The 559,581-nt window shown below is 42.8% G+C and overlaps 4 protein-coding genes across 17 annotated transcripts; 1 reads left to right on the top strand and 3 right to left on the bottom strand.

The window, feature by feature from the left end:
- The first annotated feature begins 19,439 nt into the window (after positions 1-19,439).
- GC (GC vitamin D binding protein) lies at positions 19,440-62,688 on the top strand. The gene is made up of 13 exons (XM_037896421.2): positions 19,440-19,565; positions 32,140-32,209; positions 33,028-33,160; positions 36,356-36,567; positions 39,503-39,635; positions 45,927-46,021; positions 48,503-48,632; positions 51,062-51,264; positions 52,107-52,239; positions 52,438-52,535; positions 53,913-54,045; positions 60,290-60,378; positions 62,525-62,688. Exons 1-12 carry the CDS (start codon positions 19,505-19,507, stop codon positions 60,341-60,343), a joined length of 1,455 nt encoding a protein of 484 aa, XP_037752349.1. The 5' UTR covers positions 19,440-19,504; the 3' UTR covers positions 60,344-60,378; positions 62,525-62,688.
- A 74,605-nt stretch (positions 62,689-137,293) lies between these two features.
- Positions 137,294-394,636, bottom strand: SLC4A4 (solute carrier family 4 member 4). Of its 13 annotated transcripts, none has more exons than XM_043545163.1 (26): positions 394,618-394,636; positions 362,440-362,513; positions 343,766-343,945; positions 283,922-284,057; positions 274,813-274,973; positions 267,972-268,151; positions 260,113-260,208; positions 251,157-251,233; positions 225,629-225,786; positions 217,558-217,645; positions 215,629-215,783; positions 214,748-214,861; positions 212,912-213,086; positions 204,261-204,394; positions 197,526-197,797; positions 185,373-185,443; positions 178,949-179,137; positions 169,563-169,676; positions 168,707-168,868; positions 159,440-159,618; positions 157,965-158,037; positions 152,933-153,001; positions 151,223-151,396; positions 148,956-149,117; positions 142,633-142,712; positions 137,294-141,199 (listed from the first exon to the last, which is right to left on the bottom strand). In XM_043545163.1, the coding sequence occupies exons 2-26, from the start codon at positions 362,510-362,512 to the stop codon at positions 141,094-141,096; spliced, it is 3,378 nt and encodes a 1,125-aa protein (XP_043401098.1). In that variant the 5' UTR covers position 362,513; positions 394,618-394,636; the 3' UTR covers positions 137,294-141,093. The 13 variants fall into 13 exon arrangements, with proteins under 13 accessions (XP_043401098.1, XP_037752616.1, XP_037752612.2 ...); XM_037896688.2 differs by lacking the exon at positions 394,618-394,636 and adding an exon at positions 391,977-392,163; XM_037896684.2 differs by lacking the exon at positions 394,618-394,636 and adding an exon at positions 391,977-392,159 and having other exon boundaries at positions 267,999-268,151.
- A 56,929-nt stretch (positions 394,637-451,565) lies between these two features.
- On the bottom strand, positions 451,566-470,335 carry DCK (deoxycytidine kinase). The gene is made up of 7 exons (XM_007065906.4): positions 469,854-470,335; positions 466,874-466,989; positions 461,931-462,124; positions 460,859-461,006; positions 456,664-456,779; positions 455,966-456,065; positions 451,566-452,944 (listed from the first exon to the last, which is right to left on the bottom strand). Exons 1-7 carry the CDS (start codon positions 469,921-469,923, stop codon positions 452,918-452,920), a joined length of 771 nt encoding a protein of 256 aa, XP_007065968.2. The 5' UTR covers positions 469,924-470,335; the 3' UTR covers positions 451,566-452,917.
- Positions 470,336-477,038: 6,703 nt separating this feature from the next.
- MOB1B (MOB kinase activator 1B) lies at positions 477,039-549,551 on the bottom strand. 2 transcript variants are annotated; one of them, XM_043544724.1, is made up of 6 exons: positions 549,434-549,551; positions 506,158-506,324; positions 499,494-499,587; positions 489,998-490,131; positions 488,835-488,998; positions 477,039-488,088 (listed from the first exon to the last, which is right to left on the bottom strand). In XM_043544724.1, exons 1-6 carry the CDS (start codon positions 549,445-549,447, stop codon positions 488,011-488,013), a joined length of 651 nt encoding a protein of 216 aa, XP_043400659.1. In that variant the 5' UTR covers positions 549,448-549,551; the 3' UTR covers positions 477,039-488,010. The 2 variants fall into 2 exon arrangements, with proteins under 2 accessions (XP_043400659.1, XP_043400658.1); XM_043544723.1 differs by lacking the exon at positions 549,434-549,551 and adding an exon at positions 548,798-548,889.
- Positions 549,552-559,581: the final 10,030 nt, after the last annotated feature.

Consider the following 559,581-nt stretch of genomic DNA (forward strand, 5'->3'; position numbering starts at 1 on the left):
CTACTAAATATTATGTTCACAGCTTGCTCCTTGGCTTCCCCTCATATCCTATGAGGGATTTCACAAAGATGTCCATCTCAAGAGACATGAAAAGAATGGTCAAGTTAATTTATTCCATAACCCTCTCCTCCACTTCAGTGACTTATGGATGTGATTTTTACCCCCCTCCTGTGCTTAAGAGGCTTATCTAACCATTAAAACTCTGACAAAGATTATATTAAATAGCAGTCTCCTTATTTTAAAAAAGATGGTGTATTTTTTTTTTCCATGAAAGTAGTTCCTCTCAGCAATCTCAGACCTGGACAATGCTACAGCAATAATTACCTTAAAAGCAGACTGAATTCACTGGGGAAATATGTGGGCTTACAGATACAATGTGGGGGTGGGGGGCGCATTACAGCTCCTCAGTACAAACACAGGAAAATCAATTGTGCCTTCCAGTTGCTTCGGGGAATACTACTCTGGCTTTCATAGCAGCCTGAGCAGCGCTGGCAGGCATTCCGTGGAGGTTCATAATTAGGGTGACTAGACGTCCCGTTTTTGAAGGGACAGTCCTGTATTAAGGCCCTCCTGTAAGTGTCCCAACTTTTTCTTAAAAACGGGCAAATTGTCCCATATTTTCTGTCTCCCCCCATCAGTACTGGCAGGTCCTGCTGCTGGTCGGATCCCCACTCGCCAGCTGCCTGCCCATCAGCAGTGAGTGGGGTGGGGGGTGCAGTGACTGACGATGGGGGTGGGGGTGCAAGGCTGGGGGTGGGGGTGCAAGGCTGCAGCGTACAGGGTCGGCCACTCCCCCTGCTGGTCTGTCAACACAGTCTCCGCTGTGTGCCAGCTCTCGACCAGCAGCCCCTCCTCCCCTCCCCGGTCCCTTTTCTGGCCAGCACTCTGAGCTGCCCACCCATCAGCCCGTTACATGCTCCTCCTCTTGATGTCCTCTCCCTGCTTTGCCCCTTTACCCTCCACAACCCCGCTGCTCCTCCATATTCCACCCCCCCCCCCCAGGGCGTGTCCCGCTCCCAGCACTGTGCGGGGAACCAGCCCTTGGTCGGAGCACTCAGCTCACCAACAGCCTAGCCGGCAGGCTCCTTCCTTCCCCCACTGGCTCTGGCTGGTACAGCACCCCTGGAAACCCCCAGGCCCTCTGGCCCGGGGTGCTGGCCAGGAGGAGCCAAGCCCTGCGTGTGCCAATGCCCTGCACACAGCGCTGGCATGGGGAAGCCTCTCTGTCCCTCAGCTAAGCTCTGGAGTGGCGGGGCGGGGGGGGCAGGGGAAGCGTTTTCCAGCCTATTTGTACCCCAACCCTGCAGGCTCCACAGCACCCTCTTCACCCACCCAACCCTGGGTCCTACCACATTCTGGTGTGAACCCTGGCAGAAATCTGGAGGGGAGGCCTGTGACCCTGTGTGCCCCCGACCCACATGTTGCCTCAGAAAGATGTGGTACCAGGAGAGGCGGGTCCGTCCCAGGGGCCTGGCCAGGCATGGAGGACAGAGAGCCCCAGGCAGGGAGGGTCGGGTCAGTTGGTCACCTACCCTCTGTGAGAGAAGTGTATGGGAGTGTGTGTCACCTCTCCCCGTAGGTGGGGTGCCACCCTTCCATATCAACCCTAAAGCCTTAAAGATAAGATGGTAAATAAAAAGAATCCAACTATGCAGTATTTCTTCTTAACAGGGGCTCAGTCAACTTGATGTTAATTTGAATGTTTGTACTGCATAGTTCTTTTTGATTGCCGTTGAACTCGCTTGAATGAGTAATTTTACTGATGTCCCATATGGAGCATAGGGAAATATGGTCCCCCTATTCATAATGCCAGTCAAGAATTGACTTCTGATTGTAACAAATGAGAAGTGCTGATTAATGAGTGGAGCTGGACGGCGCCTGAGGAAGTCGAACAGAAGCATGATACATGGCTGATATTAGGGAAGATTACATTAGCTAGCCATTTCCCCTTGGGAAAGTTACTAAATTTCACATTTGACCGATGTGAGCTAATACAATTTTCTGCTGACATGGGTAACACAGTCTCATGGCATGAGAAAGGGAAATGTACAAGACAAGTGTAACTGATGTGAGAGCCTTGTGAAGTTTCCATGCTTCCAAGGTATTAACTGAGATGTGCCAGATGCTGTGGGCCCAGAGATTATTCACAAATTTGGGTATCTTTAAATGTCACATGTATCTTGGTGAGCTAGCGATTGTATTCTAGCTCCATGAGGAAGGATTACCAAACTTCTTCTCAAGACTAAAATCAGTGGTGGGTGATTACTGCAAATCCCAGGACAGGTAAACGACTCTGGAAAAGTACTATGCCCTGGAGGGAATTGGTTCAGACCAAGTACAAGAGGCCCAGGAGACAAAAGGGCATTTGGTGTAAACAGTCAGTGTGAACTGACTCAGAGTCCATCTTTTGGATCCAAGAACTGACATGAAACTGTAATTAAGAGGGCAGAACCCTGCTGGAGGGTTTGGAAAGACTGAAATCTGCCATGGTCTCCATGTGGAAGATGGGTGGCTGCTGGTAAGCTTAGCATGCATGTGGACCATCTTCTTTGTAATGCTTTTGTCCTAGAATACATATACTGTGCTCTGTGAAACCTGGCTGGTCACTAATAACTCTGTCATTCGCCCTTGAGAGAGAGCAAACTGCATGTGCTGGACTAAGGTCAGACCTGCTAGGATAGTCACAGTGAATTGCAGGGGGACTTCAAGCCTCAATCCCTGGCCCTTAGGGAGAGGGATGCAGAGAGGTGATGCCTGGAGGTCTTAGACTCAAGGGGTGCCCTTGAGCAGACCACAGAGAGGGCAGATTTGCAGTTAATCTTGTAACTGTGACACTAATTAACCTATATTACCTCTGCCATGCTACATTTTATCAGTACTGCATCAAAAATGGCCTCTTGCACCCCACCCCCCAATGTGTAGTTTCCTTAAGGAGTACATTTTGTGTACCCCAGGAGCTGTGCAACATTGCGCTTGCAAGATGTGCCATGTTCTGAGGCAAGAGTTTGCAGCAGAGGCCTGCTCATTCACTGCTCATTTTTTCACTAGGCATCTAAATTACACTCACTCACATGATGCCACCTTACTAAAGCTCCACACCCAAAGTGTCCTGTGCATGTTCAGTGTGATTTTTTTTTCCAGTGGGTCTTTATGCTACCAAGTGTTGCCTGATCTATGGATTGTGTATTGATTATTTAAGAATCCCCAATAGACAAACTAATACTCTGAGGTTTGACAGGTTCCTGTTTCAAGACCAGGCCAAGAGTTATTAGAATTGCAGTTAACTTGGAAACCCCGATGTGCATGGCAGCAGTCATACTTGGTGAGGGGGAAAGGTTTTGAGCTTTTACTAGTTGTGTTAACAAAGTGAGAAAACACGTGAGTGTTCCAATGCAAACAAGAATGTAACAGTAATGCAGTATTAATGTTCTGTCCAGTGTCATGTCATACGTTGTGGAGCCCTAGGAGGTGCTGGTGGTCCACGAGGGTCCTGGCCTATCTGTGGCATGTCAGTGATCCCAGTGGTCAAGGTCTCGAAGGGCTAACCATGGCCTAGACCAATTATAGGGTCTGATGGCTGCCATAAATATTCATAGGTGTTCAGCCCCCATTACCCATAACTCACTTCCTCCCACACTAAAAATGTTGGTGTGTCCTTATTCTATAGGTTAGTATGTTAATTATCTCAAATTTATTAGCATATATGTCAATTGGTAACTAGCAATCCTGCCGTTAAGCATCTGATGATGTTCCTATCCTAAAATACCCAAACTGGCATCAAATGACTTTTGTGTTTCCATGTCAGCATTTTATGCAGAACATCAGCAGAATTTTTTTTATTGCAAAATCATATCTTATGCCAACTTGTGACTTCGGATCATTGTTGGTCAGCTTACTTATACTAAGGCTCAATAGGCCTAATATAAGAACATAACACAAAAACAGCCATACTGGGTCAGACGAGTGGTCCATCTACCCCAGTATCCTATCTTCCAACAGTGGCCAATGCCAGATGCTTCAGAGGGAATGAATAGAACAGGCAATCATTGAGTGATCTTCCCCCTTTCTGGCAGTCAGAAGCTAGGGACACTCAGAGCCTGGGGTTGCATCCATGACCATCTTGGCTAATAGCCATTGATGGACCTATCCTCCATGAACTTATCTAGTTCTTTTTAAAACCCTGTTAGTTTGGGCCTTCACAATATCCACTAGCAATGAGTTCCACAGTTTGACTGTGCATTATGTGAAGAAGTACCTCCTTTTGTTTATTTTAAACCTGCTGCCTATTAATTTCATTGGGTGACCCCTCCCCATTGGTTCTTGTGTTATGAGGACTAAATAACACTTTCTTATTCACTTTCTCCACACTGGTCACTATTTCATAGACCTCTATCATATCCCCTCTTAGTCATCTCTTCTCCAAGTTGAAAAGTTCCAGTGTTTTTAATATCTCCTCATATAGAAGCTGTTCCATACCCCTAATCACTTTTGTTTCCCTTCTCTGTACCTGTTCCAGTTCCAATATATCTTTTTTGAGATGACGTGACCAGAACTGCACACAGTATTCAAGGTGTGGGCATACCATGGATTTATATAGTGGCATTATGATCTGTCTTATCTAATTTTCCTGTTTCCCTGCCTCCCACTACTCTGAACCTTCTCTGCCTAGGACCCATCAGCTGCTTTTCCAGGAGCAGCAGGAGCTGGTGAGGGTGGAGGAGGTCAGGGAGTACTGCTGAGTTCTGGGTGGAGAAGTCCTAGAGCAGTTGGGGGGGGAATAGGGCAGAAGGGTAGTTCTCATACATTTTGGGATTGTCTAGAGCTCCAGGGCACTGTGGTCAACACAGCAACCATTTTATATCTCCCAGGCTGCTACCTAATAGGGATGGAGAAATGTTCGCAGACTCCCCTCTACCATCTCAGTGACCAGAAACCTCATAATGACCAACTTTCAGATGGCCCACATTGGCAACCATTGGGCAGGAAGAATTTCCCCAGGTTCCCCTACGATATCTCAGTTCCCATGAACCTCTGTATACGTCATTTCAGGCAGTTCAGCATGGCACTTCAGCCAGCAGCTGTGAACAAAATAGCCAGCACAAGCACTTAAGTATAATCACATCTATAGAACCAGTGAAGGGCCAGACCTAGGAGAACATTGACATTTTCAGCCTTTTCTTGACCCTTTGTGGCTAAAATAGAGGTATTCCAAGAAGATTGGAAGAGGCCCTGGAGATTTTGCGCCTTCCTCTGTAGCATGGGGCATGGGTCACCTAGCTCATCTAGATGAGCTGGTCTTGAAACCACGATCTGAGGACTTCAATAGCTCAGACATAGGTGAGAGGTTTTTTGCAGGAGTGGGTGGGTGAAATTCTGTGGCCTGCGTTGTGCAGGAGGTCGGACTAGATGGCCATAATGGTCCCTTCTGACCTTAGTATCTCTGAAGATCTGGCATGATCAATGAATAATGGCTGCCAGTATTCTAGGCTGTTAGAGTTTATTTTACACTTGTTCTGATGAAGATGCCCTTAAGTTTCCATTTTTCTAGCAGAAATGAGGTCAAACCCACCAGAGAATGAAACTTATGTGACTTATTGCTGTTCTTTGTAAATGTATATCTTCTGGGAATATACTAAAGTGACAACAAAAGTCATTCCCCAGATCTGTTGCTGATTTACTGCAGTAAAGGATATCTGTTCTAAGTGATTAGAAGTGGTGGGATGTGGACTTTGGATGACTTAGGTTATTGATAATGAGACAGAGCCTCTGGGTAGCAATTCAGTTCCGGCCCAGGTAGAAAGTAATCAAATGTCACTGCTGTCTGCTAGCCACTGGAAAAACCTATGTGAAATGAGTTGTGGGTCACAGTCCAGCCATTACTGTTGCCAGGGCACATGGCCTCTTTGTCAGCAGTTGAGATGTGGAAGGAGGGAAAGTAGGATGGGAGAGACCCAAAAGAGTATTAGGAAATGAATGGAGGTTCCCATGTTTTAGGGCATGAGGAGAAGGTAAGTGAAGTCTCCACCTCAGCAGCCAGGAAGAGAAAAAGAGAGTGGGTGTATTAAGGTGGATTTTTCAACCTGAAATTATCCCACACATTAGCAGAGAAGTAGAGGAAAGTTTAAAAAATCATGAGATTGCCCCCCAAAATCATTAGATTTAAAATATACCATCAAATCACATGTTTTAATCTGGGTTATCACTTTTGAATCAGACGCATTATTTTTCTTTGAGATTGGCAAGACTAAACTGGTCACTACTGTGATGCCATTAAAGTACCATTTCTTTGAGGCAGCAAGCCAGTGTTGTCTGAATATGAATTTCAGTGCACACACCAGTATCCTTGCCATATGTCTGTCAAAACTCTTGCTGGTATCTAGTCACCTACCTCCATTGATGGTAGATATTTAAACACCTTTGAGGAGCTCAGCCTAAGGGCATTCAGCACTTTACAGGAGGTGCTCCACTTCACAGAATCAGGCTCTGAGGACCAGATCCCCACAGATAGATAGGTCCCTAAATTCCATCAAATTAGTGGGAGTTAGGCACCTAAATCTCTTTGGGGAGCTGGGCCTGAGTTCTTAACACCTATGTGCACACAAAGAGGGGATGTGGAGCTTCTTGAATCTCAATAAATGCACAAAAATATCTTTCCAGAAGCTTGAATAATTCTAAGTAGCAGTCCCAAGGGATTACAGGAGAAATGCAAAACTAATATTAAAAGCAATTTGCTTTGGACTAAAATTCAGTCCAAAGCAAATTGCGTTAAATATTAGTTAAGTGCAACCGAAGGGTGCTCTGCCCAGTGTTTGGTCATGAATGAAGTATGAAAGGGAAAAAAATCAAAATACAATGCCCACAAAATACAAACAGTGTTGTATAATCAGTGCTCTAGGTTACTGCTGCCCTAGTCTGGCTTCCTGCAGTTTCTACACAGGGCCAGACTGTGAATCCCTTACTCACAGTGGAGAGCAATTTCCTGAGTGGTCCCATTTACTTATCTGGAACTACTTGCTAGTGCAAGTGAAGGATTCACAAACAGGGCTTCAGCATTTAGCTGGGTTGCATTAAGAGAAGCCCACTCAGCCCCATATTCTGAAGCTCTTGAGAACACCCAGATATATATTGTTTAGAGGACTGTTTTCCTGTTAGTGCACTAAAAATTCACATCTGTTTATCTTGTATGGCTCCTGCCATAGTGGTATGTAAAGACCTATTTGTGAGGATGAGACTCCCCATTTGCGTTAGTTTGAATTAATACCCATTACTCCTCCATCTTAAAAGCACTTTACTAATATTATGTAACTCATCCCATGTAAACACCTGGTATTGACAGAAAATAGATCCCTTACGGTGGTTTCTTTTCTTTGTTTTCAGTGCTTTTCAGTATGCAGATGTGGAATCGGAGCCTTTGGAAGGGAGAATGCCTTAATACCCTTTTCCCTCTGCCCCACACCTCCATTCCCACCCCCCACAAGCTCTCTCATAGTCCCTCATGCACCATCCAGACAAACCAGACTTCTGTGATAAATGATTATTAAAACCAGAAATCACATATATTAGGCTCTTCCAGCTCCTGAGAGCCAACCACGTACCCCAGGTCAAAATATACTTCAGGATATCACCCAAAAACCATGCTGGTAGTCAATCTTTTAGTAAACTAAAACTAAAGGTTTATTGCTATAAAAAAGAGAGTTATTAAAAGGTTACAGTGAATCATATACATTACAGTTGATTTCAGAGCTTGTAGATCAGGATAATAGCAGTGATGTTGAATCTGCTACCTTGTAATGAGTCTCTGATTCACCCAAAAGATTGGGGTCCTCAGTCCATTGTTCAACGCTCCCTTTGTCAGAAATCACAGTCCAGAGATATGGAGCAGGAAAGAGGCAAGGAGGTGATATCACCATCTCCAATTAATACCCCTAGTCCATCTGCATGGAAAAGTACTGGCTCAAACATGGAGTCATGGATCACATGTTCTACCTGTCCTGCTGAGTCATGGACATCCACTGTCCATGCACTTTCAGAGGTATCCTCTAGAGGGGCCCAACGGAAGAGTTGATTCTCCTTTAATGGCCCATCAACTAGCTCTGGCTAGTCTTGATGTAAATCTGTCTTGTGGATGTTACCCAGGAACACATGTTTAGTAATACGCATACAGTAAAATTTCATAATTTCCTACACAATGGTGATACCCACATTTCAACAGGATAATAATACTTAGCAATTTATAACCTTTTGAATAATCCCTTACAAGGCATGCTTTGTACAAGATTTATTACAATTGTGTAACATTGGTGACATTCGTGCAGTCACCTCCCTTTTTCAACTGAAAACAACCAAGAGTCCTTGTGGCACCTTAGAGACTAACAAATTTATTTGGGCATAAGCTTTCGTGGGCTAGAACCCACTTCATCAGATGCATGGAGTGAATAGCTTCTCCTGTATTTTCACCCCATGCATCCGATGAAGTGGGTTCTAGCCCACTAAAGCTTATGCCCAAATAAATTTGTTAGTCTTTAAGGCGCCACAAGGACTCCTCGTTATTTTTGCTGATACAGACTAACATGGCTACCACTCTGAAACTTTTTTCTGCTGTGTCACTCGCATTCTTGAGTCCCAATCCAGTTCCCATTGAAATCAGTGCATGTCATTACATCAGGGCTTGTCAGCTACATGGGGCCATTCCACAACCAACCACATACGCACTTTGCATTCGGGTCTCACCAACTCTCTACTACCTCCTCACATCCTGCCTGTTCATGTTTGCCCAACAATTTCTTTCCACCTTTTAAATATATTTGTAAAGACTGGTTCTGTCTGTGCAATTGGCTCTGGAGTGTGACTGTAATACATAGCTGATTAATGCCAGAAGAGTTCAACGGGTTGAATCAGCCCAAGCACTTAAACTCCACTTTTAAATATGTTATCTCATTATTAGATATGAGGAGCATGCTGCTAACTAAACAGTCCAAAAGGACAAGAGAGCAAACAATGGAAGCACGTTGACCTGCGTGGTGTTTGCAGAGAGCTCAGCTTACTGAAGTCAAACTAGACATCTGGAAAGAGGAAAAATATTTAACCAGCTCAGCAAAACCTAAGTGAAAGTAAATGGTAACTGAGAAATGGGATTCCCGAAAGCTACCAATATCCTGTTGAAGTGGAACGAGAATAAAAACTGGAGCTGGTTGAATACTGTGGAAAAACTTGCCAATAGTGTGTGGATATTAAGCCTTTGGCTTGACTCGGTTTTATTCAAGCCCCGTATGTCTAGATTCACAAAGGGATTCAGGTGCCTAACAGTTATGCACCTAACTCCAAAATTTAGATTTGCAAAAATTCTTCATAGCTGCTGCCTAACCCTATAGGTGCCTAAATTCCCACTGGTAAAATTCCCAAAGGATCTAAATTTCTGCTGTTGGGCATGTGAAAGGCTTCCTATATCCTGATGCCCAGAGACTAGCTAATGCCTAAGCCCCAGCATGATCCTCAAACTAGACATCCCTCTGCCTATCTCACCTGGGGGGCCTATTGGGAAAGTGTGTTCTGAAGCTGCCTTACAGCACACCTACCAGATCAGGCTCTGAGGAAGAAGTGATGCCCTCTCCTTCCTCCTCAATACCTAATTGCCCAGTGGCTAGAGCACTCACACAGATATTGGAAGATCCAGGTTCAAATCCTCTCTCTGCCTAATAAGGAGCAGGGACTTAAACCCAGGTTTCCCACCTCCCCAAGGAGTGCCCTAGCTACTAGATCATAGGGCATGCTGGAGTGGGTCTCTCAATCTCTCCTGTTGAAGCTGTTCCACTTTTTGTATTGAATACTTAAATATTCATTGAGCCAGGGAGAGAATGAGAGACTCTGCAGTAACCACTAGGTTATACTTCTCGCAACCAACTTGATTTGCAAATACCGGGACTGGTTCAGAAATGGCTCAGGAAGGAGAAAAAGTTACAATTACTCCCCTGGCAAGGGACTGGCTCTAGTTTCAATTTCTTTATGGGCCAAGCCATGGCTCCAACTTCTCCCTGCTACGCTACAATTTAGCCAGGTCCACAGAAGGCAGTGTATTTTCCTGGTGCCCTCATCTGCTCCCAATGTGTATCTATGTAAGGGAGAATCTGATCTATGGTAAAAATCATCAGTATTTTAAGAGAGGAGAAAAGAATCATGCCTACTTAAACAATACATTTCTGCTCCTTTGTAGAATGTGCCTTCCCGTTCTCATAGGCAGACAGGACCTTAAGCACATGCAGAAGTCTATAGAGCTCATTTGATGAATCCTTACCCCCATTGGTCAACGCTTACCCATGTCAATAGCCCTATTGATTCTGCAGTTACAGCCATTTAATGTAAAGCAGAGACACAGCTCTGGGCACTGTTCTCCTCTCATGCTCTCATTTACAACGGTGCCTACAGTAGAATCTCGGAACGGAGCTTTTTCCTAACTCTGAACAAAACGTTATGGTTGTTCTGTGAAAAGTTTACAACTGAACACTGACTTAATACAGCTTTGAAACTTTATTATTGCAGAAGAAAAAATGCTGTTTTTAACATTCTGAATTTAATTGAAACCCGCACAGAAACAGTTTCCTTACCTTGTTACATCTTTTTTTTAAAACTTTCCCTTTATTTTTTATTAGTTTACTTTTAACACTGTACTGTACTATATTTGGGTTTGTTTTTTGTCTCTGCTGCTGTCTTATTGCATACTTCTGGTTCTAAATTAGGTGTGTGGTTGACCGGTCAGTTCATAACTCTGAGGTTCTACTGGAACTCCATTGTGATGAAACTGATGTAAGAAAGAGGAGAGTCAGGCCAGTTATGCAACACCTACGATGGTGAAGATTTACTCCAGCAAATAAGTCAATAAGGCTACTAGTGTGAGGAAGTGCTCCCTAACTTCTATAAGGGTTTTATAACTTGTACCTTACTATCTGTAAAATTCTGGGCTCCACAGTATGTAAGCAATGGCAGAAGAGGAATATACTGTTCAGTAAATGTGGAAATGTGATGATTTAAAGAAAAACACCAGCAAATTAAAGGGTCTGTAAAAATGTCAGTTATGTTTTTAAAAACAGGATCCCTATTGCCTCTAGCACACTGAATCCATTTAAGGAATGCCTTATAATGTGCCAGAAATTAGATTAAGGCCATCCAAATTTGTAATACATAATTATTCAATTAGCAGGAATACATAAGAGCAAAAATGAGTTGGACTTGGCCTGCAGGGCAGAGGGGCTTAAAATGAGGCAGATTTGGTTAACACAATAAATCCTAAAAGGGTTAGTTTCTGAAAAGAACAGCCTTGTCAAAAAGAAAGCAACAGTTGCAAGTGGTTAGGAACGGTTTATTAACTTCATTTTCTGCATAAGAAATTACTTACACTATTATAAACAGCCGCCAACATAGTTAATCAAATTACACTGCAAAAACAAATTAGAAATATATTTATCAGATTACTTATGGATAAGAAAGGACATATTCTCTCAGTGCCACACCGCACGTTAATTTCCCGGTTGTGATTTATGATCATTTAAATAAATCATAAATAAAATATTTATTTAGGTCTTTGAGTGCCTTGTCATCCGAAAAGAGTAACCACAGACACTAGAGCAGGCTGAAATGCTGACAGCGACATGACTGCAACTCCTGTACCCTAACCACATGGGTCTGCTTTTCAAAATCAAACTCCATTTAATTATGTATTTGCATACACTCATGGCATGTTGATGCACAAGTAGGCGTCTTCCAAGTTCCAATGCACCCATCTTTGAAAATCATGCTGTACATGTTTAATATGCCATGCTTTGTGAATGAGGGATGATTCCTTGTGAAGGTAGCACCGCTAAATGAAACCCCTCATTAGGTTGAACCAAAGTGAATGTGATAGGACTGTGAGCTGTCTGGAAGTAGGTGAAGATTGGGAGCCAAGATAAGGAAGAACAGGAGTACTTGTAGCACCTTAGAGACTAACAAATTTATTAGAGCATAAGATTTCGTGGGCTACAGCCCACTTCATCAGATGCATAGAATGGAACATATAGTAAGAAGATATATAGATATATACAGAGAAGTTGGAAGTTACCATGCAAACTGTGAGAGGCTAATTAGTTAAGATGAGCTATTATCAGCAGGAGAAAAAAAACTTTTGTAGTGATAATCAAGATGGCCCATTTAGACAGTTGACAAGAAGGTGTGAGGATACTTAACATGGGGAAATAGATTCAATATGTGTAATGACCCAGCCACTCCCAGTCTCTATTCAAACCCAAGTTAATGGTATCTAGTTTGCATATTAATTCAAGCTCAGCAGTTTCTCGTTGGAGTCTGTTTTTGAAGCTTTTCTGTTGGCAACTTTTTTTTCTCCTGCTGATAATAGCTCATCTTAACTAATTAGCCTCTCACAGTTTGCATGGTAACTTCCACCTTCTCTGTATGTGTGTGGATATATATATATCTTCTTACTATATGTTCCATTCTGTGCATCTGATGAAGTGGGCTATAGCCCATGAAAGCTTATGCTCAAATAAATTTGTTAGTCTCTAAGGTGCCACAAGTCCTCCTGTTCTTTTTGCGGATACAGACTAACACGGCTGCTACTCTGAAAGATGAGGAAGGTTAATCAATGCCATGCCAGAGGGGCGCTAGATTCATCCTGGGCATTATAGGGGATAGCACCCAGCAGCTGAAGGAAATCACAGACTACTGCCTTTCAGCCTCTCAACACCTATGAGAAAGAGACCTCAGAACAAAACTTGGAGGTTGGGGGAAGCTCTGGATCCAGGTGCGAATTAAGGATAAGATTTTTGGCGAGCAGTTACATACGTGGACAGTGAAATCAGTAGGACTATTCGTGTCCGTTAGCACTCAGCGATATGATATGAGTGCTGCAAAGATTGCACATCACTGGATAATCCCTTCCTTGCAGCCATGGGGTGCATAAAATTTAGGCCAGGTTCATCCAGAATGTTCACAAATAGCAGCAGCCCTCGGCAGAATTTCAGGTTTGTAATGAAATCTGAAACTTTTCTGTCTAGCTGGATCTGTCCACCTACCTACGGCAGTAATACCAACTCCCAGGGTGGAGTGCCTGAAAAACCATAAGATTTTAAAAACACTAAACATGGCGGGGGGCTTGTTTTTGTGTTTTTTACCTCCTGTACACAGTAGGTCGCAGTATTTCTTCTGCATTAGAGCCTTTGGGGTGAAAGCTGAAATTCCTATCTAATTATAGCATCCAGGAGCTGGGGCTTTAAGAAAAGCACCAGCTACTGTGAAAGGCCTGATAAAATCAGGAGAGCTGGCAACAGGCTATGGTATTGACAAGTTATCTATTGCCTTAGCATGTAGGCGCTTTGTGTGCAGAACCGGGCTCTTTGATACCAGATCTGCACCTGAGAACTCTTACTGCTGCTTGGAATCCTGTTGATTTCAGAGACTCCTCTGAGGACTGAAGGATCATGTATACGGATCAGGCACTCCTACCCTGGAGGTGTTCTGCTATTCTAGCCGTGAGCACAGTATAAAAATGCAGGACAAAATTTTCAAAGATGGGTGCCACAAGGGGGGCTTCTAAAGCTATAGTTATGCACCAAAATAGAAACTTCAAAATGGATTCTAGCTGCACTTGAACCAGAAGCCTGAACATGAATTTGGGAGTCCAACTCTAGTTACCAAAGTCAGAATATTTTGGACACCGGTAGAATCTGGTTTCAGAATTGGGCCCTGGAGATATCAGTGTGATTACATTTTAAATTTGCTTTGAATTGCTCCCCTTTGCTTTGCAGCCTTTTGATTTTGCTCAAAATGCTCGGTTCGCAACATTCTTATAGCAGTGAGTGAGTTTATGGTGCTACATTAACAGCTTGTAATGACGATATATGAGATGTTTTTGGTTGCACATAACTACTGGCTAAAGCTCAAACAATTAGTGGTCTTCTGAGTCCAGTAAAGAGCAGCAGTGGCAGCTTTTAAAGTATTATCAGTGCTCGCTGGAAGGATGACCAGCTACCGAAGGCTTTATTCCCTTATTGCTACTTTAAGTACCTTTTTATGTTGTTTGGTTTTCGTTTTACCTTTGAGACTGTGCGTGTGATAGCTGCGCGACGTCCCCACTTCATGGTACAAATCTTCTGGAACCACAGGAAGAAAATTAGGGACAGAGAGCTCCTGAGGGTGCGGGACTTGGTTTATGTATTTTATTGCAACAAAAACAACAATGTCCAGGAAACCGTAGATCTACTAGAGGGCTGGGGTTATAAACCCCTTGGTTCCACCGGCCACAAGAAGTAACCAACAGCATCTTGTTGTCACTTGTTCTTTTAGAAACCTGGCAAATATACTTGTCACATAGAAAGATAGAATCTAGGAGGGGAAGGTCCTCCACTGGTGTTCATCAACATAGCTCCATTGAGGTCAACACAAGCTGAGGATCTAGCTGCTAACTGGCAAGGCTTTATTTAGGAAAAATAGGCCCTTTATGGGTCTGGAGCAAATGATTCAAATCTGAACCTCTTCTACACCTTTTACTGTCCTAAAATGAAGGTGGGGGGGAGGTATAGTTCCGCTTCTGCCTCTCTCTATTGCTAGATATTGGAAGCACCAGACTCTTCTTGCTCCTGTTAAATATTAGATGTGTGTCTACTTTTATGTTGGTTGAAATCAAAACCATGATCTTCCTTTAATATCCCTCTTACAATTCTCCTCACCCTTTTATACATATAATAATATTATTAAAGTTATGGAGAGCTGTGAGGCAGACTCATTAAGGTTTCCTCCTGAGAAATCTCTACATCACTATGTAAAAATGGGGTTTGGTTTGGGTTTGGTGCATGACCTGTTTGTTTTTTTGTGGAGAGCTTTTTGTGTTATGGGAATGGGAGGGAGGTTGTTGGTGGGTGTCTGGGTGTTTTTAACTGAACAGAATTGGCTGCTGTTGGCTCTCGGTGGACAAGTATTTTTTTTTCCCTAGTTGCCATTATTAAACTCCTCAGATCCTCTTTAGTCCTTCAGAAACTGATTGTTTGCAACAGTCCTATCTGGGAAGGGGGAAAGCGTGTTTACCATGTCTGGTAACTGGTGTGAATGTAATGCAGTGTTACCTTGCTAGCAATAGCAATGTGATTGCACGTGGCTGAGCATAGAGAAGAAATCTTCTTGGCATGGTTTCCTGTAACGCTTTAGCAATCCGCACTGCGAATGCAGCAATTATTCCTCATGGAATCCATCCCGAAGCTGAACTCTGCTCTGACAGCGGTCATGTCAAAATGTGGCTTCCTTGCTCTCCCCTCTCCGCATGTTTACAGGGAGAAGTCTGGATCCCTGCTGTGGGGGTGTCGAAGAAGGAACTGCCATTTCCCTGGCATGCTTCCCTCTTCTCCCCAACCCTGAAGAACTTTACAATTAGGGAAGGGCTGGGGAGGAGGCAGAGTGGGAGTGGGCCGTAAGGTCTGACAGATTCTCTCTGCACCTATGCTGTGGAGTCCCCATGCTGAGCTAGTAGTGGTTCAGGGCTGGCTGGGCAGCAACGTGGAGACAATGAGTTTGTCTATACTGGAATAAAAGACCTGCGGCTGGCCCAGCTCAGCTGACTCGGGTTCATGGAGCTGCGGAGCTGTAAAATTGCTGTGTGGATGTTCTAGCTTGGACTGGAGCCCACGTTCTGGGGCCACCTTCTCCCCTTGCAGGGTCCCAGAACTCCAGCTCCCGCCTGCAACCAAATGTCCACACAGCAATTGTACAGCCCTGTAACCTGAGCCCCGCGTCAGCTGACCCAGACCAGACGTACTCAAAGGGGCCTTCAATGTGGAGCTCCCTGTATATCCTTCAGCAGCCCAAAAGTTGGGAATTAGTGCATGTGACACATGGAATAGGATACCAGAGTGTTTCACTGCATTGCCTGAGAGCAGCACTGCACTGGAAAAGTGCCGTCCATTCTTGTCAATAATAGCATGTGGAAGAGAGAGGGTCTACTTATTTTCAGAATTTTGGGCCATAATCTTGACTATAACTCAAATCTCATTTCACAGCCTCATGAGTTGCTAAGCATTCCCCTCGGCTCACAGTAATTTTGTGAACCATCATTTTAATTTTCTTTAACACACCTTCAATACTAACTTTTCTCTGCTGAATTACAGTTAAATATGTAGGGATCTGCTGCAAGGAGACACAACTTCCACATTTTATACCAAAATAATAACCCATTACCTACCAGAAATGCACGGTAAACAAGTCCATAGCAGTAGCTCTCTGCAGCAGCGGCTGGCTCCAATGAGCATCAGAGCTTGTCTAGTATTTTGTGATACAACTATTCTTTAAGGGTCAGAGACTGCCGTGATTACTCATATTGAGTAGCACTTTACATTGTGAGCAATTTCACTTATTTCAATGGGATTACTTGCAGAATGTGGTACCCTTCTGTGGCAGAATTTGGCCACGTGTGTATCTGCATATATGGTGTCCTGTTTATCACTATTGGAATTAGAACCCACCCTTTTAATCTGACCCTCTTTCCAACCCAATTTCTAGACCAAAGACCTACTGAGGTCTGCCCAGAAATAATGTGTTGTAATGGCAGCTCCCTGAAAAGCGCTAAAAATCTCTGTTCACGGTGCAAAGGAAATGAATGTGCAAGGATTTCCTGCTAGGACATACGGCTCCAATCTCATCGGATCTCTTATAAATAGCCAAGCTGGGGTTACAGAAGGGATGAAGGCAACCTTGAGCATTGAGTAGCCAAACTTCTGTAACCTGTGGCAGCTGCTATCCAGTGCTGGATGCCTTTGCACCTCCCTCAACCCCCACTTTTCTCTCACTACTCCCCAGGCGGGAGAGGAGGAGCCTACAGAAGTCTGCCTTCTTTCCCCCAGGGAAAAATCCAGGTGCTACAGCGAGTAATGCTCATGGTGCAGCAGGTAGCCGTGTTTCCTCTGGATTAGGACTAAACACATGTCCCAGTATGTTGTTCAGGAGATATGTGCTGCTGGATATGCCAGTCCATGCCTGTGCACAAGGACAGACAGGCAGCAACTGACCTTTGCATTAGAGATACGAAAAGGAAAAGGGGGTTTTGGCTCAGATCCTCAAAGGTCTTGAGGCCCCTATCTTCCATTGAATCCATGGGAGCTAGGTGCCTAAATACCTTTAAGAATCTAGGCCTTTGTGCCCTCCATAGGTACAATCTGGCTCTTGAAAAACGTATAGTTTAAGGGCCCACTCTGGACCCATTTGTGATGGTCTAGTGGAAGGTGGCTGCTCTTGTAGCCTAAGAGGTGTCAGGTTCAAATCCGACATGATTTAGGGGAAGAAATTTAGGGTTAGGGTGCTGGCCTAGGCCTTGTGAGACCTGGGGTCAGTTCCCTCCTTGTGTGACTCTGGACAAATCAGTTAATCTCTTCGTGCCACAGTTCTGCATCTGTAAAATAGGGATAGTAGGATTTCCCTACCTAATGGAGGGCATGGGGATCAATATTCTGATAACTGTGAGATGCTATGTTAAGGAGGACCATATAAATACCAAAAATGTACAGATGGATGGAAGTTGTTCCACAGACTCAAAAGAGTTTTGGTTGAGGTCTTAAATTCCTCCTATAACTTAAACTGAATATACTCCTGACGTCCAGTCCTAAGCTCTTTGTATTGTTGCTGTGTGAACTTAAATGGCTGACACACAAGCCAAAAGTGACTGTGTTTCTGTGGTGAGGAACACACTTTGTAAAGCACTTGAATGAAAGGCATTGTGCAAGTGTCATTGATTTGTCATGGTTTTGTACCTGCTAATGCTGCAAAATAAACTTCTGTTCGAGAAATTGAAACTAACATGAGGAGTGATTAAAATCTCCTGTGGCAGGAATAGTTTAATAAAATTTCCGTAGCTATGTGGTATAGGTGGCATTGTCTCTGTTGCTTCCCATTTATGTGGTGAAGGCCACCATATCTGAAACAGTCACTAGTAATTTAAGCAGTTAGTCTTAGGGTTTTTATTTGGGGGGGGGCGGGAAATTATATGAACAGGGAAGTCGTCTAAGAAAAAATATAGGCTTTTTTTATTCAGTTCAAGCCCTGGGTGGGGCATCAAGCAGGAGCCAGTGACCGATAGCCTGGAAGGCTCTTAAAGAACAAATGTTAAGAAAATGATATGCTAAATGTGCACCTCTTATTAGGAATGTGCAAGGGGACTCAAGGTTTGGCATTTATCCATATTCGACATATGAGACACAAGCATAGAGGGGACCTAACTTATCCTGGGAGCAATTCAGTTGGAATGGGGTTACTGGAGGGATGAATGCAACCTGGGGCATTGGGCAGCCAAACTTCTGTTACCTGCAGCAGCTGCTATCCAACACTGGATGCCATTGCACCTCCCCCACCCTCCCTTCTCTCTCACTACTCCCCATGGGCGAGAGGAGGAGCCTACAGAAGTCTGCCTTCTTTCCCCATCCTGGAGGCCAAGGGAGGAGCCTTGTGTCTTTTCCCTTCCCCATCCCATAGGCCCTGGAAATGACAACAGCCATGTTCTTTTACTCTCCTCCCCACAGAGACCAGAGAGAGAGAATGCCGGGAGGGAAGGCTCTTTCTTCTCTTCTTGAAAGAGATGGTGACTAGGATCCTCAGCTCAACAGGGTGAACAGGGTCTTCATGGGCAGCTTGAGGAGTGTACCGATGAGCACATCCCTAGTTCTCCATTAGCTGAGTGCAAATCAGCAGCCTCAACGTGGACTCTGCTTCTTGTAGCACACTCCAAAAATAGTCTGAGAATACCCAAATATTGCTGATCTTTAGGTAATTTGGCAAAATCACTTAATTTGATTCCCATCGCTTGCTATTTTGGTAAAATTGATGTATTATTCCTTATTTACTATATTTGCAAGTCACCTTTAATTCTCCAGCTGATAAAAATGGTGAGTAAAGACCTTGTTGTGTAATGGTCTGCGCAGGACTGCTAGATATCAGGAAGTGCTGACCGAATCCCGGTTTGGAGGGCAATGGGCAACCATCTTAATTTCTTCCTCACGAGGTGCTGTCAGGATCAATGTCCATAAAGCACTTTGAAGGTTAAAACTGCTATGCAATAAGATGACACATAGAATGTATGTTTTCCACCTCTCTCTCTCTCTCTCACACACACACACACACTCTCTCTTTTAAAATTGCTGTTACATTGTTTGTGCATTAAAACATTGATAGGATAAAAAGTTTGACTGGAATTGTATAGCTTGCACCCCAGTTTTGCAGAGTTAATAATAAAACCACAGAGATTTTTGGACACACTGGCATCAGTAAATGTCTATTTGTCTTTACTAGTCATTCCATTTTATCTCCACTAGACCAAGGATGCATGCCCTCTGCTCCTCGACCTAGATTAATCATTTATTGGGTAATTTACCGTCATCTGATTGATATAAATGGCAGAATGACCTCTAGAGTTCTACCTTTGGGGAAACAATCTGCAGAAGACAAAGTGATTAAACCATCCCTTTAAATCCAGTGTAATTACAAAATGAAGGTAGTAATAGTCCTGGTGCTTGCTGCAGTATCGTTGGGTCATGCTGAACATAGAGGTAAGATGGCTTGCACTCTGCATTTCTCCTGTGAAACTTTCCATTTGAAAGGCTCCATCCAACTTCCATTGAAATCAAAGGAAAGATTTCTGTCAGTTTCAATGAAAGCTAGATCAAGTCCTCAAGCAGAAGAACCGTTTAGATAAAGACAATGGACTCGTTCAGCCTGGGAGAAAAGTTCTCGGGGTGGCAAAGTTGTGTTAGCATATGGAACACGGTGTGCTTATATGAGATCTTGCAAAGACTGGGTGGGAGGCAAAAGGTATGGTCCATTATGTCTTTTATAGACTTTGAGGCAGGGGGCAAACCAAGGTTGGGGGGGCAACTGCCCCTTTTACCCCAGAGCAAACGATGCCCCTGCTGTTAAGGTGTTTGATTTTTCAGTAACAGGCACTAACAGGAACCTCTTCAGACACTGTAGTGATTAGTGCAGTCACACAATTGATGGGCATAACTAACAGAATCATGATCACTTATTAAAAAGTGTTAATGAACTGAATTTTTAATTGGACTTCCACTATGATGAGAGTTTCTCACTGCAACACAAACTCAGAACGCACGAAATAGAAAACGTCTTGGTATGGCTCTGTGTCGGCAACGGAACTTTGCACCTTTTGCATATGAGGCCAAGGCTGGTAGTGAAGTAAACTGACTGGGCCAGCTCCTCACTGGTGTAAATTGCCACAGCCCCATTGAAGTCAGTGGGACTACAACCCTTCTACCAGCTGAGGATCTGGCTCATTATGACCTGACAGCTGTTATATGGCCTGTCCGAAATGGATTGCTGCGCTCTCTCCAATTCTGGGGGTTTGTCTGCACACCCCATGGCAGTGAGCCTCCAAGCCCAGGGCAACTGACTCAGGGTTGCAGGGCTTGCCCTAGCGCTCTCAAAACAGCTTTGTAAACAATGCTTTGAAGTTGTGGCTTGGGCTGGGGCTTGGGGTTTGAAGACTGGGGGTAGGGGGAGTGGGCTTCAGAGTGTCATCAAAAAAATGACACAACACAATTGCCACCTTTGCAGGGAGTCTCAAACTGGGAAGCAAAGTTCCGAGCGGGCACGAAGATTGAAGTATCCTCTTTGTCAGAAGTGGAGCACAGTGCTCAACAATGTGAAGGGAGAGATTGATTGCGTGGCTTTTGTTGGCCAAGCTCAGCCTGTTCAGGGGGGTGGAGGGGGAAGGAACTTTAGTTCAAGGCCTTGACTCTGCCAGGATTCATGTGGAGAACATGACTCTCTCTAGGGCTTTCAGTCTGGTACCTTTCGCAAACACTTTTATTTGCTTTACAAAATGAAAGACACTGAGTAGAAAGAGCAGGGCAAAATCACAAATTCTCACTTTGGTTACTTGATCAGTATTTGCAGACTCACAAATGAAGCTCTGCCAAAAAGAATGTAAATTATAAATAAATAAATAAACAAACCTATAGGTATGTATTTTATAATTACACACCAATTCATGAAAGTGAAAATGAATTCCAGCAACCTTGCCCTTCAAAGCTACCGAGTGGTGATATTAAAACTAATCCTTGATCGTGTTCGGAATATCTCCCAAGGGCTAATCGCCATACAAAACAACAAAAGAAAACTGGACATTAATAGATTCTACTTACTGCCATTTGCTTGTATTGATTCACAGGGACTTCTTGCTTAAATTTTTAACACTGCAAGGTAAAAAGGAATATGTGGTTATTTCACATTGCTGAACCAGAGTTCTTTTGCTTCTATGATTGAAAACCTTTCCTTTGATGCCAATGTACAACTTGAGGGCTGATTTAATTAAACAATGCCCCAGAAGCTGAAGTGTTACAAAACCTCTATTGGAATGAAAAATGCAGGAAACTAGAGATTTTTCCCTCTCTTTGACAGGACAATCAGTCCTATAATAACAACTCTGTACAGCCTTGGCCATTGTAATCACATGAGGCCTGATCCTCAGCTGATTGTAAATTGGTGTAACTCTACTGATTTCAATAGAACTGCAATTAATTTACATTATCTGAGGTTCTGGCCCATGATGGATTTTTTTTCCCTTTCAAAAATCTAAAGTATTATCTTGAGATCTGAATGCTACAGGTTACCCAGCAATTAATATTGTAATTACTTTGGTTAACTGGGAAATAGCAGAGGCCATATTCTCTGGTATAAGGCACTCACTGGATTCTTGATGTGAGAAATAACAAAGCTGGATGCAACAAATTCTGAGGATAATCTGACCCTGGAAATATCAAGAGCCTCCAAGATTTTAAAGTGCTAGCATGCTACATAAGGGGCTTGAAGAAAGAAGCACCAGAGAAGGAGTAAAAAGGGAAAACAGGAATTGTCCAGAGAGTTTATAGTTTTGTGAAAGATGGAGACAGGAAAATAGGATCGCGGATTGGGTCCAGGGGAGAGGGAAAAGGAAGATTGGCTTGGGAAAAGGATGGGAAGGGAAAATACCTCAGTAGGTTCAAATAAGAAAATTTTCAGATGCTATGAACTCTTAGAGTCAGATCTTCAGCTAGTATACATCAACATCACTTCACTGAAGCGATGATTTACATCAGCTGACAATCTGACCTTGAAGTGTTTGCCTAAAACCTGACCCGTATCTTTCTCTTCATACAACTTAAACTTGTAGGTAGGGACTGGATGGATCAGAGTCTGAAAGGCTCATTAGTTCTCTGTCCTCTCTCAGATACCAGCTTTACTATGTCTCCAGGTCAGTAATGAAAAGAGCTGTATGAAATGCTCACAATGAAACTTCCGGAGGTGTCTTATACACTCAAACATTAGTCAATGGTTTGCCTGAACTTTGGCAGAGTTTTGCCTTTGTGTCGAAAATCATCCTTTCCTAGTGTTTTGACATGATCCTGAGGGCTTCGACAGAGTTTCATTTGTGCTCCAGGGTTTGTTTGACCTTAACATTCAAAAGGTAAAAACTGCAAAGATCAAAAATGAAGAAAAAATTTTTATGACCCTAGCAAAGTAAAACTGGTGAGTTTCACACAGCTTGAGTCATGACTAAAAGTTATCATCTCATCCTTGTTTGGGGACCTGCATAAAATGAGTTGTTGGTCTCAGCCCAGTCACAGTGGACAAGTGCCTGTTTGACAAAATTACCACTACCGCTAGCATTCATTGCGGCTTTGAGTGGCAGTCTCAGCAGAAAATCCAAGATCTGAATGGGCACAAAAGACTGAATTATCTCACTCTCCATTTTTCCTTATCTCCCTCTTTCAAACAGCCACAGCTGGACAGCTTGCATCAGTCATGTAAGCTATCAGGCACACAACTGACACATTCACTTGAAAGCATTTCACATCATACTTACAAAGAAATAAAAAGGTAATCTCCAGGCCTACCCTGTGACTTGTGCCATAAGAGACTTGAGCCCAGTCCCCATAGTTGGGGAGGGTGGTGGTGAAAGCAGGCCTAGTCCCAGTTAAGCAAATGCCTAACAATGCTCTGTGGTGATCCCACAAGGTAATCCAAAGCAGCAATAATAGGGTTTGAAGGAAGGGCGTTCAATGCTGCTTCAGTAATGCAAGAGTTGGAAGGCAGTGTCAGGCCGTTCTCCTGTACATAAACGCTTTCTACAAGCAAGGCTTAATTCCCCCTCCCCGCCCAACCCACCCATCCACTTTTTCCCACATCCATCTCATACCCTTGTTAATCCGGTCAGATTTTTAAAATTGACGAAAAGATGCCATAAACAAAGCTGAGCGCTTCACCCTCTTGTGGGCATTAAAGATACCGTGGCATTTTTCACAAGAACTAAGGCTGTAACCATGTGTCCTGATGTCAGATCATTCCCATTCCCCTATCTGGAGGTCCTCACAATCATTAAGCTAGAAAAGAGATTTGTCACTTCTGTCATCATCTTCTTGGTGGTGTTTCTGTGCCCTCTTAAACAGCTGATGTGTTTCAGGTTGCAGGGAGCCAGCTACCTTTCAATGAGAGCTGAAGTGATGTGTTAGCATGTCTGTTTAAATAAGTAACACGCTCTGAGATCTTCTGGGATGAAAACTATTTCCCCCTAAAACACAGCCTGCTCTGTAGTCCTGCGACAATTGAGCCCTGATCACTGGCATCACGCCACCGTTACCCTCTCAAAGCACCATCTACACCAGCAAAAAGGTGTGTATTTAAAACATGAGAGCTAACATGTTTAAAAACCCCAGTGGAGACAGGACAAGTTATAGTGTGGACCCGTTAGCTAGTCAAGGTGCACTCTAGGGGAGAGTCTAAGCTGCAGACACTCCCTGAATGGAGTACGTACCATCAGTGCTGCTCTGGGAAGCGTTAATTTCCATAGTGTTTCCTGACAGCAACTCTATGGATTTCTGAGGGGGTCATACTGCCTATAGCAGCTGTTCCCCTGCTCTGTCCTAACTAGTGGGCCATACCCCTGAAACCACACATGCCCCCAGTCAGGCATAGCTCCCTCCAAGAGGCTGGCACTGGCTCAGGGCTGGAGGAAGTCATCTAGACTCATAGACTTTAAGGTCAGAGGGGACCATTATGATCGTCTAGTCCGACCTCCTGCACAACGCAGGCCACAGCATCTCACCCACCCACTCCTGTAACAAACCCCTCACCTATGTTGTTGCCAGTCTCTTCCACCCATGCTTCCCGACCACATTTGACAGGTAAACGTGCTCATTCCCTCCTATTATGTCACAGAAGAGAGGAGGAGGCCCAGGGTGCTGCTCAGAGGTAGCTCTCTGTCTGCAAGGAGGAGCTGAATGGAGCTGACTCTTGAAGGCAGGAAAAGAGGCTGTGGTGTTGACGTCTTCCTAGTCTTCTAGGGCCTAATCTAAAGACCTGATCGCAAGTCAATAACAAAATTTCCCCCCCTGATTTCAATGGGCTTTGGATCAGGTTCTTAATGAGCAGGGGTTATTTGACTGAGCTGAGCAGCCATTTCATATATAGAAATAACCTAACATGGCTGTATGTTTTGTTCGAGTCCAAGCCTCCACTTGAAGTATAACTTTCTGTGTCCTTTTCACAGCTGGTGGACTATCATTAACACCTTATTTATAAGCACATACCAAATTGTTTTGAATGTGTTGAGCAGGTGAATCCCGTATTTATTTTGTGTCTGTTTAGCTGATTTAAGTGACAATATCACAGGGTATCAGTGAGCAGCTATTCCAGGTCAAAAAGACATGTATTTTGTTTACTTTGGTTGTGAGGAGACAGTGTTCTAACAAAGAGCTGTTCACCTTCAGAGGCTACTTGTTCTAACGGGGGAATGGGGTCAAACTTCTTTGACTCTAATAGATTAACAGGATACTGCCTGAATAATATCTTCTAGCTGGACACCTCACCACACCGGCAGAATCATCACTTGTCTGTTGGGGAAGATTCACATGAGCATAATCAGATAGCAGCAGACTTTAATACCATCAAAAATGTCAAACACAAAGCAAACGATAGCACTTTGAAGCATTTCAGGAAACCGAGGAGTTTTCCCATCCATCTCTCTAATTTTGAGTCCTGCAAAGTCTATGCAGCTGGTGCATTAAAATGCACTTTTGCTCTAAAAATGCCACCTTCTTACTAAGCAGCTATGCTACTTATGTGCATTCAGATGAAAATAAGCTTTTACTGATTTTTATTCTGCTTTCAGGAGCAGCGAGTTACATGGGCTTGTGGTGCCCGTGCTCCAGAAATCTTCAGGGCCTGGAGGCCCGGCTCCACCAATGTCTCTCCCCCAGCCCCACCTGCCACCCCTACGCGTCTCCCCTGGAGCATCCCCCGGCCCCGCCTAATGCCCCTGGAGCGTCTCCCGGCCGGTGGTTCTGTGCACCACCAAAAATTATACAAACCTGCCGCCCCATCTGCTTTGTTCTGCAGAGTCCACATAGTTAAGAGAGAGTGAGCTAAATTCGATTAATCACCATCAGAATTGTTTAAGTTTCAAAACAGTTACATCTGTGCAACTGCACTGAAGGAAAAGGTGTTGTACATTTCCCCCTGAGGGCATCATTTGAAGACAGTGGGTTAGCAGAAACTTGATCATGGTAATGGTCCCTTCTGGCCTTCAAATGTATGAATTTTAGCCTACCACTCAACTCTAGTTCATGTAAAGGGATATCACTCATTTTAATCCCAAAGATCCGTACACTCCATGCACATTTGATGTCCTCTCATTTTTACTGTTGAAACTGTTTGCATCAGAAATAAAGTAACATGACAGGGAGGTTTGAGAGAGCATTAATTTCGCTACATGAATGGTTCTTACAACATGGTAAATCTCCAGCATTACTAATATTAGTATGTTCCCATTTGGGGTCTGTGTATATCTTGGACTTTTATATCTTCAACCAGACCCTGACTTCCTTAGGTCTAGCTGGTTTCTAGATGTTGTGGGCCAGATCCCCAGATAGTGTAAATCAGATTAGTTCTGTTGATGTTCCAATGGAACTGCAGTGGTTTCCACCAAGTGGTGATCTGGGTTATACACTTCTCACTGCCCACTGGTGCCCCGTGTTTTTGCATGATTCAGATTTTCTAAAGGGTCTCCTGGAGCAAGTATTTCCAGAAATGGCAGCTTAAGGGTAAAAGAGAACATGGGAATTTTTTTTTCAAAAGTGCCTAAATCCTATTTTCAAGAGTGACTTAAAAGTCCAAGTCTCATTGAAAGTCAATCAGACTTAGGCTCATAAATGCCAAGTCCATTTTTATAAATGGGATGTAGGGCCAGACATTAAAGATAGTCCGGTTCCTAGAGATGCAAATAGATGCCTAGTGGGATTTTCTAAAGAGCCTAGGTTGGGAGTTAGGCACTTGGACCCAGATCCTCAAAAGTATTTAGGTGCCTAAGTAAATTCAATGGGAGTTAGTCAAAGGTATTTAGGCACCTATCTGGGCCTTTGGCATATGCAACGACATTCCATTTTCCTCAGGGGTGCATGACCCCCCAACTCTGCCCCAGGCCCTGCCCCCACTCCACCCCTTCCCGCCCCGCCTCTTCCAGCCCCCATTCTGCCCCCTCCCTCGAGTGCGCCCCACCCTCACTTCTCCCGCTCCCCCCAGCGCCTCCTGCACACAGCTAAACAGCTGCTCCGCAGCGGAAGGAGCTGAGCAATGGGGCTGCTGGTGGATGCTGAGTGACCACTCTTTTTTTTTTCCCTGTGGGTACTCCAGCCCCACAGCACCCATGGACTCGGTGCTTATGGCCCTAGGTGCTTTTGAAATTTTCCTAGACACCTATTTACATCTGTAGGTACCTAAAAACCTTTGCAAATCTGGCCCTAACTACCTAAATCACTTTTGAAAATGGGACTTGGGGCTCCTAAGTCACTTTGGTGCTTTTTGAAATGTTACCCTTTCAGCTTTTCGCAGTAACTGGATTCATCCTGTCTTCACTACAAACACCTTTCCGGGTGTGAAAGTCACTGTGAAAATAATGTAAATGTTACAGCAGAGTGTCTAAAATTATACTAGAGACTAGAAATTTATTTGAGCATAAGCTTTCGCCAGCTACAGCTCACTTCATCGGATGCATCCGGTGAAGTGAGCTGTAGCTCACGAAAGCTTATGCTCAAATAAATGTGTTAGTCTCTAAGGTGCCACAAGTCCTCCTTTTCTTTCTGCGGATACAGACTAACACGGCTGCTACTCTGAAACCTAAAATTATACTGATATTTAACCTGCTGGTACCACATCCCAACCCAGACAGTTTGTAGCAAAACCAATGGCACTTTACAGGGATTAGTGGCTTATTAACCATTCCTTTGGCACTTGCTGTAATTACATGAATTATAGTGCTCTCTGCTGAGGGTTGGTAATATGGGCACGCTGTATCATTTTATAGCAATTCCAAGGCAATTTAGCATTAATGTTCACCTTTTGCAAAGACTTACGGTAATTCCTTTTCATTCTGTCTGTCCTGATACCTGATATTTCTTTTGATAAATCCATTCAATCCTGTGCATTTTCCAGACTGAACATAAGATTGAGTTCTCTCTATTTCAAACAGATATGGTTCATAGCACCCTCTATTGGTTCTTATTACATCAGGAATTGATTTCCATGTATCTGGTGCAATCTACAACTTTGTGAAGCCAGTGTTGCAGCTGAAAAAATGAAAGAAGACAATACAGAAAAAGACTAACATCAATAAAACAAGGATAAATTTCTTCTAAAAGTGCCTAAATGACTTAGAAGACTGAGTCCTATTTTCAGAGGTGACTTAGGCACTTAGCAGACTCGGTCTCATTAAAAGACAATGGGACCCAGGCCCTAAGTTAGTTAGGCACTTTTGAAAACTGTGTCTCTAGACAATTAGAGGGAGATATTCAGAAGCATCTTTTAATTTTTTTTTCAATGAGAGTTGGAGCCTTAATTCCTTTTAAAAATCCTAGTCTTCAGTGATGACCACTATACAAAACACAAAGACAGATGGATAGATAGAGTTGATGAAGTAAGAAGTGAACGTCTACCTAATTTCTTTAACTAAAACTCTAATTGGGCCTGCTTCTTCTTTCACACTGGCTTTACACTGGTGTAACTTCATTGATTTCAACAGAACTACTAATGGGGTATCAGCTGTCAGAGAACCGCTGAAGAAGAGTTCTGTGGAGCTCAAAAGCTTGTCTCTCTCACCAACAGAAGTTGGTCCAATAAAAAATATTACCTTGCCCACCTTTTCTCTCAAATAATCCTTTACTATTTGTATTAGATTGTCCTGAATACCCTGTTGCTTATAAAAGCCAGAAAGAAAACGGTCATCACCTACCACCCAACCTGATAATTTAAGAACTTTTTTAATACTAATGAAAGGAGAAACCCTTCAACAATAGTCACTATTAAACTCAAAATTAAAATAGATAAGAGGAAAAAGGAGAAGAGCTTGATATCACAGAGTTTTGATAGGACCATGAATGAACAGGTTACCTACCTTAATGTAAGAAAAACACAAGTTTGGACCTAAACATGAAACAATGAAAGACCTTAATTGACACTATCACATGACAGGATAGAAGAAGACTAAGAGTAGAAAAGCATCAACCACAATATGTGATTAATATTATAAAGCTGCAGAAACTGACTGGTAGCAGGTCTCATTGATACAGTTGTAGGGACTTCCATAGGCCAGTTTATAATTGTGTATTTTGTGTATATATTTTGTGTTTTCACGTGTGCTAGCTGCATCTCATCTGTAACATCAAGTGATTAGACAGGATACAAAACATCAAAGTCCTGGACAAAGAGAAGTGCAAGCCAAGAAAGCAGGCTGTGGCAAAAACAAGTGAGCATGTCTGCCCGATGTGCAGATACATCTGCAGATCCTTCATTAACTTACATTTTCACTGAAAGACACACTGAAAAAAACCTGACTCTTGTACATTGACTACAGTGGGAGTCTCCCATATATACTAATTTTTCTCTAAGTTGTAAAGCAAGTTTTATAAGGTTTTTGTGATAAAAGAATGGATCCGTTAGGCTTTGTTTTTCTTTCAAATTACTACTCTTTATTTATACCACAGTAAGTAAGAGAAGAAGGCTATTCTATCCCTTTTCTTATCAGACATACCACAGCATTTTTCAGGATTAGCCAGACTAGGATAAAAGAAAGTCACACATTAAATCGTAACGTGCCCACATTTTGTATGCAGTTTTCTTTAGGGGTGAATGGGAGCTGCTGGTTCTCAGCTCTTTGAAACTAGGGTTGTAATTTTATTGAGATGTGTAAACACGGACTTTAGAGCTACAACTGCATACCATATGAAAAACATGAATGGGTCTTCCAGAAACCTGATCAAATATAGCCAGTGAGTTCTGTAACAAACTGAAAATGCAGCAGTGCTTTCTTCTCTCTTTATTTCTTTTTGCTCTTCTTCCCTAAAGAAATATTCTAACACTTTAGTGTATGTTCTGTTTTGATTTTTAATGGGCAAAAAAACCCAACCACCTTCCACTCTTTCTCAGCCTGGCCACCTCCTACTACTTCCCCGGCCCCAACGAGAACAGTGATTCCCTGACAGTGAAGAATCCCTGAGCTCCTGTCCTTTGTGTGGGCCCAAGGAGGAGGAAGGAATTGGAGAGAAGGGAGAGGTCATGTGATCCTCTTTTCCTTTCCCCCCCCCCCCCCCCCACTCCTATAAGCCTTGGGTCTCAGTGATTTGATCACTTGGTGACTCACCGTATCTTGAAATGGTTTTCTGACTCGAACATTCATGAAGCGTTCTATACACTCAGATCACTGATACGTGCCTGCAGCTTTAACCGCACACTGACAAAGCCTTTTTGTGGGTGGTCAGGCTAATGGGACTGTCCCTCAGATTGCTAATAACCTGTGTCCTGCACTGGGCATTGTATATTGATGGCTAAAGGAAAAGAAAGAGAGGGAGACATCATTTATTTGTAGGAAATATTGAGCATGTATTTTAAAATTCAGCCAGGGACGAAGAAAAATTCATTAAAAAAAATTAAATCTATCATATTGGAAACTGAGTTCTAAATTATACTCTTGAATGGGTCTCCCACTGATTTTAAAAGAAGTCTTTCACCAAAATGACAATACATTTATTTCCAGACTGGTTTCCCCACCCACACTAGGATCCTTGCCCTTCCCTAGTACACCAAGTGCCCAAGTCTGCCACCATTACTTGCACTGTGTAGTACATAACTCCACGAGTAGCCATTGGAAACACGAAATGGGTAGGTGGGTATGGGAGGGAAATGGGCGAAGCCAATGCACAAGCCAGAACCGCTGAATCGGTGCAGGGGGAGGTTATAATTTGCTACTGATAGAGGCCAGCAACAAATGACTCTCTGCCAGAAGCAAGTGGGGGCGGTCGAAAGGAACTATGCCTTTCTTACTTCCCTGGGCTGCTTTTACACCCCATCCCGCAGGCTTGTGGCAAAGCCAAAAATCTAGCTCTCAGTAAAACAGGTTCCAATTAGCATTATGCAAAGCTCTCCACTTTTCATTTTATGGCCAAGTTAATATTTTCACAAACACTAACTTTGTGTTCACCACAAGTAAACACTGCTTTGCATGACAAAGATGCCCTTATTCTATATTTACCTCAGTTGGAAATTGGCCATTTCTGTCTGCCTGTTTTTATTTAAAGAAATGTTCCCTGCCTCATGACATCTGTGCATGAAGAATGGCCTCTAGCATGAAGAGCTTCAAGCATCCTTCTCTGCTGCTGTCTAAAGCAGATAAATGTGAGTGTAACGCAGCAAAGAGGCAGATGAGACGACTGGATCATTCCAGCCCTACTAGTAGCTTGAATTATTCAAATGAAGACGGCTCAGGCACTGAGCAAACTGGAATCTCATCAGACAAACAAGATGAGGGTTAAAAATGTTGTCATTTTCCCTCTGATTTTTTTCAAGCTTCGTTTAAATTCTGAAAATGCCCAGTAGTACCTGCTAAGTGACTTACAAAGAAGAATTTAGTCACGCCATGTGCATTCACCCTGAGGTGAAGTGTTTACTAAGAGAGTGTCACAGAACATCAGTGACGCATTCCATTGGGGTGGAACCAATAGGGTTTTATGAAAATTAATTGGAATGCTGTGAAAATTACTCTGAGCCTACAGTGTCAAATTTAACAGAGAAATATGTTCTTTGTAGAGTTGTGGGGCTTTTCAGGGAGTGGTTTGAGGAGTTGGTTTGTTTTACACAATTCTGTGGAATTCTGCAGCGGGGATATGATTCTGTTTTGAACTCTATAGGCTGTTTTGAACCATCCTATGTTATTTTGTATTAAATGCTAGAGGGATGAAATTCATCCCCATGCAGCGGGCCTGCACAAGCTTTCTGCACCACTAGAATCATATTTTGAGGGCTTAAAAGGGAATTAATTGATACTTAGAAAATTGATGCTGGCCCTCAGCACAGGGGTGAATTTCACCCCACTGCTTTTCTACAAAGATACCCAAACAACATGTGCACATAGACAATTATTTTCTAATTATAATAGTGGCAAAAGGTGTTTTTGTTTTTCCAGACACATGGAAATGGCTGGAATATGGGAATAGACATGTCCATCCCCTTTCCACTTAAAAAATAAACCAACATTAATTCTCTCAAAAAGAAAAGGAGTACTTGTGGCACCTTAGAGACTAACCTTAGTCTCTAAGATGCCACAAGTACTCCTTTTCTTTTTGCGAATACAGACTAACACGGCTGCTACTCTGAAACCTGTCATTAATTCTCTCATCTTCTCATTTTGGAAAGAAGAGCCTGATCAAAAGCCCGCTGAAGTAACAAAGACTCCTATGCACTTCAGTGGCCTTTGGACCAGACCCTCAAGAACATACAGATTCTATTTTAAATAGGTTTTTATACTATGCTCATCACCATGGATCTGAGCACCTTCCAGAACCTCAGTAAGGGACGTGACTAAGATTTGTCACGTTGTTTGGTCTCTCATCCTTTCCCAAAAGGAGAGATGTGTGCAGTAGAACATGTTTGGGTAGGGTTTTTATGGTGTGTTTTTTGTTTTGGTGTCACTCAAGCCCGTCTTTGTCTTCAAGAGGACAGAGTGAGATATGCTTTGTTTTCTTCTGTGTCTGTTTTATCAAAACAAGTAACTGATGATAAATCCTCCTGTGACTGATTTTGCAGGTCGAGACTATGTACGGGACAAAATCTGTCAAGAATTCAACAGCATGGGAAAAGACAACTTCCGAACTCTGTATGTACCCCCAGAACACTGAAGCATTGACTTTGAACCCATACTGCTAAGACACAGCACACAAACCAAGTTAAAGAAAAATATTATAAAAAGAAAAAATAATGTTATAAGTTTTAACTATAATTAAATTCTATAAATGGTGAGTCCTATTGATTTCAGTGGGACCAGTCACATGAATAAAGTTAAACACCTGCATGTTTGCAGGATCAGGGCCTTAAACTGTAAGTTGTTTGTCTGCCTTGAATTTTCAAAAGAGTTAATTACCTAAATCCTATTGCATTTTAATGGAATTCAGTGCCTAGCTCCCTTAGGATTTGAAAATCCCAGCCTTCTACTTGAATGGCAGCATCTGTCTCTCTGACCCCATTTCTAGCAAGCTAGCAGGTGTCTATCTGAGCTGGGAAGCACGCTCCCAGCTGCAGTTTGGATGTACCCTTAGACATTTAACTGCCTGATCTGCAGCTGCTATCAGTACTTAGGCATGTATGTGACACCAGATGTATCCATAGATAACTGTAGAAGGAAATCTGTGTCCACAATTACTTCTGGCTGCAAAGCTGTGGGAACAAACTGGAAGCCTGGATACAGGCATGCTGAAAATAAGGCTCTATGGCTATAGCACAGATTCCGGTGACATTTAAAGAAGTCAAAATGTTGCTTTAAAAGAAAACGCTTGTTCGTATTTCAGACCCAGAGCTGCTATTCTTCATGTAAAACTTGTAACTGCAATCGGACAGATTTCTTTCAATAGGGTTTCAGTGAATAATAAATACTTTCCCAAACCGGCCATAAGAGCTTTGCCTCCTGTTTGTTCTCAGAGCAATCATCCTGAACAGCAAGAAATTCTCCAATGCCACCTTTGAAGAGATCAGTCACCTTGTGAAAGAGGTGGTCTTCCTGGCAGAAACGTGTTGTCTCAAAGGGGTTCACCCCAGCTGCTATGAAACTGGGGTAAGTCATGCTCTGTAGAATCACAGTATCTTAAACACGATGCATTTATTAAAGAAAACAGCTTCTAACTATAGACAAACAAACAGGCTTCCATGCAGCTTTGGCCTCAGCTTTTTCTCCCTTTTTTACCAGGCTCCATCCTGTATGACGACAAAGGAGACCCATTCCAATTTAGGCTTAAATAGTTTCTTGTAGCATTTATTTTGCACATTTTAAGACTACGCTATTACCAGCTATAAATTACCTCTTCTGGGGGGAGGGAGACTTTTTCCAAGTCTCTGGTCTCTGCTGTGTTCTTCCCCTTTTTTTCTCCACTCTCTTGTTGTCAGTCACTATCTTTTATACCTTATTCTGTAGCTTTGCACAGACTAAGTTACCTCATCTGTGAACCTATCCGTTCTAAACCCCTGACTAAACATTTTTATGCACAAATCACAATAACTAACACAAACTAATACATTTTTGCTTAAACTTCTTTTTACTTGTCTTACTTGTATCGTCTGTTCTCTGCTATTAATCCCACTGGCTCCTTCCAGTTTTTTTAATCTTACTGGTCTGTTTTTGTGGCCTTGGGTTTTTGCTTGTTTTGGGAGCACCTAAAATTAACAATTCCCTCATGAGGCTCTGTTTCACTTTGCTATTTACACAGACCAAGGTTTTACAAAGCAAGACACACAAACCAGATTTCAGAGTTTATACAACCCTGAAGCTTTTCCAGCTACATTCAGGAATGCTGCATGAGCAGAGCGACACACAAATGCCTTTCTATTGTCTTATAGTACTATATATAATATTCATGTCTCTAACATTATTTAGTATATATATATTTGACTGACACAATTCATTATGCAGTTTCCCAACAGCACTATCTGGAATTCTGAATGGCATACAGAGGCATCTACTGGCTGAATAATATATTGCACATAACCATATCATTACATGCTTAACAGAGAGAAACAATGTGATGGTTCCAATTTATGTTCAGTTATGTACATGCAATGTTGTTTACATTCCAATGAAAGTTTCAAGTGAAAATGGTGGAGAAGTCTGGGGGGAGGTGACTACGTATGGAAGCATCTTGAAATTAGTTTAAAAGGTAACGCTGACTATGGCTGAAAGGCGGTGGGGTTTATTGTCTGTTCAGCGCACACATGTAACTCTCATTAATATTAATGGAATTTAATAGAGCTGGGATCCAGCTGCAAAAATCAGGTCTGGATCCAGATTTCAAGCAGCTTGTCATGTGATTAAGAGTTACAGAAAGGGTTAAATTTTCCTGGAATAAAGGAAATGGTATTATCCCTAAAGTCACTGTGACCCCTCTTTCCTCCAACCCTATGCTTTGGTTCAGAGCTTCTGCCTAAAACCTGCTGCTGGTGTCTTGCTACATGTTTAAAGGAACAATACACATACCCTCATGTTGCCAAAAGATTGGGGTATGCTGATCCAAGCTTTTGGGTTGAGGCCATCTCTATTTTTTATTTTGGGCAAGTCACTGTCCCACCTTGTGCCTCAGTTTCCCCATTGGTACTATGAGGATAATCATTGTGACCTCCTCTGTAAAGTGCTTTGAGATCTAAAACTGAAAAGTGCTATATAAGAACTAAATGTTGTTGTTATATAGTGCCAGTGGCTAAGTGGTTTTGCAAATCATATTCAGAGTATGGATGAGGAGCCCCAAAAAGTATTGGGCCACATTTCCTGTGCACAGATCACTGCTCTGGTTTAATCGCGTCTGGAGAAATACAAATGTTGGGATGACTAATATCTAAGAGACCGACTCCTCGTCGAAACGGGGTGGCCCACTTCTGCCAACTTAAATACCCATTTCTGGAGTTACACCTGCCTCTTTCCTCTTCAGACCAACTCCATCATGCCAGCACCAAGCCTGAGTGTGTGGACTGGGCACGGGCCAGTGCATTGATGTGGGTGAGGAATCTTCAGACTCTCACCCCAGCCACAGAAGACCCATTAGGTGGAGGCTACTTCCGCTATGCAGCTAAGTAGCTCTCCATGCCAGTTACATGCTCCTAACATGGGACAGAGAATTGGAGGACCATGAATGGCCAATCATCTGCTTCTATAGGCCTGCTCTCACCTGTCTGTGCCCTGCAGCCTCCTTGGCTCCATGCACTACAGCCCCCCAAATCCTACCTTTCCCTTCTACAGCAGAAATGCATCAGATTGACTGCCAGAAGACCCTGTGCAACAATAGAGGCAGAATTTTGACACTAAGCAACACAACCACATCCACTTTGAGCTACATCCTGCAGTCTTCTCACTTAAAACAAGTCAATGGGAGTTTTACCTTCATTAGGGCTCCAGAATCCATCCCTTTCTACAGTGATTACAATTAAAAATGGAATGTTTTCCCACAATTACCACACCGTAGTGTCTGAAATACTGCTGGTATCTCCTATGCTAAGATAGCCTTCACTGACCACATTGCTAACGCTGACTTTGTAATGCAGCCACTGTAGTTCTCCTTCTCCTCTTTTCTTGCTTTGCATTGGAGCCCCCACTATTTCTGGTGCTTGCTTTATGCATTAAGCAATTGGGTTTTTTACTGCTGATAGTGTAAGACGTTTGGGTCAGATACCTTTTAACGCATGTTTTGTGTTATCTCCTTCTTAAAAGCACCCTGAACATAAGTTGGCTTAACAAAAGTCAGAAGTTGGCCAGAGCTACAAGTGGTTAAGCAAGATGGTTAACAAAATTCTCACACAACTCATTCATCCCTCCTCCCCCCCCCCAAAAAAAGTTATCTTGTCCCTCTTCTCACCAGAGAATGAATAGTAGAATGGGAAATCTCATGTTACTAAGACTGTATTACATTGACAAAGTATTCTGTGGTACATTCATGGGTATGCAATGAATTACTAACTAACGTGGCCCCAATAAACTCCATAAGTGACTGGGATTGGTTGCAGCCAGCACAGAGGAATAAGGTAGTGACACTGTGGTTCTGTACAACATACCTGTGCTTATGTCCCCAAGATAGGTATCACCAGCCCAACCCCCCACAGGGCTCCTCCACAGAGCCCGCTTCTTTGAGCTGTGTGCAGAAGTGGATTTCACCTATAGAAGGAGGCAATGTTTTACTTAAAGAATGTGAAAACTGTAATTACTGCTAGACTGAGAACTTGGACATTAATGTTCTCTCATTTCTTTTTCTTCCATTCCACCCTACCCCAGTCTTCAGCTCTGTCTGCCAAGTCCTGTGATGAAAACTCTCCTTATCCTGATCACCCAGGGATTGCGGCTTGTTGTACCCAGCAAGGGTTAGAGCGAAAGCTCTGTCTGGCCGCCCTGCACCATCCGCCCAAAGAGTTCCCTACATACGTGGAGCCATCGAATGAAGAACTCTGTGAGGCCTTCAAGAAGGACCCCAAGGATTTTGCAGATAGGTAAGTGTAACCCACACACCTCCTGGATGTGGTGTTCTGGCCCATCTAGTGTCACCAAGACACTTAAAGAGAGAGAGAGAGATTAATGAGTTTACTCTACAGCCAACTGGCTTTTTTTCATAGATTCATAAATTCATAGATATTAAGGTCAGAAGGGACCATTATGATCATCTAGTCTGACCTCCTGCACAACGCAGGCCACAGAATCTCACCCACCCACTCCTGCGAAAAACCTCTCACCTATTTCTGAGGTATTGAAGTCCTCAAATCGTAGTTTAAAGACTTCAAGGAGCAGAGAATCCTCCAGGAAGTGACCCGTGCCCCATGCTACAGAGGAAGGCGAAAAACCTCCAGGGCCTCTTCCAATCTGCCCTGGAGGAAAATTCCTTCCCGATCCCAAATATGGCGATCAGCTAAACCCTGAGCATATGGGCAAGATTCACCAGCCAGATACCCAGGAAAGAATTCTCTGTAGTAACTCAGATCCCACCCCTTCTAACATCCCATCACAGGCCATTGGGCCTATTTACCATGAATATTTAAAGATTAATTAATTGCCAAAATCATGTTATCCCATCATACCATCTCCTCCATAAACTTATCGAGTTTAATCTTAAAGCCAGATAGGTCTTTTGCCCCCACTTTTAGGTCAGGCTTTTAAAGACTCATGCTTTAAGCTGCAGAGGCCCCAGGTTCGATCCCGCCCGCGGATGACCGGGGTCTGTCAGCATTACATAAGCACTAAGAGTTTAGCTTATGAACTTTACACATCTTGAATGTATCCTGAGAACAACATTAAATCCCTTAGTTAATTTCAAACAAACTCATTCACTAGTCAACAGGTTGTCTCCATCAGATTCTGTTTTTTCTCTCTGACGAACGGTTGGGATGCAGACAAGTGTAAGTGCTATTAAATGGGGGTTAAGCACTTGATAGAAGTTTATCTTGTGTGCTTTATTGTCTCTGGCTCCTGCATGGATGCACAAAGCTGCCAGGGTACAAAGAACCTTTCTCCCCCTACCCACTATGTGTGCCAAGCACAAGGGTTAGAACCACAGTCCCTGGAGACGTACTCCACTCATAATGGGGCAAAGAGGACCATGGCTTAGCTTAATAAAATCTTATATGGTGTAGCAGTAACGTTCTTAAAGACAATGGGGTCGGAGTGTCTTTCTGGGTGCTGTGTGATCTGAAGAAGGGTCTCTGTGGTGCCTCTCAGCAATGCAGTTTTTAGAGTATCTTCTGCTTGGATTGCAGTAGTTGGGGGTCAGAAGGCACCAGGAAAGGCTGCGTTTCTCTTGGTTCAGGAAGTTAGGACTATTGTTTGTTCTGACTCATATGGTGGAGACATGGTGGAAAAGGTAAGGAGGGGAAAAGCAGAGAGCCCTCTGTAGATCCTGAATCTCTGACTTATTGTCTCATTCCTGGGTTCTCCTGGGGGACTAACATAGGGACTGAGGTTCAGATTTTCAAAGGCGTTTAGGTACTTAAACCTGCAGATAGGCACCTAATACAAATGAATTATAATGCCTAGCTTACTCCAGTACCTATCTCTCATTGAAATGAATGTGAGATAGGCCCCTAAACCATGTACGACATTTTTGTAAATTCTGCTAGACACCTGTCTGCATCTTTAAACCCTAAAATCTGGCCCTGAATCTCTCTGTAAGAGATTGATAGTAAAATTTCTTTTTAGATACTTTAGAGAGAGATTTTCAAAGGTACAACAGTGATTTAGTCACACAACTCCCACTGACTATCAAAAGTATTTGATTGTCTTTGCAAATCTCTCTGCAAATCTCTCCCTAGACACATCAATGTGCGAAAGAGTTGTCTGATGTTAAGTACCCAAGTTTGCCAACTTTGGACTTACGCCGCTGTTTATTGTTAGATTTACGAACACATTTACTTTTATTATTTCTTTCCTTCTCCTGGCGCTAGCTGTTTAATAGTCTTAGAAAATGTAACCAAACTACAAGATAAAGCGTCCAATGTGATTGCCTGTAAAGGAAGCAACTGTCTCATGCGCCAGGGATAAAAGAGAGATTCATTAACTCTGACATTTCACCCAAGCAAAACCAGGGAGAATTTGGAGCTCATGTACTATATTTAGGGCCACCTCTGTGTGGGTGCAAGCTAGGCTGGGGAGAGGGTACATCCCTGTAACACAATAATATGGCAGTCAGTTGTGTGGGAGAGGCAGTTAGAACTACTGCCCGCACTCACAGGCCTCTGGTGGATGGGAAGGGGGGTGATCATAGCTTCCTGTCGGCATTATGCTTTATACAAGCATAATGTCTCCCTCCATATGACTTAGGCACTACAGAGTCTCTCCTCTTTCCCCCACTTTGCACTCCATGGATGCACAAAGCATACCCTAGCTCTACGTATTTATCTTTTATTGCTAACCCACCTAATTTGCTCATCAGGATTGGCAGATGCCAGTCATGACAAAAATGCAATTTATTAAACCATTTATTAATTTATCTGAAACTCATCAGGATGCTACTAAATAGCCAACTTAATATTTTTTATACCATGAGAGTTATGAAGACTCCGTAAGGTCAGGCTAACCTTATGAACTGTAATGATTGTCAAAAAATGCATACGAATAAACAAACTTGCTGGAGTATTTCTGTTCTGATTTCAGTTGGTGGAGCAGTGACTCATTCACATGGGTTTAAGCCCATTTTTGTGAACTGGTTTATGCAGGCAGCCTGCTATATGTTCCTGGCATTTTAAAAAATAATTGAAAATAGCATACGTTACATTTGCAAAAACACTGGGATGGGATTTTCAGAAGCCCATAAGGGAGTCAGGTGCCCAACTCTCTTCGAAAGTCATTGACTTTCTTCAGGTGCCAAATTCCTTTCGATGTCTTTGAAAATCCCTCTGAGTTAACAAATCCTCCAGCCAAGTACTGTCTCTTTTCTAGGTTTGCTCATGAGTATTCCAGTAACTATGGACAAGCCCCACTCCCAGTATTAGTGGGTTCTATAAAGAGTTACTTATCCATGGTTGGGACTTGCTGCATTTCACCAAGCCCTACTGTGTGCTTCTTGAAAGAGGTAAGTGTGTCCCTCCTTCACTTGCTTCCTACCAACTTCTATAGCACTACAACTCTAAAACCTTTTAAAAAATGTTGTCTCTTCTATTGGTTCTTTAATCTTGACACAGTCCCTATCACAGTGGCATGGCGGTGTGTGCGCAAAATGCAGTGCCACACATCATAAATTATATGTACTGTATAGAACAATGATGGAGTATTACCTTGTTACCTTAGAACATTCAGGGTGCCATTTGGAAGGCTACCAAAGGATGTAGCAATTCAGTCCTGGCATCCACTGACTTTTAATCATGATTAAGCTGTGTGACTCTCACCAGTTTTGCTCCATGAGGAAGCAAGGGAACATTTGCTCTGCATTTGATCCCCCTGGGTTTGCACTCCTTTAATATGTAATTGTTGAAGTCAAACCCAACATTCCAAATGAAACTCAGCTAAAGCTATTAAGTTTCATATCAGGACCTTGCTAAATCATGAATTTTAATAGAAAATCTAAATTTGTCCAAAGTCTACTCCATGTTTCACACAACTCTCGTCATCTTACCAACTGTCTATAAGATGCTGCCACACATGATGAAAATGAGCGCAATAAGGGGTTTGGTTGCACCACAATCAAACAATATCCCTCTTATGTAAACGTCAGTCTTATTACACTCAAAGTTGTCTAAGAGGAGATAGTTACTGCCATTCATTCATTCATAGAATCATAGAATATCAGGGTTGGAAGGGACCCCAGAAGGTCATCTAGTCCAACCCCCTGCTCGAAGCAGGACCAATTCCCAGTTAAATCATCCCAGCCAGGGCTTTGTCAAGCCTGACCTTAAAAACCTCTAAGGAAGGAGATTCTACCACCTCCCTAGGTAACGCATTCCAGTGTTTCACCACCCTCTTAGTGAAAAAGTTTTTCCTAATATCCAATCTAAACCTCCCCCATTGCAACTTGAGACCATTACTCCTCGTTCTGTCATCTGCTACCATTGAGAACAGTCTAGAGCCATCCTCTTTGGAACCCCCTTTCAGGTAGTTGAAAGCAGCTATCAAATCCCCCCTCATTCTTCTCTTCTGCAGACTAAACAATCCCAGCTCCCTCAGCCTCTCCTCATAAGTCATGTGCTCTAGACCCCTAATCATTTTTGTTGCCCTTCGCTGGACTCTCTCCAATTTATCCACATCCTTCTTGTAGTGTGGGGCCCAAAACTGGACACAGTACTCCAGATGAGGCCTCACCAGTGTCGAAAAGAGGGGAACGATCACGTCCCTCGATCTGCTCGCTATGCCCCTACTTATACATCCCAAAATGCCATTGGCCTTCTTGGCAACAAGACACACTGCTGACTCATATCCAGCTTCTCGTCCACTGTCACCCCTAGGTCCTTTTCCGCAGAACTGCTGCCTAGCCATTCGGTCCCTAGTCTGTAGCGGTGCATTGGATTCTTCCATCCTAAGTGCAGGACCCTGCACTTATCCTTATTGAACCTCATCAGATTTCTTTTGGCCCAATCCTCCAATTTGTCTAGGTCCTTCTGTATCCTATCCCTCCCCTCCAGCGTATCTACCACTCCTCCCAGTTTAGTATCATCCGCAAATTTGCTGAGAGTGCAATCCACACCATCCTCCAGATCATTTATGAAGATATTGAACAAAACCGGCCCCAGGACCGACCCCTGGGGCACTCCACTTGACACCGGCTGCCAACTAGACATGGAGCCATTGATCACTACCCGTTGAGCCCGACAATCTAGCCAGCTTTCTACCCACCTTATAGTGCATTCATCCAGCCCATACTTCCTTAACTTGCTGACAAGAATACTGTGGGAGACCGTGTCAAAAGCTTTGCTAAAGTCAAGAAACAATACATCCACTGCTTTCCTTTCATCCACAGAACCAGTAATCTCATCATAAAAGGCGATTAGATTAGTCAGGCATGACCTTCCCTTGGTGAATCCATGCTGACTGTTCCTGATCACTTTCCTCTCATGTAAGTGCTTCAGGATTGATTCTTTGAGGACCTGCTCCATGATTTTTCCAGGGACTGAGGTGAGGCTGACTGGCCTGTAGTTCCCAGGATCCTCCTTCTTCCCTTTTTTAAAGATTGGCACTACATTAGCCTTTTTCCAGTCATCCGGGACTTCCCCCGTTCGCCACGAGTTTTCAAAGATAATGGCCAAGGGCTCTGCAATCACAGCCGCCAATTCCTTCAGCACTCTCGGATGCAACTCGTCCGGCCCCATGGACTTGTGCACGTCCAGCTTTTCTAAATAGTCCCTAACCACCTCTATCTCCACAGAGGGCTGGCCATCTCTTCCCCATTTTGTGATGCCCAGCGCAGCAGTCTGGGAGCTGACCTTGTTAGTGAAAACAGAGGCAAAAAAAGCATTGAGTACATTAGCTTTTTCCACATCCTCTGTCACTAGGTTGCCTCCCTCATTCAGTAAGGGGCCCACACTTTCCTTGGCTTTCTTCTTGTTGCCAACATACCTGAAGAAACCCTTCTTGTTACTCTTGACATCTCTTGCTAGCTGCAGCTCCAGGTGTGATTTGGCCCTCCTGATATCTTTCCTACATGCCCGAGCAATATTTTTATACTCTTCCCTGGTCATATGTCCAACCTTCCACTTCTTGTAAGCTTCTTTTTTATGTTTAAGATCCGCTAGGATTTCACCATTAAGCCAAGCTGGTCGCCTGCCATATTTACTATTCTTTCGACTCATCGGGATGGTTTGTCCCTGTAACCTCAACAGGGATTCCTTGAAATACAGCCAGCTCTCCTGGACTCCCTTCCCCTTCATGTTAGTCCCCCAGGGGATCCTGGCCATCTGTTCCCTGAGGGAGTCGAAGTCTGCTTTCCTGAAGTCCAGGGTCCGTATCCTGCTGCTTACCTTTCTTCCCTGCGTCAGGATCCTGAACTCAACCAACTCATGGTCACTGCCTCCCAGATTCCCATCCACTTTTGCTTCCCCCACTAATTCTACCCGGTTTGTGAGCAGCAGGTCAAGAAAAGCGCCCCCCCTAGTTGGCTCCCCTAGCACTTGCGCCAGGAAATTGTCCCCTACGCTTTCCAAAAACTTCCTGGATTGTCTATGCACCGCTGTATTGCTCTCCCAGCAGATATCAGGAAAATTAAAGTCACCCATGAGAATCAGGGCATGCGATCTAGTAGCTTCCGTGAGTTGCCGGAAGAAAGCCTCATCCACCTCATCCCCCTGGTCCGGTGGTCTATAGCAGACTCCCACCACTACATCACTCTTGTTGCACACACTTCTAAACTTAATCCAGAGACACTCAGGTTTTTCCACAGTTTCGTTTTGTTTCGTTTCGTTTTCATTTGTTTAAAAAAAGGCTACCCATCAAACAAGATATGGCCGAACAGTGTAGAGTCTTTCTGTGAGAGATCTATTGCTATGGAGATTCACTGTAATAGGCAGCACAGTTCCTTAAGGGAAACTATGAGAGAATGCAAAATAATTTCCTTGGTGGAGAGAGGGAGCTAGGAAATTAGTGAGGAGGGAGAGAAGTTTAGTATGCCACTGGTACCAAAAAGGGGGTTTGCTCTGAATCAGCCTCCATCCACTGTCTTACTGTGCACTTCAGGAAGATGGCATTTAGGGTCTATAGTTTTTATTTGGTTTCCTAGCATCACCATGCACCCAGACTGGAATAGGATTTGCTGCTAATGCAGTGGAGGCAGGTGCACCAATTCCCTTTGCTTTCAGCCTGTAGGGAAATTAAGCAAACATCACAAACATGATGTTCATTTCCTACTAAGTGGCAGCTGCTAAACATCACTCCAGTCATTTCCAGCAACCTGGAAAACTATTTTATATGTTTCAGAGTAGCAGCCATGTTACTCTGTATTTGCAAAAAGAAAAGGAGTACTAGTGGCACCTTAGAGACTAACCAATTTATTTGAGCATAAGCTTTCATGAGCTACAGCTCACTTCATCGGATGCATTCAGTGGAAAATACAGTGAGGAGATTTATATACACACAGAACATGAAAAAATGGGTGTTTATCATACACACTGTAAGGAGAGTGATCACTTAAGATGAGCTATTACCAGCAGGAGAGCAGGGGGGAGAAAACCTTTTGTAGTGATAATCAAGGTGGGCCATTTCCAGCAGTTAACAGGAACGTCCGAGGAGAAGTGGGGGGTGGGGGAAATAAACATGGGGAAATAGTTTTACTTTGTGTAATGACCCATCCACTCCCAGTCTCTATTCAAGCCTAAGTTAATTCTATCCAGTTTGCAAATTAATTCCAATTCAGCAGTCTCTCGTTGGAATCTGTTTTTGAAGTCTTTTTGTTCTAATATTGTGACCTTTAGGTCTGAAATCGAGTGACCAGAGAGATTGAAGTGTTCTCTGACTGGTTTATGAATGTTATAATTCTTGACATCTGATTTGTGTCCATTTATTCTTTTACATAGAGACTGTCCAGTTTGACCAATGTACATGGCAGAGGGGCATTGCTGGCACATGATGGCATATATCACATTGGTAGATGTGCAGGTGAACGAGCCTCTGATAGTGTGGCTGATGTTATTAGGCCCTATGATGGTGTCCCCTGAATAGATATGTGGACACAGTTGGCAATGGGCTTTGTTGCAAGGATAGGTTCCTGGGTTAGTGGTTCTGTTGTGTGGTGTGTGGTTGCTGGTGAGTATTTGCTTCAGGTTGGGGAGCTGTCTGTAGGCAAGGACTGGCCTGTCTCCCAAGATTTGTGAGAGTGATGGGTTGTCCTTCAGGATAGATTGTAGATCCTTGATGATACGTTGGAGAGGTTTTAGTTGGGGGCTGAAGATGATGGCTAGTGGCGTTCTGTTATTATCTTTGTTGGGCCTGTCCTGTAGTAGGTGACTTCTGGGTACTCTTCTGGCTCTGTCAATTTGTTTCTTCACTTCAGCAGGTGGGTACTGTAGTTGTAAGAATGCTTGATAGAGATCTTGTAGGTGTTTGTCTCTGTCAGAGGGGTTGGAGCAAATGCGGTTGTATCGCAGATCTTGGCTGTAGACGATGGATCGTGTGGTGTGGTCTGGGTGAAAGCTGGAGGCATGTAGGTAGGAATAGCGGTGAGTAGGTTTCCGGTATAGGGTGGTGTTTATGTGACCATCACTTATTAGCACCGTAGTGTCCAGGAAGTGGATCTCTTGTGTGGACTGGTCCAGGCTGAGGCTGATGTTGGGATGGAAATTGTTGAAATCATGGTGGAATTCCTCAAGGGCTTCTTTTCCATGGGTCCAGATGATGAAGATCTCATCAATGTAGCACAAGTAGAGTAGGGGCATTAGGGGACAAGAGCTGAGGAAGCGTTGTTCTAAGTCAGCCATAAAAATGTTGGCATAATGTGGGGCCATGCGGCACTTCAAATCAGCGGCACTGCTATGGGTACCCACATGGCCCCACATGGCAGCACTCCTAAAATTAGCACGCTGCAAGCTCCAGTCCAGAGCCACAGATGGAGGATCTCTGCTGTGAGCTTCTCAACATGGAGATCAGGATCTCCCAGGGGTGGGGAATCACACATTGGTGAGAGGGGATCATATATCGCTAAATAGTAAAGCAGGCCTGGCTAGATGAGAGAACGTCCTGGTAGGGAAGCGGAGGTCCCAGACTGTAAAAGATAGAGAATCACCCCCTCTGGATGATAGTGATCTTAAGAGAAAGGAAGTAAGTTTGCAACTCTAAATAAAAATAAAGAGATTCGGAAGTTAAAAGCCACTTCTGAAAAGGAGTGAATTACTAGGAAGGGAAATGCAAATTACTGAGAACTGCCAAGTTAACATATTCAGACCTGAATTTCTGACACTCCTCAGGACAGAGAAGAGGGCAGCAGTTCGTCAGCATTGCAACCAGTAAAAAGGGTATTCATGACAGGAAGAAGGGGCTCCAGTTGGAGTACCCTAGGTGACAAGACATCTTACATGAGCCTAAAGACTATATAAATATCTCCTTGAACCATCGCAAAACTGAAGGACCACAAGTGATAGTGGACATCTAGGAAAGCTGTGTGTAATTTCAGCATTGCATTGAGGGTTAATGGGGATATTTAGATTCATTTAGGATAATAAACTGAATGACACACTGAATGCATTCGAAGAAGTGAGCTGTAGCTCACGAAAGCTTATGCTCAAATAAATTGGTTAGTCTCTAAGGTGCCACAAGTCCTCCTTTTCTTTTTGCGAATACAGACTAACACGGCTGCTACTCTGAAAACTGACTGATAGGAATGCTCCCGTAGACTACAAGTAAAGGAGTCAATCTGTGCCTAATGCAGTTTTTCTCCTTTCTGTTCCAGAGGTTAGAAAGAAGGACTCTGTCCATACTCACCACCATGTCAAACAGAATTTGTTCCCGCTATGCAGTATATGGGAAGGAAAAATCAAAGTTCAGGTACGAAGGCAATACTATATGTTCAGAAGTGAAGGTGTTTCATATTTGAATTTCCTGTTTCCTGTAAATCTGTAATAAGATTCAGCAGGATTTGAAAAATAAGTGCACTATTGTATTCTGTGGAAAAGTACTGTATTTGGTAGAGGTGCAAAGCAACCAGTCTAACCTATTACCATTCTTTTGTAGCATGTCAGAGCTGTGAAATCCTTGTTTAGATGGGCTCCCATTCAACCCAAGATTATTTCAACTGACATGGCTACAGATCTCTCTTGTATATGGTTGGTGGAGTCTCACATCCAATTAGAAGGGTGCTCAAGAGGCATATACTTACTGTTTCTAGTCTGCAGAGATGAGAGAGTAGATTGGGCTTTCGGCTTTGTAGTGGCATTGTGAACAGCGGGAGTGTTGTTTGTGTACTGAACACAGAGAGCAAGATATTAATGTTCCGGGCTCTTGACTACTGCCTGAAGGTGGGATAACATAAGAGTGTATCAAGGATAAAGGTGGCAAGTGCTCATGGATACTCTTGGTTTCAGAGTTAAATTTGGGTATGGAGCCATGCCTCTGGATTTCCCAACTCCAGCTATTTAGGCCAACATCTTCAAATGAGATGTCTCAGGTTTGGCACTTTAATTAACGTACTGCTTTTCAGAGCTGCTCAGCACCCATATGGAATCACAAGTGCTCAGCGCCTCTGAAAATCAAGACCACTTATTTAAGTACTTACACAGGGAAGGATGTACCTAAATTTAGCCACCCATGCTTGAAAAAGCTGGTCTTTTTCTTTCCCAACTACACTGTTTTAATGAGATTCTTTCAAACATTAGTCCATCGTTAGAGAGGGCTAAAGTATGACATCTCCACTCACCTGTAACTCAGTCATTGCTCAGGCATCATTCCCAGTGACTTCACAGGGAGCTTGCCAGAGTAGAACAATATACCACGTGAGGAGGAATTAGCCCAATGATCCTGGTTTATGCAAGCATGTTAAAGCATTTCAGTCTTCCAGTTCATTATGGTGCACTCACCATTAGAACACCCACTTGCAAGAGGGCATAATGTTGCAGGTACGCCCAGTTCCAACCCCTTCTGCTGGCCATCTCCATCTGCGTGGGTCTTCCATGGTCTGGCCCTCCAGGCAAGTCACCTAAGAGTTCAAAGTTCAATCCCCTTTCAGGGCACTCAAAGTCCCAACACACACACAAGCTCCTGAACTCAACTCACCGTTCTTACTGGACTTCTCTTCAGTTCCCTGCCCCTTATAGCCTCCCCGATACAGAAGCCTGCTCTGCGGGTCTCTTCTATTCTTTAGTCCCCTTCCAGAAGGTCTCCCTGGACACCTGGCCCCTTGTTCCAAGGGTCCGCCACAGTAGTTAGCTCTATTGCTGTGGCTCAGTTCTTCAGCCATAGACAACACCAAATTCATAGGCCTTCCCACACAGACAAATACTTCTGCCACTACAATCTCTTCCACACCTAGCTCTCTCAGCCTGTGTAAAGCCCAGCAGGTCTATACACAGGCCTTCAGGGTTGCCAGGCAGTGAACACCAGCTCCACACTGACACCTGTTACCAGCTTGTGCACCCCAACCCATGACCCACTGCAGATACCAACCCCAGGAAGTCTCACCTCTAGGGGTTTGACAGACAACAGCCTCATGGCACCTGATTGTCTTCCCACACTGTATAAATCCAAGGGCCATTCCAGGAAGTGTCTAGGCAATAATGCAGAGTACTAGCTAGCTGCCATGACCACCCTACATTCTCTGTTCCTGAATTCCCAGTATTGATCTTGAATCTTGACCCCCATTCGAACCCTGGAATACCCACATGGCCCCCGATACCTGGTATTGGCCCTCGGCCTGATCTCCAACTTGTCTCTAGCTCTGTTCTTTGGCCTGACTCGCTGCCTGACTATTGACCCTGGTACTTATTCTGAAGCCCAGCGGTTGTTTCTGCCTACTGAGTTCCTGCCACTAGTCCAGCCTATCTTCACCCAGGATCCTGACAGCCTGCTTTTAAGGCCCGAGTGCCTGATGGATCACCACCTAACTCAGGCCAGGAGGCAATCAGTCATTCACCCCACTGGTGTTGGTTGTGTCTCTAATTGAGGTTCTTCCCTTTCTCTGGCAGGTGAAGGGGAAACACCATCACACTGCTTTTCTATTTTTAGTCCATATTTTAAAAAGCCATAAGGTTTATGCGAGTCATCTTAGTAGGTTGAGAGCTAAAGTATTGGCAATAAAAGACTTTGTTGCCCTTCCCTGCTCCTGGTTCAACATTCAATAAAAAATGTACCGTATTTGTTTTTTCAGACCTTCTTCAGCCATAGTGTGAAACAAGCAAATCTCTTTTTAGTTACTCATGTTCTAAATTCGTGGCACTTATCCTACAAATGTCAGTAGACAGGACTTAAGAACAGTAGGCAGACTTTGGAATGGCTAAAATACCTAATTCCATTTTGCATTTTGTGACTGTCTAGCACCTTAACAATGTTTGCTCAGAAGATACCCTCTGCCTCGTTTGAGGACATTTCCCCACTAGCTGAAGACTCTGCTGAGGTGTTTTCCAAGTGCTGTAATTCCATGGCTGAAGACTGCATGCAGAAGGAGGTAGGAATCCCAGAATTCTAGACAGAGCAGACCTCTTAGGTCATCTAGCACAGTGGCTCTTCACTTTGTTGAGCCCACAAGCCAAAAAATGGCCCCAAAAGTCATGCCACGAAAGCTTGTGGGATTTGGATCAAAGGGAGAAACAATGGGAGGCATTGGAATGCTTTGAGCAATAGGTTGGGCAAACTGTCAGGTCTTGAGGACTTGGGTGTAGGGGTGGTGTAGAGAAAAGGGAGAGAGCAAGATGTGCTCCCTGGATCCTACAAACTGCAGGATTTGGCTTTTTTCCCCTCAGTCCATAAAATAAGGGTCACACACTGTAGACTGAGAAACACTGACTTAGTCCAGACTCCTTGCTGGTGCAGTAGTAAACCACATTGTATGCTTGGTTGTGCTTTGGTGCAGTTTTGTTTAACATGTCTCAAGTAGTTGAACTTCCACAATCACTTCCCTTAGAAAATTCTTAGGAGAAGGCCAGAGTTTGAAAGTATTTTGGCTGCCCAATGGGAGTTAGGAACCTAAACACCTTTAACAATCTCGCCTGAAGTGCATAAGCTTCGTAAGTGCTATCATTTCATTCTTCAAAGGGGCTTGTTTTGTTTCTGCTGCTTATTCCCTCTGGGTTTCTTTTCCTTTAGGGTATGTCTATACTTACTGGTAGGTTGGCACTGCTACAATCGATGCAGCGAGTATCGATTTAGCGGGTCTGGTGAAGACACGCTAAATCGATGGGAGAGCACTCTCCCGTCGATTTGTGTATTCCACCTCCCCGAGAAGCATAAGGGAAGTCAACAGGAGATGCTCTCCTGTCTACCCAGCACAGCGTAGCCACTGCTGTAAGTGGATCTAACTACATCGACTTCAGTTACGTTATTCACGTAACTGAAGTTGCGTAAATTAGATGGATTTACTGTGGTAGTGTAATCCAGCCCTAGTTTCAGATGACTGTACTAATTAAAAAAACTTCTTTGAAATGGGATCTCTAGAGAGTAGCATGAGTGATTCCATTCAATTTCCCATTTCATGTATTTATTTCTGTATTTGTAATTGAGTTTTCAAATCACCAGCTAACTTATTAGTATAATAATCACTTGTGCTGTTAATTGTTTCCCCTATTTCTTTATTTACTCTTCCTCATGGAAGAAGTTGTTAACAGATGGATTTCTCTATTTGATAGGTGCCCATCACACTGCTGTGGGGTTTGAGTAAATACATCCATTGAAAATTCTTTTATTCAGTTTCTATATTGACTCACCCATTGGTTTCCCTCCGAGACAATAATGTATTTGTGGGGGAAATGTCTTCCTAACCTCAGTCTTTAGGCTTTATGTCCTAAAGTTTGGGATTAATATCAGTTCTACAGTTTTATCCTAGATAGTCAAATAGTGGATGATATTCTTATTCAGATTGGGCCAAGATTTTCAACAGTGACTAGTGATCTGGGGTATCTCAATTTTGGGGTGTCCAGCATCAGATACTTACAGATTTCAGAGAGTGAGTGCTCAAAGCTTTCCAAAAAAATCACCTTGATGGTATCCCACATTGGGCACCTAAACATGGAAGTACCAGAACTCACTAGTTACTTTTGAGTGTCTTAACTTCAATGTCTAATCCTCTTCTAAAATCGACTCAGCTTTTACAATGATGCCTTGTGACAGTAAGATCCATGTGTGCAAACAAAGTTGGCTTTGACTGATTACTGTTAAGATGATATGGACTCTAAGCATTTGAAAACTGACATGTAACCCTGAGCATTGCACCCAACCCTGCATTCAAAGTCCAATACCAAAGTTCACTAGTTGGACTTCGTGATGTTTGTGGCAGGTAGGAAAAGTTAAGCCAGTTTTCAGAGGCTGCAAAAGCCAGAGTCATGCCTTTTGGGTATCTCAACCATCAGGAATTGGTTCTGATATTGTAATCCTTCTACAACGTGTGTTTATTGTTTGACACATTGTCAGTTTGAGACCATTTGGGATCTAGAGTTGTTTGACAGCACAGAGCTAAATTTCCCTCCAGCTTGTGCAATTCACTTAAGGTCTTATGAACTCACTTGTTTTTCTCACTCTGAACTCCAGGAACCAGATCCAAAGCCCAGGCAGTAACTGGAAATGCTGCTGGTCCAAACACAACAGACTTCTTATTAATAATAGATAAGGCACTGGAGGAATGACCGCAGGGCTGGGAGTCAGGGGGTCCTGAGTAGTAATCTGTCACTGACTCACCATTTGGCCTTGAGCAAATCATTTCACCTTCCTGCTTGTTTCCCCATCTGTAAATGGGGTTGATAATATTTATCCACATGCCTCCTAAGGGCATAGCGGGAATTTAGTAGTCAGTGTCTGCACACTGCTTAAGACAGGTAAACCATTGTAAAAATGTCAGGTATCACTATACTTCAGCCCTTAAACTCATTGCTGTCTTCTTTATAGTTATCAGAACTCACCACAAAAATCTGCACTAAACTATCATCCAAGGACGAAAAATTTTCTGATTGTTGCAAAGGAAAAAATCTCCTGGAAAACTACTTCTGCATGTATTCACTGCAACCTGCTAAATCCCCTCAACTGCCGGAACTCCAAAGGCCCACAGACGAACAGCTGTGCACTGGTGATGGGAGCCATCAGATGGATCGGTACATAGTCTCATTGCCCTCCTTCCCCAGCCCAGACAGAACAATGGTTACCGCTGTCCAAGCGGAGCCTTGGTTTCATTCTAACCCTTCTGAAAGGCACTGGGTTAATTGCCTTTGGTTTATGATTATTCATATCACTTGTACGTCAGCAGCATCAAGAGGTCCTCGTTGAGACAGGGGCCCATCATGCTTCGGTGCTGCATAACCCTAATAAGAGACAGTTCCTGCCCCCAAAGCGCTAACCATCTGAATAGACAAGACAGACAGTGTGTGTGTGTGGGTGGGGGGGAGGAAATACTATGATGTGAAAAGAAGCACAGAGAAATTAAGTGACTAACCCAAGGACACGCAGAGAGTCAGTGTCAGAGCCAGGAATATAACCCAGATCTCCTGAGTCCCAGTCCTGTGCGTTAACCATAAGACCATCCTTCCTCTCTTCAGGGATATCACCCAGCAGCTCCCAACAGGATCAGGGTCCCACTGTGCATGTTGCTGTACTGACACACAAAGACATAGGCCCAGAGCTTCAAAGGTATTCAGGCACTTAACTCAATGAGAGCTAGGCACCTGGGTATCTTTGAGGATTTGGACCACAGTCCCTTCCCCCAAACAGCTTACAACCATAAGCAGAAATGTAATGATGATGGGAAGTGTCAGGAAATGTTAAGAATAGGTGGCACTACGAGCCCTGCCTGTAATCCACACTGGAGAAATTGGTGGTTTTGTCGTTGTAAGAGGGCATCATCTAAAGCTTGTCAGCAATGCTGAAAGGAGGGATCTGGTTTCATCCCATGATGAACACGCAAACTAGAGGGTACCACGTTTTTCTTGTCCTATTGCAGATTCATATTTGAGAAAGCGCGAAGGCAAACCAGCATCCCAGAGGTGTTCCTAAGTAAGGTGTATGATGCTACCCATAATCTTGTCAATGGATGCTGCCCCGCTGCGGATTCCATTGCTTGTGTCTCTAGCAAGGTAACAAGTGTAATCGTTTTCTCTCACACGTTCAGATGCCCTCTGCCTTGCTCTTAAATTTCTCCTTCCCCTAAAATCTTTCCCAAACTCACACAGAGCTTGTATGCGCCAGCCACAGCTAGCGGATCAGGACAATTCATTGTGACAGACAAGGGGATTTCTTGATTATAGAAATATTCCTTTCTTTCTGCACTGCAGAGGCCACAGCTGAAAGGGGAGATATTCAAATTCCTAGCAAAGGCCAATGAGCTATGTGGAGAATATAATGACCTGACGTTCCTTGAATTCAAACAGAGGTAAGAATACCCATTCCTGATCCTGTAAGCTCTTCTACTTCCGACCATTTGCTCCTAAAGCTTCTCCTCCATTCTTGACTAATAGGGCACTGCCTGCAATATGTTCTGAATATTCCTACGCCTTTTTAAACAACTTCATTTCAGCTGTGTCTTTGCCCCTTTTAAGTTTACTTTCTACACATGTTCTAGTGACCAAGTTCACAGGCGTGAGTGTTTTGGGAAACATAGAAATTTGAAGTGAATCGTGGAGGATATTCACAGAAAGCAGATCTATTTGGACCAGAAACCTCACAGAGAATTATGCTCCTCAACTCACAGCATAGAAATAGCCCATGTGACCTGTGTCCAGTCAAAAGTGCTCAGAATTAAGGGATGTGTAAATTATCTGTGGCCCAGAGGTGATTTCTCTTGAAAGGGGACAAGGCAGTGACTTCTTCTGCCCGCTTTAGTTTTGAGGCAGGGCCAGGGGTGGCAGGTCTGTATAATTTTTGGTGGTGTCCAGAATGGGTCCAAGTCCTGCCTGCCCGCCCCCTGCCACACACACACACCTACACCTGCCTAAGTCTCTGGGAGGGAGTTTGGGTGCGGGAGGGGTGCAGGCTCTGGGAGGGAGTTTGGATGATGGGTGCGGGCTCTGGGCTGGGGCAGGGGGTTGGGGTGCAGCAGGGGGTGAGGGGTGTGGCACTTATCTTGGGTGGCTCCCAAAAGTAACCTGCACACCCCTCTGGCAGTGGTTCCTAGGTGAGGGGACCGGGGCGGGGGGGGTCTCTGCGTGCTGCTGCCTGCAGGATCCGCCTCTGCAGCTCCCATTGGTCACAGTTCCCGGCCAATGGGAGCTGCAGAGTCAGTGCTCAGGGCAGGGGCAGTGCGAGAAGACCACCCCCACGGGGCCACGGGGACGTGCCGGCCGCTTCCGGGAGTGGCGTGGAGCGAGAGTGAGCAGGAAGCCGGCTTAGCCTCGCTGCGCTGCCGGTGGCAACGGTCGGGGGCCCCTGGGCCCTTTTAAATCACTCAGGAGTGGCAGGCGGGGCCGGGAGACACTCCAGGGGAGGCATGCGGGGGCTATACGAGGGGCCAGGAGAGAGACCGGGCCCCGAACATTGGTGGAGCCAGGCCCCGGGGCCCGGAATATTCCTGGAGCACGGGCACCACAGGCCCATATAACTCACCACGCCTGGGCAGGGCTGCTAGTATCTGAGCTTGCTGGTGGGTGCAGTGAATCAGGCCCACTGAGTGCTGTCCTGTGCTCCTTAGAATCGGTGAGCGTTTTACCACTGATGTATTTGTACACGAATTGAACAGATCAGTGTAATTTTTAGTGCTTATTCTGTCACTAACGCGTCCTTTAAAATCTGACCTGTTGCCACTACATTGCAGACTAAAAGAAAGCTTCAGCAAGACAATGCCTGATGCAACCCCAGCCTCCCTTGCCGAGCTGGTGGAGCAGAGAGTCAATTTCGCCTCCACATGCTGTATTATGAATGCACCTCCAGTGTATTGTGGCGTGAAGGTAAAGTGCCCTCTCTTTCTCTGCTCTCTTCAGTGAGGTTCAGGGGATATTTATTTGGTTTTCATCTGTCATGTGACTCCTCCTGTAGCTGCTGTGACTCTGCATTTAGGGCCAAATCCTGCAAATGGCCACACAGCCCAAAAGCCAGCTTTTGTATTTGCTAGGGATCCCTGACGAGGCCACGGAGGAGGAAATCTTCCCTGCCCCTAAGGTCATGGAGTCCCTACGCTTCCCATGGCTTCCTTACTGATTCCATATCTGCTCTGGAAGGGCAATGACCATTGGATGCAGGTACCAGGGAGTTCTCTAGCCCTGCATCCTCTCCTTCCCAGACCTACCCCAGATCTTCTTCCCCATGAGGTCCTTCCCAAACCTCCTACCCCATCTCTTCCTGAGAGTGCAACAAGAGCTCCTGCAGAACTAGCACCCCTGAATGGCACCTCCAAAGTCCTTCCCAGGGTACTACCTCCACCCTTAGGGCAAAAGTCACACTCCTCCTGGAGCACCAAGCAGGGTGTATCCGGGAGGAGAAGCTCCCTAACCCTTTGACTGGGTGCACCACGTACTCCCCCTGTGCTGCCCACACTCCCCGTCACCCCATGGCCCACTGGAGAGCAGTACTACAGCATTAGCATGGCCCAGTGGACATGATGGGGGCTGTGCTTAGCGTCTGTACAGGGGCCCAAGCAAAAGAACACTCCTAGTGTCCTCTCCCCGCACTGTGGACTTGCTTAGCCTGGGCACAATCTAGCCTGCTTTTCAGGATACCCACTGAATGTCTTATTTCAGGACAAAAGCAAGGTTTGGGCGGGTTTGGGTGGAGGAACTGCTCCAGCAATATCTGAGAATAACAAGGGGTGATGTTATCCTCTAAGTGGCACCTATGGCTGGTGTCCAGACAGCACCCAGCAGTGATCGCCTGGTGATTAAGACCTCTTGACTCAACGGCTACACTTAATGCTTCTTACTTTCCTGGCAAATAGCCGGTAGCTCTACAAGTAAGCCATCTTTATCAATGACCTGGAAGAAAACATAAAATCATCACTGATAAAGTTTGCACATGACCAAAAAGTTTGGGGGAGTGGTAAATAATGAAGAGGACAGATCTCTGATTCCGGGCTATCTGGATCACTTGATAAACTGGTCACAAGCAAACAATATGCATTTTAATATGGCTAAATGTAAATGTATATATCTGGGAACAAAGAATGTAGGTCATGCTTACAGGATGGATGACTCTATCCTGGGAAGCAGTGACTCTGAAAAAGATGTGAGGGTCACAGTGGACAATCAGCTGAACATGAGCTCCCAGTGTGATGCTGTGGCCAAAAGAGCTAATGTGATACCGGGATGTGTAAACAGGGGAATCTCGAGGTAGGAGTGGAGAGGTTATTTTACCTCTGTATTTGGCACTGGTGTGGCCACTGCTGGAATACTGAGTTATTCAAAATGATGTTAATACATTGAAGAGGGTTCAAAGAAAAGTCACAAGAATGATTAAATGATTAGAAAACATCCCTTATAGTGATAGACTCAATGAACTCAATCTATTTAACTTAACAAATCAAAGGTTAAGGTTTCAGAGTAACAGCCGTGTTAGCCTGTATCCGCAAAAAGAACAGGAGTACTTGTGGCACCTTAGAGACTAACAAATTTATTTGAGCATAAGCTTTCGTGGGCTACAGCTCACTTCATCAGATGCATAGAATGGAACATATAGTAAGAAGATAGATAGATAGACACATACAGAGAACATGAAAAAGCAGAGTAAGAGGCTAATTAATTAAGATGAGCTATTATCAGCAGGAGAAAAAAAACTTTTGTAGTGATAATCAAGATGGCCCATTTAGACAGTTGACAAGAAGGTGTGAGGATACTTAACATGGGGAAATAGATTCAATATGTGTAATGACCCAGGCACTCCCAGTCTCTATTCAAACCCAAGTTAATGGTATCTAGTTTGCATATTAATTCAAGCTCAGCAGTTTCTCGCTGGAGTCTGTTTTTGAAGCTTTTCGACTGCAAAATTGCCACCTTTAAATCTGTTACTGAGTGGCCAGAGAGGTTGAAGTGTTCTCCTACTGGTTTTTGAATGTTATGATTCCTGATGTCAGATTTGTGTCAAGATTGTCCAGTTTGGCCAATGTACATGGTAGAGGGGCATTGCTGGCACATGACGGCATATATCACATTGGTAGATGCGCAGGTGAACGAGCACCTGACGGCGTGGCTAATGTGATTAGGTCCTATGATGGTGTCACTTGAATAAATATGTGGACAGAGTTGGCATTGGGCTTTGTTGCAAGGATAGGTTCCTGGGTTAGTGTTTTTGTTGTGTGATGTGTGGTTGCTGGAGAGTATTTGCTTCAGGTTGGGCGGCTGTCTGTAAGCGAGGACTGGTCTGTCTCCCAAGATCTGTGAAAGTGAGGGATCATTTGTCAGGATAGGTTGTAGATCTTTGATGATGCACTGGAGAGGTTTTAGTTGGGGGCTGAAGGTGACGGCTAGTGGTGTTCTGTTATTTTCTTTGTTGGGCCTGTCCTGTAGTAGGTAACTTCTGGGTACTCTTCTGGCTCTGTCAATGTGTTTTTTCACTTTAGCAGGTGGGTGTTGTAGTTTTAAGAATGCTTGATAGAGATCTTGTAGGTGTTTGTCTCTGTCAGAGGGATTGGAGCAAATGCAGTTGTATCTTAGAGCTTGGCTATAGACAATGGATCGTGTGGTTTTGTCCTGGATGGAAGCTGGAGGTATGTAGGTAAGTATATACCTTCAAGTCAGTGGCACTACTATGGGTATCCGCATGGCTCCACAGTATGCCAACATTTTTATGGCTGACTTAAAACAATGCTTCCTTAGCTCTCGTCCCCTAAAGCCCCTACTCTACTTGTGCTACATTGATGACATCTTCATCGTCTGGACCCTGGAAAAGAAGCCCTTGAGGAATTCCACCATGATTTCAACAATTTCCATCCCACCATCAACCTCAGCCTAGACCAATCCACACAAGCAGACCATTTCCTGAACACTACTTTGCTAATAAGCGATGGTCACATAACACCACCCTATACCGGAAACCTACTGACCACAATACTTACCTACATGCCTCACAAATATGGGGGGAAATCTCAAGCCCAACATTCTGGTTTTATTGCCTTTTAATGAGAGATTGCCTGAGTAAAAACACCTGGATTTGGCCCATATCAATTCAAATATAAGCAGAGAGAAATTATTTAAGATTTTGTTCATCACGCATACTCTGTAAGGCCCTGATTCTGAAACTGGCTCCATGCAGGGAGATTCCTGAGCCCAAATGACACCTCACTGAAGTCACTGGGGCTCCACACAGATGAAGGGGGTATGTTCACCCATAACAAGTTGCAGGATCAGGGCCAGAGGTTGCGAGCAGTGAGTGGTCAGAGTCTTGCCTTTGCATGGTTGGGAGACAGGTCCTCAGAGAATGTCTTTCATCTGCCCAAATACACTCCAGCAAAACTTGGTTAATTTCTTGACCTCTTGCATCCAGAAGCACCAGAGCAGCCAGCTAATTTGGGAATCCTATCGATCTGTCCATCTTCCATCACAGCTTTAAGTGACAGCATAATAGCCAAATATTATATATTCCTTATATAATTCCTTATAAGTTCAGTCCGTTCTTCCTGTTGAGCTCATTGTGAGTGCTTGGAGGATAAACCATGAGAGCCCAGTCAGTTGAGCTGATTATAAAGTCCTTTTGGTTGGTCATTTTCCCGTGTGTGTATCCTCATGTCCCTTTCCCGAAGTTATCCTTCCTGGGATCACTTTCTCATGGTTTTGATTAGTAGGAAGTTGCCAACCAATTTGCCTTCTATTCCCTAATTCATACTGCTAAAAATTTACTTTTTCCACCTCTTTTTGTTTTATGTCTTTTTTTGTCTTCTTGGCAACCATTTAAAATTGGCTGGGTATTGATGCGTATCCAGTCCGACAGGGGGACTTCCACAGTCCTTTCCCATAGCTTCTGAAATCTAGGACCGGATTGCCACCTCTTCCCCACACACATGAAACACAGGCCTAAGTTACTCTCCATTGGTTGAGGGGAGTGTTTTTTTAATAGGATGCCTTTCCCTGGTATGTCTAACTTTTAAAATCATATAGACCCAAAGGCTATAGCTAGCTAAGAGGGCAATTTTTAGGAGCTTTAAAATATACAATTGTTTTATGAGCATGAGAATGGGCTTTATTTTAGGGTCTAGTGTGTGGTTGGGTCTGTTTCTGTTATATAGTAGTGTTCCTAAATCTCCCTGCATTCTTAGAGAGTACTTTGCTTTTCCTGCCAGCTTTTTCCCTTACTACTTTTCTGGCCAAACTATGGCCTCGTAAGTAACGACTACGTATCTGCCCTGAGCACAGGGCACCCAATAGGTGTGCCGTCCTGTGAGCACACCAAGCAGTGAATTGTGATGGAGAATCACGATTCATTTTCTGGTTCCCTCCCCTGGCTTGGGTGGAAAGGGGCAGCGGGGGACAGGGAAGTAATCTGTGAGTGATCAATACCAATAGTAAATTATTTCCCTTCTGCATCTGCTGAGCTGCTCAGGATGGGCAGATTCAAGGCTCTGCCTACTCCTGCTCACCTGCTTTGGAGGGGAGGTAGCAAAGCTGTTCTCCCCACAGTACTGTGACCCAGACAGCCTGTGCAGTGATGTAAGGGGCTGCCTTACCACCCAGCGCTGGCAGGTGAGACAAGCAACGGTGCTACTCTAAATTCCTCATGGGGCCAAAGCCAGCGACAAAACTCCCACTGATTGTGCCCTTCCTCTGTATTTTTCCATTACCCTTATCTGCCATCTCTCATTGAGTCTGCAGAGAGATTTCCAATCAGACTTCATTTCTGGTGGCACCTCTGGCTGATGGTTCCCCTCCTGAGATAATCCCATCACTGGTGAGGTCTCCAGGCCCCCTTGTGTTTGAACACAGTGTTCTCCGGAGCATAGTTAGCTGAGTTAGATTGTAAACACTTGGGTGCTTGGATCTCCTTTCTTCTGTGTTTTGTGTAGCTCTGTTGCACTTTTCTGATGCTCTATAACAACAATAGAAGCATGCTCAGAATAAACCATTCTCCTCATTGTCAGTCCGTCTGTTTTGTGTAGGATTTCCTATTAAGAATACGCAGTATTAAAATCACTTTTAATAAATATAAGCATGTTCTTCTAATAGCTGTAAGCATCCGTCCTCTTTATTTCATGCTCTGTAGGTGGATAATTGCCTCAGATGCATTTATGCTTACGCAGTGAGCATGGGGTGCAGACTAACACTATGGTTCATTTTCTGCCTCACAGTGAGGGACAGAGACGGATTATATGTTTCTCTTTTCAAAAAAGTCTGTCAAAAACCACAAATGGAGCTGATCAGTATTTGCTCCTTTTGCACATCTATTGCTGTCACACCAGGATGCTGAGGCTCTGGGTTATTAAAGGCTTGCAAATTTTAGTTTCTATGTAACATCTTATTTATTATTTGTATTACTGTAATAATGCCTAGAGACTCCAAGATCTTGTCGTACTGGGAGCACACACATAGTAAGAGACAATGCCTGTTCCACACAGTTTACAAACTAAATAGAGAGACAAGGTGGGGGAGGTAATATCTTTTATTGGACCAACTTCTGTTGGGGAAAGAGACAAGCTTTTGAGCGTACATAGAGCTCTTCTTCAGGAGACCTGATATTACCTCACTCACCTTGTCTCTCTAATATCCTGGGACCAACACAGCTCCAACTACACTGCATACTATAATCTAACTAGACAAGACCCGGCGGGGGTCGGGGGGAGAAGAAAAGTATTATTATTTCCACTTTACAAACTGCAATACAGAAAGATTAAACTAACTTACCCAAGGGCACCCAAGAAGTTGACCCTGGATTTCCTGAGCACCAAGCCAGTTCCTTAACCACAAGGTCAACCTTCTTCCAGTACTAGAACAGAAGGTCAGAAGTCAGGCAGATCATCCATTCTCTTCATGGAGCATGAAATTGCCCAATCAAGAGGGCCAGTACCTCACATAGGTAACGCTTACTTCCCTCAAAATAGAGCTTAAATGGGAGTTAAGTGACACATAAGCCTGGCACTGGGCTCTACACAGGAGTGAATTTCATCCAGAGTCTAATATGAAATTCCATCACAGCCAGGACTCTCCTTACAACATTCCTTTATTGCTTTTTAAAGAGGCTACAGAATAATAATGGAATCTTTTGCCCTATTTGCAGATTAACACTGAAGTTGGACACACATGTGACCACGATTCCTGCATGTTGATCTAGCTGTGGAAATGCAAACAAAAACAAAACCTCCCTAGGTAGGTGTCAAATCCGACATGGACTTTGTATGCAGGCAGTTTATAGTGCGTGATTTAATTGGTAAATGATCTGTGGGACAAGGACAGGACTACTAAAGACAGATACTGCGTGCTGCTATTTGTCAGGTCTTTACACAGACTGGGAGAGTTAGAGAGCTCAGTAAATGAATTGCTTGCCTTAGAATGGTGTTTAGTGCAATTAGTGTGATTTTAAAATCAGTTTTTAGGCTTAGTCTTTACACTTTAAGAGATTTAAAAACTGTATGAACTCTGAATACACGTTATGTGATTTAGTATGTATCCCTAAGGAATCAGCCCTGTCCCATCCCCCACCAACACCGAAGGCTCCTGGCAGCTAAACTCAAGCACTTGGGTTGAGCAAGGGGAGTGTGATTTGGAGTGGGCACTTGATCCTGCCTCTCCTTCAGTGCTGGTGAACTTCGGCACTGGTGAACAGCAATACATTTGCCCAGTGCACCTGGGAGTCGGGGAAGGACAGTCACAACAGAGCACTGCGAAAGTTAACTAGAGTTATAACTTGTGTGTTGCACATAACTCAAGTCCTGTCCATACACAAAGTTCTTCCACAATTCATTGGGAGAGAATTCAGCTAACTGCAGTGCTAAGAACCATGGGATGTGCCCCCAGAAGCCGTCATACCGCATGTCAGTGAATACAGTGCCACCCTGGATGCAGAACTGAAGTATTATTTCACAGTGTGGCCATTCTCACTCCAGGTAGGCTAACTCCAGACCAGTAACTCACGTGTACGTAACTTAAGTGAAGTCTGCCATGAAGACATTCCGAGGGTAATGCTAAAGAGGAAGCTGACATATGGGACCAGATCCTCAGCTGATGTAAATCACTGTAGCTCCATACAATTCAATAGGGCTCTACCAATTTACATCAGCTTAGGAATAACCATTGTTGGTGTTTTGTCACAATCCTGACTTGAATCAAGATCTTTCCTGTCTTCACCAAATGTATTTCTTCACAGGTCTGTATTATTTTTAAGACTTAACATTTATGTTCTGAAAGGGACATAACATAAACAATGTGCTTGGGTCATATTGTTCCTTGTGCAAACGCAAAAAACCAATTCTGATTTTTTTTTCTTTTGATCATTTTGCTGACAGAATGCAGAGTTTGCAAGGAAGCATTTTGAATCAAGAGTCATCTGATGAATTGACTGGTTGAGTTACTTTGTTAGAACGTAATAGTCATTCTTTCCACCTCAGTCTATGTGACTGCATGTTGGAGAAAAACAACCATTATTCTTTGTTCCCGCCACTATTTTACTTGAGATGGGCCCAAACTTAACCCCTGATCCTAACACACCCAAACTTTGGGGAAGTTTGTATCCTAATCCAAACATCATGGCTCAGCTCAATGTTCGCCTTATAATTATTTTGACCATTTGTTTAGTTTGATTGATAAGATAACACTGAAAAAAACCAACAGCAGAAAGAATTTCTAGCCTGCTTTGATCCTGGTTTAGAAGCGAGACTTAAACCAGCTTTAAAAGCAATGGTTCCATTTTTAGCACCTTTACTGATCTTTACTAGTGTTTGTTCAATCTTTCATCCAAAGGTTTCAAAGCCTTTGTAACCAAAGAGGAGGAGAAGGAGGTGTATAATTATTACCAATGGGGATAGAGAGGGTAAGTGACCGGCCCAAGGTTGCAGGGCAGAACATCCGGGAATAGAACCTAACTGTCTCTATGAGGGTGACCGTTTTTGAAATGAGAGGTAAACGTGCCACACTCTCCATTGTTAATCAATCAGCTCTCAAAATTGGCAGCTGACATTTCAGGCTGGGATTCTCAAAGCAGCCAATGGGAGTTAGGCACCCAAATCCCAGTAAATTTCAGGAGGAGTTGGGTTTCTAACTTCCACTGATCCCTTTGACTATTTCCCCCTTTCATGTAATGTTTCCTGGGCCTTTTACAGAACTAAGCAACGTATATTTGATACATGGAAATCCTTTTTACACTTTACCCAGCAAACTGTACCAGCAAGTTCCTTTTAGCCCTACAACTCTGTAGTCCTGGTTACACACTAGAGAGAAACAGAACACTGAATCAATTCCTTTGGATTACTCATTTCTGGAAGAAGCATAACCTTTGGTAATTGTTTCACCTTTGTAGGCACAAAGTGAAAACAGCAATTAAAAGGAAGCATGATCCTCCATTTATGGTGATGCGTGAGGACCTCTGCTTTTCCTGAGTCACAAGAACGAAGACCGTGAATCAGTCTCATGGCTTCTTATCTATTATTACAGCAATGTGACTAGTGTTTATTGCAACCTCAATAAAGGCTTCAATAGCACCTCCTTGCAGGTGATCATGTTAACACAATGGCATGTTTAAATGGACAATACATACTTGCAAACACTGAGGTGAAGTGTCTTTTCAGTTAGATTGGACCAGATCCCCACTGCTATAAATCAGATCCCTGACTTCAGTGGAGCTACCCCCATTTACATCAGCTGATGATCTGTCCCAATTGAGGACAGAAGTTCTCTTTCCAGTTTCCATTCCAGCTTCTACCAGAACTTTTGTCATGGAAAACCCATTCTCTATTTTAGCAACTCAAGGGAAAACAGAGCATGTGATGGGGCAGCTGCCACTCGCTGGCAAAGAGTTAATAGCAGCCCTTGGAGCAGTGGCACAGAACCCAAACAATCAGAGGAAGGCTTAGAAGCTGCCAATCAGGGCCAGGCTGGGCCCTGTAGGAAGGGCTGCAGGGCAGAGAGGAGCCCAGTCTCTCTCTGGAGCTTGAGGGAGAAGGACTGGCTGCCTGTAGAGAGAAGGACCTGGGACAGAGCAGTGCTGGGCAGGGTCAGGGGAGCAAGCAGAACTCAAGCCTGGGTGGCTCCCAGATGGAGGCCTTGATACAGGGGCCGAGTAGGTGCTGGGGCTACGGGGAAGTGGCCCAGGGAAAGCAGGTAGTGGCAGAGGGGAAAAAGAGGCAGTGAGCGGCTGCCAGCTATAAGGTCCCTGGGTCGGGGCCCAGAGTCGTGGGTGGACCTGGGCCCTGCCCCCTTTGCCCCATTGGCTGCCGAAGGAAATGGCCAGCCAAAGGACTGCCCCTGAGCGAGGGGCTGGAGTAGGGGCTGCAGTTCACCACTGCGGCAAAAGGCTGGGTGAAGGACTGCCGGTTCCCCCAGAAGTGGGGAGACAACGGAGTTGGGGCACAGCTGTAGGGCCATGCCCTGAAGAGGACGCCGTGATCCAGGAGCAATGTGGGTCCCCACAGACAGTGGAGACGGTGGAGAAGCAGTGATGGAGGGTGAGACACCACAAGTGGAGGGTGCCCTGCTGATGGACAGAGTTAATTCCCGGAGCAACCAGCAGGGGGCGCCACAGTGGTGAGCACAACCTGTAACAGAGCACAGCTACAGTCCATTTCTCCACATCAGGGTGTTTGACTGGAAGATTATCAGCAGGGCGGCAGGTTGACAGTAAAGCTTGAAAGACATTTTTTCATTTGCCTCCAACAAGGGCAATCAGCTCAGTGCAAAGGCGCTTAAATACGTGTTGACTTGTACCATACAAATCAGTGTCAGGAAAGAAGCTCAGCCTGTCTTATGAAACATGTACTTATTAATTGCTACAGCAAACAGTGCCAGTCAAGGAGCCATACAGTACTGAGTTCCCATTAGACTTTCTGAAACTGATCCCTAGCTGGATGTGACCTGTCTTGTGCTGTCCCACCATTGCAAAGCAGTCATAAAGCAATGGATGGACCATGGCAGATGGGAATGTAACAGGGCAGCCTGCCCTTTTCAAGGCCCCGGAGGCCTGTGGCTGGCCAGCCCCACCCCACCACAGCTGAACAGGGTGTCGGACTGCAGAGGAAGAAAGCCCAGCAGTAAGGGGGTGAGTGAAGGAGTGTGGGTTGACAACTCCTTCCTGAGGGCCAGAGCCCTTTGTACTGGGCTGCCTGAGGAAATGACCCAGGGGATAGCAGAGACTCTTCTGCTGGAAGAACTTAGGGAAAGCATATGCAGCTGTCAGGTCTCTTTTGGCGAGGGTGTGGGGAAGGACTCTAGCCCAGGTCCAGTGGCCAATTGAGAGGGCCAGGTTTTGCGTGGGACTATTGTGGACTTCTGTAGCTAAGGTGGGAACAAAGAGAACTAAGCACAGACCCTAATGAGAGGCTATAGAGGACGCCTCGAGTCAAAGGGAAGAAGGAATGTTGTGTGTCCTGATTGGAGTGGGGGAGAAGTATTGATAGGGAGGAAGAAATACTGATAGGCCTGTGGACACTGGTACCCTGGAAGGCATGGGACTAAGTCACTGAAGCAGTCTGGAAGGCATTTGTTGCTGAACTTCTTTTGCACAAACTATTTGTCAGATAATGGCAAATAAACAAACAAAACACCTTTTAAAACAAATCACAAACTGTTCATGGACAAAGGACTAATTAATTGGATATTTTACTCACCGCACATCATTCAACCACATTTAGCCACAAGACTGTCACCAGATGTGCTGAATTACCTCTTAGCCCATTTTCCCTGCCAGCTTGGGACTTCCAGAACCCTGTCTTGTTGAGTCAGACACATTAGCCTGCTGCAACACAGACCCAGAGTCTGGTCCACACCCCCAAAGCTACAGACTTAAATGAAAACAGCTCAGCAGGTTACCTATCTCCAGCACCCAGACACTCAGTTCTCAATGGGATCCAAACCCGAAATAAATCAGTTTTACTCTGTATAAAGCTTATACAGAGTAAATTCATAAATTGTCCACCCTCTATAACACTGATAGAGAGATATGCACAGCTGTTTGCTCCCCCAGGTATTAATCACTTACTCTGGGTATATTAATAAACAAAAGTGATTTTATTAAGTATAAAAAGTAGGATTTAAGTGGCTTCAAGTTATAACAGACAGAACAAAGTCAGTCACCAAGCAAAATAAAGCAAAAACATGCAAGTCTAAGCCTGATACATTAAGAAACTGATTACAGATAATATCTCCCCCCTCAGAGATGTTCCAATAAGTGTCTTTCACAGACTAGACTCCTTCCTAGTCTGGGCCCAATCCTTTCCCCTGGTATAGTCCTTGTTAGTTCCAGCAAACAGCTCTGGTGGTAACTCGAGGTTTTCTAATAAGCCATTTTATAGCTTTGGCACAAGGCAGGAATCTTTTGTCTCCCTGGCTCCCCACCCCTCCTTCTAAATGCAAAAGTACCAGATTAAGATGGATTCCAGTGTCATGTGACATGGTCAAATGTCACTGTAAGACCCCTAGTCTCCATTCTTCCTGGGTTGGCCTACACGTACACAAGAAGGCTTGCAGGTAAACAAACTGTTTACAACCAATTGTCCTAGTCAATGAGAGCCATCAAGATTCTAAACCACCATTAAAGGCCCACATGTTGCATAATTACAATAGAACCTCAGAGTTATAAGTCATATTTCTACCTTCAGATACAAGAATGATACATGCATACAAATAGGAGGTATATATTCAGTAGGTTATAACCTTTCTTATGATAACTTACAAGAGATCTTTTGCATAAAGCATATTCCAGTTACATCATATTCACACTCATAAGCATATTTCCATAAAAAATATGGAGTGCAATATCACACCTATCTGCAGAGAATGGACATAAATGTAGGTGTGGGGTTGCCAAATTTTGTGGACAACAGCAGAGCTCCAGCCCAGACTTCTCGAGTTTATCTACCTGTGTCCACGGGTAATCACTTAAGCATTTCCTCACCCATTAAAGCAACCTTAGGGCCAAAAGCCCAATCAAAATGTTCAAAGTGAAGGAGTGTGTGTTTACAATTTCCAGGAAAAAAATTACAAATGAAATCTGGCCCTTAAAACTATCCAGAGTAATTATCCAGATATCCAACAGGTGGCGCTTACACTTTAAGAAAGAGGAAAATCCACACTGGAAAAGTAAGGAGCTATTAATGCGAACTTATGCTTCTCATACAGTTATCAAACTGGGTGGGTTGCAATTATTTTATCTACTTCGCAGTTAAGTCAGTTAGTAGATATGGTTTGCTCAGAGCATATACATTACATGGACATCCCAGAAGTGCTATGTTATCCTTAGCAGTCCTCTCTTGGGATCTTCTATATGAAAGCAGGTACACAGACACTTTATATTGAATATGAGCCATGTAATGGTACCCACCCAATTTAAGAAGATGCCACAGACTCAAGAACTGACCATGGCATTCTCCAAACCAAGGTTCAAGTCCCCAAGAAATGTTGAGTGTCACCAGATGACAAACAGAAGACACTGGTAGTGTTTTGAAACATAAAACGTTATCAACAGTCAGTAGTTTAAAATTGAGCTTCTTCTAAAATCTGCCGAAACACTATTCACATATTAAGAGGTGGGGCCTATTTAAAGTCCCCACACAGAATTGGTTGACTATCAAATGACCCCTTGAAAGGAAAGGTCAGCCCTCAAGTTAGCCCAGGACAGAATTAGTGGTGAGTGTAGCAAGGAGGCGTGGCCTCCCTCAGAAATTAACAGGGAGAGATGGCCACGCACACCCTGGTGGGAGGAACCAGCAAGTCCCCGCCCACCCCACCAGAAGCAGAGGGGCGGGACAGGAACAGGAAGTATAAAAGGCGGCTTAGTTGGGCTGGAGCTGCTAAGAGAGACGGACACTTCTCCCCTGCTACCGGAGTGGGATGCCAAGGAAGACCTCAGCTGCTCCAAGGATTTGCCTGAGCCTCCAGAACATCCCGCCACTCCAGATGCCGAGGAGCAGCTGGGACAGCCATTGGTGGTTTATCCTGGGGAGACGGAGGAGGACTCCTGGATCCAGGTACACCCCGAGGGGAGGGTCGGTAATAGCCCAGAAACAGGTGACTGTAGCCTGGCTGCGTTGCTGCCTGAATTCAGGTCAGGGTACCGTGGCTGGATCCCCACTGACCCCATAGCATAGCACTCTGCTGCTGTTACGGCCCTGGGCTCAGACCTGGTGGAGTAGGGGTGGGCCTGGGTTCCCCTGCCACCCCACCCCCTGGGGTGGCGGCCTCGCCACCTTAAGCCAGGAGGCTTGTGTTGGTCTACCATCCACTAAAGATAGGACACTAGACCCTGTACTGCTCTGCCCTGCCTGCAGGCTGGAGTCTTAGACTGTGTGGTGCCCTGCCCTGCCTAAAGGTCTGGGCCCCCATAAACTGTTTAGTGCTCTGCCTTGCCTGAGGCCTGAGCCCCCGCAGACTGTTAGGTGCCCCGCCCTGACTGAGAGCTTGGCTCCCAGACTATTGACTGCTCTGTCCTGCCTGAGGGCCAGAGCCCTAGAGCCTGACTGGGGCTCCCCCTGGCCTGCGGGCTTGAGCCCCAGAGCCTGATTGGGGCGCAGCCCTGCTCAGAGGGCCTGGGCACTAGAGACAGCTAATTTCCCATTTTTCCAGACTGCTTTCTTAGGAACGAGACAGCAAGGAGTTGTGGCCTCCCTCCAAGACTGACAGGGAGAGCCGGCCACGCACTCCTACAGTGAGCCATAAGGGTCTGTGGTGTGTTTTAACCTTTGACTTGTTCCTCTCCAACTGCTTGGCTGATGCTGTGCATTTCTCTCTGCCGGCATGAACAGTCACAGCTCTTCAGTGGTTTTGAGCAGGACTCCCTGGGAGAGGCTTTTGCTAGCACTAAAATGGCTAACACTGGGAGGTGCGGCTGACTACATAGTCATCAGATTGCTCCCATCATATAGCCCTGAGAAGGGCTTTTATTGATGGAAAGGGAGATGATGTGCTCATGGTGCCCCTTCCCAGGGCATTATCACAAGATAACAAGATAAGGTGGCATAAATAAAAAGGCTGGATCATCAGCGGGGGTAAAACCAGGGAAGCTCCACTGACTACTCTGGCCATTGCGGGTGGGCAGCACCCCGGAAAATCAAGCCACGTATTTAGGTGCCCACCAAAGCTTAGAACAGTTGGCCATAATATGTTATCACTTTATCCAAGAGCACTGAAGTTACAGAGGTGCCCCACAGTCTCTGCCTGGCCCTGCGCAGTGTCTCTCTCACTAGGAATAGCATAGCAAAAGCCAAGAAATTGTCAGGTAAAGATAATGAAAAGTCCCATGATGCAGCCGTGTCCTGCTTACATCTAAAATTTAAAAAATTTATTTTTTTTAAGTTTGAGACTGCAGGGCTATCGTGGGAGCCACAGCACGTTAGCCCAGCAGAAGAAAGCAGTGGTCCAGGAGACTGCGAAGGCAGCAATCTGGTAAATGATCTGATCAGCAGCTTCTCCCATTATATAATCAGTTTTTAGGGCTAACAGAAGCCTTTCCAATGGGTTCCTGTTCAGCTTCTACCCACCCCGTGAAGGCTTTGTAAAATGAGCTGTCCCTTTCCAAACCTGCCAGTTAATTTGAAAAGCACCAGCATTACCAATCAGTGTCTGTTCCGCTAGCTCACTTCCATTTGGCAGGGGAATGAAAAGGACTTTGCATTCCGCAGTGGATTCCATGCCCACAATTGACCTTCGCACAAAGGACAGGCAGGTTACTAGCGGCTAAGGGAGAGATCTAGCTATCTTTCTAAAAACGATTTATTTCCCATGCAAGGGATCTAGTTGGCCTTTATGACAACCCGAAGAGCTCAGGTTTGCCTTTCCCATGCTCTCCCCTACTAGACAACTACTCCACTCTCAGTTTGATTACTAGATAAGGAAACTCCATCCAAGATAACTAGGGCTGTCAAGCAATTAAAAAAATTAATCGCGTGATTAAAAAAATTAATCTTAATTAATCACGTGATTAATCACACTGCTGAACAATAATAGAATACCATTTATTTAAATATTTTAGGATGTTTTCTACATTTTCAAATATATTGATTTAAATTACAATACAGAATACAAAATGTACAGTGCTCACTTTATATTTATTTTTTATTACAAATATTTGCACTGTAAAAAACAAAAGAAATAGTGTTTTTCAATTCACCTCATACAAGTACTATAGTGCAATCTCTTTATCATGAAAGTTGAACTTACAAATGTAGAATTTTGTACAAAAAATAACTGCATTCAAAAATAAAACAATGTAAAACTTTAGAGCCTGCACGTCCACTCAGTCCACTTCTTGTTCAGCCAATCGCTCAGACAAACAAGTTTGTTTACATTTGCAGGAGCTAATGCTACCCGTTTCTTGTTTACAATGTCACCTGAAAGTGACAATAGGCGTTTGCATGGCACTGTTGTAGCCAGTGATGCAAGATATTTATGTATTAGATGCGCTAAAGATTCATATGTCCCTTGATGCTTCAACCACCATTCCAGAGGACGTGTCCATGTTGATGACGGGTTCTGCTCAATAACAATCCAAAGCAGAGCGGACCGACGCATGTTCATGTTCATCATCTGAGTCAGATGACACCAGCAGAAGGTTGATTTTTCTTTTTTTGGTGGTTCAGGTTTTGTAGTTTCTGCATCAGAGTGTTGCTCTTTTAAGGCTTCTGAAAGTATGCTCCACACCTCATCCCTCTCAGATTTTGGACAGCACTTCAGATTCTTAAACCTTCGGTCGAGTGCTGTGGCTATTTTTAGAAATCTCACATTGGTACCTTCTTTGCATTTTGTCAAATCTGCTGTGAAAGTGTTCTTAAAATGAGGATGTGCTGGGTCATCATCCGAGATTGCTATAACATGAAATATATGGCAGAATGTGGGTGAAACTGAACAGGAGACCTGCAATTCTCCCCCAAGCAGTTCAGTTACAAATTTAATTAACGCACGTCATCAGCATGGAAGCATGTCCTCTGGAATGGTGGCCGAAGCATGTATAGCATATCTGGCACGTAAATACCTTGCAACACTGGCTACAAAAGTGCCATGTGAACCCCTGTTCTCACTTTCAGGTGACATTGTAAATTAGAGGCAGGCAGCAGTATCTCCCGTAAATGAAAACAAACTTGAAAACAAACAAGAAGCAGGACTGAGTGGACATTAGGCTCTAAAGTATTACATTGTTTCTTTTTAAGTGCTGTTATGTAACACAAAAATCTACATTTGTAAGTTACACTTTCACGATAAAGAGATTGCACTACAGTACTTGTATGAGGTGAATTGAATACATAAGAATGGCCATATTGGGTCAGACCAAAGGTCCATCAAGCCCAGTATCCTGTCCTCTGACAGTGGCCAATGGCAGGTGCCCCAAAGGGAATGAACAGACAGGTTATCATCAAGTGATCCATGCCCTGTCACCCAGTCCCAGCTTCTGGCAAACAGAGGCTAGGGCCACCATTTCTGCCCATCCTGGCTAATAGCCATTGATGGACCTATCCTCCATGAATCTATCTAGCTCCCTTTTAAACCCCGTTATAGTATTGGCCTTTATAACACCCTCTGGCAAGGGGTTCCAGAGGTTGACAGTGCGTTGCGTGGAAAAAATACTTTCTTGTGTTTGTTTTAAACCTGCTACCTATTAATTTCATTTGGTGGCCCCTTGTTCTTGTATTATGAGAAGGAGTAAATAACACTTCCTTATTTACTTTCTCTATACCACTCTTGATTTTATAGACCTCTATCATATCCCCCTTTAGTCGCCTCTTTTCCAAGCTGAAAAGTCCCAGTCTTATTAATCTCTCCTCATACGGAAGCCGTTCTATACTCCTAATCATTTTAGTTGCCCTTTTCTGAACCTTTTCCAATTCCAATATATCTTTTTGAGATGGGACGACCACATCTGCACACAGTATTCAAGGTGTGGGCGTACCATAGATTTATATAAAGGCAACATGATATTTTCTGTCTTATTATCTATCCCTTTCTTGATGATTCCCAACATTCTGTTCGCTTTTTTGACTGCCGCTGCACATTGAATGGATGATTTCAGATAACTATCCACAATGACTCCAAGATCTCTTTCTTGAGCGGTAACAGCTAATTTAGACCCCATCATTGTATGTGTATAGTTGGGATTATGCTTTCCAATGTGCACTGCTTTGCATTTATCAACATTAAATTTCATCCGCCATTTTGTTGCCCAGTCACCTAGTTTTGTGAGACCCTTTTGTAGCTCTTCGCAGTCTGCCTGGGACTTAACTATCTTGAGTAGTTTTGTATCATCTGCAAATTTTGCCACCTCACTGTTTACCCCTTTTTCCAGATTGTTATGAATATGTTAAATAGGACTGGCCCAGTACAGATCCCTAGGGAACACCACTATTTACCTCTCTCCACTCTGAAAACTGACCATTTATTCCTACCCTTTGTTTCCTATCTTTTAACCAGCAGAATACTACTACTTTTGTTTATCATTTTTACAGTGCAAATATTTGTAATAAAAATAATATAAAGTGAGCACTGTACACTTTGTATTCTGTGTTGTAATAGAAATCAATATATTTGAAAATGTAGAAAAACATCTAAAAATATTTAATAAATTTCAGTTGGTATTCTACTGTTTAACAGTGCAATTGAGAGAAAATTTTTTAATTGCAGTTACTTTTTTTGAGTTAATCGGCTGAGTTAACTGCCATTAATCAACAGCCCTAGATAAGAGCAGTCACTTAAGGAAACTCATTAGTTCCAACAACAATGCCCCTACTATCCCAGAGGCATCCTGTTAGCGTTGTAATATCATTGATTTGTCCACTAGATGGCAGTAGATTTCCTCTGTTAGAGCTCTCTCTTTACTGCTGATCCATGTGAATTTTCTTTTCACTTGGCAATGGGATAAGCACTTTACTTTGAGAAAGTTAAATACTAATCCAACCTCATTTGTCACTCAACAGCATTTGGACAAATGTATTACGTAAGGGCATATTTTCCCAAGCAGGGCCCAAAACACGAGCAGATTCTGAACACCCCAGATTTTGGGGCAATTCAAAGTCGAGACCCAGGATTTTGTGGCTTGAGTCTCTCTCTAACATTTTGTCAAAGAAAAAGTCTTTGTGTATAAGACAAACACAGTCAAATGTCCCTTAGCTTCATCCGCCAGTGTGGTGCATGGGTTGAAATGTGTGATGGGAGATTAGCTATGATGGACTTACCACATTAAACGCTAGACACAATCCAAAATACTTTCCTTTATCAAAACCTGTAACACAGCAATATGTCTGCACCTTGCATTTGTAAAATGCAGTAGAGAAACAAACAGGCCACATGTAGCCCCCTGCTCTCAGGCACACCCTTATACGTCACAATAGACATGTAGCCCATAGCCGTAGCCCAAACACTAGGAAACATTAGTCCTTGAGCCCTTGCTGTAGAGCAGCTTTTAGAAGGGGTGTTGGCTCCTTGTCTGTTGTGACTGCAGTAGGATGGGTGGCACCAGAGCTCCTCAAGGGTTTGTGGTGTCTTGCTTGCTACAGTCTGACTTGCCGGAGGGTGTACACTAGAGATAGATGAACCCAGAGAAGGTTGGTGTCAGGTATGTTAACAATCAAGTTCAGGTAAGCCAGACCTCAGAATCTTTCCCCTCTTCATGCTCTGGAGGTAAGCTCCCAACATGGAGGCCAGCAGCAAAATGTGATAACATGCACTGTAGCCTGCGGCATTGCCAGTAGTCCCCTTCCTGGCGTTTTCCTTTACTGTGCACATCTGGCGACTTGGGTGTTTTATCAGTTCCTGCCCCATCCATCATCTGTACATATGCTTGACTTATTACAATGTCCAACAGCCATACGGGTACTTCATGACCAATGAGAATGTTTTATAGATCATCTTCTTTTGTTTGCATCACATGTCAATATCTAGATTGTTCAGCCATCTAACTGCTGCATCATCAAGGGTAGCAAGGTGTTGCCATCCACCTGCCAATCTTCCAATTGTGCACTCTTCCATCATGTTTGACTGGCTGCATGGCTGCCCTGTAATCACACTGTGAAGACTGGGCTAAGCCAAATTTCTACTTGGTGGTAGCTATTCTGGCAGTTCCAGCCTGTTAAGCCGTGTCCAGTATCTGCATCCCAGGTTGCAAACAAGTGGGTGTAAATTAGGGCTTCTAAAGTTCATCAGCAAGTTTGCTTCTCTGTCCCTGGGTTTCTGACACTCTACTAGGACGTAGCTATTGGCCCTGATACGCCATTGTTCATCTGAGAATGGCAGCACTGCAAATGAATGGCCACTGCAAAAGGATGTGATGAAGTCATCATGGCAGGTCAATAGGCACTGTAGGTGTAGGTGTTTTCTTCTGGCGTTGGGCTCATCTTCTTGTAGGAAGTGTGCGTTGCTTATTTGCCCCTGTTGAAATCATTGTCAGCTTTGTGGACAACAGGTTGGTTGAATCCATTGTTGCCCTCCAGACAGTTTTTAGGATAATGGCACCTCATCAAACTTTTAGAGAAGCTATATGAGCCAACACACAAAAGCAGATGTTAATGTGTGGCTAAGGCAACCACTAGTGATATGGGTGGCTGTGTTCAGTTCTAAATCAACACGATAAATATGCTGACATCTGCCCCAAGCTGCTGCACAATATTCCACGGGAGCGAATACCAGCGCCAGGATTGAGATTCATAGAACATTTGCCTCTACTCCCCAGGAGGTTCCTGCTAGCTTCTGGATCCAAAGCAGTGCAGGAGATTATCTTTTTCTTTACATGCACTGGATGGAAGCGGTATATTAGATTACAGTCCAGTTTGACTCCAAAATAAGTGGTCACTGGCTGGAAAGGGAGTGGACAGCACAGACCGTAATGGGGTTGAGTGGCCAGGAGACGGTGGCCAGAACCTTCCACCTGAACTATCTTAGACTCACTTAATGTGTCTCCACTGAAAAGGTAAGTGGCCAGAACATTCATGTCCTAGCTGAGTGACCCTTCAATATATGTAGATAATTACCCACATCAGCAAGACAGATGTCATCCACATATATGTACTTATTGGCCTTAGTTGTTGGTAGGTCATAAGTGTATATGTTGAGAGGGGAAAGGAGCTAGAATGAGTCCTTGTGGGAGTCCATTACAGAGATGCCTAAGCTGGCTGGTTTTGTTTCCAGCTTGCAAGATGAAGCTCTGATTCATTATTATTTCCATGATGAACCACACCATTGACTGACAACAAATACTTGCAACAACTTAGCAGTCAGCCCCAAACTGAGTCGTATGCAGCTGACGGGTCCACCAGGACAGCACCAACTTTCTTGGAGGCCATGCCTGCTGCCTTCTCGTCCCGTGTGGGTAGGGTAAAACAAAATATGGAATACAGGCTTGCTTTCTAAGAGACAATCAGCCTGAAGCTATTCTCCAGGGGGGCCCCTTTTGGGGCCAGCACCACAAACTCTAGCGCTGGGGCATTCTGAAGATTCTTATGGGTGTGTGCTTAGAACAGAGTTTGAGCTCTCTCATAGGTATCCACAGGCATGAGGCTGGTTCCTTTGCCATGCTGCTCTCCATTTTCTATAGAAACCTGGTCTGCGATTGGTTTGCCGCATACACATAGGCCACACAGCTCTTGGAGCCTATCAAGTGATCAACATACAAAGCATGACTGTAGGCCTTCATCATGTAGGGATGATTAAAGGCTTCTCATGCTGGAGAGCTTTTAGACTAGAGATCAAACCCATCCCCTCTCCTCTTTTCACCAGTGTTCTCACTCAGATCACAGGGCTATCTGCCTCGCTGGTGTCACCTGAATGAAGGAGTGTGAGGCTTGGGCCAGAATTGCATTGTGTCTTTAAGCAGGACCAGCAGCAGAAGTTCTATTCCCCACATGACTGCCTGTCCCTGAGGCAAGGAAGCAGGGGATGAAAGGGAGCCCATGGATCAGACTGCTGGGAAGATCCAGGCCCTCTCATTCCTTGCTGTTAAGTGAACGCGTTCTGTGGGCCTGATTCTCCTCCCAATTGCCTCTTGTGGTGTCATTTACACCAGAGCAAAAATGAATGTACAACACTATCCAAATGCTAATAACACACACCCAGTGCAGAGCTGTAAATGACTCCACAAGGGGGAATCAGATGCTATATTTTAGAGGTGCTGGATGCATAAAGAATTCTTTGTGTTGTCTTAAGAGCTGGGTATATATATTTTTTCCTCTCTGGCTTACCTGGCTTCTTCTGGGGGAGAGACTTTAGCCCATTCTAAAGTTAGTCAAGTGGCACTCAATGGCCACAAATGGCATGCAAACTGGACTTTTACTTCAACACATTACAATTGGAGGGTCCTGTCTCTGCTAGTCCCATTGAGGGGTTAGGGGAGGTCAGGGCGTCATTGGGCTTATGCATAAGACTGTAGTCTTGACATTTGCAGTTTCCCATCTAATCTTCTACTTTCTGTTCTTTCTAATCCCCATACTTTACAGTGACTGAGCAACTAAACTACTTATGGGAGATTTGCTGATGACACAAGTATGTGTGGATTTCAACAAGTTCTGTGCAATCAGCTTTCACTGTGACTAGGGGGATCCTTCCTGGGACTTACTGCTGACAAATGTAATGGATTTTTCACCGTTCTGGGGGGACTGGGGAGAATTTGAATATACCTGGTTAAAAGGCCATATGAAAAGCTCTACATTCACTTGAATTCAGCACACCCGATAACAGTCCCAAGTTAATGAAGTACCATATACTGTATCCAGTCATCATCTGCCTTATGAGAGGAGACTTGAGGAACTTGGCTTGTTTAGCCTAACAAAACAAAAGCTGAGGGGAGATATGATTGCTCTCTATTAATACATCGGAGGGATAAATACCAGCAAAAAGAGGAGTGATTTAAGTTAAGCACCAATGTGGACACAAGAACAAATGGATATAAACTGGCCATCAACAAGTTTAGGCTTGAAATTACACAAAGGTTTCTGACCAGCAGAGGAGTGAAGCTCTGGAACAGCCTTCCAAGGAAGCAAAAAACCTAAGTTGTTTCAAGACTGAGCCTGATAAATTTATGGAGGGGATGGTATGAGGAGGTTGCCTACAATGGCATACGGCCCAGCCATGTCTGTTATTAGCAAATATCTGCAACAGCTGGAGATGGGACACTAGATAGGAAGGACTCTGAGTTATTACACAGAATTATTTACAGTTGTCTGGCTGGTGGGTTTTACCCACCTGCTCAGGGTCTAACTGATTGCCATATTTGGGGTCAGGAAGTAATTTTGCCCCAGTTCAGATCAACAGCTACCCTGGCGGGGACGGGGCATTACCTGCCTCTGCAGCATGAGGCATGGGTCACTTGCGGGTTTGAATTAGAGTAAATGGTGGATTCTCTGTAACTTCAAGTCTTTAAATCAAGATTTGAGGACTTCAGTAATTCAGACAGAGTTTATGGGCCTATTACATGGGTGGGTGGATGAGGTTCTGTAGCCTGCACTGTGCAGGAGGTCAGACTATGTGATCATGATTGTCCCTTCTGACCTTAAAGTCTATGAATCTGAGTCAATTACATAGATTAATTTACTCCTGGAAATGCATGGTTTCCTTGACAAGAGTGGACACCTAAAGGCTACCAGACGACTGGGAAAACAGAATGAATAACCTACAGAAATTGATACCTAGATCTTATACAGCAGTTTTCATCCATGGATCTCAAAGCACTTCCCAACGACTGATCAGTAGCGTTATTCTGATTTGACAGGTGAGGACATGGAGGCACCATGACTTGCTCAGTCGCACAGCAGGCCCATGGCAGATCCAGGCATAGAACTCCAGTGTCCTGAGTCCCAGACCTGTGCCCTGTTTGCCTCCCATAGCAGAGGTGTGCGAGCAAGGCATTGTGTGAAAAATGACTGTCCTGGAGCCAGCTCCTCAGCTGATGCAAATTGGGTCTGATTTACTGAAGTCAACTGAGCTAAGCTGACTATCACCCTCTGAGGATCTGGGCCAATGTTTTCTGTGTAAATGCCGTAACTTGAAAAGTGACAGGGAAAAAACGCCAGCCTCCAACCTCAGAAGAAGGGTGGTTTATTATTACAGCCCAGGAATCTGACCAAATAAAAATGCAAGCGTCACCAGCGGCAGGAGGAAGAGAGGACCAGAGAAACTAATCCTCTTGATTATAAGGAGGTTAGAAAGGGTTGATACTGCTGTTGTGGCAGATCGTATTGTGCGTATGATCCAGTGTAAGGAGCAAGCCTTTGATAAAGTTCCAAGTGACTGTCCTCTTCTCAAATTCTAAGCTAGAGGGATCAGATAAGTGTTGGAACTAGGACCGAGCACAGAATTTGTGATCAGCCAGGGAAAAGAAAGCTTGTGAATATCCCAAGGGGGATATTAAGTTCCACAGTTGTAGAGAGGTGACTTGTTGGCTTAAATTATCAAAAGTGACTAGTGTTTTTGGATGCGTCTGTTTTTTGGTGCCAGACTGAGCCCTTAAAGGGGTTTGATTTTCTGATGATGGAGGTTGAGGACGTCCTGAAAACCAGGCCCCTTTGAGGTGTGTCAACTCTGAACACCCAAAATCACTAGTTGCTTTTTGAAAACAGAGGCTACTTCTCTTTGCCATTTGACTCCAATTAAATTGCACCACTGTGAAAATGCAGTGTATACACAGGTAGTGCCAGCTGGTCCTCTACAGGTCTGCAGGGTTCAGCACACCACAGGCCAATTGTTTCATAAAACATATCCAAACCTTTTAAAGTCATCTCCTATCCAATCCCTTTCCTCCTCCCAAACACACTCACCCATTCCACAACTACTGCGTTCTTGTCAACTGCTGGAAATGGCCCACCTTGATTATCACTACAAAAGGTTCCCCCCCCCCCCCCCCCCCCCCCGCCACGCCACGCTCTCCTGCTGGTAATAGCTCACCTTACCTGATCACTCTCATTACAGTGTGTATGGTAACACCCATTGTTTCATGTACATGTGTATATAAATCTCCCCACTGTATTTTCCACTGAATGCATCCGATGAAGTGAGCTGTAGCTCACGAAAGCTTATGCTCAAATAAATTTGTTAGTCTCTAAGGTGCCACAAGTCCTCCTTTTCTTTTTGCGGATATAGACTAACACGGCTGCTACTCTGAAACCTTAGGCTAGAAGTAATCCTTTGAATCGTTCCCTGTTCCTTCCTTCCTCTTCAGCTCTCTGGACAGATTTCCCCCTCCCTCCCTGGACCCAGTAACTTCTGCCTCCTACCATTCCCAGCAATAACAGTGGTTCTCGTTCCCCTCTAGCCCTCTGCCCCTTCTTTCACTGCTCCCACCAAACTCCACTTCTTTGGCTGACATTCACATCCAGTCAGTCCATCATGTGATCTCAGCAGGTGGCTGTTCCTGGCAAGCCTCACACATGTTCTGTTTTCCCCAGGTGTTCCCGAGTGCATAGCTGTCTGCTGAGCCTCGGAACCCCTGACAGAAGCACACAAGTTTTGAAGATGCCAACTGGACTATCAGAGGGTATTTCATTATGGGTCAAATTCTGTGCTCATTGCAATCAATAGGAAAAGTTATTTTTACTTCAACAGGACTAGGATTTGGTCTTGATTGAGACTCCATGATGGGTTTTATGGGATATCAGAAAGATCCAGGGACTCTTGGAGGGTTGGGGGGAGCACTTACCTAACCAATCATGGCCTTATTCACATTCACTTCTGTGCTTGGGCTGAGGTTCAGATTAGCTCCTAGCCTTAATTTACCCAGCCTTAGTTCAAAGGGTATCTCCCCAGGGCTTGCCCTGGACCGGCACTGTTTCAGCCTGTAATTATACAGCTACAACTGTAAATTTATACTCTGTGCCCTAACGATTAAACCCAGATGGGTCAGCATGACAGATGGGAAAACTGCATTAAGCAAAATATAACTGAATTTGATTCTGCTTTATAATGTGACAAATAAAATAAACAGACACACAGGTGGTAATATGAATTGCCTGTTCACAAAGAACAAAGAGGACAGAATTTGATCCAAAGAGGCAAACTCTGAAAGGCGCATAGGAATAATGGCTAGAATTAGAGAATTGATTTAAAACTAATGAAAGAGCCATGTAAATACTTTGTAGAAGATAGCATCAGCAGGAACAGAAGTCCTGCTCAGCAGATCTAAACCTCAGTGAGCATCTTGGAATGGTTCAGGGAACAATACCAACATCCATGCCAGGAGCAAAACAAATAGCAAGGGGGTGTTAAGGGCGCAGTCACATATCATTAACCATAGACACGGAAGATAGCATAGCTACGCTGGGGAACTTTTAAGTGTAAATCAGGTCTCAGGCAATGGCTGGGCCTGCACAGAATGAAGAGGGCACAGGGAGCTACTTCCACCCCAGTGTGCAAGTGCATGAAACCGTCCTAATTTGTCTGCCAGATGCTGGGGAATGCACTGGGGAGAGGGTTGACGATTGAAGTTGACACCGGTTATAGGGCTCAGAGGGAGTAACTGTGTGGAATGGGACCCCCCTACTTGTGACCTTGCTCCAGTGTTTGTAAAACAGATTGTAATTCCCTTGTTCTTGTTGCTGAGCAGCATGTACAAAGACAGACAACTCTAATCTGGTGGGTGGGGATTAAGTCCTGCCCCCAGGACAAACCTCACCTGCCTGGACAATCCAGGGAGGTGGGAAGCCCCAGCCTTCCTCGAGAGGAGCTGTGGTTGGCTCCCCTCTTGCTCAGCAGACAGTGTGTGTGGGTAATCCCTGCAAACACTACCCCTTGTAGAGGTGTTCTAGGGCTCTGGAGCGCTATAAACTGGCCCCGTTCCCAAGTGGATATTTGTTTTCTAGAACGATATTTCTCCCCAAAATGTTTATGGAAAGAAAAGTTTGACATTCAAGACATTTTGGGCCTAATCTTTCCAAGTGGCTTGTGTTTTGGCCCGTGCAATTAATGGTACCTGAAATTAATGCTGGTTGCAGGTGCTAGCAGTTAGACATACAGGGAGAGATCTTAAACAGCCCATCGGGGAGTCATGTGTTGATTCTCAGTGACTTTCAGTGGGACTTGTACTCTTAAAGCCCTTAGGCTCCTTCCTAATTACCTGGTAATTAGATAGTTAGATTTCAAACTGCTAAGACTACAGGAGATTGCACTTGCAAAATGGAGTCTGTTTGTAGAGCAAGTCCTTTGTGTGAAGGCCACTGGTTATAAATTTTACAACTCCACTGTTCAGGCATCAATACATTTCCTGACAATAATGCATTACCTGAGATACAAGATGAAAAAAGTTCTCATTGAGTCATGTTTATTTACAGTCTCAACCATGCTCCAAAAGAAAATTCCATTTGTAAGTAAATAGTCATCATCGTTTATTAAAATAATGATATTCCCGCAATCTCATTTCACATAAAGGTAGTTCAAAGTCTAAGACGAATGACGCTGCTTATCCGGGCAGTAAACGATAACTTTCAGAGTTGTAAATCCCACAATCTTTGAACTCTGACATGGTGTAATGATTTGCAGAGCTTGAATGGAGCATGAAATTAAGATGCATGTGCCATTCTTCCACGTTACCCAGCGTTAGGCAAAGTGTTGCAGCGTCACTCTGCCATAGCAAAGATCCCTGTACTAATCTAAGTGTTTACAGGCCTTTTCTTCCCCATGACATCAAAGCCTTTCTGCAAAAAGATGTAATCTCTCTATATGCCCAATCATTCTATTGATTAGATGCGTGTTCTTATTGACAGCCGTGGAGATCCTCAGCTGGTGTAAACTGGCAAGACCCACTGAGTGAGGATCTGACCCACAGGTGCACATTGTTTTGGACAAGGTGTAAAACTGGTTGCTTGTAGTGGTTAAGTATCCTTAGTGGCTTTTTGTGAGGGTAAGGATGTGAGGCCCAGGGTTCTGGCCAGATTCCCATTGGGTCACTGCTATAAATGTACTATAAAGCCTGAAGTGTTGCACTCTAGCTAAAAGCTGCCATCTTCTGCCTCAGAGATCTCAGGCATGGGTGAAATAATCATACTTGGTCAGACCGGTGGTCCTTCTCGTCCAACATTCTGTCTGACACTGGCCAGTCCCACATGCGTTAGAGGAAGGTACAGGAAGAACCCATACAGCTTGATGCTATCATAACTCTGCTCACTGCTTTCATAGAATATCAGAGTTGGAAGGGACCTCAGGAGATCAACTAGTCCAGCCCCCTGCTCAAAGCAGGACCAATCCTCAATTTTTGCCCCAGATCCCTAAATGGCCCCCTCAATGGTTGAACTCACAACCCTGGGTTTAGCAGGCCAATGCTCAAACCACTGAGCTATCCCTCCCTTTCCCTTCCAATCTGTCAGAACTCCCTTCTCACAAAGCGGAGTTCTGGGGACAGCTGCATCAGGGAACTGCTGGGAGCAGAACCTTTGCAGGCCAGGGGCAGGCAGGCACTTGTAGGGCTGGGCAGCAGAACAGAGGCAAGAGGTGTCTACATCAATAGTGCTTACTTCTTATGGATCCTCCCCAGCCTGTGCAACTCTAATGCTCTGTGGCCATGAGGATGAAACCCTGTACTTCTTCCAATGGGGGAAGGACAAACCCCACTCCCTTGGAAGGATTTGAAGGAAACACTGTGGAAACTCATGACATTCCTCTTTCCACACAGGGGAGAATGGTGCTCTGAGTAAGGGTCTCAGGATTTGACTCTATAGAAGTGTTTCCTAAGTAAGACTGGAGTAAAAACTGAGTGAGCGCCTCAGGATTGGGCCCTTTGTCTATAGCTTGTAGGCATGGCTATGCATCTCAATGTGAATAAAAAGTGCTGTATAAAAATGCTATTAGAAAGCATTGGGGCATAACGTTGGCAGCCCAACACTCACCCACTCACATGTTATTGCACTTAATATACTTGTCTTGGTATTTTGTGTAATTTTGTCCCCAAGTTTTCCCATGTCCCCACTCAGTGCTTTCACCACATACTTCCTTCTGATTCAATTTTGAAGCATACTTAGTATCAAAGCATTCTTTTTCTGCATGCCCAAAATGGGATTCATTTTTTTAAAAACCCAGTAAGAATCATTGCTATATTATCTGTTGAAATTCATTAAAAAACTTAAATTCTTATAAGCCTGCTCATATGGCATATTCTACTAAGCGAGCAGCTATTAGCTAATCCCTTGCTTTCCTGGTAGCTAGCTTGTAGTTCTAAGCCACTCCTTAGAGATATTTGGCTGCATTCACTGGCTCTATTCTACAAACTGATTAGAGACTTGACGAACTCAAAGAACTATGTGTCCTGCGAGAAAATACAAATTCCAAAACCTGGCCAATGAAAGAGCAGAGATGCTCCCCCTGAAGGGTCAAATTGTTCTGAAGCGTCTATCAAGACTCCTTGTTACTCAAGATCACAGAAATCTGATGGATCCAAGTCCAAGAAAAAGGAAACCAAAATGAAAACTTCTGGCAGAGACCACAAGGTGTTAGGATTTCTAGCTATCAGCCTACTCCTCAAAGTGTAGGAGAGTGACTCGTATCAACTTTTCTGAGCTGCTGTATATGGAGTATAACCATGCTGACCAGTTTACATTCTGTCCACTCAATCCAAAAGCTAAAACTAAAGGTTCGATCCTGCAATTATTCCATGCCCTGAAATCCCAGTGAGGCCAGCGGGAGCTCTGTACATGGAGCAGCTGCAGGGCTGACTCCTATGATCCCAATCCAGCAACACACTTTAGCACATGCTTAACTTTAGGCACTTCTGTTGAATTGTATTGATTTCAGTGGGGCTTCTCACATGCTCAGATTTCAGCACCTGCTTAAGCATGTTGCTGATCTGGGGCCTTCATGTGGGTTGAGTGATATGTACATCCTTGCCTCTATTACCAAATAAATAAAACCAGTTGCCACTGTGGAGCTAACCCTTCTTACCACATACCTACCAACACACACTGGATAAAGTGTGTGCACAGTTCAACCCATTGTTTCTGTTCTACATACAATAGGCCCAGCTCTATGCACACCAATATTTCAAATCTTATTGTTTTATGTGCAAAAGTCCTTTTTATAACAATAAAAGAAACTACTTCTTCAAGCAAACTATTTTTGAAATAGTAGGAAATACCTCATGTTCTCAGCTTTCTTATTCTAATTGTAATGCTTCAAATTAAAACTGGGTAACCTCATCCTAACAAATAACGTATGTGACAAATGTTGCCTCTTTTTCTGTTGGTGAATTGTTCATGGGCAGATCAAGATTCTTTTAGAGCTATTTGTTGTTTGAAATTATTCACCAAATACTTTCTGTGAATAACTCTTCATTTTCAGGTTGGTCATAAGTAGCTGTATCAAAAAAAAATAAAATAAAACAATTGAAACTAGAGCTGCTTTGATTGCATACATGCGGCCAAAACTTCAGTGGTGCCCTGACAATTTATACCAGCTGAAGATCTGGCCCACAGAGTGAAATCATGCCTTACTGAAGTCAATGGAAGTTTGGCCATTAACTTTGATAGGGTCAGGATTTCACCCGTGTTCCCTGTGTGGATGAGCATATGTGTTAGAATCAGATTTCTGACACAAATACGATGCTAATGAATTCAGAACTCATTTTCTTTCATTATTTTCCTATATCAGTTTAAAATTCATTATGTCTGTGAATATTCCTGTCAGTGAACTCGGTCACTGGAATATCGGCCAAAAGCAAATGCAAATGGATTGCAACCCAGTCAAAGCAAAGTCATTTGAAAAATGGTTGCAGTATCCCCCACCTGTGCATTCCAGCAAGATACTGCTTACGTAAGTTTTGCATTCCTCTCTACCTTATGATCCATAATAACATATGTGTTTGGGGACGGGGGGATTTGTAGTCATTGTCCCTTATTTCTTCAAGTGCCATAAACTAGAACAGGTAAGCATAACATATTTATAAATGGCCCCTAACGATGAAGTGAACATTGATTAAAGGGTTAAATGGGATACATGCCACCCTATCAGCTACAATGATACGTAATAGCACTTGCAGAATTCCTCACTGTACATTTCATTCAGCTCACTCCAGAGAACCATACTAATCTCTGCCCAATGTTGATATGGGCCTTGTTTTTTAACCCTGCAGCGATGTGTTTAACACCACAGGCCCATAAGTGCCTTGCTCCTCCATTTTATAGTTTTACTATTTCTGGACCAGCTTGAGGGGGAAAGAATGATCTGCACAGCTGAGATAAAGTTGTTTTATTAATAGAAACTCAGAGAGATCAAATTAAGCAGCATCTTGTGTGCAGCTTGCAGTGTGTCTAAAATGTCACAGCGTAATCCCACCCGTCATGGAATATAACGTGGTGAAACCCTGACCCCCACTGAAATCTGTGGCAAAACTTCCATTGACTTCAACAAGGCCAGGATTTCATTCCTGGTCTGCAAATTATCACTTACAATGGTGCTAGAATAAGTGGTTCATGTTCAGCACTCTGGGTGCAGCCAAGTATCTCAATATGCTGCGTTTTTATAACCTAACTGCATGGACATTTAGTGGCAAAACTCCTATTGGCCTCAATGGGATCAGGATTGGGCCTAAGAGGAAAATTCAAGCCTGTATGATACCTATATACCACTTAAGTCCATATGACTTTAGTGTAACTTATGTGATTCATAAAACTTCTGCTGTTGAATTCCACCTTGTAAGAGCAATTCCTTAATGGGAATTTTGCTACAGTAAGGAGTGCTTGCTTGGGCCTGCTGACTTTCAACCCGCACAGCCAGAACTTAGTGAAGAGCTGATGAACAATTTATTCTGACAAATTTCATTACCCTTTTTTTTTTTTGTCTCCAAATTATCCAGACAGTCATAATTTTCTTGAATTTATTCACTATTCAGAATTATTGACTGAATAATTTCAGCAAGTAATTTTTGGGCTGTTAATTGTGTCCAGCAGTTCATTGCGAGTATAGGGCATTTGAAATTTCAAGCTGTATCAGTTAATTTTGAATGGACAAATGGGTCAGGTGGTATGTTTTGTCTTTCCTGAATGGCTGAGTGTAACTTTTACAGTGAGGTTTATATTTGCCTTTCAAATTCATTGGCGGGGCTGGGGGGGATATTGCAGCTTTCATAAGGCTCTTACTCAAAACATCCCAGTGAGGTAGGTCAGACTAATTGGTCCAGATCCTCAAAGGTGTATGGGCACCTAAATCCTATTAATTTAATTGGAAGACGGCAACTGATACTTTTGAGGAGCTGGGCCATTCTACCCATTTTACAGAAGGAGAAGCTGAGGCAGGGTGTCACAGAGTGTCTGGCCCTTTAAGGGGAGATGGTCTCAGCCCTACCTGTGACACAATTAACTTGCCTCCTGAAGTGGGCAAAAATAAATAAAGTTCATGTGACCCAGTAAGGCCTCTGGGGAGGAGAAGGGAGAGGCCTGGGGAAAAACTTTGGATGTAGGAGAGGCTTGAGCCAGACGAGAAGGAAGTCTTCTGCAGGAGGCACTAGGGGAGACAGCCCAGTGGAGAAAGGACTGAGGTGAGATGACTCAGCCTTAGGGTGACCAGATGTCCTGATTTTATAGGGACAGTCCTGATATTTGGGGCTTTTTCTTATATAGGCGCCTATTACCCCCTACCCTGTCCCGATTTTTCATACTTTCTATCTTGTCACCTTACTTGGCCTCCACACTGGGTAGGAAGCTGGGAAACTGTACCCCAGCACAGATGCCTTGAAGGTGGGACTGTTGTTATGAAGGTTCTGGTCTTGAGTTCTGTTTCTTAAAAGACTTTGTGGCCAGCTCAGGTAGAACCAATGAAGGGCAATTTAAAGGGACCAGGGAGAAGCACACACAAGCCTTGGAAAGAGGACTGTGGAATTCCTTAGCCAAAAGGGAAACATTTGAGCACGGGGTGGTGTCACCCCCATGGCATGAAGGGGCACTCTGGAAGAGGTGTCCCTGATACACAGAGGTGAAGTGTGTAGCCCATGGCTCCAGAGGGAGCCAGTCTCAGAACCAGAATAAGACTGTGCTGAGACATTAGAACCTTGCTCTTCTCAATTATTTTATATAATATCACACGCATGTTTAATTTTATATCCCTATCTCCTTAGCCTTGCTGTGATTCACAGCAATTTGTTTGAGCTTGATCTAAAATAAAGAAAAAAATTCATTTCAAGGAGTTATTTACTTGTTTAAAAAAATGGATCACATCTGTAAGGTCTGGGTCTATGAATGCTCTGTTATCTCAATAGCAGCATTCAGTCAGTGCTCTCCATAGCATTAAACGCCTGCCAAAGAACTATGCTGTGTTGCAATGAGCATGGGTCTCTAGCAATAACTCCCATTGCACATATTTCCATCTTCTCAGGAATATATTCATTTGCCTAAAGGCAGTCTTCTCGTCTCATAATTCATGGTTGACATTCCTAACATTTTATTCCAGCCTCCATTAGTAGAAGCAATAAAAGTGTTAAAGGCCACTGATTACAAATCTGAAAAAAAGGTTTTCAGCTGCACCCTTATATTGGGCAAAAGAATTTAAATTATTTGGCAAACTCTTCTCCTGGTTAAGATGGGAGCTCTTGAATAGGAACAGAGGGGGAGTTGCTTGAAAAGCAGCGTTGCAAGTGATAGGCATTCAGCAAGAACTTATTTCACTTGCCATCAAAGGTGAAAACATCCCGTGATGGTCAAATCTGTGGGAGCGTGATGCCGCAGCCCGGACCTGATACATCTTGTATTCAGAGCGTTCTCTCAGTGAGAACGCTCAGGATGCTTTCTGAGGAGATATGCAGGAGGACAGCGCGTGCCCGTTTCACCCTGGCATCATCACTGATGGCACAATACTGACAATTAGCCAAAGCAGACCGAACTCTAACAAGGGGGGACTGTTCAGGGTGGCACAATGGGATGTGACCAGGAGTAATGTGATGTAAGTGTAACCAGCTCAGCCTGGTGCTCTGCCCTCCTCTCCTTGTGGCTGGGCTGCAGATGGAGGTTGAGGCACCTGCTACAGCAATAGCTAGCACAGCTGGGTCATTTAGCTCAAGTAGCAGACCCCTAGGGTGGTAGGGTCCCAGGGTTGATCCTTGCTGCTGCTGACTTTCCCAGGGTTGTTATGTAAGGTCATGACCCTATCCAGTTCACTTCCGAGGAGCTTACTTTGTCCCCCTTCCCCATCGGTCTAGCTGGCTGTGCTAGGCTATTCAGTTGCGGAGGCAGGGCCTCAGACTTTGACCTGTACTAGAAGGGTGCAGGCTCTCTCTTGGGATGAATGCTGGAAAGGCCTGTTATGCTCCATCCTCCTTAGTGCGTCCATATAGTGGGCAGACTCTGTCTTGCCCTCAGTATTTAGAAAACAGCAAAGAGAATATGGGAGGAGCAGTGGCCAGGTCCATCATGTTCAATTCACAGCAGCCAAGAGGTCAGGGGTCAAATGAGACATCGAGCAGGTGGGTCAGCTTGCCATTGTCACAGTCTCATCCTTACAACAAAGGCTGTACACGTTGGAATACTGCTTGGTTTATTGTTCTAGGGAAGAATTGAAACCATGCTCCTACCTGGGGTCAGTCTGGATTACTGAAGGAATGTTCTAATAAACAAAGTGCCCTGGGCTACTGAATGTAGGTTTCTCTCCTCCTCCACTACATGGAAGCCAAGGAAACCTTCTGAAACAACAAAAATAAGCATTTCTTATGTTGTGTCTGTTACTTCTCAGGATGAGGTGTGAAAGTTTTCCAAAGGCTGTTAAGGAAACTAAACACACAACGAATGAGAGGCAAAGTGCTGATTTAGAAACTGAGATTAGAAACTGGCTAAGAAATGAAGTGGGTTTTAGCTCACAAAAGTTTATGCCGAAATAAATTTGTTCGTCTCTAAGATGCCACAAGGACTCCTCGTTGCTTTTTTTAAGAAAACAGAGTAAGACCATTTACATCACAGCAGTGGGTTAACAAGAGGGTGCCATAAAGTTCTGTTGCAGGACTGGCAGTAATCTGGAAAAGAGGGAGAACAGTAAAGTGGGTAAATCTGCAGAAGACACAATATTATTCAGGTTGGTCAAGACCGGTAAAAACTAGGAGCAGTTTCAAAGGGACCTAACCAAGCTAGGTGAATGGACAACCCTAGGGCACTGTACTGGGGTCAGGAAAATTAAATCACTTAAGATAGTTTTCTAGGTACTTATATGGCCCCCCATCACCACAGTCCTAACAATCATTAATGGATTTTATCCTCACAATGCTCCTGTGAGATAGAGACGTATTATCCCCATTTTATAGATTGGGAATCAGGGTGGATGAAGTGAAAGTCTCTCAGGAAGTCTATGGTGAAGTTAGGTCTCCCAAGTCCTGGTCTGGTGCTCTAACCACGAGACCATCTTTGCTGCTAAAGTCAAACCTCTACTCTATGTGCAACAGCCAAGAAAGCAAATAAAATGGTAGGCTGTCTACAGAATGGGGCACCAAATAATAGTATTTCTATTAGAGTACCATAATGAAAATCAATGGTGGGCCCTCATTTAGAACCCTGCATTGATTGAAGGTCATCCTTTCTCCAGAAATATACAGCAGGAAGAGAACAGATTCAGAGATGGGAGGCCAGAATGATTAGAGCCATGTGAAGATTTCTGTTGGAGGAGCCACTGGGGCTGCTTCGTTTAGAGAGGTGAGAAATAAGAAAGGACATGATAGAGGCAGAGAAAATAATGAGAGGTGCACTGAAGGTAAGTGGGGTGCTCCTGTTTACTCTCTCATAACACAAGAGGCTGCAGGTTTAAAACAAACATAAGGAAGTACTTCTTCACACAATGCACAGTCAACCTGTAGAACTCATTCCCGGGGATGTTGTGAAGGCCAGAAGTATAACTGGGTTCAAAAAAGAATTAGATAAGTTCCTGGAGGATAGGTCTATCAATAGCTATAAGACAATAGGGTCAGGGATGCAACCCCAAGCTCTGGGTGTCCCTAAACCTCGGACAGCCAGAAGCTGGGACTGGACAACAGTGCATCAGCCAATTAATAATTGCCCTGTTCTGTTCCCTTCCTTTGAAGCAGCTGGCAGCAGTCGCTGTCAAACGACAAGATACTGGCTAGCTGGACCACAGCATGGCCATTCCTATACCCTTAAAAAGCAGGGGACCCCTAGTAAAATTAAAAGGGGGCAAATTTTAAACAGATAAAACATAGTGTTTTTAATTCAATGAATTAAGCTCATTGCCACAAGATATCTTTGGCACCTGTCTCTTAGCAGGATTCAGAACAAGGATTTGACATAATGAGAACATGCACAGTTACACTAGCTGGTTGTTGACCCTTTATGGGGCTCTAGGTCAAACATGGCCCAGATCCTGGCTCAGCCAGGTACAATGGAATTCTGGGAGGTGTAGTTTCCTGGGCATTGTAGGCTGGACAGCAATGTGTGCTGAAAAGTGGGAGCAGGGAACTAAAAGAGTCACCTGTTTCTTGTTGGGAGAGAGGAGGTTCTGCAGTGTTTCTCCTTTTATGTGAGTATTGGGAAAGGGCCTAGTTTGTGCCGAAGAGCCTTGGAAACAACAGGTTTTGGCTTCCTAAAGGGCAGGAATTGCAAGAACTCCCTCCACCTAAATAAAAACCTCATGACTGGGAGCGCACATGATAATGGGGAGACCTACAGAAATCAGCCAGGAGCAGCTGTGTTCAGAAGCCTGCAACAGTGCTGGGAAGAGGCCTAAAGACAGGCTGCACAAGCCGGTGAAGGAAGTGAGCCTGGGCCTTGACACAAAGCATGCAGGCTGCCTGGGGTGTGCTTTTGCAGAGAGAGCCCCCTTTCATCCAGTCCCCTCTGCAGCTGGGTGGGAGCTGATTATATCCCTAGCAAAGCAGCTGGGACTAGACTCTGTAGCTGCTCAGCTGTGTGCAGCCTGGTTTGGACCCTGCAGCAGAGGGAGTAAGAACCTTGAGGAGCCCTGCTACAATGAGGTGAAGGCCCTACAGATCATAGCAGAGGAATTGTGACCCATAAGGGGTGAGTAACAGCTGGTTGGTACCAGTATTCATTTTGGCCTTTTTGTTGGACTTCTGTTTATCCTGAAGGGGTGGAGTTTTACTAATATAGTAGGAGGTATAAATTAAATCACCCATGCAACCTACCAGTAGAGGGAGACTGTGGACTAGATAGGAAACTGAGGCAGCAACCTCAAGTGACACTGCAGAGATGGGCACTCTATGGCAGTAAGATTTAAAAAAAAAATGGGATAAAATTCTTCATATTTTTGGGTATGAAGCAACTACTAACAAACTGAGCTAGTATGAGACTTCTCCTTTGACTTGACTGTTGTGGGTTTTTTGTTTGGTTGTTTTTTTTTTGCATCTTTTACAGAGGCAGCTGGTAGTGGCCACTGTTACAGTAAGGTAGTTCCTGCGTTCCTGGAACAGACCAGAGTGCAGGGGACACTGAGGCACCGATAAATGCAGCCGCCACATATAGCATGCTTGGGAGGTTTCAGTGAATTTTCACTTGTGGCTCTGACTCTCTGAGTGAAATTCATCCCTGGTGCAAGCCTAGTGAGTTCACTGGAGGCTGGCTCCTTTTCTCTTGTGCAGAACTGAAGAGTACTCTCCAGACTTGCAAGAGATGCAGGTTGACAGGGTTGGAAGTTGAACTCCTCTATAAATCCACAGAATGGGTCCAGAACATGCAGCTACAGCACAGGCCGCTTGCCCACAGTAACCTACCAGTGTTTGGCCTGGAAGGACAGTCTGTTAGTGGGGGGAATATCGTGGTCTTCAAGTGCAGTCAATTCTTGGCCTCAGTGCTGAAAGGGCCAAGGATGAACACCTGTCTGCTAGGGACTGAAGTGCTTCTAGAAGCAGTTAACTGAACAGCTCTCAGGTGGCAGTGAAGTAATTTGGTTGCCACTAACTTCTGAATTTGAGCCAGTGCCCTTGAGAGAAAATGATCCATATTCTAGGCCGTTGGCATTCTCCTGAGCCATTCAGTAAAGGAAGAGCCTTAAATATAATGGAAACTAGGAAGATGTCTGTGGGTAAAATGGCTTTTCTCCTCCTGAATTTCCAAACTCCCTGTATCTAATGGGTGATCAAGGTGTATTTTCCTTCCTGTGGTTTGATAACATGGATTAAAAAAACCTACTCGGTGACTACAGACTGCACAGTTGTGATTGCAGGTGGTGTTGGGAGGGGGACAACTTTTTCTTTTTGTGTCACGTCTGTTATGTGGCCTCAGAACTGGCTGCCTGTTTTTGTTTTGTTTTGTTTTTTTAACCTCAGAGGAGCATTCAGAGAATTGGCTTAGCCCAGCTCCTGTTGCAGTCAAGATAGTGCATGAAAATTGAGACATGGGTCTAATATTCTCAAATGGTGCCTCTATGTCTCAAAATGAGAATTCACCATGCAATCTATAACCATTAGTAGTAGAAATAGTGCAATAATAAGGGAATTCATTTGAGATCAAGGCCCTATAGAGTTAGGCACAGGTATATGCTTAGTAAGAGAGAGTCCCTGTCTGGATGATTGTATACTCTAAATAGACAAGGATGAGAGAAAAGAAGGATTATTTTACAGTTGGAGGGGAATTCCATGATTTTTCCCTGGGGTCGTTTCTCAGGGCCTGATCCAAAGCCCATTGAAATCCTAACTTCTCTAGGCTGAAGTTCAGACAGTAAAACAACGGACTATCCTAGCCAATATTACATCTAATAGGTCCGTGCTGCACTGTTCACTACCTACAAATATCAAATAAAAAGAATCCTTACAACTGAAAATGCTAAATTTGATCGAGGCTCTGTATTTTATTTAAAATCCCCATTCAAACCTTGATCTCTCGTCTTGACAGGTTTAGCTTAGTTCTTAACTGAACCAGGCCCACAGAGTAGTGCAAAGTGGTGGAGTGGTAGTAATCCCAGCAGATGCTGGTTGGCTGGGTGTAAATTACCTAAACACAGCCTTTCCCGCCACGTGTGGTTTCCCTCATGGGATGAATATTAGCGAAATACGTTATAGCGGCAGTTCAGGCTGTGGCAGAAGATACCTTACGCACTCAGAATGTTACAAGAACACAAATAAATTAAGGGGGAAAATTTGTGCATTCCTTTCCTCCTCCATATTGCCTGTCATGCTGGCAAGAACACCCTCCAGAAGTGCATAAGATGTTCATTTCCTGCTCCAACAGTCTGTATTGCTTCTTGGTATCCGTTGCAGAAGGAAGATGGGCCAAATTCTCTGTTTGAAGTTACTGTTAGCATTGTGACATCCAAAAGCAGTACTGACTGGGATCACAACAGCAGGAGTAACTTCAAGCAGAGAATTTGGCCCATATTTCGTCTCCAACCGATACCAAAAAGCAATACGTACCCCAGTTCCATTGGACTCTCGCTCTAATGCGAAACCTTAACCGTGAGTTCAGCAATGTGAAGGTAGGGTAACCACTGCAATGCACAGATCATAGATGGGCTTGGTCTGTTGATATAAAAGCAGATGAGGTCACTGTTTGAAGTTGTGCGCTGGCGTATGGGTTTGAAGCTGGGGCATATATTGCTTTTTGAGATGGAAGATTGGCCAAAGTCTCTGCTTGAAATTACTCTCAGCATTGTGACCCCCGTCTGTCCTTTGAATCCCATTTATTGGTGAGAGGGGGATGCCTGTATTGATCCACAGTTAGTTGAGTGAGGAGGGAACCTCATATCAAACACGCAGAAAGAGGCCTCATCTAGTTGCAGTACTGAATTTGCTTGCCGTCAGTGCTATAAATGTATTTCCAATAACACCATTTCTCCCAGGCCATGTAGGGTTGGTTCAGCTGTCTTCGGAACTGATTGTAGAAGTCGTACTTATGTAGAGTTGATTGTTATATAGGGCCTTCAGTCTGCATGCATAACCCTCCATGACAGTGGTGGGAATTGCATACGCAGGATATAGCTCGCATTGTTTCCTTGATAAGCATTTTCTTTCTTTTTAAGGTGTGTGAGAAATGTCTGAGGAATCTATTCCTCATTACTTTTATTCCAGTTTTTGTAACACCCTTTTATACAAGGGCCTTGGAATGTGTTACCTGGGGGCCTTTATCATGAATAAATCCAAATTATAAGACCGTTACATTTTTATAGTATCTTCCCAACGTGATTTTAATTTTATTAGTGAAGAACTTAAGTAAAACAGTTATGCAAGATGATGTAAGTGTACAGTAAATCTGAACCATTCACTACTCAGAGGCAGATAAGTCAATGTTCTCTTTCCATAAACAATGCAAAATAAAAGTGCACTTACTTTCCAGTGTTCGTTTGCGTTGCCATCCAGAAGATGGTGTGTTCTTCTGGCCTCTGTTCAACACAGCCTATGGTATGGTTCCTGCTGTCCATTTATACTGGACACCATTAAAAATGGATATTTATCACACCACGCCATGGTAATTATCTCTACTCTGGTATTTGCATTATTTCCCTAGCCAAAGAATAGCAAACTCTAAATTTAAATAGTGTTAATAAATGGACATTTATTAATAGCACTGATTGTACCTGACAGAGATCCATTTTTGCTAAAAATGGAAAAAATAATATACTTCTACAAGTTTATAAAACGATTTTTCTAATATTGCTTACCAGGAATGAGATCTCAGAGTTGACTGGCAACAGAACTATATATTTCTCATTGAATGAGTGAATACCTTCTAAGTGCCTGAAACTATTCTTGAGTCCAAATGGGGATCAAATATTTTTCTGACCACTTAGGAGCCTGGTGCTTATCTGGGACTTAGGTTCTACCTTAAAGGCTTCGTAGCCAGATGAGAGGTCTCTTTGATGTCCCACACAAAGAGGGTAAGGGTTGCACGACTGGTGCTTGCACAGAATTATAGCTATTTGCATGGGGAAATTAAACTGCAGAATGTCGCTGTCTGCTTTTCTCTGCTTGCACCCAGCTTCGCGTATTAGTGACCTGCAGAGTGTCTGAAACATTTAATTGGCTTAGTCACACTTCTTTTGTTGATGCAATTATGTTGAGAAAGGTGAGAGAGGGGATGCATATTTAAAAAACACAAATGAGTCCCTAACAATCCTTTACAACTGCAGGTGTATGCTGGCTGCCCTTTCAGAGAAAACAAACTTTTCTAATGAAAGCCAGCTAACATTTCCAAGGTACTTCTGGCCTCTTGATGTGACCCCCGCCTCCAAATACCATGAATACAGTTAATTGCCAGAAATACAGATACATGGAATATTCATGGCACCTCATTAATCCCTAACAGAAAATTCCCATAAAGACAAAGCTGCAGTCACGCTACCAATTCCCCTGCAATGACCTTGAAGTGATTTCATGATCTCCATCATGTTTTCTCATGAAGGAGGGATTTGCTAATTTGCCTTTAAATATTCTGCTTAAAAGGCAAAAGACAGATTCCAAATAGCAGGTGACACACTTCAGCCACATTGAGCCAGGATCTCTGCTGTCTCTGAATTCAGTGCAGGACCTGGTGGGAGGGGAGACAGAGCCGATCTTAACTACCTTTACATTCTCCAGGGCTGCCAGTGTGGTCTACAATGTAGCAGAGCCTCCTAAAATCTATCCCTCATCCTATGTATATCACATTCTAACTTCCTGCTGGCACAAAAGTTGTTCTGGTTCTTCAGTGCCTTAGACATTGAGAAAACACATTATTAATTTGGATTATGGTAGTTCTTAGAGGCCCCAGTTGAGATAAGGAGCACCATTGTGCTAGGAGCTGTACGTACACATAATGAGAGACACTGAAGAGATCACAACGTAAGTAGACAGGGCAAAGGGAGTAATCCTTTTATTGCCTCGGACCTGAGGCACAGAGATTGAATGACTTGCCCTAGGTCACACAGGGAGTCTGTGGCAGAACCAGCAACAGACCCCAAATCCAAGTCCCTGTCCAAGTGTCTTAACCATAAGACCAACCTGCCTTGTGAGTTGTTTTGGACACTTCTTACTCTTGCTGTGGAAAGCTGTGCAAAATTCACAACTTGCATATAACTTCCCAGATTTAGCTTTAGTCACAGTTTTGACCATATCACGATTTTGACAAAAATCACTAAATTCTCAAAACATGAATGTTGGCATATTTTTAATGGGAAAGTGATCTTTGCTCAGTTAATGAACCCTCTTTGCCCATTTTCCCTTGGGTGGAAGCCTGTCTTGTGCTCAGAATTGACTGCAAGGACCCGACATCATATTTTTCCTCCCTCCCCACAAAAATACGAAATATGCAATGATTGATTTAGAGGCAATATAGCCTCACTCTAGCTAGTGTGCCAACACGAAAGGTGGATGCATGAGAAAAGATGTACTCTGCCTGCCTGTAACGTGCCTGAAGGAGCATAAGGATATATTTGAGCACCAGCTGGTGATGAAAATCACATTGAACAATTTGAGTCCCTTATTTGGGAAAAGGTATTTAGGTGCCTAAAGATACAGGTAAGTGTCTAGTGGGATTTTCAAAAAGATTTCCATGGCACTTAGGCACTTCTCAAAATGCCATAAGGTGTTTCTCTGTACCTTAGGTTACCTAAATACCTTTGAAAATGAAGCCCTAAGTGATTTTTTTGAACCCATAGGAAAAAGCACCATCCTTTCACCATCTCAGTTTAGCTATCAAAACAAAAGTAAGATGAGGAGAAAACCCTTTGGAACAACTGGCCGGTTTCAGTGGGCATATCCAGCAATAAAGGTGTTTGTTCTGAAAGGCTCATTTGATCACATACCTATTGGTTGTAGCCATACATCTGACTCTGTCTTCATGGCAAAAGAGAGAGGCCAAAAAGATTGGTTGCCTTTGTGAACAACTCATTTCTAACAAAGATATTTTTCAATCATGGTTATGTCCACAAGAGCTTGGAAAGGGCTCAGGGCAGTACTAAGCAAAAGCTGTTACCATTCGTTGGCTATTCGGTAAACTACTTTAACTGCTTATGGGGTTCTCTGTGTACAGGAGTCGCCATCACAGAAAGTACAGAGCTGTTGGTACAAATATGATGTTGGCGGAACAGAGAGCAAAGTGAAGTGTGGATTGGAAAATGGAAGCTGTGCTAATTGCTGTCTCCAAGAAGTGGTCTACAGTTTGACATTTTGATATGTGTACATAACTCCTGCTGAGTCTCGTGGAAGTCCGAGATGTGTATTGGGGGAAGAATGATGGCTATTTCAGACTCTGCCGTTTTTCAGGGATGGTCGGCCGATCCAATTCCAGTTAGTGTTCATGAAAAATAAACAAATCGATGGACCACGAGAGAGTTCTTTAAAAGAAAAAAAGGCAGCAGATTGTTGGTTACGTTTTTTGCAAACATTATCATTAACGAACTTTCTACTGAAAATGCCAGTGGAGTACAGCGTGGGAATGCGGTGGGTGCAATGCTAGATCAAAGTGTGTGCTAATGTGTCATAATTACTGAAACAAGCAGAGACTTATCTCCCATGTCCAAGGTCAGTGTGACATTACCAATGGGTAAAGGTATGTAAGAACATTACCAGTGGGAAAAGACAAGCCCTGAGTAACTTACCATGGTGAAAGTGACGCACTCACGCAGGACACTGCTAAGCTGCCGTCATTTGTCCTGCATTGAGTCTGCGCAGGTTATGTCTATCCATGGAAAGCAATGGAAGAAACTTATTTGGAGGGGACCTTCTCAGGCCTTCAGATGTACAGCATTTTAAATTAAATCTTAGCGGAATTAATTCTACTGTCTAAGATGTCACTGTCGATGGTTGCTGCATCTGATGCTGAAGGAGTGTTGTGACTGAGGGGCTATGCAATGTCCGTTTAATATCTGAGATATGCTCTCAAACTTTATCCTGCCTGTGCAGGAGAAAGGACATGATCTATAACAGGTTTCTCTCTCACCTCTATTTTCTATGAATGCTATAGGTTAATAAAGTTCTCGCTGAGATATGTCACAGGTTTTATCCCATACTATTTAGTGGGACTATGGGTTTATAGGTATCTGGCCTCATGACTAGAAAACTGTACTTGCTCCTCAATAGAATCTCAAGTCACTTGGTCAATATCACTAGAAATGTATGAAGTTTCTAAGCTTTTTAGGTGGCAGAAATACAAATTTTATAGTATGATGAAATCAGTGGCAAGATGTCTTTAGTGGTTGAATCTTCATACAAAATAAAGTACACAAGATAGTCCACAAGGATATGGTACAGGGGTAGTCAATGGGTAGACCACAGGCCAAATCCCGACCACTAGGTGCTTTTGAACAGACATCGAAATCTTGTTTGTTTTTTTGTTTTCTCTGGAATCTGGACCTTGACTATGCTTTGACCAAGAAATTTAGACCTTGATTAAAAGTAATTGACTACCGCTGATATAGTATATGAAAGAATACAAACAGGACTGACTGAATTAATAATTTCATCAGTGTGCCTCTTTTGGTCCACAGAAATTCTCAAATTCATTAATTAATTGGTGAATCATTTCTCAAGATAATTCTTAGCCTATAGATTGTTTGTTTGCAAACGGCTTGTAACAAGTGTTTGATTTTCAAAGCTGGAGCAGTTTGATTAGACATATGGGGCCTGATTCATAACTATTACTCTGGTCTTACATTAATGTGACTCCTTTGAAGTACAAACTCTTAATTCTATTCCTATAGGTTGTATAAGAACACAAGTATAAGGAAGCAAGATAATGCATACTACAAGATAAAACAGAAGATACAGTTCAAAACACAATACACAAGTACATAGATGCTGGAACTAGGAGTGCGGGGTGTGCTCCCGCATTCCCTGGCTTGAAGTGGTTTCGATTACGTAAAGCGTTTTCAGTTTGATTCAGTGGGTCTCAGCACCCCCACTCTGCAGATTGTTCCAGCTCCCCTGCCCAAGTAACAAGAACAAAGTGAGTCAAATGTACATTTCACCAATATCTAATGGCAGCATTGGCTCTGCATATTAAATGTACATTTTATTGTAGTTAAGGTTCGAAAATCTATACAGTTGCCACTGAACCTTACTATTCTCTGGATTTTTATCATATACTGTGTGTCTAGCAAAGAAATGAGATCCCGCACCAGAGGCGGGTTAGAGTTTTGTTGGGCCCTGGGCCAGAGCAAATGGGGGACCCCTCCTGACCATTTTTGCCTGCAGTCCCCCCCCCCACTCCCCTCCGGTGCTCCAGCTGGGGAAATGGGGTCAGAGCATGGGGGCTTGCCCCTCTCCACCCGCCCAGCGCTCCTGCTGGGGAGTGGAGTGGGGGTACCCATTTTTTCGGGGAGCCCTGAGCATAGTAAGAATCCATGTATACTCGGAAGAGGGAGAACTGAGGAACAAGATTTATATTCGCTCTTTAGAGCAGAGAGAGGATTTACTGTTGGCTGAACATTGACCATGTACAGGGAGAGATCAAATCAGGAAACCCCTCCTTCATCCAGGAATGTCTAATCCATGTGATGGCTGGAGGGTGGTTAGTACATGGAGACTCGTGTGCATGTACATAACAAAGGTTCATTTTCCCCTAAAATGAAGCTTTCAGGACTGAATAACTCAGCCCCTCACCACTTGGAGTACTTACTCATCGTGCTCCCTGAATCTGTATGATGTAGAACAACTAGAAAATAACCCCGTTTCAACCACTCTGTTTTGCCATGTCACTGACAAAGTAACAGGCAACACGGATGTGAATTCCAGCAAGAATCCCAATTACAATGATCCACACCACTCTTATTATAGTTGAGGGCACAACGGGTTGAAAGACTGTTCTCCAAGAGTAGCTATCAATGGTTCACCGTCAGACTGGGAGGGTGTATCTAGCAGGGTCTCACAGGGGTCCGTCCTGTGTGCCTTACTATCCAATATTTTTATGCATGACTTGGATAATGACATGGAGTGTGTGCTTATAAAATTTTGCAAATGACCCCACGCTGGGAAGGGTTACAAGCACTTTGGAGGGCAGGATTAGAGTTCAAAATGATCTTGACAAATTGGAGAATTGGTCTGAAATCAGCTAGATGAAATTCAATAAAGACAAGTGCAAAGTACTTCACCTAGGAAGGGAAAATCAAATGCACAACTACAGAATGGGGAATAACTGCCTAGGCAGTGGTACTGCTGGAAAGGATCTGGGGGTTACATTGACTCACAAATTGAATATGAGTCAACAATGGGATGCAGCTGCAAAAGAGGCTAATGTCATTGGGGTTGGACAGTAGAACCCCCGAGTTACGGACACCTCGGGGAATGGAGGTTGTTCATAACTCTGAACGGGGGTGAGGGGGCAAAGTGTCGGGGCTTCTGCCCCTTGGGGGCACCAGGGCTCGGGGCTTTAGACCTGGGGGGAGTGCTGGAGCACGGGGCTTCAACCCTGCGCCTCGGCTCCTGGTTTCAGCCTTGTGAGGGGGCCTGTTCCCAGCTTCTGCCCCTCAGGGGGTGCTGGGGCTTGAGCCTCCCCATGTCTCTGTTCCTGGTTTCCGTGTGGGGGCATGCTGGGGCTTTAGCTACGGGGGGACTGCTGGGGCTGAAACCGGCTCTCCCCCTTGTAGCGAAACCCCAAGCCCCAGCAGCCCCCGCATGGGCTGAAGTCGGGAGTGCAGCTGCAGGGCTGGAGCCCCAGCACCCCTCGTGAGTCTAAAGCCCTGGTACTCCTGAGGGTCAGAAGCCCTGACTCCTACCCCCTGCCCAGAGCCCTGATGTGTACACACACACACACACTCTGCAGCCCCAAATCACCGCCCGCAGCTGAGGCCCTCAGGACAGTACAGTATTTGCTGCTTTTGTTTGGGGTTTTTTTTTATTACATCTGGTTCGTCAGGGTGTCCGGCTGACTGGTAACGCCGGTGTTTTGTATCTTTGAGGTTCTCCTGTATGTGACAGAGTGCGCTGAGCCGGGAGCGGGCTCAGAATCCTGTCACTCAAATCCCCACCAGTACTGGCTAATTGGGACCGAATTGGAATCTCAATCAACAGAGCAGAGCTACAGCTGAGGGGCTCATTAGAGGGGGAAGCACCTGGGGGCGCACACTGAGTGGAAGGAGGGGGAGCCGAGAGCCAGAAGGAAGGTAGGCTGTGAGCTCTATTCCCTTTCCCAGAAGCAAGTGCGGGAGCTGGCTGGGGCCAGTGGTGCCGGAACAGGGGTGGGGGGTGCATAGCCCGCCCACTTTTTACTGGGAAGGGGGTGGAGAGGAGTGAGCGGGGGGTGGGGGGGGCAGGTCTTCAGGGGAAGAGATGGTGTGAGACGGGGGCTTGGGGGCAAGGGGCGGGGCCATGGTTTGTACGCGGGGCCCCCCCCACACACACACTCACTCACTTCTAGGGCACTTCCGCTGCTCCTGGCTGGGGCTTGTAAATATACGTACGTAGCACTACAGGCGGTGGCCTGGTGGAACAACAAAACAAACATGGTCATGGTGAAGGAGACCTGAAGTGGAGCGCTTTGTATTTAGGGCCAGAAAAGACGCTCGGTGGACCAGCGCATGACCGTGTATTAACAGGAGTGCCCTGTGTCCAACACGGGGAGGGGGGTAACTGCCCTGCTCCACCTGGCCCTGGTGAAGTAGCTGGAATGCGGCATCCGGTTCTGGGTGCCACACTTTAGGAAAGGTGTGGACAAGTTGGAGAGAATCTAGAGGAGAGCAACAAAAGTGATAAAAGGTTTAGAAAACCTGATCTAGGAGAAAAGTTAAAAAAACTGGGCACAATTCAGTCTTGAGAAAAGGAGACTGAGGAGGGACCTGATAACCGTCTTCCAGTATGTTAAAGGCTGTTATAAAGGGGACTGTTATCAATTGTTCTCTGAAGCTAGGACAAGAAGTAATGCAATTAATCTGCAGCAAGGGAGATTTAGGTTAGATGTTAGAAAAACTTTGTAACTCTAAAGGGTAGTTTAAGCTCTGGAATAGACTTCCACGGGAGGTTGTGGAATCGCCATCATTGGAGGTTTTTATTAACGGGTTGGACAAACACCCGTCAGGGTCTAGGACCAGTTTATTTGGTCCTGCCTCAGTGCAGGAAGCTGGACTAGATGACATCTTGAGGTCCCTTCCAGCCCTGTATTTCTGTAATTCCAATTTACCAGCCCTGGCTTGGTGAGTAGCCCTTGGATTCAATGGTCCTACTTGCTGAGTAGGTTGCTTCTCAGCATGAGTAAGGATGGGAGAATCTGGCCTGGAATAATTATTTGTCTTGTGCTAGTAGCCCCCGTTGTGGATCGGGGAGACCCCATTGTGCCAGAGGTACAAACATGGAGCAAACAGACTGTCACTGCCCTGAACAGTTTACAATCCAAGTGTCCGACATGTGACAGCAAGTTAAGGCTCGTATGGGAGACCAGAAAACCAGTAATCTGCTGAGTTTACATTTTACAATATATATTTAATTGGCTGCTAGATTTTTTTTTTTTTTTTTTTTGCAAAATATCATTTGAACATTATTTAGGGAACTAATATCAATGCTGACTGCAAATTCAGCGTTCAGTTCAAATCTGGCCGAGAGCTGACCGCTTTTACAATAGACTGTGTGATGAATCCTTTTACATATTGTATCTATTAAAATACTACTTCACCTTCTAACATCAAGTAGCAGGATTGGTTGAAATCTAGCAATGGTGCAGCTGAAGACTAAGGTTGTCGGCTTAATAACAGTTGTTAAGGGAGTGATACATTCCAGCCCAAATACTGCCAGTCATGGTAAACACGGTAAGGCAAGTGTGTCAGAGTGATGCCCAGTGGCAAAAATTGCTGCTGGTGACCTCATAATGGCAGCAGCTGGGACCATCTTCTCAAGTTACAGCAACGTCACAATGAGTTTGTAGCAATCTGGCAACAAATGTTAAACTTCCCTGTGGGCTGCCCCATACAAATCCGTTCAGCCTGCAGGAACGGCATCTGACTTATGCTTGGAAGAAGAGGTTGTGAGTAGCTACATGATGCCTACAAGAGAAGGTATGACGACTTGTAATGGGCACTAGCAACCCAGTCAGGCTGCCGTACAGCCTCTGGAAAACCAGATCCAGGGCATAGCTCCACCCCTTACTTTTTTATAAACTGATAAAACTATAAAAAGAAAAGGAGTACTTGTGGCACCTTGGAGACTAACCAATTTATTTGAGCATAAGCTTTCGTGAGCTACAGCTCACTTCATCGGATGCATACTGTGGAAAGTGTAGAAGATCTTATTATATACACACAAAGCATGAAAAAATACCTCCTCCCACCCCACTCTCCTGCTGGTAATAGCTTATCTAAAGTGATCACTCTCCTTACAATGTGTATGATAATCAAGTTGGGCCATTTCCAGCACAAATCCAGGTTTTCTCACCCCCCCCCCAAACTCACTCTCCTGCTGGTAATAGCTCATCCAAAGTGATCACTGTCCTTACATTGTGTGTGATAATCAAGGTGGGCCATTTCCAGCACAAATCCAGGGTTTAACAAGAACGTCGGGGGGGGGGGGGGGTAGGAAAAAACAAGGGGAAATAGGCTACCTTGCATAATGACTAAGCCACTCCCAGTCTCTATTCAAGCCTAAGTTAATTGTATCCAATTTGCAAATGAATTCCAATTCAGCAGTTTCTCGCTGGAGTCTGGATTTGAAGTTTTTTTGTTGTAAAATAGCGACTCTCATGTCTGTAATCGCGTGACCAGAGAGATTGAAGTGTTCTCCGACTGGTTTATGAATGTTAGTAAATGGACACAAATCAGATGTCAAGAATTATAACATAAGAGACTGGGAGTGGCTTAGTCATTATGCAAGGTAGCCTATTTCCCCTTGTTTTTTCCTACCCCCCCCCCCCCGACATTCTTGTTAAACCCTGGATTTGTGCTGGAAATGGCCCACCTTGATTATCACACACAATGTAAGGACAGTGATCACTTTGGATGAGCTATTACCAGCAGGAGAGTGAGTTTGGGGGGGGGGTGAGAAAACCTGGATTTGTGCTGGAAATGGCCCAACTTGATTATCATACACATTGTAAGGAGAGTGATCACTTTAGATAAGCTATTACCAGCAGGAGAGTGGGGTGGGAGGAGGTATTTTTTCATGCTTTGTGTGTATATAATAAGATCTTCTACACTTTCCACAGTATGCATCCGATGAAGTGAGCTGTAGCTCACGAAAGCTTATGCTCAAATAAATTGGTTAGTCTCTAAGGTGCCACAAGTACTCCTTTTCTTTTTGCGAATACAAACTAACACGGCTGTTACTCTGAAACCTGATAAAACTGTGTAAGAGTTGTCTAATGTGCCATATGTTTTCCAGCTAAAATCCTGCTGTATGCATCAACTAATGCATATCTCCAACACAAATTCCTCTTTAATGTGAATTAGTGCATTTTCTCAAATGCTCTTCTGTTGTTGTTGAGACCTAAATTAACACTAAATAGGCCAGATTTCCAGCCTCGTTATGGCAGTGCAAGGGGGCCATAAAGCTTGCTTAACTGGCCTAATGAGGGTAGGATGATGTAGATGCCTGGGGTTTCAGTGGGGCTAATTGCCAAGTAAGACACTACTCCGCCTGAGCAGTCGTGGTGAAACTGGGCCCTCAATGCACAACAGACGCTTCCTATAGACCAGGTAGTAGTATAGGCAATCGCTGTGGACAGATTTAAGCAACTGAAAGGGTAGTAGCTTTTCATAAAATTATGAGTGGGAGGGTTCCCTCTGTTCTCAGAAGCAGAGTGTCATTTTTTGTGCAGAAATGTATTTACATAATTTCACTAACGGGTTAGCTGCTTGTCATGAGAGACTCCTCATAAAGTACTTCAGGTTTGAAAACTCAAGATGTCTCAAAGCGAATTTACCATTTATATAAGCTACGACCGCCCGACCCTGTCTAAGTTCTTGTATGTAGCGCTGGTTGGAACATTTTTGACAAAATGAAGGTGGTTTGCAGCATTTTGAGGAGACTTCTGTTTCAGCAAAAACTTTGGAGGGTGGGGTGGAAAGAGGGCTAGAAACCTATACGCTGACTCTCTAGCCTTGTCGCTGGGGCATTGGCCTGGGCTGTGGGAGACAAAGATTCATATCCCTGCTCTGCCTGATTCAGCATGATCTGGGTTGAAAAACACTGCTCTGAATCAGCCAGAGCAGAGGCTTGAATCTGAGTTTTCTGCCCCCATGTGTAACTTCCTGAACTGAAAAGCTTAGGTTTTGATCCAAAACCTGTATGTTTTGACAATTCTGTTTTTTGCAAAAATGTTTGAAAGGTTTTTGTTTTCATTTCACGCTGTCATGAAATGAAATTGGCATCCTCTGGCCATCTCTTCTTAATGGTCCTTACCCCCACAGTATCTGCGTGCCTGGGGACTAAGGGCCTCTATTTAGAGACAGAACAGGTACAACACAGGCAAAGGTAGGGCAAGCTTCTGGCATCTGCTTCTGTTCTAACCTTGACAGACCATCTCCAGGTGTGCAAGAGAACAGTGTAGTTTCCATGCCATCATCTAAGGTCCATCAGCTAAGACAACAAGAATGCTCACTGCACTACCCATTTTAAAAACAGGATGCCTCCACTAAGAATTGGATTGGGGCACCAGTTCATTTAACACAGGCCATGGAACAGCAGTTAGTTGGCAGCAAACTTCCAGTCACCACCAGCCTTTGGACTCATTCTAACCACTGACCCAGAATTATTTATTTTTATCTTATTTAAATATTAAAAGATGACTATCCGCAGCACCCTAATGTACCATAAGCAGTACCATTAGCAGCAGCATCTAAATGACTCATTCTGTCCACCCACTGGGTCTCTGTTGAGCATGCCTAGAAATTCACCAAATATGGGTTAGTTTGGACCAAGATGGTGAGTAAATTCAGAGTCTGGGGAGCCTTCACAGAGAGTGCCCTACCAGAGGCGCCCTCTCTTATAATGTGAGGGGGAAGCCAGTTCAAATGAAAAGGTCACTGTTCCACTACTTATCCTGTAAGCCATCCGGTAACCCAGCTTGACATTTTTGCAAAAAATATTGCCAATCATTTGATAGCTATATACCCACCAGCCTACTGCTGACTTGACCACGCACAAGGATCCCCATAGCAGAAAGTCTGTAAGGCAAAGCCTTAGAGTCTCAAGTTTTCTGTTCTTCCTCTTTCTTTCCTTAATTCTCTCCACATCTCTCTTGGTTTTTCCATTTTCCCTGTGCTTAATTTAGGGTGACCAGATGTCCCAATTTTATAGGGACAATCCCAATATTTGGGGCTTTGTCTTAGATAAGTGCCTATTTCCTTCCCCCCCACACACACCCGCCCCAATTTTTCACAGTTGTTGTCTAGTCACCCTAGCTTAATTTATTCCACATCTCCCCCACACACTCTACAGATAAGTGGACACTTCTTTTCCCAGGGTGCTGCTGCTACTCCACCTGCTGGCAGGAAGATTGGGGGCCCAAGCAATGTGATAGCTGCTCCTTATGCTCCCACTTCAGATCCCCCTCCCTCCCCCCCCCATCCCCCCCAACTGGTAAGTCCTCTCTTCACCAGTCAGACCGTGAGGATGTGGAAGGAAGGGGACACATAGTAGGCCAGGTCAATGTTGCTGAAACTGCATATCCCTGAAACCTCTCCTCCAGCATCCCATTCTTCACAAGCTCCTTGTTCAAGCAAAATTCCCACTGAGTTGGGTCTAGGACACTGGGGCATGTGGAATGCTAGGTCAACAGTTGAGATGCATAGTAGGCACACTTTGGGGCACCTAATCCAGTAGGCCAGGTCATCAAATGGTCAAGTCAACTTGTATGCAGAGTACGTCATATTTAGGACCCTCAGCTGCAAGCTGGTAAATTGTTGTATTGGGTCTTGTCATTCTAACTCCTTTTGAAAATCTACATCTTCTTCTGTAAGGTCTACAAATAGCAGGCCATTCTACTGTCTTGGGGATTTATTTCTGTGGGTTTGCCCCAGAGTTGTAAATGCTAAAGTGTACGTCAGCACAATAAAAATGGTTGCGATAATGTGTACCGTGCTGTGAATACCCCTTGCAAGCCAGTTGCGAACAAATGTTGCAATGAGCCTTCAATCCTTTTTATTTAAAGCTGCAACTCCGCTCCTGCTTTGGGAGAGTGCCGGGCTGATGCACAAGACTCAATTAGAAAAGCACAAAGATCTGTATTTACTCATTTCTTTTAGGGCCATGTTTCTTAATGTCAGGATCAGGGATCTGTCTAATAGAATTCTTACTTTATTGGCTTGTGCAGAGATCCTGAAATCACATGAGGACTATTATTCTGTGTCCTGTAATCCATCTTGCACCTTTGTTTGACATTTAAAACGCTAATAAAGTTAGAGCGTGTCGTGTGGCTAATGCTACTGTCTCCCTCTCACTGGGAGCCTAGGTACACTTCATTTGCACAAATAGTTCTGTGTCCATCATTACAATTCCTAGGTGCTACTGCAATACAAATAATAAAAGTGAGTCTACGGAACTGGTTTAAATGGAGATCTGAAACTCACTTTTTGCTCTCCTGAGAGAAAGTGAAGAAGACTGCATTAATGATGTGAGAAGATGACCAGCTCCAAAGTTACTTTGCGATGAACTAATCACTGTGGTTTCAGAGTAACAGCCGTGTTAGTCTGTATTTGCAAAAAGAAAAGGAGTACTTGTGGCACCTTAGAGACTAACCAATTTATCTGAGCAAGTGAGCTGTAGTTCACAAAAGCTTATGCTCAAATAAATTGGTTAGTCTCTAAGGTGCCACAAATACTCCTTTTCTTTTTAATCATTGTGGGTATTTCTACATTGAAAACCTTAGGAAAGTTAAGCCAAATTAATTAAAGGTATGGACTTAAAGGGCATTGGTTTAAAGTGGATTAAGCCCTTGTGTGGACGCTCTAAGTAAAGTGACCTTAGTTCTCTGAGAACTAAGGTCACTTTATTTCAGAATGAGAGCGTTCACATGGGGTTTAAAGCTCCTTAACTAAAGCACATTAGCTTCACCCCTTTAGTTAATTTAGCTTAATTTTTCTGAGTTGTATTCCCCCCTCCCCACCCCCACCCCTATGTAGACAACTCCTGTGCTCTCTCAAAACATTCTGTAAGTGGCTTGGTAACTGCAATTTCATGAGCAAAGTCAGTGTGGGCGCAGTACAAAAACAATGTCTAATGCATGTAACTACATAAGTCAAATTTGCTAACAGTCTCCAGTAATGTGTTTAGTAAAGGTTGCTGACACATCTGTTTGTATGCTCACAATCTCATGAGGAGGGAGGTGTGCACAAGCAGTTGTGCATGCAGAGTAGTAAGTGTGCAACTATTTAATTTGTGTGGACAATTTTTTTTTATACTACAGTACCACTTAAAGGCCCCAACAGTATCCATAGTGCGAGATACTGTACAGAGCTGTAACAAAGGTGATGTCTCCTCCAAATATCTTACAATCTAAGTAATAGTTTTCCACCTCCTGTTGCACCTTTCCTTCAAGTATCTCAAAGCACTTTATAGATACTGGGCCAGATCCACAGTTGATGTAAACTGGCATAGCCTTGCTGGCTTCAGCGGAGCTATTCTGGGTTACGCTATCTGAGCAGCGTATCTATTCTTTATGCTCCTTTGTGAGGGAGGTAACTAGGATTGTCACACACAGGCTAAGCATTTTGCCCTGTGTTACATAGCAAGTTACTAGAAAGCTGGGCATAGTAATGTTCTCTGACTACTTTACATTGCCACTTCCCAAATATGGCTAATAGCAAATGCTTGTTAAATCGATGCACCTGCAAATTTTACAGCCTCCTTACAGATGCCAGTTGAAAATGTGGCCCTGTACATTTTAACCTGATACAACAAATGTCTGCCAGGTAGCGAAAGGGAATCCATACAATGGACCAGAATCTCGGCTGCTGTAAATCTGCTATAGCTCCACTCACTTCAATCATGTTTTATGCTAGTTTATACCAGCTACGAATCTGGTTCAATATTCCATATGACATTGCAACCAGTTCTTGGAGACCCCCGCTTCCTCCCATTCACACTCAACTTCTAGCATTTTATTTAACAAGGGCAACAAAAATGATTAAGGGTATGAAACAGCTTCCATATGAGGAGAGCTTAAAAAGATGGATTGTTCAGCCTGGAAAAGAGATGCCTAAGGGAGGGGGGGGTATGATAGCGATCTATAAAATGATGAATGGTGGAGAAAGTGCATAAGGAAGTATCCTTTACCCCTTCACATAACACAAGAACCAGGAGATCACCCAATGAAATTAATAGGCAGCAGGTTTAAAACAAACAAAAGGAAGTATTTCTTCACACAACACAGTCAACCTGTGGAACTCCTTGCCAGGGGATGTTGTGAAGGCCAAAAGTATAACTGGGTTCAAAAAAGAACTAGGTAAGTTCCTGGAGGATAGGTCCATCAATGACTATTAGCCAAGATGGTCAGGGATGCAACCCCCATGCTCTGGGTGTGCCAGAGCCTCCAACTGTCAGATCCTGGGGCTGGACAATGGGGGACAGATCACTTGATGATTGCCCTATTCTGTTCATTTCCTTTGAAGCATCTGACGCACTGGCAACTGTCGGAAGACAGGATACTGGGCTAGATGGACCATTGATCTGACCCATATGGCTGTTAAATGTGTTTTTTTTTTTTCTTTTTTGAATATCCATGTAGCAAATGAACTACCTGGAGTAGCAGTGCACATGTCCCTTTGGTAATTGTTTCATTTAAGTGATCCGAGAGAGCATTCTCAATATGGATATTGCAGTCCTAAAGGGGGTAGAAGGTACCAGGCTTGGTAAATAGGATGCGGGTATCTTGCTGGCTGTTTAGTCCTCCATGTCCGTGTTTGTACAGGAAGCAAGTATCTAAAAAATGTAACCTTCCCCAACCTCCTCTGGTGCTAGTACCATTTTATCAGCTGTCAATGAACAAGCAAATTTTTGATGTAAGGCAGGGACTGAATTTCAATTTTTTTTTCCTGACTTTGTGTGGATTTCCACTCCCTCTATGTGGAGGAGTGGCTACCTTGTCTTCTGAAGGTCTCTTGAACCCTGACTTCCATTGGTGGACATCAGAAGGGGCTTTCAAAAGCTTGAAAAAGATTTTTCAGCCTGGTTATTTAAGCAGAATGAACAACTATGTCCTCTCCATTGTATTTGATTGCTACTTTCTGATTCTGAGAATACTGAGTTATGTGGTAGGTACAATTCCATCTGGTTTGTGTTCCCTGAATGAACTCTTGCACGGCAAGATTTATTATTTCATTTTGCTAGACTCGGGCAGGAGTCTCACAAGCTGTCAGCAGGTGATTAAAATGTGTGCAAGTCCTGTGTGCTCTACCATGCCTCACAGGGTTACCAAATGCCTTTCATTGGTGAGAAAATCCTGCATGATCAATTTAAGACAATGGGGGAAGCAGCAGGTGTGAATTAGCCCCAAATCCCTGAGAGGTCATGTTATGTATTGTATTGCATTGCAAGTGCTACATTGTTTGTTTGCCTTGAAGGAAGATGTGAGAGTCTGTGGGGTGAACCAAGCATTGGCCAGTCATTCCAGATGCTTTTGAATGTTCTCATCTGTGTGTTTTCTTAGGAATGTGTGCGACTTTGCAAAGACAATGGCAACCTTACATTGTATAGTACGGTCTCTGTTCCAAGTGTTAATGGTGAGAGAAGAGCTGATTCCAACTTCAGATGCTATGTTACAAATTAATACAACCCCGCGTGACCACTCCCCCCCCCCCCCCACAGGTTCAAAGCTAATTCATGTGAAGTGCTCTATCCTGTGAAGTGCTGAGTACCCTCCTTTCCTATTGGCACCTCTCAGAAGGTGTCTGACACCTAGCAGGACTGGGCCCCGAATCTGTAGTAAGGAAAATAAGTTTGTTTTTTTTTAAATCTTATCTGCATATTGGTGGCAAAATGTCTCATTTCACCCGGTCTGTCTCAGAACATACCTCACAAATGATGAGGAAACACCATGGGAAGATACAAGCCATGCTGCCTGAAATAGTTTAAAATCATTTTGAACATTTCACCAGTTTTAGACCATTCAATAAAAATCTCCGAGGTTGTGAGTAAATAAAGTAAAAGCCTATGCTCTGATTTATCGCTGTCTACATCAGTAATTGGGAAATGGCTGCATTTACTTTGGCATTAGAATAACAATAATTGCAATTGTTCAGTACCTAACCACATAATGATAGTGAGCAAAAGAATGACTTCTCAAGGGACACAAAAATACCACTCTGCCGATTAGAGAGAGCATAACTGATCACAATGATTATACCATGTATACTGTATGTGCTTTAAAGGAGAGAGGTGGGTTTTTTTTCATTTGTGATTCATCTATCAAATTTTCTAAAATTTAATTATTTTACAACATGACCTTTGCTGTACTAGTGCATACGTAACATGTACAATAGTTTGCACACACTCTTTCTAGTTTTTTCACACCGAAATGGATATTTTTGAATGCAAAACAGATGTTAAAGACCCAGCTAAGTGACTTGTGTGCACAAATGTAGCAGTTGTATGAGCAAAAATGGTTGTCCATGCAAAATGGGTGGGCTAGATTTCCAGCTGGCCTTAATCGTAACTCTGCTGAAGTGAATGGGGCCATGCTCCGTTTATGCCAGCGTAAAATCTGACCCTGCGTGTCCAAACTCGGAGGCTGTTTTCTGGCTCGCTAGGAATGTTCAGCCCAAACTGTGTGCGCACAAAGTAAAAAAATTGTTCATGAAATTCAAGTATTTGTTGTAATGAATCCTCACCTGGTGTAAACTGGTTTAGCTTCATTGAAGTCAATGGGGTTATGTAGATTTACGCCCACTTTGGGTGGGTGGGGTCTTTGGTTTAGAAATTAGAGACTGAATAGTCCTTGCTCTTGGTCATTTCATACCGCTCTAGCAATGCAGGGCTGTATTGCAGGGTCTTACTGTATATTACCCAGGACTTTGTCAGTCTAGTATGAAATTTGTCTAAAACCATCAGAGAAATACTATTTTTCTAATATAAACAGGTATGTAGCTTGAGATATTTGCCTTGCAGTAGAGTTCAAATTACTCCATCAGATCTGGCTGGGTATGGATAATACTGTAGTTTCTCCATCACCTATAGTGCGGGATAGAGAATAAAGCAGAGAACTTTGAAGACAAATTATAAAACTCAGCTGAGAGGGGGAAAAAACAATCTTCCAACTGGGAGAAATTCTAATTTAACAATTCAGCAATGTTAAGCCAGAGTCTCTGTTTGACCACTCTGTGTGTGTGTGATCTCCCAATGTAGCTTGTCTGAGGCTTAAAAGCCAGAATCCAGCCCTTTATGTGCACATGGGTAGTCCTGTCACTCCTATTCTTCTGTTGCTGTTGGGTTGGGGGGCGGCAGGGTTGTTTGTTGTGGGGTGGGGGGGAAACTGACTCATCTGAAGTCAACAGACTGACAAGATACTTACTTCATGTTCTCAGCCAAAGCTGGGAGCAAGACTCCATCTCAAAATGTGCCTTTTCCCTCTGTCTTTGTGAAGAACCTCTCACTGGTGTCCATGGGAGTCCTACACCCAGAATTATTGTTGCTAATTTGTTTAGCATGAGTGCACACAGACCCCAGTCAGGATCGGGTCCCCACTCTGCTAGGTACTGTCCAAACAGGTAGAAAGACACGATTCCTCCCCTTCCGGTCTAATTTGACAAAACAACCGGGTGATAATAGACAACCAGTGTAGCACCAGAATGTCAAAGGTGTTCATTTTAAATTTCTCCCTCTCACTCACACACGCCCACCAGCACCACTACGTCCCTCGACCCAGGTGCCATTGCTGACCTCACAGGTCTTTTTTTTCCCCCCATCCTACCTATCCCATTGAAATAGATTCAAGCACAGCGTGGAGAGTTTTATGATAAGCTCTGCCGTGCATGACGTACAAACTGCAAGTCGAAATCTGGGGCATTGCATCGTTTTCCTTGTGTTTCCATCTTTGTCATCTATATAAATTATTACGCTTCAGTTGATCTTGTGACTTTCAGCTGAGGAAACACAGCTGTACATTTCAGTGCAATATACTAGATTACTGAATGGCTGGCATCCGTCACCCACATCCCATTAATAGTAACAATATTCATTGCCTTCCCCCAAGCTGCTTTTGTTCTGCTGGAGTTTGTTTGTGTGCTGTTCAGCTCAGGCGGACATCAGTGTGATGGATTGCTCCATACCTTCTGATCCATCACCTCTGCAATGTGTTGTATTTAGGAAAGTTGATTCCAAGAGATGTTTCTGCTATTGCATTTCACACTTCTGCAACCTGAATGTGCTCGGTTGGCTGAGACAGGAACCCAGGAGAGCGTCAGTTGTGATGTGCCGGACTGCAGCTGGCACGCTAGCTTGCTGTGGGTAACGGCTGGCTAGCAACACCCTCTCCCCTTCAGAGCCCTTCACAGGTCCCCTTGCCTAGTCAGGCAAGTTTTGCCTCCAGGCCAACTGTTCTCCTTTGTGCCTCATGACCCTGCAGACTCCAGCAACCTACCCAGGGTCTCTGGCTCTACCCGCATCCTTGCTCTCCTACCATGGTATTGGGAGGGAGGGTATGTGTTACTGAATCTCACAGTAGTGTCTCTTCTTTTAGGGAATCAAAGCAAACCTGAGTCATCTGGCTTAAGTCACATCTGAGCTGGTTTAGTCAGGTACTCCCAGTGGAGGTTTGACACTCCTTTAAGTAAAGCTTTGTCTTTAAAGTTAAACTGTTGTAATTAGTTACAGCAGCTTAGACCTGGTTCTCAGACATGTTCACAGGAAAGCTAGCAAGTCACATGGGGGTTGCTGGCTTCTCCTTTTTCCAGCTATTGCTACAGATGTCATGGCAGAGAAGATGCTTGCGAGGCAGTTGGAAAGGAGGAGGAGCCCACCTTGTTACCTCCATTACAGGCTGCTGCTTCCTAAGTGCCCCCAGTGAGATTGTCACTGACAGTCGCCACCTGGAGCCATCAGCAGGGAAGAGACTGGGTGCCACCATCTGATACGTTCGTTCCCAAAAGGACTCCATGAGCTCTGGGGAGCTTTGAGAAAGCCAAAGGACAGTGACGGGCTGCCAAAACGTTAGCCAAATGTTCAGCTCAGTCCACAATGTGTGGGGTGTTAACACCCCTTCTGGACAGACCCAACACAATCCACGCATTGCTTCCTCTTCCCCACAAAAATTCCATCCAGCCGTCTGTCCCTGCCACTCGCAATCCATCGTGCTTTTCCTCCTCCAGGCAGATGCGTTTCCATGAGTAGCTGAACAGCTGTTCCTCAGAGCAGTGGTGCTAGTCTGATATCCTGCAGCTTACGCTTCTGGTAGGGGCAGGTCATGCTGGGGATTCTGGCCTGGGGATTCAGTCCCTCAGGGGGTGGGCAGGTTAGATTGGGCAGTGTGTTTCTTGATTTTCACAATGGGGGGTTCTATCCTGATTGCTAGGGGTCTCCCATAGCCAGTGAGGGACTGGATGTTTGAAATCCAGAGCTGAATCTGGGCTTTGAACTGAGCGGCTAGGGCCCATCACTGTCGTCCTTCATTGGGTTGCCTATCTCCGTGCTATGAAAAATCTTTTTGAGAAGTGTGCAAAACCCTCAAGTCCCAGCATGTGAAATAATTCCACCTTCTGCTCCCCAACTCAGAATGCTAAAGCCCCAATTCTGTAATGAGCTCTGTGTGGATGCAGGAGGTCTGCCTGCACGGAGCTCTGCACAGCATTGGGGTCTGAGATCCAGGTATTCAGATGTCGTGCTGCAGAGTTTAAGCACCTCGCTGCAAATGTCAAGAGGGAAGTTTCCCTCCATATGTACAGCATTGATAACTAGTTAGGAGGGGTTCCTTCATTACTCTGAAGCGCTAAACATTGGCCACTGCCCAAGGCAGAGTATTGGATTGAAGAGAGCGGTATGGCACATCGACAAGTTACTGGACTTGATATAGGAATGACTGGGTGAATGACTTGTATTATACAGGAGGTCAGACTAAGTGTTCACAATGGTTATACTCATCTGACTCTGTCCCTGCATTCCTCTAAGTATATAAACCTCCCAGTTTGCTACTTTGTACGTTTCTATTGTACTCAGCAGTTTTAACATTGATTTCTCTGTTTTATATACATTTTAATTACCCATCATTTTCTTCTGCAGAATTAAAGTATTACTAAGAGCTCCTTCATTACAGCAAACTAATTTCCTTTTAATCGGTGTCCCTTGTTTTAGAATGTCCTGTTCCTATGCCCTCCTTAGAGCATATCGAGGACATTAAAGAACGCCAGAGCTAATATCATTACTCACTCTGTAGATGACTTCCAAGCAAAAAATAATCTCAGACCCACCTTTGACCGTGATTATATTTACTGGCAGATTTATCTAAGGACTTTGTAATGTAAGCATTCCGGCTTTCTGGGTGCTGAATGCCATGCACTCCCATTGACTTCAGTGAAAGCCAAGGGCACTCGGCACATCACAAGATCAGGCCGTGAGTGTTTAGAGACACAATGCTGCTCTGATCCTACTCTTGTTGAAGTCAATGGGCATTGTTAGCATTGGTTTTAATGGCAGCATGATCAGATACTAATTTAGGGTGCTTGGGTCCAAAATCTACCCTCGGGTGCAAGCATGTTCTAAGTATTTTACTCCACCCTTATCTGAGCTAAACTCTCATTGGCATCAGTGGACTTTTGTTTGAATGAGGGATGAATAAACACTGAGTAGAATCCGTTTCCCTTCCCTCCCTTTTGGCTGTCTTGTCTATTTGGCTTGTAAACTCTTCAGAGCAGGGATTGCCTCTTATAGGTTTGTACAGCGCCTAGCACAATGGGGCCCCTGATCTTGGTTAAGGCCTTCAGGTGCTACCACAATACACATAATAACGACATCAGGATTTGGCCTATTAAATTTCAGACAAGTCGCACGTTCATGCAGCTGAGTGCAGAATTTGGTTCCCACTGGAATTATAAATCCTAATTCCTCTAATAGCCGACTTTACTTGGTGGTTTGCAAACACTTATTCAGATTTCAACTCTGGGTACACATAATTCAAAAGGTTGATCTGTCTCTTTAAAACAGAGCAAGAAAATGCGACTGAAGCAGCGGAAACATTTGACATACGCTTAATAAGTAAGGCTATGATTTAGTCACAGGTATTTTTAGTATAAGTCACGGACAGGTCATGGGCAATAAACAAATTCACGGCCAGTGACCTGTCCATGACTTACAGTAAAAATACCTGTGACTAAATCTTGGGGGAGGGAGACCTCGCGGGGGGGGGGGTGTCTATTGGGCAGGGGAGCTGCTGCTGGGGGGGCACGCCCAGGGCCAGCCACACCGGACCGCGGTGGCTGTCCCCTGGGACGCTCCAGCAGCAGCTGGTGTGGCTGTCCCAGGGGCCACCTGAGCAGCTGCAGAAATCACAGAGGTCGCGGAAAGTAATGGAATCCATGACTTCTGTGACAGACACGGAGCCCTATTAATAAGGGTTTATCTCCTTACTCGGACATGAAACAGGCTCGCTCCTTGATAACACACAGGTGGGGACCAAACTGTGTAATGTAGGATTTTCCTCTTTGCATCATAATCAGAGATGAACTAATATGTCTTATATCCCTCCTTTCTAGCTCGTCCCCCCTGCCAATACAGGATTGTTGCCGGCAGCATGCTCTCTAGTGCTTTGTTCGGTAAAATGTTAGGGTACGTCAGTGCTTTGAGCTGAAGGTGTAAACTGCAGATCAAGGAGACGTGCCTGTGCTAGATCTGATTGAGCGAGTGCGCTGAAAATAGGGTGTCACGACTGCAGGGGGAGGAGCTAGCCGCCCCTAGTACACGCCTAGTGCCTTGGACGGATTTGTACTCCGGTGGCTAGCCCCTTGTGCCATCATGACTACTACACGCTATCTTTAGCACAGTAGGTCAATCCGCGCTAGCGCACGTGTCGCTTCACGTAGGTGCCGACTTCCTCTCTGCCTAGGGGGTGCGCGACACCCCCATTCCACCCCTTCCCCCTGCTACGCCTCTTTCCGCCGCGTCCCTGCTCCTCCCCTTCCCTCCCAGCACCTCCTGGAACAGCTGATCTGCGGCCAGCAGGAGGCGCTGGGAAGAGGGGGAGGAGCTTGGCTGCCAGTGGCTGCTAAGTACCCGCTAACTTTTTTCCATGGGTACACCAGCCCTGGAGCACCCCCAGAGTCGGTGCCTACGTCTCCTCGGGTTGCTGTTTACAGCTCCACCTGGAAGATGTACCCTTAAAGGAATCAAATTACATCGCTTCCGCTCCTTCAGTTGGGAGAGCAAATCCACAGTGTAATGGCTCTAACTGCTAGCAAATTTTCCTTCCCTTTCCGTATGCATTTTTCTTTCATTTATTTCAACCTAGTACCCTAGTAATCTCTGACACAGTGCTTTGTCATCCTGGGAGGTTTGACATAAAATAGGATAACCACCACTCATACTTTGTTCCTGAGCAGACGAGGCCTCTGAAGAGGCCTTCATAAGATCCAGAAGGAGTGTAATTTACCCATGTTTACATAAGCATTTTACCCTTAACTGAGGCTCCCACCCAGCAGACTGTGGTGTAAATTGACTCCTCTGCCACCAATTTGGCCCTCTGTTTGAGCATAGAGCGCCACCAGTAACAGAGAATAAAAGTAGGCCTTGTACTGTGACCAAGATGTCCTCTTTTTGCAGCCTTTAATATTTTCACATCCGCTGTTCCCAAAGCAGATACCTGTTATATATCCAATCGGGCGTTTGGGTTTCCAAAGAATTGAAAGGAATCTGTTAAAATAGGCAGAGAGACATCTCTTCCATAAACTGTTCGATCCTGGGAAATTTATCCTCTGGCAATTGATAAAAAAAAATATTGTAACTTGTCTACGGTGGATTTGCCACATTTAAATCTCCTGACACCTGCCAGGGCAAGAACAATACAAGAAAGTGTCTCTGAGAACACATTTCTGATACAGAGAAAGAAACGGTCATTTTAAATAACCCAACTAAGCCTCTTTAAATCTGCAGAGAAAATAAAATAAGGCCTTCTCCCTTCACGATCCAGATCAAAAGTCAAATAATTAATCCACTTAGTGCCAATGTCACACAAGCTGGACACACTGAAGCGGATTTGCTACATACCTTTGGGGACAGAATGCATTTCTCGTAATATTGTGCGTCTGCCCTTAGGGAAGCATGTGCTGTGGGGTTGAAGGGAATTTAGACCCTATAGAAGACTTTCATTCCTGCCAGTAAGAAAAGTGTTTAAAGTAAGGGGGCAGAACTAAATGTAGATAACTTCTACCCATCATCTGAAATTTAGCCTGTCTATATCTCTTGTTCAGAAACAGTAGATTTTCCAGAGGCAGCATATGTGTGGAGTAGTATCTTGAAGGGCTGGATTGGTAGATATCTTGGTGACATCCTAAAAGCTCATAGAACGACAAGAATAGAGATTAAATCTGAGTATGTGGTCATGTTACAGAGGCTATCTAAAGCCTTTATAGAACTGGAAAATATGAATAATTTTGGTTTCTATACGCATTTCAGTTGTGGTACCAGATGGAACTTTTGGATAATACAGGGGACTTGAGGTTCAGAAAATGGGCTCAACTGTACCTACATGGCACAGACATAAGGAGAAGCCCATCAATAAGAACATTTGATGTGTTGAGATCAGAAATGGGCCTAAAACTAAACCCTGGTCGCCACAACCCAAAATCTAGGAAAATCCAGACCCAGGTTTGTAACTTTGTGTCTGGGCTTATGTTTCTACCATTATTTAGAGTTGGTTTGATAAGACTTTGCACCATATTTAGTGCTTGAAATAGAGGGTGTGATTGGGGTATCAAAATATCCTATTATTTGCCATTCCAAAATGCCAAGTCTTAGGCAACTGGGATTGTCAAGATGCCAACAGGCAGTTCTAGAGGACATGATATCATTGCCTACACAGCTCTGAAAAGTGCTGATTGAGATATACGACAGTACATTCAAGATTAGGATGTTGGAACCATACTCATGAACTGATGTTGTGCAAAACACACAGACCATCTCCTCTCTGACATCACGGGGAGAAGTCAACCATGGAAAGTAATCACGTGCTGCATCTCCATGCTAGCAATTCACAACAAAATGAATATCCTGATGCAGGGATCGCTGGATGATGATCTGTGTCCTATGTTATGCAGGAGGTCAGACTAGATGATCACAGTGACCCCTTCTGGTCTTAGACTCGAACATTTCCAACCATTTTAAGCATCTGCTGGACAAGATTTAGGCACATAGGTCACCACAAGCCCACGCTTTCTGGGGCTGCTGACAGATTCAAATACTTTGCTCAGCAGCCCCAGAAATCATGATGCTCCCATTGACTTTTGTTAGCACTGTGGTTGCTCAGCACCTTCTGAAAACCAGGTTTGAATAGTCTGAAGTTGGGCATCTGGCACTTGAGGCCACTCTGAAAACTTAGGACATGGCAGCTCTGTGGCTCAGTTTACCCACCAATAATATTTACTTATACAGGGGTGTTGTGAGGCTTAATTAACATTTGCAAAGCTCTTTGAGACGCTCAGAAGTAAGCTGCTAGGCAAGTGCCCAGTGGGAAGGGGCACACCTTTTATCAGCGGAGAGGAGCGGAGCACTCTGAGAAGTAAAGCACAGGGATGGGCTTGAGCCATAAAGATTGGATCAGGATTTGGAGCCAAACCTGAATTTGTGCACCCATCTCCTGTATAGACACATAAATGGACCCACATGGGGACTCCCCACTAAGTCTGAGCCCACAAGATTTTTAGGTAACTTGATGGAAAACTGATTTGGGGGCCTTACTCTTTCTTTCCACAACTGTTTCCGAGCTGTTTATGCGGGGAGAATGACATGGCTTGGTGCTGTGTGGGTACGTCTGCTGTTTAGTCACTCACAGGTGGTGGTCGTTGATGAAGATCATATGCAATGCAGCTCTTCATGCAGCACAATGGAGAACATCCCTAACATCCTAATCTTGTCAGGGAGCTGGTGCCAACAGAGATTGACGGGAGAGAGCTTTCGTCAGCGTGTAATAGCCTACCAGCAACTGGGGGTACTGATACCCAGAGGAAGGAAGCCAGTTTTCTTCTCTGTAATAAATTCCTCCTGGCTGAGATTTCAGTAGCTCACAACAGTCTAAAATGCTAGGGTTTAAAGTAAACGGAGAACTAACTTAATGCTAGGCCTCAAACCTTATAACAAGATGTTTTGCTGGTTGCCACTGCAATTTCCTCAATATTCCACCAGAGGGAGCCCTGCCAACACACATTGCAGAGTTCATGTCCTGGCTAGAGCCTGATTAGAAAGATTGGTTTCAGAGTAACAGCAGTGTTAGTCTGTATTTGCAAAAAGAAAAGGAGTACTTGTGGCACCTTAGAGACTAACCAATTTATTGGAGCACAAGCTTTCGTGAGCTACAGCTCACTTCATCGGATGCATACTGTGGAAAATACAGAAGACGTTTTTATACACACAAACCATGAAAAAATGGGTGATTATCACCACAAAAGGTTTTCTCTCCCCCCACCCCACTCTCCTGCTGGTAATAGCTTATGTAAAGTGATCACTCTCCTTACAATGTGTATGATAATCAAGGTGGGCCATTTCCAGCACAAATCCAGGGTTTAACAAGAACGTCTGAGAAGGGGGGGGGGGGAGGGGTTAGGAAAAAACAAGGGGAAATAGGTTACCTTGCATAATGACTTAGCCACTCCCAGTCTCTATTCAAGCCTAAGTTAATTGTATCCAATTTGCAAATGAATTCCAGTTCAGCAGTCTCTCGCTGGAGTCTGGATTTGAAGTTTTTCTGTTGTAATATCACAACTTTCATGTCTGTAATCGCGTGACCAGAGAGATTGAAGTGTTCTCCGACTGGTTTATGAATGTTATAATTCTTGACATCTGATTTGTGTCCATTTATTCTTTTACGTAGAGACTGTCCAGTTTGACCAATGTACATGGCAGAGGGGCATTGGTGGCACATGATGGCATATATCACATTGGTGGATGTGCAGGTGAACGAGCCTCTGATAGTGTGGCTGATGTGATTAGGCCCTGTGATGGTGTCCCCTGAATAGATATGTGGGCACAGTTGGCAACGGGCTTTGTTGCAAGGATAGGTTCTTGGGTTAGTGGTTCTGTTGTGTGATATGTGGTTGCTGGTGAGTATTTGCTTCAGGTTGGGGGGCTGTCTGTAGGAAAGGACTGGCCTGTCTCCCAAGATTTGTGAGAGTGATGGGTCATCCTTCAGGATAGGTTGTAGATCCTTAATAATGTGTTGGAGGGGTTTTAGTTGGGGGCTGAAGGTGACAGCTAGTGGCGTTCTGTTATTTTCTTTGTTGGGCCTGTCCTGTAGTAGGTGACTTCTGGGAACTCTTCTGGCTCTATCAATCTGTTTCTTCACTTCCGCTGGTGGGTATTGTAGTTGTAAGAATGCTTGATAGAGATCTTGTAGGTGTTTGTCTCTGTCTGAGGGGTTGGAGCAAATGCAGTTGTATCGCAGAGCTTGGCTGTAGACAAAGGATCGTGTGGTGTGGTCAGGGTGAAAGCTGGAGGCATGTGGGTAGGAATAGCGGTCAGTAGGTTTCCGGTATAGGGTGGTGTTTATGTGACCATCATTTATTAGCACTGTAGTGTCCAGGAAGTGGATCTCTTGTGTGGACTGGACCAGGCTGAGGTTGATGGTGGGATGGAAATTGTTGAAATCATGGTGGAATTAAGAGGTCAGGTACAATATAAGACTTGGGAACTCTTCAAAGCCCCTGATGCCTCCATTGAGAAGGAGCCAACAGATGCAGTGATGGTTGCTATTGCGCTCAGTCAAGTCTTGGTCAGCAGCAGTTCCTTCTCTATCCCCTCGCTAGGGCCGAAGGCTCCTGGGGGCACCCGGTAAGGGGTGCAGTTATTAGCAGAAAGCAGGAGGCTAGACAGGGCTGCAAGTGGTGATCCATCCAGTTCCATCCATGCTCATGGTACAGCACTACCCAGGTGGCCTTTGAGGTGATCCAGGTCCAACCCCAGTGTGTCCATTTTTGCATTCCCCTCAGGAGCGGACATGAACAGCTCCTTGCAGCTGGGAGGAACGAGGAAACCTCAGAGGCTATTATAACATCACTGTTTTAAGGTAAAATAATTCAGAAAATGAAAAGGCAAATATTGGACTAATCTGAACCTGACTGGCAACCTACTGCACAGTGAGCCTGGTAGACAGGGCACTGGTAAGGGGCAGGGCCACACATTCCAGGCCAGGTGAGGTGGGTGTTTACCAAAAGTAATGGTAGGTGTCAACTTTATAAGACCCACTACTGTGATTGGCACTAGTTGGCCACCTTGGTGCCAGTCTGAGCGTAGGACTATGTGTCTGAGCCAAAGGCCAGTGACTTCAACGGGAGTCTTTCCAGTCATTTGAATGGGCTTTTGATCAGGCTAAGCCAATAGAAAAGCGCTCACTGACTCCATTTGGCTTTGGATCAGACCCTAGATGGGCCATGGGGATCCAACAAGCCCCTTGTCCCCTAAGGCCTGCTCGCTACGGGTGACTCATAGACTTTAAGGTCAGAAGGGACCATTATGATCATCTAGTCTGACCTCCTGCACAACACAGGCCACAGAATCTCACCTATCCACTCCTGTAACAAACCCCTAACCTATGTCTGAGCTATTGAAGTCCTCAAACCGTGGTTTAAATACTTCAAGGTGGGGAAGCTTGCCTTGAATTCATGTCCTATACCTGCTCCAGAGCAGAGCTCTTCACCTGGCAGGCTGTCGATGCAGCATCTTTCACAGGTATTAATGCCTCAGAAAAGCAAATGGAAATAATGCTGCAGAATTATAGTCTAGCATCCCACTGCTCGCCCTCTGCAGCTGTGCATAACAATGGCAGACGTACTCCTACCTTTATTTATTTTTATCTGAGGTATGTGGGCTTCCATTAGCTTTCATTATCATATGCCAAAGGGAATGATTTGACAAGTGATCGTGTAAATCTGTTAAAGAGATTGCATCCATTATTGAGAATTTCATTTAGAAATGGACCCTTATCCAAAATACCCTTTTCTTTAGTACCTTCCTTGAGAGTTCGTCAGCACCAAGCTATGTAATCTTTAGCCAGTGCTGTTAAGGGAAAAGAGAAGGGTTCATTAAAGTATACAAAATAGTCGACAAGCAGAGGGAAGCCTATTACTCTGCATTAGTATCTGAGATGAATACACAGGAGCCTTGCTCCACATTCAAGACTTGATCCAAAAACCACAGTAGGCTCTTCCTATTGGGCTTTGCATCAGGGTCCAATTCTAGCGCCTCGGGAAGTCAGCAGACTGACTTGCATGGGAACTGGAATGAACCCTAAGGAAGGCTTTCCCATTACACTTGTGCCACAAAGAGTTTTCCACGGTAAAGCAGTGATATTCATGATCTCTCTTCTTTCGGGTTAATAATACGTGGTAATAAAACGTAGGAATTGCCAGACTGGTGAGCCATCTACTCCACTGACATTGGCCAGCCCAACTGCTTCGCAGGAGGAGGGAAGAAACCCTTGCAAGATGGGGAATGCAGTATGTGTGGGTGTTCCTGGGCTTTCTGAAGAGCACACTGCAGTGGGAAGGCAGACTGTGATCACTTACAGAGCAGTATGTGGACCTAAAACCAGGAGTAATGGGGTTATATTCAGAAAGGAAACACCTAGACTGACTCATCTGACATATTTCCTGGCAATGAGATCTAGGTGGCTGTGGAATAGGCTCCCAGGGCAAGTGATGTAAGGCTATTCAGGGCCTTCATGTTAAAAAGACCGATTTGAGGCTCGGTGTTTCCATGCCTGTGTGCAGCTCCTGTGACTTACACGGTCACTGTATGTGCACATGGAGGCATGTGGTGCTTTTTTAATATCAAAGTCATGCCTTTTACACTAACCTGGGGACTACACTGAAATCGACTGTAAGTAACAGGTCTGTGCTGGGAGGGGGATGGGTCTCTTAGGCCCTCACAGGTACTTTCTGTAATAATACCTAGCACTCGTCATGTGCTTGACAAGGTCAAAGCACTTGACAAGCATAATGGGCCAGATTCTGAGACCCTCACTGAGGTTGACTAACCTCTTACTCCACTTTAGTCAATGGGGTCACTCAGGGAGTAAAGGTGGTGGGATCTGGGCTTATGTCCCATTGACTTCAATGCTAAACACATTTAAGTGACTTGCTGAATTGGGGCCTACAGTTATATGTACTGTGTGTGTGTGTGTGTGTGTGTGTGTGTATAAAATAAAAAAAAAAAGTGAGAGACCGACACATGGACTCTTTTTGCAACTCAGAATTCTGTGGCCATTGCAGAGTTTCACCCATCACACTTTTTCCCCCCAGGGGGTCAAATCCTCCTCCTGTTCAGTGCTTTAGAAATTTTATCCTAAATGACTTAGGCTCTTTTCAAAATGGATCTTAGGCTCCTATGTCTCACTGACAGTCAATGGGATTTAGGCTCGTAAGGGCTGCACTCCTATTTTTGAAAATGGGACTGAGGGTCCTACGTCATGTAGGCACTTTTGAAAATGTTTCCTTTGTCTGAGTGAGGACTTCAGGGTTTGGCCCGACCCTGGTGGAAATTCTAGTAGCCTCTGTTAGCTCTGGTACTTAGGAAACAAAGTGCTAGGTGAGCCTTAGAAATTCCCTCAGTTAGATTGGTTTGGTAAATGGACGCTTCTTTTAAAATGAAGAGGCATAGTGTACTCCACTTACCTTAAGCAAAGGAGCTGATGTGGCATGTGTGTGAGGCTAGATGGGACAGGAAGGATACCTAGAGATTCTGTACACGTGACTCAGGTGAGCAAGGAGAATGCTGTTCATGCTTCCTGCTATTCATCCCCCATGTATAGCATTCACTTAGGTACAAAGTAAGGAATGACCAGGCTATAAACACTTTCTGAGAGATTCAGAACAAAGAGCTTCTTGTGTTCTTCCCTGCCGCTCTGCCCAGTGGTTTTCCCCCATCCTGCCTCCACCACTCTCTGCCTATGCTGGTTGCTGGTTATCCACGATAACCCCCTGAGCTCACTCCTGAAGGTGAAAAGAGCAAGGAGTATTCCCCTCTGACTCCTGTGCAAGGGGCTAGTCACAGTCCCATTGGGGTGCACAGGCCCTTCATGAGCACAGCCAGGGAGCAAGGGCCGTCGCCTTGGCATGCTGCACGGTGGCACGGTCTGGAGCACACTCCGCATGCCTTGCAAGGGGAGCAAAACTGCCACCTTGGCATTGCTTCACGGGAGCCCTCTGTGAAACCGGCTGAGTCCGATAGAAATCCTCCAGGAAGCACTGGCCTCGGCACGCGGCCACTCCCTACATGCTGCAGCATGGTCCATGGCCTCAGAATTAGTCTGGCCCTGAACCTTTCCCAGCATGGTCCCCTGCTGCTTCACACGTTGGACTGCTGAGACGTTCAGGGGCTTCTAGTCACTTCTTTAAGCTTTGGTTGCCCCCAGGGGAGAAGCCTGTTCACTAGAAGACTTGCGAGTCAGTCGGCATCTTGACAGTTTAGTCTGTCAGTGAAAACAGCCAAAGCCCCAGCTAGCAGCCTTTGTGGACTATCTCATTGTCCGTATTAGGGTAGCTTTGTAGTGACTGCTTTGGAAAACACACATTTACTTGCTGTTTGTTTGTGTAATGCGGACAGGTGTCCCTTGAGAATGGACTGAATTTGCCAGCTCCTTTGACAAAGGCCACGAAACAGCTGGCCAATCAAGGTGATTTTCTTTCAGTGCTAACCTGTGTCAAACGCTAACTCGGATCCAGACCCCGTTCCTTGTGCTGTTCGGACTCAGAGTGAAATTCATCCCTGTGTGGAGGACCCTCACAAGACTATGCACCAATTAAGGCAAGCCTTATTGGAGAGCTTGAGTGGGATGCCAGTGATGCACAGACCTTGTGTGGGGTGAATTTCCCTATTGTCTTTATGCAATGGTAATCCACGACCTTACAGGTGGAAATACTGGGTCATCAGGTCAATTTCTTCCCTTCCAGTGCAGGATTGTTCCCTGTGGTAATTACGCAAGTGTTTTGATTAGGCTAGTTGCAAATGACTCAAGGGACTAGGGCTCACACCATTTAATTTTTCCAGTGTTTTTATTTATTTATTTATTTATTTATTTTTAATTAAGCCCTGTTAGCTTCTGAGCTCCTTTGGAATGGACAGAACATCTAGTCGCTGAACAGAGACTGTTAGCGGTGACCTTTCTCCCCAAAATATTCTTTAGCCTTTGTGCAAACCAGCAATATTTATTTATTTATTTTTCTGACATGCAAAATACCCCAGCAACGATATTCCTCTCTTTGCCAAAGAGGGCAGAAAACACTTTCATTTTCTCCTCTGAAACACGTTTTCTTTTATGGCTGCTACAAATGTTAGGACACTTTTATTGTACCATCTTTACAACGTCCTCTTTTGTGAACCAGACATGCAGGTGATGTCAATAGCTGGACCATCTGCCAATGTACCTCTGTCCTGACCACCTATTCTGAGGGGATGGGGTGGACATCCCCCGCTATCCCAATATATTGGGGGTAGAGATGATTTTGTAATGTGGTCAAATATCTTACTAGATAGAGTTACTAGAGTTACTTTGCTTGCTAGAACGGGCTGAACCAGTATTGCAGATTACTGGCCCTTTGATGACCAGAGCACACCCACTGGGATTACAGACATTCCAATTTCTCCCAACGATAGTACGTTCCACAAGAGTAGGCTGAGCCCATCAAACTCATTTTATAGTTGACTTCATCCATATCTGGCCTCAAGTCTCTAGAGGTGAAGGACCATTAACTCCCTGATCCAAAAAAGCACTTAAGCATATGCCTAACTTTAAGCATATGCCTAACTTTAAGCATACGGGAGTAATTCAGTTGGAGTCAATATTAAAGTTAAGCATGTACTTACGTGCTTTGCTGGATCAGGGCCTAACACTCTATTCCTCTGGTCCTGCTCCATAGTCTGTATTATTCATAATGAAAACAGAAATAGGATTTAATGTAGTTAACAGTTGTGGTACAGGAGACCTTTTCCAACATATTATCCTGCCAGCAAAGGGCAGGGCCATGTATCTTCCTGTTCTTCTGCCGACAAGGCTACCAGCCCTCATTGGGGTAATTTTATTTTATCGGCAGGAGAGCTTTCTCCTGCCGACGAAGGGTGGTTGCAGTGTGTACCTTACAGTGGCACTGCTGTAGCAGACCTAAAATGCTTCAGGCAGCAGAAATAGGAAGGTGCATAAAGACTACACTTCCAATTGTGGTTTATAGGGCTGTCAAGGCTGGGCAAGTTTTCTGGTAGATTTCTGTAAAAATACAAAAAATAGAGGGAAGGGCGCGGAACCAGTTGATGAATGGATTGCACTGCACATTAATAAATGGAAGGCCACAGAGAGACCCACAAGAAAAATGCCTTTGCAGTGTAAACATTTCTCACAAACACTGCAGTTAATATTAACATCCTACTTAGAAAAAAGGATCAGTCTTGTCATTGGTGCATATGGCAGGGCAAGGGTGGTACTTTCAAACAAAGGCCATAAAAGCACCCGTAGATACCACTGCAAAACCCAGATAAGCTGATTGTTGTAATGAATGATAAATAAAAATTCTAGAGCAAGGGTTCTTTCGCTCACCACTAACCATCAGGCCTAGCAGTATTTATATTGTCATGATTATAATTATGGCACTTTCATGACAAAAGTAACAATAGACATAATTCGCTGTAAGGTTTAGAAACCTCTTGTACAGTGTTTCAAATTTTTCCCTTGCCTGAAAGGCAGAATAATCTAATGTAATAAAAGCATAATTTACCGCAATAGAAATAAACATATTGTAACAGGAAAAATGAACCAGAAATAGAAAAATGCTACCACTGTGGGATTCTAGTGACACATTGCTACCCGAGAGATTCATACGCAGTAGGTGGGATTTTCACGCCGTTCAGCCTTAGCCTAAATCTGCCCTCATTGATGTCAGTGGTAAACAAGCATTAGACCAATGCAAAGTGCTATGAAATTCCATCTCCTCATTCAATTGTCAGTAGTCTCATGTAGCAGTAAGTCCACTTGGGGTGTGCATTGTGGTTGAGTGAATTGTGAGGGGAGTTCTGTGCAGTGTGACATTCTGCTCCGAAAAGTAATTCCTCGTTAAGAGAACAGAATGTGGTAGGAAAAGCTTTTCTACTATGTTGAGTCCTTACATTGTTAATGTTTTGGGACCCCTTTCGCCCACCTCCAGTTCCCCCGGTACCCTGTGGCATGTCAGTAGCAGTTTGCGACCCAATGATTACTTTCTATTTATGAAAACAAAATTGACATGTATGGAAGTGCTCCCGCCCGAAACAACTCCCATTAATGTCAAAGGCCAGTCTAAGGAATGAACTGGAGTTGTGTAGTGAGTGTGTCATCTTACAGAGAGTAGCCTGCCTGCTTTGTTGCAGGAGTTGGATGGTGTGGCATGAATGAGGTCGGGGGAGGGTTGCAGCAAAAGAAAAGAGGGTCCCCTAGGTAAGGCAGTCAGTACTGCCCTGGAGAATTGGAATCTATCCCTGCCTGTGCCACCAAGATCCCATGTGATGCTGGGCAAGTCACTTAAAGCAGATATTTCAAAGATGGCTACTAATTGGTGGCCTCATTTTTTGGGGTGTCCAGTTTCAGATGCCTGAGGCCAGATATGCAGAAGTGCTGGGCACTCACAGTTGCAGGTGAAGTTGATGGGAGCTGTGCTTTGAACTTCTACTGTAAAAAGTTACGTATTCTGACAAATCAGGCCCTAGGTGTCTCAAATTAGACACCTGAATTCAGTGGATATTTTTGATCATTTTGCCCTTAGTCTATCTGGGCATCCGTTCCCCACATTATAAAATGGGGGAAAATAATATCCGCTAATCTCACAGCGGTGTTGTGAAGATAAATACATCAATGTCTGTGATACACTCAGATACCCTGGTGAGCTCACCATAGAAATGCCCAGGAGGAAATGAATAATTTTGTATTCAGTACAGTGTTTGAGTGGTATATGTTAAATAATGCCTGAGGCCACATCCTGAATGATGAGGATGAAAGGTGATAGTGAATAACTACCCATTCATTGAACACTGTCCATCCTGTGCACAAATTGAGGCAGAAGTGATGTGGAAAAAACAGTAATTAATTTAATTAGACTATTTACTTTAAGTAATTAAAAGCTGTATCACAATGCCAAATTTCAAGTCAATGCTCCAAGGCATGGAGGCTGTAAAGCTTCTCAGTGAAACTGTAAGAATTTTTTTTTTAACATGGACAAAATATTTTCCTTTAATCTTATGTTCCAACATGCCTGAACTGTTTTAGTTGCCTCAAGCTGAAATTTTTGAACGTTTCAGACTCCTTGGCATGACAGATTTCAGCCCAGAAAGTTAGATTGGCAAAATTTTATAAGGAACTGAAATAGGGTCTTACAAATAGAAGTGTCAGGCAATCTTCCCTAGGTATCACTACAAGCTCCGACTGTAGTGAAAAGTTGGATGAATTAAATATCATTTGTGTAATTGATTCAACAATACAACTTTAAACAAATCGTGTGTGTATTTTTTATATATATATTAGACCCAATGGTGTTCTGGCAAAGGAAGTTTTAGCTACTTCCTGGAGGTCTTCGTGCCTTTAACATTGTGGATAAGAACACTGGCTTGGCTGGATTGCATACACCAAATAAATTAGGCCTATTCAATTGGGCATAAAGTGCTTCCGGTGCATTGACCAGGTGTTGTACTCAAATGAAATTTCTTGTTGTCCCTGTGGAAGAACACACATTGTGCTTTGGGCAAACAATACTCATTTTGTTTCTATCTCTAGAATGAAAAACAGAACCTGCAATGTTTGTACATTTTGCTAATGCATATTAGTCATCAGCACCATTCCCACTAGGATCATGTCCATTTTCATTACGTATGATGCTGTTTTAGTGGATTAAAACTAGTCCTCAACATATGCTTTTTGGCGAGGAGTTTAGTAGGTCAGGGCTAAAACGATGAATACTTTTTAATCAGCTGCAAAGATTGGTTTGAGGAATTTTTTTTAATGTTTATGGGTGTTTAAAAAGAAAAACGTTTATTGTTCTTGTGTCACAGGTGCTATAAAAGTTCTCTCTATTGTGTGTGATTTTTTTCTAATGACTAATTTCCCCAGTGATTAGGGCCAGAGTTTGCTGTTTAGCACCAAATGCATCCCTGGTGTAATGCCACTGACTTCAATTTAATTATACCAGGAATTAATTTGGCTCATGGGGGTTATTTGTACGCTAAATATGATGCCATTAAGACAGACGTAAGTAATTCTTTGTTCTGCATTGCACCTTTGCTTTGTTTATCAAGTCAACCAATTAATACATAGCCCTGCTGTAATGTCCCTGAATTGTTGGAACCTAAGAAAGGGAATACAGAGTGGTGCAGATCAGAGGCCAGGTAATATTCAGAGGCAGGGGTCATAGAGGGGATACATCCTATATCCCTGTTTTTGGCGGCTGTGATAAAGGCACTCTTTCACCATGTGATCTCCGCTGTCCTATAGTGTTACTGCGTGCTGTTAACCAGCTGCCATATTCTACTCCAGAGGGGGCTGCACTTAAGTGAGGCCAGTTTTTTATAAGGCCATTTTCGTGCTGTATAGAAGCACTTTAGGTAATCAGTTTTGTTTGTTACCATTCTACTTTATATAAAGTAGAAAACCCTGTGACACTTAACCCCAAATTCCCCGATAGTTTCAACCATTGTCATAGCGTCTAAGTAAGTGTAAGGAGACTTGAAGTACTGCAGTTTGTCCAGGCTTTCCACTAACAACAGATGTGCACTCTTTTGGCCTCATGCGTAAAATGGGGTCGAATCCCAGAGGCAACACCTCAGCACTGAGCACTCTGACTTGTGAGTTTCTCTTTTGGGATAGAGAGCAGTGCACTGGCTGTGGCCGGATACCTCCGAGATAACAGGGGTCTAACTCTGATGAGGTTGTGTTCTGCCATGTTTTGTCATGCTATTACCTTGCTTGTGAGTTGATTTCAGTTTGGTTCTTTTGAAAATCCCATTGGGTGCCTAGCCACATCTTTCGGTGCCTAAATACCTTTGAAAATCTGGTCCACAGGCGCTTATTTTGCAGCAAGGTGTCGCTTGACAACTAAAGCTATAGCACATATTATGCGCGCTGCTGGAGATGCAGTGTCTGGCTGCTTAATGTGATAGGAAAACTTCTTAGCATAGCTCAGTTCTTCAGTAAATATTAAACTGTGTTAGCCTCTGTGGTGAGCGAGGCTGGGGTGTTCTGGGACGTGGAACGTCCCATCGTTGGGAGAAATTGGAATGGCTGTAATCCCAGTGGGTGTGCTATCAACCTGCAATACTGGTTCTCGCAAGCAAAGTAACGTTTTTGTTGTATTCAGGCGCATGTGCAGCTCAAGGCAGGAAGTGAGTTGGCTTTTTGCTTAGATAGTAATTCAGGTGTATCATTAAGCCCATTCTCAGCGGCACTTTATTGGCCTGGCCAAGTGCACTGTGGACCAGGGAACCCTTGCTGGTGGTCCAGAGTACTTGCTAGTCACATGACACTGGCTCTCTTTCTTCCCAGCAGTTAAGTTGCATTGAAAGGCAGCGCACAACACACTAAATCCTTCCCTAATGTTCTGTTCCCTGTGCCACAGGGATATTGTATGACAGCAGGCCAGAGGAGAGGTGCCATTCGCAGTTATGAATGCGAGGAGAGGGATTCCTGAGACAATTGCTCTACTAAGTCTCTACCACGAGGGCATTGGAGAACTATTGCTGCATAAGCAATGCAGGGCTGCTTCTTCTTCTAAAGCTCACATGAAGACAAGTGAATTTGATGCTCAGAATCATTCTAAGTTTTTGCAGTCAGTAAGTGCCGAACACCACGCACAATGGTCATTGTAGTTTTGCAGTTTCTACTTTGCTGGCTAAGCCAGGTACTTAACAGAGGTGGTATTGTACTTCTGAGGCCCACAGTGAAAACCAGAAATGAATAAACTATTGACAGTAAAGAATGAATTAGCTGAATTTGGCCCTTTTCCCTGGAGAATGAATGATCTACAGTAGATTGTGATTTTTACAGTGTTGTTCACTAGGTGGAGTTGTTCAAAGGATATTTTGTCTGAGTGAAACCTCTGGGTGTAATTGCAAAACAGTCGTCATGTAGCTCTACTTGCTCCTTGAAATTAGTCACTCAAGCCAGTCGCATTCTTAATTGGATGTCCTTTATCACAAGGTCATTCTTCTGCTCACAAATTACCAGTGAACGTGCACAGTTCAACAAATCTATTGCTCACACAATACCAAGTGTTTCTCAAAATGGCTGCCGCTACCCTGCTGATGTCTATATGCTTACAAGTGTACTGATTGTATTCGCCCTGCATTTGCTTCCCATGAATGTTTTGTGAATGAAGCCTCACTTGTTCAATAAATGGGGATGCAATACTCATGAAGTGAATCAACATGGGATGGGTCCGGATCCATTCAGCATTACCATATTGCATTCAGAATCATCCAGCCGCCACCAAGGGTGTCTGTGGCAGCTCAGCGGTCTTTAGCTCGGATTTTGAGCTCATGCCCCTATGCAAGGGAATTGCCTACCAGATAATGAAAAACCTACTTTAAAAGATTAAGGGATTCAGACAGTGTAATACCTCTGCAAATTATAATCTGGGGACCAGAAGCCATCCATTTTGTAACCACTAGACTATAAATACACACACACACACACACACACACACACATACACTGCTTTAAAGGACTCTCTCAGGGGACTTTGAATTTTTTTTTAAAAGGAGTTCCTATCTTCCCTATTTAGCGAGAGTCCTTGAAACCAAAATCTGTTGCCTTAGGGAAATCTTCTTTCACTATCTCGGCTGCACATGGGTTTGTTGTTGTAGGGTCTCCTGAGCATGCTGAGCCTTTCCCCAGTAAGGGGCTGTCCATAAATTGGCGGGGGATCCTTTGTGTGTTTGTTTCAGTGGTTAGAGGGTGGGTGGGTCTTGAAAACTCACCAAAAACACGTGTTATGTAACTTATGGACAGCCCCTAATGAGGTGCAGGAGCAGGGTGACTGGCTTTTCCTGGTCTGACTCCCCTCTCCCCCAGCCCATTAAATCCACTCAACAAGTGAGTGCATAAAGTGACGCCTTCTTACCAAGGGGTGGGTGGGTGGGGGTGTGTGTGTGTGCATTCATTGCAGGTAAGGGAGCTTGAGTTGGATTCTATTCCTCCCGGTGCATCATTAGGAAATGGTATAAAAATACCATACAAGGGTGTCTGGCAATGTCTTTGCACCTCTCCCAGCCTTTCACCTGTCCATTGGCCCCACTCACTGCAATAGCCATACACCACACAGGAGATTTGTCTGGTTTTCTGGCTCACTTCCATTGTTCATCCCCTAACCCTCTCCTCGTTTGATTGCCTCTTTATACCCTTCTCTAGAAGCAGTTAAAAGGAGCCTGCAGTTCGGAAACCAGACAAAACTCTGTTGTGCTGCAGCCTAATCTGCATCGCAACACGCTGTTCACACACCGTGACTGAGGAAGTAACCAACAGCCTGCACACCTGATCCAGTGTCCTTTGAAAGAAAACGAAGGACATGTCCCTGCCATGCTCTGGGTTTCCACTGAAGGGATTCTTGGCAACGCTGAGACGATTTCTAGTTAGCAGAGTGGTTATAGTTTCTGATGGCCTCGATATGAAAACAAGGGTTGTAGCGGAAATCTTTTATGCCTTTAACAGCCGGAGTTATTTAATGCCATAGTAAACGGAAATTCTTCTAAGGATTCTGCTAGTGATTTTCATTGGCCTCTGTCCCCAGCTGCTCTTTAAATTGGAGCTGGGTGTCTCAGCTAACATAACACAAGAAGCTCGGGTTATCTTCACAAAAACATGTCAATCATTGACCCTCCCTTCCTGTTGTCATTGGAGAATTCCTCTGTGAAATGGAATAGGTCTGGGAACACTGAAGGAGAGATGGGCTACCTTGTGCCTCCTTTTATTAGAGCTGGCACGAATTTCAAAGTGAGTGTCTATAAACCGGAGAAAGGTTTGAGTGTGCTGTACGGCAGTTCCATCAGAATGGGCTAATCCTTCCAGTAATGAGGACAAACACATCCCTGGGGCAAAGACCAATGGAGGGCAGCTTTCATTTAAGAAATGGAGGTGTAGTTGCTGTTGTCTGATGCCAAGGATCAGAACTTGGATTTCACTTGGAAGATTTCACACAGTGCCAGATTTGAAATAGGCTCATTGGAATATTTGCTGAGGACTGGGAATGTGGATTGAGTTTTGAGTGAACCTGCAACAAGTTTCAGGTACCACTGGGACTTAAAGTTGCAGCTTAAAACAGTCAGAAACTTAGTGGTTTTGACCCAAATTAGGTGGCGAGAATCATATTAAGAATTTTGAGTTAATTCACCTGAAACTTGCAATGCAACCTGAGGCGTGAACCCACAAAAACAGACCAAAAGAAAGCACTCATACAACCTTCACCATATTCCCTTGAACTGAAATTGTCAAAGTTTGCACTTCTCTAATCAATGGGTCATTATCAGTATTGTGCTTAATAGAAAAAAAAAAAAAGTGCAATTTTTCCTTAAAGACAGGTTTCAGAGTAACAGCCGTGTTAGTCTGTATTCGCAAAAAGAAAAGGCCACAAGTACTCCTTTCCTTAAAGACACTAGACCCAGGGTTGGTCCCAATCAAATGATTGCTTTCAGTCTCAACTTGGGCAGAAGGGGATAGAACTTGATTTTTATATAGCACTTCTCATGCTTAAGGTATTGTAATAGGATTTCCAAAGCCACAAATTATTTTGAAACATCCTGGGATGTGTTGTTATAATGTGCAGAATAATTTAATGCAGTCAGTACTGCCTAGCTACTGAGTCAAAGCAAGGGGATAATCGAGAGTCTTCTGCTCTGAGAAAAGCAGGTCAGAAGTCTCCGGGCAGGGAGTTCCAGAAAGAAGGGCTATACTGGGACTCAGGGGGTGGTGCTTGACGATGGAGGGGGCAGGAGGAGTGACCAAATCAGAGCAAGATTCTGCAGAGCTTTGTAGGTCAAGGGGAGCATCCAGGAGCTTATTCAGAGTCTGTGACTGGTGTGGCTATTGTAATTGCCAGAAGTGGATTTGTGCATCGGCTCAGTCTGGTGCCAGTTAGGAAAAACCTAGTAATAAAATGCTTCTTTAACAAGGGGTTCCTGTGAGCCCTTCTGACTTTCCCCAGCAGCTATTAGACTCTTGAATGTACCACTGTTAATCACAAGCTCTCCTGGCAGACAAGGCACAACTCAGCAGACCCAACTATGTGCCAGCTCTACAGGATAAGCAGCTTGCAGGCTTTAGGCTCCTGTTGTGGTGCTATGTTATGTAAACTAACTTACATATACTGTGTTGTTAATATACAAAGAAGCAACTGGCAACAGGAGGAGGCGGTGTGGTGCCCGACATTCTGCCTACTCCCTGCGGCAGCAGTCCGTATTTGCCTGCTGACTGTCTTTACAGGCAGGTGTTCTGACCGTTGATGGCTAAGAACGTTCAGAGGAGTCCAGCCTGTCTTTGAGGCTAGGTGGAGACTTTAAAGGTCCAGAGGGCTGCTAGGAACCCAGCTCCCCTTGACTTACAAATTACTTTCTGTGACTGAAAATTTGCCCCTTAAACTGTGTACAGACTGCTCTGTTGCATACTTTATTGCCACAAATCCTACTGCTATTGGCTCGTTGCATCAAGGCCCTTCTGCTCATCAAATTAAAGAAATTGCATTGCTAGGATGTACTTGTGGGCCCAGTTCTACAATCCAGTTGGTAAAGTTGAGCATGACTTAAATCATGCTCATTATTCCATAGCCATCAGTGGGGACACCTGGGTAAGCAAGTAGCACTTAGCATGAAGAGCTGTAGAATTTGACCCTATACAACTTACTTACGTTTGTACCTACAGTGTATAACTCAGCAAACAGTGGGCAAGGACTCTAGGTGGTGTAAATGAGCACAACACTTGATTTTGATGGCACTGCACTGATTTACACCAGCAGAGTATCTGGCTCAATATATTTACACTATCTATAGCAAGAATTCTGTTATTCCTAAGGAGCTTTATATCCCACATGGTGACTTAGTAAATAAAATATTTTTAGTATTAGGTTGTGTTTTGTTTTGTTTTTTAAAGCAGGTGTGACGTAAACACAGCTTAGTGTGATTTTAAGATGATGGTATCCATGGTAGGGGAAAATTCAAACTGCCTTTTTAACATCTGATGAGTTTCCAGCCTCCAGCAACTTCCTAAGACAGTGGTTTTCAACCAGTGGTCTGCAGACCATGTCTAAGATTTCCAAAGGGGTCCACAACTCCATTTGAAAGTTTTTAGGGGGTCTGCACATGATAAATTGAAAACCACTGTCCTAAGAAATTGATTACGGCATTCTTTGTGCAGGTGCTAAACAATTCAGTCTCAGGCACTGGCAGAGCGCACTACAGACACCGTAATGCAGTACTTCAGAGGTGCGGCTTGGGGGAAAAGCTGTAGAAAAACTGAAGGTTTTTCTTAACTATTGACAGCGCAATCAAATGGAGATTGTGTTTAAAGTCACCCCTTCTGTTCTCAGCCTATCAGGACAGCAAGGCTCCAGAGGGCAGGATGGGCTTTCTCTGTCCTCTATTTCTACCGGTCATGAATTAGCTTTTCCCATTTGTCCTTTCAGAACAGTTTTGAACATTATGTACTTAGAGTGCAAGTACTTTGGGGCAGGAACTATCCCTGACTCTCTTTTGCAGGAGCATCTAAAGCCCCCAGCCAAACTAAATGGTCCTGTCTCATTTTTATAGTCATTTAAATAATCCAGGAACTAACTGAAAGTGTGAGCAAACCATTGTTTTTTTTTTTTTTCCCTGTTCCCCACAAACATAGGGTTGTATTTCCTTGGAGAGTGGGGATCCCTCTGTCTCAAACACTGAAGACAATGGGTTTGATGCTCTACTTTGTTACATTTGAGGGCACTTACACTAGTGTTAAAGTAGTGAAATGGAATAAAGAAATGGGCCCACAGGGCCTGATTTCTGATTATACTTACACCAATGTAAGATCAGTGTAAGCCTCGAGTTCATGTAGTCGCTACTGATTTGCATCATTGAGAGGAGAGAAATGGACCCAAATAACTCCTCCCCTCCTCCAAATTAAAAGGGTCAATACTTTAACAAAGTCATTCTGGGGAGTGTAAAAAAGTCAAATGAATATGGGGTCATGATGGAACTCTGATATGTGGTTTACGGCAAAAGGAAAACACATTGTTTGTTGTTTTACTTGTATAACTTAGGTTTGAGCAAACCAGACTCTCCCAAAGTTATGCGATGGCGGGCAGGGAGTGCTACGATAAAAGCGATTCTCATTAATCTATTATCACTGATAGGCACAAACAGTTTTCCCATACCATGAATATTTCCTTATTCTGAAGGGGGCGGGGGAAGAGTCAATCTCAAAGTCATTTTGATAATTTCAAAACGTTCCAGTTGATCTTGACTTTTCAGTTATTTTTTCAGTGGAATTAGCTTTTCAGGTTGAAATTTGTTGAACCCTAATGCTGTTTTCACAAAGAATTTTGACTAATCAGGGACTTGGTTTTTGTTTTTTTTTGGATGAAACACAATTCATTGAAAAATTCCTGACCAACACTACTGCTGGGAGACTTTAAAAACTCATTGCTATGTCAATAGTAATGGAGTCAGTAACATCTTGAGGCTATTTGGTGGCCTGTATGAGAGCAGCTGGCATTCAGTCTGATTCTTGGTAGCCATGTGCAAGACACAAAAACTATCTTAATAATTAGAAGTTAGTGAATGAAAATCTTGCTCCTAGACATGGCCTCTCCAGACATAGGGGCGGAGTGCTACGCAGAAGCTCACACTGTGCTTGCCTATGCTGAACCTGTTCTGCAGATACCCTGTGGTTTGTTGTAGTATAGAATATTTTATATGGAGTCTATACCGAAAGATTCTTGTTTTAAAGTGTCCTAAAGGGATGATGATTCCATCATATTAAAGCACATTATTAAAACTCTAAGGGCCATATCTTCCTCTATCAATGCTGATTTACACCAACTGAGGATCTTGGCCTAAGTTTCACAATCACTGTTTATCTCCATGAGCCTAAAAATGGGGTAATTGCTGTCAAACATTTTGCCCAGAAAGGATAAACACATTTCCTTGTGCATACTAATGATCTTTCTTTAATGAAGTAACTGAGAGAATCACAACAGAAACGAACAAATGCATAAAGTTACTTTATTTTCAGTACACATTTAATTTTGAAAAATATAAATGCTAAAATATCTCATCTTGTTCATCTCTTGATTCCATAAAAGTCACAATAGAAAGCTTCATAAAACTGTAAAATACTATACTGTTATAAGGAATTTCGTGTTTTATATTACTGGAAAAAATCATTAATATATTGAAATGTTTTCTGTTTTTTTCCTTTTTGTTCCACCATCTTTATCTACTTCATTTTAAAATAAGTTTTTATTCTCTCCTCCAAAGCAAATACAGACTTAAGAGGATTAAAAATAACAGAAGTATCTGAAAGTGCGTGTTGATTCCAAAAATGTAATGAATACATATATGTATCAGCCATAGGAATGGCTACAAAGATGAGACAATCACCGGTTGTTTCACATTGTAGGTCTGGGACAAAATTATCTGCAGTTTTTTTTTAAATATTAGCCCTGAGTAGCAGGTTTGTAAATGTTGTTAGAAGCTCATCTAATTAAGGGTGCTCATTGATTTCAGTGGACTTTGATTCAGCCCCTAAAAGCACTCTCAAACCTTCTCCCCCACCTTGATTTTTTTCTGACATAATTGCTATTTACTGTCACAAGGCTGAAAAAGTGCAATGAAATGCTATTTCATGAGACCCTACATAGGCTATCAAAGGGCCACTTTGCTGCATTTCATCTTTTGGAGCAAGCAGGTCTTTTGTTCGTTTGAAACAAACAACCCACCCTTCAGTTTAGTGCTCTGTCGTGAAAAGTCCCAGGCTTCTGCCACAAAAGAATTGTGTGTATATAGATGAGAAAAATACCAATTTTTTTTGGTCCCATCCCCCAACAATGTCGCTCTCTCTGCATAAGAACTCAATCAGAAATCAGCAGTCAATACATTTCAAGTACATTTTAACGTGGTTCAAAAGTGGAAGACCTCATTTGCTGGAGATGGATCACCAGGTAATAGCAAATGTAAATATTTGCTGTTGGGGGTGTGGGGCGGGAGGGTGCATTGTAAGCCGTTCTTCCTTCAGTGCTTTTCTAAAAAAATCTGCTGTTGTCCAACACTAATTTCAATCCTTCCTCAGCCAGCACATTTGCGTTTCTCTAAACCAAAATCCTACACATGCATACATGGCTCTGTTGTTTCACATTATAGTGGGTTATGATTTTTATAGAGGAATGAAAGTGTTTTATGTTTTAAATTAACACAGCACAACCCTGATTATCCATCCTCCAGTTAGCTGAAGGCAGTATACACTCCCTTCCTGGTTTAGATGTCACTTAGGAGAATCAGGGCTGGACTGTTGACAGTATGCTGATCTGCCAAGGAAGAAAGGCTGCATTTCCTTCCCTTTGTCAAACTTTCCAAGTGACAGCAAATTACTCTTTATTTTGTCCCTCTAAAGCTGGACTGACCATGGGCTGGAATTTAGATCTGATATTGGATGGGGAGGGTGTACATTTGTTTTTTAAATGCTGATGTAAGGTGGGCTGCTGTATTTGGCATTTTTTTTAATGTATTTACCATCCCTCCCCCCACTTCTATGTGTAATATTGTTGCTAAACATGATACACTGCTGGGTTATAGGTGTAGCGCTCAAATAATACTAGTGACAGTGGGAGAATAAGGGGCTGGTTTGTGAATGGGTGCAAACTGCTGTAGCTTCAATAGGGCCAGGCTGCAATTATTATGGTCCATATTTCTGATGTCTTTCAATACAGCATTTTATTTAAAAATAACATTTCCAGAGACTTCTGTAGCATATTTGGACAAGAGAAAAACCCCTCTACTATGCCTGCAGTGTGGCTTGGGAGGCTAAAATTTGGCATATCAGGTCTCCGTACTATCATGACATTTATGTTTACGATGGGCTGTGTTGTTTTCATTACAGCTTTGCAGGCCCGTATTCCTCTTGCAGCAGTTTCATTTCCCCTGAGGTACAAAGTGTTAGAAAGTAGCTTGTGGGGGTGTACAATTTCTTTTAAAATGCATATGGTATCAAATATTAGGCCAGCCCCTTAAAGCCAGTAAGAATAAACTCAGCCCACAGCAAGACCCCCATAGATTTCAACAGGAGCAGGATTGAGCAGCTGCATGTCATCAAGGGCTAGGGGCCAGAGGGGCAAATAAAAGTTGAGTGCCAATCCCCAGATTTCTTGACCTTATAAAAGTCTCTGCCTGCAACAGTACTATCTGGTGCCAAGTCTCCGTAACAAGATGCTGTCGACTGGGTCAGCATTTCCTTACTGAGTGAAATTCCCCAAGAGAAGAGAGGGTTGGAGGTGAAAGATATGCATCTAACAGTGGGGCCCTGACCCTTGAAGGAACAATGGAGTGGAAATTCCTTTGACTTAATTGGGCAGTTGATCAGGCCCTGAAAGTGGAGCAGACCCCTAGCGGAGTACCAACTAAGTCCTATCCCTGCACTGGGATGATTTCCCCCAGGGAAGATAAATGATGCCTTGACTGTGTGCTACATTTAATGCACATCCAAAGAAATGGAACCTTGTCAGACAGTCAGCTGGATAAATTTCAGTGTAATGCCCAATTTCCCAAATGGTTTGAGGTTTTTTTAATCCTCTATTCTTTAAAGTATAGACCTTTGCCTACTTTGCTTTTGAACAAACAGGCAAATGCGTGTGGATATTTTATCTATTTAAAAAGATGCATTCTAAATGGTATCTTTGTCATTGTGGATTCTAAGCTGTAAGTTCTATACACAATGGTGAACGGATCTGGGGGAGTACAGTTATCTGCATTCAGAGTGTAGACAGATTGGTGGCTTTCCTAAGTAGGAAATGTTATGGATATATATCCTGATAAGTAAGATTAAAAACTATCTTCCCCTTAACCATATGATTATGGTGTCCATGCTGTATTACATGCAGATGTGTACAGCCACACACACACACGTCTGTACATGAAATAATTCTAACCATACTGCATTGGAAAGCAACAAAATTAATACAATCAGCACATCAGTTATTGCCATTAAATGTAAGTCTCTTCCTAAACCACACAAGAGTTAACTTACATCCTGTCACCTTCATGTACAGCTAGAGTCTTTAAAAACAAATTAACAAACAGAGGCTTCAGATGCAAGATATTATTAAAACTGATCCAGCCCTATGCCATGACTTGGAGATTGTGTAATTTTTGTAAAAATCACATATTGTACAATACATTTTTACAGAGAGCCTGGCATCTAGAAATAAGAGGTAGAACTACTCCAAACTATGTTTCCTGCTGCAGGAAAAATTCATTTTTCTTTACAGTAATTAAAAAAAAGTTTAAAAAAATTGACAAAAGTTGCAGGTTAGGCCCCATAATTTAAACAAAATAATCTAGGAAAATAACACTCTTCAGTGTACCTGACAGATAAGTCCATTAAAGTGTTTTAAAACAAAAAGTTGCATAGGAAAGGGACATTTCAGAACACAAGCTATGACGCTGGCACTAGTTTGTCTGTGCTGGGAGTGAAGTACCTTTTAAGAGCAAGTTAGTGTAGCAGCACTGTCCAGTAGTGTAGTAAAGACATTGAATTAGCCTGGAGGTCAGTTTTGTTCTGCCAGACAGAAAAAACAAACACTGATTCACAACTAAGATAATGTCAGTTCCTCTGACATTTCACAAAGGTATTTATAATATATCCTTAATACTTCTGCCCTCTGCTTAAAAAAATGAGAGATGCGTGTGTGTCTGAGTGATAGAAGGCAAGGTATAGTGTGTTTCACATTTACCTATGCAGCAGAGAGCATTTTAATATTTGGCTGGTGACAAAAAAAACTGAACAAACAAAAAAAGTTACAAAGTAGTTTCTGTTCCCCTGCTCCTCCAGAAATAACCATTGTCTTCAGGCTCAAGTTCTATTCTAATTTGAGGCACAACTTTCACTGGAGTTCGTGGAGGGCTGAATGCAAAAAGAAAACAAGGTAAAAACATATGAACTGAATTTGTTTCTAGTGCATTCTGAAAGGGTCAAGTGATTTCTCCCCAACTCCTTCATTACAGAATACCACTGCCGCATTATTAGTGCATGCAACTATTGACAAGTCACATGAGAAAATCTTAACTTTCATTGGGGAAGCTTAAGCATTATTTGGCCAGTAAGAAGGAAAATGTTGTTAGTCTAGGGGATGAATATTCAAGTCTCACTGAATTAATAGGACTAAATTTCTGAATATTGTATTATGTCTATTCAACAGCTCAAATATTCAGTGGTGGCTGCGGTCTGTGGTATGTATTCCTAGCACAATCCAACTTGGGGGCTTGATCCTGCAAGAAGCTAACAATTCTCCTGCACTGAATAATTAGAGATAGGTGTGTAATGAAATTAAATATACATGAGACCCATCATGTCATGCAGCAGCCTTTTATTTTAACAACATAAAGAGATCACTTGCTAATCTTTGGGAATTCTTGGACAAAATCTCTCACCAGCAGCACTGGGCTCAGAGCCATGCTACTGCAGCCGCCATGTTTAAAGAGGGTGATGGTTAAGAGTTTTTAATCACAGTTCCCACTCCAGTGTGGACAGGATTTTTTTCATCTTGGAAACCTGTCTGTGGGCCGAGTTTGGTCAAGTACATACTCCTTAAACTGCAGCATGTGTGTGAGTACCTGGCTGAATTGGGGCATATGAAACTCATGTTACAAACTATTTCTTCATGGGCTATCCCACAATTTGCTGCTGCGCTCATAGCACCTGTGTAAAGTGCTTGTGACCACCTCACTCTCCTGAAACCCGAGCCTGGAGCAACCTCACTACAGCAGGTGGCTCCATTGCTAGTGAAGGTGTTTGGGAGGGAGGAATGTTAGGCAGTACTGCTTGGGCCACCCTCCTCCTGTTCTGGAGAATGCTCTCAAAGATATGAAGGAGGGGCATCACCATTTCCTGGATGTCTGCGCCTACTAGGCATGAGCACCCATGGAGATAGATGCAGTTAAACAGCAGCAAGTATCTCAACTTCCTTAGGGTGGTCTGGCATAATTCCTTACTGGTACACACAGTCTGTCTCGAGACACAATTCTAAAATTTAAAGAAAATCCTATCTGTCAATGAGACTACTTTTGCGGCAACAGTTGTTTCAGGATAATGACAAGTTCCTCAAGGTCCCTCTGCTAAGCTATAGCAACTCAGCTGTTATTATTTATGTGTCCTGATACAATTAAGTCAACGGGAACTGGATTGAACCTCACACAGATTCTTATTTTTTTTGCCCTACTACGAAGTGAGCCTCCCTTTCAGCCTGGATCTATCATATACCTCATGAGAGCCACACCTCCATTGTATTTACTGAGCATACAGTACATCTCAGGAGACCATGCTGAAGAAGCACCTACCTTGGCAGTGTGTCTGACTGAAGGAAAGGAATTTTATCAGCACGATGTATGGCGTTCAAGGAATGTTGGTGATTTTTCTCCTGTTTAAGGGAAAAAAAAAGTCTTTTGTCACAGCATTCAGCCATTATAAATATGAAGTTCCCCCTCTAGCAAGTCCCCAAATATTTAACCATGGAATTTCACAGATTCCTAAAAAGCATGGAGGACATCAGCTGACTCAAGCTAACACATAATCAATTCGAGGGGGAAAACCTCTGCCATCAGTGGGACACAAAATGCTAATTTTCAAACCTTGTCACTTAAACTGCAACCAAAACTTGCCTCTGTGCATGTAAAGAGGTAGATATCCAGGCACCCACCACTACATGTGTATTTCATTGGCCCAGCACGGTTTGAAATTTCACCTCTAACGTTCTGACCAACCAAATATAGCATGAAAACTCACTCCATACTTAACCGGAGGGTGGTGTAGTTAGGGCTGCAGAATTCAATTTTTCATAATAATGTGGATTTTACAGTTTTTTCCCCCAACTTTTATTGATTTAAATTTGTGGAAAATTATAGGAGGGTCAGAATAATTTAATGACCACAAACATGAAGGTGGAAAAAAATTAAAGCTTTATAACTGTTAAGACACAAGTTGTCACCATCCCCTGTCAAAGTGTACAGAGTAAATATCCTTAAAGCTAACTAAGTTCTCAAGCAGCGTTTTCCTTACATCACCTAGCTGCAAATTTCAGTTATCAATGGAAATAATTTTTTGTTGGTTTGTGTGTGTGTGGTGAAAACTGATGAACCTCATCCTTCTGGATGAATTAAATATTTGTGAACATGCTGCAGAAGTTCTAAGTATTATTTGTATTATACTTTGGAACAAAGCCTTTCACAGGATGATACCACAGTGCAGACAGATTCCAGCTACTCTCTCAAGAGCAAGAAAACCCTCCATTATAATTTTTGCCTTGCCTCTAAATAAAAAAGATCCAATCAATATTTTTCAAAATGTAAAAATACATCTAAAGTATTTATTCAAGCTACTTTAAGTTTTAGCAATTCACCACTGGAGTGGGAAGTGCTCTGATAAATTGATTTGTTATGAAGGTATCAACAGACCCTGAACTATAGTAATACAGCATTATGCTAGTGAGAGATTACATTATTTTTACATGCACGGACATTGCAAAGGGGGTCAAAGTGGGATCATTCAGCTGAGAGCCATGATAAGCCACCCTCCTGCAATTCTGTGCAGTTCACCATATTAGGTGATTTATTTTTCTCATGTATCTGATCAGCAGGGAGGCTGAATCAGATTTTACATCTACAGTACTGGGGCAATGTCAAAATAAAAATCATATTTGAAAATGCTTTTGCCTGTCACGTTAACACCACTTTAAATTATTCAAATGGAGTAAGTTGTGAAACTCTTAATTTTTAGCATTTCAGTCCATTTGGTCAGTGAAACAAGAGTTGTCTGCATCACTTTTTGGTTCTCATGATCACAATAATGCTGTTGTATTTGGATTTCTATACATATCAAGGTTTCTCTGTCTCTTTAACACACACACACACACACACACACTATTATAGGTACAATTTTCAAAAGCACCTACATCCCACTGATTACAATCAATGGGTCAATTTAAGATTATAGTGTAGACATAGCCTAAGTCACTTGTGCACTTTTTAAAATGATACCCTCTGGGCCTATACATTGACAGGATTCCTTTTAAACAAAAAGGAAATTGGATAGCCATGAAATTTCAGATTGCAGTACAATGCAGCCATAAGCTTTCATCAACAGAGAACATAAATAAAGCCAAAGTTAATTCACTATTTGACCCTTAAATGGTCATTGCCAGCATCTCAATAATTGTTTTAATACAATAATTTGTGTTTCCCCTCCAATTCCATTATTCCCAAACAGCGTTTTCGTCCGCTGTTTGTCATTTTAAAAAGCTGACAAACACCCCCTGAGATAACTCATGGCAATTAATCTGAAATTCCAGGTTTATCAAACACCTTATAACACTAGAAAATGCGACTGGCTATAAATAAAGGTTAAAAATGGGGAAAAAATACAATCAATCGTGGATATTAGAATAAAAAAACCAAAAGAGAAGGAACAGATGTAACACAAACGCAAGTCACCTAAGAAGGCAAATATGTTAATGCTGCATGGTTTAAATGATCACCGCCTTGTCAATTAAATGATTTAAGAAGATCAATGACAGGCCTAATTTGTTAAGTGCTGATTTTTGGGGACCTAAGGAAACAAAACAGTAATGGACAGTGGTGCTGTTTCTACCCGCTGCAATCCAGAACATTAACAGCAAGGGAGAGAAACCAAGTAGATACCACACCAAGACACACACAACAACAGGCAGAAATGGACTGGATGATTTAGAGGGTTAGAGAGAGAGAGAGAGAGCTAGCGAGAGACCTGTTAGTAGCTGAGTAGAGGCAGTTAAGGTGGAGGCACCAAGAAGGATAACACAAAACTTGTAAAAAGAAAAAGAAAAAAACAAACCTCCCCCAAAAAACTAGAGGCCTGGAAATTGTTTTAAAAAAGGAGAAGAGAAAACTTCTAAGGGATAGGACAGATTTTTTTTTTTAAATTCAATCCGTATGTGCATATTTGTGTGTATCTTTTTGGCAGTGCAAGTCACACTCAAGCAGGCATGCAAGAGGTTAGTTCTACTCACTGTCGGAAGGTTTGCTATCACTTAGGTAAGGTTCCTGTTCCATGATGTCCATTGGAATTTTAATACTTGGGACATTTTCTGAGTAGGGGCAGTCGGACTGTGAAAGAAACGTGCAAAAGGTCTTAGAATATTGCCACTGCTCTCTCTCTCTTAGCGTCCCCCACATATTAAATTCATCCTTCACACAGCCACTGGCGGAGAGGAGTGAGAAAGGGAAAAAGGATCGTCCACCTCAGTTGTTTCCAGGCACTCAGCGGCCCCGTCACACCATACTTCCCCTTCCCTTACTACAAAAGCAAGACAGATTAAAGATACACAGGGGAGCTTTTCACCTTCTGCCACTCCCCTTGTCCCCAATTTAAACTCTGCCCTGTGTCCAGCTCAAAGATGCCAGAGGGGCAACTGCCCCAAGCGGAATGGAACATACAGACGCATGCTGCATTCTTGAGGTGTGTGAAAACCCATCTGAAGTATCCCTTGGCTGCCATTTCTTTCTGAAATGGCTCAGGGATGTTTCTTTTCCTCTGAAGTTTCTATAACTGAGATGGGCAGAGTCCCACTGCATCCTGTCAGGTGGGCTTTTTTATCCCCCCATTCAAAAAAATGACCAATCCCAATTAAAATTCAAGTTACATTTAATTTAGTTCCCTACTTCCACTCTCCATTTAAGACAGGTTTCAGAGTAGCAGCCGTGTTAGTCTGTATCTGCAAAAAGAAAAGGAGGACTTGTGGCACCTTAGAGACTAACACATTTATTTGAGCATAAGCTTTCGTGAGCTACAGCTCACTTCATCGGATATGAGCTGTAGCTCGCGAAAGCTTATGCTCAAATAAATGTGTTAGTCTCTAAGGTGCCACAAGTCCTCCTTTTCTCCATTTTAAAGGCTTTTATAATCCACCAGAACCATGACGAAGCAATTAGCACCATCAGGCAGCACTCTGAGGTATTTTCAGTTCAGAGAGGGGTTGCCAGTACTTTAGCAAGTGAGTCCCACATGTTTTCTCCCTGAGGGCCCTTAATGGGCTTTGGCCCAGACCCTTAGCAACTGATAAACACCATGTTCCAGGAATTGTGTACCGACAGGAAGGGCTAGACTCTATTAATTTGGATTGCCTTTCAGGCAAACGCTTAAGCACATGCTTAAGTCCTATTGACTTCAGTGGAACTTAAAGAACATGCTTATAAGTTAAAAGCCTTGGTCACCCATTTAAATAAACACTTTCTCATAACCGAGGCAGGGCATACCAGCACCTGGGAAAGCAATTAATATTAAGTTGCACTTTGCTAGAAATGTTTAGACATTGTTGCTGAAAAGATATAGGTCCTGCATTGACAGACCCGGCACGGTATGCCATTTGAAAGGCTGGGTAGGAATACCTTGTACAGAGGTCTTGTGGTATCTGCACTGATTGTTGGGTATTTTACAAATGTTTCCAGTGGGAATCTGGCACATTTCAAAGGCAAAACATTTGCTCTTCAGAAATATTTTTGTGAGCTTCAGGGATGGTTTAACAGCAAACATCCAGAGAGGTAGTGAAGCCATCCCAAACTACCCGATAGCCCCCTCCAACAAAACACAGTTTCCAGACAAACGAATATAATAAATGTGATGAAAATGCTGACACTAGAGGTTCTTCTTTATACATTACCATCTGCAAGAACAGAGATCTCAAATCTCAATATGCAAAAAAAGAAAAGCATTAAAGGTTTTGCATCTTCAGCATTTGGCAGCTCTGATAAGGTTACTAAATGTGAATCCTGATCTAAACATAGTGGCCCAAAATTTTTTAAGAGTTACTAGTAATGTTTGGGAGCCCAACTTGAAACACTTTCATGAGGTCTGACGTTCAGAACATGCTCCGCTTCTGGCACGCCTTGAAGGTGTCTCATGATGGGCACCCAAAAATCACTAGACACTTCTGAAGGTGTAGGCTAGGGAACCAGGGATGGGATACCTGCATGTGCTTTGAGCTGTTCCCGCCTCTGCACCTAATTGCTAACAAATCCTGACTTAGAACTCATCAGGTCTTGCCTCGTTCATTCTCTCTAAGGCCATGTATATTATATATGCCCTAAAATGTCATCTTTGAACACCAGTTCACTGATACATTATACATAACCTGCTTTGTGCCATCTCCCAAGGGCAGGTGTATAGAATAAAAGAAAAAATACACCACCACATACTATCTGCAGGAATCCAGTTGCAATGAGTGCTGAAAAAATGTCCTAAGAAATGTTAACTAAAAGGAATGTTATGTAAGCCAGCCTCCCATACAACCAAATACTGTAAATGTCAATAACTAGATACACAACCATCACAACCACCCTGCACGCAGGTGTATTGCTATAATCATTGAAAGTGTTAGAAATCAATCCAGTAATTTCCTTTTAATCAGGCACAATGTGTCCAGCTCCCGTGCTGTATAGGGAATGTTGTTGGGCCTGGGGGCAATGTATGACCTTCTGGGAATATTCTTAGCAGCTGTATGACATGGGCTGGTCCAATGGATCAACTGATTATGGATCCTAGAAGAAGCTTTGAAACTTGTGTCCTACGGGCTGACTGATAGGATAATGGGGTGCACTGTACAAGTACCTGCATGGAATTTCTAGATTGAATGTGCAACTTGTGCCATTTTTTCACCTCTTTCTTCCCCTAGGAGGAATGGCAGCATTCCTCTTCAAGGGAGCATCCCAGCCACAGTAGTCAGGCTCTTCACAGAGCAGAGGAAGAAGTAACTCCACTAACACCAGCCGAAACTCTTCACATCATTGTGCTGAAGTAGTTAAAGCCCCATTGTCATTCAGCTGGGGGTAAAGAGAGCCAACTCCCGCAGAGAGAGAGAGTGATTTAATAGACATGTGACCTCAAATTAAGCCTTGGTAGGGAAATGCTTTAAAGGCACAAGGACAATATTTTTGTTTAGGTGCATATGGAACAAAAAAAACAACTGAAGTATTCTAAGGCACATGGATCAGGTCACAGCGCTTAAGAGCAACATTTGCAGCTATGCTTCATTATTTTAATGCACACGACAATCAGAGATTAGAGCTCTGAGTAAATCACACTCTAGACAGCCACTTATCCTCTCTCAATTTTCAAGCCAGGATTACCAACCACAAACAAAAGACCTTGCAGAATGTGACTAAGCAAGTCACATCTTTGTGCGCTTTTAAAAATTGAATTAATTAATTAAAGAGCCACGGAATACTCCAAACAAGTGTGTTATTTTCACTGGTAGTGGAGCTGGTTGCCCAGAGCACGTACATCCTAAAGAGCAAAACAAAAGTGAAAGAGAGTCAGGGCGTAAACAGACTGTGGGAAGAGAGAGCACTCAGAACACACAACATTTCAATAGACACGGAGTAGAATATGCATGTGGAAACGTGACTCTTCGTTCTCGGAAATGAAAGCGCCACCAGCGAAGGTTAGGGACATCTGAAAGATGATATGCTCAGGGCCAGGTGCCTGCAGTGGGTAAAGATCATTCTGAGTCTGAGTCAAGCTAGGCAGGGAGGAGTCGCCACTACAGCCAGCCATGAGGAGGGAGTGCACCTAGGGACACCCAGTATTAACTAAGCTAGAGTTTATTACTTTACAATTGCAGGAAGCTCCTTACATCGTCATTGTCACTATCCAGACTGCCCTTCTTCTTTTTCTTCTTCTTCTCATCCTCTTTCTTCTTCTTGTCCTTTTCTGGAATGACGTCATCAAGGAAACTGAGGTCATGCTGGGAGAAGAGGTAGTCCATGGCTTTTCTGACCGCCACAAGTGCCAGGATCTGGTGGGACAGAAATTCAGCATTCCCGTATTTAAATGTTACCATTCCCCTTACTCACACAGCACATTACCTTTAGTCAGGGATATTGGCTTTACCCTGTGTATTCAGTCTGACACTGTTCTTCTCCCCGGATGCCTCAGCCCTGTCTGCAAATTAACACGTCGGAAATCTGATAGGCTATTGGAATAGCTCACGTCAGGTTGGACATCTAAACCCTGTAGCTGATTTGGACTCCAGGTTTCAATGTCTTAGGTGACCACAAGTCAGCGTAAACAGGAACAATATACAGGTTTACACTATAACCTGTCACAGGTAAGTTACAATTCTACCCTGAAAAATGGCTTTGGAAAAGATGGCATTGAGTGGTTCCATGGTTACTGTGTTACAGTTATTTCTGTATTAAAAGGTGCTTAGGTTACAAGTAAACAGGGTCGATCTCTCTAGCTGCCAGTTCTTCAAACTCAACTTGGGAACTAAAAGTCTAGCTGGGTTCTTGCCTTCCTGTGAATCACCACCAGCAACTGGAGTTCTGCAGGCCAAGCCAGGCTCTCAGTTACCCCTGTGCAGCCCCACTGCCTTTCGGGGGTTTGCACAGGGGTAACAAACCGGGGGTCTGTAACTGGAGTCCATTCAGATCTCTGCTTATTGTGCACACGAGGAAGAGAATCCAGCTCAGTCTCTCTCAGATGCCTTTGCTAAATGTTTTTACTGTTTTGTAAACATATGGCTCTTAATATGCCAGCAGACCAGATATATTGATTTTAAAGGTATCTTTCTACATAGGAATGTTTCCACAGTGGAACCACAGTGAATGTTCTTAGAAGGAACAACCTTCATGCTGTTAACAGCATCAACACAAGAGTAAACACGTCCCTTTATTTTTTTTCTCTGTTTCTCTCTCTCTCCCTCCCTTTTTTAGATAAACCATACATTGTGCAACTACAGTTGGCTTTGACTCACCTATTAATTAAGCCTGAAATAAGGTAAGTTTAGCCCCGGTTTCATGACGAGCCATCCGGCATGAGCCTAGCTGAAATCTGAACTGTCTTTAAGCTGGAGGCTAGACTCTACGGAGCGTAGATTAATGGAGGTGTTGTTTCGGTCACAGTAGGTTTGGAATGAAACCCTCACCTCCAAGGGTTCTAGTTATACCAAAGAGAAAACGCATACTAGAGAAGGGCCTGAGCTGTGCTGTTTGGTTTTGCAGCTAAGCTCTTCCAAGGATCATGTGTTTGTGTAGGTGTGTCTTGTCTTCAGGTCTGGGGATTTGCTCTGACCCATTATAAAAGAGGGAAACTGCTGCAAAGCATGCATTTGAATTCCCCCAAAGTGTGGGAGTGTTGGGGTTTCTGGTCTGTGGTGTTACCAGGTGCACTAGGTTCTTTTCTATGAGTAAAATACCATATAATAGCCGTATACGTTTACACAATGATATATTGGGTGAATAATGTGTCCTTCAACATTTACTCAACATTTTAGAATGAATCTGATCTAATATTGAAAAACAAAAAACACTTCCCCAAAGATGGAATGAGTAAATGAACCATTGTTAATTTTTATGACATACAGTTCCAAGAAAAGCCGACTTCTCATTCCTGATTTAGCCAATTAACTTTCTCAATTTCCCCATCCTGAGTTACAGCAGCCACAAGCAAAGGACACGGAGGACAGCTCTGCCCTCAAATTCTTTTGCTTTTGTCAGTTTGTGTTATTGAGAAGCACGGAAGAAGGCTTCTGTGCAGTATTTAATGTGAACTATCAAGGGAAAACAATGCATGTCTTACATGTGGACGTAGCTCAGAGGGAGGGTGTGGGAAATCTGACTGTGGCAACAAAAATGGGTCAAAATTAATTGTGGTTTCCTGGAAAAAAAAATTAACTTTATGGACTCATTTTCCCCAAAAGGATTTGCGAAAAAGCAGCCACTAACACAAAGAGTAGAGGCCGCGGAGAACATTCCCCTTGTAATCTTGTATCAGTGTGATGGATGGAATGACAAAAGTTCTTTGCTAAGTGTCTACCAGCTTAGCGCTGTAATGTGTTTTGTGGGGTGGTTTAAGTAAAGGGAGCCTGAAATGAAGAAGAAACTCGACAGCCCCACTTACCATGACTGGGAATATTATAGCAGCCACAGTTGACTTGAGGATCCAGAGGAGGGCCAGACACACCACCTGCAGGAAAGTGAACAGGTGGACCCGGCGCAGCGGCACGTGACGCAGATAAATGAAGTCAGGCTGATGTTTCAGAGGCATCAGAAGCAGCTTCAGACGATCCATGAACTGAGCAGGAGAGGGAAGAAAAAATTAAATGATACAATATTCAGAGTAGCTGATACACAAAAAGGAGTGATAAAGCATTGTTGGCCCTTAATTTGTGAACCAATGGTGACCTGCTCTTCTTGCAAAAACAACACACAACCAAACACCCTTGCCCCCTGTGGCTGAGTTCTTTCCCTTTTAAGTAACCTTTATGTTCTGCACAATGGGCAAAATTTTTAAACCTGGGTGCCTAAAGTTAGGCTCTTAATTTCTATTTAGCTGCCTAAATATGGATTTACTTGATTTTCAAAGGTGCTAAAAACCGGTAGCTCCCATGGATTTCAATGGGATTTGTGGTTGCCCAGCACTTCTCAAAGTCAAGCCAGTTACATTAAGGTGCCTAAATATGGATTTAGGTGCCTAACATTAGGTTTGGAAATGTTGGACAGTGTATAACATGAGAGCCCCGGTGCAAGATCCTTAGCTGGTGCAAAGGGTATAGTTCTATAGGAATGGCATCGATTGCCAGCAGCTGAGGACCTGACTCTGTCAAAAACAAACCAGACTGAGGAGTTGGTAAGAGGGGAAGTGCCTCTAGCCCTACTGGAAGAGACAGGTTGGAGCGAATCCCCCGCCAGGATTTCCTATCACTCAGAAGTTGTCCTTGGACAGCTGAAAAACAAACATTTTGTAGCACACTGGTCACCTGGGCCAGAGCACTGAGAAATTCTGCTTGGAAGAACCAGGGGTAGTGAATATTACAATCGACTGCTTGTCCCTTGCCAGAGCACTGGCCTCTTGCCCACTTCTGGCTGATTCTGAAACCAGATTCATCTTAATCTAGGGGGTGAAAGACAGGGCCATTTTTAAAATAAATTCTGATGGCATCCACAGAACATGTAGTCTTTTCCCATTAAAATATTGCTAAGTGGAAAAGAAGTTTGCAATTAGCAGGTGATAGAAAGTAACAAAACCACTTCCAGCTTCCTAATGCCAATTAAAGTGGCTGCCCTGGGAGAAAGGCTCCCTTACGTAACATTTCCTCAATAACAAAGAAAGGGCGTTCGGCTTTGCTCAGTTATTCCCACCAGTTCATGCTGGAGAATAATACCACCTCAATAAATCCTGTTAACTTGATTCTCTAATGCAAAGCAGCAGGCCCAGTTACGGGCCCGAGCCATCTAAGAAGCAGGACTACGGCAAGTGAACAAGCACTGTTCTCAGTATTTGTCAGTAAGTGGCCAGAGAGATGGTTTTAAATCACGCTCGGAGAACACACTTAAAAGGTTACAATTGCTTCTTGGGGCATTGCCACGGCTCAGAAGGCCGGAACTTGGTGCTCTCCTGTGGAAAGGTTGCTTTTATTTGGTATCATCTACAACACAATATTTGTGAAGCCTTGGTAAGAGCCTTTGGAATGAAAATGAGGTGGAGGAGGAGGGAAAGGGTGAGTCGTTAAAACAAGAGCAATGGTTAATGATTGCCATCCTCTTGACAAGGTCCTTTAAAGAATCTACCCTTAAATATCAGAGTGGTTTGGTTGCTATGGGAACTTACCTGCACTCCATTAAGGGAAGCGACACCCATGTAGAGGAACACTCCATAGAGCACAGGCATAGGAATAAACTAGGGGAAGGAAAAGAGTGGTGAAAAAACTACGGTGAATAACCTCAAACAATCATCTAGTTGGTACAGAGAGAGTAACAGAATTCATATCCTGTGCTAACCCTGAACTTCATACGCATATGAGTAATGCCAAGTCATAGAAATTAGCAAGTTTTATACTGTATTTTAGTGAACGGGAGAGCACTTGTTGTGTTAAAAATAAATAGCTAAAGGGCAGATGTAATTACACTGGGAGAGAACAGGGCTCATCCAACACAAAAATTTGCCCAGCAGAGAAGGGAAGTGAAGCCAGCCCAACCAGGAGGCAGAGTCAGGGGGTGGGAAACATGTTCCAATAAGGTTAAAAGTTGTAAAATGAGCCTGTGTCCCTGCACTTGTTGGTTTTGAATAAGACTGAATGCAGAAATGCTGCCTCCCAAAAGGAAAGAGACTATATTCCCATCATATTGCCAGTCTCTGGAAAGAAAAGTTGTTCTCATAAGAGTTCCAAACCAGAGATTAGATAATGATCTGAACCAACCCTCTTATTCTTCGTCCAATCCTTGACCCACGTTAATTCATAACTAGTCACGGGCTAACAATTGTGAGTCATCATCTCACTTGCCAAACCTGCCTTCCAAACACCACCACCACTTTGCACTCACAGAAGTGGCAAGCCCAGCCCACCCGACACAACAGGCCCCTTTGCAGTGGAATGGGTAAAGTTTAGGCTGGATGCTGGGGAGCCAGATAGGGAGTGGGTCCCTCTGCATGGCTTGGAGGGATCAGTGCTAGAGGAGCCACCTTTGTAGCTATCCCTCTCCCTTCAATATAGGCTATTTCAACCTGCCCTGCATCTGCCAAGTTCCCAGCCCAGCTGCTTGGTCAGGCTCTACCTTTAATCGAAAGGTCTCAAAGTGCTTTATAAATATTCATTGATTAGTACAAACTCAATACCCTTCCCAGGCAGGTGATACATAGGGATCACTTCACCCCCCATTGAACGCAATCCCCCTAGCATGGGATGGAAGCTGTTTCAAAGCACTGAACCACACTGCGCAACAGATGGCTGTGCATGGGAAATTGTTTTTTTTTTTTTTTTTTAAATCTGGCACTCCAACTGCAGACAAAAAGCCTTTATCAGCAGCAAAATAACCGCCCAGCTTGCCAAAAATGAAAGAGTCCCTCAGCTGAGCAGCAAAGTTATTTGTAATAAACATGACATGTTGTTAATCGAAATATCAGACGATGGTCCAAATACAAGATGGGCTTGAAATCCTTAATATAATTTCTTTGACACCAAGCAAAAGAGCAGTTCGTGCATCAGTCCCCCTGCGGTGAGAAAAGCACTTAGTGTAATGACTCGCAACCACCACTGCAGGGCAGGCACTGCACATCCAATGCCTCTCTGAACTTTAAAAAAAAAAAAAAAAAAAAAAAAAAAGGAGGACTTCTGGCACCTTAGAGACTAACAAATTTATCTGAGCATAAGCGTTCGTGAGCTACAGCTCACTTCATCTCTGAACTAAGAGTACATTCCATTTTTCTTTTGAGTGACGCATTTCTTTAACGCACAATTTTTGAGCAGGACAACAGAACTTTTTATTGTATTCCCACTATATTATTATTCACCCTTTCCTAGGTTATAAACACAGTGGCATACAAGTACTTCTTTCTTTAGGCCTTGATCCTGCAAACGCTTATGCACACACTTAACTTTAAAAAGAAAAGTAGTTGTGCTGACGTCAATGGGCCTAAGTTAAGCATGTGCCTAAAGTTAAGCATGCATACGTTTGTGCAGGATCAAGGCCTTAATGAGGATGTGCTGCCCATTTCTCAACTGTGCCTCATTTCCCCACCAGCTTCTGCAAGTCTCTCTGCTGTACATTAATCCTTGTTGTGGCTTTGTTTGCAGCACTTGCTTCACTGAGTGGGATTCATTTATATTCCGTTTTAAAAGCTAAATGATTTTCCTGCAGCCTGCTTGCCACAACGTTCTGACAGTGCGCTGTAGGAAAGAAAAAAAATGTCTCACTTTGTGTTGTTTGCATTACTGCGGCGTCCGAGGGATAAGACAAGACAATGTCTCCTGAAGCAAGATGGGTCGAAAGTTTGTGGAGATCTTAGTTCAGCTCTTAAGTTTTTCTGTGCTGTTTCTCTCGCTCTCTCTCTCTTTTTTTTTTAAATAAAAAGTATTTGAGTATCATTGCACTGTTGCAGGATAAACAAACACGTAACTCACTCCTCAGTGAAGTCAAGGTACAGTATCATGCTTAACCTAATCCAGTTGTGTAGGAAAAGTACAGTGCTTTAGTTCTGGAAGATTTCATGCTGGCAATGTATTCTCTGGGAAGGGAAGGGACTGCTAGCTGACAGACTCAAAGCAAACCTGTTGCTGGCCAACTAAAGAAAAAAAATGTATTTATAGGAAACTGCTTATCATTCTCTTAGCAGGAACTCAGATCTGCAGTTACTGAGTGGAAGAATCAGGGACATAAAAAAAACCCCGAACCTGCACTTATTCATTTCACTGACTGTTTTATTGAATTTGGGCTTGTTAGTATTCAGTTTACTGTTGGCATCATAAGGTGTGTAGGTTTGACAAGACATTCCACGAGGCAGTTCTTACAAGAGCAGAATCCACTGCTGAGTTTTGTTAAAGGTTCTGGAATTTTGCCAAGTAACTCCTACTGACCTTAATGGGAATCATACAGCTCTATCCCACAGACTTTACCCCATACACGTCCTTCAGGCAAGTGTGTAAAATAGATCAGTGAACAGAGCAATCCTTGCTTAGAAATAAAAAAGCACAGCAAGGGAAGGGAACAGATTTCTGCAGGGAAAGGCCACACAGTAACAACCAAATGCATCAAACTAAGCATGAAATTAAAGATGGGGGAGGAGTTAAGAAGAACCATGATGAGGAATTTACTATTTGTAAAACCAGCCACTGAAATCTAGAATAGGAAAGTTTTGATTATTTAAAAAAAAAAAAAGATAAGATTCTTCTCTTCCCCTTCAAGGCACTTGGTACCACCTGCCCCTCCCCACACTCCTGCCCTCATCTCCACCCCAGGGTCACATCTTCCCCTTTGCTCACTCATGCCTTTCCATGATTAATATACGTAAAGCTCTCATTTGCCTTCTCCCTTACAATACCTACCTGTTGCATCATTCAATTACTATGACCCCTGCTGCTGTTTCTGTAGCATAATGTATGTTACTGTTCTGCATTGCCCTCGATTGTGCCTTTAAACTCTAAATCCGCAGGGCTGGGACGTGTTTCCCATTACTGCCTGTATCTTGGATGCTATAAATAAATAATCATCACCACAAAAGTCTAATACGCAAACAGAAGAGTTCCTGCACCAGAGATGTGTAACTAGCTTCCCTAGTGTTGTTCTGTGATCTAATGATGTATTAATGGTAACATATATGTATGTAGCTGTATGCAAATAAATCCCCGATCTCGAAAAATAGGCAAACATCTATGCTGTAGCAAACAGACAAAAACCCAAGGGGAATGAGTGTTAAAGAAAGAAGTCAGAGGCAGAGCTGATCAGTGCCTGGGCGGAACGCTACTGGCTGGCTATCAGGAAAAACAAGGAGATTAAGAAATTGCATTTCTATATCATCCTCCTCATATGCACACACTTTGCATACTGCTCAGGTTGGCAGTATTTCTAAGGGATGGAAATATTACTGATTTAAGAGGAGAAAGCCGAGAAGTTCAGTTCTCTTGGTTGTTCTGTTCAAAGGCAAAGCAAGTTTTATGAACCTAGCACGGGCCAGATGCGTGCTCTGACAGCTGGACCTAATGGGCTTAAATCGAGGACCTACTGGAGTCAGTGAGAAAACTCCCATTGACTTTAGTGGGGTCAGAATTTTACCCATGGAGTAGCTCTGTTAGCTCAGACCAGCTGAACTTTATGGATTGCCAGGAATTCTTTATACTCTTCATCATCTATGTCATGTCTACACTCTGAGTCGTAAACACACACCATGAGCTGGGTGCCAAATGTAAAATTCTCTACACTCATACGTGAGATCACTGAAAAGTTATTCATGGCAACTAACATCTACTACAAGAATTGGATTCCTCGGTACTAACAGGATGAACTAAAGGATTGTCTTATTTCGGATATGCTCATTGATTTCCTGGTACATACGATATGTGGATGCCCTGGATGCATGCATAAAGCACATCTCACACCATACCCATCCCTCTGATACATGCTGAAGAAACAATCCTAATTCTTCACCTGGCAGCCTCCTCCAAGACTATAAAGTGAAGTCACTCTGGGAAATTTGGAAAGGGAATCAATCTGAAACTTTCTTTGTCACCCCCAAGCTGAGATAATCAATACCACAATCCTGCCGTTCCTTCACGTCCCATTGACTCAAGGTGCAAGGACCAGATTCAGTGGTATACTCTGACTTCTTTGTGCCACGCCAGTGATGCAAAGCAGTATGTAAATGGCTGTACAAATACACTTACATAATTTCAAATTTCTTTTTCTTGAGTATACATTCATTGTAAACTGTTGTCTTCCATGGAGAAAATACACTGTGCTATCAACCATGCTTCCAGCATGGCTTCAACAAGCTCTCCTAGTTTGTCTGCAGTATATTTTGCATGAGCACATGTATGTGGCAGATGCATGAAACATATGAAGTACAACAACAGTGCTGCACACAGACATTTAAAGCAACTCTTATATTAAAAGAAAACAAAAAAACCCAACCTTGAAATTTCTTGGCAACACTGTATCAACCTACAGATAAACTTTTTAGGAGGAAAAATCATGTATTTTAAGCTCTCACTAAATTATAAAACTACATCAATAATTCTCCCTAATCTCCTTTTCCATACTGCTATGATGACAGTCTTATTATAAGAACAGTCTGTTATTGCAGTGTGGGCAGCTTCTTTATCTTTCAGTGTCCCAAGAAGAAAGAAAAGGGGGAAATTTAACATATTTACCTTCAAGATGGGAGCCATAAAGACTGACACACCAGTGAGAATGAATACAATGACTCCAGTGACTCTCTGCTCCCTGAAACCAAATCAGACAGTTACCGGTCTAGCTCCTGCTTTCTCCTAGGTTTCATTCTCTATTCAACTCTCCAAAAAAACCATAGACTCTAAAGATTAGGTTTTGAGGCCAGATTTTCAAAGGTGGGTGGCAATGGTATGGCCAGAAACATCATGCACACAGGCTGAACATGCACACTGTTTGCTAATGCAAAAAACACGTATTTGCATGTTTCTCCAAGTGCCTGATTTGTGGGTACAGCAGTTTGCACCCATCTTTGAAAATCTGGCTCCTTTGAAAATTGAGACTATTCCCAGAGTGTCATTTTTACTCAGATAGCTAAATAACAAACACATGACTGGCAAATCAGTAGGATGTTACAAATCAATATTAGGGGAACATGTTTGAAAATGTAATGTCACAAGCCATCAATGGGCAGGCTAAATTCTTTGTATGTGATTGGCAATTTGTGTTATACGCATATCAATGATAAATCATTTGCTATGGACACATTAGTTGGTGGCATATTTTGAATCCTCGTCTAAGAAGGAAACCACAGTTCTGTTTGCTGGTCAGCACAAGTACAGAAGGAAGTCATGCACTATTGGTCTGACTTTCTGTGGAAGTCTGAGCATCTGCACTTCTCATTGCCCTCAGAGGGAGCCAGGGTTGCTCAGCAAGTCTGAAAATACACTTGCAAACATTTTTGATTATGTAAAGTTAGGTACCTAAATTCACATTTAAGCACCTATGTAAGTGGCCTGAATTTCAGATGCACAGCTCTCCTGCTGAAGTCACTTAAGACCACTCAGTTTGGGTACCTAAATATTGCATTAAATTACCCGATTAGGTAGAGCTGGTTGCTTTAGGCACCCCAAGTTTGAATTTTTTGACCACTGTATTTGATCATGTCTGTCTGTCTAATTTCCAATTACAAAATTATCTGTGATGACATTGTCCACTTTCCCATCCTCAGAAAGCCTGCTCTTATTACAGATCAGCTGTCAAAGCTAACTAGGAAAATTAGCCACACTCCTCTGGAAGTTTTGTGGCCAAGTCTCCTAGTCAGCTTTGAAAAATCTCAGCCTACATGTTTCACTCCCAAAGCAGTGAAAAACAATATATAACTTATTAAAAGTTTCAGCCTCTCTCTCTCTCACTCCCACACACACGCAAGTTTTAAGACAACTTTTTTCCCTTTTAGGAAACAACCCTGGAGAGGGTCTACTCAATACAAACTTCTAAGTGAATAAAACCAATGAGGACTAAAAGAGTTCTTAGGAAATCTCAGCTGAGTTGAAAATGTGCTGTAAATCTGACATCTATTCCCGAGTGTCTCTGCCTTTGTCCTGTTTGGTGCTAGATCACTTACAGCATACACTGATCTTTGCATGCAAACAAGGCCACTTTTGGTTTGCCATACCTCACTCCCAGAAACTTGGGCTGTTCTCCAGGTGCTGAGGTCTCAGTCTCCATCTTCAAGCTATCGATGTGGGCAATGGAGATCACAGTAGCAGCAACGTACCAGGGCAGGGCCATGAAGGAACATATAATCATCAGAACAGCCACCCAAAACAAATCCAGATGATAGCCAGCACCTTTCTGTGGAGGGACACAGGCAACAAACGTTATAGCATTCAGCTAATCATCAAATGTTTGAGAGCACCAGGACCTCCTCATAGTTCTAGATTGATGGTAATGGCACAAATCATCTTGATCAGACGTTAGCAGAGTATGACCTGATGACCTTTAGAGGCTGAATTATCAATGTAGCTGCTGCACACAGGTATATATTACAGTGGTGGGTGACTTAACAAATAAAGGGGGTAGGCAGCCTTGCGAGCAATTTCGGAAGAGATCGAAATTGCAGAAAGTCCACCAGTAATTAATTGATTAATTTGTATTTACAAAACATGCATATATATTATATGCGGGGAGGGGTGAAATTGATGGAGTTCAAGCCCACCAACCAGCAAAATAACTCCATACAAAGGGTATTAGTCAAATCAAACTATGGGCTGAGAACAGCTGCAGAAAGTAATACAAACCGGCAAAAATTAGACTGGATGTACACTGAATCTTGGCAGGAATTTAAACGATCCAAATAATATTATGTTCAAGTACTAAAAATATATGTATTTCCTGGGTATAATCTTGCAGGGTATTTCAACGCTGCTCTAGACTGCCCATTCTTTCACTTGGTAATGCGCCCTTTTAAAAAACAACCCCCCAAACACACCATTGTAGAGTGCTATTTTTATAGTTAACTGTGACCCTTACTTTATTAGCTATTGTGTTGACAAGGAAATCACATGCCCAAGACTCCCGCAAAATTATCTGTAATGACATTGTCCACTTTCCCATCCTTAGAAATCCTGCTCTTATCAATCACATGTCCAAGACCCCTACAAAATTGCAGCAGTGTCTTAGAAAACAGAACAGTCCATTTGCACCCCATGAGATTGTTATGGCAACAAGAGAACTCAGAAAGTGCGGGGGGCGGGGGGCATGGAGCAACTACCTAAAAAGCAAGACAGTGGTCTACAAGGGAGAGTTAGCGGTTATCCTCAAACCCAGTTACAACAGGGCATTTCTCTAGACACAGCAGAAGGCCAAGACTTATATCCTGCTTGTGCATATGGGTCTAGTCCAGGGGTGGACAAACTTTTTGGTCTGAGGGCCACATCAGGGTTCCGAAACTGTATGGAGGACCAGGTAGGGAAGGCTGTGCCTCCCCAAACAGCCTGGCCCCCACCCCCTATCCAACCCCTCCCACTTCCCGCTCCCTGACTGCCCCCCTCAGAACTCCCGAACCATCCAACCCACCCCTGCTCCTTGTCCCCTGACTGCCCCCTCCTGGGACTCCCCACCCCTGACTGTCCCCGAGGGACCCCACCCCCTATCCAACCCCCACTGCTCCCTGTCTGCCTCAACCTCTGTCCACACCCCCACCCCCTGACAGGGCCCCCGGGACTCCCATGCCTATCCAACCCCCCCGTTCCCCATCCCCTGACCACCCCCTCCCCAGAATCTCCACCCCTGACTGCCCCCTGGGACTCCCAAGCCTATCCGACCCCCCCTGTTCCCCATCCCCTGACCACCCCCGCAGAACCTCCACCCACTCCAACCCTGTCCCCTGACTGCCCCCCAGGACCTCCTGCCCCTTATCCAACCCCCCTGCTCCCTCCCCCTTACCATGCCGCTCAGAGTAGCAGGACTGGCAGCCGCGCCGCCCAGCCAGAGCCAGCCCTGCCACCGCACTGCCTGGTAGGAGCTCACAGCCCGGCTGCCCAGAGCGCTGGTGGCATGGTGAGCTGAGGCTGCGGGGGAGGGGCCGGGGGCTAGCCTCCCCGGTCGGGAGCTCAAGGATCGGGCAGGACGGTCCTGCGGGCTGTAGTTTGCCCACCTCTGGTCTAGTCATTATCACAGAGAACACATTTACAGGAAAGCCTCAGTACAACGTCAATTAGCGTGAAGGTGAATGCAATGCTGAACAAATATCTGCAGAAATGAAATGACTCGTTACTTGGAAATCCGTCATAGAAACAAAGGCCCCAAATCATCCTCTGGCTGAATACATGACATGCATTTTCTTCTTCTTGGGCTCTTGTGGTCTGATTTACAAAGCATCTACAACACCCATTTGTGGAGGCTCAGCACTTTTGAAAGTCAGGCCGTAGTTCTTTAGGAAGGAGACAGTTATTCATAATACAAATTCCATACACCCATCCACATAATGCAAGCCCTTACTCCTTGCAAAGATCCTTTCATCTGATATTAACCACCATGACAGTGTCTTTTTCTGAAAAGTCACCCCCAGCTAGCTTAAGTGACACCCTGGACATTGCAAAGCTTTAGAAACCCAGGGTAATAAATAAAACCTTAATAAAACCAATCCCCAGCTTAACATTAGTTTTAAGAACCTATTGTGAAATAAGTATGAGCGTAATGACTTACTAAAGTCTACCTAACAGCACACTTGAACTAGAAGGGTTATCAAAGCCAAACAGTGCCAAAAGTCTATGTTTACCAACAGTTATCACACTGTGGTATCATAGATCCTGTACATAGAACAGGAAGCAAGTGCAGGATTTTAGTGACTGCAGTGGGAAAATGCTGACTTCATAAATGGCCACCACGGTACTTTATTTTTATGAACCACCTCCAGATTTGTGTACTGTTGTTGAGATTTTCAAAGCAATCTAGGGAACCAATTAATTTTAAAGGGAGGATGGTGTCCAAATTCTCCAGGCTGCTTTAAAATCTCAATATGCGTTTTTCTGATAACTTGATGAAATTAGTTTGGAAATTGCTTGCTCTTTATGTATGCCAATAATTTGCTCAAGTTCAGACTAAAAAGGCTCCTTTTGAATCCTACACACACTATACCCCTCCCCACCCCCCAATTAATAGAGGAGAACAGAAAAAAACTCCAAATCACTGAACCATAAGGGGTGAGACAGGAAAAGAGGGAGCATTTTTAAGAACAGGATCTATAAAATTTCATATTTTGAAGATTAGAGGTTTTAAGATCTGTTAAATTTGAGTTTATTAGCAGTAACAGGTGCGTCAGACCTGCTGATTGATGTTCTACCTGGCAAGACCTGAATACTGTCCATTGTTTTCCCACTACGTGTACCACTTTACCTTGGTTAACAGGCCAGCACAATTCAGTCTGCTAGCCAGTGACGTGCTGCCAATATTGTAACAAGGCACGCCCACGAAAACTGTCCCCACTTTCGCCTGCCCATAGATTTTGCGTACCAGGGCCACGTTTGCTGCCGAGGAGCAGAGAGGGATTACAAATCCATTCATTTCCCCCCCCCCATTTAAACAAAAACATGTTCTCATAACCACAACAAAGGAAGCAGGAAACACATTTTTACATTAAACAGCACTTTGGTCAAATGTTTATACTTTGTTACTGAAAAAAATAGACAGTCTGTTGCTAGTAAAGGAGTGTTCAGGTTGTATAAACTGAACTAAAGTTGGCGTGGAGGTGTCGACTTTGCAGAGAGGGATGGTAGGAATTCTTTCCCGGCAAGTTTTTTTTTTTTTTTTTAAATACCTGCCTATTAGGTTCAATCTAGTCAAAAGCAAGAGAGAAAATTTAGCTCTTCAGAGATACTTGAATGAGACCCAGGGATGTCTCTCTAGCAGTAGCCAGAATGAGTGTCTCTGTCAGAGGCAGGGAGATTACCCCAATTTTCCCTTCTATTTGGTGGGAGGATTTTAACGAGCTCCGAGGAGAGACAGCCCCCACTCACCCACAGCACATCACTGCTAGTCATCATTTAAGTGGTAAACAACAATTTCACAGGGAAATGTACAGGAAACCAAGGAGCCTGAATGGCCAATACTGCTGAGACATTAGTCCTGAGGAGGAGATGGACACCATCAATAAAAGGATGCTGTTTTCAGTCATCCACTGCCTCCCCGAGGCTTACTCCTAATGGAAATAAAATAGCTAAATTTGTGAAGCAGCATAAATGCCGGGTTGGTGAAATGGAGGCTATGGAAAGGAAGTTCACAATCCACCCAGCTGCACGGGGTGAGGGAATAAGCATATGGACACTGATTCTACCATTTGGTGGATCTTCCAGAAAACTGTACAATTCATGGCTGCACCTAGCCTCTATATTCACTTTCTTTTTATTACGTTCTTCTAATTAAGGTTAAAGAAAGGCTTTAACCTTTAGGAAGCTGTGTGCAGAATAATAATACATGGATGGCCTGGAATAAGATGAACTAAGACTGATGTTCACGTTGCTAAAGAAATAAGGAGTCCAGAGGTATATTTTATGCCAATCTCAGCAGTCAGCCAGCATTTATTGATCCAGATCCCAAACAAAGGCCATCTTTTAATAAAAAACAAACCAAAAAAACCTTTCCCTTATTATCCTAACCCACTCTTTCAGGTCAATTTCAGGTTGATCTTAAATCTTCATGTGTTGTGAAATAATGCCAATCGTTACCATATCACGGTAATTATATTATTTATTAGGTTCACACCTAAATAATGACCCCAATATAACCCTCATTATGAATCAGTCTTTATTCCTACATTCCAGCCCTTTAAAAATGCCTCCTGTCCTGCGGAAGGGAGAATCCTTTTTACAGGAACTCAATATTATTCAGTGGAATTCATCCTGCAGGGCAGGCAAAACTCTATAGGGCACAAGAAACTGTAAAGGGCCAGTTCAGAGAGTTTATTTTAAAAATATCATTACATACCATATTGTGACTATATTAGTGACTACAAAGTTCTTCTTTAAAGAACATTCAAAAATGTGCATTTGAGGCCACCTTTCCTTATTGATTCTAATTATATAGTCTCTTCACTTTCTTTCCTTATAGTCTCCTTTGCAGTAAATATCAGCTGTCACACTGGGGTCTGCCTGTTGGCATTTCCAGTCAAAAGTGGATATACCCCATTATCTCAGCACCCCGAAGTCTCCGAGGCCTAGGTTCTTAGTATCAGACAGTCAGACCAACATGCTGAGTTCACTCAGGTGTAACAATTATACAAACAAACCTTGTTTTCCATATTGCTTAAAACTATCTATCAATGATTTCCTTGTACGATAACCATGCTATTAAATAGATATTAATAGGGGCTTGTCAAATCTACAGAAACTTTGCCCGTCTTGATAAGGCAAGAGAAACCCTGACCCTTATGCTGTAATAAAAATAAAACTGTCAAAGCAAAATCAGCTCCAGTCTAAGGTTCCAGCTTTAAGGATCCTTTTGCTTGAGAAAAAGGCAGGCTTTAGAAGGAACAAACCCCCCTACACGTGAACCTATCAGCAAGCATAAGGTCAGGTAGGCACGGTGGTACCCTCAACTCTATCCACTGGATTCTAGTTACTGCTCAGTTAATTCACATCATCTTCCCATCTGAAGTGGTTAGACGGGGGATGTCAGTGACAATAATTAGAGCTGTACAAGGGTATTCATACTGAATCTCGGACCTACCCACACTAAGCTGGTGTTCAGGGTTCAAGATGCTCCTCCAGCATGGTGGCAAGAGCATGCACAGCAGGAAAATCTGCACACCCAGCTCTGTCTCACTATCATACATGTTTCTAATGTGCCATAAGAACTTCCCTCAGCTGGCTTCCCTCTCAACAAACCCCAGAACACTCTGACTCCCTATTGTCATCGCCTGGTGGGCCCAGTGCCTCTCTCTGATGGGTCACACCACTCTCTGATCCTGTAAGTACAGGGGGTGACAGAGGCCCACAGGGCAGAGCTAGGGTCCTGTCATCCCTTCAAACTCTAGGATTTACCGAGTTTTGTAGCATAGAGGTCAGGATTTGGCTTGACAACTAACCCCTGCCCTCTACCCATCTCACACACACACACACAGGGCCATGGGAAGAGGAAAAGAGTCCCTTCTTCCAGTGGCTGCTCCCCAAGAAAAGCAGCAGCAACCCAGAAAACTTAGTGTGGTACCTCGAGGACCCTAAGTCATTGCTTAGTTGCCACACACTAGGCAGGGAAGTCCCAGTGGCTAAGGAAGTCTTAGGGGGCAATGTAGCTCTCTGGGCTTAGTGTAACAGCCACTCTGGGGGGGCAGGACTCTTTTTTCCTTTCCCGCTGCCCTGTGGGACAACAGGGTCAGGTTGTTTCTTGACTTCTTCATCACACGACTCTGGGAATTGGGGGGCGGGGGCAGAAGAGAGAGGGGGAAATTATAGCCCAGTCTGGCAGGTCCTTAAGATGCAAGGTGGGGGTGCAGCCCCTCGACATTCCCTGAAGACACACGAAGAAAGCCAGCCACCATCACAAAGCAGCTTCTTCCTCTTAAAGACACAGCAACAGTAAAGAGGGGATGTCCCTGAGCTTCTCTGGGGAGGGAAAGTTGTTAATCAGTGGGGGCCAGAGAGGGCAGAGCTAGTCACGACTTTGATTAGCTTCCAACCCATGAGGGTCCGACCCCTGTGACGCAAGCAGCAGTTTAGAAACACCCTGGCGGACCACACCCTACAGGTTTCACAAATCTCTCATGCAGGGATCAGCATGGTGCTGGCTTCGATTCACTATCTGTATTTCTTGCTGGGAAAAAATAAAAGGAAAGCAGCAGTGCAGCCACGCTGGCAGAAATCCTATCCTCCAAGGTGCCTCTTGATGTCACAGTCGGGAATGCTTCAGAAGGATGAATGGTAGGTATTGGCAACGCTGGTTCAACCATGTTGTAGTCAGCCAACCCTCTGCCCGGGCTCAAGCCGTAGTATCTTTGAGTCTCTTGCCCCCACTCCTGAGCAATCTTATTGTTCCTGGCAGGAGCCCAGCTCACTCCCAGCACCCTTTCAGAGCCCAAATTACAATCCCCTTGTTCCTAGCCCTTGGCTGTGCTTCCCAGTACCCACCACAGGGCACTGGCTGGATGGAGCCCTCCAGAGCCTTCACTCATACCGAGCTTGTAGTGTCTGTCTGCCTCAAAGAGGGGGCTTGAAGGAAAAGATTAGCAACTGCCTCAGGCTGAGCATCCTTGTTACTGGAGCTCGCTAGCAGACCCTGGCAGCTACCCTGTTCCAGGGAAAACAAACCCCCATCTCTGCAGCCACTCAAATCATTTTAAGCCCCACTTCTCCAGATGGAGCAAGTTCTGCAAGTGTGCCTAACTGGCACCGCATGACTGCAGGAAAGCTCATTAGCCTTTCCATCAGAGGGATGGTTTGGGTCCCATCACATGTCTCAAAGGCTAAGTGGACACCATACTTCTATCCTGCATATTCAGATCAAATGAGATAATTAGATAAGGTCATGGAGGATAGATCCATCACTGGCTATTAGTCAAGATAGTGCATGACACAAAACCATACTCCAGGTGTTCCTAAACCTCCAGTTGGCAGAAGCTGGGACTGGACAACAGCGGGTGGATCACTCAAAAGTGTCCTGATCTGTCCATTCTATCTGAAGCATCTGGCACTGGCCACTACCAGAGACAGGATACTGGGCTAGACAGACCACTGGTCTGACCCAGCACGGCCATTCTTATGTTCTTAAGCATTTTATTTTTCTTTCCAGCATACAGGTTCTGGAAAAATCTCACCATTTTAACTGGCTTAGTGGAGAACCAAGGAGCGGCAAGTGAAACAGGAGCAGGAGTAGTACCCCTGCCCCAGCACCTGCTGGTGTGACGCACATATCTGAGTGCCCTTCCTCCCCCTTTTCTTCAAATCACGGAGTCCTGCACCGAGTCCTCAGACTGAAAAATCTTTCCGTGATAAAAGACCTTTTTTGATCCTTCACCGGACAAGGAATTGAAAACTCAGCTGAGACCAGCTCTGTTAGAAATTACTACTATTCCCCCAAGCTCTTGGCTGAGCTCCAAGCCAGTACGGGCTGGGGATTTAAGGACGTTCAGTTCCGGTGGGAGGAAATGCTTTTTACTACTTCTGGCCAACTCACGGACCAGTGCGGATAGATTCTGGAATGAGCTTTGTTTACCCTCCGCCACAGGAACTGTCTACCATAGACATCTAGTACTGCTGAGAGCACTACCGCAGAGAGAGAGGCCAGGTCCAAGCAGTCAGTGCTGCCTTTTGTTAGTTAAAGATGAATTCGGAAAAGTTCTCACCTTATGTATCTGCCCTGTTCACCTGCACCTCACTTGCTGACCAAGGGGACAGCAAACAGCAGGTGGAAACAATGAAGCCATCTCCCCCAAAACTCTGACCACTAAATCCAATGAGAAACACCTTTGCAACAGGGATGGCCAGCTTCCTGTGCTCTGCTGTTGTGCTCTATCTGCAGGACACACCAGTGTCCCCAGCCTAAGTTAAGAAGGGCATCCATGCAGGGAAAACCATTTTTCTTCTCACTGTTTTTCTCCTAAGTCCCCCTCTGTGTTGCTTTGTCATCTTTTCCTTTCGTGCCATGGCAGTGGTGCTGAAAACCAATGAGATAGCACTAAGAGCAGAAGCCACAAGTGAGAATTATTGGAATAACTGAGTCACATATGAAATCTAGTAACCTTTTTTTCCATTACTTGGGAGTTTGTTCAGTTAACAGTCCACTTCCTGCAGGGAGAGAGTCAGAGTATTTCAAGCCTCACTCAGGGCTGTTTGAAGATGTACCGTGTTCATGCTTGGGGAATCAAAGGTGGGTGTAAGCAAAAGTATCTGCTCACAGCATAAGGCTGCTCTAATTTGCAGTGATTAGAGCAGCTCCCTAGGGACCTCTTTGCAAGCCAAGCAGTAGGAGGAGTGCTGTGTGGATAAGCCGTGCAATGACAAGGCCCCTACTCCAATGGCGGGAGGAGTATGTGGCTGACAATGATGATGCCAGCTTTATGCCCTACAAGGATTCCCTGCACTGGGGCCTTTGGTGATGGCCAAGAATCTGGTCCTCGGGGTTTATTCCATCCTCACTCAGAAAGAACGCCTACTGAAGTCAAAAGGAGTTGTGACAGAGTAAAAGCATCAGGATCTGGCCCACCGTCTGTGTCCTTTGCTTTAACAAACGTTCGAGAAATACTATCGCTTTCAAGCTGAAGTGATGACTTTGCTTTCAAATCTGCAATAATAATCTGTGCTAGAACAAAATACAAGCTATTAATAACCACCAGTCATAGCATTTCTAAGGGAGCAGGTGCCCATTACCACCACAGGCTCTCTCTCCGTCTGTCATGCAGAGGACAGGCTCTACTTTGCTGCACTCATGCAAGGTACAAGGCACCCACCTTGAGCTTGTGCTCTTTCCTGTTGACGATGACGGCTGTGATTTGCTGGTCCATGAAGATGAGAATGGTCACCAGCAATGCAGGGATGGCAGCTGCGAGGTACACCCACCAGGGGTTCCCTCCAAAGGGTGGGACGAACCAGCCTCTTTGAGGGCTGGTTGGCTTCAAGAGCAAAGAGGAAAACAGGCATCAGAGTGGAGACATATTAACGAACAACCCCACCCACCCACCCAAAGCACGTTTATCCAGGTGACAAAAGGACCGAAACACTGATATGTCAAGCTGACTAAAGGAAGATTACCGAGGACACTGACAATTTGGGATTAATTATTCCCATATACAAACATCAGCTAAAGTTCAAAACCTGGAAGTGGTTATTAGGGGTCAGATTCTGCCATCCTTGTTCAAGGGGTCCTGCTGGTCCAGATTGTGGAGCTTCTCTCTCACTCGTGAGCACATTCAAGCATTGAAAGCAGTGGAAACTACATGGGCGAGCGAAGGCTCACCAGCGTGAGTAAGCACAATACAATTTGGCCCATTGAAATCATGGAGCAAGGTGCTACTGAGCATGAGCAAGGTTGGCAGGATCCCGCTCTACGTTCAGGATTTGTCATTGCATTTTAGAAAACGTTTCAGCCAATTGACATGGCGTTAATGGGGATGACATAAATTTGCACTTCTAAATAAACTGCTTTCTAACTGGCTCAGCAATACAATTCTTTCTGGATAGCTTATTTTTTTATTATTGCTGGTCTGATGGTTGGTAATTTCACAGAAGGAAGACAGAAACGGCAAAGTGCGACAGAAGCCACAGAGTAAAATAACGGTTGTGTGTTGAGAGATCACTTTTACCTACCTTGAATTCACTTGGCACAATTAGTTTCGGTGTATCCACACCTACTAGGGCATCTATTCCACAGAAAATCAGAATGGACAAGATAATGGCAAAGTCACTGATGAGCTTCCTGGCCTGAAATAGAAGGTGACACCATAACAGTGGCTGGTACCAAGAGCAACCGTTTAAATTCAACGTGATCCTCTTATTCTTGTATTTGGTGGCAATTCAGGGTAAACGTTTCCCTTTCTGCAGGGACAAAAGGGGCACATTGCAGTGGCTGAAGTGATTTTAAAAAATGTGCTTTGATACTTTATTACACAGTCTGAAAGCGTAACGATTAGGCCTAAACGGAAGTACAAAAACAACCCCAAGGAAAAACAACTTCTGTTGCAGAATACTCCCACAAAAATTCTCCCATGCAATTTTACTGATAATCTAATTCTACATCGGCTAACAATCCCCATTATCCAGACCCAGTTTCCTATAGGAATGGTTTTTGAAAAGCTGTGATACAATTCCATCAAGAAAAACGGGCCTCTTATTAAAACAAGAGGCATCTTAAGTAAGATGAGAAGTGACTGGAAGAAGAGGTGGTGGGAGGAGATTTTGATCACAGATCTCTGAATAGCTCTCCAAATGAGATGCAAGATAGTTACTGAGATGAATAAGGGTGTCTGCGGCTGTAATAAGATTTTTAGTGGTACACTGTTGGGATTGTTTGTCAGCTGTCAGGGTTATTTGTCAGCTGTCAATATTAGATGCAAGACAGGGGCTGGGATGAATAAGGATGTTTGAGGATCTTTGGATGGTATGTCTCTAGTGCTGTTTGTCAGTTTGTAAACAATGGTAAACTGCAGAAAGCCAATCATTTAAAGAAGGAAAAGTGCAACACTGTATACGTTCTGCATACCTGAATGAAATAAAGGAGCTGTGTCATCTTTAATGCAACATCTTAACTCCTGGTTCATGCTACCTGCCTTGTGTTGTATGGATCAATGCACAGCCCAAGCCTCAGAGTTAAAATTTAAGAACACAATCCTACTTGAGGAACCTAACTGTTATGGCTCATGTGCATGGATTGCTGGGTAAAGAATAACCCTCCAGCAGAGAAAAAATGGATTTTCCGAGACAGACTCAGTTTACACCTGCAGCCACCCCCATCAGGGCTTCAATTAACCAGCCGCAGGTTTTGTCTAGACATTTGTCCGTCAGCATCTTCAGTTGCTGAGCAAGTTCTGTTACTTCAATGACCCCACAGTCCTATGGGCATTTTGTAAAGGTGCCAGTAAGCAGGCTGACAAGCCCATGTGTGCTGCAGGATAGACCACAATAATTTAAAGTGCAGCTGTAGGCCCCAATTCAGGAAAGCACCTAAGCACTTGCTTAACTTTAAGCAGAGAAAAATTGAGTAGGGATGCTTTCCTGAATTGGGGTCGTAAGGATTAAAAAAAATCATCATCACAGGGTTTCATTTCTACTGTGTCTCAATAATTTTCTGTATCAAGCATGCTCTGTCTACAAGTGAAGGAAGGTGTCAGGGAAGAAAGGAGAGAGAGGAAATTCTCTCATTCTTGAGTGCAACAGTGTTACAAATACCATTACCAGAGCATGTTAAAACCACCTTCAGGAAAAGGCAGTTACCTTTTCCGTAATTGGTGTTCTTCGAGATGTGTTGCTCATGTCTATTCCACAATAGGTGTGCGTGCTCACCACGTGCACCAGTGCCAGAAGTTTTTCCCCTAGCAGTACCCATAGGGGGGAGTGCCCCCCGCGACCCCCGGAGTGGCGCCTGCCTGGCGCTGTATAAGGGAAGCTGCACGGTGCCCCCCACCCTCAGTTCCTTCTTGCCAGACAACTCCGACAGAGGGGAAGGAGGGCAGGATGTGGAATAGACATGAGCAACACATCTCAAAGAACACCAGTTATGGAAAAGGTAACTGTCTTTTCTTCTTCGAGTGATTGCTCATGTGTATTCCACAATAGGTGATTCCAAGCTTTATCTATTGGAGGTTGGAGGATTTCACAAGTTCCCAGGATGGAGGACAGCCCTGCTGAACCCGGCATCATCCCTGGTTTGGGAGACGATCACATAATGCGAGGTGAACGTGTGAACCGCAGACCACGTGGCAGCCCTACAAATGTCCTGGATGGGGACGTGGGCCAGGAAGGCAGTCGAAGAGGCCTGCGCCCGAGTCGAGTGCACCTTCACAATCGGTGGCGGGGGAACCCCCGCCAGCTCCTAACAGGTGCGGATGCACTAAGTGATCCAGTTGGAGAGACGCTGAGTGGAGATCGACTGACCCCTCATGCACTCAGCCGAGGTGACAAACAGTTGCAAAGACTTCCTGAACGGCTTTGTCCGCTCAAGGTAGAAAGCCAGAGTCCTTCGCACGTCGAGCGTGTGGAGGCGGGTTCCTCACTGGATGCTTGGGGCAGAGGACCAGCAGGAAAATGTCCTGACCCATGTGATAAGTGGAGACCACCTTCGGGAGGAATGCAGGGTGTGGGAGGAGCTGAACCTTGTCCTTATGAAAAACCATGTACGGGGGCTCGGAGGTCAGGGCCCTGAGCTCCAAGACCCGCCTGCCCGATGTGATAGTGACCAGGAAGGCCACCTTCCACGAGAGGTGGGACCAGGAGTATGTGGCTAGCGGCTCAAATGGGGGCCCTGTGAGACGGGAAACCACCAGGTTCAGGTCCCACTGCGGGACCGGGCGCCTAGCATATGGGAAAAGACTCCCCTTGAGGAACCGGCCAGTCATACCATGGGAGAACGCCGTGTGCTCCTGCACCGGCGGATGGAAGGCCGATATGGCCGCCAGTTGCACCTTGACAGATGAGGGCGCCAGGCCCTGGGCTCTAAGGTGGAGGAGGTAGTCCAGAATAAGCTGGATCGGGGTAGTCACCGAGGAGACACCCCGTTCAGCTGCCCATCTGGAGAACCAGGACCATTTTGCCAAGTAGGCACGGCATGTGGAGGGCCGTCTGCTTTCCAGGAGGACACGCTGGACCCCTTCTGAGCACGTCCTTTCCTCTCTACCTAACTATTGAGCAGCCATGCCGTGAGGTGGAGAGCTGCTAGGTTGGGGTGGAGAAGGTGGTCCCCGGTCCTGGGAGAACAGGTCCACGCGGAGTGGCAACGGCCGCAGCGGAGCAATCGCCAGGCCCGTGAGGGTCCCGCACCAATGCTGCCTGGGCCACTCTGGGGCAATGAGGAGGACCTGCGCCTTGTCTGTCTTTATTTTCTCCAGGACCCTGCTGATCAGTGGGAACAGGGGGGAAGGCATAGAGAAACTGGCCTGACCAGGACAGGAGGAAGACATTGGAGATAGCGCCCTGTCCCAGTCCCCCCCGGAGCAGAACCAGGGACAGCGCCGGTTCTGCCGAGTTGCAAACAGGTCCACCTGGGGAGTTCCAGACCTGCGGAAGAGCTGGTGAGCCACTTCTGGGTGAAGACACCACTCATGTTGGGAGGAGAAGTCCCTGCTCAAGCGATCCGCCCGCACATTCCAGGCGCCCGGCAGATGGAAGGCCCTCAGGCAGATGTCGTGGGCTATACAGAAATCCCACAGCCTGAGGTCTTCACAGCAGAGGACAGAGTCCTGCCTTGCCTGTTGATATAGAACATCGAGGCCGTGTTGTCTTTGAGGACCCTGACCATCTTGCCCTGCAGGTGCGAGCAGAAGGCCATGCACGCCAGGCATACCGCCCTGAGTTCCTTGACGTTTATGTGTAGGTTCAGATCCTGCATCGACCACAGACCTTGGGTCTGAACATTCCCCACATAAGCCCCCCAACCCAGGACCAACGCATCGGACACCAGCTCCTGCGATGGGGTCCTGTCCCAGAACGGGACCCCTTGGAGCATGTTGCTTGGGGTGGACCACCACCGCAGTGAGGCTATCACCGAGTCGGGCACGGTGAGGACCTTGTCTATCCTGTCCCTGGCCTGGGAGAACTTCAAGGCCAGCCAGAGCTGGAGGGGCCTCATTCGGAGTCTGGCGTGGCAGACCACGCATGTGCACGCCGACATGTGACCCAAGAGCCGGAGGCACGCTCTGGCCGTAGTCACCGGGAACCTTGTAACTGTGTTGATGAGCCCTTTCAGGGTCTTGAACCTGTCCAGTGGAAGGGAGGCTGTGGCAGACGAAGCATCCAGGAGCGCCCCAATAAACTCTATGTGTTGGACCGGGACTAACGTGGGCTTGGCGTCGTTTACCAACAGGTCCAGGGTGGCACATGTGGACAGTAGAAGCATCACGTGATCCCTCACCTGCGACTGGGAGCTGCCCTTGATCAGCCAATCGTCCAGATAAGGAAAGATCTGGACCCCCCGGTGCCTGAGGGAAGCCGCTACCACCAACATTCGTTTTGTAAATACCCGGGGGGCAATGGATAGGCCAAACGGGAGGACCGTAAACAGGTAGTGATTCTGCCCCACCAGGAAACGGAGGAAGCATGTGTGCCCCTCGAATATGTGAATGTGGAAGTATGCGTCCTGCAGATCAAGGGCAGCGTACCAGTCCCCGTGGTCCAGGGAGGGGATGATGGAGGCCAGTGAGACCATGTGGAACTTGAGCTTCACCATGAACTGGTGTAGATCCCGCATGTCCGGGATGGGCCTGAGTCCCCCTTTGGCCTTCGGGATACGGAAATAGCAGGAGTAGAACCCTTTGCCTTTGAACTCCCCAGGCATCATTTCCACTGCTCCTAGACTCAGGAGCCGCTCCACTTCCTGCTCGAGCAGGGCTTCACGTGAGGGGTCCCCCAAGATGGACAAGGGCGGGGGCAAAGTAAACTGGAGGGCGTAGCCCTGGGTGATGGTGTTGAGGACCCATCGGTCCGAGGTCAGCCGCGACCACTCCGGGAGGAAAGCACACAACCGATTGTAGAAGGGAAGCCCTACTGAGAGGGGATCCCTGGGGAGAACTGGCAGGGAACTCCTGAGCGTCCCGTCAAAACTGCCTTTTCCCCGCCTGTTTGCCCTTGGAGGACCCAGGCTGCGGGGCTGGCCGCAACTGCCTCTGAGGGCACCTTTTATAGTCCCTCGACTTTTTATAGGTGGCCTCGTACTTCGGCTCGGTGGCTTGAGCGGGAGCCTGCTGTGGCTTAAACTTAGATTTGGCCGGAGAAGGGACATAGAGACCCAGAGTCCGGAGGGTCGTGCGGGAGCCCTTCATGCCATGCAGCTTTGTATCCGTTTGTTCCGCAAACAGAGCTTTGCCATCAAATGGGAGATCCTGCATGGCAGCCTGGGCTTCACTGGACAGCCCGGACAGCAGGAGCCACGATGCCCTTCTCATGGACACCACCAAGGCCATGGACCGTGCTGCCGTGTCCACTGCATCCGAAGCCGCTTGCAGCCTCTGTACCCTCCTCCACCAGCGCCTTGAACTCTTTCTTATTGTGCTCCTGGAGGGAGTCCTCAAACTTGGGCAGGGAACTCCACAAATTGAATTTCTACCTGCCCAGGAGTGCCTGGTGGTTTGCCACCAGCAACTGAAAACTCGGGGAAGAATAAAGCTTTCTCCCAAAAGAGTCCAACCTTCGCGAATCTTTATTTTTCGGGGTAGGGGCTGGTTGGCCCTGCCGCTCCCTATGGCTGACCGACTTGACCACTAGGTGCCAGGTGGGTGTAGAGGTACTCGTGCCCCGTGGCGGTTACAAAGTTGGAATGTTATAGCTAAAAATAGTTGGAATGTTATAGCTAAAACTGACTGCCGACTATGATTCTTTCTGTATTCACAATAAATGTGACATTTTGTCTTATCCCCTTTAATAAGATCCTGCTGGTTTTTATTTTATTGGTATAACAATATGGGTTTCTCCCAAACAGCGTAAACAGTATGCGGGCAGGTCACTCCTTGGCATAAAGCAGCTACAAGTGCCGCACGACTTAAAACCCGGGGCGCGGGGCATGCCCCGGCCCGGGCACTCTACCTGAACAGCTAACTAACTACAGGTACTAACACTGAACGAACAAGCAGTTCTGGGACGAGCTACAGCAAAGCTGAAGCAGAGCAGTTCCGATGCACCTTCACTGGCGGCAAGAAGTAACCGAGGATGGGGGGAGCACGCAGCTCCCCTTATACTGCGCCATGGAGCGCCACTCCAGGGGTTGCTGGGGCGCTCCCCCCTCCAGGTACTGCTAGGAGAAAAACTTCTGGCACTGGTGCATGTGGTGAGCACGCACACCTATTGTGGAATACACATAAGCAATCACTCGAAGAAGAACCGATCTTGGAAACAGGATGAACTAAAATGTTTCGGCTGACTTGCTACCAACCAGCATGGATGGGCCCTATCTTTGTTTGCGTGCCTGTGCAAGAAAGGTGTGTGTGTGTAAAAGATACATCCTGTTCACACTGTCTTGTACAACCATATTACATTAAATGGGTTTCAAGATCACTCCCAGTATTGCCAACGAGCGTTCAAAAATTATGAGTCAGGTCTCTCCAAAATAATGAAATTTTAAACAAATAAATATTGGGCTCTTTTTATTTGTCTCCTGATGTTTGATGGTTTTTTTAGCATTCATGTTTTCAAGCTTTTCATTGCTACCATCAGGGTTAGAAACGTACTCCCCCCCAATTAAAGCTGAGTTTCTCCTGTGATCATGTGTCTCAAGATAAAAATAAAGATATTTAGCAACACTGATTCCCGAAACAATTTTTTAACATAGCCTATTTGGCAAGGCAGATTGGGCCTTTAATATGAAACTATAAAAGCAAGGAAAAAAAAAAATCAAGATTTCACATCAGCAATGGAAACAGTCACCAAGGGACTCATATGGGGAGGTCAGAGAGAGGAACTCAAAAGAAAGGAGCAGAAAACTATTTCAATGTGGGTGTGGTGCCATGTACGGAAATGAAGAGTTTTTAAAATCATATCCTGATGTTTCTTTTTTATGGTGTTAAAGTAATAAATGAACCACAAAACTGAAGTGAAAAGCAACTGGGGGCAGATCCTCAACCTGTGTCAACTGTTGTAACTTCACTGAAGTCAACGTAGCTGCGACAGTTTTCAGTAGCTGAGGGTCTGACCCTTGAAATTTAACTAGCCAGATCGCATTGGGCTTTTATATGCTATTGTGTCAACTTTTCAGAGTTCTTCCTCCCAGGCTCCCCAGCTTCACATGGTTACAGATAAACTGAACTACATTCCTGCCACGGTGGAATTTGTTTTCTTTTCATTAAAAATAATAAAAGTTCCATTTCAGTGCTGCAGGAGCATAAACATCACTGTACTATAAATCCTATTGCAGTCAGAATGCCACAGGGGGGTTCTCTGAGAAAGAGAAAAAGTTTTGTTATGTACAGAAACCTGAAACTAGTGCCCTTGTTTTCGCTCGGATGAAATTAGGGTTGGATCTTGGGGACGGGGAACGCTGTTGTCCAAAATATTGCAAACTGGGTTCTCTAAGAGGGAAGGAGTAGCACTTTTTTCACCACCTCTCTCACCTTTGACAGCTGTCATTGTGACACTAGCTGGGCAAACAGAACAAGCAGCTTTTGCTGACCCACCAGGGCTATGTATCAGTTGGCTAAGAGTCTGTTGTTGGGAGAGAGGTGCTAAAAGGTGTGTTACTGAAACACCTCTATTCAGAGATCAAATATCTCCCTCTTTGCTTTCAGCATGAAGAGCAAGAGTCCCAATCTGCACTAAAAATTACTATATCTATTTGTGCATGGCTCGAGAAATCCACCTCATGTAGGAGGAGAAGAAATCTTTAGCTCAAAGACTGCAGAGCTCTGGGCACGTGCAGTCAACTTCTGCAGAAGCAATGCTTCCTTTTTAAAATCGAAATTCAGTCCCTTGCCCTTTATGGTCACTAAGGAAACCTCCCAAATACAAATTGACAATAACTGAAGTAGTGCTGTTTTCCTAGGACAGCTGAGACAGCCCCAGTGCTGCTGCCGCTACTGTCAGAGGCCACCACTGCAAGAAGCAGGATGCCTTCTGGGAGCTGTCACACCTCCCTTGAAACAGCAAAGTGGCTGAAGACCAGCTGGGAATGGAGATTGAACTAGTCTCTCATCCCAAGTGAGTCCTTAGATACACAGAAAAACCTAAACTGACTGTTCTAGGTAGAGAGAGACAAGGTGGGCGAGATACAGCTTTTAATCACCAACTTCTGTTGATTAGACAGAAGCACATTTGCACGGTGAGGAAGCTTGATGTCTCTCCTGTACCTGCCCATGCTGTGCCTGATCTACAGAGAGAGGACTTTAGTATCTAGGCTGTTAAGATGTAAAATATGGCCAAGAGCAAACATTGCTATGAGAACATTCACTTTTTCATTCATGATCGCTCATCTCTTTGCATATCGGTTGTTGTATTGTTTCTTCCTGTCTTATTCTCTAAGGGGCAGATTCTGCCATCTTTACACTGAGTAATATCTTACTCCTCAAATCATAGCACTGATTTAACTAGAATTATTCAGGAAGTAAAGGTAGCAGAATCTGGTAAAAGCAGCCTAATCCAAAGCCTGTTTAAGTCAATGAAAAGATTCCCACTAACCAAGGCTGTTCTTAGATGAGACTCTAAAAGAGTCAATAGAATTTATGCTGTTAAATGCATACCATAAAATATACAGGAAATGCATCATGGCTGAGGTAACATTACTACTAAGACCATAACTTTTTAGTATTCTGACTTCTGAGCATTTAAAATTTGCAACCTTAATATTATGAGGTGTCAGTTTTCATATTCTAGACAGGTTTATTTCTAGGGCATTAGGAGACACTGGACTACTTTTACTCTGTAAAGATAACTTCTTTTTGTACAGACAAGAAGTTGCTTACTTATGTTTTTGCTGCACCTGTGTGTCACTCGATAAAGTGACTTCTGTTTATACGTTCAGGCATACCACACAGAAGACTGTTTATCACCAGGTATCCAGTCTTGCAATGGGAGCAGGACTCAGCTTTACTATCAGGACACTGAAAATGACCTTTGGCTACTACTGGCAGCCCAGTTTTCTGTATAAACTAAGGGCTCTGCATTGGTGAATTCTTAACCCTGGAAGCAAAAGCTCTGATGAGATTTGTACTAATCAATTGCATCACTGCACCCCTCAGCTTGGAATTCTTGTCTGTGTAAGAGTTATTGTCACTACAGGCTCCAGCCAGTTTTCAATTCTTCCGCCGTCTCACTTGTGCCCTCCAGAAACGTTCGGAAGTTTAGAGCTGAAAAATAAGCAATTCCGTGACTTGCCTAAATTCAATACTATTGGTTTTACTTCAACAGATAGGATCTGGTGTCAGCGCGTGCATCCCCACGTAGTGGTGTTTGTCCTTCGGCGCTGTATCTATTGCAAAAGAAGGGGTTGCAAACAAGAGTACATTGTATGTGCTCTTGTTTGAATAAGGCAATTCCCCCAGGTGATAAACAGAGATACTTACAGTGGTTGGGAAATAACGGCTGGTTTTGAATTTCTTCAGAGCCATGGAGCAGGTGTAGGTGCCAAAGAAGAGGATAAAAGACATGAGGGTGATGTCAGGGACGTAGTTGCAGCTGTTGCCCACAAGGTAGCCTCCATATTTCCAGCACTCCTTCTTTGTCAGAGATGGCCAGGCGATCGTGTTATTGTACTAAAGAGCAAAGAAAATATCCCATGAAGCTGTGCTCTGGTATAAAGAACAGGAGGACTTGTGGCACCTTAGAGACTAACAAATTTATTTGAGCGTAAGTTTTCGTGAGCTACAGCTCATAACTCTGCTCATCATTAAAATAGCAGCTGGAGCAGAGAGCCCAGAGCTACAATGCTATGGTCTGAGGATGAAAGTTTCTGCAGTGGTGTGGCTGTTTGCTAAGTGAATGTGAACTGGGCGGCAAAGCGGGTGCATGCGCACAAACAAAAGGCAAAGCTTGATTCCCCCTCAGATTCTGGAATTTAAAATGTAGGTCAGTGATACCTACCCACAATACAAACCTCTTCAGTGAGAACATTGTTTCATCCCTGTCCCCTCCACTGGATATGGAGAACTGCCTCTGTCTCCACTGGCAGGGCCTCCCCAACCTGCCAATCATTGTCTAGCTTCCCTGTGGCTTGCCTGATCAAGTTGGAAACCAGATGCAGAGTTCTGATGTGCAAGTGGAGCAGCTTGCCCGAGACTCAAACTTGACACTCAGATTTCATTTTTTCTAGTTCACTCCCTGCCCACACCACCTAATCAAAACCCATTCCTATCCGAGAAGGCACAACACGCTGGCCTTCTAGCAGAAGAGACCCCATGCGCCTCCTCAAAAGTGGGCCCCAAGACTGCCTGATGTCATTTGACAGCAGGAGGCTTCCACTCCAGAGCCAGCTCTGGCAGTAGCAGCTCAGACCCCTCTGGAACGGAGTTATGAGCATCACCTCCACAAAGTTCTACCCAGACCACTAAAATATGAGAAGTACGGTGAGCTACTGATGCAAAGTCTGATTAATTCTGGGTAACAAGTAGCCCTCCTGGTGAACCAACACACTGGCCTTCACACATTCCTGGTTTTATGTTGAGAACAAAGCTCTAATTCAGTTCTGGGGTCCCTCTATATAGTTCATAGAAGCCCTCAGTTTAGCAGCGCGTGCAGAGCACAAAATGGCCAGAGAATACCAGACTCCACCGCAAAATGCACATCTCGGTAATCACATTAAATTGCAAGGGACAGAACTGCAAAACAATTCCCTTATCAGACTTCGTATTGGGCATCGTCAGGCAATCTGAGCCTTGTATTTCTTATGACTCCTTTTCACACTGCTGCATTTAGAACTGTTCAGAAAACTGTAGCTGCCAACGATAAAACTGCAGCCTCCTTTGAGAAAAGGGGATGTATGATTTCACCAATTTTGATTTAATTACCATTGAAAAATTGAACAAAAAAATAAGTTTGCCTAAATCTGGCCAAAAAAAAAAAAAAAAAAAAATCTATGTAATTCTTCCCAAGTGGAGTTACCCAACACCTGACAGAAAAGTGTTCCTCCTATATCTATCTATCATACACACCCTGACGTTCAGCTCTGTTCTCTATTGTACCCTACATAAAGACCCTGCATGGATTTAGTGGCAATATACAAGATACAGTTTGACTTTCCTTTTGGGGGCCATTAAAAAGGCACAGGAGTGGAACATTTCTGGATTGAGTCTTAAGGCATTCCCTGCAGTAATGTTGTAAAGCACCAGCTCACCTGGGATTCAGTACAACCCCTACTGAAAACAAATATTTCCACTGACTTCTGTGGGACTTGAATTGGGCCCCTATTTATAGTAGCACTGGGAAAGATTCTGCATGTGAGCAAACCTGAATTGCGTACACATAGATTCAAATATTTTAAACCAGATCATAACCCTGTAATTCCCAATGAGGAACACAATTTGTACTTAAAATTACATGATAGACCCCCTCATTTCTTTGTGCAGTTATGTCAGAAAATGATCTATTGCTTAATACTCTGCAGAGTTTATGGAGTTCTCGTCTCCTCTCCCTATGTGTACATAATTCCCAGCAATGCCAGTGCGGTGAGAAGGAGAGAACAAATCTGAATGCATAAGGAATGAAGAATACGAAGTGTGTATGTGCATCATCAAAATAAACTTGTGAGAAACAGGTGTGGGCAGTTTAAAGGGACACTGCCCACTCAAAATACAGTGTTAAACAAAACTGAAGTTGTTTCAGGTAGCTACACCTATCCCCGAACCTCCTGCCAGTTCTGGGGTGGAGTTTACAGTCACATTTTCCTATTTCAAACACATGTTTTCTGCCTTATGCTGCAGAAAAACCCAAATGGAGGAAACGGACTATAACAGCAGAAGCAGCGAAATGAGCTATCTACGAAGTGCAGTCAAATGCACGTAGCCCACAAACAAGGAAAAAGAGAAGAAGACGATTCATCTGTTTCGTTACAGGAATCTTAGATGTTGCTTATTACTACGGTAGTCACAACCTTTTCAGATGGAAATCGGAGATACAATATGACGGCATTCCCTTAAGCGACCACACAAGGAGTCGGGGGGCGGGGGGGGAGATAAATTACTTGGAAGTGGAATGCTGAACTAGTGAGTGGACAAAATTGTACTAGAAACCTTGGAGACACTTTAAAAGTACCAATTTAAGACCAGGAGATGCCTACTGTTGGAGGGTACACACACGTAACCACAGCGTGCGTTTGTTAGTATCTCATACACTTATATACATGTATCAATATACATCAGGCATGCAACTCAACAGTGGCCATGTATCAAATTGTGCTGGAAGGCTGCTTGTATTATATTGCAGCTTCCTCAGCAAATTTCACCAATCCAGAAAGTTGTAGTTGAACTGAGGTGTGATGTTGCTGACAATGATGGAGGGTGTGGGGAAGGGGGGAGACTATCAGTTTATCCACCTGACAAGGTGCTGCCACATTTGCTCTCTCAGCTTTTTCTCTCTCTGAAGCACAAAGAAGCAAAACCGGGTTCCCTGTCAACAGGATTTCTGCCTATCTGCCTGGACTGCTAACTTCAAGCCTGGAACAAAAGGCTAAGTGGGCGGATGTTTTCGGAGCAGGGAGATAAAGACAGAAGTAAGATTTTGTGCCTGCCTCCCACATGCTGATTTTGAATGTGTATTGCTGGAGGGTAAAACCACTAGGACTTGGATGCCAATGGCTTCATAAATGAACAACTGTAGAGTGTTAATTGAATGTTTCAAAGAAAATGAGTGTTTGGGTCACCAGAAGCACAAGAGAAAAAAGGGTTTCCTCATGAGCCTTTTCCCCATCATGTCATTAAAATAAAACAAACACCCATCATCAGAAGCATTCGCCATGAACTAAATCATTCAAAAGGCAGCACATTTGAAACTGACAGGTACACTGAAGGGCTCTGTTCTCTGAAGTACCAGAGCCCGTTCATAGATTTAAAATAGATGGAAAGTTTTTGGACTACTTGATTGCACTATCTTTACCCAAAGAATCACAATGATTTATTACAGGTTTCAGAGTAGCAGCCATGTTAGTCTGTATTCGCAAAAAGAAAAGGAGGACTTGTGGCACCTTAGAGACTAACCAATTTATTTGAGCATAAGCTTTTGTGAGCTACATGCATCCGATGAAGTGAGCTGTAGCTCACGAAAGCTTATGCTCAAATAAATTGGTTAGTCTCTAAGGTGCCACAAGTACTCCTTTTTTTTTTTTTAAAATGTTTTATTACAGAGGTTTCCTTTTCCAGCTTTGAGATTAGACCGCAAGCACCAAGAGGGCAACACATGGACCAACAAGATGACCTTCCACAGTGGCTGGCTGTCAGTGGAAGCACACTGGTAAGGGTTCTGCACCAGCAGATAAATGAGATATGCCATTTTCCGATACAAGTGGGATGTCAACTCCAAGAAGTACCCTGAAGCTCTCTCACTTTGTCACAGTACATTCAAAGATTCAGCACATTTGCTTCCCTGGGTAACTGTCTACAAGGATTTAGAATAGGACTGTTCTTCCCATTCTTAACATCATCATGTGCCCCTAACAATTTGTTTTGTTCTAAAACTATAAGGAACCTTAGTGCTTGAGGGAAAACACTGAGTTGGTCCTGGAGTTATTTCTCTACACTGGCACATGCAAGGGAACAGGTATTAATCCCTGGGTCCAGTGTCCGACTCCCCCTGGCTGGGAGTGCTACTTGTTCAGCTCCCATGGGGAGAGTGCGCCTGATGTCTCTCTCTATTACTGATTCAGGAGAGATGCTCATCAGCTCTGAAGGGAGCACCGTCCAGTCCTACTCAGTTGCAGGAAGGATGTTAGCATATGGGGCTTTAAGGGTGGGGGATATCCAGTGCTGTGGACCCTGTCCCACAGAAGAGCATCTGGAAATATGATCTGCTGGGTTATTTGCACCAGCTTCCTCTTCTGAACTGGGCTTTTTTTATATCTTCACCCCCCTAAATTAGTCGGTCACGTTCCCCTTATGCACTTTTCCAGCCTTTCCCCAAGCCTGAAAATTGAATGCAAACTCCACAAATAGTGAGAAGAGCTGTTCTTGTTAATGAAACTGAAGTAGCAACTGGCATTCTTTTCCTGGCAGGTGGCCTCCAGAGCCTTGACAGGTAGTATCGTACTAGCGCTTGGGGCTGCTCATCACTTTTAAAAGCATCATTTACTATGAAGGGAAGCTGAACAATTAGGACCTAATTTTCAGTCTCAGTGAAAGAGCAGAACGCAGCTGCTGAAGTACCGCAGTGACTGCACATAGGCACAGTAACAAAATCATAGAAGACGAAAAGGAGGCACCAGGAAGGCAGTGTAGTCCAGTGCACAAGGCAACTAGCTGGGAATCAGGAGACCTAGCTTCTATTCCTGGCTCTGCTATCAACCGGCTGGGTATCCTTGGGCAAGTCACTTGGACTCTGTCTCCTCCCCTCCACACACCCTTTGTCTTGTCTATTTAGATTGTGAACACCTTAGGGCAGGGATTGTCTCTCACTATGTGTTTCTACAGTGCCTACCACAACAGAGCCTCGATTTCAGTTGAGGTCTCTCGGTGTTACTGTAATACAAACAAAATAATAATAATAAAGAAAACCCAGCCAGCAGCTTTGCATTCTTAGGTAAAATTTCCTGTTTTAAACCCCAAGTTAGTCTTCATTCCGGAAAACCAAACCAAACCAAAGTTTGAAACCACCAAGTTCTATTTCTTTTCTCCTTCTCGTCCAAAAGTTTGCCTCCCGTGTGAGCTCTCTTGTACCCAAACTACAGCAAATTAAAGTTTGTAATGAGAGAACTAGTACAGTGGTCCAGGTTAACATCTTTAGAACTATAGTTCTGATCAGATCTGCATGGGAAGGTCCCTCTGGCGACCAGGAGTCCATTGACCTCATGGGCACAAGTGCTGACCTACACAGTCATAGAATCCTAGCAGATCAGGGTTGGAAGGGACCTCAGGAGGTCATCTAGTCCAACCCCCTGCTCAAAGCAGGACCAACCCCAATCACAAGGATGGGGCCTACTGTTTGCAAGTAATTAACAATACTGCAGCATTAACATAGGGAACAGCATCATACTACCAATTAGGCAAAAGGTAACAACACTGTGAGGATATTAACAGCGTCCAAACTATTTCTATAGCACCATAGGAGAGCATGGCACGAAGACACATCAAAGGCAACCTCCCCGCCCTAAAGTTTTTAAGATCTGAGATGGACAATAAACATACAACGGACAGGGAAGAGGGAAGTGACATGAAATCATGCAGTTCAAATTGTTTAAGTCTGCACACACCTTGTGAGTTCCACTAGCGTTTCAAATTTTTGGGGTATCCAGAATTATATTTTGTAAAATTATGCACCTATACTCCTATGTCTGCACTGCTAGTGGCTGAAAAGGCTGCTGAAAGAAGCGAGAGTATCTCTGTGGGCAAACCACCTACCATAGGTGCACAAATGGCACTACATGTAAGAGGAATACTTAAAATAAAATTCAGTTGTAAAGTACAGGATCCACGGCATCACAGTTATGGGAGAGAAAGTGCGATGGTAAGCTCACTTACACCCGTAACACCTTTTCCCAGGCAAGGCCACGGTCACAAACAGCAGGTTATACAATCACATGTTCCCAAAGCAAGACTGGAAAAGCAACGGAGGAGTAACTATCCAGTATGGGACTGTGGTTTGATTATTTTTAATAAAAGGAGGAATAACTCCCTCTCTGGCTCTTTGCAATGGGACTAGAACGTTGCTTAGAAACCACCCCTCTATTTTTAATCCATTTTTTGGAGAAAAAGCACCAGTAGTGCAGAGGTGTCAATCTATTCCAAACACATAATTGAACAGCACACTGAGGTTTTCAATGCCTGCTTTCCTGTAAGCCTCACTTACCTTCTCAGCAGGGGAACTGGTCAGCCAATCAACTGACGCTGCCATTGTCTCATTCAATACTGAACGATTATCTGAAAGAGAAGACAGAAAACGAAGCGTTGTGAACGTGGTGTTTAAACAGTTAAGAATGGGAACAAAATTAAGATGTTAAAAAACTATGATAATTTATTAAAGTAGTAGCAAATAATATTTGCTGTCTTCTTAGCCCAAATGAATGTTTACAGATGACCCACAAGTCCTGAGGGCTTGGCTGCCTGCAACAGTTAGCTTGAGTTAGTTCACTCAGATTACTCCACTGGAGCTGCCTAGCTCAAATGAGAGCAACCAGATGGCAAAATGACACTGGAGGACAGAGAATGATTTCATTAGCGTCTCAGAGTGACTGGATTAGCAGCTGATGAGTTGTTGTAACTCGAGCTCTTGCATCCCTACAGCATGAGAAGTTTGAGCATCAGCAGTGCTCCAACTTCCACACCTCCCCCAGTCTCCCCCCATTGCCAGGACAGCTGAGCTTAAAGGACTCCTGAATCTGAGATACAAATTTGTGAGTGGGGACTGGACAGGCATCAAGTTAGGGGGAAAATTCAAGTCATAGCTTGCGCTAACATTGCAGTGAAGACATGGCCTAAAAAATACAGCATCACAAGAAACCTCGGTAACACTTCATAATTAAACCCGTACAACTGCTTGTGGCATTTACAGTAAAATAAAAAAAGTAATCACAGTGGATTACTTCGCTATTCACATGACAAGACTATGGAGCTTCACTGGTATTTCATTGCAAACTCAAAATTCATAAATTCCCACTTGTTCCAAATTTAAACCTCGTGGCTACATGACATGATAAAACTGTTAAAGCCTAAAAAATAAATAAAGGAGCAGTCGATAATACCAGCCAGGAGCTTGGTAAAGAAACATACTCACACCTCTCACTGTGCCACAGACATACCCTACCCTATGAACGGTACCACTGTAGCAGCATAAGTCAGTTGGGTTTTTAAGGTTCATTTAGACAGGGGATTGTGCCTTCCAAGCACGTTTCAGTGTTTTGCAAAACTCGAATAAATACTTTTATCATCAATAAGAATATTTCAATTACATTAAAATAGGGCATCATATAAATTGTACTGCATTATAGAAACTAAACAGGTATGATTTTGTTTTATAGCACTATGAGAGTAAGGTGGACTATATAACTAATGGGATATATTTACATTTAGAGAAGATTTCCAGTCCCACAACAAGTGGGTTATCCTCCTCCTACTTGCGAAATGTCATGTATTCTTGCCCTAAAATTTTACTCCAGATTTTGGAACCGGATTTCCATCAGGATCATATTTCATCCCTATTGATACAGGTCTGGCATGGAAACATGTTTGTATCTCAAATTCAAACCTATTTGGTAGTGGGGATGAAATGTAATCATGAAAAATATACCAATCAAGAAATGTGTAGTGAGGATTTGGGCATGAATACATGAAATATTTCCCTCCTTCAACAACAGCACTACAGAATATGCAGTAAATGCCTCTTCTGGCATTGTTTCGGGCACCACAGTTCCTTTTTCAGCATCTCCAATTATGTCAAAATCCTATGTGCAGACCTGACATACCAGGTAAAAGGTCTATTGCACAGAATAGTTTGTTCCCCCTGAGCAGAAACACACAAGAAGGTAGAGTTCAACAATTACCACTGCACTGTCACATCCTAAGATGAAGGCCAGCACTGATGGACTGCACTGAACTGAAACCAACAAGTTAGAATCTTGTAAACCTGAAGTCCGCTCCACCACTCAGAAACCTCTCCCCTTTTCACAGCACACACTCTTCATATCCACTCAGGCTTCATTCCTGAAGGACTTAACTACCTACCTGTTTGTTGTGCTCATCACTGTGGTACTGGGAAGCCTTACAAAAAATTTACAAAGCCAGCAACATCTAAAAGAAACATGTTGCATTTCTTTCCTCTACTCCCTCCTATCCCTGAATACATAGCAATGGATTGTCTTTGCTCTGTTTCCTCCAGTGAGTCTCATCCAGCCCCACACTTCTTTCTTCCCCATTTCTTTCTCTGAGGCGGTAGTTATGGGGAAAAGCTATAGTCAAGAGATGGGTCTTACAATGAGCTGGAACGTGGTAAAATTCAAGCCTATTCTAATCTCTAGTAGCAGCTATGGGCCAACCACAGAGAAACCCCTATTTCCTGCTTTTGCCATTCTCACTTTCCCTGTTTATAGTTCTCTTGTTCCTGATGACTGCAGCTGTGGTACCAGTAAGACCACACTGTTATTGGAGAGATGTTGCTGGAGATAACTTGGACACAAGGCTATTGGGCGGTTGGAAGACCCAAACCAGGAGACTGAATTAAATCCAAATTTCTGTGGCAGTCAGTGCAGTCTGGAGCATGAGTGGTGGCGTTCATGTCTCCATGTAAGGCTAAGCAAGCAGGCAGACACACGCTGAACTAGCTGGAGTCTCCTCAGAGCAGCCCTACTCATTCCCAGATTCAGGGCTTTGCAGTAATCAAGCAAGGAGGCCATGAGTAGCATAGGTGGGTTGTGTTCAGGGCTGTGTCTGTCAAGATGGAGTGCAGCTTCAGAGCTAGCCATAGAGGGAAGGAGCCTTTTTTTGCCCAGCAGCAGAGTCCAGAAGAGCAGTAAGGTTGAACACTGCCTCGACAATCAGGGGGAAGCACAGGAGCATCAAGGCCAGCCTGGCTTCCTTTCCTCCAGGAACTGAACGGGTTGTTTTTTTTTTAAACACTACCTCCCGCTCTCCCCACAACCTGCCCACCCCCCAAATTACATGCTGGGGCACATTTTCTGTACAATATCCAGACTGGTCGAGTGAGAGGATCAAGCTCTTGAAGGGCAGTTCTCATGTACGGGGACATGCAGTGACTCCAAGGTACCAAAAATCGTGCAGACAATTTCAACAGCTTTGTTTTGATTTAATATGCGCCTTCTTCCTCCGTCCCCTAGAGCAAGGCCAGTCATGCTTGCGGTGAGAGACATCTCTCTATCCTCCATCGTGAAGGTAGGCACGGTATGCCAATGTTTCAGTGCCACCATATGGGGGAAATTTCCACAGAAGAGACGTCACTTGCAGCATAATGCAGCCTGCTCACCTAAAACAAGTCCTTGTTTGGGACGTAGAGCACCCCCGAGAGCTACAGCCTGCCCAACGTGTGAGCAGGCTCTGTGCCAACTGAACAGAGCACAGGCAGCCATGAGGCATCAGCTACGTGTGCTGAAGGCAGAACTCTAGGCTAAACATCAATCACCCCATCAACTAACTAACAGGGGCATCTTAGTGAATGGGACGTACCATTACTAGCTCCAAGTTACGTTAGTTTAAAAGGTGGGGGGTGGGGGCGGGGGGATTTTTTGGGCCGTAAGTGTTGGTAGAAGAGTACAGGGATGGTGAAGGAGAAAAATCAATGACAATGAAACTCCCTGTTAGCTCTTTGCAGGAAACGCCCTGCCAAAAGGTCCGAGACACAGTTCCATGGAAATCTTGTTCTGTGGCCTTCTGAAGCTGCCATGTGCAGAGCAGGATGTAATAACTTACAACGCAAACATAGCACTGGTTCAACAGCTCTGAAGCCAAATCTTAATTGCAACAAGAACAAAAACAACTGAAAGTATAAATCTCAGCATGAGCAAAGACCTCTCTCTCACCATCAGCTGAACTGACTACTTACAGAGTCAATAAAACCTTATCTGAACCTACTTTACAAAAACAAACCTCACAACACCACAGTCACTGGCAATTTATCACCCTTTTGTATTTTCACTCCCTGTAGGATTTGATATGTTCTATATGTATAGGAAAGTACACTGGAAAGAGATCACTTACTACGGAGTTACACAAAATCCCCTAGAATTAGGCATCTCTTTTAGCTAATCTGCCATTTGTCTTTTTATTCCATCTTCTGATGCTTAAGGTAAAGTTGGGGGACTGAGTTTTTTGCTGACAAAACAAAGTATTTTAATAGGTGTCCTAGTCCTGCTTATGATACTTTCTGCCATGAGGCTTTATAGCCCTGAGATGTGTTATGGGGACACTGATAGTATCACCAGGATTCCAAGTTACTTTGGGCCAAAGTCTGATCCCCTTGCTCATGCTGAGTTGCACCTTCCTCCTTAGACTGAATCTGGAGGAACTTCCTGCAGAGTAAGGGCTGGTCTACATTGAAAACTTACATTGGCAAAGCTGCATCGCTCACGGGTGTGAAAAATCCACTTACCTAACTCTCTGGATGAGTAAGAGAGGCATAATCTGCTGCTTTGGGGCATGATTCACCATGGCCCTGCACCTTGTACAGTCATTGATACAGTGCAGAGTGGGTGTAAAATGCTACAAAATCATAATGGTAGCATTTCACACCTATTTTGCGCTGGTATCGGTGACCACGCAAGGTGCAGGACAATAGAGAGTCAGACCTTTTACATTTAATGAGCCTAGTGGTACAGAGCGAATCCTATCACCATATACACATACGTTTTCAAAGTAAAGAAACAAACTAGATAAGCAAATGTCTAGATCTTCAAAAACCTGCATCCTGGCCCTTCCTGTTCTGCATGTCTCCTCTCAACAACAGCCCCACTGTGGGTTTTCAGCTGCACTTCACCCATGACTGCACCGCTTTTCACTTTCACTTAGTATTAAAGATACTGAGCAGGAAGGTTTACAGTGACCCGGGGTTCATTTTTGCAATAGACAAAGGAACAGCGAAAGGGGTGCAAAGCTTAGGGAAACCACAAACGAAAGCCGAGACTGCATCAAGCGTTCCTCAAAACAAACTATTCATCTGTGACCATGCCACCTTTTGCCTTTTTAACCTACCGTTTCTGTGTTACACAAAGACTAACTAAGAGGATTAAACACCTTTCAGTGGTGTCATTTATGACAAATTTTAAAAGGAAGCAGACACGGATTAAAGACAGGATGATTATGGTGTTGTTTTAGCTGGTATTAGTAAGGCTGTCTAGAGGAAAATGCTGTCAGTAGCGGTTACAGAAGGGAACCATGAGCCAGGACTTGGGCTTGCTCCCTCCTCTGTTTATGACTAGTCAAGTAGTCTTGGTCAAAGCCCTTCGGGGCAGATCCTGCCACTTTAATTCTTATTAAATAGCACCTTATGGGTAGTCACACTGAAATCAATGGGATCATTCACAAAGAAAGATACCCTAAGGCTGGCAGAAACTGACCTTGAATCTCTCTGTAGTCAACTTCTTCATTGGTAAAATGCATATCAATACTACCAATTGAAGCCTAGGAAGGGAAGCAATAAAATGGCTATCGACTGCTTTATAGAAGCAACCAAGTATTGGAATTCTGTTTTCACAAAATGAAAGTTTTAAATCTCACGCCTATTTTTCCCATTTACAAAAGGCTCCTCTTTTCAAATTACTGTGGGTCCGTTTTCAATACTCTTCACTCTCACTGAATAGCACCTTACTCCACGTGTCACCCTGCTGACTTCAGCACAACTACTTGCAGTGTAAAGTGTTACTCATCATAGGTATCAGGATCTGCCCCCGTGAGACTACAGGCACAATTGTCATACGTATTAAGAGACCTGGAAAGATGAGGTTTTATTGGTAAATGTCGATAACGTCCATTTCACCATACACCTCTACACTACACACCACAGCCTTTCCCCACTGCTGGAGTCTCTCTCTGCGGTGGAGAAGGGCTCTAGCCGAAAAAAGGCAAGCGGGACACTGCTAAAAATAATGGCATAGATGGAGAGACATGGCTCTGGCAAGTAGAGAGCTATGTAGGGTACGTATTCAAGCACATCCTTCAGGCATGTCCTTACTCCCCTGTGCTGTGCCTCATGGTCTACACTGCTGAATTAACCTGTGCTCGGGGCACTACACCCGTATGTATGCTGCACGCCGCTGAAAGCAGCACGTAGTGCGGACATACCCACAACCAGCAAAAGAAAAAATATTTCTATCGATAATCATCAAAATTTGCAGATAGGCAAAGTGAGAAAAATGCAGCTTGAGAACTTATTAGAATTTGATGTAAGCATATTTACTTTGCATATGTTAACGTGATGTTAACGATTTAATGTTTTAATGCTTATCAAGTTTTAACTTTCTGAATCTCTGAATTTCTGAATCTGAAACTTTCTGCATCCGATGAAGTGAGCTGTAGCTCACGAAAGCCTATGCTCAAATAAATTGGTTAGTCTCTAAGGTGCCACAAGTACTCCTTTTCTTTCTGAATCTCAACATTTAGTGTCATTAAATAATTGTCTGAGCCCCCAATTGTCTGACCCCTCCATAATTTCCCACAACTGTGAAAATGTAAAATCAATAAAAATTGAAAAAATAAATATTAATATTAGTCAAAATGATAAAAGAAATTAAGATTGAATTCTTCCTAGCCTATATATTAACTTTTCTCAAGCAGAAAAGCCAGTTGACTGCAATGCCCAGGACAGCCCCTGAGGAAGCATCAAGAGAAAACTAAACAATCTATTGTTTGTCATTGGTTACTTATTACAAGGTGCCCTATTGACAGGAATTCTGTCCTGGGGATTTCAGGAGAAGCAAGGGTGTCATGCCATACCCTGCCTTTGCACAGCATGTCTCCCTCTTGTTTCCAAGGCGCACATCTCCAGCAACGCTCTATGGTTGTGTGTCTTTCATAGATGATCCCAAACAGCAGTATAAACCAGTTTGAACTGCTCAAGCTAGTGCGTTCAAACGACTGACAGAGTCAAGTAAAAATGAAATTCAGCAGGATAGTGTATCACACTGCATGGAGCATGCAGATCTACAGATATTGTGGTTAAAAAGAAGCAGTTTCTTTTGTAGAAAACCATTTATGCTTTAAATAGTACAAGGGGCCTGGATACATATAACCTCTTCAAGTCACATGCAGCTCTCTGAATATGGCACACTGGGGACGAGTTAGCACTTTTACTATGAACAAACCCTGAGAAACTGCAGTGACGCATTCTCTGGCTTTTCCTTTAATCGTCCTCCTGTTTTTAAGCACGCCCACCCCAGAAAAGTCAACAATGAGCCACAGCATGTAAGCAAACTGCAGGAGGCTGCACACCTTGAAAATGTACCGTTTCCTGTGTAGTGCTTCCCTGCCCACGCCCCCATGGCTTTGCTGCTGCAGACTCTTGAGCTGCAGGGAAAGGTCTCTCCTAGTAACCACAATGAGCAGCTGAGTTGGAAAACTATTCATTTAAATGCAAATGTATTCCTCTTTTTTTTTTTTTTTTTTTTTTAATAAACAGACTCAGAAGAAAAGAGAACGCTCCCTTTGGGGCGCACACGTGTGAGGGAGAGAGAAAAACACATCAATTTAAGGCTTTTGAAAGGTGCCAATTGGCCAGCATCAAGACTGAAGTACTAAACAAGCTATTTAATAAATGAGATATGGCCAGTGGAAACCTCTCTGCTAATGTGCCTCAGACCCGACCCAAAGGCCTAGTGACAGACATAAGAGTAGTTTCAGAGTAGCAGCCATGTTAGTCTGTATTCGCAAAAAGAAAAGGAGTACTTGTGGCACCTTAGAGACTAACAAATTTATTTGAGCATAAGCTTTCGTGAGCTACAGCTCACTTCATCGGATGCATTCAGTGGAAAATACAGTGAGGAGATTTATATACACACAGAACATGAAAAAATGGGTGTTTATCATACACATTGTAAGGAGAGTGATCACTTAAGATGAGCTATTACCAGCAGGAGAGCCGGGGTGGGGGGGGGGGAACCTTTTGTAGTGATAATCAAGGTGGCCCATTTCCAGCAGTTAACAGGAACATCTGAGGAACAGTGGCAGGTGGGGGGAAATAAACATGGGGAAATAGTTGTACTTTTACCTAAAGGTGCATTGCCGGCACATGATGGCATATATCACATTGGTAGATGTGCAGGTGAACACATCAGCCACACTATCAGAGGGTCGTTCACCTGCACATCCACCAATGTGATATATGCCATCATGTGCCGGCAATGCCCCTCTGCCATGTACATTGGTCAAACTGGACAAACGTAAAAGAATAAATGGACACAAATCAGATGTCAAGAAATATAACATTCATAAACCAGTCGGAGAACACTTCAATCTCTCTGGTCACTCGATTACAGACCTAAAGGTCGCAATATTACAACAAAAAGACTTCAAAAACAGACTCCAAGGAGAGACTGCTGAATTGGAATTAATTTGCAAACTGGATACAATTAACTTAGGCTTGAATAGAGACTGGGAGTGGATGTATCATTACACGAAGTAAAACTATTCCCCCCCCCCCACCACCACCGTTCCTCAGACGTTCCTGTTAACTGCTGGAAATGGCCCACCTTGATTAGCACTACAAAAGGTCCCGTCATCCGTCCCCCCCTCGTCCTCCCCCCCGCCTCTCCTGCTGGTAATAGCTCATCTTAAGTGATCACTCTCCTTACAGTGTGTATGATAAACACCCATTTTTTCATGTTCTGTGTGTATATAAATCTCCTCACTGTATTTTCCACTGAATGCATCCGATGAAGTGAGCTGTAGCTCACGAAAGCTTATGCTCAAATAAATTGGTTACTCTCTAAGGTGCCACTAGTACTCCTTTTCTTTTTGAGAGATAAGAGTAGCGCAGCTGGCATGCCCACTTAACCCCTGGCCCTTTGGCTGACACTACCTAGAAGGGTGCCAGTTAATGCCAGTTGCGATGGGCATTTTGTCATGTGACACTGTTTTCCAGGAACAAGACTTGCAAATTACTTTCCCAGCTTGCTCTGAGCCTAGTGTAAAACCTGGAGCAGATTATTTTCTTCTTCCTTCTAGATGATGTTTCTCCTTTCCATTGTTCACCACAGCTATATATGGGGAATTTCTCCAGTCCTTCCCCCACACGCTGTTAGCCTTTGAATCACAGGATTTGTTCCACTCCCAACACTCCAGCAAAAGCCCTGTGACACAGCGGTACCTCGGGTACTCTAGATTTATCAGCAGGTATATGCAGGAGTGGCTCCCGTCCTTCCAGGCTGTGAGATCCCAGAAGATTATACTGAGAGATTGCTCATCAAACCCGAGAGCACTCTGATGGGGGTTACCACAGGTGCCGTCTTGTCACCCTTTTCGTTCAAGGTTTAGATGGGGCTATTAGGGGAGGGGAGCAAAGAACATCAGGAGTGGGGCTTTGGTGACCCCCAATTTTGTGGCTCCAATCTCAACTGATCCAGCAGGTGTGTTAAAGTCACTGACCCAATGTGTAGAGGAATATGGATGAGAACTAGCAGATGGAGGCTCAATCCAGAGAAGACTTGAGACAACACTGGCAGGTTTGGAGAATCAACCAGAAGCTATGGCAGGGATTACCTCTTGGTGAAGGGGCAGGGCCTGATGCTTGTACCAGATTTCATAATTTGCAGGTCTGACTGAACTATGGATGGCATGGAGATAACCGCATTACAGCCGTGGTCAGGACTGGCTGTCTCCATTTATGCCTGGGCAGAAGGGTAAGGCCTTATCTTTCTGATGCAGATCTTGGTAATGTCCTCCAGGCATTTACATGGACTGATGTGCAAATCTGGAGGAGCATGAGAGAGTATCCTCCATGAAATTCCAAGATTGTCCCATGAATAAGGAATGTGCTAATGCTAGGAATGGGGGGGGAAAGGGGATTGTTCATGAGATTTTCCTAATTCTTTTCCTATAACTTTGCTTCCTGGTTCAAAATGTCACAATCTCCCTGTGTGCAGTTGCTAAATCATTACATACCATCCTGGTGCTGAAAAACAAGTAATCTGCCAGTTAAAATATTATTTACTCAAGGACCACATTCTTTTGCTAGGAAAGCATGTTGGGATGAAAGACCTGGTTTTTATTGTTATAAGAATACGCTGGCCATAAAAACAATTGGATTCCTTCAAAATAATGTCTCCGTTTTCTCCCAAGGAGCATTAAGGTTATATGATGGGATTTTCAGAGGTGCCTAAGGGAGTTAGATGCCCAACTTTCGCTGAAAGTCAATGGAGGTTAGATTCCTAACTCCTTTAGAAGCTTTTGAAAATCCCACCTATAGATCATTCTGACTAGTGTAATGTGGAGAATACTCTTCTAGCTGTGGGCTAGTTCTGGCTAGCTTCTGTGTGCTCATGGAGAAACAGGATTTTATCCAAGACAATCAAAAAGGGAAGCATGGTGCCTGGCGGCAGGCAGATAGAGTCAGGGCTCTGTTCCCCCTACACAACAGGTGGCATAAGGGGTGAGAAATATGCAACATCTCTTAAATACACGTAGCAGCTTGTGGGTTCCCCTGCGCACTGAGCTGTGGGAGGCAGAATGCCTCCAGTGCTCTTCCTGAGGCAGTGCTGTGCCCTAAAGGTGCAATGGAGCCCGAAGGAAATAACACACCTGGGCAAGTTAGGAGACCAAGAAAACATGGAGAGATATTTGACGGAATTTTTATAGACACTGTTTAGTGCACCAGGATTTCATACCTAATTATCTGTGTGAATTCAGTGCTCCTAACAACACGGAACATGGATGCATGGGATCAAGCTAGACAGAGGGCCTGATTCACAGTTGTGAAGCGAGTCAGGGCAATAGCGTCGACTCCTACACACCAGCCCTTCCCCAAGATGTGAGATTGCCGAACTACGCAGTGAGTTTAGGGTGTGTACCAAAATGTAAGGGCTAGGATGAGACCACATGCACACAGCCACTCGTGAATTAAAGAAAGCCTGAATTTCACCAGAGTCTGGTGTGGAAATCTCTCTGGGGGTGATGTGAGCAACCGCATACTACAGTTGTCCCCAAAGACCAGTAATTCATTTATTCTGCCTTTTCCTCTACAATAAATATAATGGTTACAACGTAAACAAGGTGAAATGGAAATTCTAAAAATCAGGATTTAATGACTGTGATTGAATTAAACGCTACCACCCCTCCTCTCCCCCCACAAAGGCTAGGATTAGTGTCACATTTCCAGGCACAAATCTCTGTTTTTACACAAGCATGAGGGTTTCCCTCCCAAACATACAGACTCACATACAGATTCCAGTTGCACCGTTTCCTTTCCCCACTCTGCCTGGATCCGTTTAATTTAAAATCTAAGTCATTTAAATGGACATCTTAAAATGCTGTCTGTCTAGAGTGGGATTTCAAAAGCACTCAGTGTTGGCCTAACTCAACTTCCTCACTTCTCCCAGTGAGGAATAAATAATAAAGTTCCTGCTGATTTTAATGGGAGCAGAGCTGGGCCAATGCTGAGAACTTTTGAGAATCCCATCCTTAACAGATCTACATTTAATGGATAACAAATACATAATTTTAATGGATCTAGTTACAGTCAACCCGTGGCAGACACATGGATAGCACTGACCTGATTTTTTTCCTGTCTGGCAGGTACAATGCTGTAACACTCCGTTTACTTTGTCTGTATGCCAGATTTCTTACTCGGTCGTCATTGTTTAAAATGTCTCAGGAATTACTAACTCACCCATAATGAAGAAAGCTGGCACACAGCTTAAAGCATCCTGTTCGTATTTGTGGTTTTTTAGCTGGTTGCGTCCACCTGTATTTCCAAGCTTTAATCTGTGCCCATTAAAACTTCATCTGCACTACACACATTCTACAGTAATAGGCAAAACTGTTTGGCCGGATCCCCTACAATTATTACGTAAAAATATTGTATTACACACACACCCCTCTTATTCATATACCAGCCTTGCGTAGCCAATCCCCTGCACTTTTGGAAGAAAGGTGCCGTGTATACAGAGACTGTGTGTCCCCAGCCTGTTGATGTAATGATCGCTTTCTGTCCTTTCCCAGGCTTTTAGAGAAATGCCATTCAAAACTAAGGATGTGTGAAGGAATGAGAACACAGGAGACCACCTCCCCTTTTTGGTAATGATGTACATGATGGCCCTCAGATGCCAGGCCCAGAGAGAATTTTAGATCAGCACTTAGGGTGCAATTCACAAGACCTATGTGCCGCTTAAAGCCTCAATAGGGGGCTTTACTGGAACTTACATGGTGCTCAGCCCTCTGTGTTGGTTTCATCTGCATAGGGTGAATTTAACGGTTAAATGAGATGTCACAGTGATAGCGTGACAGAAAGAGAGCACGCAAGTGAGAGCCTATATTTGAAAGTCAATGAGCTAATATGGTATTCTCTTACCTGGCTTTGGTGGCATGCAGTCACAGGAGTAAACTGTGATATCGTCCACTTTAAAATTGGAATTGATTGGGTAATAGTCTGCTAATTTGATCATCTTCTTGAAAGCATCATAAATGAAGATGAAGCTGATCAGGGAGGAAAATCCCTCTTCTGTGAAGCGGGTGAAGTATTTGACCAGGAAACTGGCATCAGTAGCAACCAGAATGAGACACTGGAGGGCTGACCACAAGCCAATCCAGAGACGGAACTCCAAGTAATCAAATCCATGGTCTCTGCAAAACAAGTGTTTTAAAATAGGTGACAATGAGGAAAAAAATACTAGAGGCTGGATAATTCCATAAAGGGTTAGAGAACTTCCCAAAGTGAAACTGGGAAATGTATGGATTTTAAGAGCTGAGTTTATTAGGGTATATAAAAAGCAATAATTCCTGTAACACTTAAACCAGTAGGCTCTGTCTTTTTTTAGCCAGTGATAATGATGCGGTTTAGTTTAACAGCTGAGTTAGCAATTGAACACCTAGGGTTGTTCAGTTTTGCTTCAACCTCCATTGCTGTATATTACAGGTGACCTTAAGTGCTTTTTAGAATAAATAACATGGTTTAGCACTGCAGAAGATCAATGAGAAAATATAAACGGAGGCGTAAAAGGTCAAACCTCCAACTAGTGTCACTCCACTGACATCAGTTTATACCAGCTGACCATCAGGCCCCAAGTTTACAACATATCTTAGAAAACCAATTGCAAATTAACTTCCCTGATAAATATCAAGATCAGGATTCAGAGTTTCCCATGCAGCAGCGAAGGGAAGGCAGGACCTGCCCTCCTTTAAAAATCAATCATATTATCAAAAGAAGAAATACACAAGTCTGAACTCAGGGCTTGCAAATTGTGGGGAACAAAGGAGTTATGTATAGTATTTGTTATGACTATCATATACACCTCAGTGTACCTGTTTAATATTATCCTGCCTAACTGCATGGAATTAATCAAAAGAGGCTATTAGGAGGAAGCAAATAGGAAACAAAACAACAACAAAGATAAGTTCCTGCCAAAATCTTAAAGGAAACAACGGGGGAGCTATTAATTGGGAAATGTCCACCCACTGGGCTCCAGCGAGGCTGGAGGTTAATTTTTCCCAGAGCCTAGGATCAAAGAGGCCCTAAACCATTAAAAACCCTAGCTGAGAAAGGGAGGAGGTGAGCATGCAGCAGCTGGAGATGATTCTCTGACAAAGAGAGAGAGAGAGACTGCTACAGAGGCTGTCTGATTCTCCTAGGCCAGGAGCACAGGGGTCTGGACTGAGTGGAACTTATGCAAAACTTGCAAGAAAAGAATAAAGTTTAGGTAAGATCCAGGCATAGGCCTTCTGTTGTTTTATCCCTCTCCTTGCTACGTGCCTTTGGGTGAATAAAATAACACTTTGTTTTGAAGAAGCTGTTTCCGAGTCACTTGGACCAGCTGCTGGACTTACAGGTACCAAACACACCGACCCAGTCTAAGGGGTGAAGGTAGTGGAACTTGCACCAGAGAAGTGCAACTGAGAGGATCTCAAAAAGGGGATTTAAAAACTCAGCTTGCCTGTAACACAGGTAAAAATCTTTTCGTGTCGTTTGAAGAAAGAGCTCTACTCAGGGACTCCTTAGGAATGCAGGACTCACTTCACATATAGCCCAGAACCCTAAAAGAACAGTCTGGGGCAGCATTACGAGAAGACACTTTCAAAGTGAAGGGAATGGGGAAATCACTAGATCACTGTCAAGCTAATCTCTAGGACCTGTCTAGGCTAAGAAAATGACCGATTGCTGACACCGACTGTCAGCAACAGGGCCCCCCTGGACTCTGCAATACTCATGGTGAAAACAGGTTAGCTGCTAATGTTAAACAGTTTTGTCTCCTCTACTCCATTATTGTAAGACTGCAAGAGTCCTGGAAGAACGGGGTCTCTATGGACCTAGCTGCATTGGGGTTCTACCCTTTAGAAGGTTTCCCCTATGTAGATAGACCATCATTATACTTTGTGTAACCGTGTTGAAAATGCCTTTTCCTCATATCTACACTAGTAGCTGAATGGTTTTCAACACTAGATGATGGACACAAGGGAATAGTTATAGGGTAGGCCTGACTGGCATGCCCCCTTGCAGCAGGCCATAGCATGACAGGCAGTTTCCCTGCCTTGGTTTCCCTGCTTCAGTGTCCCCAGAAATAGTCCCCAGAGCCTTTCTAAGGGCAAATAGCCCTTGTGGGGTGAATGCACGTAAATCGTAACCAAAGTCCCACAATCATAGTGCAGAATTCCCCGGCATAGTCTGAACAGAACATGGCATATACAGCCCCAGCCCTCCTCATCACACCCCGGCCCTCCAGCACCACCTGGGCATCCCTCACCAGCTTCTGCAGCCAAGCTCACTGCATACACTGGGGCTCCTTGGGTCCCTCCAATGTCCACCCCCACAAGCTCCCTGTGTGCCAGTCCCCCATCCCTCTCTATTTCTGGGACTCCCTGTACCCACACCCCTATACCATAAACCTGGGCTCAGTGTCCCCTGCAAATTCCCCTCCCTGCATACCATTCTCCCACTCCATGCCTAGGGCTCACAACCAGAGAAGTACCAACAAGTTAAACACAGGGCCTCACAAGCTCCGCCAACAATAAGCACAGTGCACTTTACCATGATTAATTAATTGTCCCTCACAGCACCCCTGTGAGGTAAACTTTACCCTCATCACCATTTTACAGATGGGGGGACCAAGAGAGAGGTTAGGAGCCGGATATTCAGAGCCGCCTGCAGCCTCTCACTGACTTCAGCTTGAGCTATTGGTGCTCAGCAATCCTGAAAATTAGGCCCTGCGACACAGCACAGATCAGAACCCAGGACTTCCTGGCTCCTGGTCCTCTGCTCAGAGCACGAGTCCATGTCTCTCTCTACAGGCAAAAAGGGGCAACTGAAGGGCTAGCAAAGAGCAGCCAACTACAGAGAGTGTGCTACAGTGGTGTCTTTGGAGACTACGTATAGAGAAGGCGAATGGCCCAGTGGTCAGAGCACTAGGCTGGGACTCAGGAGAACTGGGTTCAATTCGCTGCTCTGCCACAGACTTCCTGTGGGACCTTGGGCAAGTCACTAAGGGTATGTCTGCACAGCAGCTGGGAGATATAATTCCCAGCTAGCACCTAAAAATAACAGCGTGGCCACCGCAGTTATGGCTAGCTTCCCAAGTGCAATTCTGCTCAATCCCCTGGGTCCATTACTCCAGCAAGCTGCTGCAGCCACACAGCTGTTCTTAGGCACTAGCATATGTACTTCTACCGGAGCTGGGAATTACACCTCCGTGCTGCTGTACCCCTAGGGACAGATAATACATTAAAGATTATGAGGGGCTCAGATACTGAGGTACTTATCTGGCCCCATTACTGAAGAGGGACACATTTCTGATGTTTTTCCTCCTTTAAATCTGTTTTACTTCATGCCACCAATTGACTTATTCACACCAGTTTTCTAATGTTTACTTGATTAATCACAGTGGGTTTTGGGGGAGGAGAAGAGAAACTTATTTCATAAAATGAAATATCATCTAATCCAGATATCTCCATAGAAAGCAACCATGCAAACATTTTCTGTAGATGAAGACCTTGATCACACTGCCTTCTATAAATCTTTTGGGAAGGCCTGCTGATATTTAAGCCTGTTTGGAGTAGAGCCGTGGTTTCCACAAAGGACTTTTGAATTTTCTGTGCATCGGTCCATGGAATTCTTTCTAATTTTGTTGCCACTATACAGGACGTTCTTGTGAGCAGGAAGAACTGAAATGAAGTACTGAAAAGTCAGCGTATGACTGCAATTGTCACGTGGCAGTGGCTCTCCATAAATCCCACTGCTACACACCAAAAGATTTTAGTCACAGTAAGTTTGAAAACCACCTCCTCTTTAAGGGAAAAAGAGCAATACTTTGTACCTCCTATTTATTCCTGCTGCTCACAGTACCTGGATTTGGATCAGATCATCTAGGCTAGAGGCATGTTGTGACACCAGAAAGTGTTGTCCTAATTTACACCAGTGAAAGAGAAAGGAGAGGATGCCCTTCTCCTCCTCCTACAGAGGTCCAAAGGAGTTGCTTTTGCCCATCTAATCTATTTCTCGACACACACACCAGTCTCTCCTGCATCTTGCTGCCTATGCTCCAGGAAGATAAAGAGATGGGCCGCAGGATTAATCTCCTCTCTCTCTTCTTGGCAGGGCTGGGCTGTATGAGGGAGAGAGGCAGGAGATCCACAGTGGATAGAGGGAATCAGGGGTGGAGGTGGGGGGGAGAGGGGAGTTTCCCCCTGTAGAAAAGGATGCGCGGGGAGCACTCTGCTTATGTTTGGGGCCCAGCTCCCAGGCAGAGCATCCACTGGTTTTCCTGCTGACCAGGCTCTGTCACCTGAGCTCCTCTCACACTGCCAGGCAGGGAAGAAACTGGCAGCTTCAGAAATAGCTGTGGATTTTAGCTGTGACCTTTTTTCAAAGGAACGTGGATTTTCTCCCCCTCCCCCTACAAAATAAACTTGGTGTTTCAGTGCCTCAGCAGGAAGCACCACAACTAAGGGCCTGTCTACACTACAGGTTGTGTTAGTATAACCTCCGTCGCTCAGGGATGCGAATAAGCCACCCCCCGAGCAATGTAAGTTACGCCACCCTAAGCACGGGTGTGCACAGCGCCATGTCGGCTGGAAAGCTTCTCCTGCTGACATAGCCACCACCTCTCGTGGAGGTGGTTTTCATATGCTGACGGGAGCACTCTCCCTTCGGCAGGGAGCGTCTTCACCAGACACGCTACAGCGGCACAGCTGCACTGGTGCATCAGCTTCTAGCGTAGACCAGCCCTAAGTCTGTGGTGTGTAAGAACCAAGGACTTAGGAGAACAAGCTTTCGATAACAAAAAGAGTTTGAGGAGGTAATTTAACGGATTATGAATTTTAACACATACAATCGTGCTTGTATTATAGAAACACATGGGATCCCTGCACTAATGATTTCTGTATGACTGCACAGTTGTATACTACTAAGCTTTGGGGAAAGTTACTGCAGGAAAGAACAAAAGTTGATGGCTGAACTCACAAAAGGGTGAATGGACACTATGTTTTACTAAACTTCTCACTGTGCTGAAATATATCTGGCTCTCTGTCTCACAGAGGCTGAGAACAGTGGGTGATCATACGTGCTTCAAACACTAATGATTCTGAAATACTGCTAAATGTGATGAGACAGACTCTGAGATTATGCCGTGCTTTGAGGCCCTCATTTAAATTGTATCACGTTATTTTCAGACGCAGTCACAACACCACAAATGTGGTAAGGTTAATGATGAAATCAAGTAGATTCATCCCACTTCTAAATGAACATCATACAGAACTCTGTAGATAGATCACAAATATATTTTTGCATTGCAGCATTACTATATCTCAAAAGCATATACAAACATGTCTAATATTTTCTAGGTTGTGTAGAAGAGAGACATATTAGATCATCTTAATTAAAATAGCCTCCAGAAAATAGCTAGAATTATCAAGCGAGATTACTAAACTTCCACAAAGGTTAATTTCCCTAGAAACCTCAGTATAATGAAGGAAGTAATGAAATTATGCTTTCGCTACCTAGACACGTCACTTTATGCCTCCTTTCTTATTGCAATCTACAGCCATGTTCAGTTTAAAAATCTATTAGGCCTTTTCCATGTATAACTACAATCAGTTAAACAGCTGTTCCGTATTACAGATGGCTTTGGGAGGGAACCCACGGTTTCCTTAACACTGAATGTCTTCGTACTTTGAAATTCAGATCTTTAACAATACATAATATTGTGGGTTCTTTCTTTATGGGGAGATGAAAGAGATGTGGTTTGGTTGGTTCTGTTTAACTTAACATACTCCCATTTTGTATGGCATCAAAAATGTCAACAGTGCAGCAGGTAATATTAACAGTAAGGAAGTGTACTCCTGATTACTTTAGAACAGCAATCTCCCAATATGTCATGCTACTGGTATTATTTATTGGAATAGCAAATGAAAATTCTGTGTCCATCCAGCACCTAACACAAAGGGGTGCAAATCTGGTTGTGGACTTTATTATTTATATTAGGGTAGCACCTAAACATTTCACAGAAAAAGCCCTTTTTTAATTCAGAGTTGATAAAGAAAGCTATTTAATGCAACAAAATCCCATCTAGGAGATTTGGTGACAATATCTGTGCATGCCATGGATACTTTTATTTTTATATATAAATAGCCACTTTCAGTAGACCACCAGTTTAATGGCAAATTCTGCTGCCAGTGAAGTCAATGGGACTTTTGCCACCAAATTCATGGAATGGGATTCTGCCTTTATTGTATGGAGAAATCTGCTCATCTTTCTGAGCAACAGAGTGATTAAGGAAGCCCACTGTACCAACCACTCTAGTTCCACTGTAGTCAGTAATACCATGCACTGCCATCTTGTCCAGTTCATTATAGCTCGGCAAAATGTCTCTTGTAATCGGACGCTGGCTGCGATTAACAAAGGAACAAAAAGGAGCTAGGCACCCAAATCCCAGTGGAACTCTATGAGCACCTTGGAAAATTCCAGCCCCCATTTTACAGCTCTCTCACCCTCACACGACTAAATGTTCAATTTCAATGCACTTAATTCCCCACTTTAAAAATCTCATTCCCAGCTAACACTGTATTAGCACTGGCAACACTCCTCTCCCCCTTTACTTACTTGCTGAAATTAAACAGGAGTCTTTCAAAGACAAGGACAGGTCCTGTGCTGCTCAGAATTGTGAGTGGCTGACCAGCAAAAAGGCAAAAGACCGCTCCAGTGACTGCTGTGCCCAGAAAGCTCTCCAGCACTCCCTAGGGCAAACATACAGTACAGATGTTAATTTCAACGGACACGTCACTTCATTCTCCCTTCTATAAGCATGAATGCAAGAACGTGTGGGGTTATATCAGATACCTACAGACTGTATGTAGGTGGGCATGAGATTAGGGGCTCATCTGAGGGCTGGTATCTAGCATAAATTCATGCCTTCGGTTACTGATTTCATAAAATCTTTAGTTATTTGTGACAATCAATGACCCAACATACCCCACTGTGGTTACTGCAGATACCTAGGGTTTTAGCATTATTTTTGCTATCTGCAGAGATGTTCGAAAAGGGCATGAAGGATGTAGGAGCACAAGTCCCATTGGCAATCTCCCACATCATGATGACAGAGCCCAAATGCATTATTTTGCAAGGTGCTTCACAATACACATAATTCTAAACATGGTACAACAGGGCTGGGGAACAACAAAACTGTGTCAGGGTTACAGCAATGAGGTTACTCTACAAAGCTTAGCCTGTACTGTGGTGGAGCAGAATATTTTACAAATAAAGAAATGGGTTTAAGAAAAGCAGATTCCTCTTTTCATAACAGGTTTTAACAAGTGAGACTCAAACCAAACAAGATTAACTCATACAGCATTGAAGTGTTAAGACCTAAGTTCATCAGATGTCATCAGAAAGTAATACATGCCACATTTTATGGTCTCCATCATTTCCTTTGGTATATGTCATGAAACAGCCTAACTGAGGAGTGATAAATGAATATGCCGTAGAAATTTCCTTGGATTTTCATGTAAGTTACTACTAAACAATATCTATTTTTCATAATGCAAAGCACAAGTACAACTTTAGTGACAGGTTTTGTTTACAAATAAAATGTAAACAGTATTATTGACAATACAACCTACTGTTTGTATGGAATTTGGAAAAAGCACTCAGCCACCACTGGGAGCAGAGTTAGGTCAACCCCACCCATATATACCCTTGCACGTATGAGCTTTTAAAAAACAACTATAGGGAAAAAAGTTGTCTTTAATTGAAAGTACATTTTCTTTCCACTGTCCCAAGGACTAAAAACATGGTATTTAAGTCTACTTTTAAAAAATATTAATATTCCTTTCAGAAACAAAGCAGGAGTATTCATAATTTTTTTCCCAGACAAAAATATTTGTAAGTCACATGAAAATTGCTACTTAAGTAGCATGCTGAACTATGCAAGAAGAGAGAGATTTTCTTAAATAGAAGGATATTGTTTATGCCATTATGTGACTACAACTAATTTTAAAAAGTCAATCTATTTTGTCACATCCGTGATCAAAGATTGTTCATCTGCAACATGTACGGACATTACTTAAAAACGTCACACTCCCTACAGGTGTGGAGTTGGCTTAGTGTAACTGGTGATTTCCCAAACTGTATTTCAATGGAGTAATTTATTGCTATCAAGGCTTTTAAATGTTTTGCCAAGTTTTATCCATGACATTTTACACCCAATAGTAATGGTGTGTCTGGAAGGGGTTTTACACACGACCATTTGATCTGGGGTAGAAGTTTATAATGGTGGCCCTGGGTACACTGAAAATATCCCACTCTTCAATGGTGGGAACTTTAATGTAGTCCAGCTGGAAGCTTTCTTTAGCCACTCTGTCGTTTCACCCCGCTCTGAGAAGGCCAAGGTGACACAGCAGCAAGAGTATCAGCAGCCAGTTCTTGCTCCCACCACCGCGAGCACTAGTGGAGCTGCTCATACCACAGCCACTTTGGGAAGGTTTTCAGAAAAAGCTCAGTTTAGGCCCCTGCCTGCTGTAGTCCTGTTCTCCTTATCAATGGCTCTTTTCATTTTTTCTTAAAAAACGGGTCCACATTGGAAGCATGGAAGCAGAGCCATGTTAGCCAGGACTGAACTGAAGCTTAGACAGGTTGCTAGAAGGTTCTAGCAAGGTTTCTCTTCAGTAAGAGACGGTCCCCGGCCTGAAGAGCGTACTGTCTAAACAGAAAAGGCAGATAAAGTGTAGAGGAAAGGAAGTATTACTATCTGCATTTCACAGCTGGAGAACTGAGGCACAAAATGATTAAGGAACTTGCCCGAGGTCAGGCAGGATGTCTGTGGCATAACCAGGACTTGAATCCAGATCTTCTGCGTCCCAGTTTAGTGCCTTAAACACAAGACCATCACTCCTCTCCTCTCTACGTCACAGATCATGGTTCTATACTCACTGGAGAAGGCCTTGATTTACTTCCTACTTTCCCTTTCCATCCTCCTCAACACCTCCTTTTCATAGTTTAGAGGGTAGTTAGTGCACACGTCCAAGGCTATCGCTTGTGCCATACGCTACCTGACTCATATCCTCACTACCATGGAGAGGGACTCAATGGCAGGAGGAACCACAGTTCACTGTTGAAACAGCACTAACACAGCTGAACAAAAACTTCCCACCACCACCGAGTTACAGACGAGATCTTCCATTTGGAATCAGCTCACTCTGACATAGGTTTTTTCCTTCTTGGATGAACACAGAGACCTTTGACTTATTATAGAGATCAAACTGCAGCTTTTACAGACCAATTTTTATTTTATTTCTGCACTCTGTTAAAAGGAGCTACAGTTTCCAGTTTTGTGGATTACAGTTTTAAAATGGAGATGTTTGATTTATTACAAACACTGCACTGGAAATTTTAAAACAAAAAAACCAAACAAAAAAAACAACCCCAAACTTAGAAACACTTCCAGGGCCTCTCATAAAAGAGCTATTTTAATATATTGCTCTTTAAACTGGAAAATAGAGATTCTGAAATATTCTCATGCCTGGAAGATTCTTATTAAAATAATGTCTACTTGAGTTATAATGCAGTTCTGTTCTTTAGCTTTTATATTCAACTCTGTAGCGAGCATCATGACATCTCTGCCCCTGCCCACCTAAATAGCAGTCATGGTCTAGTTCCTGCAATTGGACTGTTCACCTTAGTGGATCCTATTGCAGGATTAGGACCTAGCTTGTATGTCTCATTCATAGTTCCACTTTACAGTGTGGTTATACTCTGATTACTAATTGTAACCATTGCACCATGGGACTCCATTGTTATTCCCTCAGAATGAGTCCACAGATAAAATGTGTCCAGCCTCTAGCATGATGCTAATAGCAGGCATTAGTGGCTGTACTCTCTGACTTCATTATTGCCCAGTCCTGCAAGTTATTGTGGCTGTGAGCAATTCCACTGAAAAATGTATAGCAAAGACTGCTTGAAAAGCAGACGGGCATTACAAGGGGTCCCGGGAATTTATGAGTCTTTGTCCATTTCCTTTGAGCAGCTCGTGAGAATGATACAATTCCTCTCAACTGAAGGAATGGCATTTGTACAACTAACTCCTCTTCTCTCCTTCAGCACTAAATTACAACAAGAGCATCACAGCCCACGGCATGGATTCCAACACATCTGGAATTTCTTTTCCTCAACATTCCTTAACATGGCTGTAGTTAAGCATAGTGTGTTTTCTTAGAAACAAAAACCTTGATGCAAGGTTCCAAAGAAAGATTGCACATCTGCTCTTCTTTTCTGGCCAGCTCCCTGGGTCAAATACTACAAACTGTGATGATAAACATTGATTCGGAGTATCAGGCCCTGTGATATTATTTAACTATCCACAAGAAATAAAAGCCATAAATTGTAACAATATGCATGAATCTCACTTCCTGAAACATAGTTTGTACAGGTGACAAACTACTGGAAAACTCTCAGGGCCAGATCCTCAGCTGGTGTACAACAGCATAGCTCCACTGGAGTCAACCAAGTTGATGCCCCAGCTGAAGATCTGACCAAATCTCCTCTTTTCAGGTAGCCCAGACAGATGGAACCTCTTTTCTGAAGAATCAATTCCCACAGCAGTTTCTGACCCATAACATATCTGGTTTTGATAATAAAAGGTATTGCTCATGCTTAAAGGTTTCTTCCTGAAAATAAAGCTTCCAAATATTTACTCGAAGTGGCCCAGGGCCTTGCTGACATCTGCTCAATTAGATCTGCACTTTCTGAGAAGTAAATGAACCTGTAGCCACTTCAGAAACTTTACAAGTTTTAGATGGGGTATTCAAAAGCACTCATATGTTGGCCTGGACTCTTCACCCACAGACATCAATTACCATCAACTTCAGGAGGAACAAAGTTGGGCCACGGCTCCTTGCTTTTGAAAAATCACCTCCTTGGTAACTGAAGAAACTTTGAGCACAGAGAATGCTCCACTATGCCTCTGCATTACAAAGCAGCCAAGGGAACTGGAAGGTGGCATTTTGCTTCATGTGGAATCCTACTATTTGACCAGTGGATGCACCACTCTTTTCAAATAACGACAGCCTGCAGGTTATCTAAAGTGTGAGGAGGTGGTGACAGACTGCTTTGGGGTGTCTGCTGAGACTCTCTAGTCGCTTGATCCACCAATATACGATGCCCAGGCAGATTTGGGCAGCTTCGGTTTATTAGAGTGGTGTTTTTTGTGGCACAATCTCAGTAATGATTTTCCTGTGCTTCGTGCCAAATTTGTGAAATAAAATTAAAAGTCTAAATCTACTAAAGGCATTACCAATCCAGGCTGGTGTGCACAGTACATGCAACATCCCTTGCAGTGTCAGTGCTTCATTTCTGCAGTACAAAAGGCATTTGTCTGGGGAAGCCCCGAGTGCATTGAAATGTGTGCATAGAGAGTGGCTGAAAGTCTGACTGGAGAATGATCAAATCAGATGTTGAACAGCTCAGAGGGTCAGAGTACTGTGAAAGAGGGTTACTCACTGAGCAGTAAAAGAGATTTGGAAAAAGCAATCTCAGGCCATTTTCCCATACTTTACACTTCTATAACTCAGAAAGATTGTGGTCAGGGTGAGGCTGCTTTAATTCAAAGCAGAAACCATCAGCTCCCTTCTTGCTTCCCTGAGCCAAAACCAGCTGTGGCTTCTGTTGTCCTTTTCTGTTTTGGTGAGCTTCCCAGCCGCTCATTTAGACAGAAGCAATCTCCAAGTATAAAAAGAGACAGGCAAGCATGGATCTCAGACAACTCCTTGCTCTGTGTGATGCTGCTCAAGGGAATCTGCAAAGCAGGGGCAGCCCAGAGAATGAACCTAGTTTTTGAAGAGATAAGAGATTGCATTGTGGGGTAATGTCTATGTTGACTTTGCCCCATGCAGGTGTTGGTGTCAATCTGCTCTGCCAGGCACTAGCAGAGTCCTCGCTGGATGGAGAAGGAAGACAGAAGTTTTTTTTTGTTTTTTTTTAAGAAGAGGGAGAAAGTGAACTATCAGACTTTGGGGACATACTCTCCAACAGAATGACCCAAAGAAACTTATGAGAACAAGTGTTCAGATTGCTTCTATTTCTCTTCTCCAACTCCAGGCAGACAGCAAGACAGAATTCTGGTGGAATTAAGTAGGATTGCAGACTTTTTCCCATTCAGTTTGCATGCTGGAAATCAAGCCAGTGATGACACCGTCTAGAGATGTTAAACTTAGCATTGTGTGTAGTAGCTAAGAATTTCATACAAATCCCTGGAAGGGATCCTGGTCTTCTGAGTTTTGCCAGTACTCACTCATGATAACTTGGGAAATCTATTAAAGGCAGAGAAGACTTGGAGAAGTGATTTACACTTCGGATATCGGAGGTTGTGTCCACACTAGCAATTTTCTAAAAATACTCCAACAGTATATGAACCCTGGTGTGATTTCACTGGTGGCAGCATTAGCGTAGAGAGGTAGCTGGTGTTAATACCACCGTGTTGTCGACTCCTGTTCCAATCAAATCTAATGATGGCTAAACACACTACTCTCCCACCATTGCTACCACTTGTAGAAGTGCAGTGGTGAGAGAGGTTTTTAAAAAGTGCCAGTGCAAACAAGGCCACGCCACACATTGATGGCGCTGTCCCAGCTCTGGAAGATGCAAAGGGTGAAAGAGGTATTTGAAAGACAAGCAAACAAGCAAGAGAAAGCATTCACAGGACTCAGTCATGGGTTCTCTCTGCTTCTCCTGGAGTTTTGTCCTAAGACGCTCCATTTCATTTATGTTTGCCACAGAACTGCTGTGTGACTAAACCAGTATTTTTAAATGCAGGATACTAGCACGTTCCTTTTTCAAAAATAGAAGTAAATCATTTTGCACTGAAGAGTGCAATCTGGTAGCTATTGCCTTTCTATGGGCATCTTCTTTGTCACAGCTGAATTAGGTATAACACAGAGCAAGCAATAAACCAGGGCACCAAAGTCTCTCTTTTCTTCCCTCTCTGTCCTCCTTCACCCCGTCCCTCATGCCCAATCATGGCTTCAGATTCTCAGAGACAAAAGACTGTCACATTCATCAAACAAATTCCAGATTAAATCAGAGGAAGGCAACATGCTCAGATATAAAGAAGGTTCACAAGGTTCCTGAAAGAATAACTTTAGCCCAGCCCGCAAAGTGTTAAACAAAATGTGTTTACTTATCACTCTCTGCACCTGGCAGTCTCAATATGATGAAAGATAACAGAGGGCCCCTAGTGGAGAATAAAGATGATCAACTTTTCTCTTGGAAACTTCCCACATTCTATCATTGCTTTGTTTCAATGTCTCACAGCCTAGGCCCCAGGCAGCAGAAAGTCTCCCAGGGAAAAGGCAGAGGCAACAAAAAATGGCAACACACGCTGCCTGGGGACAGAGTAGGCCCAAAGGTGGACAGCAAAGTGTGGGATGGGAGTATGACCAGGGTAGCCAATGCAATGCATCTCCTCAGCAGCTCCCACATATGGGTCTTCTGTGGAGGCTCTGGAGATGCCCTTCTGTTGATGGAAACCTCAGAGCAGAGTGGCAATGGACATACCTCTCTGCCCCAGACCCAATCAGACCCAACACTGAGAAGTTATTGCCCAGTTATCAAAATTCATTGTGAAAGCACAATAAACTTACCCAAAGTATCACAATCTTACATCAGTAGCAGTCCTCAAAGGATGAATAGCACACAGTTATTGCTGCTGTTGTTTTGCTTACCCAAAATGTTACTTTTTTATTTGCTAAAGGAATGGTAAATCTATGAATTCTCCAGAAATCTATCTGTAATGAACATGTGACATGGTTTAATAGGTAAGAGGGGCTTTTTATATGTAATGATCATTAGCATTTTCCATCAAGAACCTTCATGTGGATTTCTGAATTTTGTAGCATTTAAGTTGCTAATGCAGTTTTTGTTCCCTAGGTAAAAAGTTAAGCATTAACCTCAAAGGTTTTTCGCCTGAGTTAAATAAATGGCTGTGCTGATATTCTTCTCCGGTGCATTAAACTCTCTGGGATATCAGCATCCCTTTTTTCAGGAAATTTCACCTTCTTCTGGAGCACAGCAGGACTATTCTGTTCTGATCCAGTGGGCATATGCCACAGCATCATTGCTCAGCAATTGTAGAGAAAGATGATCATTGGTGGTCGTGGGTCCTTCTCTTCTATATCTATTTTCTCTTCTCAGTTTACCCTATGGGCCTGCTGTGGAGATGGGCTTTTGAGGTTAGTCAGATTTGTATGAAGAAAGGAAGTTTGATGTTCTACAGGCTGCTGTATTTTATTTGGTTCTGTAATTTAAGGCAGGGGAGGCTAGAACCTTGGCTAGGCACCCTTGGTATTTGTTTGTTTTTAAATAAATCTAAATAAATAAACAAATTCATTACTGTTATGGTAAATTTAATTATTGTTAGGGCACTCAGAGCTGCTCGATGGGAATTATTTAATTGCAATTGAATCTAAATAAATAAAATAAATATTTGTGGGTTTTCAATTTGAAAAAGGCCAAAGGAGAATTAAAGCGCAGTTGAAATGTAAGCACAGTTAGGTCTCAGATAAGCAATAGACAGTAATGTTAACATACAATTATTTTTGTTTGGACTTCTTATATTATCGAGCCACATCCTAACATCCTCACTTTAATCCTTGCTCATGCAAAACTCCCACTGACTTCAATGGAGAACTGCCTGAGTATCCAGTAAAAGCGTCATATTTGACCCTTTTTTATTAATCATTCTAAACGGCTTACATTTTGTCTGTAGTGTCTGTCTCAAAACACATTCTAAACAATTCCTCAGTCTACTTCCTTATCCCTTCTGTTTCCAGTGGACAACCACACAGAAGTATTTTTTTGAGACAGGCAGAAGACCCAACAAAGTTAAGCGTCAGGCAGAACATGCCCTGTTAAGCTCTGAGGACGTGGAAAATGTGAATCAGAATTAATACACCCAGTTCAAATTAAATAACACACAAAACCAGTTAGCACACTTGAAGAGCACCAGTAATTTTGATACAGAAATGCCCCCCCCCTTTCTCTTGCCTATTGCTCGAACACAATTTAATATAACTGCATCTGCAATTGCTAAAAGAACCAAAGTACAACAACAGACACAGAAGTGAGGTCAGTTTTAGTTAGAGCAGCAGGATAAATCTTGTGCTAAGTAACCAATCTTTATACATGGCCCATCTGCTTCCCTGCTACTCTCGAAATGAGGAAATTTGGGCCTGCATTGTTTGTATGAGTTTGAAATGATTTCTAACCTGCATGTTGTCTGTAGCATCACCAAGCAGACCTCCAAAAGTGATAGCATTGGTCACTGTGGCCAGGTAGATGAAGAGAATGGCTGAAAGAGCTTGGATATTTAAAGCATCATAGAAGTCACTGGCGAAGAAAGGTATTTTCCTCTTTATGTCTTTGACTAAACCACCACAAAATCTGAGGATTAGGCAAGAGAAGAAGAAAGTGAAAAAAAAGTCTTACAATAACATTTACCATGATGAGCAACTAATCAGGGACATCATCAGAAACGAGGGGCTATGCAATCCGAAAGGATATGGGTCATTGCAGTTATTTCTACATAAGGCATAAATCAATGGGTGTTTGAGCCACATAACCGCTAAATGGAAAATGCTTCGAAACATTCACCAGAAGTAGAATTGGGAGTAAAACAGTACAGACAAATGAAAGAGGGGGGTTATAAGTCCAATGGCTCCTCCTTGATTTGGAGGGCAAGGAACACTCAAGCAATAGGAAGTACATTCTTCTTAAATAATCAGGAACTGAACAGAATTTGGTTTGTATAAGTTTCCGGTGGGCATTCTACAGAGGATAGGGTAAGTAACGTCACACTACAAGAGTGACTTTGGTACCGAAGCCCATTGGCTTCAATCACCCACAGTCAGCATGAGAAGCACAAATCTCACTTCTTATCCTCTCACATATAGTCCACCACCAAGACAACCTCATCGGTATAATTGCATTTGACCCATCTACCTTCCAAACTATTTACTGATTGGAAGATAACAAATCTGTAATGTTCTCAGGCGATTCAGACACAGCACATTAAAGAGATGTGATGGCAGACAAGCACACAGGACTATTGTTATGGTTCTTTGTGACAACATGGATTTCTTGCCTTTCTAAGAAGGAACATTAACTCTAACTTGTAATTGCAGGCTTTCAGCTTTTTTATTATTATTACTACTTTTAATACCTACAAACATTCTAATAATGTTTTAACTGATATCTAACTTATAACCTTAACTTTATCTCAGCAAAGTTTTGTATTTGGGAATAGTCTTGGGACCTCAAAGCACTTTATAAAGCACCATGTTGCTAAGAAATAGTAATAGCCTGGAACCATCATCTCAAAAACTGAGGAATGTTACTTCGGCTTCCCATCCAGTCTGGCAGTCTACTGAGTGGGAAAAGAGAACAGTTTGAGATATCTCCCTGAGCTACACATCTCAATTACAGTAAAACACTACACTGACACTGAGTTGCCGAACTGAACCAGGCCTAATTCTGCGTTCTGTTACATTAGATTGAAACCAATGGAGTTCACTGGCACAAAACTGAAGTAATAGAACAGGGAATCAGGCCTCATGCAACATTATCTTCTCTGTTTCTATTAAATCTCTCTTTTGGGCTCTTCTACATTGTAATGGGAATGTCAGGAAACAGGATCTCTCTTTTATTGACAATTGATGGCTTTGAACATTTATTGTATAAACTTGTGATAGCCTGCAAACAGCTAAAACATTTCCACAAATATGAATGGAAAAGAATTGGTATTTAGGATGAACGTACTTCGTAACAATCAGCGTAATTTCACACATCCATAGGCCAAGCATTTTACAAGTGACTAGCAGTTTGGGAGTTCTCATTGTTTGTCCCAATCTAAGACACCTTGAAGGGGTCTGCTGGTCCTCGGGATCCTTTAAAAGGTCTCAAGCTGGGCACCCAAAAATCACAGGTCACTTCTGAAAGTGGTGGCCATGTGTATAGCAGGTGAGAGCAATATTATAAGATGCAAAGTTAAAGGGGATAAAAGGGCAAAGCATCATGCTGAACAGGTCAGAGAATTCATCACTGACCTGCCAGTTCGTTGTAGTTCTTCAGTGTCGCCGTGGCCCCCACCTCCATGGCCCCCATCATGAGGCGTGTCTCCATTCATCTGTACATTCTCCCCACCCGAATACATGTTTTTCCTATGCAGAAAGACAAGTCACACTGAGGATTCACTGTGTTACACACTATAGGACACAAATCTATGCCCAGCTTCATCACACAAGCCTTATGAACACAGAATGCTCCTGCTATACAAGCAGCCAGACTGGCATGCTGCAAATAAGGGATTAACTCATTGCATACTGGACGTTGTAAAATAAAATTCAATATTGAGCTTAACTACAGTTACAAATGGCTTGCTGTATTAGGACACACCATTCTCCCTCTGAACTGTGGTACAAGCACAGTGCTGCAGGGACATTTCCCACAGGACTATTAGCAAAGACCTGAAATTATAGCATAACTCAACATTCTCAGACACTGCTTTCAGGCACATTCTCTTCTATCGTCTCATGTGGAAAATTCAATGCTAAGGGGAAAAAATGACAACTCCTCCGCTCCCTTCCCACCCCCTACTGCCCTCCCCTCCCAGTGCAATGTTTACTTACTGCACTTGCAACCCTCATTTACCTGCTTTCGTTCCTCAAGCTCGGAGAGTAAATGCTGTGGACCCAACCCACGTGGCCCGGCCTGTCTTCCTCAAGATACTCAACCCCAGTTGCCCTGCACGCTCTCATAACTGAGAATGGGAGTCAGCCCTGCCTACATAAACATGGCTTGCTTTAACGTAACACATGTTCTTGGGTTCCACCTATCGCACTCCTTTCATCTTCTCTAGTTAACATGCTGGCCCAGAATATCCTACTCTCTTGTCACTGACATGAGCCCTGCTACTCCCTGCTGTTACCTTTTATCAGAAGATGGGAGAGATTTGGGGGGCTCTATCCTGATGGCTGGGTCCCACTCCCCAGGTGGAAGCACAATGACTTCATCCAGGAACTCATCGATTCCAGCGATCAGGTCCTGCCTGTCTTTGGCTTTATAGGCAATGTCATGGAACACCTGCAGGAGAAGCAAAAGTCTCAATGCAGCAAGAAGAAAAGGAGTACTTCTGGCACTTTAGAGACTAACCAATTTGAGTTTTGCAATTTTCTACAGCCAAGACTTACAACAGATCTTTCAGAAAAGCTTTAATCGACTCCCACTCAACACACTACAAAAAGATAATATCAGTGGTGCTTGGGCCAGTCAGATACGAACCACCGAGCAAAGCTGGCCAAAAAGTTTTTTGAACAAAAAGATTTTAAAACAAAAATGGCCTTTTAAAAAAAAAAAAAAAAAAAAAACTGCCCCCCAAAAATGTGATTTTCTTGACGTGCTTTGTTTTTCACAACGTTTTTATGAAAAATGTTAGCAAAATTTTTCATTTGCCACAAAGCCAGCTTTCAGTCGCCAAAAAATTTCAACAGACATTTCATTAACACTTTGTGTGGGGTCGGGAAAAGTCATCAAATTTTAAAAAGTCACTAAAATGTCAAGAAACCAAAAAACAAACAAACAAAAAACGGGGGGGGGGGGGGGTCAGTTCTGAACCCTATGAAACAGAAACAACTTCAACATTTTATTCAGTATTTTTAATGAAATGTCTTCTAGCCACCCCTACTGATAGGGTCAGAGAGTTTAAGCCCCGAGAGACCTCCAGCTCTCCTAGACTGACCTCCTGCATATCACAGGCCACCCAGCATCCACACACTAAACCCAACAACTGAAACTAAACCAGAGTATTACAGCCCACAGGAGACTAAACCACTGTGGGCCATAGGCAGAGAACAGAAGGGACTGAGGTGCACCATTGTCAAAGGTCCCTGCAACACAGGGAAATAATTTAGTGAGACATACCAAGTTGGGCCAATTGGAAGTAAATGAGTGAGGCTGTAGCCAGTGGTTAAAGAGAGACAAAAGAATACTAAGATTTCTTTTCATAAACATATTTTGAACCTTCCAGAATGACAATTCAGGTTGGGGGTAGGGCGGAGATCAGCATACGGAAGTACTTGAAAACTGGTGGATTGTAAAGAGGCATTGGAGGAATGAGAGAGAGGGCACTTTGTTCTGAGCACAGGGGTGGAATATAATAAAAGGCAGAGAGTCTGAAGTGGGTGAATGAAACCAAGGGAATTGTCAGAGAACAAAGGAGCACAAGAAGAAAGAGAAAATGCTAAGATGTTGGTGAAATACAGTTGTGCAGAGCCCAAGAGACACTGCAAAGAAGGATGTCTACCTTAATGCAGATAGCATCATGTCACATTATTGGTGTGTATTATTAGAAAGTAATTACTAGGTACAAAGGGGTAGTGTACAATTATTAGTTAGTTAAAGCAGTGCTCTGGGACACAGGGCACCACATGCTGGGTGTAACTATTTCGACAATAAGATGCACTGTCAGAGTTGCTGTGGGGTACCTGTGATCTTGGAATGTGAATAAAGAAGCACAGTTTATACGTTAACTCAAATGTATTTGAAAGAATTACAGATTACAGGGAAAGATGCAGGAAAGAAACACGTTCTAGTTCTACACATTTACAGAAGTGTGGAGGCAGATTAAATAATTAAGAAAAGGAATTTAAAGATAATCAGAATTTGATATCTCAGCTGTACATAAATTCAGCGCTCATGGATCCATCAGCCAATTCGCCATCGGAAGCAGCCTCATGTACGATACTGATATATAGAACCCAAAAAGTTACTATACAGAAAAAGAAGAGGATGGCTACCATCTAGGTTGATGAAACAACAACAGAAAACAACTGGACATGGTATATGCAAAGATGCCTACCTCATCGGACATCAAAGTGGCAATGGATCGACCAATCTCATGGTAGGACTTAGCTTTTCCCTTCGGACCCAGCAAAATGAATAGAAATCTGACCAAAAACAAACGGATCGTTACCATTCAGGATAGCAAACTGCATCATTTACTCATTGTACCACAAATCCATCTCTAATAAATGAGTGAACACAGAGATTCATCTTTACAAGAATCATACTGTAGTAGTTAGAGATGCAATCCATTCCACTTCCCTGTAAAACACCCAGGATACAATCAGATATTAAGAGTGAGATTTTCAAAAGCACTCCACCTTGACCTAACTGCTCCCATTGAAGTCAGTGGTAAAACTCTCACGTACTTCAATGGGACCAGATGTAGGCTAGCACTGGGCACATTTGAAGACCTCACTCTAAACCCACAACGCAGTTGTATTTAATCAAAAAACCAAGGTGAATCTTGTTTCAGTGTACAGTAAATTCAGGTAAAAGTTGCAGGAAATATGAGGAATCTAGGAAAATTTGCAAAATGCATTATTTTAAGCGTATGGCTTGGGTTTTCAGAATTGCAGAGTCACCACAGCTCCCACTGATTTCAATGGGAGCTCAGCCCCCTTCATAGTCAGGCCATTGGCCCATAGGAGGAATGAGAAAAGGCCTTTGTGTCAACAGCATGACTAATGTATTTCTTCCTCTGAGATTCACACACTTCAGATAATCAAAACTTGCTACACTAGCAAATTAGGGGATCGAATTCTTCCTTCCGTTATGTGGTCCTCAGAGTCTTTCCTCTAAAGACCTAGGTCACTACACACACACACCCCCTGGCTCAGATATCAGTCAGGTTTCTTTGTATTTTCTTCATCAAACAAGTGCTGTGATGGCACTACACAGAGGGGTCTAGCACCCAGCACCAACCCATGCAACCTCATGCATGAGCCAGGTGCAGGCAGCAGCTAAAATGCGATACTCCTCACATGCCCAGAGACCAGGAAAATGTACTGTTCACATGTAGACGCTGTCCAAGTGTGATATAGCCCAGAGGTTCCCAAACTGGACTCTGCAGACCTCTAGAAGTCACGAAAGCGCTTGTTGATGGTCACATAATGCTGGCGCCTTTTTGTTTCCCGCTGCTAAATTCCCTTAGAAGGACAGCTACATTAAATACTTCCCCAACATTGTTCCTGTTCCTAGATAATCCTGTATATGATGGGTGTCGTCACTGCAATGGCTAGAGAAGGGATGGAAAGAGAGTCCCGCAATTTGTGGAACCCAAGCAAGGCAGAGTTCTAGCCCCTGTGCTCAGGGAGGGGTGCAGGGACTGCTCACTCCCTTACCCCTCAGAGCTCCCCCATGCTCCCAAAAAGGGTGGGACCACGACTCTCCTCATCCATCAGTCAGCAAAGCAGACTGGCCTCCTGAGGTCACCTTAGAAGGAGAGCAGCAGGCATCCAGGCCAGGTAAGGCAGGTGAGCTAGAAGGGCAGTGTGGGGTGCATTTGTGATGGTAAGAAAGTGTTTTCAATTTCTTAAATTATTTTTTAAAAACAATATCCTTGAAAACATTTAATATTTCCTTTCTAGAGCCATCAATCCCACACAGCTCAGAAACACACTGCACTGCATTTGCTCATCAGTGCTTCTCTGGGGATGAAATATCTGGAGGATTCAGCATCCAGGACAGCTAGTCATGTGTGAAGGAAAACTATTCTTTTAAATCAGCCTTTAACTCTTAATAATTTAGCTAAACTGATTGAGCCTGGCATGCCTTGTGTTCCTGGTGGGGATACACAACACAGCCTTGCTGATAGTAAATGCTTCATAGCCACGGTTCATGGCAGATATTCATGTAAATGGATTATATTTTTAATTTACACATATTGCAGGGATCACTATCTACAATATACTAAGTGTTAATCCTTTATTTGATACCTGTTGGACAACAATTGCTTATTACTATGTGCACGCTTACTTGATAATATCTTCAATATGAAATCATTGCTCATTACCTTCTCTGCCTTTGCTTCTAATCACTGCTCATGTATTTTGAATGAGAGAAAGAAGCATCCAGAAAGCTCAGGCTGCCGGAGCTGAGGTGCTAACAAACAACCTGCTGACCCGTTATTTAGGTCTTGCAGCCATGTTTTTATTTTTAAAAGGTGGCAGACTGACAGCTGTCTCTCTACGAACAGCCACAGTCCAGGGAGCAGGAATGCTAGCTTCCTACATTCACCCTGCCCCTGTAGCTCACCCATGAATGAGCTGGGTCACAGCTGAGCCATGGAAGGGTAGTTCAATCCCCAGGCCTGACCACTGGCATCTCCACTGTGCTTGCTGAGAAGAATGCCCATTCATTTTGATGACAGTTTTGTGATATGGCCACCTGTTCCATGGGAACTGATTTGAGACAATGTAGGCCAGACAACGCCAATCTGGCATCCAATGCAACCTCAATATGAAAGATGCTGTTATCCAGTTACCAACCCACTCCCTTAGCTCGTGGCAACAGAAGACAAGACAGAAGACCTGTTTTTAGGATTTCAGTTTACTTAGCAGAGCATGGGAATTATTGCAAAAAAGACAATTTTCAGCAAATCCTGTGTCTCACCCTGGGTTTCATGAAGAAACACTACATAGCAGCGCAAATCAAGCACACTACGCGCACTGTAAATCCATTCGGTCTGGAAAAGGGGTCAAACAAAGGCACAACAGCCATATTACTGCACTGCTCTCTAGCAAGAGATTAAGGACCAAACTCAGCTTGATGTAAATGGACACAATCCTCGTGCATCTCAGTGGCAGTCAACACCAGAGATTTTGGTGCCGAAATTAAACCCAGCTTGCTAGAGGGATACACGAGGGGTCAGGTGCCATGCCTGCTTATGCTAAAGAATGTGGACCGAAATCTCTACTAAATGGCATAAACAAGCATCAGAGTTCAATTTGGGGGGGGAAATGTACTTGTGATGAGGTGTAGAGACCCCACACTGGGTTGAGGCCAGAGCGAGCCACACTGTCCTTGGGCCAAGCCTGCCTGCAATCCCTGTGTGGTAGCTGCTAATCCAGGAGGCTGGGCACTCCATATATAAAAAACCATGGCAGAGCAGGAAGTATCACAGGCTGAAAGCCAGGACTGCCCACACATGGGGAGAACCCCTCTCCCGCCAAAGCAGGAAAAAGCCAACGCAGGGATTTCCTTAAGGATTAAAGGCAGTTACTTCAGAAAAGGGTGTTGTTTTCTAGTTTGTTTCACTGTTGCTATATATTTTGTTCCCTTGATCAACAAAGTGATTGCACATGCCTCCTTAGCGGAAGGGAAAGGCCAGCTGGGTTAGTTTTCCATCAGAAACCGATGGACGCTGGACTGGACACTGCTTGATGGCTGGGGCACTATTTGTTGTTGATCTCTGGGAGAAGGAAATGAGAACTCCAGACAGGTGAAGTCGTTTGTTTTTTCCTCCTTCACCACACATGAAGATTCATTGTTTGGGCACCTTGTCAACATGCCACCCAGCCGGTTGCTTGCATGGTGTTATACAGCAGCAGAGACCGAGAAATGTAAACCCTTGTTGCCACGAGTCAGGATTCCCCAGAGAATGCCCCAAACCTGGAAAAGTTCCAGTGAGCTACAGTCATTGAGACGAGGCTGATATTCTGAACAATGAGCAAAACACACAAATTGTGTCTACACTTAAAAAAAAATAAATAAATAAAAAAAAATCAGGCCAAAGAAAAGGACGATCTCATTATTAACCAATGAACTGGGCGTCTGGAGATCAGGGTTCGACTGCCACAAGTTTCTTGTGTGATCTTGAACAAGTCACTAGATTTCAGTTGAGGCTTCAAGGCATAATAATGGTGCTGCAGAATCACAAATTCGACTATGCAGTTCTGTACTGATAACCCCCGCCCAGATACCTTAAAACTCCTCTCTTGGTGTTTCTTGACCATCTCCCCCCATCTTAATGAAGCAGAGGGGGGAGATCTGAAGGTAATCTGCAGAATTTTAGTCTAGAAGCTTCATTAAGACCCACCCCAAGTCATTAGCGTAAATGTGGTAAATAAGTGCTTGTGAAAGTGAGAAATTCATAGCACTGTAGACTTAAAATTAATGAGTAGAGACAACAATGAGCAGAATAGACACGATTTTAAAAGCCTGGGAAATCCAAACTGTAATGGGCAGACACAGCACAGGGTGAAGGGCTGATGATGCCTCATGGAAAACTCTGAAAAACATTCTATTGCAAAACAGCTGTACTTACAGTTCCTTACCTGGATTTCAATTCCCCTGTTTTTTATTGCCAAGGATGTTAAGATGGCATAAGAACAGGGTCTTTGTTCAGTCAGAGCTCATGGGCTCTTGCTACTTGCTTTTAAACAAAAGTTCTGTTTTCATGTAAATATTCTTAGTAACGAAGCCTAGGCAGAATGATTTCTAAATAGAAAATCTTTCAAAGATTTCCATTAAGCATCAGCTGCTCTGCAACTAAACATTATTCTGAAATCAAAACCAAACAACAATTAGAAGCAATAAAAAAGGAATACAGAGTCAATACATAACAGGCAATCAGTCTGCCCGATACAGTCTAAATAACCCATGCAGTAAAATGTGTTTGTTCTACATTTCCAAAGCAACATGAAGAAAAGGAATGAGGATAAAGGGGTGCAGAGATTAGCTTTTCACCCTGTGGAGAGCTCAGTGCAAAGCCTACCTGTAAGCCATAAGACTTTGGTGCTTGCATCCTCCTCCTCAACGAATGCCCCCTGCCTCCTTGAAAAGTCACAGCTGATATGTTGTCCATGGGAATCAAGATTAATTTGCTTTGTTGTTGCTTTGAAAGTGGAAGCACCAAGATGTCTAACATACTTTTCTAAGTAGCCATGTTATGTCATCTTATTATTAGGAACTTTTTCTTTTCCCTTGCTTTCCCCCAGGTTGTTGTTTATGACCTTCACTACTTGTGTCAGACCTCAGTTTATGCCCTGATCCAACTCCCATCGAGTTCAGTGGAGCAGGATGAGACAGCATCCTTGACTGTAAACTCCTTGGGGCAATCACTTGGGTCTAAGAAGCACTCAGCATATTTATGGATGCTCAAGAAAAATAGGCTAATTAATTAAGAGCATAAGAAGCAATGAGTGGGTCATCTGGTAAATAAATTTCCAATTACAAAATTATACAGACACCCCAAATAAATCATCGCTCACAGTTCTAGACCAACATTTTCAAATCTGGGAGCTTAAAATTAAGCTTCTGACTCCATGTTTAGCCTCCTAAATAGAAATGGACTGATTTTTAGAGGCACTGAGCAGCTGCAGCTCCCACTGCAATCAGCAACTGGCCTTAGGCTGCAGTACTCCATACCACATTTGAAGTCCGTGAGAGGGTATGTTTGCAAAGCAATGCAAGTCCAGACAGGGTTACTTTGACTTGGGTCTGTCCACTGCAGTATGGACACCAGCACCCTAGGTTTGAGATGGGTCAGAAAATCCTTAACCTAAGGTTATAATGCAATATAGAAGCTCAACCCCGGGGTTCCCTGATACAGGTCAGCTGACTCGAGTCTCACTAACCCTAGGCTTACATTGCTGTGTAGGTACAACTGCAGCCTAACTCCTCAGAAAAATTAGGCCACTCTACGTAGGAGACTAAATATGGCTTGAGGAGGTCTAAGTTTGAGCACGTACATTTGAAAGTTTTGGCTGCGGTCTTTATCAGATAACATAAAAGGGAAACCTAAAAAAAAAGAAAAACGTCCCACCTATTGCACCTTTTAGGATCTGAGAGTTCTGAAGTGCACTTTACGGCAGACATGCTCACTGCACAGGGAGGTTAAAACAAACGATTGAATGATGAGCTAGTCCATCACAGCCAGTGTGGGCTCTTCTGGGATTTCCTTTATTAGATTTCACAGGATGCAACCACTGCAAATGGCTCCTCATTCCTCACAGAAGCAAGTTAATGAGCCTCCCTACTCTGATTACAACTACCATTTGGTTTGGAGGACAGCAAATGGATAATATTATTTCCTGGAAAAAATGTTAACATGGAAGGACGTATTGTTTTCAATAATGCTCTGGAATAATTTCATGAGGTTATTAAGCTTTTCTACCTCCAACTTCTCGGCTCTCACTATCAGAACAAAGGATGTCTAATTTTACCTCTACTGAGAGACAATCAGACGTGTATTTAAAAAAAAATAAAAGCAGGATCAGGCTAGTGACTGAAGTACTGAAATGTACAGCACCCAGTAATGCTGAGACAGCAAAAACAGTTATTGCTAAAAATAATCCACCCTATTTTTCCCAATCTATTCTTTAAAAAATACCCCATAATATAAACAAATTAAACATACTCAAACATTTCTTAGCATTTCCATTCTAATGCTCCAGTGAAATAGATTTCAGACATGCACACTGCACCATTGTTAATAAGCAATGTTACCTGAACATCAGACACAGGTAAATCTCTTTGAGCCCTGTTCATGACCATTACTGACAAGTTGCCACTTACCCATCATTATTTAACTTGAATATGGGCCATTTTGATTCTGTGTATTTCTGATGTTAGTAATATAAGTTTATAAACTTTAGACCTGTGGACTTTTGACAGATTTATCTTCCCATATCAGTTTTATCTTGTGTCTTAATAGTTTGTTATTCTTTGCTCATGTGAGTACTTTATGTCTCCTCTTATGACATTTCATATGATATATATATCCTCAGACTTTCTCAGCACTGTGCAAATATTACTTGCATCATACAGTGGATGCACATTAAAAAATTTTAAATGTCCACGTAAAAATAGGTATTTGCACACTAATGCTTTAAAAGTTATCAGGACATTTCAAATTCAGTATTTACAGTCAATGTAACCTAAATCTGAAAATTGATATTAAAACACTTGTATGTTGTCAGGTGCTAATATGTAATGGTATTAAGTAGTAATTGTGTATTCTCAGTAATGTATATTAATGAAACACCTCTGCTAGTGAGGTGGAATTGAAAAAGAACATTATGATTTAACTGCAATTCAATCTGTATGCAGATTGTAACTCTTTTGATTATAATTTTATTATGCTTCATTGGTAATTTAAGTACATTTTACTATATACTTTTAATACTAATTACTTTCAGGTTTCTGTCTGGAATACACAAAAAATGCAGCACATGTATCTAAGGTTCTACACTTTTTGAAAGTGACATTGCCGTATATTGCATAGAGAAATAGTATGTAACTGCATAATTAAAGACTGTATTGTTATGCGTATGAATAGACCCTTAACTGTCATATATTCCATTTTGAGAGTTAATGGCCCTGATCCTGCCAATGTTTATGCATATGCTTTATTTTAAACGTATGAGCAATCTCATCCACATACTTGAAGTTAAGTATGTTCACATTTACAGGATCAGGGCTTACATTTTCTAACACAAAAAGGGACATGGTTACTTTAAAAAAAAAAAATCACACTTCTGCCTGAAAAATCTGCACTCCTTCTAATAACAAGGAACACCTACAATGACTATTATTGAAAGATTTTGTCCAATTTATTCACTTTTCATATAGGACAGCACTTTTTTTTTTTTTTAATAATGCCAGGATTTCACCCTTTGCATCTTATCAGTTTCACTGTCCCCCTTTTATTTGTAGGGTTCTTTGAGATAACAAGGGAGAGACAAGCATTTTTAAGAGGAAGAAAATGTACTTATAAAACCAGAAAAAAGTATCAGGGAATTCAAGGATGAGCGTAGTACTTTCTTTCTTTCTTTCCCCCCGCCAGATTTCAAGTTAATTGTGTCCCTTTAGTGTTACATTAGTATGTGCTTATGTATATTCATAGATTAAAGATTATTTTTATAGATTAGATATTTCAATAAATCCAAGATCCCAATTTGATTAAGCAGCAGAAGGGGTGATCCGTTAGCATAGTTCTGACAGTCTTGGTAAAAATATATAAATCCACTGCAAGTTACATTATGGAAAGCAATGGAGAAGGTTCCCTTTTGGGATGGTGTCATTATTTTAAAGGTGAAAACACTTTTCTGATTTATGTTGCATGCTGGGGGAGGCTCTCTTACCGGGTAGGAACGGGGACTTCAGTCAAAGCACCCAGCATAACTGCCTGCTGCAGCCGGACGAAGGCAATGAAAGGGTTTTCCAAGAAGTCTACCTCACCAACCAACACATTGGAGGCCTCAGCATCCCGGGGCAATTTCTTCATAAATTTATTCTTCAGCTGCGGCAGAGAGGGAAAGGGAAAAAAATGGGTTCTCTCATTAGGCAGATTAATATGACTACATAATCAAACTAATCCAGTTTTAGCCCCTCTCCTGTTACACTTCCATGATCTTAGAACATCCACCTGAACATATCACCAACACTTCTTTGCAGCCAATATCTAGTATAGCCATGTTATTTTATCTACTGAGTATAGACACGCACAGTGTTCTTTGTATGACCCACCCCGACCCACTCACAACTGTCAAGCAGAGGTAAGACAGGGAAAAAACACCCACAGTGGTAGTATGTTTCCCCCCACAAGCTAAAAGAAGTCAGACAGTTCTCCCCACTAAAACAGTTAGCAATGCTACCATTAGGGTGGAGAGCCAAGATGCTTCTGGATGAATGGGGACAGGTCATGCCTCTTTGGGCTATAGTTTCTCTGAACTTCTAGTTTCAGGAAGACTGCACTGCATCAGGTCACCTTGAAGTTTTCATTGCAACCGTAAAGGTTAGAAACTTTTAACAAATGAAACCCTACATTCTGCAGGATCTGAGGGCACCAACGGGGAATATGACCCACTTCTACCTCTTTGTAGAACCAGTCAGTATTTGCATAGTATATATCCTTCTGTCCTTGGCACAGTGGGAAAGCGTTAATGGAAGGATGGAGCACTCTATTAGCCTACCTTGGACTTTTAGGAGCAGAGCCGTGATGCTGATAACCCAGATTTCCCCAATCCCAACTTTCCAGAGCCATCCCATTCACTGACCCACTGGGAGCTGTGGCAGCTACTGCAGGAGTTTTTTGTAACTGCTCTGCTGGCCCCAGCCCCTAGGGTGGAGTGCTGAAGCAAGCAGGAGGCTAGCTGGCAATTGCCCTCCACTCTCCACAATGCCCTCTGCGGTCTCAGTGCAGGGCAAAGAATAGCAAAAAGGCAGCCAGGACGGGAGCAGCTGTTAGAAGCAGCCAGTGCAACACAGCTGCAGCATCCACCCATAGGCTTATCCTATGGGGGGTGGGAAAGAGATGTGGCCTATTTCCCCCATGACTTTAAGGGACCAAGGAGAACAAAGGCACATTCAACTCTGGGGAAGGAAGGGGTGAAGGGACCAGAGACACCATTAACTCTGGGGAGAGAGCAGAGGTAAAAATTGGGGGAGAAAGCAATGAGTGAGAATTTCAGAGAGGAGAGAAGCAGGACGACTGGGGTGGGAGAAGGCAGAGCAGGAGAAAGAAGGGGAAGGATTCATGTGTTCCCATGGAATGCAGAGGAGGAAAAGTCCCTTTCTATTGCTGAAGGAACGAGAGAAGGGGAGATGTCTCATGCAGCTGTTCAAACACCTGCCAGTCTCCCCCAGACACACCAGAAAGGGGGAGCAAGCCCCTTGCCCTTCCTCTAATGAAGACCCAGTTTACCAGTTCTCGAGTACGGGCTGGCTAGCGACGCTGGAGGATCAAAGGTCTCCTGCGCGTGTTGCCTCCTTAGTTTTGGATAAACATCCAAACTTCTAGATCTTAATCCATATCCCAAACCTTTGGAGGATCTGCAAACAGTCCTATTAAATCACATTCTAGTAGTGACTCCTTGCTCTTCTACAGCAAGTCTCAGCAGTAGATCTTAAAAGGGCTTTACAGAGGAAGTCAGTATCAGTATCCCCATTTTGCGCCCCAGAAAGCACACAAAGCCCTCTAACAAGCCGAGGTGAAGCTGCTCGAAATGGCAGGATTGGCAGAGACATTCACAATACTCCCATCTCTCCCACAACTGTTGTACTGTCCTGTTGCGGTCCCTGTAATGCAAAACTCTTGCAGCTCTGCGACTGGGAACGAACGAACAAACCAACCAACCACACACACACTCATTTATTTACTCACCCACCCACTCTCCAGTGGAGCTGCAGGAGTTTTATAATTTCATAAATATATAATTTGGAAAACAGTCTAGAAATTATTATATGCTGAGTAGTTTTCCTGAGGGTTCAGTTTTTTTCAGGTGATTCTTCCATTGATGTGCTGCAGGAGTTATTTCCTTTTTTCTGTGTAATTACAAACTTTTTTTTTTTTTTTTTTTTTTTTTTTTTTTAAAGGCACACAGTGATGCCTACAGTTAGGTCTGCCTAATCATCTCCCCGATGGAATCTTCTTCAGTTGTTTTTAAAACTTTCTCAACCATTTGCCTTTTGGTCTGAGATTTGCCATGGTTGGTCTCAGCCCAAGTGAGACCATTTTCCCCCCCAGAGAGGCGCAGGCTGAGCAAAAGCTACTCTTCATAATTGGCAGGGATGTATCTGCCCGAGATCGCCGGCATGCCCTTTGGAAGCCCAATGAAAATCTGTTTGCATTTGGGTGAATAAAAGGCTTCTGGAAACATACACTTTTTCCCCACCCCGCTTTCACATGTTAACGGATTCACTCACTAACAATCTCCCAGCATTCTGTTGGCATAACACCTGCCAGAGTGAGTCCAACGAGCAGAATTTCTCATTTAATGTGCAGGTGAGTATGAAATATTATCTGTGAGGGTCTGCGCAAAATTACAAATGATATGCAAAGGTGTGTATGTCAAGGCGAGGATGGTAATTTAGGGGACAAGACCAGCTAATCCATTAAATTTAGGGGACAAGAACAGCCATGCATACCCTCAATGAATTCATGTACGTTACAAAACAAAAACTCAGCTTGTATTTAAATGTCTATGTGATATTTTTAAAAAAATCGAACTGTACATAACTATTATATTTAAAAGGCAGCAGATGTTAGGCAAGGACTGTTGTTCTTCCCCCATCCTTACCCTAATAATAGACACATTTCCCTTATTCCTGCCACATTATTTAAACATGAAAATAAACGCAGCCCAACCCGAACAGATGTCATTGCAGGTAGTACTTTAGCTATGCAACTAAAGTATCCTCTGATGCTTCCATAACCAAGCAGACATCCATTATTTCTTAATCAAGCCATCACAGTTAAAGTTTTATCCCACCAGAACAACTGCCAACTTGATGGACTCCATTCCCCGCTTCCTCTGGCTCAGAATACCTTCCTCTCGGAACCAAACTTTGCATGGGAGTTTCAAGCTAAATAAATACACTGTTAATGTGGAATATGTACTTAGAGAAACCATAAACACCACTCTGCCAAATCCTCAACTGTTGTGAGTCAGTGGCGCTCCACTGACTTCAGTGGAGAAATTCATTTTAATGGAGCTATGACAATTTACACCAGTTGAGGATCTGGCCTCATTGCCTCCCAAAAGCCCCAGAGTACATGCAAACAGCATGTTTTAATATTTATAAGCAGGAAAACATTAAATGCATGGGAAAAACATGAGGCTTATGCTAATTCCCCTAACCAAATCTCTGCTCGTTTTAAATTTAGGCTGCTAAATAATTCCCTGCTTGCTAAAGCAATGCTGGAAGAATCAACACATACACAGGAGTCAGGACATGCTCTGCTGAGGTCGTCAAGGAATTCTCTCACTCAGTTCTAGCCAGGGTTGGATTTCCAATTAGGTACAGTAGGCACGTGCCTAGGGGCGCCTAAAAGTCGAAAGTGGGTTAAAAGTTTCATTTTTTAAGGAAAACATGAAGGTCAGCTGTAGGCAGGGGGGCCCTGAAGATGGTGTGCCGAGGGGCACGTAAGGTGTAACTCTGGCCCTGGTTCTAGCTAGTCTGTAAATTCCAGAAGGCTTTACACTGCCAGGAAGGGCTGGGGAGAGGTAGTGAGCAGGGTCCACTGGTGCATGGAAGCACAGCATTTCCTGCAGGCTGGCCCTGAGGAGAATCCAGCAGGGACAGACCCGCTGCTGGCGGGAGGAGCAGACTCGGAAACTTAGTGCCTCTGATCAAGCAGCACGAAGGAATACCTGCTTCCCAGGTCTCTTTCTCCATGCAACATGCTTCCTTCTCCATAGCACACAGGACATCAAACCCGTAAGAGACATCAAACCCCATCTCTCTCACAGTGATCCCATTCTCCCCAAGGAGGAGTCGTGAGGAAATCATAGCGGCTCAGGAATCAGGACCTGCAACTTGCTCCCTGTGGGGCTGTGCAACAGGGATTTAGCAAAGCCACGTTTCACAACGCGGATTTGAAACTAGTTTGTGCACTAATTTCTGGGGAGTATCAAGTTGGAGGTTATAGGCACAGCAAACATTGAAAGGCTTGTTAGTATTTGTAACCAATGTTTTCTCAACTTCTGGGGTAAGACACATTGCCATGCCTCACTTCACAGTGATGTAGCACATCAGCAATGGAGGAATCAGGAATGGTCTAGTTATTACATAGTCCTGCCTTGAGTGCAGGGTCTGGACCCGATGACCTACTGAGATCCCTTCCAGTCCTACACTTCTATGATTCTGACTCTAACATTGCCAACTGTACCTGGTGTGTGGATGAAAGTATTAAGATGTATATCTTTCCATCAATATCAAGTATGCAGAAAGACCATCTATGGTGAGACACAACATGCTCACAGACATTCTCCCAGCAGATGTTTGCTCCCTAGGGATGGGGGTGCCTTTTTAAATGATACTGAAGGCATGAACAGCAAACAGGATCAAAATAAATGGACCACTACTCTCTGAAACACAACCATGCACTTGGCACATGCAACTCCCTAAGTCACTGTGTGATCATATTGCTGTAATCTTCATCCTTCCTTGTTCCATGTCTCCCTTTTCTTTGTCACCCTCACTTGTGGTGTCAGGGCTAAAATTTAGGCTACTCAAAAAACAAAGCAAAATAAAACTTTTCTAATAAAGTCAGTTAAACTGAGAGCAATGTAGCTACCTACTCTACTACGTCATTTATAAAACCCAGGCACTTTAATAGCAAGAGAATGAATTGTTAAGGACACCATCAATCTTGTACTATCCACATAACAAACAGAGGTGTTATTCCCATCACGTAGGAATATGCATAATCACAGTACAAGGAGCCTGATTCTCCACTGCCCAGCCCCTTGTGTAGTCATGTACCACAGTGTAAAGTGGGTATAAAATGCTACCAAGACTTTATACCCATTTTGCACTCACTTTACCCAGGGGTACATGACCGTGCCAAGTGCTGGGCAGTGCAGAATCAATCCCAAGAACCTGAACTCTGACCCATGTAGGGGCCAGGTGGTGATTATGCTGTGCATTACTCAGACAATGTCCTTTATATTGAAGGGATCTCACACCCGAATACAAGATGCCAACGGACAACAAACAGTGACTCTCAAGTTATACCAGGGACATGGAAGCGGTGAGAGAGGAAGAACCTGAAGCAATCACATATGGCACATGCCTCCTGGCTATATTCTGACTCAATGTAGTTTTCTAGTGAAGACAAGCCCTAAAGTTTAGCCAATAGAGCTAACCCTGCTCCAGGGTCAGATTGTGCCCATGCGCACGTGTGTACACATATTAGAGAGAAAGAATACTTATACATTCTTCATATTTTCTCCTATTTCCAATGCCAAATAAAATTAGTTTCATTTACAATAATGGTCACTGCTGACTGTTACATAAGGGGATAATCAATTTGGGGCAGCCCCAGAGGTGGAAACCCTGTTTTCTGATCTGATCAGATCAGAAACAGGGAGAAAAATTCTGGTCTTTGCATTCCATCTAAGGTTGGGTAACCAGAAGGCCTGTCCTCAAAGGTACTTTTAAGAATACTGGCTGCGGTCAGCATAAGCACAGATAAAGCCTAAAAGACAGGAGCAGTGCTAGATGAGGTGACATAGGGTTAAGACACAAGGAAGGAAAGAAGTGTTGAGATTTCAGTCACAATCTTAGCAGTGCCTCTAGAAACTCAACAAAGTGCCAAAAACACACAAGAGCCTAATGGGGGTTTAGATGTTTTATTTATATGTTTCCAGTAATTGTTCTTTAAAACAAGACAGGACTGGACCTAAGGTCTTATACTGTGCTCATCACCGTTGTATCTGAGTGCCAGAGGGACTTTACTAACCAGCTTCTCCCTGATCAGCCAACTGCCAGAGTTATTCTCATTTATGTGTCTTCCCTGAAAGTACAGCTATAGCTTCAGACTAAAAATAGTTCCTTAGAGCCTGAAGGTTATTCTTCTAATCTCTCCACCTACATCCCATAATTGCACCACTCAGGATGTGAGAATACCCACTGCGCAATAAAACAGGCATTGTCTAGGCAACAAAATGTAAGTTTGTAGGCTAAATAACGTAGTCAACGTAATCAATTACTTTTGACTTCTTAGGTGGGAAAACACTGCAGTAGAAGTCTAATTAAAGAAAAGCATCTCTTGGCTGCTTTCCTGTATCTTCCTGGCGGTAGAAATCTACGAGCACAGGCTTTGGTTTAGCACTGGACTGCACACACTTCTGCTGCATTTATTAAATTAGCCCAAGAGGGACTCCTGCGTGGCAGGCCTGTACCCGAGCCACTAGTCCTGCGCATCACACTTCCCCAGTGACAGCAGCAGGAAATCTCCTGGAGCAGCATGTCCGTTTTCATGTGACTGCTGCCGCCATGGTTCCACTGGGGGCTGTGCCCGTTTTTGGCAGGGGCAAGACAACTAAAAGAACGATGGGGGTGTGGGAAAGCAGTGGGAAGTGCAGAGATCAGCACACGCTCGTAGTGTGGCCTACTATGCAGCCTCCCAAATCAGTCGGACACCAAGCCGTTCTGACACGTTTTTCCAAAATGCTCAGTCTTAGTCTAATTTTGATTTTTACCATCGACTTCAGTGACAGTCGAGATAGACCAACGCTGAGTCCTTTTGACAATCTAGCCCTTTATATTTACTGCTGCCCCTGGCAGTTTTGAGGTTACTATGAAATAATAACAGGACTTTTTTTTAAAAAAAATTATTAAAGAAAGAGGGAGATTTTAGGCACTGCATGGTAGTTCACGGAATTCATAGGCAAAAGAAACCCAGAAGTATACCTGTCCCAGTAAGTCTGGGGAGGCTTTGGCAGACTGGTTAGGGAATGGAGGCAAGGGAGGAGATCCTGCTTGAAAAACAAGCAATCGAGAGACATGAAACCATGATATGAATCCCTAATTAGCACTATGTCGTCCTTTTGGAGAGCTGCTCCAGAAAGTAGAGAGATTGGGAAAAAAAGCTGATTTAAGCATTCTGCTCAGCAGTAAGAACCTGAGGGTGAAATCCTAGTCCTGCTGACTTCAAGATTTCACTCTCAAGGGTATGTCTACACTGCAGTTAAACTCCCGCGACTGGCCTGTGTCAGATAATTTGGGCTAACAGGGTTCAGGCTGTAAAATTGCAGGGTAAATATTCAGGCTCATGCTGGAGCCCAGGATCTGGGATCCTCACCCTTCACAATGTCCCAGAGCTCAGGCTCCAGACCGTCTGAATGTGCACACTGCAATTTTACAGCCCCGCAGCCCAACCCCCTTGAGTCCTGGTCAGCTGATCTGGGCCAGCCCCACGTGTTTAACGGCAGTGTAGACATTCCCTTGGCTAGACTCTGAGGGTAAGAATCAATGATTCCATCAGGGGATGGCTGGAAAATGGAATTGTTTGTTTGTCCAGGGCACTGGGACTGAAAATAAGAGATTGGCTAGGACTGTGTTTCAGCAAAACAGCCCACATTAAACTTTGCTAAACAGGTTACGCCAGCGGTTCTCAACCAGGATTATGCAGAGGTCTTCCAGGAGGTACATAAACTCATCTCGGTATTTGCCTCTTTTGACAACAGGCTACATAAAAAGCACTAGCAAAGTCGGAACAAGCTAAAATTTCACACAAACAAAATGAGAAAGTCAGCAATGTTTCAGTAATAGTGTGCTGAGATATTTTTATGTCTGATATTGGAAGCAAGTAGTTTTTAAATGAGGTGAAACTTGGGGGTATGCAAGTCAAATCAGACTCCTGAAAGGGGTACAGTAGTTTGGAAAGGTTGAGAGCCACTAGGTTAAACATGCGATGATTTAGTTGTTGGTCCTGCTTTGAGCAGGGGGTTGGACTAGATGACCTCCTGAGGCCTCTTCCAACCCTAACCATCTATGTGGCTAAGTGTTTTGCTGAATAGAGAAACTGAAACGCATGTGTACGTGCTTTGACAAGTCAGAGCCTCGGGGAGGAAGCTCAAGGCCTGATGTTTGGGAGGGTATGTCATTTTGGTGGATCAGGCCCATTTATCCTTAACCTACTCTTTTAAAATGAAAGCCGCGTGAGTGAAGAGATATCATTAACATATTTTCTGTTCCAGCTAAGCATTGCAGCAGCGTGCAAAGCTTTTCTTAATTCATTTGCAGCAAGTTCAATGATGGGACAACTGCAAATCGGTGCTTAAGATCCATTTTGAACCCTTCCCCCAAGCACCTTCTAAAAAGATCCAAGTCCTCAGCAGAAACAGCCTAAAAAAATTAAATCATCTCAATCGTAACCACTCCTGCTACTCTTTCTATGCGTTGCTAAATCGAACACGTTCTTCTGATCTGACCATTGAGGTCATTAGACATCGAACATTTTAACACTGAACTTCTAAAGGGGCACAGTCAACTAGAAAAATCACACTTCCACTGGACATATTTTTAACCAACTGCTGTTACAAGCCTCCCCTCCGATTACAGGAAGTGAAAGAGATTAATGTACAAACATTATTTCTACTAGGTCAGTTTGTTTACAATGTGCATCTGGTAGCACGACGTGTCTCGTCGGCTTGACTGTTTTGGTGATGACCAGCTATACTTTCTACCTCTTGTACTAGCACAAGGCTATCGTGGTCATGCACTACACTGAGCGAAACTCACATGCACACTCCTCCTCAGAGTCTGAATGTGGTTGCCAGCAACACAACAGCAGAGACGCTGCCTTCCAGGGAGGCAGGATAACCTTCTTGTGGTTAAATCACTGGTCTAGAAATTAGAAGACCTGGATTCAATTCCCTATTCCACTACACATTTCCTGTGTGACCTTGGACACGTTACTTAATTTTTTATGTGCTTCAGATCCCCCTCAGTAAAATACAAATAGCATCACTGCCTCTCTCCTACATTTTGGCGGTCTTTTCTATTTACACGGTAAGTCCTCTGGAGGAAATGTACAGTGCCTAGCACATGGGGTCCCAAACTCAATTCCCACATCTCCCACTCTGGCACTAATACAGACAATAAATAGCCACCACCACAGTGAGGTTTCCAAGTTTCGGGTCAGCACAGTAAGTGTATTTCCCAGAGCCCTGCATGGAGCCATGAAGCAAGTGGAGTCAGTCAACAGTTTCCTTCACTCTCAGTGAGGGGACCTAATTCCTCCCATCCCAGCCACATGCACCAGGGACAGTGGGCCAGGTGAGCACTTGGCTTCCCAGCTCCTGCGTGGTGCTATGGAGCACTGGGCTCCTAGGGGGGAAAGGGCAGCAAGATGGTAGGTCTTCATTCCCTGGCATTTGTCTGCAGGTTCTGGGAGAGTACTGGGAAACTGAGGCCTTACCTCAGTGCTGCTGCTACTGACAGCGCCAGCTGGCAGGAGCGTGTGCAGGGGGAAGCTATGGCAGTTGGACGCAGGGTGGCCCCAAGCACATTTGGAGATTCTGGTCTCACATCTGCCTTCCCATCCTGTACTGACAACTTAAGTGGTTTGAAATCTAGCATTGTCTGTCTGTCTAAAGTACTTATATGGACCCGTTGCTGTAGTGGCTTGGGCCAGCCACCCAAGAACAGACCCGTTAGTCAGGCAGACTTGAAGTCAGGCGGCTAATCTGTGCCACCGCCCATACAGCAGCATCCACACTGCTATTTTTAGCACACTAGCTTGAGCAGAGCTAACGAGGGTCTGTCTACCCAGGCCAGGAGGCATGCTTCCAGCTGCAGCGTAGACCTACCCTAAGTCAATGTTTCTCAACAACCTGCCCGTGGACCGGCGCCAGTCCCCGGTATCGAAAAGGTTGTGAAACATGGCCATAAGTGACTTAGAAGCACAAGTCCCCTGGATTCCCCTGCTCCCCAAAAATCACTCATCACTTTTCAAAATCTTGGCCTACATTCTTTGGGGCAGGAACAGTCTCTTCCTAGGCGTTTCTGCAGCACCCTACGCAAAGGGGTCCTGACTCTGACTGAGGCCTTTGGTGCTACTGCAAAAAACAAACCAAAAACACTGAACACAGAAGAGGGGCAGGGACTGCCCGAGATACACTGCTCTTCTTCGGTGGTGCCCGGCACATATGGGCAGTATTTCACAGGCTAATCCAGAAGACGACTCTGGGAAAGCAGGAATTTCAATAAGTCAGTCACTAACTATGGCGTTTAAAAAACCTACACAGCTGAACTAAAACTTTTCGTGGAGAACCCCTCAAGCTGAATGGAGAAGCCCTTTAGCTAATCACATTATTTTAATGATGTTTCAGCTGTTGAGAAGCAGCCTGTAAATAATACTTAGAATTAATCTTAAGAAGAGCCTGTTTGCATGTGTGTGTGTGTGTGTATTAATATTTGATCACTTCTGGCCTAATGAGAAGCTGCCAAATAAAAACCTCTGTCACATGAGCTAAAGTCAAGGTAAACCACACCACCAGTTGCAGAACAACTGCCAGCAGCTCTCTCAGAACTTGAAGGCTACAGACCTGCAAAAGCTTAAACTGCTTGTTCCTTTGAGACTGTGTGCTGCATTGATGCCAGATGGCGTCAACAGAATACCTACTATGCATGCATTTGCAAAGGATAACTTTATAGGAACTGTGACTGATGCTTCTTGTTATTGCTACTTGACTTTGGCTACCAGGCAAATAGCGAGAGCAACACTTACTGATGATCTGAGAACAGCTGAGGGTATGAATGCTATATCAGCAGGGCACAAGTAGCATTCTCACAAAAATATGCACGCACATTGTACCTGTACTTGCACACATTCGGACACATTTCACTCCCTGTATTTCTGTGCCAATGGGTTTTTTTGCAGTTACACCCTGCTTTGAAAATCTGGCCCCAAACAGAAGCATGAAAGAAAAAAATTTCTGTAAACCTAAGTCCCTGTCACTTGTTTGATCTGACCTAAAAGGAAAGGATTGCACATGCTGTCCTATCCTTAACTGTATACACAGGCCAGTTCTCTGCATGAAAAACCATTACCCCAAGACCCAGCTGCTTTACTGAGGAGAGACAAAAAACAATTATTCAAGACTGATACCATTACACAGGTACATGGAAACATTAATATCCTGGGCCAGATTTATAACAAAAGCCTCAATAAAACAAGATCAGCGCTACATGCTGTTTGTAACTCATCTGCTGCAGTAAACTTCATGACATGCCTTCCTCCTGTCATCTTTGAAATGCAGGTTACAGCTCCCCATCCCATTGGGCTAAAATCTTTCAGTCACCATCACCACTGGAATGACATGATCAAAGTAAACACCACTGGGTTTAACCATCAAGAATGTTGCTTACTTGGGGGTGGGGGGGAGGAAATTGTATAGTTAGAGTGAAGGAACAAAAGCCCAAGAATGTAACCTTGTGGAAGGCATGCTCTGGAAAAGCAAAACTACCAAGGCCAGCTCATTACGCAGAGAGCAAAATTCTACCTTACAGAACACTTTACACTGACTATTTCTCAGAAACGTGTACTTTCTCCATCAAGGTCCTGCTGCTTCACTTTGGAGGAAGGGCAGTTAAGGGAAGGGCAGGTCATGTAAGCTTTACTTTGGGTCAGATCAGAACTCAGCTCACTGAGTAATGCCCAAAGTAATGGGTTTTTTTTGTAAAAACCCAAGCACTGAAAGCTATTTATAGTGATCTTAGATGGACAGAAGCTCCACTTAAAGGACAGCAAACAAATTGTACTCCAGCTTAAAGAAGGTGTTCTGGAAAAAAAGGTTACTTCACTATGGGCCTGACCCAAGGCCCACTGAAGTCAGCAGTCTTTCCATTGACCTCAATCAACTTTGGTTTAGGTCCCCTAAGAGGACTCTGCTGTCCAGTGTCAGTGCTTAGTTCCTCACCAACACCATCACGCCAGTTCCTTGGACCCCATTCTGCTTTCACGCTGGTTTTACCATGGTGTAACTCCATTTACTTACACGGAGTTGTTGGCAATTCACACACTGCGTGAGCAAAATCAGGCCCTTTATCTTTCTTGGCCTGACCCAACTCCCATTCAAGTCCGCTGAAAGACTCCTATTGACTTTAATGGGCAATGGCTTGGGATCTGTGAGAGGAACATATTACTGGAGTCTCCACCCTCACAGCTGATGAGATGTGGCCAACAGTTGTCTTGTCCAAGCCTCTATGCAGGAGAAGGCATCAATTAGATACCCTAATATTGACTCGAATTCGCACTGACCCCCTGTAAATGTCACAGCAGTTAAATCTCTGGCTTCCCTGGCAGATTAGCAGGGAATCTTTCTTCCCCTGCAAGTACTTGTAAGTGCTGTTTTAGCAAGGAGAGCAACATCAACATGGTATGATCGCCGAACTCTAGACAAAACAGCTCCCCCAGCTAGAGGGAATTCTTTTGGAGCTGGTCTCTGAATTAAGCACCATTTACCTCTGGCACTTAGAAACACATCACCAATTTAAACAATTCAATACAATGGGATATTCTAACAGGGTGGCTTGCTCTTTAGGGCTGGGGGGCCTAGGGCTAGCCAACCCTGATTATGGAGGTGCCATAGCTGGGTTGAATCAGGCAGTTCCACTATAAAAACAGCATGAAGCTGCAGTGAAAGGGGGCTGCCTGGGGACTGCAGAGACAGCTAAGAGTGAGCAGTCCACCCCCATGAGCATCTTAGTTATACAGATATAAGTTGGTGGTGTAGACCAAACTTTAGTAAAGGGCTCTGAAGAGGGGGAGGAATTGTTAGCAGGGTGCCACAGAGTGACCTCTGGCCACAAGATGTCTGACTCTGTTACAGATGTGGATAGTGTTCTGAAATCACCCCAGCACATGAAGTGCCATCAGTTCAATTAGTCATACAAGATTTTAACACAACACAAACTGTGAAATGATACAGTTACAATTTGATCAGAAGGAGGCCAAAACAAATATCCTGAAGATGTATTTCCCCATGAATCTCAATAATAGTAACATTCTAATCAGTTCTCTGTATGGCTAATGGAAGGCTAAATGTTTTGTGGGTGCAAGAAGAAAGGACCTGGCTTCCTTCCACTTCCAAAGTGAACAAATTATGCTATATTGAAACTCTCATTTCTGACAATGGTAGGAGGACAGTGTATCTAAAGCTACTTAGCTCAGTGGTTTGAGCATTGGCCTGCTAAACCCAGGGTTGTGAGTTCAATCCTTGAGGGGGCCATTTAGGGATCTGGGGCAAAAATTGGGGACTGGTCCTGCTTTGAGCAGGAGGTTGGACTAGATGACCTCTTAAGGTCCCTTCCAACCCTGATATTCTATGATTCTATGATTAACTTAAAGGGATGCTGTCAAGTTAAAAAGACTCATTGCTGAAAGAAACATCCTTGCCTATGCTACCAACAACACCTTTCTGCGCATTTTAAAAGTCTGATCTACTTTATGCCCTTTTTCCTTTTTGTATTTCAGCTCAGGCAATCATAGCATAGTATATTTCACTTTTGCTTCTACTCAATTTCACTTTCAGATTCTTGCCCACTAGCACAAGCAACCAATATTTTGCAACATAAGTGTACTTGTTTAAAAAAAGTTCTCACTGGAATTTTAAAAAAATCATTCTGGAATTCCTTTAGTGCTACATGTTTTGCCTGACCATACTCAAAACCCGTTACACAGAAATGTTGGGGTTTTTATTTTTATTTTTTACTGCTGAGTAGTGGGGAAAAAATTGAGCAAGTAAAAACTAGTCTGTTGGGCAATCTGTGTATTTATGCGTATAAACAAAATAAATGAAGTCTTGGCATTAACTAGCCTTCCTGGAAATGTCTGTTTCCCTTTTTTAAAAAGGCGTCAGCTAAACGTACAGGAAGAGAAAGTCATTTGCATTTGAGACCCATGGAGTAAAACTAGGTCATCCATGCTGACAGATCTAGAAATTAGGAATCCCTGCTGGTGATTTGGAAGATTAGTCCGTTCCATTTAAACAGTAAAAATTAGCCAAGCACCCTCACAAAAATCAATCAATGGACTGAGTTCCAAACAGCAGGAAGTCCTCAGCCCATCCCTCCCAGGAAGAGAATGAGTGCTTCTCTGATCCAGCCAATTTCTTTTTAACTTTAGAATTAGCTTTGGCAGAGGCTTCTGTTGATATGGAAACACTGATTTGGGTAAGCACTGCACACATCACACCAAATAAGAAGGGTTTTGTGCATCTCTTTGACTAAGCACTCCAGCTGACCACACTCATTCAAAGCCTTTTTCCATCCCGAACACAAGTCTTGCCAGCTGGAGAACACACTAGTTCACTCTATTATCTATATATCAATACATATATATATATATATATGTATACGTTACTGCACATACTCAACAATGAAAGACGCTAACATACCCAACAGACCTCCAATAAGATATCTGTCCATCTTTTCTTCTATTTCAAATATAAGCCACCAGAAAAGAGCCTTTGGGGTTGCCAAGCTCATTTTAACAAAGCACGAAGGACCAACAGATTTTGCACAGTACTGGGAATGCCAGCACTATTATGTGGTAAAGAGCATCAGATTCCCAGGTTCCTGTGGAGTATTCACTATTTCTTCAAACAGAGGTAGCATTATGAGATTCAAGAGACTGACAAAGGATAGATTCAAATTCACATGAAACATACAAGACATTGAGTTCAACTTCTGTTTGCAGACAAAGATCTGTCCTGTGAGCCAAACTGCCACTGAAAAAAAAAAAAATCCCCAGGATACACAAAACTATTAAATATAGGCAGTTGACGTATGAGCCAACTCCATATCATGTCACTAACAATGTGAGTAAGGTAGTGTTTGGTGAATCAAACAGCATAGCCAGCTTGTGCCCCTCAAATTCTGTGAGAGTCAGCTGCACAAAGGGGAGGAAGGATCTGTTTATGAATGAGGCCTGAGACAGGGATTTAAGGGATCAGAGCTCTATACCCTAACCACTTGTATGACCTTAGGCAAGCCCCAACTTCTGTGCATCAGTTTCCTAATAGGGGGGTTGGGAGAAAATTAATTATAGGTATATTGCACTTTCCCCCCTCCAGCTAAGGATTGCCAAAGTTAGATTTTAAGGGACATTGCCAGATGGAAACAGAGCCTAGATTTGGATCTTGTAAAAATAAGCTTTCATGTAAGTCCTATAATATTTCCTTGAATTAATCATACGTTAGCTCATTTGTAAACATTCTCCTGCATGTTGGCAACTCAAATATTGCAAGAACATGCCAGTGCATGAGAGCCTACAACAAAACAGAACAAAGTCGAGTAACTACAGTGGTGAAAACGACTAGTCTCTTTTCACTGAAAATCAGAGCTAGAGGGGAAGAGAATCTCAGTGAAATTCAGAGACATCACGCTGGGAAGAGTAATAAACATCAGTGATGACAGAAAGATGACACAAATTATCTATCGCAATTAAAACCAAAGGCAGAAAACAACAAGACGAGACTCAATGTTTGGCAGAGGTGCTTTTCACTTGGCATAGGCATCCATTTTTATTACTGTATAAATCCAAACATACAAGAACACGAGCGAATACCTCTGAAGACATATCATCTGTAACTGGTATACGCTCAATGGGAAGGATAAACCTGGACAGCAGTAATGCTGAGAAAACCCTCATGTGGTGGTGTTAAACAGAAAATCTGAATGAAGTTTGCAATGCCCATAAGCAGTAAAACTAGGTCGCTCCAGTTTTGGGCTGCATACACAGAGGCATTAAAACATCCCAGAGAAGGGATCTAATAGCCCTCTCTTTACAACTCTGCTGCAACAGCACCTGGAATATTGTATTTATTTCTGGGAATCTCGTTACCAGAAGGATGTTGACAAGCTGGTGTCATTCAGAGAAGAGCAATAAAAAAAATGATCAAGTGATTAAGGGGGATAAATGTATAAGGAAAGTTTTAAAAAGTGCTAAATATACAGTATGTATAACTTGATTCAGAGATGACTAGCAGCCCAATCTTCTCCCATTTAATTCACAGATGACTAGCAGCCCAATCTTCTCCCATTTAAATAAATAGGAAAATACTTATTGCTTTCAATGGAAGCAGGACTACGCCATAAGAAAGCATAGGACAATTTAAAGAGTTTGAACACCAAGGAGGAAGAGGAATTATTTAGTGTGATGTGTGGGGGATAAAACTAGCAAAAATGGGGTAAAGTGTGGGTAGTTGGAAGGTTTTTCCTAACATTCACTGAAATCTCTTAGCATGTGGAGTACCCTCTCATCTGAAGTGGTGGAAGCTCCATCCCTTGGGACATTGCAAACTAGGCTGGGCAAAACACTAGAATATTTGCTGTGAAGAACAATCATGCATTGTTGGGCAGGGAGATGCACTGTATGGACTAAAGTTTTTTCCTTCTATGGTTGGCTAAATGCTGAGAAGTTTTTTCAGGTTATATCAGGTTTTGCAATCCAGGCACTATTTGTAATATATTTTAAAAATTATCCTTACATATATTATTAGCAGGCGTTCCCCCTTAACTACACCATGAACATGAAAGTATTTCCATGTCGTCCTTCTACTTGACTAGGTTATGGTCTGTTCACTGTGAGGAGAAGGATTCCAGGGTACCCAAGAGTTCTCTTCTATGTAAGCAGTTAATGGTAACTATACACTCCAAGGCTTGTCAGATTCTTCATCATGACCACTTCCCAAACGGGTGGAGCACAGGAAGGAAGCAAAAACAATCTGATGCAGCAATAATAATCTCAATAATGGTTTTCCTTTCCTGAAGGATTCACCTGTATTTTCTAGAACAAACCCTGCAAGGATCTATCCAAGTTAATCTGCGAGGCTGGTATTTTTTGACAGAGTTCAAAATGTTAATTATGTCCCTTACACTGGTGTAATTGCGATATGGTGTTAACAAAGACAAGAAATATTCTCTCTCTCTTCATATCGTCTGAAGAATCCCCCATCACTATGCTCTGCTCTTGGGACACACAGAACATCAGTTCAGACTTTTATTTATAAATTGGAAAACAGAAAGCAAAAACAACATTTGTCCAAAAGCACCAGGACCTTTCCTTGTTGGGCTAACTGTAAATAACTGCTATGTTGCCCACAGCTGGTGTCTTCTGAAATACGATAAATGAAGGCAACTGATTTGCGTAAGCTCCTACATCAGGAGGGAAGCAATGGGTGTTCTGTCAACACTAGCACGTGCTAAAAATGGACCACGCCTCCCCTTTAATTATTTTTTATAGATTTGCCAGGGGAAAAAGTAAAACCGATAAATCATGCTTAAAAATAGCATTTTGTGTGATTCATTTAAGTTCAGGTTAATAATCAGCACTAATAGGTTCTAGTGGAGAGGTGTGACTGACTCAGGACCATGCTCGCTTCTGAAAGAAGCTCATAATGCAGAATCAATTTGCAGTTACTTGTGCAATCTAAATTTAACAAGGTACAATAAGTCACTTTGTCACTGCCGGGGGGGGGGCGGGGGGGGCACTCTAGCCCACTGGCAATGAACTCAGGCTTCCAGTGCCCTAATAAGTGCTAGTTTAAGACTAAATCAAGATTGGATGTCCTTCTAAAAGAAATATGCTCTAGTTCAGCCAGAAGTTACGGGCTGGATGCAGAAGACAATGGATGACGTTCTACGGCCTGTGTTATGCAGGAGGTCAGACTAGATTATCACAATGGTGCATTCTGGCCTTAAAAATCTGTGAAAGCGAACAGCGCCCTGCCCCTGACAGGGGGAGATGTGGAGTAGTTATTTCCCTCTAGAAGGTTACAGACATTCCCACTCCTGTGGCTCAGCTCTAATAGGAAGAAAAGGAAAATGAGAGAGGGAGGCAATAAGGCCCTTTCTACACTGCACTCACTATGTGAGGCCCAGCATGCCGCAAATTAGACTGTTTCACAATTATAGCCTGGTTATGATCATGGTGACTTTGACATTCCCCTTGTAAAAAGCGAGAAATGCCAAATAATGGGACACCTTTTACCCATGGCCGGATGCCAACATAACACCTTTCCACTGACAGGGACAGACTCTGCATGGTCACAAGGGACTTGCTTTGGCAGGTAAGCCGCTACACAGTGTAGCCTAAAACCATAATCACAGCCTCAGCACCATCTGCAAATATACAGGTTTGAGATATGTACACAGTCTCTCTATAGGATGTCGTGTGTGTCTGTGGGGGAAACGTAATATCTAAATTCAGGTTGTTCTTTGTGTGCATTTAAGATCCACAGTTCAGATTTTCTGCGAACTCACCATTTTGGCAACAGACCTTACTTTTTCTTGTTGTTACTGAGGCTTCAAAATAATCCATTTTCCATGAGTTACGTGCAGGAAAATGAGTGAAACGTATGATTTTAAACTTAAACTAGACACTCCTCTTTTCTCTATCTTAGAAACCCAGCACAGAGCTTTATCACTTCAGGCTTTCCACATCATTTTATTATCAGCTGTATCTGTTTCTGATGACAATGTCATCCTATTCCAAGTACAAGAAAGAGACCTTGGATAAGTATTATGCAAAGGAAATTTCTTAACCCCGCCACTATTTATGGAGCAACCTGTTCTTTGATACAGGTCTAATCTGACTGCTTATCACATGGAGTCAATAACCTGCAGTCAATAAAGCATATTTTTGTATTGGGAGAGAGAGGGGCAGATTTACACTAAACTAGTGACAAGATTATTATTATTTTTTTAAGTAAGTGGTGATAAAGGCAGGCAATTTGTTTTCCAAAGATAAGATCACAGCATAAAGTGCAAAGATAGTCTATAATTATCTAAGGTAGTCTATATAATTATCTATCCATTTAGATCACAAACAACCATAAAAATAAAACAGGTATTTTGCAACTATCGAATACTTGTGAGGTTTACACATTTTGGCCTCAATTCAAAAAAGCACATAAACATGTCCTTAACTTTAAGCATGTGCGTAAGTTCTATTGACTTCGATAAGTGTCATTCCTGAACAGAGCCTTTGAAAGGTTCTTCTCTTTACATCTTCAGAGGTGGGCATATATACCTTTTTTAGGTCAGTGATGATTTACACCACGTATACTGGTTTCAGAAGATGGAATCAAAAGTAACACTCAAACAAACCAAGCACACTTCATTACACAGTTACATAGCTAGGCTGTTAGATTACTAAATTACACTATGACATGACAAAAATACAGCAATGAGATAGGATTGACAGTCGTACTTATCGCTGGTAAAACTTCATCCCCACTAAAGTTAAAGGGAATTTTACCACTGCCTTCTGTGGGAACAGAGTTAGGCCAATGCGGAGCACTTTAGAAAATCCCACCCTAAGAGTTAAATTACCTGGAAAAACAAATATATGTCAAGAAACCATTGTGTAGTTGAGCACTCAAAAATCAGTACCACCAAATTAAGGCTAAACATGTTTATTTTAACTCTGCCCCCATGGGAATCGCAGCACAGTTCTTAATTACATGATCATAAACAATTTCTCAAACACAATATATTGGCACAGACTTCTCTCTACACTTTCTTCAATACATTGAAGCCAATTGGACTTACTCGTCTACTTAAGTGCTTTGCGGAACAGGGATAGAATAACTCATGCTTAAAGTTAAGCATGTAATGAAGTGCTCTGCAGAATCAGGGCCTTAGGCAATAACACACACATGCACACAGCACGAAGGAGGACACTTAACTGGCCTAGCAAAAAACCTGTACTGTTCAGGCTCAGTACATTATTTTCAAGTTCTCTTAACTCAGTTAAATCAAAACCAATTTAATCAAGAACAAAGGCCACATACTGCCCCTTCGGAAGAACTATTTCCATTTCAAATTATAAACCTCAAACATTTCAGATTAAGAGTGCTCTCTCTCTCTCTCAAAAAATTTTCCAAGCTCCTTTCACTCTCAAGTCACTTGTGGTCAGAGTTCAAAAACGTCCCAAAAAAGTCACCTTTAAGCTCACATTGAGCATGGAAAAACTTCAGCCTGAAAGGTGCAAGTTTCACCAAGTTATGATCATTTGAAAACAGAGTTTTATGGGTGGGATGATTTTCTAAAGGGTTCTGCATTTGCTACTGTTGACTTCTATGGAAGCAATGAAGCCAATGCTGAACCCTTCTGAAAATCCCACCGTGTAACTGTAATCTGCAGCATCCAACTCCTTTCATTCCTCTCAGACAACAAACTTTTCCCCATGCCCACTAACTATTAGCTACACTGGCAGTTGGGGAAAGGGCAGAATGCACTCCACACTTCTGAATGAGTTCTCCAGGCTGAGTTCCTTCTGCCCTTCCCTGAGACCGCTCGCCATTCCCCACATGTTCCACTTTAGCCTTCCACTGGAGGTCAGAAGTTCATTTTCTCTCTCTCTGGAAATAGTTTAAAGTTTACCCCATCAGCAGCTAGACTAAAGTCTGAAATGTAGATTAAAGAAGGCAATAATGAAAACAATCAGAAGAAAAAACAAAGCAAATCCAAGGTAAGCAGCATGGAACGTTACCGACCCTCCTGTCTGTGTAACCAGCATTGCTAGCACGTGATGGGAAAATCTCAGTTATAGACCTTTTAGCAAAAGAACAAGGCCTGGTCTACACTTAGCTCGACCTAGTGACATCACTCAGTGCTGTGAAAAATTTCACACCCCGTGCGACGTAGTCAGGTCAGCCTAACTCCTGCTGTAGACTCCGCTAGGTCCATGGTCAACCTAGCTACCACAAGGAGCTGCAGTTACTACAGTGATGGAAAAACCCTTTCATCAGCATAGGAAGTGTCTACATTACAGAGGCATAGCTGCAGCTGTGCTGCTGTAGTGTAGACATATCCTCCATCTGACATTACTGGAGCCTGTGTCTGCGCAGATCTGTGTGTCCCATGCCCCTGCTGATAGGTTCCTTCCCTATCTTTGTCCCCAGTCCTGCAAAGGCATATGCACATTTAACTTTAAGAACTCTGAGCAGGCTCACTGAGCTGAATGGAACTGCTCACAGTGTAAAGTTAAGCACATGAGAATCAGAGTGAAGTCTGCATCAGAGTTACACTTGTTTCAGTCAATGAAAACGGGGAGCAACCTTCTTCTCTTCCTTCCCTTCACTAGCCCTCTGGGATGGGGAGGGGCAGTCCAACTGCCTTCAACTCTCTTTGGGCAGTGGCTAGCTTCCCTGATTTATCATTAGAATTCTTGATGGGCAGGAGCAAATAAGCACCCTGCAGTCACCAGGAGGGCAGCCTTAGGGAGCAGCCCTGAATGTTGCTGCAGCAGAACCTCAAAAACGTACCTGGATCCCACTAATATGAGGCCCTGGAGAGCCCTGGCCTAGCTACTATTTAGCTTTCTATTCTGGCAAATACATTAACTCTGGCTTTGTTTGGGTATTCTGGACAGTAGGAGCTCACCATACCACAAATGCCGCCATTACACAAAGGACTAACTGCCTCTTACAGCACCTGTGTCGCCGTAACGAGGTCCTTGCTCCTTAGTGCTCTTCATCAAATTGCAGCAAACAGCCTCTCCGCAGCTTTTTCTCCCAAGTCTCTGAGAACACCTAGGTCACCTGAAAGCCCAGGCCCAGACGACCGTTCTTCACCACTGCAGCCAGAGGCAGGATGACTCCACAGAGTGAAAAGCAGCCAAGCAGCACTTAAATAAAAGCACCAGCATATTTAACATGTTGCAGATTGCATTTGTCCCCACTGTAGTGTCCTCTTTTGGCACTTTCTAAGTTTAGTCTGTTCATTCCTACTGTGAAGTGTATACAACCTCTCAGTCTGTCAGAAATACAAAATGCAGAAGTAAAGTATTTGTGACAGTTACACGCCTGGAGTTCCAAAAGGAGGATTGTGTGATGGAATTCACCTCCCCACTGCCCACGCCTCAGTGCTTCCCAGAAGTTTGAGAGGAGTTTCCACTTTTCTCCAACTTGGAAAGTCAAACTGGACTAGGAAGACCCACTGGAAGTGTGGTGTGTACATCAATATGTGAAGGGATCCTCTCCATTTTTGGTTGCCCAGAAGAAGCCAGTCTCCAAATGAGAATTTCAGAGAAATAGGGAGATTGTATGGTTTAAGGCAGAGGTTCTCAACCTGAGGGGTCCAAACCCCCGGGGGCAGGGGCAGAAATCGGTGTCGGAGGGGCATGACTCTCTCTTCTTCTATATTACTAAAATGGGAGGGCATCCCAGATATGGATGGGAACTGCTGCAGGGTCCCAGTATAGAAAAAGATGAGACCTGCTGATTCCAGAGATTGGTAGTAGAATAAGGAGCCTTTCACATGAAGCCTAGCAGTTACTGACAGACATTAGCATGTGTAGTGACTGTTTGGGGATACAGTGCAATCCCTCAAACGCTTTCCACCAACACTAAATTCCCTTTAGAAAAAAAGAACAAACAAACAAAAAACACCCTTCAGAGGAACAAACAGCTTTACTGTGAACAGAGAGCAAACAGTATACGTTTTTCCAGATCCTCGAATGCTCCCCGGGTGTTTTTCTGCTCACTAAGAGCCTACTGGAACACAGATTAACCCAAGTTCTGGTTATAATCTTATTATGTTATTAACTCTATCATTGTACTTCGCAGAAAAAGATAAATAGGCAGAAGAAGAGAACGCAAGCTAGTCCAAAGCTTTTTCGTCACTTAGAACATGTACCGGTAAACATAATTTTCCCCTTTTTATTTGCAAGTTATTTCCTGTCTTGAGCTAACTAACCCGCCATAAACAAACTCCAGTATGCCACTGTTTAAAGATAGGGTGGTCTCCGGTGCACACAAACAAATAAATAAAAACGGGGGAGCCTCTTTTTTAAGTAGACTCACGTTCCAACATACAGCCTGGGGAACTGTCTGACCTCCAGAGAGAATACCAAAAAAATGAGAGCCAGTTACTCAGCTGTCACAGCAAGAAAGTCAGCTCTTTTTACATGTCCTGTTGTCATTAAATCACGATTTATTTCCTAGCTTCCTGGGCTGCTTGGTAAGTGCTTAGCTCAAGAAAGTTACAAAACAACATCACAATTTCACCGATTTTATCAAAGTAGGCATATGAGCCAATCAGTAACTAAAGTTCAGGTTCCAGGTGATTTCTTGGGCTAACTTTGACAACCTTATGTGGCAAGAGTTTTCTTGTGAAAAGCTCATTAGCAGGATGTCTGCTAAATAACTAACAGACATTTTAGACCAAGTTAGTTGAAACCCAGCAGTGTTTCACTATAAACAGACAGTCATTGTCCATACGGAATTCTACTGCACATTTCAAATCTCACTTTGGGAATAAACACAGTATTAATATAACTGATTGTGTTATTCATTTTTATATTAAATGCAATTTTTAAAAAACCTAATTTTCTGGATTTGCTTAATGCTTCCACTGAAATTTCAGTGACATACAATTCAGCATGTTTTTGCTGCAGAAAACTGAGGAAATTGTTGCAGTACTTAGGTCCAGCTTGCTACTGAGTACATGGGATCCTTATTACAAAACATTTTATACTATATTACATTGCTGCTTTTCCTGTTAAATACAGAATTTTGCCTCATGTTCCTTTCTATGAATAAAAATATTCATCAAGGTTTCCTTACAATCAGAGAGAGTGTATGTGTAAAAATACACACACACACACACACACACACACACACACACACTTTGAAAGACATTACCAACCAGAGCACAGAGGATGGCAATTCCATCCTGTGGTAACTTCTGAGGTTTTGCAATTGGTTTTTGTTCCACGTGGGAATGAAAGCATTTTTCTGAAAACACACCGTTGTGTTTTTGTTCCACCGCCTGTTGGTCAGGGAGCTGGCCTGAGATGTGAGAGACTCAGTTTCAAGTTTTTGCTCTGCCTGAATTACAGCAGAGCTCTTCATCCCCAGTTCCTCTGATTCAGGCAAAACAAGGACTTGACCCTGGGTCTAAAAGATTCCAAGGCAGAACCCCAACCCATCTACAGCGAGGGTGTCTCGCTCTCTCAAAACCAAACTATCTCCACAAAACGATTTGGCTTTGACAAAACTGGATATTTTGGGGGGAGAAAAAAAAATAACTTTCTTGGAAGTAATTTTTAACAGATTATTAAAACTAAGATTAGAGGGCAAAACGTCTCTCTCTATTCTTTCTACTTTGTTTACTGACTGCAGTTTTTGCATAGTTTCTCCAGTCAGTTCTTTCCCCCTTTTGTGTGGATCTTCCACCCAGCAAACAGGGAGAGAATTTGTTTTAAATCAGAGAAATATGCGATAGCATAAAACACAAAAATTGGCTGGGGGCACTGAAAGGCAGTTGTAGAACCTGAAGTTATTTTGAACTCTTTTTCTTATAGTGACTGTGTTCATGTGCCCCTTTAACACAAAAACCCAAATAAGCAGCACCAACATTGCCAGCAACTATCACTGTGAAGGACTTGAGTCATTCTCACCTGGCTGATCATAAAATTCTCAGGGAAATACATTAACTGTGTAATTCTCCTTTGCATCAAGAAATAAAAAGGACCAAACAATGTAGAAAAAAAGAAAGAAAAGATGTCACCAGAGAAACAGTCACACCTTGAGAATCTGTAACAGAGGGATGATTGAAATTTGCACAGAGCATTTATTCAGACACTAGCTTTCAAAGTGTTCAAATAAACTTACTCTTTAATATCCGAAACGCTCTGAAAAGATGAGAAAACACACCAAGGAAATGAGTATGATTCCCTCAGCATGTACAAAGGCACCAAAAACACTGTCCCATTCAGAGAACCTCAAACAGGCAAATTATTAGAGGCTAGTAACAAAGATTTTATGTTCATTGACATCACAGGTCTATCCAATCCAACTTTTATTTTATTTTTATATATCATCTTGGTTTTCTTTTAAGACCTTTTTGGTCAAATGTGCATTTTTGAAGTGATCACTGATAAGGACTTCATCACCCAATAGATGAGAGTGCACACCCTGGGGTACAATAAGCTCCAAGTCATACCATCTACTGTGAAGTGTGTTGTGGAACCTAGGCTGAAAGTATGCATCTCTCTTTCAACATGAAGAGGAAAGCTGGAGGTAATCAGAAGCTAGATGTTATCCATTCACTTCTCAAGGAAAAGGACAACATACTTTGCTTAACCAGTCAATCAGCAATATGGCTGCCAGATCTCTTAGTCACACCACAAACCACCACAAACAGTGGTTGCTTCATCCCTGACACTACCACAGCTGCTGCTTTATAAATGGCTGATACTTACAATTGAGGCGTTTTGTAAGTGGGCTGTGCAGAACACCTGACCCATCTACTTACCTGTTTCTTGCCCATCTCTTGCACTCCAGTTTTATGGTTCAAATTCTCCCTCCAAACTCACCCACTCACCCGGCACAACTTCAAATGAAGTCAGAATTTGACGCTTACCTGCTCCTTGTCAGGTTTGTCAGAGATGTCGTTCAGACTGGTGGAAGTCAGGTTTCTATGGGTCATGGCTGGACTGCCTGTAAGGACAAGGTCAATACCAGTTAAGGCATCTGTTACAAGCCAGCAAAAAGGGCACAGAGGGCCTGGCTATAGCACAACCTTCCAAAGGGCTACATAAGGAGGGCAGGGTAGTGGGCCAAATTGGAAAAATTGTAGAGCCTGATACAGGGTGCCCTATGGAGTTCAAAGTGGCAAAAGGGGTAGAAGGAAACTAAAGTTTCATAGGATCTGGTCCACAACATTACCACGTTAAGTATGAAACAAATAAAATAAAGGTTAAGGCACTTCCAAAAAAACAGAGTTTGAGCGCTGCTCCTGGACATGTTTGACAGGTAACACCTCCTACAGTCGTCCCCCCAGTTAATAGAATAGGAAGCTTTCTAAGTAAGCCGACCGAACAGCTGGTTTAATCAACAATGCTTACTGGGAGCCTGCCTATAGTATCAGCGGATGCTGTTTAGAAGAAATTCCTTTTCTTCCAATTACCTTGTTAGGCATCCTCCCTGTCAACCATAGGCTAATTCTGAGATTGCTGAACAAAAGAGAAAGCTATCTGCACATCAACTTGGTGTAAACCACTGTAATCAATAGGATAGCAGACTGAAGTTACCCAGAAGACAGAGGCCAATAGTTTAAATAGGTGGACTTAACCTCTCTTTCAAAGAGGTGATTGACAAGATACACACTGCTCAGCCTTAAAATGTCAGTGAAGTAACCTAGCAGACCTCAAGGCAGCAAAGCCAGAGAGTAATTGTGCGCAAGCTTATGGACAATTATTCCAGTTGAACCTTATGTTTTCAGACACTGCAGCAGAGAGGAGGAAATAACTTGGAAAAATAAGCAGCCACCAAACCTTCACCCATTTCTAAAATTTTATTAGAACCCTTTAATATTTTATTTAAAAAAAAAAAAAAAACACCCACACACAGGAACAGTCATAACCACAAGAGAGGAGAAGAAGAAAAAAATCAAACAGCAGCCAAAGAGAGACATTGATGACAAATATAATACCCTCAATCTGAAAGGCATGTCAGTTTCTGAGTACGCTCTTTTTATGGTTCTGAAATGTTAGGATACTTTCTCTGCAACTTCTGCTGGAACCAGAAGTTCTGACATACAGCAAGAGAGGCTGCCTGTTATCATAGATTTTTCTAGTCAGGACCAGAAGAGGAGATACAGAAAAATCTCAGAGTGCTGCTGTGAGATTTCCCAACCAAGTTTTCAGACTCTAGGTTGGGATATGTCTCAAAATAAGCCTCTTAATTTATGGAGGTTTGTTCAAACTAAAATCCAAAGGCCAGGCTTCCAAAAGAGATCAGTACCAAGCAGCTCCCACTGTTCTCACTGGAAGCTGCTGGGAGCTGAGCACTCTGTGAAAACCTGGTTACTCCATTCAGGTGCACAATCAGGAACTGAGCTCTTTTGAAAATCTATTCCTAATGTTACGATATTCAGCCACCTTCACACGGCTGGAGAAGTAACTTCGGTGCCAAGATTGGTAAGCAACTGACACCCTTTGTTAAGGCAACAACACTGCTCTCAAGCCCCCTTTTCTGATAAGGAATTCAATTAAAAACGTCTGGGGCACAAGTGATATTATGGCACCAATTTGTATCATCTTCCAATAAGTAAGGGGGAGGGATAACTCAGTGGTTTGAGCATTGGCCTGCTAAACCCCGGGTTGTGAGTTCAATCCTTGAGGGGGCCATTTAGGGATCTGGGGCAAAAATTGGGGATTGGTCCTGCTTTGAGCAGGGGGTTGGACTAGATGACCTCCTGAGGTCCCTTCCAGCCCTGATATTCTATGATTCTATACATCTTCTGTGACACTGAAGTGGTGCAAGTTAAAAAACAAAATCCAGGGTCCTAGAACATGTCTACCTAACTTATTTATCCAGGATGGGGACCAGCAGACTGCTATTCTGATCTTCTCAAATTTCATAAATTTAAATGACTTTCAGTAGGGATTTCCTAGAGGTTCTATAAGAGGGTCACCAGTGCTTAGGGAAGTTCCAATTTACTTTCCTTTTTATCTCCATTGTTAACCTTACTTGTGTATACAGCATGCACATATATATACACATATATATACACACGCACACCCCTCCGCTTTTAAGATGAGGCTATCTATACATATTGAGACAACTTTCAAGTAATCAAAAGGGTTTGGACTCACTGGGAGGAAAGTAAATGGACAGACTCAAGATATTCTTTTCCTGATCCAGTTTTAATTACAATATTCACATAGTTCATTATTACTTTGAACAAGAATGGCTAAAAAAACCAGCAGTAAGCAGCTGAGCTTGGATAGATGCTATGAAAGGAGACCCGCAAACTTCCTCCCATCATCCAAGCCAACCCCATACAAAATTTTCCCAGAGTACCTACCCGTAAGGGGGAAATTACATGCCTGAGACCAGTTATGTGCAGCCTCAAATGTTCCCTGATTTAACTTTCAGTATGCCAACCTTAGTGGTGCCCCTAAAGTTTCAGTAAAGTATCTGATTTGTGCTTTGTGTATGTATGATACATGATAAACAAATTCACGAGGGGAAAAATCCATCAAATTTGCCTGACGGCATATTTAAGGCTATTCTACAATATACACCTTTGCTTTGGGTTTCTGAAAACAACCTTCCTCATTTTGAAAAGAATGTAAAGAAATATTTGCCACAGAGCATAGAAGAAATGGAGAAGCAAAATAAGGCTGGATTCTTTGAATCCTATAGTGCATTATTAAAAACCAGTGATATTTCTTCTTGCATTTAGTTGATTCATTAGTTTTAAAAAGTTACAGACAGGCTGCCAATTCTGGGAATTATTTTTTACACAAGTACATAATGTACATATGGGTTAAAAAGAAAAATTGTAACTGTGTGGAGAAGCATGGAGGGGAGTTTTGATCATCTGAAATCAAAGACACAGGGAGGCATTTTTTGTAAATATAGAACTTGTTCAAACCAATAATTGGTATCACACAGCTGGGTGAATTGAAGCAAAAGGTTTCTATCGAGTGGCCTTTCCTATTATTAAATGAGAGATAAAACAGACAATATTGACTACAGCTGAGCTAAACAGCTTTGAAGAAGTTCACGTACCGTCAAAGATGTGAATGCTCATGGGTAGGGCACAGAATAGCTGTATCCCACATTCACCACCTACCCATTGCTATTGGGCTGGGTAGCCTGGGCTGCTTGTTGGCTGCAGCAGCATATGGGGAGATGTTGGGATTGATTTTTCATTGTCCAAGAAGCTTTTCTTCTTGTCATATGATCTCCAAATCTTGGCAGTGGCTGCAACTATTTCATATGGTCACTGAGACAGGCCATTGCAAGAATGGCTTCAAATTTAAAAAACAAAGAAAAAAACTTTGGGGTGGAAAAAAAACCTAAAAACTTGCCAATTGCTTTATTTAAAACAAATGTTCCAAGCTGTTTTAATGCATTTGAGAGTACTTAGAAAAGTTTTGGTGCCGATTTCTGCTGTGCTGTTATGGGGAAGGCTATTTGCTGAAGGTGTAATTCCATTTTCTGTTGACTGCACTGGCCAAAAAGATGGTCCTGTTGATGAACTAACATCTGGATTTCTAGGTCCAAACCTCGAATGGGCCACACATGGACTGAGTCGGGCAATTTCCAGCTACTCAGCAGTAGATATCTGTCCACATCACAAAATCTGGTGGGATCTTTCTTATGAGATGCCCAAGACTGAACTAACATGCCCAGAATGCTGTATTTTAGGTTAACAGATTCATAGATTATATGGCCAGAAGGCACCACTCTGATCACCCAGTCTGACCTTCTGTATAACACAGGCCATAGAATTTCCCTTAATTAATTCCTGTTTGAACCTGAACAGATTTTTCAGGAAAACATCCAGTCTTGATTTACGATTGAAGTACATTGGTAGAAAGAACTGTTAATCCAAACGGAGTAAATGAACTCCAGAGCAGAGAGGCTCTCCAAAAAAACCTGCCCTTCCAGCTACCACTCATATTGCTAGTGAGGGGCCTTCAGATCAAAAGTGGGGAGACAACAGCAACGTCACAGTAACAGCACTAGGTTTCCTCCAAATGAAACTTTTCAAAAAGAGTTCTGTGATCCTGGCCTTACTTCAGTCAGGGGCAAAAGTCCCACTGAATTCAGTGGGGAAGGAAGTGACCCTAAAGAAAAAGCCATATTCTGTACCGCCTTCTGTTTCTGAGAGGCAGAGCTGTAGCCATCTCAGCTGTAACTATGGCATCGCTACTTGTGATGCGATGATGACTTACTTTAGCCACAAACTAAGTCCAGACGTTCTACTAACCGCTGTGAAAAATAAATAGGTTTAACCTTGGCATTTTTGTTTCAGGCAGAAAGGCTTTCGTCTTCCAACAAAATAAACTGCAGGTAATCCAATCTTCAGTTGGCTAACCTCAGCGTTAAAAACAGCCAACAGTCACAGCTGGAAAACAAAGGACCAATAAAATAACCATTTACTCTAAATCTCAAGTGTGAACACTTGTTCTTAATGTTTTTGGCTGTACATTTACCTGCATCTTCATGTTTATGAATCCTTTCTGATGGAGACTTAATGCCTGATCCTGCTAGCACATCACTCTGCATTTTATAACACAGCAGCTAGTGCACTTTGCATGCACAGTTGCTGATTTTATAGGATGCAAAGCTCCCAACACCTTCACACTCATTCCCATCCCAACCCACTGGATATCAGGGGAAAGATTTAACCCTAATTCCCTACATTTTCAAAACACTGCAGGGGAGTAAGCTACACAAGTCCTTTCTCTTTACTTTCAGTAACAGCCGTGTGGCTAAATCACCAGCTACTTTTGGAAATTTAGGAGTAACAGGTGTTGGAAATACTAAGCGCACAAGAAACCAAACTCCTGAATTCAGACTCTCACTGAGAACTGACCCTAAAGGAGCATGTAAATAGTTTGAACAGATAGCCACAAATAGGTTCTTGGATCTTGAATCTTCTTTTAAAGGAACCCTGTATGGAGAGCAAGTGTCGTCTTCAGGTTTACTCCTCGTGTTTCTCTTTTTTCGAGAGAGTCACAATTCCTTGACTTTCCTCATAGATAAGAAGACTTGAGTGCAGGAGGTAAAGGGCAACATTCAGATCTGGTATAAGCAGCTATCACTCCTAATTATCCTGGGTCTTTAACGATGAAACACACCACCTGTTAAATTCAGGCCTATTTTTTCTATCTTCACTTGGCACAACAAGCTACAAAGGCTTCACTCACTGTTCTGTTCACCCTTAGATCTGCGTATCAGAGCCTAAGGAAGTGCCTGTAGCCGATGGGAAGAAGTGAGCTTCTCACAATCCTGACTGAATATAGCTGTCAGGTACAGATGACGCATATCTTCAGCTCCTTTTGGCCACCTGGCCGAGGTAGAGTATAGGTTCCAACACCTTGAGCTTGCAACACTTTGCAAGTTTCACGTCCACACACCACATTCTTCCAAGACATTTTATAAGCATTGGTGTCAAACTCTGGGACAAGGTCTTCAGTTCAGGCCAGGCACAAATGAGCACTTGCTGCATTGGCCTCTTCAGAGCATGGATGGGAAGCTGCAAGCATTGTATCTGTACCAGTTGACCTGACCCTATGAACTGCATCCCAGCATGCACTGCCCTGCTTTTAGAAGTTACCCAAAAGCTTCTCAGTACAAGACGATGGCTGAGCAATGTGGCATGGGTGCTTCAGGACTCCCAGAACAGCATAACAGATGCAGCATGTATGGATCTGACCAAGTTTCTCTGTCAAAGAGCAGTACTGCTGCATGGACTGTCGCAAAGACAAGCAAGACAACCCGCCATTTAACGCAATCAGTCCCAATGCAACTGCTTCTTGTCTGAATGTAACAATATCCCCACCATGGCAGGGTCACTGCATTAGAGACTGCCAGGGAGAGGTTATGGGACGTCACAATGCTACCAAAACCTCCCTTCCACCCAGGAAACCAGCAAAGGGCCAGGCTGACCCAAAAAGTGAGCAGGGTCATGGTGACACGACCATGGTAACCAGGGCAATGTGCCGAGTCAGCGTCTCCCCTCCTCCACATCTTCCCCTGGCCCGGCTCCTGTAAAATCCCCAGCAGAAGATGAAGCTGCCTTTTCCCAGAGGAACCCCTAAGAGGAGGCAGCAGTCGGGACTCCAATCTCCCACCCATCCACACTCAAGAAATACAGCAACACTTGCTGGTTCAGGGAGCTGCAGTTTCTAGTCTGCACCTCCCAACTCCAACTGAGGTGACCCTGACCTCAAGTCACTAAAGATCTTTAAGCCAAACTTTATTTATCCTTGAGCTAAGATCCCATTTCCTACAGGCTCCTTTTCCAATACTGGCAGGAGTTACATCTAGGAATTTTTCCATAGGCTCACAGAAAAAAAAGAGCGTTTCCTTGTGGGAAAAACAAAACTGTAAGATATGAATGGCGTCACTTGCTACAAGAAAGAAAAATGCATACTGAAGAGAGGAAAGGACGAGTGGCGAACCGTGGAGAGGGAAGAAGAAGAAGAAATATGATTTATAAGACAAGCAAGCAAAAAACCAGCAGCACTTAAATGGCCTTGTGTTAAAAAAGTGTGCAACTAAAAAGCGATCCCACCTAGCATGTAGACATCAACAGCTGGAGAAATACAAACTTGAGTAGACTCTGTTAGTAGCATGTGGCATCCTTGCTAAACAACGTTGCCACAAAAGCAGGGATGGCCGGAGGCAGTTTTTACCAGGCAAAATGGTTTTTACCACCCCATGAAAAACTAGTTAGTCCCAGTTGAAGGCATTTTTTAAAAACTGTTTCATTACGCACACCCCATTACATTTAGTTTTAGTTACATATTCAAATTGTGGTTACATAAGGCAGTAGATTCATCGATTTTATTTGTACAACCCTAAATTAAAGTACAACTGCAGTGGGTGTACTGCTAATATATGTAATTATTATACCGAACATCAGAATGTCTGCATATATTTGGTTCAGTATTTTCCTCCAAGAAGGTATACATGTCATGACTCATTTCCGTTTTCAATATTATATAAAAGTCAAAAACATCTGGTTATATGAACATGACAGTAATGCAGAGGGGTAGGCTTGAAGCACTAAGCAATCAGAAGCATGCGGAGTTGCAGACTGCCGGTCCAGGTCCACTTGGCCACGCAAGATTCTGTAGCAGACCGACTGACGTAGTGGATAGACCAAGCCTATTCCTCAGGTTTGAATGGATGTATCCAAAGTTTGAAAAGATTCATTCCATGCATGTTGAACAGGGATGCTTCCCCTTCTCTCCCTCCCGTTTCCCAGTTTAATCCAGATGTAAGCCAGTTTTTACCAGCACCCTGTCCTAAACTAGTTTTTCCTGGGAAATTGCCAATACTGCACAAAAGTTCCATGGCTTTGTGCCAACCAAAAAGAAATGGGGCCCTAGAAATTTCTTTAAATGACGTGAATTAACACAATGTTATTCACCCCCCAGTGGTGTCCTGCTACTGAAATAAATACAATATAGAGGCAATGTGCTAGAAACTCTAGCAACGCTGTCTCAGAAGAAGAGAAAAAGAACAGAAAATAGAGTGGTGGGAAAAAAATTTAACCTTCAAGAGCCCAGCTAATACACTACTCAGATGCAAATAAAGAAGAGTCTGGGAGCAGAGGAACAAGAAACCATGCTATGTCAATCCTCAGAAGCTCATTCTTCTATGCAATTAGATTGGGAGAAAAGAATTTCTGCATTAAAGTCCTAATTCAGCAGAGCCCTGAAGAACATGCTTATCTCTAAAGTATGTGCCGCATATGCTTAAGTGCTCTGCTAAATAGGAATAATTTCCTGAATATGGGCCAAATCAACTAACCATTTCCGTGATATCAGTAATGTTACCCCTTGGATTTATACAATCAGGTGCTGGCACAAAAAAACAAACCAATCAAAACCTCTTCAACTTGACATTTCATTCTACTAATAGGATGTATAATTACCTTTTATTGTTCTGACAACTTAATGTTCACAATTTAAACATTTGAAGATTACTAAAAACAACTATGGTTTTGTAAAGGACCCAATTCTATCATCATTGTATTGATGGTACCTTGCTCTGAAAGCAGTTCCACTGAAATCAGCAAGACAACATGAGCAGCAGTGGTAGAAACAGGCCCTGAACAAAGCTCAACTCATCACTGAACAATACACTTGTGGAGTTTTGCCAGCTCTGTGATATATGGAAACCTACATAGATGCATATTTCATTTGTAAGGAACTGAAATTAAACTTTGCATTTGTAATACATTGTACAACTGGCAAACCTTATTAAAAACTTTCTTAATATCAGATATTTAAATACATAAATAATAGGTAACTTACTAAATCTAATTCTTTAGTAATAGCTGCTTTGAGGGATTGGTAATGAGATTATGGGGCCTTTCACCTGTAGTTTGACAATCTGACTTTGTTCCAGACTGGAAGCTGTTACCATGTGTTGGCTGTTCAGTGACCTAGTGAATGAGTTCATGGTCTTGGTCTGATCCCTAGTAGGAAGGTGTCTCCATCAAAAAACCACCATATTCATTGCCTCTCATTGATAATTTCAGTGGCTGACTTAGGAGAGAGACAAGAGTCTGAATGGGAATGGAACCGGAACTACCACTAGAGGATGGATCTTCGAGAAAAGAGCAGGAAACACTGTTGGGGCATCCCAGGGACACATGAACAGCTATCGCTGTATCTAGTCTATGCAGAGAGGCATTCCAATCTCTCTGTCTATTAATATGGTAGTGCATATATTTAAGAATTTTAAGTGCTAAGTGTTCCCCCTTTCTATGTTTCTCCAAATTAACCCATTCACCTGCGGTGGCTCTGCCCTCCCCCACATGTTCCCAATCATTGACTTACTTAGCCATCCCACGCTGGGGCTGCGCTGCACCCGGATTTCATCATCCAACGTGCGGGTTGCTAGGCAGGGCACAGAACTCTCAAGTGGGCTGCGTGCTTTAGTGTTGAAAGCAGAAGACAGAGCAGGAGACAATAGCAGCAGCGAGGAGGAGGAAGAGAGCAAAGTTAAGTAGTAAAAAAACCAAAGAAAAAAGCTAAAGCAATTGCACAAGCAAGTTAGGAAAGACAGTGTTCGAACATTCACATTGTTAAACACACAAACCCACCTCTCCACATAGCAACATTGTTCTGGGAATAGCTCTTAGGAGGACATGAAAAACCCCATTCCAATTTCACCCTTCAGCACTTGGTCACCGTGTCTGTAGGTTAATACATACTGGTCAAAAAGTTTAAGCCTGGGTGCCTAAAGTTAGGCATCTAAATCCAAATTCATTTACCTAAATAGCCTGAATTACAGAGCAGCCCCAGCTCCCAGTGGAATCTATAGGAGCTGCAAGTGGCCAGCATCTTTGAAAAATTAATCAGTTCTCTTTAGGAGCACAGCTTTGAACATCTTGGCCACTGCACATAGCCAGATACACACCAATTAGTGTTCTGTAAATGTACTCCATTTTGTGGTACTTTAAATAATGCTAATGACTAATTCTCCTGCTGTTTTCAAATATCACTTGAAAACATCTCTTTTCCTCCTAAATCTCTGTCTCCCTGTGCGGTTATTTAACTCTGTTCCTGTATTATTCAACTCTACAGAGACTTGGGACACAGTGTGTATGAAAGACACTGTACAAAATAAAGCTGTATTGTACTGTACAGCAAAACATTTAAAAAGAAAAAAAAAGCGTTCCATTGTCAATATTCATCATTCTTTGTTGTACTCTTGAACACATTCTAGCCTATCAGAAGCATTATAATAAACGTGGTTATTTTAAACACTTCTACTTGCAAACTACTGGTGTCAGCTCAGAGAAAAACAACCAACCAACTCAGCATCCTCCTCCTGGCAACCCTCTATATAATGTGCACTAGGTATTTAAAAAACATACACAATACACACCGTGCTTTGTAACATGACTATGTATTAAGGACACACACACACTCAATTTTCTATTGCCTTTTTTCTGCTCATTTTGACTGATTTACTCATTTATCAGGCAAGCTGTCGGCTTGCATGGTGTCGGTGTTCAAGATTCTAGCAAGAAGGAAAACTAGCCCTCTAACAATGGCTAAAATTTATAGTGCATTGCATTTTTCAGCTTCAAAAAACACCGATGAGCATTTTCTAACTAATCCTCATATACCTGCGTAATGCAAGGTCAGTATTATCCTCATTTTACAAGTTGGCAAACTAAGATTTGTGACACACACTGAGTCAATGTCAGAGTGGGGATTAAAAACTCAGGAATTCTGGTCTTCTAGTCCTGTGTGCAGCCCAATACACTAAGTAGATTTTCAAAAGCTTCTAAAATTTCAGGACTGGAATGCCTTGCCAGATAGCCAAAGACTGTTGTGAAATCCAGTGCCTAAAACTATTGTTCCGTCTTTCTTAATAATGCCATATTCAGTGATCAGAAAGGAAACCTCAGAATTAACATGATGAACACTCAGAGTCAACTTACAAAATGAGATGCAATAGTGCAGTCCTCTTCCTCATGCTGGAAACCAACATTTCAATTAAACATTTTTGAAGCTATTGTTGAAATTATTGCAGATTTTATGAAGAGACATGAAGGACAGTGCCTTTGAAAGAGCAACTTTTGGTAGCTCCAGCCAACAAGATCCAAGAGGAGATCTTTGCCTTGTCTACTTTTGCTTACCATCTGCCTCTTGCTCAAGCAACAGAGTACTTGAAATGAATAGCCCATATTTACTCTCCTCCATCAAATTATGATGATTATTAGGAAATTATTATGATTTGCACAGCCTCTTTCATATCAGTGGATCCAATCAAAGCAAAATGATTTCTGGGGAAAGTTCCTCTTGTAAACAATGTTGGCTGGGCAAGACCAAGTCTCAACCCTAATTACACGTTTGTGAATAAAAACATTTATTGCATACCTTTGCCATCGAAGGATTTTAAACTTCAAAAGTGTTTTGGCCAATTTAAATCACTGTCTTTTTAAGAGAAGTAATTAAACAAATGAATTGGGAACAGAATGATTGTGCCAGCCCCTGTAATGAAGAGATGGTCATCCTGGGTGCGATTTTCAAAAGGCACCAAACCAGCTGCCATTGGAAGTCTATGGAAGTTCGGAACCTAGCTCCTATTTGTGCTTCTGAAAATCTCCCCCTCTTACCATGCTGAATTTTACACACTTTTCACATATCTCCAAGTAATTTTAATAAAAGCGAATATGAAAATGGATTTTAAAAACACCGCCGTGGTCTTTTCCAAACTATTTGTGCATCACATCAAATTGTAACAAACCCGTATTCTGCAATTTAAAGACATCATGGTCACTAGCTGAGCTAGAACCCAAGTTCTTTGGCTCTAAACATATAGGCCTCTACCACCTGAGCTGCAGATTATCCATGAGACATCAGCAATAGAAGCAAGAGCTCCTCTGTGGGCTAGCCAATACAGGGCAACAGTCGAACACATTGAGTGAGCTGCTTTTTAAGAGTCATCCCATGGGGACTTGCACATTATAAAGTGAGAGTACAAAAACAACTAATTTATGAGTTAAGAAATTATTAACTTCTGTTCATTCAAGTTTTCCTACTGTGAAATGTATACAGAACTCCCCAGATTCCTTCCCCATAAGCGACACGAACAAAACCAAATACGCCAAAGATATATATAATAATCAACCTCACGGAAGCCTAAATGTGTCAATGCTGGTAATGTCACCAACTCCTTTGTTAGAATACGCGGGGTTTGCAGGATTGAGTCCCTCTTAGTTTTATTACATAACTTGATTTTGCTATCTCAATCTTAATATAAACAAATAGTCTGTTTCTCTGTTTAGTTTCTAATAATTATTTCTATATTCCTTGTTTTTCTTGCTACCTTTGATAGCATACAGGTTAAAGTGTATCAATCCTAAACTTGCTCATGCCCTTGTTCTAAAAGAATAAAAAGTAAGTTTTTTAAAAAGTTAACCCTTTTCCAGATGAAATGAGTTATGGATGTTAATCTTCATACTATTTAATAATTCAAAACAAAATTATTTGTAATTCCAGACATGTGACAATTAAAGGAGAATTACATTGCAGTTGTTTAACAAAATGCTCTTTAAACAACAAAAATTGGCAATAATCCTAAAAGAGGCTTTATCTTCAAGTTTTTTTTTTGTTTTTGTTTTTGTTTTTTTACTGTTCTTCCTCCTTTTAGGATAGTAAGTGACCTAGTGCTAAAGAGAAGGATATACAAAAGAAAGTGAAACTTCTAAGCCTAGTTTTATTTTCCAAACCAAAGGGCAAAAAGCAAAATGGGTAACAGGTAAATTTTATTTTCAAAAATTATTTCCATTTAACAATTTTAATATATATATGGGACACTGTCCCATATATATAAAACTTTCATCCTGACAGTGTCCCATTAAATATAGAACAGAGTTCAATTCTAGAGCTAGCAGCGATTAACAAGAATAGCCCATGACCCTGAAAACACTTACATGTGTGAGTAATTTTATGTATGGCCCATTGAGGACAATGGTGATTGACACATGTGTTTGCAAGATCAGGGCCACAGTATAGTGATGTGTGAAGATAACACAGCAGGGGAGCTGTAGCACAGAAGGAAGATCCTAAATCACTAGGATGCACCACAACTGCTAGTGTAGCCCTCACACTCAAGAACACAAACACTGTAAAAACCGCTGCTCTGTTCTAAGTATTTACTTTAAAGTATGTAGGTGTTGTGAGTAGAGATAACTATTTTAAAATGTAACTTACATGAATGAGCTTTTTAATAACTTCCTAAATTAAAGTGTTTATAGTGGGGGAGAGATGTCAGGAACCTTAGTCAGCTGTAAAGTATTACTACTTCACACAGAGTGGACAACAGGGCCAGCTCTTAATGGAACCTCAGATAAATTCCTGTTGACTATCAAATGAAATATATACAATCAAATCGCTCATCTGTTTTACTGAAGGGGAGAGCTTTTGTGGACTGATGTTTTCTGTTTTTAGTTTATAAAGGTAACATTTCCAAAGAAAGCTATTGGAAATCCAGTGGCAGATAGGAAATCTACATTTTTTAAAAAGAGCATAATCATACAGTTAAAATATTGTTTAGTAAAGAAAATTATTTTGAGGAACAATTTAATAAGATTGGATAACATGTTAAATCATGGGTTCCAAACACACATTTAAAAATCTTTATTGCACATTAAGTGCCAATAAGTTATATAAAATGTTGAGGTTTAACGGACATGTGGTAGGTTATATAATCTAGTTACACCTCATTAAATGTCACTTCATCAATACTTTTTTAATGAACATACACATCATTGTATAAGCACAGTCAAATTAATGGTAACTTTAAATTCAGTTTGGTAACTTAGTTTAAATTGTTTTAAGGGTGGACTGGAGGTTAGAAGTTATCTGTTCTAATATTGGCAGGACACAGAGCAGCTGTTTAAATATCTTATCAGCCTATAAACCTATTACACAGAGACCTGAGAAGTAGGCAAGGCACAATCTCTTCTATGGAGGAACTATCACTACCATTCTCATTAACCTCCTATACACAGTAGTAATAATTGTATCGTTAAATTTATTAATCTTATTTGGGTTATTGCTGATTATGTACTATACATATTGTATTACTTTAAAACCAACCTTTGTACTTTTGAATAATTTAAGCACTATAACCAGATGTACAGAAACTTTTCTTAACTTATGTATTATATAATTTTAACATTAGCTTTAATAAAAATTTTAAAGTGTATGAAAGCTTCAAAACAATGCAAACAAAATGGAACTGTTGAAAGGAACCATCTACCTGGCAGAAATCACTATGGGCTGGTGGCACTTTTATTGTTATCAGGCATGACAAAAAACAGCTGTTGTCTTGTTCTCATTACATTTCTATAGGTTTAAAGGCAAAATTCTGCCTTAAGATGTAAATGTGGGTCACCCACTCAAATCCAAGCAGTGACATACATGCATCCAAAGGCATTTTTGGTTTTACTTTTTTTTACATAAAAGCATTAATAAATAATAATAATGCTTATTATTATACTTAGTTTTTATATAACCCTTTTCATCCTTAGCGCTCAAAGCACTTTACTTAAAGTTTAAGTTATTTAACTTAAAATTTATAACACTTCATTATTTATTACCCCCCTTGTATAGGTAGGGAAACAGAGGCACTGAACAATTAACTGACTTGTCCAAGGTCACCCAGCAGATCAGTGACAGTGCCAGGAACAGGACTAGGTCTCAAGTCCAGTTCAGTGGGTCCACTGGACCACAATGCTTCTTCCAACACTAAAAAGAAATGAATGAAAAAACTAGCCATTATATTGGTGACCCAACTTGAGTAAGGGTTGTTTTTTTAGGCTAAAAATTAATTTACACAAAGATGAGGGTTATGTGCTTATCCCTCACTCACACAATTTCCAAATTATATCAGCGATGTTTTTTAACCAGTTCTGACAAGAAGCTCAGCTCTCTACAATACATAGAGGAAGACACCATGACTGCCCCAGGGGCTTACAAGCTACGAGAGACAGAGAATACTGTTAAGATACATAATACACAACTGATCTGCTGATGATTCAATCTCATAATGTTGCAGGGTTTTTGGGTTGGTTTTTGTTTGGCTGGGTTTTCTGTTAAATGGTTGGAGATTTTGGTGTTTCATCACCGAAGGGCTTAGCTGTAAAAGTGAAGGACTGAATGAAGAGCTGGCACAAAAGAGGAGGGAGACCATTCATGCATATGGGGGAGTGTAAAAATTTAAAAAAAAAAAACAGAAAACGAAGTGTGGGAGAAGAATGCACATTCTCTACAATGTACTTTTCACCCTTTAGTGTCAATGAATCCCCTACCAGTTCTGAAGAGTCTCCAATCCTAACCATGTCATACACAGTAATATCAGATCACCACAAGGGTTTCTAGCACTCCTGACACCACAAACTTAAACCTGTGAAATTCACTGACACTGGAGGCCAGAGTTAAATACTATGGCTGGATTACTTTTATTTGTAACTAATAAAAATATTTGTTTGATTACTATGTGAATTACAGTAGCACTTAGAGGTCCCAAGCTCATAGTAAGAGGTTACACTCTGAACAGTTATGTACATTAAGATAAAGGCAATCAAATCGCAATGGTTATCTATGGGATCATAAAAGAATTAAGTACCCTTAACCAAATGTACATTACACAGTAGGTTAGGCGCATGACAGCAGTTTATACATCTTTCTCTGAAGCATCAGGTATACCATGACATTTCTACTTACAGTATGGGCCTGAAACAAAGCCCACGGAAGTCAGTGCAAGTCCTTCCATTGACTTCAACAGCTTTTCGTCAGGCCCCACATTCTTTGGGATGAACCAACCATCTGATTTAACATGGCAAATCCTATCATTCTTTCCTTTATATTTAAGTTTAGCACAAGTATAATTTTCTGTACAGTGCTGTTGGAACCAAAGCCTCCTTTTTCACTCTACCAAATTCTCATGCAGACATTCTGAAAAAGTTCACATCCAAGACACTCTCTTGATTGATTCTACTCCACCTTAATTTTCTCTGTCTGAATGCAGCTTTATTCAAGGCACTGGTATGCAATAAGTATTTTTTATTATTGAAAGCAAGTATTTCTCTCTCGCTCTCTCTCACAAATACACACAAATAAGCCTCAAAAATAAAGGACAGCATGAAAGAGGAATAGTTATTTAAATAATAAAATATGACGAGAGAGATGCTGGCATGCAAGTGGAGGCAGAATGCAGAAAGCGGAGTGACTTCACTGCCATTAGTACAGTATTATTACCATCACCTCACTTTGACTTCCTGCTATTTTAAAACAGTAACTTGTAACTGTTCTTCATACAACACTTAGATAGTTTGCAAAATTCCAAACCATGCCGAAGCCCTCTCACTGGCTTAACGTGTTATTCTTGCTTTTCTGGATACTATTTTCTAACAGGTCTTCTTTACAAAGTTCAAATCTCAATGCACTTTTAGCTATGGAGTTGCTATTTATGCATAAAGTGCAAGTATAAACTACACACACACACACGTGCCTACAAATACACACACACAAATGCATGTTTAAGGGACACACATGCTCCTATATCTGTTTATATACATACAGACATTTTCATAGGATGATTTTGTTTAGGATGAACAAAGCTTCATGGAAATCAGCTTTCACCACACCGAACAATGGTCATAGTGTACTAAAAACTGAGCTCGCTTTTACTATCTTATTATTAATATTCAGGGGCCTTGCTTTAAAAGTCTATGTACACCTTCTATAAGAAACTTTAATATACATAAAAACATGGTCTATATTTATATAAGATTACACAACTAGCCTTTAGGGTCTCGGGCACTTTTTTCTCCCTGTATGTTCTCATACTGAACACGCTCACTGATCTGTATCACCTCCCCAACATCGCCTGGAAGTGTCACTGCAAGTATTACTCTGTGAGCCCCAGGGATTATTGTATTTTGCTATCAGATGCCTCACACTGTACCCTCTCGTGTTCACCCAGTTAGTCCAGTGAAGATATGGACAGAGCAACATGCCACAGGAGCAGAGCCCATAACTGATGCATCATCAGTAGGGCACACTACACTACTTGTGTGTTAGAAAAAGCATGGTCATGAGATGGCAATGGAGTTAGTTTTTTGTGGGTTTCTTTCAAAGGGAAGGCTATAGCCAACTGGCCTCTGCATTACCATTATCAGGGTTGGTAAACATCCTACTTGCACTGGAGACGGTCTTCCCGATGTCAGCCAGAGAGCGTAGGTTCGATTTCTTGGTCTGGTGCCGGTGCTTCCTGAGCAGCGTGTAGGTGACCTTGTCCTTCATGTCTAGCTTCAACAGGCCCGTCTCGATTTGATTGTCAACAACCATCTCTGTTACAATACGAAATAAGGGAATGGAGGGGGGAGAAAATCACAAAGAGCAAAGTTACTTTAACAGTTATGAGACTGCTACCTTCAGCTAAGTGTCTGGTTTCTTGAGTTCACCCTACTTGTTCAAGGGCTTTCCCTCTTCTAACACTTTTTTTTTTATTTAATAACGTGATTTTTTTATTTTTAAAAGTAGGTTTCCCTTTTAAGAATTTCTTTTGAAACAAAACTTAAGTATGTTTGTCTTCCAAAAGTCACCAGCCCTGTTCCAGGAGGCCCCTAGAAGAAACACTGCTATCATACCAATAGAAGGTTAGATCCCACAACACTCACACGAGTAACTGCATTGACTTCAGAGGTAAGGAATGCTCCCTGTCATCCAGAAAGGGAAAGAATCTGCATTAAGAATGAAAAATGCTCATGGATACGTACAGTCATCAAGATGCTACAGCAAGACCACAGGTGAAATTCTGGCCCCACTGAAGTCAATGGCAAAACGCCTATTGACTTCAATAGGGCAGGTATTTCACTCCATAGGTTTCCAGGTAAATGCAATTTAGCAAGAACTATGGAGTTAAATTCCTGGGAATGACTGAACAATTAAACCATAGTTCACCCCTACATCCACAGTAAATTAACATCAACCACATGAGGTAGAACTCACTCTCAATTCTATGATCCCTAAAGAGATTCTGTTATAAATATGAACTTGGGAAAGTCATCCAAAGGCAAATATTCCAAGATTTATGGGGTCTCACGTCCAAGTGCATTTTCTTTTTCTTGCTCTTTACTAAGACTCTTCCTGCAACCCCCAACCACTGCCTCACTCATAAATTATCTGCAGAAGGGAGGGACCCTTCCAGCATTGGAATGATCACCTCTGCTGACCATCATCAGTATTGTCAGTTCAGGCAAAAATGTATTGTTTTAACACTTGCATGTTTCTGCCTTAACTGAGTCTCCATAAAACTGCTTCCAGCCCCATTCCAACCCTTCCCCCTTCTCATCAACCCTCTCATTCTGTCCCAATATCAGGGAAATCCTTATAAAAACAAAAGAGATAGACACATTTACTGAAAATCTTTATTCCCCATCCAAGTCATATACTAAGTTACCCATTTTATTAATTCAGTCAATGTTTCGGTTCCTGGAGGGAAGGTGTCAGCTCTTACTTTTACTTGTGCTAATTGAAAAAAAAAAAAAAAAAAAAAAGGTGGGAAGTTAGAAGCACAATGGGCAAAAAACTGCCAACTCAATTAGTTCAGGGCATCAGATCTCATATGCCAACCTAGAATTAACACTTTTTCAAATCACTAAGAAAAAGGCCTAAAATTTCTACTCCAATTCACCTGAGTGCATGCGTTTACGTGTGTGCAGACAAAAGACATTTTGCAAAGAGGCGGCTTTGTGCAATTTTTCCATTTAATTTTTACTCTTCGTATTTTATTTTTTTAAACACCTGTTGAGAAACTCAACTTCTCTTTCCCTGTCAATTTTATCTTTTTTTTTTCCACTTGACAAACTACTCTTCCCCACCTTCCATGTTTCTGATACAGTACAAAGAAACAAATCTGAGTTTTACTTTCTTGTTTGTCATCACCATGAACAAAGTCATCAGTGACTGAAAAACTCCAGGAATAGAGTTTGCAGTTAACTAGTTGTCCCTATCTGGCTTCTACAGCAGCAGAGCAAGAAATACAGTTATATCAACCATAGCTATTCATTTTTGATTTAATTCATTAGTGATAAGAGCACAGATTTAAGGGGAAGAAAAGAATATTTAGGGCCACATTTTCAAAGTAGCCTCAACCAGCCCTCTCATTTTGGGCGATTAAAGTTTCGGGTCTCCAATTTTAGTGGCTGTCTTTGGGTATTTTATCTCCAGTTTTTGCATACAAATTTCAGAGTTATTAGTTATGAATCAAAGAGACTGTGCTTGGTGCCGTACGAGATACAGACGTAAAAGCAGCTGTTTAACCCAATTAGCACACAAAACTTGGGGCGCTTCAAAATTGTAGGCCTGATGTTAAAGGCAGCTTTGGTAAATCTGGCTCTTCGAATATACAGGAACATGCCTTACCTGATGATGACTTTACACTAGGATGCATTTTGAGCCTAGCCTACAAAACAATATTTCACTGTTTTTACGTGGAGAACTTTCAAAAAATAATCAATTATGCTATTTTTACTGATTCTGAAACCAAGTTATTATTTACTTTAACTGTGCTTCCACTAGAGATTACTCTAACTAGCTTGTTTTCTGTTCCTCTTTTAATGAAAATTCTCATATACTAGTGAGAATATAGTATTTACAGCAGTCAGCAGTGACAGCATAGGTCATGCAATGCTATAGCTCTTTTCATATAAAAAACATCTTGCCATAGTGCTCAAAAGACATCAGCAGCTCTGTAGAGCAAATCCTCTCACTTCCCTTCAGTCCCCGCCTTTGTAGGCACAGAGCACTCACACCGTGGGCCAAGTCCTATGCTCTTTTACCACCCTATTCTGAAAACTGGCCTGCCAAATCAATTTTTGGTCTCGCCAGCTGTGTCAAAAATCTGAGAAACATTCTCTACGAAGCAGCGATTGTGATGTAGTCTTTTCCTAACAGATGTGAACTTGAAAGTTTTGTTTCCGATGCGACACACAGCCTGTAGAATTCCCTTCACACGTACGCAGAGAAGGCTGCTAATTCATAGCCGACTAGGTACCTAGTGCATGTGAACACAGTCCTGTTCAAAACGGAACTACATCACCGTGAACTAGAAACCTTTTAGTGCACGGCAGCGGGGTCTATATGGGGCAGAGGGCAACATGTTAAAGCACACGACATTTCACAACCCTGTAGTCCAGATTGCAGCACCACATAGACAAGCCCTTAGATATTTTTAGCATTCCAATCACCGGAGTATCTAAATGTGAAATACAATACAAGGATAAGCATAACAATCAGTGTGGAGGAGTCTGCTCATCCCTACCTATGCTCTGGTGCTACAACTTTATTTTCCTTCCTTCTCTTCTTCCCCTTCTTTTCCAATCCTCCTTCTACCTCCTGCTTTCCTGTTGTGGCTCATAGGGTTGCTAAGGTTGGTTTTGCACTGGGGTGTCCTCTGCAAAAGGATGCGCTATCTCATTTTAACCTCTTCCAGTAAGGTGCTCCACCACCTAAGACCCAGCATCACAAAAGCTCTGCCTCTAGCTCTCAAAAGGCCACTGCAGCATTTCTAATAGAGCTGGTTGACATGCTTCAAATATTGGCATCAATAGAAAGGAGGTGAGGGAAGGCTCATTTCCCCTTCTCCCCTCCACCCCCCTCCCCCAATTTTTCAACCAATTATAGAGCTGGGCACTTTTTTGACCTTTGAAATAAAATAAAAATAAAAGCACAAGAAAACATTCACGACACTTCTTCCTCTTACTTTCAACCAGCACTCCTTTCTAGTTTCCATGTCCTTCATGAACAAAGCTGTCCTGGAGGATCACGGTTGATGAGGTGGTTGCCAGTGTAGCCTTAGCCTGGTCCACAACTATTGAGGGCCATGCAGATTAAGATCAAGACCTTAAATTGGACCCAAAAGGTAAAACAGGACCCATGAAGAGCACAAAGCATTAGTCAGGTGCACTCTTGGTTACTATTCTTGTTTCAGAATCAGATTGCCACAGGCTGTATCAATTTTTTTCCTAACATCAAAGATGACAGTTGTGTGTATAAACAAGTGCAATTTATTTCATTTTTTAATGGTTTATTATTTGCAAGCTGTGGCTGGACAAATAATTGTATATCATCAATGGCTCTTGTACACTGTTCTGTAGGTGTATGCAAGTTATTTATAAATATAAATTCTTATTTGAGGAGCATAAATAGTTTGCTCAGTGTTATCCACAACACAGAGGAAGACCGGTCCTGCCCTAAAAAGCTTACAATCTATGATCGTGATCCTGCAGAAATGTACACATACTTGATCTTATGCAGTAAGTAATCACAGTGAAAATGGAGAAAATAAGTTTTGAGTTGTTCTAATGATAACAGGGCAAATACATGACTTCAATGGGTCTTTGCATGATTGGAGTCTACGATAACACTTGACATTTGAAATTCCTCCCACCCAGCACCTAGTGTCAATCAAAATACAGTTGACACTTTCTTGCATTAATTAATTAAAATTAAATTAAATTGCTAAGAGGGTCTATATGGCTTATGGAAGTGGTATTGCCATACAGAGCCTGAATCCAATCAGGACAGTAGCAAGTAAAAGCTGACACCCACGGATGATTATTTGGTGGCCTACAGTCTGGTGATCAGTCTAGTTGCAAGGTGAACTTAAAATAAGGGGTGCTTCTTAGTTTAAAGGGTATTCCTTATTTGATGTCTAATGTCCCAAGTCAAGTCGATATAGTACTTGCTTTGGCTCTGTTTTCAGCAATAATCATACAAACCTACCTATACCCATTATTCTTGCCATTTTTCAGATGAGCCTTATCTACACAGAGGAAAGCCTGGAATAGCTAATGCAGAAGTGGATTAACCTTAAACCGCAAAAGGGCACCCCTTGTGCCGAATAAGAGAGTCCACAGAAGGAGTTAGTGCAGAATTCCTATTGCTCTTTAAGTTCATACCCTAGCTATTTTGGACTAACTTCCACTTGTAGACAAGCCCAGTTTCTTGGGGGTGGAGGAGTGCATGCTCAAAGTTTTGGGGAGAAATCTTCTTTAAAGTTGTTTCAAGTTACAGGAGGCAGTTTGGGTTTGAAGACGACTCAGGGAAATGCTTTTAACTGGGATTCCTGTAAGAACAAAGGTGTGGAAACAAAAATGGATTTCTGGGTGATAAGGGATTGGGCTAAGGAATTTCCCTCAGTCAAGAAGAGGTAATAAGTGCATGCTTTTAACTAAGAGTAAATCCAGAGTACAAGGAAGTTAAAAATTCATATTAAAGCAACCTGGCAAAGAATTTAGCCCTGGCTTAGAGCTGAGGCAGAAGAGGATGCTGGGGAAATTTACTGATGTTGCCAGTTACATCTTTTTAGATAAAATCATGCTGCCATTTATTTTTTGTTTATAGGAAGGAGCTGGGGAACGTGCTTTTTAGACAGACTTAGGTCACTGGTTTGAGTCACAAACATATCACTCAAGGGTATTTCTTCCTCCCCAACAATGAGAAAAAGGAATCTTAAAGAATCCACAGAGCAGAGGAGAGCTCAGAAGTCCTCAAGCAAGTATCACCACTATCAGCAAATAGGTAAAACGGAACCACTAAAACTATGCTCAGTTCTGCTGTTACAAAGTGAGATCCAATCTATGAATTCTTTAATGCCACATAAAGCAAAAAGTCCCTGGTGAGGGTTTAACTAACAGGGACTGTCACTGCTATGCTCCTGTAGTTGGTATTATGCTTGACGTGCTTGAATATCACCTTAGATGTGGAAAGCAAGTGACGTGCTTGAATATCACCTTAGATGTGGAAACTGTATTTCTCTGTTATTCTGTTACACCATGAATTAATAATAAACCAAAAGAGGAATACCAATTCAGAGGGTAATTTATTATAAAAGGAATTCAGTTTCTCTCATTAAATGACTCTATAATTTTTCCCTTAAATAAGTAGACGGTAAATATTCTCAAAGATTAAATTGCAGTGTTGCCCGCTAATGATATTTGCTGTTTTAATTCGAGCCTCAGATCTTGGAGCCATGTCATTAAGTAAGAGATTTAAAAAAAAAAAAAAAAAAAAAAAAAATCTACTTCTCATGATTACAGAGAAAGTCTTGGAAATGTGAACCCTACAAAAAAGTGAAAGAAAATAAAAATAACCTAAGATTTATTATTTTTTAATATCTCTTTTTAAAAATCAATTCCATGATATTTTGAGGACAAACTCATGTTTTTTGAATGCTTAGCTCTGGAACAACTCTACCCTGAATTCGCTATAGTCGTTTTAGAAGCAAGTAGAGTAAGTCCCTCAAAGAGGAACTGTGGAATGTAGCGCTCAGCATTAGCCTAATTCCGTAGTCAATGGGACTATTACCAGTGAATTCACTGGAAGCAGAGGTAAGCCAACACTAAGTGCTTTTGCAAAGCCCAAAACATAAGGTCTGACAGCAGTGGAACGTGCATCCCCCTTCATGCACAGAACAGTGACAACACAGGTAGCAGTGACCCCACGTTGCTCTAATGTGCCTGAACCCTGACTGGGAGCAATTACCTCTAGGAGCAAGAGAATAAGTCACTCTCCATTCTCATCCACTGCTTCGCTTCTCAGGTGAGATGGCCAACCGACGTGCTAGTTCATGGCAAATGTAACGGTGGTTCCTATGACATGGACGGCTATTCACTCAGAGCTGGACTGAAGGCACCAACAGTTTTGCATAGGCAACTGAAGAGCCATCAGATGGCCATAGCTTTCAGTCACAACCAAACCAAGCAGGGCGGTATGCTACAGGTGAAAGACTTTGTATCTTTCAGGCCACCCAGCCGCAGCTACTCCTGTCATTCCGGAAAGCCTGGGACATGGTTGGCTTTTGGATGTTGACAAAACAACCACAAGCTCATTCCTTCACTTTCACTGACAGCCATTATTCAGGCTCTGAGGAAGAGAGCATTTGGGGGGGGGGGGGGGGGGGGTGAGGGAGGATTATTGAAAGAGCCTCCATGGAAGCTTACTTACCCACTACCTGAGGGAGAGAAGTGGCCTCCAAATCCAGCAGGATGGATCCTTTCTCTATACACGTCCTCAGTTCAAACAAGCTGTGCAGGGACAACGTAGCGACGTGAGGCTTGCTCCATCTCTCTCCGCCCTGTTCCACTTTCTCTTCAAACTTTATCCACCTATGGAAGGGCAGAGCGGCAAGAATACGTTAAAAATGCTACCTCTGGCGTTTCTGAAAGAGGCACAACAGAATGTCACCGGGTGTTGCCAGGTTTAAACGTACATGAGGTCATGAACACATCACTTTAAATTAAGACAAAGGAAATAAAACGCAACAACTATACCAATGCCACCCAGTATTTGAACAGGCCAAACGTTTCCAAGTTAGCCACCTAATCCACAGTGGGCCACCTAGATTAAAGTGGCTTGATCTTCAGAGGTGCTGAGTGTCCAGAGCCCCCAAAGGACAATGGATTATCAACACCTCTGGAAATAAGGTCACATTCATTTAGATGCCTAAAACACCTAAATTTGAACATTTTGGCCATGGTTTTTAAAGGTACCAGGTACGCTGAGACAAGCAGAAAAGTAAAATGACTGAAATATATCATGAGAGAGAAATTACTAATGGATCTTAGTTCACGGATTTTTATTATTCTTACGCCTGGTCACACTTTGAACATAAGAGGGGAAGAGCCAATAAATAAATAATAATAAATAGCACCCAGCTCTTATATCGTGCTTTTCATCCATAGGCATCAAAACACTTGACAAAAGAGGAAACTGAGGCACAAAGAGATGAGGCACAACCATGTACAGTCAATTTTCAAATTATAAATAAAGACGACAGCCCTTTGTCAGAAAACTCACTAACTCGCCTGAAACGTCCAAAATCAAAATTGGGCAGGATGGGGTGGGGAGGAATCAGTTTGCATGAAGCCCTTCTTAATTGAAAAAAAAAAAAAAAAGTTATTAGCTTTCTACATTCTGTATCTAGTTGTTTAATGATTCAATGGCATTTTCCTGGGGGGGGAAAACCTGCAAGCTCATCTCGCTAGTAGAAGATTAGAGCAAAGGTTAAATACCATTGCATGTAAAACATTATTTACACACCTAAAACCATGTCATCAGGTTAAAGCATTAAAGCATCAGGCCTAAACCTTCAAAAGCAAAGAAACAGAAATATCTTCAATTCTCACTATTGTGCCTAAGTATAGCAGATCATACAGAAGGAGTGTGACCTGCAGGCCAATACTTAGCGCAACCAACAGCCAGGTGGGTTCTTTCCTTCTCATACAACACAGGTAACAAAGTTTTGCAAGTCAAATTCTGCCCTCAGCAACCCCTGCCTAACCCCTCAATTGGTTTGCACAGGTGTGACTGATTGGAACTTAGTAAACAATTCCAAGGAGGTATAAGGAGGAAAAAATTCAGCTTTCTTCCTTAAACATGTTAACACTACAGTGCTAGCAAAAGAAAGTGAAACCCATAAAAACTAACTTCTTTCTCTACAGAAAGCAGATGTAACTGGTGTACACAGGGAACCATGAGTAAGGACGACATTTTTACATAATCGATTTTCAGAGTAGAAACATGCTTAATTTAAGCTATTCCTGGACATTATTTTAACAGATTTTGAAAATAAACATTTTGAGACTTTTAAAAAGCTTCTTTTTACCCAAACAAAATGTTGTGACTTTGGTCTGAAAATACTGAAGGAGGACTGTTAGGTCTACAGAGGCTGGGATTTTTTGATTTACTGAATTTTATCCTGCATGAACATAAATCCTGCAAATTAAAAAGACCTTGACATTTTTGTTGAAGGTGTATAATTCACAAAAAAGCACTTTCCCATGTTTGATTTGGATTTGGTTTTTATTTGGTTTTCTCCATATAATCTGCAATATTTAGCTTTGATAAAGTAAGCTTTAACTTATTTTTATAAGTGTTTGAACTGTTAACTGCTATATTTAATGCACTCCTAAAGCTCTACTGAATAGATCTTCCTGCAAATTCTGTTTCACAAACCAAACATTCTCCTAGGTGGAGACTTCCTGCAGTTCAAGCCAAGTCACATAGAAATCAATGGGAGCTTGTGCCTAGGTGCTTTTGAAAATCCCACTAAAAGCCTATCAGCATCTTTAGGCATCTAAATACCTATAAAAACCTGGTTCCCAATCACTTCATTCTTAAACTCCCTTTGAATTCTTCAGTGTCTACCACCTAATCTGGAAATGTATTTAGTTTAGCAATCTGTTCCAATTCCTCTTCTTTTGACACTTCAATCTCTGACAATGCCTTTTCTTTGATACCTGAAAACAGAGTAGGTTCAAGATAGGTATCACACACAACATCCTGAGTGGTGAAGACTGATGCAAAGAAATCATTTAGCTTCTCTGCATATCTTTATTATTCCCTTTACTGCCTGGTAGTCCAGCACACCTTCCAAATCTCTCAGGCTTCTGATACATTTAAAGAATTTCTTGTTAGTTATATTTTTGGTTATTTACCCTTCACATTCCCTCATACCGTAGAGCTCTTAATTTCCACCTATTAACCTGGCTTTGTTTGCTGATGGTATGAAAGGATGAACAGAGATTAGCAGAAAAATTGAAACTTGAATTAGCTGAGATTTTTGTCATATTTAGCTCTGATTCAGGGGTCACTAAAAATAACCCTTAAATTGGAGGTTAGTGTTCAATAGCCGAGAGGGACAGGTAAGTTGCCTGGGTCAATTCAGTGCTTAGTCAGTGCTCATTACTTGTAGTTACTATTAGCATAGCTAAAAGTCACCAAGTTAAAGCCCCATCAGAGTAAAAATACTACAATTGAATGAGATTCAGTCCTAGTATAATTTTTGTAATTTAATCATTTAAATAATTCAGCCATCTCAGAATTGCTAATAATATAATCATTCAGTTGCATTCCCATAAGTAATGTCCTAGGTAGGACCCACTCTTCTTGGAATATCCCTGAAGAGTTTATTAGGGGTTATAAAGTGAGCCCTTTGCATGCTGGAGCAGAACGCTGGTAGTTCAGTTAGTACTGAGCAGATACCCAGGTAGCACAAATATGTTCAGTACAGCTGATATTTATGTACCTTGATATCAAGTCTCAAAAGATGAGATTAAAAGAAGCTCTCACAGTTTGGGACACAAAACCCTCTTTTATTAAAAATAACCAAGGACCCAATCCTCCAAGCCCTAGGCTAGAATTGATTTTAGGTGCCAGAATCACTTTTGATAAAATAACGTTGGAGGTCAAATGCAGAAAGTTGCATTTGCAGTTGGTTGAACAAAGAGAACGTTCTCGGACAAGGGAAAAAACTTTCAAGGGGATCAAAGGGGAGGAGATGTGCCTAAGTGCTACAGTACGCCCTCGCTATAATGAATCGCAGGGGATACAAACCAGATATTCAGTATAGCCGGGGTTTGTTATAGCGCGGGGCGGCGGGGAGAGAAACAGATCCTCCAGTCCCAGGGCCAGGGGAGCACTCTGCCCAGCAGTGGCCCTGGGGCTAGAGGATCTGTCACCTCTCCACCTCACAGCCTTGGGACTGGAGGAGATCTCAGCCCCCCACACGGTGGGCGGGGCTAGAGGTGGGATCCAGGGACCCCATTTGCTAAGGTTCAAGGTTCATTTGCAAAGGGTGTTCCAGTAAGGGTCTACCATACATGTACCCGTTAATATTTACTGTGGTGTGAATTCAGCATTGTGGAGTTTCCTGGTATTCAAAGAGAGAACGTCTATAAAAGTAGCATAACAACAAATCAATTCAGGGCAAGAGGTTGCTGGCTTGATTATTTGAAATTTTTTTCATCACCTCAATCCAGTTCTACTCCTGACCTCTACACACCTGGCTTCACTGCACTGCACTCCCATCCAACACCCAGTTTGGATCACTTTGACTAATTCAGAGCAAAAAAAAAACCAGTTAGTCTTTTTTAAAACCTCAGTTATGCTTCCCGGGCCCTCAACACTGTCCCAGATTTAGAAAATGCAGCATCTGAAGACTCCCCGAAGTGTGCAGTGACACTGCATGCTTCAGATTTCAGAATGACACTGCTGGTCCCAGTGCAAACAGCCAGCTGCTCGTACATTAGAAAAATCTGATGTGGCTGCATTTAAATGCTCCCCAAACCGTTTCCTTACACTCTAATCATGGTTTGAGAACCTACTAGGGGGCAGTTCAATACCCACCATGGTGTAACATTGCTAACAACTGCACTGGTCAGTAGGCCAAGAAAGGGATGAAATTATTTCTAGTGTCTCCACAAAAAGTGGGTGAAGGAGCCTCTTTTTCTTCAAGGACCCTTGTTGTATACAATTCTTAGACAGTCCATCACACGGCTACGAATACGGTTGCCAATTTCCTAATCTCACAAAACCTAACATCCTTGCCCCGCCCCTTCTCAGAGGCCCCACCCATGTCCCGTCCCTTCTCAAAGGCCCTGGACCCCCACTCGCTCCATTTCAGCCCCCTCCCCCCCCCCATCGCTCACTCTTCCCCACCCTCACTCACTTTCACCGGGCTGGGGTGCAGGGGGGGATGGGTGGTGGGGGTGAGGGCTCAGGCAGGGGGTGGGGCCAGGGATGAGGGATTTGGGGTGCAAGGAGGGGTGAGGGCGCCACCTGGGGTTGGGGCTGGGGGGTTTGGGGTTCCGGAGGGGGCTCAGGCTGGGGGCTCCGGCTGGGTGCGGGGTACAGGAGGAGGCTCAGGGCTGGGCCAGGAGGTTGGGATGCGCAGGGGAGGGGGTGGTCCCAGCAGCGGTTACTGTGGCTCGGAGGAAGCAGCCGCCAGGTCCCTGTGGCCTCTAGGCGCACGGGTGGCCGGGTGGCCAGGCGGCTCTGCGCGGTGAGCGCTGCCTTTGCGCCTGCAGGCACCATCCCCCGCAGCTCCCACTGGTCATGGTTCCCAGCCAATCGGAGCTGCAGAGCCAGTACTCAGGGCGAGGGCAGCACACCGAGCTTCCCTGGCCCCAGGTCCCCTCCTGGACTTTTAATAGCCCGGTCGGTGGTGCCGACTGGAGCCGCCATTCTCCCTTTTCGACCAGGCGTTCTAGTCAAAAACCAGATGCCTGCAATCCTAGCTTGGAACATACTGAATGGAGGTAACACGCTGTTTGACATTGCTCACTAGAAGAACAAGGAACAAAATGAATTCCAAAGACCACAAAATTGTTTCATGTCTTTTTGGTGCAATCACAGGATCAGACTTTTGGTATGACAGCCTCATGACTGGCACACTGGACTAGCTCCTGAGCATACTGCAGTGGATCCAAAAATTCAAGTAGCCGCCACAGGCCATTGCTCAGGTTTCAGGCCTTTTCATTTTGCTGCCAATTTACAATGTGTCCTTTAACTATTGCTGAACTGCAAAGAAGTTTGCCTGGAAGCACAATGGCTTTGACATCCATACCAACTGAGTTAATTGCAGTTTGTATCAACACAATGAACAAAAACTGCTAATGACCCAACCTTCAACTGTTACCTTTCAACAGCCATGACTTTTGCTGTTACTGCACGGCTCTGATGAATTCACTTGGTCCCATGTGAACCTTGGCTACACGAGGAACATTCCTCAGAAAGCTTCTACTGTTACCAATGGCTGAACTCCACCAGTCTGAACAATGTTGGGAGCCCACAGGTGTAGGGGCTCCCTCTACCCATATCATTTTAAGTCCTGGATTGGCTAGCCATACTTTGAGCAGGGTTAGACGACACTCAGAATGGTGCTGCCCATCTATTTTAGTGCTCCTAATATAGGTAACATCAATGAACCTGACGGCAACATTTGCTAAAGCAGCCAGGGACACCATATACATTTTATTCATATCTTTTCACTCGCGGCTAGAAATTTTTTATGACCTCTACCAATTATTTTTATATAGGTACGGCCTTGGGGAGACAGCAGCTCGATTTGCTATAACTCTTGAATGCAAATGTTATGTTCTGATGGGGACACGGTTTCAATTCAATCCTCAAACCTCCTTTGGGGATTAATACCATACAGTAACTCCTCACTTAACGTTGTAGTTATGTTCCTGAAAAATGCGACTTTAAGCGAAATGATGTTAAGCGAATCCAATTTCCCCATAAGAATTAATGTAAATAGGGGGGTTAGGTTCCAGGGAAATTTTTTTCCACCTGACAAAAAACTTATACACACACACACACACAGTATAAGTTTTAAACAAACAATTTAATACTGTACACAGCCATGATGATTGTGAAGCTTGGTTGAGGTGGTGGAGTCAGAGGGTGGGATATTTCCCAGGGGATGCCTTACTGCTAAATGATGAACTAACACTCGGCTGAGCCCTCAAGGGTTAACACATTGTTAATGGAGCCTCTCACTCTACAAGACAGCGCAAATGGAGGGAGGGGAGACAGCATGACAGAGACAGACACACACACACACACCCCCATGGGGGGGAGGGGGGGGGAGATGCGCATTGCCCCTTTAAGTACGCTGACCCCATTCTATGTACATTGCCTTTAAAAAGATCAGGAAGTTGAGACAGCAGTTGCGGCCAGCAAGCTCTCTCTGTCCTGAGCCCTGTCCTGTCTCCACCCTTGTCTATATGGTGAAGGGGTAAGCAGGGGGCAGGAGTAGGGGGGAGGGGGACACCCTGACATTAGCTCCCCTCTTCCCCAGTCCCCCTGCACAGCAAGCAGGAGGCTCCTGGGAGCAGCTCTAAGGCAGAGGGCAGGAGCAGCACAGGGCAGTGGGGGGAGGGACAGCTGAACTGTGGGCAATTGATAGCTTGCTGGGCGGCTGCCGCACAGGGAACTTAGAGGAGCTGATGGGGGGCTGCTGGTCCATCCTGGTTCCAAGCCCCCCCCAGCTCACTCCAACGGGCTACTCTTTCTGCAAGCCATGGACAAAGCAGGCGGCTGCCAAACGACGTTAGAAGGGAGCATTGCGCAACTTTAAATGAGCATGTTCCCTAATTGATCAGCAACGTAACAACGAAACAACGTTAACTGGGAAGACTTTAAGTGAGGAGTGCCTGTACAGTGAACAGTAGTGAGATTTGGATTGGGCAGCTCCTCTACAGGCTGGAGCACAGAGTTGGGTGGTCCTATCTAGTAGGTCTTGCAGAAGCAGTCACTCTTCAGCTTAGGGTAGATTTTGCTTTGCAAGTTGTCAGAGAAACATTTAAAAACTTCACATATCATAGATGTCAGCAGCAAAATAAAAACCCTTTCTGAATAAGAGACTGTCAAGCTTGGAATTTTTGCAGTGGCTCTAACGTCACGCAGTTTAGGCATGTAAGCTACATACAGTGTCACCATTAAAGGGGCTCATATACACAGTCCTATCTAGCAGTTCCAGCAAAGCAGCATGGCACTGCATAAAGCATACAGCATTTAAAGGAAAACTATTCCTCTTCATTATACTGTGACGTGATAAAGCAAACTGAAGAGCCCATCCTCCAAAGTTATACCTACCTGAAGGCTGCTTTGAAATTACGTGACAGCTGTGGGCAAGTGTCCCTCAAGTTACTTTAGTGATCCCTCATGAAAAACCTAGCTGAGACTCATTTCCTTTGGCTCTGAAAGGGGGTCCTTACAATTAAATACTGTCTTTTACCCTCTAAGCCAAATCAAATTCACATCAACAGCTCCTCATCAGGCATACGCTGCCTCCCTCTTTATAATCACAATTAAAGAGCAACCTAAAAGATGTGCAATATTTGTGGAGTTAAGAGAAACCTCCTGGCCTATTTTCACACTGAAGGAAGAAGGCACATTCTGTCCACGTAAGGAAATATAAGTTTAGATACAAGACATGAAAATGGATAAATTGTTAATTTTTATCATTAGATCTTCTAAAAAGGGGAAAGTGGTATAGTCAGTGGAAGGAATAATCAGCTTTAGAAAGCAGAGAGGTGATGCACACAACAAAATGCAAATACTGAACTAATAATAAGGAAAAGAGTAATACAGGGAGAAAAGAAAGACCAATAAGCAAGAATTTAAAGAGTAAAGGTGAAGAGTCTTTAAATAGGCTCTACAAGAGACTGAAAAGTAAAATGAAGATAAGGGGACAAGGTAGAGTGGCTCATTAAAAATCAAAGGTAAAGGACGATTAAGGTAACCAAATAAGAGGGACTAACCAAAACATGGTCAGAGACCTTTAAGATTGGAAGGTGGAGAGAGAGCTTTGCAGAGCTACAATAAAGGAAAACAAAAAGCTAATATTCAAAAGGTGCAGGAGGAGAGGAAAAAGCCCTGGAAAATATTTACTCTGAATTCCTCTCTCTAGTGGAATACCCAAATCTAATACTTCATACAGCTTCCCATAGAGCACAAAAGAGATGAAATTTCAAGACCAAAGTTATTGTCACTGTACAGAAAAATGTCAGCCTAGCAAGCCTGAGATGCTAAATAGAAGCAATTATAAACAGCTAATACTGGTCTCTAAATTAGTTGCAGATATCATGATTTTCTATCATCATTCCAATCTAATTTATCTGTATGCATTGTTCACAAAATGGTCTAAAATCAATTTGCCTGGACTATCAGACAAAGCATGCAGCTCTGAATTAACTCCAGAGTACAAAACAGAGAATAAAATCAGAAAAATCAAATGGTCCATCTATTCTAGCAAATACCCCGAGGGAATAACTGGCTTTTAAAAAAAAATTAAAAAAAAATACTTGGGTGTTTTTTACTCATTTAAAATTAAGGTCATTAGCAGCTACTGAGGACAAAGACCAAGACTGAAGTTTTTGAACTTGTATCTGAAATTGGGCTCCTAGATTCATGTTTAGGCACCAAAACAGAAGTAGCTTTAATGGGGCTTTAAAAGCTTAACTTCCGCCACCCAATTTTGGCCAGCATGAGTTACCTGTTTGCAAAGCACTAAGTACACTTTTGGCTCTAGATAAAGTATAAATTCAAACAAATCGGGTAGTCTAGATCTTCTGTTTTTAGGGAAGATTTAGATAAAGGCTGAAATGAATCGCTAAGGTCTCCCTTATGGAAGAGCCTCATTGAATTTGAGAGGAGGACAACTTCTGAACCATCCCCTAAACAGGGATGTTATTCTCTACAACTCTCCCATAAAGGTTTCCAAGCAGTTGCACCTCCCTCTCAGAGTAAAGGGAAAATGTCTCACCTTGCCGTCTCCTTCCATTCCATCTCTTGTCCATCAACAGCCAGAAGCTCATCCAGTTCGGTGAAGAGCTGAGGGGGTGCAGGGCTGTCATCTTCTTCACCCAAAATGAAGCGGATTCGCTCAGCAGCGGGGGAGACTGCAGAGGTGAAAATACTGCGGTTAACAGCCTGAATGATGATCAGGGATGTTCGGCTCCTCTCCTTCCCCTTCTCCCCAAAGCCATTTAGCTTTTTCTCTGTGTTGCCTTTTTCTCTTGACATTTTAATTCTCTCTCTGTGTATCTCTCTCTCTCTGTCTATAGTTCCCTCTCTTCCCTCTCCTCCCACTTACTTCTTAAAACTTCAAGCTGGGAGTAAAGTTCAGGAAGACTTGCCTCTTCCTACAGTCCCTAACTGTGTTACAACAATCCACAGCCCCTTGTAAAAAGAGAACTACCAAGCTCAAAACCAATACGTTCTATGGTGCGTGCCCAGGACCTTTAGTACTCTGATCAGCTGAGGTCCTCCAGCCCTTTTTTTTTTTTATATGGCATAAAACCAGTTTAAGCCAAACTGTTTTGGGGTTATACAGCAAAGGAAAAGCAGCAGCATCCCACTGCCAGCTTTCCCCTCCCTTTGGATGAAGCTGGCTTTTTAATTGGTTTGCAAGCCAATCTGTAACCCTCCAAGACTGATTACTAGTGCAAGGAATATTTAACAAAAAAGTTTGCCTCGTCTTTCCATGAAGACCGTGCCTGAACATATTTAGTCAGGCATCAACACACTGGAAAAAAACAACCCCCAGGTAAAATATTGTCCAATCAAGGAAAAGAAAACACATTTTGCCATATGGCCCCGTGCTGAAGCAGATAATTGAAAGTTCTGTGGGGCTCCTTTTGACCTGTTAGTTAAGGAAAAATTAACTTAAATTCTCGCCAGTTCAAGGGGGAAAAGAGAGTGGCTATCTTATCCTCATAATAAAGGACTTAAAGCTTCACCCTAGGTATTTTACAGGTCTAACTATACCCTCAACAACAAAACCCCATGCTTCAATGGTCTTTAAATGTAACCTGCAGTAGACTTTTAAAACAGTGGTTTGTGCTCGTTTGCTTCTTTCTTGTGTATAAAGAAGGGCTAAAGGATGGTTGTTGGGTTTGGTTCTGATTTTTAAAGGGGAGAAAGGGCTTCCCCCCCCTTTTTTTTTTTTAAACCTCAATCACCACAAATGTCAAGTCTGGTCCTTCCCTACGCTTTTACTAGGGGATTGCTTGAGACTGAAGAAATTTTTGTAAGTTCTCACGCTTTAAAATGACAAAGTGGAGTGTTGAAACTTAAAGAAAGATATCCTTTCAACTGAGTGTTTATTGGGCCTTGGAGTTAAATAGAAGATTACAAAGTAGGAGCTCTAATCGGTCTCACTAAAAATTCCTCCCCTCTCCCATATAAGAACAATTAAAAAAATATGGGAGGCCATGGTTATGGAAAAATTAACACCCCAGTTACATACAAAATAAAGAGAGGACATATAGATAACCAAGTATCTAAGTACTTTTTATTCTATACTCAAAGTACATTCACCTGGAAAAATACCAACACAAGTGTCCAATTAACATTTGATAGACACCCCCTGGTCTGTTAACTATATGTATATTTGGATTTCACTCAACTTAATAACATCACTAGAAACAACCTATTATAGGTTTTCTAATGATGCTCCCTCTGTAATATGGTAACATCCTGTTAAAAAGAAAGACCTGATGACTATTTTCCTGTATAAAGTCTCTTTAAATAAAAGCTACTGTTGTAATGATGGTTTTATTTCTGATATTTACATGGCAAGGATTTGTAAACTTGTTAAAATGTCCGAAATAATCAAACAGAAAAACAAACACAAAATCCTTCCCTGTCAATAGCTCAGCTTTCCTTCTCTTGCAACAGAAATATTTAACCAGTTCTCCAGCCACCATAAGAGTTTCCCAAGGTAGAGAAGATCTGAACTTCTAATGTAAAGAAACAAGCAAGAACAATTCCCCCTGCCCTAAAAAGAGACTTTTCATGGTTTCTATACATTTTGAAGCAAAAATGGGCCTAAATGCGCTTATTTTTTATTTGTAGCTACACCTTTAACTAAGGTGGCCATGTTTTTAAAATAAAACCCCCCAGATATTTCCCTTGTGCCATTATTTACACTATACAAAAAATAAAAGTCAACTTTTGTTTTTAAATGAGCACTGTCAACACTACTGCCAACTCCCAGTAGTACTGCAACCTAGGAATATTGCTCAGAATGGAGAATTTTTTCCAATAACTTAATACCTGATTCTCATTCACAGTAAGACCACTTTACAGCCCTTTGGTAACAGAAAGGGGCCTTAGCATACACAGAAATCACATCCTTGATCTCGGATTGATTTTTTGCATGAAACACTGAACAAGTGTTGCTAACCGTTACTTTAAGTAAAATTTTCAAAAGTGCCCAAGGGCTTGTCTACACTTAAAACACTACCATTGGCGCAGCTTCAGTGAAGATGCTATCTACATCCATGGGAGGGCTTCTCCCGTCGACAGAGGTACTCCACCGCACCGAGAGAGGGGGTAGCTAGATTGACATTAGAATTCTTCTGTCAACCTAGCGCTGTCTGCACTGGGGGTTAGATTAGTTTAACCGCATTTCTCAGGGGTGTTGATTTTTCAGCAGCACAACCCAATGTGAACCAGGCCTATATGACTTAGAAGCCTAAGCCCCATTTTCAAAAGTTAGTCATCACTTAGGAGCCATGTCAATGGGATTTAGACCTCTCAATCACTTTTGAAAGTGGGGCTTGGCCACTTTTGAAAAAGGTTACCTACTGAGCAAAACATCACCAAACATGGGATCTACACTCATTTCACTTCTCTTTTCATACCAAACACTGATCATCACAATGAGCACTTGTTCCACTCTATTCTTCCTGGCAAACACAGTGCAAATTCTATTTGCTATAGCAATGTTGAGGAGTTATTTTTAAAAAATGTTTTGAATGATTAAATGATACCCCAGAAGAAGTTTGTGGAAAAAAACAGGAATGCCCTAGTAAAACTGGGACATATAGTCTCTTTACCATCATCTAACTCCTACTCTGCTGGCCAGGGCTTGACAGCACATCAGTCCTGATCTTGAGAAACAGCTTCTAATAATTTTGCTCACATTTAACTGCATTTATCTTTCATAGCAACTGGACAGCTAACTGTACAGTTACTCATTATGCCTGCAGCTCAGGTAGCTAGAAGTTTAAGAGCTACAAAACGTGGAAGGAATCATTTGCTGACTATCAGGACCCAGAGTACAGGTCTTTTAAAAAAGGGCACTAAAACCAAGTTTGATAGAAGTTATGAGAAGGGGGATTCAAAGAAAAATCCCAGACATCTGCTATAGGACACATCATCATTCTGGATCCAATATCAAGCCAATAGCCTTAGCATTCATCTGAAGTTTGTACATTCTTCTCTTAATACCCTCTCATTTCATACACTATACCAACTCTGGAGAAGCCATTCTCTGAATATGTCTTAACAACCCTACATAGTCCATTAGGTGGTCTGCAGTTTGGTTTACGGCTTGTTTGTTTTTCAGGAGTCCCCTATTTTTCCTGTTGAGCAGGAAGGCAACAGGCTCTAGAGCAAATCAAGGGTAACCCTGGATAACACGAGAGAACAATACAAGGCACTGCCTTTCTCCCTCTCTGGCTGAATGTGACAGCTATAAATGCTTATTGACAATAATACATTTTTTACATTATGGATCAAATTTTGGGCCCGTCAATGGGAGTAGCTCCAAATTTGGCCCTGTAAATACATCGTTTATTTTCTCTCTGTTTTATCCCCCTTCCCGGTTTTGAGATGTTGCTTCTCTTTCAGTTGATCTCTGCAGGAACATGAGGTGCAGCCCCCCCCCCATCCCCCCAATACCGAGCACTGGACTTCTAGCACATACCTCATGGATGAAGCCCAAACCCTCTAACCATTGTCCTGCTGCTCAGCAACAGTTCTAGTGATTCTATTTTCTGACCCATTTCCACGTTAACCATCCTCCAGGTAGATCACCTAGAAGCCCATTCTATACCCGATCTGTGTAACTGTTCACTCCAATGTTACTATACTTGAATGAGTTCTCACCTTCCCTCAAATATAATGTGAAGTAGATCAGTTTGTTCATCACCTGTATCAATATATGTGACGACATACTGATGCATCCTTTCATTTTTGAACTGCAAGTCACTTCATTGTGTTTACCCGTAAAGGGTAGAATACCGAAGGAGGATTCGCTTTACTCCCAACTACTTCAATTGTTTATTTGGGTTTATTGGAAGTACAACATTCAAAGCACAAGATGCATATACAAAATGTAAAACAAACCACCCTAGCAACAAAATCAATATTAGCCTAAATCCTTCCAATCTCAACCAAACTAGGATTCTCCCAACATACTGAATTATGAATAATGTGGCTTGTCGTGTAATATTCCAAAGTGGCTACACGAATGCTTTCATATTTTATAGCAATTCTTTTTGAGAGAGAGAGTACATAATTTCTACAAAGGGAACAATTGTTCCTTACATTCTCCTAAGCAAACTGAGAAAAACAATTATTATTATTATCCAGAGTTGATGAAATGCTTCCTGCTTTACATTGGATTGTACATGTTATATCCTTTGAAAATATAGGTTAAAGCCTTTTGTAACTAGCATGACTGCTTAAATCTCTACATCTGATCTATTTTTTCTATTTATACACTAAAAAATAAAGTCACTTAGGAAGCTACCCTTTATGCTTTTTTAAAGATTGACTCATCTCAAATTGTATCTGATGAGATATACATGTAACTCACTAGATATCAAGAGGAGGTTTGTATGCACCCTGAGGCAGATCTCCTCAGCTAGTGTAAATGGTCATAGCTCTGGTGACATCAACAGGCTATGACAATTTAAACCAGCAGAAGATCTGCCCCCACAATATTTATAGGCCTTTTAAGCCACATTTTCATAGGGGCTTCTTCCTGCCCTCTACAATTGCAAATGTATTTCCCATCATAGTTTTCAATGTGCAAAATGACCACTTAATTCGTGACTTGTGCGCAACAATGCTATTTGCATAGGTTTGTGTTTTAAATGGGCCACCTTGATTACATTGGCCTCATTAGCACTATAAAAGTGATTTCCACCCCTTCTTGTCAACTGTTGAGAATAGCCCACTTCCACTTTAATTGAATTGGCTTGTTAGCACTGACCCCCCCCACACTTGGTAAGACAACTCCCATCTTTTCATGTACTGCATATATATACCTCCCTACTGTATTTTCCACTCCATGCATCTGATGAAGTGGGTTTTAGCCTACGAAAGCTTATGTCCAAATAAATTTGTTAGGGCTTGTCTACACTACGGAGCTTTTAGCGACACGGCTGTGTCAACAAACCCTTGTCGCTAAAAGTCAGCAAGTGTAGACAACAAAATACTCCAGCCCCGCGAGTGGCAGAAGCTTTGTCAGCAGGAGAGCGCTCCTGCCGTTAAAGCCGCATTCACACTGCTGCTTGCGTTGGCAAAACTTTTGTCTTTCATGGGGGGGCTTTTTTAAGTACCTGCTAAAGACAAAAGTTTTGGCAACAACTGCACAGTGTAGATATATCCTTAGTCTCCAAGGTGCCACAAGGACTCCTCGTTGTTTTTGCTATTTGCATAGTAATTCCAAGATTGTTACAAGCACGTTCCTATGCATGGAAGTTGACATTGCAATTATAAAGGCACCTTTTGAAATCTGGGGCTGTATTAAACCCCACAAAACAATCTTCAATGTAAATAATAAAAAATTACTTTACATCCCTATGCCCCAACTGCTTAAGTTCCACTGAAATCAAATGGGACTTAATCGCATGCATAAGTGTTTTGCTGAATCAGGGCCCCAAGGAGGAAGAAAAATGCTGATCTTGAAGAAAGAAAAAAAAAATGTTCTAAAGAGCCACAGCCTCCCTCCTCAGGTACTGGCAAACTATAAAAGCCAAAATACCATTACCATCACTGCTTTTAAATAGTGATAGAATAGAACTCTTCCTAAATATTTAGCTTTCCACTGTACTGTAGATGAAAAACGATCTTGTAGCCAAAATGTTGTTAATTGCAAAATGGAAGTGTGTATTTATGAGCGGGGGGGGGGGAGGGGAAGGGGAGGGGAAATGATTTTGTGGCTAAGGCAGTGGACTGGGTCTTTGAGGGTCTGGGTTCAATTTCTCATTCTGCCACAGAATTCCCATCGCCTTGGGCAAGTTATTTAGTCTGTCTGTCAATTCCCCCACCAGTCAGACAGAGACAATAGTATGTCTGTCTATATAGATTGCAAGCTATTCAGGGCAGGGATGCTATGTTATGTGTGCGCACAATGCCTAGCACAATGAAACAGTATTGTATTATTTATTTTGTGTTGTCGTAGTACCAGCCTAGAAGCCCTAATCATGGACTGTGTTAGACGCTGCACAAAAAACAAACAAAAATGATGGTCCCTTTCTCTCTCTCACACCCACACCCAAAATCCAGCTGCAATGGGCTGGGATGTAGGTTTCAGTGACCTAGCTTTTCTCCTTTAGGTAACTTGTTCCAATTCAGCTGAGGAAGCTGCAACTAAAATTGTTGCCATTTCACAGCCTGTCAGAGGCTTTATGGCTCTGTCGTGGTCTAGGTGAAGCAAACTGGACAGTCACCACCATTGATGCCAGTCTCTGGAACGAGTAGAGAGACTGAGCTATCCATTCCCACTCCAGATCAAGACTGAGATGCACTGGCAAGGCAGAGTGAGAAGTTTGTGCTTCTAAATGTACCTGTAATGTACCTGTTCTGGGGACTTCAATTTTTGGTACGGACAATCTGCACTGATTTCACTTCTTAAATTTTTTAAAGGTCTTTAAAAAAAATTAAAATGTCAAAAGCTTTAAAACAGACAAAGTTAAAATGATTTGCCAGTTCTTCAAAAATGAATATTGTAACAAAGCTATTTATTAGAGTTTAGGCATGCTAAAAGATTTTTAAAAAGTGAACCAGCAGTTCCCTTAAAGTTCTGAGCTATCTTCTGTACAGCTGATAGAGATTTTTCTCTTTTAAATCATTTAGAGAGAGGAAACTTGGAAACTTTATTGCCTTTATGTCTTATTCAACTGCTTAATAACTCCACAGTCAGATGTGCAATTTTTACTACCAAAGCATTCACCAGGATTGTTTTATAGCAGGGATTACAAGGTACTCATCGCTAAATCCAGCCTCAAAATACTGTAGCTAAACATTAGACTAGACCTTCTAAGTCTCTTGCTCTTTTTTCTTTTGTTTCTTTTGTCTTTGCTAATTTCAAATTAGCTGCATTTAGCACGGATGATAAGGTCCACAATCCAATTAAGGAATTTGCTGGGTCACAGGTCTCCTATGGCTTGCTTTACCACTTGCTCTTTAGTGCACTTTTGTAGGTTAATGGGCCATTTATGGGTTGTTTATGTGCTCTCTTAAGCAAGGAGAACATATTTTCATCTTAATCCCCTGAGCAAACAGCATGTGCTAAGCATACCCTGGACAGCCCAATATCAGGCCGAGTACCAGAGTGCAATTAACCTCCACGCTGAACTCTGAAGGCCTCCTACTGTCTGACCTTTGAATGCCACCCTCGCCCATGCTTTTCAATCCTTTCCCTTTGTCCACCCAATTTAGAAGCTGCTGAAACCAGCACCATTAACCAGAGGAACAGCTGCTGGTTTTCAGAAGTCCTGGGCACAGAAGAGGGAGAAGGTGCGCACAGGGGTGGGGGGTGGGGGGATGGGGATTGCTGTCTCATCCTTGAAACAACCCGATGATCAACAGACGTAAGCATTGGGAAAAGCATTAAATCCATAATCTGATGGATAATTTTTTCCCTCAACATGCAAGGAATTAAAATATTAATTGCAGATGGCAACATTTTTTTTAAATATACACATGTCACGCAGGTCATGGTTTTTTTTTAAAAATCTCCATTCTCCCTGCCCCCAGCAGCTGGAGGTGGCCCATGTAATGGCTTATAAAATAAATCAATCACTTGCTAAAGAAAGCGAACACATCAGCAGTTTCTCCTAGTTCAGCTCAGGTCAATTAGGAGTACAATTTATACCCTCAGGTTCCCAAAGGCAAAATCAATTTCCTTCAACACACAGAAATCTCAGGGAAATCTCAGATATACAGAGAGACACATTCTAGCACCACTACTTCATATTAACAGTAGCTAAATTTACAACTTCAACATCAAGGTAACCACTGCTGCAATTGTCTACTGTCATTAGGAGCCTCCATCGCTATTCCTGGCTGGTAAAGAAGAAAGCCCATTTGTATGTAGCTCTCCTCACTACCCGCACAAATACATAGAGGCACCGAGAGAGCTCAAGTTATCCTGAAATTACCTGTTACTTTAGGGCCAGATTATGGAGGACTTCCTCATACTGAGGAGCTGTTACTCACAGCAGTCCCCATTAATTCAGAAGTAATTCAGGCATTCGCAGTCTGGCATTTAGGGGTTTAAAGCCTCTTCTCTGTATAGGTGGGGAGATAATTTGTATTAAAGTGCGACTCTGCTCTGACAAGTGAGTCCGTATGTAAAAGGAGCAGCCTCAGGTTTTTCTCCCAGATGGTGGGAGAACCTGAACACAGTGGCTCCAACATAGGCCCCAGTTCCTTACTTCTTACCAGGGACTCCACCCCGGCAGGCCTTCTTAAGTCTCTCCCTGGGAGTTCACTGTACTCCCAGTAGGGTTGGGGGTGAAGATCTACTGGATGGGAGTTCCCCCTATGGCTCCAGGAGATGCTCTAAGAGTCTCCTGCTTAGGGCAATTGCATCACTTTGCTTTGCTCCCCTCCCCAGATGACCACAGTTTCCTCCCTTTTTTAAGGCCTGCTCCCTATCATACATGATTGACAAGGCCAGAAGGGCAGGGCTAGCCCCGTCCCATGGGCCTCTCTGGCACCTGCTTTGTCAGCGCAGGGCTTATACTCTCCTATCACAAAGTAAAAATGGCAACTTCTTAAATCAACCAATCTTAATTTCCCTGTGTGTGTATTCAGTCTCATATCTGCTGACGTCAGTGATAAAAGTATCTTACTATTTTGTACGCCCTACAGAGTCCACACTGCTCTGGCTCATATAGTATCAACAGAAATGTTAATTACATTCTGATTGCAGAGTCAAGTTCTGTCCTCATTTTCACCACTGCAACCCCACTCTATAGAAAGGGTGACGTCATTTCACCTACAGAATCTGTATTACCAACAAGGATGTCCAAGACAGAAAGAATCCGGCTGGGCTCAGAGTTCAGGGTGGTGTTTGCAGAATGGAGCAGGTCACAGGTTTTCAAGTTTTTCTGGTTTCTACTATAACTGTATAATCACTGGAGAATGGGGGCGGAAATCACTGACATGTTTTAAAGGGTTTTGTTCCAGGAGCAGTGAGTTTAATAAATCACTGACAACTTTTGCTTAGAAACTAGCATAGCATTATGTTCATGATCTTTTCTGACATGTTCAGTTCAGCTCCTTGCCAAAGGAAAAGAAAGAACAAAAGACATTGACTCTAAATTACTGACCTCATTCCTAAGTCACAATAGTTTTGCCCACTACTAGAAACAATTTAACAACTTCCCCCACAAAAGATTTTTGCTCTATGGTTATTTAGGCCTATGATATTTTCACTGTCTCTCTCATTAGATCCTGCAGTATGATACTTCCACTAGACCCAATCACAGAGCCCAGGGGAATTGCATTCCCACAGAAAAGGCCACCTGATACGAAGTATTAATCAGTGGTTCCAAAAATGACAGAAAGTTCCCCAGTGAACCCCTCCCTACCACATTAATATACATGCACCAAGCATGGCTGTACTTGTAAAATGTGCATTTCCAGGGCATTTGTGTTAAAATAGCACAGATCTGTACTCTGGTTATTCCATGTAGAATATGGTCATGAGTCAAGCAATTATTTGGTTCTGAGTTTCCACTAAGGATAACTGTTAAGGTGATAGACTGGGAGCTGATGCCACAGCTACAGATACTATTAATGAGCATAGTAAACAGGGCAGTTTTCATGAAAGTTACGGATTTTTTTTTCACTCAAACATTAACATTTTTTCACACTGCCAACACATACAATTAGCGCACACCCTTCCTCATCAGTTTCCTCCAGTGACTTGTCATTTCCAGCTAGCTGGTGTGGTCTATCCAGTACCTTTACAATGTGGCATCTTGTACTTTCCCGTTCTAATCATGGAGGGATACCATCGCCTCTCACACAGCCTGAGTTTATGGCTAGACAGGATGGGGGAAGGAGGAGGATACTGGAGTTAAGACTCTGGACTTCTACAGAGCCTTTTCAGTCTCTCCTTAGCTGGCTAAGATACTGGGATCAGCACAGTCTATGCCTCCTCCTCACCAGCACTCCCACCACACAAATACTTCTATGCTACAACGGCATCCAGCTGTGAAAACTATGCCCCTTCCTCGGTGCTGCTACGAGCGTGACGGCAAGGGGGGGGTGGACACAATCACCATGCTCTTAGGGATTCAGAGGCACAGCAAGATAACTTCTCCTGGAGACCAGTTCTTCACCCACTCCATGGCCACCTCAGGTGTGGTCAGGACTGGGAGAGGAAGACATAGTAAGAGGAGAAGGGCTCCCATGTAGAATGCAGACCACAAACATCTATTCTCTCTCTCATTAATCCGAGCAGATTCCTTTCACAATTGGATACGGCTCTGGGAAATAGTAACCCTAAACATCTTCACCACAGATCTACTTAATAGAGATGCTAGTCAATGAAGTTAGAAATTTGTCTATCATGTTCAGGGAGCAGATAATAAAAATACCAGTAGAACATGTCATGTGCATAGGCAGCTGCATACAACTTCAAAAGGGATGCATTATTAATAGCCTCCCGCATGCACATGATTATCAAGCTGCACCAGAGTGACTATTTAATGCATTATGAGCTTGATCTTGTGCCCATTGAAGTCAGTGGCAAAACTCCCACTGATTTCAATGGTAAGGGTTGAGGCGTTTCATCACTTCACATGGATATGAGTTTGTGTATGTTGTACTTAGATGTTAATCTGCAGTTACCAGTCTCCAAATTGTTATTAGGAACTGGGAAATTTCCCTTCCCCGATCACTTTTTTTTTCCAGACTCATCCACTTTCAACTTAAGCACTGTGAAAGACAGATTTCAGAGTAGCAGCTGTGTTCGTCTGTATCCTCAAAAAGAAAAGGAGGACTTGTGGCACCTTAGAGACTAACAAATTTATTTGATGCATCCGATGAAGTGAGCTGTAGCTCATGAAAGCTTATGCTCAAATAAATTTGTTAGTCTGTAAGGTGCCACAAGTCCTCCTTTTCTTTTTACTGTAGTGCCTATGCACTGTAGCACATCAGATCTTTCCCCTTACAGGCTACAACTGCAGTTGCTAAACCTATAAGTCAGGAATTGTTCACCTGCTGCTTGTGTCTCATCCTTTTGAGACAAGAATGAGAGCACAGTGACACACTCAAAGATGGAACTGAAATAACTTCAGGCTTTTTCTCTGAAAAAAATAAATGGTTCTTTCCCCTCCTCCCACACACACCCCCAACTCCAGCTCCAACCCTCTGGCTGCAATAGGCAATTTTATGCCTATTTAATTCCTCAGAGAATCTCACTATAAACTCAGACTCATCAGTGTCTATTTGTCCTGTTCAATCAGTCTCCACATAGGCCCTGACCACTTCAGCACTTAGGAAGTCTTCGTTAGCTACTGTTTAACCAATTGCAGGCACATGGAAAATTTTCAGTTTTGTTTCTACATCTTTAATATGGGCTAAGTCTGAGCTCCATGGTGTTTTAAGCAACATCTCCTGCTGAAACTGAGCCACTCTGCATCACTACATGCATCTCCAGGAGTGCTAAATGTCTATCACACCCAACGTGTTAGCTTTTGCTCACCTCTCCTCCCCCTCATTTTAATTGTTTAAATGTTGCCAAAACCTCATCAGCATCAGACATGTTGGGGAAGCGGAGTGTTAATTATTATTTATAATGGTTCCAAGAGCCTTACTTGTGTGTGACAACATCACAATGTGTGATCTGTGATGATGCCTGGAGGTTTTGAAATTCTGAGCTGATGGAATTTAAAGCACAGCAAAGAGATGCCATCTTCATATAGTATCTCACTAGCTGGAACTCTGAGGAAGCTCAACAATTCAAATTCATTACCAAGAGAGTGCAAAGTAAGCACTGAAGGCTATCACACAGTGTGAGTGGAGAATTTTGATTTGGTTTCATTTTGCACTGACTTTGCACAGGTGCAAATGATGCACAAGGTGCCCGATGTGAGAGGCTCAGGCTAGATTCCAGTAGATAGAAACATGGAAGAACAACAGAAGAGCCACCCAAGAAAAGCTATGCAGAGGTGAATCACATTTCAAGTCTAATCATGCGGCCAACAAACCATTCTTGAACATACTTATTGTGATGTCCTCTTTGCATTCATTATGGAAATTATCTAGAGCCGTAACAGTTAACACTGGCCATTGCTCTGAATAGTTTTGCGTGTGGCTCTTTTGTATGGCTGGAATAAAGTACTGCACTGTGACACTTTAGGAGTTACCATGGGAGAAAAACACCCAGAGACATACAGAAACGTGTAGCAGTTACATCAACAGCATCTTCCTTCGTAACAATCTGTATGTGCATTTTGTAGTTTAAAATAGATTTAGTCCAGGATTTTCAAAGGAGCCTGAGGGGGTTAGGCACCCAAATCTCATTGAATGTCAATAGGAGTCAGGCACCTAACTTTCTTTAGTGCCCTTAGAAAAATCTTAGCCTCCCTACTTTTGTAGCTCTCTGCAGTCTCAGGCAGTGACAAACTGCCCCTTTGGCTGCTGAAGGTTAAGTACCACTTCTGAAAGAGTTACACAGCCAAATCTCAGATTCTGACTCTCACAAATCTCCCAATCCAAACATCAAGGAGAACTTTGCTATAATAAGGGCCGCGGGATCTGACCCACAATGGTGGCTGCAATCCCCAAGTTAATTTAATGCGTTGGCGTATTTGTCCACATAATTCCTTGCTGTAACTATGTGATGAAGATGCTTATTTAGATCTGCACCTGGTAGCATGGCATTGTATTCCTTCATTCATTCCTTATTTAAAATCTCTATAGATGCACATGCTGGCTACTTCCAGTACTAAGCCGTTTGCCAGAGACTGTCCGGCCACTGTAACGGAAGTGTCACTTTGTTCCAATCAGTACGACAACCCTGAAGTTGCTGGTGGCTAAATCTTATTGAGGGAATTTTTCCTTCTCTCTCTCTCTGTCAAAACAATTTAAAAAAAAATAAAAAAACCATTCTTGCCTCGGTAGTTCACTAAACAGCAGTGCCTACTGAGACATTGACACTATTAAGTGCTTTGCTTCCTGCTTTGGTGGTTTCAAAAATTAATAACCATAACTTTTGTTTTTAAGCAGCTCAGCACAGCCAGCAGCGCCCCACCTCCAACTGGCTTTAAATAAAGAAACTCAGGATTTAACTTGTTCTCAAAAGCATGGTGACATTTCTGCATCTTCAGCTCTTCACTGGTTTCCCCATGCAACAGTGAGTGAAGTTCAAGATTCTGCCCCCATGCTTTGTTCTCCGCTCCACAGTCTCTCTCCTCTCTCATCTATTATGTCACCCACTAAACCTCCAAAGAACTTGATTAAATTGGAAAAAGCAAGTGTGCTGGTTTGTTGAAGAGTACAGCTCAGGGGATTGTGCCTTCAGATGTACAGCTACTCTGAAGCAGAATCTAAACTGCATGAACAGGACATTACATCTCCTGAGTTACCATATACCTCTGTCATTGTGAACTCAGCAATCTGCCCAACAGATGCTGGCATACACAGAGCAAAGGCTTAATATATTTTGATTTTGACCCTGTTAGGTAAGTCCCTGATTGATGGCTGATCTTGCAGAACTCATTAGTGAGAGTCAGGGAGATAAACCAGCAGGGTATCACACAGCAGGTATCGATGCAAATGTCAGCACCAAAAAGAGCACCTTTGAGAAAGGAAGAAGTGCTGAGATAATAGGAAGACGTGTGAAATAGAGGAAAAAACCAACCTTGGGCAATGAAATGTGAAATATAACAACTAAACATTCAGGATGTTCACTTTGCCTTGAGTGAATCTGAACACACCAGACTGTTTTTAACCTCTGGTTCTACAGCATGGGGGAGGAGAAGTTACTTCGGGCTAAGCAGAGAATAAACACACAGGAACTGGTTCAGTAAGTAACTATAGTTGATTCACTGAGGGCTCCTACATACTCAAAAGATTTGCTGATTTAACTATACTCCTATAGATAAGGCAGCAAGGAATCCTAGCGTGAATGGATAGCGTATTCCAGTTGGGGAAACAGAAACAAGCTAGACCAGTGTAAGGCACCTTTATATTTATATAACTGTGTCCACATGAGGACTTTACCTGTAACTATGTCAGTTAAAACAAAACAAAACAAACCAACATTATACCTCTATCCAACAAAGTTATACCAGTAAAACTAAGTATAGACCAGGCCAGCCCTTAGTAAGTGGCTATATTATAATTAAGTCCAATACCCTCAGGGGAAGGATATTGCCAAAAATTAGCAATTTATATTTCTCAGCTTCAGAAAGGGGGATTTCAAGAAAGTGAGAAAGCTTAGTCAGAAGGCCCTAAAATCAAAAATAAGAAAATTTAAATCCATAGACTCAGCACAAAGGTCTAATTCAGCAACCATAAATGCATCAGAAAAAGTATGCATTCCACTAAACAGTAGAGAAAGCCAGAAAGGGTGAAAGGTATTGTTAAATAGCAAAATTCAAGAGGTAATTTGAGCCACACAGATATCCTTCGGCAAATAGAAATCCAACCCAAGTTTAAGTCAATAGAAAGAAGCATAAGCTTTAGTAAGTGAAAGGTAAGATGGAAATTAAGACAGTTAAGAGGGAATTTGAAAAGCAAACAGACAAAGACATTAACACAAATGACAAGAAATTGTTTAAAGTATATTAGCAGAAAGAAGCCTGTGGGAGAACTGGTGGGTCTGCTGGACCACCAGGAATTAACGGGAGCAAATTAAGGAGGAGAAGGATTTTGCAAAGAGACTAAATGACTTCAATCTTCATCACGGAGCTTGATGCCAGACTCACTTTTTTCAAGTACTGTAGTAAAAGTGAGGCACAACCAGAGATTGGGGTGCCTAAAGAGGAGGAGCTGGAACAATTTATAAACCAAGTAGCAAGTCACCAAGACTGTATACTATTCATCCATAAGAGACCTTGTCCAATATTCAAATTTTATCAAGCTCTGAAACATTCTGTATCATACAAAGTTAAAAAACTCAAATTTACCCACAAATGGATATTCAATCAAGTCAGCACATTGCATCCCTGGGTGTCACCCACTTAACTAGAAATAAAGCCCAGACAATATTTTTGTCTTATTTCTTTTTGTTTTTTAATTCCTGATATTGCCTTCTCAAGGTTTTATGCTACTCTGATCAACCACATTAAGGTTTAAAGCGCACAAAGTTGAAGCACCTTTATTTGTCTTCCATTATTAAAAATACAATGGATTTGAGCTGCCTCAGCTTGTTTAAACTCACAGAGGCCAGGGCTGCTGTGATTAAAAACAAAAGCATTAGTGGGGTTCTCATAATTAAAGCAGTATTTAAGCAACCTTTTCTTTTGAGCTCTTTACTGAAACTTTAGCAATTATCTCTATATGTAATTGCCCAACATTTAATGTTTAAGGAAACATATTACAAGTAATTTACATGCAGTTTTCTAAACGCTTTAGGGTTAATTGGTCTTCTTGTCGTGCATTAAACAGTTTGTTAATTATTAGACACCAGTGAGGGGGAAATGACTGGGAGGTCATTTTTGATAGCAGTTTGGACTGCATGGAGCAGCTATGGGTAATTAGTGAAATGCATGCGGGTTGCTCTTGGCACAAGCACTGACCTTATGATCAACCCTTTGCTTGGGGCTAATGCAGGTAGGTCATGAGTGAGTGGGATACGCTTACTACATCATGACCTTTGCTTTATTCTGCCTTTCAGAGGAAGGACATCGGAAGACTTTCCTATTGACTTTAATCACTTAAAGCATGTGTATGCACGCATCTAACAAGGTAAAGACAGACCAATGAACGTGGGTTTGAGAGTGTAAGGAGGAGAGAGAAAATATGGACGATTACCCTGTGCATTTTGGCAAAGAGGAAGGAAAATTATGTCAGAAAGAAAAAAAGGTATTTTTAAGGGTACACCAGACAAAATGTAATAATTAGGAATAGGGACAGTGAGAAGGACCAAGATGGACTTTTTCCAGTGGGTCATTGCTCTGGTAAAGGAACTGTCCAGGAGCCTCTCTTCAAAACTGGTGAGTTCAATTTATTCCAGACATTTTTGGTTTTATTTGGGGTTTTATATTTTTCGCTGTTCTTCAGAAATGTAAAAAGCCTGACCCAAAACCAGTTGAACTCCTCGATGGTAGGAGTCCCACTGAACTCAGTTGGCTTTAGATCAGGCCCTATGGAAATTCAAGGCTTTATGAAAGGTTCTGGTTTGATGGTCCGGGAGAAAGAGCTCTTCTAATTATCCACACATCAAATGGGTAGCGGGCGTATGAGCTTCCCCACACTTCCAACCCAGTCTGTTCTCTACCTCAAAGAGGGAAAAGGGAAGTCAATGCCCCAGCTCTTCTAGTCTCTGCACTGAGACTACCACCCACCATCTCCTACCAACCATCAAGCCTGAACTCTAAGTAGCTCTTATTCCAATCTGCCCATCCCACTACCAAAAAAAAAAAAAAAAAAAAAAGGTATAAGTAAAAGAAAATTAACTATTTCTGCGAGTGCAGAAGAGGAAATTTAATGCTCCTGTTGAAACTGCACCCCCAGTTACCAAGCCCTGGTACAAATATAGAATCATAGGACTGGAAGGGACCTCAAGAGGTCATCTAGTCCAGTCCCTTGTACTCATGGCAGGGGGATTGTCATACCAGACCTCTACTTTGCCCACTCTAATATCTTTTCTTCAGCACTGGCCAGTGCACAGTGCTATCACTAACTGATTACACAGATGCAAAAACAGGCTTTTGTACAACAAAGGAATATACACATTGAGCTTTTCGTTGTTGAGCAAAACAGCTGGAACCTCATCGCAACACACAAGGCAGAAAGGGGAGGGAATTAATTTCTACTGAATGAAAAAGGGTAAGTCAATAGGGAGCAAAAAAGTTATTTTCATGGATCTACAACCATTGCAGATTGCGTACAGTTAAAATGTGATAGCTTTAAAATATACTTCACCCATCTTCTACTACGTTCACAGCTTCTAGTACTTTACACATACTTGTTTAAGCATTTAGGGTGACATTCACTCCTCTCTTCTCTGCACAGCCATTGTTCAGGGGGCTCTGTGGGGTCTGTCGGAATGGAATCCATAGGCCATATTCTCATGGCTATTCTAGCTTGACACAGAAGCTGCTGCCCTTCTGCACCCCTATGGCTGAGGAGGTTGTGTCAATCCAATAGTCCCTCTCTTGGCCCTCATACACCACTCTGTGCTGACAGAGCAGAGTCTGCTGCGGAACCCAGTTAAAATGTGCCTCCAAGTCGTAAATCGAATGACTGCAGGCCCTCCAGAGTGCAGGGCCATGAATGTGCCCACCATGCCTACATGAAATCCTCCCCAATATTATATTACGATTAATTCACACTTGAAGCAAAATTTACCACCTCTATGGTCCGACTTCGTAAGCACCAACAAAGAGAGAGGAGGGATCTGGGGATAATTATTTTCCCAGTGGCTCTTGCAGCCTTCATTTTCAAGCTCATTGTGCAACCAAAGTTCAGAAATCATCAGCAAAGAAAAGTCCAGTTGGTCTGGAAATACAAAGGCTTTGTTTCAGTCCTGCTTTATTTGGGAGGGCTGCACAGTGCTTTCCTTCTGGGCCATCTCATGTGTTCAATTCGGAACACCATCACTCAACAAAAACCTCACACAACTCTCTATCAAAACAGAATGAGTATGGAGATGGGACGCTGAAGAGATTAGACATTGAAGAGACTTTGTTATGAAGAAAAACAGTAAAGTTGGGACTTTCTGGTTTGTTGAGGAGATGAATAAGAAAGCACTTGACAGAAGTTCACAAAATGATTAACAGTGAATTGGATATTCTGGTTCTTTCATACGAAAGAGCAAGATAAAATTAAAATTTAAAGGCAACAAAAAAGGAAAATTCTTTTTCCAACAGCTAATTAACCTGTGGAACTCTCTGCCACAAGACATCATTGAGGTCGAGAGCTTAACAAGAATCAAAAAAGGATTAAGACACTTATCTGAGTGCTGAGATCATCAACAGTTCTATATAAAGGATGAATTATAAGGGATATAAACCCTCATGATTCAAGGCATCTGGTAGCTACTAACTAAAGAGTGTTAAGGGGAAAACGTTCACTATGGGCAGTTTATTCCCTCATTGTCCTCTGACAGGGTTTCTTGCACTTCCCTCTGAAGCACCCAGGAAGTTGTTTGTCTTGTCCACTGTCATAAGAATGGCCATACTGGGTCAGACCAAGTCCATTTAGCCCAGTATCCTGCCTTCCGACAGTGGGCAGTGCCAGGTGCCCCAGAGGGAATTAACAGAACAGGTAATCATCAAGGGATCCATCCCCTGTCACCCATTCCCAGCTTCTGGGAAACAGAGACTAGGGACACCATCTCTGCCCATCCTGGCAATAGCCACTGATGGATCTATCCTCCATGAATTTATCAGATACCAGATTAGATAGATCACTTATCAGATCCAATAGCCTAGTTCCTACATGCTGGATTAGATAGCTATCTTCCTACTCTCCAAGTAATATTTTGTATAAGAAAGAGGGCACTGGAAGAAAAAGGTCCACATTTTATTGGCTCCTCACCTATCCTTTCCCTTGTAAAGATGCTGATACGATCCCTCTATCCTGGCACCCTCCCCCTCCACCTATTGTAAGGAAACTCAAAACAAAATGTACACAATAGAAAAATGCTCACCTTATTACACAGAATTCCAGCCAATCTGGCAAAAGGGAAAGAGCTAGATTCCGACACCCTTATTCACACTGTACATCACCTTACTTTGCAAAAAAGTCCATTGAAATCAATGGGGCTTCTTGCACAATGGGTCTAGTTACACAATAAGGAACTATTATGCGGGGGGGGGAGGGATAGCTCAGTGGTTTGAGCATTGGCCTGCTAAACCCAGCGTTGAGAGTTCAATCCTTGAGGGGGCCATTTAGGGATCTGGGGCAAAAATTGGGGATTGGCCCTGCTTTGAGCAGGGGGTTGGACTAGATGACCTCCTGAGGTCCCTTCCAACCCTGATATTCTATGATTCTATTCAGCATGAATAAGAGTATTGGAATCTGGCTACATGACAGCAGAGACCAAAACTGCATTGCAGATGCAAAGCAATGTACCCTACTCTACATTCATCCTTGATTCTCTATTCCATTTCTCTCCTGTCTCATCTTCCATCATTTCCTTCAGGATGGTGCTTTGGACAACATTAGTGAGATCTAATTCCCCTTTGACTATGATGTCTGCTACCCAAAAATTAATGCTCTACCAGGATTCCAGATTAAATTTTTGTAATGGAGAGAGTACCCAAAAATTAATGCTCTGCCAGGATTCCAGATTAAATTTTTGTAATGGAGAGAGAGAGAGAACCTGAATGTCTGCTTTCCAAGTCCATCATCTTCACTGTTTTGATGTTCTAGTTATTGTCATTTTCATTTAACATAAGCAGATTTTAGTTTTTCTAGCACATGATCTTTACAGTACTTATAGCAAACACATATTACAATGCCATTCTTAGTTTTTATGTTGAAATATTGTATTTAAAGCATCAGTAAAACAGTGTCCCCTCTTCACTGTCCCCCGTATGAAAATAAAAAAGCATCCTGTATTTTAGAATGATAATTGCAGGATCAACAATGTCTGGGTAATCGGAGAAGGCCATGCCATGAATGCATCTAAATAAATAAAGATCTCTATACCACACTGCTAAAAAAGCAAAACGAGGTGAATGGTATCACATTTAGTCCAGAAACCACCATGGCAATTGGCCAGCCACATATGAGAGGAAGATATGAAAGATGGCCTGCACACAACGCCGTAATAGGACGGCAAGCAGTTTATGGGCAAACTGGCAAAATAGATTGGAAATGAAATGTTAAAGTCGGATGGATTTGTGGGGTTACGTAAGACCAAAGACAGAGTTGCTTGACAGCATCACAATGAGGCCTTCATCTTTGACTACCAGGAATTCAGATCCTTATTTTCCCTATATGGTCCTAATTCAACCCAAAACGATTTAAATCTTATGTGAACGGCTTATGAAATTCCAGTGTCATCAAATCTAAACCCCGATTCTTTATCTCAGCCTTTAACCCAGTTTCCCAACACCATCCTAAAACCACCCTGGCCCCTGCTCAGAACACTGCCTTCCTTTGCCGCTCTCCACACCTCTATTCTGTATTGTACAGTGTTAAGTCTAGGAGCTGAGATCAGAAAGGGTGGCAATGAAAAAGCCAACTTTGTGTTTTAAAAATATTCACACAAAAACAGTGCATCAAACTTGTTACAACAACTCTGCTTTTCTTCTCTATATCCCCCCTCTCTCAGCAAGAGCTCAGCAACTCACTCCCCCCACCCAGACCACAAGGACCCTAAATACTGGTCTATAGCTAGTGTTGTTAATAATAATAATAATAATAAAAAAAAAAGTTTGGCTAGCAGTAGCACCTCACAGTTCCAATCAGGGCCTCATTGTGCTAGGCATGTACACACACATAATGAAGTGCCTTGGAAGTCTTCCCTTGCCCCAATGAGTTTACAATCTAAATACCATGTTTACTACTGTACACGTCAGACCTCTTGCTGACAAATAGGAACCCTTTTTCTGCATTTTGAACTTTTTAAATGCGGGAGGTGCATTGGACAATACCAGGTGCTGTCAGACCATCACAGGGCTGACGTCAAAAGATCTCTCTCAAGACTGATAAAAGTGAACAGGTTCAGGAACACAACAAACCACAACACCACAATTTTAGTTTCAATTTTAACCATCTATAGCAGAAAAATAACTCCCTAATAGTGTGTAAATGTTCACTTTGTACATGTTTTCAACAGGAGAAGACAACAGGTGCTATTGTAACAGCAGACACATGTCCCTATTCACCACAAGTACTTGACCAATTGTCACACCTGTTTTGCAGATTTCTTTCAGGCTTTTTCTCAAGTATTTCCTCTGAGGAGGTGGGAAGATTGTGGAGACAATGTCTTTAGAACACGTCACCACATCTTTGAACCAGGAATGGATACCAAACCCAAGATTTTCAAAAACAGGAACCTAAAGTTAGACTTTTAAGCCCACATTTAGGCATATAAATAAGGGGCATGGTTTTCAAAAGTGCTGAACATCCAAAAGCCTATTGGGAACTGCAAAGGGTGCTCTTCCCCTTTGAAAATCAAGCCTTTTATTGAGGTACCTCTACATATGGATTAGGAGCCCACATTTTTGAAAGTGTTTGCTCAGGAATCTAATGACCTTGCTTTAACCAATTTGAGCTGGAAAAAGCAAAGCAAACTTAAGTCACTTTTTTTAAACACAACCCCTGAAGAGAAAAACAAACCTTTTCATTTTCTTAAATGACACAGTCACTTAAGTAGTACTAGTCTCCTTAACTTTCATGAATACATTTTTTAAATTATTTTTAAAAAATTTTATACATGCCCATAACTGTATTTTACGTTAGATCCTTTGCAGTTCAGGAGCACAGATACTTCCTGTTCTGAAATTTTAGACACTCAGATAAATAAAATAAATTCTGCAAAGATTAAATTCACATCTAAGCTTAGAAAATTATTACGCACACCTACTTCAGTTGTTCAGAGTAGCTTAGAATTTCTTACAGAAATAAACCAAGAGCTCTGTCTATTTTGTTTTTTTTAAGAGGACAAGACCATTAAAGAGATAATTAATATGTGATCTTTATTTATAAAAATTATTCTAAAGCAGGAGCAGGATGCAGTATATTGCTCCAATATACACACACGGAGGGTCAATGGGTCATGTCAGCTTGCAGACCTTCCGGTAGCGCTTACTAGAATTACAGTAGGAAGTTAAGCAACCTCATTGTATGCTGCTCGCTAAAAGTTTGAAGCACAGCAACTGAGCAGGACCCAGTTAATGCAGATATTCAAAGGACTCTGTCCCAGTGCCAAGCATCTAGTTGGGTCTTACAAGGGTCTCTTTGTCTTGGGCTCCCCCCTCCCAACACATGGGAAACTTTAGAAATTCCCTTACCATGGAGAACAACTAAACTGAGCTACTTGGTATTATTAGCTCTCAAGGTTAGTTTGCTGTTTGAGCCAAGACATATTTCCAGTACTTCTCAGTACTAAAAACAACCTTCTACTTTGTAATCACTTGCCTTTTATCTTTAATAAGGGATTAAGGGATATTTTTCCAGCTAATACCTTAAAATCCAGATAATCATAAAAGCAATCAGTAATACCCTATATATGTTAATTACTCATTTTCTTCTCTTCTGTCTTTGGCACGCTGTCAGTCATGTACATTAATTTGTCTATAATAAGGCTGCAAGTCAAAATCAATACAGGAGTGCTCCTGGCCTCTGGAAGGTCACAGGTTTAGAGTTTTGGCCATCACAAAAGGCATACTTTTGTGATGACAGTGAATAAAACTTTGCCCTGGGTGTTAAGATGTGCTGAACTATTCAATTTAAAGATCCACTCCTGCAATCCATCCACATGCGTAACTTCCCCTGCTTAGGTCAATGAAGAGCAGAGCTAATGGGATAGGAGACAAACTCCCCAGCTAGCAATGCAGATATTCGATTCTCATCTTGCAAAATATCATGGCCAGCAAAATGTGAACCTATACTAATTTTAAGTCTTGTATAATAGTTTAGATTGGGTTTTTCAAAGGAAAATAAAGGGAGTTAGGTTCCATTGAAAGTTTCATCCTTAATATGTTCAAGGTCTTGACTTTGCCTATTTTTAAAAAACACCAAAGTTATGAATTTGAACACAGCAGATTTCACTCTTAATATCTGTCCAGTAGTGGAACACTTCCATTAAACAGAAGAATTAAGCATCCGGGGAGGGGGGAAGGAACTTTTATTCTGTATATTGATGCCATGACATACATGTTCTATTGGGCTGGATCACTTACACTACAGGTTACACCAAGTGGGGAAAAAATGTAAAGCATCTGTCTTGCTACTGTTAAAACTGTGAAAGGAGGAATGACGGAGACACACAAAGATATCTGTACCTGTAGCTTTTCATTGCTTACCAAGCCTTCAATATTTGTCATCATTTGATGGTCTGGGGTGCTGGATAGTGGGGATATTTGTTACTGGGAATGTAAATATACTACAGCTGGATAGACAGTTTGACCCTAAAGCCAAGACCACCTAACACCGGGCCTGTTGGGAAAACAAAAAACCAAAAATCACCTACCATGTTTTCGTGAGTTCATGTGCAGCTTTTTGGCCACAAATTCGCTGAATGGAAATGCTTGAACTCAAACCAGAACTAGAACAAGGTTAATTCAACCCTTTTGGAAACAATGATAATGATTTAGTGACCAATGTTAATGCTATGGCATTATCTACTGATAACAGCCAAATCAATTCACATATAGTACTGCCCTCTCTGTATGTAACCCATCTCCATTCCTGCCTAAAGGCCCAGCTATTTTAAGTACTGGCTGTGTTTGTTTAACCTGCTTTATAATCCTAAATTTACATGCAGTGTAATTTATTGCCAGAACCCCAGTCAATCAGTGCAATCTCTTCACCATGCCGATCCCACCCTTACATTCGGAAGTGCATTTTATATTGGCCCAACATTTATCTCATACAGGATCCTTTACATTCCAAAGATCGATGCCAGTGGACTGATGCAAGGTACTTTCAAGGGGACTCAACAAGTAAAATAAAATAGATCAGCCACACTGATCTTTTGTGATTTACCCAGACACACAATGGACTTTAAAATAAGTACAACTGTAGCTCAGATACTGAGCAGCATCTTGTTTGCATTTGAGCATAACAGCCATTTGGCCTTTTTCTGCATTACTACATCCCTAAAAATGTGAACCAGATGAGACAATCATCTGATAAGACATACCACAAAAATTACAGTATGTTATTCACTTACTAAACATAGTAACCCTGATGGCATGCCATGCCAACCTCTATGGGTAGCCAGCTCTGTTGGGCTAGTATGTTTTATGTTTATGACTAATGCCAGCTGATTCCTCCTCCCAGTACCAGGAGCTTAATAAAACACAGAGAAGTATCAGCCATGTTATTCTGTTCTAGCCAGTAAAAAGTTTAAATAAGCTACTAAATAACGCCCAGAGCCCTCTCATCTAAAGATTCATAACTAAAATGTACATTAATATCAGCAGCTTTCACTGGGGACTTTTAGTGTCAAGGAATTTCAGTTTGTGTCTGTATTTTAAGTGCCAAGTTCAGCAATGTAGAACTACTCACAGGCAAAGATACACTTATTATAGGACATGATTTCCTGGGCAGAATCACTCTTCGCCATAATATCTACTAATATCAATACTTGTGTTATATCTCTGGACTTCACCTGGTCACACTCCTAATTCAACTAAGAATTCTTGCTTGTTCATAATGACTGGATTAGCATAGCATCCAGGGGTAACAACTCACTATGGTTCTTTCCCCTACTGCTCCATGAATGTTGAGCATTCCATAGGGCACGTGACATGGAATTCAGCAAAAAGCAACTGGGACTTACGAGCAACAACTACTCTAAAAGCCATGTATAAATAAAAAAAAGTACTAACTTTTTAAAAAGTGTCTATTTTATGGGTGCCTAAGCACATTTAACAAGACAGATCAGAAGTTTCCTGAGTGGACCCTCCTAGAAGATTCCTCAACAGGAGAAAGAAAAGTGAAGGCCTCTTTAGTGGGTCCTGCTGCCAAGATTCACGGATCAGGAGACAAAAATCTTGTAAAGGAAAACCTCAACAAGCCTGAGGGGGCAGTGCTGTCATATGGAGGAAGAAGGATAGGAGACTCTTCAGAATGCAAAATATTCAAAATCTGTTGGCTTCTTTGCTTGTTTGCCAAGTTACACACGGGAAAATCCCACCCGTTTCTGACTAGCGGATTCTGAGGGTTTGGTGGGTTTTTTTAAAAATGCAAAAAAGATCAGTTGAGGATCATGGCTTACATCCTCTTGAGCTTGATGCCAAAATTATGTTAGGAAACAGAGGTTTGTTTTCAGAGGCACTGAAATGCTATACCCCCAGTTCACAGTATTTTCTTAAATTATGTTTGATACCAGCCCCCCGGAAGAGATGGTGGCACCTTCTAATTCCACTGGTCTCCCTTTAACAAAAAAGTGACTCACAGAACATTTCCATGGATACAATTCTGAGTAACAGCAACCCTACTACACATTCTCACAATTGCCTGGCAGGACATATTGCCATATCATTCTGTCACGTCTTACACTCAGGGAGTTTAAGGGAGGGAATGTTAGCTTATTTTGGGGGAGGGGGAGTTTCCTTGTGCATTTTGGAGCGAGCACATGGCATGAGAGGCAGATCAGCCACTTTTTGTCACAGATAATTAAATGGATGGATTTTTGCTCTTTCAGTTACTTACATGAGAAACATAGGCTAAACACTTGAATTTTATCTCCTGCGAAGGGATCCATTCAAAAGTACAGAGCAAATTACTAACCACATCCAAGAATCTTGCACTAGCTTTCCACAATGCATAAAAGAGCTAAGAAAGGTTTTTAAAGCTTGATTGATGTAGAGGCATATGTGAAGTCAATTTCAGGGCAGCACATGTGCTTGTAGGTCAACCACTTTTCCACCCATTCTCTACTTTTCAGTTGTAAATAACAGCTTTTGCACTGCAGCAAGTTTGAAAAAGGTTATGTTAAAAAAATTAACCACTTGTTTTGTGTGCATCAGCTTTGTTGCAGACTGGCCCAAACATTTTTCATAGCAGACACATATCTGCTAAGAAAACTGAAAGACTGTGATGAACAACCCCCACTTCCCAGGCATGATCATGTAACATGGCTGCAACAGCTATATGACACAGGGACATGGAAAAGTAATAGTATGAAAACGTGTTTGTATTAAAGGTAGCTAAAAACACAATCAGTGGATGCCTAAAGGAGCAGCTAGACAGAATTAAAGCAATGCCCCTCAGCTCTCTGTGGATAGCCAGCAAGTGCTCAGTTTGGGAATGGCTGTTTTAGATATTTGTTGCCTCAATCACAGCCCAGATTCTCCTACTTGATCCCATAGTGAAGTCACAATCCTGAGTTTAGGACTTCAGTCTTTCCATAGAAATTAACATCCCATTACAAATTTTGTATTATAAAGTTCACTGCAGGTTCGCCATAAGATGAGAAGATGATCTAGGAAGGAGAAAGACCTTTTTCTAAAACAAACATCTTCAGTCATTAGCAATCATGCAACAAGCCCCAAGGATTTCTGTTCTGAGCCTGCTGCACTTGAAAGTGGTCCTTGACAGGAGAGTCCCATTGTAAGTAAATGCTCTGCATAACTGAAAGAGAATACATGACCTTGGTGGTAAGCAAAATATTTCAGTTCTTCCAAAACATTTACTCTTCCTATTGCAATTGTAAATCTGGCTGTTCTTGGTTAATGAAGGACACAATCCATGTAACCCTGAGAAATGTTGTGTTGGATTTCATCAGGGAGTGATGTAAGTGAGTGCAGTAAAGCTGTGACCTCAAACTTCTAAAGTCTTCATTTCAAAACATAAAATCAGACTTGCCATTGATTTCTGTTAAAACATCAACATAATGTCTCCTCCTCCACAAGTCTTAACAGTTTACCAGATAAAGCAGCCTGCTGCAGACACGAATGCTTTTAACAGGGATTGGTTTCTATAGCACAAGGCCAAAAAGGCAGTATTACTATTTTACTTGAACCAACGCCACTGAGCTCTCAACTTTTTCTAAAAGGAAAGCAGCATGCTGACACCAGCAGAGCTAAAACCCACAGCCGTTATGCAGAACTGATTCCAAAACACAGTTGTGCTTGCTGCCCTGCACATCAGACAAGATAGGTTAGTGGGATTTTCAAAAATATTCTCAGGGTATGTCTACACTACAACCAGGCGGTGTCACCGCAGCACATAAAGACATACCGATGGTAGCTCTGGTCAAGCCAGATCAGCTAGCTCAGGTACGTCTACACATGCTGCAATCACACCTCTTGACTACAGAGTCAACATACAAGTCTTGGCTTAATTCTACTCCCATTGAAATCAAGGGTAAAACTTACAGGGACTTCAGTAAGACCAGAGCTAAGCCAACACTGAGTAGTTTTCAAAATTCCACGCTCATCTAGTTCTCCCATGAGCATATAAAGCGCACGACATACCAACCCCCCCCTCCCCCCGCAGCAGTTCTCATCCCAGCTGAGTCTCTAATCACTCTTACATATCAGTCTCAAAGGCTACAATGTCATCTGCTAGGAAGACACTTTCTCCTTTTGTTTTGTGGATGCGTTCAAGGCTTTTTCTTTTTCAGTGAAAACAGCAGCCATGTAAAATAACACTCCTTTTGAGGGCAGGAGAGGAAAATAAAAGCCCTGCTCGACACCGAAGCCTGCCATTACCAGCCAAATTGCCGGTATTAGTTAATTAAAGGACACGCGCCCATATAGGATGATCAATGAGAGGAAAATTGAAACTGAACCGACAAAAAGGCAGCCTCGTAAGCGTACATGTAAAACCTACAACTATTTATCAGCACAAAATTAAGCCAACACGTGCACCTTTGCAATCTCATGACTAATTCTGTGAACAGTCAAAGATGGAGGAGATAAAAACATTAGGCAGGTGAGAGAGTGGTGCTCCCCACAGCAGCCACAGAACCTCTTATTCTGGTCCAATGGTGAGAAAAAGTAGGAACAGAGCCTTCAGCTCTTGGTTTGTCTGCTTTTTATGGACAAACACAGGAAGGATCCCACATTTCCCAGTGTGAAACCTGGAGCATCAAGGCAACCCTTTAAAATATTTAGTTGTCCTAAGCACAGACAAAGAAATAAGCTGCTTTTCCTTACAGTCACATAGGGACACAGGGAAAATAACATTGCAACAGATTACAATCACAGCAGAGTTATCGTGGCTGTGGATAAACTTAGTGATCTTTGAGCCAAGTGGTACCCATTTTTTTAAATGCAGGGATCAGCTCACAATTTATCTTTACCCGAATAAAGCCTGGCTTGCCTTGAAAATCAGCAAGAATTTTAAAAGCCTAACTTAAAAAAAAAAAAGCTGTATTTGCTAATAAATGTTTAAATAGCTTATTTCATAAGCAGAAAAGGTTTGGTTATTAGGGTATAACATTTGTTAACTCCATTGGAAAGGAAAAATATGCTGATTATTATACTAGCGCTTCCACCTGAAGAGAGAATTGTAATGTAATAATAAAATTGTTAAATTTTTAAAGTTCTCAGCATTGGTCTAACTACTGAAGTCAATGGGAGTTTTACCACTGATTAAATGGGAACCGACTCAGGCTCAACTCTGAGTGCTTTTGAAAATCTCACCCAGAGCAATTTTCACAGGGCCCAATTCCCAGAACAGACCTCAAAGCAAACCAAACACAATTTCCATCTCCCAAGGTGTAGTCAAGACTATCGTGTTTCAACTAAAGTAATACAAACAAACATTTTAAACTGTGAAAATTCACAAGTAACCTGAGTGCCAACATCGTCTTTCATGCATGGGATTTTCCACTGAAAGAAAACAGATGGAGAAATACAAAGGCATATTTGCTGATGTATCTCAGTTTCCCAAGCCAAAGGATGCTTTAAGACAATTACCAAGGATTCAAGGTTAATGGGGCAAATGTAGGTATTTATCAACGGAATGTTTACACATTTGTCAAAGGAGGTACTACACCACATTCTTGACGTCTACACAACATGGAATCCTGCTCCCCTTCCCAAAAGATAATCAGTAAGATAATCATAATTTAAGAAACCATGAATATTAATATTATTTAGCACTGAGATAGCTCTTTACATCTTCAAGACACTTGAATGCAATTAGGCCCATATTCCACTGAGACAATAGGAATGTAATACTTGGGGGGCGGGGGGGGGGGACCTGTTCAGCTTCTATTTCTCTGCTCTTCTCTTTTCGGTGCCAAATTTCTTCACGTTTCTGCTGTCAATATGAGAGTTTTGTACAGTAGTTTCATAGTCAAGGAAGACAGGTAGTAACCTTGCCACAGAACAGTGAAGCAAGTATCTTCGTATTCTTTGTTTTTAAAAGATTAGACAATCAGCTAAGATAATATTAAAAGGTGTATTGGTCTCTTCAGGTTTCTGGTCACAATACCAGTTGCCGTTCAGAAAGAAACTCTTACTATCCTCCTCCTCAAATAGCATCATATTGCTCTCATGGCCTATGTGTCCTTTTCTCTAAAGCATTTGGCATTAATCACGGTCAGAGAGAATACACAGGGCGAGATGAAGCATTGATCTGTTTCTGGTGCAGCAATTCAGTTTGTGAAAACAGTAATAGACATGGGATCCAGAACACCAACTGTACCGTATTTCGTTTAGAAAAGACCCAAAATCTAAAGCTTTGTGCCAACCAGCCTAAGAAAAGTTCCTTAGCATGTCAGCAGATGATGTATCAAATGAAAAAGACCTCTGGAATAGTAGCCGAAGCACAAAGGGGCATCCAAATGTTTTGCACATCTGGCACATAAATACCTTGCAATGCCAGCTACAACAGTATCATGGGAACAGCTGTTCTCATTTTCAGGTGACAATGTAAATAAGAAGCATGCAGCAGTATCTCCCATAAAGGTAAACAAGCTTGTTTGTCTGAGCGATTTGCTGAACAAGAAGTAGGACTGAGTGGACTTGTAGGCACTAAAGTTTTACATTGTTTTGTTTTTGAGTGCAGTTATGTAAAAAAAAAATCTACATTGGTAAGTTGCACTTTCACTATAAAGAGATTGCACTGCGGTATTGTATGAGGTGAATTGAAAAATACTATTTCTTTTGTTTTTTACAGTGCAAATATTTGTAATAAAAATAATTCAGTGAATAGTGTACACTTTGTATTCTGTGTTGAAATTGAAATCAATATATTTGAAAATGTAGGAAAATATCAAAAAATATTTAAATAAATGGTAATCTATTGTTTAACAGTGCGATTAATACGGCGATTAATCATGATTAATTTTTAATAGAATTAACTCAAGCGATTAACTCAAAGCAAATTAACTGCGATTGACAGTCCTAAAAAGGATTTCACAGAAGTTTAGTAAGCTAATTTTCTTCACTAGTAAATCTTATATGAGTACCATCTCCCAGCAGAGCATTATTAAATAACCTTCATTTATATAGCACATCATCCTGAAAGAACACCAGGTGCTTTATAATCTGAATATATAGGGTTCACTCAGAACTAAGACTGAGCTATTTTAACTCTTCTACACTAGCACACTATACAACAGGGGCATTTCATTGGTTTGATTTTGTCAGGAGTAGAAATGAAGGCTAATTTTTCCCAATTACACGGGAAATCTTAGCTACAGTAGGAGGAATGTAATTGACCAAATTAGTTCTTGGTAAAAGCTCTGCAAGATAGTGACCAAAGTGATGAACAACTCCCGGTGAACATTTTATCTGTAAGATGGCACAAGAAGCAGGACAGAATCCCCTAACAATGGGTGGGGACGCTGGTTCAGTGCTGACTCAGATGGAAGATCTTCATCAACTGAATCACCACGGAAAACCCAGAGAGTGTTCCAAGAGTCAGATGTTATCCAAGGGCTGACCAGCCTAACCCAGCCCAGATGCAGAGTTCTGGAAACATCACAGCCGGTCGTGGCATGGCCATTCCCATTATTCTAGAACCCAACACATACCAGTAGGTAATAAATTTTCATTAATTACTCTTTTATTTTGGTTCAACAGATGTTTCTGGGGCCCTAGGACAAGCAACATAACAGGGGAAGCACGGAAGTTTGTCTGTTCCTAAAACAGAATGCTGGGAAAACACCGGAAAGATTTTCATATTACTCGATGCAGAGTGAGAAGCCGCCACAAGCTATAAAAAGCTTACTGGCAACTTTTCTGTTAAAAAGATAGCTCTGCTCATCTTTCTAGGATCAGTTTACACTGAACTTGGCAGGGAAACTCTCAGGAGACTGACATCATGCATGACTGGAGACATAATGGAAAAACTGCAACAAAAGAAGTGAAGTGATCAGCCTTCAAAATGTAATCTCATTTATCCTTCCCTTCTCCTGCTGGGGATGCAATAAATTCTTAATCAGCTCTGAAATGTAGTGGTCACCAGTAAGAGAGCTAAAGAAAAGGCAAGCGGGCAGTAAGAATCTGTAACAGCAACAGTTGTATGGTAAAGTCATACCACTTACAGTGACTGGAGGCGTTCAGTGAATACTGGTGCAACTCATCTCTTTCTCCATGTAAACATAGAGGTCTCAATTCAGGAAAAGCATTTCTATTCAGGAGGAAATCAATAGGACTTAAGTATAAACTTTAAGCGAAGAATGTTCCTAAGTGCTATCCTGAATCAGGGCCAAAGGTGGTGCTCCATTTCTGCTCACAGACACTATGGTTGTGCTGGTTTTTCCACCCATAAGTTGATGGACATTGCACAGAAGACCAGATCCTGCACCACTTTAATGGGAGTTTTGCCAGTGCCGCCAGTGCCATCAATACATGCAGGATCAAGCCCTACGTGGAACTAGCTCTGTCCTACACTTACGGAAACTCCAGAAGTCATAACTGCTCACCATTTCACAGCAACTATGGTTGAGTATACAGCTGGACAGCCCTCTCCTTGTTATCGGAGATGCCACCACATTAGAATAAAACAAAACAGAATGGAACTTAATTTTGAGAGCAAGTATAAATCAGTAATTAGGGGGGCAGTATTTTTCAGACTATTTGTTTTTTAAACCTGGTACAAACTGAGGTAAAAAGAATACAAAATGCCCTCCGCCCACCAAGTTAAAGACAAACCCACATATTTAGGATGTTAACCATTTCCCAGCTTAATAGGTGTAAACATCACCCTTTATTTTTGAAGGTACTAAGATGTGTAGCCGTTTACTCTCCATCAGTTACATTTTTGGGGCAGGTCCTGTCCTGTCCCTTCATTCAGCATTTGGAGTATAAAGCTTTCCACATCCACACTGGCTGCTGGAATAGCAAGCATTTCTACAGACCCTTAGCCAAGTAAGGGTAATGCTTTTTCCAGTATGAAGTAGTTAGGGAATGGATCCCAAGGCTGCTATTAGATGTAACTCTAAAAACTAGTCCTATCAAGAATTAAAATGAGTGCTGTATACATTTTTGCAGACTCTTTTCTTTCATCTCCAGTTGGTGCACACCGATGAAGTAAGCTGTAGCTCACGAAAGCTTATGTTCAAATAAATTGGTTAGTCTCTAAGGTGCCACAAGTACTCCTTTTCTTTTTGTGAATACAGACTAACACGGCTGTTACTCTGAAAACTATAACTCTGCAAGTTCGGCCTCTCTAACCATATTTTCATGTATTTAAATGGTCCATTTCAACATAATCCACACTTCTTCAAGCAGGTCCAGCACAGTTACATCGGACAGTACACATTTTCTTCCTCCAGGAATGCAAAGCATGTTTCAATGCAACTTACGTGAAAAGCCTAAACTAATCCCCCTACAGAGCTTTAGCTAGACTTTACTCAAGGAATAATTACAATCTTTAAGTAAGTTCACACTGCTTGGTGGTTAGCATTTTCTTTTGTGCAAAGACAGTTCCAATTCCCATAGATGGAAATGGATGCTGGAGTGAAATCAGTTTCTGCATTTATTTTTACATAGAATATCCACCTTAAGTGTCCCATTCCAAGCCTTTTACATAGAGACAGGCTGGAACAAGAAATAATGCAGTACAGGGTTGCATACAGCAGGTCTCAGACAATCAGAAAGGGAAAACCAAGAAAGTATGCAAGTAAGAATGATGGAATCCCTTTTATTAGGATTGTATCACATACTCTAGGAATGAGCTACCCCAAGCCCAGCAAAGAGCCACTGGCCATTTGAAAAAGTAACATCAGTTGTCTGTTCCAAAGCTAGGAAGAGAGGAAAGGCTCCATCTGCAACACCTGAAGCAGAGGAAACTGTATGCCATCCAGATTTGCAGACTAGCTGGTTTTAAAGAAGCCAGGTTGTCAGCATGGGCCCTTTAAAACTGAATGGTGTGCAAGGCCAGCAACATTCTCTGAAATCCTCCCTGATTAACTCAACTCCTTTCTAGCCAAAAGGTTGCAGGTGTCTCCATGGACCTCCAGACAAGGATTTGTGCTATATTCTTAAAGACAGTCTCAGTGCATTCCCTTATACTGAGGAATGGGCTGAGTAACTTTCTTTCAAACGTTTGTCCAACTGTTTCAGATCATTATTTGCCACTTTCAGAGTGTAGTTAATTACACCATTATCCACAAATTGCAGCAGCCGTAAAACATTTCACTGTGTATTAATGCTGCTTCCAGATGAGAATTATGATGTAGTTACTACTTTGTTTCTGCAACACTTATTTTGCATCAGATATTCAATTCAGTCCCGTCACCACTACGTAAAGAATGCTCTAGAAAGAATTCTGCTTTAATTCCTTTAGCACCTGTCTGACCCACCACAACTTACACCATGCCTCACTCAGACAACTGCTTGTCATATCTCACCTCTCAAATTTGGTACAAATCAAAGCCTTCATCTTTTAGTCTCCCATTTTCCATAAAGATTTTCTAGCCTTCTTGCAAATAAAAACCGCAGGCTCTATAATGAACCATTCTGGTTGCCCTCTTGTGTATTCTCTCCATTATACTATTTATTTATTTTTTTAACATGTGCCTGTTTTTTCTCAGTCATGGTGATTTAACTCTTAAGAGCTCTTTACCCATATATATAAAAATTAGTGTTCTTCAGCAATGGACTAAAATATTGTAGAACCACTGTAGTTTTGAAAAAGAAAAGGAGTACTTGTGGCACCTTAGAGACTAACCAATTTATTTGAGCATAAGCTTTCGTGAGCTACAGCTCACTTCATCAAGCTTATGCTCAAATAAATTGGTTAGTCTCTAAGGTGCCACAAGTCCTCCTTTTCTTTTTGCGAATACAGACTAACACGGCTGTTACTCTGAAACCTGTAGTTTTTGAACTTACTATATTTATTTTGTACGTAACAGTAGGTCTATTAACTAGCGCCACCCACCTTTGTCCAATACTGTAACAGTGCTAAGACACTGTAAGATGTACTTTCTTTGTGATATGTGGTTCTTTGAGGTTTAATGTATTGTTGGGTCACAGTGGTGCCTAATTTCCAGATGATGGTTTTCTTTTGTGTGCAAACAGGCTTTACAATTATGAGCTTTCCATTTGTATTGCCTGTGTGCACCAGTGTTAATGCTTGAAAAGAAAATACATCACTGTTTCCATCTGCACAAATGGGGTCCCCTTGTAAATCAGACCCTAGACCTTGCAAGTGCTGAACTGTAACTTTAAGGGCTAGGGACCTGATCCAAAGTCCATGGAAGTCAATGGGTGTCTTTCCATTGACTTGTATGTGCTTTGTTAAATCTTAAATTTACAAAAAGGTAGAAGCCCAGGTCTGTGAGAGAAAAAAAACAAGCAAAAAAAACAAAACAAAAAAAGAAACAAATGCACAGAAGAGCATGGGTAGTTATGCTTGCAATCACAATAATTTTGCAAGAACTTGTCAGTGTACTTCTGCCTCTGCCATGTTTGCATGTGGACCTCAGGATTCCTATTTGAAAGCTTAGCTAGTAAGAAATAACAAAGACAGAATGGACAACTTGCATACTCTGGTTAGACTGCATTCCTCACTGGCTCATAAAAAGGCTTGTTTTCCTAATCTAAAATAAGAATACCTAGCTCTTCATATAATGCTTTTCATCAGTCGATCCCAAAGTGCTTTTATAATACTGTACTATTCATCACATCAATCCCATTTCTCCGGTCTTTCAAATTGTGGAGATGGCGAATATTCCACCTGCCCCTTTGACTGGAACCAAGCTAGAAGTGTTTGGAGTCCTCTGCCGCCAATCCCAGCCCCCACTGGTAGAACTGCAAGTATAAATTAAAGACACATGCTTTACATAGTGGAGAAACATCCATGCAGCTTGGCATGTAACGGTTAAGTTTCTAGTCAGAGTTGCAACCTATGCCTAGGTCAGACCATTATGGAGCTGTTGAGCGTGAGCCCAACACATAACAACTGCTGCAGCTCTCCAGCCAGATGAAGCTGCTCAAAATACCTTTCCTTTCATGCACCATCCCTGTAACTCTCAGGGTATTACATACCAACAGCTTAGAGCTACATCCAACACCACTCATGTGTTGGATGAACTCAGCTTGCATGACTATATTTAAATACCAAGTTCTCTAGGTGGAAGCAAGCATTGAACACAAGCACAACACTGCCTTCAATCTGAGGCTAGTCTATTCATACATTTCTTTACAAAGAGAAAGGCAGGCTGCGCTGCTTACTCTCCACTTTTATTTCCATCTCTCTGTTCACATCTATAGTACTACTATTTCAGTAAATATAAAACCCAGAAAGGGAAATATATCACCAGGACTGGATGCATTTTTTTAGAGTGATAAATCTGGTGATATTTGCCAAGTGTCAGAATACGAACACCTCAGTCAAGCAATTACTTCACTTTCCTTGTGCATGATTCCCTTTTCCCAGTCATCATGTCATTTTTTCCCCTTGACTTATTGGATGAGAATTCAGTAGTAAAGGCCTGGATCCAATACCACCAATGGCTTTCAACCTTTTTTCATTTGCAAACCCCTAAAAAATGACAAATGGAGGTGCAGACACTTTGGAAATCTTGAACAGTCTGCAGACCTCAGGTTGAAAACAACTGTAAGAGCCTAATAGAAAGAGTCCCCAATGGACTTCAATAGGCATTGGATCAGGCCCCAAAAGGACATCCCTAGCTGACCTGCATCTTTCAATGTGTTATCGTTGTTAGAATACAGGTTGTTATTATTATTATTATTATTTAATAATTGATAGAGGGGGAAAGTAATTTTCTGCAACTAATGTGTTTGTAGAAGTCATTTTTCACCCCAATCAATTTTCTGCTTCTTCAAGGTTTACCATTTGATTCATGGTCAATTTAGGTTTGTTTTGATCTCTATTCCTTTAGGCTCTTTTTCCCCCATGCTCCAAATCCTCCAGACCTTCTGCTCAAACAATCAGCAATGAAATAGACTGAGTTAGCACCCCATTCAGACAAATGGGCAAATTCACACTTCTCATCAGGAGGTCTGTCGTCTCAGGAAGACAAGGTTTTTTGGGTTTTTTTAATTAAAGTTTTATTTCTGGAGTACAGTTCTTCAGAATAAGTAGGCCAGAGTGGATCCCACAGCAAAGCCCATAGCCGGAGGAGACACAGTTTGAGCAGAAAACTCTGCTGAATACAATGTTGGAGAATACAATGGAACCTGCTTACAGTGAATTATCATGGAAGAAATTTTATTCTAAGGCCTTTTACTGTGCAGACTGCAAGTGAACCTGAACCTGAAGTTCCGTAGGTAAACAAGAAAAAGACTCTTTTGTATGAGAGTTATACTATATAAGTTTCTTTTCCCTTCAGTAATATTTCTACCCTGTCATAACAACCTATTGACCTCTGGGTAAACCAGCTTTTTGGCATATACATTTATGGCTCTCTCTGAACATTTCTTTTCCATTTATATTATTTCCCTACCACTTGATTGTGCAATCAAAATTATCTGCAGCATCTCTTCTATCATTTTATTGCATGCAAACAAACAGATACCTTAAAAAAAGCGCGGGGGGGGGGAAGGGCACAGATATTTTGCAGAAATTCTCCTACAGATACCTCCTCCTTGCAACTCTGCTAAAACATCTACTGGTCCTACGCATTAGAGCTGCTGCTGCCCAGTGACCTGCCATCTGCGCATCCATATTCAGAAACTGCAAACCAGACTAGAGGAGGTTAGTAGGTCATGGAGGTAATTCTCATCATCTCCTAGGATAGGAGGAGAGACCCGTCCGCACAGTGCCATGCCCCCACAATCTCACTTGCTCCTGCCCCCTTCCTGCTGCATTGCCAGTGGATCTAAGAAGCTATCATCACTTCAGCCCTGCAGAAGGCAGCTCACGTGCCCCTCCCATAAGAGTAGAGAGGTGTAGAGAAAACAGCTGAAAAAACAGAACTCAGCGGATGAACACGTAGACTTTGGTGTGCTAAACCGAAAGATACAACCTTGTAAAAGCCCTCTAGCAGAGCCAGGCCTGCCTGTCTGAAGAGGTGTTTGTCTAAACTTGGATTCCTTCCGGATCAATCAAGTCTTCCTACATAGTGAGAAGAAAGTCTTTGTAGCTTCAAGAGTGACAATCTACAGCAGCATTTCAACCACTAGACAATAACGTAACCTGTATCTATATTAGAGAAATTTGCACAAGTATAAATTGCAGCAGTAAACCACACCAGGGTAAGCCCCACTCTACAACAATATACTGCGCCTACATTAGAGCTCTGCAAGAGTGTAAACCCAGTGCCAATTTTCGCTACTGCAGACAGGGCCACACTCACTACAGCGCTGACACTAATGTTTGCTGGCAACCCCCTGCACATGCCTGGAATCCTATTGGGGGTCTGCCCACACACGTCACTGCAAGATCAGGGTCTTAATACTATTCCATAGAAAAGCCACTAAGGCTACCCAGTTAATTCAACACCCACCAGCTGAGAGTTCTGCATTGGAGTACGCCTGCAAACCTGGATCTCTCAGCTGCTGCTCAGGGTTACAGTGTCCTCCACAGGATCACCTGGAATTTTAACCACACTATAAATTACTGCAAGTGTCTCTAACACATATTCCTTTTACATTTATCATCATCTCTCCTTGCATCAGATCACAATGATCAGGCCTCTCTTCTTGAGGCATGTTATGTCCAGCAAGTAACTTCTGCAGAGGTGATATGATTTGAATGAGACAGTGGTCTTTGGAATCACAGGTTTTCATTCTAACATCTCTTTTTGCCACCACAATCCCCTCCAGCATCAGAGCATGAAGGTAAGCAAATCATTGTGTGCGTGTAGCAGTTTTGCCTCAGGCACCCTCTCCAACACTCTGCATTCAAGCTCTAGTAATGCTTCTCCAGCGACCATGGAGAACAGGGTTCCCATATCACGCACTGGTCAATCCCTTCCTCTGAACCACCTCTTGGAGAGCACTCTTTTCACCAGGGCATTCCATAAATATGACACCTAAAGTCCCTAGTTTGCCAGGAAAGCATTAATTGAGTTCATTCTGGGCTACCATATAGCTTGTAGACCAGGGGTGATCAAACCTTTTGGCCTGAGGGCCACATCTGGGTATGGAAATAGTATGGCAGGCCATGAATGCTCACGAAATTGGGGGTAGGGGTGCAGGTGGGGGTGAGGGCTTCGGGGTCCAGGAGGGTGGTCTGAGCTGGGACCAAAGGGTTCAGATGACGGGAAGGGGATCAGGACTGGGGCAGGGATGCAAGAGGGGGGCAGGGGTGCAGGCTCTGGGTGGCACTTACCACAAGTGGCTCCCAGAAGCAGTGGCATGACCTCCCTCCGGCTCCTCTGTGGAGGCACGGCCAGGCGGCTCTACGCGCTGCCCCGTCCGCAGGCACTGCCCCTGCAGCTCCCTTTGGCCTTGGTTGCTGGCCAATGGGAGCTGCGGGGGCAGTGTGCAGAGCCCTCTGGCTGCCCCTACACGTAGGAGCCGGAGAGAGGTCATGCCCTGCTTCCGGGAGCTGTGCAGCACCCTGGCATACGCGGAGTGGGGAAAGCCCCCGACACCGCTCCCCAGCTGGAGCTCGAGGGCTGGATTAAAACATCTGAAGGGCCGGATGCAGCCTGTGGGCCGCAGTTTGCCCACCTCTGTTGTAGACTGTAGACCAGGTGTGGCCAAACTGTGGCTCGTGAGCCACATGTGGCTCTTTTGCAGGTAAAGTATGATTCGCAGACACACACACCCATGCCTCTCCCCATTATCCACCTACCAGACTGGCGGGGGGTATGGTGGGGGGATGGGAACTCAGGGTTTCTACCCTGCGGCGGGGTGGTGGAACTAGTGGCTTCTGCCCTGCAGGGAGGGGGGGTCTAAGGGCTTTAGCCCCATGGGGGGCATCAGGGCAGAAGCCCCGCGTTCCAGCAGGCACTCCCCTGCTAGGAAGGTTGTGCGTGTCTTGCGGCTCTCGAACTTCTGAAGATTATTGTATGCTGCTCAGAGGGGCAGTAAGTTTGGTCATTCCTGCTATAGACAGTTTTGTTTTTAATTAAGGTCAAAGGCAACCTCCCATTATTAGTCCAAGTCTGTTACCATTCATCCTATCTGCCTAAAATCTCAATGCAAGATTTCAGCCCAGGGTATAGTTTTTCTCATACTCTAAAAGTACATGGGATAAGACCTTTGGGTGTTCAAAAACTGCAGAGAGTTTTCCTTCTGGGAGTTTTGGTTTGGGGGTTGTTGGGTTTTTTTTGGTTTGTTTGGGTTTTGGGGGGGGGGGAAGGGGGCTTAGCTCTCTAAAACAGTTTATTAACTCCAAAATGTGTTTAATCTATTGGTTTTAGAATGAAGTGGTGCCTTTGACTAGTTTTGCCGAACTATTTTAGCAAACTATTTATTTATTAGCAGCATTCTTCCTATACTTAATAAAGTCTGCATGGACCCAAAATACTCTTTATCATAGACCTGCAAAGATCAAAGACAGATGGACAACAATGGGGGAACATCGTGCAGGGAACCATATTGTACAGACAAAGATACTCTGGGGAAGAAAGGCATCTACCTTTGTACCGCTTGCAAGCTTCACGAAGATTCCAGTGTCTGAGCAATTCCTTAATCATCAAACACACAAAACTAAGGAAATTCCCAGGCAAACAATATTGTTAAGATGACCATAAAATGAAGCAAATATAAAAAAAAATTGCCCAGTGCTTTAGAGTGCAATTTTTTTTTTCTTTTTTAAAGCTGGAATATTTCTGAATTTTTTAATATTAGTATTAGGTCTGCTCAACTTTAACTTCATCTAGTGACCTTTTTGTCTGGGATAATAACAACAGTTACCTCAGTGACTTCAAAGAGCTATTTCTTATACACTAAACTCCCTAGAAAACACGAAGGGTGTCTCTGATGGCTATTTCTATTGGAGTGGTGATTACAACTCATCAACAGCCCTCTGTCCCACTAAAATCCATTTCACACACACACGACCTGTGTGATTCCATATTAAAGCAGCCTAAACCACACTTCCATTTCCTGGTTTAATCAATAAAATAAAGGCTGACTGACTGGCGCTCACTTGGAACAAAGCTATTCAGTCAGGAAAAACAGGAGTCCAAAAAACTCACTACGAAAAATAGGTTTTATACAAAATGTTAGTGGAATGCTGTAAGAGCTACAAAGATTCTACATATAACACAAAATTAGTTTCTACAGCACGTGGGTAGGTTTAGCTTACATGCTTCCAAAATCTTGCTTGCATGCACACACAGAGAGCACAAAAACATTTGATGGCTTTTTCCCACACTTTTCAACAGATTTGGATAGAATTTAATCCAAAAAGGAGTAGCTCTTTAGTACCAGCTATCACCTACCTAATCCACCCCTTCTCAACTCTGAAAAGTATCTTTGGCTTAGAACTGAAACATTTCTAAATGAGATTTTTTTTTTTTTTTTAAAACAGCACATTCCTTAGACTTTTCTATCCCTCAGCAGTTTCACGTGAATGCACAGAACAGAACTAGGCAAAGAATTAAGGTGGTTTAGGTCATTATAGCTGCACATGCTATCAGTCCGAGACAGAGGATTAACAGAGTGAATTTTCAGTTAAAGGAGGTCTTCCCACGTGTTGTGAAAAGAATTAGCCCTCATTTTTTCCTGAGCATAACCTTTGTTTTAAAGGTACATTGCTCAGTGGAAGTATGCACACTATAAAACTTATTGAGAAGCCATTTCTATTCAGTTCTATCTTGTACTTAGAAAAGAAGGAGATAGGCACCTTAGAAATGCACAGGATAGATGGCTACATCACCCTGTGGCTTTGAATCAAGGGTGGAGTCTATACGATTTAATTACTTTCCCCTGCATCTGGCATGATATATCATGCTGCTTCTAATCGTGGGAAGTTTCTATTAAAAACGGCATGGTAAAGAAAAGTGCAGCTATAATGACCATTAATAAACAAGGTCAGCGTCGACTGAAAACTATACAGCACAGATTCAGTTAACGAAAGGGGACAATTAAAGGAAGATTACGTTACTGCTTGCACCTAAAAGGAACAGAGCTCTCTAAGGGTAGGTCTACACTGCAATTAAAAACCCACGGCTGGCCTGTCCCAGCAGACTCAGGTTAAGGGGCTGTTTAGCTGCAGTACAGTTCAGGCTCAAGCTGCAGTCTGAGCTCAGGAGCCTCCCAGCTCGCAGGGTCCTAGAGCCCATGCTCCAGCCCAAGCCCGCATGTCGACATTGCAGTTAAACCACCCCTTAGCCCAAGCCCCGTGAGCCGAGTCAGCTGGCACAGGCCAGCCATGGGTTTTTAACTGCAGTGTAGACAGTCCCTTGGAGAGTGGATTCGTCCCTTCCAATTTCCCTCATTTTGTAGGCCACATGCACCAGGTGCAATATTGTCAACTCTCCTTGCAACATTTGGTGTTTTTCTTAAAGCCCCATCTCCTGGAAATCCGTGATTAGGAGACTACCTCAGTCTTCACTTAAAAATAAAGAATTCCTCATTGTTGTACAAGAAACCTTAAACACATGACTCATGTATAAGGATACAATTTTGTCATGGAGGTCACAGAAGCCACGGATTCCCTGACTTTCAGAAACCTCCGTGACATTTTCTGCTTCAGCCCCGTGCCCTAGGGCAGCACAGCCAAAGCTGTCAGCTGACCGGGGGGGCAGGAAGGGGGCGGAGCTTCCAGCCACCATCAGGGGCCCCGTAGCTGTTAGTCCCCCTTCACCCCCTTATTTTTAGTAAAAGGTCAGACAGGTCACAGACTTCTGTGAATTTTTGTTTATTGCCCACGACCAGTCTGTGACTTTTACTAAAAATAACTGAAAAAAATCTTAACCTTATTCATGTGTGACCTAAAGGCTCTCAACCTTTCTAGACTACTGTACCCCTTTCAGACATAAAAATACAAAAGTGTCACAGCACACTGTTACTGAAAAATGGCTAACTTCCTCATTTTTAACCAACATAAATCAATCGGAATAGAAATACTGTACTTACATTTCAGTGTATAGTATACAGAGGAGTATAAACAAGTCACTGTCTGTATGAAATTTTAGTTTGTACTGACTTTGCTAGTGCTTTTTATTTAGCCTGTTGTAAAATTAGGCAAATATCTAGATGAGTTGATGTACCCCCTGGAAGACCTCCATGTACTCCTGGTTGAGAACCACTGACTTAAAGGCTCCAAAACCAGAAGAAAGGCAAAAAAAAAATCCCCCTTTTTTTAATCCCATGATTTTTAACTTAATCTCATGATTGTTTTATGTCATAACTCATTTTTGAGCAATCAGAGCTGGCAATGCTGCAGGTGCAAGTGCATAATCAATTGCACTTTCTCCAATGACCTTACTGCACTGGTGATTGTGAATTCTTTTTGAAAGGGCAAAGACAATCAGAGGAAAGCTAAAAAACAGATCTAAGCAGTTGACACTGCGCCTTTAAAGGTTTTGAGCTCATAGTGTCCCTTATAAATGATCCTTATCAAAAGTGATTGTCTTTTCTACTGAGAATAAAGTGACCACATTCCTTCCTTCGTCTACTTTGGCTTCTGTGCATTTCCACACAGAAAGCTTTACAAACGGAACCCAGACCAGCACAACTTGTTCTTGCTAGCGTACAGGTGACGAAGATCCCTTGCAAAGTATTCATAGCATTCCAGCTCTATTCATCTGACATTACGTCATGACAGCAAAGCCACAATGTGTTCTCTCTTTTTTCCAATCCCCAAATCAAAAGCCTCTTTTTAGCACTACATACACTACGTTGACTACATAATTCATCTGGGAATACTGAAGCCCTATAAATAGCAAAGGTATTATAATTCTTACATGAGAGAGACACTCACATTATTAATTCCTCGTAAGCATGAAACCTCACTGAGGAACCAACTAGCACCGACACAGTTAAGCAGGTGAACACAAACACTGGGGGGTAGCGCATAAAGCTGGAACGCAATACTCTGGCATAATGAAATGAAGTTTGAGGACAGGATTTCAGCTTGAACTGTGAATTTCTTGGCTCTTTTGAGGAAACAGGCCAAAGCCATAACATTAAGGCAGTTTGGTTTTGTGACTTAATATTTATCAAGTTTCAAAGGAAATTTCTGTTCTGGTGGGGTGAGTATGGTAGAAAATATAACACGGGGCTATGGTTGGAGAGAAAAAAACGGTACTGATACCGTACAGACAAAATTAGTTTTGGAGGCAAGTTGAGAATTTTCAGCTGACGGAAGAACTCAACATACACAAATTAGCAACCATAGCTGCTTGCCACTTGCCCTCGTTGCCACAAGAATTTGCAATGCTCAGGCCAAAGGGAAGTACAATAGATGTTTCAAGGAACTGAAAATTGAAGGGACAAAAGTATTTGGCTCCTGTGTGCCATGCAGCATTCAGCTGGCAGCAGGGAGTCTGTACTGCTTCTGTTTTCTTTCCCAAAGCAGAGGCCTGCCCAGTGTCGGATGTGAGGCGCTATCTATAAAGAATGACAAGCAGCGAGGATAATGTGGGAAATGATACTAGATTAGAATGAGATTTGTCACTCACACAAGATCCTTCACATAACTGTCCCTCAGAAGACTTTCAACACCAGGCGTTCATAACTTGCCAAAGGGTCACCTGGTGATAGCGTAACCCATGGCTGCTTGGTGTGGTGTTCTGTGCCCCACCTCTAGTGGGACCTAGACCACCTAGAACAATGGTTCCCAAACTGGGGTTCGCAGAACATTACATGGGATTCGGCAGAAAAATTTCACTAATGGTGGCCAGGGGACTCTGGGCTTTGGAAGCAGCAGGTGGGACCTGGTTGCAGGGCAGACAGCCCGAGCCCCAGGGAGAGCGGGGCCAGGCAGTTGGGGCTGGCAGCCCGAGCCCTGCCCCCATCAGCAGGGGAGCCAGCAGCCCGAATCCCAGTGCTCCACACAGGGCTGGCAACCTGAACCCCAGGGAGAGTGGGGCCGGGCAGTTGGGACTGGCAGCCCGAGCCCTGCCCCCGTCAGTGGGGGAGCCAGCAGCCCGAATCCCAGCGCTCCACGCAGGGCTGGCAACCCGAGCCCCACGGAGAGCGGGGCCGGGCAGTTGGGGCTGGCAGCCCGAGCCCCGGCGGTCAGCGGGACCTGCAGCCCAAGCTCGGTGGAGCTCAGTTGACCGGAGCGGTCAATGGGGTCCAGCAGCAGGAGTCCCACGGAGTGCGGAGTACATTTAAACTTAAATCCCTGGAAATACTCATTTTTAGCAGGGGGTTTATGAGATTTCATAATTTACTGAAAGGGGTTCAAGGGCTATTAAAGTTTGGGAACCACTGATCTAGAGATTGAGGAGTCTGCTACAGCCTTAGCTAAGAGGGATACAGCTTTTAGCTCATGCAGTAGAGGCTCATACACTAAGCTTCGGAGATCCCAGGTTCAATCCCACCGGCCGTTACAACAGGACAACAGGGAGACAGAAGGAGCCCCTTTTGTGATTGTAACACGGTGAGTACTGGTTTGAGGACTAATACATGTTGGCATCATCCCCTCTTCAAAGAGGATTTAAGATTGACTGACCTAGGGACTTCATTTCAGGGTGAGGTGAGAGATTCATAGTGAGCCAGTTCATTCTGGACAGGAAAATGGCTAATCCTCCAAAACTGAAATCCAGAAATATTAGCTGTTTTCCCGAGAGACCACCACCACAGCCAAGAAAGATCACTTCAGGTAGGGGTGTGGGTGTGTGTGGGTACACACACGTCCCCACAGTCCAACAAGGCAGCACAATCTTCTAGACAGATCATGTAACATATATATATATATATATATATATATATATATATATATATATATACACACACACACACACACACACACCCACCCCCACCCAAAACCTGGAATTTGTGGAATAGAGGGGTAGAAATCACGCCTCCCTTCCACCAACATAGACCGTATTAGCTCACTTTCCTGCTGCTCAGATCAAGCAGTGAATGGCTGGAGGCCATGAACCCTCACTTTATAAACCCAAATATTAAAATGCCCTGAAATAATTACTTTAGAAAATCCATTAGTGTGAGAAAAGTAAAGCATAATGGGGGAAAAGAGTGACTGGGCAGTGAACAGTCTTGGCACTGATGAAAAGCTGCACTATTCGCTTACCCGGAAATGCTGAACAAAAAGCAGCTGCCCGCTCCTCTAGTTCAGTTTCCTGAATGTAACTGGATCGCCGACTGGCATCCATTGTTCTCATCTCAAGGACCAGTGCTCATTAGCATATACCCTTCAACATGCATAGGTTTCCCATTACAAAAAAAAATAAAAACAAACATCACCCTTCTGGTTTGCAATAATCTGTGCTTAAAATACTGGCATGTATAAAAAAAAACTAAGAATCAGTGATGACCTTATTTAGCAAGATGTAAGCCTGAACAAAGTATAATGTGAGTGCAGATGCTTAAATGAATACAGTATGCAATAAGAAGCCATCCTCTCACCTGGATGATGTCTACAAATACAGGTTTACTTTAAAAAAGAAAAAAAGTGTTTGCAGACAGCATTTGCGTTACAGAGCTCCCAGTGAGAGAAACCATGCTCTTGCCATGAGGAAGAAAAAGGGGGGAAAAAAAAAAAAAAAAAAGACTCCCAGGAAGGCACTTCATAGCCAGATCCACCTTGTACCTGGACAGGGCCTCATCCAGTCACAGGGCTTCAAGGGAGCTGAGAGTTTTGCACTTGGCAGGACAGGGCCAAAGAAAGGTATGGAATACTTGCCTGAGACTTTCTCTCAGAGGAGAGAGGTTTGGGGTAGCAAGTTAAAAGACTTTTTCCTTTTGTTTTATTGAAAAATTGGTTTTCTCCCCCCCAAAATACCCACCTTTTTATTACTTTCAAACGCCTTTCAGTCTGCTTATCCTACTCCCTCACTTTTTCCTCTGGTTCTCTCCTTTAAGCCATCTCTTTATACATATGTATGGGTTAGGCTCTTGAAACAACAATGCCAAAGAAAGGCTCAGTGTTGTAGCTGTGTGTCCCCCAGGGTATTAGAGAGACAAGGTGAGTGAGGTAATATCTTCTATTGGACCAACTTCTGCTGGTGAGAGAGACAAGCTTTCAAGCTTCCCCTGAGACCTGGAGAAGAGCTCTCTGTAAGCTCAAGAGCTTGTCTCTCTCACCAACAGAAGATGGTCCAATAAAAGATTGCCTCACCAACCTTGTATCTCTCAAACGAAGACTCAAGCTTCCCAGCCCTTCAGTTTTCAGAGGGCAAGAGACTATCCTGACCATCCCGTTTTCCACAGCTCTTAACTGATTCTTTGCCATAGAATTACAACATCTACCACAGAGAAGGCAGTGGGTGGGATCCGGCCTTAGACAAATCAATCAAACCCTGAAGGAAACATCTCTACTGTGTAGGGTAACAACATATCCAGAGCGAAAAAGCAGTAAGTCTGATTCTGCCTAGTGAGATTTGCAGTAAATAAAATTAAAGAATGCTCATTCCATTACATAATATCTACTTCATATTATTATATCATATGATACACTATGGCTTTATCCGCATGTCATGGTGATGTCCATGTGATATATCTGTATTTACCATGCACCTCTGACCATCTCACCAGCACTTTACCCCTTAAGCTGCCTCTCTCGCTAAGCAGCTTTAGACAACCTCTTTATTTTAGAGAAAGATGCACCTATGCAGTTGCAGAGGCTCTCCTTTTACTTTAGAGTGACTCTCCGCAATGAAATTTAGTATTTATTTCAGTGTAGACTTCCATGTGTGCTCAAGGAGATTCTCTGAGCTTTTTTTCCTCGCTGTTTTTTTAGAGAGAAATGATCTACAGAAGTTCAGGTGGGTGAGCAGGTATTTCTATACATGGTATAGGATCTACCAACAGCTTCCTCACGACAGTGATATTCAACAGGTGGCCTGCAGGTGAAATGTGGCCTCCCAACGCTTTCTGTGTGGGCTGCCAGCTCATCTTAAAAAAATGTTTATAATTAAGTTCATGAACAGTGATCCACGGCCTATCACTTGCCTAGGACTTCCTTAGCAAGTAACTTACGGGCTCTTAAGTTCCCATGATCGTATCGGCTACAACAGAGCTAGGACGCTGCCCATTTTTGATTAGTGATGGAAATGGCTCCAGAGGCGATCCTGGCAATTACAGGCCAGTAAGCCTAACTTCAGTACCCCGAAAACTGGTTGAAACTAGAGTAAAGAACAGAATTATCAGACACAGATGAACACGATTTGTTGGGAAAGAGTCAACGTGGTTTTTCGAAAGGGAAATCATGCCTCACCAGTCTATTACAATTCTTTGAGGGGGTCAACAGGCCTGGGGACAAGGGGGATCCAGTGGATATAGTGTACCTAGATTTTCAAAAAGCTTTCGACAAGGTCCCTCACCAAAGGCCCTTAAGCAAAATAACCTGTCATGGGATAAGGAGGAAGATCCTCTCCTGGATTTGTATCTGGTTGAAAGAGAGGACACAAAGGGTAGGAATAAATGGTCAGTTTTCAGAATGAAGAGAGATAAATAGTGGTGTCTCCTAGGGATCTGCACTGGGACCAGTGCTGTTCAACATATTTATAAATGATCTGGAAAAAGGGGTAAACAGTGAGGTGGCAAATGATACAAAACTACTCAAGATAGTTAAATCCAAAACAGACTGTAAAGAGTTACAAAGGGATCCCATAAAACTAGGTGACTGGGCAACAAAATGGCAGATGAAATTCAATGTTGATAAATGCAAAGTAATGCACACTGGAAAACATAAAAAACATACAAAATAATGGAGTCTAAATTAGCTATTACCACTCAAGAAAGATCTTGGAGTCATTCTGGATAGTTCTCTGAAACCAAGAGCTCAAAGTGCAGCAGCAGTCAAAAAGCTAACAGACTGTTAGGAAGCATTAGGAAATGGACAGCTAACAACACAGTAAATATCATAATGCCACTATAAAAATCCATGATTCGCCTGTACCTCGAATACTACATACAGTTCTGGTTGCCTCATCTCAAAAAAGATTTTAGAAATGGAAAAGGTGCAGAGAAGGGCAACAAAAATGATCAAGGGTATGGAACAGCTTCCATATGAGGAGAGATTTAAAAGCCTGGGACTGTTCATCTTGGAAAAGAGACACCTAAGGGGAGAGAAAGTGGTGTGGAGAAAGTGAATAGAAGTGTTTTTAACTCCTTCACATACCACAAGAACAGAGGTCACCCAATGAAATTAAGAGGCAGCAGGTTTAAAACAAACAAAAGGAAGTACTTATTCACACAACGCACAGTCAACCCTGTAGAACTCGTTGCCACTGGATGTTGTGCAGGCCAAAACTACAGCTGGATTGAAAAAAGAATTAGATAAATTCATGTAGGGTAGATCCATCAATGGCTATTAGCCAAGGTGCTCAAGGTTGCAACCCCATGCTCTGGATGTTCCTAAGCCTCTGATTTCCAGATGCGGGGATTGGACGACACAACAGAGGATGGATCACTTGATGATTGGCCTGTTGTTCATTCCTTTTGAAGCATCTGGCATTAGCCAGTGTCGCAAGACAGGATACTGGGCTAGATGGACCATTGGTTCGACCCAACATGGCCATTCCTATGTTCTTGGGCCTTAATACGTTTCTCTTTTTTTTTTTTATACTTTACATCTATTTTGAGCCAGACTTGCATATTTCAGACCTTCGTTTAAGTTACATATTTACTAAGTGAAATATCATATCACAGCCTACTTACGGAGACTGTTTACAAAAAACAAGGTGGAGCAAAAAGGAACCAAAAATGAGATTTCCAACAGAAACTAAAGCATAAAGTGAAGAGACTCATGCTGGAACCTTTGCTGGAAGTCTCAGAAATAAAGGAGCAAGTGAGCCTAAGGCCTGATTCAACAAAGCAGTAAAGTACATGCTTAACTTTAAATGCAAGTTTAAGATTCATAGACTTCAGTGGAACTTAAGCATATGCTGGAGTGCTTTGCAGAATCAGGGCCACAGAGACTAAACCAATATTTCAACCCTATAGGTGATCTCTTCCAGATCAGAGAGCAAGGTACATTGGCAAGAGAGTGCACGTACAAGGGAGCATACAGAGGTACATACGTATGTACAAATGCTAATGCATGATCTAGGGCTGTCAATCTAGCACGATTTTTAAATAATACATGTTATACAAGTAAAAAAATAAATTCCCCCCAACTCTCAAATGATTCAGGTATCTAGAGAGCACTAGTCTCCACATTTCCAGAGGACTTGAAAAGGGTAAATACAGTACCTACCTAAACAGGGGAATACAGACAACCCAGGGAATTATAAACTAGTCAAGCTTAATTTTGGTACCCAGAAAGATAATGGAGCAAATAATCAAACAATTTGTTAGCATTAAAAAAAATAATTATGTGATAAGTAACAGTCAACATGGATTGTTAAGAACAAATCATGTCAAAAAGCCTAATATCCTTCTTTGACAGGGTAACAAGCCTTGCAGAAGCAGTAGATGTGAAATATCTCAACTTTAGTAAGGCTTTTGATATGGTCTCATGACCTACTCATAAACTAGGAAAGTATAGGCTAGATCAACCTACAATAATTTGGGTGCACAACTGGTTGTAAAACAGTGTACAACTGGTTGTAAAACCATATTTGGAAAGTTGTCACCAATGCTTCCCAGTCAAGCTGGAAGGGCATACGAAGTAGGGTCCCGCAGGGATCTGCCCTGGGTACAGTTTTAGTCTATATCTTCATAAATGATTTTGATAAATGTCAGAGAAAACATTTATAAAAGTTTGCAGAAGATACCACACTTGGAGGGGTTGCAAGCACTTTGGAGGACACGTTCACAATGATCTTGACAAGCTGGAGAAATGGTCTAAAATAGATGGGATGAAATTCAGTAAGGACATATGCAAAATACTACACTTAAGAAGGAATAACCAGCTGCACAAATACAAAATGGGGAATGACTGAGGGTTATCGTGGATCACAAATTAAATATAAGTCTACAATGTAATACTGTTGCAAAAAAAGTGAACTTCATTCTGGGATGTATTAGCAGGAGTATTGTAAGCAATTATTCCACTCTACTCAGGACCGAAAAGGCCTCACCTGGAGTACTGTATCTAGTTCTGGGCACCACACTTTAGGACAAACTGGAGAAAGTCCAGAGGAGAGCAACACAAATGATTAAAGGTCTAGAAAACGTGACCTCTTAGGAAAGATTGAAAATATTCGGTTTGTTTAGTCTGGAGAAGAGAAGACCGAGGGGGGCATAAAAACAAATATGTATAAGGCTGTTTTAAAGGGGAGGGTGATAAATTGGTTTCCTTAACCACCAAGGACTAAAATTTATTTGGGCATAAGCTTTCGTGGGCTAAAACCCACTTCAAGAGTTTTTTAAAACCTTGAAAGTATCAATTTCTTTGTCAAACAAAAGCAAAGCACGTGGTCAAGACAACTAAGGATAATAATGACACATTCTCACAGCATAACCACCCCGTTCCAGAAGCAGGAGCCAGAGCTCCTATGTCAAAGTAGCAAACAATGAGAGTTAAATACCAAAAGATCCCATTAGCCAGGATCAATGAGCAAACTATTTTATTTCGTTAAAAATGACAATAGCCCTTCACTTTAACAAATCATTATGGTGTGATGCTATGAGATTACTTACCACAAAAATCTTTTCACTCTCCAGACTTACGGATAAGCCAAGTGCAGATTAACCAGCTTTCAAAAGTGGTGCTGAGAGATGTTACAGGATCACTATTCCACGTATTTATCATTCTCTCTCCATGTGAAATGTTTGTTTTACTGAGCATTGCCTAGAGGCAGGTATTAACTGGCTAGCATCAACATCTACACCAAAACTTATAACAGGGTTCATGAAAGCAGGATTCTCTAGAGTTCTAGTTTACTACCATAATCAGATTATACAGAATTTACTTTCGAGGGAAAGCTGCATTTTGAATCAGAAATGTTAAAAGCTGCACATTAACCCAGCCCTTGAATGACACTTTGCTATCATTAGCAAAGGTAACAATGGCTACACAGACTGGATGCTGATCCAAATATTACCAGAAGCTGAACTGGGTTCATGCAAAAAGAGAGACATTTTTCCAAAATGGAAACAACCCAGATGTACAGTGTTCAGATTTAAGCCACTCAATTGTCCATCCAGACCTAATCAAGAACTTCATTTTGAAAGCTGCACTCTATCTAAACAGAGCACTACACTGCACAAACCTCAAATGGCACTTTACTGAAATGGCATGTTTATTTCACATTTGCTCTCTCAGCAGAATGCTCCACCAAACCCACATCCTAAGGGTGAAGAGATTTTTTTTTAAATAAAACCAGAAAGAAAGACAGAAAGACAGAAAGAAAGAGGAGCATACCAATAAGACAATTTTCAGAGTAGCAGCCGTGTTAGTCTGTATCTGTAAAAAGAAAAGGAGTACTTGTGGCACCTTAGAGACTAACAAATTTATTAGAGCATAAGCTTTCGTGACCTACACTCACTTCATCTCATTTCATATGCTCCTTTTTCTGTCACTGGGTCTACTGGAAACCCCTCCCATAGTCAGAGCCATATCTGTACCCCCTTTGATTCAGTCAATAGCTGAAGCTAGATTTACATGTAAATTGAGATCACAGTACCTTCTGTCAACTGGTAAAGAACACTTCCACTCCTAAGGTTAGCCCTCATACAACTGTACATAGAATATCTTAATTGGGACGAACATTTTCCAAAGCATGTTTATATCGGTGCTGGAAGAGGAGAGTCATAACTGCTAAACTGAATGATGAATCTGATCACAATTAGTTATCGCTCGACATAGATGATTTTCCAAAAATGAGATCTTACAATCAATCAGTGGCCAAAATTGCACTCTCTTCGTTTGGACACAGAGTCAAGTCAGATCTCCCGGCTTTGAGAATGAGCGTTTCAAGAGAAAGCTGTGAGGGAGCATTGTTTGGCCTGTTGCATGCAAGTGAGGGTGGGGGAAAGGGAGAGGGTGGGAAGAATGCGACAAATTATGTGTGTCTGACTGGTTAACATGCCACAAGTTAACAACTGGGTCGCATGTGATAGTCACAAACTAGGTGAGTCATATTGTCCTCACTTGACTGATAGGAATGCAATAATGTTAAGCACGTTTGTAATGGGAAACTCATGTAATGAATGAAATTTGGAGATCTGTGGTATACTCTTACATATTCAGCTATTGTTAAACCTATCTCCTTTTGGCTCTTTGCTGACCCCTGCTTTTGTATGGAATTCTAGCAAGCTACTGAGCGTGCGCTTGTTTCTCTTCATACTGCAAAAGGAGTTCTTGGACATTTTCTGAGGGTTGACAAGAGAAGCCCAGGTGCTACTGCCTACAGCATGTCATGAGAAAAACCAGAGCAAGATTTTTCATAAACTGCCAATCTAATTTGGTAGGGTTAAAAAAAACTTGATTCCCAGGGAACACTCATAACCAAACTGAAAGTCAAGTTTATTCATGTTTGCTTGGTGACCACACATCTACATGTAGAGATGTGCTCATGTGGATGTGAGTGCCCAGTTTCCCCACCTCTGAAAAGTCTACTGCTGAGATTTCGTTACCTCATTTAATAGAGATATAATATGAGAAAAAGTGCTAACAGGAATAGGATGACAGGTGTGCAATCACACAGATTTGTAAGTGGCTTCCAATAAAATATAAGGCTTCATATTGGGTATTTATGGTGGAAGAGGATTCACCCCAACTCTTGAATATAGCTCACTGTTCTATTTAAAAGTTCACGGTGTGGCAGACATGTAGGGGGTGAACTTCGTTCCATATTATCACAAAAACATCTTCTAAATTGATCTGACAGAAGCAGAGGCTCCAGCTTCACAAGGTATTTAGTCACATTCCATGAGTAGCTCCACTGACTTCAGGGGGACTAGTCAAATCGTTGAAGTCAGGCACCAAGTAAGTTGCTGAGTCAGGGCTGGCTCTTTGCACTTCACTATTTTCTGCAATGGGAGTAATAGGGCACCAGCAAATGATCAGCATTAACCATTAGCAAAGCATAGGGCAGAAGGCATCATACTACAGTTTTAGAAAAATCGGCCGATTTGCGGTCAAAATTAAACAGTGTTAACATTTCATGATCCCTCTCTCGTCCCCCTCAATTTAAAAACACGAACTTGGGGTCAAAAAGAGCTTTGAAGCCTTACAGGCCAGAACAAGAGTGCCCTGCACGAGTGCCAAGATTTTCACGCCCGCCTTTGGTTTTAACACAAAGGCAGTGGGCAAAGCATATAACGTGACAACAAGACTTTAGGTTGAGTGACTTTTGGGTTGAACCCAATATACTCAGCTCACACCCACGCAAAAAACAAAGAGATCCCTGAAAAATCCCATCTTGGTCCCTTATATATATTAGTCCTACATCCGGGAAGGGTGGGGGGGACACGCATGTGTACATAATGGGAGGAGGACATGTAAACAGCCAGCTGGATCATATCACTAAAAGCAAATTTATTTACATCTTGTTTCATGAACACTGTTCCAAAATTATATTTTCATGTAACCATGCTGTGGTTTTCATAAGCAAGGTGTAAAATTGCCATGTGGGGGTGTTAAGGAGAGATGGTCCATGAAAATCTGTGTTTCAGGGAGGAAAAAAGTTTGTTGTTGCATCAGTGTTCTCAATCCATTTGCCTGTCACTTTCCCTGTATACACACTGAACTCGGGCTCCGATTCCCATGCGTCCTGTGCTTTGTATAGCCATTTATAACAGCATGGAGTGGCTATAAAATCTTACCAGATCAAAATGATAGGGAGTCAGTGTACAACCCCACAATGTGCAGAGCAATGCAGAATCAGGCTCAAACTGTTTATACAAAAAAACAAGCCATGCTCCCCTCATTAGCTTCTTGGTGCTGGGGGATATAGCCAGCAATATGCATCAAAGTGGGAGAATTTAATTCCTGCCACACACACCAAATATATATATCAGAGGTTTTTTTAATCTTGATTTCTCATTCTTTAGGCATGGTAAGACCACAGAAATAAACATCTTGCTTTAAAATCATCCTGAAGAACACAGTTTCCAGTTTTACTCTACATATTTATCTGCATAACATTCTACACTTATTTTCTGTATTACAGTAATGTCTATCTGAGATCAGAGTTTTATTATCCCATGCGCTATATAAAAAGAGAACACTTCTGTCCTGAATAGCTTGCAAGAATACTAACCTCCATCCTTCTATACTATGAGATTGCAAAAACATTTTATAAAGTTTTGCTAAGTGTTGCATATTTCAGGATGATCTCTCCCCTCTGCACGTGGTAGTCCCAAGTGACCTTTGCATAAGAGAATATCTTTAAATAGTGTATATGAAATTCACATCCATCAATCCAGATGGACTGTTTTACTGTTTTCAAATACTGTCAACCAGAGACAAACCAAACAACAGAGGTAAGAATTTTCATCACTGAGAAATCTTTTAAACTTTCTACTCTACTTTCTGCCAAAGCTGTCAGTTGCTAAAGTCACTCTCTTCACCTATAGTTTACATATCACATTCAGAACATTTCTGTTCGGAAAGCCTACGATGTCAGAGCCTCAAAATAAAGAGAGATATATCGTCATCACAATTTGGCTTGTGGCTTTTACATGTAGCTCATTCATACTCCCTATTCCCAGGGCAGTCAGCCAGAGGGAGAATTTCAGTGGCCTTTTCCATCTCAAACAAATATCAAAGTGACAACTGAAACCACAGAACAATCAGACTATCGCTCCACTAAGAAGAAAAGAGGAAAGCATAAGCAGAGATGCACCTCCTCCCAGGAAAGTCTTTAAACACTTCTAGTGGAGAAGTGTGGGGTGGTCTGGATCAGTACTCTACCCAAGCAATTCCTCCCTTATCTTGTTCTTTGCAACATTCTACCCTCAGCCGCACGCAGAGACAATTAGCCTCAATTACTTCAAAGGGCAGAATTTGGCTTGAGATTTTTATGCATCCAGAAAGACGGACTACCATTGTCAAGCTTGCTCCAGGCAACAAAGCCATCAGCTTCTCTACCACCACCCATTCAGGATTCATTCCTTCTCTTCATTAAATGGGTCAGCCTGGATTGATGGATCTGATGCAGCCTAAAATTTCTGCCCAACATTGCTTCTACTATTAGTGTTACATCATTACTTACCTTCCCACCCTACAGCTTTGCATTTCCCATTGTGGTCTCAATGTTCTACCTTTCTCCCTTTGGTGGCTAAGTGCTTCAATAGCACTTAAATCTTAGAAATCTAAATTCAGAGTTTCGCAGTTGTTTTAGTGTAAAGCTGTTTCTTCATTCTAATTATCACGTGCGTGTTTGAGGGAAGCGGGAAGAGGAAGTTGAAAGCTGGTTTAACACAACTGTACTCAATGTTACATTTTCCCCCCAAAATGTTAAAATATGTATATATCAGGGACTGGATAGCTCAAAAAGACTTAAGTTATGTTAATATGTAACATCTCTCTCTTTGAGGTCATATATATAAACGAGGTTCAGGCCAGTAGCTAGCGAAAGTCATCATTTTTGGAAATAAGATGTTCTTGGGCTAGGTTTGGGCAGATAGGAAACCACGCCACAATTGGTACCCTCACTGACATTCTGCGCAGACAGGCTAAGGATGCAATAATCAGCATGGAGACTGATTTGCCTTCCCATCTCTAAAAGTAGTTCCTGCAGAGCTGGGGCACATTGATGAGACTGCACTGGGGAAAATTTACACTAATCAGGCCCATTCTGTACCAGTTCTGTGGAAAGGGAGCCTCAGTCTCCAAAGCTATCACATTGGCACCTTTCATGAGCACTACAGCACTTATAATATAAACAAAAATCTTTTCTACGCAATCCTCCTGTGGCTGGAGGAACTGAAGACTGTACATTTCTGTATCACACAAATTTTGAGTTGTTTGCAGAACTGGACACAGATAAAAAGATTACTAGATACAGTTCCCAAATCCAGCTGTGCCATGCCACCTGTTCTAAATTAACAAGGTGCCCTTGGAAGAGGTCTGCATTTATGGACCTGTTCAATCTCTTGCCTGTCTCCACTGACATATTTTGTCTGGGCTCATCAGCATGGTACAGCAACCCGACCTGGTGATTCAACGCAGATTTGCACACAAACGCCAACTGACAAGATTTCAGAACATCTGCCAAGGGAGGTTATGGAATCACCTTTAGTGGGGATATTTAAGGCTGCACTGGATACCTGCCCACCAGGGACAGTTCAGGAAATTATTAAGTCTGCAGGAGACTGGACTAGATGGCCTCTCAAGGTTGCTTCCAGACATATGATTCTAAGAAATATTTCCATTAATTCTTGGAAACTATTTTAACAAATAGTGACTCAAACTCAAGCAGTACTGTGCTTGTGCCTGGAAACCTGAACATGAAAATGACTACAAACTAACTACCTACATACGTTACACTGCCATTTCCATTTTATTAGCTAAACTAGAGAAATGCAAGCAGCAAAAGAACAGATTTATTTTTTTTTAAATAACCTCATCTACTTTAATAGAAGAAAGAAGTTTTTTGAGTTTCTTTAATTTTAAAATGTGATTTTTAAATGTTTCCATTGAAAATAAATCTTCTCACAACACAAAAGATTCACTTATCCTTCAGGTTTCAGAGTAGCAGCCGTGTTTGTCTGTATCCGCAAAAAGAAAAGGAGGACTTGTGGCACCTTAGAGACTAACCGATTTATTTGAGCATAAGCTTTCATGAGCTACAGCTCACTTCTTCGGATGCATCTGATGAAGTGAGCTGTAGCTCACGAAAGCTTATGCTCAAATAAATTGGTTAGTCTCTAAGGTGCCACAAGTACTCCTTTACTTATCCTTCAGTTCAGTCTCCAGTGCACCACATCTCAAACATTAACCAATCAAATTATACATGAGCATTGACCACAATGCTTCCAAAAAAAAAGTTTTAATTTTATTCTCTCATTACATGTACACACAGACCATATTCTCTATGAAGCATCTGTGGAGTGGTATCTTAAATCCAGTATTTGCTACACTACATTCACCAGGTCTGAGTCACTCAACCTCTTTCAAACTGCGTGAATACAATCCATTTTTAGTATTATTACAGTGAAGGATAACAATTGGTTAGAGTCAGCCTCAATCCAAATCAGTGTTATGCAAGTGTCATCCGTATGGCTGTCCCAATGCCCCTTAATCCTGAGAACTGCATCACCCCCTGCTATTCTATTCTTGGGCCTCTTTGAGAGAGACACACACACACACACAATTATGCTCAACTGTGTCAAAATGCACGGTGGATTTGTAACTTTATTTTCACTTCGGTGCACAAGGCATTTCTTTCCTCTTCTGACAACATTTCGCTTCATACAAGCATCAAGCAAGCCAGTACACAGCCTGATTCTCTTCTATACTACAGCACCCCTTTGTAGATATCTGGCAGTGTAAAGGTATGTTACTGTAAATGAAAATCAGACCTGGTATACTAATTCCCACTCTCTGCACTCTAACAATTTTTAGAGAGATACCTCCTGCTCCACTGTCTTATTTCCAACATTCCTCCCATTCCGAGGAAACATTCATGCTCTGTATTCCCCAGTTCCTTTCTTCTCTGACCCCAGCATACCCACCTGTACACCCCTTTGTTCCAGTGCTCCATATCAAAACTCTCTACTCTTACCATGTGATTGAGATCCAATATCTATTTTAGCCTGTTACACCACCTGCCCTCTTTTTCTTTTTAAATGAAAGACTTCATGTCCATGTTATCTTAACCTACCTCCATAAAATTACTATTCAAAATCTCGAAGCTCTTTAATTCTAATATTCTTAGTCATCTACTGCAACCGATCCTTACCTAAAGACCATAACTTGAGTTGAACGCTTCTTAACATGAAAGAGAGGGGGGAAAATATTACCCTATGAACCTGTAACAGAATGGAGTACTGTGGGCCTGAGAATCTGATTGTGGAGGATTCCTATCACTAGGGTTAATTTCAGCTGCCTCTCCCCGCTACTGTGGAGAGCAACTGGTCTGCTCTGAAAATTGGTGCCACAGTCGAATGTGTTAATGAAATAGCAGGTAAAGGAGAACCAGCTACTTAGGTTTTCAAAAGGCCTCTGACAAAGTCCTAAACGAGAGACTACTAAAGTAGTCATAGTCTGAGAGTCAAGGTAACCATGGGTCAGGAACAGTCAGACAGAAAACAAAGTAGAAATAAATGGCCAGTTTTTAAATCGTGGAAGGTATCAATGGCAAAACAGTAGCCAAAAGGTTTTTGTACTAGGACTGGTGGGGTTCAATCTATTTGGGAATGATCTGGAGACTGGAGAGGGTTGGGAAGGCAAGGTGAAGAAAGCAGGCAGATATAGTACAGACTGTCACCTTATATTCTTTCCATATCGCCAAACCTCTGCAGCGTGACACCATTTTCAACAGTTTATCACCGTCTCTCTCTTCCTGTTCTTTAACCCCCCAGCCTCTTATTTAAGCAACCACTTTTCCGAATTCAGAATCATGAACCTGCAGCCAGTTGAGGAGATGGCTAAAGGGGCTGGGAATCAGGCTTCACAGACTGCCCCCTAGAAAGGTACTCAGGAGAAGGTACTCCACTAGACAATTCAGGTGTCTCATCTCTAACACTCCCAGGCCCCGCCCAGCAGTAACAGATCAGAGCGGAATATCCCAAATCAGATGCCCAATCTATCAGTATACAACTGATTCATACAACTAAGGTTACATTTTCATTCCAACTTTTGTTTATAAAAAATTCTTATTCTTAAGACAATTCAATAAATAGTTAGAGGGAAGCAACTGATATACAGCAGCTAATTACTAAAGCAGGCATGCCTGCATGCACCATGGTATACAATTCTGCAATTCCACATCAAAACATTTCTTATGGCTTCTGACAGGGGGATTGGTTCTTCTGTTATCCCACTGCTAGCTCTTTTTCTAGCTAACACCCCCCCTCCTCCCAGGGCAAGTGACTATCCTTGTACCCTGGGAGACTGTGCATATGCTGTGTGCAGGAGGAGGGGGATCAGTCAGAACGGGTAATTAGATTTCAAATTGCTTGCTGTCTCCTCACACACCACATTGGCTTGGTTTTGACAACTTGCACTGACAGTGTCTAACCCAACAATGACACCCGACGGTGAACAAAGATGAAGCGCTCACCTGGGGTGCATGGGTGGTGTCCCTTCCAAACAACAATTCCCTGGCAACTGATAAAACACATGCTGACCCCGCACCACATGCTGGGGATGTTGTTTCAGGGATCCAGATTCCCTGTGAATGCTCAGGACAAGAGCACTGCACATCAATAGAGTATCACAAGGAATACCAGAAAGCGACAGTACTCACTGAGCGGTTTAAGGATGCCGCTGCTCGTCTCATCCGCATTTTCTGCATCGGATTTGTCGGAGTAGTACTCAGAGATTTTTTCTCTTTCCTTCTTCTCCTTTAGCCCAGGTTTTCTTCTGTGCCGTCTCCTTCTCCGATAGCTCTTAGGCACATGGACCCCGATGTAGACGGTGTGATGGCCTATGGAACAATAGGAGCATTAATTTGCATCCCATGCAATTTGCAGAAATACCAAGAAGTCTGGTTTATATCGCATTTCATTGTAGGAGTATCCCTAAACAGGGGGTCAACTTGTTGTTTTACCCAAACATTAATTAGCAGCTTTTAAATCCCCCTTTGGTTGTGGGGTTTGGTTTGTTTGTTATTTCTTTTATGGTCAAGTAGTTTAAAAAAAGAAATCACAACTGACAGTACATGCAAGTGTAGACTCACTGCTGGCTATTACATATTTGTGACTATTTCTCTTTTTTTTAAAATGGACCTCCAAGTCATGAGAATCAGTTTCAAAAGTACAGAAATACAAAGAAGCAGCTTAAAAAAAAAAATCATCTCAGTATTTCTGCTGTCTCACTCTTCAAGAGCTTTCCCCTTGAACCTACTTGGTTTTTTTAAAAAAATACACTTGTTGGGCCAGATACTTATCTGGTGCAAACCAACATAGCTTGAAATCCATCAACCTATGATGATTTACACCAGTTGAACATCTGGACGAGTGTCCAATATGCCAAGTAATAGCCCAAATCTGGAGGGGGGGAAAAGCGCTAAGATACATGTGTTTTACTGCATCACAGTAGCAGTGTTATGGTTGAGGAAGAGGCTTCTCTTTTAAGCTCCTGTCTGTTAAGTATCTGACACTTTCCAAAACTTTTAAAAAAAAATTTGTAATTTGGCCTAAAATTGCTTATGTTTGTTCTCAAATATAAAGATCTTCACTCCCCATATCTCTTTTTTTTTCTTTTTTAAAGCAATGGAATAAAATTCTACTTGTCCATTTTTTGAGTTAGATAAAAAGTTCTTGATTCTTTATTTTCCAAGTTCCTTGCCCCTCCAACACCAGCCCAGAATAAAGAGATTCTTTACACTTTAGGAAATTATTCAGACATTTCTTGTGTACTCTGATTACTCAACCATCTTATTTTTAAAAACTTCAGACACACCTGCCATGGATTCAATCCCTGATAAAGACAAGTGCCTTTGATATGTTTGAACAACTTTGGTTTATCCACTCATTTTACAATGTACCATTGCAGAGCTTCAGATAAACACACTTGTTCGACCATTGACTGAAGTATGTTTATCTGAAGAGGTGATCCTAGTCACATGTGAGAACAAACGTATTTATCTGAAAGTTCGATCAGTTCTTTTCCCTTAAACTCAGAAATTCAGTTATTGTTTCCGATAGCCATCATCTATCTCAGTTGACTTGCATATATTTAGTCTTTTAAATCTTGGCAGTTAACCCACAGATACAGCAAGAAAAAAAAATACTGATTATGCAGAAGTGGGCAGAGGTGCAATTGCTCTAGGAACCCAAACTTCGAAATTCCAACTTGTGTGCATTTTGGCCAGAATTCTCACCCCAGGAGCCTAAGTAATTCAGCTGGGATGTCTGTTGGGGAAAGTGAATTAAACTATAGCAAACTAAGGCCACTTTACTTTGGAATTGAGAACATCCACACAATGGTTTAATGCACTTTAACTAATGTATGTTAACTTCACACCTCTAGTTAATTTGCCCTTTACTTTCCTGAGTGTCCCTGTGTACACATGGCCTAACGCAGCTTCAGCATTAGAGTGGACAAGGACTCCTAAATTTTAGGCCTCTCTGCACTACTAGCTTTTATAAAATTTGCAACCAAGCTGTAACATGAATAAATCCATCTGCACTTCACAACCACACACACAACATGGGTCACATGCAATCTCTTCTGCTGTGGATGAGGTTCCGATCTCATTCATGAGCAGGACTGACTGTTAAGCTGTGAATGCATTTAAAAAAAAAAAAAAAAAAAGTGATTCTGCTATAGAAATGGGAATTCCTAGCCCCATCTGCATAATTAACTTCGCCACTTCAGCTGACTCCCGGGCCCCTGTGGGCTGGAAAATCCCAGAGCACATGGCACCATGTGAAATTCTTGATGACCAACGCCTGGAACTCAGCCAGCGTCAGATAGCTACCCAGATCTTCCTGGATTGTGTAGATGGGGACAGTCCAGTCGGCACACACCTGTCCTGGGGAACCTGCCACTTTGTGGATGTTAGTTGTAACAATATCGGATGAACATGTACAGCCTGATTACATGAACGAGATTCTCTGTGTTCTTTACATGGGGTCTTTTGGAACTAAAAACAAAACAAAAGGCCAAGTGAAAAGTGTGTGTTAATTTGGCCCATTTTTGCTGCTTTATAGAAAACATCTTAAAATACTCAACATTTTTCTTCAGACACACATGCCAGAGTTCCTTTCCTAACTCCGGCTGCTGTAAGTCTCGGCATAACTGGTCATGCAGGAAAGACTGAACCCCAAAATATTTTACATCAGGAAGAATTTATCCTTTGATGCTTTAACTTCTAATTCACAACTCTCAAACTGAGCAAAAAGTTATTTCACTGGTAATGTTTTTTAAAAGCTATTGTTTAATAAATGAAAACGCCAAAGCAAAATTGCACCAGTAAAAAAAGGGATGAGATTTTTGTTGAATGATTGTTGTTTCTATTGAGGAAAGGGTGTTTCATTCTTGCACAGCAATCGGGGGGGGGAGAGGGGGGGGAATCTATATTTACATGCCAAAAAACTGTATGCAGAGTACAGTTCTATAAACCAGAACAATAGATAACCTAATGTAATTTGCAAATTTTCTCAGATCAAATCTCTGGTTTCAATTCACACTTCATGAAATATAATTCCACAAGAGTACAACACATTCAGATTAGCACCATAGGAGTCAATTTCATATTAACCTGTGCGCTGAGACACACGCATCCCAAAAAACAATACTCGTTGAAAGAATAAGGTTTCAACATGAAGCTTACAAGTAATGCTAACTGTAAAGTTGTCCATGCAATCTGAACTCTGCCCTTGTGTGCACATACATTACACACATTTCTGTAGAAACCTTGCCTCACTCACTGTGAGATTCACTCTTGTGCACAGAGATAGCACAAGGCTTGTGCATTATTTAAGTTTCAGTAGAGTCCTGAAGTGGTGCACAGGCCTTGTTCTGGCGCACTGCACAGAGCCACCTTTCCCCTTGTGTGCCTGGGTTGGACAATGCACAGTGAATGGGGCAACTGTTCAATATTTATTTTTATCCTCACTGTTCAGCACATGGACCCCTGCCTCATTCACTGCACAATTCCTTCTTGTCCGCTAAGAGCCTACATGCACTCAGTTACAGAAATATACAGCCAGATCTATCCTAGGCTTTTGCTCTAAATTTCAAATAAAGCTGAGGCCAAAATACAGGGCCAGACACACAGGACGCCATCTCATTCACTGCACCATCCAACTTGCACACTCCAGGTCTGATCAGATGACTCCCATTGACTCCTTCAGTGGGATTTTCACTGACTTCGAAAGGCATCGGATGACAATGTGAATGAAACAAAAGTCCTACAAGAAAAGTAGAAGGCAACTATGCCTTTAAAGGCTGTATTGTAAGGCATATACGCACAAGAAAAACAAGAGTTACTGGATTATCTGAACGTTGGCATCCAAGATCTCCACCTGGCAGCCTTAATGTTCTTTCCATGTTTTTCGGTAAGGTTTTTTCTATTTGTTGTTATTAGTAAAGAAAACAAAAGAACAAACAAAAAGTTCCATGGTGTGGGACTACTTGGAAGGCAGCAGGAAAATGCTGTGTTGGATCAAACGAAAAAAGGGGGTAGTCCTGCCTCATTGAAGCATGGATACCTGTAGAGCAAGGGTGGGCAAACTTTTTGGCCCGAGGGCCACATTGGGGTGCGAAACTCTGGAGGGCTGCGTAGGGAAGGCTGTGCCCCCCAAACAGCCTGCCCTCCCATCTGCCCCCTCCCACTCCCTGACTGCCCCCCTCCTCAGAACCCCTGAACCATCCAATCCCCCTGCTCCTTGTCCCCTGAGCACCCTCTCCCAGGACCCCATCCCCTATCCAATGCCCCCTGTTCACCGTCCCCTAACCGCCCCCTCCCTCCCCAAACCTCTGCTCCATCCAACCACTCCCTGTTCCTTGTCCCCTGATTGTCCCCTCCCAGGACCCCCCACCCCTAACTGCCCCCCCCCGGTCCCCACACCCTATCCAACCCTCCCGACCCCTATCCACACCCCCACCCCCTTACAGGCCTCCCGGGACTCCCACGCCCTATCCAAGACCCCCTATTCCCTGTCTCCGGACCACACACACCCCCAGAACCTCCGCCCCATCCAACCGCCCCCTGCTCTCTCCGCCCCTTGGGACTCCTGCCCCCCAACCCCCTTACCATGCCGCTCAGAGCAGCAGGAGCTTGCAGCCGCGCTGCATGGCTGTGGGTGGGGGGGGACAGCGGGGGAGGGGCCGGGGGCTAGCCCCCCCAGCCGGGAGCTCAAGGGCTGGGCAGGATGGTGCTGAGGGCCAGATGTGGCCCGCAGGCCGTAGTTTGCCCACCTCTGCTGTAGAGCCTGGTCACCTTGCTTACACAACTCCAAAACTTTGCATCGATCAGAATAAGCACCCTCATTCTGGGTGCACACCTTCAGACATTGAGGAATCCACTCAAACTGCTTATCTGCACAAAGGTGCAGTGCAAATGCAATGCCAGGAGATCAACAGTTATTGTCAGAGGCTGGGAGAGAACTCAGTCTGCACGGACAATGTCTGTTTTTAAACAAACCATTACAACACAGTAGAATAGAATGGGTTTTCACCACTGAAAAGCACACAAATCTCAAATTTCTACCCCAAATTGCGAAGGTGATAGAGCTGTTTAAAAAAAAAAAAAGTCACAAAAAGTTCCTAGAAGAAAATTTTAAAAAAGAGCAACATCTGTCCCTCTCACCATCCACACCCACCTTCTACTCTCTTCACTCTCAAAACCAGTTGACCCATTTTTGCTCAAAATCACACACACACACGCGCGCGCGAACACCACTGGACAGAAAATCCATCTTCAACAATTTCAGCCCCAACAGGGAAAAGTTGGAGAAAGTGGTAAGCAACTGGAAAAGGCTCTTCAGAATGGAAACGTGTAGGCAAACTTCAACGATAGGCATCAACACACACGCCACCTATAATACTTTAAATCAATACACAACTCTGATCTATTGGAAGTTTCTAAAACCTAATCAGATCCTTAGGACAGGCTGACAGTTTTATTGGGGGAAATGAGGGCAGGGGGACAGTTGCATGGAACAACAAACTACATTATCCTCTCCAATAAAAAGATTTTGACGAAGGGTAGAGTGCTCCCGCAGTGGCGTTAGAAAAATTTTTATAGTAGGGGTGCTGAAAGCCATTGAAGAAAATTGTAAACCCTGTATATAATGGAAACCACTTTGAGCCAGGGGATGCTGCCACACCTGCAGAACCCCTACTTCCAGCACCCTGTGCTCCTGAAGAAATCTTTATCTGGACTGACGCAGGTGTCGAAGAAAAACCCTACTAACTGCTGGGTAATACCTAGGCCATCAGGAGAACTAAAGCAGACATTTTCATTCTTCCTATCCTCCTTTAAGTTGCAGCATGCTAACATGCCGCACATGTATCTTGTGAAATTTATCAGGCATAACCATTTGCATTGAATGGTTCTCATGGGAAACCTAAATTATCCCAGCAAGTAGGAAATGTCTCAAACATAGTGCATTGAGAATTGTGTCAATTGCTTCCTGCCAGGCACTCTGGGAGGAGAGTCTAGAAGTTTATCTCAGAACTCACAACAATGTAAACAAATGCCAACCACTTCCTTCAAGTACACTGAACAGGAAAATCTCTTACTTAGCCACCTCCCTTCGGGTGGTGGGGGGGGGGGGGAAGGAACATTAAACATTTCTCTTCCTTGTAGAATGGGGAACTGCAGCTAAGTAATGCAGATGCTTGCCTGCGCATACACAACTTAGTTTCACGTTACCAAAATCTGCACTGTGCACATGTGATCAAAAGGATTAAAGAGATTGTCTAGTTCTGTTGGCAGCATATTAAAGTATTAAGTCTACAAGCTTACTATGATGTGTTTCTATTATCAAGCTGACCACAGAATTAAGTGTCTCAGAGAAGGAGGTTGCTTTAACGCACCGTGGGAAGCACCTCGCCCTCTTATATCTGACTTTCGCATCTGGTCAGGGCAATAAGATTTCCTTGTCAAGAGTCACTAACTGCCCTTTCTGTTGTGGATACTGTCCCCACCCTACACCTGCTGTTTCTTTTGATATTAGAGTTCCACACATTAATCGAGGTTATTCACTGTGCCCTGGCTCACATTTCCAAATGCTCAGTTAGGTTTTATGTGGTGCCTCAACACATCAGGGTTAAGTTGTATCTTCAGGTACATGTGTGTGACCCCTATAGAAGCCACGAAACTGTGTGTTCATCTTGGAGATAGATCTTGGTCCTTACTGTAGCTCTGTAGTTCTCTGGACTCTTCACCCATTGGCGCTGCTGATGAGCCATGATATTCAGCAGGAAGCCACCCCTCAGTCATTTGCTCCTATGTATGGAAGGCACCGTGTCCAGTGGATAGGGAAATGGACTGGGAGTCCAGAGACCTGGATTCAATTGTGCTCTGTCACTGCCTTGCTGTTTGACCTTAGCTAAGTCACTTAACTTCTAATGTGCCTTTGTTTCCCCTCCCATCCTCGGTCTTGTCTACTGAGATTGCACACAGCACAACAGGACCTCTAGATGCCACACCAGGACAAGTTAATTTATTAAAGTGTTCCTGGTTAGATTAATTATTGGGCAGTACTACTATACTCCATGGCTCGATCTGGACACTCTGTAACTTCTTTACTTCAGTCTAATGAATTTTCGCTAACGCTTTTGCAAAGATAGAGCAGTACGAGAGGAATTCTATTCTTTCTGCGTGGTCCTTCATGAAGTTATATTCACTCCATCAACTACAGCGGGTTAGCACACACTAGCAGCCAGAATGACGATGTGATAAACTTGAAGGCCACTGCAAGCATTGCAGCAGGGAGCTTCATTGTAAGCCCCCACTTTCAGTGGTTAATTATAATTTTCCACCAACAAATTACCTAGGAGTCTAACTCTATCATGTTGAACGGCAGTCTGAGGGTGATTTTTTTAAGTTACCAGAGGAAGAAAACAGGCTTTTTTCTTTTTTTAATGTTTTAAAAAGCTTGTTCAGATGCTTTTTTGCACTCTAATACCCCAGTTTGGATATAAACATTCTAATGTGGTGCATACCTAGCCCTCCGTGAGTAAAAAGCACTTTGCTAATCTTAAAAAGAGCTGGTTAAGACTGTTTGCAGATACCTAAGTATGCATGCATTTAAATCAGTATGGAAAACTGCATAATATGTATGGGGAGCATGTCATTTTCACCTGGTTGTAAGATTATTCTTCTCCGGACCTGCCTTCACACCCGGTGCATCAATCTGCCCCCAGCAAAGCTTCCTGAAATTCCATTAACCACTTTCAAGATGGTATCAGAAAGGGCTACGCAGGCCTAGAAGCTTTTTGCAAGTCTCATGTGCTTTCAGTTTGAAATTTCAAATGTAAAAGAGGTGAAGGATCCCAGGCTCTATAGCAAACTAGAGAGTGTATGAAGTTTGAAGCAGCAGATGTAGAGGCTCAGCAGAAAAGCTGACAAATTTACCAGGCTTATTGATAATACAAGAGGGCACCAGTGATCAGCGACACCACTATCTATCTATACCTATATAAAACAAACACCACCACCACCACACACAACAACAACAAAACCACTGATGGTAAAAGAATGTTCAGGTTACAAAGTCAAGCACTCAAAAGTTAGGGAATGCCAGAATTAAGATAATTTTCCACATTTCAGAAAAAAATAAAATCAAAGCAAAAATAAATTTTTGGCTGATAAACATGTAATTAAACTACAACTCAAATGAGGCACCTTGAGTGCCCAGTGCCCCCATTCTCCATTATGTGCTCAGACATATCTAAAGATTTAAAGGGGCGAGGGGGGAGGGGGAAAAGGTACTTTTCAACACTTCTAATTTGCTATTCTAAAGCCCCATTTTGTCAAACAACTACGACATTTCTTGAAGCACAATACCTTCCCCCAGTCAGTTACACACTAGCTGAACTCCACCTAAGGTTCTACGTGCTTTTTTTTATTAAGGTTTCAGAGTAACAGCCGTGTTAGTCTGTATTCGCAAAAAGAAAAGGAGGACTTGTGGCACCTTAGAGACTAACCAATTTATTTGAGCATGAGCTTTCGTGAGCTACAGCTCACTTCATCGGATGCATCATGCATCCGATGAAGTGAGCTGTAGCTCACGAAAGCTCATGCTCAAATAAATTGGTTAGTCTCTAAGGTGCCACAAGTACTCCTTTTCTTTTTTTATTAAGATTAACAATGGGATGTTTAATATAACGACGACAGCATGAATGGAGGGTACAGTTGAGGAAAACAACACGTAAATAAGTGAAATAATTTTTGATAATGTCTCATCAGGTCACTGGAACTTGTGGGTCTTCCAAAGGTCAATTTAATCTTCATATAAAAACGATCTCTACAGTCCTTAAAGGTTCACGTGTAATGACACTGTAGTCAGCTTGTGCTGAAAGGCACTTGAATAGGATGAAGAAAAGGAGTACTAGTGGCACCTTAGAGACTAACCAATTTATTTGAGCATAAGCTTTCGTGAGCTACAGCTCACTTCATCGGATGAGTGTAGAATAGAGGAGATGTCTGAATCTCAAGCTTTCTCAATTCCAAAAGCATGATTTTTCCCTCCCTCACTCCATACCTATTGATCACCATTGAGTTAAACTGAAAAATTCCTAAGAAGATTTAACAGCTTTTCTGAAGCTTATTGTAGAGGTGGTTTAGTGCTGTCCCTTGACACCTACAATCCCTTTCAAGTAGGGAGGCACCACACTGAAAGTAAAATCAAGATTTAAGAAGTGAGAAGAACTTGAACTAAAAAATAAAAGGTGCATTCTTCATCAGGCATCTTAAAAGAACATACACAAACCTGAACATTTAAATGAAAGAGCGGATATAAGCAACCAAAAGATGCAGAATTGATCTACGAAAGAAAGGGAATGTGTGCAGTGGAATCTGGGACAGACACTCACATAACTGAGTGTAGTTTCTGTGTGACAGATAAATGCCTATAGCTGGCAAATGATAAACTGATCAACACCGTTAAGACAGAAGACAACGAGCATGTTTTGGGTATTCAACCTGAGGTTTTTATAATCTATTGTTAGACGCTTACCCACAAACCTGTAAGCAGCTTTTCTGACTCTTCAAGTGTGAGAGGTTACACAACCTACAGAACCTGCCATGCATGCCATGAGCTGATCTAATCAGGTCAACGCCACTTGGATCCTAATCAAAGAAGAGGATGACTTCTGAAAGAGCAGCTTACATACATTATAAAATGCTACACAAAGTGTTAGTCCAAGGTTTCCAGAAATGAAAACTGATTTTGGGTGCCTCTGGTTTGTTTGTTTTTTGAGACACCAGATTTTCACACACATCCTTTAAAAATCGGATGCATCCGATGAAGTAAGCTGTAGCTCACGAAAGCTTATGCTCAAATAAATTGGTTAGTCTCTAAGGTGCCACTAGTACTCCTTTTCTTTTTGCGAATACAGACTAACACGGCTGTTACTCTGAAACCTACCAAAATAATGTATTGCTTTTGAAAACCTTGGCCTGAATTGTCTCTTTCAGAGTATGGAAATCATCAAAGCAGATAGACCCAATATTAAACTGTGTTTGGCATTATAGATGCATATATGCAGATAGGAGCCATATTTAGTTATAAATAAGTGGCTTGATTTTCCACAGCTGCCGAGCCCTATGGATCCCATTGACTTCAGTGGGAGCTTTCAGTGTTCATCTCTTCGGAATATATTAAGCCCCTTCCTTAGGCATGAAAGTTTGAAAATTTTGACCCTAGTTCTTCTAATTGTCTGAGTAGGAAGGACATTAAATTTTGCAAGTATGTTGCACTCAGCTGTGTTGGAGGACAGGAGACTTATGCTGTTGATGAACTGCATGCCATTAAGTCTAGAGGAGATAGTCTTTCCTCCCCATTATGTGCCCTAATAATTCCTGTGATTATGGAGGAAAACCAGGGCACTGGTTATTATTGTAGAGTCATAATTAATACATAATTTGTTTAACTTAAACTTGCCTCTATCTCACCGCCTCCAAAAAAAAAAAAAAGAAGTGTTTGTAGTCCACTAAAAGTGTCCCCATGACACTTAGAGTAAATTGCCAGCATTTCAGTGCCTGCTCAGGTGTTTGGCATATCAACTGAGGCATCACAAGAACTCTGCTACCCACAACTTAAGCACAGGTGGTCAGGATGCTGGGAGATCTGAAGCTGCCTCCTGCATGTCATAGCATAGCTGCAGCACGCATGCATGCACTAGCAACAGAAGTGTTTGTCAGTGAAACTAACCACCTAAATTCCAAGGCACACACCCCCGTGCTTTAGAGACTGAAATGTGAGTCACTATCATTGAAAGCCACTGCTAGCGCAGGTAGGGGCCTGAGTGTTGGGGAAAGTACACTGGATGATCAAGAAAAAAGGTACAGAAAATGCCTATAGGGATATAACAGAAAGATGGACACACAAAATGACAGACCAGAACAGACCAAGGATTCACCTAGTCCAGTACCCTGCCGCCGATTTTGGCAAATGCTGGGTGCCTCAGAGAAGGTATAAAAGCCCTTATGCACCTAATTCTGCAGTGCTACTGTACATCACTAGTACATCCTAATGGCCCACTGCTTCTGGGTATGCAATTATGGTTAACTATATTGAGGATGCAGTTTTCTTTTAAAGGGGAGATGTCACCTACATTCTGGAGTACTCCAAGGTCAGACTCCTTGATACAGGGCCTGCATTTATCCCCATGTCCACCCTCCACGCTGATAGGCCTCTATTAAATTACAGTGGTTTTTAACGCCATGCCTACACTGCACAAAAAAATCCTACTCATGGCAGTGAGTCTGAGTCTGGGTCAACTGACTAGGGCTTCTAGGACTCGTGCTATGGGGCTAAAAGTAGTAGTGTAGACATTCCCACTCAGGCTGGAGCCTGGGCCCTGAGGCCCCCGCCCCTTGCCAGGTTTCAGTGCCCAGGCTCCAGCCCAAGCAGGAACGTATACAGTGTTATTCTAGCCCCATAGTGTGAGCCCAAGTCAGTTGAACTGGACTCCAAGACTCACTGCTACAGGGTTGTTGGGGTTTTTTTTTTTGTCTTTTTTTTGCCGTGTAGATGTACCCTCAATCGTCTGATTCTCATTTTATACCAAGGCCACTTTACTCTGATCTGTCACTGTAAAGGGGCCTTCAAGTGAGCATAAATATGAAGTGTGCTCATTTTAAAGTCCTTTTACGCTGCCTCTCAATATTGTCCAAAATACACCCACAATATTGTCCAAAAAGTCTTGGAACAGCACTGGTCCCGTGTGAAGGGAACAGACACCCCCTAGGAATCATTAAGAGAATTCTAGAACACAAAGAGCCCATACTACAGGGGTGGCCAACCTGGGGCTCCGGAGCCACATGCGGCTCTTCAGAAGTTAACGTGCGGCTCCTTGTACAGGCACCGACTCCAGGGCTGGAGCTACAGGCACCAACTTTCCAGTGTGCCGGGGGGTGCTCACGGATCAACCCCTGGCTCTGCCCCAGGCCCTGCCCCCACTCCACCCCTTCCCGCCCCCTCCCCTGAGCCTGCCGTGCCCTCGCTCCTGCATGCCACGAAACAGCTGATCAGGAGGTGCGGTGAGGGAGAGGGAGGCGCTGATCGGCGGGGCTGCTGGTGGGTGGGAGGCGCTGGGAGTGGGGAGTTGGGGGAGAAGAGCTGCTGGGGGGCGTATTACCGTGGCTCTTTGGCAATGTACATTGGTAAATTCTGGCTCCTTCTCAAGCTAAAGTTGGCCACCCCTGTCATATTTGCGCCACTGAGTTACAAGGCAGCCCTGGCAGCACTCACCAGAGTAAGCCCAGCTTTGCTGCTTACAGGCCCATAGATCAAAGCAATGAATATTTCTCTTTTCCTTAGACCAATGAAGAGTAAGATTCTTTCCCAATGGCCAGTGAACACACAAACAGGGAAAGTCAAGCAAGAAACCAGGATTGGTCCTAAAGTCTGACTTTATCCACTAGGCCAATTCTACTTCTGTTCCTCTCACTCCTCTCCACCTCCAACCTTGACCTCTCAGGCTCGGCCTCTCCTTTCCGTCTGTCTTTGCTCTACTTGCCCTCTCATTCTTGCATCACGAGGAATGGTTAAACAGAAGCACCCACTGGGCCTTCTCTCTATACCCTTCGTTATCTTACACACTAACCTCTCTTTCCTCTTACTATTCTCTCCTTTCATGGAAACTCCCCAGCATTCCATAGGTCACCTGACCAGTTCCGTAGCGTCCACTCCTCACAGGGTTCTAATTTTCTGACTAGGAAACTCTTCGTGGGATCTTTTCTACTTTTTGAGATTAAAAACTCCATTCATTTACTCAGCTCTATTCATTCAGTCAGTCAGTCAATTGCCTGTTAATTTTTACCTTTCACTTCCCAGGAGGCTTTTTTGTTTTGTTTATTTGATAAGTTTTGTCACTTATCAGGTATAATTAAGAATAGCTTCACTTCGTTTCTATAGGTTTTGAAGTTTTGCACAGATTATCAGTTTTAATTGGTCTTTCTTTGCCTTTAGCAGTTATTGGCTTAGGTGACTTCTCAGTATTTATTTCTATATCATTAATGAGAAGGAAATAAAAAGTGAGCCCAGGATGGCAGTGAACCAAATGAAAAGTCACTAAAATACAACTCCGTCTTCCATTAGAAATTCCACAGCCATGACTGGACCTCCCTGCCATATTTTAAATTTTCCTAGATTCAGAGTCCAAGACCAGAAGAGACCATTGTGATCATTTAGTCTGACCTTCTTCATATGCATTTTAGGTTTTTTGTTTAAAAATAACCTGAAGGAATTCAGAAAGGGATGCGGTATCATGCACAGCAGAGACAAGCAAATTTTATATACTCATCATTTTCTGTCCTAAGCGGTCATGTAGTGTTGTAGGGCACTAATGAAGAGCTGCTGGGTCTCACCCCAGAGGCAGACATGCCAGCAAGCGGGGAAGGGATTCCAACAGAAAGAGTTTGCAAAATCCCCGTAGAGCAATTTGAGATCCCGCTAAGCAAATGTTACTCATGGTTCCTGGGTACGTGTATGTCCCAGTGTCCTGTTTCCAGGTTCTGGCCTGCAGCTGAGTCAAATGACCGGGGTCCCATGAGAACAGCTGGGGTGCAGTACTTATTGTAAGAGAGCATCTATTCACAGAAAGAGGAGAGCCCAGGGCCAGTGGAATCCATACTAGCCAAGTGGGAGCAGAACAAGTCTCAGCTAGGAAATGGTTTGGGGAAGAAACTCCAGAGCCTGGGGAGAGGGCTGGTAGATTTGTACTGTCGGTTATGTTTGAACTGTTATGTTTTCTTAGCAAATCAGAGCCAAAGAAGGGGATGTGACATCAACCGCAAGTCTACATGTACTTCTCAGAGAGAAACTGAAGCAGCAGACACATAACCTGATGGGGTAAGCTGGCCATAGCACGGTCCCATACACCAGCGGGTCTCAACCAGGGGTCCGGCACCCCCTGGGAGGCCACAAGCAGGTTTCAGGGGTTCCACCAAGCAGGGCCAGTGTTGGATTCACTAGGGCCCAAGGCAGAAAGTCAAAGCCCCGCTGTGCAGGGCTGAAGCCCGGGGCCCTGAGCCATGCCACCTGGGGCTAAACCCGAAGCCTGAGCAAGGTAGCTTTGCAAGGCCCCAGGCAATGGCCCTGCCTGCTAAACCCTAACACCGGCCCTGGCTTTTACATGCAGAAAATCAGTTGTGGCAGTACAGGTGGGCCGTGGAGTTTTTATAGCATGTTGCAGGGGAGGAAACGCAAAGAAAAAGATTGAGTACCCCTACTCGACACACAGTAAATATATATTACGCATACAGCTAAACAGTTTGGGCCCTGATCCTGAAAAGGGATCAGCCTGCACAGTCCCAGCAAATTTGCCTCTCAAGCTGGAGTCTGTGCAGGCAGCTCCCTTGGCAGGCCTGGCGCTCTGGTTTTGCCTCCATTAGTACATCCGAAGCCCTCCACTTGGAACACTTATTCACACCAGCAGACAAGGGGCACAATGCCTCAGTCTGACTGTCACCATTTCAACTAGCGTGGCCTTCAGCCAAGTTTGGTTAGTCGCCAAGTTGGAGAGCAGGTGCGCATCTCATTCGTGTCACTTTTGCACAGAGATGGATTGTTTTTAAATTGATCATTTAATACCATATTAAGTGTTTTTAATGCTGGCTGAGTGTTTGCTCCTTGCCTTTAATTAAGGAAATCAGCAATTCCTATCTTCTCCCTTGAAAACAGGGGTTAAAAGAGCCATGTTATTACCATTATGATATTACAAAACACTTTCGTCAGATTTGATGTAAAATAATTTGTACTACTAGGCTCTGTCACTGGAGAATTTAATATTCCTTTAAAAGAAAGGCCACTCAGCACTTATACAATGCCTTTTCATCCTCAAAGGACTTTCAGTGTTTAACATGCGGGTGGCCTGTGCTATTCAGGAGGTCAGATTAGATGATCTGGTGGTCCATTCTGGCCCTAAACTCTATGACACTTCCCAAAGGTGTACTTTTTTTTTTTTTTTAAGACAGAACGGAAAACCCTTTTTAAAATGCACATTTGGACAAGCACCATTTTAAATAAAATCATTTTACAATCATCCAAATTTTGACCCAAGTTTTTAAATCAGAGCCCTTCAAATAAGACATTAAAGCATCACAGCAGTGGAAGTGAGAAAGCACTGATGTCATACACGAAACCAGCACATTTTAAGATAACACTGAAGTCTGCCAACTACCCTGCCAACAGAGAAAAGACATTTGCAGCAGACTAGAATGACATCTTGCCTACAGACAAAGAAGATAGCCATAAGTTGAAAAAAGACAGATGGTAAACATGCTGGTAGATTTACTAGTGTCAAGCTATCAAATGTTAGAAAGGTGGTATCATGGCAAGGATCCTCCTAGCAGACCACTTTAAGACAAGTTCTACTGCATTGTATTGAATCAAGACTTGAGAGCTTATCCGAGCTGTACTACAGCATATTTAATAGTAAACAAAGCATAACAGGGAATTAAAACTAGAGAGGAGCTGAAATGGAAATCTTTTATCTGAACCCTCTCAACATTTGAAGGTTCACATAAAAACCAGAATCGAAATCCAAACCATTATTATTATTTACTATTTGTATTGTGGTAGCACTGAGGGCCTTGTCCATATCTGGGGCTCCGCCACCGTCCTAGGTGCTCTACAGATAGAAAACAAAACAAAAAAGACAGTTCCTGCCCCAAAGAGCTTATAATTTAAGTAATCACTCCTAATTCTGCAACAGCAAAATCAAAGTCTGTGGCGGTTTTGAAGAGACAAAAATGCAGTTCCCTCTGCTATTGTCCAATTTAAACTAAACTAAATTATCAAAACAAATCAGCAAAGTACATTCTGTGGTGGATTATTCCTTGCTTATATTTTTAATTTCACTTGTTCATTTATACTACATAAAAAAAATAAATACATCAGTAATTCACAAAGTCTTTGTTACTGCAAAATGAGTGACGTTTTGAGTGAAGCAAAATTAAGGGTAGCATTTTATGCCATCACACAACTTTTTCCCCCAAATGTGTGATAACACAAATCCACAGACATCACAACAGGTGCAAGCAAAAGAAAAAAGGGTTTAGCAAAAATGGCAAATGGTTTTAGGGGTTGGGAGGTTTTTTATTAAAGTTTCTCTTGTTGCAAAGTCCCTAATTAAGTTCCACATGTTTCTCTGATTCATGTGTACAGATGTTTATGTAGGTAACTCCCCTTAACATTGATGAGATCCACAGACATAAATTTCCAGTGTAACAGAGAATTCTATTCTAGTCGGGTTCCAATACTGCATCCATCTCCATGGTACCCCTAACTTATTAAAGTAGATGGATACAGGGTGGGGGAAAACTTCTGGAAATGCAGGCCACATTCCCCTACATACCTGAACCCTGTCAGAGTGCCCCTCCTCCTTTACAGGTTTAACTGAGTTGCCAAACTTGAAATCAAGTACCTTCCACCCCACTATGAAGTCAGAGCTACTACTGGCTTGAGGGGAGTTAGAGAGGCAAGATCTTATCACAAGGGATAAGGTGGAGCTTTACTTTTTCCCTTGTTCCAAACCAGGTTATTAAGTATTCTGTGTGTCACACCTATTTAGATTCCTAATTTAGTGGAATTTTAGGAATACGTCACTACCTTTTAAGAAAGGAATGTACAGTGCTGTAGATAAATGGGGCTGCTTTTCTTTTTCAAAGAACTTGACCCTGGAGCTCTGTTTGTTCCTCATTCTCACACTAATGCTTACATTTTCCCATTCTCTGAAATGGAATCGGGAAGTAGCCTCAGTAAACTATGCTGAGCCATATTTCCGAGCATCTCTATACAATCTCGGCCAGCCGCCAACAAAGCAGCTCTTCATAACAAAAATGTGTTGTAGTTATTACTTATGCCCTTTTGATATTCATGCAAGGTAGGCAGGTAGCATTTACCCATGAACATCAGAAGTGAAATGATAAGTTCACCATGACAATAAGCGGGAAATGGCCAGCTACACACAGATGTCTTAAATTATCTTCCAAGTCTGGGAACATGCCATAGGGGCATATGCTCTCGTATAATTCCCACCAGCATTACAGTTACAGGTAGGTTAGGCACACGCATGTGTGGTGCATTCTTGGTTAGGCAAATGCAACGTATACAAAAGGCCAACGCTACACGAATAATTATTTGGGCAAAGTGCCCAAAATGTGCCCGGTGCTGTCAAAGGACGTACAAAGACGACAACCCATGCCCCAAAGAACAGCAGAAAGGCAAAGTGGCAACTTGAAGTCTTTTCACATTAGCACACCTGTTCCTCTTCCGATACAACACTGCAAGTATTCAAAAATGTCCACGTGCTAGCTTCCTTAACTAGTTATCTGGGGGTGTTTACGAAGTTTTGCTCTAGTACCTAGGCACTGCCATTAACGAGAACAAAGGCGTTAGAGTCAGACTTTGGGTTGTATAACTATCAAAAGGCTCAGACATGGAATTACAGTTCCCAGCCTCCTGTGATGAGGAATAATATAGACACTTCATCTCTTTTCACCTCCTCTTACTCCCTGCCCCCAGCAAGGTGATAACAATTGGACTGTGATTCTTTAATGATAGATCAAATTTGGATACTCGCCTGAAAAGACTATTAAGGGTCAGACAGAAAATCATAGTCTTAACAACCACTCAAAACCCTTCCATTTTTAATGCACCTTTAGGTGGTTGGCATGACCTTTTTGCTGCTCTGCTCCTTACAGCTATAACTGTGGTTTATTATCGGGGGCCAGACGGTAGGTTTTATTTACCTTGTTTCCACCTGCAGTTACAGGGATTGTCCCCATTTTAGGCTTTAAAATATGGAGAAATGTTTAAACAAAAAAATTACATGTTTACGTTCTGTGCCAAAGCTTTCACACCCCTGGGGTCAGTCTCCTCTAACAGGAGACCTCCTCACCCCAACCCTTATGGACAGTAAATGGCCTAGTTAAAACCAACAGGGTGATTTTTATAGCTATAGAGCACAGCTGACATTAGTCGAGGAAACAAAACACTGTGCTTCTCATACCTTGCAGTTTCCAAGCTATTTTTCATTTAAATGATTGTTTTGAATTGCTGGAAGCTTGATAGTTACATTCAGAGACCCAATCACCTTATTTGGCAGATATTTTCCAAAACTATTTTCATACTTTGGGGGAGTTACACAAATATATTTAGTTTATGCAAACAAAAAATTTCAGACACTCTTGTTCATTTCTTTAAATATGGGGCAACTCTTGGCCTAGTTAAACAAGTCCCTTTTCTCACAGAAAGTCATGGCCTGTATTTCTTCTAAGCTGAAAGAATCCCACAGAAAATGATCCTCTTAGTGTCCTGAGTCTGGTGCCCAAGAGCCAGCATTCGATACGGACTCAGCTGGGATCATTTTGTGCAAGGGTCTCCTCCATTTGTGATGCCTGCCAACGTATGCCATACAAGGTGCAATACTGATTCACAAGTGCTGCGAAATGCATTCATATTATAAAAAAAAAAAACAAAAAAAAACAAAAAAAAACACCAAACACCACACAGCATTTCAGGGTTATTCTGTGGAGGCAAGTGAATGTTATTTTGGAAATAAAGAAAGAATGCCAGCAGCATATTAACTCTCACTTTGAAAACAGGATTCTTTAGGTGTAAAAAGTCAGGACCATGCTAATTCTGCCTGCCACCATTTCAATCGTTTTTAGGATTAATTGTTCAGAAAAAGAACGATCCCTTTTCACTGAATCTGCCTGTGGCCATTTGTTTTGCTCTAATATATACATTTTAAAGAGACACATTAACCTAAGAAATATAGATCTCTTACCTTCCACTTCTTCGTCGTCGCATACATGCTTAAGGAAGGAAGCCCCTCTGTCCAGCACTGCCTCATCCTCCATTCTGTAGTAATAGAAAAGAAAAAAAGAGTGCTCAGACTTCTCCTGGAGTGAGCTATTTGAACCAGCCCAACTCTTGGGCAGGTTAACCTGCAAACTATTGTTCATGTTATTGGGTGGGTGCAGTTGCTCTTCTTTCTGTGTCTGCTGTTCCTTCATGCAGCTCCTTTTGAATGGCGCTTGGTATTAAGCTGGTCCCATGTAGCTCGAATTCTAACCTTGAGAGGGCACCAGGGGTGGCAGGTATGAGAAAGGTAATCCCAGCTAGGAGTCTTTTCTTTAAAAAAAGACGCCCATAGTAGTTTGGTGTGTCTATACACTAGCCAATAGCTTGTGGAAATCCGGTTTCACTTAAAAGCTCTTCTAAAACACACTGCCTGTAGAACCACCTACACACACAGACACACATAGTGCATACAGACAGACACACACATTCTCATGCACGATGAGAGATGAGGCATCAGCTAGCCTCTTAATACCAGCAAAGCACACTTCTCTGTGGAGAGGCAAGCTTTGTGTCACATGTTGGCCTTAAGGAAATCTGACATCTGAGGATTATCCAGAGACCAAGCTACAGCAAGTCAGGCCATCACAGCAGTCGTGTGTGCGTGTGCCAGCCATTCATTCATGTACTGATTTTCTAAATTTCTCTCTTTCATTTCTCTCCCCTTTTCCTTCTCCCCTCACCTCTCAATTTGTTCCTAATTTTATAACAATGCCAGGAAGCCCTCCTGTTGCATTAAACGTGATTTTCACTATACAATTTCACCACTAAATAAGATTGCTGAAACTTCCCAAGCGAGTGTTTGTAAACCTACTTCTGACTAGCAAATATCAAGAGTTACAGTCAAAATTAAAGGAAGCCTGTAACATACTATACTAATACTTTAATCATATTTAATGTAGATAAGTAAACATTTGTCAACCTTTACCATTCTTAGGATAGGGAAACCATTCAGTGATAATTGTCAAATACACATTCTTAATTTACACACTGCAAGCAGCACTGAAGTCAATGAGGCTTTTCAGAGGGTGTAACGCTGCAGAACTGTGGCCTAAAGTTTTCTACCAACTGTGAAAGACAGGTGCATTTGGGAAATAAAACATTGCACCCTTTCCTGCAAAGGCTGAGAGGGCCAGCCCAAAGTGGGCGAATCCCTGGAAAACATACTAACACATTATCAGGTCTTCTAATCATGCCCCGCAAAAGGGTGCTCTAAAAGCAATAGCAGCTACCAGTAAATTGATTTAGCTCTTCAAGAGCTCAGAGTAATCTTGATGTCAAGCTTTCTCGGAGCAAAAACCATTCCAAGAATTTTATAAGCCAATAAGCTTCATAATTCCCCCTTGTCTCTCCATTTTCCAGCTAACAGTTTACCAGCAATTCTCCCATCAACAGCTGGGTTTTCCTCCATCTTGGACTGTTAGTAACATCCACATTATTGTAGCCTTTAGCTATTAGTTTCCAATTAAGAAAAGCTCACTTCGCACAGCACGATTCCCGGATATTTCATATAGGGGGAGGGGCAGAGGAGAGGGGGCCAGATTCAAAACCAATAAGTGAACACCCACAGTGCATTTGTTTCTTCTGGATTACTGTAGAACAATAATTACTAGAGCACCATCTGACATGTTTAATTCTAAAGATGAGCCCAATCCAACACCCCAGACCCTGGCACCCACAAAGTTCGGATCCAATTCTGAACTTTGCAGCACAGGGCCCAATCTCTAGTTAGTATAGTCTGATAGTTTCCTCACATACTGTATGTAGCAGGTAACCAGAACTCTGTTCTGGAGAATAAATTCCTATGATTTTACAATGTATGAACATCGTACCATTTTACAAGCTGCTGTTCCGCTGCACGATGAGATAAGATTTAGCATTCTCTACAAGCTAGCATTAGCAGCTAAAAATACAAAGCCAGCACACACGCACAAAAGCCTTGCTCCAGAGTTCACATTAAATTATTCAACACTATTTGTGCAACTTTTGTTATGCACACAAAGGAACTGATTCCATGGCTCGCCGTCTATATGCAATGGGTGTGAGAGAAAGAGTGTAAAATAAACTTTTTTTTTTTTTAAACAGCACAGCAGTTGCTTGCTATAAATGCAGCTGAAAACATCTGGAACAGATGGCACTGAATTTTCAGACCAAATAGAAACCTAATACACGTGTTTCTCCCTTGATTACTTCACAAAAAGTCTATTCTTACAGAGGCTTCCTCACAAACTGCTCTGCCAATATGTCAGAGGATAAGATCCTCTTTTAAAGAAGCAATATCAATTAATTTAGGACCCAGAGTTTGTGCGTTTATGAATAAAGAAAAGGAGTACTTGTGGCACCTTAGAGACTAACAATTTTATTTGAGCATAAGCTTTCGTGAGCTACAGCTCACTTCATCAGATGCATATGATGCACATGTTTATGAATGTGTTTTATAAACATAACATCAATAAGAATATTTTCAAAAATTCTTTCCCGTCCAGTTTTAAACATTGCCCCACTTTCCAAACATTGCAGTATTGTGGTAACGTAGCGTAACCAAAGAGTGACAGCGACTAGGGGAAAAAGAACAGAACTGCCCACAAGGAGTGAAATGCAGACAAGGCAAATGAATGGTAAAGGGAAGATTTAGTTTTTAAAATTCTATTCGAATAATCTAAAACAGCATATGTAACACTGGCAAGTTTGGGGCTTTTTAAATATGGTTTTAATCCAACAGTCCCTTTAAGCTACCTTGAGTGACACTGCACCATTACATACAGATCGCATGAGAAACATCATGAAAATCTTCAGCTGTAAGAACTTTTATTATGAGAGGGAGAGAAACATCTCCCTCCACTTCCCCTCAGGTGTCCCCCTCCAGCTGCTGATTGACTACAGAGCTTTTCCAAGAGCAGCATTACCAGCTGCTAATCAGCGAGTGACAAGCCTCCAGCAGACAAACTGCAGTGAACAGCTGTCTTTGGACATTACCATTCAAGGCACCTGCATTGCACAGTTCAGGACAAACTCAAATGCTCATATCTTTAGCGTTTTATACGGTTTACAGTAACAGTGTCTAGTTTCTGAGGATCCTTAACTGTTTACAGCATATGTCAATCTTTATGCTTTCACCAAAACCTGCAGAAGGAGATACAGGTTGAATGGCCAGAACTAGTACTTCAGTTACCTTGGCCATCATCATCATGGCAAATCCCAAAGGCACATGGCCTCCTTGCAAATTGAGCAGCACCTGGATCCGTCTCTGGAAAGAGGCCTAAGGTGGTCAGCTGGTAAACTCAGTTTATGTCCATCACTGGCAATCCTGTCACATCCCCACAGCTTTCAACGCCCACCTGATTACCAGCCATGTAGCAGCATTCCTTGGTACACACGCGTCAGAAGCTGCTGGTCTTCCAGTCTAATAATATGTCCACACCAAGAAAGTGTCCAAACCAAACTAGTGCTGATGGAGGCAGTTGCTGAGGTTGGCTCCAAATATCCTCATTTCTGAGCATGTCCTGCCACTTGATATGCAGCAGCTAAAGTCGACAAGAATCAAAAACGTAAATCCAGTGTTCTTCAGTCCTCCTCGGAGCCCATGTTCATGGCCTTACGATAGCATTTGCATAACGGTGGTGCTACAGATCCTCAACTTCACGGCAAGTTTGATGTCACAAAGCCCCCAACAAAGGCCATTGGCAGCAGCTGCTTCTATACAAGCATCCACATCCACATCTTCTCCTCCAGCAATATGACCCTGCCCAAATATCGGACAATTTCCACCTGCTCAATGCCTCACCTGGACAGGCTGATACTGAGCTGGTTGTAATGCAGAGCTGGAGGCCACTTGATGACAATGGCTAGGGGTTCAAACCAATGCATACGGCTTATCGCTCAACGAGATCAGCGATCAGCTACAACAATTCGCCAGATTGAACCCACACGACAATGTCACTGGGAGACTAGCAATTACACCAGAAACACCACCTCCTGACTCTGACTTTCCTGCCCTTCTCAGGTTGTCAAAAGACTCCCTTTGGCCAAAATTTGGCATGAAAGATGCATTGCAAATTTTCATTAAAAAAAAAAAAAAAAAGTTCAGACTCCTAAACTTTTGGGGAGGGGGACGGGGAGGGAGGAAGTTAAATTTGGGACAGCGGTTGCACAAAGAAACAAAACTGGAAACAAAACTGGTGAAAATCTTCACGAGTTTTATTGGAGATGGGGAAAAGGGGGAGAATTGCTTATCATCCTACCAGCATACCATGGCTGCTAGGTAGAGCAAGCTACGCTGTCCCATAGTGGAGAAAGCTGGAGCTATTGGATGGAACAGAGAGTCTTAGTCCTGAGAGAGGAATGGGTCTCAACTCTAAGAGAAAAGAGGAAGAATGGAGTAGGCTTGCTATCCACAGTAAGGACATGCCATATGGGTGGGATTTTCAAAAAGCACTTGGCCTAACTCTGACATCAACAGCAATTGCTAGAGCTGGGGTGAAAATTTTCATTTTGACTTACAATGTTTTGTGTCAGTTGTTGAAGACCAAAAGACTATCCATTTTCAGTTTCTAGATTTGGGGAAACCACATTTTCTAATGGGAAAAAAATTTCGTAGAAAAAAGTCAATCTGTTGACTTCAGTAGGAGCTGAGCTGAGCTGTGCTGAGCTGGGCCAATCCGGCCCCGCCGGCTGTCCCCCAAGCCGCTGCTCCATCAGCCCTATGCTTGGGAACCATAAACCCCGCTGGGTTTTTGGAGGAAGAGGGGAAAAAAAGCAAAAGGAAAAAAAAAAAAGCTGAGCACTTCTGAAAAATCCCACCCTACATAAGTGAGATTTTGACAAAAGTCCAACATCATGGACTTAGCATCCAACTCAGGCAGTAAGGTACATACCTGCTGAGTGCTAGAATCCACTGGAACCCTCTAGTAGTCGATTTAGAAGCAGGACTGACTAGTCTAAAGGGAGTCTCAGCCACGCCTAAATCCATAAGAACGGTAACTACAACATAGGGTCAGGAGGGCACAGTGGCTTAACGGTGGGCAAAAGGAAAATTTGGAAGAAGGGAAGTAGTGTGAAGTGGAGGGAAAACCTGAGAAGGTTTTGCTATTCCAAAAAAGCAGAGGACCTCCCATGGGATAATCAGGTAAATCAGACTCCCTACTCTGCATAGTTCTCAGTGAGGCTGAAGCCATGCCAGGGGAAGCACCTCAGAAAGTTCAGTTCTAGTATGATCGATCCCGACTTATTTCCTAAAGGACATACAGTGCCACAGTATTAATTTGTTTTATGGATTTTGTTTTTTTATAACTACCACAGAACTCTTGTTCCTCACCTCTGACCACTCTTCTTTTTAAGTTTCTTTACTGGTCTCCACTTTGCACATTACATTCTAAAGCTCCTGCCAGGGATGGTCTTGTTGTTAAAGTACCTAACTGAGAGGAGATGCGGATTTTGGGTGGAATTCAAAAGCTTCTGAGAGAGTTAGGAGCACAAGTCCCAACTGACAACATCTTCCTGAGTGACCCTGAGCAAAGCAAACTTAACCCCAGGGCTTGTCTATACTTAATCGGGGATCAACACATGATCAATGCATCAGCAGTGGATTTAGCAGGTCTAGCGAAGACCCGCTAAATTGACGGCAGATTGCTCTCCCATCAACTCCTGTACTCCATCGGTCGAGAAGAGTAAGGGGGGGGGAGGGGGTTGATGGGAGAGTGTCTCCCGTCAACGTTGCATAGTGTGGACCACGCAGTAAGTAGATCTAAGCTACGTCAATTTGAGTTACACTATTCACATAACTCAAATTGCGTAGCTTAGATCAACTTTTCCCTTTAGTGTAGGCAAGGCCTCAGACACAGTTTCCCCAGCACTAAACTAGGGAAAATTCAAGCCCAACTCACATGGGGTGAGGCTTAGAATATATAAAGTGTTCTGAGATCACCATTGCAAGTTACTATAGCACTGAGAAGTATTAATTTTTCTAGATTGTATTTGTCATACTACTCACAGTTTAGGTCTACAATTTAGGAATCACTGCTCAGTCTACAATGCAAGAAAGGAATCTTTTAAAATTAAGACGATCTGTTTGAATGTTTGTTTCCATAAAATAGGACACATTTAGAACCTCTGACTCAGAAAGCCTGCCTAACATATAAATGGAATCACTTTCAGGGTTGGAAAGTTTGCGAGATGCAGAACAGCTCTGTTTAATACAAACGTCGGAAGTTATAGTGGGAAGGTGAAAACTGAAGGAAGGTTTCTAAAACATGTTTTAAAAGAAAAATGTTGTTTCTCTGCAAAATACAGAACAACTAAACAGATGGAGTGCTGCCACCTTTTGGCTATTTAGCCTAATCACAGAGGCGGTGAAGAATGTATTTATGCAAATAAGCCATGCTAGAGCAAAAGTACTGCCTTGTTACACGTTTAATTGAAATACTTTATTGCAAAGAACTTCATTCAGTCCTTCACGCTGAGAGTAAACACTACTAGTGGTTTGTATACCTTTATAATTTATGACAGGAGAGAAGATGATTGTGATAAGAAGAGCAGAGAAGCTGATGTGACAGCACTGATTATCAGACTGAGACGCAACCAACGCAAGTTAATAAAAATGTACAACGTTGCTAGAGAACACAGATAATAAATCAGAAGTTTCCGATATGACTATTATTCTTCCCATTTTAAACATGTTTTGAAAATCGGGAAGAAACCCAAATAAGCTTTAGACTTAATGTAGAGACATTCAGCCAGCTCAAGCAACCTATGTGGGTAGCAGACAGCTCTTCCAATGAGAGAACCAAGTTTAAAATAGCAATCCCTTTGCAGTCAATGAAGTCAGTAGGGGCTGAAAGCATGGAAAGGCTCCAAGGAGGAAAGGGGATTGTGAACATCAAGTCACTTAACAGCAATGCCTATTGGCCAAAACATAAGCGACATTAGCAGAACTCTGAAGGGAGGTCAGTTCAGCACTGACTGTGAAACATGGACTCCCCCTCCTAAGAAATAAGACCTCTACTCACTGCAAAATGAGACCTGTATACAGAAAAGTGGGAATTGGGTAACAAGTCCCCTGCAGAAGCTAACCGTGCCCTCTACTCTTCAGACACAGCTTTCAGCTGAAGAGTCTGCCTCCTTTAGAACAACATGTCTCAGTTGTGAGGGCAGCTGCCTTCAGACTATATCAGTCTGCAGACTTGGGGTCCCTTTGGACTCAGGGCTACTGGCTATCCGAACACCAACAGCAGCAAAAGACACGCTTCTTCCGTTTGCGACTGCCCAGCAGATAGCATCCAATCTTATTGGGCACAAACCTGGCCATCCTGATCCAAGCACTCGTGACCTCTAAGCTTCTGCTTCTCATATCTATAGCTGACACCACATATCCTGAACAGACTACAGCTGGTGCAACACAGATTGCCACGAGCACATCACCAATACACCCCTCCCTGCACTGGCTCCTCCATGGGACCAGATCTGGCTACCTGACCACTACTCCTTCCATGACAGCTATGTTCCACTGGAACAATGAAACTCTTGGGAGGTCTTCTGCAGTGCAGGAGGTTCATCAAAGTGAGACACACAATAGTAACTGGAGTGGGACCCAGGTTCTGGCACTCCCTTCCCCTGCAGAGGCGAGTCACTCTGGCCCTCGCCACTCCCAGAGCTGAATGCAAAACCATAGTGATTTGACTGAGCTTTTTCCTCATTCTGTTACCCACACAAACACAAAAACCCTGCAAACTAATCAAGCTGTTTCTTCCAAAGGCTAATAAGGAAGGAAGAGAAGTTATTTCTACTTTTAAATATTTGAGAGGGGTTCAGATACTAAATGAAAGGGGAAATTAACCAGATTAAATCCTAATGAGGAATTGATTACCTTGCAGCCCATATCTGAATTTTTGTTGAGGAAAAAAAAATTATACATAATGTGACCAATTCCTCATTGGGTTCATTTTGTCTACTTTTCTCAACAGAAATTCACATATGGCCTGCAAGACATGCAGTATGAGCTGCTCAATCTCGCTTCACTCTGAATGGCCTGGTTTGTGTGTTTATAAATCAGATAGTTATCTTAAATGTATTTTTCCCTTGGATATAAAACAAACAATTTACTTGTGAACACAAGAGGCTATGACCAGCAGGGACAGAAAACTCTTCCATTCTACTTCAGAGAGGTCCCCCAACTATTGTATTCTTCTTTACGAATACAAAGCTAGCTCCCTTTCAAAAGGGAATCTTTATAATCTACTGGCTTGAAGTCCTAAAAGACACACCTTTCTGGTATGGGAATGAGGGATGGTATAACAGCATAGGGCACTGGACTTGGACTTAGGAGAACTAGGTTCAACTCCCAGCTCAGTTTCAGATTTCTTGTGTCACCTTGGCCAAGTCACTTCAGCTTCTTGTGCCTCAGTTTCCCCATCTGTAAAATGGGGGAGTCCACTTCACAGATCTTATCCTTGTGAGATAGGGAGGTGCTCAGATACTACAGTGAGCCATGTAAGTATCTAGTCAGATACTCCAGCTTGTCTATAAAATGTAACTAAAAACTTTAAAAAAAAAAAAAAAACCCACAGAAATCTAAGAGGTTTCATGTATCCTGTTCAGGAAAAGGCTGAGATAGCAGAGCCTAAGCAACTCCAAAGTAGCACGGACTATTTTTATTTCACAGTATTAAACATGGACCCAATCTCACTGATTCCACAACAGTTGTTGGTGTATGTCACCAGGCTGCAGTGAACACACTTGCTCATGTCTTGTGTATGCTGCAGTGTAAACACACTGGGGAAGCCAACAGCTGGAGGCACTGCCAAAAACCAGCAAGACAAGGCCCGCTGATCGGTGTGACAGAACTCCCCCTGTGGATCACATCTTTGCCCAAAGGACATGTGAAACCTTGGAGACTCAGCTTCCCTTTTGGTATACAACACATAAATGCGTTGTTGGTCACATACACCTATCACAACGAACAGTGCAAGACAGCTGGTAAAGGGGGTTCTCTGCTACCATAAGAACAGCCATACTCAATCAGACCAATGGTCCATTTCGCCCAGTGTCCTGTTTCTGACGGTGGCCAATGACAGATGCTACAGTGTGAGTGAACAGAGCAGGGCAATTTATCGAGCGATCTATCCTGTCATCCAGTCCCAGCTTCTGGAAGTCACAGGTTCAGGGACACCCAGAGCATGGGATTGCATCCCTGACCATCTTAGCTAATAGCTATTGATGGACCTATTCTCCATGAATTTATCCAATTCATTTTTGAATCCAGTTATATTTTTGGACTTCACAACATCCCTGGCAAGGAGTTCTACAGATTGACTGTGCAGTGTGTGAAGTAGTACTTCCTCATGTTTGTTTTAGACCTGCTGCCTATTCATCTCATTGGGTGACCAGGGTTTGTGTGTTATGTGAAGGGTAACACACACTTCCTTATTCACATTCTCCATACCCTTCATGATTTTACAGCCCTCCCTCAGATCCCCCCTCAGCTTGGGAAAGAGACAACCAAACAGTCGCAGTCTCTTTAATCTCCCCTCACAGTAAAGCAGTTTCATACACTTATTCATTTTTGTGGCCCTTCTCTATAACTTTTCCAACTCTAATATATCTTTTTTGAGATGGAGCAACCAGAACAGCTTGCAGTATTCAAGATGTAGGCGTACCATGGATTTACAGAGTGGCATGATGATACTTTGTCTATTTTGGACTATAAAGTAGATAGAAAGCTGGCTAGATCGTCTGGCTCAATGGGTAGCAATCAATGGCTCCATGTCTAGTTGGCAGCCGGTATCAAGCAGAGTGTCCCAAGGGTCGATCCTGGAGTTCAATATCTTCATTAGTGATCTGGAGGATGGTGTGGATTGCACCCTCAGCAAATTTGCAGATTACACTAAACTGGGAGGAGTGGTAGATACGCTGGAGGGTAGGGATATGATACAGAGGGACCTACACAAATTAGAGGACTGGGCCAAAAGAAATCTGATGAGGCTCAACAAGGACAAGTGCAGAGTCCTGCACTTAGGATGGAAGAATCCCATGCACCGCTACAGACTAGGGACCGAATGGCTAGGCAGCAGTTCTGCAGAAGAGAACCTAGGGGTTACAGTGGACGAGAAGCTGGATGAGAGTCAACAGCGTGCCCTGGTTGCCAAAAGGCTAACGGCATTCTGGGCTGTATAAGTAGGAGCATTGCCAGCAGATCGAGGGACATGATCGTTCCCCTCTATTCGGCACTGGTGAGGCCTCATCTGGAGTACGGTGTTCAGTTTTGGTCCCCACACTAGAAGAAGGATGTGGAAAAATTGGAAAGAGTGCAGCAGAGGGCAACATAAATGATATGGGGACTGGAACACATGACTTATGAGGAGAGGCTGAGGGAACTGGGATTATTTAGTCTGCAGAAGAGAAGGGGGGGGGGGGCGGGAAGGATTTGATAGCTGCTTTCAGCTACCTGAAAGGGGGTTCCAAAGAGGATGGATTTAGACAGTTCTCAGTGGTATCAGATGACAGAACAAGGAGTAATGGTCTCAAGTTGCAGCGAGGAAGGTTTAGGTTGGGTATTAGGAAACACTATTTCACTAGGAGGGTGGTGAAGCACTGGAATGGGTTACCTAGGGAGATGGTGGAATCTCCTTCCTTAGAGGTTTTTAAGGTCAGGCTTGACAAAGCCCTGGCTGGGATGATTTAGTTGGGAACTGGTCTAGATGACCTCCTGAGGTCCCTTCCAACCCTGATATTCTATGATTTGCTATCCCTTTCCAAATTGTTCCTAACATTGTTAGCTTTTTTGACTGCTGCTGAACATTGAGCAGATGTTTTCATGGCACTATCCACAAGGACTCAGAGATCTTTCTTGAGAGAACACAGCTAATTTAGACCCTATTGTTTTTACACACACACACAGATTTGGGATTATATTTTCCAATATGCATTTATCAACAGTGAATTTCATCTGCCATTTTCTTGCTCAGTCACCCATTTTTGTGAGATCCCTTTGTAACTGTTTGTTGTCTGCTGTCTGCTCTGGACTTTATGATCTTGTCTAATTTTTGTATTGTCTGCAAAGTTTGCCACCTCACTGTTGACCCCTTTTTTCAGATCATTTATGAGTGCAGAAGGAGCAAAGCACTGGTGCACACAGTCTTTTCAAAAGACCCGCATGAATCAGATTATTACAACTCTTACTCACATGGAATAATACCTTAAGCTACACTTGTTGCAATCTATCAGTGGGAGAGATCAGAATCAGGACCCCAACTCAGCAGAACACTCAAGTATGTTAACTTCAAGCACATGCTTACACCCCATTATAGGATTTAAGCACTGCCTCAGTGCACTGCTGAATCAGGGACCTGACTAACAGTGATTACATTTAGTGGCTGCAGTCACAAGAACTCTGAAGAGGTATTGTCTTTATAATTTCAGTATAGCAGGGTATTTTCCAGACACCATAGTAATAGGAATTATTAAAAGTATACTTTGGCAAAATAATGGTACTGATCATTTAAAGTTCCCAATGGGTCAGATAAGTAGGTGAAATTTTACACATTTAAGGACATAATATTTATTAACTATACATTTTATGAATGGCTCCATTCTGGTCTACCACAGTAAGGATTTTTTGTAGCTTGAAGTATGTGTGGGGGAATAAAAAGTTTCTCAACATTCAATATGGCCAGTTTATAAAACCATAATTTCTTTGTCAATTTTAATTTTAAAAAAATTAAAACACAAGCAGCAGCTGGTTTATCGGTGGAATTATCTGGCAAGTTTAAAAAAAAATTATTTTTGCCTCAGGTAAAGAGAAAACCTCCATGAAATATAAAAAGCAACTGAAACAGTAGTAGAGATTTTAAATTATTAAATTTAATATTTCAAATAGCTTTGTGTTTTTATGCAACTTAACTGTTGACCAGTGAGTAGTTGTGTAGAAAGGCGCTGATTCTCCACTATTCCATTTATTCCTAATTTACACAGGGGTAAATGACTACATAGAGTGTTTACACCATTCATGTTTTAAACCCCATCACTGTGACCAATCTTCAGTTGGTGTAAATCAGCATAACTGCAGTGTCGTCAAAGGAGCTACATCGTTTATACTATCTGACCCACTCTGTGATTACACCTGATGTAAAGCAGTGGAGAATCATATTAATATTTCAGTGTAATCTGCAGGATTTCATATTTGGTTATCTAACCAATTGTGTGTGTGGTGATTTTTTTTAATTTTCCCCCCTCTAGCTTTCTGCCTTTAAGGAGATACATTTCAAGCATAGCCATATGAGGTAAGGTTGATGGGGTGAGAATGGCACTTCACTTTCAGCTGTGGGAAGCTCTCAAGACAAATACAGCTCAGATTAACTTGGCTGGAAAGAAGACTTTGGTAAAATCTTAGCATTAGATCAAAAATAGTTGTGATGAGTTGGGGAAAAAAAGACAAGTAGTGAACTAGAGAAAGTCTGACATAGGAAAGATGACCTCGGGTCATGATAGTGTGATTGCTGCCCTAATGAAAGAAAATAAGGCATATAAAAAAAAAATTAAAAAAAAAAAAAAAAAAAAAAAAAAAAAAAAGAGAGAATTTCCCCCCCTCCAGCAACTCTCACACTCCAGGTCAGACCAGCACAGAAAAAAATACCACAAGCCGAATCATCCAGAAGAATTATTTTCTCTCAACAACTCTGAGTATTTAACAAAATACTGACTATATTTATGTCAACCTCAGATCCCAGGGGATACAAAATGTACTTAATATGAATTATATCCATTAGGACACATTCTGATCTTAAGTAATTGCAGGTCACCCAATGAAATTAATAGGCAGCAGGTTTAAAAAACAAAACTGGAAGGACTTCTTCACACAATGCACAGTCAACCTGTGGAACTCGTTGCCAGGGAAGGTTGTGGAGGCCAAAACTATAACTGCGTTCAAAAAAAGTACCTGGAGGATAGGTCCATCATGGAGGATAGGTCAGGGATGCAACCCCATGCTCTGGGTGTCTCTAGCCACTGCCTGCCAGAAGCTGGGATTGGACGACAGAGGATAGCTCACTCAGTCATTGCCCTGTTCTGTTCACTCCCTCTGAAGCACCTGGATTGGCCACCGTTGTAAGACATGATACTAAGCTAGATGGACCATTAATCTGACTCAGTACGGCCCTTCTTATGTTCCCAGGCAACAAATCTGTCTGCTGCACCACCCCACGGATTTATGACAAATTTCAAGAGTAGTAGCATATGTCCATTTCATCATATGTCCCTGCATCACCTGGAAGTTCAGTTCAGCACAGAAGTGCTTCTGCCCGTAGAGTTTTGGTAAACTTTCCCCAAATCAAAGAGATTAGAAATCATCCCATTCGAAGCCCGCTGCAGCTAACTGGCACAATGACCTCATGCACAAAATGTGTCCCTGCGCAAAGTGTCACCTGAGAATTCCACAGTGGTTCCACACTAAACCACTGAGGACTGCCACCAGGAGAAGAAAATAACCATTTCAGCCGCAGTACCCTCCTCTCTAGGCTGCTGGCACTGATCACCCAGGAGATCACACACTAAACCTGGAACTGTTATAAGGAACACTAACCTCGGCAGCAGGGACACCCAACTAGAGATACACTCCGTTCAGGGGCTGAGAGCAGACACCAACACAGCAACAGCAGAAAAGATGACTGGAATAACAGGACGACGCATAGTGTCTGAAATCATTGAACAGAACTGCCAATGTTGGATAAATTCACTGCCATCTTGAACGTAAACGAAGAAGTGGACACAAGACGACTGTTTTGGTGTAGGAAGCAGTAAGACTCTTCATGTAAGCAGAGAAACAATTCTTGTGCTTAGGTACTTCCAGGATATGGTGATAGGAGCAATATACTGTCAGGACCTAGCTAGATGGTCATGGTGCACATAACAGGCATGCAGAAGCAGAGAGCTAATGTGCTGAGCAGGACCTATACCGTGATGGGCAAATGAACCCTCACAACAAGACCTTCCTCTAAATCAACGTTTCTCAATCTTTTTGATACCAGGGACCAGCTTCCTGCCTTCCTAAACTGTGTCTAAAAGCATCCACAGCCAACTGGTACATGCTGTTTCTGCTAATTGTTACTGCCAAGGAGTGTGAGAGAAATGAAAGGCAGCCAAAAGATACTCCTTACCACACTAGCCCAGGAGGCCCGAGTTCTCCCCAAAGTATCCAGGTGTCAGTGCAAGGACTAATGGGCTTGCAGACCAGGCCAAATACACTACAGCAGTCAGAACTGCCAGATATAGATATATGAGAAATCACAGCTCTGAGAATGAAGTGTATGTATTTGAAATTGAGAGCATTTGTATCCTACATTTTCAGAGGACTTACATTTAGGTTCTTGTATTCAAGCAAGCTGGTCTGAGGAACAGCTCCCTATTAATGCTGATGTTAAGCTAGTTCCAACTGCTTTCCAAACCCATTTCCCCAATATGCCTGTAAACTTTTCTCCAAAGGGGAGATTCCCAGCTTCGCAATGGGACACATAGCCCTCACTTCTAGCCATGGAAGGGCCATGAAATTTCAAATCAGGACATTTTAAGTCTAGAAAGATTATTTTGTCATTTTACAACGCTTTTAATAGTTCTCTGAGCCCTGTATGGTAGGACTCACAATTCTACTTTAGAAATGGGGGGAACAATTAAAAAAAAAAAAAATCACAATACATCTAAAAAATGGGCTAAAACAGCATTTCTGAAATGATGGTACAGGTACCACCGGTGGTACACGGGCAATAGTGGAATGGCATGCAGGCTGATTTAAAGTACAATGTTAGACTAAGAACCCATTGTAACTACACTGATTAAAATTGTAGAGGTGGCCAGGCCAAGTACTTTTGAGTTTTAAGATGTGACAAAATAGGTCTTCAAGTCTGAGAACCACAGTTCTAAAAAAAAAAATTATGAAATACTCTTTTCTATAATCCATGTGGCATATACAGAACACATGCTGGTGCGAAATAACGCTTGCATTTCTATCCTTGGAGGACCAGGGAAGTATTTCCCTGGCATGTTGATTACAAAGGAAGTGGCAACTCTCTGAAGCTGTTGTGTTTGGAATGTTACAGTAACTACCAGGGAAATGGGTTAGGGAGTTGGGGGCAGGTCATGCAGTCAGAAGCGTGCGATCAGCACTTAATTGGCATGAACTGATATAACTTGCTCTTGGTATTGCCACACGAATAATTAATAGGATCATGCCAATCTCATAACAATAAAATATTTTATACCACTAGCCATAGATATCTAAATATTGGGCCCCAGAAATTAATTCCCACAAACTTCAGCTGACCATCTTTACCTTGGAACCTACTTTAAGAATAGAGGGGGTAGATTTTGAAATGTACAAATGAGAACTCGGTGCCCCACTCCAACTGAACATCAATGGCATTTGGATTCCTAATTTTGTGCTTTTGAAAATATCAAGAGAGGTAAAAGTTACCAACAGGTGACCTTGGTGAAGACATATGCATCTGAAAATGCCAGTTGCAGGTAGCACCCTGAAATTTGTTGCCAGATTACAGCCAGCTATTCTCCATCTGAGCTTTGTAATACTATATGCCAGTTTTTGGGAGACACCTATTAACAATGAACTGCTTTATAAAGGAACATCTAATCAGAATACAGCTCTTTAGAGGTAAAAGGAAAATACTCTAATATAATATTAAATCCTGGTTATCTGTACCCATTATCTTGCATTTGTACTGCTCTACTAAGTGGAACGATTATCTTTGGACTAGAGCCAAAAAAGCCGGATTGATACCACAAGTTCAAGGCTTCAAATCTGTCACTGGAATTTTCAAAGCCAGGTTCTGATCCTGAAAGGTACCAAGTATCTCCTGGAAGATATTAAGCAGCCTCTGCTAAATTGAGGGTGCTTGTCACCTCACATGATCAGGCCCCAAGAAAATACTAAATCCCTTGTCCAGGTTAACAGAAGATATTTGCAACCCAAGCCATTACTGCACCAGAAGACTTAAGACAAGGCGTTGTCTTAATGGATGGTTAGGAGTAAAAAAGCAAAAACAGTGTAAGACAGCTGGTTTTACTTGTACAGAAATCTACCAACCCCAGAGACCCACATATCTCACCATCACCTGAGGACCACACAGTACTCAGGATGCTCACCAGTGTATACATTTTGAGCATTATGTGCAAGAGTTGATATTGCACTGCTTTTTAATAAAAAGTATGATGTACAGCTAATCTTCAGGGAATTGCATGGACTTTGAGCTCCCCTAACTTATTTGTAAAAGCTACAAACAAGACCTCTCTTTATTCAGTCTCTGGAGAAGATATTACAAGATGTAGACTAGGATTTCCACAAAGTGGTTTTTTTGATTCTGTATCTTGAACCAAAATTAAACATTGAACTTTTGATGGAGAGGTGGTGGTGACCCAAACGAAATTTAAGGAACAAAGAGGTTTTGTTTTGCAATGATTCCTAAGGGCCTATGATTTTGCTCAAGAGTCTAGTACGCCATTCCCATTCGAAAATATTAAATGATATTCAACGTAATGTGCCTATTAATTTATGTGTATTGCACATATAACTGTATTTTCAAGGTCTGGCTTTACTAGAGCTGTATATAAATCAATCAAACTGGACTGTCTGTGATGCAGGATCAGAGAACGTCAAGGGCCCAATACAAAGGCTGGTGGAGTCAATGGAAAAATTTCCATTGACATCAATGTGCTATGGATCATTCTCTGAAGTAACCATTTTGAAATTCAGTTTCATAAAAATATAATTCTAAGTGGTGCTTTCCCCCTTCTTCCACTTAACATTTTAGGATTGTTTTAAGTCATGTTTCTGAGTCACACAAATAATTAAACCTGATCTTACTAGGTTCTTCTCTTCCTTCACTTTGGATTCAAAACCCTATGTTTCTCTAAAAAAGGGTATGTTTTAATCTGTGTAATGCACTATTTCAAAAAGGCAATCTATCCTTCCTAATGGATCAGTTTTCAGATTAAAATGTTTTTCCATCACTTTTTATGTTAATCCTTTCCAGTTATGCTAGCTATCCACATTAAACTGAAAAAGGAGAGAGAGACTCAGACTAATGCATTAACTAAAAGGAAGCATTTTCACATCAAAAATCACAATACAAGCCTTTTCTCCTACCACACTAAATGAAATCACTCTTGACTGAAATGAGAGATAGCACCAGAACTCAGCTTCTCCTCAAAAAGGTGTCAAAATCCATTTATGTGGGCAAGTTGTAGTGGGGGACGTCTAGGTTGGATATTAGAAAAAACTATTTCACTAGGAGGGTGGTGAAGCACTGGGTTACCTAGTGAGGTGATGGAATCTCCATCCCTAGAGGTTTTTAAGGCCCGGCTTGACAAAGCCCTAGCTGGGATGATTTAGTTGGGCATTGGTCCTGCTTTGAGCAGGGGGTTGGACTAGATGATCTCCTGAGGTCTCTTCCAACCCTAATCTTCTATGAGTCTAAGACTAAATATAAAATACACTGTCCAACAAAGGCCACAGAAGCTCTGAAAATGTTTTCCATGACATGGAAAACAGATGTGTTGTTTGAATCAGATTGTCCTTGCTTCCATAAATCAGATGAGTCCAACAATCATAACTTATATTTCATATCGAACACTGTTAATATTCAGACAAAAGTAGGGAAGGGCGGTGGCCGATACTAATTTTTAAACTCTCTAAACAAAAAACATGTGTGCAGATATAGGGAAATCTTTATGCATAGCAATGTCACAGATCCTAGTGGGCCCTTTCCTGGACATGCATGAGGACTGCTGTGAGGAGAATCAAAGCCCTTGTGCTCTGGGTGTTTCAAGCTCCTGGCTCCTGAACAGAGGCTAGCCACTGCCCCAGTCTGAGCTCCCTAGACTCTCAGTGAGCAGTCCTTCTGTTTGGCATATCCCCATCCCAAGTGCTGGAACCCGTTGGCCAGCTGCCTAGCACCTCTGGGTGCAGCACTGACCCTTCAGACTCTCCAGTACTTAAACACAGCCGTCTCCCAGAAGTCCACCCCAAAGGTGCAAAGCTTCTGGATACAGGTTAACTGCCCACAGCAGTTGCGAGGCAGTCCATCCACCCACCCCAGTCTAACACCTTTATGCTCATTTATACTTAATCTTGCAAAGCACAAAATAAAATATCCTAACACACAATGTCCCTCACTAGCTCACCCATCACTTGGGAACCATGAGTGTGCCATCTGGAAGGTCACCAGGATCTTCTGCCCTCTCCCCCTATCCTGCCTCTGCAGCCATCTCATCTTAATCTGACTCTCTTTCCCCAGTTTCCCCTGTGAATCACTTTACAGACTTCTGCTGGGGTCACCTGCTTCTTTTCTTCAGGCTTTTAGTAATTTTCCACTGCTCTCAGAACCCCTTCCTTTCAGACAAGAGGAGAAAATGTCTTCTCCCAGCTAGAGCAAACTGATTGCCCGAGGTCTTCTACTTTGAATAGATGACTATTGAGTGCTGACCACTCTCCATTGTCTATGGCCTGACAGAGGCATGACAACTCCGCTGACTGATGGGGAGTCCACATACACATAGGCTTTCCACAACATAGTTTCATAAAATTATCCACAGTTCCAAAGTGGTGCACAGACAGACTCCCCAATTCATCCCAATGCTGTATTTCTGCAGTTAGCCTACTTGCCTTGAAACAAGATTAATTTTCCCCTTTCATACTTGCTTTGATGATGTGTCACTAATGTATTAGAGAAATAAAGCGAAAGCACTTTAACTTAAAATCTTGCTACTAAATATTTTCCTATTACTACTGATGCCATCCGATCGGTCTTCAAAGTGAAATTCACTGCATAAGGCCCCATACACCTTTCACACCACAATTAACCCCCAATTAAGGGTTTATGTGACACACAGGACCACGTGCAGGCCATCAGCATTAAAGGGCATTTCAAACTCAGAAAACAGGCAATTTATAGCAGGGTCTAAATGTTGGTCAAGAGAACCGTTTTTATGCCTACTAAGGGCCCATTTCTGCCACCCTTATTCAATTCCCTTGCCAGGCATTTCATACATTCATTTCAGTGGGGCTGCTCAGAGAGGCTTGAATCCAGAAAAGCATTTCAACACAGGCTTCTCTTTGAGCAAGAGCAGTCCCACTGAAATCAGCAGCAGACTCAGACTCATAGACATTAAGGCCAGAAGGGCCCATCGTCATCATCCAGTCTGACCTCCTGCACGCCACAGAACCTCACCCACTCACTCCTGTAATAGACCCATAGCCACTGGCTGGGTTACTGAAGTCTCAAATCATGATTTAAAGATCTCAGGTTACAGAGAATCCATCATTTTCTAGTCCAGACCAGCAAGAGACCTTTTTAGCTTGGGTCACGGAAAGGAGTGGGGGGAGAGGGAGGAGAACCCAGGGTATTTACAAATCTGACCTGGGGGAAAATTCCTTCCCAACTCCAATAGGGTTACATGCTTAAATTTAAGCTGATGCTTAAAACACTTTTCTGGATTGGGGGCTATGTGAGTAGTGCCAATAAGGATAAGTAAGGGTGGCAGAATTGAGCCCATTGTATTTCAACATTATGAATAAAGCACTCTAGCACATTCAGCCAATTTGACTACTGTACTATACTTCCTTGACTTTCCCAACATAGTTTTGTTTATACAAGTGCTTACTGTGTGAAAATTTCATTTCCCTGATTTGTTTGGAGCTCCTATTTCAAGAACATTATACAGTTCATTTGATGGTATCGGGGAGGTACTGCTACTGTAGATCACATCATTTACAATTCATCCAGGACAGTCACACACCATCACCCATATAGATCATGAGCTGTTGCATAATATATATAATGCCATTCTCAGGACACTATATACTCTATGTTTGTGCCATCAAGACTTCCAAATGAATGCCTTCATTAAGTACTGGAGAGCATGACTACATATCTTTGTTTCCTGCTATTATTGTTTCTGGCTAGAAACAGACAATCCCTGAGGATAGTCAGTATGACAGAGCTACTGTTCTAGAGTGGTGATAGTGGTCACAGCTGAGGACAGCAATTGTCCGAAATGGAACCTGTGTCAGTTTAATTTTATAACAAGCAAAATTCACAGCATTGTGGTTACAAAAACATCTGTGTACCATGGGGCTTAAGTTAAATTTGTGTGTGTGAAATTTCTATTTCAAACACTTATTCATATGAATTCACATTTAGCTCACATGGGTTTTACCCAGCCCCAGTGTACTGAGAGGTGATTCAATATACTGAAACATTACTTGTCATTTGGCTGTTAAGCAAGCATTATACAACTCCAACCTACACACAGAGACCAATTATATTTAGCAACCTCAGTGACTGACCCAGAATGCTTGGCTTTCAAGTATAAGGGTTTAAATAATGTAACTGAAGTGTTAGTTTTATAGCTTCAGGTATAAAAAAAAGCAGATAACCAAAACCCTCTGATCAAGGTTAAATTCTAAGATTAGAAACACTGAGATGAGGAAACTCCAGAGATGATAAAAACTAAAATACACTAATGGTGAAAATGACTTTATTTAGGGTATTTAAATTCTATTTCTGTACCTACAATGAGAAACAATCAAAAGCTAAACATGTTATTGAAAATATACTAGTTAGGGCTCAGATCCATTTCTTTTGCCTAAAGGTTACACCGAAACATATAACGTTATCAGTATCATCCAAAATAATCTATTTGCCATTTTCTTCAAGAAGCAGTAGTGACCTAAACCAGAGGCGCAGAATACAAGGGTCAAAAACCATGAAAAAAGCCATCCAAATCAGTTGCACATACAAACGACTAGGATTTATGACTTAATACTGGCTCACTGCGCTAACATGCAGAAAAATGTAAAACCTAAACCCTGGTACAAGCAGTAGGGACTGAATTTCAGTGGAGTCATATCAAATTTTAGTTAATTCATCAGATTAGTAGCAATAACCTGTAACCAATAAAAGGTTACACTCTGCACTGTACTCTCAGAGCCAGATTTCAGACAGTGGACTCCATATTTATAAGCACAGTTTTCCACCTAAGTCACTCACCATTTAGGTAAGGTGAATATCAAAGTCCTAGATTTGCAGGCAGGAGCTTTGATGTAAAAGTGACAAAGTGCAGGTTCAAAACAGTCCCCAACTATGGAGCCCAATTTAGGCTAAACGGGAAAGGTGGTCCTTAATTAAATAAAGTAAAAAAATAGAAGAGAACAGAGGAAACTAGATGAGCTGCACTGATTTATAATGCAATGTAATTTGTTTCATAACCTATGGCTGGATCATAAACCGCTCCATTTTCCTTACCAGAACCCCAAAGGGAAATTAAATTCCACAGACCAACCCGCTAAATTGGGTTTAACTCCACCACAAAGACTTGGGTTCTTGAGGGTTGCAATGATCAACAAGTAAATGATTTTACAAAAATGGAAGAGCAGGTTTATGCCCAGAATAGAGCGTGGCATGCAGACCTGTCTTAGTTAGCAGCCAAAGAATAAATAGCTCATTGCAGTAGACAGCAATTATATGAATCTGAAGAAATTCGGACCCTGTTTCTAGGTACATTTGGATAGAAAAGTTGAGCTGGCTTAAAGAATGCCAGGCCTTCATACCTCTGAACGCCTCCCCTCCCATCCAGTACCCTCTTACCCTATTCATATAGGTCTTCTCCCATTGTATTACTGTTACCCCCAGCCTAACATGTTATGTTTATGTAGTATTGTCTGGTTTGTATTGTCTGCTCTTGCAATTTTATAACTTGTCAAAGCTGCAAAATTCCATAATTCTACTGGAGATCCCATGAAGCACACAGTATTTGAAAACTTATACAAGCTGTAAATCATTTACCTTTCTGTACCTTACATTGTCTGTTTCTTTATGAAACTCAATAAAGAATTAATCACACCCAAAAAAGTCGTCGTAGACTGTACCTCAAGATAGTCAGATTGTTTTGGGGAAGAAGGGCACTATATAAAGCTTCAAGACAACATTTTAAAATCTCAGAATATTTTAAATTAGAACATTTTATTAAGGCAACAACTATATTAGAATTGAATGAAATAATTATGATAAATGGCAGAAGTAAAGGGATTTTAGTAATCCGCAGTCTTAAGTCTGTATTTCCAGGAGTCACAATCCATCATCCAGATGCGATATTCATGGATTAGGATTTTTTGATGTCAGGACAATTAAGAATTACTTAAAGTATGAGGTGCTCTAGAGTTTATTGACAAACATTTTAAATTGTAACAAAGCAGAAATCCGAATCTGCTCACACTTCTAAACTTTTTTTTTTTTTTAAATATTCTGGGAGTGAAATAACAAGTAGCTTATCTCACAGTTGCATATGCCTGCAATCATAAGTGACATAAGCATAGCAATCTTTGATTTGTTCCTAACTCTAAGTCATAAGAATGGCCATACTGAGTCAGACAAATGGTCCATCCAGCCCAGTATCCTGTCTTCTGACAGTGGCCAATGCCACGTGCCCCAGAGGGAATGAACAGAAGAGGCAATCATCAAGTGATCCATCCCCTGTCATCCACTGAATTACAAAATAAAATTACGAAAGAAAGACAGACAGACAGAAAGACAGACAGACAGAAAGACAGACAGAAAGAAAGAAAGAGCTAGTTTAAGGTCTGATCCAAGACTCACTAAAGTTGATAGGGAGTCTCTTATTGGCTTCAGTGGTGTTTGGGTCAGGCCTATAGTGAGTGTTAGTCTCACAGTCCAAAGGACAGTGGTCTATGTAGGTCCCAGGAATGAAGGAATCTGTGCAGCAGTTTGAAGTGTAAACTTTACATTTGTCTGCAGCATAGCGAGCCAGGTGCACCTGAATGGAAGACTCTGGTTTCCAGCAAACAAATACACCCTGAAAGCATGAAGAAGGATGTTTTCTGGTTTTATAGAGAAGTTAATCAAAATACATAACATGGTTTGATTGTTAAGACATGTATTGAAAATGTTTTAAAACAGTTTCATCTTTCAAGCATAATCTCACACATTACGTATTAATTGCCATAGGTGTACATGGTGCTTTGCAGACATTTGAAAGAGAAGCTTTTGAGGACAGGTTATCTAACTCAGAATAGTAACAAATATATACATCTTGCCATCAGAGACTGTTTTAACCTGAAATTTACATGGTAAGCATTTAGAACACCGAATGTAACAAAAATCCTGCAAAAATTAGGTTACATTTTCAGAACAAAGTAATGATGTTCAGTGCTCAGGGGCCAGATATTCAGAAAGTGTGGAGCATTCACCCTCTGGAAAAGTCAATTTTACAGTATCTCAGGATAGGCACCTAGAAATTGAGGTCCTCTAGACACTTCTAAAATGTTAGGGTCTTATTTGTGAACTGAAAACTCAATATGGTGATTGGTGCCCCACTGAGGAATATTCAGTTTCTTTTTCTAATTTCTCAAACAGCTTTATTATCTGAGTAGAAACATAACAAGATGAGTGAAGACAAAAAAAAAGATTAGATGGATAGATGGGGAATAAAGGTTACAAATAGTTAACTTACTTAGTGGCACTGCACACATCTTATTTTATTCATTTATTTTAAACTTATTTAACATACCCCTAAACCTCACTTATCAGCTAGTACTGGAATTGCTGAGGTGTTTCAAGTCAATATTTAGATGAATGGTCCAGATAAATAGGATATAATAAGAACATAAGAATGGCCATACTGGGTCAGACCAAAGGTCCATCCGGCCCAGTATCCTGTCTTCCCACAGTGGCCAGCCAATGCCAGGTTCACTCCCTCTGGGGCACCTAACAGGTAACGATCAAGTGATCTCTCTCCTGCCACCTATCTCCACCCTCTGACAAACTGAGGCTAGGGACACCATTCCTTATCCATCATGGCTAATGGCAATTAATGGACTTAACCTCCATGAATTTATCTAGTTCTCTTTTACATTCTGTTGTAGTCCTAGCCTTCACACCAGGTATAGTGCACACAAGTACCATGCACTTCTTAGCCCCTTACTTTGGCAAATAATAAAATTCACCTGTTGGTGAAAGGAAAAACACCCAGTTAGGTATGATGCACATGTATAATTAAAAAATAAAATAATCCATAAAGCCTTTAAAAACAACAATAATTTTATTATTTTGCAATAGAGTAACCAAGGTATTTGGTTTTTAAAATGAGTACTTAGTTTTCACGTACAGGAATTTACCGATATGAATGTACAATGCATTCTCAGCACCTACACTGACCCAGAGATGCATCTTTGAACTAAAAAGTCCGTATACTAAGCCTTAACCTGACAGACCATGATTCTTCCTTTGAAGCCATCATACAATACTGAGTCAATAAAGTTCTAAAGAGTCCAAGATACATATTTATATGCTAGCAAATAATTAAGAGGAAAGAGCACAGTACAGATTCATCTGAATAGTACAAAGCTCTAACTTCTTATTTACAGCTTTATTATTATTAAACCAAGTGCTATCAGCAGACTCAGCACTGTGCTAACAAGAAGAAGGAATGCCCCTGTCCCAAGGAAATTGAAATCTAAAGCAAATACAGATAAGACAAAGGATAGATCAGAGGAAGGTTCAGGGTGAAAACCTGGCCTCACTGAACCCAATGACAAAACTCCCATTGACTTCAATAGGGTCAGGATTTCACTCAATCTTTACACCAATGGTGCAGATTTCTATTTTGTTATCAAGCCACTCAGGAATAGGACAAGTTTAAGAGAGGGATTTCTCTTCTCCCCACCCTAGTTTTCTTTGTTACAGAAGAGTGTGTATTTTTTTTAAAAAATAGAGGAGGCAGATGTGGTTCCCCATCACACTTTTGTATCCAAAACCATCAAGATTAGTATAGTGACATGAGGTAATCCAGACATTCTACTTCTATCAATCTTAAATCTAAAGTTCCGTGGCTGTGTGGATTTCACACTTTTCAAGTTTTCTGCACAAATTTTAAGCCACACAGCAGCTGATGATTGCTCTTGACACAGAACAGTAAGATGGACCTGATCCTGGCAATTACAGGAACACTGAATCAGGCTACAAGAGTCCAGATTCTGAAGCTAATATACAAAGAAAAATACCTCAAAGCCAGGCCACCAGAGTAGGGAAAGGATCTAGCCATCTGTTATAATTAAGCCACCATAATCTGTGGTGGACAGTGACAGACTGGAAGGAATAAGGCCATAGAAAAGGCATCGGGGCTACTGATTTTCAATAAAGTATCTTCAGAGGAGCACATAACCCGAACTCCAAAATGGAGGGGCATTTGCATCATTTCTCCCCTCCTATCCCTGGTCACACTCAAAACTGCAACAGACGGGCAGAGTGCATGCTGTAGTTTGATACAACTGACTTAGTTTGCTTGATCATTACAAATCCTTTTACCTATGCAACCGTGACAAAAAGGCTTAAGATTCAGTCAAAGAAGCATCAATCTGCACTAACTGAATGGCACATAAAAAACTGCAGAGATAATTAATGAAAGTGAGTACAGATGCAAATATTCTTATTAATGCCAGCTTCCTGAGAAAATAGCTAGTCCAGCAAGTCATTGTCTACAAAAGAAATATTTTTTATTTACTAACAGGCAGGTAGTAAATCTTAGTCTAAATGACTTATTTTATCTATTAAGAATAGCTGCCTGATAGTCATTCTACTGTTTCAGAAAAAAGTTATGTCTTTTTATTCTTAAGAAAACCAGTTTTCCATTCATAAAATTAACAAAAAACCCATATCCTACATGTCATATTAATGCATCTTCAAATTCTTATTGCAACCAGGGACCCCTTGAGATGAAAACTTAACCTGCGTTCACTGAAAGAAACTTCTCATACTTGAGTATGGCGCCCTCATTGACAGGCAGGCAAATCAGAGAACAACAACATGATTTACAAATGAACACATTTTCAACTCTTAAGAGACATTTTCCTTTAAATGTGCACTTTGTGCATAAATCTCCTCTTTAGTTATCAGTGCAAGGTATCAGCAGTTTTAGTATTTGTCATACATGCACAGACAGTAAGATTATCAGAATGTATTTGGAAGGTTCCCCCTACTGTATTTCTTTTAAAACCCAATTACTTAAAATGCCCTCAGCTGATGCAAAACTAACAAGACGGGATGTTTAATGCATCATCCCTTGGGGAAAAAAAAAAAAAAAGCAACACACCCCGATGCTCTCCTTGCACCACATTTTCAACTTATGATACTAACAACGTATCAGGCAGTCAGCTCCGCCAACTCTTTTAGAGAGTGGAAATTCACACATAACGAAAGTGGCGGAGATCGGGGGGAAAAAATTTGTTTTTCTTTGAAGTGAAATAAAAATCTGTTACTGTTTCATGTTTTCAGTCTGAAAAAAATAGAAGGAACAAGAAACAAGGCACCACTTGAATCTCAGGGTTGTACTGCCATCCACAAACAGCCTAGAGCCGTATCCTTTAATGTCAGCAAAAGCCTGGACATGATGTGGAGCCTTTTCATTTCTGTGATTCCACAACAAAACCACAGAAGTCACTGTGAAAGACACTGCACTTACTTCTGCACTGAAATACATGCAAGATATTGAAAGAGACGGACCACGGCAAATGAACAAGTCCCTTAACCCGCAGTGCAAAATATATAAAACCACACAATTCCATTTAAGATTCTGCATCTAAATGGGAACTACAGGTAATCACAACTAAGCTATTTCTAGTAGAGAGACTCTTACCTCTTTTATATGCAGATAACTTCTGGTTTCCGAACAAAATAAGAACTGGATATATTTGCACAAGATAGCACGTTAGCAAGAAGCAAATTCTCTCCCACACAAAATGCTTGGCTCTTTAACGTTTCGCTAAATTCATCAAGCCAACTTTAACTATGGGAAAAATAGGCATAACTGGAACAATTAAGTCACTAAGGGTATGTCTACACTACCCGCCGGATCGGCGGGCAGCGATCGATCCAGCGGGGATCAATTTATTGCGTCTAGTCTAGATGCGATAAATCGACCCCCGAGCACTCTCCTGTCAACTCCTGTACTCCAGCTCCATGAGAGGCGCAGGCAGAGTCGACAGGGGAGCGGCAGCAGTCAACTCACCGCAGTGAAGACACCACGGTAAGTCGATCTAAGTACATCAACTTCAGCTAGGTTATTCACGTAACTGAAGTTGCATAACTTAGATCGATCCTCCCCAGTGTAGACCAGGGCTACGTAGTAAGCATGTTGTAAGCATGAAGTAGCTTTTAAATACAAAGCAAACTGTACATCTCAGTCTCTTATTTTTAAGAGTCTGTACTCTGTGGAATATGTCTTAACACAAATCCAGTGAAGCTACTACCAGTGTGCCTTAGGATCACCGCAAATACTTAGACACATGAGAGGTCCCCTCCAAGTTAATGGAACTAGGTCTATGAGTAAAGTTATTCAGTTCATAAGTGTCTGCAATATCAGATCTTCGGTGCTTAAGGGCACAATCCTCTAGAGGTGCTGAGCACCCTGAACTGCCACTGACTTCAGTGAAAGCTGAACGTGCTTGTCACTTTTTAGGGGTGGTAAGTACCTTCCTTAAAGCATCAAGCCTGATATGTTCCATATTTTTTGGAACAAAGTTGCCATGAAGCTCTAAGGACATTTATTATGAAATACTATAAAAAAATGTTAAATACTGGTGCTAAAAGAATGCCCTCCTAACAAAGGAAACATAGAATAATCCTTAATGTTGCAGCAGAAAACAAGATTATGAGAATGAAAGGATGATTTAACATTCATTTCCATGTCTGTTCTTTACTGAGAGTGGAACACCTGAGGACAAGAATTCTTAGCAGGAAGTTCAAGAAAGAAAGGAGAGAGAAGACTGGACAAGAAACATTGCTCAGCTAGTTTATGGCAGTGGAATATTCCCATTTAGCAAAATGCCAGATGAGATACTAAGACCATTTAAAGAAATACGATTTCCTTGAAATGGTTCTTGCTGACAGTTTAATTAGTAAGCTTTACTGATTTATCAAAAGTTTCCAAATAATAGCTCTTTAAAAACTGTCAGGTATCAACTGGTAAACACAGAGAGATGTGTCTGAAGTGGGAAAAAAAATTCAATGTCATTTTTTACACAGATGTTTAAAAAAAAATTTCCTCAGGTTTCTATCCAATGTAAAAAGTCAGACTTAGCAGTATGCATTTCCCATTTTAGGCCCAATCCAGCACTCTTTGCCAGTGCAAGACAGCCACTTTCAGCTAAACTTACCACAGAAAAAGAGATTGCATCTGCACTTCTCAGAGTGGCAAGCCTGTGGTTTCCTTCATGCAAGTAAAATCCTGCATTCATCAGAGATATGCCAAATTGAATGCTAATGGAAAAATTGCTTTAACCACTGTGGAAAGCGATATAAAATAACTGTACACACGCAAGAGACAAGAGCCCCAGTTCCCACAAACCGAGCTGTGCCAACGGACCCTTTCGCTCTTTGAGAGCCCCACTGACTTCAACAGCTGAGTCTGCCTGGCCACTAGGGCCCGGGGGTGCACATCAGGGTGCAGGAGCTGGGCCACAACTTGTATACCTCAGTGATATACATGTAAGTTGTGTGCGCATACACACATGCACGCACACATAGCCCAGTTGCACGCTAAGTCTCGCGCACACATTCTTGTGCAAGAGATGCATTTGCTCTCGGACACACCAGCGTCTGTACTTATTTTCGAACATGCAAACGCCCGGCGTGCAGCAAAACTCCTGAAAAATGCACGTGTTAAGTTCTTTCCTCCTTTTGTCCGAGCTTTGCCCCAGCTGCCGGGAGTGGATCCAGGGGACGAACCCCCCACCCCAGTGTGTCAGGCGCAGGGGCCACGCGGCTCTCCCGCACGCACCCAGCCCTTGCCCCGTAATCCCCAGCGCGGGCGGGCGGGCGAGCGGGAGCCACTGCAGGCAAAGAAGGGACCGGGGCGGGGCGCGGCGGGGGCGGTTTCCCCCGGCTGCACGGACCCGGCTCACCGCGGGCGCCGTCCCCCGCAGGCGGAGCCCCTCGCACCGGGACCCAGCCGCTGCAGGGGCGGGAAACCCGCGCGGGGGTGGGGGGAAGGGGAGGAAGCGCCGCCCGGAGCCCACCTGCCCTGCCCCGGCCCGCGCTCACCTCCGGGGCTCCGTCCTCCGCCGCTCCTCCAGCGTGGCGGCGGGCCGGGCCGGGCCGGGGGCGGCTGCCCACGCGGGAGCCGCAGCTCCGCCGGCGGCAGCCGAGAGCCGGGGCGGCGAGCGGGGCGCTCCGCTGGGCAGCCCGCGGGCCGGGAAGAGGGCGAGCCGGCGTCCGAGCGCCGCGCTGCAGCACTGCCCAGCCGCGCCCGCCTCCCCGCTCCCGTTTTAAAGCCGAGAGTGGCCGCGGGCCGTCCCCTTCCCCGCGTGCCATCGCAGCCGCGCGGCGTCACCGGGCCCCGGGCGGGCCAGGGCGGAGTCTGGGTGGCTCGGGCTCCTGGTGTTCCAGGCTCACTCACTTGCCCGCCGCTCTCCCGGGCGCGCCGCGCGGCTCCGGCCCCGGCCCCGGCCCCGGCCCCGGATCAAGTGCGCCGGCCGCCGCCTGCTCCCTTCCTGGGGAAGGGCCAACAGAGGCGGGCGGCAACGGGGGTCCGGTCTGCAGGAGCAGCAGCGCCTCGGACCTTTTTCTCCCCCCGGAGACACATTTACCTCCCCCGGGGAGGGGCCCCTGCAGCTGGAGTCGGAGCACGTTAAGTTCATCCAATTGCATGTCAGCCTGGTGACGACAAGAGACGAGAGTCACACACACTTTGCTGGCTGAAGTGAAGTGACCAAACCACAGCCTTGCAAAACAGAGGGGAGAGACATGCCTCTCGTCCTGGCATGCGGAAAGGTGCGATCTAAGACACTGCACAACCGCGGGGGCTTTGTTTCCCCCCCCCCATGGGAAATTATCCAGAATGGAAAAAGTTTACTGCTAAATCAAGCGCGTACAGAAAAGAAACAACGAACAGAACGTGGAAGCTGCTGCCCCATGTTCTAAAGCTACTAAACCCTACAAGCCATGCCATTCCCAAGGGACTAAGTGCTGTCTCTGGTGAGACCATTCAACAGCGGTCACAATAAAGCGTGCGGGGGGGGGGGGGGGGTTTGACACCTTTCATATTTTATAACGTTGGACAAAAGTGTGACATCCCCTAACACAGGCAGATTTCCCCCCCCCCCTTACATTACATTCTGAATATGAAACCCTGCAGGCTAGTATTGCACAAGAACACGGGTCAAAATGCAACTCTGTCTCCTGCTCCTCCCCTTCACAAATCTGGGGAGGTGTCAACCCTATTGAGAAGGTGGGGTGGTCGTGAGGGTGCATCCTGCTTGGAAAGTTCTGAAGAGTTCTACAGGAGGGACTGTACAGGGTGAACGTGGAAAGGATAGGAAGCTAACACTCCCCCTCGGGCAGCATTTTATTGAGAGTACAGGATACTGGTGCAGAATTAATTTTTTTACATCATTTTTTAATTATGGTAATTAAACATCTAGATTAGTGACAGGTTTTTTTTTAAAACTTGGTTTTCAGGAACCCACGCAATGGTTTAGTGAAAGATGACAAGATACAGGGAAGGCAAGTGAAAGGTACGTTACTGAGATAAGCAAAAATCAAAAAGAGGTTCAAGGTCTAGCCTCAACGGCTGCTGACCCCAGCATGCCATGCATAATTATAGCAGGCGTGTTTCCTTCGTAATACAGTGATGTAGTATTTGAGTGTAAAGAATTGCAGACTGCAATGTTTAGCTTTATTCAATAGCCTCAAGCAGGGCAGGTGTGGAAGGATCTGTATTTTTTCCAAAAGCTCATTTTTTATTTTTAAAGGCCACCTTTCAGCAGTTGTGAATGCTGGCATTATGCTGGGGAAAATAGGTGTATATGACACAATCTAGTTCCCAGATTACTTCACCTGACTAAGGCATTTGGATCAACAAACCCCCCATTCAGATGCCTAACAAGTGTGACCTTTAAAAAAAAAAATCCTATTTTAATCTGAGAATTCTAATCAGAAAATTTTACATTTCCAATTCCACCCACTCCCTCTCTCTTTAAACACAATGGGCTGCTGGCTGCCACATTACACTCCCAGAAAGACGTAAGACAACAGCACTCTCTACATAAATTCTTCCTTGCTGGTTGGCTTTTTATACCTGTTCCTTTTACCATCATATGCAAAAATCATTTTCACAGGTACCCTATTTATCAGTTTTCCACCAAAAGGGAAGAACTTTTGCAGGGACATTAATGACTGTATAGGGTGACCAAGCAGGAGACCCCTGCCCACCACTGCAACATTCCGCAACTCTAACGGTGAAGGTTTTCAGCTGTGATTATAAGAAAGTGATTGTTGTCTGTAGCAGCATGATCAGAGATCTACCAGTATCAAGAGAGAACTAGACTCAAGGGTTCTCATTTTACAGGCTGTAATGCACTAGAGGATATACAATAGTCCTAACATAGCCACTGTACCACTGAAAATACACAGCCTACCTACCATCTCAACCAAAAGAGGAAGAAAAAAAAAAAAACCACAATCATTTAGTTTAAAGCAAGAAACACCAATTGGTTAGTCCACAATAATATTCATCGGAAAAAAGAAATTTCTTAAGTGCTGGTAAAGCAGTCTCTAATTTCCAGCATGGCAATGATAATAACAACATATAACAAGACATTCAACTGTACCAGGAGCCTTGTGCGGCTTGACTACATTGTGAGGAAAGCCTCATGTAGAATAGGTAGGGCTTCTGATTTTAGGTAAACACCCAATACAACACCCCCAATACAAAAAAATCAAATTGGTGTTTATCCAGTAAATGCTGGAAAAATGCCAGAAATGGTTACTCAGTTAGTGTTGACTTCACCCCTTTCCCTGTGCAGTTTGTTTATACAGGAGAGGTCCCTGTTCCTGGACTTATACACTTATACATACTTATACACACAGAGTGGACTACTATAGGGGAGTGATTTCTAAAGTGCACTAATATGTTGCACATTAATTGGTCCACGTAGACCCTGCTGGTGCGCACCAAAGCTTCCGTAGTCCCCTTTAATGGAGCGCTAGAGAACTCTTCCCAGACTGAAACAGGAGCAAGGATAAAAATGATCACCAACCTTCCCAAATTCTCTCTCTCTCTGAGAAGGGGTCTTCTGCTGAGATTTACTGTCCAGGCAGAGGTGAAGCGAGGCATGCAACAGCTTCTAAGCTCAAGGACTCTACAGTAGTAAAGACTGTGGCTCATCAGAAGAGTGAGGAAACAGGAAACCAGCAACAGAAAGAACATCAAAATTGGGATGACCACGAGGCTGAAGCTGCCACGTGGCGCAAAATCCCACTCCATCAGCAAAGCTTGGGATCGTCACATGGCATCTGCCTTCTTCAGACATGTATCTCCTAAAGTGCTCAGGAGCAGTGCTCTCCTCCTGTAGCCCTTATGAACTCTGCATAAGGGGAGACTGAGTGGCCAGCTGTAAAACCAGAAAAGCAGCTGCAGTCAGTAGCAGGAGGGTACACAGGATTTGTGGAGGTTAAGAAGAGGCTGCAGCAGCCTTCATGCAGAATTCCCAGCCCTTCTTGGTGCTGCCTGTCCTCTTTATCATTCCTCCAGTCTCAGATGAGAGAAAACCATCTAAAAAGAGAGAGAGGTTAGTCAAGTATCAGGGAGTAGCCGTGTTAGTCTGTATCCGCAAAAACAACAAGGAGTCCGGTGGCACCTTAAAGACTAACAGATTTATTTGAGCATAAGCTTTCGTGGGTAAAAACCTCACTTCTTCAGATGCATAGAGTGAAAGTTACAGATGCAGACAAATATACTGACACATGAAGAGAAGGGAGTTACCTCACAAGTGGAGAACCAGTATTGACAGGGCCAATTCGATCCGGGTGGATGTAGTCCACTCCCAACAATAGATGAGGAGGTGTCAATTCCAGGAGAGGCAAAGCTGCTTCTATAATGAGCCAGCCACTCCCAGGTTAGTCAAGTAACCTAACCCGCTGCGGGAAGGTGCTCAGATCCTACAGTGATGAGAGTGGTATAAAAAATCTAGATCAAATCAAACTTTAACTTTGTGTCCCTCCTTAATAAACTAACTTCTGAAGTTAAGCCCTCCCTAGCTCAGTCCTTAGTCAGTCCATCCAACAGGGCCCCTCATGATACCCTCAGTTGGAGTCTGGCTACCTGGCAAAGGTTCCTGCTCTGAGATGGAGCAGCGCCCCATCTTCCCTGGAGACTCTTTGCCTTCACTTTATTCCTCAGTGACCCCAGCTCTCCCGCTGAACCACTCCTCTTGAACTCAGTTCACTGACCCCAGCTCTTCATCTGAGACAATCTCAGTTCAGGCCTCTTCTGGGGGTAATAGTTCCAGATACAGCCCTGCCCTGGGCCTTCCCCAATGGCTATGCGGGGGAGGGGGAACCTGGGTGGCCCACCCACTACTCAGGGTCCAGACCCAGGGACCTCTAAGTAGCAGCCATGTGCCACATCCCTTTAACTATCTGCCTTTCCCTGGGCCATCTCCCTGTGGCCCCCATCTTACTCAGGAGGTCAGACTAGATGATCATAATGGTCCCTTCTGACCTTAATATCTATGAATCAGTTAATTTCCCTGGGTGTGGTACAGGATAAAAGGATTTTATTTCTTGGTATCCAGTACACAAATCCCCAGGTGAATTTTTCCCATTGCACCTAGACATTGCGGTCAGTATAGTCCTCTGAGAAGGACCTATGTGATGTGTTTCAGCGTCTCAGGAATATTTGTACTGTCTGCTTTTGTTTGAGCCTCCAAGAATCAGAAATTTAGCTATCCCTTTAACCTCCTGCCTCCATTACTGAAAGAAAATCTAAACAGAGCAGTATTTCTTAGTAACCTGCTACCAAGATAACAGTCTTTTATGGGCATAATGTGATTAAACCTATTTGCTTTCAACTAGATTAGGTCCTGTGTATTCTCCTAGTCCAATGTATTTTGGCTAGCTGTGAACACCATTCAATGTAAAGTGCAGCTAAAGCCCTTTGTAAGCATCCTGTTTCAAGGGCCTAATTCTGAGCATCTGCATACTCACTAAGAAAGCTGATCCCATGCCCAGTGAAGTGAATGGCAAAGTTCCCATTGACTTCAGTGGTACAAGATCAGGCCCTCATAGTGGCTAAAATCCCATGCTGCTCTGCTAATGTGGAATCACATGCAGGAACTATACAGATTTAGCTATATACTGATGTGCTTTGTAACCAAGAATACAGTGTGCCATTTTGAGAAGAAACTGCTCCCGGAGCACTTTGACAGCCCTATATCCTAGAGTGGTCTCTTCATTCATTACTATGAATGAATTGAGGGGATTACTATGGAGAATACAGGATTTCTATCAGCCACTTTGGCAGCTGGTCTTGTTCCATATTCCAGAAAACCTACTGTAATTGAACATTAAGGTTGCAAGGTTAAGTACTCAGAAGACAGGAAATGCCAAAGTGAAGTAGGGTGGTCTTCATATTAAATCAACAAGAGCTTATATTTAACAATTACATTATCCTATAATAACCAGAGCCTGTTGTAAACTGCAGCGTGGCACTGTTTGAACTGCTGTCTACAGTCCAGGATCCCACCTTCTAAAAAGGAGGAGGACCATTGGTGATTGCAGCAATGCCCCACATCCTTACAAAACAATAGCAGCTAGTCCACACATAAGAGTTACATTACATACAGCAGAGCATCTCAATATGGGGGACATAATCAGGTTTCATGGAGTAGTGTGACAGAGTAGGGAGTATTGACCTGGGAATGTTGTGTGGGAGTTTTACTGGTACTGTTTGCATTGGTGCTGGATGGTGGTGGGATATCAGGGTGTGACTTCACTGGAGGGATGATACGTGCGCACATAACCTGAGCCCAGGAGGGGATTGGGGCCAGGTGACATCTTCTGCCTGGGAAACTGGACAAAGGCTGGAAGAGGAGCTGGGGGTGTGTGCCTGGGGGAGACTGCTGGAGGGGGTTTCAGTTTCAAGTTGGCTGGGAAAATGGAGGGAGGCCCAGCACCGGAGTCTGGGCTCCCTACCCCCGAAGATGGATCTGACTGAGGGGTCCTGTTTTTTGTACCTACAAGCTCTGTTTTGGACTGTGTTCCTGTTGTCTAATAAATCTTCTGTTTTACTGGCTGGCTGAGTCACAGTGAATCGCAGGAAGTGGGGGGGTGCAGGACCCTGACTCCCCCATACTCCGTGACAAGTAATGACTACCCTGTCTTATTTGTATGGTTGTGTGGGAGGGAAGGCCTGAAACTTATGGGAGATGTGTCCCAAAAAACTTTTCTGTTGTAACATGGGGTCACGGTACCTAAAAGGTTGAGAATCACTGCTATACAGCTTAATTATATGATCATATGCTATTTTTCAAATACAAGATAACCTTTAAAATGTCTGAAACTTTAGGTATGCATGTGTATTGTCTATTGCTCTATAGGACTATTATCCCGGGCACCTTTCATACCCTCTCTAAACTGACTTTTTAAAATGGCTTGCAGCAAAGTTAACACACTACGGGTTTGTGTAACCCACATCCACTCAGAACACAGGCAGCCCCAGTGAAGGACTCTATTTCTTCAGTAATTGACCCTCAGTGAATGCCTCAGTTCTGCAAGTCTCCCAACACTGAACGTTTTAAAAAATTTCAGCCAGAGCATATTCATCTACTACATGTGCTGCAATAACTAGGGATAACAGATGATTTAAGGAAGGCACCCTATCCATAATTCTGAGTTTTTTGACTTTGTCTAAAACAGTTTGATTTAAACCAGACCTATTTATTTTTATGGATATATGTTCTAGGTCAAGAAATATGCTATTTAAGAGCTTGCAAGTAATCACTTCAAACATTTTACAACACTTAAGGAAGTGAAACTGATTGGGTGATTCATGTGTGGTAATAAATATTATTAATTATTAAACAACAAATCAGAGGAGGGGGTGTTAATAAAAGATACGGTGTCGTCATGGATATAAAAGGAGTGTACTGAGACTTAAACCTTTGCCTGTGTAAATGTTGGCCTGCTATACCCCAGCTCATCACTGGAGTGTGGCATTCTGACCCTATGCTGAAATAGGGTTTCTTGGATTTGAACTCAAAGTTAGCAGTGGTTTTGTCTCTACAATACGCAGTGGTTGTTTGCTTTGCTAGGTTTATGATGTGACCTGTGGGCCTGGTTGGTGATCTATAAAATCCTTGCAAACACCTTCATATTTGTTAATGCTAAGGTCTGATTGCCATATTCTATATGTTGGGAAGAATAAAGTCTCTCTCCTGTTGCTTCTGTAGTGAGATTAAAATCACCTTTTGGAAACATTACACCAGAGAGAGTGGAATGGTGCAAAAATGGCTTTGACCTCCCTGCAGAATTTAATCGTGTGAAAAAAAGACAAAGAAATTGTAAACTCTTCAGGGCAGGGATGGTGGCAGTACTAGTTGTAAAATTTAGGTGGGGCATAACAATTTACCTTACCTGTAATTCAGTAGTTACTGGTACTTGGGAAAATGCCTCCTACTCCTCTGCTGTGGCTAGAAGACTGTTCAATGAAGAGAAGGCCATATGATTATTATTAGCAGAGTTGTAGCCAGGTTGGTCCCAGGATATTAGAGACAAGGTGGTGAGCGAATATCTTTTATAGGAGCTTAGAAGAGCTTTATGGAGCTTGAAATCTTGTGTCTTTCACCAACCAAAGTTGGTCCAATAAAAGATACTACCTCGCCACCTTGTCTCTAAATTATTACTACTATTTCTGAAGTCCTGCTTCTGCAGCTTTGGAGACCGCTACTGGAATGTGCCATACAATATGCAACCTGGGGCACCAGAGAATTTACCCCCGTATTAATAATTCCATCATCTACCATCCTGTTAAATGATGAACTGCAGTAAAAGGCACACAGACATGGAATTAGAATGAAAGCCCATTTGTCTCTAATTTTGTATTATGAGAGGGATGAGCTCCAGGTGAAATACAGAAATACACCGAATGAGGAGACTTGTAGACTTGCTAAAGCACTAGGTCCACTTACAGCAATGTATAAAGTAACCAGTTTTATATACTGTAAGTTTTATCCCCCTGCTGCAGCGCCAGAGGAAGAGAGGCCAAACCAGGCTTTGGTCATTGAGCCAAAACATAGGACTTTGTTAAAAGGAAGGGTGTTTGTTTATATGCCCAAAAAGCATCAGAGGACAGAACACAAACACACACTTCTTCCACCCACAACTATCAGGATACCAAAACAACAAATACCCATGCTGCTAATAAATAAAACATGAGTGGGGTGAAAAGAACAGAACAGGCCAACTCTCTTAGGTACCTTTAGATTTTTTAACTGCGCTGCCTCCTTTTTCTGCCCTCTCATAACAAATGAATGTAGCAAGCAGTTCAGTATAGAGGTTCTTGGTACTTTCTTACTCTCCATTGTCTCAGGAAGGGGAAAAGTAACAGGACTTTAACCTTAGCCTGCTCTCAAAATCAACCCCACCCCCACATTACCAATATGATCAAGGTGGAGAGACTGCAGCATCTCACTTCCACAGTAAATATATGTATATCAGGAAGATTTATTCCTTTGCCCAGTTTCCCTTCAAATTATCGTCAAGATGCTGACGGTCCCTCTCAGCCTCTTCCTCTCGTCGGAACACTTCTTACCATCCCTGACAGAATGTGGCTCTTTAGGGCCAGCACCAGGCCTTCATAGGATTTTATACAGCACCTAGTACAATGAGTCCTTGATGCTGACTTGGTCCTCTGGTCACCACTTAATTACAATATGAATAATAAATAATATTAGTGAAGTAGCTACTACAGTGCAGTAAGTAAGAAGAGCTTTTGCCTCCCCCAAGAAGTTTCCAAAAGCTCTTCCCTGGCTAAAACTCTGAAATCTGTTCTACCCTACCTGTGATCCCAGTGGTGTTGAGCATCTCCAGTGTTCTGATGAGACATTGGTGTTGAGAGCCAATCCACCAACTTCACCGATATCTTATATAAAAAGCCTCCAATGGGCTACCCTAAATAAACAGGATTTGGGAAATCACCCCTCTGGCCAAGGAATCCTTCCACGAAGTAGATGGAGACAGGTGGTGTTGGGGAAAGAATATGTTAACAAAAGGAAGTTCTGCTTCCCAGCCTGGAATTGGAACCCACACCTGCTCTATTTGAGTCTTCATTGCCCTCTGGGGAAAAGTAGCTTGAATGTCAGACCACTGATATTCTCTTAGCCTGAGACCATTTCCTTCCCTGACAGAAAAAAGGATACAAATCTATGATGTGGTGCCAAGTCCCCATATCCCAGAAAGATGATGCAGTATTGCCTTCTGCTGTATCAGTACTCACTTCCTCACGTGATTATTTACAAGTTGTACAAGGTAGTCCTGGTTTGAGGTATAGGACTCAAACTTGACAGCGAAATCCCAGATCAGAAATTACCACTCAGGTAATTATCTTTTTTTTCCCCCCTCACATTCGTGTTCATTAAAAACTGATTATTGTAAACAAAATCTGTACAAAAAATATCAGACTGCTTAGAAGTTTGTAACACGTATCTGTGGTGTGAGAGAAGTTATCGCCTAGGTCCCCCTCTTCCTCTGCCCCGACCTCTTCCTGCAACTGCTTCCCTCTTCTTGGATTTGACTTTTGGTTCAACAGCCACTATCAAGGTATCCAGAGGTAAACTGTCTGGCAGAATGAAATATCGAATGTTATTTCCTTGAATACTTTGCAGAGATGTAGATAATTCCAGCACTAGCACCATAGGGCTGACTAGGCAGTTGTATACAGCCCTTAGTAAACAAAATAAAACCCTGCTGTAATAGCTACTGCATACTATGTAATAAACTATTTACAGAGGAATTGGCTAGGATGATGAGCATATGCTCTTGATAAACATTTTGGTTTGGTTTGGTTTGAATCTTAGGGCCTCGACATAAAGATGTGGTTCTCTCAGTTTATGAAGGCAGGGTTAAGAAGAAAGTTCGTGGAGCCCTGGCTATCGGGTAAATTACATACTAACAGCTATGTCTGATCAGAACAATGATCCTCCTAATCTCTTGTCTCAGACAGGCCTATACCAGATATTGAAAAGAAAGATGCAAAACTCCCATTACAGACTGTTACACAATAACATACCCCTGGGGAAGTTTCTTCCTTAACCATTAATTCCCTGGGGTTAACTAAAGGCCTAAAGTTCGTGAGTTGTCATCCCCAATACATAATATCTTAGCTGATTTAACTACAGATATTAATGTAAATGTTATGCCTTTTTTCCCATCCAGTGCAGCTTTGCCTCTTGTAGTAGCAACACAGGCTCTATTCATTGCGTACAAAAGTATTTCTTTTGTTTGGCTTTAAATGTATTGCCTCTTAATATCACTGGGTGCCCTCTTCTGGTCTTATGAGAAAAGGTAAGTGGGCGCACCTAAGGTTTTCTATACATTTGGTATTGTATTTACCTCTGCCATGTTGCCCTTTTTGTCTGCTTTCTTAACTCATTATCTTTTTATGTTGTATATAATTTACAGTGATTTATAGAACTTCACTGTGAAGTTCGTTGGGAAGAGTTTAAATCTATTATTCACTCTCATGTTCTGGATCATCATTGATAGTGTTTTCCTGATGTATACAATCTCCTCTTAAAGACTGAAAGTAGCAGCCCTATCACTCATCTTTCTTTTTCCATCTCGCACTCCTTCTTGGCTCTTTTATACAAACATGTTCTAAATAAAACACTGAAAGGGGACACTGTCAGACAAAATTGACCTAAAATGTAGGTTTTGTATAAATAAGCTTTTGAAGATCTAAAGCTTAAAAAAAAAAGTTTGGTTTTGTTTAATTCTAATGGAAACAGTATTTTTAAAACAAACAGCATTCCCCTGATGTATCTGCAACCCAAAGAACATTGCCAAATTCTGCCAGCACAGGGAAACCTCAGGAGTGAAGCTGGGTAGAAAAGAGATGCAAATCAAAAGTGAAGAACTAACTAATCTAGTTTCATTGTCCAAGTTCAGATAAATGGAAAAAGTAAGCATGGCACAAATAGCAAAGAGATGGGAAGGAGTTCATAGAATTATTTCATTTAGAACAATATAAGTTGCTATTAATGAAGAGCCATACTCTCTCCTCCTGCAGAAAGGGGGCAAGGGAGCCAGAAAACTGGGAGGTTCACTTTGTTTGTCCTGGCAATGCAGCCTCCAAACCCCAGGGACTCTGTGGATCTGCAATCTAAGACGGTAGGGTGCCACTGAACGTTGCCTCTAGCAGTGACTATCCCTCTCTCATCCTATCCAAGTAGCAGGTTCCCAATGGAGCCCTACTGATGTTGACTCCCTACTCTCACTATCCAAAGGCATAAAACAGAAATCAACGCTGCTTGCTGCATAGCTGCTCAGATATGTGCTAGGCTGAGAGGGAAGCATGTCATTGAGAATCTGCTGCTCTTCCCGCACACTGCTCCCAGCCCAGCAGAGTTATGGCAGAGCAGCTCCCACAAGTGTGGGAGGAGAGAGAAAAGGATGATGCAATTCAAGCTGGTCCACAGGCTCAGGAATTCATCCCAAGTTTGAAGAGATGAGAGGGCCAACTCAGATCAGCAGAGAAAGGTCCATTCCTGTGGGGGGGTGGGGGGGCTCTGACTCCAGCAGAAGACCAGGATCCCATGCTAGGGAGCTAATCATGTATAGGCAGCAGCTGGAGATACCACACTGGGGGCCCAACACAGTGGCAGCTTGATCCAAATTGAGACAGGGAGGTTGGCAGCTGGGGAGAGAGATGGGAAGAAACTAAATGCCTGTGTGGTGAGACTGGAAAGCCAACCAGTGGGTGTTACAGGGAAAGGTGGCTTGGTTGGACAGTGTTTGTCAAGCAGGAGTCCCCTCACCACATGCCTGCATCCAGATACTCTCAGATGCTAAAACCTTCCTTGGTCCTGCCCTGAAACACACTGGCCTTCCTTCCCAGAACTGAGGGGCTCTGTAACCTCTGGGCACCATTGGCAAACAAGTTCAAAGAGATTGCACAGGTGTAACCAAGAAGAGAATTTGGCCCAATCTATCCATTGTCTCAACCACCTATAGATGCTTCTTTGGCTATTGCCCACAGCAATCACACGTACTGCAGAAGGCCACACACACACACACACACACAAAAGACAAAGTGAGCAACCGGACTCAATTACACCAGCTTCCAGAAAGCAAAATAGCCAACACCACATCAGCCAGCCGGCATAACAGAAATAAAAGCATTGTCAGAAATAAAAATTCATATAACTGGTATCTTCTGCCTTAAAAAATAATAAACTTGAGACTTCACTTCAACATTTACGTAGCAATAGGACACCATTGCCCTGAGACAACATTCTGTTCTGCTTGCTTTGCATGACTCGAATAGGACACCATCGACTATTGATATACGTGGAGGGACAGGATGTTCTGGTATAGCACATTCATGAAAATAGTGATGCTGTCAAAGGGCACGCCTTTGTTCTTTTGCTTACAAAGTGCCAGAATAAAATATTTCCTTTGGAGAATCTCGCACATCGTTTCATTAAGATAAACACACGCTGATCATCTACATCTGTCAGAGCCCTGAGATCCCTGCGTTTCCTCCCACCCTCATAGCCCCACATCCCAACTCCCATGCTTCCACCAAGGGAGAGGACTTCCTTCAGGGCACCTTGCCAGCTCTTCACTTGGAGCAACATGAGGCTCACCCTCCCCTGGGGGGCTGAGGGCATGGACAGCCCTTCAGTAAACAAAAAAAGACACGATTCTTCTTTTATTTTCAATTAATGCATTGCTAGGGGAAGGCAGTGTGGGATAGGAAAGACCACTATTTCCTCCTCCCCCACATAAAGGATACAGCACAGCCAGCAGCAACAGAGACTTCAGCACTAGTGATGTCCTTAGGCTTATTTGGCAGCAACTCCAGCCAACCCTCTCCCAAGTCTAGCTAACCCCATTCCTACCTGCCATTTATTAGTAGTATTTAACACGTGCAATATGGTAACACCCAGAAGGCCCATCAGGATAGGGTCCCGTTGGGCTAGGTGCTAAACAAACAGCAAAAAGTGGAGTGGCTGTGCCTGGAGTGGATACCTCTGGGTCACCCTGCCCAATACAAATCAATCACTCATATATATATATGGTCAAATCATATCATCCAGGCCAATTTGCAGCTGCCAAAAAACACACACTAAAGAAAGCCAAGCCAGATCCTAAGCCATCACAACAACACAGGAATCCACTGAAGGAGGGGCAAGGAACTTATCAAGTTTAAAATTAGTCATGGGGGTTGACAGGGTCGGGGAAGGTATGGAGCTTGAGAAACATTAGGAGAGGTTCCCACACTGAAGAAATCTGAGAATTTCTGACCTAGTCCTTCTCTTGGTCAGTGCACAGTCATTCCCTGTCGTCCTTCGACCAGTGTTTTAAATGTAACCAGGAGAATTCTCCTGGGCCAGAAGACTGAAAGCTGTCATGGGGGGACATCCAAGGCAGAGGTGTAGATAGAATCCAATGTGGTAGGGATATGGAGGATGGACAGTAAGGAGAATGGGCCCGGGGGGGGGGGGGAGAGGGGGTATTTTCCTTACGCCATTGTGAATGAAATCAAGAAACTTTGTTCTACCTTCCTACTCAATCCTGTTTCCTAACGTTAAAATGCTGTCTGCTCCATCTCCTCAAGCATTCGCACACAACTTATGGGACGATTCCAAGGAACGTTCATTTTTGTTTGAAATCACTTCAAAGGACACTTTTCTTCATTATATTAATTGCAGGGATGGGCAAACTGGTTTGAGTTTTATTTTTTAAAAATCAGCTCCCCAAATCTCTAAGTCCACCTAAATACATACCAAATCTTTCTGAAGTGTTCCTATACCGAGCCTTCCCCTCACCCGCAAAACCCCCCCCATGACATTTTAGACAAGGTGAGGCACAAATCAGAAAAAACAGTTCTTTCCACCCCTTCCCAACCTGTAATTTAATAGCTATTAAAAACTTTTACCGTATTTATCGGTGAGAAGCACAAGCAGAGCCAGGGAGCAGGAGCCGCCACTCTGGCGCCACTGCTACCCAGGCCAGTGCAGGAGGTGGAGTATGAAGCAGGCCCAGGGGCTCGGCAACAGCTCCTCATGCACACGCTCAGGCCCACCCCATGAGGGAGGGGGCCCAGGATGCGGCCACTCCCTGTAACCTCCCTGCAGTCCAGGTTTAACTGCTATAATCCTGCCGTGGCCTCACGAAATGGAGGTTACCACAGCAGTGCCCTTAGAAAGTGGTTTTATGGGCGTGATCAACTGCCATGGTAACAAGGCAGGTTCTTGAGGCACTATTGGAAATACCAAGATTTGAGCCTCATGCAGCACTACCTTCCTCAACCTTTCTGGCGTTGCATTTTGCCACGGGAGAGAGAGATGTAAATCACAATTTGCCCTTAAATGAAATATAGGGAAAATGTATTTTGTAGCTTTTGGAAATTTTGGGTTAGGCTGTGCCCCCATTGCCTGTCTGCACACTCCCATTCCTTTCCCATCTGCATTCCCATGTTCCAAATTGAACCAGGAGGTGACAGAAATAACAACAGGAAAGGCTGCTATGAGATTTCCAGCCAAATCTTGCAAATCCAGAAAGCATCTGAGTGTGGGTGGTTATCTGAAGTCAACCCGAACTCTGAGGCTTTTAAGACTCACTTATCATATATCAAATTTAAAAACAAAACAAAAAACCTTGCAGCAGAGGTTTTTCTGAACATCAGCTGGTAAGAGGCCAACAAGCCCATTATTATTGCTCACCTCTGTCAATATTACTCGGGAAAGAACAGTGGCTGGACACTAGCTAATGGCTGAGGGGGCACTTTTTCATTCTGAGCCTCTATTTTCAGTGGATGAGTTACAATTAACTTTAGGAACTCGGGACCTGATTTTCTGTTATTCCATTCCTGTGCCTGGGGCAAGAGGAAACAAAGTGTGTCTCGAGCCACCTTTATGTTTCCTGTATTCCAAGACCACTCAGGGGCCAACCTGATCTCTGGTAAAGTTAGAGGACGGTCAGGGCTCCTCTAATTTATTATCTGCTTATCAGGGACCTAGGAAGGAGAGATTATTGCCTTAGTGCAGAGCACGCTGCCAGCCACTCTCCTTGGTCATACCCTGATCCACCACCTATTGTGGAGGCTGGGAGTAGGGAGGTATGGAGCCCCTATGCCTGCTCTGCACCATCCAAGTAGGCCCCCTGTGCAAGAGGCCATCTCAGGGGGCCGTTTCAACTCAGTGCAACTGAGACTCAGGCCCTAAGTTTCCTGGTATATGCACTTGATTCATCAATGCCTTAGGAAGTCATTTTCACTCATGGGGCTTGTGTTCAAAATGGATATAATAATGCTACCAGATGAGAATTCTTCACACTTTTATATCAGTGGTAGCATTTTACACCCACTTTGCACAGCTGTGTAGGAAAGGACTCTGCCTTTAAACTCTCAGCCATAACCTTGCATTAACCAGGTTTTTATTTTTTGCATTTAATATGTCTCCACTCTCTTTGTGCAGAGTTGTACATTTCTTTGATTGACAAATCTGAAATCGGCTTATATGCATAAAGGTTTTGTTCACTTGCTAGCATTTCTACAGGAGTCGGAAAATGTTGTTTGTGTTTAGACATGCCCTTTAAGAGTGTCACAATTATAATACAATAAAGCACATCTTATCAAATTTAGGATCTACAGCATGTTTTGTAGCTACACGTTTCTTAGCCTCTCTAAGAGGGAGCATCAAATGACTCAAAGGTACATTTGTCCCCTATTTTTTCAAGCTAGATCTCCTTTCAAAAATAGAGCCTATTTCATAGATCTATTATTACCTTCCACTTTTCATTGTTTCTGGTACATGTAGCTATTGCAGACAGACAGATTGCACCAACGCACTACCCAGCTTTATTTTATGTAATTCTCAGAATATCAGTTCCAATTTTGCATCTCATGCTGCCAAAGGTTCCATTCCATAATTGCAGGTTAGAATCACACAGTTATGGCTACAGATTAAGGACTAAATAATTTTTTAAATTCTGATTACTAAAACCCTAATTATACTATTCTGAGAAACACTAGGTGGAAATAGAGGTGTAATTTTGTTCTCACACATCAAGCATTCAGTTTATCATGCCATCATGAAGTTCAGTGCAGAGGAACATGGCAAGCCACTCAGCTTAATGGTTAAAACAGATTGATTGGCTCAGTAACAGCATTGCCAGTGACAACAAACCATTACTTTGATGCTGTCCAAGCAGTCACTGTAATATGCTAGCATTGGCCAGATAATATACAGGATGTAAATTAAATCAAACTGAATCAATTTTTAATAATCTACATAGTATCTAATATGCCAGAAATAGTACAAGATAAGATAGATATTTCCATTTGAATACCTGCACTCTTTCAATGGTGAGACACAAGGATTTTTCAGTCAGCTGAAGAGACCCAAGTATCTGCTGTGACATGATCTTTAAACTTTTATATGGGGACACAGGACACTCATGAATTAAAGTAATAGAAGATGGTACAGAAGAGCTTTTAGCCAGAGCTGAGGGTTATATTGATTGAGCAAGCCCTTTGGAATTTTAAAAATCTGCAGGGGGGCTGTGGTGGGAAGAGCTTAGTGCTTCAGGTTTTGATTCTTAGCTGCTGCTTTCATTCCCAGTTAAATTTGAATTGCAGCTTCCAATCCTAAACAAAGTTTAGTAACCCATCTCCAATCCAGCCTCAAACCCAGCTGGTCACTTTCCTTCTCAGTGCAATAGGTAAAGCAAGCACAAATGCTCACACTACATGTACACTCAGCTCATAAAAGACAATTAGAGGCCAGCGTGCATGAACCAGGCTGGAGAAACTCTTTTGAAAATGAGACCTATTACACCATTTGTTTTGGCCCCCTTCTTCTCAATGGTGTAAGGGATCAAAAATATTCTCATTGTGACATTTTGCTTTATTTGGCCAATCAACCTTGGGAGAACACGTGAAGCATACAGTCACCTAGCCAGTAAAAAAACAGTTCTAGTGGGAAAAGCCAGCAAGTAGGTGTGTGTGTGGCAGGGGGAGGTTAAAAAACTTTGAACAGTGTTTCTGTAGCCATGAATAGAGGGCGTGATGGTCAGGATGAATGAGAATTTCCCTCCACTACTATTTGCCTCATGCTCTTCATGTGCAAGCTGATCCCGTCACCTAGTGGTATTGAAACTAAGGCTATGTCTACACTACAGCCGGGATCAACACTCTGAGATCAATCTACCAGCGGTTGATTTAGCGGCTCTAGTAAAGACCCACCAAATCGACAGCAGATCGCTCTCCAGTCCAATACTCCTGTACTCTACCCCCGACGAGAAGAGTAAGGTAAGTCGATGGGAGAGTTTCTAGGTGCTGCTAGAATACTGTATTCCTAAACTCCCTGCTTCTGCAAGTCTCTGAGCTCCGCTAACCAGATGTATTTTTCTTCCTCTTAGAGTGTTAAGATTTTAAATGCCAGAGTTTTAATGTGTACAATTTTATCTCTCAGTGTTTCACAAATAATGTTTTATCCATTGGCTTCCATGGCAGGCTTATAAACTGGAATGACAAATAATGCACATAATTTTGTTTGTAATAAAGTTACTTTTAAAAAATGCTCACCAAAGCATGAGACTTTGTTTAGATCCACAGTCACCTAAAATTTCAAGTGTCCAAACAAAGCTGGGGGGGGAAAAATGAGACATCTGCCCTAAAATGTAAAAAAAGGAGTAACATTTAATGCTTTGAGCTCATAAACTAGTGAAATAAACTCAAACGCCAACCTTCCAGAAAATTTAATCTGCACCGTAAGATTAAACACAGTCTTAACCCTGGAATCACTGATACCACTTCTATAATAGTATAGAATACTCCTCAACTCAGGATTGCTGGGTGCTTTACAGATGCTAGTCCACACTACAAGGTAGGTATTAACTCTACCTATAGATACAGAAACCAAGGAATAGAAAAGTTAAGTGAGTTGCCCACAGTTATTCAGTGGCAGTGTCTGAAGAAGAAATCTGGAGCACTGGGGTAAAATCCTGGCCCTACTGAAGTCAATGTCAAAACTACGCCTGACTTGAAGGCGGCCACGATTTCACTCCTAATCCCACCACCACCACATAGCTCTTATATAGCACTTTTCATTAGTAATTCACAAAGCACTTTACAAAGGAGGTTGGGCTCATTATCCCCATTTTACAGATGGGGGCACTGAAGCACAAAACAGTGATGTGACTTGCCAAAGGTCAACCAGCAGGCCACTGGCTGAGCAGGGTCTAGTGAATTCTAGTCCTCGTTTATACCCACTATACTACACTGCCCCCCCACTAGACAACCCTTCCTTAAATAACTGATGGCAATAGACTTGCCATTCCTTTCACTTCATTTACCCATCTCTGAACTGCTAACACAGGTGGCATCTGTGAGGAATATTTTCCCAGTGAATTTTCCTCTCTAGTGAGGATTTGTAAAGAAATACATGGCAACAAGCAGGAGTGCCACTTTTCTGATGCATCGGATTGTGCTGCCTGCATGTAAACTGAGATAATGGAGTCAACGTGAAGCAATGCGTGAAATATAATACAAGAGTTAATGTTGTGAGGACAACCCCCTTCGATAAACATGAACTGTAGATGCCTGATCCCAGAAGTGAGGGATTCCTATATCTGCTGTTTCTGTAGGGTTGCGGCAGATAATCTTCCTTTTGCAGAGTTACCCCTGTAGTTTCGATGTTCCTCTTTTGTGGTTTATTTTAATTAAGGATTTTTCCCCCACCCTTCTCTACCAACATGGATTCTTTCAGACAGGAGGGTTCTTTCCTGCACAGGACTCTCTTATTCTACAAGCCACCCGATCTTTGTGCTACAACCCAGCTTTTCTTAACCCCAATGCCTTCCAAAGCCTTTGTGGTTAGACTTTCACAAGCACTTGGTGTGAGCCAACTCTGTTGCCATTGAAGTAGTTGGTAAATAGCGATTCTAGTGAGAATAGCGATAGGCCTGTTCCATCCTTAATGCTGATTGGAAGCCATACTAATAAAATGGGTTTTGAAGAAACATACAATCAAAGGACTGGAAGAGACCTCAAGAGGTCATCTAGTCCAGTCCCCTGAACTCATGGCAGGACTAAGTATTATCTAGATCATCCCTGACAGGTGTTTGTCTCATCTGCTCTTAAAAACTTCCAATGATGGAGATTCCACAACCTCCCTGGACAATTTATTCCAGTGCTTACCCACCCTGACAGCTGAGAAGTTTTTCCTAATGTCCAACCTAAACCACCCTTGCTGCAATTTAAGCCCATTGCTTCTTGTCCTATCCTCAGAGGTTAAGGAAAACAATTTTTTTCCTCCCCGTAACAACCCCTCTCCACTCAGCAGGCTCAAACCTCAGGGCCAAGGGTCTCTCTCTCACACTCACCACAACCGGCTCCTCCTTTGGGCAAAAGGCAGGTCTCAGGGGGCTTGTATTTGCAGGGCCTCTGAAGTGACCTTACTGATCTCAGATGCTCTACTCAGGTCCTTTCTCCCAGCCCCCAAGGGGGTTATTTGCACTACCACTTAACAACAAAGCCCTGGGCCACCCCTTCTGAGGGGACACAGCTCTTCGTATTGACAGTATGTGTTTTAAGATGTGACTATCCCCTCAGGCACCTGGCTGTTTTTCTGTTGGCATCTGTCAGAAATTTCAGAACAATGTCCCAGGAAGTAGCAATGGGTGCTGGAAAAAAATCTCAAACATAACATTTGTTTTAAAATGTTTACATTATTATATCTATCCTGATATTTGGTTTAGTGGCAAGAATCCCCCTTTAACAGGTGGTCAATAACTCTATATAATATAGCTATGTAGTTGTATAGCTTCCTGTGATGAAGTATTTTACAATATACAAGTACATAAGTGCTTGCAAAGAGTCCTACTAGGGAACCGGGGAGAGGCTGAGCAGTGATTTTCCCCTGCACTTGGCATGACTTATGGGCTTCTTTTCTCCTGGCTGCTAAGAAGAAGCCTGGACATGTGCCTGGTTATGCTGTCCCAGAGGAGCTCCTGGCACTCTCAGGACTGTTCAGAAGGCAGTTGTACCCAGCTCCCTCTTTACAAGCAGATGCCTCTCCTTGCCTCTGGTCCCCACCTCTGCCTGCCTTGCACATACCCCCTGCATCAGCACCTGCCCTGGCAGTGGTAGAATTTATGCTCCTCCCTACCCTACTAAGATGGATCCCTAGAAAGGGGGGCATGGGTCCACTTCACTTTATTTTTCCTTTATGGTTCATCTAGCTTTAAAAAGAGACGTATCGCCAGTATTTCATGCCTAACGTGCTTGAGTAAGCATTGCACGCTCGTTGACAATTAAGTTCTAGCTGTTCCAGCCAGAGCTAGTTGCATTCCATTAGAAGTAGCTTTAGATTATTTCAAAGCACTCTCCCCGTCGGACGCTAATTTCCATGGAATTGGAATGGCAACCTGCAGTTTAGGCATTAGAACTCTTGTCAGTATCAGCGATGGCTGCAGGCTGCATTTAGAATGTACCATTTTCTAAATAGTACTTAATGACTAAAAAACATGCTTGAACATTGGAGAAAGACAAGAGCAGGGATTTACTTGCTTCCACCCCGCCCATAGCCTTAACAGGCATTATGATTTAAAGCAGGAGGATAGATTGATTAATGAATCCTGACTCTGGGTCTGTGTACTTTTACCAGGTATTTTCACAGTTGGTACCTTCCCTAGCCTACGGTGACCAGACAGTAAATGTGAAAAATCGGGACGGGGTTGAGGGGGGTAATAGGAGCCTATATAAGAAAAAGACCCAGAAATCGGGACTGTCCCTATAAAATCGAGACATCTGGTCACCCTACCCTAGCCTTATTCCACAATACCTATTTTATCAAGCACTTTATCTTATTGGATCGGTAACTGTATCATCTCGACTTTATGCCTGAATAAAAGCTTGTTAATCTAGCAGTATACCACCATGGCTTTCCAAAGGAAAACAGAATAACCCAAAAAATTAAGAAGGGACAAGTTAATTGCTTGCTATAATGTTGATGAGCTAGCGAAGGTAGTCACAGAACTCCAAACTGAATTAAATGTATCATGCCACATTATCACAGAAAATTCTTGAGTTACATAGTTAACCAATTCTCTTCTCCACGATACATTAATTGCTGGAGCATTCAGTTAAAAAAAAAAAACAAAAAAACCCCTAAAACACTGCACAGGCAAGCAAAAGATAAAGTGTTGGGAAGAACTAATTATTATAGCCAGGTTTAAAAGAAAATCCCTTAAAACGACCTGTGATGGGGTCCCCAGGGTACAGCCTTGACTGTGAGGCTGCTGAGCCCTCTGAACCCACCAACCTGGGCTGCCTCTCACACTGTTGAAATCATGGTGGAATTCCTCAATTTCCATCCCACCATCAACCTCAGCCTGGACCAATCCACACAAGAGATCCACTTCCTGAACACTACGGTGCTAATAAGCGATGGTCACATAAACACCACCCTATACCGGAAACCTACTCACCGCTATTCCTACCTACATGCCTCCAGCTCTCATCCAGATCACATCACACGATCCATTGTCTACAGCCAAGCTCTACGATACAATCACATTTGCTCCAACCCCTCAGACAGAGACAAACACCTACAAGATCTCTATCAAGCATTCTTACAACTATAATACCCACCTGCTGAAGTGAAGAAACAGATGGACAGAGCCAGAAGAGTACCCAGAAGTCACCTACTCCGGGACAGGCCCAACAAAGAAAATAACAGAACGCCACTAGCCGTCACCTTCAGCCCCCATCTAAAACCTCTCCAACGCACCATTAAGGATCTACAACCTATCCTGAAGGATGACCCATCACTCTCACAGATCTTGGGAGACAGGCCAGTCCTTGCTTACAGACAGCCCCCCAACCTGACGCAAATACTCACCAGCAACCACATGACACAGAACAGAACCATTAACCCAGGAACCTATCCTTGCAACAAAGCCCGTTGCCAACTGTGTCCACATATCTATTCAGGGGACACCATCATAGGGCCTAATCACATCAGCCACGCTATCAGAGGCTCGTTCACCTGCACATCTACCAATGAGATATATGCCATCATGTGCCGGCAATGCCCCTCTGCCATGTACATTGGTCAAACTGGACAGTCTCTACATAAAAGAATAAATGGACACAAATCAGATGTCAAGAATTATAACATTCATAAACCAGTCGGAGAACACTTCAATCTCTCTGGTCACGCGATTACAGACCTAAAAGTCGCAATATTACAACAAAAAGACTTCAGAAACAGACTCCAACGAGAGACTGCTGAACTGGAATTAATTTGCAAACTGTCCCCCCCGCGCTCTTCCTCAGACGTTCTTGTCAACTGCTGGAAATGGCCCACCTTGATTATCACTACAAAAGGTTCCCCCCCCAACCCCCCTCCGGCCCTGCTCTCCTGCTGGTATTAGCTCATCTTAAGTGATCACTCTCCTTACAGCGTGTATGATAACATGCATTGTTTCATGTTCTCTGTGTATTTAAATCTCCCCACTGTATTTTCCACTGAATGCATCTGATGAAGTGAGCTGCAGCTCACGAAAGCTTATGCTCAAATAAATTTGTTAGTTTCTAAGGTGCCACAAGTCCTCCTTTTCTTTTTGCGAATACAGACTAACACGGCTGCTACTCTGAAACCTCTCACACTGTGACGCTGATGTCAAGCTACAAGCCTCTGACAGGGACTGTACTTTCACAGAATTCACAGGCAGGGACCCACCCAACTGTGTTATAGGAATGATCTCCCAGCCGCTCATGTACCATCAATAGGGAGGCTCCAGCCAATTCCCCCCAGCCTTGCACCCTAGAACTGTACCGTCTTGCACTGATCAGAAGCCTGGCCAGTGTAAACTCATCTGAATCCAAATGTTACGTCTTTCCCATCTTCAGTTTTCAACCCTTCCTGCCAACTAATTTCACTCTGAGATCAGTCATCATAGGTACCAGGTTAATTCTTTTTTATTTCATGAGAAATCATTAAAATGTACTGTGCCAAGATCTTATTAAAATGGATAATAATTAGCCCTGTACTATTTCTTTTCACAGTTGGGGTATGAGTAATCCATAAGAGATGCCAAAAACTCAGACACAAGGGTTTAAAAACCATCAAAAAAAAACAAACAACAACCCCAAGGCTAGACATTTTAGAATGGTTTTGGATGCTACTTTTCTTAGCTGATACACAATTCTTATATTTGTGCAATTGTTACAATGCAGATTAAACAGCAGTAAGGATGAAACTTAAGCCACAGAAATGCAGAGAAGGGTTTCACATCACCTATAAATCAGGGGTTTTCTGGCAGCAGCTTGGTGGTGTAATGTAAATATTACTTAGAAGAATAGACCACTTTTGAAAACTGAGCCCCACTTAAGGAAAATAAACCCAATGAAATCCCTTCAGGCCTGCCATGTGTTGTGAAAGGCCCATCCAAAATGAACAGTCCCTCAGAATAGATTGTGTAGATCTTCATAGTAGGTACTTTCTCTCCTTTCTTATGGGTGTTAATGAGGTGTGAAATTAGTTAATCTTTGGAATCTGAGTGAGCACCATTGAAATAAATGGGGAAGTTCACCCCCTCCAAAGATATTTGTTTTTGGCTCTCTGAAAACTCAGGCAGACACCATTACATCACTTATGTGTTTTGAAGATACTGCCTCAGTCCTTATGCACCAACCCAACAGCTGAGTTCAGCTGTTTCCCTCTTACAGAGGGTCCCTATATCTGAACTTTGGGAGACTGGGGCCCCAGGCAATTTCTGTGACAAGTTTGTGGTTTGCTGGAAATACCTTCTTCTATCAGTCTGTCATATTTGTTGACCTTTAGGACACAGTTCAAAGCTTATCTATTACCCAAACATTTTCTTGAATGTGGGAAAAAGTAAGGTGCATCTAGGAGAAAGATAGGTTAGGCAGCAGAGCAACTAGTGATTGCTACTTCAGACATTAAATAGTTTGGCTTAAGTTTAATGTAAGGGTGCCCAGAGGCTATGAGGATGGGCACAGAATAAATCAGTATAAACAAACAAGAGAAAAAACTGACTGATGACTAGAATGGATTTAGGGAATGAAGGTGGTTACTCTGTCACAAGGAAATGCTGCATCACGCAAAGAAAGATGGGAGGTGTTAACATTGTGGTCAGGTTTTTAAGGAGAGAAGTCACCTAAACAAACCAATAAGTTAGGAGAGGATGAAAAAAGCAACTCACTACTGAAACAACTTATTGTCTCCAGTATTTCTGCTGGGAGTTCTTTCCGAGAAAAGTCTGCAGAACCTGCATGTGACGGGGAAGGTCCCTGTTCCTTCTGCTAATGTATCATGGTGCAAAAAAAAATTCTGTATATGTAGATTCTTTATGAGAGATCTGCTAGCATACTCATAACCGGGCTGCCTATCCACTCCTGCCTAAATGGCCCCTAAGGTCACATCACCCCCCACTTGGTCCTATTTTGGAATCTTCAGTGTACTTTGCCTGCCTCTGTCTTGCTTTTTGGCCTTTGGCATCTAGTCTGAGGCTATTTTTCCACACACACCACTACTAGTTGCATCCCATGGCTATACACGTCCCTTGATCTCTTTGGTGACTTATGAAATGTTTATTTGCTATTTGATCTTGGCTGATTGTGTCATAGTAACAGGGGGCTGTTTGTGATGGATATCATGTGAACCCTCTTCAACAGAGTTCATCTGTAAATCATGCTGGCTTCTTAGGTAATGTTATGCCCTCTGGAGCAATAAGCCTATTCAATAATATGCTATCTGCATTTTATACTGCAATTAGAGCAATTTAGCTCTGTTCATTGTAAGCTTGATGTTGTACTGATTGCCAGAAAACACAAGTAGTATTTCACAACCCCCACAACCACTTCCCCAAAAACATACAGTTATCCATGATATTAAGGGCTTTTCTACATAAACAATTAACTCACGGTGAGCTGGGATGTAGCTCTGCCCTGCACTAGGGTGCCACCCAGTGTGTGCCCATGTGGACCCTGTTGCTGGGCAGTAACAGTTCCCTAGCGTGCACTAACCTACTCCTCTTTCAAAGCAGCGTGCATCAGAGTGCACTAGGGAACTGTTAGTGGGCAGCAGCAGGGTCCACATGGGCACTTAGTGCATGGCAGGCTAGTGTGGGGTACATGTATACCCCAGCGGTGAGCCCATTAACTCTTGTGAGTTAAACAGGATTCACAGGGTCAGTCCTTCGATTGTAAGCTCTTTGGGACAGGAACCATCTTGCTGTTTGGGGTTTGTCCAGAGCCTAGGACAACAGGGTCCTGGTCCAAAAATGGGGCTTTGTAATAATAATGCATAACAATAGTATTGGGCTGTTGTGACATACCAGTGCACAATCCAGACTAATGAGTAGTGAGCGGTGTCACACCTGCCTTGTGACCTGGGGTGCCCTTTACAATGCCTGGCTGCACTAGCCTTCAACCTGGCCTGGTCAAAAACAGGCTCCAGCATGTAAGTCACTCCCAGCTATGTCTGTGAGCTACTGCCAGACAGCCGCACCTTGGCTCTTAGCAGCCTCAGAGATTACCACAGGGTGACCCAAACACACTTTCAAATTTCCCCACAGAAATATATGTCCTGTACTGCCCAGTCCTGGCTGAGACATCAGCTTGCCCTTTGTCTCTGAGAAACTGGTTTAGCCACTCCCCAGACTTTCCTGGGAAGCATATTTCAGTCATGATTTCAGCTTATGCTCATAACTTTATATATAACATTGCTATGTGCATTTTGCCATGATATTATAGATCAGCAAGTTATGAGTTTTTAAATGATACTTCACAAGGCATATCTTGTACAAACATTATTACAGTAGGGTGAGAACACAAGGATATATTCCGTCACAGGATTGGCTACTCATTGCTGTGGTGCCTTCTAGTAGCCATATCCGGGGAATAGCTTTAGACAAGTCTGACATGCCCTCATTCAGTTGCTTGTCCCCTATGTCTCTCTGAGCCTCTGGAGTGAGGTTACTCCCTCTCCATCATGGTGCTGGCCTCTTTATGGCTTGGCCTTCTGTCCAGGTCACTGTAGTCCTCCCTTTCTAGTGTATCAAAGTCCCACTGGATGATCTGCCTCAGGCAGTTTTCTGTTCCACTGCCGAGACTGTGCCACTTCCTCAGGGGCTGGATCCAGCCCAAGGACCCTGCAATCAGTGGCCAAGGTCTGCACCATCCCAAACCTTGCTGCTGTTTCCCTGGGCTGCTTCTTACTTTGCCTCTATCAGATCCTTCTCGACCCTCCTCTGGGTACAGCCTTCCCTCAGGACCAAGATCCCAGGGCTTCTATTCTCCCTTGGTTTCCACCTTTCCCTCTCAAAGTCCATTGAGTGACTGCAGGCCTTCACATTGCAGCCCTTTCTTTTTTCCCCCCTCTTTTTGATTTTTTTTTTTTAAATGACAAAGCAAACTTGACTGAATAATCCAGCGGTTCTCAAACTGTGGGTCGGGACCCCAAAGTGGGTTGTAACCCCCTTTTAATGGGGTTGCCAGGGCTGGTGTTAGACTTTCTGGGACCCAGGGCCAAAACCTGAGCTCAATGGGTGGCAGGGCTCAGGCTTCAGTTGCAGCCCTGGGCAGCAGGGTTCAGGTTACAGGCCCCCCCGAAGCCTGGGTCTGAAGCCCTTGGGCTTCAGCTTTGGCTCCCCCACCCAGGGCTTCAGTCCCCACTCCTGGGGTCATGTAGTAATTTTTGTTGTCAGAAGGGGGTCACGGTGCAATGAAGTTTGAGAACCCCTGGAATAGTCTATAGCCACTATCAACTGTAATTCCTCAGTACTTAGCAGTTTATATCATCCTGGTCTGCCCTGTGTCCTGCAGGTAATGTAACAGTACTTTTTTAATAGTACTCCATTTCCCTGACGTTTTAACTAAAAAACAAATAATTTTTTTTTTTTTTTACCTTAAGACGTTTGAATTCCTCAAAAAGCTTTTCGCTTTCTTCAAAGCCCTGACAGAACCATAACTGGTGATCAGTTGTTTCTTCCACCTTTTATTGAGTGCATCTTTGCATCTATTTGAAACAATGTTTGTGTTTAACCTACAATAGCCAGTTAGTACTCTGTCTACACCAAAGCACTTCGTTAGTCCTGTCCAGACCCTGAAGTATGCTATAATCCTCAACTCTCAAAAAATCTTCCTTTTTCATTAATCCAATTATTTTACCATTCCTCTTAACTTTTTCTGTACTCGGGATTTGAATTCCTGTTTACTCAAGGGTATTTCTATGTCAGCCCTTCCATTTCTTAAGGCATTTTGAGCTGTTTTGTCCACCGTTTCATTCCCTGTTATCCCAATATGGGCTGGGATTCAAGCTAATGCTGCCTGTATCCCCACCTGTACTAACTCTGTTATTAGAAATATAATTTTGTTGATTAAATCACATCTATATACTGAGAAGTCCTTTTTTATTGCCATAAGGCCAGAGATTGAATCGGGGTGGGGAAGGACCACTGCTGCTGGGCATACATCCCAGATCCAATTTAATGATAGCATTACTGCTCCTGGTTCAGTTTTCATGACAGCCACATAGTCAGATAATTCTTTTAGATGTAGTAATTCCCAATTTCATTATATAATATGCTGTCCCTACTCTTCCTGGTTTTTGTTTTTGTTTTTTTTTCTTTTTTGGACCCATCTGTATATATTTGACCAAAACGACTCCACTTTTCATCTATATATTGGTACACTTCATTTATTACCTACTGTCTCTTTCTTACCTTTAAGTTTATAAAATAAATCTAAAGCCACATTCCTTCCGTAACTAAATTTTCCCATGACTAAAAGTTTTGACTTTGTTCAGCTTTTCCTTGTCTTGCAATTCCTGCTTCCACACTAACTCAAACGGTACAGAATCTTCAAGTTTACCCCAACTACATAATAGATCACGATTCTCTACAATTAATTGTCTTTTAATCTGGTGAAAAACTTAATTTTGTTTTTCATCATTACTTACCCCTCAGAAAGTTTCTGCTTTCTCATTGTCAGAGCTTCTAACTATGTTGTCAGTCTCAACAAGACCTGGGATATGGTTACTCTTAGTCTGAATTGCAGCTAGACAGGCTTATATGTAGTGCTGGGGGGGGAGGAGTCAGTGGTTGTGGTACATGTAGGTACTAATGACATGGGGAAAGGAGAGCCCCCAGCCCCAGCGCTGAGCGGGTGGCGCAGCCCCAGCATCGGGAGGACGGGCAGTGTGGCATGGCCCCAGGGGCACATCGCAGCCCCCAGCCTGCCTGCCCCAGCCTCTGGCACAAAGGGAACAGCAGGCTGGATAGGACCTGGGGGTGGAGCACGGGTGGGGGGACATCAGGCTGTTCGGAAAGGCAAAGCCTTCCCGTGCCTATGATACCCGCCGCCCATGCTCTATCCCTTTTATACAGTTTTCACAGGAATGCTCTCTCCCACATTTACCACATCTTGTTTTCCCTTCACAGAGGCTTACATACCCATACCATTGGCACTTATAACTAAGGCTAAGATTTTGTCATGGAGATTTGTAGTAAAGTCATGGACAGGTCATGGGCAATAAAGAAAAATTCACCAAAGTCCATGACCTGTCCCTGACTTTTACTAAAAATATCCATGATAAAATGGAAAGTGCTGGGCAGCTGTACCCGTGGGGGCTCAGAGCTCCAGGGTCGTCCTGCCCCCCATGGGGGAGGGGAGCTGCCCGGGTTGCCTTGCCCCCCCAGAGCTGCCAGGATCCCCCTACCCCCTCTCTGCAACAGCCGGGGAGCTTGGGGGCCTGCTGCCTCAGGCAGCGGGGGTACCTCACAGCTCCCTGCCACTGTGGGAGGCGGAGGGATCCTGCAGCTCCCAGCCACTGGGGCTGAAGTCACAGAGGTCTTTGGAAATCACGGATTCCCTGACCTCCACGACAAAATCGACAAAATCGCAGCCTTACTTATAACACCTTAGGGGAGAATACATGGCATGGTTCCTGAATATCTGACACGCTACTGTTATTTTCTCAGGTGGAGCCTCTCCTTAAATGTAATCAGCACAGCTGTTGATGACTTGCTTTCTCCTCCTTCTTTACTAATTAGTTGCTTGCTTGCTCACTAACCCTTTAAATCTTCTCCTATGCTTTTGGTTCTCTCATCACTGGTCAGCGCTCCATATATTACACTCTTTATTTCAGTGAAATATTTCAGTAGCTGGCAACTTATTTTAACTTGCCCCAGCATTTTAGTTTTTAGCAATTTATCAGCTTGCTATTTGTTTCTACATTCAACTGAAAGATCTGCATCTTGCAGCCTCCTAGCTCTTCCAATATCCCCTATGCTTTTTTAATCCACTCAGCTGCTTTTACAGGGTTATCACCTAATCTTATTTCTTTGGCTAGAGATTTTACATCATCATCATTTTGGTGTATTTTCTTCCTCAGTTTTGCTGAGATCATCATCTGATTCTGCTCTTTTCTCCCCCGCCCTTGTACACATTCTCCCCCTCTAATAGACTCTTCTTCAGTTTCCAGAATGACTTCATTTGGGATCAGAAAAATCCTTTTTCTTGCCTAGCCTCGATTCTCCTCCAGGTGCAGCCTGTGACAGGGTTAATTGGCCCTTTCTCTCTACTCAGGCATTGTGTGCAGTAGGGACCCCACCACAGGGTGGAAGCTCTCAGAAGAGCATACAGCTTCCACAAGAAGTGGGATCTGTGATTTGATAGGTGGCACATTTCTCTTGGAGTCAGCTTGAACAAAACTGGTATCAAACAACACTAAGGCCAGGTCTACGCTAAAAAGTTAGGTTGAAAAATTCACCCCCGAGCAACATAGTTAAGCCAATCTAACCCCCAGTGTAGACAGGGCTAGTTGATGGAAGAACCCCTCCTGTTACTGTGGTGTCTACACTGAAGAGGTGCATTTGTGCTGCTGTAGCAGTTTAAAGCCAAGTCTACACTACAGACCTAGATCGGTATAACATCACCACTCAGGGTGTGAAAAATCCATACCAAGGTAGTTATACTGACCGAACCTCCTGTGTAAATGGTGCTATGTCAACAGGAGAGGGATTATAGACTCAGACTTTAAGGTCAGAAGGAACCATCATGATAATCTAGTCTGGCCCCCTGCACATCGCAGGCCACAGAACCTCACTCACCCACTCCTGAAATAGACCCTTAACCTCTGGCTGAGTTACTGAAGTCATGAAATCATGATTTAAAGACTTCAAGTTACAGAGACTCCACCATTTGCACTAGTTTAAACCTGCAAGTGACCCATGCCCCATGCTGCAGAGGAAGGCAAAAAAAAAAAAAAAAAAACAAACCCAGGGTCTCTGCCAGTTGGAGCTGTTGGAGATATTTGCTGCTAGCAGTCACAGATTGGCCACATGCCATTGTAGGCAGTCTCATCATACCATCCCCTCCATACATTTATCAAGCTCCGTCTTGAAGCCAGTTAGCTTTTTTGCCCTCACTGCTCCCCTTGGAAGGCTGTTCCAGAAGCTCTCCTGTCGGGGTAGCAGCATCTTCATTAACGTTCTACAGTGGTGCTGTGCTCCTGTAGCACTGTATGTGAAAACAAGCCCTAAGTGTAGACAGAGCCTGAGGTGGGCACTATGGATCCCTTTGACCATCACTGAAATGCAGCCCCTCCTGCGCAGCTGGGGGTGCTATCCAGGGGAGAAGCCACAAGATTTAGTTCCTGGCCCTTGTAGGGATTAGATTCCAGAGCCCTTTTACAAGGGTACTGCTGTTAACTCCAGTGCCCTGGCCACAATCTAACTCAGCTGGCTGCATTCCAGCTATCTGAATTCTCCCCATTAAATCCCATACAGAGTTCCTCGTCTAACTCTACACAGTTATGTAGTTTTGTTAGTTACTGTCAAACAGCTTAAGCATTTCACCCCACATGTAGCTGCCTTTTAGTGGTGGGCAGAGCACTCCATGTGTTACCTACAGCACTTTCAGCTTTCTGGAGGAGAAGTGCTGGTATAAGAGCAGTTGGGTCAGGCAGTTCCATTCCTCGCAAGCCACTCAGGGAATAGATAGTGTTCGGCGTCTGTTTATTTCATGCTCAGACCCTACAGAAGCTGTTAAGACAGTGCCCTCTGATTTCAGGGCTTTATACAGCGGAGTGCTTTTTGCCTCCTGATCACAACAGAGCTCCCCAGGGACTATTTCAGAAGATCTGCCTTGCAAAGTCCCTTTCACCAGCAGGTATTAAGCCACACACTTCTTCACACCACCATAACGGCCCCTATTCTTAAGACTTGCATATGAGTGTGTGCAGGCAGGTTGAAAATTAGGTCAGACAAGAGGACAGACAAGTTATAAAGGGTTTTGGAGGGGTGCTTCAGAGTTATAGGCTTTTCTGCCTTCTGAATCTGTCTCTATGATTGATTCCTGTTGGGACATGGGTACAAGAGAGTCAAAGTATTTTATCTCTTCCCTTTGACCTAACCTCAAACATCCAGCTAAACAGCTTCTCCACATTCCAAGTCAAATTTTCTGCTGGTGTAACTTGGCAGAGCTCTATTCAAGTCAGTAGTGCTACATCAGTTTACACTGGCAGAGAATTTGTACTTCTGGCTCTAATTAGTGCTCTGAAATTCTACTACATCAGACTAAGGACTGGCACAATTCCAATGTCCCAATCATTCTCTATGGCACTCCTTACAGCCTTCAAGTCCCATTGCATTCAAGCAGCCATTTAACACTGCTGTCTTTCCTCAGATAGAGCTGTTTACTGTTGCTTGATTTACACTGGCCCTCCAAGCACAACAAAGAGATCCATCTACTTAAGTGATTCAATCATTCAATCAGCTATGCTTCATTCTAAGCCTTTAAACAAGGATCCGGAGTCTCCATGTCAAACACAATGTAGAGGGAAGGGAGCGGGTGAACCCAAAATACCCTTGGGAAGGCAAGCTAGTCACCAAATAGGCAGACAGCTGTGCACACCCAGAACACCCCTGATGTGCTGAGTGATCTCCCGTCTCAGCAATTTCTGGTGGGAGGTTAGTGTCCAATCTGGGTGCCCATGATTATTGTTCTGAGCTGGCCCAAATATTTTCTCCTGCCATTCAGCACCATGGCCAGAGCAAAAAGAAGAGAAGAAAGATAGAGGTACAGGATTGCACAGGCCTGAGAAGAGAGAAAGGTGTCCATCCCTAACTGTACTGTAGACCCTTGGTTTTCAAATTGGGGGCATGGCCAGGTTATCGGGGGACCTGAGGAGTTAATTTTTTCTTGTTTCTTCAAAATAATGTTGATAAAGTAAGAAGTCCTCTCACTAGCTGAGTCTCCCATGTCAGCTCGTGCTACCAGGCTCGAAGAACAAGAAGGATGAAGAAACACCTGTGCAGCTCATGTCCCAGCGAGAGGATGCTTGCAGGCCAGGGAGCAGTACGGGAGGCTGCTGGGATGGGCTGTTGGACCCCAGGCATCTGCAGAATTATTGCTTCTTAGAACAGGGCCACCCACGGGAAAAGAATCTCTCAAGGGATGCACAGTAAAAAGAAAAAAAAAAAACCATTTGGGAACCTCAACTGTGGAGTATTTGGATGGATTCCCGCCCCTCCTTCCTTGAGCAGAAGCCTTAGCACATAAGGGTCCTGTCCAACATCTATTAAAAAGTCAATGGAAAGACATCAATGGAAGTTGGATTGGGCTATATACTACATCAATCCAGGGTCAGAGTCAAGGTGGTTTGGGTGCTGGTCACTGAGAATATTTTTGTTTGATGGTCTGTGTGCAGGGATCAAGTGTTAAGATTAGTGCCCAAATAGTTTCTGTAACCCTATATGAAAGTGTAAGCTATTTTGAGTTTTTAAGAAGGTGCTTAAAGTCCCCTTTTGAATTGCACCTAGCAACCACTGTCATTTAACAAAGTTTGTTTATTTCATTTCCTAGGATTTTTTTAAAAGGATATTTTATTTTGAATGCTTCTAAAAGTTGTCTTCAAGTGTAAATTGGATGTAATAGGCCCTATAGAATCTATAGGCTCTGTGTATACTATAGCCCCACTGCATTTTATAAACATTTGTCAGCAAATCCATTTAATAACAAACATTGCAATGTAAATAGACAACTATTTGTCAATTCCAGTAAATTAATTCTGTATTCTTAGTGCTATAAATTTGGTGAGAACATGCTACATTATTCATACCTAACAAAGTGCTTTAATCACTGCTTTAAAGTGCAAGTCTCACCCCAGCCTTAATGATGCAGCTCCTGCGATGCCTCCACGATGTAGCAAGGAAAGCTAACTGTGGGGTTAATTAACAAAAGAAATAAATCAGCATTTAGGTTGAAGCAGAAAAGTCATTTTGTGCATGTGCTCATGCATGCCCATCTTAAAATCACTGATCGCTGAAAATCAATCATTCCCCATATCGTGGTGCTCCCTTTCTAATCCCGCCTACTCAAATTTCCTTTTAGAAATCTTTCAACCCTTACATATTAGCTAATCCTGGTGCCAACTACTTTTGCGATGCTATAATTTACAGCTGCAAGAGGCATAGAAATATATTACTGGATAAAATTTTCGTAGGTGATACTACTGTATGAACCTCCCTAACTTTACTCCTGCCCACACCCACCCACACCTGGGAATATGACACATTGCTATTCACACTCATCCCAGGTACCTGCAGTTTAGGACAAGGAATTTTGTAGCAGTAAACAAGGAGGCGATGTAACCTCCAGTAAGTTCTCCATGAACCACAGCATGGGAACTGCCACTCTCATATATTGCTGGAATCATGCCATGTTTCTCAACACAATGTAAGTGTGTTATGGACTCTGTGTATCAACTCTTCCAAATCTGATCTCTCAGTGTTAGTCAGCAATGGCTGTTCCCATCTAAGACACAGACTGTTTTGCGTAGGATTGTGATGTTGCTATCCATTTTCCCTTAATAGGCACTCACCTTTGGTGTGCAGTTGAAATCAAGCACCAAAATATAGGGCTATTACTAAATATAAGGCATTAGTAAACTTGATGCACTGTTATTTGAATTGCATTATTCTACGTGAGGACAAGTCCAAAGTATGGAACCCATATCACATTTAAATTCTTTATACTTCCATTCACTGCCATTTATAAAGCCACACAGCTCTAGGCTAGCCAGCAACCAGTGTACATGGGGAAGATTTTTGTATGGGCCAGGCCTCCTGCTGACACAGAGAGGTATAAGTTTAGGCTTGGAAGGATTAGATTTTTATTGCTAAATGTCGATTTCACTATATGCACACAAACCAATGAAAAACTATGTCCATCAACAATAATCAAAATACATAGATGAGCAGTATTTTCTTTGCCTAAGAACTTAGAGTTTGATTTAAGGATATTTGCTTTGTATTTTTTCGACATATGATGTTGACAATTTGTGTTTAATTGTTATCAAGCTTTACTTGTTGAGTCTCAGTGTCATTAAATAATTATGATGTGACTCTCTTTATGGTCTGACCCCACCCATAATTCCACACAACTGTGAAAGTTTAAAATTGATAAACATAAAAAAATGGCTAAAGCCTATAATTTTGCATAGCGGTGACATTTTAAATGAGAGGAATTTTTAAAATGCTTAAAACAAACATCAATATTATCCATTAAAATTATAAAAAAAAATAAAAACTGAATACTGCCAAGCCTATATAAAAATTTCACGGTACTTCACCTGCAAGATTTGATGCACTATTAGGTGCAGGGGAAAAAAGCAGGCAGCACCCTCAATACCACCTTCTATGCCTGGAGATCAACTTTAATTTGCTTTAGAGAAGCTCCACAGAAGCCCTGCCAGTTGAGGATGTGCTAAATCAATCCATGTCCTAGCCAAAGTGTTAATTTAGCCTCTTTAGGCAGCTGAGGGGATCTTAACCCGTCACCCCACTGTCCCACTAAACATATTATATTTAAATTCTTGTCCCATATCAATATTAAGCTATTTACACTGGAAATTAGACATGCCCACTTCATCTACAACATTATGGAAAACACAGAGATGTGGGTGGGTGTAGCCAAAGCTACTCATTTGGGGAAGAGGGGAAGGGATGTAGAGGGGAAAATGTAAGTTTTATAAGTTGATGAGGAAATAAGAATTAGTGCCTTATTGTACTAAATCACATTTGTAAAGAAATGGAACAAGCAGTATCCTTTCCCAGTAACACCCTCAGAAATGAGAGGTGGCTGGTAAATTGCTGGCACCTCGCTTTAAAAGAGCAACAACTTACCCCATGTAATCATTCAGCTTCAGAGGCACAATTTGCTAACCCTCTGGCTATCGGTAGCACATTATGGCTTTTTTAAGGTTTTGCATGGACGTGAATGTGATGCTTCAGCTGCTCAGAGTCAGGAATTTTTAATTAAACTGGAAATTCCATAACTATCATAAGATGAAAGGCCCAGTTAGAACCTCCTCCACGTGCCAAGGGAAAAACAGGTACAATAATGTTCTGGACAGCTTCTTCAGTGCAATGCATGTGAGGCAGTGGGTATGGTATATGGTTGGGCATGTATGCAATGCAGTGAACATGGGATAGGGTCGTGTATGTAATGCAATGGCTTATTTCTAAATTAATGTCACAAATAAAGTAGTGACACTTGCCCCGTTCTTGTGCATGCTCATCTTTCAGAAATGGCTTTAAAATCTGTTCAGGAAAAAGACAGGCCAAATTTTTTTTTTTTACCAATTCATTTTGCAATTTGATTTCACACCCCTGAAATTTAAATTTTTCACAATATTGTGGGTATAATGAACATTCTTGGCAGTGACATATGCAAAAAAGCCTCTTGTACGAAAAGCCACACTTGGGGATAGTTTAAAAAAAGAAAAAAAGGTCACTGTTGCTTCCCCTGTGAAGCTACACATTCTCGTTGATTCAGCATAAGGGTGGGAGAGAGCTCTATCCCCTTCTCTGCCATGACAGACTATAATACTTTGTACTTATATTGCACTTCACAAACATTTAACTGTTCCTTGTAACATCCCACCGTGTGGGTAACTGCTAGTGACTCCTCCTTTAACTGAGGGTGAAATGGAGGGTCAGAGATGTGGTGACATCCACAAGGTCAAAAAAGCCACTGTCACAACCAGGGTTACCAACAAGGGACGAGATTTCCTGAAATGATTAGTGATTTAGGATGTCCAACTTGAGGAACCTGATTTTCAGAAAGTGCTGAGCACCTCCAGCCCCCGGTGAAAAGTCAGGCCACTTTCAGGTGTCTCACTTGGGCACCCTAAGGCTGAGGTAACCAAAAATCATATCATTTTAAAAAAAAATCTTGATCAAGATCACAACTGCTAGATCTCTACTGTTATTTAAAGAACTAGTTGTCTACAAAAAGAAAAGGAGGACTTGTGGCACCTTAGAGACTAACAAGTCTATTTGAGCATAAGCTTTCGTGAGCTACAGTAATTCCTCAGTGTTGCTGTTGCAAGCTGTACTGTTTTCAGCCATTACTCTGGAGCTGTGCTACTCAAAGTGGTGGCCCGCAGACCGGCGCCGGTCCGCGAGCCATCTGCTGCTGGTCTGCGTGCACATTGGGGAAAAAAAAAATTGCCAGTCCCCCACATCAGATAGCTTGAGAAGCACTGCTCTAGAATACTGTAGTGCCTTTCATAAGGACTAACCACTGGATCACAGTGCCACCCAGTGGCCCCGTTCTAGGCCAAAATTTTCAAGAATGGCTACTGATTCTGGGTACCTCAGTTTTGGGTTCCTACCTTGCAACACCTGGGCCTGACTGTCAGAGATGCAGAGCTGCTCCAGCTGCCATTGACTTCTATCAGAGCTGCAGGTACTCAGCACCTCTGACAATAAAGCCCCAGGCATATCACAGTTTAACACCCCAAAATGGAGGCGCCCAGGATCAGTAGCCACTTTTGAAAGTTTAGGCCATAGTCTCTTTTTTGGAGAAAGGCAAGAATTCTGTCCCTGGCACAGACACACAAGAGAGAACTACCACAGCTTCCCCATGGGCTAAATCCTTAAGCACTTGTCAAACATAGGATTAATGTCATGTTAAATCCTACCAACCATAACCAGTGAAGTGCGGATGCTCGTACAGAGGGCACCATCAGCAACCTCCACACAACAGCCCTGAAAGACAGAGAACTGTACAAGTCTCTCAACATGACCTACTTGTTTCCCTTCTATACCTTGGAAGAAGGTGGAATTGACCCAGGAATAACGAATCAATGCAAGGGATGTTGTGACATGCTTATGGTCAATGGTAGGACTGTACCTGTAGTACCTGCGTGGGTGGTTTGGGGATTACTTCCCATACAGTCTGCCACTTCCTGGTGCAGAATCCAAGCTTCCATTAAAAAGAATTAAGTTTCTTGTCTTTACGATTGTGAAGAAACCCAAGTGAACAGAATACAGCACTACACTAGACAGCCTGAAACAATAGCTCTGAAGAGTGTGAACTACCCTTTTCATCACAAAACAGTGTTACTCTGAACCCTTGGGGTAGCAATTTAGATGTCAGCAAGGTAGTTAACTGCTGAAACATCAGTAACATGTTTGTGTAGGGGGGATATTGTATCAGGGAGGCTGAGGGGTGGAAGGATGCGGTCAAAGGTTGTGAGGTGGTGCGACTGTGCACTCACCTCTCATGAGTGCCTACTGCTGGCTGCATGCGATCCTGCCCTCTCCTTTTCCTGGTACCCCCTTTTGCTCGTCAGGTGGGTCTTCACTGGCTCAGCCCTCTGGCCGAGTCTCTCACAGTCACCATGTGCAAACAAACAAACCCCTTCCAGGGTAACAAAAGGCCAACAGGGCTTATCACTGTGCCCATGTTGGTATCTTCAGCCCTGTCTTTGGGATCAGTTCTCAGCACTTTCCAGGCTAGCTTTAAGTCCATGTCTGCCCTGGTATAGAACAGTGCCTCCTTTCTCCCTGGAGGCTTTAAGTCCTGAGCGGCTCTCACTGACCCCTTTAAGTCCTGCCCTTCACTTGGGCCTCTCAACAAGCCTTATCCCCTTCTCGGGGCTTTGCCTACACAGATGGGGGACTGGGGTCAGCACACTACCCCATGTCCTGACTCAGGGACCCTATAAATAGCAGCCACGTGCTGCTTCCTGCACAAATTGCTGCTGTTATCCCTGGGCCACTTCCCATATAGCCCCTTCCTCTTTTTAGGTTCTCTGTCTAGTCCCTGTTTGAGCAGGTTCTCTCCCAGACCTCCTTGCCTAGAGAATTTCTCAGTCTCTGTTCTCATTTCTCAGGGTCTCCTCTCAGGCGCCTGCCTAGATAGCTTGTAACAGTCCTATCCCAGTCGCTCTACCTATGGAGTTTCACAGCCCCTTACTCCTTCTTCACCCTCCTAGTCTCAGCCAGCAACTAATCTACTCATGCCCTGCAGCTCCTTTTAACTTGGCCTGCTATGCACTGATTGGCTGCTTCCCTGCAGCCTTTCTAGGCAGGCCTGGAGGACCCACTTTCATTGCTCCTTTTCCTGGGGTAGGGTGTGCTAGGATCACTAGGCCTCCAGCAGGGGGCCTCATAGGGCCTGGTACACCCACCCCCATCCCTTGCAGAAAAAAACAATGTTGTCACCACACCCAGGTCACAAGGGGGAAAAGTAAGTAAGGAAACGATGCATCCTTTTCTCTGAGGCACTGACAGTTTCTACAACTCAGTTATGTTGTCAGCGCAAAATTCTGTAGCAAACTGAACATTTGGGGACAGCATAAGGTAAATTCAGTTGAACATCAAAATAAATAAAAGAAGGGATATTTGCAGTAGGAGAATTTGTCCTTTTCATTTTTAATTTAATAGAAACATCAACTTTTTAAATTCTCTGAATCTGCCACGGAATTTCCAATTTGCTGGAGAATTTAGCTTCCCTCAGAGCATACAGGGCCATAACCAATGCTGCCACAGTTAGAAGAGGGAAAAAATAGTAATTTTCAGAGGTTGTATAACCGGGCATTCTAACGCATGTGAGAAACACACAATACAAAGCATCCCTCCAGCCCCAGGCTGTGGTACCTTCTATGCTTAGTAGCCTTGCTGGATGCCTGCGCATGGTCTCAGCTTCTCACAAGCCAGGCCTGGAGTCAGCAGAGTCTCTGTGCCAGTGCTGGTTGCTGATCCAGTTGGTCAGCCTGCACTGACTTACGCTTACAGTAAATCTGAGCTGTCAGGGTAATAGGCAAAAACATTTCAAATAGCAGTGTGACTTTTAGGGTGATCTCTGCCACTGACCTTTGGCAAATCACCTAAGTTTAAGAGGTAATAGCCTGTGGTTTTGGAGTAGATGGCTCCAAGTTTTATCCTTGAGCAGGAGCACTTCTCATTCTTTCTCAGAGAGGAAAGTTTGCTCTGAATTCAGCTGCTCCTCTCTCCATTAAGCCCCTATACAAAGACTGTTCTTTCATCAGAGGGTAATTTAAGTTTGTTTATGCTGCTCTACTTGCAATATAAATTATTCCAGGCAAAGGGTTAACCCCCTGATTCTTCCAGAGTTACTCCTGGGTGAATTCTGTGCCACTGCACAAGCCCAAAATTAATGCCCTCTGCAGATTTTTCCCCCCCTGCAGAATAATTGATTCTGGTGGTGAGGCAAAGGGAAGCCACGAGAGGGGTCATATTGCAATTACACCTTTTGCCCAGCAGGAGCTGATGTGGCACCAGAAGAGAGGGCAGCTGGCTCACAGGCCAGAGCAGCCAGCCAGCCACAGAAGAGAGGGAGCAGAGACTGCTTTCCTCATAGCACCTTGCCCACAGGGCCAGGTGAGAAGGAATGGGCTATGGTGGGGACGGACAGAGTGGGGCACACAAGGCTGCTGAAGGGGTCATACACACTGGAGTTCAGAAGTGCTAGTGGGGGGGAAGACAGACTGGGACAGGGGCATAGGAGCTAGAGAGGTGACAACATTGAGCCAGGGGCTGAATGGGAGTGGTGGTGCAGGGCCACCTGGGGATGGGTGTGTGCATGCAGGGACACGGGCAGATATGCCTGGCTGAATGCGGAGTGAGGTTGCAGGGACACACGGGGACAGGGAAGATGTTCCTGAATGAATGGGAGAGGCTAGGGGTCAGCCAAGGGTCTGCATGGGGGAGGCTCCCCAACAATTTCCCCCCCCGCCCCCGCAAAAAAACCCCACTGTTCCACACTTCTCCTACCCACACCCAACAACCCTCAGCTTCACTCCCAGGCTCCTTCCCAGCAGTTACTTGCATGTCTCTTAGCTCCTTCATTACCCTTGACTCCCCGCAGCCATTGCACTACTTCTGAGGGGTGTAGGAAATACATTTCTGTATAGTAGTTTAAATGAATGATTACTTAAAGTTCTGTATTAATATGCCTAGTAAGGAATCTATTTATCAAAAAACATTTCCTGAATCTTTTTTGTTTCCTGTATTGTTACAGACACGCTTGCTGACAGGTATTTTGAAATAAATTATCAAAATAATTGAAACTGGCATGATTATATTGTGGTATTTTGATAAATAAAATATGCTTAATTTTTGTTTGGTGCAGAATTCCCCCAGGAGCACAGAATTGATGTAACATGTTATTGAAGGTGGAGCACCGTCAGGCTAAATTCCTCCAAGGTTTCTTGTAATAGTCACAGCACTATGGGAATTAAAGAGGAGTTTATTATTAGCTCTAAGACTTAAAACTAAAGAGTGATTTAAAAAGTCACAGTAGCTGCATGAAAACCAGGAGTGAGAACTACATAAATTAATTACAGAAAGGTGCCTAGTGCCTAGCAGAATGAGACCCCAATCCTTGACAGGCCCTTTGAGTGCTACTGCAATACAAATAACAATTATAATAAACATGTTTTAATATACAGAAAAGCTGTTTAAAACCCTACTGTAATTAAATGCTGACAGGTTCCAGGGTTAAAACCCTTCTATAATATCAGCATGATCTACTTCACCCCATCTCTCAGATCTAGCCTGTCTATATAGATGTTTTATACTCCCTAGCAATCAGCAGTCCTTTTCTCAAGTGGTATCACTCAGGAGTTGTGCAACCTAAGATGCAATTCTACCTTCCTCAAGGTTCATAGGGCAGCACACGTTCTCCTCACACAATAGGCTCCTTTGGCTTGTGGAGGGAAGACCAACACTTACTCACATGCAGTTACACTTTATTAAGCACATACAAACACCACCTAGGTGGGGGCAGAAGCAGCTAGAACATCTGGGAGGTGGAACCAGACTGTATAAGGATCTATCTTGTGTCCATAAGACCCAGCCAGGTCTGAGGGTCAAAACTGAGGTCCCAAAACATTGTCAGCTGTTAAGGGGCATGGGGGAGCAGCTGCCAGATGAAGCAGGCTCCATGGGTTTGTAGTTGTTCTCAGCTCTACAGGCATGGAGGACAGAGGGATCTGGCTGCTTGTCAGGAGACAGAGCCCCACCCTGCCCTTGAGCACCAGAAGCTGGCTGATTTCTTCCAGCACCTGACATAGGCAGCAAAGTCAGTTAATGCAGGAAGCTCTGCTATATTACTTGTACTGGGCTCCTCCCCTGACCCTTCTGCTGGTTCTAGCATAGCAAACTCCTTCCCCACTCCAGTCTGTGATGATGGAACAGGATCTAGAGGGGGGAGCAAATTGTGTGACTTTAAAACAGAACTGCAGGCTGTCAGACTGAAGGAAGGGAAGCAGAGGCTGGAACGGTTTGTATTGTTGGTTATCTTTTGAGTTGAGGCAGCAGATTAGTCAGCCTGTTTCCTGTCAGCCTGTGTACTGTGTCTGTGAGGGGAATAAAACAAACACACAAACCACAGTACTAACATAGCAGCACTCTGCAAACTCCTTCACTATAGCCAAACACCACAAAAACCTAGCACTGGGAGAACCTCCAAAGGTTTGGAAAGAGAATGCCCTTCTGAAGCTAGAGAAACCATGACCCTCTGTCCCCATATAGTCTCCCTCCACCCAGCATGCACTGCAACAGCACTTTTCTCAGTAACCCCCACCCACTACTTGGTGCTGTCTTGCACGGAGAAACAATGACCTGCTACCCCCCTTTAGCATCTTTGGTGGACATGCAGGCTCTGGTTGTAGGGTAGCTGACCCTCCCAGACTCTCCTTTGAGGTGCATACAGTCCCGTCCCCCCGCCCAGGGGAAAAATACAGAGAAGCCTTCCTGCTTGGACCTTCTGATACACCCTCTGCTTCTCCAGGGATCAAAGCAGCCTCCTTCCCACATGGGCCCACTGCTGCTTCTTCCCGCCTGGTATAGCTGGGGCCTGGTTAGCTCCAGCTGCCCTGACATCCCAAATCCTGTGCGGTGCCAGGATCCTGACAAGAAGTGTGGGAAAGAAAGAGCGGACCCCAGTGCCCACAGTCCTCTTGATACCCAAATGAATAGCGTACCCTATTACAGCTCCCAATAAACTGAAATAAGCATGGGATTAATGCGATAGGACTGCCAAGAAAAATAGTAGAAAATAGTCTTTGCTTTTGAAGAATAATCAGGTTATGGCTGGAGTAGAAAGGGGCCCAGATGCGAACAGCAGATCCAACCTCCCCCTTCGGGGAAGTTCAAACAGAGAGCCAAGACTTCAGACAGCCTCTAATTTTGTTAAAGGAATCTATTCATACACTCAGTGTCTTGCATAACCCTCATCCAAATTCTGCTCTGAGGTACATTGACATGACTCTCAGCAAAGTCAATGGGAGATGCATCATTACAAGGCCCTCTCCATGGCTCCCATGTTTTTTTAACCAGGCTGTGGGTATGTCTACACTGGCAAGTTTCTGCACCACATGTTATACCACTTTTATTAAACTGCTGGAATTAAACCACTTTTGTGTGTCCACACTGTGCTCCTTGTGACGCTGGAGCGCATCCACATTAGTAACTCTTGCAACGGCAAAGACAGCAGTGCATTATGGTAGCTCTCCCACTGTGTAACAGGCCACAGGATGGTTTGGGGAAGGTTTGCAATGCCTCATGGGGCAGGCACAGCGTCACATGATGCAGGTTTCTTAATCCCATGGGCATCTGACTACATTGCCAGCTGCTTTTCAAGTGAAGGGCAGGGGGAAGAGTGTGTGTGACAGGGAGTGTGTGTGTGTTTGTATGGAGGGGGGGAAGAGAGAGAGAGAGAGTGTGTGTTTTGGGGGACAGAATGTGTGTCAGCATGCTGTCTTGTAAGTTCAGACAGTGGCAGGAAGCAACCAGTCCTGAGGCAGGGGAAAATCCCAACATCAGCCCCCACCCCTCTCTCTCTCTCTCTCTCTCTCTCTCACACACACACACACACCCCCCTCTGTGTTCAACAGCACCAGCATTCCACATTAATGGTTTGCTTTGTGTGCCGGAGCAGATCAGCACAGCACGCAACAGCTGTCAGAAACGGTGCTTTGAAAGGGGAGGGGCGCATGGCTCCAGGGCAGCCAAGTTCAAAGCAATGAGCAGAGCCGTCACTTGAGGCATTAGGGGTCAGCTCCCAAGGCCAATTACAGCGCAGAAAGCAATCTAGCATCATCTACACTGGCAATAGAGCCCTGGAGCCTCTGTGCAAACAGCCTCACGACTCTCGTCCGAGGTGGGTTTTTTGCAGCGCTGCAACTGAGGAGTTTCTGCGCACCAAGTGGCTTGGCAGTATACATGGCTGCAGGTTGAGTGCAAAAAGCTGCTTTCCTGCGCAGAAACTTGCCAGTGTAAACAGGCCCTGAGGCACCATCTTCTGTCCAAGTTAAGCAAAGGGGGTTGAGGTGTATCCACAGAACAGCTTTTTCCACATCCCAGCACCACTCAAGTTAAGATATCCCCAGCTACCTGGTTCCTAACCACATTTTGGCAAAGTTACAGCTACAATATGACCTCAGCAGGGGATAGTGCCCTGACAACAAGCACAGAGATGAATGCAGGGTAGTATATGATGGGACTTATTACATAGGAAGAGTTCTATCTGCATAGCAGAAGGCAACTATGAGACAGCCTAAGCCAAAGCCATGGTTGGCTGCTGTGGTTACTGAGTAGTAGCTAAATTATATGTAGACACAATCCATGTTTGGAGTCAACCATGTCACAAACTGATTACAAACTTGGTTGGAAGTTGCAGGACCACATTTTCAAAAGAACTCAGGACTCAGCATCTCTCAATTAGGCATCCAAATGAAGCAGCTCAATGGGAGCTGCTGGATGCTTGAGCATCTTTGAAAATCCAGCCCCAATGATGGGTGTTGAGCACTTGAAAATCTGGCCCAGCATGCAGAACAGGCCAAGTGAGTAGAATTTATCCCATGTCTCTTGGTAGGCAGGGGGAGTAAATCAAAGCACACAATGGCTGGAGAAGCAGGCTAGAAGACAGCTCTGTATTAGGCAGAGTCAAGGACTAAAGAGTAATGAAACAGCATATCAACACAGGCTGCATTTTTCTTCTAAGAGAGAAGGAGAGTGTTGGAAGGCTTTTTCAGTAGAAGAAAAAAGTCTGTGTCCAACGGTTGTGAAACCCAAACTCCATCTACGCCAGCTCCTGTAAATGATGGGAAGTGATGAGTACTTGTTCCTGGATCAGGAGGAGAAAATAACCAGTTTCTCCAGGGTGATTAAAAAAAACCCATATGAAAACATGAACTCCCCAAACTAACCTCAGCTACAAATGACATGAAATTTGATGAGAGGCTTGTGCAACAGGGAGCCACTAGTCATATCCTGCAACTTCTACCCAGGCAATCTTCTAGTGGAGTCAATGGGAAATTGTCCAAGTAAGGAGTAGAGGATTTGATCCTAGGGAAGTGAAGGGTTGAAATTAACAGTTTGGGAGGCAGGGCTTGGAAAGACTGTCACAACAGAAAGCATCACCAGAAATCATCAAGTGGTTCAAAGTGACCACTTGAGGCTCATGCCAGAAAAGAATCAACAAACGGAAATAAATTCATAGAAAAGCAACAAAATGTGGAAGGAGTTGCAGGGAGGTAGTTATAATGAAAGATTAAAAAGGGCACAGGTAGAAGTTATGAAAATGCAATCAGCAAGCTGGACAATAGGTAAAACTTCATATGAGCAAGGTCTGGCAGTCTGTGGAAGTGATGGAAGCTTCAGCGCTTGAGTCACTTAAAACCAGTTTTACCAGCATATTGCTGTGGGCCAGGGACCATGCCTTTCTCTATGTAAGATTACATACAGCACTGAGCACACTGATGGTGGTCAATAATTATAACAGTTCTTACATTGGGAAGAGTGATCAGACATTCAAAAAAAGGCAATCATTGTACTAGTCTTTATAAAGAAATAACTTTTACATGAATTATAAAGTAATCCATTAATTATTTTAAAAAAATCATAGTCCCCTTTCCTTTATTAACAGCATTGAATTAGATCAAATTCCCAAAGCCAGAGAAGTAAAGCAATTTTAGAATGACAGATCCATAGATACTATGGTGATGTATGCTTTTAGAAATTAAGACATTAGTTTCCATAATACTTTTAATTTACATAGCAAATTAGGATCTCCTAGATCTCAAAGCACTTGTCTTACATTTCTAAGGTAGGATTTTTCAAAAACACTTAACGTTGGCCTAACTCTGATTCCACTGAATTGAGGAAACAGAGTTAGGCCAATACCAAGCACTTTTGAAAATTCCACCTTGGAAATTTAGGAAAATAAGTGGCAGCTAGATGCATGGCTCTCTTCAAAGTGCTAGAGAATTTGTCAGAAATGGATTGGATTTCCCACTGTCCCCTTACTCACTGTGTTATATAAGGCCAAGTCACTTGCTCTTGCTCCGAGAGTCTCAGCTACATTCTCAAACCTACCAGAATCCAAACACATTAAACTGTATGAATGTCAGAACAAAACAAAGTTACATCGGCCTTCGTTAAACATTTCCAGAGTTCTACTGTACAGCATGGTCACAAACAAACAAATCCCAGTTTACAGCTAGTCTCGTTTAGTTAGCGTTAGTCAGGGGGAGGAGGGGGAAGTAATTTTGTTCTGAAAGGAAAGCGAAACTGAGGTCAAAGTTTTTTTTTAAAAAGGGCCAACTCCATTATCTTGTTTGGGAGTGAAAATAATTATTCTCCAAGCTTCTACTGAGCAGTTGTTTTCCTTCACCTTAAGTACTCAGAAACACAAGTGATAGGTGTTATAGAAATCCCTGGCAATGGTGTTTGTGCTAAAAAAGCCTTCATTCTCTTACAACAGGGACAAGTGCTCAGTGTTCAAACAAGAGTCATATCCAGCCCTTCATTCTGTCTCACATCCATTTTGCAGAGAAATCTTCCGTGAGCTTAAACACAAAAAGGAAGCTTACAAGAAGTGGAAACTTGGACAGATGACTAGGGAGGAGTATAAAAATATTGCTCGAGCATGCAGGGGTGTGATCAGGAAGGCCAAAGCACAACTGGAGTTGCAGCTAACGAGGGATGTGAAGGGTAACAAGAAGGGTTTCTACAGGTATGTTAGCAACAAGAAGGTGGTCAGGGAAAGTGTAGGACCCTTACTGAACGGGAGAAGCAACCGAGTAACAGATGATGTGGAAAAAGCTGAAGTACTCAACGCTTTTGCCTTGGTCTTCACAGACAAGGTCAGCTCCCAGACTGCTGCACTGGGTAGCACAGTATGTGGGGAGGTGAGCCGCCCTCAGTGGTGAAAGAACAGATTAAGGACTATTTAGAAAAGCTGGACATGCACAAGTCCATGGGGCTGGATGCAATGAATCCGAGGATGCTGAGGGAGTTGGCAGATGTGATTGCAGAGCCATTGGCCATTATCTTTGAAAACTCGTGGTGACTATGGGAGGTCCTGGACGACTAGAAAAAGGCAAATATAGTGCCCATCTTCAAAAAAAAGGGAAGAAGGAGAATCCGAGGAACTACAGACTGGTCAGCCTCACCTCAGTCCCCGGAAAAATCATGGAGCAGGTCCTCAAGGAATCCATTTTGAAGCACTTGGAGGAGAGGAAGGTGATCAGGAACAGTCAACATGGATTCAACAAGGGCAAGTCATGCCTAACCAATCTGATTGCCTTCTATGGATGAGATAACTGGCTCTGTGGATATGGGGAAAGCAGTGGACGTGATATACCTTGACTTTAGCAAAGCTTTTGATATGATCTCCCACAATATTCTTGCCAGCAAGTTAAGAAGTATGGACTGGATGAACGGACTATAAGGTGGATAGAAAGCTGGCTAGATCGTCGGACTCAGCGGGTAGTGATCAACAGCTCCATGTCTAGTTTGCATCAGGTATCAAGCGGAGTGCCCCAGGGGTCAGTCTTGTTCAACATCTTCATTAATGATCTGGATGATGGGATGGATTGCACCCTCAGCAAGTTTGCGGATGGCACTGAGCTGCGGGGGAGAGGTAGATACACAGGCGGGTAGGGATAGGGTCCAGAGTGACTTTGACAAATTGGAGGATTGGGCCAAAAGAAATCTGATGAGGTTCAACAAGGACAAGTGCAGAGTTCTGCACTTCGGATGGAAGAATCCCATGCATAGGCAGGGGACAGACTAGCTAAGCAGCAGTTCTGCAGAAAAGGACCTGGGGATTACAGTGGACGAAAAGCTGGATATGAGTCAACAATGTGCCCTTGCTGCCAAGAAGGCTAACGGCATATTCGGCTGCATTAGCAGGAGCATTGCCAGCAGATCGAGGGAAGTGATTATTCCCCTCTATTTGGCACTGGTGAGGCCACATCTGGAGGATTGGTCCAGTTTTGAGCCCCCCACTACAGAAAGGATGTGGACAAATTGGAGAGAGTCCAGCGGAGGGCAACGAAAACGATTAGGGGGCTGGGGCACATGATTTCTGAGCAGAGGCTGAGGGAACTGGGATTATTTAGTCTGCGGAAGAGAAGAGTGAGGGGGATTTGATAGAAGCTTTCAACTACCCAAAGGGGGGTTCCAAAGAGGATGGAGTTAAGCTGTTCTCAGTGGTGGCAGATGACAGAACAAGGAGCAATGGTCTCAATTTGCAGTGGGGAAGGTCTAGGTTGGATATTAGGAAAAACTATTTCACTAGGAGGATGGTGAAGCACTGGAATGGGTTACCTAAGGAGGTGGGGGAATCTCCATCCTTAGAGGTTTTTAAGGCCCAGCTTGACAAAGCCCTGGCTGGGATGATTTAGTTGGGGTTAGTCCTACTTTGAGCAGGGGGTTGGATTAGATGACCTCCTGAGGTTTCTTCCAACCCTAATCTTCTATGATTCTATGCAGATGGGAAGATACACAGCCTTCCCCCAAGCAGTTACTATCCACTGCCTAACTCAGGTATTTGTATGCTCTTTCTCCCCTCTCCCCATCCACCCCATTACTGTAGTATCTGAATGTCTCAATCTTTAATGTATTATTCTCAAAACACCCCCCATGAGGCAGGGAAATGCCATTAGCCCTTTGTACAGATGGAGAACTGAGACTAGGTGACTAATGTCACACAGGAAGTCTGTGGTGAAACTGGACCTCCCAAGTTCCAGCCTAGTGCCCTCACCAGTGATCCATCCTTCCATTCCTGGGGGGAAAATACATAATACATGTTGTGCCTGCCCTCTCCAGGAGGCTGAGCACATGAACGTTTTTGCCATACATAGCCTGAGAGCAAGCCTATCAAGAATACTCAGGAACCCAGATCCCCTGTAGTGGTTTCTCTCATTGTTTGCTCAATGAACTGTGACATTCGGGTCCCAAAACAGAAGTCCAAACTGCATCATTAGCCAGACTAGAACTCAAAACCACCTGCTTCTTGAAACACAGGCTGCTACCTCTGAAGCTTAGATGACTTGCCCTAGGGCACATAGTGAGTTAGCACACTGGCTCTACCTCCCATACACAGTCACACAACACTTTGTCACCTTGTCTGTTCCCTCTACCCCATCTCAAGTGATCTCTCTATCTTCCTCTTTTTTGGAGTCACTTTTTAAAGGTCATAATATGGTCCAGTGCAAAGGGCTGGGAGTCAGGTCAGGGTTCTGTTCCCATTTCCAGTGTGCCCCGGGCCAAGTCACTCAATCTTTCTGTTCCTCAGCCTCTCCATCTGTAAAAAGGGAAATACTAATACTTAGAACATCTTTGAACTGTAATGTGCTTTGAAATTTACCAATGTAAATATTAGCTATTAACACCTGAGTGTCCTGGTATCTGAAATCTGCATGCATTTTCCTTGTTCAATTGGGTGTTATTCCAGTAACTCCAGGCCAGTATATTGTACGTTTAGTTGGCTACACGTGTAGAAAACTCATAGCCTTTACACATAGCCCCTTTTTGCTGCACCATCTTGCAGCCCTTTAGAATGTTAACAGGGAGAATATATATCTTGACATTTAAATAAGTCTCCTCTAAATTATTTTCCACATTTCTGGTTCAAAAGGAAGAGTCAGGTAATTTTCCTTATCCACAGCAAGCCCATCTGGTCCCATGCAGTCATGATCCCAGTCTCTCTTATACCACTCTACTTTTCCTCTAACATGGTCACAATTGGTTAAAAGGTTTTGAATTTTTAGACATCACTGACAGAACTATCTGTGGACCCTCAAGAACCTATGAGCTTTTCACTTCTACCAGTCATATGCAAGAAAATACAGTTGTGTGGGCCTAATTCTCCTCTTGCTCTCCCAATGTAAACTGGGAGCAAATCAATTAAGTTATGCCAGTGAGAGAGAGCAAACACATTAGACTCTGCATTTTTTCTTAGTTAATGGAAATATAGTTTCAAATCCCTAGTGGGTGTAAATCAGCATAACTCCATGGAATTCAGTAGAGTAACACTGATTCAGCTGGAAATCTAGCCCAGTTTCTGATCTCTCACACTGGTGCAAATCAGGAGTAATTCCTCTGAAACAGATGCCATTACAATGCTGTAAAACTAGTGCAAGTGAGATTAGTTTAGAATATCTCAATCTCCCTTTTCAATATCTGTTTGTCTCTCTGATCACGTGTTAATTCCAACATGCACAACTTCAGCAAGCTCATCTCCAATTCTCTGGACTAATTCATCAGCTTTCTCTATAACATCTGCAAACCTTTTGTCTCCAGTAGCTAGTCAATCTTCTATAATTTTTTTATATAGATACCTATGCACAAAACATCAGGCCTAATTCTGATCATGTGTATAATAGTTTAACGTCAATGTAACAATTGATTTCAATGGAGCTACTCCAGATTTACACAAGTGTAAAAGTGAAAGCCGAGTCAAGCTCACTACTGGAGCTCCTAAAACCAGCGTATCTTTTCATATTACTTTGTTTAGCGCCACAGATTGTCTGCGTTGTGTATTCCCATTCTTTGAATTATCCTCAATGACATCCAATGCCACAGACCTATCCGTGACCTACCATTGCTTCATTCATCTCTTCATTATACTGCCTCCTTCTTACTCTCTTCTCCTTACCCTCACCCAGTTATTTACCTCTTATCATGTTTCTCCCATGCTGCGCCAGCCTGCAGGGCAATTGTTCTTCAGCTCAGACAGCCGCCCACCCTCCCCTTTCTGCTGCTGTGGCCAGGTGTTAAACCAGGCCTTTTTCATTCATGACCATCTCATTTTCACTGGTTATCCTGAGGCTAGAGTTAGAGACTAGTTGCTGTTATCTGATCCCTTATTACTACAGCCAACAGATAGCACTCCAGTGTCCTCTTAGCTCTCACTAGCAATCAGAATTATGTTACCCTTAACACATACTGCACACTCAGTACAAGAGTGTGAATATGGCTGATAATTATGGGTCATCCAATGGATTAAGAGAAGTGTTTCTATCCCACTATATAGGGGATGGTTAAATTATTGAATCTTGAAATGGTTTGGCTGCCGTCATTGAATTATCAAATACCACCATCAAATAAATTCTTATTATTGGGTCAGATGCATCCCTGGTGTAAAGCCATTAATTGTAATGCAGTTGCACTCAAGGTGGATTCAGCCCAATATATATGGCCAGGTAAAGACATCATGAACTTGCAGTAATAATTGAAATAAAACATGAACATGTTCAGTCAGCCCTCAGTAATTTTGTAAGGGAGCTATCCAACTGATTCTACTCCTTCATGTAATATAGACATGCTCACTGATGGGAATTTCTGGCAAATAGCTGATACTACAGGTCCCTTGCCATTTGGCAACATTTAAGTTACCTTGATAGCTAGTAGTTGGTTGAATGCTGCTAATTTTTTTTATTATACGTTTTGGGGACTGAGAGGCTAGCTAAGATTACTTTTGTAATACATTTTGTTGGGTAATAAATATGTGTAACTCGGAAAAGCAACAACTATAAATAGGACATTTGAATTTGTCAGAGAATCAAATAAGCTCCGATTTACCCATTTTATAATCACATACGAAGACTATTCCAAAGTCTCCAGTTCTGGGAAGTTGAAACACTAAGACTAATTACTGTATAATTTGGTAAGAAAAGGTTGCCAGCATCTGGTGTAGCATCGAGGAGGATATTTTAGGGTGCTACTGTGGATTTAATTACATTTATAAAGAATCTGCAACAATTCCTGGGTCTTGCTCAAATTTAATTCAGTTTCTGCAATTCAGATAGCAGAATGGGGCCATTTCTTTTTTCCCCCCACTGTGTCCACAGGTACATCTGGAAAAATACACAATTAGTAATTCCAAAAGAAATTCTTCTTAACACTAGTCTTGAATCGCTGTCAAAGGTGCACGAGTAAAGTCAACAGAGCTATGCTGGCTCATGCAAAGAGTGAACTTATCCCCCAGAGTCTGGAGATTTGGGGTGGGATTTTCAAAAGTGGTCAGACCTAACTCTGCTCCCACTGGAGTCATTGATAAAAATTCCCATTGATTTTAAAAAGGGAACCAAAATAGGCCAACACAAGTACTTTTGAAAATCCCATTCTTTACACCTATCATGTTCTAATGTTACAATACTCTGTGCCCCTTTACTGTACCCAACTGTTTTATTGTAGACTATGGAAAAAACAAGACGGCAAACTACGGCCCAGATTCTGCAATTGGATCCATGGGGGCAGACCTCTGGCTCATGCAGAGCCTCAGTGGGGTTTTACTATCTGGGTCTGACTGCAGGATCAGCACCTGTATAGCTACAACCCTACGAAGCAGGCTCCAGTACCTAGCCCTTACCTCCTCTCACTGTTGAGCTTTCACAGGAAAGAATATATACCACCTAAAGATACAAAGACCCCCTTATCCTCCTCCCCACAAATTAAAAATACAAATTCCAATCCACCACTACCAAATACAAAGAGACAGCAAAACGAACAGTTATCATTCAGAGATGGCTTCCCAGAATCCAAGGGCTGTGACAACCCTAGATACTTTATCCCCACTGTCCTAGATGAAAGGGTACAGAAATCCCTACAAATGAGATAAGCCAGGGTTCCCCTTTTCCACACCATCTGGCATCCGCAGCAAATGCAAACATTTTACCGTTTACAACCTCTTCCAAGCACCCCCACCCCCTTTTTTTTTTCCTCAAGAGGAGCAAGATGTTGTTTATGGAGAACATATTCTGCCTTCTGTAAGCTTCACGCCTTCTTTAAATAAGAAATTATGTTCTATTATTTGTTGTTTCTTGTCCAGTCACCCTTCTTAATATATGTGCAACATACCTCAGGTGGCATGTGAACAGGATTCATCACCGAATGTAGTCTGCTGGTTGGATCATTAGCTTCCCCAGCCCAGGCCAGGCACTGATGGGGAGTGCGACGTGAATGCTGATTCATGCCCCCCCTCTAATCTTACTTTCAAGTTCATCTAAGTAACAATTATGCAGGGCTTGATTCTGGTCTCACATCAGCATAAATTAAGTCAATGAAGTCAGATAAAGACACTAAATCTATTTAACAATATATTATCTCTATTTTTGCCTTCACATACTTTTCCAAAGCTTGAATTGATCTTAATAGCTCCCCCGAAGACCCAGATTGCTCCACTCCCCAAATCAGAATAAAGATTGATTGAAGTTTCTGGACTGATTGAATTAAACCCAGAACAGAAGTCTGAAACGACAAGTACATTTCACAATTTTGTCGGGGATTTTTTTTTAACCCTGCATTTTTCAGTGGATGCAGGAGGAAGAATTTGGTCAGGGGGTTCTTTTCTTGCACACTGACCTCATAAGGACGAGGAAAGTATCATTGTTTGGCCTGACTGCAGCTCTGGTCTGGTTAGTGAATAAAACAAGCTCTTTTCACTTTCAGTGAGCATCTTCTCTAATAGTTCTCTCCTATCTGTACACTGGGTATGCAGAAATAGTTCCACTGTTTGTCTTTTAGGTCAGATTCCCTCCTTCAGTCTTGTCCTGAGGGATATCTATGCTCTCAGCTCTACCCACTTTTTAACACTACCAGGGCAGCTTTGGCTGATAGGCAATTGCTTCTTTGCTGTGGTGACCCTTAACTTCACTCCTCTCAACCCTTTCATTCTCCACTTTTAAGGAACTCCTAAAAACATTGACCCTTCTCTGCAAAACATTCTCTTTCACTCTTTCTGCCCTGTAGTTACAACCCTTTCACTCTTACAGTACTTTGCACGTTCAAAGTACTATAATAGATATTAAATAGTTAATCAACACCACTGTTAGGTGGTTCAATCTTCACAGCCCCATTTTACAGATATGGAAACACAGAACGTGTGACTTGTCCACAGCCGCACAGTAAGGGTACGTCTACACTGCAATCAGAGGTGTGACTGTAGCTTTTATCTAGCTAGCACATTAAAAAGAGTGGTGAAGATGCAACAGTGTGGGCTGTACAAGCCCACTTGGGATCCTGAGTACATACTCACATTACTAGCAGAGCCTTGACAGACACAAAGGCAATATGCGAATAGAAAAGGTGCTACTGGCTGAGATCTTTGGAATGGAACAATTCCATCAGTTTACCTTTGGGCACAAAGGGGAGGTATAGTCCTACCACGAGCCATTAGAAAGCATCCTGGAAACGCCACTACTAAGTATACTCAAGCAACTACAATGCACGTTATTGAGACTCCCGCACTATAATGTAAGGATAAGGTACTGCCCAGAAAATTCTTTACTGGTGGCAGATGCACTGAGCGGGGCACATCTTCCAGAGTACAGCTTTGTGATCAGAGACAGTCTAACAATATGCTTCACTACCTTCACTTCTCCGATGGGAAGCCCCAGGCAGTCCGACAAAGCACCAACCAGGATGGGGTGCTACAAGCAGTAAAACAGATCATACTCGTGAAGCACTTGCTCCTTGTGATCTGGCCAGCCCTGGAGACCACCCCCGACCAGCAGGTGCGGAATGAGTTGTGTGCTCAAGATGGCATTTGGTTTAAAGCATTCTGATCAGTCATCCCAGCAGATTTAAGAGTAGACATCATGAGACAGATACACAGTTTGCACATGGGGATAGAGGGAAGCCTGAGATGAGCCAGGGCGTATATCTACTGGGGAAGCACAAATACTCAATTGAGAGAATACATGGAACAGTGTGAGGAGAGCAAAGAGCATAATGATCAACAGGAGACACAGACTCCTGGGGTATAAGTACACTGCAGCTAGGAGGTAGCTTCCAGAGCGAGTAGACAGGCTCATGCTAGCTCAACTTGAGCTAGTGTGCTAAAAATAGCAGTGTGGCCCTTGCGGCAGAAGCGGCAGCTCAGGCTAGCCACTTAAGACCAAGCCTGCTCAACCCCTGGGTCTGAGCTCAAGTGATTATCCTGAGCCGCTGCCCGTGCTGCAACACCCGGACTACTATTTTCAGTGCACTAGCTTGAGTTGGGCCACTGCATGTCTGTCTAGCCGTGCTGGGAATCACACTTCCCAACTGTAATGCAGACAAAACCATAAAATCCCAGCCAGACCCTGATAAGAGATCAGAACAGACCTGTTCACTTTTAAAAACAAGAACTATCTGGTTACAGTAAATTACTACTCCATTTTCTGGGAGGTGGACTATGTGGAAGACACTCAAGCAAGAACTGTGATCAGACAACTAGAGGTTTATTTTGCAAGGTCTGGCGTACCTGACACACTGGACTATAATAAGCACTGCAGCAAAATTCAGATGATTCAGCATCAAATGGGAACTTGAGCATAAGACATCACAAAGCAGGGGAAGGCAAAGTCAGCAGCAAAGACAACCAAAGAAGGGATCTCTGCCTGGCAACGTTGGACCATCACAATACTTCATCCCAGGGTCTAGATAGTAGCCTAGCAGAGGGACTGATGGACTGGAGAACCAATACCCTTCTTTCATTGAAGAGCAGTCTGCTCCAGTCCAGGGGAGGAATAATAGCAATCAATCACAGAAGCGATTAAGAGAACGCAAAGCTAGGCAGGCAGCCTGTCACAACACAGGAGCCAAGCACTTGAGGCCACTATGCACAGGTGAGCAAGTCTAGGTCCAACTATCAAATATCCACACAGAGCAATGCAAAAGACAACAGTCCAAGGCCAAGTTGTAGTGTGATATATGCCATATGAGGTAACTAGATGCAGGACAGCAACAGAAGTGAAATCAAAGATAACTGTGGAGTAGAAGCCCATCCCAACAGACAGGGACAAGGCCAGGCCCGGAAGGACATAAAATGACCCCCATCCATCAGCTGGCTTGACCTAGAGTCGGAAGAAACAAGGTATGTGAGCAATACAGAGGGCCAACAGGATATCTAGTAGAAAGAAGGTAGCAATAGGGTGGAAGCAAGACTGCCACCATTAGTGATAACAAACAGGAGACCGGTTAGAAGACAAAAGCACTTGAAAGAGAGCAAGGCCTAAAAGATCACAATGGGCTGGCAGTAAAGTCCCTGTCCTACTGTGGGCCACGTACTAGTAACCACTGGCACGAGCAAGTAAGCAAACGCTTGCACAAAAGACAACAAAAATTGTTAAGTGGAAAGATGTAGCAAACTAAATGGAACTTGTAGGGAGGAGCTGAGATTGCTGCTGGGAAGAGCAGAGAGCAGGCACCAAGAACTCAGTCTGTGCGCACAGGGTAAGAATGCATACAGATGCAACATTTCTGTAAATAGTTCTCTTAGTAAAGTCAATGCAGTTTTATAAGCATGGAGTCTTTTCCCAGCACATGGTACGCTAAATAGTTAAGCAGCATACCTGCACTGATTTGATATTCCATGGTCATACTGAAAAGTATAACTTACACTCAGGATGGAACTGCAGGAGAAGCAACTATCAGGAAGGTTCATGAACAGTGTAGTTGATGGCCACTTCTACCTTTCACTGTCCTATTAGTTCCTTTCCTGTGATGCTCCTTACACCCCCACAGTGAAATCCTGGCCCCATTGCTGACAAGGGGGCCAGGATTTCATCCTCAGTGAGAGAATTACACTCATTTTATGCACACTCTGAATGTCAACCTAACGTAAGTTACAATTTTACCACTTCCACCCAACGTGAAACTTACATTTTGTCTGTTGACTTTGGCCATCCTTCCAGGTGAGCCTTACTTACTTAACGCAGGCCTGTATTTGGCCCACAAAGTGTAGCTTCAGTTAATAGCATTCCTAATTGCTTAATTTTTGCCAGTATACTGCCAGCATTAGTACTGTTTGTTGCCCGCATTCAGGCCTGATGGTTCAGCACTACAAGATTGTTATCAGACGACACACCAGGATTAGTATTATCCATGCATTAACATCCAGTCACACAGCAGAACCAGCTGGGGGCTGCATAGACCTTCTGGTGTCAAAACAGCTCCCACTAGCTCAGCCTTTGATAGCCTCGTATTTAATCCAATAGGGCTTCTTTTCTTTTTTGTTGGTTCACACAAAAAACACTTCCCTCATTCAGTGAAGTTTTTACCAATCAGTTAATGCCTTTTCTCTGGCACAGCAAGAAAGTGACCTTTTCCATTGCTACCTTTTCCAAAGCCAGTCTCTGCTGAAATGCTAATGCTCTTCCAGCCAGCTCAGCAAATAAGAGCTGAGGGTACAATGACCTCCTGTGGCAATTTCTGCACATAACTGAACAATTAGCTTCACCTTATCACTAGCAAGAGACTCCAGGGCAATTTTTTCCATAGGTTTTTATTCCACTATTGGAATTCCTAGTAGCCATTATTTTCTGAAAGGGGATGTTTAGGGAAATGACTGTTCCAAGGGAACTATTCTTCAGTGAATGAACCTGGATATAAATGGGGTTTTAATGATTGATTTTAATCCGATTTAAAACAAATAAGTAATCTCTGCTAGTCATGACATTGGGACATTTGCCATTTCTATGCAAGCATCAAAATGCTGCACTGAAGACACTAAAAACATTGCTTTATTTTTGCCCCTTAAAATATTTAGCAAAGCACTTTAGATCTACAAATCAGTGCATAAATATTAACTAACTAATCCTCACAACCTTCCTATGAGGTAGGGAGATATCAATATTTTAGAGATGGAAAGAATTAGGCTCAAAGTGACTTACACAAGATCACAGTGAGTCAGGAGCAGAGTTGGGAAAAGAACCCAGGAGTCCTGATTCCCAGCTGTGCTTTAACCACTTGACCATGTTGTTTCTACAAGATTCCTTTTCATAAGATAGACATTGATTATGAAAAGGTATACAGAGTAAGTCTGCATTTAACAATTGTAATGTGCAGTTTTCCTCTGTCGTTTTCATTTAATAAACAGATTTGTTTTTAAAAGGCCTTAATTCTGTATGCAGGAAAAGAACAAAACCAATTCAATACTAATCACATTTTATATACAATTTAATTATTATGAAATATGCTTAAATAAATGTAGAATAAAGGAAAGTTATTCCGTGTGCAATTCAAAAAATCATAAGCTCTATCACCAAAACTGAATGTGCTGCACACAGGAACCTGCAATATACAAAAGTTAGGTATTATTAAGACGTGAGAACCCACATCATTAAAAAATGTAACCACAGGGACCACAGTTAAAGTGAAGTAACATGCATTTCTGAAATGAATATCTAATAAATGATTTCACACAATGATTAAAATGTTACCAGCTATTAATATTCGAAACTGCATCCTAACTGAAAAACTACAACTAATTCTACATGCCAATTTTATTTTCAGGCCCTGTTGATGTGTTCAATATTAAAATGAATCAACATGTCCACCCTGGGTCACTCTCTCAAGCAAAGGAAGGCAACGGGATAAAACACTTAAGAGCTAAAAAGGCACCATTTCAACAGTAGGTTCAGTTTCAGACACTTTCAACTATTCTAAGCGTGGCAAAGAAGACAATATGGTGACCTATCAAACTACATATTATGTCCATGCCAGGAACAGGTTTAATAATGCAAAAGGATTAAATTTTAAAATCAAAACCATTGGTCACTCTTGAGAATAACTGACAAGGAGATCTTGATTTAAATCTTAATTAAATGTTTTTAGCTTTGACGGCATCATTCCTAACGCCCATTTTTGTCCTCCACTACTATTTCATTGTGCGGTGTGGTATAACTGTTAGTCCCTGCCTGGGAATTGCATTTTGGAAGGGACAGGATGCCATGACAGAGCGGAGCAAGAAGAGAGAGCAACACTCAATCAGGCACCTACCCTCTGCTGTCAGGTTCAAGCTTAAAATTCCTTACAGTTTATGAGGAAAAAATAGAAAACTAGTTGGTAAAGCTGAGATTTTTAGAAACAGGAGACTAAAGTTAGGCTCCTATATGTCACCTGATTTTCACAAGTGCTGAGCACCCAATAGCTGCCCATGAAATCAAGGTAAGCTCTGATAGTCAAAACATTTGAATATCAGTTCACTTAGGTGTGTAAATATGTTTTGAAAATCTTGGTGTAAGATTCCAGGGAACAGCCTGATGGAAATCCTTGAAAACATTAATGGAAAACACACTCTGCAGTCTCTCAAAACCAATATTTAATACAAATTAGTGGATCCATTTTTTCAAAATACCCTTAAAAAGTAAACCCTTTTTTCACCCACTTCCCCAATTCCACTAACACAAAGCTGACTGACACAAGAAAGTATGTTGTGACATACCAGATTGTTTTTTCCAGCATGAAAGAGTATATTAATTCCATTGTTTAATAACTGTACTACAAAAGACTCCATAGTCTCAAATCAGGATCTACACCCTGTCATACGCGGTACTATATGCTCACCTGAATACATACCTCTGCTCTGAAGAGCTCTCAGTAAGGTAAGTGAAACAAAAAGGGAGAAGTTACATACACACAATTTTTAATCATAAAATCCAGCAGGGCTCTAAGTGTTAACCTCAGCTGAGACCAAGGATTGATTGGAGACAGAGACTGAATCATCCTTGCATTGTTAGAGATGGCCCCTCTAAGGTCAGTGTTGAGGCAGAGACAGTACAGTGTAGGCAAATTTGATCTGCTGCTGTTTGTGCTGCATCTATTCTATGCACTAATAACCTCACATTCCAGCGCTGTCAGTCCAGCTACTACCAAAGCCCTAAAACAGTCTTATGTTCACAGCAATTAAAACTGTCCTTATAAGTTGCAGAGACTTTCTCCTGTGAATTCATACTTGGCTTTTAGTAATTTTGTATTGCGTGCTGGAACTGGTTGCATACAATCTCCCCCAGAAATCTGATGTAATCTGTGATGTGTTTGAAAAATATTAATTATAACTTGGACCTGCTGATAACATGAAGATCTTAATTATCATAAGATTTTGAACAATGCTCACATGATCACACCAAAGTATTAAATCCTGGCAGCTGAAACCTAACGGATAATTGCAACTTGCTTAAAAATAGGTTGTTAGTGTCTGGTGTAGATTTGGCAAGAATATTTTCAAGGTTTCTGTTGCATGTTTAATTAAATCTGAACTGAATCTTCATCAATGTCAGACACTGGCTTTAAATAAACTCAGTTTCTGGAGCTAAGATCTTAGAATGTCTTTCCTTTTGCCTCTGCAGTCCTGGACAAGTCTGGAAAAAATATGGAATTAGTAATTCATTTTCCATATTTTCCATGTGTGGGAAATCTGGACTCAGTAACACAATACTTAAAAAAAAAAAATGTAGTGAATTTATATCCTCCAAGAATTTGACATATATTGACATCAGCTCAGCTCTTGTATGAATATTACATATCGCCAATCTACGCACAACTGTTACACGATACTGAAAGCCAACAATTTTAATAAGTGCAAAAAAGTTTCTATCATTTTTATTTTTCAAACATGATTCTAGTCACACAGTATGAGATTCTATCTCCAAATTGACAGGGAACATGAGCACCATTATAACAAAATCCTGTGACAACAGAATATTTGCATTCAAAAGCCAAGTGTATAATTACATATTGAGAAAAAGTATTGAATGCAAAACAATACAGCACAAAATACAGTACATATTTCAAGATGTGTGTACTAAATGGTTGATGGTGTTTTCAGAATTTGAAAGAAAAATCACCATTACAAAGATCAGTGCATTAAAATAGTGGTTGCTCCACAAAGTTCTCCCTTTTCCATTGCAGAAAGGCCAACAGTTAACCAGAGAAGAAATTAAAACAGCAGGAGATTGCTAGGTAAGAACAATGTAACTCCCACTATGACAACATTTAAAAGTCTATTCACATCACATTTAAAAACACAATTTAAAACCTAAAGACAGCTTACATAGTTTTACCTTCTATTTCAGCATTCAACAATTGGATGCTGGCCTCCACAGAAAAAAAAAGGATTTACTGGCTACCAAAAACAGATTCCTAAATTTCAGATGGAAATTATCCAATATGAAAAATAATTTATACAGATCTTATAACTTTGTATAGGAAAAGGTATAAAACAAAAAGAACAAGCGCTAACAGATGGAAACTCTTAAATACCTTAGTTTAAAAAATGACACAAAAATGGCAGACACCGAAGTTTGTTGAAGGAGCATTGTACTTAAGGTTTGGTTTTTGATCCAACTGATTCTGGGCAAAGCCCCACCAATCTTCTGGAATTATCAAAACACATTTTTGTACTTTGATGTATGGGACTTTATGTAAATTAATTCCCTCATCAGCAGAAATCCCTTCCCCTCAATATCCTCTTCCTGTAATTGGGAAGAACCTGCTACAGAATGTACAACTTCCCTTGCAGACTCTCAAATTCCACTGAAAAATACAGGAGACCAGTTCTGATAAAACCCCTAACTACATGGGAATTAAATACAAATTAGGGACAAAACAGGAAGAGTGCTCTATGGGAATTTATTACTCTAATCAGGAACAGGGAGTAGTAATTAAGGGCTCCTGGGACTCTTTGTAGCATTGGGTAACTTGTAAATTGTTCTCTATAACACTGAACAGGCCCACTGGTTTATGAAAATAATCTATACATAAATTTTGTAAAACAAATATCAAAGTGTGTTTGTTCCTCACAATTTGTTAAAGCAACAACACTGAACCCCTCCTCTTCAGACACCTTATAAGAAAGCCGAATTTGAACCCAAGCTCTGATCTCACAGATGTTTGGAACAGTTTGATTCTGTTTGCTCTTCAAAAGGATTATAAAGTGCTCAAAAATTTCTTGACCTGCAAAAGAAGCAAATATTTTGAATCAAATGAAGTGTATTTATGAAACAGATCTATGAGAACTGTCTTTTCACCTCTCTACTGCCTTATACCATACAAGGTGTAATTACTGCGTGAAATAAAATCCCATGACAAAGCATGTGATTTTGTGGCCAGAGTTGCAGAAAGCCACGATTCCTGAAGTTCAGTAGGTGAAGAACCCTAGGTAGCCACACATTATACTGATGTGGAATTCTTCAGTGCTTCTAAGACATGTGAAAACTGTCCTAAACTGCAACAAGATTCTTTAAGATTACATCTAAAGTTGTTACAGAAGATGAGCAGTTTCAACATGTATATAAAAGTTCAGAAAATAAACATTCCAAATATATGAACACAAGTGAGCTCCCATGCAGCTATTTGAGAATTTGCTCTTCAGCATTAGAGACACAGTAGAACCTGAGATTTATGAACACCAGAGTTACGAAATAACCAGTCAACCACATACCTCATTTGAACTGGAAGTACATAATCAGGCAGCAGCAGAGACACTCCCCTTCCACCCCCCCTAAAAAAGCACAAATACAATACAGTGAACTACTGAAAAATAAAGGGAAAGCAGCATTTTTCTTCTGTATAGTAAAGTTTCGTACATCACCTGCACTACATCAGTCACCTCTGTACGCCTTCTGATCTCCTCATTCCTTATGTGATCATGGAGCCATATCTTACACATTCGCCTTTCCATTGCTCTCTGGGTGACAGTGAATTTTTTCTTCCCTCACTTTCATCGTTGACCAGTTTTCCGCTCCATATAGCGCTGCTGGCAGAACAGTGGAATTAAACAGTTCTTTCATTTTCTTCATGGGCAGCTCATCATCCATTAGATACAAGCATTAGAGAAGGCATACAGATGTGACCGATGTAGTGCAGGTGATAGGCAGGTCATGTAGTCCGCAGGCAAGACAATAGGTGGACAACCCGCATTAGTGACTGGATCCCCAGAGACCACAAACGACCGCTGGGCAGACCAAAAACGCGCGGGGCTGATCCCATGACAAAATTGTTTGGCCAGAAATAGAAAGAATGTGCTTGCAACAAAATGGAATGGTGGAGCGTCAACTTGCGTTCGTGGAGGGACAGACGAGGACAAGCCAGACAAAGAAAGAAAGTAAAGCTTCAGAGCTGTATTAAGTCAATGTTCAGCTGTAAACTTTTGACAGAACAACCATAACATTTTGTTCAAAGTTACGAACAACACATTCCCGAGGTGTTCATAAATCTGAGGCTCTACTGTATGCAAAAACAACTAAGTATATCCCTAGCAAAAGCTTAGGACACTTTAAGATGTGTGTCCAATGGCTTGACTCTGCAGCAGTGTCTCAGTGCTATGCAGGAAATGGGTTGAATTCCAGTTCCTAGTCTCTTTCCCCCTGGGCTGGTGAGGAAGCATATTCAATCACTACAGTCAGGGTGTTTTAGGTTGCTCGGTCATGTAACAAGCTCTAAAGCAGAGGTGGGCAAACTACAGCCTGTGGGCGACATCTGGCCCACGGGGCCCATGAGGCTCCCGGCCAGGGAGGCTAGCCCCCAGACCCTACCCCGCAGCCTCAGCTTGCCTCACTGCCAGCGCTCTGGCCCACTGCTCCTGCTGGGCCGGGGTGCGTGTGTGTGTGTATGGGTTCGGGTGGATAGAGGGTGGGGGCCAGGCTGTTTGGGGAGGCACAGCCTTCCCTACCCGGCCCTCCATACAGTTTTGCAACCCAGATGTGACCCTCGGGCCAAAGAGTTTGCCCAACCCTGCTCTAAAGTCGTCAGAGACCATGCAGGCTATTTTAACAGGTAAATGACCTTACTTCCTAATGGATAAAGCAAGACCAAGGGGTAAGTCACCTTGTGAGGTAAACAAATTATTTCTCAGAGAAACTGGACAAGCCTTACTGCAGTGTGAAATAAATATTACTAGCAAAATTTAAAGACAATATAAAAGTATCTGAGCTACTGAACATTTACTGAAATGGCTATGAACTAACTGGCCAACACCACACAAGAACAATTAATATCCAAGTGAAAGTTCAACTTGTTGGCCTAGAGTAGAAAAATTATCCCTTTAGCATTAGCTAAGAAATAGACCAGATTGATGTAACAAAACCCTTAGTTTAATTTCTCCCTTAAAACTACTCAAAGAAATATATTGGATCCAAAAATGCAATAGCTCCATTTTATATTCCGCATCATTTCCCAAATAAATTGAGAGACTAAATTTGAAAAGCAGCCACTGTGTTTGCACACCTACTAACTGCTTTTCAGAGGCATTTCTGTCTGCTTCTTTAACAAACATTTTGTAGTTGTGTATGACGGGAGTAGAATGGCAGCAACATAAGAACAGTTTCTCTCTGTCAAGAACACACAAGATTATTTAACCAGTGTAACATCAAGCTGGAAAATCATTTACACAAGAAGAAAACTGGATTGTTTAATGTTTAAGAAACATGCTTAATGTGTAAACAGTGAAGTATGTTTTATGATTTTATATATCTCCTCCCTGCATTAGTAGTTTTATTTTTTAATTACAGTCTTTCAATGGGCTTGTATACTGCCAGTGTCACAAATAAGATTTATATATTTATTCAGAATTTTCCTTTCTCCAAATAGTGAAATCCACAGAGCCTACAGTGGGTGTTCTCTCTGCTTGCTGCTTTGGGTCAGAACTCTGACATGTTAGTTACTGACTCAAAGTGGTGATAGTAGTGGGTTGAATGGAGGAGTGATTCATATTGGTCAGTGACCCTAGGTGCATATATTTGTGCATGTATATGCACTCACACACACAGAGGCAGTTCCAATGGTGGTCTCAAATGTGCCTTAAAAAAAGCTTTAGGTTAAATATTGCACAGAAAAATTATGGTGAGAGATGGTTTTGAAGTTACAGACTGCTGTTCCAAAGTACATAGTTTTCTTTGAACATAAATGTGATCTTGTATTGAATGTTTATCAACATGTTTAAATAGCAAAAAGTTGGTATTTCTTGTTAAGTTTTACCTTTTCAATCATATTTTCATACTGGTCTTTGTTGCCTTTGAAATCTTCATTAACATCCAGTGTTAAGATGGGTACTTCTTCCAAGTATTCAAAATCCGTTCTATATAGAAATAGGGGTGTAGGAATAGGAAAAGGAGAGAAATTATATTAATTGCAAAATAAATATAAATCAAGTTTTCATCACAGCAATCTTAACAATGAAAATCTCCCAGATTGGGAGAACTGCAGAGCTTAATAAATTATATCCTTAATTTTTAAATACAGGACCCTAAAGCTAGATTCCTTGGTTAGGCTCCTAAATAAATAACCTCGAATTTACAGCGTGCTGAGTGACCAGCATCTCCAAGTGACTTCAGTAATGTCCAGGCTATGTATCCCAGTGAGCTCAGTTCTGCAAACTGCTAAATGCTCTCAGCTCCAGCTGAGTTGAACATGAATTGAAGGGCATCCTGGATCCCCAAATAATGTTCAACACCCTGTGAGACTGAGCCCAATAAGACATTTTCAAATATAGTTATAAGAGACCCAAATACATAAGATACTTGATTTTTAAAAGCCATCATGGTTTGATATTTTCAAGGACAACTGAAGTCTTATTTGAAACCGTGGGGAAGACACCGGCAAACACCTTCACTATCAGATGTTTCCAGGCATGCGTTAGTCACCAAAAATAAATAAATAAAAAAAAATAAGCCTACCGTAATGTTCTATGCTGAAGCCAGCTTTCATGTTTGTAGTGAAGTTTCTCCAGATATTCAATAGGAATTTCTTGTTCTTCATCTCTTCCACGCAAGTAAATCCTATTTAAGCATTTCTAAAAGCAGAAAGAAAAAAAGTAGACCAATTTACAAGAGAAGAATTAAAGTCCAATTTATTTTCAACTCCCTGAAGCTTTAAAAAAAAAAAAAAAAAAAAAAGCCCAATACCCTACACTCTTAGCAAAGATTGCCATCCTTTAATTAGTGAGCGAGTTTTGGGTGTACAGAAAGATTCTTCCATGTTTACCTGATGGAGGCCAATGACGTGTTGTTGGTTAAATGGCAGAAAAATGATAAAAAAACAATATAAGAGAAACTTTGCATCAGTTCTTCAGCATTGGCACTTAAAGGTTCACTTGATTATTGAAAACAACATAAAAAGCTTTGTTGTGGAGCCATGTTCCCAGTCAATTATGCCCTTTTATTGGGAAATGTGAACAACTATTCTTGAGAATTATTGTTGCCTTTGTGGACTCAAAAATTCAAAAGGTAAATCTTTCACTTAAAGACAATATAAAAAACAAAAGTTCAAGTTCATCCTGAAACTCCAGTACAATAATAAAAAGGTTTATTTTTCTGTATTCCATACAATAAGGATGTGATGTGTAAAGGGGCAGGTTCAATTAAAAGTTCCAACAACATTTTTTTCATTTTTCAGACCTTGTGATATGTAGAAAAGTTTTATTGCTGACTTTTATTAAAAAAAGGTATTTACTTATATTACTTTGCACTTATGACACCTTTTATCAGAAGATAACAAAGAGTATTGAAAGTGTTAAAGTTCACAATGCCCTGAGATTATTTTTATAATCTTTTATGGTAATGTGCAAAAGAGATTGGTTTGTGCCCTTTATTGCTTTATTATGGTGTACGAAGAGAGCCTGAACAGTTAAAATAAAAGGGAGAAGAAAATGGTCTCTATAGCATTAGAAACTCATGTCTTGTCTAGTTTCTGGAGAACGAGGTTCTGACATCAGACAAGCTAAGAGACTGGAAGAAAAGGAATTTTTAAGCAGCCTGTTTAAAACTTGTTTGTTTTGCTGACATCTACTTAATTCCAAAGGTTCATGAGCCCTTGAGAGAAATGGTGTCTCAGCAACCCCAAACACTCCAATGAAGGTGAGAGTTCAGAAAATGTCTTTGGAGCCCACCAAGAAGTCCTTTGGCAAAACAGGGGAAGACCAAACTTGAAATTCCTGATTTTTATAAAATAAAAATATTCTTATTTTTCAACACACACACACACACACCCCTTTTAGCTCTCTTTATAAATCATAAAACAGAATATAAGGGGCAAAAACACAATTTAAAAAAAATACCCTTTATGAATTGAGAGCCAGGCACAGAAAAGTCAAATTTACAAATCAGCTTTGTGGGAGAGCCAGTAATAGAACCAAGAATTCTTGACTCTTGGTCCAGTGCTTAAGTAGTAGTTTGCCTATCACTCCTTCTGTGAAGCTTGTCTATAGCTTATCTAAGTATCTACAGGTTTAAAGTAACATGTTCAAATAATTCAGGCCAAAACTTGAAATTTTCTTAAAATGCTAAGATTGCAAAACTCAGAAGAGAAAGTGTCAGTGGCTTGATTTTTGGTGGTGGTGATGGGGCAATTCAAACTTTTTATTTAGATATTACCCTATAGTTATAGAAACTCAAACACCACAGCATTATGCTGGTATGTTCAGTACAAGAAGTGCACTTGACTACATACATACATTGGTCTACATACATTGTCCTAGCTGAATGAAATGCAAAAAGTCAACAGCATAAATAATGTAAAGTATATTGGATTTTTAAAGTTCTTTTGGTTTTAATAATCTAAAGTATTATCTGTAAGGATTTAAACATGTGTCTGTCTTTAGGTTACAGTGTTCCTTTCACATTCTTATATTTTTCACTTGGTTGTATACTCACGGCAAACTCCGTAATTATGATCAGGAATGACAGTCTGAAGACCTTTTTTGTTATCTTTTCACAAGATGTAAATACACAAATTAGCCATACTTTAAAGGAACAAATAAAATTCAAGGCCAAAGATGAAAACATAACAGGGTGTGTGGGATACAAAAGAATGAACACAGGGCTCTGCGATGTCATAACACTAGATGCCAAAAGCTAAGTACCTTTGATACAACGTGCACAAAAGGAAGGGCACTTATGTATTCCTTTACAATTACACAGGGTGCAATATTTGCAAGAAAGATGTTTACTGTAAACTTATAGTCTTTTTGTACATACTATAATATTCTTTATTTTTACAGGTATTATGCTATTTATGGGGATATTATAATTTAAACTGAAGTTTAAACACTGGAATTTTTATGCTCCTCAATGCTAGTATAGCCTTATACCCCGACCCTTGCCCCAATCTAGCATTACTTGATCTTAGGAAGGGAGTAAATGTAAGGTGTTTGCCTTGTCAAAAAATAAGAGTCAGGAAACTTGAAGCATCCCCTGACACATCAGCACCACCTAGAGCAATCTTTAAACACACAGATGCAGGAAGACTTGCAAAGATGTGAAGAGCAGTCCCTAAGCTTTCCAGGAACATTAGACACGTTAAATCCTGCCTGTACAGGTGACCAGTTAGTCACACAATAGCTCCAAGTTCTTCTGTGGGCTTTGCTAAGGCCCACAGAAAGTGATCAAGCCAAATCTACACCATACCTTATATTTCTACCAAATACTCTATACAGTGAGAGTACCCCTCCATTCATGCAAATACTTTGACAATGCTCTTATCTACCCTTATCAAGAAATATGTCCAGGACTGGCATAGGATTCCAAAAATTCTTCCCCCTAAGGAATAGTTACAGCAATCGCGGAAAAGTGCAATAAGGAAAGAGCAGCCCAACAGACTTAACTATGGTTAAGTGTTTATAGCAAAGGATTGGAAATTAAGACACCTGGGTACTATTCCTGGCTTTGCCTCTGACTTTGACCTTAGACAAGTTGCTTATGGCCATACTTTCCCCTTGTCACAGAACAGATGGGCCTATAATCAAAGTCAAAAAGGTAAACAGCTACATGGCATCATATGGGAGCAAGCAGCCTCGACCATTCTCTCCATGCCAGTGACAATCACTGAATACAGTATGCATCCAGGCAAAAGAAAAGGAGTCAGGAACAGGCCACCTTGCACAGCGAATGTCCTTTCTCAAGGCAGCAGTAAAGATATTTGCATTGGAAATTATTACTGACGAGGACTGGTAATAAAAAGTGTCAAAACTATACTGACAGAAAATAGGAAAATTTGAAACCCTTCCCTCCTCTAACCCAGGTTTTCCAAACAGCTTTTAACATTGACTATATATCAGCAACAGCTACACCTATATATCACATGAACCACATCAGAAAGGACAAGAACCTGAATACCAGAGAACCTATGGCAAACAAGGCAAATGAGGCAGCAAGGCTTGCATTGGTATGGGCTTCAGAATGACTGAGAGCCAGAAAGAGGCACTTCTGATACTCATCTGTGACCCAAAAATCCATGGAATTTCCACTGTTTTTCCGTTATAATCTCCATCCAGTGTGTGGATTTTAGTACATTGCTCCCTGCCCACTAGTCCTGTGTTCTTTTGGGCAAAGTGGCTGAGCTCTGAATCCAAGTCATCTTACCTTCTCAGGCAGAACAGCTATATTGTCTCCTTAATCTCTTTATGCTTCAGTTTTCTTTATCTGTAAAGAATATCATCTCACAGGAACATGTGAAGCTTTACTAATGTACGTAAAGCACTTTGAGATCCTTGATATAAATGGGCAAAATATTATTTCTAGGCATTTTCTTGGACAGAAGTCCACTTTCTCTGCCCCAACTTTATTTCCCAGACAGCTGTGTTGCCACTAGGTAACATGCCTGGTGTTGGTGTTTTAACATGAGCAGTCACAAGTTTAAAGATTCTGATACAGACAGCTTGGGCTGAAGATTTGTTTGAACGTAACTGAGATTTCTCAAGAAAACAGTAGTTTTGTGGATACCTTAAAAATACACCACTTTCTATGGAGTATTAAAGAGTGCAACCTGGCAAAATAGTTCTAAACTCATGTAGGCAAAGATTTATAGGCAAGGCTCAGATTGGTCAATCTGATCGCACTGTCATTCTTGCTAAATTCATAAAGTTTTATTTCTCACCTCAGGAGTGGCTCTGAGATAAATGATTCCATCTAGTTGAAGGCTTTGACCAAACTGCTTATTCATCCATTCATGCCAATCTTGGTAAATCGTCCATTCGGTTTCATCCATGCAATCAGATTCATATAAGTTAGATGCAAAAATATACCTAAAACCCAAAAGATTTATCAAACAATGAGGAAATGTAAGTCATGTTATTTAAATATCCAGTTCAATATGCTCTGCCATATCTAAGAAAAAATGGATGAGCTACTTTTGTAGCCTGATCAATGTTTAGATTGCAAAAAACTCAATTATCCATGAATAGTGTTGCTAAAACCTAACAGTTTTGTTCCACTGGCTCACCTGAAGGAGTCAGGTGATCTTATTACTAGACTGTATTTAACCCTTTGCTCTCTTTCTAGATGGCTGCAGTCTTGCCACCCATCTGGTCCCCTACCCCATGCTATTTCAGTTGCAGTTTCCCACAGAGTCATGCATAGCTGCCATGGTCGGGGTTCAGACATATGTTCTATTGCCTCTCTGACAGGTTCACCACCTTTTGGAGACTGCAACAAGAGCATTTAGGACAGTACACCTAGCTCCTCCACTGAAGCACCATGGTAGCTGGCTAGGACTATCCTCAGGCACTATTAACCCCAAAACTGCAGACATGGGGCTCAATAGTGAAGTTCAACCCCCTGCAGCCAGAGACTGAAAGGTAAGACACTTAGGAGCAAATATAGAGCAGCTCTCAAAGAACATGGGAATAACAAAAGTTAGGGAGAGATAGAGAATTTGCTCTTCTTTCTCCCTTCAACTCTGCCCCCCTCCCTTATTTTTAAGAGGACAGAAAATTACATATATTTAATATAATTTCATTAATACAACAAAGTTATTGTTTGAATTGGTAAAATGACCTCATTGTACAATAATATGGAGAGAAAGTGAACAATGGATTCACTGATAATATCGTAAACTCACCAGAGCCAGTCACAAACCACTGGTCCTTAAGTGCTTATGAAAGCTCATCTGCTTTCTAGTCATACAAGGATTCTACTACTCAGCCAAGTGTCCACATATTAAAACATACCTGTCGCTATACACAGATCGCTCAAAGAAGACCACAGGGTTCTCCACCTCCCTGATTTTCCCATTAAGGGATTTGAGCTGAGCCCGGATTCTGCTCAGGCAGGCATACGTCTGGAAGGTGAAAGACCACCGGTCCGGTTTCTCATACATCATCTGAAGCACATTCCCTCCACTCTTCTGTGATGTCGTCAGCTCCTATTTTTAACAAAGTAAGTCACTCAATGATTATGGGGTCCAACTTATCTAAGTTACCTCTAAAATGCCCAAAATTGCTTATGACAAAATGGTGTAGTCTCTTTTTTCAGGCCTAGAATTGTCTCCAGCTACTCTTAGTCTCCATTTATAAGTGTGAGTGTCATTTGCACACATCTTAACTCCCTTCGTTGTGCTGAGAATTGCATCCTGCACTTCTCTGAGACCCCCTGCAACATTGGGGCATAGTGTGTGAGAGCACAACCCAACTGTTTTTCATTTGGGAAAAGACAGTTATGAACTGTGCAGCATTTTACCTTTATTCACCTATGGGGAAGATTTCATGCACGGGTTTGCAAGTCATATTCACATCAGGCACATTGCAAGGCGTGAGACACCAAAGGTCAAATGCCGCAAAACTTGAGTTAAATTCAGCAACCAATTACGTGTTTTGGACAAATAGCGTTCTGTTTTGGCACAGGCCTATATAAAGAAAATTACAAATTTTGTCTGGTCATAATCTTTCTACTGTGTGTAGGAAGCGGGGGTAGAATGGAAAGGAGTGCCTTTGTTTTGTTTATGAAAAAAGTGGCTTTGATTTAACAAAGGTACAATTGAAAATGGACTACGTAACATGGACATCAGAAAACTTACTAATGATAATAATTACTATTTTGCACTTCTGTAATGGCTTGCCTCTAAGGACTTTTATAAAATGAGTACATGGGCAATTTTTATAAACAGAAACTGAGGAGCAGACACTTCCCAGCTCCGCCACTGACCTGTTGTGTGGCTTGGGTAACTGACTCCCATGCCTGTATTCTAACCACTAGAACACACAGCTCCCATTGGTCTTAAGGTGAGCATATAAATATATTTAATGTGCATGTATGCTCACTAATAACCTACACTATCCCAGAAGGCATACTTAATTCTGCCTCAGCACAGGGGGATGAACTAGTGACTTCTTGAGATTCCTTCCAGGGCTACATTTCTATTATAAACAGAAATATATCTGCTTAAGTTACACAATTAAGCAATATTAACTTTTCCTTTTAAACTTTCATTATTAATTAGTTGTAAAACTATCGTTAGATTGTTGACATTTCAGTTGTAAATTTCTCAGTCAAAAATGCTATATGTCAAAGCTAAACTGCACAGGATAATTTTATTATACGCAGCTGTTTTTTGGCTACAATTAAGTAACGTTACCACATCGATGGCCACAGATACCAATCCTTGACTTGAAATGGGCAGTTAGAGGATCTCAACCATTATGAGCATTCATCTCATAAGAAGATAAGAATGGCCATACTGGGTCAGACCAAAGGTCCATCCAGCCCAGTATCCTGTCTACCGGCAGTGGCCAATGCCAGGTGCCCCAGAGGGAGTGAACCTAACAGGTAATGATCTAGTGACCTCTCTCCTACCATCCATCTCCATCCTCTGACAAACAGAGGCTAGGGACACCATTCCTTGCCCATCCTGGCTAACAGCCATTAATAGACTTAACCTCCATGAATTTATCCAGTTCTCTTTTAAACCCTGTTATAGTCCTTCACAACCACCTCAGGCAAGGAGTTCCACAGGTTGACTGTGCACTGAGTGAAGAACTTCCTTTTATTTGTTTTAAACCTGTTACCCATTAATTTCATTTGGTGGCCCCTAGTTCTTATATTATGGGAACAAGTAAATAACTTTTCCTTATTCACTTTCTCCACACCACTCATGATTTTATATACCTCTATCATATTCTCCCCTTAGTCTCCTCTTTTCCAAGCTGAAAAGTCCTAGCCTCTTTAATCTCTCCTCATATGGGACCCGTTCCAAACCCCTAATAATTTTAGTTGCCCTTTTCTGAACCTTTTCTAATGCCAGTATATCTTTTTTGAGATGAGGGGACCACATCTGTACGCAGTATTCAAGATGTGGGCGTACCACGGATTTATATAAGGGCAATAAGATATTTTCCATCTTATTCTCTATCCCTTTTTTAATGATTCCTAACATCCTGTTTGCTTTTTTGACTGCTGCTGCACACTGCGTGGACGTCTTCAGAGAACTATCCATGATGACTCCGTGATCTTTCTCCTGATTAGTTGTAGCTAAATTAGCCCCCCATCATATCATATGTATAGTTGGGGTTATTCTTTCCAGTGTGCATTACTTTACATTTATCCACATTAAATTTCATTTGCCATTTTGTTGCTCAGTCACTTAGTTTTGTGAAATCTTTTTGAAGTTCTTCACAGTCTACTTTGGTCTTAACTATCTTGAGCAGTTTAGTATCATCTGCAAACTTTGCCACCTCACTGTTTACCCCTTTCTCCAGATCATTTATGAATAAGTTGAATAGGATTGGTCCTAGGACTGATCCTTGGGGAACACCACTAGTTACCCCTCTCCATTCTGAAAATTTACCATTTATTCCTACCCTTTGTTCCCTGTCTTTTAACCAGTTCTCAATCCATAAAAGGATCTTCCCTCTTATCCCATGACAACTTAATTTACGTATGAGCCTTTGGTGAAGGACCTTGTCAAAGGCTTTCTGGAAATCTAAGTACACTATGTCCACTGGATCCCCCTTGTCCACATGTTTGTTGACCCCCTCAAAGAACTCTAATAGATTAGTAAGACATGGTCTCCCTTTACAGAAACCATGTTGACTTTTGCGCAACAATTTATGTTCTTCTATGTGTCTGACAGTTTTATTCTTTACTATTGTTTCAGCTAATTTGCCCGGTACGAACATTAGACTTACGGATCTGTAATTGCCAGGATCTCCAAAAACTTCTTCATTGCAACCCAAAAGGGCTGTGAAAAGTTGCTTGGTTTGGATGACCTAGTACAAGCACACACTTTTCCCCAATAAATGGTAGATGAGGCAAATGCCTTCACTGTTTAAAACTTTTGTTTAGTGCAGGGGTGGGCAAACTTTTTGGCCTGAGGGCCGCATCGGGTTTCTGAAATTGTATGGAGGGCCAGTTAGAGGAGGTTGTGCCTTCCCAAACAGCCAGGCATGGCCCAACCCCCGCCCCATATCTGACCCCTCCTGCTTCTCACCCCCCCCCCCCCCCGGACCTCTGTCCCATCCACCCCCCGCTCTCTGTCCCCTGACCTCCTGCCCCAACTGCCCCCCGCCGCCCCATCCAACTCCCCCCTCTCCTTTCTGACTGCCCCCCTGCCCCCATCCACCCCCCCCTTCTCCTTGACTGTCCCCGGACTCCCTGTCCTACTCCCCCCACCCCATCTAACCCCCCCCCTTCCTGACAGCACCCCCGGGACCCCTGCCACATCCAACCACCCCTTCTCCCTGTCCCCTGACTTCCCCCAGAATGCCTGCCCCCCGCCGCCCCATCCAATCCCCCCCTCCTTTCTGACTGCCCCCCTGGGACCCCGTCTCCATTCAACCACCCTGTTCCCTGCCCTCTGACAGCCCGGACCCCTATCCACACCCCCGAACTCCCCTGCTCTCTATCCAGTCCCTCCACTCCCTGCCTCCTTACCCCGCTGCCTGGAGCACTGGTGGTGCGGCTGCACCAGGACAGGCAGCCACGCTGCGCAGCACAGAGCACCGGGTCAGGCCAGGCTCTGCAGCTGCGCTGCCCCAGGAGCTCGCTGCTCCGCTGTCCAGAGCACGAGGCACTGGCAGTGCAGTGAGCTGAGGCTGCGGGGATGGGGGAACAGCTGGGGAGGGCCGGGGGCGAGCCTCCCAGGCCAGGAGCTCAGGGGCTGTAGTTTGCCCACCTCTGGTTTAGTGTATCAAAATACACTGTACTATTTTTTACATTTAAAAAAGTTCCTTTATGGCTCAGTGATAGCACTACTGTGCACAGATATCATGACTTGTGCCCTTAGGTGGCAGCCACGAAGCAAGCTGAAATAGTTATAGATCCAGGTTTAGAATGCAAATATCAAAATCAAAACCAGATTATATAAACAATTTAATCAGCAGCTCACATTCTTTTGCCAAAGGTTTCAGAAGATATCTCCTGGGACATCTGAACTATTCTATGTTTTCTTCACAGAGATATATTATCAAATCTGAGCTATGTCTTTCCAATACTTCCTTGTCATGTTTTAGGCTATGGCTACACTACACAACTTTTAGTGACCTGGCTGTGCTGCTGTTTGTCAGCAGGAGAGAGCTCTCCTGCTGACAAAAAACTTCCACCCCCAAGAGCGACAGTTCTCCTGCCGACAAAGCGCTGTTCACACCAGTGCTTTTTGTCTGTAAAACTTTTGTCATTCGGGGGGGATGTGTTTTTTTTAACAACCCTGAACGACAAAAGTTTTGCTGATGAAGTGCCAGTATAGACAAAGCCAGTGGTGCTCAAGTGGGAGAGGCCGTGCAAGCAAGGACTGGCATTTTTCCAATATTTGTGCCGATTAGGTGTAAAAGGTGTTTACTCTGCAATACACTTGTAAGTCTAGCTGAAAGGATTACTACACTCCCCATACCTACTTTGTCTTAAACATGCACGAGTGTAAAACACACATTCCATTTGAGCATCACAAGTTGCTTAATAAGGGTCAAAACCTACAAAGGTGAAAGGAATCCAAATGAATATGATGAGAGTTGATTAAACTGTTACTATTCCAGGTATATATATACACACAGATCATATTTTTATTACTGTTTTATTAGATTAGAAGAGGCCTTGATCCCAAAGATGCAGTTTCTCCTTGCTCAATAATGGGCAAATAATATGAAATACTAATCTCAATAAAAGTCAAAGGCTATCATCATACCTCATAATCCTCTTGGCAGCTTTGAACATTGCACCATCTTTCTACAGGCTCAGGAACAACTTCCCATTCCTGGGTAACTTGTTTGAGAATATTCACAAATGTTGATTTTCCTGCAGCTGTTGGAAAAGAGCACAATAAATACATCTGTCAGAAAGTAATGGAAGTGGTTAATTGTTAGCCACTAGACACTCCGTTTTCCAGGTTCCATCAAATGCAACCTCCACTTCCCATGCATCACTGGCTTCATGAGAAGACCTCCCCAGTACATTCTCCTCCTGCAGTATTACAGCATCCATACGTAGATTAGGTCTTGGAACAAGTCCAATGAGATCAATCGAATCTTTTTCCCTTACCCGTAACAACCATCAGTTGTATAATATTTTCTGTAAATATAATATTTTCTGTAAAATTTCTGAAATATAACCTGACCCTGACCTCGTGTGCAGACTATATTCTATAACAGAGTAGCAGAAGCATGCTAGAACATATTAAACAGGGAATCTAATGATTATGGGATGTTTATTGTGGAGCTAAAACAAGGGAAAAAAGTTGACATTAAATACATCACTATATTAGTCACCTGGAATGAAGTGCTATACTTAATGCCACAGAACAATTTTCACTAATAACTTTTGAATTATTCATAACTTTCTGGAAAAATTAATGATTGCTAAGCAAAGATAATAGTTTCAGAAAAAAATTTTCACCATTTTTCTATATGGGTGAAAAAACTTCTCGCTATTATCAAACTCCCCCCCCGCTCCCAAAGAATGGATGAACATTAAACTTAGTACATGAATTATCCTCATTAACCAAGTCTGAAAAACTGGACATTAAGTTATTAATGAATGGAAACAGGCAATTGTGCATGCACTGCAGAAAATTTTAAGTCTGAATGCTTGAATCTAGGAATGAACTGCTAAGTGAGTTCTTTTGTAAGTGCCCATGTAATGTAAGTTATTAGCAGCTTAAGTTCATATCCTATACAATACTATGTATGGCAACATAGACAAACTATTGTGGCTGTAGACTTTAAAATATAAATCAGAAAATGCAGAATTTTAACTATGTGCATTTTTTGTGTGAAAATGTTTTTTGTGCATTTGTCAGTGTGACAATGTTTTCTATCAATACACCCATGTGCCTCAAGACGCTTTGACTTTGTCTTCACTCGAGAAAAAAATTTAAACCAAGGGCTCCCCCTACAGTTTACTTCCAGCAGCTAATATGGGTTAAAAAAACTACAACCGTCTTGTTTTCATTATTTTAACATGGGTTAGTTTAACATGGGTTAAAAATACACCTTTTCCCTAGTAAAGACAATCTTGGTCTATGTTAGTATTCTAGGTGAAGTGACATTTAGATACTACTGACACATCCTACTTCATCTTTTTGTTTAGTTAACTTTTAAAAGTAAATTTAACTTCTCAGAATGTACCACCTAATTTTTCTTCTAACTTATTTTCAGGCAAGAAAGAAAGCTTTTAATTAAGAAATTTAAAGGCAACTGGTGGTCTCCCAGGTAAAGTTACAAAGGCACCATCGTGTCATTTGTCTCCCCACAAGGAGCGTCAGTTACAAAGCCAGTAGATTAGTCTGCCACAAAGCAAAAGAATGGAATGTTTCAAAACAAACAAAAAAAAGTACATTAAAATGAGAATAAATAAGGCTACCAAAAGCTGGAGGAGCAATAGATCAGTGAAGTGGTAGGAACCATGGGAAATTCTGACCTCAATTCCTACATGGCACTCTGGGGCCAAAAAGGTTTAGCTCATCCTGTCACTGAACAACCGGAGGCACTCCCTGGCCTTCAGAGCAACTGGTTTCTCTTCACTAGTACAAAATAAAATAGCATAGAAAATCCTGAGAAACAAAAAAGGTCAGACTAGTTTGGAGAAGAAGACAGTGATAATTATTTATCAGGACTAAAAAGGAACTAAAGGGACTTGAGCTGATCATGTCTGCTTGCACAAACATTTCTGTTGCCCCAACTCATAAAACACAAATCTGGCAAGAATACTACAGAAAGAAATACATTTGTTCAAACCAGGAACTTGAATATAGCAAAGGATAACATCTTCAGTATTGCAATCCAGTACTTGTAACACTACTAGCAACTTCCCAAGTTACTTCCTGCTTTGTTTTCCTGCTGTATATACTTGTTAGATCAGATTTCCTAACCTAAGGGCTTGCTTCAGCAGGGAAACTGACAGGAATAGCTGACATGAAGCTCTGTGTGAGCTTGAAAGCTTGTTTCTCTCACCAGCTGAAGTTGGTCCAATAAAAATATTATCTCACCCGCCTTGCCTCTCTGAATATCTTGGGACCAATAGGGCTACCACACCACAATAGGACCAGCTACTGTGGAATAAGCTCGTCTGCAAGAGCTCCCCGTGCGGCCACTCTATTGCAGACTGAAAATCGCTTTAATTCAGAGCAGCGTGTGGACACGGGGAGCTGGTCCAGACAATTTCCCAAACGTAGCCACCTCCCCAGGGATGTCGAAAGGGCCAACCTTTGTAAAGCGCTGTGAAGACACACAACGGTAACCACTGCCGTGGCATGGGTGTGTTTTCAGCATGCCCGGTAGGAACAGCCAAGGCAAAGCGGGGAAGTGCGGCAGAAGTCCCCGTCCAGGCCAGTCCCCACCAGGGCTTCACAGCCACGGGCAGAGTTGCCTTCTCCCCATGGCTGAGGGCCGTGGGCAGGCAGCGCTCGGGTTTGCGGACAGGGAAAGGGCACGGGCGACCTAGGGCACAACCAGCTGCCGGGCGGGCTCGGAAGGAGGCTCCCTGGGCAGGTGATCCCAGGGCGGCAGCGGCTGGCCCAGCAGCCGGGGCAGGAGGCTGGCCCGGCAGGTCCCGGCGCTTCCCGCCAAGGGATGGCGGTAGGTCACCTCAGGGGAGGGCGGGAGAGGTGAGGGACGGCGGCGCCTCAGCGCTGGTCCCGGACGGGCCAGGGCCGCGCGGCGGGATCTCACCGATGTTGCCCTCTATGGCGATCTTCTTGATGCCGCTCTGGGCCCGGCTGCGCTTGGGGGGGGTGGCCATGGAGACGCTGCTGCCGCGCGAGCCGGGTGGATGCTGCTGGCGCTTAGCGGGGGCTCTCGCGCGCTCGCCGGTTGCCGCGTTCGAATTTGGCGCGCGGGGCTCGGGCGGTAGTCAACGACTGCGGTGACGTCACTAGCACGTCTCGCATCGCTCCCTCCGCGGGACAAAAGGTCGGCCCGCTGTTCCCGCGACAGGCCGTATGGGTGCCCGCCAGGGCCAAGGCCTGTCAGCGAGTGAAACGGCCCCGCCTCTGCCTTGGCTCGTGGGCTGTTTGGCGGAGGAGGGGCAGGTAAGCGGCTCCCTCCCTCCTCCAGCCCCGGACGGCACGCGAGCCAAAATCAATCGATTACAGAGCGACGGAGGCAGGGAAGCTGCTGAGCGCCGAGCGTGTCGATCACTGAACGGGCGCTCCGGGGACAACGTGCCCCCCGCACCTGTTTTTCAACTCAGTCCAGTTTTCCTGTAGCCCTTAGGGCACACGCCATTGCCAGTGCTGGGGGTGGGGCATTCACCACTTTGAGTTTTGGTGAGCAAAATTACCTTAAAAGGGTGTTAGTTTTCACACACCAATGACTCAGAAACCATTGATCAGATTTCCTTCCCTCTTTCCAGAATAATTCCCCTGTGGGCTGAGATCCACGATGGAAAAGTTTAGTCCTGAAAGGGAATTTTTCAGACTGAAAACAGAGGGTTACAATGGAAGTTTAATTTAAGTCTTCCCATGAAGCATTTACAAATTTCCATTCCAGAACAATGTGACTTTCACTCGGTTAGTTGCCAAACAGCAGCAACCAGAGAAAGAAGATAAGTATCCTTTATTTCCCTACAGCAAATAGAAAAGACAGAAAGAAAAGATAGTGAAGAGAAAGTTATCTGGGGGCACCAGGTGATGACCACGTTTAACTTCTTAACCTCTGATGGTGAAAAATCTTGAATTGCCAAAAACAGTGAGAGAATTGGCTAAAGCGTCCTTTGAAGCTATAGCAGTGTTTTGATCTTTACTTGTGACAAATTACATGATACTTCTTGGGTTCTAATACTGTGCCTAGGAAGAGCCAGCACTGGGTGTTTGGATGGGTTATAGTTTGGGTCCAGTCCTATCTAGAGTATCCCTGACAGGTGTTTGTCCAACCTGTTTTTAAAAATCTCCAATGACAGAGATTCCACAGTCTCCCTACATACTTTGTTCCAGTGCTTCTGCTAGACAGTTTCTACTTTGAATATCTAACATTAATAAACAAGTGTAATGGCCTCAAATATAAACGTAAATCAAAGTTAAATGTACTTTCTGACAGTCAGTCCTTTCTTACTGTGCTTCTTCCTGTTGTGCCCACGCATATTTCTCTGTGGAGCATATCTTTCTCAGAGTGGTTGATTGCACATCAAATAGCCATGAAAGTGTTTACCAGATGTATGCCTGCAGTTGTGCGCTGTACAAGCAGGATCCCTTTCAGCGACTAAACAATCAATACCATGTCATCCTTACTGCTGCTGGCAGGGGCACTACCTTAAGAGCCGGGCAGCCAGCCAGCAGTTGCCGCTCTCTGTCTGCCCAGCTCTGAAAGCAGTGCCACCAGCAGCGGCACAGAAGTAAGGGTAGCAAACCAGTAAAAGTGCGTGCTGCTATTAGGACATGCCAGAAATTGCAGTTCTACCAGAGTCAATGTTGGAGCAAGGAAAAATCATGGACATTTTTGTTCATATTTCAAAAATCTTCTCAGACAGAGATTGGAAGACCCCAAAAAAGGTCATGTCCAGGAAAATCTGGACATATGGTAACCCTACTCCAACCCCAAACCTTCCAAATAAAACTGCTGGACTAACTGAATAGGTCACAACAAAATTAAATGCCTGACATCAGGACAGACATGAGGTAAGGCACGAAATAAGAGCAACAGTTATGTACTACCAGCTAAATTTAAGGCCTATGCAAAGACTCATTCTGTAGTATGTACTGGGGTACCATAATCTCTTCTGAAGAGCTTTAGCTAAACCACCAAGTAGGGTAATTAAATTCCATATAAAGAAAAGGAGTACTTGTGGCACCTTAGAGACTAATAAATTTATTTGAGCATAAGCTTTCGTGAGCTACAGCTCACTTCATCGGATGCATTCAGTGGAAAATACAGTGGGGAGATTTTTATACAGAGAACATGAAACAATGGGTGTTTTGTTTGAAGTGAGCTGTAGCTCACGAAAGCTTATGCTCAAATAAATTGGTTAGTCTCTAAGGTGCCAAAAATACTCCTTTTCTTTTTGCGAATACAGACTAACACGGCTGCTACTCTGAAACCTAAATTCCATACAGAGACCATTGTGAAAAGCTAAAATTCTCTCTCTCTAAATCTGACAAAGATTTACTGTATCTTACTACTTTAAATTCATAGAGATTTAGAAACTTCCAAATATGCAGAACACTAATTATCTATACTAATTACTAAATACTAATTAATAGGTAGCAGGTTTAAAACAAACACAAGAAAGTATTTTTTCACGCAACACACTGTCAACCTCGAACTGCTTGCCAGAGGGTGTTGTGAAGGCCAATACTATAACAGGGTTCAAAAGGGAGCTAGATAGATTCATGGAAGATAGATCCATCAATAGCTATTAGCCAGGATGGGCAGGAATGGTGTCCCTAGCCTCTGTTTGCCAGAAGCTGGGATTGGGTGACAGGGCATGGATCACTTGATGATAACCTGTCTGTTCGTTCCCTTTGGGGCACCTGCCATTGGCCACTGTCAGAGAACAGATACTGGGCTTGATGGACCTTTGGTCTGACCTAGTATGGCAGTTCTTATGTTCTTATATTAAATCACCAAATGCAGCAGTCCTGATTCTGTGATTCCTTCCTATTACTGCCCACAACCTCAGTTCTGAAGTTTTGAATTTTAGGAATTCCTTAAGTCCTTTGAATATCTCCTAAGTATACATATACTGATATAATTAAATAGGGACAATTTGTGTGGAAGCACGGCTTAAGAGAGCTATTCAAATAGCAAAAGCTAACTCATAGTAAATTCTGTTGACTCTTAGAGATGCACTAACAGGATTGGGTTACCTAGTCAGCACAGATGCTAATGGACACACTTCAAATCCCACAAGATTTCAGTTACTCAAACCTTAGCAAACACAGCTGGAAGAAAGGAAGGAAAAACAAAATGTTATTACGGCAAACATAGTAATTCACTGTCCAGACTGGCACCCAGGCAACCAGTCACTATGAGAACTGAAAATAACAGCTGGCAGTCAGCAAGAAACAGACTATCAGAGGTAATGGGAAAATAATCAAGATTTATTTGAAATACTGTAGACAGAACAAATACTAGTTGATGAAACAAAAAAAAAAAAAAGGAAAAACTAAATTCTTCAAAGGATGCTGAGGGACTGAAAGAATTTGTATTAGTGATCACAGAACCTTCATGTGTACCAAAGCCATCAAAACTGTACCTGGCTGAAGTCAGTAATGATATAAGCAGCCTAGAATGACTCAGGTTAACAACTGTGTCTTCAAAAACCCATCAATGTATGCATACATTGTTATTAAGGGCATAATTTTCAAAAACACCTAGTGATTTAGGAGCCTAGATCACATTTTCCAAAGTGATGTAAGTACTTTTGAAAGTCAATGGCACTTCTACTCCTAAATTATTTAATATTATTTCAAAGTTAGAGTGTTGCCTTAAATAACAGAATTTAGAGTAGCTCCAATAAGAGGGAAACATAACTTCAGGGCTGCAATATTGAACCTAGAACAATAGACTCCTGGTCCATGATTTGAACTCCGCGGCGCTATGGTAATAGAAATAATAAACAACAGCAACTACGCTAGGCCAGAAGTGACTTTGCTTATATTAAACCTCCAAACTAGCCCACTGTGAACTAAATGTTTCCAGAAGCCTGATCAAAGTGAGATTTGGCCAAGTGCTCAGGTGATTAAATAGAAGTGACTCCTGCTTGCTTAGGAAACCATTACAGACACTGATCAGGTTTTCTTTTTCAAAATTTGTTCAAGTGTGGAAGTTCTCTGTGTACAAATCTAGCACCTGGAGTTAAAGTTCTTGACACAGACAACATGATCTATCTCCAATATTCAGGGGGTGGGTCGTGTATCAGACAATTTTTTTTAATGATAATGTAAATATGGCTTTATGGTTGAGGTATCATCCTTGAGCATTTGGAATACAGTAAATCTTGAGTGCTTAGATTCATTCAGGACACAGATTACTTTACCTCATTTGATCTTCTTAGCGTCCCAAAATGCTCCTAGATAGGCCACTTAAAATACACGTGTGACCTGTTTTGAAATCAATGGCAAAAGTTGAGATGTTATCAGTGAGTCTTTTAATTCTTAGGAAAGAAATGTTGCAGATTTTATTTCAAAATTTTGTAACATTATTCTGTCTGTTAACTTGGATACATCTCGCATGAAGATACAGCATCTAAAAATGGAATAAAATACTTGGCCTCCTGTACATGCAGTTTTTCAGGAAGGTATTTATTTTTGCCTTTTTTTTGCTGACCCCAATAGTTGGATTTGTTGAGAGATGCATCCAGATGCTGAAGTCTGTAAATTAAATGCTAAAATCTTATGTGCAATTGGTTCCTACAGAAGGAAGTTTTACTGAAGGGATTACAAAAGGACAGATGGATTAAAATAGCATTATGGTTTTAAGTAGCTCTCTTGTATACTTCCTATGAAAGCTGTTTAAATGGTTGCATATTGGCTCCGTTTGGAAAGCTCCATGTAGCCTTTAGTTTAAAACTTACAAGTTAGGGTTCTTAAGCGTATACAACAATTTAAATTGAGCATCTAACACAATTTGGATTCAAACAAAATGAGATTAAGAACATTTGTTTAGAATGTCATTGCAGAAAACATTAAAATCCCTAACACTCTGCAGACTTTGTCCTAAAAAATTTATGTTTCCTAATGAATGGCTGTGATGCTGACGTCAACTCTGATCAAAACTGTTGGCTCAGCTGAAAACTGACAAACTCACAGCTGGAAGTCAGGCCAATCCACTTGTGTGTTAGCAGAAGATCAAAAGAGGCTGTCAAATGTATGTGAATGTTTGGTGTTTAAACTTCATAAAATTAATGAGATTTTTCATGCATTATTTTCACTTATCTGTATCTTGTTAATATTTTGGATGGTATATGACCCTCAATATCTAAAATAACCCTCCAAACATGAAAGAAACCTTGTGTAATGCAAATGAAGTACTTTTATCAGAAAGGTCACTTCAAAGTGAGTGGTCAGTGTGGAGCATTCAGAGTTCAAAGACTCTAAAAGCAACTGTTTCTCACCACCACCAAAGAAAAAAAAAAAACATATGATAGCTATAAATATGGATATAAAGGAAAATCCTTCATCTCTGGACTGTTTGAATTCTAACAGGGCAGAATAACTGAATGAGAAGATGGAGATTCCCCAGAATGATTCTGGGTAGCCCTGAGAGACTTTTGGGAAATTGGCAGATTACTGTATCTCTGCTACCATCTGGGATTAGAGACTGTGACTCACCTGTACATATTTTTACCTGCTTTAACCACTCAATAACTTTCATTTCTTTTTCTTAGCTCATAAAACTTTAGTTAGTTTACTACAGAATTGGCTACCAGCATTGTCTTGGGTGTAAGATCTAGAATGCAACTCAATCTGGGTGTGTAACTGGTCTCGTGGGAGTAACCTGGAATTTTTGTGTGGGTAAATGACCATTTATCATATAGTCCATCTTGCCTAGGTGGCAAGACACACTAGAGTTTCTAAGGGGACTGTCTGTGACTCCAATATAAAATTATTGTAAGACTTTAGGAGTTCATATTTGTTAGTGTCTTAGGGAAAACTAATTATAGAACATACCACCAGTTTGGGGTGTCTGCCCTGCTTTTGACAGTCTGCCCTGAGGTAGGCACTCATGATTGTGAGCCACTCTAGACAGCGTGAAAATGGCATCAAAGCATGGGATGATAAAGGATGTCTCCAAGGGGCAGTCATGTAGTTACCATTTAAGATTCATCAAGACAAATCCTAGAATCCATGAGTCGCATGTAGGTGGTTAGTTGTGAAAATAATCAACTCTTTCTGAAGACACAAAATTTGAGAACGTTATATAAACCCAGGTGTACAGAAGGAACTACATAAGACAATATATCTGGCTAGCCACTTAAGATGACCAACTTTCTTGTGCAATTCCAGTACTAGTTAATATATGGGCTATGATTTGTCATTTTCTGTTTATTTTTTAGTGTCCGTGATTTGTTATTCTTATTCTTGTAAAATTAACTAATTTGACAAATATTTATTATCTGTAGTATGGTAGTGCCTAGAGGCCCCACAGGAGATGGGGGCTTCATTGTGCTAGACAACATACATACATAGTAAGAGGCAATCCCTACCTCAAAGAGTTTACAATGTAAATAGACAATACAAAGGGTGGAGGAAGGGAAGCATTCTTGTTAGCCGGGATTACATGGGTGGGTAGGGAAGAGGGGAGTGGTCAGGAAGTTGGAGTACTGCAAGGGGTAGGGTGCCACAAGGCTTTGGAACCCAAGACATATGGCTGCTGTCATGCTTAGCCGGGGGCAAAGGGAAGGTGATGTGGCTTGCATGGAGCAGAAGTGTTATGAAAAGTAAAATCTTAAATCTCAGATTAGTCCACAAACTGAATACATTTTGGGAACGTGTATTGTTCTAATTTGTATAAAATGCACGGCTATGATTTAAATGACAATCTGTATAAAATAATCTATGTAACAAAGCTTTCAAAATGACCCCAGTAGAGATGCCAACATTTCAGATAATGGGCCATTAAGTCTTATCAAGTGGTACAGTGCAGAGTTCAATTTGCATTTCGGGTTTCTCCCACTTTTTCTAAGTTACCATTTCAAACCATGCAATAAGGAACGGAGAGGACATCAGGTTCTTTTATTGCTATTGGGTCTGCCTGTAACACAAATATTCACAAATTCAAGTAGGGTAATTACAAAAATCTAATTTGTAGGTGGAACGTTCATGTGTGTACAATATACAGCTATATAACTAACTGAGTTCTATCTACAAATCAGAAATATAAGTTAAACATGTCTGGGAAGAAAAAAGACAATCATGGTCAAACATAGCTATTTATTTTTTTCCTTATAAACAGCATTCAATTTCTTATTGAAAAAACCTAGAATTTAAATATTTTTTCATCCCATCACATACAGCAATCTGTATACATTATTTACATCTCTCAAATAAACATGTTGCAGATTTTCAGACATTCAACTTCTTTTCTAATCAAAAGCTGTTTTGATCTAAAACTAAAATACCAATCAATAAAGACTACAAACTGAAGCAATATTGGCACGGTTAGCTTACAGTACGGATTCCCATGTTGCATTTAATATTTTACACCTATTTTTTCTTCCAGCTGCTTTAAGATGTATAAAGAAGTGAATATGAAGGTTACAGTGTTGCTTTTGCAATATCCTTTTGCCTCCAGCAATTAATTTTTATTCAAACCTCATTCACTTTTATTGCATTCATCTCTCACCTCCATTGCACATCAAGGTATTGCTTCCAGTGGTAGTATTTAGCAATACAACTCCAGCATATAGGAAGAATCAAAACAGCAAAGAATTAAGTATTCCCTCCAAGACTTGTGTCCCAACATGTCCCTAGTTGCACATGTACAAAAATAACGAGTACAGTTTAATGGCTATAAAAATTAGTTTCCCCTAAAAATACAGTAATCTGTGAAGAACAATTTAAGGAGAGTTCTTAAAACAAAAATGAGGTTTTTGAAATTTAGTCGTTTTGCAGTCTTCAGTTGTTAAGAGGAAATTATACTTAAAAAGGAGAAAAAATGTGCGTAATACTCTCAATGTCCATGTTAGTTATCTACTAAAAAGATAAAACATCAAAACTTTTACACAGTTTTAAAACCTTAACATTAGAGGTGCTAGTGATTCAGTTTGGAAAACTCAAATGAAGTTACCAATCAAGAAAACAAGGCTCTAAATAATGGTGGGAGTTTTCTAGTGGAAGAAACAGGCAGGTCTATAGTCATGCTGCACCTTTAACAGTCCAGCTGAAAACTGTTGTTTTATATACAATAACATAGCACTCCAGAAAAAAAAATCACCAGTGTTGGCTCGCACAAAAAACACCTCTAAATGAAGTATTTTTAATAAAACTATGTATGGTGATCCAGGGAAAGGGGGTTAAGAAAGAAAAAGGAGGAATCTGGAAGGTAAAGAAAGTCAATAGCAGCAAATAGGCATCTTATACCTATGAAGTGAGTTTCAGAGAGTGTTCAGTTCCAAAATATTAAATAGACAACAGTACCCCTCTGTTTTCTATCAAGGTAAATGCAAAAGTTCAAAGTTCTACATTGCATAGTAAGCAGTAAAATAAACTAGAGACACTTGCAAACAGGCTATTTGCCCCTTTTAAAAATTGTTTTCTTTCTCCCCCTCTACCATGTTGGACATCAAATCAGCTACCAGCAACAGTCGGATGTGGCGCATCTTCTCCACTTGTGCAGTTAACTTGAATCCCTGACTTGACTATGAAAGACTTAAAAATGTCTGTGATTAGAATTTATCTACCATCCTAATTGCGTAAATTCCCTGGACCAAATTCACCTCTGGCATAAGACAGCAGAACACAACTAATAGAGTATGCCAGCAGTGATCTCATCTCAAGGTAGATTACTTCCTGAAGTTACCACGCAAATCATCAATATAATCAAACACGCTGGTAGCTGAAAAATAGCAAAACCTCTTTAAAACGTTATTAAACTGTAAGGCCTTAACCTATACTGGGAGCATAACCAGGTCAGTTGTGGCTTGCATGGTTCTGCTCCCGGTGTCAACAAGGCCTAACGCTTCAATGTTTAATATCAAAACAATGAAATATCTAACATAGTATCCCTTTATAACATGGATCTAGACTAGTGTTGTGGTTTGTTCTGTTTTTTAAAAGATACTGTTCTGTTACCAAGTTTACTAGAGTCCAGCTGAGTTTAAAAACCAAGATGAATTTTGCTTAATATTTTGATGTGCCCATGCTCTACAGGTGTAAACACACTCAATTCTGGTCCCAAGTCTTTTGCAAAAATATTTGAAAATTAAAAGCTTAAAGTATAATACAAAAAGGGATACTCTATCCTATGCACTGCATTAGTATCTTAGATGCTATTATCTTCAAGATTAGTATAATTAAAGTATATTCCAACAGCTTTCTTTCAGACAGTGATCTCCAAGCTTTTATTACATATCTAGAAGTAGTGCTAAAAAAAGGTTTCCACCAACATTTTTTCACAATCCACATTTCATACTTCCCATACGCTACTCAAGTCTCAACTTCAAAAGGTTTGTCTTCCCTATTCAAAGAAGATGTAGTTTTAAGAGCCAAAACTATCTATATGAACAGTGACAGAATTAACGGCCTTCTAGATGCCAAGTAACAAACACAGTAGAAGAATAAGATGCCCACGTAAGACTAATATTCTACATATTAATTCTAATATATGAGAGTGTGAACTGCAGAAGAGTGTCCTGAATTTTTATAGCTGCTGTTTTAAAATTGAGATCAAATATCCAAAGTGAGAAGGCAGATCGCCAAAATAAATACAGCTACTGCTCAGCTGCGGTCTGCAAATCCCTGCTTTTAAGTTTTGGATTCTTCAGTAGATTAAGCTTTCTACTCTATTTCTGATTAGACCATATAAAAACACCTTTTACTGCTCCATGCATTTTTTAAAAATTATTTACCGTGCCTGCAAGCTCTCAATAGAGAATGCTAATCCAAATAATCACAAGTAAACTGTTTTTTGAAGGGGCTTTCTGGTTAACACTGTTCTCATTTAGATATACAGCAAAGCATTGACAACGGCCATGTCTACATTACAAACTTACATCAGCATACAGCTGCTGCAGTTAGTACATCGCTTGTGTGAGCGCATATGGGGCTCGTTGTGTTAGCAGAGCGTGTAGTCACCAGGAACACTTGTATTGATGCATAAGTATTCCACTGTGCAACTCTCCACAATCCGGTGCACTTTTAGGAAGTTTTGACAATGTTTGATGGGGCAGAAATGAGTTGTGCAGGGTAACTGGAAGCATGGGGTCAACTTTCCAAATTGCAACGGTCTCCATCCCATAGCACCATCTGTATCCCATAATTTTGAAGACTTTTTTTTTCAAAATCCCACAAACCCATGTGGCTCTCCTTGCTGTCTGCCATCTCTGACAAAAGCATGGATCCTGAACACCTCTGCACTATTTTAATGAGTATTGCAAGCACAGGGTGCACGATCCTGCAGTAAATGCAGAACCACAAGAAGAGATGCAGGGAACATGATGATTCCTTGGACGACAGATTGCTGTGGGACACAGCGAGAACCAATTCAAGATTCTTGTTGGCATTCATGGAGAAGCTGCAAATGGTGGAGCACTGCTTCAAGGCCCAAGAAACAAGCACTGACTGATGGGATTGCATCATAATGCAGGTCTGGGATGACAAGCAGTGGCTGCCAAACTTTCAGATGTGCAAGGCCACATTCCTAGATCTGTGTGCTGAGCTCACCCAAGCCCTCCAGTGCAGGGACACCAGAATGAAAGCTGCACTGACAGTGGAGAAGTGAATGGCGACTGCACTGTAGTAACTTGCAATGCCAGATTGCTACTGGTCAGCTGGGAATTAATTTGGAGTCAGGAAATCCACCAAGTGGGCAGTTGTGATATAACCGTGCAAGGCCATTAATCACCTCCTGCTAAGCAGGACTGTGACACTCTACAATGTGGAGAACATAGTGGATGGTTTTGCAGCAATGGGGTTCCCAAAGCGCAGTCAAGCAACAGATGGCACGCATATCCCTGTTTTGGGAACAGACTACCTTGCCACAGAGTACATCAACAGAAAGGCTACTTTTCTATGGTTATGCAAGTACTGGTGGATCACCAGCGATGCTTCACCATCAGTGTGGGCTGGTCAGGGAAGGTGCATGATACTTGCATCTTTAAGAACACAGAACTGTTCAGAAAGCTGCAAGCAGGGACTTAGTTTCTTGACTGGTGGATTACCACTGGGAATGTTGAAATGCCAACAGTGACCTGGGCAACCCAGCCTAATCCTTGCTCCCTGGGCTTATGAAGCTGTATGCCAGCCATCTTGACAGCACCAAGGAATGCTTCAACTACCAGCTCAGCAGGTGTGGCATGACAGTTGAATGTGCCTTTGGATATTTGAAGGGACGCTGGCGTTGTTTACTCACAAGATTGGATCTCAGTGAGAAAAATATCCCAATGGTTATAGCTGCCTCCTGTGTCCTGCATAATATCTGTGAAGCAAAGGAAGAAAAGTTTCTGCCAGGGTGGAAGTGGAGCAGGTGTCTATTGAATTTGAGCAGCCAGATACATGGACTGTTAGAAAAGCTCAATGTGGCGCTATATGGCTCAAGGAGGGTTTGAAAGACCATTTTAATAGTGAGCCAGGGTAATGTGTGTTGTAGTAATGTAGTCTGTCTAGCCCTATTCTTTTGCAGTCCAGAAGGAATTGTGTGGTGATTGCTGTATATGCAGGAATATAACATTGTTAATGCACCTATTAATTTTGTTTGTGAATGATCTTATGAGTTGTGTGATACTGTGCAGTAACACGTAATTGGTCGCTTTCAGAACTGTGAACATCAGCCAGTACACACTGTGAACTAATAAAGATTAATTATGTTCCAACTAATAGAATTTTATTCTGTAACAAAATCTGTACTAAAAAAACAAAAATTCAGGCATTTCAAAACCAAATACATTTAAAACTTAATAAAAACTCAATAAATTAAGAGAACAGAACTTATGAAGGAGGACCATTATGTCCATTTCAGCTACACATACACAAACCATGGCTTTCACACGTCAGGATATGTGAAGTTGTGATTGTCTTTAATGTCATCCAGGGTGGAGTGCTAGGGGTAGTGCAGCAACCCATGCTGCCACGTGGAATGTGGTGCGGGGGGAGGTACAGGAAGGTTCCGATATTGAGGTCTCAATGGGCTGCAAAGGAAGGTGAGCCCAGGATTGTTGGTGCACCTGCAAGTACACCAGAGTCTTCAGCATCTCTGTTTGTTGCCTGCGAAGCCCCATTATGTCCAGGTGCATCTTCCTCTTCTTTTCCTGGGCCTTTCTCCTCTCCACTCTAGACTTCTCTAGGCTGTCTGCAATGTTCATCCTCCAGTGCCTGTGCTCACAGTCCGCTTCGTCACTGGCTTATAGGATCTCACTGAACACGTCATCCTAAGTCCTCTTCTTTCTCTTCCTTATCTGGCTCAGGCGTTCCACAGGTGTGGAGGGGAGACCCTGAAGGCCACAATGGCAGCAGATGCAGATAAAACACAGAAGTATCATTGCCATGTATTCACTACGGAAAGTGAAACTTAACATGCTGAACTCGCTCCCTTTGCTCCCCAAAAGTTTTAAGCACTACATTCTCACTTCTGCTTGGATTGTTTGAGCATGGTGCTTGTCACAGCACCTGCCCTGGTGAGCCTGGGGAAACGAGGAGGGAATTGCTCAACTGCATGATTCTAGTAGTATAGGCCAATGGCAATGAATACTGGCACCATTTTCCACAGGCGGTGGTGACTTTACCTAGTATCTCACTCCTGAGGATAACAGAGGCAGAGAGAGCACAACTGCTGCTGGTGTCCAGAAGCTGCCCAGGCCCGTATGCTGCTAGCCTGCGTACTGCAATGGTACCTGCTAAAGTTATCACTGATTGGCGTGGGTAAGTGTCCTATCGTGGCAGTAGAAATAAGGCTGCCATCCCTAGAAACCTTTGGCACAGGATTGCAGAGTTCCTCCATGAAAGTTTCAGTGAGATCTCCACAGGATTCAAGGACATCCCTGCGCGCACAAATAAACTGCTCTGTATGCCGCCTCCCCGCACAACTCTAGAGGGGACGGAAAAGCAGATAGCAACGCTGCCTCTCTTGGTTGTACCACTCCTTCTTCTAGCACACGTAAATTAATGATAACTCAAAAGATGTGCCCTGCTACTTTGAGGCGGGGGGCATCTCTGTTATTGAAAATTAAACTACACACTTATCTGAGCTTTCTTCCCCTACATCGGGCTCTCCTGTGCAGAACTGGCTGGACTGCACTGCAGTCAAAAACAGGTCCTGGCTCGCTGAGCAGCTGGATCCCCCCTGTTGTCTGTCCCCCATTCTTCTCCTCCTCTTCCTTGTCCACCACCTCCTCCTCGCTGTTCATGGCATGGGTCTGTGACTCAGGCTCCTCAGACGTAACCATGGTACTTTCAGAGAGGGGGGTGGTTTCTCCACCAAATACAGCATGCAGCAATTTGTAAATGCAGCAGGTCTGTGGCTTGGCAATGGACTGACTGATTGTTGATGGCCTTCTGGTATGCCTGCCACAGCTCCTTGGCTTTCCTGTGGCACTGCTGCTGGTCCCTGCTATACCCCTTCTCATGCATCCCCTGAGCAATCTGCTCATAGATGTCCACATTCCTACCGCTAATTCGGAGCTGTGCCTGCACAGCCTCGTGTCCCTGAAGGCCCAGGAGATCCAATACCTCCTGTGTACTCCAGGCAGGAGCACATCCGGAGCATGTAGGCATCAGCATCAGCTGGGCAGTTCCGCTGAACAATGGAGAGCTGCTAGGTGTGCTCGCCAAGCCAGAAAAAGGAATTTCAAAAATTAATGGGGCTTTAAAAGGTGGGAGTTCGGGAGAGACGCTTCTGGCCTCTGTGCCACCTGAGCAGCGGAATTCACAAGGGTGATCAGTGTGGGGCAGCTGCTGGAGGACAGTAACAGTCACATAAATAACACAGCGTCTACACTCACAGTGCGTCGACCTAATCCTATCAACCATAGCTCTACATCACTTGGGGAGGTGGTGTTATTAAGCTGGCATAGCAGGGAACTTATGTCATCAGGAGCCACATTTAAGTGAAGACATTTGCACAACGAGGTCAACGTATGGTGCCTTTTGTCAACATAACTTTGTAGTGTAGACCAGGCCAAAGTCTATTGCCTTCTAGAGATGCAAGAAGATTACCAATGGTCAAAATATTTTTCCTCTCGCCAGAAGCATAATCTGCACACTGAACACCCACACTGACCAGTAAACCAGTACTGATTACAGTAAGCTCAGCAAAGCAGTTTTCAGTGGAAATGAAAATTAATGACGCAGATGCCGTTAGCTATTAAAAGCAGCACCACTTACGCCTCCATACAATTAAAAGCCTGTCAGTGTATTTCCATTACAAGCCCCCAGTTTTCAGCTATAAAATGTTCTTCAGACTGAAGCGAAGCATAAAAGGCCACAGACCCAAGAGCAATTAAAAATTTAGTTTTCTTCATGTCTGAAACGCATTAGAACAGTTTGTGCAGTTTAAGTTTTAGGGGATGACTCTGCCGTCTGAATAGTCAGATGGATGCCTTTATGTGCCCCGGTAACTCAAAACAAAAAGGCTTCAGAGCCATTTAGTCTGTTGAGTTAATTATCCAGGAACTAAAAAGACCCTCGGACCATAACAGATCTACAGTTAATTATAGCTAGAGTTCTGAAACTGGATTTAGTATTTGGCTCAGTTGTCTACCCCATCCCATACACGTGAATAGCCTCCAAGGAGCCCCCAAATGCAAGGAAATAAAATATTGAGACCAATACTCAGGTACCGACTTGTGCAGCTCAGCCTAGATAAGTATTGAGTTCCCTATGATCTTACTTAACATGGAAGACCAAGACCAGCCCCTCTTATGTGCACAGCACAGTTTTCTAGGAGGGGGAGGCCCAGGGAACCTCTTTCTCCAACACTGGAATGAGACGTGGGGGGACTGGTTCTTGCACAAGCCAGTATACCACAGCCTCAGAGTGGGCATGTTCTGACACTAGGGAGTGCATTCAGACGTACAGCCAGCTACTGCATGCACTGCTGGCTGAAGCACATCTAAGCTGCCCTTGCTGTGGACTCCTGCTTTAAATTACACATTGCTAAGCTCTTCCTAGTACTGGCCCAGAGCCTATAAACTCTAGGAACAGTGAGTTAGTAAAACGTCAGGTGTGAATATTTCAGTTGTCGGAAAATAAATTGTGTTCATACCCTTTTTACTTCTTTCTGATGTAGGAAGAGCTCAAAGATCTTCTTCCCAAGACCAGGTAAGATTTTGGTTTTTTCATATAAGGGAGAGACTGGAACATCAGCAATTGAGAGAGGAGGGGATTTTAGTCTGACTTTTTAAACCTGTTTTTTGTTCAAATATGTGAAAGAAAATCAATCTGTGTGAAAGATTCAAACACCCTGACCCTTCAACTGTGGGGTCAGAAAGCTCCCACTCCGGTTTTTCGAGGAGGCTTCCAGAAAAAACAGGAAGCCAAGACCTAATATTTCTAATATAAGAGAGCAAAAGAATGGCAGCTGCTTCTCCTTTTCACCCCATTTTTTGGGAACATCTTTCAGACCTAGAGATATCAGAAAGAAGGAAAAAAAGACACAAACCCAATTGCTTCCCCCACCCTTTGGCAGCTTGTCTTTAAGGCCAATAAAACCCTGTGCTGTAATTTGACCTGTAAATCCAAGATATAGATCAGCTAACATACACCCAAGGGATTTGTATATCTTAAAGAAACGTTCTGATGAAGCTGAGGGAACATCTGAATGTTAAATTATAATTTTAACTTTTCTGCTGCTATCAATTGCCGCCATACTAGTGTAATCAATTGTAAGATACAACGTGAGCATGGCTTACCTGAGCTTCCCTTACTAATTTGTAACAGCTATCTAAAACGTGGTCTTTCTATACAGGAAAAGCAATGAACAGAGTATCAGGGCAGTTTGCTAGTCCATAGCTGGATTCCCAGAGCTATGCTCAGTTCAAGTAACAAATAAGGTTACGATATCAGTAATCAGTTAAGCAAACAAAAAGTCAGCTAATATCAGCTTTTGCTACACTAGAAATCTTTTGCCCAACTGGAGGATATTTGTTTAGGTACAAGATTGTTTTCAAGCTTCAGATGATTTGGCTCAGTAAGTAAGTAATAGTAAAGCAATGGAGTTTCCTATTTCAAGAATGTGGGCCTGACTTCCAAAATTAAGTGTGTATGTAATCTGTATATGCAAATACCACTTACATCTGCATGCACAAATGGCCAGTTACAAATTTTGCAGGCTCTTTGCATGTGTAATTGTGTTTTTCCATACATAATTACCCACTCCTAACTATCAAAGTCAAAAATGTGTGTCAAGCAGAGGTGTGTGAAATGTTTGTATGGTTTCAGGATATCCTGCAATACTTCTATTGTTCTGTCACAAACTGTAAAAATCTAAAGATCACCAAGGTTCAAGAGCCATGCTAGTGTGTAATAATAATAGCTAGTTCTTTTATAGTGCTTTTCATCTTTAGCTCTCGAAGTGCTTTACAAAGGAGGTCAGTATCATGGGTCAATTTACATCTTTGCATCAAAATCATGTAAAATCTGTGGTTCTGTTAAGTTATGATGCAAGAGCAGGTGAAAACTGGCTACTTTTTCATTTTGAGATTTGGCACCTAGATACCGATGATACTATGGGGATGGCACATTACAAATGTGTAAGACAAATGTATTTGAAGTCAAAATTTGACAGATACAAAGATACACAGATTGAAAGCAAAGACACGTTCCATATGAATTTCTGAGACAGAACCCCCTGAGTTTCACATAGCTATAGCACAGCTATATGTCCAAATAGCAGTCTGTGGACCACTGGCGGGTGGTCAATGGAAATGTCTTGCCACATGGTACTGGTTCTCCCAGTTTCCAGTTTGAGAGAAACTGGACCAGAAAGGGAGGGAGATATGAAATAAAAGAAAAAGGAGACTGTGTGATTGTTTTCTCAAAAAGAACAAAAGCACTTGCCGCACTAAAAACAGCTAAAAATATACAAATATTACTTAATATAACTTTCCCCAAGTAAACAATTGCTGTAGTTGCCACAGAGACCTCATACAGTTATGAACAAGACGGGCTGTGGGCCTTCTGACTGCAAATGGAAAGTGGTCCACAAGACAATCTTTCTACAAAGAGATGTTCTCTTCTGGAAAAGCTTGAGAATCTGAGCTCTAATCTTGAGTTAGCTTTTTACTGTTCATGTTTAAATGGCATCACTCCAGTGGATTTAAAACAAGATTTTTCTTAATATTACTTACGTGTCATTTTTGATGATGAATAAATACATCTTTCCTTCTCACTGAAGATACTTTTGCAAATTGGTTGGCTCATTTGGGAAATGCTAGGAAACTTTATTAAAGGAAGTAATGCACCTTACAGTACATTAGGCTGGCCTGAGTTGATATTTATATTAACAAAATAAATATAAGTAACAAGGAAAGCAAAACAACAGTGGAATGGAGAGCCAGCCCTCTGCTATCCTCGGTTGTCCATGATTTTAAAATCTTTATAATTTAGGTCTGGTGACTAGGACATGATCTGAAGTGTCACCATCACTATAATTTTTCATTTTTACTTTTTTTGGTTTTTTAGAAATACCTAGTTTTGAGAAGCTTTATATTAATCTTTTTTAATGGTGACACTTTGTATTAAAAGCTGGAGATCACTGATTTAAGTAAGTTATGGCTTTTGTACTTTAAGCATATATATTCTAAACCAAGCATCAGTAAGTGTCCTGGGTAGGTTATATTTTCTGTTTCCAGCAATGTTCAGTATTGTGTGTGCTTTGCACCTCAGAAGTGAGTCTGCCAAGGCACTTAGAGAATGTAAGTCTTTTAGGGACTTAGTGAGAATGGGCTACAATTGACACAAAAGAGAACCCATCCGTCAGCAGTGTCAAATCCCCCAACAAGCATACTTCCTTTATAAACACTCAAAATCTACTAAAAATCCACAATGAGAAAAAAAAGCCATTTACTGCATGTCACTAAAAGACAGAGATTTCCCCTAATAAAAGCACAAAGTGGATCTTGGCTGCCTGTAAAAACAGAACAAGGTTTTGTTTTGTTTTCAAAACAGAACAAAACAAACAAACAAACATAAACCCCAGAAATACCACACGCTTGCTATTTCCACAAATCCACTTCCTTTTATCTATCCTTAGAGGTCAGTTTTTCAATCAGTTCTTGAAGTGGAGCCAGTTCTCTTCTGTCAATAAGGTTGAATTCCTGTAGAAGGGGGGCGGGGGAGGGGGAGAGAACAACATTTTACTTGCACAGACAATGTCATGTTAGTACCAGCTTTACATTTAATTATAAAGTTACCCTGCAGTTTGCAATCGTCCAGGCTTACCTGTTAGCCATTTTCAACATCTAGGTAGCTGGTTCAAATCCAATCTAGGTCACTAATGACTAAATATGGTTACCATCATCAGAAGGCTATTCAGCAGTCTATGTGAAATGAATTAGTGTGTTCAATAAAGTGCCTGGTAGATCTATATTCCAAAAAAAGATTTTACTTCACACTCAGTAAACTCCCTTCTCAGATCCTGTTCTGTATTAAGGCCATTCAATAATGCAGCTCAGACAGTTGTTCCCCTTTTATAACTTCTAAAGGCCCACTTCCTTGGTGGAAAAACAGTAGAAGACAGTAAATGCACTCTTTGCAGCTTGATTTCAGAGTTTTCTTCTTCTACTGGCTGTGAATTAAGGTTTTCTTTGGTACTTGTCTGTTTTGTGGAAACATGTCATAATCCATTGTTGCAATCTGTTAATACTTATAGCAATAATTATACACTGGAATACAAGTAAGGTAGCATCTTGGGCTTAGAGCTTCCCAATTATGTAAAAACACCTGCTTCTATACCAGCTGCTAGAAAACTCAAAGAATGGTATTTTTATATATCAACATTTTAATATATCCTGTCTTCAGAGTAAAAGGCAACCATTACCATAGCATTCTTATGCTAATTTACCTGAACAAAAAAAATAAAGTGCTTGAAGGATGTATTAAGATGTGCCTCTTCTTGCAGCTGGATCACTGGATCAAAGTGCTGGTGGTAAATGTGAGCATAAACTCTAAAGAGACGCTTTAGAATGGTCTTTGCCACTGACATGAAGTTCTTTGGGAAAGGAACACCTAAAAAGAAATAAATGTATTGTAAGCTCTTTGGGGGCAAAGACCGTGTCTTCATAGATTTTAAAACCAGAGGGACTATTATGATCACTTAGCACATAACACAGGCCATGGATTTCACCCAGTGATTCCTACATCAAGCCTATAATGCCTATCTGAGTTAGAGCCTATGTTGCAGAAAGACATCCCATTCTTGCTTTAAAGACTTCAAATGATGGAACCAAAACCAAACTTATTATAGGTTCATTGCACCCGACTAAAACCATGAACAAGTAAAAGCAAAAGCCATTTGCTTTTGACAGATGGTCCATTTTCTAAAATGGGCTGTCATTAACTGCTTCCTGAATAGTGCCATGCATTTAAAGAAGCCTCCTCAAAACATAAAACATTTCCCAATTTATTTGTAAACAGTAAGTTCTGTATTCACAATCAAGGATGCAATGCTGACCCAGTAGGGGAATACCTCCTTGGGGCTATGCTTATTTTGGTAATTGGGAAAACACTATATTCTGCAAAAAGATACTGAGGATAGGGTACAGGGGTTGGAATTACTTTTCCTCCTCTCCTATTTCTCTAGGAGAAACACACTGCTTTTTAAAAGGAGAAAGCTGAAGAATCAATGAAAATAAAGTTGCTTATTTAAACAGAAACACCCTTTTTCTACATCCTGAATTTTAACAGGTTTTTATTAAGGATTGCTCTATTATGTATCATGTCCGATAGCCAGGCACACAAATTGTACCTGCTTAAACACATGCAAGTACCTTTCAGTGTATTAATACATTGTTCTTTAACTGTCCTACAGCAGTCACTAATCATTTAAGAAACAACTCAATATTCAACAGCTCACTATTTCTGTTTATTGCTGAGTTCCCTTTGGGGTTGAATCAATATTTTTTCCTTCCTGTAAATTCAGACACAAAGCTACACATGCTTTTTTCAATGCTAAGAGATCTTAATAGTCCTGTACAACTGGATGCTGATTTCTCTGTTCATTTTTACCTATTTTGGATGGAAACAGTGTTTCGTCATCCAGCTGATCCTGGACCCAAGTCATCAGGTAATCAATGTACTTTGGTGCTGAGCACTTGATTGGTTTCTTTATGTTTGTCCCATCTGCCCAGTGATACTCGTATCTGGGTTGGAACAGAAAGGAAAGACATCTCTTGAACACACAACTGAGTCATTCATACAAAAGCCTTGGAAAGGTTTTTCGTTTCTGTTTAAGGATTGAACTTGATTTTTATACTTCTTTTAGAGACATTCACTCCAGGTCCTTCCCTACCACCAACTCAGGAATGAAAAGGACTGCTGAGTGCTGCAGTGCTGAAGTCCTCCCAAAGGAACCAATGAGCTATATTTTATATCTATCTATATATATATAGATAGATAGATATAAAAATAGATATTCCTCTAAATACAAAAGAGAATGATACTGCCAGTTTAAATCCATGCGCTTTCAGAGAAAACATTGTTATCTATCCTACAAATCTGATCTTAAATTATTAGAACTGACAGAATTTAAATAAATCTTAACTTTTAAACAGCTTAAATTTACTCTTCATTTTTTTCAGCTTGGACTGAAAATAGCCTAGTCACTTTCATTTTCTATTCTTAACACAATAGCAGAATGCTGTGATGTTTCAGTGGCAAACAGCAGGGGAATGTTTGTTTAAAAATGCTTCCTCCAGAATTAAAATTATGAGAACAATTTTATTTGTCATACATCTTTGTAAAAATATATTTAAAATATATTTGTTTTACACAAGAGCAAAATTGTGGACAATTTAATCAGACAGTGCCTGTTTTAAACAATTTAAAGTGTTTTGTCAGTTAAATCAGCAACTAGGAGAACCTTTTCATAATAATTTTTAGAGGAGAGATCAGTTACGGCAATAAACAAGACTAACGTTTATTTACACATCTCTCTTGGTTTATCAAATCATGGATAGTTCTTTGAAAACATCTAGTCAATGTATAACAGCAGTCAAAAAAGCAAACAATGTTAGGAACCATTAGGAAAAGGACAGATAAGAAGACAGCAATATCATAATGCCACTAAATAAATCCATGGTACGCCCACACTTTCAATACTGTGTGCTATTCTTGTCTCCCCATCTCAAAAAAGATATATTAGAATTGGAAAAGGTACAGAGAAGGGCAACAAAAATTATTAAGGGTATGGAATAGCTTCCATACAAGGAGAGATTAAAAAGTCAGATTTTTCAGCTTGGAAAACAGGTGACTATGGGGAGATATGATAGAGGTCTAAAGTATCGTGAATGGTGTGGAGAAAATGAATAAGGTAAGTGGGTTGGCACATTGCTGAGAGAGAGGAGCTATTTAAAGAGGCAGATTCAAATGAGGATATATAACTGTTCTCACAGCAGACATGTAAGGCAGAGGAACAGCAATTTCCTATTTAATTAAGTTATTAGCTTCGGCCAAAATTGAGATTTGTGGATACTCTCCACTTCTAAAAGTCAGGCCTCTTTTGTTTAGGTGCCTGAATACAGAAGTGCTGAGCACCCACAAATCTAACTGAAGTCAAAGGGATCTTTCAAGTGCTCACTCGGGGGGGGCGAGGGGGGGAGGAGGGGGAAAGGCCACTTTTATGAAGATACCTAAATTTGGACTTGCAAGTCTAACCCTAGACATCCAGATGTGAAAATTTTGGTCTTCATGTTTTTTCTGGTGTGTACCTATTGGCAGACATGAAACACAATGAGAAAAGGGGGAAATGAAGCAATACTCAATTTCCCCTCCTTCCTAGTACCTTGTAAACATATTACTTTAACAATATTATTTTATACAGACTAATAACTTTTCAATGTGCTTGATCTGCTTATGGTTACATGACAGTTGATGTGGCAAATACAGTAATGAGGACTGATGATGGAAAGCAGGTGTAGCTCATTTTGGTTGGGTTGAGGAAAGAATATGGGTATGAATAGGAGACATTGTTTTAAGACATGAGTAAGTGAAACTTACTATTTTCTTTCCCTATTTTTATTTTTCTGACAACTAATCATACAATGGACGACTGGGTAGTGGAAGGCAGAACAATAAGGACTGTTCCGGCTGCTGCTACTGACCTCAATGGGCACGTCTACGCTAGAATTTTTACCCGAGTTAATCGATTGCTAGTTGCTCAAGGTACCAAATATGCTTGTGAAGGGCTGGTCTGGTAAAATCTCCAGTGAAGACCCAGAGCCACAGGAACAGGACTGAGCCCATAGTGCATGACTATGTATATGTGAAGAACATAAATTGACCCTTGGCTAATAATAGGAATCATTCCAGTTTTATACCAGCAAGCAGTTCCCCATCTCCAAGCAAGATCTCAGGTCAGGGAGGTACACAAAGAACCCTAGGAAATAACTTCCTGTACTTAAAGGTCCCTTCCTAAGATAGCTGCTGGAAAGACGTAGTGAGTGTGAGCTGCAGAGACCCCAGACACAGACACCCAGAAGCTGCTTGCATTTAAGACTTGCCCAGAACACAAGCTAGGATTCCCCATGTCAAAAAGTTCTTTAGCCCAATCTGTCCACTTCCAGGGGGTTACCTCAAATATTTATCTTGGTATTTGCAAAGACTAAACACTAATAATGTGCAGCAGATGCACAAGACTCCATGCCCATGCCAGTGGGAAGGTTATTTTCACCCATCAGTGGATCTTCAGTTTGGTTACATATTTCATAAGCTTCTGAAAACAAACCTTCCAGTTTTGCTTTGAAAACTAAAAGGATGTCTCAGTGATTTGCAACAGTGAACCATTTATATGCTACATGTTACTAATCAGATATTGTTTCCCTTTTAATATAACTAAATAGTGCTACACACATCTTGTCAAAAAAGTATGGAAAAAATCTACATATCCTGCACTTTTCAGTTTTTGTAGAAGGATGTTGCAACCAGAGAGCCGGACACTGGAAGTTAACATATGTATTTTTGTAGTGATTAACTAGAGGGTTGCATATAAACCAAATTAAATAGTAAATATCAGTAGCAATAGTAATACATAGTTAGCATATATTGTGCTTCTCATCTGATGATCTCAGAGTGCTTTACAGTATCGGTAAGTATCATCCTCATTTTAAGTTGTTAAGAACTCTTCTTCCTTTCTCTCTCTCACTCACTCACTCTCACATACACATTCTCTCTCTTTCTCCTCCCCCTCTCCTCCACCCGCCCCACAAAAAGGTGCCTGGCAAAGGTTTCTCAAATTAGCTCACTTCAGTTTATGAGACTCGTAGTCCAAGAAGATCTACTTCTGCTTTATTTATTTTTGTCAATACTCCCTGTTTTCATTGTCACGGCTCAGAGTTAATTGTACCTTTGACTACTGTCTGCCTTCCTGAGTGCAACCCTCTTAAGTGTTAAGACTTCTTCTCTTCACCTGTCCCAGGATGGAATCCTGCGATTTTCCCACTCTCAGATTGGGTCCTGTATACCAACTATGATTCCGCAGCGAGTCCCACTATTCTTCCTTTCATGAGCTGTGACCAGTGTGTGAATACAGGGACATAAAACAGCCTTTCCAAAACAAAGTATTACTTATTCTCATCAATAGGAACAAAGCATAACAAAAGCAAAGGGCTCTTAACACAAGAGCCTACATGCGTAATTGTCTTACCTAAAGCGTGGGTAGGCCTAGCTGATGTGACACCCCCATTTCTGGGAACTGGTGGTGGGAGGCAGCTGGGCTCTAACGGCCTGGCTCCTGCCATGAAATTGACATGAGAACCAACAGCTGATGTAAGTAAGGCAGTGTCTACACACACACTGCTTCGCCCTAACTACACCGACATAAGCCTTATGCCTCTCGTGGAGGTGCAGTTATTATGTTGGTGTAGTAGGGCACTTACATCGGCAGGAGGAAGGCTGAAGTGTAGACACTGACATAATTAGGTCAATAAGCTGCCTTATGTCGACCTTACTGTGTAGTGTAGAGCAGCCCTTTGTTACGCTGTTGGGTGTAGTGACTGCTTATTTTTAGGCCGTAAGGCACGTATAGAGTAATTGTATAGCCATTTGGCCTTAATAAAGGAATTTATGGTTATATTAGTGTCTGGTGGTCTCCCACATTAATATTAATAATTTTTAATATTATTAATAATTCCAACATGCTAGAGTACATTCTCCACCCTTTGGAAACATGACAAGCAACACCTTAACAATCAAAAAGACATAACATGCACAAAATATTACAGGCAGCTCTCACATCCTTCACATTTTATTTATTAGAAATAGTAGCTCTGACCATGACCCACCTGAAGGAAAAAAAAAATCAAGATATGGCCTACATAGTTTTTGTACTGATACCACTTTTGATTAGAGGTGGGATTTTTAACCACAATACTTTATTGGTAAAAGTCCTAGTGTGGATGCAATTATACTTGAATAAAGGTGCCTTATACTGGTATAACTTAGGTCATGTCTACACAGCAAACTTTTGCAAACAAGTTACATCGGCATAAAGCTGATGCAGTTAGTATACCACTTGTGTGCAAGCATACTTAGTTCTTTGTATCGGCACTGCATGGACTCAGGAGTGCGTGTGTTGATGCTCTGTGCGGTGCACCACGGGTTTCCCATTGTGGTGGGATGTAGGTGTTTGGTCCCACTGCCTTCAGGGAAGATCTGGCAATGCATTGTCAGGCAGAAATGAGTCATGCAGGGGTGACCTGGGAGCAAGGGGTCACCTTACAGGCAAGCAACTTTCTCCATCCCATAAGGTCATCTACATCCCATAATTTTCCTACCTTTTAAAAAAAATCCCACAAGCCTGCGTGGCCCTCCTCACTGTCTGACATCTCTGACAGAAGCATGGAGCCTGCATAGCTCTGCACTATTGTACTGAGCATTGCAAGCACAGGATGCATGATCCTCTGGCATTGGCAGAGCTGCAAGAAGAACCAAATCAGCAGAGAACATGATGATTTCATAGAGGGCCAATGCTGTGGGACACAGCGAGAACCAATTCAAGATTGTTGGTGGTGTTCAAGGAGCAGCTGCAGATGGTGCAGCACTGCTTCTGAGCCAGAGAAATGAGACCTGACTGGTGGGATCGCATCGTAATGCAGGTTTGGGATGATGAGCAGTGGCTGGAGAACTTTTGGATGTGCAATGCCACATTCCTGGATCTGTGTGCTGAGCTTGCCCCAGCCCTCGAGCGCAGGGACACCAGAATGAGAGCTGCACTGACAATGGAGAAGTGCGTGGCGATCACACTGTGGAAACTTACAATGCCTGATTGTTACCGGTCAGTGGGAAATCATTTTGGAGTTGGAAAATCCCCTCTGGGGGCTGATGTCATGTAAGTGAGCAGGGCCATTAATCGCCTCCTGCAGGACTGTGACTCTTGGCAACGTGCAGGACTTAGTGGATGGATTTGCAGCAGCAGGGTTCCACAGTCAAGTATATCCCTATTTTGGCACCTGACCAGCTTGCCACAGCGTACAGCTACAGAAAGGGCTACTTTCCTATGGTTATGCAAGTACTGCTGGATCACCAGCGATGCTTTACCAACATCAAAGTGGGCTGGTCAGGGAAGCTGCACGACACTCGCATCTTAAGAACACAGGAATGTTCAGAAAACTACAAGCTGGGACCTACTTTTCCAACCAGTGGATCACGACAGGCGATGTTGAAATGCCAACAGTGATCTTGGGGGACTAGCCTACCCTTTGATCTCCTGGCTCATAAAGCCATACACCAGCCATCTTGACGGCACTAAAGAAAGATTTAACTACTAGCTCAGCAGGTGCAGAATGACAGTTGAATGTACTTTTGGCAGACTGAAGGAAAGCTGGCGTTGTTTACTCACAAGATTGGATCTTAGTGAGAAAAATATCCCAATGGTTATAGCTGCCTCCTGTGTCCTGCATAATATCTCTGAAGAAAAGGGGGAAAAGTTGCTGCCTGGATGAAGAACAGAGGTGGAGCGGCTGTCTGCTGAGTTTGAACAGCCAGACACAAAGGCTATTAGAAGAGCTCAACATGGAGCTATATGGCTCAAGGAGGCTTTGAAAAAACACTGACAGCGAACCACAGTAATGGGTTGTGATGTATTGTGCTCTACCTGCGCCTTGCTGTCTTGGGGCTTGTTAGGAATTATGGAGTTCTGTACTCGGTGTATGTTTATGAATATAACAGTGTCAATGCACCTATTTATTTTGTGGTGCTTGCTGTACATTTATGACTATTGCACTGTTTGTCACTGATCCTGTGAGTTGTGTCAGACCGTACAGCAAGTGGGTGCTTTCACTACCATTAGGCATTCTGCAACATATGCTGGGAAGTAAAATATTATTTTCTAAACAATAAAATTTTATTGAGTAAGGCAAATATTGTAAAAAAAAATTCTATGCAAATTAAAAGCAAATGCATTAAAGCCTTAATAAATTTATGGAACAGAACTTAAAAAGTGGAAAAAACATTCAGGTTCATTTTAGCTACACACAACCACCATGGCTTTCACATATCAGTAGATATGAAGCTGTGGTTCTCCTTAACATCCCTCTAGGGAGGAGTGGTAGGGTTAGGGATGCCATGGTAGGGCAGGCCTCTGATGCCATGTGGAACATCGAGGGGGATTAGGGAGGTGCTGTAATGGAGTTTTCCAGGGACTGCAAAGGGAGGCGAGTCCGTGATTGTTGAACCTGCAGGTCCACAAGAGTCTGCAGCATCTGTGTTTGCTGCCAGAGAAGCCCCATTACGTCCTGATATGTCTCCCTCCCTTTTCCTGGTGGGACTCCTGTGCCTCTCTCCTGTCAGGTCTTTCCTTCTCCATACAGTCTGCATTCACCCTCCAGGCCCTATGCTCATGGTCTGATGCAGCACTGGCTTCCCAGATCTCACTGCACATGTCATCTCAAGTCCTCTTCTTTCTCCTCCTTCTCTGGCTCAGGAGTTCTGCGGGTGTGGAGGGGGAATCCCTCAAGGCTGCGACAGCAGCAGCTACAGAAAAACATTCAGAGATACCATTGTCAATTAACACCATTAATTTGGGCTTGAATAGGGACTGGGAGTGGGTGGATCATTACAGAAGCAGCTTTGCCTCTCCTGGAATTGACACCCCCTCATCTATTGTTGGGAGTGGACTACATCCACCCTGATCGAATTGGCCCTGTCAACACGACTGCTTCGGAATGCTTATGCATGGCACCACTCACAGCACCAGGCATGGTGAGTACGGCCCACCAGGGAGAAGAGAAATGACGAGGGATTGCTCAGTTGCATGGAACTATGAGTAAAGGGCAACAGTATTGAATACTGGCACTGTTTTCCAGAGGTGGTGGTGATTTTAGCTGATATCTCACTCCTCAGGGTAACGAAGGCATGGAGAGCACAGCTGCTAATGGTGTCCTGAAGCCACCCAGGCCAGTATGCCACTAGCCTGTTTGCTGCAATGATGCCTACCAAAGTTATTGCTGACTGGCGTGGGTAAGTCCTACCCAGAGGAAGAAATAAGGTGCCATCCCTAGAAATCTTCGGGAGAGGATTGCAGAATACCACCATAGAAGTTTTATCAAGATCTCAGGAGGATTAAGGAGACATCCTGGTATACACAAACAAACTGCTCTGCATAATTCTACAGTGGAATGAAAAGCAGGTAACTCCACCTCTTGTTGTTGTACCGCTTAGTATGAGTAAATTAATGAAAAGTCAACAGGTGTGTCTTGTTAAGCTGGGGGCACATCTTGTAATGGGAAATACTTTTAAACCCTTACCCAAGGTTCCTTCCGCTGCATCAGGCTTGCCCGTGCTCAGCTGCCAGGACTGACTGGACTATAGTGGAGCCTCAAACAGGTCCTGGCTCATGTCGTAACTGGACCCCCAGGTTGCATGTCCCCCATCCTCCTGCTCTTCCTTCTCCTCCTCTTCCTCACAGTTCATGGCAGGGGCCTGTGACTTGAGCTCCTCTCAGGTATCCAGAGTAGTCTACAGGGTGGTAGTGGGGTCTCCATCAAGAATGGCATGCAGCTCTTTGTAAAAGTGGCAGGTCTGCAGCTCGGCACTGGATCGACTGTTGGCCTCCCTGGCTTTCTGATATGCCTGCCACAGCTCCTTCGCTTTCACACAGCCTGGCTGCTCATCCCTGTCATACCCTTTCTCTTGCATCCCCGGTGCAATCTGCTTGTAGATGCCCACATTTCTACAGCTGGTCTGTAGCTGTGCCTGCACAGCCTCTTCTCCCCACAGGCCCAGGAGAGACAATTATCTCCAGGCCGGAGCATGTCCGGAGCGTGTAGCCGGCATGGTCAGCTGGGCAGTTGCACACAACAATGGAGAGCTGCTAGGTGTGCTCACCAAACTGGACAATCAAGAAAAGGCGTTTCAAAAATGTACAGGGCTTTAAAGGAGAGGGTGGCCTTCCAGTCTCAGTGAACTCTGGGCAGTGAAGTTCACAGCTGTGACCAGAACTGTCAGTGTCGAGCATTGTGGGACAGCTGCAGGAGGACTGTTTGGGTTGACACAGTTAATGCAGTGCCTACACTCGCACTGTGTCAACCTCAGTACAATGATGGCTCAACGCCACACGGGGAGGTGCTGATATTGCCTCGCTGTAACAGAGCACTGACATCAGTGGGAAACAAATTTAAGTGTAGACACATGTGCAACTAGATCGACGCAAGGCAGCTTGTGTCAACCTAACTTTGTTGTCTAGACCAGGCCTTATTTTGGAAAGGGGAATAAACTCCACTAGTAGAAGGCACTTTCATACTGGTCTAACTGCACCACATTAGGCTGGTTGCGTGCGTAGACAAGCACTCTTCTAAATCTTTATCACTAACTTAAGCCCACCAAGTAAAGACAGCATGCTTGCTTCTAATCAGATAAACAGTATTGCAGATGAATAGTTTCACTGTATTCCTTAACTACATATTACAAATCAAAGTTCATGTTGCATATGGAAGTAAAAGCAGAGATGGGGAAGATACACAAGCACACTTTTTTATAAAATATTTATATGTAATATTAAGCTCTTTTCAATATACAGAAGGTTTGTTTCCCTGTTTATTTTACATTAGAATTTCAAGTATTTTCCACTCTGGAAGACACTGGACAACTGCAGAACTAACAGAAGTACAAGATGACATGTATCAAGTAAGTCAAACTTCAGCAATTGAGAGGGGGAGGGATTTCTATTCAGACTGTTTAAAACTGTGGTTGATTATTTTTGTAATATCTAGTTAACTAAAATACATGAAAGAACAGTTTTCAATATTCCCAACCCTTCATTTAGGGGGTTAAATGGAGATCAGTCTGCCTTCCAGAGACTTTTTTTTGTTAGAGAACTCACTGGGAAAGATCAAATTGGACATTCATGATATTTCTAAGATGGGGGCGGGGTTTGAACCTCAGCCCCCCCCCCCCCCCCCCCCCCCCGCGTCAGGCCTTCTTTTTATATCATAAAGCAACAAGAGAGGGCACAACATTTTCTCAGTCTTTGTAAGTCACCTTTAATGCAAGAGGAACTGAGCATTCTTACTTTGGGCCAGCTGACATCACTGGGCAGCTCTCTTCTGTACAGAAGTCTGTAATAGTACCATAAAGCATATTTATCTGGTTGAAGAAGTCCACAGCTGTGAAGAATTTAAACAGTCAGTTAGCAGTCTGGTAACAGTCTACCAACAATGCAAACTTCATGCAGTTCTAATTACAAAATACCCACTGCTGAACAGGTGTACAGAGTTTTGTAATGAAGCTTCCTCATTGTTAATTGCTTTTTAAATATTAGAAAGGAAATGTGGGGCACAGACAAAACAGACAGTTGAGTGGAAACATTATATTAAAATCCATTGCCATACGATGATTTCTGTCCTGCTGGTTATGAGCCAACTATTAAGAATTTATGTTTAGCCTTTTAATGTATTTAAAAACATTGCACTTCATTTAGCAATGCATTTCATTTAGCATTTGTTTATTTTGGGGGTATGCTCATTACACATTCTGGGAGACAGCGCTCTGAAATATTTAATAATATTGCACCTTTCGCAATGAAGGAAAACAGTAACCATATGTAATCTATCTTGGCTAACAGTTTTTAAAATAGAGCCTAAACATTTTTTTTCAAAGTTGCTGGGCACCCAGCACCTCCCATTTTAATTTGGGGGGTGCTGGGTGCTCAGTGCTTTTTAAAAATCAGGCCTCTTATTTAGGCGCTTAACTTTAAGCTCTTGCTTTTGAAAGCCTTGGCCCCTGTAAGCAATTTATAAAAATAAGCCTACTTTTCCCCCCATTGACTGATCCTGATTGCAGTTGGCACTCTCCATGTTGCTCCAATGCCACCCAAAGGAATGCTTTAGGAGCATATTTTCTCTCAGTTCAATGTAAATTACAGGCAAAATTAAAGCAGGAGAATCAATCAAAAGCTGTATTTCATGGAACAACTCTATGACTGGTAACAGCTAAATACTTCCGGTTCTATGCATAACACTTCATGGGGATAAAGGTTCCATCTGTCTTCTTGCAATTATTCCCATCTGCCTTCCACCCAGGAAGAATCCAGCTACTGTAATAGTCTCTGCTGGCGAGCTCACATAATACAAATCCACAAGAAAAGATGATCTGGGATATTTTTAACAAAAAAATTTTGATGTGAAATTTAGACAGATTCAGCTGCAATTTCCAAAATCTATTATTTCATTTTGTCACTCCTAAATTATTTCATTTTTTGGCTGCATGGCTAGATTTGACAATGTGAACAGATGCACAATTAGTTTTGTTTCTGTCTGTCTGCAGACTCAACAAAAGCACTAAGGGTACTTCTACACAGCAAACAGCAGCCCGTGGCAGCATGACTCAGAGTCTGGGTCTACAGACTCAGCCTCATGGGGCTTGCACTTTGGCACTAAAAAGAGCGATGTAGACCTTCGAGCTATGGCTGGAGCTCAGGCTCTGATGCCTAGGTATGGGGGTGGGCCTCAGAGCCCAAGCCCAAACATCTGTGCAGCTATTTTTAAAAGCTTTAGTGCAAGCCTGAGTCTGTAGACCTGGGCTCTGCAACGGGTTGCTGCTTGCTGTGTAGATGTACCCTTTGCGTAAGTCTACACAGCTGACATTAAAGCCCTGCTGAGGCTCCAGCACTGGGAGAGAGCTCTCCCAGCGCTGTAAAAAAACAAAAAAACCCCCACCTACGCGAGGGGAAGGGCTCCCAGCGCTGTAGCACTGTCTACACTGCCAGTTTATAGCATTGAAATTGCATCGCTCAGGGGGTTGTTTTTTCACACCCCTGAGTGAGGAAAGTTTCAGCGCTGTAAGTGGCAGTGTAGACAAGCCCTAAGAGACTTAAGACCTTCTACTATTTATCTTAGTTGGGCAAGGTGTGTGAAAACAAATTAGGGCCACTTCTATGCCTGTGTCATGCTGAGATGGATCCCAAAAATATTCAATTAATGCCCTCGTTCAGTCAGCTTGACAAACAAATCACATCCTTGAATGTCATTTGAATGACTGTTCAGCTAAGAATAAGGCTCTTCCCTCCCAATGCACAAGTAGCTGAATATTCTATTGACTCATCTTGGAGCTGTCAAGGTTCCTTCCCCACTCTGAACTCTAGGGTACAGATGAGGGAACCTGCATGAAAAACCCCCTAAGCTTATTTTTACCAGCTTAGGTTAAAACTTCCCCAAGGTACAAACTATTTTACCTTTTGTCCCTGGACTTTATTGCTACCACCACCAAGCATCTAACAAATATAACAGGGAAAGAGCCCGCTTGGAAACGTCTTTCCCCCTCCCCCAAAATCCTCCCAAACCCTACACCCCCTTTCCTGGGGAAGGCTTGATAAAAATCCTCATCAATTTGCATAGGTGAACACAGACCCAAACCCTTGGATCTTAAGAACAATGAAAAAGCAATCAGGTTCTTAAAAGAAGAATTTTAATTGAAGAAAAATTAAAAGAATCACCTCTGTAAAATCAGGATGGTAAATACCTTACAGGGTAATCAGATTCAAAACATAGAGAATCCCTCTAGGCAAAACCTTAAGTTACAAAAAGACACAAAACCAGGAATATACATTCCATTCAGCACAACTTATTTTATCAGCCATTTAAACAAAACAGAATCTAACGCATATCTAACTAGATTGCTTCTAACCCTTTACAGGGGTTCTGACCTGCACTCCTGCTCTGGTTCCGGCAAAAGAAAAAACACACAGACAGAAAGAACCCTTTGTTCCCCCCGCCACCTCCAGCTTTGAAAGTATCTTGTCTCCTCATTTCGTAATTTTGGTCAGGTGCCAGCGAGGTTATCTTTAGCTTCTTAACCCTTTACAGGTGAAAGAGTTTTTCCTCTGGCCAAGAGGGATTTAAAGGTGATTAGCCTTCCCTTTATATTTATGACAGGAGTATTCAGATAGACATTTTTGTACTGATAGCCTTAATTAGAAGGTGACATTTACAGAGCTATCTGTTACAAAACGCGGCACTCCCACAAGTACAATCTGCAGAACGCTAGGGAGCACTGTGGGTTTTGCAGTGTTTACATGAAACATCATGCTTAGCCATTTCAGTCTCACTGAACCTGTTATCCAAGGCTGGGGTTGAGCTTGGGGCAGGGCAGTAAGAAAATAACTTGCACTGCTCAGTAACAAACCCCCAGTGAAAGGTTATAACTTATTCTAAAGGGAGCTCTTTCAGGCAATCCCCTCATGGAAAAGGGATCCACCCTCAGAACTCAAGGATTGTCAAGGTAAGTACCTGAGGTAGGGGAGAGGACAGAAGAGGTTCTTTAGGCTCCATAAATGACACTTAAGGAAAGTTACTTCATAGACTATATGCAGAGCACGCCCAACAAATTCCTGCCAATTATTTTAGTTCATCCGACTTTTCAGCGGATGTAGTAAACACAGGCTATAAACTGCATTTTGCAAGCACAATCACCAAGGAGCAAATCAGCTCAAGACTGGTGGATCACGTGTTTAGTGCACATTCTTTGGAGAAGCAGTAGCAGCAAACGGCAAGACATCATTCAGGGAGGGGAAGAGGGAGGTAGTCATAGAAAGGGAGGGTTGTTAACACTTGTTGGGAAAAAAACACCTTAAATTATTAAAATCTTAATAGGAAATTTTAATATCAAAAGAACTGCAAGCAGATTTTGTATATTGCAGCCCATTTGAACTTTCCGGTCTTCGAGAGCTGTTAATTAGGTTTCCAATCCGCATCCCCCCAAAACCCCACAAACCCTGATGTTTCCTTAAATGCAGACATGCCCAAAACCACATGGGCTTTGAAAGTATGACTGTTATTGCTTTGAAGCCCACATTCTGAGTTTCAAAAGGGCATGAAGCATATCTCCCAACCTCCAAATTCATCAGCGTGTGACAAACAAGCACAATGTGGGCCACCTGTTTTTGACACATGTAATGCAGTGCCTTAGCCTTTTAATTTCCCCTTTTCAGTCACAGAGATGAAGGTTGTAGAGTTTTTTTTAAAAGCAGTTTCTCCAGTTATTGAAGAGTATGTTATCTGGTGATTAAAACAAGTAAAGAACCAAGGTTTCTGGGTTTTATTTCCACAGCTGTCACTGTGTCCTGGGGGAACACATTTAAAATTTTGTACCTCAACTTCTTTCTTCTCTGAAAAACGGAGAACAGCAGGCTTCTCATAAGGGGGTTCTGAAGCTCATATGTTTATTGCATATGTAGGACCTTTAACCCAATAATTTAAAAATATTTTAATTTTTTTGCCTTTCAACTTCATTGAAAGTTCCCACAATAAAACTATTTTGTAAAATGGATCAACTATTTAACACACATATGTAACCCACTGCCACAAAACATCATAGAGGTCAAGGTCAAGGTCTGGCAAGATTCAGAAAGGGTTAGGCATTTATATGGGTAAGAAGAACATCCACAATTATGTTAAGCGATACATAAACCCTCATGCATCAGCCAACCACCCCACCCACTGTTCAGGATAAGGAAGAAACTTATATGGGCAATCAACTCCATAATTACCCAATTCAGGGATTCTACCATTTTCCTCTGAATTACCAAATATTGCCCACTGTCACAAGACATGACATCAGATGAGACATAGCACCAGTCTGATCTGGCAGGACAATTCCTAGGTTCCATTTTTCTACTCCATTGTTCTTCGCCCAGCAGTTTTGAAACGTTGCCCTCTCTGCTCCTTCAGACCGAGGCACACTGCTTTACTCTGTACAAGTGTGCCTGCAGCATGAGGAGCACATACCCTTCTACTAGGGAGGGCACCAAACATTAGGCCTTCTTTATATATCCTAAAAAGGTAACAAACCCAATGTTTGTCCTTTACAGGCCACTTTTAATAGGCTTTGATGGTGGCAAACTGGAGAGCAACTGAAAGCAGGAGTAGCATAATTGGTATATGAAGCATCCTTGGTAATGGTTTAGTCACCAAAATTAGTTTTGCTTTTTAGACAGTTAAAAAAAAAATCTGTGCATGCTAAATTCTGTACAAGACCTATTTTGATGATTTAAATATTGCCCTGTAATGTTGGAGAGTCATACCATAAGGACGGTCCTTTGCTCCAGCAGCGCTTTAAGGATCCTCAAAGTGCCGCCGCGGCAAAGGACCATCCTTAAAGCGCTGCCGCGGCAGCTCTTTAACATCGCTGCCCCTTCCCCGTCGGTGGCCCTGCCCGTACGGACCCTGCCAGAAGGGCTGCCTACAGGGCAGGCAAAAGGGGCAGGGACATTAAAGCGCTGCCGCAGCAAAGGACACTGCAGCGCTTTAACATCCCTGCCCCTTTTGCCCCCCCGGCCGCTGACGGGTGTGGGGGCAAAGGGAGCAGCTGCCCCGGGGCCGGTGATTTAAAAGGGCCCTGGGCTCCGGACGCCACTGCCGCTACTGCGGCCGCGGTGTCCAGAGCCCGGGCCCTTTAGATTGTCACAGAAGCCCTGGGTGGTGCGGGCCAGGCAGCCTGGAAGGGCTGGCTGGGGAATGCTGACTCCCCCAGCCCCGCCCCTTCCACCCGAGGCCCCACCCCTTCCGGGGAACAGAGCCACCCTGGCTCCGTACCAGTAAGTCTCCTGAGTTACTTTCACCCGACTGCACACCCATGTATACAACATTGTACAACAGGGGAAGCACACCAAACCACCAAGTTCCTGCCCTGAAGAGTCTACAGTCTAAACGCACAGCAGGTAGAATATCAAAATTACATGGGGCTTACGGTTATTACAGCCAAAACTCTCCATGAAATGTAGGGCTGTAGGAACTTTTGATGGAGGGGGCTGGCTCCCTGAGTGTCTGTTCCAAGATCATGGGGCACCAGGAAAGGCAGTACAAAGGAGACAAAAAGGAGAGGCATGTGCAAAATATAAAGGATGGGAGTTGTAGGCAGGGATGATATTCAAGAGAACTTTGTAGTGAGGAGAACCTTGAACTTACTACAGAAGAGGGGAAGCCTGTGTAAATATTCAGAGGGTGGGTGGGGAAAGAAGAAGGGGAAACATGGTCACAGCAGGCAGAAAGGATGATAATTTGGGCATCTCTTTTGCATAGACTGGATGGGAAGAAAGAGATAGGAAAAACTGCAAGGACGAAGTTATAGTAACCAAGTCAGGAAGTTAGCAGAACATAGGCTAACACCTTGGCAGGAACAAAAGGAAGAGATTAGCTTTGGAAATGTAAACAAAAATCTTAGAATTTGGTGAGGGCGGACAAAAGACATTCTACATGTATGTTTATAATCTTCACATTTGTTTCAGACTTGACCCTGAGTAGTATTCATCTAAGCAAATGTTTGAAACTCAATGTGGAGAAGCATGTACAGTTGTGAAACACAGATCTAGCTGGAATCTGAAGGAGTAAAACACCCTAGGATGATACTTAGTTATTTGCTAAAAACAGTGTTGGTGTTTCCCCTTCACTACTCATCTAATTCATGAATGAGCATTTAGATTTTAACCACAAAGAGAAGCAATTTGTTTTGGAAAAACCCATAATTTCACCACATGGAACAGAGGGGTTTTTAGCTTGAGCCACTTAGCTGCTGTGAATTCTAACAGATACCATGGTTCTGCTCTTTCAATTACAGTATAACACAGACTGACCAGTGCATTAAGAACCACACACTGCACAAGAGACAGCTATGCAGTTGTCCTTATCCATTATCAGCCCACATCACTGCCCACCTCATGTAAAAAAGGTCAGTCAACTTACTATTAACTGCGACCCATTCATTTAAATCTTCACCCTCTGGCAGCATAACAGCCATCCGGAGATTACCGCTTCCAAGTGTGGCTTCTGCATGTTTTAACAGCTCATACTGGTGAGACCCCTCCGGAATGTTTTTCTTTGGTTTAAAGGTTTTAGAAGAGCGACTACCACTGCAAAGGGGAGAAGAAAAAAAGATATAAAAGAACATGTAGGAATTGAGGGGAAGGAGAGAGGAGCAGAGAAGTTAAGAATCAGTGTAGCACTAGTGTGAACACCTTTTTCCCCCCAGATAAAGCAGAATGTTTACAAAAATAAAGAGCTACAAATTACAGAACTGACTTATATTTGTTAAACAATTGCTCGGAACTCAGATTACTTCCTATTTCACTGTATTCTCAACTATTAATATTATTTCAGAGCCAGCTGGAAAAAGGGGATACCCATCTTACCACCCATCTCATTGCAAACTGGGTCAAAGTCAAAACATTAAAAAGCACCTTACTAGAATCAAGATGACCACATTTTAAAGCCACAAAAAAGAAATTCTCTCCCGCCTCCCAAAGATTAAATGAGTAGAGCTGAGCAAATACTAGATTTTTCGGTTTAGGAGCCAAACAATAAAAACTGAAAAAAATTCCAGTTTGATCTGAACCAACAATTTTTTTCACTGAATCAGAAGACTTGTAAAAATTTGATTTTGAAAAAACTGAAATGTTTTGAGTTGAGCCAAAAGGAAATTTTTTCAGTTTTTATATTCATTTCGAATCGACCAAAAGGTCCAATCAAATTTTTTTTTTTTTTAAGTTTTTTGTTTTGATTTCGGTCTTTTGGGGTGTTTTTCACCTTTTGTGTGTGTTTAGTTTTAAACTGGCCAGATTCAAAATTGAAATGTCATTTCAAAGTAAAAAGTTAAATTGAAATGTTTTGACCCTTTGAAATTTTTTTCCTTTACCTGCACCATTCCCCCAATTAAGCTAATAGTTTCAGACCTCTGAAATTTTTTTGCCCCTCGCTCTACTGAGGAGACCACTTGGGAGTGACAAGGAAGAATGGAGAGAAGGCAAAACCATTACATTTAAAATACTTTCTTTCACTGTGGAAAAAGGGTAACATTGAATAACTCTGAGAAAAATACATTTAAAAGCTAAAATCAGCCTGTTCCAGACCAGCTGTAGTTTCACTGTATAGGGCTCACTGAAAATATAGTACACCACACTGAAGTGGCTGTTATTTATGAAGGTATAACCCTCAGGGTTTTCAGATGATTAAAAACAGTGCAGTGGTCATATTAATCTGCGGTCAACCTATTTACATGCAGATATTTACCTTCCCTAAAAAGATGGTGTGACACATGGCTAGAAAGGGTTAAACATCCTGCAAAATAAACAATCCTCAAAAGACATGTGGGGAGATAATGTTTGTGTTTTTGTGTATTTACATATGTATGAGTAGGGTCCTCCGACAATGTAATCAACAATCCCTGTCTATGTTGTATTCTGATAATTCAGAGGTCAAAAGAACATCCTATCATTTAAATGAATTGTAAACATGGGATATCTTTCTATTCATCTCTCTTTGAAATGTATTGCAAATAATCTGTGAATAGTGGAGAAACAAGCAAATTGCCTTATGTTAATTCTATAGCTAAGTACCTGCAATGGACCTCCTTCAAAGTCATGCTAATTAACTTTTGAACTCCCAGCTTGTCAAAAGACATGAAATTGTATAAAAGATCCTTGGATCCTGATTCTGTCATCTCAGATCTGCTTAGGCTTCATCAGGGGAAGTTTGAGTTGGAAGACTGAGGTCCCAGTCATGCTGATAAGCCCTGACTATGATATTTGGACATTGGACTATAACTTATGAACTATTTCTGAAAGAACTCTTTGCAACTTCAAAGCTTGCCATCTATGCCATGAATCTGAACCTCAATTAATTGAACTCATGTCTGTATGTATATTGATCTTTTAACCATACACACACTCTGTATTGTTTCTTAATAAATTTTAGTTTAGTTAATAAGAAATGGCTGTAGCATGTATTTGGGAAAGATCTGAAACATTCATTAACCTGGGAGGTAATGTGTCCGATCCTTTGGGATTGGTAGAACCTTTTCTTTTATATGATGAAATAAGATTTTCAGAAATCATCATATGTGACTTAGGTATCTGGATGGAGGCCTGAGGCTGGATCACTTTAAGGGAACTGTGTTGTTTGGACTTGTGAGTAACCAGTGAAGTAATAAAGAAGCTGTTTTATACTGGTTTGGTAAATCTAAGTATTGGAATATCCATCAGTTTTATGGGGGATTGTCTGCCCCATTCTTTGCAGTTCACCCTAATTGAGTGACCTCAGCTGGCGCCCCCTGGGACCCCAGTCACAGATGGTAAATCTCACACAGCAGCTCCAAAGACACTTTATAAATAATTACTATTGTTTGGATCACTATTAAAGTATTAAAATATATTAGCCACAGAATTGTTACCGCAGTGCTATAGTTATAGCTGAGCTGACACTTCCACTTCCAACCCCTATTTCCATATATTTCTCAGACCATTTCTTTATGGATTTCGTGAAGGGTTTTCACATCTTCTTTCAGACTAGAAATTATATTTGGTTGGAAATTTTTTATAACAGTTGGAAAAAATTTCTAGGTGGAAAATTCTTGCTTTTTCTGTTTTATACCAATCCAGATTATTTAAAGTTTGTGCTTGGATAGCTAAAAAATGGCTTCTTAAAAACTTTAAACTTGGTGTGCATGTGCTGCTGAACAAACAGAGCCTCAGAAAGAAAATCTGGATAGAATTAGAAGAAATTTAGTTACTTCAGTTTTAAAGAAGGGTAATGAGCCAGCATAGCATTTTAATTTAGAAAATGTTCGAAAAATGCACCAAAGTGTGATGCTCCTAGTATTTGCAGAAGTGGATTTCATAAGAACAGCCAATATGTGGAGCCATAAATGATTTCTAAGTGAATTTAGAGCAGATTTCTGTTGGAAAGAGAAGAGAGAGTTCTTTTTGTTTCTAGTGACCAGATTGCGGGGGGGGGGGGGGGGGGAATAAGTTAAATCCAGACACTATGGAGCATCCAAAGCAAACACCACCCAATATTCTTCTCTTGTAACAAAAGCCCTTCTAATTTTTCAATGTATCTTCTGTTCAGGGGTATGGCTTTCAAAATTTTCGAATAGTACGAACTATTGTTATGCAGGTGTTTGCATGTTACAGGAGTCTCATCTTTTTGTGACTGCCCACTTCCGAGGCAGGGCTGATGCTTGGAACAATGTTTGTTTAGCTACATTTTCACCTAAAAGCATTGTAAATAAATTCTCTCTTTTCCTTTGTATTTTCCCCACTTCCCCACTCTGCAGCATAACAGAAAAACAAACAAACATGAAAGATCACACGTTTGTTTCTACAAATCCTAAGTATTAAGAAGAAGAGACATGCACATGAAAGAATGCAATGAAGATACATTTTTAAAGAGTTTGATGAGTGGGGAATTACAGGGACTTAATGTTGTTATGTGGCAGTTTGTCATATGTTTGCTAACTGTGTCATTAGGTCTTTTAGCAGCTAAATCTGAACAAGGGAAGGGGAAGAAGCAAATTACTGAAATTGGAGTTTACTAATTAGTTGCTTAAATTCTGTTGAATGGGAAGCCTCTTAAAATAAGAGAAGAACTCTTGGATATTTGAACATTTACACTGAACGTGACTTGGACTTCTAAACTCTAAATGGTGTTGCACCTCTCTGCTTTTCCTTTCTGTAAAGCTACAATTTTCTTCCTTAAAATCTCCACAAGTGACAACTTTTTAAAAATAATCTGAGATTCATAAAACTAAGAAATTTAAATATTTGTCACTCTCCAACTTTTGGCATTAAAGGTGGCTTGCAAAAAATGTATTATTACCCTTTCTTGCTGCTTTATGATTAATAAAGAAAGCCTGAAGGTAAAAGCAGTTTCCTTTCCTATAATTCTGGTTTCTCACAGTAAAGTGTTAGCTTTTTGCTGTTGACTGTTGGGTTGTGCCCACCCAAGTTCCTAGTTTGGAAGTAACTGCTTAAAGTTCTTCCTTTGAGCTAGGTTCAGAAAATAATTATATAAATTCATGGAGGATAGGTCCACCAATGGCTATTAGCCAAGATGATCAGGGATGCAACCCGATGCTCTGGGGGTTCCTAACCTCTGACTGCCAGTAGCTGAATCTGGACGACAGGGGACAGATCACTTGATAATTGCCCTGTTCTGTTTATTCCCTCTGAAGTACATTGCATTGGCCACTGTCAGAAGGCAGGATAGTGGGCTAGATGGACCATTGGTCTGACCCACAACAGCCATTCTTATGTTCTTCTTTTCTTGGTATTATTGGTGGAGCAATATTACAATAAAGTTTCCTGATGACTTTTAACTTTAGCAAGCTGACGATGAGATTCTGGAACAGGTAGTTTCTCCAGATCTGCTGGAGATTACCAGCCTTTTTGCAATTCCCAAATGGAATGGAAACATTATTATCCTTATTGTCTGAAGGTCCACTAGAAAGATTTTATCTGGACCTTCATCAGGACAAGAAGTGAATTGCAAAGGATAGGGATAGCACATGGGGCAAGTGTGTCTTTTTTTCTGGAAAAGCCCATTTTTAATAACAAAATTCTGTATATTAAAAATATATACAATTACCTTGGAACTGTATTTGGGCACAATATAACCATGCTGGCCAACTCAACACATTTGTGAGATGAATGGATTTTAAATGTATTCTGGGAGGAGAAGGGGGGATCCAGGTTTGCACTTGAGTCAGCCAGACTTTTATAAGGTTATAAGGCTATAGAAGGTTATAAAAGAAATGTGCACACAGTAAGCATGCATACCACAGCAATTCTCAAACCCATGGAGGAGTATCCAAAACCAAGTCTGCAAGAACTTTCAGTTTTAATAGTTTAAAATAAATACTTAAGGACATCTGCTCCATCCATTGGAAACAAACTTTCTAGATAGGGAGTAGCCCTGGCTTCAGTGCAGAAAGGAGGAATCCATCTTTGGTATCAAGAAAAACTTATGGCCTTTGTAATGAGGTACTTTGTATCACCACAGAAAGGCCCTACTAATTAAATTTTTCTCGTCTGGATTCAGGAGAGACATGGATGGCTCTGTGATGGCCAGCATGGAATGGATCAACTTGACCAAAGTATTCAGTCATTATCACTGCAGAGGTTGCCTGTTTCATCTGAATCAGAATGTTTTGAGGGCTCACCCTCTTTGGATGGAGGTTTTGGTGCTAGCTTGCAGGAGTTCCACTGGTGCCTAGATTTGTAAGAGGGGATATTGGGCTTGTACTTTTTATGTCTGGCTTTCTTTTTCTCAACATTAGGCTCAAAAGAGAAAAATGAGGAACCCTGTTTCCTGTGAAATGATGAAAATAGATGACTGGGTCTCAGAGGAGGGGGAGAATTCTCCGATGAGGCAAGAACTTTCTCCAAAGGAGAGTGAAGTTGTATCGATGGGAACCTGTAAACAGGAAATGGAAAATACGGAATAACCCCAAATGTGATTGGATCAAGAGGAAAGATGAGAACACCCAAGTCATTCAATCAAAGAGGCTGTTGAGGTACATGAACATCTTGTTTGAGAGGATCAGGGTACAAAACTGGTGAGGGAAGCTAAACCCCTGGGGCACTCCTGAACTGAGCAATCTAAAGTTCAGAGGGTGTAGGGAAGTTAGGGATGTATAGAAGGAGATTGTGAAGAGGATCAAGCACTGGTGCCAGAGCCATCCCTTGGGCATGAAGGGCAACAGGAGCCTGTTAATGTGGTTCTCTCTGGAATCCCAGAACTACCACATTTCCTTACCCCGCTAATGACCTTATTTGCTAGCTTGGGAAGCACCGTGGTAGGTTCTGGAGGGATAAGCAGACTTGTCAGGGGAGTCTCAAACTGCAGCAGGTATTGGACACTTTTGTAGTAGCAGCTGGCTGCTACTGCAATTAAGAGTCACTGAGTAGGAACAGGAAACAGGTGGCTCCGATGTAGAGCACTTCTCAAATACATTCAATAATATTTGTGTTTCGAGTATCGCATCTCAAATAAGATAACTGCTGTTCATGGGCGGAGAGGAGGTGGAGAAACCATTGCTGGAGCAGCCCTCCACCCTCATTTATTGCCATCCAAACTGGGTTCAAACTAATGCAACATTATCAGGCCTTTTTGACCTCTAGAGTGCTCTCAGGAAAGAAGAGGAAGCTGATGCTCCCTACAGTACGTGGATCTCTCACAAGCTGTACAGTTAACATGCCAACAGGGGGAGTGGAAAGCAAAACATCCCAAAAAGCTCCTGGAAATTGCCGCTGTAGGAGCTCAAATGGACAAGATAACCTGATAGTAATTGCCACAGTGATGGATCCAAAATACAAGAGATTATTAAAATAGGTGTTAAGTGTTAAACAGTGACCAAACATCATTTCCTCAGGTTTCAGGCACATGCCGCCAATCATCCCACTATTTCTCCAGTATGGACAAGGAAGCCAACTTCTGATATTTCTAATGTAAACCAAACCAATGCCTTTTGAAAAACAAACAACAAAACCATCCTTTCAGGTCTTCTTTCTGCATCATAAAGCATCAACAAACAACAACGAAAAAGGGTGGGGAGAGCAAGAATACCTATCCACTCTTTGCAGGGTGCCTTCACCCACTTTGGTCTGCAACCCTGGCCAACGTTTTACCAATATAAATGATTAATACTGAAAAACCGTAACTGCTGTGACTAATCTGGTGCTTGCGGCAGAATGTACACACTCGTTATAGACTATGCGACAGATGGATCTCTGTGGGATGTAAACAACTATGGCTTGTAATTTAAGTTACAACGAGTGGATCTTGGCAGGCAGATTTAGAAGCAAAGAAGCTAGCTGTCCAAAAGGTATATACAATTCTTCAGTGTCCCACTCAAAAGACTTCATCTTTGTGCTGGGGAGGATGGGAACAGACAAAGAAGCGAAGAAATTCAATATCTGATAAAGAGGACGGATGAACTGTTTGCTTTTACATAATCATAGAATAAGTACAAAGTATAGGTGAGGCTTCCAGGACAAGGAACATCCAAGTGTAGAGAAAAGATGGGATGTGTGTGTGTGGGGGGGGGTAATCCTAAAAAGGGACTGCAGCCATATGTAGTTCAGGCTGTGAGCTCATCAGCTAAGTTACACAGGCTCAGGCCTGTTCAATACCTGGGTGGGAGACCTTCCTTAAAAAAAGGAAAAGTAGGACATTTTGGCAATTCAGTAGGTAGCAGGTTGAGTCAGTAAACTGCTGTTGGTGGGGTGTCTCTTTTTAAATGAAAAAGGTACAGAATTGTAGACTTGAAAAAAATAAAAGATTAACCAAGCCCCACATTAGCCCCAAATATGCACCCTCAACCTCCAAATACATATAATCGCATCTTGGTTTCTTCCCATGCCTACCAAGCTGGTCAAAAACCACACTGATAAACATGGTTCCATATGCCCATGTGGCTAAATACAATCAATTCCGAGTTACAGACCCCACGCTGCCATTCTCCTATTCCAACCCACAATCTCTGTGCCATTACACAATCCAATCATTTCCAGACAGCAAGAGATGGCATAATGTAATATTTGGGGGGAGGTAAAGATTCAAAGCCACGAGGTATAGAAAGGAAGGAAAATCCAGGACAGTGATCACAAAACGCTACAGAAATATTTATAACGTTGAGGCTGGTTTATCATTCCCATGCAATTGGGAGATTAAGCACACAAGAAGTCTTCCAATTGCATTCTTGAGGTCATGTACTGTACATAAAGTAGAGTTTAGAGCTGCAAGAACCTAGTACAGCATCTCTACACCAACCCCCTTCCAGGGCAAGTTTGTTCCATGGTAAACATTTTCTTGTGCTTTGTCCAGTCTGGTTTTAAAATGTCACTACTGATACGGTTTTGACTACTTAACTGTCCCGGTGTTCTCCTACTTATACTAAGACATCCTTTTCTTAATTTCATCACATTACTCAGTTATACCCCCACACCTGTTTGCCACGCTTAGTAACTTCTCTTCCTCTATGAAATTAAGCAGTCTCAAAATAGACTGTAAAATCCACCACCTAAGTTTTTGCTTGCCCACGGTATATAGGCTTTCCAAAACTGAGCAACAGGAGGCAACTAAAAATCCACTTCACCTCTTCTATTTGTTATAAATTGGTTTGTGTGAAATGAGATTATAAAAACTCTTATTGTCTCATGTCAGCTTCCCTAAATCCTCAGACACAAATAACCAAGTATATGACTACAGAGTGTTTTGTTTGGTGGCCACCGAAATGATAGATTTATCATCATCATTGTGTAGGGTGACCAGACAGCAAATGTGAAAAATCGGGACAGGGCGTGGGGCGTAATAGGAGCCCATATAAGAAAAACACCCAAAAATCAGGACTGTCCCTATAAAATCGGGACATCTGGTCACCCTATCATTGTGCTATCCAAGTATTATATAAAAATAAAGCCAGTTTCTTCTGTGTCCCAATTTAAGATTTAAGCTTATTTCATTGTGAGCCAGTATGTGAAACTCCCCCTTGCCTGTTTCATTCCCTCAACTGTCAAACTTAGGTACATTACATTTACTCATGGACAAAAGGGAAATAAAAGGAAAAGAAATTTCTCATGCAAATGTAATGCTAAAACTTCCATTTTTCTTTTAAATTAAATAGACTGATAATTGTTCAGTAACCACACTAAATGCATCAAACAAAGAATGAGGAACAAATCAAAGTATCACATCCTCCCCAATATTTGTCATGGTCAACTTAATTAGTTTCTTCTCAGTTGACCTAAGTTTCTAAAAATTCTTGAGGTTTTAAGTACATTTAGTTCACCTGATTCCCACCTCAAGACATTTCTCGAAACATTTCTCAAACAGTTCTATTTTTGGAAATAACTGCAGAGATTCAGCATCCAGATGCAGATTTATCTACGACTGAGATAGGCAACACACCTAGTGGAATGTTAGGCAACTGACTCACTAGCCTAAAAAGTCACCAGGCAGCCCACAACCCTCAACCAAACAAGTTCTTCCCATTGTCTAAGAGTCTCACCTACTTTATTACCTTGGCAAAATCATCACAACATTCCTGCGGTCAAGAGCTAACTTCTTCCGAAGTTGCAATTCTACCAAGTCATCTGCTGATGGGAAAGTCTCAGTGTTAGAGCCGACACCCCTTTTCTCCTAGAAATATGATTCTACATATCTGAAAAGCAATATTCTCAGGGTGTCTTGCAAACATCAAATGCCATAATCCATTAAACCACTTGGATAGCCTACTGTGGTAATCTAGGTTCAACATCTGATGGAGGTAAAGCTATCAAGATCCAAGTACTAAGTATTTAACCTAAGTTCTTGCTATCCTTCAATTAACACTGAAAAGGGACTACGAAAAAGAATGCCTACCTAAAACATCTCACTCCTAAGGGAAAACTCTAGGAAAGGATTGTCAGACTCATTCAGTGAAAACAACCAATTATATTTTAATTATGTTTCATGGGTTGGGTCTTCAGAGTCTAGGCCATCTACTCATTATTTGCAGTAAATCCAGGGAGGTTTGCACAGAGATTGAGGATAATCTATGGCCCTTATGCAATAATTAAAACTTTGATGGCACTTTCATCACAAAGTTAACTCATGCTCTTGCTTGGGTGTTGGCTCTACCCAATTCCCATTCACACACACACAGCCCTCTGACCTGAGTGTGGTGAAGATTTCCTATTTTTCTCTCCTCAACCAGCTTTCTTTAACTGCTTTGCTTCTGAACTATCATACATGTGCATCATATAGGTATAAGTGACAGTCCTTAGTGTCTCACTCTTACCTACTGAAAAAAGGTGAAAAAAGTGACATATGAAGAAAATGGCAGAAGGAACATACAGTCCTGTCTGGTCCATCCTGGGGCATAGGCTGAAGCCCAAGTGCCGCTTACACTCAGGGTGGTAATTTGCTCACTTTGCCGTGAGGACACACACTAAACCACTTAAGTGCTGGCAGTCCTCCAGTGCCTTCCCACAATTCCTCATATGTGCCCAAAAGGAAGATAAGTTCTCCCAGAATTCTCTGGAAAGAATAAGAACAGCTCAGCTTACTGCAGCATTAAGAAAAGACAGTTACCTGTTCTGTAATTGGTGTTCGTTGAGATGTGTTGCTCGCGTCCATTCCACATTAAATGTGTGTGCTCACCGCATGCACTGGTGCTGGAAGTTTTTCCCTCAACAATATCTGTAGGGGACCGGCTCTGGCGCCCTCTAGAGTGGCACTCACATGGTGCGGTATAAGGGGCGCTGCCAGCTCTCCCCACCCTCAGTTCCTTCTTGCCGGAAACTCCAACAGCGGGGAAGGAGGGCAGGTTGTGGAATGGATATGAACACTGCATCTTGAAGAAGACCAGTTACGGAACAGGTAACTGTCTTTTCTTCTTCTTCGAGTGCTTGCTCATGTCCATTCCACATTAGGTGACTCCAAGCACTTCCCGTGGAGGCGGGTAGGAGTTCATGGCTGCACAGATTGTAGTACAGCTCTGACAAACCCAGCGTCGTCTCTGGCCTGCTGAGTGATGGCATAATGAGACGTGAATGTGTGGACTGAGGACCACGTCACAGCTCTACAGATGTCCTGGATCGGGATGCGCCAGGAAGGCCACTGAAGACGCTTGCGCTCTAGTTGAATGGGCCCTGATGATCCGCGGCAGCGGGACTTTTGCTAGCTCATAACACATCTTTATGCAAGAAGTGATCCAGTTGGAAATCCTCTGTGAAGAAACCGGAAGGCCCTTCATCCTATCTGCTGTAGCAATGAAGAGCTGGGTCAATTTACGGAAAGGCTTTGTATGCTCCAAGTAAAAAGCCAAGGTCCTCCGGACGTCCAGCACGTGCAGGAGTCTCTCCTCAGCAGTTTTGTGTGGCTCGGGACAGAACACTGACAGGAATATGTCCTGGCTCATGCGGAAGGAAGATACCACCTTCAACAGGAAGGCCAGGTGGGGGCCACAGCTGGACCCTGTCCTTATAAAACACTGTGTAAAGCAGTTCGGAGGTCAAAGCCTTTATCTCTAAGACTCGTCTCGCCAACGTCATCGCGACCAGGAAAGCGACCTTACAGGACAAGTAGGAAAGGGAGCAGGAGCCCAGCAGCTGGAAAGGCGGGCCGGTGAGCCTGGAGAAGACCAGGTTAAGGTCCCACTGTGGGACAAGGACCTGTACCTGCGGGTAAAGCCTCTCAAGGCCCCTCAGGAACCTGACAGTCATGTCATTAGAAAAGACCGTCTTACCTTGGATCGGCTGGTGGAACGCAGAGATGGCCGCAAGGTGCACTCTGATGGAAGCATGTGCCAGACCCTGGTTCCTGAGCTGCAGTAAGTAGTCCAAGATGGACTGCACTGAAGAACACGAGGGAGAAATGCTCCACAAAGAGGGCCTAGCCATTGAAGGGGAGGTCCTGAATCGACTGCTAAGCCTTGGAGGACAACCAAGAGAGGAGCAGACAGGACCCTCGCCGCATGGAGATGGCGGACGCCATGGTGCGGGTGGCGGAATCTGCTGCATCAAACGTCACTTGAAGGGCCACCCTGGCAGCAGCTGTGCCCTCATCAAGGATTGCCCAGAACTCTTTACGGGAACCTTCTGGGAGGGCATTCTCGAACTTGGCAGCGGCTTGCCACATATTAAAGTCGTAGCGGCCAAAGCAGGCCTGGTGGTTGGCCACCCTCAACTGTAAGCTAGACAAGGAATAAATTTTCCATCCGAACAAATCCAGTCTTCTGGAGTCTCTGGGTTGCCCCTGACGTTCCCTGTGGTTAACTGCCTTGACCACCAGGAGATTTGGGGCAGGATGGGAGTAAAGGTATTCATGCCCCTTAGTAGGGACAAAGTACTTACGCTCTGCCCATTTGGAAATGGGGGACAGAGAGGAGAGGGTTTGAAATCAGGCGCTGGATATCTTCAATACCCCTTTGTGAAGGGGAAAAGCCACCCTAGCAGGGGCTGTGGAGGGGAGGACGTTGAACAAGGAGTCCGCTTGCTCCTCCAACTCCTCCGCCTGCAGGCCAAGCTTGGACGTGACCCTCTTCAACAGCTCCTGGGGTGCCTTAGCATCATTCTGAGGAATCTCGTGAGAGGGCTCCGTGATGGCCTCGCCCCGTACTGCAGGTTCCATGGCACTCACTGGTGGTCCAGCAGGCTGTTCCCCTTGGTCCACATGGACTTGCAGGGTCTTATCCCCTGGGGCCCCAAGCATCAGAGGGAGTTTGGTCGTTGAGGCCATTGGCCTGTCTGAGGCTCCCGACACCAAGTGGGCAGGCTGGGAGGGCTGGGTGAACCCCCAGGGGTTCCAAGGGTGCAACTGGGCCGGCCACTGGGCCTGGAGCCACGGGGCAGGTTTCGGTAACAACGATGCAGGTGACACCGAGGGTCTAGGAGGCTTCCCCACCAATGTGGAACCTTGCTCCGTACCAAAGCCAGATCCAGAGCAATTGCTACCCAGTGACCAGAATCTGCTGCAGCGGCAACTCCATGCCTGGCAATAATTGTGGTCGCACCTAGAAGAGGACTGGTCCAAGTGGGACATGCACCTCCGTGCGGACCTCAGTGACTGGTGGTGCTCGGCGGATCTGCGACGGAAGACCAGCGATCCACACCTCATGCTTCAAGACCAGTACAGAGACGAGAAGCAGGACCTGGAGGTATCGCGAGCCAGGAGCATCTCCCGGAATATGGTGATGCCCATCTAGGGGATCGTTGGCGGGGCCCGTGGCTCAGGTCTTCTGGTCGTTCTCGGGATATGTAATGTTGTTCTGGCAAAACGAAGGGCCGGTCCCGACATTCCTGCCAGGGAGCGCATGCTTCCGTGGGTCTGCGCCAGCTAACTGGTGAGGTCCACCTCAAATCCTGCTGTTGGTGCCCAGGGTCCAGTGACTGTAGAGGGCTCCAATGCGTCTGCTTCCCTAACTCTGAGTTGTGACGGCTTTGAGCAGCTGAACAGTGGCGGGACATCTCCCACGATGGGGAGCGGTGATGTTGGGATGAGGGCGGATGGAAAGGTCCCAAGGCAGGCTTACCCCAAGGTCTGGGCACTGCTGGGGCTGGATCTCTTGAGCAGCCTGCAGCGCTTCAGGCGTTGATGGCCTGAAGCTCTTGAAGGCCCGCCTCTGTATCCAGGATTCCAGGCAAGGAACGGGGTGGGCTGCATCGCTCGACATGAGCTGAAGCCTGACTTCCCGACGGGGGAGATGAGCTGCCCAGCACAGGTCTTAGCTCGCCCCCAGCCCTGTCCTTCCCCTTCCAGGGAGTGGGAGACCGTCTCCTACTGGCCTTCTTCGATGTCTTGGCCGGGGATTGGTGCCAGCTCGTCGTCGCCAGGGCACTACACACCGGTGCTGTGGTGCTGGGTGCCAAGTCAGACCTCTGCTCCGAGGCCGAAGTGAGCGCCGACTGCATCAGGAGCCCTTTGACTCTGATTTCGTGCTCTAGTCCGAGGTTTAGAGGACTTGCAGATACAACACATCACTTATGTGCCCTTCACCGAGGCACCTGAGACAGCTCATGGGCATGGGCCGTTTGCAACGATCACAGGGCTTAAAGCCGGGGGAGCAGGGCATGCCCTATCCCCTGGCTAAGTCCCTGACAGGACTAACAAAACTAACTATTGCTAAGGGCTAACTAACTCAACTACTAACTATGTACACTAACTTTACAAGAACTCTAGTTCGTACGAATGAAGCCTAAGCAACGCTAGTAAGAGCAGCGAATGTTCTGTGCACCATCACTGGAGGCAAGAAGGAACTGAGGGTGGGGGCAGCCAGCAGCGCCCCTTATACCGCGCCGCGCGGGCGCCACTCCAAAGGACGCCAGAGCCACTCCCCTACAGATACTGCTGAGGGAAAAACTTCTGGCAACGGTGCATGTAGTGAGCACACACATGGACATGAGCAAGCACTCAAAGAAGAACCACGGAATACATCCCGAAGTCCCAGAAGTCCTTGCGCCACTCATGAATGGGTACAGCACCAGAGTGGGCCTTGTAACTCAAGTATGGCTCACACCCAATGTAGTCTAACCAGCATGCTCCAGCCTGGGTTTCCATCACCGAGGTTAACTCTGTAGTAAAGACGAATCCTTAGCGTACATTTACATGGCAGAGCCTCAAGAAAGTTAAGGCGAACCAACTAAAGGTGTAAAGTCAGTGCACAGAAATTACAGCATGTTAAATGCCTACGAGTGTGCTTAGTCTCTGGAATAAAGTACCTGTAGTTCACTGTCCTTTAATCCTCAAGGAGCTTCATCTTCAGAAAGTTTTCTTTGAAATCATAAGGACCAGAAACTTACTCTAAATTTTTTTTTAAAAATCTGCAGAATCTGATTCTATTTTAGGACCCATCGACATACTTTAAGCAGGCCAGATCTAGCCCATAGACTAAGTTTTAATATCACTTTTTCTGGCGTCACTCTGGGTACTTGTGTGTTTTTGATTTCTGCATACGATTTGCTGTGAGGAGGACGTAATCTTTATTTTTCTCCCCAGAGATGCAATGTCAGACATACCAACTTCAATACGGCCAGCTGCAGGACTCAGGAAAAAACTCTCAAGAGAGATTACTGCAGTACAATTAAAGTGAGTCCCTCAAAATAGCTTTCTAAGCAAATATTTGTGACAGTTTGGCACTGTCTGAATAAGCATAATTGAGACAGTTCACAGAACATGTACCTGGGGCTTGGACAGCTTGATTTTGAAATAATACTTAGAACTCCTGCTTCTCATCTTCAAAGGACTTTATAAACATTCATTAATCTTTACAACATACCTTTGAAGTAAGCATCATTACCTCCATTTTACAGATGGAAAAACTGAAGTAGTGAGATTAAGGGTATGTCTACACTACAATAAAACACCTGTGCCTGGCCCAGGTCAGCTGAGTCAGGCTCACAGGGCTCAAGCTGCAGGGCTACAAAATTGCAATGTAGACATCTGGGCTTGGCTGGAGCCCAGGCTCTGGGCTCCTCCCGTTCACAGGGTCTCAGAGCCCCGGCTCCAGCCCAAACATCTACACTCCAATTTTATAGTCCCACAGCTGGAGCCCCGTGAGCCCAACTCAGCTGACCCAGGCCAGCTCTGGGTGTTTTACTGCAGGATACACATACCCTAAGTGACTTGCCCAACTCCAAAGAGGAAATTTATGCTAAATACAACATTAGAACTCAAGTTCCAGGCTCCCACTCCCATTACTCATACTCTGCTTCTTTTTAAAGTGATGCACAAAAACACTAGACAGGCAGAATTAAACTCCAGATAATTAACCATTTTAGACCATCAAACATGAAACATGCTGGGCTTCAACTTATACAGTTTTGCCAAAAATAGCCAAACAAACACTTCAATATTGGAGAAAATGTTAGGCCTGTCTAGATAAGGTAAATAAGTGATGTTTTAACACATACTAGCCAACATGCTTTACTTAATGTGTTTTTAACCCTAGTGTTAAACCCTTTCTACATGAGCTTCTAAGTGGCATTCAAAAACCTGTTAATCATAATAGGCTAGCTAACACATTTTAAAACTCCATCTATTTTACTAATCTAGACAGAGGTTTTGAAGGTACAGTACCTCTTTCTACCTGTAGCAGAAGAGCTGGAGATTTCATCTGCCATGGTGGTTAGCTGTGACAGTGATGTCATTTATTTCCAGTGGCACCAAAACAACTCACAAAAGCTTATGCTCAAATAAATTTGTTAGTCTCTAAGGTGCCACAAGTACTCCTGTTCTTTTTGCGAAAACAACTTATGTTAGCCTGTTTATGTTCCAATATGCTATCTCCCAATAACTAACATATCAGCATGGGGTAAATATTTTAATATCTTTAAAAAAAGAAATCAATAGGTTTAGCATTTGGATGTGTTCTCGCCATGGCAATGAAGGTATATCTGGAGGACAGCAAGAAAGAAAAACTTTACATGCTCAGATCTATACTTAGGAATTTAACTTAAACATTTTTATTCATAGCACTGAAGTGTCACAACATTTCTACTCTGAAGAGAAAAGGTAAGTGAGCCAGGTGTTTCCAGCTTCCATTTAGTCCATTATAAACCACTTTATTCTGCTCACAAAGACAGAAATCTTAATCTTTTTAAATGTGCTCCTACATGCTAAATTAAATGTGTTCCATCCGGCCATTTTAATCTGGATGCAAGAAGTTAAAACAATTGCCTAACTCAGTGGTTCCCAAACTTGTTCCGCCGCTTGTGCAGGGAAAGGCCCTGGCGGGCTGGTTTGTTTACCTGCCACTTCTGCAGGTTCGGCCGATTGCGGCTCCCAGTGGCCGCGGTTCGCTGCTCCAGGCCAATGGGGACCGCTGGAAGCGGAGGTCAGTAAGTCCCTCGGCCCGCACCGCTTCCAGCAGCTCCCATTGGCCTGGAGCAGCGAACTGCGGCCACTGGGAGCCGCAATCAGCTGAACCTGCGGACGCGGCAGGTAAACAAACCGGCCCAGCCTGGCTGGGGCTTTCCCTGCACAAGCGGCGGAACAAGTTTGGGAATCACTGGCCTAACTTTACAAATCATCCATTCCTTTGGTTAGCCACCACGTAGCATCTCTTGAGACAAATTTTAAAAAAGAAAAAAGGGTCTGGTGAAGCAGCAATCACTTGCTCCTTATGGTGGTCACCATGGAGCTAGCTATCACAAAGTCCTCAGTTGCATGTTTCTGACATGCTGTCCCCAACAATGGATCAAAAAAAGTTCTTCAGCTATGTTCAGTATGACTAGGTACCCAATAATCCAGATGTACTTAAGTTACACAGATAATATTTGATATGTGGGTTTACTTACCAATAACTCTTAATAAAAGCGAACATCAGGAACATAAAACAGGGTGGACTAAGCTGTTCCAAATATTATAGTAGTACCAAGACAGCCAACTAAAAGCAATAGTAGATTGTGGGTGCTCTAATCTAGTCAAACACTAAATCTTTATTGAACAAAAAATTGTGGCAGTGTAAATATTGCTAGGTTACTACAGATTAAAAATAAATATATTTAAAAAAAAAATCACACCCTCCAGAAATGTATATATATCCTCTAGCAAAGACTACTCTGTAGGTCTGGAATAGACCTAGAGATAAATTACTTTCCCTCCCCAGTAGCAACCATTGCAAATAACCAGATTTTTATCCAAATCTGGAACCAGAGATTTTAAAGATTGTGAGAGCCATGGAATACATATGGTTGACCAGTTGTTCACTAAAGAAGCTTTTCTAATTTATTTAGAAATCCAAGCTAACTTTAACTGGCCCACTTCTCCTATGGTACCAATGCCTTCAAGTTAGGCATTATTTTTCTCAGCTTCCTAGAAAACTTGTTTCATACAGAATGCAAACTTTAATAGAAGCAATGGTTTCTAGTTGATCAGGAAACAAAAAAAGTATAACTAATTTATATCAATCTTTGGAGGCAACTTTCCTAAAAGAAATGTCCATATAGAACACAGTAGGAAAAGATTATGGACAGAGAAATTACCCCAAAGAAATGAGCTTAGACATGAAAAAGAGGACCAGCAACCTGAGTCTGTAGCATGATAAAATAAAATTTCTTTAAAGATACTGTTTCAATGGCACCTCATGGCGGTAAGGTTAAAAACAGAGAGAGTTAATAGAGGTAAGTGTTGGAGACGCTGTGGTGACAGAGGTGATTTTATGCATATATGGTAGACATAGATTCATAGATATTTAGGTCAGAAGGGAACATCATCTAGTCTGACCTCCTGCACAACGCAGGCCACAGAATTTCACCCACTACTCCTACAAAAAAACCCTCACACCTATATCTGTGCTATTGAAGTCCTCAAATCGTAGTTTAAAGACTTCAAGGAGCAGAGAATCCTCCAGCAAGTGACCCGTGCCCCATGCTACAGAGGAAGGCAAAAAACCTCCAGGGCCTCTTCCAATCTGCCCTGGAGGAAAATTCCTTCCTGACCCCAAATATGGCGATCAGCTAAAACCTGAGCATATGGGCAAGATTCATCAGCCAGATACTACAGAAAATTCTTCCCAGGGTAACTCGGATCTCACCCCATCTAACAGCCCATCACAGGCCATTGGGCCTATTTACCATGAATATTTAATTACCAAAACCATGTTATCCCATCATACCATCTCTTCCATAAACTTATCGAGTTTAATCTTAAAGCCAGATAGGTCTTTTGCCCCCACTGCTTCCCTTGGAAGGATATTCCAAAACTTCACTCCTCTGATGGTTAAAAACCTTTGTCTAATTTCTAGTCTAAATCTCCTAGTGGCCAGTTTATATCCATTTGTTCTTGTGTCCACATTGGTACTGAGCTTAAATAATTCCTCTCCCTCTCCGGTATTTATCCCTCTGATGTATTTATAGAGAGCAATCATATCTCCCCTCAACCTTCTTTTAGCTAGGCTAAACAAGCCAAGCTCCCTGAGTCTCCTTTCATAAGGCAAGTTTTCCATTCCTAGTAGCCCTTCTCTGTAGCTGTTCCAGTTTGAATTCATCCTTCTTAAACATGGGAGACCAGAACTGCACACAGTATTCCAGGTGAGGTCTCACCAGTGCCTTGTATAACGGTACTAAAACCTCCTTATCCCTACTGGAAGTACCTCTCCTGATGCATCTCAAGACCGCATTAGCTTTTTTCACAGCCATATCACATTGGCAGCTCATAGTCATCCTATGATCAACCAATACTCCAAGGTCCTTTTCCTCCTCCGTTACGTCTAATTGACGCGGCCTTAGCTTATAACTAAAATTCTTGTTATTAATCCCTAAATGCATGACCTTACACTTCTCACTATTAAATTTCATGCTATTACTATTACTCCAGTTTACAAGGTCATCCAGATCCTCCTGTAGGGTATCGCTGTCCTTCTCTAAATTGGCAATACCTCCCAGCTTTGTATCATCCGCAAACTTTATTAGCACACTCCCACTTTTTGTGCCAAGGTCAGTAATAAAAAGATTAAATAAGATTGGTCCCAAAACCGATCCTTGACAAACTCCACTGGTAACCTCCCTCCAGCCTGACAGTTCACCTTTCAGTAGGACCAGTTGTAGTCTCCCCTTTAACCAATTCCTTATCCACCTTTCAATTTTCCTATTGATCCCCATCTTATCCAATTTAACTAATAATTCCCCATGTGGCACGGTATCAAATGCCTTACTAAAATCTAGGTAAATTAGATCCACTGCATTTCCTTTGTCTAAAAAATCTGTTACTTTCTCAAAGAAGGAGATAAGCTTGGTTTGGCACGATCTACCTTTTGTAAAACCATGTTGTATTTTGTCCCATTTACCATTGACTTCAATGTCCTTAACTACCTTCTCCTTCAAAATTTTTTCCAAGACCTTGCATGCTACAGATGTCAAACTAACAGGCCTATAATTACCCGGATCACTTTTTTTCCCTTTCTTAAAAATAGGAACTATGTTAGCAATTCTCCAGTCATACGGTACAACCCCTGAGTTTACAGATTCATTAAAAATTCTTGCTAATGGGCTTGCAATTTCTTGTGCCAATTCCTTTAATATTCTTGGATGAAGATTATCTGGGCCCTCCGATTTAGTCCCATTAAGCTGTTTGAGTTTCGCTTCTACCTCAAATATGGTAATGTCTAGCTCTATATCCTCATTCCCATTTGTCATGCTACCATTATCCCTAACATCCTCTTTAGTCTTATTAAAGACTGAGGCAAAGTATTTGTTTAGATATTGGGCCATGTCTAGATTATCCTTGACCTCCACTCCATCCTCAGTGTTTAGCGGTCCCACTTCTTCTTTCTTTGTTTTCTTCTTATTTATATGACTATAGAACCTTTGACTATTGGTTTTAATTCCCTCTGCAAGGTCCAAATCTACTTGACTTTCAGCCTGTCTCACTTTATCCCTACATGTTCTGACCTCAATAAGGTAGCTTTCCTTGCTGATCCCTCCCTATATGCTTTCTGCTTTTTCTTAATCACCTCTCTGAGATGCTTGCTTATCCAGCTTGGTCTACAACTCCTGCCTATGAATTTTTTCCCCTTACTTGGGATGCAGGCTTCCGATAGCTTCTGCAGCTTTGATTTAAAATAATCCCAGGCCTCCTCTACCTTTAGATCCATAAATTCTTCAGTCCAATCCACTTCCCTAACTAATTTCCTTAATTTTTGAAAGTCAGCCCTTTTGAAATAAAAAACCCTAGCTGCAGATTTATTTTTATTAATCCTTCCGTTCAGTTTGAACTGAATTAGCTCATGATCACTTGAGCCAAGATTATCTCCTACAACCATTTCTTCTATGAGGTCCTCACTACTCACCAAAACCAAATCTAAAATGGCATCCCCTCTAGTCGGTTCAGCAACTACTTGCTGAAGGAATCCATCAGCTATCGCATCTATGAAAATCTGAGCCCTATTATTATTACTAGCACTCATCCTCCAGTCTATATCTGGGAAGTTAAAGTCTCCCATGATCACACAGTTTCCATTAGTATTTACTTTATTAAAAACATTAAAAAGGGCTCTATCCATATCCAAATTAGATCCCGGCGGTCTATAGCACACCCCAAGCACTATCCCAGGGGAGGCTCTAATAGTTTTCTTCCCCAATTTAATTTTTGCCCAGACGGACTCAGTCATATCCATTTCATTGCTTCTTATTTCTTTACATTCTATCTCATCATCGATATACAGTGCTACTCCACCACCTTTACCTTTATTTCGGTCTTTCCTAAACAGCACATACCCTTCAATACCTGTAGTCCAGTCATGACTACTATTCCACCATGTTTCTGTTATCCCTATAATATCTGGTTTCACTTCCTGCACCAGTAGCTCTAGTTCCTCCATTTTGTTACATAGGCTCCTCACATTAGTGTACAAACATCTTAATTTTTGCTGTTTGGCCTCACTCACATTCTGTACCCTATTAGGCACGGTCATTTTACTACCAGTATAACCTATTAGACTTGTATCTACACTGCCCTTCCTCCTACCCATGTCTATAGTCATTAGAGAGTATCAGGAAGCAATTCATTACCAAATATTACAAATTGTTGGATCTCTGTTACTAAAAGATCCTCTGGCAAACCTCCTACAGTTTCCTAGCAGAAAGAATTACATTCAAAGAAATGAAGACTGAATCTCTGATCAGCTAGTAGCCACCGGACTAGAAGTAGCCTCTCACTGGAAAGAGAAATAGTCCAAAACTACAGAAATGGTTCCAAAAACTATGGGAGGCTGTTGTTTTATGGAAAAATTAACACATCAATTACCAAAAATACCAGCATCTTTAAAAATAAAAAATAAAAAAATAAAAAGCTGTGCCAGCAAAACAGAGGCCAAATAGATGGTTAGATATTTGGTCACCATTTATTCAATATTCAAAGTATACCTGTCTGCAGAAACACAGCACCCTGTCTAATTTTCTTGAATATTAACATTACATAGACAATGCAAGCAGAATCAGTAGTTTCACTCAATTTGATAAAATCCACAGAAACAACACATCCTGGATGATATAAAGAGGCTCACTCTAATATGGTTCTCAAACTTTCACATAGCAAGCCTCTGAGTGCGACTCCCCTTTATAAATTAAAAAGGCTTTTTTTATATTTAACACTATTATAAATGCTGGAAGCTAAGCAGAGGCTGACAGCTCGCGACACCCACATAATAACCTCAATCCCCAGTTTGAGAACCCATGTTTACTGTGTTAAATAGAGAGATCTGATTTTATTAACATGAAATCTCTCTTTAAACAAAGCTATTGTTTCTTATATTTACATGGCAGTGATTTGTAAACTTCTAAAACTTCCTAAATAAATCGTTGTTGAAAAGGAACATCAAGTTAAGTGGCCAAATGTGACCTAAAATATACAACATACATTTTTAAAAGTTTTGAATACATTTGAGGGGTCCTGCAATTCATCTTCTTTCACTTCCTCTCTGCATGCTGAAACCCCACCCCCTGTTCAGGTAGATTCCTACAGCACAATGGGAAGAGGCCAGTGGGAGCAGCAGGATCTGAAGAGGCAGCAGCCTTTAACAAACATCACAGGAGAGTGGAAGGCGAATCAGCTGTCTCCCCGACCCCTCTAAGAATCTGGGGCAACTCTGGGGAATGGGGGGGGGAATCCCGTCCCCCAAAGACTGGGGGGACAACTGGGAGTCAGACAGGGCCACCTGTGCACACCTAATAACCCACCCACATGATGGGGCTAACACACACACACACACACAAAGACATGAATTGTAACATGTTGTAGGTTTTCCTTTTTGGGTAAAACGATTATTTATAAATAGCCGAGAAAATTAAGCCACAAAACATGGGAGTGATACCTACATTTCATTTCAATGGAACAAGTGTGAGAAGAGCAACTATTTCACCCCAAATCTTTCTGTAGGCTAGTATTATTTTTAATTCAGCATGTAGCTCCTGACCAAAAACAGGGCTCTAGTTCTGTTACTGTCTGACTGGGAAAAGAGCAGAGGGGGAAGGATTTAGAGTTTCTGGAAATTGGACCTCTCTCTGAGTCTCAAAGCCTTCTTAGACTCACTGTGCTCGTAAAGGACCATACAGCACTGCTATTGAGGAATGACTTCCTCAATCCTTGGCGAGGCCAGAGAGAGAGAGAGCACCTGATCACCTCAGACATGGACAGTAACGCACATTTTTGCCCCCTCTAGATTTGTAGTACCACACCCGAGTTGGGACTGGCTGTGTGAGTCACTCAAACTCCAGCTGGGATAAAATGATGCTGTCTACCTTCTGGGCAAAAAGCGAGACTGATGAAAGCATGACACCTGTACTATGCTTATTACACTGCTTGTGGATCCAGATCCCAAAGAAATTATTTTTATTGCAATGGCAAGCTTGGCAGCAAGTGCTGCTTGATTCACAGATTCTACATGCAACGATCTCACCACACATTAAGTCAGCAATTTAAATGATGTGGATTAAAAAGAAGATTTATGTAATATTTCGTGAGGACAAAGCCACATGAGTAACATGACGTAGTCCTTGCACAAGTCTCTTTCATTCAACCCCCACAGCAGCACCGCCATACGTCAGCCTTTACTATAAACTATAACAGCTCCACAGCCACTCAGTCTGTTCTCAACGTTCTGGGTCAGTACACTGACTGAAGGCAATGAAGACAGTCTACTACAAGTCTCAGATGTCAAGATGAATATTCAGTGTAAAATCTGCCCACAGTTTTACCAAACAGACAAACTGGACAGCGGGAAGCAGACCACTCAGTGAGCATACTGTGGAAAAGGCAACAGCAGTTTTGTTATTTCATTTGTTTCTGAATTATCACAGTTTCAAGGGTAAGGTCTGCCTGTTGTTGGAAAGAAGTTCCCGATATAATCCAAAGGATTTTAAAAAAAAGTCGTTTGTGACTACTTTGCTGAAGAACCATCCTTGAAAATTAAGAACTGATAAGACTGGTTGAATACATGCACAGACCAAATGAACAATGTGCAAGACATGAAAAATGGCTGAACAAAGAATAGCCAGAGGCTCCATCTTTCGTATTAGTCTCTAAATACAAAGTGTCTGACTAATTTGAAGCCTATCCTCCATCCGTTTTGGCTGCTGGAACACTATTGCCAACCCAAGCATTCAAAATGGATGAGTCAGGTTACAAGACCCCATGAGATTTTACAAATATAATACATTTTGGGCTCCTAATTTGCTGTTTGTTCCTTCAGGGTACACTCAGATCACATTTTCAAGCTTTTCTCTACAACCATGAAGTCTAGAAATGTGTTTTATTTTAAAAAATGAAAGATGGGATTCTTCCATAATCTCCTCTCTATATGTGCTGGGTTTTTATGTAAAACATCAAATATTGCAAGACACGGCAAAATTGCAAGTATCAACAACACTGCAGAAGGGGTATTCTCTCTCTCTCTCTGTGTTCCTGTTTCCTAACCTAGGATTTTCCAGGCTGCTCAGAGAGGAGGTAGGGCCTGTGCTAATCTACCCAGCCTCTGTTTTTTAAGGCACTAAAAACTGTTTGTCTGTAGACCCGTGAAGTTAGCACAGTACTGGTTTACACTCAGTTCATGTTTGGAAGGTTTTCACCAAAACTATCAGGGACAGAAAATCCTATTTTGTGTGGTGACCATGAAAAAGAGATGGGTGTAGTAAATGCTTAGATTCTGTGTAAACTGATAGCTCTCACTTGGAAAACCTTCCTACCTGGACAACATGTGGGGTTCCTCAGACATCTGCCACTATATCTCCATCCTGAGCAATATTAATAAACGCTTCTTGCTAACACAGCACATTTCTACCAAAAGCAGAGAATTTTATACCACACAATGAGGAAAGTATATATCAGTCCCATTTCACAGGACACTAAAGTACAGGGAGGTTAAGTGATCCTACCAATATCACACAGATTAAAGTAGCAAAGCCTGGAAAATAATTCAGATTTCCGAACTCCCATATTTGGACCACTAGAATAGACTCTGGGATAGCCCCTATGATATTCCAGGCCTGGACTTTCTAATGAAGAGACACTCCCAGTTGCATCAAGCTGTACAGTAGTTTTCAGAATAGCAATATACATTTGGGCCCGGGTTGCAAAATCCCAAGTCATTTTCACCTGTAACCCAATCAGAATTTGAATCCAGGTCTTCAAAGATGACAAATTAATAGCCTACTGTACTCTCTTACTACTCTCCTGAATTATTTAGAAAAAATAGAGCATATGCATGGCCATTTTATTCTGCTTCCAGTCTCAGTACTAAATGTCAGTTTTACTTCCTTCTGTTTCCCATCAAGCAGTGGCATTAAACTGATGAGGCATACAGATATAAGATACATGCCAAGAAAAAAAAGCCAATGGAAACTTTTGATTTATGACATAAAGCTGTCAAAAACACATCCCAATATTTTGGAGAAGGGGCTTGAGAAGGGGAACATCTGTGGAAGCGAACAGAATGCCATACTATGCAAGTTACGGACAAGTTCACCTAGACATCCCTTCCATTCACCACTGTTTGTTGTTTTTAGATTAATGTAATTCAAGGGTAAATGCTTTTTTATTCTAAACTGCAACTGGCAAAAATCTGGTATTAATTTTTAATCCCTTGTATCCAGCATCCTTCCTATTACACACACCTCTGGATACAGTCTATTTGCTATTTATTGTTTCACCTGCCATAAAATAAAATGGCAACTGCAAGCCCTTTGATAAATGTCTTGAAAAGCTGCCATTTCCCTTAGCTGCTAATATCTGGTATAAATGTAACCATTGTACCTAAAGTAAAATACGGAGCTCTAGACTTCAAACAATAATTTGTTTGGAGGATGGAAGATGTGCTGTTCCTCTCCTCAAGGCTAATAACATAGTATTCTTAACTAGAGACAGCAGCAACCAGAGTTTTCAACAATCTCTTCATTCAGGAATGCCTTTTACCCTTTCATGTGAGGTGCACACCTACTGTACACCAAGGCTTCAACCAGTTGTTGAGGTTACCGAAGACTTGCACCAGCTTGCACCTCTTCCTCATTCCCAACTATTTCCCTAGGACTTGTTAAATTTTACAACCCACGCAACGAGAATCAAGATTTTCCCCATAGATAGGTCCACCCCGTTGTAGTAGTGTTATTCAGTGAGCCTTCTGGCTAATCCTCAAGAATAACTGTGTGATACTCAGTGAAAATACTGATTTGGCTTCCAAACATTTTCAGACAAACTCATCCATACTGTATTTCATTCACAGCTCCTGCACACTTCAAAATAAGACAGCTTTCCAAATTTTCATTTGAAATGCTTCCTGGAGATTCTGCTGTTTGACCCTACTGTACCAGGAAGGGAGCTTCATTTCCCGGTTCAAGCACTTGCTCTTGCCCACTTTAAACTGAAGACAATGCACGACCACACCTTCCTTTCTGGCTTGGTGCCCAAGACCTAGGTCAAGGAGGAATGTTACAGTACGCAACCTGAAAAAAGGCTGGTCAGGATAATGAGAGAGTGTGTGTGTATTTAGCAATTCCTACTTCCCAGTTCCAGCCTGTTCAACTCCTGTGTACACTTTGAAGTGAGCCAAAATGCTGCCAATGCTTGCAATTTTATTGAAAGTCTCCGGTGTTTTTCTTCAAGTCCCAACTCCTCAAAGTCATGTGATTCTGAAAACCACCAATTTCAATGAGAGTGATTCAATGAGAGAGAAGTTAGTTTCTAGCCATCATGATTGCTAAGAAAAACTTGAATATGTTAACTCTAAAGCCTCAAAAATTATGAGGCAAATAAAAAGAACCCCACATTTATAATTTTTGAGCCAATTATGATTTTTTGAACACTTGGGGTTGGCCACACTGGCAAAGTAACAGATGTTATTTGTTATGGAAGCTCTTCTTAAATTTTTTGATGTAAAGCAAACCCCAAGTCTAGAATTCACCTAGCAGAAATTTAATGAACATACAAATGTCAGAAAAAGCATTCCTGTGTTAGACAGAAAAAGGCACAGGTGTTGTCTTTAATATTGTGTTACTGAACAGTTTATCTTAAACCAGGGCAAAAGGATGGCTTTGTGGTTAAGGAACTGTACTGGGATTTAGGAGATCTAGGTTCAACTCCAGGCTTGGCCATATGCTTCCTATGCAGCAAGTCACTTAGGCTATATCTACACTACAAGCTAGGGGTGTGATTTCCCTTGCTCATGTACATATACCCACGCTAGCTCTCAATGAGCTAGTCCAATAGCAGTGCATCCATGCTAGCATGGGCAGCGGCAACAGACAAGTACATACCTGACAAGGTATGTACTTGACATGGCTCAGAATGCTGCTACCATGGCTACACTGCTATTTATGTTTGTGCTTGCTCATGGAGAGTTAGTGTGAACATGTATACACAAGCAGGGGACTCAGACTCCCTAGGCTGTAGTGTAGATGTAGCCTTAGTCTCTGTGCCCGTTTTCTAACCTGCATAAGGAGGATTACACTTCCCCTACTTCTCAGAATATTGTCATCAATATTTGTGATGTTCACAGTTACTATGGTGATGGGAGGTCCCAAGTATCTAGTCACCGTTGTGGTATGAATAGGAATTTATAGGGTTTGCTGCAGCATTTCTCCACAGTGCAATGCAAACAAAGTGTGGCTTCTAAACCAGGAAATAGGCAAAAGTTTGATATGCTTACACCCTGAAATAAATGCACCCAAGTTTTTACATGTGATCACTGAATGCACTTTTGACCTCTGGGGAACCTTCAGAGAGCAATGCAAGTCAGAGCTGGAATCACTGGATACTACTGTACCAAGTTCCACACACTGTAAAACACAGCTGAACTGACTCCCAGAAGAGCCTACTGGTTGTGAAAGTGGCTTAACTTTATAAAGCTTTGTCCATAGTAGCACAAACAGCAGCACTGAAAAAGGGGGACTGAAGAGAAAGTGTAGTGACAGGATGATTCATTTATTACTTGATAACAACAGACTATGCTACAGCTTTACAATGAAACCAGCAATAGCCTGTTCATTAATTAACACAAACTATACAAAGCCTAACAGCCGAGGGACAGCCTGTGTGCCACAAGCAGCCTTCAACAACAGCAGTCAGTACTGAATAGAGCCTTTAAACAGTGCAGGTCTCTACACAGCAAATATTGCAGCAGCAGAGCACTTCGTAAATGGCTTCCTGGTGCTCCTGTTGTCACAGATTAAAAAGAGAGACAGGAGATAGATCAATCACAATGCGGAGATGAAGTTTCCTTTTGGCACGTCACACACTGAAGAACTACAATAGACCAAGAAGTCAAAGAGTTGGCTGGGTGCCATATCAGGAAGAGAGCAAGGGGCCCCTGAAACTGCTTTAGCAGCCAAAGCGATTCAAGCCTCCCACAGACTTTAGCTCTTGCAGGTACAGAAGGTAGGGTTTATGCTGCCCTTCTCACCCACAACAAACTCATCTACAATTCAAAATATCATATACAAATAAACAAACATATTTCCCTGTATTCTGAAGGAAGGGAAGAAGAGAAAAATAATCTGTGTTGAGCAACAAGTGCTCTAGGTGGAAGCAAATAACTGGTTGCAGAAGTACAAGTTTAATCATCCAGAGTGGGGGGTGGGGGGTGGGAGGAGAATACTTTTAACTGGTTACAGGAAACAAATTTCTTACAGTACTTCTATTACCAATATCTTATAGATTCAGAGTAGTTAGAAAAAGAAGAAACCTGTCACCTAGTCCATCTCCCTGCTAGGACAGGATTGTTCCTTACAGTAAATTTCCTAGGGTTTTGTCTAGTCTGAGCCAAACTGAGAAGTTCCAAGTGATGAGGATTCCAGTTTCCCTAGCTGTGTTATTCCACAGCTAAATAAATCTCACTGTCAGGAAGTTTCTCTCTTAGCTGCAGACTCTTACTCTTAGTTATAACCTTATATATATCTAACTGAGTCTCGAAGCATCTTTGATGTTTAAGTCTACACAATTAGAAAAGATGCAATATTTCCTACATCCCTGTAGTTGTTTTCCAGGCTATAGGTATCTTGCTCTTTTACACTTTCCTCATAAGTCAACATCTCCAGCCTCTTCTTTGAATTCCCTTCAGTTTGTCCATATCTTTCTGGTAACAATGTCCACCACAGAATTCATTATTACAGGTGCAGAAATAGCAAATATGGGAGAATCAACTGACAGTTTATTTGGCCTTTCAAAAAGTCTTTCACAAAGTCCCTCACGAGAAGCTATTCAGGAAACTTTACTACACATCTTTCTAATTCAATTTTATCTAGCACACTTACTTCTAAGTCCCTTTTTATTACTCCTCTATACTTACTGATATGTGCAATTCCTCCCAGTCTACAAGCATGTTGATGAAAATCATGTATGCTCTGGAAGAGGGGGAACACTAGAAAGTGTTAAGTAAGACTACTCCTACCACTGACCCTTCTCTAGCTCACTACACACCTCTTGCCCCAACTCAAAGAACTTCTGTTTGCCATTACTTTTTCTTTATGGACTTTCAGACAGTTTTAAAAATGACCTGGAATAACTTTTTCAAAGATAGTTTAAATTAATTTTTCAATTAAATCTGTGAGACAGTTCCAAATTCTTTCTAGAGTCTAAATATATCTATTGTATTCCCTTCCACTAAGTCTATTATAAAAAGCAAATCAAGTTTGTCGGGCATAATTTCTTAATTACAAACTCCATGTTTCTTGTTATTCATTTCACTACTCTCTAGATGTCCAGTGACTTTTCACTTGGTATTTTTCCTCATTTTACTACAAATAGAAATTAGATTTCTAAGAAGTTAAATTGCCAGGATCGATCTTTACTTATCTGAAAACAAATTTTAAAAATCAATACTTTGGTTTCTTGAAGATTTCCATGATTTTTCAAATAGAATGGTCAGTGGTCCAATAAATTTGTTGGACAATTTCCTTAATATCCTAGGATGTATAAGATACATTGGACCACTTGGTTAAGCTCATATTTTTCAAGTATTCATTTACCTATTCTAAAATTGATAGTAACTTTTTTATTTTTAAATATATGAACAGAGTTTGCCTTCCTAGTCTACTGTTCAAACTTTGATATTTTTCTTGGACAGATGTAAAGAAGGAGTTCAACATCTCAACTATCTGAGTCACTAATTTAATTCTACTTATACTTAATGGGGCTACTTTCTCCCTAGTATTACTTTTTCCACTTACTATGTTTGCACAGGTCCATATTTCTTTTCACTAGCATTAACGTGCTTTTAAAAAAGTCAGAGGGCAAACTCAAAACAAGAGTTAAATTTTCACCCAGTTTTATTTTCAAAATTACTTAGAGGGAAAGAGTTTGATGATATTTGCTTCCTTGACAACTTGTAGGTACTAAAATAGTCAGAACAAGGTCCCTCCCTCATTTCACTGAAAAGGTTCCAAAAATTAAAAGTTAAAACACAGTCAAGTTTTTCCACCACAAGCATCTGGGCACGCAAACATGGCAGAGGACTCTGGGAACCACTCAGTAATGTCTGCTAAACAAATCAGCCAAGGAAGGTTAAGCAATAAATCATTCAGATTTCTGTGAAGCCCATCTTTCCCTAAACATAAAATCTGGCCTTAAAAAAGAAATTGGAATACTTTAATATTTCTACTGTACTTGAATGTAAAGTACATTCCCCTTTACAGAAGCGGAGCACAATATAGTTGTAAATATCACACCATCAGAAAAGCTCCATATGCCACTGAGAAAGATTCCAAGTGCACCCTACAGCAAGAATGAAAACTAAGGCCGTACACCTTGCAATTTACGCAATAGCAGACTAAGGAAAAGTAGAGCCCTTCAACAGAACAGTATTTTTATAATGTTAACAAATGCCAAAAACACGCTCAGTACTGTGTACAATATGGAAGAAAACAGTCTCAGCTCTGCAGATTATGCCGTCTAAATCAGGGATTTCAAACTCAAATCAACATGAGGGCCACATGAGGACTAGTACATTGGCCAGAGGGCCGCACCACTGAAACCTTTTCATTCAAAGATACAAAAGCCATCCCCACACTCTGAGCAGGGGGTTGGACTAGATGACCTCCTAGGTCCCTTCCAACTCTGATATTCTATGATTCTAGGACTCTGCCCCCGGCCCTGCCCCGACTCCACCCCTATCCATGAGGCCCCTTCCCTGCCCCTATTCCAACCCCTTCCCCAAATCCCTGCCTCAGCCTTGCCTCTTCTCCACCTCCTCCCCGAGCATGCCACGTCCCCGCTCCTCCCCCTCCCTCCTGGAAAGTCCTAAGCGCTAGGAGGTAGGCGGAGGGGCGGGGACGCGGTGCACTGGGGGAGGGAAGGGGGAAGGCAGGTGGGGAGGGGAGCTTGGCTGCCAGTGGAGTTGGCGCCTATGGCGGGCTGCAGGAAATACTCCACGGGCCGTGTGTTTGAGACCCCTGGTCTAAATATTAGACAGCAGTCTGTTAGATTTGTCACATACAAGTTAAACACGCAGAACAGAAAGTATAGAAAGAAGGTCTAGGCTGCTTGTGGGATTATAATGTCAATATGCTTTCAGAAATCTTGACATAGGAAGGTCCTGTAGAAGAAGTTAGTTCTGAAGAGATTAAAGTGTAGAGAGGGAGGACACTTGGCAAAAGTTTGGAAAGGCATTCCATGCAAGAGTAGTATGGGTGAAGTGACAAGAGGGACAGGCAATCAGGAAGATGGAGAGATACGAGCATGTGCACAGACATGTAGGGATCTGAGAGGATGAGGAACTTGCACTTAATGCAATGGTAAGCATGAGACAGTGGAGCGTTACAAAGAAGGCAGTAATTTGGTGGGGCCATGGGATGAAGGACAAATGGGTACAGATACGACAGACAGGACAACACACATTGTGATATACCAGGGCCCACAAGAGATCAGACATGAAGATTATAAATCACCATTACTGATGATAAAGAAATTAAAAAAAAAAAAAAAAACCCAAAACACCAAGCCCACTTTTGATACCAAGTCTGACTACAACTACACAATAGATATGAGAAACATTAAGAAAGGAATAAAGTTTGCATGTCATATACAGACTCATATCGATCTAGACTAGATGATTAACAAGACTTTCCCATTTTTGATTTCTCAGTGCTGTAGTATTCACTACAATACTTTTTACAATACTTTTCTCCCCATTCTTTATCCAGTCAAGGTGAAAATGTTTCATACAACAGGCTTCTTTCTATCTCTTCCATTGAGAGACTATTCTATAATTACACAGATCTCATCAATAAGAAATTTCCTGGTATTCAAGCCAAACTATTCTTAATGTCACTTCATTATTTCTAGTTATATCCCTTTGCAGCCTAAATAATCTCTTTGTGATGATATTATCCTTCAAATCTATTTAGATACAACATAATGGAGGGCAAGAAGCATGGATTTTCAGAACCCAACTGTACACAAATTCTTGAAGTTAATTAATTAAAGAGCAAATTAGAAACAGCAAACAAAACTGGATTTAAGGAACTGATTTGATATTGTGAGTGCACAAAAAACAACTGTAACTGATCAGCACTTTTTTGAAAAACACTTTGTGAATGGCTAAGGTAAATCCAACCAGAGACAGAGATGGCTGACCTGCAGGGGCAGAGTTTCTTTTGTTCCCATGCTATCTAGACAGTTTAGAAATGGGGTTCAAAGCTTTATTTTTTTAAAGATATCAATAAGAAATAGTTAAGAGATTTGCAAAAAAGAGATGCATTTCACAAAGGGTCACACTATTAAATACATGTTTGTAATTCTACCTCTTTCTATAAGGTATATAAAACTGGCTGATGATACAAACGTGAAAAACCAGAAAAAGTAGTCCAAACATCGTGTAGAAACCTGAAGGTATACACTTAGGTATATCTACACTACAGCAGCACAGCTATGCCTCGGTAGGACTGTGGTGTAGATGCATCCTACATTGACAGAAAAAAAACTTTCCAGCAATGTAGAAAATCCATCTCTCCGAAAAGTAGTAGGTAGGTCAATGGACAATTTCTTCTGTCAACCTAGCTGTGTCTACAGTAGGGGGTTAGGTTGACCTAACTACATTGCATAGGCCAGGGGTGGCCAACCTGTGGCTCTGGAGCCGCTTGCAGCTCTTCAGAAGTTAATATGCGGCTCCTTGTATAGGCATCGATTCCGGGGCTGGAGCTACAGGCGCCAACTTTCCAGTGTGCCGGGGGGTGCTCACTGCTCAACCCCCTGCTCTGCCCCAGGCCCTGCCCGCATTCCACCCCTTCCCACCCCCTCTCCTGAGCCTGCCGTGCCCTCGCTCCTCCCCTTCCCCCCCGCCCCAGCCTCTTGCATGCCACGAAACAGCTGATCGGGAAGTGCGGGGAGGGAGGGGGAGGAGCTGATTGGCGGGGCTGATGGCGGGTGGGAGGCGCTGGGAGCGGGAACTGATGGGGGGCTGCTGACATATTACTGTGGCTCTTTGGCAATGTACATTGGTAAATTGTGACTCCTTCTCAGGCTCAAGCTGTCCACCCCTGGCATAGGGCATGACATTTTTCACAGCCCTGAGCAATGTAGCTAGGTCAAGCGAATTATTAGGTGTAGACCAGGCCTTAGATTACACTTCTGAGTTGATTAATGGTACGCAGTGTTCACTTAAGGAAATAAAATAAAGACTAAAATAATCAGAGGCAAGAGATGAAGGGCTTGTACATACTACCACTTATGTTGGTATAACTTATCTCATTCAGGGGGCGTGAATAAGACACCCTCCTGAGTGATGCAAGTTACACCTAAGCACCGGTGTAGACAGCACTATGTATGCGGGAGAGCTTCTCCCACCGACATAGCTACCAACTCTCATGGAGGCAGTTTTATTATGAGCTCTCCCATCGGCATAAAGTGTCTTCACCAGACGTGCTACAGCAGCGCAGCTGCACTGCTATAGCACTTCTAGTGTAGACTAGCCCTAAAACAAAGCACAACAGAAAAACTTAAGGGATAGGAGGTGATCATGAATAAGCTATCAAAATTCTACAAAATCTATACTATAATATATTACACCATCACAAAAGCTTCATTACATAATCCTCAATATTTAATGCAATAGGTACCAGATTTCATATCATGATATAACTAATGTCAGCTAAAATTGCTTGACTCCTGCAAAGAAGTATCATATATAGCTCAAACGAAAATACAGATGCCTGAACAGGTGTTACCTACTATCGTTACAACTCACAAGACAACAGAAAAGAGACTAAGAGCATGGCTACCCTTGCAGATGTAGAGCGCTGTGAGTTAAACCCGCCTTCGGACAGCGCAGTAGGGAAAGCGCTGCAGTCTGTCCAAACTGACAGCTGACAGCGCACTGGCGTGGCCACATTTGCGGCATTGCAGCAGCATTGGGAGCGGTGCATTATGGGCAGCTATCCCACAGAGCACCTCTTCCCATTCTGGTGCTGTGGCTCATGGGAAGGGGGCAGAGGGGCATTCTGGGTCCTGTCCCAACACCCCGTGATGCAGGTGTGATGAAGGGCAACCAAAATAACTCAGAGAGAGGGGACGACGCTATAATGTTTAGAGTAAAGAGAACCAAGACGGGATAGGATCACAGTAAGTATATAAATGGACAGATGCTAAATGGCAGCTGTGGACTGTAAGAAAGGGGGAGAGAGAGACTAACCAGAGGGTAAACAAGTGAGGCAGAAATGTCTTCGCACAAAAGACAGACAGAAATTTGGAACCAGAAACAGTTCAAGAGGAAACAAGAGACTTTTTTTGTGGGGGAAGGGAAGAATGCCTACAACCTTCTAGATATTTGAAGTTATACTGAAGTGATATAAGTCAATGTATTTAAGGTCAAGACTTAATAGACCAAAAGGCTCTTAATGGCCATATTTTTTCCTCCAAGTGGAGAGGGAATGGGAGAAGAGCATGGAAGCCATTCACTTCTGAATCACAAAAAATTCACTGCTTCTAAACATTTAGAGAGACAGTCTCAGGGGGAAAAAATACTTTTACATTCATTAATTACAAAAGAATGGGGGTTTTGTCTTTGTGCATTTGAGACAATGATTTTGTACCATAAAAAAATGATGAACTGCTGAGTCAATTCACACATTTAGATGGAAAGAAAAGCCACCACGTGAACAGAGCACCACTGAAATGTGTAACATAAAGCTGAGAGCTATAGAACATGGCATAGAATTAGAGACTCAACCCACTACTGGAAGCAATACTTCCAGTCATTTAAAATATAATTTCTGGTAGAGATGATGTAACATGTGAGAGTGGAACTGTGAGACTGCGAACAGTTTAGGAGAATTCTAATCAGTAAGTTAATTATTATATTCACAAGAACAGAATGATATACTAGTATCAGGATGATGTTCTGAACACTTTAGCAACAGGAGCTACTCCTGCCCCTCCAGCAAAACTAATAGCAGCTCTGTGGTACTAAGAGACTGCAGTGCTACTTTGTAGATAGACAGAGGTGGGGAATTCAGAAAAAAATATCTAAATGGAGTGGGGGGAAAGGAAGAAGTAAGGTCAAGTTTCTCTGAAGTGGGGTTTGAAGCATCCACCACGTGTCTCTAGATCCTCACCCTCTAGCTCTTCCTTCCCTTCTACCACACCTCTGTTCCCACTTCCAGAGTCCCTGCATAGACCTTAATGTGTTCTGGATGCACCTGATGTGTCAACATGGGAGTGCTGCTCGGCCAGCCTTGGGAAAGTGAATGCAGCAAGACAGTTATGCTGAAAAATGGGCTTGTCAGTCTAGCAGAGAAAGGTATAACATGAGCCAATTACTGGAAGTTGAAGCTAGACAAATTCAGACCGGAAATAAGGGATAGATTTTTAACTGAGAGTAATTAATCATTGGAACAACTTATCAAGAGTCATGGTGGATTCTACATCACTGACGATTTTTAAATCAAGATTGAATGTTTCCCTAGAAGATGTGCTCAAGGAATTATTTTGGTGCAAGTTCCATGGTCTGTTTTTACAGGAAGTCAGGCTAAGTGATCACAATGGTCCCTTTTGGTGTTGGAATCTATTAATGAAAAAGCAGGTCATATGAAAAGCACCTCCTGTAGAAAAGTGAAATGAACAGAAGATCCATCTTATAATCAGTTATATCTAAACTGGTCCATACTCAAAATGCCTGGACACACACGGTTTGAGAAAATTCAGTCAGAATCACTGGATGTTACTATAATACTTCAGAGTATATCTCTATAGGAGTAATCTCATTTTTAACGTTCAGTGTATTTCTTTGTGAAAAGATGAGTCATACAAAGGGTTTACTCAGGAAGAGCTCCCACTGGGAGTCAGTGAGAAAAGTAAGAAGGACCAAAAGAACTCTCATCCACACTTTCAAAGGAGTTTTTAGATTTTTTCAGCTACCTTTTGATAGCTCAGTCTCTGCTGACTTAGAGCAGAGGATAATACTCAGCATGATGATACAAATGCATTCCAGTAGTTCTCCTCCAATGGTACTAGCAGTGTCATGAAACAGATGACCTAGAGCAACTCTAGCCAGTTATGTTTTATTGCCACAAAAGCAAAACCAGGTACAGAGCATGCAATGTCAAGCCAAACGATGATTCTACAAGATGTTTCTAGATGGCTATGTAAAAAAAAAAACAAAAAACATGAGAAGGCAAAGCTAAACACTGGATTCATGCAATCCCACTCAATTTAAATTTAATGGGAAGAAAATAAAAGATGGTCTGTAGAATGTGACAAAGGAATATTCCTCATTGTCAGAAAGGGATTCTGCAACAACTGAGTCAATGTGACTGATGACCTTCCTTGCTCTAATCCTCTGACAGTAAAGTTTCTCATACAGTTACATCTCATTTTTTCAGCAAGCTCACTGTTTCTCAGATTTAGTAGGAACGTTTTGGTTAATTAAGCAATAAGACATGCCAAGGCATATGTTGCAGTTTATTTAATTTGCCGGTAAAATTTCCTATTAATATCTCCAATACCACAGTATTTCCTATTGTATACTACTGCAGAGCTAAGATAGACTAATAAAAATAGCCTTCTAGTTTTTCCTTTTTAAAATAAAATCAAGAGAGGTTTTATTTCCCTAGTTAAGTTTCATTTATTTACTTTTGCGTAAAGTTGAGTACTGAGGCTGCAAGTTAAGTACTAATGGAAACAACAATAATCTAGTGCCAAGGGAGGATAAGTAGAAGGTCTAATCATGTAACGGATAAAATTGCCGAGATTTGCTAATATAGACAAGCAGTTTCATGAACATATCTGATTTCTGTCAATGTACCAGGATATCACCATGTTTATGAAGCTTTAAAAAAGTAACATTTGCAACAACAGTTAATATATAATCACTTTCCAATACCCATCTTCATCCTTTTGCAAACAGGGGACAAAAAATTGTACCTCTGGTGTCTTGTTACCACAATCTCCTGTAGGATGGTACAGTTCTAAGTTCAAGAACTCAGTACAGTCTTATCAAAAACATGTATGATGTACTTTCAAAATAAATATTATTAAAGGATCAAAATAAACAACGTTGCACACAGAAATCTTGCCTCTGAAAGTGGTCAGGGTTCTGTTCTTATTTTCATTTTACAATTATAATAACTAGTAGTATAGGCTCAGAAAAATAAACATCAAGGGGAAATTAGAAGTATGAAACAATTTTGGCATAAAAGGACACATTTGGAAGTAATTAAGATGCAGTAGTTATTGTGGTGGTGAACATGTAAGAAATCTCCACAATGAACTATGTTATTTCTTTGTCAATGTCTTTGTTTGTTTTTTAAACTAATGCTTCTTTTACACACCGCATGGGCATAAATAAATGAAAAAAAGTCCAACCGCAGTATCCATTCAGTCCTTCATTTATGTATCTCAGAAAATAAAATTTTATGTAAAGAAGTCTTTCAGATGTGATCTCTGGACTTTAAAATTCATTGCAACATCACTAGTATCATGGAGTTTTAAAGTCATCCCCATAATTCTACCACTCCCAGGGTAGTACTATTTCATCTTGTAACTGGGAGCTCAAATGAGCATACCACACATTATTTGGCTCTAATAATCTGAGGGAGAAGAAGCAATAGCTCAAGCATGGTAGGCACACACCTATTTGGGGGTAGGAAAAGATCCTAAAGTTCTTTGTAAGAGCATATGGGGTTCCCTGCATCAGGATGTATTTCAGTTCTTATTTTGGTTCAACAAATGGGGTAGGAGTAGTGCACTGATGAAGGAGAAAGTCTGTCCCAGTAGCCCAGAGCTTGGGAGCAATCCTATGATAAGGCAGTGCATGTGTAATATTGAAGAAAAGTTTTCTAGAACTTTTCTGAGTTCCCAAGGGATCATAAAGGGAAAAATAAAACAACAAGCATTTTAAAAGACATTGTCAAGACAGTCTGATAATTGCAAAATAAATCATATTAAAGATGGGGCAACTAGGAAAATGGGGGTTTTCATTTAGGCTTTAGTACTGTGTTCAGCATTTGGGTTTCCGACAGCTTTCAAAGAAGGGATCACAAAGGGATATAAAGTGAAAGACCCGAGCTGCCAGCATGGGAGCAAATCCTTGGACTCTGACCCTTTGAAAATAGGAGCTGAACAGAAGTACTCAGAAGTGATGAGTACTTTAGCTACACCATTTGAAAATACTTTGTTTAAATAATGTTAAACAGATTTTTGGTAAGACTATACATTTAAACAGCCAATTATCTTTATAATTACTAAAAATTCTTGTTGTGAAATTAAGTGTCACAAACTGGTTCCATAAACCATAGCCTCAAGAGGGATTATTATTAGGACTCTTTGGATGACGTTGTGGCATATGGAACCAGTTGTGACACTTTAATTTCACAGTAAGTAAGGTTTACTTGAGACCTGGCACTGCTGCCACCAGGGCTTGGAAAATTCCCTTGCATATGGTGAGTAGGACGCTGTCCCAGCTAAGTTTCATAAGCTTCAGCAAAATCTAAACTCTCAGGAGTTTCAGTTTTTAAAAAAAACGAAGTTTCTAGCACCTTACAGTTGCAAAGAAAACCTTCGAAATACACACAGAATGTAATCAACACGGGTGTCCCTCAGAGTCTGCACACAGTCCAATGCCTTTACTGTAGCTCTGAGGTCTCCCAAACTGTAGCAGAGTGTAAACTGAACAGATGGTGGGTTTTCACAACTGTTATTGGGAACCCGATGAGCACCCATGAAACTGATCAGAATCAGGGCAGTTTCATTCTGCAGTACCTTAGGAATCCTACAAGAAGCATCACTGGGAAGGATCCCCCAACAATAGAGGTTAGGGACAGATAAAGTAGTGGAAACTCCTCCCTCTCCCCCCCAATTGCAGCAGCCAGGACACTAGAGTGGGAGGAGGAAAGAGAGAGAGAGATTATTGCAGGGAGCAAAACAACAACAGACTGGTTTGACTTCTGGCAAAGCTGAGAAAAGTAGAGAATAGCCAGACAGTTCTTCAAGAGCATTGAGTGGGCTAGAGGAGGCACAAAAGACAGTTCTTGTCAGTCAAGAAAATTATCTAAAGTATATCTATTCTGTAATTTATCTGCTATGAAATGTGTTTATGATTTTTATAGTTCTGATTTTGAAGTGGACCTGCAAGAAGTAGTGAAGGGAGGAAGGTGGGAAAAGAGTAGGCACACATTCTCTTTTTGTCCTTCATATGTATAAAGAAGGCCTGAATTTTGTAGATTTAAAAACAAAAAAGTCAGGTCTTATTTTAACATCACGAAGAAACAAAAAACGATATTGAAAGAAGCACATTTTTTCCTTTTGTTTACAGGTCACCTTCACACTGATGTTTATTGGGAGACTGCTTATGTAAATTTTACCAGTAAATAATGCATATATCCCAACAAATATAAACTCACAGAAATTGTTTCCTACAGCTCTTTTTCGCCAGAAATCTGCATGTGACAATTCTGACTGCTCATTTTAATAAAAATTAAAAAATATGAAACTCTATATTGGCCTTAAGGATGGGGGATTACATAATCTTAAAGGTACACAACTGTTAGATAATAAAAAATTTAGGATCCTGAATTATGTCAGGGATTTTTATTAAAAATCATTTTTTGATGTAGCTTCTTTGCTAGGGCAGTTTTAGTAATTCAGGATAGCAGTAGCAAGTTGCCAGATGGTACGCCTACAGAACTATCTTTAATTTCTTCCTTGGAGATGCAGACTATGATTTCTGCAACTCTGCTGTAATTTCCTTTTGAAAGGAATCTGTCAAACTGAATTTTTTGGAACTTAACTTTTTTATTTTTTACCCAGCTTTTGATAGATATGGAATATACTCTTTAACAGGTCGTGCTCTTTTTTTTGCTCCCCTACAGATGTTTGCAAGGATCTTTTCAATGTGGGAAATATTGATTATACACAGAAAACAGTGAAAGTGACAACCTACAACATTTCTGTTAAATACAAGCAGTAAATAAAAACATTTTTTAAAATTCATTAACTTCTCTCAATGATAACATTAGATATTATTTTGATAATAGTAGGTTCACTTTTATTTTAAAAGAAATGCTATTTTCAAGTTAAAAATGTCCCCTTGAATCCTTCGCACATAGGTAGATAAAACTGAGCAAATGCACTCCATGCTGACCACTAACTAACCCTATCAAAAGAATGGAATAATCATGGTATGATAAATGGAAATTGAGAATATTCTCCACATTTCAGGAGGCGCTCAGCACCCAGCATGATTGGGCCCCATAAGAACACACTGCTATGTTATTTGGAAACTCAGTTGACAAGGAGAACGTGTGATTTTATCTTGTGCTTCAGCGGCAAATTGGAGAATTATAGCATTTAATGAAGATATAACCTGCACTTGTATAGAGGACTGGTACATCACCATATGGTACACCTAACAGAAGCATCTTTATAAAACCTTCATAATAAAACTGCATCAGATAAATATAAAAATGTGTACCCAGTTGAAAAATAAGAAGACAACACTGTATGATTGGACTGGAGAAAGGGGGGGAAGGAGGGAAAAACACTTTGTTACCTGCAGCAGCAATTAAGCCTTCTCCTGAAGCTATGTCTAAAAAAGTGTGTTTATTTTGCAGCCTAAAAAGTGAATGAGATATTGAATATGTAAACATGTTCATGTGTTACATAAGATTTTGTTTTTGATGGGTGTAATCAGGATAATAAAAGATAATTTGGGGGAGGGGAGAAATTGAGGATACATAACATTAACCATTTTTACGAAGATGCTTGAAATATCTAAAATGCTTGAAATATCTACTTGCCAGTAGGAAGCTGAAAGCTAGGCGGGGAAGAAAACAGGCATCCATTTCTGCTGAATTTAAACTTTAAAAAAACATTTAAATGTCTAGACCTTAAGATCTGAAAGAAACTCTTTCAATTATAAGCAAATGCAGTCTGTCCTCCTGAGTCGGTAAACAGCTCCAGTACCTTTGCTGCTGCTCCTGGCTTTGCTGAGCAGCAACAGAAACAGGCACTGAAGTTATTCATACAGGAAGTTGACCCTGACCAATGGAGGCTAGGAGGAAATGATAGAGTAGCAGAGACCTGCTTCACCCCATTCCAAAAGCCAGGAGGCTCTGGAAAAGGAGAAGAGACAGAAAGTTTATCCTTCTCTTTCAGCAGCCGGAGAAGGTAGAGCTTCACATTTTTCTAACACCAATTAGCCTGGGGCCATGGATTATGAAACCAATCCCCCACTCTCAGACACACACCAGAATCCAAGGACAGCATTCTGGTGTCACCCACCGTCTTTCCCAGCAGCTTGGGATGGTGGAGGAGGGGCACAGCTAAGCTTCGAACCAGGACAGCGCCCCTGCCACCCAATAATCTTTTGTATCTACCTCTGACTAGCAAGCTTGGTCATTCAGCTGGTAGGTATCTACCAATTCTACCCTGGACTAAGATACTGCATCTGCAATTTCAGATGAATTGGGTTGGTTTTGGCAAACTTAATCAATGTAATGACTAGGTTTATAAAAAGAAGCTAATAACTATTCTCTCTGTAATTAAGATTGTGTCTCTCCATGATGAGAGTCGCTGCTACTCCAGTTCCCAAGAGGAAAGCATCTCCTCCCGTGCTCTTTAGAATCAGGCCAACCATACGGGCATCTAACAGTTATCAATATAAGCCTTCACCACCTTTCAGATACCACGCCACTGGTCCAGCAAAGACTTATGTTTGTGCTTAATTTTAAGCACCAGTAGGTTTTGTAAACTCCATTTAGGCCCCAGTTTAACTATTAAATGGTATCTTTTTCAGCTGTGTAATTCCACTCCCTCCTCCTTTGGAGTGCATCTCAGTTTAGTTAATAGGTCACTGAACTGGTTTACAGTAATTGTCTTAAGTACCTTCTTTCCACTCCCAAGGGGAGAAACAAGGATCATTCAGTTCCACTCTAGTCTATGAAGCTGAATAGCAAAAACATAGGTATTACATGTGTCTGATTTGTCACTAATTCCTATAGGATCTTTGTATCCTTGCAGTAAACAATTACCTTTTCATTATCATCCATCCAGTCAGCACCTTCTTAGCTACCTGGCTTGCTATATTTATAGCAGATGAAAGGTAGTCATCTGCACAAGGAATATCTGAATCCTTAATTAACTTTTAATTCCTAATGTTTTATTAGGCTGAATGGACTACATTAACACATCAGCCAAAATACCTCACGTTAAAAGGTTTTTGCTGCACATATTTTTAGTTAGTTTGAAAAGAAAAAGTCTAACTTAGTTCCTACCTTGTGCTTCCCTCTGCAGATTTTTTATGAACATTGGCCTACTTCCATATTACCCAGTTGAGCAAATTCAGAATAGTCTTTGTAGAGTAACATTTGAGAAAGTCTCACTTCTCTATATTAATGGAGTGCAGTGATTTATTTCCTGTATCTTTTTTCCTTTAAACCTTCCCCGCCCTCCCTTTTCATTTTTTTATTTACAGGCTCCAGGAACGAAATATGCCAACATGTTTCCCTCTATGAAAACAAACTGTGCCCTCTACATGCCCGAGAGATATTTACAAGGCTGTCCGGTGGTCCCAGTCCCACGTAATCATGAACTTCTCCTTTTAGAAATCTACCCTTTTTAAAAAATGTTGTTTAAAAAAAAAAAAAACAGGACTCACAAGAACCACTCCTCCCCACTGCCCCAAACCCTCGGGCTGACGTTAGGAGACATGGAACAGGAACAACAGAACACCATGTTACACCAACCCTTGCACGGCGGGTTCAGGGCCAGCCCAGGGAAGGAGGATGGGGATTTCTCAGGGTTATTGTCCAAGATGTCTATTTCTCTGCAGCAGCGGCGGCACGCACGGCTGGCCTCAGCCAAAACCAGGGGCGACCGTTCTCTGCCTACTTGCATCAAGAGCACCCCCGCGGCCAGAGAGAGCGCCACGGCTCTCCGCCGCCGGGCAGGGCTTTGGGGAGCGGGGCAGGGGAGCGAAGAGCCGGGGGAAGCGCGTGAGCACAGCTCCTGTGCTGCCAGAGGGACCCGCTCAGCGAGCGGGCTCATGGTGGCTGTGAGGAGCCACTAGGGAGGGAGCCTCTGAGCTGCTTCCTAACGCACACGCCAGCAGAGCGGGGCCGGGTACCGCAGTGGACACGAGCCGGGTCTGCATGGGAGAAAGGGAAGAAAGATGGGGGGGGGCAGAGGAAGAAGTGGGGGGCTCCAGGGGAAAGAAGCAGAGACGGGGTGCGGGGGGGGGCGTCCCAAGGGGCAGCGGAGGAGGGGGGGGCAGCACGAGCCCGGCGCTACTCACAACAAGAAGCTCATGGCGCAGGCGGCGGCGCGGGACCAGCGAGTGGCTCCGCTCTCGGCTCCCAGCGGCAGCGGCCGGCGCAGGGAGGGCGGGGGAGAGCGCGGGGCGGGGCGCGGAGAGCCGGGGCCTCCCTCCGCCGTGCGGGGCCGGGATCCCCGCCGCCGCTGCCCGTAGAGTTCCTCCGTCCCCGCTGCTTCAGGACCCCCCCCACCACACACTGGTCCCCCCCACACCGTGACATTGCCCCCAAACACCCCCTCCCCACCTCCTCAAACACCACCCCCAGCATCCCTGCCACCCCCCAAAACCACCTCCCACGGCCTCCCCCACGCTCCCTCCCTCCCAACTCTTCCCCCACTGCCCACCAAAACCACCCACCCCTGCCTCTGCCAAACCCCACATACCACCCCCAGCACTAACCCTGCCCCAACACCTCCTCCCCAAACATGCCCACAGCGCCCCACTGCCTCCCCTGTACGCTGCACCCCCCTCCAAACACCGCCCATAGCACCCTACTGCCTCCCATCCAAACACTACACCCCATTTCTGCAGCACCTCAAGCCCCCAAACCTCCCACTACTGCCTCTCTCTTAGTACCTCACTCACTTAACGCTACTTCTCGCAACACCCTCTCCCCAGTCACGGCACCCCGGTACCAGCACTGTTCCTCCAAATACCTCCCAGCTCTCCCCCATTGCCTCCTCCTTAACCTCCAAGAATCCACCTTCAACAGGACAACTGTCTCCACCAAAGTCCCAATAGCATTTCCCTCATAACAAGTCTATCAGCATTCCAGACCTTCCCGTAAACCTTCATTAGTGCTTGCCCCATCCAAAGCCCCTACCAGTATTTTCCTCATAACATACCCGCAACACCTCCCCATTAGCATTTCTCTAAACTGAAGACCCCCCCACTACACCCCATTCCCAACACCCACCATTCTGCACTAACATCTCCCAGTAACGAGATTAGTCTAGTGGACAAGGCACTGGACTGGGACTCTGAAAACCTGGGTCCATTTCCCAACTAACTCACAGATTTCATTTGTGTCCTTGGGTAAATCGCATAGTAATTCTGTGCCTCAGTTTCCCATCTGCTGCAAAGACAATAGTTCCCTATTTCACGCGGGTGCTGTGAGGGTAAAATCCATTAATTATTGTGATGCAACTCAGATATTTTGGTGAAAAAAGACATTTAAGTAGATAGCTAATCCAAAGCCCCCAACATTCCCTAAGTCTCCCTTTCCCCACTTCCCCCAACAGCCCCACAAAACACCCAAGTCCCCCACTCATACTATTTTGTCATCATCCCCTTGCCTTCACTAAAGCCAAATGCCCCTTTACATACCAGAATGCCTCCTAACAGCAAAACCTGCCCAATTTACCCCATCTCAGGCCACCCCAACAGCAAGGTCCCACAAAAGCCCTTTCTCCCAAACCTCTACCACTCAGTCCAGTCCACACTGCATACTCAGAACTGCCAACCTGTGTGTGCTATTCATTACCTTAGGTGGTTCAGATAAACCACTGAAATTATCCTTTCAGGCCCCTCTTTAAGGTATGTTTCATATAAGGAAGCAGCACTCCCTGCTATGACTACAGCTGCAGGAAGCATTACTGTATGAGAAAATATATGGCTTTAACTAAGAATTGTCACAGGACAAATATACAACCTAAAATTATGCATTCTGCAGCCTATCTGCCCTCCCTCTCTTCCCCAAAAGGAATTTAATAACCCATTAATGTCCTATGAGTTAGGTTTCCAAGGAATATAATACTTTGCACTTTTATAGTACCATTTTTCCCCCACTTTGAAAGATTTCCTCTAGTTCACACAGGAATTAATCAGAGAACTCCTATGTCATATACTGGAGGACATACTAGATGATCGCAGAGGTCCCTTCTGGCCTTATAATCATGAAGCTATGAACCTTCCATTCAAGGAACTCAAAAAACATTATCCCAATTTTACAGGTGGGGAAACTGTGGCACACAGAGGTTTATTTACTTGCCCACCAACAAACAGGAAATCTGTGACTGTCAGAAATAGAACCCACAAGTGCTGGCTCTCACATTTCTGCGCTATTCACTTAACAATTCTGAGGAAAGAAATCAAAAGAGCTTTAAAAATATCAAGACAAGTAGCAACCCTAGTTTACCATGTAATCTTGACCCAAGCAGGCTAAACCCAGCAGTCAATTAGGGCCACACCTCTGAATTAAAGATCAGGGCATTTACAATCCAGTCCAGTTTGTCCAAACGGTTGAAATCAAACTTCTTGGAAATTGCCAACATTGCCCTTACCTGATCCCCCCGCCCTTGCAACTATTTTTTTCCAGAGGAAGGTGGAGATATAATCTCTTCTCTCATTAACAGGAGCTCCGTATGCAAAGTGCTAGGGATACATTTTGAAATAAAAATAAATGCAAACAATTGTAATATTTTGCTTGCAAGTTATACTTTGATTGAATAGTGGGGAGGCAGGTGTTAGAGATAAGGGGCCCAACCCTTTGAGGTCCTGGGTGGAATTCAGGGTGCACAGCACATCTCAAGAGGTGCTCAGCAACTGATAAAATCAGAATCAAAGTATTGGAGAACAGCTGCAAGCCACATTTCTGGGCAGTTTGGACTGTGCTTTGGGTGTCCCTACCTTACAAGACAACTCCTAGATCAAGCAAGAGACTCTTACTTTTCTTGGGGGTCTCCTACCCAGTATTCTAGTCTAAACAAAAATAAAAAGTGCAATCCAAGGATATAGGCTGTTGGTGAAATCTTAGCCCTATTGAAGTCAATGGCAAAACTTGCATGACTTTAGAAGGGCCAGAATTTCACTTCTTTATTTCACAAGTTGCTGGGTGCAAGCAGATGCCTGCTGTGGGATCCCTGAGTTCTGCGTCAGTGGGTGAAGAGTCTGTCCACATGGAACAACTTATAGGATCAGGGCCATAGTTGAGACAAACAGAAAAATGCACTTTAGCATTTAAATGCATAAGAAAGGCAGGAGACCTTCAGGGTTGCTGTAAGGCAAGTTGGATTTTGCCAAAAGATGTTAGAACTTAACAAAGAGTTTTAAAATTTTTATAGGATAAGTTCTAGGGTTTGAAAGTCTCCTGCCTTACTCATGCATTTAAAAGTTGAATGGTTTTTTCTGTATTCCAAACTAAGTCAGAATGTCAGGTTGGTGTCTCCCTGCTCTATTCATAATTATATTTTAATAATCTGTATTAAAGAAGCTTTTTTTAAAAAAATGGTTTATTGGGGGATTTGGGGTGTAATTAGGATACATTTAAGATGACATCGCACTTTTTTCAATATATTTTTTAACAATCTGTATCTAGAGGGTATTTCTGAATTTGTTGGCCAGGTAGATCAGGCCCTATGCCTCAAAAAATATTGGGGGGGAAAAACTCAAATGCAGATGTATTCTGGTTTGGACCTGAATAATCTGCATTCCCTCCTCCCACCCAAATGCACTCTTCTGCCTCCAGAATGTTGTATTTTACTAGCAAGCTAAATTTCAAAGTCTTACTGCAGTATACTATAAGAGACGCTTTACCTTGGTAACTGTCATGGGAGATTACATAACCTGTATACTTTATGCCTTGTAGCATTTTTCTATTCCTAAGGGCAGGAGATATGCTTATTCCAGACATTGGGGATATGAGGAATCAGCAGCAGACTTACATAAGCACAGACCTGCTCAGCTGAGCAAGTAAAGACATGTTGAATATAACAGATAGGAGGAGACAAAGGGCCAGCACCAGCACTAATAGGTTCATGAGCTGCAGCCGCATCCACAACACCAACCTTAGTGCTTGGAGAGTTAAGAGCCAGAGGGCCTTATGCTCCACTAAAAGTACTGCTTACAGGAACCTGATTGGAGGAGCTCTGGAGCCCCTGATTGGAGCGGGTACACTATTTGAGCCAGAAAGAGACACAGAAAGTCATCTGTGCAACAAGACTGATCTTTGTTTCCAGCTACAACATACTGTGCTGTCAACTACTTCACTCCCAGCTTTGTCCAACTTCAGTCCTATCCTGCCCTTCCCTTTTCTGTTCCTGGTCCCTGCTCCTTTTTGCTGAGTTGGACTCTTTGACTTTGATCCTGGGTCTGACCCTTGTCTCTGACTGGTTCTGACCCTTGGTTCCATTTCCTGTCTCCTGCTCTGACCACTAGCTCAGACTGCCCATGTCCCAGTCCCTGATAGCAACAGCCTCACATCTGTTTTTGGGGATTATCTACTATACCACAAAGCATAAAAATTTACTTTGAAAGGGCCCTAAACCTAACACTTGACAAAATGCTTTGGTTCCAAATGAAAGTTTCCGGGTTCTAGTCACTGATAAAGATGAATTCATTTGGTGCTCAGAGCACAAAAATGTTCTTAAAATTATAATAAATATGTACTTTCTAAGGCAGGGGTGGGCAAACTTTTTGGCTGGAGGGCCACATCGGGGTTCCAAAACTGTATGGAGGGCCAGGTAAGGAAGGCTGGGCCTCCCCAAACAGCCTGGCCCCCACCCCCTATCCAAACCCTCCCACTTCCCGCTCCCTGACTGCCCCCCTCAGAACCCCTGACCCATCCACCATCCCCCGCTCCTTGTCCCCTGAGCAGCCCCTCCCGAGACCCCCAACCCTAATCGCTCCTCTAGGACCCCCCCACTCCCTGTCCCCTGACTGCCCCGACCCCTATCCACACCTCTACCCCTGACAGGCCCCCCCCAGGATCTCACCCCCTATCCAACCCCCACTGCTCCCTGTCCCCTGACTGCCCCGACACCTATCCACACCCCCGCTCCTAACTGCTCCCCAGGACCCCACCTCCTATCCAACCACCATCCCCCGCTCCCTGTCCCCTGACTGGCCCGACCCCTATCCACACCTCTGCCCCTTGACAGGCCCCCCCGGGACCTCACCCCCTATCCAACCCCCACTGCTCCCTGTCCCCTGACTGCCCCAACACCTATCCACACCCCCGCCCTAACTGCTCCCCAGGACCCCACCTCCTAGCCAACTGCCCCCGCTCCCTGTCCCCTGACTGGCCCGACCCCTATCCACACCCCCACCCCTGACAGGCCCCCCGGGACACCCCCCCCGTCCCCTGACTGCCCCTCCCAGAACCTCGCCCCATCCAACCACCCCCTGCTCCCTGTCCCCTGACTGCCCCCCAGAACCTCCTACCCCTTATCCAACCCCCCCGGCCCCGGCCGCTCAGAGCAGCATGTCTGGCAGCCGTGCCCCGCCGCCCAGAGTGCTGCCCACACAGCAGCGTAGTTGCGGGGGAGGGGGGAGGCAGCAGGGGAGAGGCTGGGGGCTAGCCTCCTGGGCCGAGAGCTCCAAGACGGTCCCATGGGCCGGATGTGAGCCACAGGCCGTAGTTTGCCCACATCTGTCCTAAGGTGTATAGTGAGAGGAAAACAATGTTTAATCATAAGATCCACTTCTGCAACTAATACAATGCAGTACATTAATGCCAGGGCTCTAGGAATATTGTACCCTAGATCTTGGATTAAATCTACAGTATGTAACAAGGTGCTTTTTTAACAGGTGTATTGTTTTCCTGATTAATGTATGGTATTTGTCGCCGGGGAATGGATACTTAGATGACTGATTAATATGATAACTGAATATTTACATGTGGATATCTGACAGACTCTATGGTCAGTACCTCTAGAGTTATTTTCATGTACTAAATCAAATCCTGAACAAACAAGCAAAGCATGAATAAGTGATTTTTACTCCAGGAATTACAAAAGATTATGTGATGGGACATAATCCTCACCCCCACACCAGAAATAGGACACTTCTTCAACCTGACCATGTCCAATTACAGCTGGGTATCACGAAGAGTAATAAATATGGCCATTTGTTACCTCCAACACATCCCATGGATTTCTTGTACCATGCTGTGTGTGGCCCCCACTTCCTGACATGCTAACAATTTCTATCTCTGGGATAAAGTGTGGAAACTTTCTCCAGAGATCTCTGCAGTGTTTATGATATGGAGTTCCTCTGCATGGGGTTCATGCATATTTTATTCCCTCATGCAGCCGAGTCTCAGTGATGGATGTTTTGCAGTATCATTCATATAATATGATACTATATATGTACAAGGTTTGCAGGTTAGGCCATTAGAACATTGAACAGTCTCCTAAGAAAAATCATGGAAACCTCATTGCTTGGATCATTTAAAGTAAAACAAATCACTTATGACTATACTGAAGGCAACAATTGTGCTCTGGCAAGGTGATACACAGAAAGAAAAGGAGTACTTGTGGCACCTTAGAGACTAACCAATTTATTTGAGCATGAGCTTTCGTGAGCTACAGCTCACTTCATCGGATGCATACTGTGGAAACTGCAGAAGACATTATATACACAGAGACCATGAAACAATACCTCCTCCCACCCCACTCTCCTGCTGGTAATAGAGAGTGGGGTGGGAGGAGGTATTGTTTCATGGTCTCTGTGTATATAATGTCTTCTGCAGTTTCCACAGTATGCATCCGATGAAGTGAGCTGTAGCTCACGAAAGCTCATGCTCAAATAAATTGGTTAGTCTCTAAGGTGCCACAAGTACTCCTTTTCTTTTTGCGAATACAGACGAACACGGCTGTTACTCTGAAACCTGTGATACACAGAGTATCTTACCAGAAGAGTAGCACCTGTTCTGATGCATGACTTGTTCAAGACTTTTCTTCTTTCTGCATCTCAGGCTATAGAAAACAAGAATTTGTGTAAGTAATTTTTAACACACAACTTTGCTACCAATAACATCGTTAACAATGAACAATACTCTGTGTTCCTAGAAATATAAATCCTCTAAATCCTTAATCAAATACAATATTGACGGGGAAGCTCAGATGTACTTATGATAACAGATTTCCTTTTTCAGATAGGCTTTCTTAACCAGGATTTCTGAAGACTAGATAAATACAAGGTAAATTTGACATATGTAATGAACCTTTTTCTTATCCTGGGTGTACGGTCTTTGTTTCATAAATACATTCATGTTTACATATAAATGTTTTCTTACAGGAGTCACAGTGATGCCTGGAAGATATCAGTGTCATATTAAGGCCATAATACATGTGCAATCATTGTCATATATTGCTTATAGGCTGTTTTGCCAACAAACTGTTGCCTCCTAAAGGTAATCTTGCAGACACTCTGAAAACTGCAAGACGGGTTCTGGAATGGGATACTACCCACATAGATATTCTTCACATCAGTGGAGGAACAGATACGTTGAAGGCAAGATGGGTGAAAACAGATGTGCATGCATATATTGTTGAAAGGAATCCTGCTTGTGCCCTGTTCAGTTGAGAAATATTCAGGAACAATTTATCTATATGAAAATAAGATCTATGTAGCACTGCCATAGTCAGTGAGGCTCAATGATCTGGTTATGCAGAGAAAAGCTGTTTGGCCTGGAAGCTGATTTATGTTATAGGCCAAACTGTCAAAAACAGCTTCTAAAATTGTACCTGCAAAATTGTACCTGCAAACTCAGGTTTTTGTATATGCAAAACTTGGGTCTGCATATTCAAATACATGTTATGAATGCAAATCTCAGGTTTGGCATATGCAGAAAACTTGAACATTAAAAACAACAGGCTCAGCTTTAAAAGCTGGGCTGAAGCCCCTTTGCAAATCCATATATGTGACTTATTGTGTCCAAAATCCAATAAATTTGGGAGGACTGTTGTGCAAAGGCTTGTGCTCTAAATTGTCCAAGGTAACAAAAGTCCAACTCATCCTATTACATAAAATTGTTTATAAATATGAGTAAAAATTAGGAGAGAAATAGATTGGTACAAAATGGGTTGTTTATTTTCAAGGAATGGCGATAAGAGGCCTTCAAGGCTCCTGGTAAAGTCATGCATTGGCAGAACAAGCTGATTCTAGAAATGGGAGAACGTGTTTACAGTTTAAATGACCAAAATGTTTTGATTGGTTAATTTTAATGGGAGAGGTTGCCTCCCCTTCTTTGACATTGCTTTACCTGGGATTGCACTAGATAGGACCAGTGGAATGTGAGACTGAAAGGAGTGAGCTTCACCATCATGGCTGCCAATATCCCCACCATCTCCCGGAAGCCTGGGACCCACCATGACAGGGTGGGTCTTCACTGTTCCAATTCTGAAAGAATCCTTACCGGAGCAGGTCAGAGAGATGGAAAACCAGAGAACATCACCAGCTTTGGCTAAATCCTGACAATCTTGCATGTGAGCCTTAGGCTCCTGCTGTCACATCCTCCCTCGTGTGTCATTTTCCTTTCCTACCTTTTTTCTTTTCTGCATTATTTCTTTTTGCCTCTGACTGATAAGAATTTGGCTTATTTGGCCAAGATAACTCCACCTTTTTCAACACTGCTATGAGTCTGTGACCAGAAAGGCCAGCAATGCCTTGAATAGCACAGTGCCAGGTCACAGAGTGGCTGATCAGACAGCATGCTGGGCCTGTATTACTCCAGCAGTGAGGATGTAAGTGAAAGTCAGTACCAGAGACATTGTATGCTTGTCTTGTCTTAAAGGAACAACAGCAGTTCTATGCCATCTAAAGTAACCCCCCTCCCCCCCCGCCCCCCCCAAAAAGTCAGGACAGTTAGGGCTGTCTTTAATACCAATTAATACCTTGTAAAAGACTCTCAAGCATAGTGACAGGTTTCAGAGTAGCAGCCGTGTTAGTCTGTATTCGCAAAAAGAAAAGGAGTACTAGTGGCACCATAGAGACTAACCAATTTATTTGAGCATAAGCTTTCGTGAGCTACAGCTCACTTTTCCACTGAATGCATCCGATGAAGTGAGCTGTAGCTCACGAAAGCTTATGCTCAAATAAATTGGTTAGTCTCTAAGGTGCCACTAGTACTTCTCAAGCATAGTGGTGGTGGTGGGTTTCCCTATGTACTCCTTTAAGGGAAAGGGCATAAGGAATAAATAAAATAAAAAAAAACCTTAACATTTCAAATACTTTAACTGTTTATCCTTCTTCTTCGGTGTCTTTTTTAATAAAAAGTTGAAAAGATTGCAATGGTGGTTATTACAATGGGACTAAGCCTACAATAACTCAACATGAAACCCTGAACCACACTTCACTGTTTAATGTTGTAACCGAACAAGCCTTTGTTTACATCTTAACCATAATGGGGCCTGAGATACCCATTTATCAACCCAACAGGACACATGTATCTTAGAGCTTGTTTACACTTTACTCCTGGGGGAATTCTGTGCCACTGCACATGCGCAGAATTTATGTCCCCCCCAGATTTCTTTGCTTCCTTGCAGAAAAATGACTTTTTGATGGGGAAGTAAAGGGAAATCACGAGAATGGTCATAAGACCCTCCCCAGCAATATGTTTTGTGTGCCCAGGGCAGCCGACAGAGAGGTAAATCACTGTGGGGCGGGGGCAGGACTGGGGAAAATCCGGCTGGGCTGGGAAGGATGGGACTTCCTCTTCCCCTGCATGGCATCTGGGGCTGTGTCAGACCCACCCCCAGATTTCTCCCCCGCACACTTCAGCTGCGAGGGATCACTATACAGGGAGCTGCTCCCCCATCTGCCCAACCCCCATGCATCCAGACCCTTCATATCCAGACCATCCCGCCGAGCCCCACTCCCTCTGCACCCAGAACCCCCCTGACAAGCCTCACTCCCCCTGCACCTGGACCACCCCAACAAGCCACCATACCCAGAACCCCACCCTACCAAGCCCCAACCAGCTGCACCTGGATCCCCACCCCACTGAGCCCCACTCCCCCTACATCTGGACCCCCCACTAAACTCCACACACCCAGACCCCCCTGCCAAGCTCTATCCCCCCCACACCCAGACTTCCCCCACTGAGCCCCAACCACCTTCATCTGGACCCCCCTGCAGAGTCCCATTACCACTGCACCCAGACCCCCCCAACAAGCCCCTGTGCATCCAGATCCCCCCCACATCCAGATCCCCCACTGAGCCACCCGCACCCAGATTGCCCCACACAGAACCCTCTGAAACCACACCTGGATCCCCCCACACTAAGCCCCTCCACACTTGGATCCTGCATTACTGAGCCTGCCTGCCCACACCTGGTACAGCTGGCATGAAGGGGCAAGGCGGTGGGTGTTTCTGGGGCAGGCCCAATCCTTGCGCTGTGTCCGGGT

This window comes from Chelonia mydas, chromosome 4 (assembly GCF_015237465.2).
Source record: "Chelonia mydas isolate rCheMyd1 chromosome 4, rCheMyd1.pri.v2, whole genome shotgun sequence".
Taxonomy (NCBI): Eukaryota; Metazoa; Chordata; order Testudines; family Cheloniidae; genus Chelonia; species Chelonia mydas.

Coding starts and splice junctions, on each gene's coding strand:
- GC (XM_037896421.2), top strand. CDS start 19,505: ATGAAGGTAGTAATAGTCCTGGTGCTTGCTGCAGTATCGTTGGGTCAT. Junction 48,633..51,061: donor AAGACTGCATGCAGAAGGAG/GTAGGAATCCCA, acceptor TCTTCTTTATAG/TTATCAGAACTCACCACAAA. Junction 52,536..53,912: donor TTCCTTGAATTCAAACAGAG/GTAAGAATACCC, acceptor ACTACATTGCAG/ACTAAAAGAAAGCTTCAGCA.
- SLC4A4 (XM_037896687.2), bottom strand. CDS start 392,227: ATGCAATTGGATGAACTTAACGTGCTCCGACTCCAGCTGCAGGGGCCC. Junction 159,619..168,706: donor GGAAAGAGCACAAGCTCAAG/GTGGGTGCCTTG, acceptor GTCCCTCCACAG/AAAGGTGCTGGCTATCATCT. Junction 158,038..159,439: donor CCCAAGTTTCTGGGAGTGAG/GTATGGCAAACC, acceptor ATTTGGTTTCAG/GGAGCAGAGAGTCACTGGAG.
- DCK (XM_007065906.4), bottom strand. CDS start 469,923: ATGGCCACCCCCCCCAAGCGCAGCCGGGCCCAGAGCGGCATCAAGAAG. Junction 456,780..460,858: donor ATCTCAGAGCCACTCCTGAG/GTGAGAAATAAA, acceptor TTCTGCTTTTAG/AAATGCTTAAATAGGATTTA. Junction 452,945..455,965: donor ATGAAAATATGATTGAAAAG/GTAAAACTTAAC, acceptor CTTCTTTTGCAG/GTCAAGAAATTTTTGAGCAC.
- MOB1B (XM_043544723.1), bottom strand. CDS start 548,874: ATGGTGTTCTGTTGTTCCTGTTCCATGTCTCCTAACGTCAGCCCGAGG. Junction 499,588..506,157: donor TGAATGGGTCGCAGTTAATA/GTAAGTTGACTG, acceptor AATTCTTCACAG/CTGTGGACTTCTTCAACCAG. Junction 490,132..499,493: donor GTGATGTCAGCTGGCCCAAA/GTAAGAATGCTC, acceptor GTTCCAACCCAG/ATACGAGTATCACTGGGCAG.